The sequence below is a fragment of the Artemia franciscana genome, chromosome 4 (genome assembly GCF_032884065.1).
Source record: "Artemia franciscana chromosome 4, ASM3288406v1, whole genome shotgun sequence".
In the NCBI taxonomy this organism is placed as follows: Eukaryota; Metazoa; Arthropoda; class Branchiopoda; order Anostraca; family Artemiidae; genus Artemia; species Artemia franciscana.
In genome coordinates, this window is record NC_088866.1 from 34,688,494 (window position 1) to 35,178,244 (window position 489,751).

Genomic DNA, 489,751 nt, shown 5'->3' on the forward strand with positions numbered 1-489,751 from the left:
TTCTTCCCAAAACACAACATATTTTGAAATTTCTCCCAAAGACATGAGGTTATCTGCTTGAATGCTTCCCAAAAAATCTAGTTTCCCGTTAAAATTAGGGTAATAGGCTGTCGATTTTGTTATATGCCTACAAACGCAAGGAACTTTTCAATACCTTTTTCGCGAATAGCATCAACTGTTTTTTGGTGACCAGCCAGCTCAGCATGGAAAGTCTGATACCATTGTAACTTCTTAGCTTTTTCATCCAAATTTGTAACGCCGCCTTTCGCCAATTCAGCATCAATTTTAATTTGTCTTTCGTCAATCCACGAATTGGCCTAGTATTAAAAGAAACTTAGAAAACACAAAAGAATAAGAAAAAATAAAATAAATGAGAAAAAATCGATGCCTGTGGAAGCTTATTGCTGACTTTTTGCGATATCTTCCTATAATTTTATTAGCTTGAGTCTATTTCATAGCACTAAAAATGTTAAAACCATCCTACTTCTAAAAAGACGAACAAGCAACATCAATTAAGTGATTTCAACTCAAAACTTTGTGAAGTAGAAGCTAACAACCTTTACTGCATGGCTCTTTTAGATATCTTTTAATAAATCACACAATACCCATGGAACAAGTATCCAAACTAAAAATACCTCAAGTTCAAATGTCGAGTGGTCAATATCCTTTACCCACCACTCCAAAATATTTCAAAAGGAATTCCAAGAAACTTTTTAGAACATATTATAACTCTACATAATTTATAGAAAGCGCCTAACACTTTGCAGACACCATAGTCTCAATAGGAGAGGTAATAGGATAAATATATAGATTATAGAATAAAAGACTACAGATTCTACAATAATAGTAAACGATTTATTTTTGCCCGTTCGTAAAAGAAAAAAGAACAGAACGAATACAAGAAAGGAACCAAAAAATAAAATTAAAAATAATTTTTTTATTTGCACTTACAGATCAGATGTATGGGCAAAAACTCGAATTTTTAAAACGCCATTTTTGTCTGCACTTATTTTGAATAGATGGCACAATGGAAATTGGGTCTACCATATTCCAAGATCTTAAACGAATGTGTTTCTCTCGTAGAGCGGGAAACGAAGCAAAATCTGAGGTAATTGCTATATATATATATATATATATATATATACTAGCTGTTGGGGTGGCGCTTCGCGCCACCCCAACACCTAGTTGGTGGGGGCGCTTCGCGCCCCCCCCAAGCCCCCCCGCGCGCGTAAGTCGTTACGCGCCATAATAGTTACGCGCCATTGTAGTTGTGTCCCTATGTCCCACCTGTGAATATAGATAGATATATATATATATATGGTTTTAACTACGTAAAACTTGCGAATATACAACATTCTTTGCTGTCCCATTGTCTTTGCATATAAATAGATTGTCAGGTTTACCGACTCTTGAACATGCAACATATAATGGTCCATGGGAAAACAATCTGTATTCAGATCTATACCTCATGATTCTAATGATTGCCCTTGAGCTTTGTTGATGGTGATTGCTAATCGACCATTCCCTGTCCCGGTGTCCCGGTCGTCATTTACATCCCCCTGTTTCCTCCGGTGTCCCCGTTGTAGTTGTGTCCCTGTGTCCCGGTCGTCATTTATATTCCCTGTGTCCCGGTCGTCATTTGTATCCCGGTGTACCGGTCTGTATATACATTCGTTTTTTAGTTTTGTTTTTCTCCTTTATTTTTTTCCTTTTTTTTTTCCTTTTTTTTTCTTTTTTAGCTTATTTAGATTTTTAGATTTTTTAGTTTTTTTATTAGTTTTTAGTTTTTTTTTCTTTTTAGTTTTTTTGTCCCGGTCGTCATTTATATCCCCCTGTTTCCCCCGGTGTCCCCGTTGTAGTTGTGTCCCTGTGTCCCGGTCGTCATTTATATTCCCTCTGTCCCGGTCGTCATTTGTATCCCGGTGTACCGGTCTGTATATACATTCGTTTTTTAGTTTTGTTTTTCTCCTTTATTTTTTTCCTTTTTTTTTCTTTTTTAGTTTATTTAGATTTTTAGATTTTTTAGTTTTTTTATTAGTTTTTAGTTTTTTTTTTCTTTTTAGTTTTTTTGTAGTTTTTACCTTCTTTTTAGTTTTGTTAATTTTTTTTTTTACTTATGTCCTGGTCGTCATTTATACTCCCTATGTCCCGGTGCTTTGTTGATTGCTAATCGAACATTCCTTTTGTCCTGGTCGCTTTCTCTTTGAGTGTCGTCATTTATTTTTTTCTTTTTTAGTTCTTTTAGTTTTTACCTTTTTTAGTTTTTTTTAGTTTTTTAGATGAAAATTTTTTTTAGTTTTTTCCTTTTTTTCTTTTTAGTTTTTTATTGGTTTTTACCTTTATGTTAGCTTATTTTTCAGTTTTTTCCTTTTTTTATTAGTTTTTAGTTTTTTTGTAGTTTTTGCCTTTTTTTAGTTTTTTCAGTTTTTTTTTAGTTTTTTATTGGTTTTTACCTTTATTTTAGCTTATTTTTCAGTTTTTTCCTTTTTTTTATTTTTTTTTAGTTTTTAGTTTTTTTAGTTTTTTACCTTTTTTTAGTTTTTTTAGTTTTTTTAGTTTTTTAGCTTTTTTATTTTTTTTATTAGTTTTTAGTTTTTTTTGTAGTTTTTGCCTTTTTTTTAGTTTTTTTAGTTTTTTAGCTTTTTTATTAGTTTTTAGTTTTTTTTGTAGTTTTTGCCTTTTTTTAGTTTGACAACTTATTTTTATATATATAGATAGTTTTTTTTTTTTACTTATGTCCTGGTCGTCATTTATACTCCCTGTGTCCCGGTGCTTTGTTGATTGCTAATCGAACATTCCTTTTGTCCTGGTCGCTTTCTCTTTGAGTGTCGTCATTTATTAGTTTTTTCCTTTTTTTCTTTTTAGTTTTTTATTGGTTTTTACCTTTATTTTAGCTTATTTTTCAGTTTTTTCCTTTTTTTTAGTTTTTTTTTATTTTTTATTTTTTTTAGTTTTTTACCTTTTTTTAGTTTTTTTAGTTTTTTTAGTTTTTTAGCTTTTTTACTTTTTTTATTAGTTTTTAGTTTTTTTTTGTAGTTTTTGCCTTTTTTTAGTTTTTTCAGTTTTTTTTTTAGTTTTTTATTGGTTTTTACCTTTATAGTTTTTTTAGTTTTTTAGCTTTTTTATTTTTTTTATTAGTTTTTAGTTTTTTTTGTAGTTTTTGCCTTTTTTTAGTTTTTTCAGTTTTGACGTCACCTAATCCAGTTTTTTCAGGTGACGTCACCTGACACATCCATCCATCCATCCACAGACAGACAACTTATTTTTATATATATAGATATATATATATATATATATATATATATATATATATATATATATATATATATATATATATATATATATATATATATATATACAATACATAAAGCAGATGAAGGAGAGAAAATCTCTGCATAAAGCTTTGCAAGGATCTACCTGTTCAAGATAAAATTTCAGAGAGACAATCTTGCCGTAACTTGAGCGAATGTTGTTGGTAATTTTTTCAATGTAGGTAATAGAGTATTCAATAGAATAAACTATAGAATGTAGTCACAAAGTTCATGTTTGGTTCAGTGACAGTAAGAGCCGTTACTGTGGAGCAATTGCGCTCTATGAAATTTCAACAGAAGCTGAATAGACTCCTGAAATAACTTTCTAGAATAAAATGGCTTCAAGTCCGTATTTAGCGCATAAATATTTAAAAATTTTGCTTTATTCCTAATTCCAATGAAATCCAGAAATATTGAATTTATTGATTACAATGACATTGAGTTCGGTTGCAGTAGTGCTTAAGAATCTTTCGTCTATTACTCCAAAAAACTGCAAAAAAATAATTATGGAATAACTTAAAAGAATAAAACGGTCTCAAGTCCATTATCAGTGTAAAAGTGTTGAATAACTATTTCCATCGCCCCTCTTAACTCCAACGAAGTTCTAGGAGCTTCTGAAAAAAGTTTAACCATAACCTGGAATAGTTTTGAAATGAAACTAAAAATGAATTGCTATTACCCAAAATTCATATGGAAAAGCTCTTAATTAGAAACTAAAAACTTTGTAATCATCTTGAATCATATTTGGCTGAATAAAAAAAAAGTAGTTTAATAATATAAATCACAGTAGCGAATTTGGTGTTTAATATAATTAAAACCCAAAAATGGACCTATTCAACAAAAGTTCAAAACTACTGTGTTCCCCTTAACTCCCAGTTTAAGAAAAATAAAATATAGAATGAATACCAGAAATTTACAATAAGAGCTGGAATCATCAAATATTTATATATCTGCACATACAGGGAAATGGGAAAGGGTAGGAAGGAATAAGAAATTTCGGCATAAAACACAATTTACTAATTATAATTGAAAACAAAGAAAATGATATAAATTATTTTAATTTAGAAAAAAGGTTTACCCTTATTAAGGTAAGACCAAAATGATCATTTGTCCTTTTATTTAAAAAAGCCGTAAATGAGTTATCTCATTTTTCCCAGTATTCAAGTAAAAAACATTGTGCGTCGTTTATCTTATGCAAACCACATTGATTTTTTTTTTCTTTTTTTGTGAATCATTACTAAGTGAATTAAAGCTTTTTCAATTCAGGATCAGAGCCGATTAGCTCATGACTACTCTTCTAACATCAATAGCCCCACACAAGGTTTATCAAATAAGAGAAGATAACGAGAAAAATTGCAAACAATCTTGTTATTATTAATTCAGAACGATTTGAACTTCGATTCTCCTTCCCCAGAAGAGAGTCCCATAGCCGCTAAACTGTAGTACATACTGTATATTAATCATGTAGTACATTGTTATTTTGGATGATGGAAAGGCAGTGTGACCTTCGTTATTTTTTACAGTAGGTTTAAATAAAGTTCTAAGAGGAGACATATAAGAGGGCGACATATAAGGAGTTTTTAGAGGCACGGGTCAAGAAAACAGAGCTTTTGTAATGAATAATTTCAAAAAAAAAGATATGAAATTTATTGTGTGAAACATAGTTTCCTATATACGCAAGCTTTTGTCTCACAGGGGAGGAGTGTCTACACTTTAGCAAAAAGCACGGTAAATGTAGGAAAAACTGGTTTTACCAAAGGCCCGCTTGAGAGCAACAGGACTTGAGCTGAGTCTCTTTCTTGCTTCCTCGGTAATGTGCAGTAAAGTGGACCGCTCGCTGTTAGCACTACAGCAAGTCAGTTGACCGCAACACCATAATTGCCAGTCAGCATGATTCATCACTAGTTTTCATTTTAATCTATCTGAGACCTTTGAGGTAACTCAATCCTTCTTCGGATTCTTCACTAGACATTTTCTCTGTGGTAAATTTGGCATTTTTCTTTCATTACCTAGTTGGATTTTTTTTTTAACTCTTTCTAGCCATCACAATTACTTTTTATATTTAAACTTACGATTTTTAATTTTAAACTTAGGATTAAAGGTCGAGTTAGCTTACGGCCAGGGGTCAGTTGACTGCTTAACATCGAGTTAGTTAAATTACCAAATATGGCCAGGCGTCAGTTGACTGCTTAACAGTTAAACCATACACCATACAAAAAAGAATAAAAAAACAACAACAAAGAAATGAAGAAATCTGTCATGCAAACAATGGGGGTAAAGTATAGCAGTGAGAAGGAGCGCACAATAGTAGTTTAAAGATAAATTGCGAAAATTCATAACGCCTTTGAAATTTAAAGTCAAAATATTATTAAAAATCTTTTCAATAGAGAGGCGGTACCCAAAAAAAGAGGCGGTTTCAGGGGAGGGACAGAGGGGGCACTTGCCCCGGGCGCAGAAATTTTAGGGGCAAACAATTTCAAATAAGTAATCTGGCAGTTTTAGTCAGTTTGTAATTTTTGAAACTTAATTATATTGAAATAGAGCAGAAGGCGCTGTTAATATATGAAAATAACTAATAAATCATTAATTAGTCAAAAAAATAAATATATATTAAAAAAAAATGATAATAATCAAAATAACTAAATTAAATAAATAAAACAATAAATTACTAATCAATTAATAAATAGAAAATAATCCCGTAATAAACGAAAATTTTGTTAAAATATGGCCTGAAAATTTTTTGGGAGACGGGGGGGGGCTAAGATTTCCTCTTGGGCACAAAATAGGCCAGAACCACCATCGGTCCAAAGGCTCAGGGGCTAGAGTTGTCAGAAAATTTGATTTGTTCCTCGTTTGACCCATTTGAGAGTTTCTACAGTTACACAATGAGTAAAAATTAGAAACAAATTTGGGCTGATTTTCATTCTACGCTTATGAAATAAAAGCATATTTTCAATACAACTTCAACACTATAGGGAAAATATTATCATAAAGGCCTTCCACAGGTCAGGCTTACCAAAATCGCTATTTACATCTTACATGCCCCGACATATTGAAAATCTATAAAATAATTGTTTATATCCCAAAAAGATAATTCACATTTTATAGGGAAAACTTAATATTAAAAAAAAAAAAAAAATTCAATCAATTTAAAATGCAGTTCAGAACAGTGTCTTCTATATTTCAGCACCTAAGCAGACACAAAAAATTAAAGATATTTTCTCTGTCGACTCATTGGTTGATTGAAATAAAAAAAAACAGTAACGAATTCTTGTATTGTATTTACTCCACTGCATTTTTATGAACCTGGCCGAGCTGATTTTTTAAAGTTTTTAAGGCTAAAGAAAGGCTGATTTTTTTTTTAATTTTATGCTTGTGTATTTTGTATGTATAATTTTAGAAATGAAAATGATTACCATAAAAAACAAATTAATTTAGCTTGTCTTCAAAACTCGTTGTTCATCAACTTATCAAGAAATGAGATTGTAGAATAAAATCATCCCAAGATTTAAGATATTTAACTCATTCCGAAGACCTTGAAACGAACGTCAAATACAATCTTTTAGAATTGTTACATGGTTTTCCTGCTAGTTTTATTTCGGATCCAGTTTTAGCTATTTAGATTATCATATTTATTCCGAAAATATCCATATCTCATTCTTCTTTGCCCCTTATTTCTTACCGACTTTTTTTTATTTACTCTGTTTCATTCTTACCTCTGTAACATGCTGAACAAACTGAGCATACAGCAAAGCATCTTGTAGCTTTCGGCGTTTTTGAGCGCATAGTTCTTTGACTTTGACGCGTCGTTGAGTAGCTTCCTTCATGTGCTTCTTTACGAGTACTGATTCATAATGATTTTGACTAACCAATTTCTCTCCTTGCTCTAAGAAAACGGATAGCTTTTCTTCTTGAGTAATGACAAGCTTCTCAAGTGCCTCATGCTTTTTCAAGGCGTTGCTCACTTCTTCTTCTGTTGTACCCATTTCACCACTTGAAAAGGCAGCCTATCATATAAAATGTTTAAATCACACGATTGGAGTGGAAAAAGGTGATGAGGAGGGATTTGTTGGGGTTTTGGAAAACAGAAATTTTATTAATAATTTTTTTTTTGTAGATTCATCTGTGTGGATATAGAGCATCGAGAGGTCTTTTTTGGAATAGCTGTACCTTTTCATTTATTTAATTTTTTGTTCGTGCGTATATGTTTTGTTTGTCATGGCCCGGCTGTCTTTTTGGAAATAAATATCATATCATATGAATCAATCAAGCGCACCGGAGTTCATTTCGGGGCGATTATACATTCTAGACATTGAATCAAAGCATTTTGTTTTGACGAACTACGAAAATTATCAGAAAAAGGATCTCCTAAGACTCTAGGGGGAGAGGGGGGTGGGAATACCTGTCCCTGCTTACTTGACATGCAATATTATTAAATTTTTTTAGCATCTCCTCTCACTAGCAATAAAATTCGCGTACTACCAGAGAATAAACTCGAGGTAAATAAAAACAAATGAGTAGAATATATATATATATATATATATATATATATATATATATATATATATATATATATATATATATATATATCATTTTGATTTTAGATAAATCAGAGCCTTCTAGCGTTAATTCAAACAATCATAAAGTTAATAATAAATACAAAATATGAATAAAGTATAAGCTGAATTATTTAAATTGTCTTTTTTACATTTGCTTTACATTTAACCTGAAAAAATAAAACCACGTTTAAAGAAACGTATCGAAGGAAGTATTTAAAAACATTTCTCGAAATCTAGTCTATTTTTTGCATACAAATACAGCTCGAACTGTTTTCTAATAAATTAAAACTAGTTTAAAACACAATTATCACTTACTTTCATGAATTTTCAGGTTGGACCCAAAGGACAAATCTTCAATTCAAATACAAATATTATTAAATTTAAATTATAATCAATTAAGCTTTTTTTAAGTATTAAAGGTCTGCTGGGCATCACTCCACTTTCAGTGGTGCTAATTGACGGATTATGGTAAGGAGAGGAGGGAGCAATTGACCCCTAGATTTAAAATACTAAATCTCCACCCCCAACTTAAAGGAGACGAGCGTAGTTTCATTTGAAATACCTCATTTTCGTATCTTATCGAAAAATCGAAAAAATTTCGGCTGGACACCCTAGACTTTAACAAATACCTTTTGCCCTACCCTCCTCCTCAAATTTTTGTGAATTAACACCATTGGCAGAAGTAGTTTTTTAGTGCTATTAAATCCCATTTAAAACATTTGAATTTCATTTATTTTCGATTGCTCATTATCTTTACTTTAGGATTCAACAAAGCTTTTTAGAATCAATTTGTTCTTCAAGTTAAAAGCATCAGTGGAAGTATCCACAAAACTGTTCACAGAAAACAAACCTCTTGTCTGGCAGCAACAACTTCAATCATTTTCGCATCCTTTAAGAAAAACTGTAGATCTAACTGCTGATCCAAATAAACCTTCTTCTTCTTCCATGACAGATGGAGTCTTTCTCTCTCTTCCAACAGCTCTACAACTTTTTCACTGATCTTTTCGCTTGCATAATGATTCTCTTTAACCATTGCTTCACCTAGAGCTTTACAACTGAGGTAGCTCTCTTCCCTTGCTTTGATTTCATCGAAGAGGACTTGATGTTCTGCTGCCAGGGCTTGAGCTGCCACTGTGTCACTCACTTTTTCTATAGTTGACATTTGGTTACATAGCTGCCGTGACCAACTATTAATGTCTCGGACCTATAAACGAAGATTTCTTTTAAAAAGAGGAAAAGAGAAGAAATTAATAAAATGAGGCTTTAAATAAAGAGCGTTATACAAGTTTTGATGGTACAAAATGGCAATTTTTTTTTATGAATTCTCTATGACGCTGGCCTATTAAAATTTTAGGCCCTGATATGCCGCAATTCGAATTTTCTTTTTACATAATGTTATTTGTAGAGTCATGCCTGCTGAAATTTTTTTAAGAAATCGAGGGGTAGGTTGAATATCCCTCAGGATGACGTTTCAGGACTGACGTTCTCCAGGATGACATCCCTCAAAGATACCGTTTCGGTTAAAAAGAAAGCATCTGATAATTCTCTTGTTCAAGTAGTCAGTGCAGAATCTTCCCCTTGTACATTGTTGGACCGTGCCATGTTTCTATATGACAGGTTCTAAATAAACGCACTATGCTTTCCGCTTTACTTTGACTAACATAGGTACTAGTCAACATTGCTCGTCAAAGGGAAGGCAGTAGATGCATTTGTAGAAAAAGTCACTGACATGATTTGCAAACGCTTAGAGACCGTAATCGCATCCGATGAAACTTTACCAGAGCATTGGTTTACTTAAACTCTGTAAAGTATTACATGCTTCAGAGCAAACTAAGTAAAGTGTCGAAAGAGACAATGCTATGATATCAAAACAAGAAAAAAAAAGGTAAAATTTCCCCTAGAAAATTCTCCCCTGCAGAATATTTTCAACCGCGTATTAATAACGACCACAGTTTCAAATTCAATTCACCCCGCGGACTATTCTCCCTCGGAAAAACTTAGAAAATAGGGAATTAATGCCAGGTTTATTCCATTTTAATCCAAAAATCTATTAATTGAACCTATCAATAAATTAAATTTAAGTATTTGTGGGCATCAAGTCATGGCTATTTGTAGAAAAAGCAAAGACAGATAGTCCAACTGACTGAGAAGAAAAACTTGGCGTTAATTCCCCCCTTATTAAGATTGTATAAAAAGGAGGTTAGTTCCAGATTTGTGAATTAAAATGGAATAGTTGTGGACATCAAGCCATGGCTAATTGTAGAAAAAGCCAAGACAGACAGTCCAATTGATTGAGATGAAAAACCTGGCATTAACCTCCTTTCGCATCAACAAGCTAATGATTTGGGGATAAAACAGGTGGTTCGGCAATCAATCGAAATTAAGTCTCAAATAAATAATAATATTTCTTTGAATACGGACTTGGGGGAGGACTCACTATATTCTTTATACTCCGAATTAGTTAAAAATGATCTAGCAAATATTTTACTAAACCAATTAATAATAGCATTGAACCAGTTACAAAAAGACCTTTGAGGTAGGCTTCCAAAAACGTTAGCTTTGAAAACTTGCAATTAATCCTCTTCCGTTTTGTTTGAATGAATTTATCGTCTCACTTCATTCTATTTATCAGTCCTAGTTGGACTTCGTTGAAGTGAAGATGCTATCCCCCCACCCACGCGGATAATTCCCCGACTACAGAAAACCCGTCCTCCGTGGAAAATCACTCCACAGAAAATTCCCCCTCCAACTACAGAAAATCCCCCTATGCCCCGTAAAAAGTCTCCACTCGACAATTCTCCTTCATTAGGGAATCAAGTCTGTATACCCAAGAACACAATAATGCACTGAATAGACGATCTTAAAATTCAATTTTTTTCGAACGTCATAATTTTTACAATAGCATTAGACTGAATTCCAGACCCAATAATAAAATCAAATAAATAAAGGAACACTCATCTTATATTTAATCCATCGGCCACCCATACCGCAAGTGATTATCAAATTAAGGTACAATTAAGGTAATTGATGACAATAAAACATGCCACAGATCATGCAATGAAAAAAAAAAATACACAAGAAAGAAACCTGTTAAGTTCAATGGTAACTTTTTGAGTTGCTTATCGCTCTTTATCAGCTTTATGTAATGCTTCATATTAGACAGCAACCGCTTGCAGCTCCTATCTACGAGCAGATTCTTATCTATCACTACTATATTAAACAACCTCAACACAGGGAAACTAAGGCTTTAACAACAGAAATTACAACCAAGAGCTAAGAACTCTCAGTTTTCCTAAGAAAAGTGCCCCAACAAGAAACAGAAACACTTAAAAAAAAAAAAAAAAAAACTACCTGGGAAAGGAATTTTTGAAGCTCAATACTGGCTTGTAGAGCTGCCTGTCGTTCACCAACTGCTGCCTGTAGTGTTTCCCACTGTTTAACAACAACTATTTGCTGCTCTTTGATATGATCAGCATTTTGACCAGGATATGTACTTTGTAACCGGGCTGCATCATCAATAAGCACCTGCAAAAATATAGCTTAATATTAGTTAGCGCAATTCCAAGTCGGAATTTAGACAGGATCATTTTCGCTTTTTCTCATTAAAAGATCGAGGGAATCGACTTCATCTTTTAAAAACCTAGGCATTTGTAGCGGATAAAACTTATTCCTATGAAACGGATCACTATCGGTCAAACAAATTGTCTGGCAGAGGAAGAGTTGGAATCGAGTCTCATAAATACTCATCTTTTTGTTCATCTACATACGACTAATTTATCTATAAGCTGGGTCGAACTTAGTCATTGCAAATAAAACAGATTATTAATAAGATAGTAATTTTACCAAGGCAATAAGAATTATTTACATTCTAAATTGCAAACCAGATTGTAATGTGGCTTTTAATATTATAACCGTAAATAACAAATTATTATCTATGAAAAAAAGAGATTCCTGTGTTATAATTAGATATTAAAAAGTGTGTTCTAGTTCGACTGGTTTAATTTTGTGACATACTTTCACCGATGAATCACATTAAGAGTTAAAACGAATATCAAAAATGAATGTGTAATATCACGGCATCAGTTTTACTGCTACCAAATTTACTAATATCAAATTTATTATCTTTATTTTATTTCCGATTTTTTTTATTTTATTTCAATTAGCTTCTTTTATACATAATTATATAATTTTTTATTTTATTAATTTTGTTAAATCTTTATTTTGTTTTTACGATGAATTTTTTATTTAAATTTGATAAAATTAATTTAAACGATTTTTTTTATTTTTCCGTCTTTTTAGCGGTTGAACATTTCAAAAATACGAATTTTGAGCCAATAAAAAGAACGCTAAACCTGAGTGGTTCTTTTTTTCAGATTTAATTCAATAAAAAGAGCAAAATTGTTTGATTAGGAAAAAAAATTACGCATTTAAATTCTGTTTTTCTTAGTTAAAAAGAGAATAAAATTTATTCTGATTTAAAAACAAAAGGATTTTCTTCTATGCAGCCTTGTCAAAGTAAAAATGGCTTTGAAATATAGCTACAATATCAACTATAAATCGTAAATTTAGAATTTATGATCGAACTAGCAAACTGATTATATTTACGCTGAAGAATCACTAACAGGTTTTGATACAATATTCGTATGATATAAGAGTATTGATACAAATTTCTATGAAAACGACAGGGAAACAAAATGTAGCCCCAATTGCAATTCGAAAGTTTGGGCAGGCAATTATTATATGAATATTTCTCCGTTAGCCACATATTTTATCAAAAAAATTTTCTCATGAGGCTGGTGATACTGATATTATAATTTCTCCTGGACAATTTCATTACGTATTACATTATACTGAAGTGAAAATCCGCGTATTTCCACATTTGCATGGTCAGAAATTAGCTAACCTTACCACAACATAATTAGTTAATTACTTTTTTAATTAATTTTATTTTTTATACTTCATTATATGTTTTCTGTATACAATAAATGAACTTTTCATATAAAAAAGAAATTACTGAATACATTTATATGGATTCTTTTCATGGACTTTGTTCTAAGGAACACAGCAATGGCTATGGGAGAGCATGGCATCAAACGGGAAGGTAAAACCCTTTTAGACTTAGTTTATGCAGATTATTTGAGCGTCCTAGATAAAAACGTTAGCATAATGAATAAATTCTTGTAGGTCTTGAGAGTTCAGGGTCTAAAAATAGGTATAAAAGTTAATCTCAAAACGAATAAGTCCCTAAGACTAGGAATAAATGAAGGATGAGAGCTAATGCTGGGTAATAAAAAGATCGTCAAATGAATAGCTTTAATTAACTGGGTAATATTTTAGTAAAGATGGTGGATTCAGTTATCTGCCTTCGCTACTCTACGCTACTCTTCGCTATAAATGAAGGATGAGAGCTAATGCTGGGTAATAAAAAGATCGTCAAGTGAATAGCTTCGATTAACTGGGTAATATTTTAGTAAAGATGGTGGATTCAGTGAAGGTGTGAAGAGTAGAGTAGCGAAGGCAGATATTTTTTTTTTTTTTGTAAATATATATATAAAAAAAAATTGGAAGACCAAAAAAATAAGCCTGCGAACCAAGATTAAAACATTGGCACCTATGATAATTACGATGATCAAATAGGTTTCTGAAACATGGGAGCTTCAAAAGGCAAAGGAAGGGTTGCTAAATATATATTGTCTACGGATAATTCTAATTTCCCATTTGACTAACCGTGTTTCAAACAGTAAGCTGGGTAAAAAACGTACTTCTATACCACTTTCTAGGGTTATAGTAAACAAAAGACTGAGACAGTTAGAGCAAGCTTTACGGACGTCCAAAGGGTTCACCTTTTTGCAATCCCTCCGGGGCCAAATGAAAAGTAGGTCGTCCCCGAATAGGATGTAAAAAAGTCATTAGGAAGGATTTGAAGAAAATCAGAATTTCATGGAAGGAAGTAAAGTGGAACCCTGAATAGATTGGGGCAAAAGAGGAGCTGTGTTGACCTCAGATGACTTGGTGCTGCCGTGAGTTGTAGGCGGCAGTAGTTTTTCGAAAATGGAGCAGCCTGAAAATACAACTTTATAACGAGAGTTAAAAAGCTGCTGTGAATATTGCAATATTGTCACCCATACGGACTCAAGTTGGATCATAGTTAGTTTTTATAAATCTTTCTTAAGCATTCTAGTGTGTTTTATTGACGAATATAACAATTTAAGCATTATCACCATCAATACTGCAATGAGAATTACTAAAAATTTCCCCAATGCAAAGACACGTCACGTCAACTTTTGATGACGACTTCCCTCCCCCCTTTTTTTCTTTGGCTCGATGTATTCGTTTGAATATAATTTAAAAAACATGAAAAATAAAGTTTTAAGAGAGAAGGAGAGAATATGTAGATCCTAGATTTTATTTTATTTTTTTTTTAAGAAAAAGAAGTATACCTGAAGTTGAGCCTCTAAAGCAACCAAGTCGTTAACAAAATTTTCATGTTTACGCCAGAGGGTTAATGCTGAATTAAGATCTCGACCGAGGTCATCTGAAACTGCGGTACTCTTTTCTTGGATTCTTGCTAGAGCGTCAGCAACGTCACGATTGAACCGATGTATTTCACCAGCAGCATGGAGACGTTGTTCTCTTATATCAACGGACTCCAAAAGACGATCCCACATTTGGCTGAAGGTAAAAAAAAAACATTGTTGTTTAAAAATGATATTAGAGGATAGAAAGTATTAAATCCAAATCAGATAATGAAACTGGTAAATATATGTGGTTTCTAAACGGTGCGAAATAGAGAGAAAGACGGCGGCGGAGAAATAAGTTTATTTGAGAAGACGGAAAAATACAAAAAAAAAACAAGGCACTCAACTACAGCAGAATAATCCGTTACCAGCTGAATCATATTAGGATTATGCAATAGGGTTTAAGACGTCTGGGAACAAGAACATCCTTCCGAAATAGGACTTTAAAACAAAGAACTACGCTAGACTCGGCCAGGGGGGTCCCACCCATGAATATTAAAGAAAATAACAACGGATATCCATAGCATAGGGTGGCCCTTCATTTAGTTTACTGTTTGGGGAGGGCATTTAACATGTTTAAATGTTAAAATATTTTATGTATAAATGTCGTTGTGAACTAACAACATAAATATTTGATTGCTTATTAACAAATAGACATAACAATTAAACTCAATTTCAAAATGTGGGCTATATCCGTGTTGATATTCAACAAAGAGAGCGCTTTCTCTGCAATAGTTAACCAATATTTGTTTAGTAGGGGAATATACATTGTTCTTTAGTTTTTGTTTTTGTTGAGTCATGGTGGTCCTTGCTAGCTTTATATTGAGCTGAACATATGCCTATATGAACCTATTCTTCTTAGTTAACAAAACAAATTCCAGGATCTCTATTCATGAGAATTAAAATTTTCGTTTTTTTTTATTAACTACATTTGATAAAATGTATTTTGCTCCTTCCATTTCTTCAACATTCCTATACTTTGTAAATGTATATTATACTTCCGTGAATCTGGAACACGTGGCCCTTTGTCATTCTGGAGGGGATCAGAAGGTTTCATTATGGTTTCTAGATTAGCCGAACTCGTCAGTAATACACTTAACTCATTCAAATTCTTAAAAAAAAAAAAAAAAAATTAAAACAGCACTTGTATGTTCACAATTGTTTAAAACATTCATACTTATTCATAGCCATACAGATTTTTTTTTTCTTTATGTTTTTCCACTCATAAGCAATAAGAGCTATAACTGAATATTTTTTTTAGTTGATAAAACCATTACTGGGCAAATTTTCGACAAATTCCTTGTCTAAGATTATCAAAACAGCAAAATATGAAATGTAAAAAATTAATGAAACTCAATACTTCAATAGAAAGGGGACTTTTCTATGTCTGGTCTGAAGTCCGTTGGTTCAATACGCTAGACATTGTCGCTTTCTTGCTCAGCAACTATAAAATATTGTTTAAAGTTACTGCAAAATTTCACTAGGTCTTAACCCCAGAGCTCTAGCGTACCTTGTTTTCTCCCTTGTATATGCCCTTAAAAGCCTAAAAGTCATTGGTCAAGTTTACAAGAGATTTATAACCATAAGAGCAATTACGAAACATATAGATATAAAGAAAACTTCGAAAACAGCACAAAAGCAAACAAAAATAATGTAAATAAATTAAAAACCCAATGTAACTGTAAAAAAAAACATTAATTAAAACGCACCATTTTCATTATCAACTGAAAAAAAAATAACGTTCCTATTGAAAAAAGGGATTTAAAAGAAAACAATAGCAGAAAAGGCACAAAAGCAAACAAAAATGAAGTAAACGATAATTGGAAAGGAGCCAAGAAACAGAACACCAAGCAAGATTGCCTCTAGTGAGTTTCTTACCAAATGATAGCATGCAGAGCTGATACCCGTTGAGCACTTTTGGAAGGTGATTTTGCCGGAGAACTTCAAGCAGAAAAGATGAAATATATATTCAAGAAAAGAGAACAAATAATAAAAAGGTCACGTTTAAGAATACAAAGACAATATCTGAAATGTCAGATTATTTATCCTTAGTACCCCCGGTACAAAGTTGGTGTCACCAATTACAAGAGTTGCTATTTTGACAGGGTAAAGGATAAATGTCAAGGACTATTGTCAATCCGTCAAAACAACTGGAGCATCAAGGAACCACTCTAAACGCCCTTATATTACTATGCTTCAAATGCTGTTTAAATTACTTTGGGAAACCTCAATTGGTTAAGATTTCCCACGGCCAGGTTGAACATGATTGGCTGTGTGAACATTCAACTAGATGTTGCTTAAAATAGTGTTATATTTGGTATTTACGAATGAAAGAACTTTGTTTGCTGGATATTTTGTATGGCCATATTAACAATACCCGAAAGCCCAATTTTCTGGTTGTCCATCAAATAGTGCTTTTTCTCTTTTGGAGGACCAGAATTTTCTCGTTTTTTCGTTCGAGGCCTTAGGTACCAGCTGCCAATGAAAATAGTAAAACACAATTAATCGCATTACTAAATCACATACAGAAGATATTAGGTAAGGCTATCCTTTGCCAATAGGGGAGGATAACCACGGTGAATTATGTGATATTCTTTAGAAACTCCTCATTTCTAGGCCCTATTTTGGAAACTACGGACCTACTGGGAAAAAACTATTTTGGCAAAATTAGAAATCTCTGGAGAACACACTAGTTCTCCAAAGAGCTCAAAATCTTCTTGTATTTTCTTTTATTTCGCCTGACAGCTACCATATAATTAGGTGACAGAAAAACTGCCTAATGCTGTTGTCAATCTTGTTACCTTTACAACTTCAATCAAGTAAGCATCTCTTGTTGTGTAGAATAGGTTATATCCAAAGTGCGTTCGAGCATCCCTTATTCGAGTGATTCGCTTAATAGTAAGTCACCCGGATGTAACCCGTAAAAGGTAACAACAAATATTTATCCAGCAAATTTTCAACTGAAATGCTATAGGCAACTAGAAGAGTAACAACATTAATCACGTGCACATCATTGTAAACATAGCTTATTTAGAAACCGCTGAAGGTGTGCCGCATTTCGCAAATACTATCTCTTTTTGTTCTCTTCATATAATTTCAAATATTCTTTCCATTTTTAAAAAGACTGAATTTTTTGCTTAAATATAAGGTCATTTATCCTCAGTTATCCTCAATTTTTCAGGGTTAGCAGGTGAAGTAATACCAAACTAATCCACACTGTTTTAAGTAGTTATCGTACTAACCAATGATTTGATTTACGTTGCGCGAAACGCTAAGGATAAGTGATTGGGCAAGTCAGATAAGCCATCTTGGAATGCTCGAACGCGTTGCCAGAGAAATTACGGTTAGTAAGACAAGAAACCATTACCGCTTTGAGTTAGCCAGAATAACGGCAAAAATGAGCGAAACTACAAATGGCTTTGATTCCCAAAAAACACCTAAAATTCAAAAGGAAGACGATGAAACTTAATTTTCTGCGCTGTGAAATGGGATATTTCTTCCAAAAATGTATACGGCAGTCCTTACTGTATGTATTTTTCTTTATTAGGGGGAGTAATTGTGCAGTATATTTTAGGCTTTTGAAACAAGTTACCAATTTTATAGGAGTCGTTCGCGATCAGCGAATAAAGTGGGGAAATATATCAATAAGAGGAAAAAGTGGCATCATTCTTTCTGCAAGGTGTTGGCTCAGAAATTAATTTTCTTTTTTTTTTTATGAGAGAATGTCTGATGAGTCATATTAATAGTCTGAGTAAAGTCACGCAGGGTTAAGTTGCTCTTTTTCTGAATATTAATAACTTTTTTTTCAAGATGATTCTCTTCAGCCAAATTTAGTCGCTATGATATAATTTTTATTCAGACACAACCATGGTTGACGAAGGAGGGAGAGAGGGGGCTACAAGATAAAAATTTGGGCTTTTGCAGAGTTAAATAGTATTTTATATTAATGTAATAACCCAAAATATTTAAAATGGCAAAATTCCCCTAAGGATGACTACACTTTTTTCAAAGAACTATCCAGTTTTGCACGTGGTTCATTTTTCGATCTCAAATACAACCAGTTTCCAAATATTGAACAAAAAACATCCATAATGGATAAAACAAAGTTCTATTCTATGATTTAAGGACTTTTTACTTGACACAAAAAAAAAGTATCTAACCAAAATAAAACACTGGGGAGCGGCTAGTACTCATTTGCTAATATTTTTCAAAGTGTCCCATAAGAATATCCTAGAATTTCATTTTTCTGTTAGACTTTGTTAAAAAGCAAGGGTTAAAAGCAACAGTTTCCAATGATTCCGGCTGGCTGGCATTTCTTAGAAGTAAAACCCGAAGGTCTCCCATTTCTATTTTCATTAGCAAAAGAACATTAGTAAATAGTTTCGATTTCTTATATGAGATACTGAAGCCTTATTTTCTATTTTTCCCTCTAGTCGGAAAAAAAAGTAAAAAAAAAGTTAAGGAGTCTTATGGAAACTTAAAGCAAAAACAGGTAATTGTTTCAAAACAAGCGAAATTGTGAGAACTAAACACACTGGAACACAATGTTAGTTACAAGTTTCAAATGCCAAACACTAGCTATAAGCCTTACTTCTTTAACTTCGCATATATAAAGGGTGGCTTCAATTAGACTATTCAATTAAATCTTAACTAGGTGAAAATATTAATTTGTAAATAAAAACCAAAATAAAGTTGTTTAAAGAACTTTTTTCATTTTAAAATAAAAGGATGTATAAGAAGTGGCTAAAGATTTTCGAGAGCCAGTGCTGGAGCACTTAGCATTAAATCCACGTTTCGATTGCTGGGTCTTTAGTTGGTTTTAATTTAGCAACAAGAAAATATTTTTGGCGAGGTTTCAAGAAGTGTTATTTTTAGAATAAGACCACGCAACTGAAACGTCAATTTAACGCCCTATGCGCCACTAGTGGCTCTGGAGAGTTTTTATTCTTTTTAATAATATGATTGGGTGATTAGTTTTATTCCTTAATTAATGAAATTGTTGTACCAAATATTCAAATTAAGAAAAGAGGAACTTAATTTGTTATCTCCCCCCCCCCCTCTATCCCAAGATGTGGGCATAAATCATAAATTGTGAAAAAATTAGGAAACTGTATTACGTAAATAGAATAAGCAGCAGTTGAAATAAAGGTACTTGTTAAATACAGCAACCACACTTGGATTTCTCTCTGTAATAAAACCGGTTTCTCTGTATATCTCTGTGTGCACTCTGAGATAAACAGCTTAGTCTGAGAGAGACAGGCAACTATAAAGGTATATTTTAATCAAATATTTAAAAATATAGAGTTGGTATTCTGGTAAGGTATTTGATATATTGCGTTCTGGGCGGGCTACTTTCCATAATTTCTCTGTTGTATTTTCCATAATTTTGCTGTTAAAACATTGTATTTTCATCATATTTTAACATATTTCATAATGATTAACCTAACTTCTCTTCTTGAGTACGGTCGCTGTATTTAACAAGTACCGAAAGAAATGAGAAGGATAAGTTCAAACCTGACTATTTGTTGGTTTTGTTCAACTTCATCACTATGAGGGTTTTCACCTGCAATGAGTTTGTTGGCCAATTCATCGCATTGCTTAAATCGTTCAGTTCCACTCTCGATCTTAAGTTTAAATTCATCAAACTTGCTCCGCAACAGCTGAAAAACAAAATAGAAGGTACTAAAAGTGTATATTTAATAACCAATTCCTAAGAGAAAAAATAATAACGCTGGCATTCTGCCAATACCAACCAACATTGAGGCTTCCTGTTGTGATTTTAAAGAAGCTAGTAGGTTAGAATTTTCAAAAGCCATGCTCAGGTTGGTACAAATAGGGATAGATAGCATCCAAGCATAGGTAAATTTGGTACGCGGAAGGAAAATAGCAATAGTAATAGGTTACTACAATTCTGCAGGCATTATCATCTAGATACGTTACCTAGTCAGAAAATGCCCCGCAAGTTAGGAAGATGATAGGATAAACAGCCTTATTGATTATGTTATTGTAAATTAAAAGACAGGCAGGATCCGTGCAAGACACTGGGGTATACATGACTACTGCTATTGATGTTAAAAGTAAAGATCACGATCTAGTGGTGTACAGAGTTTTTAAAGTTGAAACTCAGGAAGAATAGATATCTCCCAGGAATTTATGAGGCTGATAGACTCCAGATGAATATTTGAGTGAAACTTTTCAAGTTCCGCTGGATATGAAACTGGGGAGTTTAGGTCTTAACAATGTAGAAAATGGATGAAGTGTTTTTAGCAAAACGGTTGCGAAGGAGCAGAAGATGCCTTAGGGAGAAGAGGCAGAAATATAACTAAAAAATATTAGCAAAAGCACTCTAAGTTTGATAGAATAGAGAAGGGGTTAGAGAAGGAGTTATAGATCATACGAAAATAAATGGAAAGTAAGGAAAGTAGAGAAGGAATCAAAGTACAAGTCAAGGAGATCTAAAATAGAAGTTAAATGAAATTGCCGGCATTCTGGAGAGCCAGATGGCATAATAGCAAGACATTGTATAGTATGTTAATATATTGACAGGAAATGATCAGCCTGAACTTGTCTCGGTTAAAAATAGGAACATATGAACATTGCAACTGATGAGAGAGAAACACTTGACACTTTAGCATTGATGTACTACAAACTAAAAACCAATATCATTACTGATACTATAGCATTACCCTATAGGACTAGTAAAATTCAAAAGAAGCTCAACTTTAATTTAAAATAATTAGATTCCGATCAATAGTCTATTAATACTTTAATACACCTTGGAACTTTCGAAGTGCAGAAAGACTATATTTTTTCAAACAGTTGTTATTCATTGGAAAGTTTTTTGGATTAGATCACATGCTTGGATTAGTTTATTTTTTTATCCATCTTTGTTTATTGTTGTTTGAGGTGTATGAAGGAGTATAATGGAATATTTAGACTGTTATTTTTTGTTTTTTTTTTATTACGGATACTCCAGCAGCAGCGTAGGAAGGAATCATGTATGTATTTATTTGTATCATCAGTACTTGTTTCCTAATTAATTCATGATTTAATCACTATTAAGGAAATTTTTATTCCTGCTACGCTCCTAGGACAACTTGCTTTTGCAAATCCACGGGAAGGCTAGAAGATTTAGTTGCAAAATTTAAGCTGCTTACAAAATAATTTTATAAATATGTATACTTACACATTTCGCTATTTCACTATAATGAAAGAATCAGGTTTTATGTCCTCGCCTGAGTACGAATCAAAAATAAAATAAAAAATAAAAAAAGTAAACTCATCTAATTTTTTCTCATAGTTTGCAACAGTCGAGCAAGAAATTTGCTGGTGCAGTTTTAATAGTTTTGGAATTCATTCTGGATGAACACAGAAATAAACAAACATACACTTGATTTTAAACTTAAAATAGCAATAGGACTGACTTTGCCAGCTTTTAGTCACCTCTCTTCCCTCACTTGACCCATCGACTGTCACCAAAAACGGACTTGGGGCTTCGACTCTCTTAAAAATGCCTCAGTTTTCCCCTTCCGCTCCGTTCACATATTATGGTCAGTACCTCAGGGCTTCAGCTTTGACAATGACCTACTCATATAGTAACATCACAGTTCTAGGGTTTGGAAATGTTTCAAAACAGGGTTTTCAAACCAAGAGGTTTGAAATTGTAAGAAAGGAAACCTCGAGAAGGGCTTCCTGTGGTGGGTGGACGCCCTAATTACAGGAAAGGCAATTTCTTTTTTTTTATGGATTGTTTTTTCTTTTTGTAGCATATGGTGGTTTGAAGTGTATCCGGTTCGGTTGCCATTTAATCTTTCTTAAAGGAGTGTGGGTGACGTCTAAGGTTTAAAGTGATTTTTTTTTTGTAAAAGTTGTCGTTACAGACATGAGTGGAGATGGGTTGGAAAAAAGGTGGATACAAAACAGAGATATTAATAAAATTGTACTTGATCCATACAAACATTAAAAATAAATTCAAGGTCTAGATGTCAAAAAGTCAACTAACAATCAAATCAAATTGTGAATTTAGGCTCTTGACTGTGACAAAATTAGATGAAACAAAATCATGAAGGAAACTTACCAGCAAATGTTCATAATCCTGTCCAAAGTCTTCTGAAGTAGCTGTAACCATTTGTTCAACAATCCAAGCTTTAAGTGAATCCACTTCACGAAGATAATCATGTCGATTCATTGACTCAACAAGACGCTGACGACGCATTGTTGCCAACTTTTGGACATTCTTCATGGTTTGTTGTAAGTGCTCTTTTCGCTGCTCAATGGCTTTTGATTCGGGATGATTTTGTTCAATCATCTTCTGGCCTTGACTGCACAGCTCATTTATTAAACCACTATAGGCATCAAGTTCCAGCTCAATTGCCTGTAAGAATAATAATAATTGCATAGGTCTATCTATCTAAAAGACTTTTGCACAGCTGCCACAAAACATCTAGCCAAGAGAGTGACTTCCGTTTGCTCTATCATTACCCTCCAGTTTAAATATTTTTCTTCTTTGTAGTTTGTATCTTTCTTTTCTGTCTGCTTGTTTTGTTATTTGTGTGCATATAAATTATAATTTACCACAATTATTTAAAATGTCATAATTATGTATGACTGAATTTGTAAATACTTTACTTGAACTAAATGAATGAAGCTTAGGTTTAGGTTCAGGTTCGAAGGGGGCAGCGGAACTTCAAAAATGCAAAAATATACAAAATCATTGAAAAAATATCATAATCTTAACATTATTGGTGGGGAGGGGAATGTTGGTTTGATGGCATAGCCCGCCCCTCAGCCCCTTGTGCCTAGATAGGTTATATAATTATAGGACCTAAATATTTAAACTGCTTGTAATCAGCTAAAATATAAGTCACAAAGCTGATCCTTGTGTTATCTTGCCTTGGTCTGAAGACTCTTCCTCCCCCTTGCTGCTCACAAGCCAAGACAGACCAATATTATTTAAGGCATTCATAGCTTCTCTGTCAACTACCAAAAATTTATACCGATTTACAATTAAAACACGACCATAAATAAAGCTAGAGGGGAGAAAACAGTTGAAACCCCAGAGGAAGGGGGCAAAAATAAAAATCCCGGATGTAGAGTCGAAATATTTGGATTTTTTATTATTTAAAGTTTTTTTTTTTTATCTTTTCTTTTGTTCCACTGCCTTATTTAAATTAAACCCGTTTCTTCTCTCTTAATTTTTTGTATATGGAAAAGCAGAATCTAAGAAATCATTCAGGTTAGTATAAAAAAAAAAAGGTCATAAAAAACTAAACAAAGGACACTCATGACTAATTAGAAAGAAAATACTAGTCGACCAGAAAATAATTCAAAAGTCTTGCCTTGTGTTTAGTCAAAAATTTGATGGCGGATTCCGCATCTTTTCCATAATCTTTAGATGATAGAAGTTCTTGTCTTTCAGTTAGCCAGGATTCAATATCGCTTGCACCAGAAAAGAATTGTTGAACTCTTAGGGATAAGTCCAAATCTCTTCGACGTTTGGCAGACGCTTCTTTTAGCTCCTTCCAGGCAAATTCTAAATCTTTGCACATTTTTTCAATCTAAAAAGAAAAAAACAACAATATGCTTCTATTCACAAAATCACTAATGCATCAGTGGAGAACTGCAGGACATAAAGCCACAAGTGAATATGACTAAATACGCACAAAAATTTTATATAAATAAAAAGAAAGACGAAACTAGATACGGCATTTTGTATAAAAAAAAATATTACATTGCGTTCATTATTTTTTGGATGCACATTTTTGGGGCAACAGCCTTCACTCCCTTTGAAAAGCTTCTCTCTCGATTATTACCAATTTAGACTGATGTACAACTAAAACATGGCCACTGATAAAGGTAGAGGGGAGAAAGAAGCTGAAACCCCAGAGGGAGAGGGCAAAAATTACAACGTCACCAAAAATTGGGCAAAACTTCCGGTTGCCCTATCAATGAGCTTACAAATAAAAAGGAAGATTATCATATAGATGAAAAGAAAGCATTTTCATGGTTTAAGATATACAAAAAGAAAGGTGTTTTGTCAGTAGGCCTACTAATCGAATTATTCTGATACATACTTATGATTATTATTTAATGATATTAATGATTATAGATGACTATTTAGTGTTTGGATGGAAAAAACACAATTGACAATATGCTACTGTCCAATGATAATAAATTAATAAGGAATTTTCTGCCATTCGTGACAAATCAAAGGTCTGCATTTAGCCACGTTCAAACATTAACTTTAATATAAAAACAAACATTGACGATAAAAAAATTCACGAATTTTTAGAAAGCTAGATATAATTTCAATAAAAAAAAAAAAAAACGAATATCAACCAATTTTGTCAGGTGCCACAACAACCTTAAATGAGCTAATATAATTACACAACATAGTTACGTTCAGCGGGGGTAAAATCGTATTTTTTATATAATAAAATCAATAAAATTCAACATAATAGACATAAAATAATGCCAGCTTGAAGATTCAGAGTCATTAGTCTAAAGTTTGTATAAGCCATATCTGGTATTCAGTTATCGCATTTAGTTTTCCCTAGTTCTAGGTTTTAGAAATCAATTTCAATCATTTGTGTAGGATTTTCAGGCATTTGTGAAGGATCTATGCAATTTGTTGGTGATTTTATGGTATTGGTGTAGAATTTTTTGGGATTTGTGTAGGATTTTATGGCATTTGAGTAGGATTTTATGGGATTCGAGTAGAATTTCACGGCATTTGTGCAGGAAATATTCAGTGGTTGTCAGGCTTTCTTAAGGCTAATGTTCCCTGTGAATTTTTGGTATTTTATTTGTCTGCTTAAATACCTTTTTGTACTAAAACTGTAAGGAAGCAGTAAGTCTGCTTCCTTACAGTTTTAATACATAAACAGCAGACGATAATTTTGCTATCATCCAATAGCTGAGATTGAGTCCTATCCATCTGCCGAACTACATATTTTAAATTCGGTATGCAAAGTTTTTGAGATGGAAAACATATTGATTATTCGCTAAAAATTACTGTAAAAAGGACAAATTTCTTATTTTCTAAGGAGATTTATATCTCTAATAAAAATTTAATACAATATCGTAAGTCTAGCTCGGTGAATATATGGTTCTAAGACTATTGAACCAAATGATGTGAGTGTCTTGTTTTTTTTTTGTGTAAGTTACTGCTGCAGGATTGTTGCAAAATCACTTGTTTTAGTGTGAACATATACCTTAATAAAAAGTTCTTAACGCATGAGAGTAGCACCATCTGATTCCATATTTTTCGCAAATGATTCCCTTCGACAAGCATGCTTTCCATGACGCTAGAGAGATAAGTTGCCAACATTGATACGTAATTTCCTCAAAGATACGGATAAGTTGAGAAAAATTTTTACTACATAATAAGCCATTCTGGTGAATTCAAAATGTGAAAATACAGCTTACAAGATTCTGAATTTCTTCATCTAAGTATTAATTGTAGATCAGTTTCGAACTTTAAATTCTTATTGTTACATTTGCTTTGAGACTGTAAATTGCGTTTAATATTCTTTTTTTTCATTTAATACGCATTAGAGCTTTATTTTAAATGATCAAATGATTTTGGACGAACTATTGGGAAATCTTAAAATTCTCTAATTTTTAAATTGCTTGGACACTGTAAGTAAGGTTTGCTGCTTAATTTTTTAACATATTTTAGTGTGTTACTTCTAAATGGCAAATCATGGCAAATCAATTATTTAAAGTTACTGTTTGGCAATAACGGCCTATTCCAAAATTTTGCTTTAGCATGTGTTTTTAAAAAAGGGAACCAAGTCTTGTGATATGAACTCTAAGACTGAAAATTATATCCTAAAATATCAACAAAAATAACAAACAACCAAAATGAATTGAGCATAAAACTATTTAAAACTTTTGTCAACAATTCGTCGGAACATGATCTAATCATTTAAAATAAAATCCTAAAACCTATTAAATGAAAAAACAAACAAGAGTTTTAAACGCAATTTACAGTCTCAAAGAAATGAGCATAAAACTATATAAGGGGATAGGAAAGTGTCTTCAACCTAATACATCTGCATCATGCCTATTGCGTGTTTTAGACAATTAAAACAATTAGGCAGCCAATTTCCTTGTTTAACAACTAGCTTAATGGTCAAAGGAACCAAAATCTGATCCATATTCATTCTTCTAAACATTTATTTGTTTATAAATTTGCCTTCATTCCTTCTGTAGTTTTATGTCTACTTGAGAGTAAGAGTAAATATTAAATGAGGGTTATGCAGCCTTAACAGCTTTAACTTTTGGCAGAGATTTTATCCGTTTGGTTGAATTAAATAAAATCTTCATTGTTGTACCAAGATTCGTTTGAATATGAGTCACTTTGGAAACATTAGCTACTGATAAATCAAAGACAGGCAGGGAACTTTTAGTCTGAAACTAGCGAAAAAACTTGAATTTTGAACCAGTTGATTAGTTATAAAGTTTGATCAGCAAACCCGACTGATGTCCAATGGCGATAGAGTAAAATCCGTTAGGCACACAAACTTTCTAAGAGTGAGAATCTAGTGTCGTTCCAAAATGTTGCTGTATTGTTAACCTTTTTGGTATTTTCATTGAAAAGATGAAATAAAAACAAAACTGCCCTCCTTCCTATACGTTGAAAAATATATTTCGTCCCTATATTTTCATGAATAAGAGCCTTTATTCTAGAAAAATTACCTCCCCCCCTTTGATTTTGAAAAATATATTTTGCCCTCTCTCGACAGTTTCACGAATCGGGCCCCCTTTACAGAAAAATTTTTCTGACAAAATTTGTAAGAATGAGAATCTAGTGTCATTCCGAATATAAGGATTGCCAATCATTTTTAGACACAAGGTCTTTAATGAGGAGTCTAAAGGTATTCCATATATAATTAATTTTATCAGACTGGCAGTTAAAAAAAACAATCTAACCATTTCCTGATTATTCAATTATACAGCTAATAGTATAAAACATTTTAACAACTATCTAGAAAATTTAGGAACTTTTAAATCAGAGGGTAATTGAGGGAGGTAATTGGGGTGATTATGAAAATACCTTTTTTGGTATTTTGACAAAAAATTTGTTTTGCTCCCCTTTCCCCATATTTTCCTGAATTCGAGTCCCTATTCTAGATATGAGCCACTCAGAGACTAAATTGACTGAGGTAAACTCATCGAACAGAAAAAAAGAAAAAATCACAAAAACCTTATATTACAAGTTTCGATTTCAATTTGCTAGCATCTGATCAATATATCTAGTTAGAATTATATGGCGTATGCTCATGCGATTGTTTAATTTTTCAGAAAGTGCTTAAATAAAATTCAGAACAGATTAGAAAGACTTTAGAGTCCAATAGCTAATATGTTGCACATATTTGTTTCTAATTTCTTAGGCATTAATATTTATTCTTTTGGTAATATCTTTATAATAGTACAAAGTTTAGAGACAATCAGATATTTTAACGGTAAATAAAAAAAAAAACTTAGAAAATGTAGTTCGTCGTCAGGAATGGGTCATACCAGACAGGGTCAGCTATACTAACCTATACAATTATATGATTAATGGAATACTGCTTTATTGTTAGATGTTTCAAAGAAATTCATTGAACCAACTATAATACTTTATAATAATGACAGTAATAATAAACTTTATGACCTGTTTTTGAATAAGCTTAACAAAAAAGGTAGGAAAAAAATATAACCAAAAAAAGAGCAACAATATAGTACTAGCATGAGTAGGGTCAACCTCAGATAACAAATATAAAAGCAGAAAGAATGCACACAATAAACCTCAGTAAAAAAAAAAAAAAAAGATTCGGGTTTGGATTTCTGGTTTTTGTTTTGGGAGGAGGGAGGGAGGAAATTCAAGATGAATTTGGAATAAAGTGACAGCGAATAGTTTGCGGCTCTCTTACCAAGTTTAAAAAAATCATAATAAATGCGATAACACGTGCAGACAGACAGAAACATTATAGAGACAGGCAAGTAAAAAACGATTAAGATTTGACATACAGCCATCTCTGAGTCCATAGCTGTGACGAGCACCAAAATGTTGAATAAGAGAAATACAGATCTATTTAAGGTTGTACGCTATTCATATCCTTAGTTTTACAATGTTAATAGAAGGTGTAAGATTACGTTCATTCAGTTTTATAGAAATATGTAAAGCCTTATGAGAACATCAATCAAGTACAAATACGCCATTTAAACAAAACTCATTGTAAACTACTGGATGACAAACCAACTTAAAATATGCATTAATTAAAATAAATTCAACACACTAAAAAAGATCGATACGTGAATTTGATATGTCGATTGATTATTGCTAAAGTTTTGTCTATGATGGGACTTGGTATTAGATAACTTTTGCTTTTACTTTAACTTTCGCTATTACTAATAAGTTTAACGATTTTTCCTCAATGCTTAATTGTAATTAAGCTGACGGTTATATTGGTTTAGTTTTTAATTTGTTTTAGTTACAATTAAGTCAAATTACCTGTTCCTTTTCTGGATTACCCTCTTCAACCAGTTTCTTTCCGCTCTCTAAAGTGTTATCGATTACAGCTTGGTGGCCCAAAATTTCACTTTCGGTTTTCTTATGCTTTTTATCAAGCATTTGTGCCTGGTAAAGGTCATGACCTATTACCTCAGACTGCACTGCGGTCATATGCTCTTGTATCCACTGCATTTCAGCTTCAACTGTGAAGCGAAATTGGTGGAACTTCTTCGATTCTTCTAAAATTAGTCGCCGACTGGTGATAGGATCTTGAAGGTTGCAGATTCTGAAACAGTTAATTATGTGTATTAGAGATAACCGTTTTTAATTATTCTTAATCTATTATCATTTATTTTACATTTTTATCAAATAAAGTCAGCGTTTTCATTTGCCAAAGATTAACATTTTGCTTCACAACAGGGCGATGGTAATATTAAATGAAGTTAAGGGCAATTACATCTTCTTTCACATCCAACGCTGTCAAATACTGAGATACGAGCAAATACAAAAGGAATTTGAGGTTGTTGCGGAAAGATAAACTGAAATGGAGCTTGCCATACGAACGAAACATTATGAGTCAAAATTAACTTTGGCAACGAAGTTCCAGACAGTGTTTCACAATCCTAAACATGTCCTGGAGATATACTGCGCTATTATTAACAGACATCACTACTGTTTTTCCCCCACTTTTCCATGTCGTGACATCCGAGTAAACCTGCATGTTCGATTTATGGTTGAGATTTTTTCATATTCCATCCAGTTCGTTTTTTTCTTCTTTTTTTTTATGCACCGCATCCTATTTATCACTCGCAGAAATGACAGCGTTTGGAAAATTTGGCTTCAGCTATCCACCTTATTTCCACTTATTTTAGGACCCACAAAGAGAGAAATCGTTTTTTTATATACATAAAATTTAGTCTTTCATATTAATAAAGGAAATTGAAAAGCACGAGGGAACTAAATGCCAAAAATAAATTGAATAGACACATCACTACTGTTTTCCCCCACTTTTCCATGTCGTGATATCCAAGTAAACCTGCATGTTCGATTTACGGCTGAGCTTTTTTTCATATTCCATCTAGTTCTGAGTTGTTTATATATATATATATATATATATATATATATATATATACATATATATATATATATACACTGTATCATTTTTATTAATCGCAGAAATGACAGCGTTTGGAAAATTTGGCTTCTGCTATCCACCTTATTTCCGCTTATCTTGGAACCCAGAAAGAGAGAAATCTTTTTTTTTATACAAACATTTAGTCGTTCATATTAATAAAAGAAATTGAAAAGCCCGAGGGAACTAAATACCAAAAATAAATTGAATAGAATTCAAGAAAAAACATATCTTAGCAAACAATAAACATAACCTATTTCTCTAACAAACTGTAATGTAACATTATACTTAACCTACTAATCCTACGTTTAATAAAATTTATTTTCTCGCTTTCCCCCCCCCCAAAAAAAAACACAGTTTGGAAGTAATCTGGCAACTGGGACCTATTCTTAGTTACACAGGGAGCACCCAAGCCCCATTTACTTTAGGAAGTCTAATTTTTGTTGAAAACTTGGAAGCTCTGGGTAATCACAGATTAATAAACAAAAAGAAACGCCAGGCAAGTAAATTGGAGTAAATCCAAATGGGAGGACTATCTTCCGTGTCACTCAATCGTAGCATCCGATAACGATTTTCAAGTCGATCAGAGTCTAGTCTATCCTTTCAACCAATCACTGCTAAGCACACACTCTTTACAGGTAAAAAAAAAAAGAAACACCGTACGTGTCTGCTCATTAATCTATAGCCTACTTTAAAACTAACTAAAATTCAGACAAAAAAAAAGTCTTTCAACTGTTGAATTTCGAATGTGTAAATGTGTCGAATGTAGCAACATTAAAACTTAAAACGAACAGAAATTACTCCGTATATGAAAGGGGCTTTTCCTCCTCAACGCCCCACTCTTTACGCTAAAGTTTCTTACTGTTTTAACAATAGAGTTAAGAGAAAGAGTCAAACTTTAGCGTAAAGAGCGGGGCGTTGAGGAGGAAAAGCCCCTTTCATATACGGAGTAATTTCTGTTCGTTTTAAGTTTTAATATTGCTCCTTACTTTCATTTAAAAAAAACTTTTTTTTTATTTATCAAAGTTTAGACCAAACCCTCGGTTTCTCCTTGTAGATTTTAACTTTGCCACATTTCACAAAGAGTGCGAAAAAAAGGAACCGACAGCCCTGTATTTTATAAAAAAATCAGATCTCTTTTATTTTTTCCATTGAACTTCCATGCATAGTTGCGATATATACACTAGCTTTGCAGTAGCACAATTTTTTTTAGGAATAATATTCAATTTTTTAAAGCCCAAAAACAACGCTTATGGTTACAAAACAAGGCTTGAAGCACAAACTTTCATTTTATATCTCAACATGGGCTTCCTATTTATCTCAAACAGCTTCACTAATAACCAAAGATCCTATAGCACGTGACATCAAATCGATAAGATTGCATTGAGAAACCGAGATAATTTATATATTCGGGTGTGTGTGTGTGGGGGGGGGGGTATACATGACTCACAATATTAGCAATCTGTCATAGGCATTGGCTACAGGTAGTCAAATATTAAGACTGCGTTTACAGAACATAGGGTGAATTCTGCCCAAGGTCGCATCCAGGGGGTTAGGGGGGTTTGACCTCCCCCGCCTGAAATATTTGTCTGACTCGTAAAAACGTAAAAAAATGAATATAAAGAAACCCGAAGTTTGTGTATCCCCCCCCCAAAAAAAAAAACTCGTGTAACCCTCTCCTGCCCATAAAGGAAAGACGTATGAAGATCCGTTAAAGCAACGCTAGTTAGTTTATATTCTATAGCCCGCTAAGCTCTTTGACCAAGACTGACTCGCCATTTGAGTTTACTTTACTAATAGATATAACTTTACCTTTGTTTAATACTTTGTCCTTCTTTTTGTATATTGACAGCATCAAAATGACCCTCAACTGCCAGCTCATCACCAAGAGCAATGATGTCACTAGACTTATCGTCCCACTGACGAAGATCGTTTTCAAGCTGTTGATGCCTCTTCAGCAAATCTTTACTGCTTCTAACATCCTTCGGTAGCTCCTCAGTGATAAGCGATTCTTCAATCTCAGCTATTCTCGCTCGGGCTATATCTAGATCCCTAAAATAATAACTAAACTAAGAAACAAAATTTATGCATCAAAAATCGCCCTCCCATTAGACCTCAGCTGCTACCACACCCACCGTTACCACTTCAGTGTATTATTATTTATTTTTGTTTTTCTCCCAGAGTCACTTTATAGGGAAGGGTTGGTCGTAAAAACTTTGAAGGGGGCTCATCTGATTAGCAATCAAAAATTCTAGTGGCCTTTCTAAGAGTCGAAAGTAACTGGAGGGCCACCAGCCCCCCCCCCCCTCCCAGCTCCCCCATGCTCTATTTTCCCCAAATCCATCAGATCAAAATTTTGAGATAGCCATTTTTTTCTAAATAGTCCAACGGTCAAATATTTATGCCTCCAGGATTGACCCCCCCCAGCCGCCAGGTCGATGGCTATAAGTTATGCAAGTTGTTCATTATTAACATAAAAGGATTTTAATTAGAAAATAGGACATTTTTGATCCAGGGTCTCCAAAAAGGCTTAAGGTAGTAAGATGGAACTTTCAGGAAATACTGAGATAGATGCCAAACACAACCAAAACACACTATGTGCATGCTGGTTATGAAAAGGGAATATCAGCAATATCTAAAGAACAACTGAGGGTATTAAGTTGTAACTTTCAAAGTATGTTGAGGCGATGTCAAATATAGATCTGGAGGGCAAGCAACCCGTGCCCTTCCCTACCCTTTTTAGATCCATCCTCTGCTCAACACTGATCAAAATTTGGAAACTCATTTTGTTCAAACTAGTCAAAAGGCCTAATAACTATACTTCTAGGGATGTCATCCTTCCCCCATAGCCCTGGCGCAAGAATTGTAAATTATAAGGATTGAAAATCAATAGGAAAAGGAGGAATATTTAACTCTAGGTGTGTTTGAAAAGGCTAAGGGTACTAAGGTAAAACTTCGGGAAATGTTGAGGGGAATGTTAAACTAAATCAAAAGATACTTTGTGCATCCAGTTTATCAAAAAGGCGTATCTGAATTATCTCAAGAACACTTGAGGGCAATAAGTTTAAACTTTAGGTGCACATTGAGGAGGATGTTAAATAATGGTCGGAAAACAGCCAGTCCCCCTCCCATTCCCTTCTAAGCTGCGCTCCAAAGATATCTAATCAAGATTTTGGAATAGCCATCTTGTTCAAAAAAATTGAAAAGTCACATAACTTTATATTCAGAGATGAAATAACCCTCCACAGCCCCTAGGGCAAGTGTTGTAAGTTATATAAGCAGCCCATTGTTTATATATAATGTTCATTATTGGGAAAAAGGGTCATGTCATGTGTCTCCTAGAAGACTAATAGTGTTAAGGTAAAACTTCTAGACAAATACTGATGGGGATATCAAATAAAATCAAAACACAATATGTAGGAGTTTTTTTTAACAGGAGACAGCAGGAATATCTAAGGAGCAGCTAAGGTTATTGAGTTTAAGTTTTAAGGTATATTGATAGGGATGGTGAAAAGGGACGGAGCCCTGTCCCTCTTGCCATTTTAGATGCCCTACTTAACAATGATAGAGATCTTGAAAAGCCATTTTATTCAAATTAGTTTCAACGTCTAATAGCCACGCCTGGGGATACCACGCCCCCAAAGGCCCCAAGGCAAGGAATGACAATTATGCGATTTGTCAAATTTTGGAGGCAAAATTTCGGGAAATGTTGAGGGGTATGTTTAGCTAAATCAAAAGTAATAATCTGCATCCAAGTCATCAAACAGGCATATCTGCAATATCTTAGAAACCGGTATGGGTATTAAGTCGAAACTTTCAGAGCCACTACAACCATTTCTACTATTGCAGCTGCGAGTGAGACTGGTTACGACTGCAGCTATGACTGCTTCTAATTGTGACAACTTCCAACTGTGACTGCGACTGCTTGCAACTGCCATCATATCTAGTAGTGACTACTTTCAGGGAATGTTGAAGGGGGTGCTGAACTTCGAAACTTTCATGTTGAAGAAAAAACATGACTTTGGTGTTTTGAAACTTTGCTGAAATTTTGATGTTGAAAAAAAAAGGACATTGATCTTGAAATGGGGAATGTTCAAAAACTTGAAATTATGGCAATCAAAAACGAACTGAAATTAATTAAAAAACTTTCAGCTTTATCTTGTTGTATTTCTTATTATGTCGTTTCACGGAGGGGAATTACATAGACTTGTGGTTTAATTTATTCTGGCCAATGAGCCCTGTTTTCTAATTGTATCTTCTCTAATATTTCAAGCCTTCATCCGACTGACAGATATATTGTTTCTTTTTAATTGCAGTAGCTATTTCTTCCTTTGTTGAATTAATTTAAAAAACTTTTTCGAAAAAGAAGTTTTTTCAAAGAAAAGTAAAGAGCCACATTACACATAAGACCAGCAGAAATAAATTCCTGTAATAACTCAAGCTCGAAACGAACCGAAATTACAGTTAAAGAATAAATGAAATCCAAAACGAACAGAATTTAAACAAACAATCATAGCAAACATACAGATAATAGGTACAGCTATAAATAGATAAATGAATCTTAAAACGAGTAAAAATTCAACTGAATATTCGAGTCAAACTTAAAACAAACAAAAAGTATTACAAGCAGGAGTTTTGCTATAGGCCCCTTCCCCTACTCCTCCTTGACCATAAAAGTCAAAAGCATACTGCGTCATTTGCACTTTACTGAAAAAAAATAATATAACTAATATTTTCTTTTATATTTACAATAAGGACATTTGCCGAAGGATACCTTACCGCAAGGGCTGACACCTTACCACACCACAAGGATTGAAATATAAATCATATTTTTTTCAATGTTAGAACTCTTAGTTATTTTTGTGTTATTCCTCATTTATTCTTTATCATAAATTAAGCATAGATAAGAGACCAAGAGAACGACGAAAAAATGAATAAAGATAAACTTTCAAACCCCCAGAAATATTAATAAAGGAAAATGTAAAAAAAATACTTTTACAAAAAAGTTTTTCTTAAAAAAAAACATGAAAAATGAAAGCTTTAACACAGCTAAAGTTTTCTTTATATAAAAAAATCTTTTGAAAAACGAAAGCTTTTTTTATAATAGACAGCAACTACTATTAAAAACTATAAATATTGGCAAAAATATTGAATATTTCCAACCACCTTCTTAAGCAACTCTTCTCAACGGCATTGGCAGTTAAAACAGCAAACGTAGAAGGAGAGAACGAAAAATCTCTAATTATAGACGACTAACATTGAACAACATGAAAACTTCAAACGAAAACGCCGGAGACTTAGTCTCAGTATGTAGAGAATGTTGATAAGGGAATTATCTACTGACAAAGAGAGATTATTTACTAACTCCGACCCCAATAGTGTTTGCTAAAATCTCTAAAAGTATGAATATTAAAAAAATACTGAACATTTCAAACAACTTCCAGAGCCCTTTCACAACGGCAGTTAGAAAAGCTAACGAAGAAAAGAGAAAGAAAAATAAATCCAGATATAATTTGAACAAACCAGAAAATTCAACCTAAGACGCCAAAAACTTTGTTACAGCTTGTAGGCAATGTTGGCAAGAGAATTTATCTACTGGTAAAGAGGGATCACCTATTGACTACGAGAAAAAAGAAGGTTACCTGTTGTATGCCTGCTGTGCAGCAGCTTGTCTCAACTTCTTGCCTTTTTCCTCTGAGGCGGCCACGACATTTTCCCAGGCATTCTTCAAGTTTTCTAAGGTCGTACTAATGTCTGCTGCTCGGTAATTTTCCTTGGAGATTAAATTTTGGCCAGCCTAAATATAAAGTGCTTTTATACTTAAGACTTCTCAAACAAACAGGTTGCTTGTTCTATTTTCAAACTCTTTAATGTTCACTAATCAGTATGCAATACTGAGAGAGGGTTTAGCGTTGAAGAACAAGTTCTGTATTGATCCTGCAAAATTGGCTGCTCAAGCAACCAAGAACCAGAATATTGCATAATCGTACAAAATGTTAAAAAGCTACACAATCAATTAATACACAGCGTTTTAATTACGCAGCTATGAAGTCTTATAATTCAACTTCAAAAAATTAAATTCGTACGTCCAGAGGATTGAAGATGTTCTAAAAAGGGCACGTAAGACCTTGAAAATAAGACACTGAAGAGCACCAATACCCCTCCACAAGATTGTCATGTTACAAAAACGTATCTTAAATACCTGATCTTTTGTCTAGTGTAGTAGAGATTTTCTTTTAATTTTGGCAAAAAGATCCTAAATAATAGTAAATTAGTTACTCCAAGACACAAACTATGTATTTATTTACTTTTATTGCTTGACTTGACTTCTACGGCTTTTCTATTATTTTTTTTTTAACCCGATATATTCGTAAAGATGATTAAATGAAAGCTGAAGGAGGAGGAAAAATTAGAAAAATTGAAGTATTTTTAACTTACGAGTGGGCGATCGAATCTTAATGAATTTTGATATTTAGAAGGACCTCGTGACTCAGAGCTCTTATTTTAAATTCCGACCGGCATAAAGCCTCTGATTTTCCTTTCAAAGCAATCTATTGATTCTTAGAATTTTCTTTGAGCTTATACCATATGAGCTCTTGGCTCTTCCGACCTCGTTACAAGTGCCATGTGAGCTCTTAGCTCTTGTTCTTTTCATTTTTTTCTGGAAAAAGAAATTCTAAAACACATGCAAACACAACTTACCTATTGAAAATTGGAATTCATTATTTGAGTTTATATATATATATATATATATATATATATATATATGTATATATATATATATATATATATATATATATATATATATATATATATATATATACATATATATATATATATATATATATATATATATATATATATATATATATATATATATATATATATATATATATATATATATATATATATATATATATATATATATAAACTCAAATAATGAATTCCAATTTTCAATAGGTAAGTTGTATTTGCATGTGTTTTAGAATTTCTTTTTCCAGAAAAAATGAAAAGAACAAGAGCTAAGAGCTCACATGGCACTTGTAACGAGGTCGGAAGAGCCAAGAGCTCATATGGTATAAATGCCTGGATCCCGATCCAGGCATGTACGCAGGAATTTTTTTCGGGGGGGGGGGGCAAAACCTTCGAAACAGCAGATATAAAGTAGCACTTTTTTTATTTAGTAATGCAAAATGCACGTATATTGGAAAATATAGATTAACTCTAACCAATGTCACCGGATCCAGTCAGGATTTAAAATAAAAGCTTTTAGGCATGATGTTCTTCCAAACTTCAAATTTCATTAAATTCCGATCACTCCTTCGTAAGTTAAAAATACCTCATTTTTTTTAATTTTCAGAATTACCCCCCCCCCCCCCACTCCCCCAAACAGAGCAGATCCGTTCCGGTTATGTCAATCACGTATATAGGACTCCTGCTCATTTTCCCACCAAGTTTCATCCCGATCCCTCCATTCTAAGCGTTTTCCAAGATTTTAGGTCCCCCCAACTCCCATAATGTCACCGGATCTGGTCGGGATTTAAATAAGAGCTCTGAGACACGATAGCCTTCCAGACATCAAATTTCGTTAAGATCCCATCACCCGTTCGTAAGTTAAAAATACTTCATTTTTCTATTTTTTTCCGAATTAACCACCCCCCCCCCAGATGAAAACGACTATTTATAGTCGAAAACGACTATTTCTAATTTAATATGGTCCGGTCCCTGATATGCGTGCAAAATTTCATCGTCCTAGCTTACCTGGAAGTACCTAAAGTAGCAAAACCAGGACAGACAGACCGACAGACGGACAGACAGACAGACCGACAGAATTTGCGATCGCTATGTCACTTGGTTAATACCAAGTACCATAAGAACAGATTATGAAAAAGTGAAACAACCTTCACCACCCCCAAAACTTTAACAATTATCGTCTATTCAGACGCATCAGAAAACCGATCGGTATTAGGAGAGAATTTTTCAAACGATGGATGGAAAATTTTCCCTAAAAAGCACAGATAACATGCACTTGTACAAGCCAAGTCTTTAGGTCAGATTTATTTTTGCCAAGTATCTTCATCTTTCATGTTAGTTTTATACAGAGCATTACTTGTGTTGGATAAAAACTGATGTTTTTGGATAAGAAACACTGAATTTTGAACTTTTGCGTGCTAAACAGGTGACGTGCTTTCCACTTTTTAAAATGCTTGCTCATTTTTGCTTGACGACACACCAAAAACACGATCGGTATCATAAGGAAACTAGGATAATTTCTAGCCCCAACACCGATCGTTACTATGGGGAAAACAATTCGGTTTCTCGATCGTATGGATCGGATTTTGACTGTTGCCCCATGCATTTGAACGGCCTAGCCAAAAAAAAAAAAATCCTTCAGAACCAAATTTTGAAGGTTCCCCGACTGAACTGTTGTCACATTACCAGTTCCCCATGAACCTTTACCTTGTTTAAGGTTTTCAGTCTTCCTTCATTGGCCCGCAGTTCTCTCTCAAACGCTTCATGTTTCTGGAGCTTTCTTTCCAGGTTGCTTAGATCCCTATATGACTCGTCTTCTGTATTCTTCTTCTTCTCGTCAATCCACCTTCGAAGGTCATCAGCAGATGTTGCAAACTCTTGATACATCTGGGAAGCTTCCAATTTTTTCCGACGTGAAGCAGCTTCATCTTTTACTTTCTGTCGACGGTTTATAACCTCGTCCCTTCGAGATTTCACACTAAACAAACAATACCAAGTTAGTTATTTTAAACTATAAGTTTTAAGCACTAATACAAATTCACAACCAGTACGCATCATCTGTCAGTTTTTTTGTTTGTTTTTTATTGTCGAAACGACAACAAAATTAAGCAGCCAGAAAAAGAAAATATGGGACCAAAGTTCAATAGGATCATGTCCAGAAATGTGTCAGGGTGGAAGGAACCTATTTTAACATTGGAATCACATGTTGGATATGCATCACATGATGACAGGAATTTCAAGACCAGGTGAACCCCGTCCCCACATAGAAGACAAAAACTACAAATATCTTTTTATTACATTCTGAAAAATGTGAACCTTTTTTGTGAAATCTATCCAAAACTCCATCCCCCCCCCACACCCCAAGTTTGGAAATTTCTTCTTTTATTGAATGTTATTTTCTACAATATGTAATTATTGCTTCTTAATATCGTAACAGACTTGTAAAGCAACAATTTTTTATGCGCAATCTTGTTGAGCATCAAATGCGTTCACCCAGCTAACCAAGGGGCTCGCATTCAATATTTGTCAGCAAAAAAAAACGAAAAAGAAAAATAATCCCAAATAAATTCGAATTTTTGTTTTGTTTTTGTTAGGGAGGGGGGAGGGTTTGGATTTTGACCGTCAAATTCGAAAGTTAAGATTCATCCAGTTTTGAAACATCATGAAATATTTCAGTTTCTAGAATTTCTAATGTTTAACAAGTAAAAAAAAAAAAAAAGCTGGAGCGAGGGTTTTGTATACGTAAACTGTATTCTCAACAACAGCTGTTAACTGATAAAACCTTTATAAAGTGTCTCTTCTTGAGCTAAAAAAAAAACTAAACACAAGAATTTGCCAATATTAGTCCTCACACTTTTACCAAAAAAACATTGGACGTTGAAGTCTTTATCCAAATTGTTGTTGGCATATCTCGAAGGATTGAAAAAATACTTAAGAACATAAAACTACTGTTAGTTAATATTGTCACCATATTCAAAGGGTTGTAAAAAAACATGCTTCTTTGCACAGAACAATTGTTAGTTAATAAAAGCCAAAAAACCAAAACACCTTATTCCAATCTACTGGTAAAATTCGTGTCGTGCAAAACACATCATTTCCATGTACCACAATAAAACCACAACTGAAATAGTGTAACAAAACTTTTATGTTACCTCTCTATTTACTCTTTCAATGGATATATATAAAAAAAAAGTTAGTAATACCAGAGAAAACTTTTAAGAGCTTAATGAGGTTAGGCTAAATTCCAGTTTAAGTCCAAATAATGCGCTAATAAATTCACAGAATTATCATGGCATTCATGTATTTCTGGTATAGATTATCCTCTGCTGTCGCCACAGCAAACATATACTAAAATGTCTCCAAAATGTTCCAGCTAGGATACAGAACAAAGGCTAGTAGTTAGAAGTTAGGACGCATGATCTTGTTAGACCAGGTTGCAGATATCTGTCACTTCTTGTTGCAACAATCAGTAGTTCCTACAGTAGTACACACTACAGTATTTCGCTCTACTTTAGATTTCATTTTTTTCCATCCTATAAAAATTACCATTTTCAAACTATACATGGCAGTCACAATAAAACTGGACTATCGTTATAAAGAACAACAGTTCAGAAATATGGTCATTGAATCCTCGTGTTACTGGGCGGGAAATCTAAGCTCCAAATTCTATTTTAAGAATGGCACAAATCCCCCCTCCCTCAATATAGTTTTGTCTAGGTAAGAGAAAATTAAAACTACAAAAAATGATGGGTTTTTTTTGCAAACATTTGTTTTTAATTAACCAAAGAATGGAAAATAATTGAATTAGCACTTACTAGTTGCTTTCAAAATGGTCAGCCTTGATGAGTTTCGTGGCTTTCTCAGAGAAAGCTTTTATTTTCTCATCTTGAGCAGTGAGAATACTCTCAAAATCATCATGGCGTTTTATTAAAGCCTCAACCTCATCCAAAGAATTCTGAAATGAAAGAAAAAACAATGATAATAATGATAAAACAATACTGAACAGATACATTACCTAAAAGAGGCTAGGGAGAATCTGAGAGCCCAATTTTAGACTGGGATGACATTATAAAAATGAGATTCCTGAAAGCATATAGCCAAGGAAGTGTCCAAATAAGAAGCTTTAAACACGACGGGATGGAGGCAAAGCTTTCACAAGTGAATGGTCTCGAGTGGCTTTACAATGACAGTGCCTATTTTACTGCTATATCAAAGCTGCATAGTAGCCTCAAGTTTTCAACACAAACTTCCCTCTCTCCTGTTTTACACCAACATACCCTTTCCAAAATAACATAAAACCGAGGCAAACAATGAGGACTGTCAAAAATAAAAATACGTTAATGACATGCCGTAGAGTTATCTTTCAACGTACTTTTCATTTGATTTCTTCCATCTGTGATTTAAATACGAAACATACGAAAATTAGCTTTTTTTTTCTTTTTTTACCCAATCTCCTTTCGTTCTGGGAAGCTGATATTTAGTTAATTGATGTTAACAAAATGACATAAGCATTCTATTGGTTTAATGTTTACTACATATCAAAATGATTAAAAATAATCAAATAAATTTGAACGGGAGTCTCTAAACCTTTCTGGACCAGAGTAGTATTAATGGCTGTAAAGGCGCAGTGATTTCCTCCAGCATCTAAGATTGAACTCGTACAAAAGACAGGCTGGCGTTTATTAAAGGTAGCGTTTTCTTGGTAAATATTTTAAGCTTGTAGAGCACGAACACTCAAAGAAAAAACTTCAAATGTCAAATTTGTCTAGATTGTCCAAATGTGAGATCGTTAAGTTAAAACCTCTAAAGCAAGAAAAATTCTATTTTATATGTTTCTATTTCTCCGTTATATTGTTCTGTATTTCTCTAAATGTATTAAAATATATGCTATTGCACACGTATTCTATTCTACAGGGTTGTAAACCAGTTACTAGTTTCTATAAGCATGATTTTGACTTTACACAGAGCGAGTTTGCCTCACAGTCTACTAAAATTCAAGAAAAATTGACGAATATTAATTGAAGGCAATGAAGATTCTGATACTCTTATTTTCTAAATAGATCAGCACCACAATTGATTTATCAATTAGCCTACCGTAAAATTATCCAGTGAGCTGTCTACCAGCATAAAATAGAAAAACTTTCGATTATTGACAACAACTGAAGATATACACCGGTAAAATGGTAGACAGTCGGTAAGAGGTAATTACTTTATAGTAAGCATTGCAACAAATCCACAGCTAAAAATATTTAGTCCCGTGGATAGCTTAAAATTTGAGCTTTAGGCCAGCCAAAGAAAAAGGAAAAAACACTCAAAATAAGCTTTAATCTAGAAACAAATCTAAGTTTGACAGCTGGCGTTAATCACGTATCCACATAATAAATACGGCCTATTTACGGCAGAAGACGGGGTCGGCCAAAGAACACCTGATGGCATACTTTTGATCGAGATATGAGAACGGTTGAGGCCACAATAGCGCCTGAATGGGAAGGCGTCAGTGCCACAGCTCCACTTCAGGGCGGGTGGAGAGGCTTCTTTGACGCCCTATGCGCCACTAATGGCTCTAAAGGAACTAAGGTATAAGGTAAGCTTTTTGACCAGGCAACCGCTACATTTCTCCACCCTTTTAAGGACCATTCAGTCTGGGTAGTCGAAGCCTTACATTGATAATAATAGATTGTGTAGAACCTATCATGCGAATGCTTAGGAAAAGTAGGTAAAAAGAATATAGAAAGAAAAGAAAAACATCACAGCAATGAATACACAGGATCCAGCTATTTTGTTAAGTATACATGAACAAAATCAAAATCTGAAACACTACTATAAATCAAGCACGTAGGTAGGGCGGTTTGAAATCCTTGCCCCCCCCCCCAATCCCAAAATTTTAAACGATTCTTCTTATATTATTCCACATGTGCTATTTATACTACCTGCTTTGATACATATTTCCACCTACTTTTTCATTTATGCTCCACCTGCAAAGGTCTTTTTCGTATGTTTGCCCGCTTGCAAAAATGCAAAAAAGAAGAAGAAAAAATCAAAAATCAACGAAGAGGAGTAAGTAAACATAAAAGATACGAATTGAACGACATGAAAAAAAAAATCAATTTCTGACATACAGGATTATGAAAAAAAAACAACACAGAAATAAAATAATTAACAGTGACAAACAGAAGTGTTTTACTAACTTGCATATCTTCTCGAATCCAAAATAACAATCTTCAAATATCTGCTAATAACTTTCATAGTCCCAATACGTACTTTGCGTCTCTGCTGCGCACTCAATAACAAAATAGTGTCACTTTTAGTGATAGATTTCTATTTTACAGATTCTCAACATTTTAATCAAATCTTTATGGATTTTGAACTTTATGTTATGCGTTTCTCATAGTAAAATAGTTTTGATTAGAGAAATATCTTTAGCAAAAATAGCACAGCAATATCATTAGCACAGCATTGGCAAAATAGTTCTATTTATAAGCAAAACATTTAGCTATTTTAATATTTATAATAAAACCTTTAACTTATTTTTCAAGATCTTGAATCATAATTCAGTTCAGTTCATTTCATTCGGGTTTATTAAAAAGAAAAATCATAATAGTCATAACATACATAATCTCTCATCTCTATGCAAAAAATACAGTCCCTTATCACCTCAAAAATAAATACGCACTATGGCTCTCCCTCCACTTCTCATTACAACCATGGCATCTACCAACAAAAACATCCTTACAAGTCCCCACCTTTTCATCCATGAGCAAACCACTCCAATACCAGTAAAAAAAAAAACTCAATAATAGCTAATATCACTTTTCTATTTAGATTCTTTATTCAATTTAAACTAATTCAAAACAAGATAATTTTTTATTCTCTTTTTGAAAGAACCAAGGAAGCTCCTACCTCTCATTTCAAGCGGTAGGGTATTGTAAGCCTTAGCGCAGACGATGTTAGGCTAAAAATCCGACCTCACTGTTGGCGTATGTCAAATATGGATCTGTGCAGATAGTCTTGGAATTGGAAGATGCTTTTCGGCTACCAAACGGAATAGATTCTTAAAAAGCGGTTGAAGCAAGCGGGAGAGGAATCTGAAAGCATCATGATCATCATGACCATCAATTCCCTTAAGTATTTTATCTTAAAGGTTATGTCCAAGCATAGAAACTTAAATTAGGGCTGAGCAATATCAGAACACTTCTGATCCGTATCTGATCCATATAAATTCAAGTAAGAACTGCAGGAAAGTAAACTGAAGCTACACCAGGAATGAGCGCATTCTTTCTTCCTCACCGAGTCTACTACTGTCACTCTCACCAGAGGACTCTAGGAAGCACAGTAACCTGTGCTTCAAGGGTGAGGGGGGGGGGCAAATATATGTATTCGCCAGACTTACCAGACGATAGCTGAGCTTCGTTTGGGGAAGTCACATCATCGATGTTATCTGCATCTTTGTCAAAACTTAACAAAACCTGCTATTTACATTTCTAAAGATAATACTTATCTCTTCGTTTTTACCTCGTTACATTTTATGCTAACTACGCTTTGACAAACTTTCCAAATTTCAACCAGCTTTTAGTGTGCTTTCTTCCCCTCATCCGCCGAGAGAAGCCCGTCTTCTCTCTGCGGATTTAATGGTTTCTTGTGTCTTTTTTACTCCATTGAACTATAACAGACTAAACTTACCCCAAGATCAGAAAATTCAAGCAAGGCTTCATGTGAGGAGGTCGCAGCATCTATTTGATCAGCTTCTTTGTTAAAGTTTTGCAAGTCCAAAATTTGTTTCAATAAATTATTCTTCCTCTTCCATTCAGAGTTGATTTTTGCTTGTGTCGCTTGTAGTTCTTTAAGCCTGCTTTCAACTACCTCCTTCCCTGCTTTTGTGGATCTGTTCAAACTTTGGCCCAGGTCAATTAATTCTTTAAATCTGAAATAAAGATATACTACATTAACAACATGTACACATACAGAATGCTGCAACTGCTAACAACTCACTGCAGCACCAAGGAGCTTGAGGCCAACGCAGCTGCACACACTCCTCCTCGGCCCCATTTAAAGCTTCCTCTTTACCCCTCCAAAGAAGTCCCTATTTCTTTTGAATCCTTTCATACAACCTATCCCTATCCCCTTCTGGGACGGCCTGCTTTTCGTTTGGTCCTAGGCAAATGGCCAAAAAGGCCAGGGATGATCTTTAAATAGATCATCACTCATCTGCAAAACCTGTCCTATCCATCTCAATCTTTTTCTCATTATAACCCACGAAAATTGGATACAACCATATTTTTCTTCGGTTTATTCTTTGAAATACGGTTAGTCAAGCAGGTACCCAAAAACTATCCGTATATGCATACAGAATGTACCCAAAAACTATCCGTATATGCATACAGAATGCAACAGTGTTTAGTCAAAAAAAGTTTAGAATAGCTAAAAAAACAAAATAATGCAAAGAGCTATAAAAAGAGCAACAAAAAACATCCAAAGTAACAAGTTCTACTTCAAGGTCAACACAATAAGATATAAGTAAATTATCAAGCAACGACGAGTAATATAATGCAGAAATAAATCCAGACATCTTTGTGTTGTTAAAGTTAAGTTTTCCTAAAGCAAAAGTATTCTTTCAAATTGGTCTAGTAAGCTACTCAGTTGCCAAGTTGTCGTAGTAGGAAGGAAGAATAAAAGACCTGTTTTCGGCGCCCCAATTGTTACTAACTACGTTATTACTTCTTGTGAATAGGAACAATGGCAGCCATGTACCACTGTTTGGGTACGTGACCAGTTTCCCACGCCACAGCCACAAAGGTGTGATACAGATCTGTTACCTCACCCGATCCAATGTTAATAAGTGTGATACAGATCTGTTACCTCACCCGATCCAATGTTAATAAGTGTGATACAGATCTGTTACCTCACCCGATCCAATGTTAATAAGTTCAGAGGTGATTCCGTCTGGGCCACGGGCTTTTCGTCACTTCAGTGACTGGATTCAAGACACTAAGTTTCTGACTTGAGTGGGGGTGGTGTTCTGAGCTCTTGGTCAGGTATCGGGAGGTGAAGTAGTATTTCAGGATCAGCGGCTACAGGGGGACTGAGTTTATCTTTGAAATACTTTTTACATCTTTCAAGTTCCATCTTTGGATCGCTAATCTCTTTTCCATATTTGTCCAGGGTCACTAATATTTGCGGCTCTTTTTTTCTGGCTCAATTCACGTACCATTCTGAAAACTGCTCTGTTGCTCCTCTTCTTCAACTGGACTTTGCAGTCTTCTCATTTCTTCCACAGGTGTTTCCATTGTGCCTTTCTAATACCTCGTTCTATTCTTCTCTTGAGGAGCTTATAAGTGTCTCGGCAACTGCGGTCAGATTTATTATAAAATTAACACTTATCCTCACATAGAGTAATGTTCTCATTTGTGATCCTTGGTTTTTCATTGAGTTTTTCGTCCGCGGACGTCATCCACTATCTTGATAATCGCTAGTGTGGCCTGTTTAGCCGTAGTGTCTATCTCGTCAGCGGTTTTTAAAGGAGAGTGATTTGCCAATATGTCTCGGAATTTCTTAGATAGAGTGAAAGCGTAGGTCTGCCTTTTCTCGGGATCCCACAGGAGATCAACCCGGAATCTGGAGCTCATGTTGCTTTTGGAAATGTTCTTATTCTTAACTTCAATCTTAACACAAAGAAAGTGTGGTCAATGTCAAAGTGTGCTCGAGATACACTACTGTGTCTAGTACGGAGGACTTCCAACGCTTTAATATCAGCACATATTCAATCATATTCTCGGTTTCGGTTTTACCGTCTGGGGGTCTCCAGGTCACTTTACACTGATAGCAGTGTTTGAACATTGTCGTATTTACGAATAACTCGTTTTCAAGGAAGAAGTCGACCAATCGTTCACATTTTGCATTGAGTTTTCCATGAACAAGATGCCTCAGTATATCGGACCGACTGACATTATCCGTATCCACTATACCGCTAAAGTCACTTATCAAAATCAGTACGTCTTTCTTATGAATTTGATCGACCACACTCTGTAGTATGAAATAAAATTCATCACATTCTTCCTCACTTCTGGCATAGTCTGGTGTATAAAACTGTACAACCAAGATATTCTTGGCAGCTCCCTTCTGTCGTACGACAGCTATTCTTTCTGAAATTGGGGCAAAAGAGATCAGGGATTTTTTGGCAGTTGGTGACACGAAGAATCCTGCACCTTGTCGATTAACTTGGTCTTTACGGCCAGACAGCAAGATTGGGGCTCCAGAGAGGTTTCTCTCTGTCTTTCAGGGATGTGAGTCTCAGAGAGGCCGACATCTCAAGTGAACCTTTGTAGTTCTCTAAGGGAAAGATCTAGTTTTTCTGGCTTGGAAGTGTTCGGATGTTCAGCGTGCCAAAGTATAGTGTGGTTTTTATCAGAATGGAACAGCTGTGTGTATTTTCACCCCAGTTGGGTACCGTCCTAGACCTAGGATCTTTGGTTGCCCCGGACGTGCTAAAATGTAAAATCGCATCATCATCATCATTCAAAATCGGTGGTTCGTCGATTACCCCGAAAGCGGTAGCAAATATTCGCATTCCAAACCCTTTTTTCATGATTTCAAGAGAGGTTGCTTCCACCATGGGTTTCTGCTTCATTATATAATTATAACCAACTTTTGGGAGAAGACTGTCCCTGTGTGCAGCCTCTGAAGGGGCGCCATGCTGAGGTTTTTCTTTTCGTCAACAACATGATCTATTTATATTATATTAGGAATCATGAAGGGGGCGGAGTATTATCCACGGGGGCTGAAAACCTCCGTTAATATAAACGAAAGAAGAACAGGAAATGTAAAAAAAAAAGAATTGAATTGAAAAAATATATTAAAAATTTCATAATCAAACTCCTTTAAAATTAAGAATACCGAAATTTTATAGAAAAAACCTTTAAGAAATGATTCCTTAAAACTTGCGGATGATTGGGCCAACCCTGATTGTCCCTTGTAATGCAGTATTAAAAACTCCCTTAGTAAGAAAACAAATATATTGAGTCGAAGTGTAAAAATGAGATTTTAGTGAATGATTAAGAGGCTATCAGCCACTTTCATGTCGTTTACCCCTCATCAATCATTCTCTACCATGTTTACCCTATTGAAGTACATTGCAGACAGCCAAGAAAACTCCTTAGTGTAAGGACCATCATACATCACCTACAAATATCTAAACCACTCACCAATGGTTCCCATTTGTTTACAAACAACTACTTTCATTATTGGAAGGAGCAATAAACAGGATATATTCCTCTTGAAGTACTCTAGGTGCAATTTAAGGTAAAATTAGTCAACAACTGGCGATTACTAGATCCAAGTATATCTATACAGTAGCAAGATGGCTGAACTTTATTTGAAAAGACGAATAATGATTAAGAAAAATAGAATTATCGTAACCAAATACCGAGGGGGATCCTCCAGGTTTTGCCTTAAAAAAAAGGGCTGCAAAGTAAATTTCAACAATATACAACATTTATTTTTGTAATTCGTTATATTTTTGCGTTTTAACATGTTCCCTCTTCCCTAAATACATACCATAAAAACGATCAAAATACATGTCTGAAATGCCTCAGATCCTCAGACACTACAATAATACAACTTAAGTCATTCGTATATGTTTCACTTCAGTTTATTCCATTTGGAAAAATGGTCATTTCTGATAGGTAAAAATTATAATAATGAAAATACAAGCTACCAGACAGGAGTAAATGCTTTTAGTGAAAGAGCAAAGAGGATAAGAAACGTATGAAAGAGATAACCTAAGCGCTTTTAACATGGGGTTAATAAAAATTACGATTTACAAGGGCCATTAAAAGGAAGGTGTTACCCAGCAGAGCTAAGAAATTTGAAAAAACTTCGGTTGAATATGATTTCCACTAATTAAAATTACATTATAATTGAAAATTCAAGTTGTTTTTGTATCCAACCTGACATTCTTTTTAAATAAGCAACTATTTAATGTTTAAACTATTTTTATTTTAACGAAATAGATAAGCAAAGGTTAGCATATAGTAGATGTGACATTTATGAAATGATGACAAATATACGTATTATGAATTGCCACATAACAGCTGTATCGAGGCTCTCCTTTGGAAGTGGTAGATCTCAGTTCATGCCGAATGCAACTAAAAGCTCAATTTAGGCTTTATGGAATACTTCTTTATCTTGTGGAGTAGCACTAGATGGTAATTCCTTAGAGACAACCTTTAGTTATCTCTCTTACCAGTTTCCTGGTGATCAATCACGAAAAGGAATACTTACTCATCCTGATGTGCTTTAATATCCACAAATAGCTCTTCATGTTCTTTAAGCGACTCCTCCGCTGTTGCCACATCTTTAACATTGGGATGAGTAAACAATGATTCAAGAGTCTGGTCAGCCCAGGCAAGCTAAAAAGCAAAATCTCAAATAAGAAAAGCAAATACATGGAGAAAGTAAAAGCAAACTTACATAAATAGGATCAGAGCTATGCAAAATGTTAATACTACCACATTAATCAGGTGTGAAAGGGTGATAAGAAAAATACAGCAAGAGAAGAAGCTGAATCATTCTTCAAGAAAATTATCCAAAAGCAGGTTACATGAAGAATATAGAGAATAACAATATAATTATAAATATAAGGAAGGAGTGGTCATTGAAGCAATTTCTTAGCAGTCATAGAGGAATTAGAAGCATTAATTTTGCGACATATTCGGTTAATCATCGGTCGACGTTTCCAATTTCAGCTTTTCAGTTTTTCTTAGGCTAACTTGACTTTTACAGAGTAAAATTTTAATACACTCCCTATGGCAGTTCTTCTCAATTCTTTATTTCTTTGGCGCACTTTAATGTCTTTGAAAATTTTCCAGCACACCAAGCAAAAAATAAAAATTATAAACGGAAAAAATAACAAACTAAGGGGAAAACTAATTATAATCCATAATAAATTATTATAAGAGAACTGAATGACAAAGTAACAATTTTCTGTAACTCTCGTGGTACACAGGATCTGTGTCACAACGATACATTTAATAACGGAACCAGTAACAGATAATCGCACACTAACTTCTTTTTTAATGTTACTTAACCTCTCCTTTTATTTCCTCTTTAACCTCAGAAGACTAGAAAATTCAATATCACTTAATTAAAAAGTGGAAACCTGCATCAAGTTTAGTTTAAGTTAGCCAGCAGACTTTTTGTTGCAACATTATTTTTATAATATCTTTTTTAGGGGCATTATAGCTATTTAAAGTAACAAATTTATAATAATCTGTCAAAATACAAAGGAAAAGGGAGAGAAAACTAGATAAAGAAGATAAATAAAATAAAATAAAAATGCAGTTTCAGCTTTTATTCAGGCTTGACCCTTAATACTGACTTCAAATCAAATTTCTAAGTTTTGATATTCTGCCTTATTTCTCTTCATTAAAATAGGCTTTATCCCTAGGAATCAAACAATCGAACGATAAAGAGGGTGAAGAGAGAGGAGAGAAGAAGAGAGGAGAGAGAGAGAGAGAGAGAGAGAGAGAGAGAGAGGAGAAGAGAGAGAGAGAGAGAGAGAGAGAGAGAGAGAGAGAGAGGAGAGAGAGAGAGAGAGAGAGAGAGTGACTTACTAAATTACTGCTTTCACGAAGGAAGATCTGCGCACCAACAGCCGTTTCAATACGTGTTCTTTTGTCGAGAGATTTCTCCTTCACTTCCTCCCACATTGCAGTTACTTCTTGTTCCCTCGCAGCAACAGATTTTGCTTCAGTCGGATAATCAGACTTAACTGATTGAGCCAGGTTTTTTACCTAAAACAAAACAGATTCTCAATGTTATCATTCGCCTAATTCTCCAGCATGCAAAATTAAATTCGTCATTAAATATAAGCTGAATATATTGTATTTATGCGTTTGATTAATTATTAAAGTATTTATTAAAATATATATTTACGTGAGCGAAATATCCGGTTTACTTCTGTTTAGAGCAGTGAAACTCCCTTCTACAACCGGTCAAAATATGAGAAAAATAAACAAAAGTTTCCCAGTTATGGAAGACCAAAGTTTCCCAGCTATGGAAAAAAATATATCATCTGCCAGTGGTGGTTCCAGGACTGAGCAGGGGGGAGGGGAGGCAGCTGCCCCCTCCCTAGTTTTCTGTCATCTGACATTAAATTTCTTTTGTTTTATTTAAAAGGTATACCTGAGGTACACCTTACCCCGCCCCATTTAGATTATGAGGCCTAAAAACGCTACTGCCATCGGTATTCTCTTTTAGATAGGTACCCAGAGTAGTTTTTTTTTTTTGGGGGGGGGGGGGAATTTTCTAAGAAAGCACCATAGTTTCATCTTGTAAAGATGTTACAGCAGACATTCACAACAAAGTTGCTCATTAGTTTTGGTAGCTGCCTTAAAAAACTCAATTCCCAAAAATCCTAAGCTTCCTTGGAAAAAAAATAGCAGATTGTCCTATCACGAGGGTAGATTTGATAGCAGGTGATGATTTACTTTCTAACTTTGTCACATGTATCTCCCTTCTTCTGTGTGTAGGTATGAGCGACACTAAAGTTAGCAATTATGAGTGTCATGGTAATATTCAGTCTAAGAGTAAAATTTCCTAAATAATTTTATATCAAACTTCTCAACAACCCCCCTAAGGGATCTCTAAAAGCTATCAAAATGCAAAGAGTCACAGCTCTCTTAGCAGCAAAATTTGAAATTTGTTTTTCTCATGGGGGTAAAGTTAATATTAAGTGAATACCTTGAGTTGGGAAAACTTTGGCAACGAAAATAATGACTGTCATTTTGTATTTCCTGTCTCCCATCTACTACTGCTACTACTAATAACTCACCACAGCATCAAGCCGCCTGAGGCCAACAAAGCTACGCACGCTGCTCCTCCGTCTCAACCTATTCAAAGCCTTCTCTTTACAACCCCCCTCCCCAGGAAGTTTCCATTTCCTTTAAATCTTTTCTTATGACACCCTACCACCCCAACTGATGACGACCTGCTTTCTGTTTAGACCTAAACGGTTGGCCAAAAAGGACAATCTTTGGTAATCTCTCATCCCTCATCCACAGGAAGTCTCCCATCCCTTCCAAAAAAATTCTGATTTTTGCTCTTCGAAATACATTCAGAAGTATACAATAAAAAAAAAACTGAAGAAATACAGACAATAAAAAGAAAAAACAGACTAAGATAAGGCGAAATTTTATAGATCTGTTCAAATATATAACATGGAACTGAACTGGATTGATTAAATAGAGATTCCATAATACAATTTTATTTCTCACGGGGTAAAGATAGTGGTAAGTGATGATCACCTTTCTAACTTTGTCCTCGACCGGCAATAGCTCTCTTTCCAGTTGTTCATGGCGTCGTTGAAGGGCTTGAACTGTCTTGAGGTCCCCTTCAAATTCATCTCTGCCAAGACTCTCAAGCTTTTCAGCCATCCAGAATTTTGCTTCGTCACAATTTCGGTAGAACAATTCAACACTATAATAAACAAAAATTATTATCTTTAACAGTGTAACTATTGCCTCTTTCTATTCTAAGCCAAAGAGGCGTATATTAAAGAACTCAATTTTTTGCAAATCGGTATTTTAGTCGAAACCAGTTAATAAAAAAATTCAACGTCATCTGGGATCTCTATGTACAACAAAAAACGTAATTGAAAAGTTATTACCATCTAATGACAAAATGAAAAGTTTTGTGAAATTTCGAAAAACTGTCAAATGATTTGTCTTTTGCTCATGGCATGTGTTTTTTCAGTCTAGCAATAAATTCATTCTTTGCATCAGTGCTTTCGCTCCGTCACTGCAAATAGCAATACATTTTTGTGCCAAATTAATATTCATGTCTTTGCGTAGCTTCTACGAGCATGTCATGCAAGCACTAAACTGTAATATTTTTGGGAAGTCCTATGCAAAACAGTATTCCTTCCATTAATTTTTCGTTGGATTCAAAACGAACAAAAGCTATAAACTGCACACAATCCGTAATATCCACTGATTCATCAAATTGCAATGACGCAAAAGAATTTTTTCTTTATCCTGTTTATGACTTGATCACGAACGTCAGTCGCCATATTGTTTATCTGCGTTGAATGGTATTGTCAGAGAGGTATGCTTTTGAATTTTTTTACCTCTTGCCTGCCAAATATAACCTCTGCTATATCTTAAGGCGCGCGCAAAAACAAATTTTCAGCAACATGTGACATTTTTATGTTTTAGATACAAGAAAACCTACTAAATAACCAGCGAGCAATGCTTTCTCATTCAGGTTGAACATTTGTCCTAGAGCAGTTTTCTGGTGTTCAAGAGTTTTGTCTTTGAGTGGCGTACCAGCTTCGAAGACTTCTGCTTTTACTTGATAAAATTCAAAAAAAAAAAAATTGCGCCTTGAGGTGAGTTCTCTATAAACAAGATAATAAAACAACATAATAAACAAGAATTTCAAATAATTATCGTCATAAAGACATTTTTTCTTTAGTCCACTACTAAACGTTGATGGCTACGATGATATTTTCAGGTATTTATCCATTTTCAATTATAACAAGCAGCTCATATAATTACTTGAAACAAGTAATTTGTGGTCTTCAAACTTAAAAGCAGATGACATGACCACGCGTGCCTCACGGTCACAAATCACTGTTGCTCTAAATCCAAGGCACTTTACACACCGTCAAACCTAACACACGGTCCGTATATAGCAATGTAGTTTCACTTCCAAATCGTTTCCACTTATCGTGGTCTTCTTTCAATTCCACTTGCTTCGTCGGCTAGCACTCAACTCGTGGACGCGGTCAACAACCCTATTTATACTCCAGTCCAGCGTATTCTAGCGAAAATTATCTCGAAGCGTAGATTTTCACTTGGATTGAATTGTCCAGAGGATAATCCAGTGGGAGGGGTATTTCACTGTCGAGGCACAGCCTTATTTCCTGGCGTTATTGAAAAAAGGATCAGAAATTAAGTAAAAAAGACAAGTCTTTTCAACTGAGAGTAAGGAGCAACATTAAAACTTAAAACTAACAGAAATTATTATGTACACCTCGCTCTTTGCGCTAAAGTTCAAATTTTTGTTTTAATCTTTTAAGAACGACTACTGAAACACAAGGGTCGTTTCATTAGAACAAAAAGAAACACTCTCGAAAGTACTAAGACTTATAGCGTAAAGCACGGGTGTTGAGGAGGAGGCACCCTTCTTCATATACTCCATAATTTCTTTTCGTTTTAATTTAGAAGATTGCTCCTTACTTTCAACTGAAAAAAAATTGTCTTTTTTATTTAATTGCTATAAAAGGGGGTTGTCACTGTTGCTTGGTTTTCTATAAATAAATTCAAAGATTAGTAAATAATCTACAGATTCCCAAATGAATGTTTTATTATTCATTTTCCGCCCAAATTTTTTTTCAGTTTTTTTTCCAAGGTCTTTTTAATGTTGTTCTTTTCAGGTTCGTATTTCTGTTTCATTTTATCCATTTTTTTCCAATTTGAATTTTTCTTCTTTTTGTACTGAAGACAGATGAGTGGAGATCCCAACTGAAATCCTTGAGCTATTCTGTAGTTTTCACTGGCTGAAATCTGTTACATATTCTTCTAAACCACTAAATGGTTCATTTTTTCTTTCTTAAAAAGTTTAATTTTTTAAAATCTAAATTCAAAAATTTGTTTTAGGTTTTTTTCGCATATTTAGCCCTCGTGGCCGATGAACTTATTTAAATAAAAGTTTCGTTCAACTCTGTTCAATCACAAACTAACTATTTATGAATAAAGTATATCCGCAAAACCACTGCTTACGCTCCTGATATTGTATTTATGATAAACTGTCTCATTCCAAAGATGGGAAAAATTCATTTCTACTCACTAAACTACAGCTAAAAATTTCAGAAAACAGAAATGATATAGAAATAAGGAGTAGAGGTTCATACCTTGAAGCTCCTTGGAGGCTTTTTTCTTTGGCTTGTCTAACTTTATAAAGATGGTCCCAGAGTCGTTCAACTTCTTTTTGCTTTAATTTGACTGTTTTTGCTTGACTAGTCCCGTGCTTCAAGAGTTCCTCGGCCTATAAAGAAATTAATGGGCTAGATACATCTACAAGCCAACAAAAGTTCTTAGTGCTTATTTCAATTATTATATTTAATGCATAAAATAGCTTTGATAACAGATACCCCGAAACAAATGAGTACATTCACAAACAAAGCTACAATTTTGACATTAGCTACGCCATTTGGCATTGACTAAAGGCTCTAAAAAATTTGACTTTGTTTCAAAGGCTCTGTCGGAAAATATTCACCGTTTTTTTGTGGAGGGGGGGGGGTCTCATCTATTACATCAAGCATATCATAACGAATTGTCAGCCAAATGTTTAATGACTTCCGAAGTTAATCTTTCTGCTTGGAGATGTAGATCAGAAGGAGTCAAACCTACGGCATCGCACTGACTATTGAGGCATGCCTGACCACTGATATACGCCCCCCCCCTTAGAATTCACTGCATCAGATATTAATGAAAAATTAACGAAGACCTTTGCTAATTTTTTAATAAAATAGATGAGAATCACAAATCGATAATCGGAATACAGAGAAAACAGTAATTTCTCGTGGAATGACAACAACCTGGTTTGAAAACAAATTGTTCTATTGATGCAAATATTCACATTGTTCAAACTTTTTTTTTCTTTCAATCTTTTTAAAGTTAGTCAGCGTAAATTATGTAATACTGTCCCACATGTCTCATAGTACACCAAGAAAAGTATAAAAAAGAAAAATCTTTTATCCTTTCATAAAAATATTTCATTAGAACTTGATGCTTCACACACTTTAAAAACACGAAGGGGGGAGAAAGCGGGGAGTGAAAGAAAGAGGGCGGAGAAGGAGGGAGAGAGATAAATATTAAACATAACGAGAGCAAAAAGGAAAAAAATGAAATGAAGAAGGAAGGAAGCAGAAAAGAGATAAAATGAGGAAAGGGTAACTGAGAGAGTGAATAATCAGCTTTTATAAATTCTACTATATTCGATTTTTATTATTTTTTAGTATAAGAACAAAAAGAAAATAAAAAGAATAAAAAAAAATATACCAAAAATCCAATTTTCTCTATTCTGCTTCTGTTCGCTGACATATCCGTGACAATTGCTTCAAACTTTCTTTTTGCAACTTCAACACCATCTTCTGCAGTTGTTTCCTGAAGTTGTTTTTCTTTCTCTCTGGCCCACGTACTAAAGTCGTCACAATGACTATTGAAGGCAAAAAGACGTATGGAATCTTCAAGCAACTTCTTCCGTTTCTGTAAAGTAAAAAGAAGTAATAATAAAATGAAATCTTTCAAGGTGCACATAATTTAAGCTAGGAAATATTATGAGTTTAAGAACTTGGTTAGATCAAAGATAAAACAAACCATATATGAAAAAAAAAATTGACTTTCGTTCAACATGGAAACATCCAACATAACCTAAAAAGTAATACATTATACTAGATATCCTGGTCACATTATTTTTATGACCAAAGTGCACTCGAAAGAGACGAAAACTAACAAAACAGAAAAAAGGGCAAATTTGGGTAACAGAGGAAATATCAGTAAAACAAGAGCTAAGACTTCATATGGCACTTGTGACGAAATCCTAAGAGCCAAGAGCTCACATGGTATAAGCTCTAGCAAAAATCTAAGAATCAATAGATTGATTTAAAAGGAAAATCAGAGGCTCAATGCCGGACAGGATTTAAAAAAAGAGCTCTGAGTCACGAGGTCCTTCTAAATATCAAGATTAATTTAGATCCGATCACCCACTCGTAAGTTCAAAATACCTCAATTTTTCTAAATTTTCCTCTCCCTTCGGCCCCCCAGATGGTCGAATCGGGGAAAACGACTTTATCAAGTCAATTGGTGCAGCTCCCTGACACGCATATTAATTTTCATTGTCCTAGCATGTCCAGAAGCACCAAACTCGGCAAAGCACTGAACCCCACCCCCTAACTCCCCAACAGAGAGCGGATCCAGTCAAGTTACGTCAATCATGTATCTACGACATTTGCTTATTCTACCCACCAAGTTTCATCCCGACCTCTCCACTCTAAGCGTTTTACAAGATTTCCGATTTTCCCTTCCAACTCCCCCCAATGTCTACAGATCTGGTCGGTATTTGATATAAGAGCTCTGAGACTCTCTAAATATCAAATTTCATTAAGATCCGGTCACCCGTTCTTAAGTTAAAAATACCTCAATTTGTCTAATATTTCGAAATTAATAACCCCCAGCTCCCCAAAGAGAGCGGATTCGGACCGGTTATGTCAATCACGTATCTAGCACTTGTGCTTATTCTTCCCACCAAGTTTCATCCCAATCTCTCCACTCTAAGCGTTTTCCAAGATTTCCAGTTTCCATGATTTCTGTTTCCCCCCCCCCTCCAGCCCCCTATATCCGTGGATCCGATTCAAACTGAAAATGAAGCATCTGAGACATAAGATATTTTTATATATCAAGTTTCATTAAGATCCTACTACCCATTTATAGGATAAAGATACCTCAATTTTCACATTTTCCAAGATCCCCCCAAACTCCACCAAAGAGAGCGGATTCGGTCCGGTTATGTCAGTCACGTATCTTGGACTTGGACTTATTCTTTCCACCAAGTTTCATCCTGATCTCTCCGCTTTCAGCGTTAAGATTTCCGGTTTCCCCTCCCACCAACGACACTGGATCCAGTCGGAATTTAAAATAAGATATCTGACCTACGAGGTCCTTCTAAATATGAAATTTCATTAAGATCCGATCACTCCTTCGTAAGTTAAAAACACCCATTTTCTAGTTTTTCAGAATTAACCCCCCCCCCCCCAACTCCCCCAAAGAGAGCAGATCCGTTCCGGCTATGTATCACGTATCTAGGACTTGTGCTTATTTTTTCCATTTTATTCAAATTTCATTAAGATCTGATCACTCCTTCGTAAGTAAAAATACCTCATTTTTTATAATTTTTCAGAATTAACCCTCTCCTCCCCCCAACTCCCCCAAAGAGAGCGGATCCGTTCCGCTTATGTCAATCACATATCTAGGACTTGTTGCTTATTTTTCCTACCAAGTTTCATCCCGATCCCTCCACTCTAAGCGTTTTCCAAGATTTTAGGTTCCCCACCCCCCAACTCCCCCCGTTGTCACCGGATCCAGTCGGGATTTAAAATAAGAGCTCTGAGACACGATATCCTTCCAAACACCGAATTTCATTAATATCCGATCAATCCTTCGTAAGTTAAAAATATCTCATTTTTTCTAATTTTCAGAATTAACCCTCCTCCTCCCCCAACTCCCCAAAAGAGAGCGGATCCTTTCCAGTTATGTCAATCACGTATCTAGGACTTGCGCTTATTTTCCCACCAAGTTTCATCCCGATCCCTCCACTCTGAGCGTTTTCCAAGATTTTAGGTTTTCCCCCTTCAACTCTGGCCAATGTCATCAGATCCGGTCGGGATTTAAAATAAAATCTCTGAGACACGATATCCTTCCAAACATCAGATTTCATAGAGATCCAATCACTCGTTCGTAAGTTAAAAATACCTCATTTTTTCTAAACTTTCAGAGTTGCCTAAAGTAGGCACTTCACTTGGAACACTTGGCCGTGTTCCAAGTAAGAAAAAGCATAATAATCTGTAAAAGATAAAGGAAAAGAAGAACAAAGTTAAAAGTAGATGAAATTACAAACAAACAATATAAAACAAAAAAAGCTGGTTTAAGAACTCGTTAATTAAAAAAAGTGATTGCAAAGATACGTCAGAGATCAATTTTGGTCATAATCAATTAGACTGATTTTACGTTTTCGGTCAATCGATTTTAGTCTATTTGCCCACGACAAACACTTAATTGAAGGAGGTCATGGATTAGAACTCCCTGATTGTAAATTTCCCAAACAATATTTCATAGAAGTTATTTACCAGGCTAATGTGAAACAAAACAACATTTCTCACCTCCGACAAGTCAGATAGATCTTTGTACAGTTGAACGACATTATTTTTCCTTTCTTCAACTCCTTCAGTATCTTCACCCATACTAAGCGATTTTCTCACTGAAAAACATAAATAGAAGAAATAAAAGAAAATAATGGTCAAATAAAAGAAAATAAAAGGTAAATAAAATAAAATCTGGCTAGGGTCAAAGTAGAGTCAAATTTTGTTTTGGTGGCTAGATTTCCCGTTGCGCACTAAAAAAGAAGTGCTTTCGCATCGACAAATAGTTGTTTCGCTTTATATCGGATCAGTAGCAAAATTTTGCTTTGGTTGCTAGATTTCCTGTTGCCCACTAAAAAGTGTTTTCACATCGACGAATAGTTGTTTCGCTTTGTATAGGATCAGTAGCAAAATTTTACTTTGGCGGCTAAATTTCCGTTGCCCACTAAAAAAAGTGTTTTCACATCGACGAATAGTTGTTTCGCTTTGTATCGAATCAGTATCAAAATTTACATCACCAGCCGGAAAAGCTCTGTTTAAATCCCCCTAAAAATTACAAATAGAAGTTTATTATTGAGGATTAAAAATCTTAGCGTTTCACAAATAAAAATCTATGACTGATATTCCGTTTGGACTGGTATTTGACGAAGTCCTTTTTTCAATTTTATAAGAGAACTAGAGAATTTTAATTTAAATTCGCCAAACCGACCAGAATTTCCCACAGTTATATCACTTGAATGATACTATTTGAAAAAATCTACGGTGTTCAGTCAGAATCTATGTTAATGACCCAAACCACAGTTCGAGACCAAAGATCTGAATTCCGTCCAATCCATACACTTAGATCCGCGTTACCATTGGTTACTTAACGATGGGACAAAAGTTTTGAAAACCAAAGCATCCCGATCATTTTTTCCAGATTTTGCTGGGATACTAAAATACTGTTTCCATATGATCACTGGCCTTTCTGTCTATAAGCAGTCTATAGCGTTTGCTTTAGAGTAAGAACACTGACTTGAATTGGACGTTTGGAGATGCCAAGTCTCTAGATGACAGGACAATTGAAAAGTTAGTTGAATCATGGTGTACCACGGAATCTCATTCTTCAAGACAATTTACTGTCTTCTGTAGAATCATACCATACTTTACTATTCATGTAATACATGTACTATTCACTGTACTATACCGTACATAATCATACTGAAGAAGTATTCATGGAAAATCCTACTATATAATTGCTAATGTGTTGGAAGACGATGCAAAAAAACAAGAATTTTACAGAGGAAAAAACTCAATACGCAAGAGTGGCTGTTATACTTTGACAGAATTTTTTATGAAGTATAAAAAGGGCTAGAAGAAAATATTCAATGAATGAGGCACATATTGCGCATATAAGTGAAACATTGCTCACCTTTTCCATTCGGAGCAAGAATGATTTAGATGCAAAAGTTATAATCGAGAGAAATAGGTATCACAGAGGTCCAGGCCGTACAAGGACGACCATCGCAAGGTTTTTCCGTAATATTTTCAACAAAATTCAGCTTAGGTTAACTTCACAACTATAGAATGTCGAAATATCTTTTTCGTTTAAAAATTTATCTTACTTACCTGAGACTGATCAAGTATAGTTTAACTTGTTGTAAGATATTCTTAAAAGTCAGTTGGCAGAACGGTATTTGAAAAATCCCAATATATTTGGGATTTGATAGGTACATGTTTCGACAATTTATAATTTTTTGACATGTTAGCTGGAGTCAGAACTACATCATATTTCAAAGCTTGTTTTAGTCAGATTTTCGTCTGAAATTCATCCGAAGGAGTCCACTCCCTTCAAAAGAAAAACCTGACTCATTTCCGCCATTGAGGACCAGACACATGCGTCTGTATTTGCAATATTATTTTATGATCTGTGCCCCATACTCACCTTTGTTTCCGGCACAATTGCTTTTTCGGCATATTCTCATTACAATACAGGTTTCTTCAAGTATGAATGTAGATATGAAATGCAACCAAATAGCTGTTTCAACATGAGCATTCATTGTCTCTTGTTTGTCCTCTTTTTCATTCAAACTTTTTTGAAATGGCACTCCGCATCAACTGAGATTCAGGAAATAATTTTGGTCTCAAAAGACGGAGCTAACCTAATAAAGCGCTAACCTAAGAGATTGAACTTTTCTGTAGAGATCTGAACTTCTGTAGGGCTTCCTCCTGCCTTGCTTCCTAAGCGACAAAGATTCATCTTGTCGAATTAAATCACATTTCTATTAATTTTAAGGGTTGGTTAGGATACCTACTGAACAACTAACTCTAGTTCACACAGTCGCATGTTTACTCTCAAACAAAACAGTTCGTGCTTAACAGATCAAGTGGAAAGTTCGAACAATCCAAGTCTAATCTGTCCGTTGCATTTGTAGACTTCCGTTACATTTGAAGACTTATAGACCTTTCTTCGTGTGAAGTTTTCAATATTTAAAAAAAAAAAAATTATTGGTGGTTAAAAAGTATTCGTTAAAAAATGAAAAAACAATCTTCAACGTCATACGTGACATTTGATAAAACACGAGAGAATATAGAAATAATTAAGAAACCAAGAACGAGAGTGATTTTCAGCCAGTGGAAGAGAAGTGGAACGAAAATACTAAGAACCCATTGCAAATTGTTGTTCTTTTCTCTTTTTTTTTTTTTTTTTTTTTTTTGCAAAACTTTCTCAGTTATAAAAATGTGCTTCATGGGCGCAAAAACGAAAAATTTGTTGTTGTTGCTCAGAAATCCATTGAAAGTTCATAAATTAGTAACCCTTGAACTGACCGCAAAAGAAATGGAAGAATGCAATATTCGTCAAATTTAAAAGGAATAACACACAGGAAATACGAACCTCACATCCTTTTTTATTCACTGTCATGTTTTAACATTTCAATTTCAATGACATTCTGCATGATGAGCTCGTTCAAGCTCAACTTGCTGAACAAATAAAGATTGATCCTGAATTCTTACAATCGGTTCCATTTATTATATTTTCTCAGCATGTTTTCGAGAAAATGACTCAAATAGAAAACTACACTAATATAGTCCACCAAAATTTGTGATGTAGTGATACAAGGCCTTTACTAAAAACGAAAAAAAAGAAACTAGATTGAACAAAAAGAATTAAAAAGGCAATAAATCTAGCAGTACCTTTATTGCTAAGATCATGGGAAACAGATAATATAAGAAACGCATATTCTTTTCTGAGGAAAAATAGCAGCTATCACCATCTGGCGCTATCCGACAAAATCATGAAGTTAACTATAAAACTGAAATAATAACTTCACTACTTTGATTTGTTCTCTCTTTCATTTCTGGCTTGCAATGGACCAAAGATAAAAAGCACCACTCTCTAAAGAATGGTAAAGAGCCACAAATATATAATTAAACTCCCTAAACTCTCTGAAAATCACCTCGAATAGCTTGATACGCATCAGTCTCGTGAATGTGAAAAAGAAACTGTGTCAAAGAAACTCGGGAAAAAGAAACTGAGAAAGTCACAGCAATTTTATTGCTTAAAAAATATTATAAACAAGCAATAACGAATGAATATAAATATTGTACAAAATCAGTAAACTAAAATTAAACAGCAAAATAACAAGAAATTGGGAGTTGCCAATCCCTCGATCATTCAAATACTTACTTAATTTCGGATCTGTACTCTATATTTTGAAGAATAAGCTAATAAATAAATTTAAAAAAAAACTAATTTTTGACTAATGATTAATTATTAAAAAACATTAATGTGCTTAAAAACAAAAGAACCTGCATAATCCCATAAAATCTAAGGTTGGATCCAAGAAAACGCAGGTTAATCTGAATTCAAATTTTAATCAATGAAATTAAGCTAGTTCAAAATGTGTGCAGATCCGCAGGGTAGCACTGCACTGTCAGTTGTGCTAGCAGCCTAAGTTCCTATTAAATCAACAGTTAGGGGTAAAAGTTTCATATTTCATCCGTTTCCCATGTACTCTTTGCATTGACTCCTAAGAAAGGTATGACTTTTTGGTACAGGAAAACATGGTTGGTTCCCACCAACAAAACAGATTTTTCGGAACTTCACGTTTATTATCAGTCAATTTTCAGGAAAGTTCTGTTATTATAAGACAAATACTGTACTTCTTCTATGATTTTTATCGTTTTATAATATTTTAATTAATATATTTGATTGTGTAACAGTGATATTACTTTCAATACCTCAATTTAAATATTTCAGCACAGCTTATGAAATGAAACAATGCATAATCCTTTAATAAAGATCGGATGATGTCTGACGCTGCACACACAAATGTCTTTTTTGCGAGAAAACACAGTTGTGTAAGCTTAAGGCCAACTTAAATCATATATTTATTTAGGTTAATACTAAAAGATATGTTTATGAAAAAAAATATGTATAGCAGGCTGCCACTGGTTATGTCATGAGTGGACAAAGGATTACCTTGTATGTCTCTCCGTCAGTTTCCAGTAGGCCATATTACGATTAAATAATGAATTACCAAGTGGAACAAATGTACCCTTTGTGTACCTTTCTACCAGCCTCTGATGGTCATATGATGAGTAGACAAATGATTCCCAAGAGAACGAAATAGCCCCCTTGCATCCCTCTCCGTTAGTTATCAGTAATTTATAAGATGCATAAACAAAGAAATATCATGAACACCTAACAGGCTTTTTGCAAGCCTTTCTGGGAGGTTCAATGGAGAGTAGAGTATACAAAAAAATATCAAGAAGACCAAATAGTCTTTTTGTATGCCTTTTCGTGAGGTTATATGGCGAGTAGACAAGGAATACTAAGAAGACCAAATGACCTCATTGCAAGCTTTTCCGGGAGGTTCTATGGAGAGTAGACAAAGAAATACCGAGAGGACCAATCAGCCTCTTTGCATACCTTTTCGTGAGGTTCTATGGCGAGAATATAAAGAAATACCAAGAGAACTAAATGGCCTCTTTGCACACCTTTCCATGCAGTTCTATGGGGAGTAGATAAAAATTACCAAGAGAACCAAATGACCTCTTTGCAAGCCTTTCCGTGAGGTTCTATTGGGGGTAGATAAAAAAAATACCGACAGGAACAAATGTTCTCTTTGTACCAAGAGGGCCAAAACGCTCTCTTTTGTGGACTGAGTGTCTTATAAGTTACTTTAAACTGAAAGCTTTATAACTAAATACATTATATTAAGCACACTACAAATATCGATAAAACTAGATTTAGAAATACAAGATTATTTGGACTTGATTAGGGCAGATTATACATGAATGGTTATTTTGACGCCCAATAACAGATCAAAAACTTTTGAATAGAATAGTAAGAAAGATTAGATTTTCAAAAGAGGATGAAACAGCAACAAATATTGAGACAGAATATCATTAAAATGTCTATACCAACCAGATGCACAACATTATCTAACCATTTCGGTATTTCTATGAACCCTTTTTTTGTTTAAGATTGTTTAATAAATGACACAAGTTCAGTTTTAAAATAAAGTATCTAAATCATAGACAGATGATTCCACACAATTCTAAGTTCTTTGGTTATGATAAACAAACATCTCAATTGGCTCGAAACAATGTGTAAGAAAAAGAAATACCTGGTAATTTTTCAAGTTTTGTCTTTTTCACAGGTACTGGCTTGGGGACTTTCCGTATTTTTTTCACCCGTTTAATTTCCGTGACCAAAACTGGCTTTCTCACTTGTACTTTAATTACATCAGGTTCAATTTCTCGGACGTAATTAGCTGGGACATATCCTTCCTGAAGATTCTTTCGTCTGATTAACCACCAATCATTGTTTGTTTTATCGAGCAATAGCATTATCTGGAAGTTGAAGAAGAACAGATAAGGATAAAAAAAAACATTCCCAGGAACAGTACTTGATATTGAACCCATTTTACTTTTTTGCATCACACTTAAATATGCTACATACAATCGTTTGACATATAATCAAAAAGAAGTCCATACTTTCTATTCCTTCAAGATTTTTTTTTTTCAAATTCATATAAAATACGCTAAACTATAATTTTTTCGAAAACACGCTGGCTTTCGAACTGCGATTTCATTCTAGATTCACACCGAATTAAGCATTTTTAGGCTGACTGCTCAGTTCGAGAAATTATCTGAGTAATTAGGAGCATTTTCAATATAAGATTTAGCGAGTGAGTTACTACCTCGCTTGATATGCTACTTAGTGGCTTTTCCAAGCAAATCGTTTATCACTAAATTTCTGTGTTTTGGACATTTAATATAACTTGCAAAGAATACGCTACCTTTTCTGTGAAAATGCCTTTTTCATAGAGGAATGTAAAAACAGCCCCAATGCGTATTTTTTGCAAGTCATATTTAAATAGGGGCTGGAAAAACAATTCCTGTTAAAATTATTCTTGAAACAAGCTTTATCCTTTTTATTAGTACTTGGACCGCTTTATTTGTTTTCAAACCTTCTAAAAGATGTTAAGATTCATCACGCAATTCTTTTTATTTTTACTACTGGAGCAACTCATTTTTCTTTCTCTTTCACACCTGGTGACAGCTAAAACCGATGTGAGCTGGTGAAATCATGACTCAAAAACAGCTTGGCGTCAAACTTGAGAGCATCGCATTAAAATTGAGTTAAAGATGAAGTGAGATACAATTTCCTAGATTTAACAAACCTAGTTAGGTTAACATGTCAGTAGAATACCACCCACTCCTTCCAAAAAAAATCTTTTTATAAAATATTCTCTTTATTCATATGTTCTAGCGACTCGTAAGCAAATATGCACTCTATAGCAAATTCTTCGACAATCCGTGCTAGTAGTAATAAAAATCTTAGTCCCAGAACAGGAAGAAAGAGTCACATCTGTTTATTTCTAATAAATGTAAACATGTTAGAATATAAGTTAAAATATACTGAAAAATACAAAAAATAGTGAGTATATGGTGCAAAAAAGTATCAGTCGGAATAATTATCAGATAACTTTGTTGCCTCTCACGTAGCAAGTACATCAGGTGGAATATACTGCATTTGAGCATACAAGAGTAAATGTACATGAAACGAGCTGGAGGGGGGGGGAAAGGAGCAGAAATCGTATCCCATCCCCAATATATATATATATATATATATATATATATATATATATATATATATATATATATATATATATATATATATATATATATATATATATTTATTTATTTATTTATTCCGAACATTTCTTCAAAGGTGAGCTTACAAATAAGTTTTAATAGAAGAAGGTGAATTTATTGCCCCCCCCCGCCCCTGTTGATCGGTTTCCCCCTCCACCCAGAAATAAATATGTGTACCCTAGTATAAAGAGCACAGATTGCTTGTATTAGCTAATGTTTAACATTTAGTCAAATCGTAGAGGTAAAACTCGTAGAGACAAGGCAGACTTTCAGCAACAGATTAACATCACAAACTAAACCAGGAAAGATATTTTCAAATTCTGTTGACAATCCCTTTCAGCTTGTAGGATTTGAATATAGAACTGAAAAACAAAGACAACCAACCGTAATTTCAAAATCACTTGGGGTTGAAATGCTATTAAATTTAGTAGTTTTGCGTTAGGTAAAGTAAAACGAATTTCAATAATCCTCACAAGCAGAGGCATGTGGTTAAGCCACGTAAATAGCGAACTTCGTTGAAGTAAAGATACTATGGCTGTTTTAAAGTTTCTTTTAGTTTTGATGGTCGTATTCTAATTAAGATTCTCTTGTATATTTTCATTTGTGTTATGCTGAGGACCGCCCTCGGACAAATGGTCGGTACAGGAAAAAAAATACCCTATTATTTTACTTGTTGTTAAGCCACGCAGATGGAGCTACTACCTACTACCTAGGTCACGTACTACGCAAGGACGACACCAGAATCCCCGAGCAAGCATTTTTTCGGCTACCCGAAGGCACCCGCCGCAGAGGAGGACCCAAAACCACACTACGTCGTACCTCCAACAGTGATCTGCACCAACTTAATGCCTCCCTACAACCAGAGTAGGAAGACATTATCGCTGCCACCAGTTACAGAGACGATTCGATTCTCTTCTTAAACGGCTTGGGTGCCTCTGGAGGCACAGGAAGATCTAAGGTCTAAGATAAGGTAATTTGTTAAGGCAAGCCATGACAAGCACATTTTTACACTACAATAGAATTTCATAGATTTTTCCCAGAACAGGGTGCAAGATCCTTTAGCCCCTAAGTGTATACACACATATATATACGATTTTGTTTTATGCTACACCTAATGATACCAGATGACTTACTTCTCCTTTAAGACACTCGATCCCTTCTCCTTTGAAGGCATACAAAGATTTAACCTGAGGAGCCAACCGATCTTCTGTTACTGTTTTGAACTCTGTTCTTTCAATTGGTTCTTCTACAAAATATTCCTCGTCGACATACTGAACGGTTTCTAGAACTTCGTCTTCTTCAACTGCTGGAGCTAATTTCATATCTTGGTCTGTAAACTGTAACAAAGATTTGATAATAATCAAAGCATACACATAGCTAAAAATGTTTCATAACTGAGAAACATCAGCAGAGAAAAAATGATAACTGAGGGTAACTTTGCCATGTATAGGCTTAGTAGATGCCAGATACATTTGAACGTCACATGATTCATTTCTTTGTATTTATTCAAAGAAAATCCATTTCTTGTGCTGTCTGTAATAACACAGGGTGGGAATTTCGTTAACAGCTCTTTTGTTGTTCGAGAAAATAATTGAAATGAAGCCCATCCTCCCCGAATGTTTTGTCCGACTCGTAAAAATATAATATAAATGCAAATAAACGATTTTTTATGCATTTTCTAAAGCTATTTCTGTGTAAGTTGTGTGTCCCTCCCCCGAACAAAATCCTGGATACGCCCTTGCCCATAGTAAAGCCTTATTTTTAGGAACAGTAATTTCCTCTGTACCAAACATGAAGATCTTTAAGTCACTTTGGCTGTGAAAAGAAGCAAAGCAGCTGTACAAGATAAGGTTTTTTAACATAGTCCTTTAAAATATATAGGACTAGAAATAAAATTCTATAAATATAATATATAGGGCAGAGAAAATAAATTACTTCATAGTTATAGTACCCGCAATGCTGATAACCTAGTCACTGAATACAGAAGTGGAACTAGAGCAGGTTTTTCTGTCAGATATCTAGGTCCTAAGGTTTGGAATTCTCTTCCGGAGAGCATTCGACGGTGGAGCACCTTAGTTTATTTAAGAGGAAAATGAAAAATTTTCTTTTTGGGTCTTGGTTCATGGATGATATCTTTTTTTTTCCTATTCTTTTCCATTTTCTTTTTATTATCATTTTTTTTCATGATTAGAGATTGTTCATAATTTGGTTGTTTATTTATTATTATTTATTTTCTTTTTTTTGTTTTGTTCGTTTGTTAAGAGTTGTGTTTGTTAAGTGTTTGTTATATATGTGGTCACCCAATATCAAGTGCTTTTATATCTTTCTTTGGGCAGCCACTTGGATTAATGTTATGTTTTATATCAGTTTGTAATTAAATGAATTGAATAATCCGTTAGTAAATTAATCCATATACTTAATTTATGCGGTGAATATTTATGCCTCATGTGTTCCTTATGGTAATTAGACGGACAATATTTCGCGAAGTCGAAAATTGTTATTGAAAGATTTTATTTGGCCTTATTTAGCTAATCCAAGACTACTGCGATTACGCGCAAATACCCTAGCAAAACAATTAATTTAAACCACAATGTAGAGCAAAACAGGGCAAAACTTTAAGAGAGAATATTCATACCAAACGTGAACTCAACCACGTGTGAACTCATACAGGCTGGTCTTCAACAGCATATGTAACAGAAATATCTCGATTGTAGACCTGTCTGGAGAAAATTTTACAGTTCTAAAAAGCCGCAAAATGACGTCTAAATATATTTTGCAAAATATCCCTTTTAGAACCATTTTTAAGGTAGCCTACCAAGGACAGTAAAAATGAAACCTGATTCTTTAAATTGTTTAAGAGGAAACTTTCGCACCCATTTACGTGTTAAAAGATTACGAAAGCCTTGGAACTAAAAATTTAATGAAAAGACCTCCATATACCTTTATACAGTTTTAGTTATTAGTGGGCGCTAAGTTTGAAAAGAAGGAACATGTCATAAAAATCCGCAACAAATGAGTGAAAGAAGTCATCATGGACCTCTAGAAAACATAATTTTTCTGATTGTTGTAGATGAAGACAAAAACTGCCATGAATTAGCAGTAAACTGGGTAAATATATGAATGATTGAATGGGTAAAATTATGTAAGAATAATTTTACGCGTAATAACTCTTACGTCTCACAACCAAATAGGAATTGAAAAAATGTAAATATCCTTGAACAGCTAAAACTATTTACTGAAATAGTAATAACTGAAGTTTAAATACTTCAAACTGAGTTAATTGACTTGCCGAAAAGAACATCATAAAAAAGACCAATTGTCCTAATTTTTACATTTACCAATTTAGTATTTCAAACTTTATTTACCTATCAATGGAATTCTCATTTTCTTCTGATTCTGAAAATGCAACTTCACAAATGTTAAATTCAACTTCCTGCATCTGATGTCAAGATGAAAATTTAGCCTACATACGCTTTCAGCGTCATAAAAGCATTTATTGGAAGAATCGAGTTACCCTTGAGGGTATTCGCCCCGTTTACACCAATTGCGTAAACAGGATAAAATGTGCGCTGAATACACTTCGGATCAAAAGATTGTTTATGTTTGAATTTTTAGAAGCGAAAGCCATCATCAAATTTAAGAAATTAGCTGTTTTTTTTAATCGGCATGGCTAAACTGTGCAAAAAAAACTTTGCACAAAGCTTTTAAATTAAATATTCTTGCAACAACCAAAATAAAAATCGTAGAAAATCCCATTTTCAAATATGAATAAATCTGAGATGGAGTCAGTGGGGGGAAATGCTTTCATAATTTACATCCCGGGTACTTTAAGTCTAAATCTCCATACGTAAGTTGAGATTAAATGCCATTTCCCTAAATCATTTAATGAAAACTAATTTACGGCATAACATTGAACACTGTTATTCACCATCATCTCTTCCACGGCAAGAGCAAGTTTTTATTTTTCTTAGCACCAAACTCAGTTGTTTTAGCAATGCTTAATTATCTGTGATGAGTTTTTCAACTCAGATTTTAAGTGAGTTCCCTATATATTTTTTTTAAAGACAATATTCTATACCCAGAGATCTGAGAGACATACCCTTTTCCTCTAGCCAATGATAGCCTAAGCCTAGCCTAAAATACGTGGAACTGGTAAGGGCGGAAATCCAAGTCCGCCTCAAAGGAAAAGAAATCGATGCCATCAGGCCTTACCTTAATACAGCTATTAATAAAGTTTTAAAAGAAAATTATCCGTATTCATTTTACTTGTCCCTTTTTTTGTACTTTTCCTTTAAATTGAGAAGAAGATAAAAAGGCTAATTTGTGCCAAACTGGGAAAAGAGACATTAAATTTTATATACACTTTGTCCCTTTGTTTTACTATGGCCCTTCATTCGTTTTTCTGCTATAATGCTATGTTAAATTATCATAAGTTAATTATCATTGCATTATCATAAGTTAAATGCAAATTTCAATAAATAAATTGACCCAGTTGGGAAAAATCTTTGAATTATTTGCAGAGAATCAGATTAGGCCTAAAGTGATTGTGAGTATGTTCGTAGTTTTTGGACAAACATAAAGCTCTCAAATTCAACAAAAAAAAACATGTTTTGATTAAAAAAAATAGATAATATCCCACCTTCTCTCCCAAAATAAAGTAGTTTAATTCTCATTTTTTTCAATTGGAAAATGTTCAAAGGATGGGTGCATGTAAACACAGATGCCTTTTGGGTATAAATGAAAAAGTTGTACCCAGCGCTAAACGTGACTCAAAGTCCCTCATTGCCCTAGTGGTTTTCCTGGAGAGTCCATATTGACAGTCCCAAAACTTAGTCATAGATCTATTGTATATCAGCTGTCCTTTCGACATTAACCTATATAAGTAAGTAAGTATATACTGTTCTTATAAAATTGGATACGTCTAATTGGCCGGATATAGACGGTTTCCCGAACATAATGATAAGACAAATTGCTCATGAAATTGCAGAACCACTTACTTATATATTTAACTTATCTTTGGCGCATGGACTGTGTCCTTCAGGGTGGAAGAAGGCCTTGAAAAACCCACTTCACAAAAGTGGCTCCAAGTCGGATTTTAAAAATTATCGACCGATTTCAATTGCGTCTATGTTTTGCCGAATGATGGAAAAGTTGATTGTTTTACACGTTCAAAAGTATTTTGATGAAAATCGTCTTTGGAATCCTGCTCAGCATGGTTTTCGAAAAAAATAGGTCTTGTAATACTCAGCTTCTTGAGGTTATTTTGGATTTTCAACGTTTTGCCGATTTAGCTATACCCTTTGACTGCATTTATATCGACTTCTCGAAGGCATTCGACAAAGTTTCAATACCCATCCTTCTTAAAAAATGTGCAGCTTATAAATTGGGTAAAAAAACAATTGCATTTATTGCTGATTATCTAAATGGAAGAACTCAGCAGGTTGTTGTTGGTGAAGCTATGTCATCCTCAATTGATGTGTTAAGCGGAGTCCCCCAGGGTAGCTGCCTGGGTCCAATTTTATTTTGTTTATTTATTAATGATCTGCCTTCCTCTGTTCAGCATTCTACTGTCAAGATGTTCGCAGATGATGTAAAACTTTATCTACCAGTACGAGACCAAAACGATGTGCAACTTTTACAGGAGGATCTTGACTCTCTAACTTATTGGTGCGAATCTAATTCCATGTTCATGAACCCTTCTAAGTGTGTTGTTTTACACTATGCTCGTAAACTCCAACCTGTGCATACTTACCACCTGTCAGGCATATGAATCCCTTCTAACGAAATAGTGCGTGACCTTGGCGTTTACTTTGATACCCAATTGAAATTTGACAAGCATGTTTCGGAAATTGTAAAGAATGCAAATTGTCGTTTATCGTCTATAAAGAGAAGCTTTAGTAGGTTTAACCTTCGTAATTTCTTCCCACTATATAAATCAATGGCCGGGTCGCTCCTTACTACAGTTCGTTACCACGAACTGTTTGATACTTCTGTTTGGCTTCCATTAAGTCTAACGGATGAGCATAGGATAGAAGAGGTTCAGAGAAGGGCAACTAGATTGGTCCCACACCTTCAGCGCCTTTCCTATCCGCAGAGACTTTCTAGGCTTCAACTCCCGTCGTTAAAGTTTCGTAGACGTCGCAGTGACCTTGTAAATGTGTTTTGTATAATTAAAGGAGTGGATGATGTTGATCCAAATTTATTTTTTAAATTTGGCCATTATCACTCTACTCGTCAGCATGATTATAAATTATATTCCCCAAAACCACTGAAAAAAATTGGTCAATAATCTTTCGTTAGTAGAGTTGCCGGACCATGGAATGGTTTGCCTTTGGAGGTTGTCGAGGCAGAGAGTGTTCGAATTTTCAAGAGTGCATTAGTAAATACGCCTTTTTATTTAGACGCTTTTGTTGTGTAGTTTCGTGTTATTTAGAAGTATTTGCTGTTTAGTTTGTCGTTGCCAATTTACTTTAGATTAGTATTATGATTTTGTGTTTTTGTGTTTTTGCGACAAGCATTGATGCTTACCGCTATTCGTAATAATAAATATATTTTGGTGCAAAAACAGACGCTGTATGCCATAATTTATATCTTCTTTTTGGAAGTCAATACGTCATGGCGGAGTGTCATGACGTTCCGCCATAACGGACTGTCACAAGCGTCACGGAGAATCCTGGCGTGATGATTCTGTTAAAACAATTCTAATTTGCCATTGAAAAACGGGTCGGCTTTTGAATTTATAGATTGGTAGTCTATTTGGAAAATACAAATTTCAGAAAATTAACTTTATCTGTTAGACCGCATATGGACACTATTGATATTAGACAGATAGACACATATGTATGGATTGAATAAATATTAAGAAGATAAATATAGCCACATATGGACATATAAAGAAAACACTTTCCTTCAACGGCAAGATTTGTATTTGCCTCTTCCCTCCTCTTTAAGTACTTAGAAAACTTTTTTTCAATGTTATAATAACAAAAAGACACTTACTATTTGCCGATCCAAGTTCATTTTTACAAGTCTGTCGGCTTGTCCAGATAATGCCTTAATTTCTCCTTGATAAGCATTGATTTGTCCTATCAAATCTTTGTGTCGGGACAAAAGAGCTTGGGCCGATGTTTCATCAGATCCACAGTCCTGAGACCGAGCAAGTGGTAACTTCTCTTTCAGCCACGATTCTGCTTCATTGACATCAGCAAAAAACTATAAAAAGCAGATTTTATTTGACTAGAAATGAAGCGACGTCTCTAGTCCCGTAAAATGAAGCATAATTAAAAGTTATGAGCATAATTAGGAGTAATGCTTCTCCGCTAGATACTTTTATATTTGGTAATCCGCTTTTTTTTTCTCATTGTTATTATAAGCGGGTATATATATATATATATATATATATATATATATATATATATATATATATATATATATATATATATATATATATATATATATATATATATATATATATATATATATATATATATATATATATATATATATACAATACAATATTTACCATAATTGCTATTCCAGGCTGCATAAGTTCTACAAATAATGCATCCTTTTGGTCCTAAAACAGATCAAAAGTAACAGAACTGATTTTAAGTGTTGATGGCGACATTTTATGAAGCGTATGAAAACGTTGTTCAGAGAAATGGCAAATGGGTCATTCTGCAATGTCATTATGCAGCAAAATAATATTGATTGATAAGAAAAATATTTTTCCATATTCATCTGTGTTTCCTTAATGGATAATGACCAATATTCATACGTGTTTTCTTAATTTCTTCGAAAACCGTGAAGATTTTTAATTGTTTTAAATTACATTAGAGTGGATTTCATATATTCCAACAATAACGGAAGTTTGCTACAAAGAAAATATCTGCAAAGGGTGGGGCATTAATCCATCCTCTCCTTCAAACTAAAAAGGGCCTCAACCACTAAGCCACGGGGTAATTTTTTTCAGACACCACGTCAAAGTCGATCTTAAAGTTTCACAAAATCCTATTAGCATTTAGATTTTTTTTTTCGTTCATACTAACTTGATGCATAAGAAAAAAAAATAAAAGACTTTTAGCGACATATATAAAAGTAAACTACAATTAGGCCAACAACCTTATTATCAATTATTAAGTCCCACAGAAATCTGCGGGATCAAACCTCACCTCTGTCTTTTTTTACAATAAACCGAGTAGAATAAATTGAAAGAAACACAAACGAAAGGAATGTTATAAAAGAAACGATATAACAAATATAAGATATATTGGTTCGAGTCTGAATTTTCTTTCATTATTGACATCGATGTAATTTGAGTTTAATATTAATATAACATGTTACTATTTTTCGGAATTGTGTACTTCTTTGTTTCAAAAATGTTACGATTCCAGCGCAGGGAGTACCATATTTCCGTGATCACAACCAAGGGTCATCAGCAAACAGTTTCATATACTTCTTTTTAATGACGTAATATTACACTCATTCTGAAGGAAGATGATAGCTTGCGTTACAAATTTATTTTGGCATCTTATGAAACAAAACGACACGAAAAGACAAAAAAAAATATTCGAAACGCGTAACCACAGGAGAGGACATTCATGCAAATCGGACAAAAATTGACCAATATACAAAAAAGACAAAAAAAAAAAAAAAAAAAAAAAAAAAACGAATCATCATGCAAACTTGCCAGTTAGTCAGTCGATGTCCATAAGCTTTGACGGCTTCCTGCTATATAGAAAAATACGATCAATTTCAAACCATAGAAAAAACCTCTGTTATGAGGCAAGATTATTACAATGTTCATTGTTTAATTCTTTGGTTGTTAAACTGAAAAAGAATTTTAGCCTTTGAATTATATTTTAATTATAAATATTGACATATATCAATATTTTATATAGAAAATAAAGGGCTGACTTAGATTTTTGCAGAGCTCGTCCCATTGAAAATCTTCCTCCTGTCTCTTAAATTGCACAATTTTACATGAAACCAAAAATATATGGTTTGATACTTTTCATACGAACCTCTTTTTTTTCAAGAAACAATATGCAAGTTAGGTGAATATGAAGTGGCTAAACATGATTTCATGGCAAAACTTAACTTAATAATAAAAGAAAATAAAAAACACCTAACTAATGGCTAGAGGTCTTTCTCCTTCACTTTTGTAGCAGAAAAATGTGTCCAGGTTTGTAGGGTTTCTTATTTTTCTGTATTTATTAATCTATTATAAAAAGACTGTACAGAGATAGGAATATGTTTGGAAAGTGGCTTTTACGTTTTATAAGACATTAAAGTGGGTTAAAAATCATATCTTTTTTTAATAATCCAAAAGTTAAACAAGAAAAAACATTTTGTTTAGTATTGGAGTGGAAAAAAGCTCGAGTCTCCTGGTTATTTTTTGCTGCGCTTCACGCAACGAAGACGCTAGGACTTCCGAACTTTTAAATAAAGACACTAAAGACTCTTAATACTTAAACACAGAGACATGTCTAAAATAGTTCAATCGTTGTCGATTCTGAAATAAAGAATATGGAAGCGTTGTTCTAACTTGTAAAAGAAAAAAATTACAAATGCCGCAGTCGAAAGCGGTATCTGTGTAATGATGAAAGTGAGGGGGATTTCTCTGCCGTCGTCGTCAAGACTTGATAACCCAGTAAAAACCTTAGCAAGAACTTCAATTTTGCCAGAGAACCTTGAATCGTACTTCGGTTTGTCTAAAGGGGGGAGGGGCAATGGTTATCCTTTTTGAGGATGACATCATCTCCTTAACTACTTTTCATCAACTTTTTGCTAAAGCATTTCGGAGTTCGGTAGCAAAATTCTTCTTGCATTGTAAGTTGAATTGGCAAATCACAGGACCAGCGTCACTACACACTTTCACAAATCGTAATCGATCGTCGTCACTCTCAGGCAAAAGCCAGTGTTTGTCCTGCTTTGCTTGCAGTTCATGCATTTTTGCAGTTCAAATTATGCAAGAGTTTATCTTTGCTTGATATGTTTGTCCTATTAGAAGACATATGATCTTCAATAGAATCTGAAACCACCCATGGATACGTCCCAGCAGCCTTGACTGGACTTCGCTTGAGGAAGGCTTTCTAATTCTGAGCAGCAACCATACTTCAAAGACCCGCCCAATCTTCTTTATCTAATTGTCGAATAACTTGCCCATGCTCGACCAGTGATCGAATATAAAGGCTACCTCAGACTACCTGGAAACTGGATGCAAGATCCTATCAAAAAGATCGAGATCTTAATCGAGATCCATTAATGAACGCTCAAGTCTATAAGACAGAGACAAATCATACAAATCATATGCCTCTTGATCAGCGATTTTACTTTAAAGCCATATTTGTAGTGGAAGTTGAAATCCCCATGTAGGATAATAACCGATTTGGGGATTTCCTCTTTAAATATAATCGTGGTATACTTCCAAGTTAGCTGGTTTTGCGAAAACTCGGGGGATGCACATTGTTTCAATAATGACTAACTTATTCAAGAGATTTACTTTAACCCACAATGACTGGTTTTCCTCTGAGTCTGTAACATTTAAGTAAGTGGAATAAGGTTCAACAGGTAAACAGCTACACCCTCTTCCACCATAGGTACCGCCATTTCGTCGTTTCTGGTCTCCCCCAAGGATTCTGTATTCATGAATGGGGACTATAGTGGACAATTGGTCTCTGTAGTTCAAAGTATGGTCGATTTGACAATAAAAAACAAAGGAGGGTACTGACCCGATTTCAACCTGAGACACCGTAAATTAGAATGGACTATGGTAAACATGTCAGTCTTCGTATGTTGTTGAAAAGCAGAATATCTTTTAACAGAAGTAAGTCCTATCCGAAGCTTCTTTATTTTTATTTTGAAACCAGATAAAAAAGAAAACTTTGCATGATATTACCTTTTTTACACAGACTGCAATTTTTAACTCATAGAGCTTTTAGAGCTAGGTTTTTTCCCTCAGAAATTTATTTACAACTTGAATGAAAATTGTGCTTACTTACTTCAAGACATTTTTAATCATTTCAAAATATTATTCTTTTTGAACAACAATCTTTTTTCTATATTCTGACGCTGTTTGATTTTTTGGGGAAACTTAGCAAATTTTCCACCAATTTTACCGAAATTTTAGTAGGCATCTAACCATGCATAAGCCTGCATGCTTACTTGACATTATTCCCCATTTCCTAAGATGATAAACAATAGCTAAATTAATAAACAACAACGGTCTTGTTCAAACTTCTCTTATCTTTTTAGATATTCAAAAAAAAGTTTCGCAAGTAGATAAGCTCAAAGAGAGAAAAATCCCGAGCTAATAGAAAATATGACAACCTGGAATAAGACACAATTATTTCAACTTATTTGTAAAATTAAAGAAATAGTTAGAAAACAAAATTGATTTCTGGAAACCTAGAGCACAACATTCTAACAAATGAAACAAAATCAATATAGTCAAACAAAATGCAAAAGCGGTGATGGTATTACTAGTGAAATAGTCACTGCAGCGTTGAGCTTTATAAGACCCACGCACAATGACCGTTAGAAATCATAACCTATTCCCTTCCATAGAACTTTTTATCAACTGTGTTTTGAAGTTACGGTGTTTCGTGGAAAACGACATTTAAAATTGAACTTTAAACAAACGTAAATAAAAATGAAGAGCTTTAATGATTTTGATTATTTCATTAATTGGCACAGCTGACAAGATAGCTAAAGATTTATCAGCAGTAAAAAAAAGTTTTTTTTTGGCAGGGAATGTGTTATAATTTCGAATGGCTAATTAGCAAAGCCTCCTCTTTCCCATGGTTTTTAATGCTTTTACTTTGGTCACCTCCTAGGATAGCCACGAAGATTTTAATTATATAAGGCTTCCGGCTCTTCTCCTACCCCAGTTGTAGGCTATTTGGAAAAATTCTTCAGGTGACACAGTTTCCGTTTGTCTCTATGACACGTCGAGGTCAACAAAACCGTGATTCTAGGTTAAGTAGGGCAAATCTCAGCAAAGTTTTTTTTTTTTCTCTATTATACCAGGGTGGTCTACTTTCTATTTTAGATACAAGTAAAAAAAACAAACCTGGCATGCTTCTGATGCATCTTCTAAGGCAACTTTCCTTTTTTCAGCAAGTTCACGAAGTTGTTTCCACCCATTTTCCAGAGAATTAATCCTTATTTGTATATCTTTTTGTTCAGTATGATTAGCTGATATAAGCTCATGTCCAAGGTCACAGAGTCTTTTGGCTTTGGGCCATCGGGCTTTCATTTCATCTTGGAGAGCCTAAATATTAAAAAAAAAAAAAATACATGAATCCATAAGTGAGTAAAACTTCACAATTGCCCTAAGCCTATTCATGCGCCACTGCTTATCAGAATATCTTTTGAAGAAGGGTGAGGAGAAGGGGTAGACCCACGGTTTTTTAGCCAAGTCGTAAAAATGAGGAGGGCCATAAAGTACATTAAAACCCATGTGTTTTTTTCTCGTCTCACTTTTTTCAATGTCTAACAAGATTAGAGGTTATCTACTTTTTTTATAAATGCAATGAATAGTCACCAGTCGTATGATATGGCTTTCTAATAAGACCTTATAGGACTCTACTGGCGATACGGCCTTTCTTCTCTTTTTTTAGATTGTTTTGAGAAATTGAACTGAGAGCTGAACAAGGTGATGAGCTGTGAGCTAACTGGTCGACGTTTAAAGTACAAAATAGAAATAATAAGATTAAATACAGGCTGCTTAATCACCAATATTAGATAACATTAGGCAATTGGTCACCAGTGATAAAAAAGAAACTAGTATGTGAGGCAAAGACATCGTGCTATAATCTCGTTACTAATTTTTTTTTTTTTTTTTTTTTTTTTTTTATTTTTTTTTTTTTTTTTTTTGGTTACACAATTTTTTTTATTCATCTTTTGTTTCAAAGAGATTCCTTATGGGCTACGGATCAGTAAAAATTACAAAGTAAAATAATGATACACAGCTTTTTGCGTTTTAAATCTTGAAAGTGAGTAATGGCACAAAATCATTCGACTCCTAAAGGAGTCATAGCGATCACTAACGAGTGTTTACTCGTTCTTATTCATCTGGGCTGGAAATCCACGAAAAAAAGTTGAAGCTAAATTCTATAAGGAAGGACTTGAACATCCTCCTTCCCGTTAAATATCAAACTTTTATCATATAGTTACCATATTCAAATAGCCTACACAATAAAACATTAAAACTACTAATCGATAACATATTTTACATTCAAGACTAAAAAAGAAAAATAAAGTTTCTTGAAAGAAGTTTGGACTTGTTATTGTGCAGTCCTCTTGTTATTTGCAGTTCTAATCCTAAAAATGTAACAATGACTGACAATGGTTTGAAAATGGGAACTAATTCGATACACCACACAAGTAGAATAAAAGGAAGGGTGTGGGACCAGGCTTCGTTCTCTCTGCCGTCAATTCACAGTACTTTTTATGATTTATTCCATGATTTTCAATCTTCGCAAGTGGTACTGATATCATATATGGCCATTAGAAGATGTCAAGGTTTTTGTGGCTCTTGACGTTTCGTAACCAAAGGAGAATTAATATATTCATATTAGTCATCTTTGCGAAAACTCATTTCGTCTTAACTTTACTACGTAATTACCAAAGTTAATTTTTGGTAATTATGGCAATTTTGGTAATTAATAATAAAAGAAATATGGTTATATGGTAATTTTATCAACTACGTTTTCAATTTCCCTTGAAAACGTACGCAGTGAACACAGTCAAAGCACATAAGGAATAATCTGGTTCCGGGGTGGAGGACTTGAAAAAAAAATTATAATAGATGAGTTGAAAAGCAGTGAAGAATTTTGGAACTACTGCAGTTAACATAAACATGTAAAAGATTATCGAGTACCTCTACAAAAAATGTTAAATTTCTTCCGAGTAGACTTATTGGCTTTTCAGCGTAGCTTTGAATTCCTAGATTGAAAAAAAATTAAAGCAAAACTTTATTGAGTTGCATAAAACAAAACTTGCGCCATGTCACCGACTCCAATTGTTCGAAGTTATACTCCAACACAAAGCTTTAATTCTGAACGACTCCTTTTCTGGCTCCTTTAGCAGTAAATTTCGTACTAAGGATCAACTACACAACTCAAACTCGACAACCCAGGTAAAATGTTACATCATGGAAGTCACACACATTCGCTTGATCACCCGCACAGACCATTGGGAGGCTATTAGGATATTACTGGGGGGGGGAGCGTATTATCTAATAATGATGAAAAAAAGACATTTTGTATTTAAAGTTTACAAACTCATTGAATTTGTCTAATACCAATATATTTAAGTATTCCAAATAGTTTGTTGACTGAATTAAAAATGTTTTCTTTTTGAGAAGTGCAATAAAAAAAAATATACTTAATATTTTAGACTTTTTTTTTAACAATAATACAAACATAGTAAACAAGCAGTAAAAGCAATAAACTAAATAGTCTGAAGGTATGAACCTGAAATAATGAGTAATAGTTTATACCAGAAGTTACTCACCTGGAAACGAGCCTGCAACCACATAATATGATGTTAGCAACGTGAAACCATGCATATAGAAGAAAAAAACAAGCATTATGGTTAAATCATGCATACGGATTATTCTAAAAGCGTCAAAACATGCGAAAGAAAAGGTTAGAGTTCAAACTACAACTAATTTCAAACTAGAGCTAGAACTAAGCAAAAGCAACGGTTAGAAATTTTTCTTAAATATAAAAAAAATTAAGGGGCCGACAAAATGGGTTAAATAAATCCCGAACCGTTTTTTTTTATTATTATTATTATTATTTTACTTTTTTGCATTCAAGCGCTATAACAACTAATCTTTGCATTTAGCGACTATCGAAAAAGAGGAAATATCAAACAAAGGTCCAAAACCATAAAAAAGAAGAAGAAATTTCTTTGGTGCTGCCGTATTTTCATTTAAAATTGAAAATACAGCAAAATTTAAGTTCTAGAAATTTAGAAAGTTACAAATTTAGAAAAATAACAGGTTCCTGTCAAAATCCTAGGCGTTTGAAATGAGCTGGAGGCAATAATCTACCTTCCTCGGTAACATGTCCACTGCCAAAGACGTTCAATGTAACAGAGTACTAAATGTATGAAATATTTGGGTCACAAGCCCCCCCCCCCCCTCGTAAGGAATCTGCTAGATTGAAAACAATTGCCAGCACTATGCCTTATTTGTTTTGAATATTACGTTAATACTATCCTTTCCCATAAATATGGAATATTTCCATTTAAAATCACATTATTAGAAACTGAAAAGATAAAATTCCGAAAAACCACTACTCGCGGAGTATTTTTGAGAGCTTCTCAACCAAAAAAAGTTAGGAATTTAGAACACAGGGGCATAAGTCGTGATATAATTTTAGTTGAATTGAGCTAAATAAAATTAACAGGAACCTCTAAACGTCACCATTTCTTTTTTCAGACTAAAATCTGGGAAACTAAATCTATTATATATTTGCAAAAATTTTAGTGAATTAAAAGTAAACATATAAACTAACTAGTGAAAGACGAAACCTTTTATCAGTTACTTTCTTGAACACTGATGAGTTTGTTTGTTTTTTTCATAAAGCTGTTTTGGGTTAATAATCAAACGGAATCATTGATACAATTTTTCATCCACATTCCATCTACATGATCCACAAATATTTCGTTCAATTTCATGAACATTTCAGTATTCATCCATGTATTCAACACTATCCCCAATATCTCACCATATTTCAAATTTTCACCAATTTTTCATCCACATCATAGAACTCATTTTATAGACAATATTATCGTACCAAGCGAAAAAGCATCACTTTTTTTCTTATTTGGCATGACCTTTATTATTACACAAGCCTGCTATTGTTTAAACTGCGTTCGGTTAATAGCCAAACAGAATCTTTGATATAATTTTTCATTCACATTCCATCTAAATCATCTACAAATATTTCGTGTTGTTTCATCAGCATGTCAATATTTCATCCATATATTCAAAAATATCATCAATATTTCACCATATTTCAAATATGTCATCAATTTTTCATCCACATCATAAAAATCATTTGCAGACAATATTATTATACCAAGCGAAAAAAGCATCATTTTTTTCTTATTTGGCATGACCTTTATTATTACTTAAGCATGCTATTGTTTAAACTGTGTTCGATTAATAGCCAAACAGAATCTTTGATATATTTTTTCATCAACATTCCATCCAAGTCATCCACAAATATTTCGTCTTGTTTCATCAAAATGTCAATATTTCATCCATATATTCAAAAATATCATCAATATTTCACCATATTTCAAATATGTCATCAATTTTTCATCCACATCATAAAAATCATTTACAGACAATATTATTATACCAAGCAAAAAAAGCATCAATTTTTTCTTATTTGGCATGACCTTTATTATTACTCAAGCCTGCTATTGTTTAAACTGTGTTCGATTAATAGCCAAACAGAATCTTTGATATATTTTTTCATCAACATTCCATCTAAGTCATCCACAAATATTTCGTCTTGTTTCATCAACATGTCAATATTTCATCCATATATTCAAAAATATCATCAATATTTCACCATATTTCAAATATGTCATCAATTTTTCATCCACATCAAAAAAAAATATTTACAGACTATATTATTGTATCAATCAAAAGGGAAATACATCTTTTTTTTCTTATTTGGCATGATCTCTTATTGCTCAAGCCTGCTATTGTTTAAACTGTATTCGGTTAATAGTCAAACAGAATCTTTGATATAATTTTTCATCCACATTCATTTACATGATCCACAAATGTTTCGTTTTATTTCAACAACATTTCAATATTCATCCATATATTCAATCATATTATCAATGTTTCACCATATTTCAAATATGTCATCAATTTTTCATCCACCTCATTTTACGAAGCGTAAAAGAAATAGGCTACATAACTTTTTTTCTTATTTGGCATGACCTGTTTTTTTTTACTTAAACCTGCTATTGTTTAAACAATTTTCAGTTAATAGCCAAAGAGAATCTTTGCTATCTCTTTTAGAAATCTCATTCTTTGTTTTCGGACAAACAAAACCCAAAAGCAAAAAAAAATAAAAAAATAGTTTTGACCAAAATTTATATTGAGGTTTTTACAAGAAGGAGTCAGTTGTTTCCCAGGGGAGGGCTACGTTTCGTCTCTTAACTGTTTTACTGTATTCTTATTAGGTTCTTCTTTCCCAGTGGCCTATGTTCCATACCTGAGCTCGCACAGTTTATTCATTTTAAATAATCTTTTCTTAAACATGCACAAACGGAAAAATACTTTAGTCTGTTCACCAGAATATTAGTAAGTAAACTACAAAGTAGGTCAGGCAGAAAAAAAAAACCAGTGATAATAAAAAGCGAGTCATACTCTGTGTTTTTGTTGATTTCTCAACAATGCCTGAAGACTGGTGGCCGTAATTCCAGACTGGCAAATACTCTTCTTCTCAAGGACCCATGCTTCTTCTTCTTCGTGATCTTGAAAGAACTGAAACGCAATTCTTGCGTCTTCGAGTAACGCGCGGCGATGTTTACTGATCTTTTTCAGTCTAAAATAAAAAGAGTTATTTTGTAATGAAGAGTAAATCAGAAGTTTTTGTTAAGGGATCTGTTTCTCATATTATTTCTATGTCTTCATTAGAAGGAATCTGTACATTTAGAAGGGGGTGGCAATTAGCTAGGGGAATTCATCTATACTTCCCATTAGACCTACATTAATTTACTGGGGTACCGTGTCACCCTTTGACCACATTTGACGCTAGATGTAAATCATTTGTTTGGTTTCTTCATAATTCATAATGCTTTTATTTCTTAAGCTCTCCGTAGGAAGAAGATAAGAGAGGCGTATTAATTGTATTTTTGTGATAAGTCAACAAAGCCAAGAAGTGAAGGTTTATAAAGATCACAAAAATGAAAATATTTTAATCCGTTTACATACTTACTTATACTTCCAACTGGACCAGGTATTTTTCGTCTCACCTGGCATCTGAATATTAAATGTCTCGTTGGAATGTGCATAGAGACCATGTGGCAAAATGATAGTGTATTTGAACAACCTAAGGCGAGTAGCAGATATCCAATTAGATACTGAAGAATACAAGAAATTGCGGTGAATTTTTTCCTCAGCACTTTTTATGTTAAGTAGAACATTCTGTAAAACTTAAAGACTTAAAGTATATCCGCCTTAAACAAGATTTGTTACCCTATATGAACTAACAGACAAGAAAATACCATCCCAGTTGAAAAATAACTGATGAGGATATAAAATGAGCTAATCTTAGGAACAGGCTTACTGAGTCCACTTTACATGTGTGCTATAAAGTTAATGTAATTGGCAAATAATAAAAATTGATGACACGTCTGATCTTCAAAAAAAACACAGAAAATTAACTACAAAAAATACAAAAATGTCGACAAAATACAAAATTACTAAGCTTGAAAAAAAAAATACCCAAAAAATATCAAACATCAATATGGCGTTAGCGGTTTTTTTTTTTTTTTTTTTTTTTTTTTTTTTTTTTTTTTTTTTTTTTTTTTTTTTTTTTTTTTTTTTGACGTTAGCGCTAGTTTCCACTTTAATAAGTTACCTATACTGATTGGTCCTAACATTGACATTCTAAAAGGATGCCGGCTAAGCTAAAGTGAGCACGGGACTTAAACACTCAGTAGGGCGGAAAGAGAAAAGCCGAAAATCCAAAATGGCTTAATTAAAAAAATTAAAACGTGATCTAAGTTTTTAGAGGTTTTCGTGGGAGGTAGCCATTTTGAAAGAAATAGAATATGGAAGGAGTATATGTATGTCCATCTCTGGCAGTTTAACACTTCAATAATATTTTATTAATAATGATAAGTTCGGAAGTCTTAATATTTATCAATCACGACATTTGCTTACTCGGCTTAAATCCCATCTGGCCTCTGTGGTTGTATTGTGGCCTTTTCTCTTCTCGCTAGGTGATGAACATGACGATGGTATTTGGCTCTCTTTGTTACTAAACAGAGGAGTTAGGAGAAGTTCTGACCTTTGAAGTTGTCAAGGCACCTCTTTCGAGTCGGCTTCGAGGTAGTGTACCATGTAGTGTTAGACAATATTGATTATCGATATATCGCACCGAATACCGATACCGAACATTGAAAGGTAAATATGGATATCGAGCGCGAGATTATTTCAGCTTTTTCTGGTATCAACTGGTGAACATCCAGCAAAAAAGATCCAACATAGAAAATTGCTTCGCATATCCCAAGAAGAAGAATAATGTAATGACTCCATTGACTATTATATGATGATACACAGCCTGCACAGCTATGTCCATAAGTTGCCTGTACTCAAACTACGTTTAGTGAGGGTGGACTTTCAAATGTTGCTGAGAGCCTCTGAAAGGCTTGGCTATATAAATATCTTTTAGGCTTATAGGCCTTTTACAGATCACCCTAGTCACGATTGCCACATACCTCAGTCCGCGTTTCAAGAAATTGTATATTACCCCGTTCAATATTCTCCGAATTGAGAGTAAAATAGAAAGAGACATGGATTTGTTCTTACTAGATCTGTATCAAAAGATGCAAGTGCCAGGACAATCCCTGTGATTCAACCGTTACAGAATCAAGCCAGTTTGTGGGTATCCCATGAAGAAGTTTCATTAGTCAATGCAAAGGAAGCTTCCGTCAACATTTGCATCTGTCACGACCGTCCAAATTTTCAGTAAGGAGTCTTTAGCTCCGAGAAAATCTTATCGACTCAAGTTGTGCAAGTCTTGTAATATGGGTGTCACAAATACCTATATAAAGCTGTCATAAAATTAATGTCCATGCACCTTACTGTAAGGGTTTAGAGCTTCCATCTGTAAAAATTTTTAAATTCATAATTTTTACCAGAAGGAAATAATTACAGATGCGTGTTAATTTGTTCCGTTTTTGCTTTTTGTTTTTGTTGTATGTTTGTTGTTTTTTTTTTTTTTTGTCAGGGTGATCGTGTCGAACCAATTGTCATATAAAATCAGCAGAGGGTTTTCTCGAACGGATATTACATTTCTGGTTAATCCTACCTTAGTTTCTAGTGGTTTCTTTTTTATTTCAGCTTTGATTATTTTGTGTACTTTCTGTCGTTTTGGATCTCATTTATTCATTGGTAATGATTTGTGTTTGTTTTTAGGTTGAAATTATTATTATTTTAGCTTACTTTTATCTCGCATTTGGCTTACTGCCAGCTTCTTGTATTTCTTTGAAAAACTTCTTTATTGAACATCGTTTTTTTTTAAATTATTTTCAGCCTTCTAAAGGGCTGATCGAGTTTACGCTTGCATATATCTCAAAAGGGATTACGAGAAAGTTAAAAAGTTGGACCTTCAATAAACACTGATTTGCTTTTCCAGATTGATGACTGGCTAATAAAGTTGTTGCTTCCAAGACCAAGTCTTCGCCTGGTCGATTTCAAGCAATCTGTATCAGAGGTTTAGAGACTACCAAGATAGACCACCGGAGGTTTAGATAGACATTTAGAGACTCCCGAGAGCAGAGGTTCAGAGACTACCTAGACAGACTACCGAGAGGTTTAGATAGACATTTAGAGACTACCGAGACCAGAGGTTTAGAGACTACCAAGATAGATTTAGAAAAAAAGATTTAAAGGAAATGGGAACTTCCTCGGAGTGTAATGAGGGAAGCTTTGAATTAATTTGAATGGAAGAGGAGCGTGCGTAGCTGTGTTGGCCTCAGGCGACTTGGTGCTTCGGTGAGTTGTTAGTGGCCGTATTTTTTCTTTTTTTTTACAATCAATAATGTCAATTTTGCAGCTCGTCTGTTTTGACGTAGCCATTGGTGGCGTTTCCGAAAAAAATCACCAGAAAACTACAGTCAAATTCTTAAATTTCCAAGCCCTGTGCCACTTTTTGTTATTTTCTTTTCTACAGCCAACAGTCCCAATTTGGCAACGGTGTCGGCTGATTTTAAGACTAACCTGTCGTAACCAGAATTAAGCTCCTCCACTTTTGCTTGTAGGAGAGCTTCCTCTTTCTCAGCTATAGTTCCTGATTGATTTGTTTTCAGGTGAATTAGCGACATCTTGTTAATCTTTTTGATAGCCTCGCCAAGGGACACAATTTCTGATTCGAGAATATTGTGTTTCTGCAGTAAGTCTTCGACTGCCATCAAATGTCGACCAACATCTTCTGATTTGAAATTATTCTGAAATGAAGGATTGAATATTTAGTTACTGAAAACCTTCATAGAAAATATTATAGTTGGACAATTTAGTTTTGGGACTGTTAAAAACATTGCAAAATATATCAAGACGGGAATGAAACATAGAGAAAAACTTTACGGGAAAAGGGGAGGGGGGTGCTTAAAATATTTTTTTTGTTTTTTCTCGTTTTTATTTGGTATGCGCTGTTGAATTGTTGTTTTTAGTAGTATGTTGTGTGCTTCCATAGCACTGTGGCTTTTTTTTAACATTAATATATGTCTATCTATCTGTTCTTCAGCTCAAAATTATGAATATTTGCAAAATTCTACTAATTTAAAAATAATTTTCAGGATCAGAACACCACTCTCCCTTTCTCTCTCTCTCTCTTTTTTATCCTGTTGTATGAACTATTTCTCAAGAAGAGACACTACACTGTTGTTCTTTATTATTCTTATTGTTAGGCACAAAAAAAAGAAAAACTTTAAAAAGTATAGCTATTTTAATATTTAACTCATCAGAATCCTAATATTCCCAAACTTCAAAAATTTCCAACGATGAGTTTAATATTAGAAACAAAATCAATTTTCAGAATAAACTCCAATGAATTGTAACATGAAACAAAACAATAGGGTTAAAACAAAAGAATCCTGGCCCTAAACCAGCAGATTAGTACATTTCCCTAAGAAAAGGGACGTACTCCAAAGTTTCCAAAACTCCTTGGAACTCCTTAATATCCCAGGCGTCACTCCTTTCTGTATAGGCGTTGTTTAATTTTTTAAGGAGATTCCAACCCATCTATCCATAAGGTATGTATGCAACGTGTATATATGCAGTCAATCCATTCATTCTGAACCGCTTTTGAAAATTCAAGATTTTTCAAAATATTTTAGTGCCAAAATGTTTTGAAAAGTATGTAGTCTTTTCCACCTATCCAAGCACAAAAAAGTCCCCAGAGGATTTTCCTATGAAAAAAAGGAAATAGAGACTATCTTAATGGAGAGATTCGTCCAAAGATGTATAGAAAATTCCCATTTTCAATGTTGACCACAATGGAATAAGGGGTATTTTCAGAGAATTTTGAAGGAATATTGTCAAATTAAGTTTTTAAACAACCAACAAATTTATTTCTTCATTCATTATTGTTCGTTGTTTAATTCTTAAAAGGGAATACCCTCTACCCTATAATAGCCAACTTAGAGGTATGACACTAATAAATTTCACCCCCTTTCGTCTGACTTGATTCAAAATCGAGAATATTTAATTAAGGTTTATGATCACTTTGCAACGTTTTGACATATTATTTTCCGCAGTCCTAATATATCATATTAAATATTACTCAAATATTTGCAACGTAAAACTACGAGTTTGCTGTTAATCAATAACTGAGATTCAGCTTTATCGATACATCGATTTACGTTTTTGAAATTTGCATTTTTTTCTAGATTGAAGAACAAGTTGAAAAGGTTTCGGAAACACACAAACATATGATAACTTCCTAGTTTTAAGGAGATTTAGAACATTCTTGAAGTAAATGTCTTAGCAGTTTAATTATTTGGGCTAGGTGAATGAATTGGTCCGGAACTAATGAATCCACCATAGCCCTAGGCATGTCACAAAATTGAGTATTTCATTGAGAACATAAACATAAAGTGTATGAAATATGCAAAAACAGTCATCAAAATTATCCTTGTTAGTTACCAATCAGCAACTGAGATGTGAAAAATCAACATTCAGTCTTCGTATAAATTGTGCAAGACTTTATTTTTCTTGAGATTTTCTTGGCATGATTTCTTGGCTGAAAAATCTTCAAAAGACAGGACAATGTCAGTGCCAAATCCGTCATTAAAGTACAAATTTAGTAATTTCAGTAACGAACTCAAGGTAGCACTTTTCGGCATCAATCGGCTAATTTCTACCAATATGGCTGATAAATTCTAATTTGAATAGCTTTTTTTCAAAAGTCAATCCAATCAAAATAATAGAAGTACGTGGTGATGTCTCGGCCAAGCAAGGTTATTCGCCGCTCCCTATCTGATGAAGCAGTGCTGCTTCTAGAGAATCGTTGTCTGTTAGAACGACAGCCCATACACCTGGCTGGTGTTCCTCTAGTTACCAAGATTACCAATACGAGATCATGCATTAGATGACACCTTGCCAGAAAAAGATACAAAAACATTGCATGAAAATCTTAAAGGGGGAGGGGTATAATGTGCATACACACAGATACAGCCTCATAGTATAACCATTTTTGTTAAAGCAGCACTTTTTCAAGGTTTCCGATCTAGATTTTAGAATAATGTCAAGTCCATAATAGGCAAGCATGGGTGTATTTATTTAGGGGGAAAGGTGGTAAATTTGAAGAAAAAACGGCGCATCATATAAAAATGACAGAAATTGTGCGCTCAATCCCCTTTACTCTGGATACTTACCACGCTCACGACTTTATTGGTCTCCTCTTGAAAATGATTCTATGTTTTCATAGAAAAGAGGGGAAAAGCATCTGTTAAAATAGCTGAATGTTTGTTTGTTTAAATTAATCCAGTGCTCCAGTTTTTAGTTTAAATTAATCCATCACATCATCAGTGCAGTGATCTTTATTACAGCAAGTCAAGCGTAATGACAACGTTGCCCAATTTAATCGTCAATACACAAAACATTTTCATTTTTTATTTGAGGAACTCTCAAACGTAATTTTAGGAGCATGGCACATTACAGGGTAAGCAATAGGGAGATCAGAGGGGAGAGAACACCAATAAAATAGAGCCACCAATATTAACAACCACAACTAAACTGTATATTGGACCAAATATACTACATTCTATTATATTCTATTCTATTTAGACAGCAGGCTACAAAGTTAAGCAGGCTAAAAAGTTATAATAAGCAACAAAGTTATGTACGACTTTATCACACATAATTCGATAATTTACCCAGTGGCGGTTAAGACCTTTCTTGCTCCCGAGGCAAAATTTTGATTAGCACCCTCGCTCCATGTCCCCAAAAGATTTTCAGGCCAAATTTTAGTAGAATTATCATTTATTAACAAAATTATTTTCAATTTTTTAGTTAAATAAATTTAATTTTCCGCCCCTAAAATTTCCGTGCCCGTGGAAAAAACCTCCTCTGCCCCCCTCCCTGAAACCACCACTGAATTTTCCTATAATGAAAACATGACACATTTAATTGTCTTTTATTGAATGCGTTTAGCTCGTTAATAATTAGCAAGTTTAACATGTTCTAACATTAGACAGTTCAAGGGTTAAGTTAGTCCTGGCTATTCATAAAGGCTAAAGAAGAAGAATACCTCTAGTTCTTGAACAGAGAGGGAGACAATTTCAACCTCTCTGAGTAGCATCACTAAATTGAAAGCGTGGCCAAGAGATAGACGGTGTTTCTCCAGAAGGGATAGCAATTCCTCCCAGCTCAGTAAGATGGATTTTTGTCTAGTTTTGATTCGCACAGCATCGTGGTAATTTTGCTTATCCAGTTCATCTGCCATTGCTATCAGGTCATGAAATCTCTCTTGCTAAAAAGAAAAAAAAAATCAATTGCGGCAAATCCCATACATAGTAGAGACACTTATGCGTTGTAGACTAGAATTCGTGGTAATCTATACAAATTGCAGAGTAATTTCCTTTTACAAGTTTATGAGCCATTGCTGTCAGATCATCAAATCTTTCTTGATATAAAAAATAAAAAAGTCAATTGCAGCAAGTCACGTAAAATGCGGCGGTATTACAATGTTGAGATGTATGTATACAGCATGTGGACGTCTGTACGATATCTGTAACTGATATATTGAATAGTTGAATCTCTTCTTTTTTTAAAGGCATCAATTATTACATTGGCTTTTATTAGCTTTAAACTTTGTCGCTTTTATGCTGATCATTTTATGTGTGACATATTTATGTTTTAATCAGTTTTTAGAATGCGTTTTCTGTTCCTTGTCGTTTCATAATTTTTTTGTGTGTGTGTGTGTGTGTTTTTTTTTTCTTTATTTAATATAAGAAGCAACATTGACTCTATTAGAGCTTGTAATAGACTTTTTGGAATAAATATCATTACATGTCTATCAGATGTAGCAATTTCTGGTAATGATTAAATTCGTGCTAATTTATAAAACTTGCAGACTGATTTTTCTTTGTCAAGTTCTTCAGCCATTATTATCATGTCGTGAAATTTCTTACTAAGAAATAAAAGAAATAAATCATATGCAATGCGGAGATGGTATAGTGTGGAGATACCCATACAAAGTGAGAAAACTTCATTATAAGTCATGAATTTACAGAGTAAATTTTCGTCAAGTTCATCACCCGTTGCTATCAGGTTAAGAATCATAGTAAAATGTCAAAAGTTTCACTTTAATGAATATATTTAGCTGTCAACCACTGTGCTTTAAACTTATTTTCCTCTCCTTTTCCCCTTTTCTCATTTTCTCCCTTTTCTCCTTTTCCCGTTCCTTTTCTTTTTCAAACTTTCTACTAGTAAAACAAAGATGATTAATATGGCTTATTCTACTTACTACGTGGAGACAATATAAATTGGAGTCATCTATGCACAAGATATTAGAATTAATTCTAATAAATTCAGAAATTTTTAACAAGGATTTTGAAGTTAATAATTCAAACCTCGAAAAAGATTAATATTTTTTTATGGAAAAAAACCATTGCTCAATGCTTGGTCTTAATCATTAGTCTGGAAATCAGCAGCAACATAATATTTTTCTTGTGTTTAAATTTTTCATTGAGATTCTCAATAAGTTTTCATTGTTTAAAGCTGAAATTAATGGAATAATTTTCAAAATATTGAAACTTAAAACGGACTTTTTCACATTTTGGACTGTTCAGCCCTTCCCATGTCAGACATATCATCAATGGTCACTCCTCCAATGACCCCTCCAATGGTCACTTGAGTCAATGTGCACACACATGCCTATGACGCACAATTATATTGAATAGTCCATATTGCTAATCTCTTTGCTATGAATGGCAGCATATTTGTTATTTTCTTACCCGAGCCAGAATATCAGCACTGATAGCTTCATGTTTCTTGACCGTAGCTTCAACTTGATTCAAATTCGAGCCATATCGTGGATCCTTCAGAACAAGTATCATCTCTTTAACATATCCCTCTCGAAGAGACCCTTTCTTATCAAACTTTTGGGCCAATGTTTCAAGTTGCTCTTGCCTCAATAGTTCGTCTTTAAGGGCGATTTCTCGTTTATATTCAGATTTTTCAAGGATGTTCCAAGCCTTTTCGACGCTGTGCGGTTGAAGTCCTTCTTGTGGCTGGTATGGAGGTCGCTGGAGGGAGCTTAGTTTTAAGTTGATGTTGAAATAAGTGGCTTCGATGTCGTTCATTTCTTGATACCTGAAAAAAAGGATTTCAAACTGAAAAAAAACTTTCCAAGGGTATTTGGGGGCAACCTCGAAATTTGAGATGACAAAACTCACAAAGTGCTAACAACTAATTCCTGCTGTTTTTTTTTGTTTTTTTTTTTTTGTTTTTTTTTTACTACCTTGAAAAAGACAAATTCTTCAAAACCATGTCATAAAAGTTGTGTTTGAATGCTTAAAAAATATCATGACGACCCCGCGCCTTCATTTTAGTTTTAAAAAATTTCAATTTTTCCTGGTAGCAAGAAAAATTAATCATTTTAAACTTCTTCATAAATGCATTTGGATGTAAAAGCTTGTATAGTCATTTAATCTTTGGTAAATCTTTCCGATTCCTTTTTCTTAAACCCATTATAATTCAAAGGAAGTAAATTCAAAATTTTATGATAACCACCAGTAAAACGTCAGAAAGACATAGACAATATACGAAGAAGAAGAAAGTCTTGTCTTGAAAAGCATATTTGAAATGCTCATATTTTACCTCAGGTCTCAAAAGCTCGTTCTTTAGCCACAAATACTGCTACTAAAACCTGGCTACAACATTAAGCACCGAACAAACTGGCAATTACTCCCATCATCCCACCATTTCCGAAGCTTTTGATTTAATAGCTTTCCAAGCGATCCCGAAAAATTTCACTGGTATCAACCCAGCCCAATAAACTACTATCAACGTTTTGGCACTTCATCGAAAAGCTCAACTCCCTTAAAAATACCTCTGAACGCAGTTAAAACTTATCAGTTGAAACTGTAACAGCATGTCATAAAATAAAATAAATATAAAGAAATAAACTTACAAATCGAAATAAATCGACTGACCAGAATTGAGAATGCTGTTTGTTGATGAAGTGTCTTTGGCACTTCATCGACAAGTTCAACTCCCTCAACAATACCTCTGAACGCAGTTAAAACTTATCAGTTGAAACTGTAACAGTATGTCATAAAAGGAAATAAATATAAAAGAAATAAACTTAAAAATTGAAACAAATCGACTAACCAGAATTGACAAGCTAAACATTTAAGTAAACATGCTTTATCAGTTCCTGTCTCATTAATTAATACCGCATCTGAACGAACAAGATAAGAAGGACTGTGTACCTTACTTTATGATTCATGAACAAATTAAAATCAGTTTGCAAACAAGAACAATAAAAAAGCTACTTCAAATGCATTTTCAGATATAAGATGGAGAGAAAAAAAAATCTAAAACTGTTATTCACTTTGTTTTACTTGAACATATTCTTGAGCTTTTATTTTCTTCATTGGAAAATTAGGACACGCCGATCCCCCATAGTAAAAAGCGGGCTGGAACACTACAGAGCCTGTCTTACATGATGTAACCAGTGGTTCCAAACCAATTTTTAGTCATGCCTCGTCTAGGAATTTCTAATATACTGGTGTCTTCCTCGTGATATTTTTTTTTATTATTCAAAATTTTACGTGTATTCACCTGAAGGAAGCTTAAAATACCGTTAATTTGGTATCTTTTTTTGGTCGTCCTCTAGGCATATTTTAAAATAATAAAAAATATCGTCTGAATACAACACCTTTTATACAATGTATAACGTCATTGCAATACTATCGGATATCTTCTTTGCTCTTTAAATGCATTTGAATGTGAAGTCAATTCAGATGAAGAATTTCTTTTTTCAAAATTAAGGTTTTAAAGTTTAGTCAGTAGAAGGGTGCACGTTCTGTCCATGACTTACCAAAATACTACCATGCCCCACCCGTAGGGACTGTGCCCCACGTTGGGATGCAGGGATATAAACAATTAAACAGTTGATTGAAAAGATTCAAAATTTTCAAAATCAACATCTTCTGATTTTTTTTTTTTTTTTCACGATAGAGACTTGTGATTAGCGCTGAACTAAAAAAAATATAATTTTTTAATAAAAATAAAACATAACTTCAGAACTTAAAATTCACAGAGAAATTTTTAGCAGAAGGTTAAAATCTGTAGAAATGTCGAGAGCAAAAAATTCTTTGGTGAAACAGTGAAACTGATTTACTCCTCAAAATGAGTATATCAATATATATCAAAAACTTGACTTTTGTGCTACTATGAAAATAAAACTTCAGTAGGAGGGTCGAGTATTGTGTCTACTAAAATGGGATTGGCAGTCCTTAAAATCTGTAATTTGGTTCATTATAAGCATCTTAAATACGACTCTTTTTTTACAGAGAGGTATTTTAATCTGAAAGGGCTATTTCGATGTTAGATTTCTAAGCTATTACTCTACTTCTTTTTCGCTTACATGATTTGCTTTACATAATTTTCGCTACATGATTTTTCCAAAGGTACGTCGCAAATCCCTCTTAGGTACGACCACTACACAGTGTAAACTTAAGTCTCAACTGCTGAGGCGGCAACCCTCGAGGATGCTTGGGCACCAAACCACCTGTATTTATGTTGGTAGGTAGAGCCATATTTACCCAGACGAGCTAAAAAGATCATGCCAAAATAGTCTGAGAAGGCAAAACGAGCCCATGCACCAAAATGAAGCTCTGTCAACAATTTTTGCGAAAAATTGTATGCTGAATCGATGGATGAAGTCGATAGCTCAATATTTGGTTTCTTTTAGTTTTTAAGACAGTTTTATCTTTGTGAGGGTTCTGAGATGACTCCACCTTTTTCTTAAGCACATTATGCTTGCCAGGGAGGCTTACCAATTGCTATTAATTTTTTGGTTTATTGTGATAATTATAATAATTTTTTAGCGCTAGTAGACTTGGTTGTCGAATTGGACCTGGTTGCATTAGCAATTAAAATTACCCTGATGACCTTGTTGGTGATAGCTACTTGCTCCACTATGCTCAATTTATTGCTCAAAATTTGTGAGAGTTATGCTTTTTACACTCTCCATGTAAATCACTTCCTTCTGATCTATCCTTGGTAAAGTAATTACATTACATTGGCTTTATTTTTAATGAACATTAGCTTGACGATGCTCATCTTCGCCATGCTTTGAGGTCAGTTTATTTCAGAGGCAATCTACTTGTCACCTCGGTGAATTTATTCCTCATTTTATATAATTTTTGTTATTTTTTGTTCCAATATTTTTGTATTATCTCTTGTTTGCAATTCTACGTTTCACAGTCTATGTCATCTTAAAGTAGCGTATTATGGTTTCTTGTAGTTTTTACGTAAGTTACCACGCTATGCTAGTGCTACTGATTTGTCGTTAATTTTCACCGGCTTACGTTTCATAAGCTCCATGCGGCCTCCCATGTATCCCTGCGTAGAAGACTCACTTTTTCCGACTGTGAGTTGGTTGCTGTGTTATGCACTCCAGTCTTAAGATCGTCAATCACAAGTTGGAAAAAGCTCTACGAGCCTTTTAACGATGACTAAGCTTTTTCCGTCATGGGTTCTTTCTTTTACTTTTCTTTTTCTGTGTTATACAGTCTGTTTTGATTGGATTAAAGTATTGTACGGTATTGCATATCCTGAACTCAAAATTTAATCCACGTAGTCAACCAGTAACATAGGCTCAACATTGTGGTAACGTTTAATTTACCAAAGCAAATATGTATCATAGCCCATTAAAAGGTATCACAGCTGGTACATTAATACCATGAAAGACAACCTTTTTTATGTGCAAGATTACTTGGGAGTTACAGTTAACTTACTTGGGAGGTTTTTCAGCAGTAATATATTTTTTGAATTCTGCCATCTTCAATTGAATTCCCTCCAATGAATTGGGAAAAATATGATTATCCAATTCCAACACTTTTCGTCGAATCCATTCAAGAAGCGACGTAGTCATCATTTCATATCTATCAATAAGGTTATCGGCTTCCATCATTTGTCCAACGACCTAAAATCATATGCAAATTACAAAAAAAATACTCTAACAACTGACATTATCTTAAATTGCCTTGACCATACCGTTATCATGATGAAATGTGACTATCTTGGCTTGGTATATACAGGCTACTGGCCGTAAATTTATCCGGATAGGAGGAATATGGTTATTATTGTATGCGATGCTATTCCATATATTTGGACCTGGGTATGGGTTCAGATGCTATTAACAACTAGTTCTGAATCTCGTCTAGCACAAAACCAAAAAGACGTGTCACATATTTTCTTGTAGTTTGCATGAAAGTAAAATAAGATTTCGAACTTTTTGCAGGGATATCTGACACAATTTAAACTGAAAAAAAATTAATAACAATAGTTGCTTGTAACAAATATAGTAATTATCGTATTTAAAAACTATTAGACCATATACAAGACGTTAAGATAGCACAATATTAATGTTAAACAAAATAGCACTAAAAATAAATAGATAGAAAATTTATACAAATATTAGCAAAATTGGAGGACATAATGAAATGGGACCACTTTATTAATTTAAAAAACATAATTTTCAAATGCGACAATATACTTTGGTAACAATGAAGTTAAGACCCATAAGAGCTAATCTTCATCGGCACATTTCAGACAAAGTGACTTGGTTTTGGCATATCGTACCTTTCAGGAAAATACTCCAGAGCGGTTAATCGACCCCATCCAGGCCTAGTGAATCTTCCTGTAAGCATCTCCTATCGTCAGATAATAATCTGATTGTGGCATTATATGCCCCCCTTTAACATCTTTCGCTGTCAATATGGCAAAAGTTGCAGGACCTTCCAGACATCGGCAGGGCTTTTTTTAGTGCATTGGCTCTATCTACTGTGGTACTTATATGTATTACACCGACCACACTCAAGAAGAGAAGTTAGGCTAATCATAATGAAATATGCCAAGGTCTAATGCAAATATAAAACTTTAATAACAAAATTATGGAAACTACAACAGAGAATTATGGAAAGCAGACCGCCCAGAACACACTATATTGCCTCTCACTCAGACTAAATGTCTTGGCTTTTTCTGCAATTAGCTATGGCTTGATGGCAACTTGAATATAATTCAAAAATTAAAATACATAACCTAACCAACTTTAGATGTCAATTATTTAATTAAAATATACCTGCATAGTAGTTAATCTCACTCAGGCTAAGCTGATTATCTCCGAGCGCACACAGTCAAACCACTTTTAAACAGATCATGAACAACAGTGTGGTGGGTATAATAAACAAGTACCTCTACTGTTTTTTTCTTTTTTATAAAATCTTTCGACTAAATTAAATTTACTGAATTGAAATAAGAGTTGCCCCTATCATGACACTATCTCCAGTCTCCGATGAAGTAAGTAAGTCCCTGCAAATACAAACAGTCAATGCAGATCACTTAGCGAAATAACTTATTCTAGACAAAACATGAGATAAACCCTTTAGTTTTACGTACGACGGTATACTCCTTAGAAAATTAATGATAATAGCAATGTAAGTAATCACCCACATTCCCACCCTAAAAATTAAGATTGGTATTACAAAATATTTCAGAGGAAGGAGGTCCATATCTTAATAGGGATACCCCCTCTACTCTATTTGGACGTGAGTAAAGAGAAATAATATCCTAACCAACAATATATTATACGGTATATTATCATTGCTAAATAATTCTTATAATTAGTGTTATCATTATTTTATTAATGCTATTATTTGTATCTGAACAACTGTGTATAATATACGACAGAGCAAAGCAGTAAGTTTGTAATCTTTTTCTGGGATTCCCTCGCTAAATAAGGAGTCATCCTACGCATGTAGTTTCTGCACCAGATGATTTACTTTTGAGTGTTTAATCTTCTTTTCTTTCCTTCTTTTTTTTCAATAAAAACAACCGCCGTGCTTGGTAGTTCAAAATGCCTGTCAATAAAAGCTTGTAGGGTCCCCCTTTAAATGAGCCAACCAAAGAAAACAGGACAGTGAAGATGATTGAAACTTTGGTGCCTGCATATGGTTCTCAGGGGAGCTGAAACTTCCGTCGAAACAGACAGCAAACAGTTGTCTAGTTGAGTCAAAAGTAAAACTAAACTTGACACTAACCCCAGATGTAAGACAGCAGCACAAAATCAGCTTTAAAAGTTTACGAAGAAATGGTATATCCCTTGGTGTGTTCAGGGACATCATGGAAAAATTTCCCAAATGGAGGGGTGGAAGCGAGGTTGCAGGAATTTGCCCAGAGGAAGAGGGCTAAGGTTTAAAATAATTTTTGTTGTCAGAAAAACATGATATTCTCCCCAGATGTTCCACGCAGTTATTGTTTATTTTTCGTCTTCATTGTGAGGGGGTGGAGACTGCTCCCCCCCCCGTGTGGTTTTCCTTGACTGTTTTACGACTTTTGATTTTGAGAACTAGTTTTGATTTCCAGTTCATGTCCGTGTCACATAGTCTTAGGCCCACTGTTCAAATAGGTTCATTGCTCGGATCGCATGAATAAAATATGGCGGGAGACCGTTTCAGATTGATATGTTCAGCTTTGTAAAAAAAAAAAAAAATAACGATAAATAAATAAATCTAAATAAATAATCTAAATAGTCTTGATGTATCATCTAGTAGATAATTGGAGCTGACATAATTCATAGACGACTGTTTATGGATTTAAAGACGATGATAAAAGAGAAGGATACTATGCAGAATGAGGTGAATGTACAAACTTGTAAAACAGCAATTGTGGCAATATTAAATCTTTCGGGGGGGGGGTGCTAATGTGTGTTATATTCTATCCTCTGCACGATCTCTTGCATGAGATAGGAGAGTCGGTAGGGGGCCCTAAGAGCAAAATAGTTTGTTTTTTTGCTCTTATGGACCCGCATTTCCCTATTTCCCGAATTCCGCATTTCCCAGTTCAAACATTTCCCTAGGAAAAGCATTTCCCAAGGAAATATTTTAACTGTCAACTGAAAAATATCTTTTCGGCCCGCTCCATCCAAGGCCCTATACAGGAAGGGGATTTAGAGGGTTTGACCCCCCCCCCCCCGAAATGTTTGTGCGTCTCGTTAAAATGTAACAAATATGAATAGAAATAAATTTTTATACATTTTTAAAGTTTTTTTTGTAACCCCCCCCCTAAAAACTTATTTTTGTAACCCCCCCCCCTCCGAAAAAAATCTTGGATACAATCCTGCCTCCTCCTAAAGATATTTTTTAGAATTTTGTGTTAGGAGTGGCGATTTCAGGGGATGAAAATGGCCCTTCCTCCTATCTTTAGACCCAGGATAAAAATCCTGACTGCAGAGTTTGACTATCTATTACAGTGCTTTATTAAGTTGCGTTTGCATTTGTCAATAAAATATTCAGTTCACAACCGTTTTGAAATACAATCTGTAAAAGAAATTTTTGCAATTACCAATTGACTTTATCTATTGTATTCTAAAGTGATTAAGGAAAGTCCTAGCCAACCTTTTGCGTATAGTGTGGGGGCGTGAATACATGCTTTAAAAAAATGGAGCAAATACTAGCTTTACATGCCATTTGGTATCTTCCTCCTCGACGTCGCAGAATAGTCGTTGTGAGGATAAATCATGTTTTATTGTGGAAGAAGCCTCAGCAGACACAGTTGCAAAATAGCTAAAGAATAAAATTGCAAATTGGACATAGGCTATTGTTTCTTAATGTAATGTGATTACGGGATACGACTTTGACGAAATACCGGTTAACTTGGAAGAATCACGTGTCCTTAATCGTCAGCATCTTTTAGCGTTGAGGCAGTGACCAGATTGGAATTGTCAAGGCGTAGCCATTGCCTAAGTTGACCATGAAGACACACAAGAGAATAAAATTATAATTTTAATGAGACGGTGCTATATTTTGTCAAAACAAGCAGACTGTAGAACAATGCTAGATTTCTTTTTTTTATGTCTGCGACTGGTACATATATTAATTGTTACACAACTCATGACTCTGGAGGTTTCCATGGCTTCTCTAGCAGGCTTTTAGTGAATTTATCTTAATTTTTTTATAACTCAACTTATTTTACTACGATAAGACATTAAATCTGTCTTCCAAATAGTTAGAAATAGTAATTCTGATAATTTTACTTTAAAATATCCAGGTTATCCTTGATATTAAAATACTGTGGGATTTACAGTATGTTATCGGAAAGATTTGAAAGTTCATTGATTTCTTTTCTTTCCCCTAAATAGTCTATTTAGGCCCTAGATTCTAGGGAGTTAAAACCTTTAAACAAAAAAAGAGGCTGAAAAATTTCTGCGCAGCACTTTCAATTCTCAGTCTATACAAATTCAACTATCGAAGATGTGTGAAGAAGTTTATTTGCAAGAAGGGGAGGGATTAGCTTTAAAAAACAAACAGAAAAGTTACATGAAGCAGCTTAGGAATTATAGAAAGAATTGTAAAAATGTTGAAATGTTTGAAGTGAGGATGTGGATGGCACGAGCCAAGAGCCGCCATTCTATATATGCACCTTACCTAAGTGTGTCAACATTTTCTTATCTTAGTTTTAAAAATTAAGTTAAAAAAACGGGCTATGGAGGGAACTCTTAGCCCTACGACCACCCCCTTTGAAATTTTACCGATTTTAACTTTTTTCCCATTTCCCATATAGTTTGGTTATTTTTACTTTTTTCTAGTCGTACTCCTTCCTCCGAAAAATTCATGTGCATGTACCTGCTGCGAATTATGCAACTCCAGCCTCTTATCAATTTCCGTCTTTTATTAGTTCCAACTTCCAATTACTTTTTTTTTTTTTTTACAAGAATGAGAACCAGTGAAGTAATTTTTGGTTTAACTGAGAACTACCCATTGCCTAGTGATTCTCAGTTAAGTGATCTAGCTTCAATCCATAAGTTTGCGAACTAGATTTATATTTTACAGTTAGAATATCAGTTTTATACGGTTTTTTATGGCACTTGGTATTAACCAAGTGACACATAGCAATCGCAAATTATGTCGGTCTGTCGGTCCCGGTTTTGCTAATTTAGGCACTTCCAGGTAAGCTAGGACGATGAAATTTGGCAGGCGTATCAGGGACCGTCGTTTTCCCGACTTGACCATCTGGGGGGTGGGAGTGGGGGACCCGATAATTCGGAAAAAATAGAAAAATTGAAGTATTTTTAACTTACGAATGGTTGATCAGATCTTAATAAATTTGAGGTTTGGAAGGATATAATGTCTCAAAGCTGTTATTTTGAATCCCGACCGGATCTGGTGACAATGGAGGGGAGTTGGGAGGGGAAAACCTAAAATCTTGGAAAACACTTAGAGTGGTGGGATCGGGATGAAACTTGGTGGAAACAAAGGACAAGTCCTAGATACATGATTAACATAACCGGAATGGATCCGCTCTCTCTGGGGTAGTTGGGGGAGGGGTTAATTCTGAAAAATTAGAAAAAATGAGGTATTTTTAACTTACGAACGGGTGATCGGATCTCAATGAAATTTGATATTTAGAAGGATATCGTGTCTCAAAGCTCTTATTTTAAATCCCGACTGGATCTGATGACATGGGGGGAGTTTGGGGTGGGGAACCTAAAATCATTGAAAACGCTTAGATTGGAGGGATCGGGATGAAACTTGGTGGGAAAAATAAGCAGAAGTCTTAGATACGTGATTTACATAATTGGAATGGAACCGCTCTATTCTGGGGAGGGGATTAATTCTGAAAAATTAGAAAAAAAGACGTATTTTTAACTTACGAAGGAGTGATCAGATCTTCATGAAACTTCATATTTAGAAGGACCTCGTAACTCAGATCTCTTACTTTAAATCTCAACCGGATCAAGCGTAATTGGGGGAGGCAGTTGGGGGACCGGAAATCTTAGAAAATACTAAAAGCGGTGAGACCAGGATGAAACTGGATGTGAAGAATAGAAACCTGTCTAAGATACGTGACTGACATAACCGGACCGGATCGGCTCTCTTTGGTGGAGTTGGGGGGGTTAATTTTGAAAATTGAGGTATTTGTAACTTACGAAAAGGTGACCAGATCTTAATGAAATTTGATATTTAGAAGGATCTTGTGCTTTAAAGCTCTAATTTTAAATTCCGACCAGATCTTGTGACATTGGGGGGAGTCGGAGGGGGAAACCGGAATTCTTGGAAAACGTGAGAATTGGGTTATTTTTATCTTACGAATAGGTGATCGGATCTTAATGAAATTTGACATCTAGAAGGAATTCATGTCTCAGAGCTCTTATTTCAAATCCCGACCAGATCTTTTGACATTGGGAGGGGGGAGTTGGAGGGGGAAATCTTGGAAAACACTTGGAGTGGAGGAATCGAGATGAAGCTTGGCGGATAGAATAAGCCAATGTCCTTTATACGTGATTAACAGAACCGTACTGGATTCGCTCTCTTTGGGGGAGTTGGGGGGAGGGGTTCAGTGATTTGGAGAGTTTGGTGCTTCTGGACGTGCTAGGACGATGAAAATTGGTAGGCGTGTCAGGGAGCTGCACAAATTGACTTGATAGTCGTTTTCCCAGATTCGACCATCTGGGGGGGGGGTTGAAGGGAGAGTAAAAATTAGAAAAAATTATGTATTTATAACTTACAAGTGGGTGATCGGATCTTAATGAATTTTGATATTTAGAAGAACATCGTGACTCAGAGCTCTTATTTTAAATCCTGACCGGCATTAAGCCTCTTATTTTCCTTTTTAAATCAATCTATTGATTCATAGAATTTTGTTAGAGCTCATACCATATGATCTTTTGGCTCTTAGCTCTTCTTGCCTTGTCACAAGTGCCATATGAGCTCTTAGCTTTTGTTTTTCTGGCGCCCAACAAAATACAGGCTTTAAAAGGCTAATCAACCATACACAAGGATGACAGCCAGTAAATCAAAATTTTTAGCTCAGCTAATGTCACTCGGTTGTCTTATGACAAAACCTAGTATCTGCATTTTCAAGTCTTCAGGAAAATCGCAAAATAGTGAGTTTTTCACTTTAGGAAAAAGAAAAATAGATAGAGAATATTCTGAATAGGTTTTCCAGTGTTCCCTTTCTTCTCACCTTTGCCACCGACGTTTTTAGTGTGTAAAACCCAAATTTGGCCGTGAAAACCCAGCGAAATCTGATTTTACTCCTCGTACGTACTGGGTCATATCTCAGAAAGTAGAGCTCTGTTTGGCGATGTCATAAAAGGTACATCCTTAATGCAAAATCATTTTTTTTATGCAGATACTATGTTCGAACAGGGGAGAACCGCACGCATTGCTTCCAATTGAAATTTTTATGCTGCAGTCTCTGGAATTTGCGCATCAACATTAATTTTTTTTAATTTCGACATCATTCTTTTCTTTTTTGTCTCTGAGTAAAATAAGAACAAATATCTTTCATTATAGGCTTCAAAAAGAAAATAGCAAGATGCCAATAAATGCCATGGAGCAGAACACGTCCGCTGATATAGTATCCTCTATTCAGTTGAATTCACAGGCAGAGAATCAACAGATGGCCATCTAATAAGCAAAACCACATATTACCATGCATTTGGGCGAAGACCAAGCCCATTGAACGGTTATTATACGACATTAATGACCCAGAAAATGAATACCTTTATTTAAAATTTCGAACACATACACAAATTTTGTATTGATTCGTTGTGGATGTCTCATCCCGTTTGCAGACAAAACCAGCGATTTTAATACTTTTCTTTCCTTCTTACTTTACTTCCTTTTAATTCAACATTTTCGCTACCACTTTTACTTCAAGTTGGCTTTGATAGCATTACCGTAGTTGTTTTGTTGCTGTTGTTGGTATTTCTCTCAAGGGGATACCCACTTTCCACCACCTGGTGTAATTTTGAGAACAACAATGGTACTGCATGTTCCACCACACTTGCACTATTTCCGCCAAGTTTGGCAGTTGCCACCACGATTAGCGCAGTTTTCGCCACGCTTGGCACGTGCCACCTGGTGAACGTGGTTCCTGAAAGGGGGCCCCGTCAATCTTTCGTTCCTTTTTTATGGCATGGAACACATATTCGTTTGTTTCATGGTTCATGACAGTCATTCTTCGATATTAGGGTTTTTTTACACAGACATTCTTGTTCTTGATTTGGATTGTCGATGAAAATGAAAACTGAAAGTTGCTTTTTATAATAACTGCCAATTAAAATTCAGGCTTGTCATTTTTTTTTTTAATTAACTGTTGACCTTTTACGAAACTAATTATTGCTTTTGTAGTATTGACTACTTCGAATTTCTCGAACAAATTTTTTAGATGTTAATTTTATTTTCTAGTTAGTGATTCACTTTACATTATATTTGATCTTTTTAAATCTAAAATCTTAATCTAAAATATCCAAATCAAAAGGAAACAAAAGAAAAATAAAATTCATTACAAGAATACAGGATATATGGCACACCAGGGAGGGATCAGTGGGGTAGATACTTCCCCCCCCACTGGGAAACAAGAAGACGGGTAAGAAAAGGAAAAAATAATCCCACTTTAATCCTGGTAGAAACAAAACTCCTGGTCGTGCTTGCCTTCACTTGATAAATTTCCAGGCAGTGCTCTTGCCATGGTGTTAATTAAAGTTTTTTTCAAGGCATGAATAAAGCACAATCGCTATTAAAATTTATTTGATAAAGAAAACGGTTTTTAATTCACTCACAAAAAGTTTTAAAACGAAGAGTGTCATTGTTACAATTCTAAGGCTGTTTGCCCTGCCCTTAAAAAAAGTATAAAAGTAACTGATAGTTTAACTGCTACAGTGAGCCAAAAATTCTCCATCTAAAAAATCTCCTGGAACATCTGCACATGTGAAATTCAGTCGCCAAAGAGAAAGTATGACAAATAAAACGAATTTTATACAGGAATTCTGGCAAATTCCCCCAGTGAGAAGCTTCCCCTGGAAAATTCCCCCCAAATCTTCCCTACCTCTGGAAAATTTCCCGAGGAAAATATCCCCCTCACGGAAATTCTTCCCCCCAAATGTCTGTATACTTCCCAATAACAAATAATGTATTTAAACAATGGCTTGTAAAATCCATGACTTGTAAAATTCAGTCGCCAAAGACAAAGTAAGACAAATAAAAAGAATTTCGTACAGGAATTTTGGCAACCCCCCCCCCCAGTGAGAAAATTTTCCCTGGAGAGTTCATCCCCAGAAATTTCCCTACCAAGGAAAATTTCCCCAGGAAAATATTCCCCCTCATGGAAATTTTTCCCTCGAAAATATCTGTATACTTCCCAATAACAAATAATATATTTAAACAATTGGCAAATTCCATGACTTAAAGCCCTTTCCCCATGGGATGTGGGGTTCATGTCACACCCAGAGACATAATTACTGGACCTTTCAACTATATCGAGTAAAATGGCTATCTCAAAATTTTTATCAGGTGACTTTGGGGAGAAAGCTAGGGGTCCTCCAATCTTTTTCATCACTTAAAAGGGCACTAGAGCTTTTAATTTAAGTTCGAGTGAGTCGTTTCCTGATCTTTTCGGACAATTGATTCGATAAAATCGCCCCTATGAAAAAAAAAATAATACGCATCCGTGATTCTTCTTTTGGCAAAAAGTACAAAATTCCACATTTTTGCAGATGGAAGCTTGAAACCCCTACAGAGGGGTTTTCTGATATGGTTGAATCTAGTGGTGCGATTTTTCTTAAGGTTCCTTGACTTGGGTGAGGGGGGTGTTTCCTCCCTTTTTATAAATCAGGCAAATTTTCTCATACTCCTAGCTTTTTATGGGTAACATTAAAATTAAAGAATTTTACATATTCGGAATCAAAATAAAAAGCTAATTCTTTTGACATATCTATTGTTGTCAAAATTCCGTTTTAGAGCTTCGGCTTCTATTGGACCGGGTCGCTCCTTACTTACAGATCGTTACCACGAACTGTTTGACGAAACGAAAGTCCATAATTTTCAGGAAACGCCCAGTTTAAGAGAAACACAACGTCAAAAAATTCGCTGACTAATCATTCAGATCACCTGTCTCGTATAAATGCAATAAACAACAAGTTTTCAGAAATCGTGACTTTGCCTTCATTTCGATCGTTGCAAGTTTTTAATTGGCCTACTCAAATATGCAGATCTCGATCAATTTATGGCACCAACGTAATATTGCAAAAAAGAATGTAATAGAGAAGAATTTTCTAGGCTTTTTTCTCAACTTAAGAAATTGAATACGAAAATGCGGAAATTTTGAGATCTAAGAAAACTGCGACTAGAGACAATATTGCATGTTAAAATATTTTGAACCAGTTTTCAAATGTGAAATCCCTATCTCTTTTTGACTGATCAATTTTCAATCGAATGCGTCTTCTCCTAAGTTTCTACGACCACTCCTTCTATCTGGTGTGGTCAGATGAAAATGAAAACATATATGTCATATCGTTCGTTATTAGGTGTCCCTACTGAGGGCAGCTGATCAAACACGTTCGAGGCAATCAAATTAACCTTAAAAAACTTCAAAATCGCGTATTTTAAATATTTTACTCCCAAGCATTATCTACTAACGAAACGAAAAGCAGGTCATACCCGAATGGGATGGGATGTGTCATAGGGAAAGATTTAACGGAAGTGAGAACTTCTTGGGAGGGTGTAAAGAGGGAGGCTTTGAATAGATCGTGATGGAAGAAGAGCGAGCGTAGATGTGTTGTCCTCAGGCGGCTTGATACTGCATCTTTGCTAATCATGACTCTGATTGGTCAACCATATAAATTACGCTAAAAGCTAAATAAATCCCGACCCAAGACCGTATTCAGGGAAGGGGTTTGAACCACCAAATAATTGTTTGTTTGAATAAAAAAAAACGTAATATAAAATGCAAAAAAAAACAATTTTCATGTGTTTTTTTGTAAAGCCCCCTCCAAAATCCTGGATATGGCCCTGTTCCGACTCTATGAATTACGCATTAGTCATGCGTATTTTTTTTTTCATTCAAAAGTATAACTATAACATGTGTTCGGGAATATCGAGGTAAAATCGAATTAGTGCTGGAGCAGTAATTGGAGCGGTATGTTAGATAATATACTTGGGCTCTTTATCTCGTATATATAAATTACTTAGGCTGCTCTCATGGGAATAAATTGTGTCATTTCCTTAGTGAAATAGTGAAACAAAAAAAAAAGCGATCCGAGTAAAATCTTCTTTGAGTCTCAGGCCAGTCTTTTCATTCTAGGGATAACCCCCCCCCCCCTACAATGGGGATTTTTAGGTCTTTTAGGGGCAAACTTTTTCATTTGTGGATTTGGGGCTTTAGGGATTTTAAAAAGTCTTCTGTGTTTTTTAAGAATTTCTGGGGTTTCGGCCCTAGAAAATCCTCTTCCGACCCGAAAAAAGAAAATGGGACGGAAGTAGTTTTCTATCCAAATTCTTTCCAGAAGGCTGATAGTCTGGACACGCCAAAATGCAAAACACGCCAAAAAGCAATAGAGAAGAAAAAAAAACAATGGCAAAGAAAAACAAATAATACGGTCCAAAATCCAAAATCTGGCACCGGAATCTAGAAGTCAAAACCGAAGTCGACAAACACAAAGCATTGTTTTAAACCTCAAAAGAAGATATTTTGGTACAAGCAAAAGATTTTGAGTTGCAAAATAAGTCGCCTTGAACAAATGCTATAAAAAGTCAGCCTAACGAGGCTTTCTAGTGACTTGGAAGGAAGCCAGAAAATGAGGAAATCTATAGAGATTTTGGTATTGAAAATGGGGATTTCTAGGGATTTTTCACTAGCCTTTTAGGGATTTCAAAATATTTGAAGTGGAATTGAAGATTGGGGCTTGGAATGATGGATGGCTGGATAATTTTAATCGGAACAAATAGAAAAAGAAAACTCGTTATAAATAAAACAAGACGAATGACTAACTACCCAGATCTCATTTCAAAGAGAACTTATTGATTTTAAGGGGGGGGGGGCTCATTACGTCTTCTCTGTGTGTATATCTGTATTATTTTGTGTATAAGGTTGTTCTTTTTATGTTTTTATGGCACTTGGTATTAACCAAGTGACATATAGCAATCGCAAGTTCTGTCGGTCTGTCTGTCTGTCGGTCCCGGTTTTGCTACTTTAGGCACTTCCAGGTAAGCTAGGACGATGAAATTTGGCCGGCATATCAGGGACCGGATCAGATTAAATTAGAAATAGTTATTTTTACGATTTGATCATCTGGGGGGGAGTGGAAGGCCGGTTAATTCGGAAAAAATAGAAAAAATGAAGTATTTTTAACTTAGTAACGGTTGATCAGATCTTAATGAAATTTGATGTTTGGAAGGATATCGTGTCTCAGAGCTCTTATTTTAAATCCTGAACGGATCTGGTGACACTGGGGGGAATTGAGAGGGGGAAACCTAAAATCTTGGAAAACACTTAGAGTGGAAGAATCGGGATGAAACTTGGTGGGAAAAATAAGCGCAAGTCCTAGATACATGATTGACATAACCGGAACGGATCCGCTCTCTTTGGGGTAGTTGGGGGGAGGGTTAATTCTGAAAAATTAGAAAAATGAGGTATTTTTAACTTACGAACGGGTGATCGAATCTTAATGCAATTTGATATTTAGAAGGATATCGTGTCTCAAAGCTCTTATTTTAAATCCCGACCGGATCTGGTGACATTGGGGGGAGTTTGGGGGGAGGAGGCCTAAAATCATGGAAAACGCTTAGAGTGGAGGGATCGAGATGAAACTTGGTGGGAAAATTAAGCAGAAATCTTAGATACGTGGTTGACATAATTGGAAGGGATCCGCTCTATTTGGGGGAATTGGGTGGCGGGTTAATTCTGAAAAATTAGAAAAAAATGACGTATTTTTAACTTACGAAGGAGTGATCGGATCTTCATGAAACTTCATATTTAGAAGAACCTCAAGAGTCAGATCTCTCATTTTAAATCCAAACCGGATCCTGCGTCATTGGGGGGGGGGGAGCGGAAATCGTAGAAAATACTTAAAGCGGGGAGATCAGGATGAAACTGGATGGGAAGACTAAAAAAAAGTCTAAAAGACTAAAATGGGAGTTGGGGGGACCTAAAATCTTGGAAAACGCTTAGAATGGAGGTATCGGGATGAAACTTGGTGGGAAAATGAGCAGGAGTCCTAGATACGTGATTGACATAACCGGACCGGATCCGCTCTCTTTGGTGGAATGGGGGGGGTTGTAATTCGGAAAAATGAGGTATTTGTAACTTACGAACGGGTGATCAGATCTTAATGAAATTTGATATTCAGAAGGATCTTGTGCTTTAAAGCTCTTATTTTAAATTCCGACCAGATCCTGTGACCTTGGGGGGAGTTGGAGGGGGTAACCGGAATTCTTGGAAAACATAAAAATTGGGTTATTTTTATCTTACGAATAGGTAATCGGATCTTAATGAAACTTGATATATAGAAGGATCTTATGTCTTAGATGCTCCATTTTCGAATCGAATTGGATTCAGGGAAATAGGGGGTTGGAGGAGGGAAACAGAAATCTTTGAAAACGCTTAGAGTGGAGAGATCGGGATAAAACTTGATGTGAAGAATAAGCACAAGTTCTAGATACGTGATTGACATAATTGGAACGGATCCGTTCTCTTTGGAGTAGCTGGGGGGTGTTAATTTGGAAAAATTATAAAAATTGAGGTATTTTTAACTTAAGAACGGGTGACCTGATCTTAATGAAATTTGATATTTAGAAGAAATTCCTGTCTCAGAGCTCTTATTTCAAATCCCGACCAGATCTGTTGACATTGGGGGTAGTTGGAGAGGGAAATCGGAAATTTTGGAAAACGCTTAGAGGGGAGGAATAGGGATGAAGCTTGGCGGATAGAATAAGCAAATGTCGTAGATACGTGATTGACAAAACCGTACTGGATTCGCTCTCTTTGGGGGAGTTGGGGGGAGGGGTTCAGTGCTTTGGCGAGTTTAGTGCTTCTGGACGTGCTAGGACGATGAAAATTGGTAGGCGTGTCAGGGAGCTGCACAAATTGACCTGATAAAGTCGTTTTCTCAGATTTGACCATCTAGGGGGCTAAAGGGAGAGGAAAAATTAGAAAAAATTAGGTACTTATAACTTACGAGTAGGTGATCGGATCTTACTGAAATTTGATATTAGAAGGAAATCGTGATCCAGAGCTCTTATTTTAAATCCCGACCGGCATTAAGCCTCTGATTTCCATTTAAATCAATCTATTGATTCTTAGAATTTTGTTAGAGCTCATATAATACGAACTCTTGGCTCTTAGCTCTTCTGGCCTCGTCACAAGTGCCATATAAGCTCTTAGCTCTTGTTTCTGTTGCGAAGACTAACAAATTTTTCTGCACTTTCATAATACATCAATTGGCCCAATATATCCCCAAACAATCAAATAACCCCGTGGGTTATGCAAAATCAGCTGTGATGACGTCAAATTCTTGCAGTAGTTTCATAAATTCGCTCAACAAAGAGTGTGTATTGGGAACTGATTACAGAGAAAACTTGGCACTTTAACAGTGGTATAGTGAGAACTAAAAACGGGTAGCACTAATGATAGTCCACTGTTACCTGAACATAATTAGAAATATTACAGAAACAAGATAAATAAGACGGATCCAGGCATTTACCCCCCCCCCCTGGAAAATTCCCCCACAAGCAAAATTGAGCAGGCAAAAAGAAAGTACAAAATAGGTACCTCACAATGTCGGTCAGATGTCCTAAGGGGTAACAAAAGGACCAAATATCAAAAAAAGTTCTCGGACAGGGGCTGTTTGGTCTCCAATCACTTACGACTTATAAAAAAAGGATTATTTTCCGCGGGGGTGGGGGGGGGGGTAAATACCGGCTCCCAAATAAAACATATGAATAACGACAAAGACCACATTGTCTTGCCATCACACAAAAAAACAAGAGGTTAATCATGAATTTAAACTGAAAACAATGATTAAAATATAACCTAAGCCAATATTTTGGCTATATAACTGATAGACCTCTTCAAGGATATGTAGGCCTAATGCAAAAACTAAGATAAGGAAACCAATAAAAATCTAACTCGCTCAAAAGCTCTAAAATAAAATAACGATGAACCAAATATTAAACAAACTAAAATGAACAGACTAATTCAGTTCAGTACAATACAAATTCAGTTGTCAGTCAAGTGGATCCGTATCAAAAAAGAAAAAGAAAAAAAAAGAAACAAGTCTAGGGGCCAAAATAGCAAGCATTACATTAAAGAATTGTTTGAATTTTTTAATGATTAAGTAGTTAGGGCTATGCTACTCGACAGAACAGAGGCTAGTTAGTTATATCTATATCTATTTAGCCCTTTGGGCTCAAGTGGTCCTTTCATCTTGAAAAAGGGGCAATGCTGGCAAGATCTTCGCTGGCGGAGTTTTGGGTGCAGACACGGGACAGTTCAAACTGGTGCTCTACTGTTGCTACATTAGGCACCTCCAGGCATAGGAAGACCTAAGTCTAAGTATGTAAAATAAGAAGAGACTAGAAAAAGCATTACTAACATTTTTCTTTACATTTTTACCAATAGCCCAGTGTCTTTAATAGATGCCACTTTATAGCCTACCCGTCAGTTTTCTGAACAATCATATCCACTATAGTTTTGCGTTATATAATTTGAATTTTGTACAATAAAATAGTCTAATCCACTGTTCAGTTTCTGCACCAGGCATTTATATGTTACCACTACATCCGTAATCAACAAATGCATCCTACTTGTTGCCCTTACTCTCAAAAGGTTTGCAATATAACCCACGCTAAAGCTAAGGGGACAACATTGACCCATCACAACCTCACTTGTTTGTATTTATCTCGGCAGAAAACTTGGAGGCGGGGAATATAACCCACGCTAAAGCTAAGGGGACAACATTGACCCATCACACACCTCACTTGTTTGTATTTATCTCGGCAGAAAACTTGGAGGCGGGGAGCTTTTTTAATTACAGATTCGTCTAGCTATCAGTTCCTGTGTCATGATCGCCATGTTCATGTCTCTAATATACAATTAATGAAATGAAAAGCATTATTTCAGGGTTATTCTGTTAGTCGGAAATACAAATAATCGATTAAAAAAAGATTTGTATTTTTTTCGTGAATACACCAAGCTATCGGCTAATGGGAAACAGCACACAATGCTTAAACCATTTTATGCAACATATAGGCTACAAGTAATGCTTAGATTCAAGAAAAACAGGATATTTCCTTCAGTGACAGCTTTTAAGACTCTTCGATACCTTAAAGAATCACCCTATCTCGTCCATTACATTCTTTTTTAGTTTGTGTGGCCAAACTATTCAGAATTGATTGGGCGGTCTTGCCATAGCTCCGATCACAAATCTGAATGAACGACAGAAAACTAAAAGCCGACACCTAATTTCCCGGATTTCTTAGACAAACCGTTTAACTTATTCCCTTTCGTGGCAGAGATAGAAGTATTTAGATTTAATGAAACTTACATCATTAAAAAGGGCAACTTTTTTATTATAAAACTGAACGGTGCAATATTTTCTGTTTAATGTTCAGGAAAGAGCAGTCCATGAAAAATATTCTAGTATACCACATTAGAAATCACCTCAAAAGAAGCCTCATTGAATAATTTGACAGCTTCGGAAGTTCCCTGTTGTGTTAACTGCCTCGATTGGAATCTTAGCGGGGACAGGGTACACATTATTTACACAGTATGCACACTGATTAGACAACATTCGGCTTAGGAATTAGTAAGAGATCATAAATTCCCTTTGTTTTAAACTAGCTTCTCGTTAGTTCTTCGAACTAGTTACAAATCTAAGATCCCTATAAATTTTTACTAAAATTGTTTCAGAAGCTCCCTATTATGCTGCGGAAACTCGCTAATAGGCCCTTTCTCCTTGAGGCTTGGCCGACGCTGAGACTCAGAAAATAAAATTTTTGGTATAGAACGTGGGATACCATAATGAGATTTTCGAGAATTTGCTGGTCTGTAATGATTGTAAAAAGCGTCAAATGCTTTGCACCATTGACTAAGGCGAGGGTTTTCCCACTCTCCGTCCCCTCGTATAAAATCTCAAAGGTCACTGGTTATGCCGAATCATGCCTTTTTGCGCCACGTTTGACATGTTTCCACCAAGCACCACCTGGTATACAAGATTTTCAAAAGTGGGTGGCCACCCGAACGCACCGTGAAAATTTAGTTTAAGGTTTAACTTCTATAAGAGAGACTTCAAATATCTGATATGGTACCAAAGATAAATGTCACAATTAGCAGCATACCAACAAAATTTACAAGTTGCAGGTGGGCACTGCTAATAATAGATCACCCTAGTTGAAACAGATCTTGCTATAAAAGAATTCAGGTAAAACAACAAAATCCTACAATACAAAGATAGAGTAATAGTGCAAAAATCCCCATTTGAACAATGATCTATTCCAGGTATAGGATTTTATTTAAAAAAAAGAAACTTGGAAAAATTCCCAACATCTATTTTTTTTTAATAAACTCCTTGACACACCTTTTTGCTATGGTATCAATGCATCCCGTATTATAATTATTGTTATTATTATTACTATTATTAACATACCACTGCATAGTTACAATTTTTATTATCCAAGTTTTACACCTACAATCATATGCTCAAATTCGTTGCTTAATTACCAATATATAACCGCAAGGGGAGGACAGAGGGATTGGTTCCTTCAGTAGAAGTTTTTATTGAATATAATGTTGACAGTAATATATCTCAGATGGCAAGTCTGATTAACAAGAAGATAACTTAGATTAATAAAAAGAGGAAAGATACCTTGGCAATTCTTTTCCCTCCTTTCATTTCTGTTTTCATTCTTGCAAAGGTATGATAGTAGGAGGCCACATAGGTGATAATCGATTTTTCGTCAGGTTTGTGCGTATCCAAATCTTCTGCATCTAACAGCTTAGCAATCCCCAGTTCCCTTTGTGCAACATCAAAGGCGTACTCTAAGTTCCGCTGAGAGTCTCGAGGGTTTAATATTGAAAAATCAAACAAGTCTGGTCTGTGGGAGTGAATAAGGGCGTTGAAGCCCATACCATCTCTCCAAGATCCTTAAAAAGAAAAAGGATATACATTTCAATGTTGAATCATAAAGTAAAGTCGTATGTAAAATTAGACAAACAATTAGAGATAAAACAAAAAGGGAAACAGGATCAGTTTTCCAAGCTAGTACGTTCTAAGACAAGACTGGATAGATAACAAAGAAAAACAAAGAAACGAAACTGAATAAAATACTACATTAAAGTACAGAAAAATAAATCCTTTATGGAACTTAAAGTATTTAATAGTGTCTTAGTGCTTAAAAAAAAACACAGACCATCTAAAAATAAAAGCTGGAAGTCGGGGTTCAACTTTTTTCAAAAAAATGTGAAAGCCTGGCTCAATATAGTGGATATTTTATTTTACGACGTTTCAGCTACGTTGGTGGTTTTATACTAAGTAATTAATTGATTTTTTACAATCAACATATTGCAGTAAATAATGGGTTGTTTTTCTTTTTCCCCACTGTCTTAAAAAAATTGGTTCCATTCATTTTTGTATTTTATACAATCGTTTGTTTGAAATCCAGCGTGATCTCCATATTTTTTTCAAATCCTTTCCATTGTTTATTTTATGAGCTTAACCAGTTAGACTACTGAGAAGCTCCTACAAACAACTTGCGCTCTCTAAGTCCCTTTATCCTTTTTTTTGTCTCTGCTATAACTATCGAACATATATTTGCCGTTTGTTTTAGGAAGAAGCAGCGAACCGTCATTTCCGTTGATCTTACAGTGCTTAGTTTAATGATTATAGCAACACATTATCAGGGAGGCATAGAAGCTGACGCCTTAAGATAACACGTGTTTCCTGACATTTTCAGAGGAACTTTGACTCATAGACTGAATAAATCAACGGAATCTCCCCAATTAAAAGGAAAAGCTCAACTCTGCGTTTCTCATTGGGAGCGGATCAAATCGCAGAAAAGAATTAACCCCTCGTTCACACAGATGTGCCAAGGTTCTTTTTGCTGTATATAAACTAACATGTTTAGTGAAGACATACCTAGACACTGGAGGGAGGATTAACCCAGAGACTGATCCCAAGGACCAGATGAAAAATTGAAAAAAATGGTCTGAATATACACCTCCCCCTTTTCCCTAAGAAAAAAATCTGTGACCCTCTTCTAAAAGGGTTGGAGGAGCGTAGTTAGGTATAAGAAAAACGTATATCCTTTCTTTTACTTTGCAGGATCTTGTCAAGGAGGTAATTAGGAATGCCGAGGAGTAATCTACTCTTAATGAAGTGGCATGTGAATATAGATAAAAAGCATTAAACGATTACCAAACTGATGCGTCTCACTTAAACTACATATCAAATTCACAATAATTATCCTTTACTAAAACATAAGTAGGCCTATCTCCTATAACGTTAGACAACGAAAGGAATAAAAGGGGCAGATTCTTGTTGGTTTTGGCGGCAGCAGATCAAATCTAAATTCTTGAGTCCCGTGCTACCATACATTATTTTAGGTTCATTATGATTCTACTCCGAAGATTAGCGCCTTAGCTACGCTTTCGAGTTAAACTGAGATAGACGTTGCGATCACCTGGATTGACCAAGAGTAATACTACAGTAATAATACGTTGCTTCTACTGTGCTACGATGAAATAGTGATCGGATTGTTGGACAGTTACGTGGATGACGATTATGATCGTGATCCTAACCGTCTTCTTTATCTACATACACATACTGCTTAAAGCGACGCAGAAGCCGAAATTGAACAAGAATCAAGTAACAGATGCATAAATATCCTGATGCTGTGGATGAATTTACTAAGATATTCATTCTCGACACTTACCGCCTATTAACAAAACAAGTCTTTTACGTCAAGCGGAATAATTATGACCATTTAACGAGCATTCAATTTTAGTGGAAATCAAGTTAAAGGAGACTCGTACAGAAGAAAGTGCAGCAGTTTGTAAATATTTGATACAGAAACTAATCAAGAAGAATGACTAATTACAATAATTACGCAATAAATAATTTTTTTTGATGAAAGAAATTGTTCATATCATAAATTTTAGAAGAAAAAAATGCTGCGAAAAATTATAATAAGACACGGCTTTTATTTTCACATTAAAAAGAAGCACTATTAAACTGTCACCTCCCCCTTTCGTTCATGTCTTTGGCCCTAACAAATACAACCTGGCATCACTTCCCTCGTTGTTGTTTTTTTCAAGGGACTATTTTTAAGGGACGATACTTCGGACCAACCTCAAACTATATTCCCTAGGACTTCATTTAATCTACCAAAAAGTCTTTCGTAAAGCCTAAATCAGTTAGCAAGAATCCCTTTTTGCTTTGAAATTAAATATCGGTAAATGATCTTTAAATGAACCATTATTCTAGAGAATATTCAACATATACGTAAAAAATCTGTAAAAAAAAAATCACCGACAATAGTCGGTCGAATAAAACGGAATATCAACTATTAACTGGTTGTCCATTGTGTTGTTTAACAACTTGCCAAAAGTTGTTTTCCCGCCAATCAATAGCCTACGACGTATTGAATTCTAGACTCTCTTAGAGTAATCATCCTTGTGAAACCCCACGTAATCGTCCTTGTAACGACTGTCTCCTAACATTTATACTTACTATCAATACTAAATCAATTCTTATAACTGTAAGAAAAGACCCCGAAATTAAATCAACAAGAGATTTTTTTTTTTTTTTTTTTTTTTTTTTTTTTTTTTTTTTTTTTCTACAGTGTGGGCCTTTCTTACGTCAGAAAAATTGTAATCAGAAAATATTATAGCTTGCTGAAAAACACTTTTAATTTAAGAATTTCAGAGAACTGTAAGGATTTTGAGGAGCTAGAAATAAAATTAATTGGTTCATCTGTGTTTCTTAGATGGGAAATTTTTTGAATAGCTTTTACGATTAGGATAACAGATCAGACAACATGGTTCAAAATATAGAAAAAATGCCAGTATAGCTGTTAGTTTTATAACAACCGTTTATAATAATTACCGTCCGAAATGACAAATTCAAATACCATAAACACCAACCTACTTTGCCGTCTATATCAATTCAATATATCTACGTATAATTTTAAATAGTGGCCTTCCCTTCTTTTTTGACTCGAATCCATAATGCCGGTATTTTAAAATAAATGTCTCAATATATTGCTTACGCAGAAAGTTAGTGTGATGTGAATTTAAAGTACCAAATTATAATACAATACGAGGTTCGGGCAAATATTTGCATTCAACCAAATGAAACTGTTAATTCTATTTCTAAATATAAATCTAATAAAGAATATTCCGCTATCCTCGTAGTTTCCGGGGTAGTAATCAGGCCCAGGGTGATGTTTGAGGGGAAAACTACGGGGTTATGTCTCTTCAGTTATTTTTTTTTTCAGATATAGCGGGAGTCCTACAAAAACGCAGCTTCTACGAAAGAAAAAAAGAGGCAATATAGGGCATATAGGGAAAACGGAACTAAATAGGGAAAAACTCACAAAGGTTATTGCAAATGAATTCCCTTCAGAGTTTCAACAGCACGGCCTCCATCCAGGTCTTTGAAAATAACCCCTGCGGTTTCAGCCGTTGGATTGCAACCCCTTACATGAGAATTATTTTCTGAGGACCAAATAAAGGCGGTATGAACCTGCAAGGGGTTTTTCTCTTGTTGCTTAGGGGAGAGGGTCTCTATATAACGACATTTAATTATTTAAAATACAGCTAAAAAATTCTCTAGATTTTGAGGTCAATAAAAAAACCAGAAAGTAAAAGAAAATGAAGAAGAGACAAGACATTACAAAACAGGTATAACGTTTTTTAATTACCAGCATTGACATGCATAAAACAAGCAATTCGCTATTTCTAGCTAAGACGGGAAAAAAGTTGTACAGGTGACTGTATCACCTTTAAATTGACAATAACAAATTGCCATACCTGAAAAATCATTTATATTGACATATGGATATCCATTGGTTTTACGTTGACACCACAAAAGCAGAGCGTCTTTGGCATTCTTCTTCTCACTGCTCTCGTTCTCTTCATCCTAGGCACAGAAAAAAGTGCAATAAATAAACATGTAAATTTTTGATGTATCATAGCAGCAGTCACGATTGAAGAATATATAAAACTAGAAGAAGCGACAATGGGAAATTTTACATTGAAAAATCACCACAGTCAGTCTCTGTTAAAACCCTTGTAGAGCTTGAATTGATACTTCTCAACTCATGCTGATAAAATCCTTAGAAACGAATAAATAATGCCTCTTTAAGGAGGCAGAGATCTCGTTCCCCTTCCCGTCAAAACTATTAGCAGCAGCCATGACTGAAAAAATGTATATAACTAGAAGATCTGACCCTTGGACATGACAAAACAATGATCTGGGAACCTTATTCTCTTCGCCCTCTCCTGTTCTTTCGGGCTTTGTCTCAACCCCAGTCAACCCGGTTTGTTTGATAAATCCAGGTCCACCGCACATCAACACTGATGTTGCTTTATAAAGACCGTAAATTCCCTTTGTCATGTACTCGATCGATCAAGCGCCAAGAAAAAAAAAATTGACGACAATCGTGGACAGTGATGTCATTTCGTCAATATGGGTCGATCCGAGTAGTCTCAATTAGAAAGAAACAAGTTGAGGATTAACACTTTCATGTCTCAGTCTTCTTTCTTCAATTTAGTCTTTTTTTTCTTCTTTTTTTTTACTGACATAAAATCATGTTTTTATTCTTTTTTTCTATGATTAGTTTATGACCATTTCAGCATCTCAAAGCCAATGATCGAAGACCATCAATATTTGTGTCTCAATCAATGATGACCTACAACACTTTAAAATATGTTGTATGGATTCCTTTTAGTAACTAGGACTTTCCTTTGGTATAATTTTTAGCCATAAACATTTAAATCAATAATACACAAAAAACTAATAATTGTCCTTATTTAAAGTATTAAAGTATTATTAAAGAAAGAAAAAAAAAACTTTCAAGCAACTCGGCGAATCTTGCAAGACAAATACCTTGGTATCCATGGGAACGTTAACGGTTCCAATAAACAAAAAAACTTCAATAAAAATCACATTCCTCTAAAAGAATTCAACATCATTTCTTTTCTCTGTTAGACACTAACTACTCATCGGATTCAGCAACAAATGTTAACTCGATAATTTAAAGGAGTAATTTCTTTTTAAATACTACCTTATTCACGAAATAGCTGAACATATTTTTAATATAAACTAACTATATTAATAACCATAAATCAATACCAGTGAGGGTAAGCCTCGCTGATAAACCCTCAATAAAAAATATCATAATAAAAATCATGTAATTATCATTCGCAGTTCTATGATATAATAAATGATTTAACCGAACATTAGATTCTTTTTACCAAATTAAACTACAAACTTCAAATCATCCGATTTCCAAGAAAAATCTGCTTTAACGATTAGCTGACTTCCACGGCGCTTATAGAATTAAAGCTTGCAACTGCTCAGAAGAGTTTCAGCTTACCTATCAAACAGTTCGTGGTAACGAACTGTAGTAAGGAGCGACCCGGCTCAATAGTAACCGAAAGTCTAAGAAATCCAATAGTTACATCAAATGAGTTGCATTTTGATGCTGATTTTAAATATGTAAGTTTCATCAGGTTTAGTCTTACCCATCAAAAGTTACGAACCTGAGAAAATATGCCTCATTTTAGAAAATAGGGGGAAAACCCCCCTAAAGGTCATACAATCTTAACGAAAATCACACCATCAGATTCTGAGATCACCCTGGGGAAAAAAACAACAAGCAAACAAACAAATAAACAGGCAACCGTGATCGATCTTCTGGCAAAAAATACTAAGTTCTACATTTTTGTAGACAGGAACTTGAAACGTCTACAGTATGGTTCTCTAATACGCTGAATGCGATGGTGTGATAGATTCGTTAATATCTGAATGCAATTCGTTAAGATTTTATGACTTTTAAAGGGTTTTTCCCCCTATTTTCCGAAACAAGGCAAATTTTCTCAGGCTCGTAACTTTTGATGAGTAAGACTAAATTTGATGAAACTTATATATTTAAAATCAGCATAAAAATACGATTCTTTTGATGTATCTATTAGTATCAAAATTCCGTTTTTTAGAGTTTCGTTTACTATTGAGCCGGGTCGCTCCTTACTGCAGTTCGTTACCACGAATTGTTTGATTATTTTTAGACAAATTTTAATTTTTGATCCTTTTCTTTCATTTTCCTAATAACTTAAAAAAGATTCCCAACGCAACTTTTCACACTTAACTTGAAATTATAATAACAATCAAACCTCGGTTCTCAACCATAACACGTTCTGAAAGTCTGTCCCAAAACCGAGAGAAACGACTCATATTTTGAGAAACTGAATTTTTTCAAGACACAACGGAAAAACAAATATCCAATGCATTAACGAAAATAAGCGCACAACGCAACAAACAAATGTTTATGACATGGCGGTTGGTTCGAAATTGTTTACTTTCGGTCTACTTCACAGCCACGCGTCATGGCTGTTCGAGAACCAAAATTTTGTTCGAAAACAGAGGCATTTTGACCCTGGGATTTCTATTGGAAAAGCGATTTACTCGAACAATCGAAAACCGAATTTTGACTTTCTTTTTTTCCTGCGTGTGTGCTTCATCTGCAGTACGTGTGTAATATATTTTCTAAAGCAGATTTTATTTTATTTTGTTTTTTTTTTTAGCTGAAACACGGATAATTTAACTAAAATAAATTCCAAAATTAATTAAAAGAACTGGAAGCGTCAGAAAAAATAGATTATAGTTTTAGTTAGAATAAGTAGCTGCATTAGGAATATTTTCTGACACTAAAAACCAAAAATAATAAAACTTCGCAAAAAAACTTCAGCAATTTATTACAGGAAACTGTAAGTAATAAAAAAATCCTGATTTCATATTCGGATTCACTGTAAAAAGCTATGCTAAAACCATACATTTAATTTCTTCAACCAAAAAGTGTCATTTTGTTACTCATTGTTGTCGATAGAATTACAATAAACAACTTATGGCGAAAGCAGTTATTAATTATATAATTATAACCAATTGCAGTCTATACGTCAGCTAGGGTGAACAAATTTAAGGTTAGAAAAAAAATGCTTACCACATCTATTTCAATTTCCTGGATTTGAAACCTTAGAATAATGGTCCATATTAGACCTAGTGTAAGTCTCTCATTTCCGTCAACAATATCTTCCGCTCCTATGCTCTCAAGTCTAACCTGGAAGAAATAAAAACATATTAATGATTGTGACGAATAGCGAGAAAAAAATTTATACCTCTATTTAGAGGAAGAACGGAACAATAGGAAAAGTCCCTGAATAATCTGGCCTGAAGAACCAACCGAAGGAATATAATTCATTCAAATTTACATAAATTGAAATTACTATCTTGAGTCCCGGCCTTCGAAGACGATTTTTGGGAGACCGAGACTAAGTCATCTTTTGACGTGGCCAAGATATCGAAGCTGTTGGAGATGAATCTTTGTAGGGGGATTGTTCGTTGGTTCTTAAGGCGCTGAGAACTTCGACGTTTGACACTCTGTCAAGGTAGGTGATTCTAGAAATTCTGAGTTGGCATTTTGTTTCAAACGCTACGATCAAACGCTAAGATTTGGTATTGGTTGTTTACCTTTGGTGTCTGAGTTTTACATGAGTAAATTCGATAAGGAGAATCAAGGTATCGAAAAGTCGTGTCTTAAGCAGTAAGGACGGATTCTTGCTACGCCATATGGGAAAAAGAGAAAGTCGCATGGGTCAGCCTCTTTTCCACATCTTTTGAGTGGTTTTGTCACTGGTGATCAGACTACCAAGGAAGGAGAAATCGTCGACTCCCTGAATATTCTCTCGGTTAAATTTTAGGTTTGGCTTAATTGCATCTTGTGGCTTTCTCGAGCAACACATTGCCTTATTTTCGATGCATTTATGACCATTTAAAACAGCTTGTTACTTTGACGACGTCGTTAGCCACGACTTGTAGATCATAAGGCATGTTAGCCATTTCGTCGATGTCGTCGGAGTAGGCTAGCGTGTCTGTCACACATATATGTGCACCACAAGTTGTTTCTACCAGGGATAGAACTGATGTAAGTACGAGATTCAAAATTTCTGGGGACATGAGGCATTGTAGAAGGACTTCGGTGGACGCCTGGAAGCTGTCAATGAGACCTTCACTCGTTAAGACACAGGTCTTATATATAGAGTATATATCTATAGTAACGTCGATCAGGTTTCCTTTGACTCCATTGTGGAGGAGGTCATCTCCAAACAAGGTCAAAGGCTTGTTTAGAATCAATCAAGAACTAGAACAGGTCACAGTGAAATTCCGCTTTCTTTTTCTAAAATCTGCTGTGGTGTGATTCTTGGAATACTGAGGAAGACATAGCTTTAATCCGCTGGAGCGTAATGCAGGTGTAATTTTTCCAGTATGGCTTGTTAAGCTGTTAGGGCGGTAGTTGTCGCAGATCGCCTTTGACCCCTTTCAGTGAAGTACGACAATTGTGGCTTCGCAACATAACGTCAGAAAACTTCATTCTTGGCAGGCAACGTACACGATCTTGGGGAAAGAATCTATAACCATTTCACACTGGACTTTCAGCAGTTCTACTTGGATTCCGTTTGGATCAGGGGCCTTACTTGTCTTCAAGGCATGGATAGTTCCCGTCATCTCCGAACGAACGAGAGATGGAAATAGGTCAAGAAATAGAAAATAAGTTAAATTCGTCAGCATTTGGAAGAATGTTAGGATTTAGTTTTTTTTTTTTTTTTTATGTTCCTTCCATCTCCAGCGAATACCTTCGATACTTTGTCCCAGGAAGCTGCTTTATCTAGCGGTGCGCAAGAACTGGGGCATCTTGTAATTATTAGCTAGCAAACTCCCTTATACATAAAGTGCAAGTTGCCTTTCTTGAAGTATGACTCACACTGTTCGCGATTCTCGCTTACTAAAGTACAACGGGCTCGATTGGAGTTTTTTCTATAACACACTTCAACTGCTCATGTCTTTTCCCGCTCTCTCTGCAAGTCTTGTTATTGTGTTTTCGCTTCACAACACACAATAAAGATTTTTGGCTTTTTACAGTTCTTTTTTTTTTCTAGGAGAGATATTGCGACATCGTTGGTGATGTTAGAGCATTCTGTGACCAGTTTATCCATATCTTCTTTAGATGAGTTATCTAAAGTACCAGTAAGTTCAAATATCAGGGCATAAAATGACTTCTATTTATTTCTTTTTGTTAGTGAGGTGCTGGCAGTAGTAGTAGAAGCATTTTTCTCAAGCAATAGATGATAGAGCTGACCAAGTGAATCCAATTCAAGAACCTTTTTTTTTTAATAGGCCCAATGCACTAAACCCGACATCAGGGGTGTTTGAAATGTGTCCCAGGTGGAGAGGATGTGTGAGGGCTTGAAAAGTACTCTTCTTAACCCAAGTATATAAAATCCCATTCATTTTAACATGTGGTTTTCAGAATTCCCCGGAAGGGTCGGCCCTAGAGTACTTCATGCAGGTACCGTCACTTTCTTTGATAACTCAGACGGGCATAAAGTTTTCCACCTACTAAAAAAGTTTAGAAAAATATCATTTAAAATTTATACCATTTGACTTTAGTAAAGTAAAATACTTGTCATTCTTCAACCAAACCAAGATTAAAGTTCTAATATATATACTAGAACTTGATCCACTCAACATTCGAAGAAATAATGATGTCATAAAGCTAAAAAAAAGTTTTAAAAGCTTAAATGTTCTATTACCCAATTATCAGGGTGACATACCACAAGCTCGGATGGATAGACAGAAAAATTGTTTTATTGCAAGAAAAAACTAGAAGTGTTGACAATAAAAAGGAAATACAAAAAAAATGTATCCATTCATCATCCGACAAGACAGCATAGGAGTCCCTTTTTTTGTTCAATTGTATTCAATAAAAGCATTTGGCCAAGAACGATTGCTTGGGAAAGAGAGGAAAATCTACAAGATGCTTTCAAGTCCATTTCCAAGCATCTTCGTTCCTACAGAATTATCGAAAATTTACAGCTACTGTGATATCCTAAATCAGAGACTTGACTCTGAGCTTCTTTAATATCACAATACGAGAATCAGTTCATTCTATAAAAGAATTCCTGAAAATTCTGGTAGGGGGATAGCGAAAAATCTGATATCTTAAAGCTTATTGTGAAAATAATGTTATGCGAATTTCAAAAATAGCCTTAAATCCCACAAAATGATGGCGAATTGATATGAAATCATCATGCACTTTAGGGACTATGTTTATACGATTTTTTTTTCCAAAATAAAGTTTACGGTCCTTGTGAAACATACAATACTGTGACAAGCCTATACAGAGGCGGTTTTAGAAGGGGACAGAGGGCAAATTAAATCCGAAATTTCCCCATATTTTCCACACTATTCTTTGAAAATAAAAGTAAGTAGACCAAACTGAATTAATTCTAGACTGATTTAAATGAATGAAAATGTTGTTAAAATCTGGCTTGAAAATTTTGGAGAGACAGGGGGAGGGACGCAAATCAAGATTTCGCCCAGGACATAAGAGAGGGCAGAACCACCATTGAGCCTACAGCTATAGCTAGAACCTCAAGAACAAGATGTTTATATCATTACATTCATAAGTTTCGAATTCGCCAAGCCAGATATATGATATTACTCAAAATTATTCTCAAAGAATGGTCTAAAATTTTCCTAGGTTCTAAAAACTTTTCCAACGTATATTTCAATAAAAGAAAAATCCAAAGGAATTTCAAAAGTGTGATTTGGTAAGTGGATATAGCTAATTTTTCAACAACCAAATGATATCAAAACTGACCTTATGTTGGAACGTCTAAACAGAAGGACTGTAGGAAAATAGCATACCTAAAACTTACATCGAGAACATAAAATCTTTTAGGCACGTGTGAATTCTTATGTTTTATGTATTAACGGCAGAGTCCTTTAGGGATCAAAGAACACAGGCTGGGAACCGATGACTTAATCATGCGATGAGGCTAATGCAGACAAAAAATAGTACGTCGAAAATGCATCACTCTAACAAGATCTACGCTATTGCATAGACTGTAATTCTAACATTTTGTTGGTGGTCAAGAAACCAACATGTTTTTGCTGTTTCCAAGATGTGGTATACTTGTGTTATTTGTAGTATAAGTTAAATAAATCAAGCTTTTGTCACTACTTCTTTCCCATGTATTGACTGCTTAGGAACAGTGTGTCAATAGTATAATTATTAACAATAAAATACCAAACACCCTTTTAAGTTTTTTGCTCCTCTGAAAAATTCAAATTTAGTAATTTTACTTCTTTTGTATTAGGGCAGTCATCTTTGATGCCCACGTTAGTGATGGATAGTTCTCTTGCTTCTGAAAAAAAAAAAATAACACAAGTTTAAAAACAAGGATGTGACGAAATTGAAATTGAGCAAATGAAATGTAAAGAAACGAGTCGAAATCTATATATATAAAAATAAGTTGTCTATCTGTGTGTCTGTCTGTCAGGTGACGTCATGTTTCTGTGTCGACTGACGTCATGAAGTTAGTTGTCGTCATTTTTGCTATGACGGTGACGTCATTAAAGATATTTAAGACATATATGTTCACGTAAAAATCTATTAATGTTTAAGTTTAAAATGACTGATGAACTTACAATGACAAAAGCCGATGAAGATGCTCAAAGAGTCTATGCCAAAAAACTTGCTGCTGATAGAGAAAGTCAGAAAAGAAAGCGTGCCGAGGAATCAAAAGAACAGCAAGGAAACAGGCTTGAGGCTAAAGAACGCAAAACCGCGCAGTTAGATGAAGATCCACCTGGACAGCGAGAGTCAAAACATATCAAAACTGAAAATGATAGCGATGATGATTGGGTTTGGGATTTTGACTTGGATAAGGTCATCAATGCCTACCAGATTTTAGTTAAAAAAACAAAGGTTCGGCGATATGTATTTCATAGTGAAGCTGAAAAATAAAGAAGAAAAAGAAAACTGAAAAAAGAAAAAAATGTAAAAAACTAAAAAATACTAAAAAGAAAAAACACTCAAAGAGAAATTACAGACCGGGACACAAATGACGACCGGGACAGAGGGAATCTAAATAACGACCGGGACACTCAAAGAGAAATTACAGACTGGGATACCGGGACACAAATGCCGACCGGGACACAGGGAATATAAATGACGACCAGGACACAGGTATTTAAGATTATTGTTCAAAGACAAATTTTTAATTGTAAGAAGACCGTTGAAAGAGATATTTCTAATTGTAAAATGACTGAAGAACCTACAATGGCAACACCCGAGGAAGCTGCTCAAAACGAATGTATTCAAGCCGAAGTAGCTGAGTTGGTAAAGCGTTATGTTTCAGGTTCTAGGTCCGAGAGGCTCCAGGTTTGAACCTTGGCTTTAGCATTAATACAAAAGAAGAAAAAAACTAAAAAAGGTAAAAACTACAAAAAAAATGTTTCTGTGTCGACTGACGTCATGAAGTTAGTTGTCGTCATTTTTGCTATGACGGTGACGTCATTAAAGATATTTAAGACATATATGTTCACGTAGAAATCTATTAATGTTTAAGTTTAAAATGACTGATGAACTTACAGTGGCAAAAGCCGATGAAGATGCTCAAAGAGTCTATGCCAAAAAACTTGCTGCTGATAGAGAAAGTCAGAAAAGAAAGCGTGCCGAGGAATCAAAAGAACAGCAAGGAAACAGGCTTGAGGCTAAAGAACGCAAAACCGCGCAGTTAGATGAAGCGCCACCCCAACAGCTAGTATTTCTATAATAGATCATTAGAAGTGGGATCCGTGACGAAAAAAGAGAAAATGTCAAAATTTAAATGGAAAAAATGTCTTGCATTCCAAAGATGTCAATTCAAGCATTAAAATTCCTGGAAATTCCTGGAATTTCAATTAGCCAAAAAGATTTACGTTTCCGCAAAAGGGAGAATTGTCGAAGATAGTCTATGTAATAGCGTAAACTTGGGGCTGACAAGAACATTAACAAAATACGTTGAATGTGTAAATTACAGCATTTTTTGGGAAAGAGTGGATCTAGAACCAAGTTCCTTTCAGCTTTCCTACCCTAATATATTGCATGTACACACCGTTAGAATTTTTGGGTTAGGAAATGAATTATAAAATAATAGATGAACTGGTTATGTTGAAAAGTTGAAATTGTAATTTTCGGAGGATTTAAAGGGTGTTCCCATAGAGAAACAGAGATTACTAATAAAAAACTGTTGCGACTTAATAATGTTTGGTCTGTCTACTGACTAAAACTTCACACAAAAGAACCAATCAGATTTCACATTCTTTTTACTGGCTCATAAGAGTTGGGTTCTTTGTCTCTCCAGAAATAATAAATAACGTGGTTATTACCATTACATCATGCCACCTCAATTGGATAATTTCGCATGCTCCTCCTCCACCCATTTTGGTCAAATTTTACTTTTCACTCCCAGTCATGATGTTCTAATTTTACTTTAATTATTTCTTACATCCTCTTCCCATTTTCAATTAGGAATAACACTATTGGTTGGCACCAAATGGATTGTAAAAAAAAGCACAACTTTTGGGAATCTATATCATCCTTCAGCCGTAAAACCTTGCTTAACCATCTCAACCTTGCTTTCATCACAGCTCTTGAAACCGGGATTGAAGCATATTTTTCGTACAGCTTACCGCTTGATTTATGGTCATTAAAATGACTACCTTACCAAACATAAATAATTTTTCTAGAAAACAATGAGCAAATATGCCTCAGCCTTTCAAAGTTCCCTTGTTTCACGGCCGTACTTACCCACCATCATTGCCGTCTCTTCATCATCATTCATTTCTAGTCAAAACGACTTTGATTTCTGAAAGTTATTTTTCAAACCTATTTTCGCACACTGAACTCTCTAAAACTACCAAAATGTCCTTCATTTCGCTAAAACTTTCACAAAAAATCTGTGACATTGAAATCCCGTTTGATATCATGTTCTCCCATAGCCTTTGCAGAGTTCCTTAGGACATGATTCATCAAAATAACCCATGTAAATGGAGATAGGAAACAACACTATTTAATTTCCTGATTCCAAACTGAATCAACAATTAGACTCACTTTCTATCTTAGCCACAGGAATAGGCGTATTGTCCCCGTTCAAAGCACTAATCACTACTATGTACTTACCTGGTATGACGGTTGCAGTAGTAGCTGCAACCTAGTAAAGAGCAAACGTGACTCACAGACAGCAGAGCAGCTTCCTTTTTTTCACATTTCCAGCAAACCTCAAGAACGACCTAACAGAGCTTGGCTATGTACCGATAAAGTGAACGAAACCAATTTGTTCTTCCGTTTATATAAAGACCTACACATAACAACCTCAAAATGAAGTTCAGACTTAATGTGGACACTCTGACTTCCACATATTCATCCTCGTGACTTACATAGAAATGATGATGAAATATGAAAGCTTGCCACTGTAAAGTGCACACAAAGAATTAAATTATATTGTCTTTCGGCTGAATCTTGATGAACTTTTAAACCTGATTTTGTTCCCTCTAAATTCATCCTTTTAAACGTTAGTGAAACTATGTTTAACCTTAAAACAGATTCAAAAATTTCTTTCAACTTCAAATTAACTTTCATATATAACCATGGAAAAATTAATGGTAGTCACGCGATCAGAATAGCCCCTTAAATTTTCTTTAGCGCATTTGAATGATCAACTAAATTTTAAAGGATCCGCAGTAGATTGCACCGCAACAACGAGTAACTGAACAGGAATGCATCAATAATTAAAAAAGAACGAAAACAAACTGAGTATTGTATAAATTAGAGGCAAAAATTTATATGCTCATGTTTGATAGATGTCAGAAATGTTGCTTCTAACATTAAGTCCAAACATTTAAGGGAAGGGGTGTGTTTGTGTGAAGGTTTTCCGAAAATGTATTTTCAAACAGTTCGTGGTAACGAACTGTAGTAAGGAGCGACCCGGCTCAATAGTAAACGAAACTCTAAAAAACGGAGCTTCGATGCTAAAAGATATATCAAAAGAATCAGATTTTCATGCTGATTTTAAATATATAAGTTTCATCCAATTTAGTCTTTGTCATCAAAAGTTACGAGCCTGAGAAAATGTGCCTTATTTTTGAAAATAGGGGAAAACACCCCCTAAAAGTCACAGGATCTTAACGAATCCCTGCGATCACACCATCGCATTCAGCGTATCAGAGAACCCTATAGAAAAAATTTCAAGGTCCAATCTACAAAAATGTGGGATTTCGCATTTTTTGCCAGAAGACAAATCACGGGTGCGTGTTTATTTGTTTTTTTTTTTTTGTTTTTTTTTTCCAGGGGTCATCGTATCGACCAAGTGGTCCTAGAATGTCGCAATCGACTGAGTGGTCCTAGAATGTCGCGAGAGGGCTCATTCTAACTGAAATTGAAAGTTCTAGTGCCCTTTTTAAGTGACCAAAAAAATTGGAGGGCACCTAGGCCCCCTCCCACGCTCATTTTTCTCCAAAGTCAACAGATCAAAATTTTGAGATAGCCATTTTGTTCTGCATAGTCAAAAACCATAATAACTATGTCTTTGGGAATGACTTACTCCCCAACAGTCCCTGGGGGAGGGGCTGCAAGTTACAAACTTCGACCAGTGTTTACATATAATAATGGTTATTGGGAAGTGTGCAGTCGTTTTCAGGGAATTTTTTTTTATTTTGAGGGTGGGTATGAGGGGAGGGGGCTATGTGGGAGGATCTTTCCTTGGAGAAATATATCATGGGCGAACAGAAATTCAATGAAAAGGGCGCAGGATTTTCTAAAATTACTAAAAAAAAAAAAAAACAATGAAAAAATAAACATGGAAAAGATTTTTTCAATTGAAAGTAAAGAGTAGCATTGAAACTTGAAACTAACAGAGATTATTACGCATATGAGGGGTTCTCTCTTTGTTTTTTTTTTGTTTTTTTTCCAGGGGTCATCGTATCGACCAAGTGGTCCTAGAATGTCGCAAGAGGGCTCATTCTAACGGAAATGAAAAGTTCTAGTGCCCTTTTTAAGTGACCAAAAAAATTGGAGGGCACCTAGGCCCCCTCCCACGCTCATTTTTTCTCCAAAGTCAACAGATCAAAATTTTGAGATAGCCATTTTGTTCTGCATATTCAAAAACCATAATAACTATGTCTTTGGGAATGACTTACTCCCCAACAGTCCCTGGGGGAGGGGCTGCAAGTTACAAACTTCGACCAGTGTTTACATATAATAATGGTTATTGGGAAGTGTGCAGTCGTTTTCAGGGAATTTTTTTTTGGTTTTGAGGGTGGGTATGAGGGGAGGGGGCTATGTGGGAGGATCTTTCCTTGGAGAAATATATCATGGGCGAACAGAAATTCAATGAAAAGGGCGCAGGATTTTCTAAAATTACTAAAAAAAAAACAATGAAAAAATAAACATGGAAAAGATTTTTTCAATTGAAAGTAAAGAGTAGCATTGAAACTTGAAACTAACAGAGATTATTACGCATATGAGGGGTTCTAAAAATACTTTAGCATAAAGAGCGAGGTATTTACGAGGAGATAAATACCTCGCTCTTTATGCTATAGTATTTTTAGTTATTTCAACTATTTATTCTACGGCCTTTCTGATTCAGGGGTCATTCTTAAAGAATTGGGACAAAACTTACGATTTAGTGTAAAAAACGAGGTATTAACGAGGGTACAAACCCCCTCATATACATAATAAGAATTAAAGAATATAAAAGTTTGTTACGTAAGTTAATTCTTAAGTTATTTATATTTTTTACTAATAAAAAAATTCGTGAAAAATTAAAATTTATAGTTGCCTTTTTATGTAACCGAAAAATTGCATGGCAACTAGGCCTCCTTCCCCATCCCTTATTTCTCAAAATCGTCTGATCAAAACTAAGAGAAAGCCATTTAGCCAAAAAAGGAATTAATATGCAAATTTCATTTTAATAATTTATGTACGGAGAGCCAAAGTCAAACATGCATTAATTCAAAAACGTTCAGAAATTAAATAAAAAAACTAGGTTTTTTAACCGAAAGTAAGGAGCGACATTAAAACTTAAAACGAACAGAAATTACTCCGTATATGAAATGGGTTGTCCCCTCCGCAATCCCTCGGTCTTTACGTTAAAGTTTGACTTTTTGCTACAATTCTGCTTTTTAAAACAATTAAAAGCTTTAGCGTAAAGAGCGAGGGATTGCGGAGGGGACAACCCATTTCATATACGGAGTAATTTCTGTTCGTTTTAAGTTTTAATGTCGCTCCTTACTTTCAGTTAAAAAAAACTAGTTTTTTATGCAATCAGGATAAAGCATCATGATTTCGTCCTACTAAAAACACTTTGGTAGGATATTACTATAGGAAAATAACATTCTTCCACGTACCTCTTTAAAAAGCATGATTTTTTTTCAAAGAAAATAATATTTCGTTATAAACGCGAAAGCAACTTTGAAAGGATAAAAAAATAATAATAAAATAAAAATAATGCATTTCCCAGATGAAGCATCACAATTTTTTCCCATTTAATACGCGTTCAGAATCGACGCCAAGGTGATAGGGGATACAAGGCCCAGGCCAGACTGAATTTTGCAGTGCTTCGTTACGTTACGTACCCCGCCGATATCAACACACATCGTATGTATCAAGCCGGCTTCAAAGAAATGCATGGTTCATTTACACATTGCGGAAATTCGTCCGTATCTTTTCGAACGATGGCCCAGAAAACGCTACGTTTTAAAGAAAAGTTTTCAAATAAATTCATCAGCGTAACCCTCCTCTGAAAGCTGTTGAGCAATAGAGAGCCAAATGACACTATCTTTCTTGGTTTTCTTATAGCCTGGGCGAGCAGTATTATACAAGCTGGGATAGCCTTGAACCAATATTTAAGATCATGAAGTTTTTGATGATCCATAGTCATGGTTTATTCATTTAAAAACTTTGCCAAGAATCCGTCCTGATTTGACCAAATCGTTGCGAAAACTAGAGTTTTTGAACCACAAAAACGGATGGAATCTCCGCACGGATTGCTAAATCTGGACGGACTTCCACAGCGGATAAATGCACTATCAGTACCATGTAGCCTGTGGCAATCCGTCTTCGTTATGTAAGCTATTCTTGTCTTTCATTTTTACACCAAGACAACCAGAGCTTTCATCACAGTTTCGTCGTTAACTTTTCAGTGAAGTATATTTACAAGTTTTGATTCTGATATGACTCTTGGAAAAACTTGGATAGCAATGTGTTTGAATTTACGAATAATGCGCAAAAATGCTTCCTTTATTTTATTGAATAAAAAAAAAGTTTTTCAACTAAAAGTAAGTAGCAACGATAAAACTTGAAAAGAATAGAAATTATTTCGTATGCGAGGGCGACTTTCCCTTCTTCAACGGTCATTACGCTAAAGTTCTTAGTCCTTTAAAAATCGTCATATTCTTATTAAACGTTTAATAGGAATATTAAACATCTGTTTCAGGAGTCATTTTTGCAGAACTGGGCCAAAAAGTTAAACTTTAGATGAAAGGGCTGAGGAAGGGGCAGCCCTTTTCATACACGGAATAATATTTGTTTGTTTTAAGTTTTAATGTTGGTTTTACTTTCAGTTGCTTCATGTTTTAAGTTTTACTTTCAGTGTAAATTCTCTCGCCTAAAAATTCCCTTTCTGAAGTCCCTCATCGAAAAGAATCTTCATGAACTTTGCAAGGGCAGTTTCTCTCTCTCTCTGCATAGGCAGTTCCTCGGCCGGTCTTTCCAGTCCAGTAATTTTTCTCTCTTTTTTTTTAAATTCTATCCCAATCTATATGTCTCCCTTCTCTTTTTCAAAATCACTTTCAGAAACCTTCCTATCTGTTAGATGTCCTTGTCATATTACAGTGTTTTATCATTGTTACAGTGTTTTATCATTGTATCGTGTGGCCCACTACCGGCCAAGCTTCTCGGGTCAAGTAACCGTTTTACGTTTGTAATTAAATAATTGAAAACCAAGTTTTAACTGCAAGCAAGGAGTAACATTAAAACTTAAAACGAACAGAAATCATTCCGTATATGAAAGTGGTTGTCCCCTCCTCAACGCCTCGCTCTTTACGCGAAAGTTTGACTCTTCCTAACAACTCTACTTTTTAAAACAATAAAAAGCCTTAGTTTAAAGAGCGATGCGTTGAGGAGTGGACAACCCCTTTCATACACGGGATAATTTCTGTTCGTTTTAAGTTTTAATGTCGCTCCTTACATGCAGTTAAAAAAAAACTTTTTTTTTATTTAAATTCTGAACGTTTTTGAATTAATACATGTTTTGATTTTGAATCCCCGGACATGAATAATTAAAAAGAAATTTGCATATTTATTCTTTTTTTCGGCTAAATGGCTTTCTCATAGTTTTGATCGGACGATTTTGATTAAACAAAGGGGTGGGGAGGAGATGAATCCCCTTATTTACGTAATAATTTCTGTTATTTTTAGGTTTTAATGCTGCTCCTTACTTCCAGCTGAAAATTTTTCTTTATTTAATTTCTCATTATTTTTTTCTTTTTTTATAAATAATGCTAGAAAATCCAGCAGCCCCTTCATGGTCATTCTCTTCCCTCATGATAAATTCCAAAGATCCTCCCACGTAACCCCCTCCTATATAGTAATATAGTAATATTAAGTATTACTATTTAGTATTACTATATATTACTATTTTTGTTTCTTGTTTTACTTTTGCTGTTTTTCTTTTGTATTTAGTCCACTTAACATCTGTTTTGTGAAATGGGTGATAACTAAATTATTATTATTATTATTATTATTATTATTATTATTATTATATATAAACAATGGTCAAAGTCTTTAACTTGCAACCCCTCCCCCGGTAGCTGTGGGGGATTAAGTCGTCCCGAAAAACATAATTATTATAATTATAAAGACATAATTATAACCAAAATGGCTATCTCAGAATTTTGATCTGGTGACTTTGGGGAAAAAATTAGCGTGGGAGGGGGCCTAGGTGCCCTCCAATTTTTTGATCACTTACAAAGGGAACTAGAACTTTTAATTTCCGTTAGAAAGAGCCCTCTCGCGACATTGTAGAACCACTGGGTCGATACGATTATCCCTGGAAAAAAAAAAACAAAAAACAAATAAACACGCGTCCGTGATCTGTTTTCTGGCACAAAATACAACATTCCACATTTTTGTAGATAGGAGTTTGAAACTTCTATAGTAGGATTCTCTGATGCGTTGAAATTGATGGTGTGATTTTGAAGATCCAATGACTTTTAGGGGTTGTTTTCCCCTACTTTCTAAAATAAGGCAAATTTTCTCCGGCTCGTAACTTTTGATGGCTAAGACTAAACTTGATCAAACTTATATATTTAAAATCAGCATAGAAATGTGAGTCTTTCGATGTAACTATTGGTATTAAAATTCCTTTTTCTTTAGAGTTTTGGTTACTATTGAGCCGGGTCGCTCCTTACTACAGTTTGTTACCACGAACTGTTAGATAGTTTTTTTTTGTATTAATAAATTATTGATTGAACAATTCCCTCCTCGCTGAAAATAACCCCTCCCGAAAATTCCCCTGGAAAATTTTATCTTCTATGTGTAAAAATTCCCCCTGGAAAACTCCCTCTGGAAGCTTTCCACTTTATGGAAAATTCTACCCTTGGGAAATCCCCCGCAGAAAAGTATCCCCAAATAGTTTCCTCATATTTCTGTAAACAATGGGCAGATTGCATAGCTTACATTCCTTTCCCCAGGGAATGTAGGGGGGTCATGTCATCCCCAAAGGCATAATTATCGGACCTTTAAACATTGCTGAATCAAATGGCTCTCAAAATTTTGAAGATGTCAATGGGGAAAAGGGGGCATGAGAGTGAGGTTAGTTGTCTTACATTGTTTCTGGTCACTTAAGAAGGGAACTAGAACTTTTAGTTTCCATTCATATGAGCCATATTCCAGCCTTCTAGGACCATTGGTTCGATACGATCATCCCTAGGGAAAAAACACAACGAATAATCACGTGCTCGTGATCTTTCTTCTAGCAAAAAAATCAACATTTTTGTAAAGAAGAGCTTGAATTCTCTGCTTGGGGTTCTCTTATGTGCTGAATCTGACTATATGATTTCATTCCCTCCCTTTTTCTTAAATCAGTCAAATTTTCTGAGGCTCGTAGGCTTCCTTTCATTAGAGTTTCGGTTACTACTGGGCCGATACATTTATGAATACAAGAATAAAATATTATCATGAGTTTCATTAGTACTTTCAGCAAGTTTACTTAAAGACGGTTAAAACTGAATTAAGATTAATTTAAGCACAAGCTAGGTGTTAAAATCTATGCTTGCGCGCTATTTTCAAACCTTTACGTCCAACTGGCCGACCACAGTCGAAATGCTGGCCACGCCTTCTATATCGAAGTATCAAGAGGGCCACGCTCTGAGCCCCCACTAGCGCAGGGTCTTACGTGGCCACCCTTTTCGCCAAACCCTGGCATCGGCCTTGCCGCTTTGTCGGATACGAAAAAGCATATATTCCTGTATCTATTTATAATGGAAGGAAAACAATCTTATCAATAAAAATAAACTTTTACAAACTGAAAAATTATGGTTTGAATATAAAAAATGACCATTTCCAGGCAAAATTATCTCAATTTCGTTATTTTTGCCACATTTACGCCAAGGGAATGAAATCACAAAACCCCATCAGTGGCAGTTTCGGCCTCTTGTGCCCAGGACAAAATCTTGATTAGCCCTCCCCCTTGTCTCCCAACAAATTTGTAGGTCAAATTTAAAAAAAAACTCAATTTATTGGCAAAACTATTATGTATTTATTAATTAATTAATAATATTTTTATTATTTAATTATTTATACTTTTTTCAGTTATTATTATTCAATCATTTTTTATTTTCTAATTTATTCTTATTTTTATTATTAACTTAATAATTTATAATTATTTATTAACTGCGCCCACTACTTAAAAAAAAAATTACAAAGCGATTATAACCATTAAACTATCTGTCTCAAATTTTGCGCCTTTAAACTTTCTGCGCCCGGGGCAAGTGCCCCCTCTGACCCCCTCCCAACCCCAGATTACTTCCTGTGGAGCATAATTTTTCCTTGTATGTTTGATGACATTATAGAGATTGCCAAAACTAACACATATTAACTGCAAAATTCCCTTTTCATAAATTTTCGTTTTAAGTTGTAATTTTAGAAGTAAATCCTTTATTTTTAAAATTTTAAGAGACATCTACTAAAATGATTTTTGATACCTAAATCAATCACTAGGGTCAGTCAACATCAGAGTTGCTACCACGACAATTATTCCTGTCAAGGCGACAGACACTTAGTTATATTTGTGTATTGATATATAAAGAAATGCTTCAAATACTCCGTATCACGTTTGAAAGAGAGTTGAAGAGTGATAGAAAAAAAAAAAAAAAACAGAGCTTCGACTTAAACTCTTATGCTTTAAACACCAAGAATAAGATGAAAACTAGAAAAATCCAAACCTTAAAATAAAATAAAAAATATGCAATCTTTGGTTACAGCTTTCTCAAATTAATCGTAACTGGGCGGTCTAAAAGAAAAGATTAATGACAAGTAGGAAGTTGTTGATGACTCTTTTGATTACACTGAGAAATTGGGCGAAACTTAATACGATTAATCTCCAGAAAAATCAATCAATAGTAGTCGGAACTTATTGAAGCTGACATAATACTAGGTATTTTAAGGTTAAATCCATCAATGTTCTTCTCTTTTGCTTCGTTTGTTCTTAGGGTATAATTAAAGTTTTTTAGATTTATAATAAGACGAAGAGTTACCCAGCTTCTGCCATCTGGCGTACATCTTGGAATACCGCTTCTTATACTGCATATAATACAATATGCACGACGCTTAGGCAGACTTCCGCCAACCGCGCCACGCTTGGCATATTTCCACCAAGCATGGCTCGTATCAAATGGTTTACACGATTGTTGAAAGGGGCAGTCACTCGGATTAAGATTAATTTACCATATTTCAGCCTAACAAAGAGCAAACCACGGCCCATAGTAATCAAAAGTTAAAAACCCGTATTCCAAGGAATTGTTTAGTCAGAAAAATTTCCCAATCAACTTCAATTTGGAAATAATAACTGTTCTGCAGATTCAGAATAATAAAAGTTTGCCATACAGGACAAAGACAGTTATGAGAATTTCAAAAAAGAGCCTGAAAGCTCTCAAACATGATGTCGAATCGAAATAAAAAGTACACCCTTCACGACACTATCGTTCGAAACTCGAATACATCGCAAGCAGGTTGCTCAGAAGATTGTAGAGAGAATTATCTGTGGCTTAATCGAAGTTTAATGGTAATATTAAAGTACTTTTTTATGAAAAAGTGCAAGACAAATTCCCCAATCCACGTTAATTTGGAAATAGTAAATATTATTCAGATTCAATATAATAATAGTTTGTAATTACGAACAAATCTCCTGCTTAAAAATAGCGCGAGACAAAATTTTTCAATCCAAGTAAATTTGGAAATAAGAATTATTATTCAGATTCAACATAACGATAGTACGTAAATTACGAAAAAAAGATATGATAATTTCGAACAGGAAAAATAACAAACATGATTTCAAATCAAAATAAAAAATAGACTCTGGAAACCACTATCGTCCGAAAAGCTACACCCCAAGCCGGTTACTCGAAGATAGTAGGAAGATGGTTAATAGCGCTTTCGAAGTTTAATGGCAATACCGATGCAGTTTGTATAAACGACAAGAGAGCATGCCCCTGTGAGATATAGCTAAATGTGCTGCTCTGCAACTGTGACCCATAGGGTCATAGGTTCTAGTTACTGCAACACTCCATGGGACCTTGGCACCGGAAGCATGGTCATTACTGTATTCACGCTTTTAGAAAAACGTTGGATTTTAGAAAAACTGATTGGAACGCAAAACCCATAGAGGCAAGGATGCATTCTCAAAACAGTCCAAGTCCACGTCCATATTTGACCAAGTCCACGCTACAAAAAACTTTGCTGTCAGAGTACTTGATTGATTCGTAGCTATGTATATTCAGGACATTCTTTACCATAAAACAGCGAATGATTTTTAGAAGCAAATTTACAAAATCCAAATTGATAATAAAATAAACATCATTCTCGGTAGCGGTTTAAGACCTCATAATCTGAAGGGGCGAGGTATCTTAACAGGAGTATAAAATACGAAATAAAAGAAATTTAATGTCGGATGTCAGGAAAACTGTTAAGGGGGCAGCTGCACCTCATAACCCCCTGTCCCAGAACCGCCACAATCCATTCTCAATAACATAAGCAAGCACAACGAATCGGAGATATTTCCCCAACCAGATCATTGCTGCAGCAAACTGTAATAATCTTCTTTTTTAATTTTCTCTGCTAATTTTTCTATTGACATTCGTCAGATAAGGCTCTACAAACAATTAAAATGAGAAACTGGACTATCTCTTGTGAAACATTCTGTTTCATGCAAATGCACAGACTCAATTTATTCTGTTTTATAAAGGAATGCCACGAAGTCACAAGTTCTTAAGAGGAAGTTGCGGATAATTAATTCTGGAAATGAGGAAACAATGCCACGTTGAAAGTTAGGGAAATTTTGTAGACAATAAAAAGTTTTGGTTTCTTAAAAATCCAACAGTGAATAAACATCAGGCAACAGAATGCTTCTAAATACATAACTTCTTTTAAAGTTATTTTTAGCAGATAGAAATTTGGAATGCGAAATTTATGAGTTTTAATTTTTAGAAATAGTGTAATTTGATGTTATATATTATCAAACTATCTTTAAGTAAGAATTTACAATCTAAGTGAAAAACTGTATTTCTATGCAAGGAAAATCTGTAGCTTCTTCTCAATTCGGAATATTTCTTGCTTCGCTAATATTTAATTTATGTTTGAGTCAGAACTAGAATTTTGACTCCTTGTGTAAATATTTATTTTGGTTTTGCATTACTCACCAGGTCTAAAATTACTTCTGGGTTATCCACATTATTCAAATTAAACAATGTATGCACATCTAGTTTGAATACCTGTACGACACCCCAACAAGTGACGGTAATTTTGAAAATGTTTTCGTCAGTCAGGGAAGTTTTTTGTCGGTCAGGGACCAAAGGTTCTTAAGTAAATATCGGAAGGAGGCTGTATGCAGGTATTATCAAAAGTATGACCCACCTTAAAATTAATAATGTGTACCAGGTATTAAATATCATATTTAATACCTAAAAGACAAAACAATGATATCGTAATCGGGCTTACACCAATAAATACAGCTACTGAACCTTATCATACACTTTATATAGATTTTAGACTTGACAAATTCAATTTTATGGGTGCGGTTTTAAGAATAAATTTGCAATTACTTTACTGTCGTCGTTTTTTGTTCTTTTTTCGGCTACCTGATTGGAGCAATAATGATTACAATCCGTCACTAGAATAAAATAGCTGTCATGTAATAGTTGAATACATTCACCTCAAAAACAGTGTAATTTTCCAGAACTATAACGTTTACACTGGTATGCAGTGGAAAGTCTTCGTCCTAAAAAAGCACCAAAAGGCATCTTATGGTTTACTATCGCGCGTAGAATCGTTGATTTGCCGTCTAAAAGCAAACTGAGTTGGTGTGTAAGCACCACTTTAGAAATACGTCTTTATTTTATGAATAGAAACAGAATTTAAAAAATAAAAACAATACAGAATGTCGGTCAGGTAACTTTTTTCAACTCTTATAAATCCTTGAGTGATTCCTTTATGAAGTCGTCGACTTGAATTTCCGTTAAGGTTAGGAATACGCAACACAATATAAAGATGGTGTTTAAGCTCACCTGCAACTATGGATTAGCCAGCATTGGGCTGATAATTGATAACCCATAGCAGCAAATGACCTTAAACACATTTTTACAATAATGTCCATCGATTAGTTTTGCTTAAAAATCTTACTTTATGTACTTTGTAACTGTTCGTAACATTTTAAAATCACGGAATGTTATAAAACAGAGAGCTACAGCAAATATAGTCAAGTTCCAATCAGCATAATAGGATATATCCCTGTTCTATCTCACGGCTGAGGAATCAAGTTGAAACTTCCAGAAAAAGGCCGTCTGGGGAGAGGAGTTAAGGGGCGAAAACCTATTTTCTCAAGAAGCAAAAATTAGCGTAGCAACAATAAACGACAATTTTCTCAAGACTTTTGAGTTAATGATTTTCGAATAAAAATTTTGATAATAGTATTGATACTGGATATAATTACTAATATTTTTGTCTATTGGTAGAGTTTGTTTTAAAGATTATAAATACCAAAAGAAGCCGAGACATCGAGAAATAAATATTTGTGAAAAATAGTTCATTTGGGAAATAGCAGGAATTACTTTTTTATAAGTTATCTGTATCATTTTCCATCAAGAATTATACACAGCCGAATTATTTTTGTTTATATACAGCCGCTCGAACCAACATCTAAGACTATCTTTGAACAATTCACCTAAAAACCTTTAACGCACTGTAGAACCCACTCATAAGAACCATATTCGATACTGCAATTATCATGACTTCTAGTATGCTTCTCTTACTTCTAAGGCTCATCTTCCAAGGTTTTTTTTCGACTGCGAACGAACCCATTTCTTAGCTTACAACAACTTGCTATACTGCTATACTATAATTACTATACTGCAATTGTACTATACTATACTGCTTACTATACTGCAACTAATTAATCATAATAACCAAGTAAAGACAAGCATAATAACTGAAGATGCAACAATCTTTAGTAACTGTTCATAAAAAGCTGAAACAAAGTAACGTAGAAATCTCAGCACTCTATTACGCAGGATTTCAATTAGCTTTAAAACTGTATTAATATAAAGTATTATTTTAGACAGGCCGTCTTTAGTCTTGAGATCAAGATAAACTAAATTCCTACCTAGAATTCCGAAAGTAGATACTACTTGTCTTTCCGTCGAGCTTTGGTCCCAGTGTGAAATTAGCCTCCCCTTTCCTTTAAAATATGAAGAGGGATAAATAGCCCAAGTTTTCGTAGTAAATTGATATTAACATCTAGGGTATAGAATCTGAAATAAACTGCAGTAACACTTTGCACATATTAAGATTTGGGCACCTTACCCTATATACGTTTGTGAAGTATTTTAAGTCCTTACCTTTGTGTGAAGAAACGCCAAACTCTTATTAACGTTTTCTATAAAGTGGACTCTCATTTTGCCATTATTTGGCCTTCCTAGTTTTTCACCACTTATGATTTCAAGCAGTTTCAAGAGTTTTTTCCCATCGGCTAGATCCGTGAAAAGGTTGTCTACATGCATAGAAGGACCCACCTGAAATTAAAAAATATAAGAAAAACGAATAATTGTTCTTATTTCTTTTTGGCGAGAAGAAACCACTTATAATAGAAAAAAAACGAGACAAGTGAAAGAAAGTAAATCAAGCAGTACAAATATGTACGCGTTTCCCAGAAAATTCCTACAGAACAGACATTGACCAGCGAAGTTACCACAGTCTGGATGTTCAATAGGCGGTATCACGTGAGCCACAGAAAAAAACTGTTTTTAGGGCTCTTGTTTTTTTTTTCTTTCTTTTGTTTTCGACCGACCTTTGCGTTCTCAGTAGAAATTAGGAGGGTAGATAGAGCTTTGGGCCTTTTTAACGACAAGGTCAGCATTTGGAGGACTGCAAACATGAAATCGGTAAAGATTTCTGTTCTATTTTTAGACCAGATAGAAAAAAGACAGACATAAGAAGAAACATAGAGCCTATAATAGTGATGGCTCCCGTGGTGCGTGTCGGGGTGAAGATACGTACTTGATAATATTTGGGCTAGGGTGACAATGAGATTCAATAAACTTCATAATTAATAAGTTATAGTGCATGTTATAGCAAAATACGTCATATCAACGATAATTTCATGCTTATCACATCGGCGTAAATTTTAAATCTAACTCCGACGTAACTACATATGAAATATTTAGGCTTAATAGGACATAGCAACAACGATGGTAGTACAAACTCCCCCAGAAAGGGAGGAGACACAAGAAAAGGAGGCACTCCCCCTAAAAGATATATCTACTTAGAGAAAAAAAAATGTTCATGCTTCCAGAAAAAAAATGTCTGCTTTTGTAGCAGAAAACAAACTGATTTTCAAGATTCATCCTCCGGCCCCCTTCTCGATACACAAAGTTTGTAGCTCTGTACTTCCGGTGGTAATCAGTTGTTCCAGCATTCACACAAACACATAAACACATACACACATTTTTTTTTTGGGGGGGGGGGCAGCTAACGAGGATAAAAGAGTAAGGCGAATCCATTAAAAGAGCAAAAGAGTTATTTATATGAAAATTGAGCTACAAATTGAAAAATTATGGGATTTTGATGGGTAACTGTCAATTTCAAGACAGTCACAAACTCATCAGCTGGAATGGATCCCCGGCTCTGTCAATGTGTCCTGTTATTAAAAGATATCTGTAACAACATGGCATCAAGTTAACCTATACTATATGCTTGACTTTCTGCCAGATTCATATCAAATTTTCATTATTGCTTATTCGTATCTGGAAATAATCAGAACATTGACTTGTCCTTTTGTTCCAGGCGAGTTAGCATGTTCGAAATAGCAGTTGCCAATCTTGGGGCTATTATAACCTTACCTACATCGTTTGAAAGAAGACCACAATTTTGAGGTTTATAATTTAACTAAAGCTTAACATGGACACTAATGTCGTGGTTACTTCAATTAAAATAAATTAGACAAGTCTGTGTTGCAATACTGTGCAAGAGAGCGAATTGGGAGCAAAAATTTCCCCTAAACGATGTTCCTTTTCGGAATTCAGTACGATATATTTTTTTCTCCGGACACATTACAAAATTTCAGGTTAAAAAGTTAAGAGCCATGGCAAATTGGAGAAAAAACCAAGACAGATACTCTGAGTGAGAGGTAAAGCTAGCATAGGTCTTTAATCGAACTGTACAGAAATGATGTCAATTCAATTGTTGATCGATAGTCGCTCATCCATTCATTCTAGGGCAAAACTAAGGTAGATAGTCATGACCAGGTTTGGCAAGGTTTAATGCCGTAGTTACTTAAAGTAAAATAAACTACACAAGTCTGTGTTCCAAAACTGTGCAAGGGAGCGGATTGGGAGCAGAAATTTCCCCTAAATGATATTGCTTTTTGGAATTCAGTACAATATATTTTTATCTTCGGACAACTTACAAAATTTCAGACTGCCAATACAGGTGCTGTTGAAATACAACAGGTATATCGTCTTAAAAGATGGCAAACTTGAGTTTTCTATTTTAGAAACAGATTAGTGTGGAAAGTGAAATCGTGGTTAGTTCGGTATAGTCCGGTCAAAACAAATAATACAGGTAATTGGCGTAATAATATGTATATAGAGGAGCAGTTCGGGGTGTAAACAAAATCCCTCTATGATTGTAATCTCTCTTCACATTTTTAAAATCCATACACCAAGGTTTCATTATTCTGACCAATTTCTTCAACCTTAAAAGGGGAGGGGCATTCAGATAGAAAGGCCTTATTCTAAAGGTCCTATTATTGTATGGTAAGAAAAAGAAAAAAAAAAGAGATTTTCCCTACAGGGTTTTTGACGACGGCCCATAATTTGTCGAAAACTAGCATTTATTACAATATTATCTTTTGTCAATTACAAAACGCACTAGACTTATAACTCCCCTTCAAATAAGTGCTTAAACCGCTCTATGTTGTTCCATCGGCCCACTAGCGGCAAAGAAAAGTAGAGAGAAATAAGTGGGCACTTCAGCGCTGTAAATTTCCTGAATGGGGTTTCGACAATGGCGATTTAAATGGTGCACTTTTAATTTCGTTCCGGCTCCATTTTTGAGGGTTTTCAGGCTAACTTTCGATGTTTTCACAATAAACTTTTACCATTATCTTCAAATGACAATTTTTCGGCACTGGATATTTTCTTTCAAAAAGCGTTTTAATATTTGTGGTTACTATTGGTCGTGGTTCATTCTTTACTAGGTTGTAACTACTGGGAAACCATGATCAGATAGGTACATTATGCTGGTCAGTGCTATTCACGAGAATGATGTTGCTGTAGTTATTGTAAGATGTGAGGGTTCGGTTTGGAATCAGGATTTAAATAGGGTTGTGGTCTATTCCTATTTATATGGATTATTTCGATTGACTTTTCCTAAGGAACACGACAACGGCTATGAGAGGATACGGTATCAAATGTAAAGGTAAAACCCAGGAGACAGAAGTGAAAGAGAGAGGGACATTAAAACAACTGCGTAAATATTGAATATTTTACCTTATCAAGGAAGGAATTAACCCATTTTGTGAATGTCTTCTTCTGTATTTTCAAACGTTCTTGTTGCAGAAACCGAATCCTTCCTTGCTCAAAATCTTTTAGATCGTCTTTAGTAGACATAATTAGAAATTTTCTTGCATAGATAATCACATAAAAATAATTCCTGTTTACCACCACACTTTTATCACATCACCAAAATCCTTATTCCAGGGGTCACTGAAAATAAAATAAGAGTAAATAAATATAATACAACAGACACATTCATCAAATCTTAAAAAACACACGGAACAGTTTGATAATTTTAGAGCTCCAATGACTCTTCATACGTATTCATTAAAACTTAAAACGAACAGAAATTACTCCGTATATGAAAGGGGCTTTTCCTCCTCAACGCGTCACTCTTTACGCTAAAATTTGACTCTTTCTCTTAACTCTAGTTTTTAAAACAGTAAGAAACTTTAGCGTAAAGAGCGGGGCGTTGAAGAGGAAAAGCCCCTTTCACATACGGAGTAATTTTTGTTCGTTTTAAGTTTTAATGTTGCTCCTTACTTTCATTTAAAAAAAACTTGTTCTTTTTTTTATTTAATTTCTGGACGTTTTTGAATTAATGCATGTTTTGATCTTGCCTCTCCGCACATAAATAATTAAAACGAAATTAGCATATTAATTAATTGTAATTAATCGGAAGATTTTGTGGAAAAAAGGAGCGAGGGAGGAGGCATAGTTGCCCTCCAATTTTTTGATTACTTAAAAAGGCAACTAGAACTTTTAATTTTTTACGAACATTTTCATTAGTAAAAAATATACGTAACTTGAGAATTAACTTACGTATCGAACTTCTATATTTGTCTGTTTTCATTACACTAAAGCTTAAATTTTGTCCCAATTCCTTAAGAATGACCTCTGAATCACAAAGGCCGTGAATAAATAGTTGAAATTACTAAAAATACTTTAGCGTAAAGAAAGAGGTATTACGAGGAAGTAAAGAGGAGGTAAATATGTGTAATAACTTTTGTTCGTTTCAAGTCTTAATGCTGCTCCTCACTTTCAGTAGAAAAAACTTTTCATATTTATTTTTTCATTGTTTTTTCAAATAATGCTCGAAAATCCTGCGCCCCCTTCATTGAAATTCTCTTCCCCCATGAGAAGTTCCTCCGCGGAAATATCCTCCCACGTAACCCCTCCCCTCAACTGTCCCCCCTAAACCCGAAAAATTCCCCTGAAAACGTCTGTACAAAGTTTGTAACTTGCAGCCCCTCCAACGGGGACTGCGGGGGAGTAAGTCGTCCCTAAAGACATAGTTATTAGGTTTTTCAACTATGGTGAATAAAATGGCTATCTCAGAATTTTGATCCAGTGACTTTTGGGAAAAAATGAGCGTGGGAGGGGGCCTAGGTGTCCTCCGATTTTTTTGGTCACTTAAAAAGGGCACTAGAACTTTCAATTTCAGTTAGAATGAGCCCTCTCGCGACATTCTAGGACCACTCAGTCGATACGAACACCCCTGGGAAAATAAAAACAACAAAAAAAAAAACAAAAAAACAAATAAACACACATCTGTGACCTGTCTTCTGGCAAAAAATGCGAAATTCCACATTTTTGTAGATAGGAGCTTGAAACTTCTACATTAGGGTTTTCTGATACGCTGAATCTGATGGTGTGATTTTCGTTAAGATTGTATGACCTTTAGGGGATGTTTCCCCCTATTTTCTAAAATGAGGCAAATTTTCTCAGGCTCGTAACTTTTGATGGGTGAGACTAAACTTGATGAAACTTATATATTTAAAATCAGCATTAAAATGCGATTCTTTTGATGTAACTATTGGTATCAAAGTTCCATTTTTTAGAGTTTCGGTTACTATTGAGCCGGGTCGCTCCTTACTACAGTTCGTTACCACGAACTGTTTGAAATGCATTATATTTAAAGCTGCTTAATAAAAATCATTGGCATAGAAAAAATTTGCAGAGTTTAGATAGAAAGAGGAGGTATCCTTAACAAAGTGGGAATCCTTTGCTTATTTTCTTCTGGGGTAATTGTATTGAGTTAGCGGTCGTAGAATACCGATGAAGGGTTCATTCAAACGGAAACACTTATAGAAACTAACTTCTTTCATATGAAAGTACAGCACAGCGTTAAGACTTGCAACGAATAGAAATGATCCTATGCAGTCTCAATACCCATCCCCTTACTTTCAAGCTAAGTTTCAGCACATTGCAGGCATCGAGCGTTCTCTTAATAGGGGACGGTGAAATATAGCACAAAGAGAGGCAGCTTAGTGAGGCACCAGCCCATATCCTACACAAGATAGTTTTTGTTTATCGTAAGTCTTGAAGTTGCTGTTCACTTTCACATGAAACCCATTTTTATCACAATCTATGATGACTTGAGCTCTTATCAAAGTTTTTGCTTCTGATTTTTCAAAGAAATCTGATTACGTTTCTAAATGTATATAAAAAGAACATTTTTTCAAAATTTAGAAGTTTCCAAATTATTTGGTTCGATTGACAATGACAGTATTTAGTTAGGTACAAAATAAGTTATTTCATGGAATGAAGGGGAATATTTTTGGGGAGAGAGGAGAGAGGACACACAAAAAGGTTATTTAGAGTTAAATATGAATTTCATTTTGGAAAAATTACAAAAAAAACTTTAGATCTCAATTAATCCTGGTTCAAAGGAGCCTAATCTATGTACATGCCTAACGGGGAAGGGGAAGATAGAGCAACCCTCTCCATGTACATCCCGTACCTCAATTCAAAAATATGAGTCAATTCACTCAAATGGAGAGGGAGTCCATTTTTCAAAATCTAGAGGAGGGAGCAATTCCGTCTTTTTTCCCAATGAAAATACCAGTAAAGTTGGCATTTTTCATAGTCTACTGGCGGTAAAAATGTTGAAGGAAGGAGAGGCAAGTGTGCCTTCTTCAACTGGTGCTAGTGATCTTGAATGTCATCCGGTGGTATTACAACGGGGCTGATTACTACGCAACATACATCTAACTCAGAATTGTGAAACGCTCAGTTGAATTATAAAAGAAACAATCAACTGAAAAAATTTTCAGGTACCAAAATTAGCCCTAAAATCAAAATGAAAACTGAAATGGAAACTAAAATCAAAATGAACTATCTAAAAAAAAAACTGCCCCTGAAATATTAAATGCACGAGCAGCTAAAACACCCACAGCCATCCGTTGAATGAAAACACAGAATTAGAATTGTCTACAACATTGGCGCCATAATTGTTACTATAGCAGCTTAGACCGAAATTAAAAAGCTTAGACAGCTTTAGGACAGAAGCCTTAGAAGAGCTCTACTTGTGACTTGGAAGAAAAGCGCAGTGGACCTGGCAAAAATAGACCAAGGTTGTAGTCCATTATAACTTTATTTGTCTATGCGAAAGAAAAAACCAACCAGTAAGATTTACTAATAGTCAACAACGAAAAATACCACAAGATAGGTAAGCCTATAAACCATAATACATAAGTCCAAGGATCATAAATAATTCAAATTAGAACCCTTTTCAGCAATCAATCATTCAATCTTGGAATTTGATAGATTCCGAACAACAAACATACCAAAAAATTTTAACGAGGAAACTTCTAAAAGGCAATCATCCCACCCGCATCCCATCCAGGTGGAAACATCAGCCAAAAAAACGTGGTACTGATGATAAGACTAGATTACAAAAACCACAAGGATTTAAAGAAAGATATTGAAACTTAAAACGAACAGAAATAATCATGTTTACGAGGGGAGCTTTCCCCCTCTCAGCCTCCCACTTTTTATGCTAAAGCTCGAGTCACTGAAAGTAGTTTAGAGTGCAGCAAATAGAATCATTGGGGAATTAAAATTGTTTTATTTAGTGTCTTTCTTTCGGAACATCCAAACTTAAAATTTTACTGACAAATGTAAATCCATAAACCCTTCCATTATCAATTGGTTATGAAAAATAAAACTTTTGGTCACATTGCTCTTGTTAGAGCATTCGCTCTTCAAGTGTTAAGGGAAAAGTCAAACTTTGGTGCACAGAGCGTGGAAGGGAAGGTGGCAACCCCACTCATTTAGAAACAAATTTATTATGGTTTTAACTTCTAATGCCGCTCTTTCCTTTCATTTTTTTATAATCCCATGTTCAGGTTTATTGTACATATAGTAGTAAGGCTCCTTTCGCCCCATTCCCCTAAACCACTTTCAACGGTTCAAGTTCATTTATTTATTAATCACATATATATGTATATATGACATTGGCCCATGAGGAGACAAGCTCGAAAAACTAGGCCTAGTAAGGCCTATAATTGGGGGCAAAGGTATTTGTTAAGTATCCCGACCCCACCCTAGAAGTGAAGTTAGGTCAATCCTAATGGAATATGCCGAAATATAATAAAAATATAATACTTTAGAAACAAAATTATGGAAACTACAATATAGAATTATGGAAAGCAGCCCGCACAGATCCCATTACGTTAAATGCCTAACATAATCACCTCTATATATTAAATATTTAATAACAATATACCAGAGTCGCATTTATTCTCAATGAGACCAAGCTAATTCTAACCTACTGCAGACACACAAACCGCTTTTTCTCAGATCATACAGACGAAAATTCTTGAGCGGGGTGGAATATTTAAAAAGCACCCTTTTAACTTCTGCATAACAATTTTAAAAAAAATAGTAATTTTAAATGTTTTTTAACGTCCAAATGAAACAGTATTTTTCTACATAAGGGGCAATCACCCCTCGCTCTTTACACAAAAGTCAAACTTCTTTGTCATATGATTTGATGAGTTTAAACATAGTTTGATAATTTCTCACATTTCTCGTTTAAAACTACCATTACAACAATAAGAGGGGAGCTGTCACCGCTCCAGCACCCATGTTGGACTCTTAGAAAAAAAAATCCTTCAAATGAAAGGACGTCAGAGGCTAAGTTCCCCTCCACATTAAGCTGAAGCGTGTCTTAAAAAGTTTAAAAATTTTCACTAAAAATACACTTTTTAAGGCATTAGGGGATACCAATCCACGAAAATACAGAGAGAAGCAAGATATATTTTTCAAAATCTGGGAGGCAATGTTGTTACTTTTCGTTCTCTCCATGGATGCGTTTTTTTTTTTTTTTTTTCAGTGGTAGTTATATTGAGCCAACGGTCCTGAATTATGAACAGACAGTTCATTCAAACGGAAATATAAAGTTCTAGTACCCCGTCTTACAGGGTTTCTCATGAGCGTAACCTACTAGTCTTGCTATTATTTACTAGTGTGTTGAAGAGCTCTGCATCATCAAACTTTACAAGAAGCTGTTCTATAACTACATGGAAGAGAGTATTTATCAAGGTGGTACTTTGAAAATGGGTTGCCTCCTCTCTCCCCCATGGATAAAAAACAACAAAACTGCCAAAATCAAGGACAAAAAAAAACGCCTAACGGGAATCAAACGCTAACCGCCTACGTGGCATGCGAGCATTTCATCTGCAAACTGCTTGTGCGTAAAACATTTGTAACTTATTGATGGACCGGTTGAATTTGTCCAAGATTCAGACATTTTTGCTGTTTTTGATCCATTGGGGATGCGGGGAGGAGGGTCAGGGTAATGCATAGTCAAAATCTATTTATTTATAAAGAGCCATACTTTCATTCTATCTAAATCCTGAAACCCAACTGAAAACTATTAGGAGCTTGAAGAGAAAAGTAATCAAAATTATGTTTATTTAGACACAAAGTATGTATTTTAAGCCGTCTTTTCATCATTGGCGACCACTGTTGGGTAAGACTACCACTGAAAAAAAAAACATTCATCAAACTTTCGGATAAAAATACCAAATTTAGTATTTTTGTAAGTATTAACTTTTTTAGGTTTTCACCCAAATAACACCTCTTTTTAGGGATGTTTACCCTCTTTTCTAAACTTACGTCAATCTAAGATAACGATTTGTGCATGTTTAGAGTCAGGATACAATTTCGATTCTCTTTTCTTCAGTTCATTATCACGAACTGTTTGATCCAGTGCTCTCATGAATCTAAGGAGGCTGACAATCCCCTCCATCCGTTTTATTAACTTTTAAGTTCATTTTTGGATAACAATGCTTCGAGAACGAAAATTGTCTACACAAAGACAGGCCATTTGAAATATTTTCCGGAGGATTTAGGCTCAAGGTATTAACACTTTCCAAGGGGGCTTTTGTGAAAAAGTCCTGCGTCTAGAAGAAGCCAGTCTCACCCTCCCGCCCCCCTTCCATATAGGAAAGCATATGAATGCAAAATTATACATTATACTTCATATATTTCTGTTGTAACGGAGCAATCCAACCCAGAACACATATTGCGGGCTTAGTTCAAAAACATTTCTTAGAATGAAAGGAGATTAGGGGAAAAATTCTCCCCTCCATCGACGTTTTTGAGGGACCTCCGCTAAATAATGGAATGTGTGTGCCCAAAATTAGCTTTTTGAGCATTCAGATACACCCACTCCCCAGCCATAGAGAGGTCAATTGAACCTCAAACATAAGAGTTGGTGCTTAACCACACACCAAGTCAAATAATACGATGTATTAGACAAACTAATGGCTATGATAAACTAAAGAAATGTCAATAATTAAATTCTCATTCGCAATAAAATTTTACGAACGAGATTCAGACTAAACAAGCCAGAAAACCATTATTAATTAATGGTAGTGGCCACTATTTAGTGTTTAATTCGATTTGAAACTTCGGTTTTGGCTAGATATAACTCGGCATAGATATAACTAGATATAACTTTAGCAAGCAAAACGCAGATTATGGGGTGGCTGAAATTCAACTTATTTCAAAAAATAGTATTAGCCCAGTGTTAGTCCAATCTTTGTATGGTTGGGCACTTAAAAAAAAAAGATCTACAAAAGCTGCTTATTGCAAACAGCTTAATCCGTGAGAAAGAACAAATACAAGTTTAAAGCAAGAGGTAGGCTACTTAAACAAAGAAAAATCCCTAAAGAATACTAAAGTTTTTCGAAACAAATGTACATATAAACCTTAATGTTTGCTGTAACTACTCGTTAGTCAGTAGATGACATAATGCATCTACAAATTCCTGTGCCTTAGAACTGGCTACTAACTTTGCAAACAACTATCGCTGATCACCTTGACTAACAACCGTGAGAAAAAAATTTTGAAATCTATCTGCTATTATTCGCTCATCAAAAACTTGATTATTAAGAAATTTACAGAAGTATGTGTATTATGAAAGAACGGGTTAGATGGCACAGGTGGCTAAAGATCAAATTCCAACAATAATTTTCCTGCATGGCTTACGATGGGGTTAAATCGGGCAGGGATAAGATCATAAAAAATTATATAATTCTTGGAATTCCGTGGGAGACTGGCTTCATAAAGAAGGGGATTGAGAAGTAACGTTTACTAGTGAATCGGCACAACATAACACTGATATCATATTGTTCTTTTCAATGACCTTTTTTTCAAGTATTAAGTACTAATATTAGGTTGATGCAGTGTTTCATTTAAGCGTTTTATGATGATCGCTTTAAAATACACTCATCTATCTATCTATTGCAGTAGTAATAGTAGTTATTGAAGCGGGAGGGTTTTCTTTACTTTTGCGAAAAAGTATACTTTGTGCCTGACAGGACGCAGGATTTAAGACCCTAGAAGGCTTAAACTTAGCAGGGAAGTTGTAAACAAAACCCAGAAAAGGAACTAAAAGCATATGTCAACATCCAATGACGTGCATCTTGGTAGGAAATTGCCACTAGTCCTTTACTTTCTTCTATAATGCTGCAACGAACAACGCGTATCGATTTGCTGTTACGCGTTTCTATCAAGTCCAAAGTAAGAAGGAAAGACAAAAAACACATGTGACCTAAATTGAGCTCTACAATTTTCTGAAAGAGCGTATCTTTAAACAGAAGTTATTAATTTAACCTTGATATAATATCCTTTCAGATTAAAGATTTCAAAACTCTATATGCTAAACTTTAATACACGAGCCACATCATAGTACCACTTGTGGATAAAATTAAAATTACACACGATTACATTTGGCGAGTTGAGCTACGTTCAACTTCCCACTGTAATTTTTATGGTTGCCCAATCAGAGCAAAGATTCAAGGCACAATTTCTTGAAATTAAAAACAATCGATGCTAGGTTGTTTTCATTTCTTGCTGTTGAAACTAGCAATAGGCTAGATATGAAGGTGAAGTACTAGAGGATAATACTTAAAACAAAATAATGGTGAAATAAACTTTTAAAAACAATATCATGTCATTTCAAGTTCCGACTTATGTAGTATTTGCATGACGACGAAATAAAGGAAAAACGCAAGGTCATTCATTCAAGGTCATATAGGCTTTTTTTTTATCAAAAACTGTAACTATGGTATGGTATGTAACTATGAAGTATAACTTACTTTCGACATTGCCCCCCCTCCCCCGCTTCCAAGATTGCGGCGAAATTACGTCCCTGTCTAAGAACCCAAGAATTGAAACAGTAGATTTAACGCTATTTTTTTTTTATTGGCATCATCAGCTGAAGTTACTTTTGAAAAATAGAACCAGAATAATACTGTATAGCAAAAAGTTATTTCAAAAACCTCGAATACAGAAGATCTTCATATCCTCTCGATTTTTGGCTTTGAGGAGTAAGCTCAAGCATCCGGCAAAAAGCTTATTGCCATGATTCCGGTTCTATGATTTACACGTTTCAAACTGAAATGTTGGGAAAAAATAATTCACTGTTCAAATTACAAAACTTTGTTCGGGTATATTATCACAACACATAAACCCGAGACTGACAACAGTAGAACTGATACAGAGAAGCAGCGTTGTTATAGGCAAATTAGTAGTTCGGTCATTCCGTTCTTCAGGAGTAAGAACTTCAGATCAACCTAGTTTTTCAAGTACCTGATACTACAATTTAAGCTGCAAAACCAGTTAAAAAAAACACGCAAAATGTATCAAACAGTTCGTGATAACGAACTGTAGTAAGGAGCGACCCGGCTCAATAGAAACCAAAACTCTAAAAAATGGAATTTTAATACCAATAGCTACATCAAAAGAATCGCATTTTAATGCTGATTTTAAATATATAAGTTTAATCAAGTTTAGTCTTACGCACCAAAAGTTACGAGCCTGAGAAAATTTGTCTGATTTTAGAAAATAGGGGGAAACACCCCCTAAAAGTCATAGAATCTTAACGAAAATTACACCACCAGATTCAGCGTATCAGAGAACCCTACTGTAAAAGTTTCAAGCTCCTATCTACAGAAATGTGGAATTTTGTATTTTTTGCCAGAAGGCAGATCACGGATGCGTGTTTATTTGTTTGTTTTTTTCCCCAGGGGCGATCGTATCGACCCAGTTGTCCTAGAATGTTGCAAGAGAACTCTTTCTAACGGAAACAAAAAGTTCTAGTGCCCTTTTTAAGTGACCAAAAAATTGGAGGGCACCAAGGCCCCCTCCCACGCTAATTATTTTCCCAAAGTCACCGGATCAAAATTCTGAGATAGCCATTTTATTCAGCATAGTCGAAAAACCTTATAACTATGTCTTTGGGGACGACTTACTCCTCCACAGTCCTCGTGGGAGGGGCTACAAGTTACAAACTTTGACCAGTGCTTACATATAGTAATGGTTATTGGGAAGTGTACAGGTGTTTTCAGGAGGATTTTTTGGTTGGGGGGAGGGGTTGAAAAGAGGGGGATATACTGGGGGAACTTTCCATCGAGGAATTTGTCATGGGGGAAGAAAATTTCCATGAAGGGAGCGCAGGATTTACTAGCATTATTTTTAAAAAAAAAATGAAAAAATAAATATGAAAAAGGTTTTTTCAGCTGGAAGTAAGGAGCAGCATTAAAACTTAAAACGAACAGAAATTATTACCCATATGAGGGGCTCACCTCCTCCTAATACGGGGGGGAGGCTCTTTACGCTCGCTCTTTACGCTAAAGTATTTTTAGTAATGTCAACTATTTATTCTACGGCTTTTGTGATTCAGGGGTCATTCTTAATGAATTGGGCCAAAATTTAAGATTTAGTGTAAATAGAGAGGTACTGACGAGGGGGCGAACCCTCTCATATGTGTAATAAAAAGATGAGAATAAAAAATTATTTACGTAAGCTAGTTTATAAGTTACGTATATCTTTTACTAATAAAAAGATTCGTAAAAAATTAAAAGTTCTAGTTGCCTTTTTTATTAACCAAAAAATTGGAGGGCAACTAGGCTTCCTCCCCCGCTCTTTTTTTCTCAAAATCATTCGATCAAAATTATGAGAAAGCCATTTAGCCCCCCCCCCCCCCAAAAAAAATATGCAAATTTCGTTATAATTATTTCTCTGCGGAGAGCCAAAATCAAAAAATACATTGATTCAAAAACGTTCAGAAATTAAATAAAAAAAACAAGTTTTTTCAACTGAAAGTAAGGAGCGACATTAAAACTTAAAACGAACAGAAATTACTTCGTATATGAAAGGGGCTGCTTCCTCATCAACGCCGCGCTCTTTACGCTAAAGTTTTTTACTGTTTTAAAAAGAAGAGTTGAGAGAAAGAGTCAAACTTTAGCGTAAAGAGCGGGGCGCTGATGAGGAAGCAGCCCCTTTCATATACGAAGTAATTTCTGTTCGTTTTAAGTTTTAATGTCGCTCCTTACTTTCAGTTGAAAAAACTTGTTTTTTTTATTTAATAATTCTTAAAGCAATATCCAAAGCTGTTGCATCAACAATATTGATGATACGCCATTAGAACTAATAATTATTAAATTTATGAAACAGACAGAAACACCTCTTAAAAACGATCATCGTCTTTAGAAAGGTGACCTTCTGTGGTTGACTTATATTGGGGAGAAAATTCATATGAGAAAGACGGATGAAACTTTTGCACAAATCATCCAGTTTACAAGCTTCCAAGCCAAGGCGAATAGTACAACGAGTTAATCTTGTCACTTTGACCATTGCACAGACTATATTGGAAATTGCCTCATATGAGGGTAACCCATATACTTGTAGAGCGCTGCGACATCGATGGTAGAACTTTTATCAGTTTGTAGATAGAGACGTTGTAGGGCTTTGTGATAGGCAAAATTCTATTACGCAAAATAGTTTAAGTCGAAGAAACATCCAAAGCCTATACAATAACTTCTTTCCTTAAGTCTTCAGCCTCTTGTAAATCTTTCCTTCTGTAATTTTCAAATATCAAAATCGTGTTTTTATTTCTAGCCTTTCCAAATTTCACTTTCTTTTCTTTCTGATTAAGTGTAACAATTCATTCAAAATTCATATATCAGGATTCTTTCAAGGACATCAAGGACTCACGTGTTTAGAGCAATCAAAAGAGCCTCTCAGACGACAGACACAAAGGTTCAATACACAGGGGCCCAAGGAGGCACCAAATCCTTGATATTTTTGAATAAATTCCACTCGTTTCAAGTTTCAGCGTCATTTTGATTAGCGTCGTATGTCTCGTTTAGAAATAAAAATTAGTTTTTCTGTTCGTTTTTGGTATTAAGGTTGTAATTTCCATATTTCGTTAATGATTTACTTTTAGATGTTTCTAATCTTTAAACATTTACTAGGCAAAGAGGTATACTCTTAGTTAGCGAAAGGACCGCATTGGAGGCTATTTGAGCTCATCCTACATCACAAATGCCACTTTATCTCATGCAATAGATTGCAAGCAACCCTACCTTCCTTTGTCCCCCATGCAGCCCTCCCTTCTCTCATGCAAAAGATTAGGTATTTTACCCTAGCAAGCGCCTCACTTGCTTCACATGAAGATGCGTCTCCCTGTGTTTAGGGTTAAAGGGCCAAAAATGGAAATTCAATAATTTTTTGTAAACCTTATTATTAGTCTATGTGAAATAAAATTCCGAAAACAACATACCAAAAGAATGAAAAATGTACCACTTACCCTATAAAAGAACTACAGCCGGAGGGTTTAAATGAGAGAAGTCTATAACACTTTTAAACACTCTGGATAGTGCTGGAATTCAAACTGTCTATATGAAAGCCCCATGCAGGGAAAACACATGTTAGGATTCTGTTTCATCCTGTCAATTGACACATTGAAAAACAAACTGGAGTTTTAATCGTCTTACTGAAAGCTATTATCAAGAAAACGGCAAAAAGCTTTCTAAATAAGGCTAATTCATTTCATCCGTTTCAGCTAATCACGTGTTATACAGAGTGATTAATAGCTTATGAATAAGAGATGTTTTAATTTAATTTGTCTTGTAGACTGCCTAAGATGCAGATTTCATACGATATTCGTGGTAAAAGCTACACATTTTTTTTTTCTTTTTTTTTCTAGGGCGTTGGTAAAGCCTGTGACATAGCTTAGCCAAAGCAGGATTTAGATTAAAGAATAAATATTTACGGTACTACCCAATGTGCAAACAATATTCAAATATCCACTTGTAGATTCAAAAGTTTTACAAACATGTGAGAAGATAAACATTCATATGGAGGTGCCGTTTCGGGTAAAATTGGTGCGAACAGTATCACTGGCTTTCATATAAAGTGAATATACCACTCGATGCCTTTTTAAATGCTGTTTACAAATATAATAATCGCTTCTACCGCAAATTAAGATTTAAGCACTTTTTGACCTCTTGACCTCTTAAAAATGACGTATATATGGGGTCATTACAAATCTGTAATAGTTTAGAAACAAATTTGGGCTATATATTTCACATCAGGGGGGTGGGGGTAAAGCATAGCATATGTTAAATACGTAAACTAACCATTGCTGTATTTTTTTTTTTTTTTTTTTTTTAATGTGTGTGCACATCGAATTTTAATGAGAAGAGAAATCACCAGTGCGACAGCACAAACACATAAAAAAACAGCAATGGTTAGTTTACGTATTTAATATATGCTATGCTTTACCCCCACCCCCTGATGTGCAAATATATAGCCCAAATTTGTTTCTAAACTATTACAGATTTGTAATGACCCCATATATAGGTCATTTTTAAGAGATAAAAAAGTGCTTAAATCTGAATTTGCGGTAGAAAAGATTATTATATTTGTAAACGGCATTAAAAAAGGCATCGAGTGGTATATTCACTTTATACGAAAGCCAGTAATACTGTTTGCACCAATTTTACCCCGTTTAGGTCTATTATTTTGATCAGAATAAATCAAACAGTTCGTGGTAACGAACTGTAGTAAGGAGCGACCCGGCTCAATAGGAACCGAACTCTAAAAAATGGAATTTCGATATCAATAGCTACATCAAAAGAATCGCATTTTAATGCTGATTTTAAATATATAACTTTCATCAAGATTAGTCTTACTTATCAAAAGTTACGAGCCTGAGAAAATTTGTCCAGTTTTAGAAAATAGGGGAAAACACCCCCTAAAAGTCATACAATCTTAGCGGAAATCACACCATCAGATTCAGCGTATCAGAGAACCTAATTGTAGAAGTTTACTGTTTTACTGTTTTTTTTTTACTGCTTTAAGAAGTAAACTTATGAGAAAGAGTCAAACTTTAGCGTAAAGAGGGAGGCGTTGAGGAGGAAAAGCCCCTTTCATATACGGAGTAATTTCTGTTCGTTTTAAGTTTTAATGTCGCTCTTTACTTTTATTTTAAAAAAACTTGTTTTTTTTTTTATTTAATCAGACAAAACAGCGGAAATGTCTTACGTAGAGTGGGGAGGGATTTGCAACCAGATCAAAGATTAAGCTAATTATTTTCGATGGGAAGGCAATTCAGTTCTTTCCCCATTTTAGGAAACTTTTGAGACGTATTTTCTAAAGCCATCGGGGGATAAACACTCCATGATAGACGTAAATATGAGTTCAAATATATTTCGCAATGATGAGCGGGCAATAAAAACCATGAAAACCGGTTATTGTCTCATGTTCGCGATACAAGATCTTGAGTGTGGCGGCTATACGACAAAAGAACCTTTTTTTTGTATTCTTTAACTTCTGATGAACTAGATCGTTTTTTGTTTTTTTTTACTGCAAAGTCGGATATAGAACCGAAGCCCTCGCCGGAGACAGGAAACTGCAATAAAGAAAAATTGGAAACAAATACATCCTTCCCATTGAAATAACTTTTAAAAAAAACTTGCAGGTGTGGCTATGAAGCATAAGTATTAAAAAAAATTATCTAAGTCGTGTTTCTTATATCAACAGTCTTTCATTCATATTGGTAACAATTGTATTTTTTTCATTTCAATTAGAACAATTAAGTTGCACTACTCGCCACAAGGGAATCTGAGCATTACCAATATTAATGCTCGCGACCGCGACCAACTCATTATTCGCTCGCGACCCACCGGTGGGTCGTGACCCATAGTTTGGGAACCACTGCCTTAACAACATGGTGATCTCAAGCCAAGATCCCAAATATGACAAAGCCTAAGCACTGTGGCAACAAAAGAGTAGGGTAAAAGTGGAGGCCTTTCCATCGCTGAGCTACAATTTAAGTGAGCATACCACCCAATATCTTTTTTTATGCTCTTTCGGAATATAATAATCACTTAACTTTGAAATAATCGATATTTTTTTGAAAAAAAGATCAGAAATTAAATAACAAGTTTTTTCAACTGGAAGTATGGGGCAGCATTAAATCGTACAGAGATCATTGCCTGCATTGGGGGTTGCCCTTTTCTTAATGCCTCGTAATAAAGGTCGTATCAAAATAAGGAAAGCCATCTTACATATTCGCGAATCTAATTCGAGTATCAGATAAAAATAGCATAGAGATATCCATAAATTCACAATTTCAATCCATTTCAAAGTTCACCTGAAAGATGTAATAAGCAAACTACCAGATGAATTTTGCCAAATAACCTCAAGGGTTTCACGCCGGCCGCTTCTAGCTGCGCGGAAATAAGGAGAAATTAAAATTCACTCCGCTTATATTATCCCTTTGACCGGCGAGCTCCATGCGCGTAAATAAAAAATCGGAGAAACAAAGGAAACCAAATCGTCTTGATGGCTTTGTCGCTTTCATAATACGAGAAACTCACAAATCTGTTTTACCTAGCTTTCATGAAATTCTTCTCATTATCACATATTTGGTGAGTATTTGAATCTTAATTGGGAAAACTGCCCATAAAGCCAAGGCCAAGATTCCGTTTCAGTGGGAATTCAGCTGATTTCTGGTAGAACTGTGAAAAAGGCCCCTTACCAGCCACTGTATAGCAAAGAAACAACATTCTTCTGGAATTTCTTAGATTCCAGAAGGGCAGAGTCTTAACCCCACAAATTACCCTTGACTTTTGAGACCAAATTTTCAATTCTGTCGCGTTTCTTTTTTCAAAAATTGTTGCAGTAGGTTCTTAAATTGGAAACACAGAAACTGGTGGAAAAAAAAACTGTCTGTAATGAGTTCGGGTAAACCATTTTCATCAAAGTAAATACAAAAAAACACACAGAATTAAAACATGAATTTAAAACAACTTCGATAATTCGAAAAAAGTATTGCACGACAAAGCTTTTGGAAAACAAAAATATATCACAGGCGTATAAGGAGAACTCCTTCAGAAAAGGGCCAACTCACCGAAACAATGATTTGACCAGTCTTAATAAATAAGATGTCTTAGATATCTTAAATAAGATATATTATCTTAACAGAAATATTTGATGCGCGTGGAAAAAATGAAACGCAAAAATCCTGACATTTTGAAGGAGCATGACCCTTAGATCCCCTTCTTCCACGCACTCGAGTCTGCAATATTGCTTTTTCCGATAATTTACCCTGGTTGATAAATTATTAATCTGGTTAGGTAGGCGCAGGAAAACCTCCTTCGGAAATATAAAATTCTCAAGGAATAAAAAAAGGTAAAAATAGCAAATCCGTTTTTTCTTATATGGATATGTGCAGTATTTATCAGCTGACACCCCCGCTCCAGAGCCCCAGACAAAAGACAAAGTACGCACCAATCTGAAAAAAATAACAGGCTAGACTATTACATTTGACATTAACCTTAACACTTTTTAACACCCCATCTCCTTAAAGTTAACACCCTTGATTAGTTGCCCTAATACCCCTCATATTTAAGAGTGTTCATTTTTTTTTTTTTTACAAAGCGCGTTAGAAACCAGAAGTTTTCGAAGGACGAAAAAAATAATCACCACAGCAGACTGAATAGAAAGCAATTAGGGTTAGTTATCTATGACTGGGATAAAAATTGTTAATAAAGGATGGCTAATATCCTTTTAGCCATCAACTTTCCTGCGTGTTTTCATCTATCATTCGTTTATTTATCACTACTCTTATGGCAGTGCTCGCTTTCCCATGGGGAAAAATTATCTGAAATTCCTCTATTTTACCAAAATTTTGTCAATAATACTACCAATATTCTACAAAATCAAAAGCGATTCAAAATGATATGCCTCTTAGCTGCCTGATAATGCTCTTCTAAGGCCTATGCTGAAACTAATCATAATAAACAGCACAATAAAAAACACATCGAAGAATGTACTAAGCTTCCAACCTATATTTATCTCGAGGTCCAGAAAATAATATGTACAGCTATAACCTTTACGAAGGACGTAAAAACCGGAATTCCGATAAGCAATTATTCTAACACCGCACCTATATCAAACGACTCGTGTGGTCAGGAATAGCCGTCACAAATATTACACTGCGCCAAAGGAACGTCTTTTAAATATCCACTAAAACTCATAAAGGCTCGAGGAAGGTGTGATGATTATCAATATTTAATCATTAACCTATTCTTTTTTTTAGTAGAATATGCTTTCACATAGGTGTTGTATATTTACCATTATAAAAGAATTTATTTGTCAGTTGTGCCTTTTGTAGACATTGTGTTGGTTTTTGGCATTTTGCCTTGGTGTTAGAAAATCATGTAAGGGAGGACCCTCATTCAAGTGTATATTTGTTCAATAAATTGCAAGTGCAGAGTCAGCGTGCTCTAGTTGAAAATAGAAAGTTCCAGTTTTTTAAGAATCAAAAGTGATCGGAGGGCAAACACCCTCCCTCCGGATCTTTTTCTTCTACCCCCCCCCCCTTTAGGCTCCATGATATAGGATCAAAACTTAGTGGTAGCCATTTTGTTCAGAAACCTCAAAATGTTTAATAAGAATGCTTCCGGGGTCAAAACCACCCACAGTCCCAGGAGTGATCGCCCAAAACTACATAAATTACCTACTATTTACAGATAGATTTCAGTGGCAAATCGGTTTAGTGAAATGGACGATTGTGGAACGGACGATTGAAATCCCTCATTCAATAACTATACGCGTTCAAATTTGTCAAATCACGAATTCAAAACAGAAAAACTGCAGAAGATCTATGTTTCAAACGTTGCAAGAATGGTCTTCGAAATAAACAGGTACCAAACATATTAAAAGATCAATTTTCAGACTGTTTCATACATAGAGGAGATTTCATACAATAGATAATGTGTGAGGGGGGGGGAAATTTAATAAAAGTTCAAAGAAATGGCGAATTATTACATTAAAAATAAATTAAGAAGGAAATACAAAAAAAACAAGACTTCCGGGATGGGACACCAAGAATGCCCCCACGTCCCTCCTATCTCTGAATACTTTTTGACTAATGGTAAAATTATCATCATTCATGCAGTTACATAGAGAACCGTACTCTTACGATATTAAACTTACAAGAACAAAAAAGACAAGTTTGTTCTTCAACTGAAAGTAAGGAAAAACGATAAAACTTAAAACGAACAGGGATTATTCAGTATGTATGGGGGACTGGCCCTTCCATAGCCTACACTCTTTACACTATAGTCTTGCAGTTTTTGTTGTCTTAATGCTTCTGATTTAAATTCAACAGCCCTAGTGTTTTAGCAGCCTTTGTTTAAAGAATTGCGACAAAAAAAAGTAAACTTTAGCGTAAAAAGCAAAGGTTGAGGAAGGGACAATCCCTCTTATATACGAAATAATTTCTATTCTGTTTGAATTTTAATGTTGCTTCTTAACTTCAGTTGAAAAAAAAATTAATGTAAATTCTGACCATTTTTCAAATAATGTCCAAAAATAACCTCCCCCCTCCCCCGTGTAAGACTTCCAGGGGAAAATTCCTATCGCAAGCTTTGCTCTCGGCAGAAACTTCTCACGGAGAAAAATATTCCCTTCAAAATATTTCAACCAATACTATATGTCAACGATGGACAAATTGTGCGACTCACGTCACTTCTCTGCTGACTGCGGGGGGCCAGGTCATCCCTAGAAGCATAGTTGTCGGACCTTTGAACAATTCTGGATCAAATGGATGTTTCAAAATTTTGATTGGATGCCTTAGGAAGAGAAAGGGGCATAGGAGGGGGCCAGTTACCCTCCAGTCTTTTTGGTTAATTGAAAAAGATACTAGAACTTTTGATTTCCGTTCGAATGAGCCTTCTCCCGATCTTTTAGGATAGTTGGTTCGATATGGCTAAGAAAAATAAATAAATATGCATTCGTTATAATTCTTCTGGCAAAATTACAAAATTCCCCAATTTTGTAGATAGGAGCTTGAAACCTCTGGAGTAGGGTTATTTAATATTGTGAACCTGATGTAGGATTTGCATTAAGATTGCTTGACTTTTTGACTTGACCTTTTCGATGATCACGCAAATTTTTTCAGGCTTGTAGCTCTTGATCGTTAACATCAAGCTTAATAAATTTTATATATTTAGAGTCAGCATAAAGCGCCAATTCTTTTTAATGTACTAATTATATCAAAATTGCGTTTTTTATAGTTTCTGTTACTATCAGCCGGATCATTCCTTATGTTCGTTACCACGAACTGTTTGATAGAGCATGGTATAACATAGGTATAACAGAATATGCTCGCTTTTAATAATTCTTCTTTAAGAAAAACAAAATAAATACCTTTTAAGGTTTTGAAAGAAATATAATAAATGCTCCAGATAAGCTTAACCGTAACTATAAAACTGTATTTTTAACTCAATATTCAAAAGAATATGTCATAGATTACCTTATCTCTCAACGAAAATATAAACGTCAGAAATTGTTTCAAAGATAAGAACTAATCCTTGATTTTGAAACTATATATTTCCATAAATTTTTCAAACAAGAAAGTCAAACACATGAGGGAAAAAAATAGCATAAATTTTAGTTTCTCTGAAAATACAAAATACTCCACAATGGAATAACGCTTCCAAGTCCTAACATGCCAAGGTTAATTTTATATTTGTAGTTAATAGGGCTAAAAATAAACGTTCATTGATACTAAATAAGATTTTTAGCCGAAAGAAAACCTATCCCACAACATAAAATTCAAGCTATATTGGACCATCAAAATCCCTAACCCATGCAAAAGTAGCCTTTGAAAATCGACCGGCAAAAGTACGCATTAATCTCAATGGAGACTTTTTATTGCAAGAAAACTCAAAAGATAAAGATTAAATCTATTAAAATCTGACTAACCAAAACCCAAATCTATTTCATTTAATCCAGACGAAGCTCGACTCGGGAAAAAACTCGTCATTTAAATGATTAAATAAAAAAAAAACTAGTTTTTTCAACAGAAAGTAAGGAGCAACAAAAAACCTAAAACAAATAGAAATTATTCTACATATGAGGGAGCTGCCCCCTCCTCAATCTCTCTCTCTTTAGGCTTAAGTTTTTTAGTACTTTAAAAAGGCTTCTTATTCCAATTCAACGGCCCTTGTGTTTCAGGACTCGTTCTTAAAGAATTTTGACAAAAAGCCAAACTTTGGAAATAAACCCCTCGAAAATGGCGTCAGATGAAAATGACAAGTGTACCGTTGGAATCAGCATGGTCGAAAACCTCATGTAGGAAAATTACAGTCCTACTCCTTGAACAATAAGGAAAATCGTTTTTTTGAATCGGTAGCACTAATCCGTCTCCCGTTTTTATGGCACTTGGTATTAATCAAGTGACATATAGCGATCGCAAATTCTGTCGATCTGTCTGTCTGTCCCGGTTTTGCTAGTTTAGGCACTTAAAGATAAGCTAGGACGATGAAATTTGGCAGGTGTATTAGAGACCAGACCAGATTAAATTAGAAAAAGTCGTTTCCTCGATTCGACCATCTGGGAGGAGTATGAGGACAGTTAATTTGGAAAATTAGAAAAAATGATGTATTTTTAGCTTACGAACGGGTGATCGGATCTTAATTAAATTTGATATTTACAAGGATATTGTATCTCAGAGCTCTTAATTTAAATCCCGACCGGATATGGTGACATTGGGGGGGGGGGTGCTGGAGGGCGAAACCTAAAATCTTGGAAAACGCTTAGAGTGGAGGGATAGGGATGAAACTTGGTGGAAAACTAAGCACAAGTCTTAGATACGTGATTGACATAACCGGAACGGATGCGCTCTCTTTGGGGGGAGTTAGAGGGAGGGTTAATTTTGAAAAATTAGAAAAAATGAGGTATTTTTAACTTACGAATGAGTGATCGGATCTTGATGAAATTTCATATTTAGAAGGACTCGTAACTCAGATCTTATTTCAAATCCCATTCGGGTCCAGTGTCACTGGGAGGAGTTGGGGGGGGGCGAACATCTTGGAAAAGGCTTAGAGTGGAAAGATCAGGATGAAACTTGGTGGGAAGAATAAGCACAAGTTCAAGATACATGACTGACAAAACCGGACCGGATTTGCTCTCTTTGGGGAAGTTGTGGGGGGGGGGGGGAAATTCGGAAAAATTAGAAAAAAATGAGGTATTTATAACTTACGAACGGGTAATCAGATCTTAATGTAATTTGATATTTAGAAGGATCTTGTGCTTCTGAGCTCTCATTTTAACTCCTGACAGATCCAGTGATATTGGGGAGAGTTTGAGGGGGGAAACGTGAAAATTGAGGTATCTTTATCTTACGAATGGGTAATCGGATCTTAATGAAACTCGATATATAAAAAGATCTTATGTCGCAGATGCTACATTTTCAAATCGAATCGGATCCGCGGACATAGGAGATTGGAGGGGGGAACAGAAATTTTGGAAACCAAAAATTTTGGAAAACGCTTAGAGTGGAGAGATCGGGATGAAACTTGATGAGAAGAATAAGCACAAGTTCTAGATACGTGATGAACATAATTGGAACGGATTCGCTCTCTTTGGGGTAGTTGGGGGGTGTTAATTCGGAAAAATTAGAAAAATTGAGGCATTTTTAACTTCGGGTGACCAGATCTTAATAAAATTTGATATTTAGAAGGAACTCATGTCTCAGAGCTCTTATTTTAAATATCGACCAGATCTGGTGACATTGGGGGGAGTTGGAGGGGGAAACCAGAAATCTTGGAAAACGCTTAGAGTGGAGAGATCGGGATGAAACTTACTGGGTAGAATAAGCAAATGTCGTAGATACGTGATAGACGTAACCGGACTGGATTCGCTCTCTCTGGGGAGTTATGGGGGTCCAGTACTTTAGCGAGTTTGGTGCTTCTGGATGTGCTAGGACGATGAAAATTGGTATGCGTGTCAGGGACCTGCACAAATTAACTTGATAAAGTTGTTTTCCCCGATTCGACCATCTGGGGGGGGCTGTAAAGAAAGGAAAACTTATAAAAAATGAGGTATTTTTAAATTACGAGTAGGTCATCGGATCTTAATGAATTTTGATATTTAGAAGGACCTTGTGTCTCAGAGCTCTTATTTTAAATCCCGATCGGCATTAAGCCTCTGATTTTCATTTTAAATCAATCTATCGATTCTTAGAATTTTGCTACAACTCATCCCATATGAAGTCTTGGCTCTACCGACCTCGTCACAAGTGCCATATGAGCTCTTAGCTCTTGTCTTCTTCTTTATTTTCAGCACGCCTAGCGGATTACCAGAACATCATAGAGAGGTGCTTAATGGCTCATTCAAAATCTATTTCACATATCTACTTGCTTTTTATAAATTCCGCCATCTGCAAGTGCCATATGGCACTAGAATGGCACTTTTGTGCCATTTCCCGAGGGATGGAACTAGCAGTCTACCAGAACATCGTAGACAGTTTTTTTGTAGCTCATATAAAAGATATTGTTCATATCTACGTTTTTCCTATAAACTCCACCATATGCAAGTTCCAAATGGCACTAAAAACGGCACTGTTGGTGTCGTGTCTAGCACTAGAACGGCACTTTTGGTGTCGTGTCTCAAGTGGAAAAGCTGGAGCTATTGGGCGAGCAGAACTTATAACAATGATGTTTAATGGCTCATTTCAAAGCTATTGCTCATATATAGGCAACGTGCTTTTTTTTACCAATTTTACCATTCCTAAGTGCGATATAGCACTGAAAACAACACTTTTGGTGGCACTTCTTAAGTGTAAAAGCTCTGAAGTACAAAAAAAGTTCTATTGCAATAGTTATATTCCAGAACCCTTAACTTGAGAGATACAAGAGCCCTTTCCGTACATTCCTCCTCCCAGCCCCCTTAATAAATTTCATAAATCGTCTGCTCATTAGTAAGCTACTAAAACATTAGCAGGCTACCACACCATCGTGGATTGATGTATAATGGCTCAATTAAAAGCTATTTCTTATATTTACTAGGTTTTTAAAAGTTCTACCATCTATTTCACATATTTCAATGTTACGCTTCACATATTTCAATGTTAACTAGTTTCTGGGGAGAATTTGCAACGAACTCTTTGTCATGGTTGAAGCATTAGCTGCAACCTGGTAAAGAGGAAACTACAGCCCATAGTAACTAAAAGTTAAAAAACGTTAAATGATTTTTTTTTCTTCTTTCCAGGCCTAGCGGGTTACTAGAACATCATAGAGAGATGCTTAGCTCATTCAAAAGCTATTTCTCATATGTACGTGATTTATATACATTCTGCCATCTGCAAGTGCCACTTGGCACGAAACAAGGCACTTCTTATGCCGTTTCTCAAGGGATGGGGCTAGCGGGCTACCAGAACATCTTAGATAGATTTTTGATAGCTCATATAAAAAATATTGCTCATATCTACGTTCTTCCTACAAATACCACCATCTGCAAGTTTCAAATGGCACTAAAAACGGTACTTTTGGTGTCATGTCTCAAGTAGAAAAGCTGGGGCTAGTGGGCAACCAGAACTTTATAAGACTGATGTTTGATGGTTTATTTGAAAACTTTTGCTTATATCTACGTGCTTTTTATCAATTCTACCATTCGTAAGTGAGATATAGCCCTGAAAAGAACACTTTTGGTACCAATTCTTAAGTAGAAAATCTTGGAAGTACAAAATGGTATCATTGTCATAATTATGGTCCAAAACCCTTAACTGGAGGCTTGCAAGAGCACTTCCCGGATGTTCCTCCTCCAGGCCCCCTGAATAAGCTATGCAATTAAAGTCCTACAAACACTAATATATTAAATTACATTATTGGAGGCATGGTTCTGTTAGTACATCACTGGACTTCAAATTAGGGTATCATGCGTTCGATTCCAGCTTGTATTTTTTTTCAATCATGGTTTGTCCCTTCTTATGATTAATTTTCAGACAATTCACTATTTTTGCAAATGTGATACACTCATTTTTCCAAGTATATCCCGGAAAGACTCATTTTAAGCCTATTACTCATATCTAGGTGCTTTTTATCAATTTTATCATCCATAAATGCCGTATAGCACCACAAACGGTATTTTTGGTGCCACTTCTTAAGTGAAGAGTTTGGAAGCATAAAAAGGTACCATTGCAATAATTATGATCCAAAGCCCCCAACTGGAGGTTTATAGGAGCCCCTCACATATACTCCCCCTCCAGACTCTCTCAGTAAGCTTCACAAATCGCCTACTCATCTTAAAAGTAAAAGATTATTGGGGAACAAATTAACTAAAAACTTTTCAACTAAAAACCTACCAAAAAATAAGCTTGAATGATCAACAGTTTTGAAAACTTCACTCTGCAATGAAGCGCGGTAACTGAGGGGAAGGGATGTCCATGTCCCCTTAGTTTTTAGCTCCTGCCTAGGTTTTGAAAAACACCTTTTTTTGTCATCTCATGGGAAAAGACACTTTCTTCATTTAGAAAAAATGGGGGAAACAACCGACAATGCACTTTGTGGGAATGTGCTATCAAGTCAAATTTATAAAAAGCAATTAGGTATAAATATAAGTTTTTAAATGACCCCTTAAACAGCTCTCTTTTGTTACAGTAGCCTTCCAGTTTCCGCTAGTCTTTAGGTGATTTATAAAGCCTTGCCTTCATTATGGCTTTTTCAGGTGAAGTCAGTCGAGTAAACAGCTCTTTGCTCATCAAAACACATTAGGTAACGAAAAGATTGATCAGGTTGGGAGCTTCAGTCACCTTGGTAGTATTATTAGTAAGGATGGTGGGAGCAGTGAAGATGTTAAAAGTAGAATAGCTAAGGCTCAGGGTGTTTTTTCACAGTTAAAAAAAGTTTGGAAGAATAGAAAGATAAGTCTGCAAACCAAGATTAGAACTACAGTGATGACAGTGGTCAAATATGGCTCTGAAGCATGGGCGCTCCGAAAAGCAGATGAAAATTTACTAGATGTTTTCCAGAGAAATTGCCTACGGATTGTTCTGGGTACCCAGCTGACTGACCGTATTTCAAACAGTAGGTTGTACGAAAAAATGTGGTTCAATCCCGCTTTCTAGGGCTATAATGAAAGAAAAGTTGAGATAGCTAGGCCACGTTCTACGGATGAAGGATGACAGATTACCGAAGATTGTCCTTTTTGGCCAACCGTCTGGGGCTACACGGAAAGCAAGTCGTCCTTGTCTGGATTGGGAGGATGTCATATATAAAGATTTAAAGGAAATGGGAGCTTCCTGGGAGGGTGTAAAGAGGGAGGCTTTAAATAGATTAGGTTGGAGGTGGAGCGTGCGTAGCTGTGTTGGTCTCAGGCGGCTTGGTGCTGCAGTGAGTTATTAGTAGTAGTAGTAGTAGTAGTAGTAGTAAAAACGAACAAAGATTAAGTTAAAAAAAGAAATTTCTTTAAGATCCCATCACCCGTTCGTAAGTTTAAAATGCTTATTTTTTTTCTATTTTTTCTGAATCAACCAGCCTTCCCACTCCCCTCCCCCCCAGATGGTCAAACCGGGAAAACGACTATTTCTAATTTAATCTGGTCCGGTCCCTTATACGCCTGCCAAATTTCATCGTCTTAGCTTACCTGGAAGTGCATAAAGTAGCAAAACCGGGACTGACAGACCAACAGAATTTGCGATCGCTATATGTCACTTGGTTAATACCAAGTATCATAAAAAAGTAGGGCATATAATTTTTGCAACTATATCAAATACAGTGAACTCTAGATTTTTTATTTTTCCAAACAAACTCTAAAATAATATTTCTTCGGTTCTGCATGTATATTGTTATCTAATAAATAAATTATCAAAAAGTATTTATTTATCTTTCTTTTATATTTATGTGGGGCGCCAGGAAACTCGCAATCGTAAATCGGGTCATGAATGAAAAAAAAAATTAAAAATCCCTGTCATAAATCTATCCTGTGTGTAATCTTTGTAGCCATAAAAAAAGTAAGTGAAGGTAGAGATATCAGCTAAAAGCGCCTTCCTGATGCAAGTCTTAGACCCTGGTTTATTCCTAAAAGTTGTTTTCACCTAACTCAACTTCTTTCCAAGATAATATGAACCCCCTCACCTAAAACTTCACTGCATTTACTAAGTAGTTTCCAGAGTTTTTGAGGATTTTTTTAAATCATGCCTCTGTCCTTAAGTTTTTTTTTACCTTAAACAGAATTTAGCCTGACATAAATTGTTTTAAGAAAATGGCTAAGAAATATCCAAGTTTATCAGCTATATAAGTAATTTTGAACTGGAGCAGATAATTTACTATTCTCAAACTCAGCTGTTATGGCTTTTTATTTATTTTTTTAATGTTGCTTAGCTAGAGTAGGCAGAATTTGAGCACATCACTTTACTGGTTGAATGGTTACCAAAGATTTTGAAAGGTACTTTAGAACAATAACAAATTGTTACTTATATCATTAATTACAGAACATTAGTTAACTTAATCACCCTATCCCTGATGGATAAGCATACATCTTACGGTGAAAATTCACACTATCTTTGAGAATAGAGCAACTCTACTCTTTAGTGTTCTACTACTATTTATTAGTGTTCAGTTTTAAGCATAATGGGCCAGTAACATAATTGTGGGGGGGGGGTTGACAGGCTTAAAGATAGAGGGAAACTCTTCTGGAGGAAACACTGTCGTAAAAAAAAAGAGCAGCACAATTTTAAATCCTGACACAAACAGCATTTTTTAATTTAATTTAATAATTTCTGAAGTAGACCTGAAAAATAAAACTTAATATCATTCCCAAAAGATTCTATCTCTACTCTTTGACAACCTGGATACACTTGCACTCTTTTATTTGCTTCAATTGTAAGAGTAAAAGTAGTAATAGTAGCAGCCCCAAAAGTTTCAATTTAATACCCCTAGTTGTTCCCAATATATTGGTGAGGTGTCTTGTTGACAACCATAAACACAACACACTTCAAATTAGTTTAAAACAACATTCAGGTTGAAAGCATAATGGGCCAGTAACATAATTGTGGGGAAGTTGACATGCTTAAAGGTAGAGTGCAACTCTACTCTTTTTTGCTCATTTATTAGTGTTCCCTGTACAAAGATAATGAAAAAACACTCACACTATTGGAAAATACATTCGGATATATATAGTGGACATAAATACCTCCATCAGAGGGTGGGGATAAAGCCAATCAGTATATAGCAACAGTCTAAGAGGACAACTCTTCTGAAGGAAACACTGTAGTAAAAAAAAGAGCAGCATTGTTCTATTCCCCAATTGACACTCCTTCGAAATATAATATCCAATATGTTTTAAATACCCCCTCCCCTTCTCCCCTGATGGTCACATACACAGCCATATGCTACATAAAATATAGAAGAAAACACCACTTATTAAATGAATACTTTATTAATATATTACATGCTTCTTTTAATCACATTTTAGTATTTCCTCACATTTCCACAAACTTATTAGCCCCTCTAATCTGAAATCGTTTGCGATGAAACAATGGTAATGTCAAGTTAAAAAAATACAATAACCTGGTAACAAAGACAGACAGAGCAATAACAAACATTTGATTTAGGGCTTTATCAGGGGGGATTTATTGTGAGAGTAGCAAATATTGGATTTAGAAACAGCATCAACTGAGGAATTCATTTGTACTATTCTTTGTTCAATGGCTTATAGTACTTCTTTCAGAAGAGCCAGACTTCTAAACTGTTACCCAATGCATTTTTAGAAAGGAAATGAATAAGAATTACAATTGCTTCAAGGTAGTTTTCAGATTTTCTAGTAATCATTATGGTATCTATTAAGGAACAATATGCCCATTCAAGGATTCAAAATGAAATTTACAAGGACAGTAATTAGTATCTTTGGAAATATGAGCTACAAGTTTAGCATAGAAAGGTAAATTTGAGCTAGAAATTGATTTCTGGAGGTTCTGTATGTGCACTTTCATTCCAGCCCCCTGGAAAAATATATAGACTGCACCCATGCAGCTATGTTTAACGTAAATATCTTTGGCAACATCCTAGATTGGCACCTCTTCTGAAAGAAATACTATAAAAAAAAGGAGTATCATCATTAGATTTATCAATTAAAACTCTTCCTATATATTTATCTAAGTTACAACTCTAAAAATACCCCCCCCCCAATGGTCCCAGATATAGTACTATGTTAGAGATAAAATGAAAAGCAGACAGTAAAACTATCACTTTATAATATACAGCATGTTTCTACTAATGAAATTATCATGTTTCTTTTCATATTTTTAAAATAATATATTTGCAAACTGATCTTGATTCTTTTGCATTTGCATAATTCTTCTTGGTGGGTCAAGAATGTAACAACCCATTAACAAGAAAATACAAAGAATTGTAAGATAAAACAAGAGCTAAGAGCTCATAAAGTGCTTGTGATGAGAGATTGGATCTGGTCTGGTTATGTCAATAATGTATCTAGAGCTTGTGCTTATTCTTGAACTCTCCAAAGCACTAGAAATCCCCCAACTCCCCCAAAGAGATCAGGTCTGGTTATGTCAATCATGTATCTAGAACTTGTGCTTATTCTTTCTGTCAAGCTTCATCCCAATCTCTCCACTCTAAGTGTTTTCAAGATTTCCAGTTTCCAAGATTTCCCCCCTCCACCCCCACTGTCAATGGATCCAACCTGAATTAAAAATGGAGCATCTGAGACATGATATCTTTCTTTTATATCAAGTTTCATTAAGATCTGATCACCCATTCATGAGATAAACATACCTCAATTTTTACAATTCCCCCCTCCAGCCCCTCCCCCCCCCCAGATGGTTGAATTGGGGAAATAACTGGTATCAAGTCAATTTGTACAGGCACCTGATATGTATACATGGCAATTACTATACATCACTTTGCAAATACCAAATGCCATAAAAAGAAAACAGAAAAAAATACAGCACTGCCTGGGTGTAATGAGTAAAAAATAAGGACTTTACAGACATTTTAAGCATTAAAAGGGACTTTTAGGGATCTTCTTGACACCAAAAAAAGACTAATAGGGATCTGGTACAGCTTTTGTTTACTATAATGACAAAACCAGAATCCATACTCAATGTTCACACTGATTTATCCAAAATTTGAAAACATGACAACTAGCAACCATCACCTGTAACATCCTTATCTACTGGAAACACGACATGATCTGGCTGCTAGGCTTTCATGTTGGATCTTCTAATGTTTCTTTTTTTGTACTTCTGAATTAGCAAGTGCACACTCAAAAAGTGAAGTTAAGTTAATCCTAATGAAATATACCACAAAATGATGAACATATAACACTTTAATTTATATAATAATACAATTTAGGCTATACATTTTCACATTAGGGGGGGGGGGGGGGTAAAGTAACCTAACCTACCCTACCCCCTAATATGCAAATAGCCTATATACCCCAAATTATAAAAGTTCAATGGATTCAGTCACCTATCATTTGCCTTTGAGGCTATGGAACCAGTTTCTTTAGATCTTACATACAGCAAAGTTATCAGGTGTGAAGTGGCTAATATAGAAATAGTCTACCCTTTTATCTTCTTGATTTTCAACTATGAAGTTAAAAACTTGGAAAAAATACACAAGTAACTAATTTGCTTAAATACCAAAAAATCATCACTGGAAAGTTCAAGCCAATTTTTCCAAATCAAATGAAAATCACAGTGAAAATGAAAAATAAGCCATATAGTGCCATAAATATTTAGATATACTAAAGAAAACTGATGTTTTTCTCTGAATGCTTGAACTATACAGGCTTGTCTTAGTTTTGACAAGATTCTTGAACAAACTAAATTTCAGCCAGTGGGCAAAACTACAGTCTAGAGAGGGGGCAAACTAGGATTTGATGGGGATGGTTTCCTCCTGTCTGATAGAAAATTATGCCCCTGGTTAGATCTAGACATTCATGGCTGCTTTGATTAAGTCTATGTATCACTGTTTTAGTGGGTTTTATCAGTTTGATTACTTATAGGCTATACATAAGAGCAGTCAAAGGGGTAAAATTCTAGGTAATTGACTTCTTGCTATCTCAGAAACAGTTTAGGTTAGGAAAATGAAACTTTCAGGGATGGGTCTACAGGCTGAAGTATGTCCTGGGAAGGTATTTTAAAGTACCCACCTCCACTCCTTCTCCCTCTAGAGGGCCCTGAAATTTGCCTACATGACAGGTACCTATTGACATGGTACATGTCAATATGACAGGTACATGACATACCTATTGAAATTTTGAAAAAAACAACATTTTACCTTAATTTTCTGTTACTAGTTGCTTTCTCTCTATCTTTAGTTCTGAAAACACAATTCCTGTTATTTGAGTAGAATTTTGAGCCAAATCAATGTTTTTTTTTCAAAATTTAGGAAATTTGCATATCTTTAAAACCTTATAAAATGAAATTGAGCTAAGTTATGAAGCTGAAAACAATTTTGTTGTACTTCAATTAAGCAGAAGATCTAGGCTATTTTGCAAGGTTTCACTTTTATAACATACATATTTTTAAAGGTCATCAAAGGTCAGGGTCCTCTAGAGGGAGAAGGAGTGGAGGTAGTCGCTTCAAAATACCTTCCTGGGACATACTTTAGTCTGTAGAGTCATCCCTGAAAGTTTCATTTTCCTAGCCCAAACCCTTTCTGAGATAGCAAGAAGTCAATTAACTTGAATTTTACCATCAAATGGGTTGAAAAACATGACATTGACAATTAAAAAAAAACATAAGAATATGAATCTAAAAATATCCTACCTCTCTTTTTTATTCATAATGCCTTCTTCTGGAGAGCTAGCCAACTACTACACACATTTACCCAACCAAGAATCTTTTTCAAGGCAATTGGGTTCTGACTATTAAAAATACCAAGAAATTCAGTTGGGAAACTTAATGGTAGTCTTCAACTTCTAGTTTGTTTTTAGTTTTTCTCAGAAAGAGCTACAAGGCTAATCTATGATGGTATCATGTCAGGACTTTTAAATCTATTCCTTCAAGATATTTTTTACTAAATTGTTTTGAGCAAAACTGAATGATAAACTTGCCTCTTTTTAGCCTATTGAAATTGATGATGATAGTTGATTCACCTCTTTTGAAGCGTGGAAAGATCAAATTGAATATTTTGCTTCTTAGACGTTGGACATTGTTTTACTGTTTCTACTCTTCGCTAAAAACTAATAAAACCTATGAAGTTCGTTGGACGGGGATACGGCGTTGTTTGAGCTAAAATTAATTGTATTCCATATGAATATATTTTATACCAGCTTTAATTTCTCTGCTTGCAAATTTTCTGTCTGACGAGAGCTTTATATATTTTTACAATATAGATCCCTGTCTGCTATTAATAGTCCGTTTTAGTAACCCAAAACTGGAGCTTGCAAGGGAAACAACATGCTGAACATGGCTATGAAATTTAAACTTATCACCAATGATGACACCAAGATCCCTTTTTTCTGCTCTGCTCTCTAATTGCTCTCTCACTTTTGTAGTGGGGCTATAGATCATGTAATTAGCCATTGGTCATAAGGTCTAAAGTGTAATATAGAGTATTTGCCTATGTTGAATTGGAGACGCCAGTCTTGGGTCCAATCTTGTAACTCATCTATGTCTTGCCAGATACTTTGGGGGGGGGGGGTGCAATATCAAAGAGTTTGGCATCATCTGTGAACAAGTGCATACCATTGTTTGTATGGTTAAATATGAAATTGATACAAATCAGAAAGAGAGTTGGACCCAGTACAAAACCCTGTGGTACTCCGCTCATTACTTCGGCCTCGTCAGAGTAGAATGGTTGGTCATCTGTAGCAAATAAGCGAACTTTCTACTTGCAATTTTCAAGAAACTTCAATAGCTAGTCTACAACAGCCGTATTGATGCCGACAGCGGATATTTTATAGTGCAGTCGACTGTGAAGAACCTTGTCAAACGCCTTGGAGAAGTTCAGCAACAGCAGGTCAACTTGATGTACGTGGTCAATTAAAACTGTGGTTCCCTCGTATGATTCCAAAATGTTTGTTTCAATTGATTTTCCTGACTGGAAGCCATGCTGCTTGGGTGACAAGATTTTGCTGGTGGTCAAATCCTCAAGGATTGAATCATTGACTATGTGCTCAAGTGTTTTGACAACAACAGACACAAGGCTAAGAGGCCGATAATTTTAAGGCTTTGAACGGTTACCTTACTTGAAAACCGGTGTAGTGTTGGCTATTTTCTAGTTTGCTGGTAGCTCTTTAGAAGTAATGGATTTCTGTAAAATTTTCCTAAGCAGTTCTGCTTTGATCTCTGTGGTTTCTTTTAATAGCCTGGTATGTAGGTTATCAAGTCTTAGTGACTTATTAGTATCTAACACCAGTATACGTCTGAGAATCTTTGTGAGCGATAAAGTGATGCTACCCATTAAGGTGTTTACAATGTATTCTGGTGAAAGAGGTAAAGGACTACTGGGTTCAGTAGTAGAAACAGAAAGGAATTGCTGATTTAGCGAGTTTTCTAGCTTGTGGATGTCAGTTATCTCTTCACCTTCCTCTGTTCCAGTTTCATCATACCTTGTCTATTATGGTCTTGTCTAGAAATATATCGCCAAAATTTCTTTGGGTTTGTCTTAGCTTCATCTACAAGCTTAGATTCGAAGCTCGTATACTAATCGTGTGTCAAATTTTAAGTTTGTTCCTGCTCTTTGAGAATTTTTCTTTGTTTTTTGGGGATGGATAAATCTTGTACTTCTTTAATTTTCTATTGATTTCCTTTTTAATATCTTTCTTCATTGTTGGTAGTGTTCGTGGTTTTGGAATGAGCTTGCTCGAAATATACTGTTTACCTTTGCTCAACAGTATTCCTTTGAAGCATTACCATTGTTGTTCTAAAGAACTGATTAGGACATCATCCCAGGAGATGTTGCTGAAATCTATTCTAATCTTTTCATAGCCTATGAAGGTCCTTTTTATGTAGCTGTTAGTTGTTTTGAGGAATGTTGTTTTTATTTCTATTGCAACATGGTCACTTTTCCCGATTAGTGGCATGTATTTAGTATGAAGAAGGGATTCTGTTCTCCTAAGAAATATTGCTATCCTCATTTAAGAAATCCTCATTTAAAATGTCACAAATGAGCATTCCAAAGAATTGTATGCTTACCCTGAAGAATGAAAATCCTTTTACTTCTGTTAAACTTTAGTCAGAGGTTGACTAATTTCACCCTTAAGTCTCGCTAGTCTTTTAGTCTTGCTTGAACATATCAGCAGTGTTACCAGATGTAGCATGGTTATGCGGAACGTAGCATAATTAGGAACCAAAAGCATCCAAGCATAATCCTCCTTAAGATAGCATAATTGTAGCAAAATTTAAGACAATGTAGAACAACTCATAACGTCACATCAATAAAACGAACACCAAAGATGTTTTTTCGAATTTTTCGACCAAACTAAAGTAAAATTTTCGGCACAGTGACAGACTACGAATCATCTTGTATTTATTTTTTTCTGATCCTGTGGTCAATGGTGTATGGCAAAGAAAAGCGCACGCAAGATATTCGAATTTAAAGACATGTGGTGATTGGTTGGATTGGATTGGTGAAGATGATTGTTTGATGAAATTTTGAGATTTAGAGGAGTTTCATGTTGTTGTTGTTGGTGGTAAACGGTGAGAGAATTTTGCTGTGCAATTAGGCCTAGCCCTTTCAACCATAAGCAATGGTTCATGGTTCAAGAACTGGTTGATAGCTACTACACACCAGCGGACACCAGCTAGACACCAAACTATCGCCGAAACCCCAAAAGATTTTGTGAAAAGCTTATGCTGATCAGATATTGTTTTCTAATCTACCAGAATCTATCACTGGTGGCTAGTTGCAGTTAGGGATTCTAGTTTTGGTAGGCACTTCATGGATTGCACGTCTATCCCCAAAGACAAAGGCTAGCTTAAAGGATCCTCAGTACCACTAGGGAAACATCCCTGTTTTGGCAATCTCTCGATGGCTATCAGCCAGTTCTTCACACTTGTGTTACTCTGAGTGAATGGCTATCTGAAATTCTGCAATTTGTCCTCGGAGTGTATGGTCAGCCTGCTGCTGACCATTACCTCGGTGAGGTAATGGTGGAGCCCCAGCACAACATCAATATCACAGGAGATAATAAAGATAAAATTGGAAACCTTTTCATAAGCTGAACATAGTCTCTGGAAACGAACCTGTGGTGTGAGCTACATTGCCTTCCATGAGGATACCTCTCTTACGGAATTCTGTTCAGATCTTATTCTTATTTATTTTTTTCTCCAAACCAGAGATAGGCTCAGGGTTACTTCTGTGAGGATATTGGGACATTCCGTGTCAGTTCAACACAGTGACCCTGCATCGTCGGCTTCAATTTTGATGAAATTTGGCACAGTGATAGACCACTGTGAGAAACTTCCAAAACCAAAATTTTAGGTTTTTTGCTTGACCGGTGTCCGAGATATGGGTCATTGAACATCGACCCAAACTGCCCGATTTACGCCGACCGGCCGGCGGTTAAGCTGCTGTACCTCAGCTCCTATTGCACCTACAAGCAGAAGTAAAATACCAAATAAAAGCTATTTGAAAGCTCTTTTGAAGTAAAGCATCTAGAAATAGTTATTTTTTTAACCAGTAAAATATGAGCAAATGGAATCTAGTAACCCTCACCTGGGTCAGTTTGTCCAAACAGAATTATTTGTGCTTTTATCCACACAAAGCTCTCATTGTTCTAAACAACTGGTGAAAATTTCAGAATGAGATCTCCAAGTGTTTTTTGTTATGATATTTCTAAAAGATTCAACAAAGATCAATCCGTCAAATCCGAGTCATTTCCGATCATTAAAAGACGTCTTTTTAGGAGATGAGTGTGCCCAATATCTTTTGACATCAGTGCAGAGTGGTAAAATAGCCCCTGAGGACGTGAGCAAGTTCCAAAAAAAGTGTTTAGGTTTCTACATTACCGCAGCGACAGAGATGCTCAAGCGATTCCCGCACGGTGATCCTTTTTTGAAGTCCCTTCAGTTTGTAAATCCCAAGATGGCCCTAGGAACTGAAAGAACCAGTATTCCTTCACTAGGTGTCGTAGTGAACCGATTTCCAAGTCTCATGCCAAAACTCACAGATATAGACTCCCAGTGGCGCAAGCTGCCATATGCTTTTAGTGACTCCGAAAAGATAGATATGAGCAAAATTACTACAGACTTGATGTGGAAAAAAATACGCAAAATGAGAAACTTTACCGACGAAAGAGTTTTTCCAGATCTGGCAGAACTCGCCGAGAGGGTGCTCTCCCTATCGCATTACAAAAAAAGCTGAATAGGTTGAAGAAAGAAAGTATTGAAGCCGTGCTGGTCACAAAATCGCGACTAAGAACAAAAAATACAGTTTGCTACAAATATGTCCCTACAGACAATCAGATCAAGCTCCACAATTCCGAGGACCTCTATGTAGCCACCCTACCCCCTGGTCAAGAAGTCGAATCCGAAAGCGAAGATGAACAAGATCATTTAATATGAACCGCATTTTTCCTTCTATTTTTAATGTATCTGAAGTAAAATTTTGATGATGATGTAAGACACTATGTTTTTTAAATGCCGCCAACCGTTTCGAGAAGAAAGACGACTTTCGAAAAAAGATGAAAAATGTGAACAAAATTTTGAACCAAGATCCTTCCCCTGGACATAAAAAAAAAGCTTTTTTACTTATTTTCTATGCTGTTTTACCTTTTTCTTTGCCTCCTTTGTTTTTTTGTTCCCTTAGTGGGTTACAAATAAATTATTAGGCTATTATTATTCGATTATATTTTATTCAGAACCTTTATTAAGATAAGACAGAATTCGACTTGTCTTAACTGATCAACTTTTTCGTGAAACCTGGGAAAATGTAGAAGCGTAGCATAAACCTGTCCAAAAAAGCATAATTTTGGGCTCAAGGAAGCATAGTCCTGTCCGTCCGATCTGGCAACACTTCATATCAGTCACCAGAAAAAGCATTGAACAGACAAATTTAAATAAGTGCAACTCTGGTTCTCTACTGTGTGCCCTCCTTTCAAAAGGAAAGTAGCCTACAAACTATTTAGCCTACTGCAGATTCGTGCAATTGATTATTGAAGGCTGGTACAAAAACGTATGATATTCCATTGCTTTTTCCCTATGAATTAATTTGCTAGCTTTCTTTGCCTGTTGAGTAGGTTAGCCTAGTATTTGAGAGATTCACGTGGCCTACTTCAACAATTCTGTCTGGTACTAGGAGTTTTTCTCATTACTTAGCATGATAAGATAAAGTTAGGCTATCTACAAAGGGACATTTTGTTCCTTAGTATTGGCCAGTAGGCCTAGAAGACAAGGCATGGTTAACCATATCTAAAGCAAAGTTGCAGTAGTAAGCAATGTTTAGTGGCTCTTGAGGAGGAAAAATGTTAAGAAAACAATTCTTACTTCATAATAGCCTATGTAGAATAATTATAGCTAACACATTTCATATATAGGCCTGCTATACTTAACCCAAATTGCCCTCCCCCCTAATGTGCAAATATATAGACTAGCCAAAATTAGATATTTCAAATATATTTTCCTTATTCTTCCCTCTTGTTTCAACTTGTGTAGGTTATCCATAAATTAAATCAACTGCATTAAATAAAAAGAACCAGAAAAACAAGAGTAACAGGCGGTAGAATGCAATGGGAATATAGGACTTGGGCTCTAGGCTATTGCAAATTAAAATTTAAGTACTTTTTGAGCTCTGGAAATGACCAAAACTTCTGTTAAACTACAATCAGAGGTTGACTAAATTCACCCTTAACAGGTGGTAGAATGCAACAGATTATTCAGATAGCTAGGTAAAAATCTTACCTCTATGTTGGAATTGCATCCTGAATTCAAGTTTAGCCTTCATTTGTGTCAAAAATGAACTTCACTCCCACCCCTATAGGGTAAGACAACCAGTACTGGGGCACTTCAATCACTCTGCCTATTCTGGGACATAATCTTTGGTTGGATTGCAACATGTCCAATACTGGGACAAAAGACAACAGGCTTTTTGGAAGCAACCCAGGAAAATGTAGCCTATTGATTGGGTGTCCAAGATTAAAGTCTTTTGTCTCAGTATTGGAGATGTTGTAATCCGATCAAAGATTCTGTCCCAGAATGGGCAGGGTGATCAAAGTGTCCCAGTACTGGTTGTCTTATCCTATATACCAATTCAGGGTAGGGTATGTAGTTGCAAATAGGGGGGGGGAGGTAAAGTGATTTCTTACCTCTATAGTCAGAATTGGGTAAATTTATGACAGTTCATGTAACTGACTAACCAATAATGTAAACATACTACTTGATGCCTTTTTTTATGTTCTTTTTGAATATAACCTAATAATTGCTTCTACCAAAAATTCAAATTTAAGCACTTTTTACCTAACCTAAATTAACCTTATTATAAATAATTTTAGCACTGAGAAAACATAGCATTTTTTTTTTTTTTTGAAAATGACCAAGAATAAAATGGTACTGAGAAAATAGTATTATTTTGTGGAAAACAAGCAATAATTCATACATTAATTGAAAATTTGTAATTTTTAAGAGTTCAAAAAGTGCTTAAATTTAAGTTTGTGGTAGAAGCAATTATTATATTCATAAAGAACATAAAAAAGCCCCAAGTGGCTTTTTTTCATGGTAAGTCCCTTATATGAACTGTTGTAATCTTTTGAAAATTCATCATTTTTAAAAGCTCAAAAAGTGCTTAAATTTGAATTTGTGGTAAAAGTAATTATTATATTTGTAAAGAACATAAAAAAGGCATTGAGTGGTACATTCACTTTATTGGTAAGTCAGTTATATGAACTGTCATAATTTTACCCAGAATTGTATCCTGAATCCAGATTTAAGATTATTTGCATCATAAATTGAACTTTACCCCCATACCCCCCTAATATGCAAATTTATACCCTGAATTGGTATATATATATATATAGTCCTAGGTAGGCTATAGGTCTTGAATATATACAAAACTTAAAGAAAATACTAAGACAGTGGTAATCTTGTTTGTAATATACAGCATGTTTCTATTAATCAGATTATATTGTTCCTCTATTGCTAGGATACTCACATTTTAAATTATCTCAAATAGCCTAATGCTTTTTGTCTAACAATTGACAGAACTGGATTTTACCCTTTCAAGAATGCAATAAAACCAGATTACTGAGAAGATCCAATTTGAGTTCTTTTGAAGGAAACATTAAGTAAAGAACATTTAAGCTCTGGCATTTTGTGTGTTTATGTGACTTTGCGTATTGAAAGAAGTTAGAAAAAAGGCCAAAAAATCCTGGCTGAACTGTCTTCATTAAGGGAAGATATTATTATATATATCACAAATGCAAAAAAAAATAATAAATACAGATATGATTTTTCTCCATAAATGATAATTTGAGGAAAATGAAATTATATAGTAGTGCTGATTTTGACCTTCTCAGATTCTAATATGCTAATATTTATCTATTAGGTGATGATATTGATCTAAAATTAAAATACTGCTTTTTGGTGAAAATCTTGTGAATACTGCTGACCACATAAATTACCTCAGAGTCCCTATTGGCTCATCTCTAAGGCATACACGTCTTCTACTGATCAAACACCTCAATCGACGAATATCCAGCTTGTATGCTTCCATAGTCTCTGCTAAATTCCGTTTTAGCTGCCCCCTCCTTGCCAGCCTATATAACGCTACTGTTTTACCTCATATTCTGTACATGGCACCATTTTGGAAACTATTCTTGAAGGCTGAATTGTCTAAAATCCGTGCGCTTTTCTTCCGTTTTCCTCCGTGGTACAGAAACTCAATCCTCATTAAAAAGTATCACATAACTGACCCTCATGTTGCAGTTGAAAATGTAATCAAAAGACACAATATTAAAATAGTAGATCACAATTGGTATAATCTCCTTTTACAATAGATCTGTTTTTGTTTTATTCATTTTAGTGCTATTTTGTTTGCCCTTTTATTAGTTGAGTCTCTTTCTAGTTATGTCTCTTCTGATATGTTCTTATATATTTTCTTATATTTATATGTTCGTGCTCTGTTTTTTTCATTTCGTATGATTGACGGGTTTTCAAATAAATAAATAAATACCTTTGTATCTCTTATTTTTAAACATATATTAAACACTTCAACAATCTAGGAGAATTCTTCCCCTGGTTTGATTTGCATAAATGGGCATACTTTCTACAGCTCTACAGTGCCTCTGCCCAATGGTAGCTTTCCCCCTTTGAGGAAAAGCTACCATTTTTGTTTATTGATGAAACCTCTTTCTGTCATAATCATACTTTTTCTGCAGCTGGGTACTCTTATCAAGCTATTTTTAATGATGCATTTTTTTTTTATCCTGTATGTTGGATTATAAAAGAAAACCATCTGGTTTTTCGAGGAACAATGAGTCATTATAATATCTCAAGTTTTCAAAACCTGATTGAAGCAAAATTTTTAGACACCTTGTTTTCAGTAAAGTAGGCATATAGATCTGCTCCTCTTATTTGTAGTTTTTGCTTGTTTTGAGTTGGTCTGTTGTAATTAATGTCTGTTCATTTGGATTGCATTTACTTATTGATAGAGATTTGTGGTAGTTTTATGCTTGAAAAATTATTTGAATTTATTTCCGCTCATCTTTGTTTTAATCTAGCTCTTTGCTTTTCTTCATAAAACTTCTTTATGGACAGTTTTTTTAATTAGTTTCTTTTTTTTATTTGACATACTCTTCTTCATTGGCTAAGTAAATAATAATTTAAATCTTTTTGGTTTTTCCTATAAAAACCCAGATTTTGGTTTACTATCTAGTTGGATAAAATTTTGCTACAATTTTTAATAATAGTTTTGCTATAATACTTTGAGTTGGTGGGTACAGGAAAAATAATCAAATGTGCTGGGTTGCAAATCTGCATAATCGTTATGGCTTTATAAGGCTGACAGAATTCTAACCATATCCAATCAATAAGTACCCCCCCCCTACATCCTCTGAAAGTTTCAACTTAACTCCCTTGACCTTTTCTGTGGTACAGCATATGCCCCCTTATAATTATCTTGGATATTTGTAGTGCATTTTGATTTAGTTTGTTTGTCAGTCAAAATGCCATGACAATTTTAACTTAAGATTCTTAGATGTTCCTGATATATTGCAGATATGCTGTTTTGACAAAATTGGATGCACAAATTGACTTCTGATATACTTTTTTTTTTAACATACCCTGGACTTCTAACATAATTTCCAGCATAATTGCTTTTTTTTCCAGCATAATCGGCAACGCTGTTTTCTTATCTTAACTAAGTGTAATCCGAAAATCTTCAAAAATCAGAGGAAATAAGTATCAATCTGCTTACCTGCTTTGCTAATAAGTGACCCTATAGAGTGGTGTATTACCCTAACTCGCATTTTTAAGGTTAATCTTGTTATTTAAGGACTTTTTGTTTGACCTTGTTTTAATTAGCACACGTGTACGCTTGGTTTCAAAATTAGCGCGCGCGCACTATTGTCACTATTAAAACGGTAGACTTATGGAGAAAAATAAAGGATCGTCTAAGTCAGTTGCCCAAAAAAGACCAAGACATTCGCCCAAAAAAGGTGTTGATGAGTGCAAAGGTTGTGACTCCAAATTGCAAGATGACGATTTTCCATTGCTTTGCGACTCATGTGAATCCTGGGTATGCATCGTATGCTTGGAAATGACAGAGCCGGAATACAACTTATTCACAAAAATGACTCGGAGGCTCGGGTCTCTTTGTTTCTGCCCCGTGTGTAAACAAAAGGAAAACACGATCAACCAAGGGCTGACATCTGCAGAAATTAAAGATATTTTGAGGGGTAAAATTCAAACGTCATTTAAGGCGATGGAGGATAAGTTTTGCGCTTTATTAGAGCCTATCCAACGGAAAGTAGCTGGAATCAAGAATGACCTGAAAAATAAGTGCACACTTTCCGACGTCCAGTATTTCACCGAGAACCTAATAGGAGTGAAGTGTCAGAGCTTGGAAAAAAGCCTAATTGAAAAATTTGTGAAAAAGGATGAGGAAATCAGTGTCAGTAGCTCGCACTTAAGTTCATTTTATGTGTCAGATTTTGTGGAAAAACAAAAAAAAACCTGATCGTGTTTGGTTTAGCTGAAGATGCTACTTTGTCTTCTCGTAGACAACAAAACGAGACCAATTGCAAATTTTTCAACAACAAGCTACTTGTACTTTGCCCTGCGAAATGTAGCTACTCGGTTAGACTTGGTAAACATACGCCTGGCAAGATCAGGCCTATTAAGTTGATGTTTAAGACACCGGTAGAACGAGATACAGCTTGTTTCTTTCTGATGTCCGAGACTGCTAGTATCAAAGCTACATACCCCTTGTTCAAAGTCTCTCATGATCGTACTACCATTGAACTGTTGGAAAAAAAGAAGTACGATGCCCTGAAACAGGAGCTGAAATCGAAATTGGACGCTGGCGAAACTAACTGGAAAATAAAACGTAGCGAAAACGGACTTACCCTCGTGAATAATAACTCTTTTCGTGAAACCCCAAATAGCTACGTGAGCATCAAAGAGTGACTCTCTAAAAAAGTTGAAGTGTCTGAGTGATAAATTTTTTGTGACATATGCAAATGCAGACTGCCTGTCATCTAAATGGGAAGAGTTTAGTGAGCTAATAAAGCAACGTAAACCACATTTAGTTGTTGTTACCGAAATTTTACCAAAACATTTCAGTGACCCGTCTATTTATTTTCTGCTGCTACCACAATATAATTTAGTATCTAATAATTCAGCTAAAAGGGAGATTTGTATTTATATTCATTGTTCTATTAAGTTTTCTGTGGTTGTTGATTCGTTAGTAGACTCAGTGTCGGAATGTCATTTGGTTGATGTTAAATTGCCTTATCATAGTACTTACATGTGTATTGCAGCTTTTTATCGTAGTCCTACTGTGAATTTATCGAGTCCAGTCAATAATGCCAATATTCTAGCGTGTATTTCTCGTCTTGTTGGTCGTAGTTCAAAGTTCCTTATTCTAGGTGACTTCAATTTACCTTTGATAGATTGGAGTGCGCATAGTACAAGTTTGTCCACTTCATCATATGAGCAGCAATTTTTAGATATATTGGATGATCTGTACTTATACCAACATATTGACAGGCCAACTCGAGCCAGGAATGATGCTATTCCATCGATTTTAGATCTGGTTATTACCAAGTCAATCGATGATATTTTGAGTATAGATTTCCGTCCGCCTTTAGGTAAAAGTGATCATGTTGTGTTAGATATTTACATGAATATTGATTCTCAACAGAGAGGTTTTGAGGTTTATCGGCATGTTTATGCTAAAGCCGATTATGAATCAATGCGACAATTTATTTTGTCTATTAATATCATGTATGAACTAAAAAATAATCATGTTTCTCCGGATACCGCGTTTGATTTTGTAAAAAAAAGTGTTGAGGGAATGTAGGGATAAATTTGTTCCTTTGGTGAAGAATTTTTCCAGTCGCAGAAATAATCCTAAACTTCCGAGACACATACTCCAAGCAATACGTGAAAAAAATAGTCTTTGGCGGTCTTATATTGAGTCACAACATAGTAAAGTAGTCAGACAAGGGCCTTTGGATGCTCAGTTGCAAGAGGATTCAGGTGAATGGCATGCGTATTCACTAGCGAGAAAGGTCACTCAGCTTCTTAGGGCTAATCGTGAAGAGCTTGAGTCGCGTATTATTCACTCAAGCACAGCAACACCTAAAATATTTTGGAAATATGTAAATAGGAATAAGCCTAACCTTGCACCATCTAAATCTACGTTCACACATCAGGATACATACTAAAAGATTGATAGTGATTCTGAGAAGGCTCTTATTTTTAACCAAATTTTTTCTTCAGTTTTTGTTAAAACACAGCCAATTCATTCAAATGAAGCTAATTTTGCATCTCAAGTAGAGTCGATTGCGTCGTCGGACATTCTTGTTCCATTTGATGATTCAGATTTCTCATTGACTGAAGTTTATACTATTCTTATGAAATTAGATACGTGTAAAGCGCCGGATATAGAGGTTTTCCCGAACATAATGATAAGACAAATTGCTCATGAAATTGCAGAACCACTTACCTATATATTTAACTTATCTTTGGCGAATGGACTGTGTCCGTCAGGGTGGAAGAAGGCCTTGATAAAGCCACTTCACAAAAGTGGCTCCAGGTCAGATTTTAAAAACTATTGGCCAATTTCAATTACGTCTATTTTTTGCCGAGTGATGGAAAAGTTGATTGTTTCACGTGTTCAAAAGTATTTTGACGGAAATCATCTTTGGAATCCTGCTCAGCATGGTTTTCGAAAAAAATAAGGTCTTGTAATATTCAGCTTCTTGAGGTTATTTTGGACTTTCAACGTTTTGCCGATTTAGCTATACCCTTTGACTGCATTTACATCGACTTCTCGAAGGCATTCGACAAAGTCTCAATACCCACCCTTCTTAAAAAATGTGCAGCTTATAAATTGGGTAGAAAAAAAAACAATTGCATTTATTGCTGATTATCTAAATGGACGAACTCAGTAGGTTGGTGTTGGTGAAGCTATGTCATCCTCAATTGATGTGTTAAGCGGAGTCCCCCAGGGTAGCTGCCTGGGTCCAATTTTATTTTGTTTATTTATTAATGATCTGCCTTCCTCTGTTCAGCATTCTACTGTCAAAATGTTCGCGGATAATGTAAAACTTTATCTACCAGTACGAGACCAAAACGATGTGCAACTTTTACAGAAGGATCTTGACTCTCTAACTTATTGGTGCGAATCTAATTCCATGTTCATAAACCCTTCTAAGTGTGTTGTTCTACTCTATGCTCGTAAACTCCCACCTTTGCATACTTACCAGCTGTCTGGCATACGAATCCCTTCTAACGAAATAGTGCGTGACCTTGGGGTTTACTTTGATACCCAATTGAAATTTGATAAGCATGTTTCGGAAATTGTAAAGAATGCAAATTATCGTTTATCGTCTATAAGGAGAAGCTTTAGTAGGTTTAACCTTCGTAATTTCTTACTACTATACAAATCAATGGTCCGCCCTCTTCTTGAGTATAATACTTCTGTTTGGTTTCCAGTAAGTCTAACGGATGAGCATAGGATAGAAAAGGTTCAGAGAAGGGCCACTAGATTGGTCCCATATCTTCAGTGCCTTTCCTATCCGCAGAGTCTTTCTAGGCTTCAACTCCCGTCATTGAAGTTTCGTAGACGTCGCAATGACCTTGTAAATGTGTTTCGTATAATTAAAGGATTGGATGATGTTGATCCAAATTTATTTTTTAAATTTAGCCATTATCACTCTACTCGTCAGCGTGATTATAAATTATATCCCCCAAAACCACTGAAAAAAATTGGTCAATTATCTTTCGTTAGTAGAGTTGCCGGACCATGGAATTGTTTGCCTTTGGAGGTCGTCGGGGCAGAGAGTGTTCGAATTTTTAAGAGTGCATTAGTAAATACGCCTTTTTATTTAGACGCTTTTGTTGTGTAATGTCGTGTTATTTAGAAGTTTTTGCTGTTTAGTGTGTCATTGCCAATTTACTTTAGATTAGTATTATGATTTTGTGTTTTTGCGACAAGCATTGATGCTTACCGATATTCGTAATAATAAATAAATCTATATATATAAAAATAAGTTATCTCTGTGTGTGTGGGTCTGTCTGTCGGGTGACGTCATGTTTCTGTGTCGACTGACGTCATGAAGTTAGTTGTCGTCATTTTTGCTATGACGGTGACGTCATTAAAGATATTTAAGACATGCGTTCACGTAGAAATCTATTAATGTTTAACTGTAAAATGACTGATGAACTTACAATGGCAACAGCCGAGGAAGATGCTCAAAGAGTCTATGCCAAAAAACTTGCTGCTGATAGAGAAAGTAAGAAAAGAAAGCGTGCCGAGGAATCAAAAGAACAGCAGGGAAACAGGCTTGAGGCTGATAGAGAAAGTAAGAAAAGAAAGCTTGCCGAGGAATCAAAAGAACAGCAAGGAAACAGGCTTGAGGCTGATAGAGAAATAAAGAACAGAAAGCGTGCCGAGGAACTACCAGAGCAACGCGAAACCAGACTTGCTGCTAAAAGAGAAAGTGAAAAAAGAAGGCGTGCCGAGGAACTACCAGAGCAACATGAAACCAGACTTGCTGCTAAAAGAGAAAGTGAAAAAAGAAGGCATGCCGAGGAACTACCAGAGCAACATGAAACCAGACTTGCTGCTAAAAGAGAAAGTGAATAGAGAAGGCGTGCCGAGGAATCACAAGAACAGCAAGAAATCAGGCTTGCTGCTGATAGAGAAAGTAAGAAAAGAAAGTGTGCCGAGGAATCAGAGCAACCTGAAAGTTATCGCCTGGCATTCAGGTACAGCCCAGTCGATGATTATAGCTTGAGTAGATGTGTTCAAATCGGGACTATGTCTAAAATTTGTCCCTATTGCAAGGCCTTGAAATTCAATGGTGAAACAATGGGAATGTGTTGCGCCTCAGGAAAAGTTAAACTTCCTCTATTGGCTGCACCACCAGAGCCATTGAAGACTTTCCTTACTGAAACTACGTCAGAATCTAAGCGTTTTTTGTCACAAATCAGAAAATATAACTCATGTTTCCAAATGACGTCGTTTGGAGCCCAAATCGAAAATCCAGATCAATTTATGTCTACTCTCAAAGTAAAAGGGCAAATTTATCATAGAGCAGGGTCCCTTCTACCATTCTCAGGCGAGAATCATAAATTTTTACAATTGTACTTCATCAGTGATAGAAATTCTGAATTGAATGCATGTTGCGAAATTTCTCCCAACGTTGAAAGGACAATCGTTTCCCAATTGCAACATCTTTTCCGCGAAAATAATAATTTAGTGCGTCTGTTCGAAACAGCCATCGATTTGATGCCTACTGATACGCATAAAATTGTTATTTCCGCTGACAAAACGCCTCCTGGCCAACATGTGCGTAGATACAATGCTCTAACTATCGACGAAGTGGCAATCGTTATGGTCGGTGATCAGTTTTTACCTCGAGATATTATTCTTCATAAGCGAAACGCTCAGTTGTTAAGAATTGCCGAAACTCATCGATGCTATGATGCCCTACATATCCTATCATTTTTTGGGATGGAGCTGACGGCTATCACTTTAATATTAAATTGATAAATCCAGCCACTAACAAAGAAATGAATAAGAAATGCAATGCAATGCATTATTATTCCTATAGACTAATGATTCGGCAGGATGAAGAAAATTATATTTTAAAATGCCGTCAATTGTTTCACCAATTCGTCGTTGATATGTATGCTAAAATTGAATCAGAACGTTTGCTATATATCCGCCTGAATCAGACCAAGCTCCGCTCTGAACAATACATTCATTTGCGAGATGCAGTTATAAATGACGGTAATACCACAAACGTTGGAAGATTAACAATTTTACCTTCGTCATATGCTGGCAGTCCCCGTCATATGCATGAATATGCTCAAGATGCTATTGCGTATGTTCGTCTCTATGGTCGTCCAGATTTATTTATTACATTTACATGTAATCAATCTTGGGACGAGATACTGCAGCTTTTACTTCAAGGACAATCGGTGGTTCATAGACATGACATTACGGCCCGTGTCTTCCGACAAAAGTTGAAATTACTGATAAACTACATAGTAAATTTTGAAGTGTTTGGGTCAGTGCGATGCTGGATGTACTCAGTGGAATGGCAAAAACGAGGTTTGCCACACGCACATATACTAATCTGGCTACATAAAAAAATTACTTCGAACGAAATTGATGATGTGATTTCCGCGGAAATACCTGATGAAAATGTTGATAAGGGGTTACATGATATTATTGTAAAAAATATGATACATGGACCTTGCGGTGTACTGAACGAAAATTCACCATGCATGGCCAAAGGAAGGTGCACAAAGCAATATCCTCGACTTTTAGTATCCAACACAATTACTGGCAATGATGGTTACCCACAATATAGAAGAAGATCTACTGAAGATGGCGGTAAAACAGCAATAATAAAGTAGCGTAACGGTACCACCATCGAAGTACGGTAACCATGCACTACGGTAAGTGTCATTTATAGTACCGTTTACAGTTCTCAAATACTCAAAGGATGTCGGACCGGGTACATTCACCAAAAGCAGGCGTAGAAAGAAGCATTCATGTTGATTGGGGTGAACGGTGTAGAGTCTTCCTATCGTGGTATCTTTGAAGATGGTAGGTTGGCCGTCGACTGACTTACCCTGTTTTCGACGTTCAAATACTTTATTTTTAGTATTCCACGTGTAATACGAAGGGTTGTTCCATATTCCCCATTATTATCAAAAACATTTAATGCACACATAAACGTTGAATACTGTAACTCCGTAAAGGCAATCAAATACATATGTAAATACGTCAACAAAGGCAGTGACATGGCAGTTTTTGGCTTGCAGCCCGAAATCAAAGATATCGACGAAATCCTACAATATCAGGCTGGAAGATACATAAGCAGTAATGAAGCTGTTTGGCGAATTCTTTCATTTCCGATACATGAACGTAGTCCAGCTGTTGTTCACTTAGCGGTACATTTACAGAATGGTCAACGTGTTTATTTCTCGGAAACCAACGTGCAACAAAGAGCCCTGAATCCACCGGATACAACATTAACAGCTTTTTTTCGCTTTGCAAAAATGATTCTTTTGCAAAAAAACTGCTGTATACTGAAGTGCCTTCGTATTACACGTGGAATACTAAAAATAAAGTATTTGAACGTCGAAAACAGGGTAAGTCAGTCGACGGCCAACCTACCATCTTCAAAGATACCACGATAGGAAGACTCTACACCGTTCACCCCAATCAACATGAATGCTTCTTTCTACGCCTGCTTTTGGTGAATGTACCCGGTCCGACATCCTTTGAGTATTTGAGAACTGTAAACGGTACTATAAATGACACTTACCGTAGTGCATGCCAAGCTCTGAATTTATTGGAGAATGACCAACACTGGGATAACTGCATCAATGACGCGTGCGAAACGTCAACTCCAAGTCAAATTCGTGCATTGTTTGGCATCATTTTAACAACTTGCTCTCCATCAGCTCCTACAGAGTTATGGGAAAAATATAAGTCAAAAATGTCCGAAGATATACTCCATCGAAAACAGTTAGAGACGTCAGATATGACTTTTGATTTTACATCAGAAATTTATAACTACACTTTAGTTATTATAGAAGATTTGTGCGTACGTATGGCAAACAAACCTCTTCAGGATTTGGGAATGCCTTCACCTAACCGTATCGCTGCTGTTTCGACATGTGTAGAATTGGATCGTGAACAAAGTTACAGTACGAGTGATCTATTGTCGTATGTACAAAATAACATTTCCAAGTTAACGTCGGAACAAAAAGACATTTATGATACGATAATGCATTGTGTCGATAACAACGTTGGAGAAATTTTCTTTTTGGATGCGTCAGGAGGTACTGGTAAAACGTTTGTGATAAAACTGATTCTGGCATCGATTTGATCAAAAAATGATATTGCGTTGGCAATTGCGTCGTCCGGAATAGCCGCAACATTGCTGCCTGGTGGAAGAACTGCTCATTCCGCTTTGAAATTGCCTCTGAATTTGCATTCTACAGAAACTCCCACGTGCAATATTTCCAAATCATCTGGGATGGGTAAAGTATTGCAGCAATGCAAACCTATTATTTGGGATGAGTGCACAATGGCACACAAAAAATCGCTCGAGGCTCTGGATCAATGCTTGAAAGATTTGCGAGGGAAGTCGAAACCCTTTGGCAGCACATTAATATTGCTTGCGGGAGATTTCAGGCAAACATTACCTATAATACCTAGATCAACTCCTACAGACGAAATGAATGCTTGCCTGAAAAATTCTAATTTATGGGCACACGTAAAAACATTAAAATTAACTACAAATATGCGTGTCCGATTGCAAAACGATGACTCTGGTCAAACATTTTCAGATCAATTGCTGGCAATTGGAAACGGAAAGCTCCCAGTAGACTCAATTTCAGGACGTATACAACTACCTGCTGATTTCTGTAATTTAGTGACGTCCAAAAATGAATTGATTGAAAAAGTATTTCCGAATATTCTAAACAATTATAAAAATAATAAATGGCTAAGTGAAAGAGCGATTCTTGCACCCAAAAATATAGACGTCCACGAAATCAACAATATTGTTTTGACCAAGATTCGAGACCAGGCAGTCCTTTACAAGTCAGTTGACACAGTTTTGGAACCAAATGAAGCGGTTAATTATCCATCTGAATTTTTAAATTCCGTGGATCTTTCAGGGTTTCCACCACACGTGCTACAACTAAAAATAGGCGTACCAATAATACTTTTAAGAAATACCAACCCACCAAAGCTTTGCAATGGCACGCGACTTGCCGTAAAAAAAACAATGGAAAACCTAATAGAGGCCACAATCTTGACAGGGACTTTTGAGGGTGAGGCTGTTCTTATTCCTCGCATTCCCATGATTCCAACGGATCTGCCTTTTCAATTTAAAAGATTGCAATTCCCAATTCGATTAGCATTTGCAATCACCATTAACAAAGCTCAAGGTCAATCATTAGAAAAATGTGGTATAGATCTTAATACTGATTGTTTTTCCCATGGACAATTGTACGTTGCATGTTCGAGGGTCGGTAAACCTGACAATCTATTTATATGCAGCGACAATTGGACAGCGAAGAATGTTGTATATTCGCAAGCTTTACGCAGTTAATTTGTATTGTATCTATCTATCTATCTATCTATCTATATAAAAACGAGTTGTGTGTATGCATGTTTGTTTGTTTGTAAAAAGAGCGTTTGCATATGACGTCATTATTAGTACATAAAGCTTTGTATATGCACAGACAATTGGAAAGCCAAGAATGTTGTATATTCGCAAGTTTTACGTAGTTTGAAACACATATATAAATCTATCTATATTCACAAGTGGGACACAGGGACACAACTACAATGGCGCGTAACTAATATGGCGCGTAACGACTTACGCGCGCGGGGGGGCTTGGGGCGGCGCGAAGCGCCCCACCAACTAGGTGTTGGGGTGGCGCGAAGCGCCACCCCAAAAGCTAGTAAATAAATAATACTCTGAGTCTTTCCTGGGATATTGCACGGACACCCTTTAGAGAATTGAGATACGCATAGTTTACTTTTATTTAATTTTACATCCTTCTCAAATTTCCCTGATAATTTTAACTTAATACCCTACTCCATTCCTGAGATATTGTATCTGAGCTATTTTGACAACTTGGATACATTTAAACTCTTTTGATTTAGCTCAACAGTAGTAGTTGTAGTACTGGTAGTAGTAGCAGGAATAGAAGCAGTATCAGTAGTAGGAGTTGCAAATAGTCACATCTACAGTTAGAAGTAATCATAATCATATTTAACTGTAGTTATAGTTTCAAGTAGTTAGAGTCAAAATTAGTTGCAGATGCAAGTAGCCACATATGTAAATGGTTTAAACAGGTGTAGTATTAGTAGATGTAGTTGCAGTAGCAGCAACAGTAGCTATAGAAGTTGTACTAGAACTGAAAGATTCAATTTATTAACATTCTCAGCCATTCCTGAGATGTTGCTAGTGGGCCCTTTTGAGAACCTACATGCATTTAGTGCATTTTGATTTTGTTCAATGTACACCCCAACGTTTCACCCTAATACCCTTAGTTATTTCAGATATAGCCTATCATAGCCACTCCTTTTTAACATTCATATTAAGACTTTGAGTGCCGAAAGTTCTGGTGGTTTTGTTAAATGGTCAATACAACATCAACCACTGCAAGATGGGGGAAAAGAAAAGTGCCCTTTTAGGCAACTATTTTTCAATTTTCTTGGATACTCCTTTGGATAAATCCTGGGGAGTGAGACCCCCCCCCCATTTCTTATATGAAGGAGACTCCTGGATCCCTTGACAAACTGTGGATTGACGACTAGACCATGGGACATGAAGGTCTCACCAATCTGTCCCTGTCTTGTATGCTATTGGTCATTAAATTGGAATTTAACCTTCTGGTCAGTAGTGAAGGGATGCCAGAATTTTGGCGTTTCCGATTTTGATCATAATTCCACCTCGCTTTCTGTATTTTGATAAGATTTCCAATTTCAAGAAGGTTTATTTTTTCTGACATCAAAAATTATTAAAAGACTTAGATAACCACTTTTGGAACAGTTGACTGTCATTATTATGCTGTTTGTGTTGTTCAGTAAGAAACTAAAAAAAAAAAAATAAACTGAATTGAGTATTAGGTGGTTAAAGTTTGCCTTCATCACTGGTATAGCTAAGAAAATAGCAAGTAATTGATTTTGGCTCCTTTATATGGTTGTATTTTATTCTTACTTTTGCATTTAAATTTACCTGTTTTTTTATGCTGAAATGGACTGTGCCTTTTGCCTACTTCAATGGTGTCTATTTTCTTTTTTTTCAATTCAATAACTTTTGTTAATTCTAAGTATGCATGAACTTTATTCTAAGCGTAAATTAAAATACTATAAGGTATGGGAAAAATCTCTCTATTTATAGGCTGCAGGGCAAGAACACAATAAATGTGATTGGGCACAATTAAATATAAAACACTAAGATTTTGTTACAATTTTACTCTTGATCTTAATTGGTAATAATTATCACCTCCTAGTTGCTACAGTAGTCAACTAGCCCCATGTAATGTTTTTTTCTTGTCTTTTATCAACTAAATTATAATATGCATATAAGCAAATATATATTTTTTCACCAATTATTTTATAATATTTGTCATGGTCAGATATATTTAATTATCTTTGTTCCTAAAAATAGATTGCGTGTTTAGTTATTGTGGCTTTTTTTCAGTCTCAGAAATGTCACCAAGACGAGATGAAAGTGGAATGACCTGTTCTAAATGTAAAGAAAAGACTCCAGAAATTTGGTTTAGTGAGCAAGGAATGCCTTTGTGTTTAATTTGTTTTTCGGCTGAACGTTTTGAGAAGATTGAAGAAGCACCAATTAGTACTCCACGAAAAACACTAAACTCTAATCCATTGCTAAGAATGTGTTCTTTAATTGAGCAAAAACTCATGCCTGGTGAAAAAAAGAAAAGAAGTAAGTCTGGAACTATAAATTACAAAGAGACACACATTGATGTAAAAAAAGAAAATGAAGTTTTAAAAGAAGAAGAACCAACAGTGGTGTCTGAATCCACTGTGGTTAAAGTTGAGACCTCATGTGAAATTCAAATCAAGGAAGAAAAGGAAGAAGAGGGCCAAGAAGAAGAATCCAAAAGACCCCAGAGACGAAAAAAGAGGCTACTGATTCAAGACAGCATGGTATCTACAAAGAAGACAAAAGCTGATAAGCTTCAAACAGAGACTCAGGAGCCTGAGGCTAGAGGACGACGGTCTATCTTTAAACAGCAGGTATCAGAATATTCTATAGGAATTAATAGATGAGATCCATCATTATTATTTCAGAAGTTACTTATGCTATTATTGTTCTTCACTCTTATTAAAATATTATTCTTGAAAAAGTATGATTTACTTTATTAATTGAACTAAAAGTTTATTCTACAAACTTCTGAAGCACTAATTACAAAGATTAATCTTATTTTTCCAGGTGTAGGGCATTTCTGTCCAGTCTTCATTGACTGCTTCTACAACTTAAATTAATGGCTCAACTGTCTACATTAATTTGATTGTGGCAATGTATATTGGTGCAGTCTTTGAGCTTTAAGTTATGGCAAAATCAGTTTGACATTAATTATTTCAAAATTAAAGGTATTCCTAATAAACCCATTGTTCTAAAGTACAAAACTACATTTACATTGCTTTCAATATAAAAACACTGAAAATACATTGCTTCTTCTTAAATTCAACTTTGTCTTCTAACTCATGATGTTACTTGAAAAATGCATAGGCTAGTATTTATATTAAAAAATTCTTTATTAATTTGCCCCACAGCATAAATGCTAACCTGATCAATATTAAAGACTAATTGGATCAGATACAAGCTAAGACTACATTACTTTTGATCAAATATAATACCTATGAATCATTTCCTCTGTCTCTGATGATAAAAACAATTAGATTTCATGTATATGACCAAGCTATTGCCACAAAACGTTTATTAATATTTGCGAAATATGGGCGTTATGGCCTAGCTCCTCCTTTGCCCTCTAAGCAAACCATCCTAAATAAATTATGACTACTATGGTTATGTCCCTATAACCGACCAAATCCTCTCTATTGGGAGAAAAACCTTCTCTTGGGAATCTTCCTTAAACAGCCTTATTCTCATGCTGCTTTAGATCTCATGTTCAAGGCTGACGTGGAGGGGGGAGGAGGTAAAAATCTCTCTGGTATTACCAAATGGTGTTCTTGTGTATTCAACGAGCTGGCTCAGACCTTTGAGCCATATTCCCCAAAAGTCTTTTGTTGCAGAAGCTCTCTCAATAATATAGGATTGGTGCCTACACTGAACTTTTTTTTAAAAATTCTGAAACCTATGACCTACCGAAAATGATAAATTATTGGGAATATAAAAGGTAAGAAACTTCAGTTAAGTCAATAAAAGTCAAAATAAAACTGATCCCTGAAAAAGAGCACAATACTCACTGTTGCTGGGGTTGGGTTTTCTTCTGAGCTAATTGCCACCCTTCATCCTTAATCGCCAAAGCTTTACCACGGTGTTGGGTCAGGTTTGGGAGTGAATGGATCTCAATTGTAGTTGAACCTCATCTGGCAACAGAGTTTTTACTAACTGATTTGACTCGATGAGTTGTTGTCTAGCTGCATCTTTTTGTCCTTTTTTAATTAGCAGCTTTTTCCTCAAAGCATGACAGACTAATACGGGAAGAGAAAACAAGACTGAAGTTAGCCGAAAAGTTATGAAAAAGATATTTAATTGATAACTAATGCCAGAAGTGAATAATAAACTCAGAGAGGAAATTAAGTTCAGAAAAAGAATATTTATCTGATAATTTGGACCAGGGGCCCAAGACCTTTCCTCGAAGATAAATTGCGCCATCATGCTGTATGGATCAGAGTGCTGAAGCGCATAAAAAAAAAAAAAAAAAAAAAAACAGGAAACACCAACTTCAAAATCTCCAACATTCTCCTAGTCTTATCTGATAATTTGGACCAGGGGCCCAAGACCTTTCCTCGAAGATAAATTGCGCCATCATGCTGTATGGATCAGAGTGCTGAAGCGCATAAAAAAAAAAAAAAAAAAAAAAAAAAAAAAAAAAAAAAAAAAAAAAAAAAAAAAAAAAAAAAAAAAACAGGAAACACCAACTTCAAAATCTCCAACATTCTCCTAGTCTTTCTTCTCTGCCCAATTTCCAACGCAGCTACATGACAGCTTAGCTCAGGATCCATTTCCATCAATGTGTCTGTAAAACGATTGTAGCCATTGTCTGTATATCAATCTCAGCCAGTTGTAGAATTTTGAAGAAGGGAATGTGTAAGATTAGTGGAAAATAATTGTGCCAAGACAGTGATGAGGTTCTTGCGCCCAATCTGAGAGGAATTCCTATATCCTCTAATCCATCAGTAAAATAGAAAAATCAAAAAGGGACAACAATCGTATGTGTTCTGGGTCGTCACTTATCAATGCCTTTTAGCACAATTAAATAAGGAATTATCTCACTCTCTCGAATTTGCCCTTTAGAGAAGTAAAAAACAGGATTTTGGCATGTAGGATGATACCAGGCGTCAAGACGGACTGGCTGAACTAACCTCTTAACCTCCAATAGTAGAAGCGAATCCACATTTGAATTAAAACACGACTTGGACTTATGTGGCATAATTGAAAATTACCTCTGGCAAAAAATACAAAGGAAAATGGGCTACAAATCCGAGGGAAATATAAGTTTCTTCTGGGTCTCACCCCATGCGATAGTCGATTGAAAAACAAGGGTTGATGCCAGTACAGTGTAAGAAGGGATAAGAGGCACAGAGTATAGGTTTGGGGGAGAAAGGTAGTGACTGGTAATGAGAGAGAGTATTTCCAAAGGACCTTAGTTTGGAAAGACTATACCTCTATAAAGGAATCACAATTGACCTAGCAGTTTTGGGTTGAGGGAACTGACTATCATATCTGACTTCCTAAATGGACTCCTCCCCAAGGGATTTCCCCCGAATGGGCTCATCCCCTACATCAATCGGGGCCAAACGTCTTAGAAAGCTGGTAGAGCAGATCCCAAGTTCTTTCCCAGGCTTTCCCAATCCAAACTGATCTTCAAAACCATTCAGCTTTTCCAAAACCCGTTTGGAAGTAGCAGTCCGTTCAATTCTCCCTCCCAATTATCTATGATTTTTCCCAAGGGGACGAGGACCTCCTCCTTTTCCCTAAGATCTTTTATCTTCCTGTGGTTTGGAGCTAACATTCGAAATTGGCCTAAATATTACTGTCTGACATGAATTTTAAATTATATCTCCATTTTGTGTTTTTCTTTCCTTTCTACTTTTCTTGAATTTCTTAATCACATAAAATAAATCATCATCAAATGCAAATTGAACTTTAGTTTATGCCATCTCAGTCAGAATTTTTAAATTGTAGTTCCTTTTCCCATCTCTTTTAGTTTCCTTTACTTCTGTCAAAGAAATAAATGAATCTTCATTGAATGGGAACTGGCTTACTAAATTGTAGTTTTTTTCGTATCTTTTTTCTCTCTTCTAGTTCTCTTTATCTCTACAGATGAAATAAATAAGTAGTCATTAAATGGGAAATGAATCCCCACATCATGTTCTTCCATATTTTCAAACAGTTCGTGGTAACGAACTGTAGTAAGGAGCGACCCGGCTCAAAAGTAACCGAAACTCTAAAAAATGGAATTTTGATACCAATAGTTACAAAAAATCGCATTTTAATGCTGATTTTAAATATATAAGTTTCATCAAGATTATTCTTACCCATTAAAAGTTACGAGCCTGAGAAACTTTGCCTCATTTTAGTAAATAGGGGGAAACACCCCCTAAAAGTCTTACAATCTTAACGAAAATCACACCATCAGATTCAGCGTATCAGAGAACCTTATTGTAGAAGTTCAAAGCGCCTATCTACAAAAATGTGTATTTTGCATTTTGCATTTTTTGCGAGAAGACAAATCACGGATGCGTGTTTATTTTTTTATTTTTTTTCCCAGGGGTGATCGTATCGACCCAGTGGTCCTAGAATGTCGCGAGAGGGCTAATTTTAACGGAAATTAAAAGTTATAGTGCCCTTTTCAAGTGACCAAAAAATTGGAGGGCACCTAGGCCCCCTCCCACGCTCATTTTTTCCCCAAAGTCACCGGATCAAAATTCTGAGATAGCCATTTTATTCACTATAGTCGAAAAACCTAATAACTATGTCTTTGGGGACGACTTACTCCCCCGCAGTCCCCGTGGGAGGGGCCGCAAGTTACAAACTTTGACCTGTGTTTATATATAGTAATGGTTATTGGGAAGTGTACAGACGTTTTCAGGGGGATATTTTTGGTTTGGGAGGGAGAGTTGAGGGGGGAGGGGTTACGTGGGAGGATCTTTCCATGGAGGAACTTCTCATGGGGGAAGAGACTTTCAATGAAGGGGGCGCAGGATTTTCTAGCATTATTAAAAAAAACAATGAAAAATAAATATGAAATTTTTTTCCTACTGAAAGTGAGGAGCAGCATTAAAACTTAAAACGAGCCGAAATTATTACGCATATGAGAGGTTTACCTCCTCGTAATACCTCGCTCTTTACGCTAAAGCATTTTTAGTAATTTCAACTATTTATTCTACGGCCTTTGTGATCCATTGGTCATTCTTAAGGAATTGGGACAAAATTTAAGCTCTATTCTAAAGAGTGAGGTATCGACGAGGGGAAAACCCCCTCATATACGCAATAAAAACATACGAATATAGAAGTTCGTTACATAAGTTAATTCGTAAGTTACGTATATTTTTTACTAATTTAAACATTCGTAAAAAATTAAAAGTTCTAGTTGCCTTTTTAAGTAATCAAAAAATTGGAGGGCATCTAGGCTTCTTCCCTCGCTCCTTTTTTCTCTAAATCTTCCGATTAAAACTTAGCCAAAAAAAATTAATATGCAAATTTCGTTTTAATTATTTATGTGCGGAGAGCCGAGATCAAAACATGTATTAATTCAAAAACGTCCAGAAATTAAATAAAAAACAAGTTTTTTTTTAAAATGAAAGTAAGGAGCGACGTTAATACTTAAAACGAACAAAAATTACTCCATGTATGAAAGGGACTTTTCCTCCTCAACGCCCCGCTCTTTACGCTAAAGTTTTTTACTGTTTTAAAAAATAGAGTTATGAGAAAGAGTCAAACTTTAGCGTAAAGAGCGGGGCGTTGAGGAGGAAAAGCCCCTTTCATATACGGAGTAATTTCTGTTCGTTTTAAGTATTAACGTCGCTCCTTACTTTCATTTAAAAAAACTTTTTTTTTATTTAATACACTAATGTCTTGAGGACACATATGCGATAAAGATTGTGTGACGACGTGGAAATTCAGGTGGTAAAATTTCAGGATTTAAAGGAACTATTTTTACGGGAATTATGTTATCACCAAGTATAGATTGAGAAATTAATGTTAATTTCCTGTAGTTTTCCAGTACCTCTTTGTAAACTTTTTAAAATGGTAGTTGTAGAGGAGGAAGCTGCCTTCCAATGGCAGTCCAGAGGAAAACTGGGGAATGTAAAAAGTGATTAAAAGGCCTAGAAATTGGATATTTGGATCTTAAAAATCAATTTACGAAATTCTTAACCCCTAGCCGCCTGGAAAAATTCTCTAATGTTCGATACGTCTCACTTTTGATGGCACTATGCCTGTTAGTAACAACTGCAAAGGATTGGCACATTTCTTGTTGTTGACGTATCGATTCATTATCTTGAGAGCCAGGAAGAAATATTTGCCTTCAAAAGAAGATTTTTTTAGAAAATGATGTGTTTTATTGTATGTTGTGTATTTTAATTTACCAATGTTATCTAATCATAACCATTTAACATAATTGTTTCATTTCAAGTACATAGATATAATAAATGTCAATCATTCAAGAAAAGTTAAACAAAATGATACTAAAATCAAACCATTTCCAAACACAACAAAAACGATCCCCTTATCAAATAAAAAAGAACTATCTTTTTCAGGCATTTAAGGCACCAGATCCGATCCCAAGTTTGTGCACTTCCAACATAATGTATTTTGAGGTAAGTTTTGTCAAAGTAGCATTTCGAAGCTCTCACCTGAGATTAGGTCGAATAACCAGTTAGCATAGTGTTAAACCAATTATCTTACTTACCAACTTAAACCAACTTACAAGGGTAAAGGGCGTACAAGAACAGTAGTGAAAATTGTGGAGATATTCCTTCAAATTATTTACTTTTGAAAAAAAAAAAAAAACAGTTTTGAATACCCTATTGTCGTTCGTTTTTGCATTTCACTTTTATTTTATTTTTGTTTATGGTTTATTTATGTGTTATAAATTAGAAGACGGTATTCTCCTGTATGAGGTACTATACTATCTCTATTTTTTTTCTATTTTCATGCTTATTAATTACAGCTTTACTTGCCTTATCTCTTCTTGGGCATGTTTCGTTTTTGGCCTTTTTCCTTGATCCTGGGCACAGGTGTTGGAATTTAAGCTAATCCTGGTACAAATAGACATATATGGTGTTCTAGCTTAGGTCTATTTGATATAAAAAATGAAAGTAGCAATACTAATGAAGTGTTGAAGCTATAAATAATCGCGTCAAGAAGACATAAGAAAGTTTACAACCGTTTAGTAAACAAAAGGAGAGGGGTTGTGACAAGAACAAATAGCAATTATAAAATAAATAATTCAAGGCAATACTAATAAACTGCTATAGTTGTGCATGCTAAATAATCTAGTTATAACCGATGCAGCATATGGTTTTAAGATGGCTCATAATTTAATCACATGATTAGATGAAACCTAAAATTTTGAAGTTTTAGTTTAGTATTCATTTTGATCTCTGTTTATTTAGATTAAACTTATTCCTGTATAACAATTTGTTCGTTCTGATGTTGAATTATTATTTAATTTTATTTGTTTTAGTTTTAGGTTTCAATATAGCTCTTCATGAAAAATTATCTGAAAATGAAACTTCATCTGAAAAATTATTTTTGAATGCTTTTTTTATTAATTTGTTTTGGGTTTTAATTGAGATATTATTATTATTCGTTAATTGCAGGAATATTGATTATCAACTTTTGGATTAAATGTGGCTGAATTTAACTTTTCAGCATTTTAGTTTGTACGATCATTTTTAATGTAATCATCATTTGCTATGGAATTTGGAGTGGATGTGGAGGGGGTTGGACGACTTTGGATTTACACAGAAAATTGTTTGTGCTGACGCACTTACCGTAGAAGCAGTTACTTTATTAAGGAAAATTTTGGGATCCTGCAAGATGAATACCTGATCGTTGCTGCGTACGACTGAGAATCAAGATCAAACAGTTCGTGGTAACGAACTGTAGTGAGGAGCGACCCGGCTCAATAGTAAACGAAACTCTAAAAAACGGAATTTTGATACTAAAAGATATATTAAAAGAATTGGATTTTTATGTAAGTTTCATTAAATTTAGTCTTACTCATGAAAAGTTACGAGCCTGAGAAAATTTACCTTATTTTGGAAAATAGGAGGAAACACCCCCTAAAAGTCATAGAAGCTTAAAGAAAATCACACCATCGCATTCAGCGTATCAGAGAACCCTATTGTAAAAGTTTCAAGCTCCGATTTACAAAAATGTGGAACTTCATATTTTTTGGCCAGAACATCGATCACGGGTGCGTGTTTATTTTCTATTTACTTATTACTTTTTTTTCCAGGGATCATCGTATCGGCCAAGTGGTCCTAGAACGTCGCAAGAGGGCTCATTCTAACAGAAATAAAAAGTTCTAGTTCCCTTTTTAAGTGACTAAAATAGTCAAAAAACTTAATAACTATGTCTTTACGTATGCCTTACTCCCTCACAGTCCCCAGGGGAGGGGCTGCAAGTTACAACCTTGACCAGTGTTTACATACAGTAATGGTTAATGGGAAGTGTACAGACGTTTTCAGGGGGATTTTTTGGGTTTAGGGGGGGGGGGGGTTAAGGGGAAAGGGCTATGTGGAAGGATCTTTCCTTGTAGGAATATGTAATGGGGAAGAGAAATTTCATAAAGAGGGTGCAGGATTTTCTAGCATTATTATAAAAAAAAACAATGAAAAAATAAATATGAAATTTTTTTCAACTGAAAGTAAGGAGGAGCATTAAAACTTAAAACGAAGAGAGATTATTACGCATATGAGGGGTTCTTCTCCTCCTAAATACTTTGCTCTTTACGCTAAGTATTTTAGTAATTTCAACTATTTATTTGTTATTTATTTATTTCAGAAAAGGCCTTTCTGATTCAGGAGTCAATCTTAAAGAATTGGGACAAAATTTAAGCTTTATTGTAAAGAGCGAGTATTAACGAGGGACAAATCCCTTCGTATACATAATAAAAATATACGAATATAGAAGTTCGTTACGTAAGTCAATTCTTAAGTTACGTATATTTTTCATTAATTCGTTAAAAATTATAAGTTCTAGTTGCCTTTTTAAGCAACCGAACAATAGGAGGGCAACTAGGCCTCCTCCTCCACCCCTTTTTCTCAAATTCGTCTGATCAAAACTAAGAGAAAGTCATTTAGCCAAAAAAAAAGAATTAATATGCAAATTTCATTTTGATAATTTTTGTACGGAGAGCCAAAATCAAACATGAATTAATTCAAAAACGTTCAGAAAATAAATAAAAAAAAAACTAGTTTTTTAACTGAAAGTAAGGAGCGACGTTAAAACTTAAAACGAACAGAAATCACTCCGTGTATGAAAGGGGCTGTTCCCTTCTAAACGCCCCGCTCTTTACACTAAAGTTTTTTACTGTTTAATAAATTAGAATTGAGAGAAAGTGTCAAACTTTAGCGTAAAGAGTGTGGTGTTCAGTAGGGAACAGCTCCTTTCATACACGGAGCAATTTCTGTTCGTTTTAAGTTTTAATGTTCCTTACTTTCAGTTTAAAAAACTATTTTTTTTTATTTAATGTCATCCTTGTGGCACACTTGGACAGATCTATAGATTTCACTACTGAGAAAGAAGAGCAGTGGTCTCAAGCCACCTGGGCATAATTTTTTGGAGAAATCAGGCGAGAAAATTGCACCTTATCGGACACCCTTTAAGACAGGTACAAACTTTCGCCAAGGAATGGGAGGCACAATTTTATGGCACTTGGTATCGACCAAGTGACATATTAAATAAAAAAAACTTTTTTTTTTAACTGAAAGTATGGAGCGACTTTAAAACTTAAAACGAACAGAAATTACTCCGTATATGAAATGGTTTGTCCCCTCCGCAATCCCTCGCTCTTTACGCTAAAGCTTCTAATTGTTTTAAAAAGTAGAATTGTGGAAAAGAGTCAAACGTAGGCCCCCTTTCCCACCCTCATTTTTTCCAATTTTTTGTCCCAAAATTTTGGGATAGCCATTTTGTTCCGCATAGTCGAAAACCATAATAACTATGTCTTTGGGGATGAATTACTCCCCCACAGTCCCTGGAGGAGGGGGTGCAAGTTACAAACTTTGACCAGTGTTTACATACAGTAATCGTTATTGGGAAGTGTACAGACGTTTTCAGGGGGATTTCTTTGGTTTGGGGTGGGGTTGAGGGGATGGGGATATGTGGGAAAATCTTTCCTTGGAGGAATATGTCTTGGGGGACGAGAAATTCAATGAAAAGGGCGCGGGATTTTTTAGCATTACTATAAAAAAAACAATGAAAAAATAAACATAAAAATTGGTTGTCCCCTCCGCAATCCCTCGCTCTTTACGCTAAAATTTGAATCTTTGCCACAATTCTACTCTTTAAAACAATCAAAAACTTTAGCGTAAAGAACGAGGGATTGCGGAGGGGACAACCAATTTCATATACGGAGTAATTTCTGTTCGTTTTAAGTTTTAATGTCGCTCCTTACTTTCAGTTAAAAAAACTAGTTTTTTATTTAATATATTTAGAATCAGCGTGAAAATTCGATTCTTTTGATGTATCTTTTAGCATCAAAATTCCGTATTTTAGAGTTTCGTTTACTATTGAGTCGGGTCGCTCCTTACTACACTTCGTTACCACGAACTGTTTGATAGCGATCGCAAATTCTGTCGGTCTGTCTGTTTGTCCCGGTTTTGCTAGTTAAGGCACTTCCAGGTGAGCTAGGACGATGAAATTAGGCCGGCGTATCAGCAACCAGACCAGATTAAATTAGAAATTGTTGTTTCTCCGATTCGACCATCTGGGAGGGAGTGGGGGACGGTTGAATCGGAAAAATTAGAAAGAATGAGGTATGCTTAACTTGCGAACGGGTGATCGGATCTTAATTAAATTTGATACTTAGAAGGATATCGTGTCTCAAAGCTCTTATTTTAAATCCCGACCAAATCCTGTGATATCGGGGGGAGTTGGGGGGGGGATAAAATCTTGGAAAACGCTTGAGAGTGGAGGGATCGGGATGAAACTTGGTGGGGAAAATAAGCAGAAGTCCTAGATACATGATTGACATAACCGGAACGGATCTTATCTATTTGGGGGAGTTGGGGGGGGGGGGGTTAATTCTGATTAATTCTGAAAAAAAAGGTATTTTTAACTTATGATGAAGTAATCGGATCTTAATGAAATTTCATGTTTAGAAGGACATCGTAACTCAGATCTCTTATTTTAAATCCAGACCGGATCCAGCATCTTGAGGGGGTGGGACCGGAAATCTTGGAAAACGCTTAAAGCGGAGAGTTCAGGATGAAACTTGGTGGAAAGAATTAGCCCAAGACCAAGATACGTGACTGACATAACCAGACTGGATCTGCTCTCTTTTATGGAGTTGGGGGGGGGGAGTAACTCGGAAAAATTGGAAATAATGAGGCATTTGTAACTACGAAGGGGTGATCAGATCTTAATGAAATTAGATATTTAGAGGGATCTTGTGGTTTAGAGCTCTCATTTTAAATTCCAACCAGATCCAGTGACATTGGGGGGAGTTGGAGGGAGAAACCGGAATTCTTGGAAAACGTGAAAATTGAGGTATCTTTATCTTACGAATGGGTGATCAGATCTTAATGAAACTTAATATATAAATGGATCTTATCTCTCAGGTGCTTCATTTTCAATTCGAATCGGGTCCGGGGACATGGGGGGCTGGAGGGGGAAACAGAAATCTTGGAAACCATAAATCTTGGAAAACGTGATTTTCATAATTGGAACTGATTCGTAGTTAATTCGGAAAAATTAGAAAAATTGAGGTATTTTTAACTTTAGAACGGGTGACCGGATCTTAATGAAATTTGATATTTAGAAGGAACTCATGTCTCAGAGCTCTTATTTCAAATCCCGACCAGATCTGTTGACATGGGGGGAGTTGGGGGGGGAAACCAGAAATCTTGGAATACGCTTATAAATGTCGTAGACTCGGAATTGATGTATCCAGACTGGATCCGCTTTCTTTGGGGGAGTTAGGGGGTTGGGATCAGTGCTTTGGCGAGTTTGGTGCGGACGATGAAAATTGGTAGGTGTATAAGGTAGCTGCACAAATTGACTTGATAAAGTCGTTTTCCCCGATTTGACCATCTGGGGGGCTGAAGGGAGAGGAAAAATTAAAAAATTGAGATATTTTTTAACTTACGAGTGGGTTATCGGATCTTAATGAATTTTGATATTTAGAAGGGCCTCGTGACTCAGAGCTCTTATTTTAAATCCCAACCGGCATTAAGCCTCTGATTTTCCTTTTAAAGCAATCTATTGAGTTTTAGAATTTTGCTAGAGCTCATACCATATGAGTTCTTGGCTCTTCCGACCTCGTCACAAGTGCCATATGAGCTCTTAGCTAATTTTATGTTCACCTTAAATCTATTTTGTATTGAAAGTTGCAAATTTTCAGTGCTGTTGTTTCATTTCGTGACTCCCATCTGAACGACATGGGGGCTGCTCATTGCTCATAGACCTCACCGACATACAGGGTGGAAAATTTTCATAATTACTTTTCTTGGGGACAATCATTTATAGACTTGTTACTATCTGGGGACTTGCCTTTTCACACCACTAGGAAGCACTGGTTGTAGTTTCCTTGGAAGTATTGGATTTGCTTTAGATTTCCGTTTTCTTTCAGGGTATTTACTATAGAAAGGGTGACATAGTCTCTCTAACGGATATAGACGGTGGAATATTTTACGCTCAAATTCGAGGATTTATGCAAGACCAGTATTGTGAAAAAAGTGCAGCCATCACATGGTTGTTACCAGTAGATAGTGCACCTCCGCCTGAGCTTGAATTTAATCCAAACTACTATGTTTGTGGTGAGCTTTACTTACTTTCTTTAGATTCTAATAACCAATTATAAAGCTAGTTAATTTTATAGCAATATAATCTTTTTTAACTGTAGAAATGACAAATTATTAAGTTATATGTATTTAGGCTAGCTTTTTGGTTTTTATCCCCCCTCCTTTAGGCTACGGGTAAAATGATAGTCTTGTAACTATAATGCTGACTTGGAGAGGGGTGGGAGACATTTTTCCCAGGGCTTTGGTTTAGATCTGAAAAGAGTTATCTTTTCGACACAAATATTCTATATCTTGTTCTTTTAGCATATCTTTCTTTCCTATTTTTTTAGAGGGGGTTTCAAATACGTTTGTTGGCTATATGCCGGAATTGTGACAGTATTATTTAGTTGGCTTCTATGTAACCACTATGTAGGTATTTGAACAATCGGGAATACCACCATTGTTACTGTGGTGCATACTCTGACCAAAATCAGAATAACCATAGAGGTTAGAACTATAGGGTACTCTTTAGTCTAAAGACGTCTAGAGAAACTCAAATTCGGGATCAAACTGAATTACTGCTACCTCGACCTGGTATAGCTCAATAATTCCCCTCAAACAACAAAAGAAAGATAAAACTAAAAAAAAATTCAAACGAGACTGCGGCCACTAGAGAGGAAAGAGATAAAAGAATGATATTACGCGGATATTTCGCCTGTATCTAAACTGGGCGTCCTCAGCACAAGATAAAAAGAAAAAACACTAAACTAAAGTTTACTTAACTTAGTTTCAATTTTATAAGTTCTCCCTTAGTTGCTTTGATGTTCTCATTGAAGTAACTCTAATAGCTTTTTTTCCCTACGTGCATCAGTAGCAACAATTACATTTATTATTATTGGTGGTGGTTTTATTTGTTTTTAGTTTAATGTTTTTTTCTTTTTATCTTGTGATGAGGACGCCTAGTTTAGATACAGGCGAAATATCCGCGTTATTTTAGCCTTTCCTCTCTTTTCTCTCTACTGGCCGCAGTTTCGTTTGAAGTTTTTAGTTTTATCTCTCTTTGTTGTTTGTTGTCATGGCTGGCCAGTTCGGTTTAAGAACTTTCATTCGTCAAATCCCCTCAAGCTGTCATACTTGAACAGAGTTAACAAAGTGGCTTACGCCACGGGAAAAAGTGAACAGGATTTACAACTGCCAGAAACCGCAATTATTATCAGATAAATGTCCTTTTGTTGTTTTATAATTTATCTATTCCCCATAAGCTTATTACATTTTTTCCGTTGAGAATTATTTACATCAGTCAAGATTTGTTGATTAGTTACGATTTGGAAATTTGCAGGTGTCGATGACTCACTTCACTAAGGGACGGGGTGTTCTTGTAGTCTGGTGCTGTGGGGTCGGGAGGCGGAACGGTAATTCATTCGGCTGAATGGTGTGTCGCTCTCAGTTAGTCAGAACACCGGAGGGTAAACGCCCATTGTAATTACCATAGGAAGATTCTTGTTTATGTTCAGGGTTGCCACCGAGGTTACGTTTGTTACATTTTTGAAAAATCAATAACTTGCTCACTTTTTTGAGCAATCTATTTTTCCCCATGAACAAAACTCAACTGTTTCCGATTTATTCACTCTGTTATGAGTACAGACATTTTTTCGTACAGCATTGGGTAGCATTCGTAGCATCTTCAATTATTGAAGTGACAAACGCTCATCATTCGGACCATCATTCTCAATGTTGAGGAAGCGAACAGATTTTGCAGTCAGTGTTTCGTTCAGTCAATATTCATACTAACATTATACAGGGAAGAAATACGCCGAAGTCAGATAGAAAAAATTATAATAAAAAACATGAGTAAATAATAATAGAATTAATTTTCTTTATATTTTTTAAAATAAGGGATTATAAAATAAGGAATGTATTGTTATTTGAGGGACAGTAAATTTAGTTGTAAACTCTATAGCTTGCTAATAGTTTAGTGCTTTATTTAATTAATAAAATGTTTTTGCCTGACGTTTGTCTTTTGTTGAATTTTCAGAATAATCTAGTTTAACTGTTTACACCCCCTCCCCCTAGAATGCGTGTACATAATCCAAGTTTAAAATTAGCTGCTTTTTATGTGGCAATATGAACAGCCGACACTTAGAAACAACTGAAAAATAGTGGAAACTGTCAAAGTGAGACAAACTTTGGTTATAACCAGGGCTATATCCAAGCATGTGGAGGAGTGTGTGGGATAGTTAAGCCAGATTTATGTATTTTATGCAATTTCCAAATATCATAGTCGCTTTTCTGATATTTTACCCCCCCCCCCATCTGATAATCCCTGGTATAACTCTAATATTATGTTTCATTGTTGTGTTCTATGTCGTGATGGCATTCTTCGTTGTTAATATGGGTTTTTGCAATCTGGGCTTTGATGAAATTCAGCTTTGCTGAATTTGAATATAAGTAGTGTTTAAAATGAAGTTGATAATAATGGAAGCAACCATAATAATCTGATTAATAGATACATTCTGCGTATTATAATGTAAGAATTTCATTGTTTTACTATATTCTTTTAGTTCTTTATATTACCAGACTTGTGTTTGGGTCTATCCAGGGATTGGTTTGTATTGTCAGATTAATACCATGATATTTGAAAATAGCATAAAATAAGGAATTTGATGGTAACATTTTTTTTTATTCAAATTAATCTTGTGATTTTCTATTTAAATCTCTTTTTTATCTAGATAACCCGGCCTAGATCTTTATAAGGTAGGCTATTGGTCTGCTTATAAACTGATCAACATGATGATTAGCGTTTGAATCTGTTGCCGACCATTTCATTGAATGATGGATTATCACTAATTTTTATAAGATACCATTCTTCGAACGACAGGACAAGAGTGCTGTCAGTCTTTATTTGGGTCTGGTCGATCCAAAATTAAAATTATTTTACTTATTTCTTAAGTTTACTTGTTTCAATGAAATTACATTGGTGGATATTTTTTAAGTTTAGGGGGAAAACTGTCCTCCCCCCTTCTAAGTACCGTTCTCGATAGTGAAATACATGGATAGATTTTTCCTATCATAAGTTTCGTCTCTATGCGCTTGAACGTTATGAAACTTTTCTATTCTATGGTAACTTTGCTTGTGTTTCCAGTTCTATTTTGCGATTTGTAATTAATTTTAAGTTTTTCTCTGATTGTATTCTGATTATTCGTTTTTTTTCTAACACAGGCCAAAGTAAAGAGTTTTGTAGCTGACACATTTCTTTAGGAGTATTAACCTCTTGAGTTGAGTCGGGAATGCCTTGAGAAAGAAGGTACCCAGAAATACGTCGCTGTAGAATAAGAAGGGCTTACCTACAGGTATAACTTACCCGTTTGGTTATACCTCAGTGTACATGCCTCTCCAAATTAGCTCCTAAGTGGGATGGTTTGAGGTGGCTTCAGAGCTCTATCAACTATAGGCAATATCAGCTCAGAGCAATTATAAACACGAGTTTTCTCTGGTATAGTGTTTCTAGGCTATGCAAGTAGCTTACTGTCGTAATTTTCTACAGGTATTCTCATTTGGCGTGTTGTATGTGCCACAGTAATACTACTGGCACACCTAAATATCAAACTCTCAGTAATGTAAATACAGAAACTGAATTATTGATCAAGAGTCACAAAATATACTGAACTCTAATCACAATCCTCTTCTCAAGAGCTTGTACACAGAAAATATTAATTTAGCGTTCTAACTTATTGCGGACGAGAATACAGCCACCCAAACAAAAATAATGTATGGACGTTCCACCTTGAACCCTCGTATAACTAAATTCATCAAAAAATACTAAAGATGGTATAGACTGAGGGGAATACTCATAGCCAGATACCGTTTTTGGACAGTAATCTTATTAACTAATTGCGTCAAGAAGACATAAGACAGTTTGCAACCGTTGTTTAACCTTGAAATTTCTCTTAGATAATACTCGTATACACTTTTTTTTTTTTTTTTTTTTTTTTTTTTTTTTTTTTTTTTTTTTTTTTTTTTTTTTTTTTTTTTGCAAAAGGTTGGGAGCGATCTGATACCCTCCTGTAAGTTGTATCTTCAGTCCAGAAACTCGGAAAGCTGTTTGGTGGCGTAAATTAAATTTTTAGAGACGTATATGTTTAATTTAAACCTAGGAAGGAATAAGCTACTGTCTTCAATCTTAGCTTAAATAAGAATAAAACAAATCATGTATTGCTCACAATCTAGTTCACATGTCATAGGTAGCGAAGTTGTATCTAGTATTTACTAATGAAGCTGGAACCATTGACCTCTCAATTTAGGACCAAAGAATATTAAAACCCTTCAAAAAAGGAAATTAAAGTATAATTTAGTGGAACCCATTTTCAATTGTGAAATGTCGTCGGACAAATAGATTGAAATCCAAGTAACTGGAATGGGTTTACCTTTCTTTTGATTTATCCGGAGCGGTGTACAACGTCCATAAAGTCAAAGATTTAGCTGTTTGAAGCCCAAAAAGTCACTGAAAATGCGCAGAAGTATTCTTCTGGTTTTGGAGGGCGAGGAGGTGGACGTACAGATCTGTAGAAAATTGACAAATAGATATATGAAGAAGTAAATTTTATTATTTGCTGCATGCCTCCCTAGAACAATAATGGACAGATAAGGTAGTGCTTTTATTTAAGAACTTAACCAAAAAAGTTAATTGTTGAGTAAGGTATTTTTTATATTCTTATATTTGGAAGAACCATCCAAACTATTGATAACATATCATGGATAACAGATGCATCAAATTTCCTATAAATTACGGCTTATTTTTGAATTAGCTTAAGTGTTTGTTGGATGGCAGTAACAAAGTATAATTTAGCGTTTTGTGAAACAGGGAGAAAAATACTTTTCCACTTCACCCAAACTGAAAGTTCTAACTCAATTCCTGAGCCACGAGACAAAACAGACTATACCTTTCAAACTTTGCATAAGATCGATCATTTTTTTTATGAAAACCCAGTAGTGAGCTATATTCACTTCCTTTTAGGCAAAAACGCCTGCTCACTTGTGAGCCTCTAAAAACCAACTGACTGATCTGATTGTAAAGTTTCTAAGTTTCGCGGAATCTGTTACCTGTTACGCGTTCCCATGTTAGCATCGCATCAAAGGTTACGAATTACCTATTGGCTGGTAAGTATTAGAGACATTGCCGACTGTATATAATAAATAGTCTCGGCTTTAGACGCTTGGTAATTCACAAGCCAAAATCACTCGCTGCAAGAGCACTCCACAGGAAATAATTGTCGTACTATTTTGCAAAAGAAAAAGTATTTTCCGTCCAATTTGGGATCTCGTTCTAATTGCAGTGTTAGCGTTGTATCTGATGGCTAAGTAAAAATCACCTGATGAAACACTTAGCTAGTCAGAAAGGCCGAATTTGTAATTTGAGTTTTAAGTATTAAGGATAATATCTACGAAGTACTACCAGCAAAATGGAACCTTATGTTAATAGCGTTTTTCATAAATAAACATTTATTTTTTAGGTCCAGAGGAGGATGTACCACGAAAGCTGGAGTATATGACTTTTGTTATGCATGCTCCGTCCGACTACTTTTATGATGAATCACAGCCTTACAAAGAATACCCCCGGAGAGGGGTCATTTATCAAAGACTTCGTTCTGCAAAACGCGTTATTAAGCATAATGACATTAAAGAAGGAAAATTAGTCATCCCAGAAGTATCTGCCCTGCAAGCATACGAAAAAAGTAGAAATGCCGATGGAAAATATGAAGATAACATTTCAGAGCCTGTCGTATTAAAGGAAATGGGGCATTTTGCCAATACTGAAGGTAATAACTCTGTGCTTAATGATGACAAGGAAGTTGGCCCTGTCACTAATGATAATGTTGTTAAAAAAGATGATAATGATACACAAAAAACAGAGAAAGCAAGAAGAAATGAAGTTAAACCATGTATAGATAGTCTTCAAATTTCAGCTGATTTAAATACTGAATCTGACATCGTTAATGAGCGACTAACTTCTTTCCAGAAAGAGGAGGATGAACTCAAACCTTCTTTTAAAGAAATAAATGAAAATAAGAATGTAATTGGGTCTAAATCAGAAAATGAGGAAGAAGCGCTTAGTGATGAGCGACTAGAAGTGAAAGATTGCACTTCTAGTGTCAGCATTGATTCAGTTTTAATCTGTAGTGAGGAAATGAGCCCCTCGGAAGAGAGTATGGATATCCAGGAGCAAGAAGCTAACTCAGGAATTGTTTAAATCCTTTGCTCCTAATATTGTTTTGTACCTTTTGTTAAAGAAGACGGTTAATGTAGGAGTCAAGTTGGGTCCAAAACAGAGGTAAAAGGCAAATAAGCCCGAAACTGTTCTTCTAGTGGTGAAAGTGGTCGAGTTTTCACCTGTAGTGAGGAAATGTGACCCTTTGAAGAGAGTATGAACATTATGAACATTCAATAATAAGAAGTTAACTCATAAATTTTATTGACCCTTTGCTTCCATATATTGTTTTAAGAGTAAAGCTAAGTTTGGATAGAAGGCAGTTATTTTTTCACTGAAAAAATACTAAGGAACATCACCATGCGAGCTTCTGCTGATTGAAATTCCTGAAAAATGAAATATTTAAGAAACACTGTCTTGACTACCTACCTAAATGAGAATAGCAAAAAAATATTTTTCCACGGCATAGATAGGAAGTTTTTTTTCAATTAAAATCTGCAGGTCTGTAAATAAATTAACAACTCTTATTGAAACAAGGCAAACCGGGTGTTTGCCCACTTCGAAAGATTCTTTTCGTTGAGTGATGAAAAAACAGCTGACGAAACGAAATTCTACTATTGCTAGAACCTAGCTTAAATTAATTTCAAGTACAAAATACTGGTGAAAGTGAGTTGTGGCATTTAATGATTTTTTTTCATAAATAAAAGTAACAGCTTTTCTTGCATCTTGTCTGTTTATGCAAATAGGCAATTATTGGGTGAACATTTGCTTGTGCGAACCAACCCTAATTTCCTAAGCATCTTCTAAAATTGTTGTCATATAATGGTAAATATTCATTGTCTGGACAATCTCTCTCTAATATTTTGGAGCTAGTTAAGTGTAAACTTTTATATTTCCTTCTGATTTGATATTTGAGCTGATCCGAGGTTGTTTCATTCACCTGTCTCTTCAAGTTTTGTTAAACTCTAAAGAAACATTGTTCTTATGTGGATTTGATCAAACAGTTCGTGGTAACGAACTGTAGTAAGGAGCGACCCGGCTCAATAGTAACCAAAACTCTAAAAAATAGAATTTTGATGCCAATACATACATCAAAAGAATCGCATTTTAATGCTGATTTTAAATATATAAGTTTCATCAAGTTTAGTCTTACCCATCAAAAGTTACGAGCCTGAGAAAATTTGCGTTATTTTAGAAAATAGGGGGAAACGCCCCCTAGAAGTCATAGAATCTTTACGAAAATCACACCATCAGATTCACCGTATCAGAGAACCCTACTGTAGAAGTTTCAAGCTCCTATCTACAAAAATGTGGAATTTTGTATTTTTTGCCAGAAGGCAGATCACGGATGCGTGTTTATTTGTTTTTTTGTTGTTTTTTTTTTTCTTTTTCCCAGGGGTGATCGTATCGACCCAGTTGTCCTAGAATGTTGCAAGAGGGCTCATTTTAACGGAAATGAAAAGTTCTAGTGCCCTTTTTAAGTGACCAAAAAAATTGGAGGGCACCTAGGCCCCCTCCCAAGCTAATTATTTTACCAAAGTCAACAAATCAAAATTCTGAGATAGCCATTTTATTCAGCGTAGTCGAAAAACCTTATAACTATGTCTTTGGGGACGACTTACTCCCCCACAGTCCCCGTGGGAGGGGCAACGAGTTACAAACTTTGACCAGTGCTTACATATAGTAATGGTTATTGGGAAGTGTACAGGCGTTTTCAGGAGGATTTTTCTGGTTGGGGGAGGGGTTGAGAAGAGGGGGATATGCTGGGGGAACTTTCCATCGATAGTTTGTCATGGCGGAAGAAAATCTCCATGAAGGGAGCGCAGGATTTACTAGCATTATTTAAAAAAAATGAAAAAATAAATATGAAAAAGTTCTTTCAGCTGGAAGTAAGGAGCAGCATTAAAACTTAAAACAAACAGAAATTATTACCCATTTGAGGGGCTCACCTCCTCCTAATACCTCGCTCTTTACGCTAAAGTATTTTTAGTAATTTCAACTATTTATTCTACAGCTTTTGTGATTCTGGGGTCATTCTTAATGAATTGGGACAAAATTTAAGCTTTAATGTAAAGAGCGAGGATCTGACAAGGGGGGAACCCCCTCATATATGTAATAAAAATATGAGAATACAAAAGTTCTTTACTTAAGCTAATTTATAAGTTACGTAAATCTTTTACTAATAAAAGTATTCGTAAAAAATCAAAAATTCTAGTTGCCTTTTTAATTAACCAAAAAACCGGAGGGCAACTAGGCTTCCTCCCCCGCTCTTTTTTTCTCAAAATCATTCGATCAAAATTATGAGAAAGCCATTTAGCCAAAAAAAAAAAAAAATGCAAATTTTGTTTTAATTATTCCTCTGCGGAGAGCCAAAATCAAAACATGCATTGATTCAAAAACGTCCAGAAATTAAATAAAAAAAAAAGTTTTTTTAACTGAAAGTAAGGAGCGACATTAAAACTTAAAACGACCAGAAATTACTTCGTATATGAAAGAGGCTGCTTCCTCATCAACGCCCCGCTCTTTACGCTAAAGTTTTTTACTGTTTTAAAAAGAATAATTGAGAGAAAGAGTCAAACTTTAGCGTAAAGAGCGAGGCGTTGATGAGGAAGCAGCTTCTTTCATATACGAAGTAATTTCTGGTCGTTTTAAGTTTTAATGTCGCTCCTTACTTTCAGTTAAAAAAACTTGTTTTTTTTATTTAATCTCTAATTAAAGGGCTTGTAGATCTGCTTTAGAATTAGTCCATAAATAACCGTATTTCGTCTAGTTTAACTTGTTGAAACAGAGGAGGCTTCTAAGAAATTAGCCTGTTGACCATTTGTCAGTGCCCCCCCCCTTGGAAATGTGTCCCTCTGGTAAAATTTGCTGGCGGCAGTCTTGATGCTGACCTGTTAGTATACACTACGCTTCAGAATGACAGCTGGCTAAATAGTTTTACAATTACATGTATATGCATTATAAGTCGCAATAACCACATATATTGTGGATCAATGTTAACGGTCAGTCCTAAGTGCCGAAAAAAAAAATTGAAAAAGAAAACAAAACGTCAAGAGAATGTACGACTACTTGCCTTTTGACTTTCTAGAAGGTCGTTTGTTTGTTTAGTCTTAATCACAAATTTATTTAAGAGTATGTTGTTGAGTTGGCGTTTTCCCGTTGTACTAAAATGATGTCAATAGAAAGGTTGCATCCCAAGCAACCAAGATAAAATTACTACCTGGGATATGATCAAGCCCGGGTACTCCTAATCAAGTAGGGTAAATCGTGCCTTACGATCACAAATTTTATATTTTGATTCTAAAATTTCCGATTGTGTGCTTTCAAAAGTACAAAACATGATTTCAAATATTCTCAGTACCGTGAGCTAGAGAATATATAAAGTGAAATAAAGGCATATAAATAACAGATAAAATTTTTGATCAAGATTGTAAAAAAAAAATATAAACACTGAAAAACGTCCATTAATTTGACAATGTCTTCCAGAAACCTTTGTCAACGGAAAAAAAAGATAGAATAGAAACCAGGCTAAACAGAAAACACATAAAGTGAAACATGGCTTTAAGAAGCGAAAGCTTGGAGGAACAGCTTCTGATAGTCCTCTCTGAAAGTCTGTAAAACTCCACTTCAGCTTGAGCAAATAGCCGTCAGAATTTGGGTCGTATAGTAAAATTTGAAGACTATTTCGACCTTTTAAAAGCTTAAAAGTAGTAGGAGGCTAAGCAGTTCCCCCTTGCTCCCTTCTTTGCCACTGGAAACCCCTGAAGCCCTAAATTGCAGTAGATCAAAATTGTTGAGAAAAGTACATTGCTCAGAAAGGTAAAAATGTCTGAAAAGTGTATCTTTAGAAGGGATACAACCGACGAAGCATAAGGAGCAGTGATCCCAAACTTTTCGATTGACTCGCTCTTTATGAATTCGTTAGTATAAAAGACGGGCAGCGTGTTGAAATTGCTATATTGCGAAGATTTCAAATGCATAAAATTGAAGGTACAAACTGGGTTTGTAACCGCTCTACCCCCCCTCCCTTCCTCTTCCTAAGCCGTCAGATTTTTAAAAGAAATTAGGCATACCATACCTTGTTTAAACCGGACACCTTTTCAGTCTTTGTAGGGCTTAAAAGTTGTGTGCAGCTCCTTGATGCCGACATTAATTAAGCTCCAGCTACGAATCAACTTCAGTCAGAGACAAGATGAGTCCAAACTACAGAATTTTGCAAAAACGGCAAACAAACTTGGTGCATAAACAATTTTGGTGACACGCTAGAAAACGAGCTAAATCCCTACTCAATGGAGCTTGGACCTACGAACGAGCTAAGTTTCAATTCGGTGAAAAACAGGCAGGCCTTAAGTCACCGCAAAAACGAGGAAAGTCCCGCATCACAAAATTAGTTGTGAAGTTTTAGTGGTATTTTGTAAAACAAGCTAATTTTTAACTTTTTTGTAAAAGAAAGACCTGAGTTTAAGCTGTTTCCTTAGCTCGGTGCAAGAACAAATTCATGTCCAAGCTATTGTGCTTACTCGACGCGAAATATACTAAGTCCTCACTTATGCGTCAGCATAAGTGATTGAGTCCTGCGTTAACTTGTTCTCTAGTATTTTACCTAAAATCCGGAGCTTGTAATTTACACCGAGTCAGAACCTAGTGCATTCTTGCTTCAAACCATGGCTTAGTTCATGCTTACACCGAGCTAGGACTTTTGTGTGTTTGTTCAGCGTCAATTTTTTTTTAACTGTACCACCGAAATTCCGCAGCTAGGACTAGACTAACTGGGGATTTAGCTCATCTTTGAACCAAATGGAGACTTCCTTTATGACAGGACGTTTTTTACTTCGAATCGAGATTCAACTTGTAATTACGCCAAGGAGTCTGCAATTCAGACCGAAATTCGGTAGCTAGGACTGCACTAACTGGGGATTTAGCTCATCTTTGAACCAAATGGAAACTTCCTTTATGACAGGACGTTTTTTACTTCGAATCGAGATTCAACTTGTAATTACGCCAAGGAGTCTGCAGTTCAGACCGAAATTCGGCAGCTAGGACTGCACTAACTGGTGATTTAGCTCATCTTTGAACCAAATGGAAACTTCCTTTATGACAGGACGTTTTTTACTTCGAATCGGGATTCAACTTGTATTTACGCCAAGGAGTGTGCAATTCAGATTTAGCTCGTTTTTACCACAAAATCCAATAAAGTACCTGCAGTATGTGGCATACCAGTAGAACTACTCTACATAGTAGAATCTTACAACGTCTTCTATCTGTACCATAGAAAAGTAATAGCTGTACAAAGTAGGATCTTGCAGCGTCAAATATATGTAACATAAAAAAGTAACAGCAGTATTAGAAACAACATACTACCCCGGGTCCTGCTCGACGTCTGCCATAGTCACCTTGCACATGAAACGATAAGAAATTAATTCAAATAACTACAGACCCATATCGCTTATTGTTTACTTGCCACCCTGTTAAAATTCTCCCGGAAATACTCCTTGATTGTATGACAAGACATAATACCTGAGTGTTCCAAATTATACCAAAATGGTTTCAGGGGGATGTCTGTTTGGCCTGTTGGCATATATTGATGACATTAATTGCTCAAATACAAGATAGCTCCGAGTGACTGGAAACCCTGTCGACGATGCAGCTAGATCTTTTGGAATGAAAATAAACACCAGTAAGACTAAATTGTTGAGAGTGGCGGGGCACATAGAGCCAGATCCCTCTCACACGAAGGTCATTATTTAGGGTGAGTAAATCAAGCGGGTTGGTCATTTGGTATACCTCGGAAGTGTGCTAATTTCCACAAATGGCTCATGAAAACCTATAAATGAAGCCTGGCTCTTACCTCTGCATGCTTCATGTCAATATGCTCTATTTGGAAAAAAACTCTGGTAATAAAGGTGAAGATACAATTTTCCCCTGTTTAAGTAACTCCAGTTGGAGCGTATGGAGTGGAGACAAGGACCCTAGGAACCGAGGCCAAGTGCTGACTAGCGGCTTTTGGAACTAAAACGCTCAGAAAAAGTATTGGAATAACTTACCTGGATTAGCTATCAAACAAACGATTTCCGCTCTTTCCAAAGTATTATCAAGCCATCATATAGACCATTCAACTCCAATAGCGTCAATAGTTTGGACTTACCCAGCGTATGTCTCCTGTCCAACTGCCTGAAGTAGCCTTTGAAGGAAGTATTAATGTCTTTCACCCAAGAGATGACTTCCCAAGCGCTGGCTATAGAAACTTCTCAATCACCCCTTCCCAGTACTGCTGAGTATTGCGGTAAACAGGGAAGCATACTGAAAATACTGTGGTGATGTCGTCAGTACAGAATCCCCAGATTGGTCAACCTTGCTGGAGGGGAGTTAAGTAAGTATACTAGAATAAAAAGTAAAATTATATGTATGAAGGCCATTCAGTACATAGTTTAATGTGCAACCAAGTCTTCATCGCACAGCTCTCCACATTCATTCCCTTTGTACTATAAAAAAAATGCCGCTTCACACCATTAAATTCCATCTCTAGCAACTAGTAGCAAGCCTTTGCCCAATTAACACTTAATTGACCATACCAAAATACCCCTTTCTACAAATATCTTACCGAAGTTTTCTACGTCTAGTCGTGCACTAAGTCAAAAGGAAAGGAAGGCGAGCCAAAGAATTTCAAGACATGTTACTGAGATTTCTGTTCCGCTCTTAGAGCCAAAAAAAAATGAGGGATACATTCGTTATACAATTAAAGAAAATATATGATTTCCAAGGACTACGAAGTGGGTTTTTCACTAGTCGACGAAAAGGACCTCATCCGAAGTCACTTCTTATCTTCACTGTATTCTATTGCCTCTGATCTCTATGATATAGCACCCTATCATAGAAATTCCACCAACAGCAGGATCTACCCAACATCTCCCTACCCCTGCAAAACAATATGCACTAAGACTCACAAAGTATTAAAACAAAAAATTAATAAGTATCTTAGCAAAAAATAAACAGCGACATTGAAGCTTGCAACAGACAAAATCTAATTCATAAAGACTTAATTCCTGTGAATCCATCCTTTGCTCTACTTGCCAGCTCAAAGTGGATATTTACCTCATTTTTCTTAAGAGTGCTAGAGCCTCATGGAAGTGCGGGCATAATATTTTCTTGGAGTAAGGCCCTTCACTTTCTGGTATCTTGAAAAAGACAATTAAATAATTTCATAGACCACACTGCTTTTCCATTTACGAAACAAATAATTGAAGAAAAAACGGGTTTAATTTTTTTAAATAAAGCAGTGACAACAAAATAAAATAAAAACTACACTTTAACTAACAAAAAATAAAAATACTCCGAATATTTCGGCCCCACCTCCGGGAGCCTTTCTCAACGGGAAAAAAAAAACAAAAAGGGAGAAAATTACAACAATTTAAGACTATTTTTAAGACATTTTAAAAAATGCCACGACAACTAAACCAAACTAAAAATATAAACAATCAAACATAAAAGAAACAAGAACTCACATTTTTAAAACAAACACTCCCGCACTTGACTGTAACTTTAGAAAAAACTGCAATAATTGTTTCTATTGGCACTTTCCTCTGCCACAATCGCTGTATAAATGGGGATCTATCAAAAATGAAAAATATAAATACTTGTAACAATACGAAAAAGAGGTCACCCAACCCCCAAATCCAATCAAAATCTTACAGGTTAATGAAACACAATTATGAATTATAAATTGAATGGATTTTTTCATTTGCTATTTTAGCTGCCGTCCGTTGACTTCTTACAGCATTGACCATGCTTTGACCTCCGTTCGCAAGGTTATTACTTGTTTTAGGACAATTATGCAAACCAATACTCGTTGAAGTTTTTGACTGGTCTTTAATTAAACTATTATAAATTGAATTTATTTTAAATTCCCCCTCATCTCTATTGATACTAATACCCCCATAGATAATCTTTTTTATTTCTATAATTTCTCTGAAACTTTGTAAAAGTCCTACTGACTTATCAATAATTTTTGTCTGATCAAATAAAATACTATGATGAGGAAAATTATACACGTGACCAGCTATAGCGGATTCAAAAGTATCAGGTTTTTTATTTTGTCTTAGCGAGCAATCTATCGCATATTTGTGTTGCTGTAGCCTATTTTTTAAATTCTGCTGTGTTCTACTTACAAAATAAAATAAAAACTACACTTTAACTAACAAAAAATAAAAATACTCCGAATATTTCGGCCCCACCTCCGGGAGCCTTTCCTCTTTTTCGTATTGTTACAAGTATTTATATTTTTCATTTTTGATAGATCCCCATTTATACAGCGATTGTGGCAGAGGAAAGTGCCAATAGAAACAATTATTGCAGTTTTTTCTAAAGTTACAGTCAAGTGCGGGAGTGTTTGTTTTAAAAATCTGAGTTCTTGTTTCTTTTATGTTTGATTGTTTATATTTTTAGTTTGGTTTAGTTGTCGTGGCATTTTTTAAAATGTCTTAAAAATAGTCTTAAATTGTTGTAATTTTCTCCCTTTTTGTTTTTTTTTTCCCGTTGAGAAAGGCTCCCGGAGGTGGGGCCGAAATATTCGGAGTATTTTTATTTTTTGTTAGTTAAAGTGTAGTTTTTATTTTATTTTGTTGTCACTGCTTTATTTAAAAAAATTAAACCCGTTTTTTCTTCAATTATTTGTTTTGAAAAAGACAATTTCAGACACAAGACAACCTCAGGAGTTTTTAATATAGGTTCATGCGCTGAATCAACGCTAAACAAGAGAAGGGATTTAAAAATTGATATTTTTAGTATTGCTTGGTCTTTCTTTTTTTACTTTGGGGCTATGGATTGTTGCTAAGCTTCTAGTAGTACAACTGCAAATTGGGTGCATTCTTTAATAAACTTCAAACAAAGCTTGTTGTTGCCTGGTGTTAAGCCTCTTAGACAATTTTTTTTGGACATAATTCTATCCTTGTATTAGAAACCAACTAGGGTTTCTTATGGATAGAGGATATGATGAATGAAAATTTGGAGCATAAAGAGTAGAAATGAAAGTTAATATTGTTTTAAAACTTGATTGAAGGACACTATCACAAACCAGTGCTTACCACGCCCATTAAAACGACCACGAGAGAAGGGCCAATTACGTTTTACTAAAAACAAGGTGGGTTAAAAGTAAAAAGAACTAAGCATAGTTGCGGTTCGAGTAGTAGTAGCAGGTTTAGCAATAGAAAGACAAAATGGTTTCTGAAATACAGGGGCCAATCTCTAGCATTTTTATTGGGGGGGGGGGGTAAGAGGGTTCCATATTCGGACAGTTAGGGGGTATGGGGTATATCATAATCTTTTTCTCCACATTATTGGGGGGAATCTGCCCCCAACCCCAAACGACGCCCCTGCTGAAATACTTTCTTATATGTCTTCCGTAATACTCAAGCTTGACAAATCTGTATACTTTGCTATTAGTAGGCTATCGAGTTGAGTTACACTGAAGGGGAAAAAATCGAGTAAAAGCAAGCAGAAGAAGGTTGGTCACCTGCCACAAGCGCCGGTGTACCCACCGGGAGTAAAATCCCTTAAATTTATGGGATCAGATGAGCAGGGATCAGCGCTTCCTTGTTGAGTTAGTTCTGAAGGTAGCAACCTGCTTGATTCAGTGCAACCCAGTTTTCATTCAACCGCTGTGGTGTATAGGTGATTGGCAGTTCAAATCGCTCTATGATTGTATCTTATGATAAGAACCTTGGATAATGAACTTGCATGAAATTAGACCTGATTACGGATAGCGTCTAGTGACATCACTGGAGTGGGTGAATACCAATATGTATACTCGCCTGTGCTGAGCTTTACGCAGACCTGTCTTCGATATCAAGATATTGTGAAGAAGGCGGTTCTCACTACCGCAAGTAAGTTTTTTTACGAAATAAGTAATAAAGGAGGTCCATGAGATTTTGGTGAAAATACTTGAAAGGTATGATGGTGGTTGGATTAAAGAGAAAAGAGCTCAAACTGGGAAAGAAATTTTGATGGGTGATATCTACGAAAGCCTTAAAGCAGCAGAAAATATTACCAGTTGGAAGTTCAGGTTCACAATCTGGAAGATCTCAGAGGTACAACGAGCCTGTCCCAAAGATGTTTTAATAGCATTAACTATACGTGTCAATGAATACACTGAAAAACTTGAGTCCCTCGTTGACGAAACCTCTCCTCAAAAGGATCTATGTCGTGTATTTATTGGTAACATTTCTCCGGAAGTGGCTGAATCATGCTCCAAACAAAAGGATTTTTTGAGCGAATCTGCTGATCAAGAACAAGTTCAAAAATAGACTTGGTGAGAGGATGTATCGCCGCTTATCTCAAATCAGAAGGGGCTGCCGAAGCCTTTTCAAGTTCACGGACTAGTAAACCTGAACTGAAAGTAAAGTATCAGAAACCAAAATTTGCCGCAATTATCAAATTTGTCCCCCAAAGTACTACACCGGATGATATCTGCAAAATAACTCTAACATACTAGAAGCTAAGCGATACCGCAAATCAGGTACCGTGAAACTCCTTTTTGGTAATGCCCTTGCTTGAGACAAAGCGCTGAAGCTAGGGATTTATATGGAGTATACCCATCTAAGAGTAACTGAATTTAGAGAAGTCCCCAAACGCTGCTTTTGCTATCAGTATTTTGACCATCTTGCTCGCAACAGAAAAACTGAAGGTTTATTCAGCTTATTGCAAGTACCTAAAATTTTTACTATGTATGTTGCTCCACGAAAGGAATTTCTCATTGCTAATACGTTGTAATATGTATGATCCTCTGGATATGATACATGAGGTAGAAGAGTCGGCAAAGTTTAAGTCTCTTTGCAAACTGGCGAGTTTCTTACCTATACATATTTTGTATAAGTGCGATTTTTTAAAGTTGCGTCATATTATGTTTTATTCTTTTTAAAGTTGTGTATGTATGCATATTATTCTATTTCGCTATTTCACTTCACTTTTTCATGTTGTATGAGTGGGCATCAATAAATTACTTACTTACTTACTGATTTCAGTTTATAAGTTAATATACAGCATTAAGGCGATTAGTTTTACAATTTAAATTTAATCGTGTTTTCTCTATATGACCCTTAAATGAACAAAACAAATATTATTTTGTCAAATGAAACAGAAAAAGAGAATTAAACCACAACAAGAGTGAAAATCAATTAATGGGAGAGGCTCATACCACCTCAACCTTAGTCCCTTGTGCCAAATTTTTATCAGTGTTCTTTTGATGCAAATTCTGGAAAATGACCTTGCTTAACTGAAGAGCTATTAGTTAGAAATAATTTTACATTAGAAAATTTCAAAAGCAAGATGATCCAAAGTTTTTACTGTGTAATTGATATCCTGAAAGACGTTGCTATCTCAAATTTGATTTGGTTTTTACATTCAGAATCAGGAGGAGAAAAAAAGCCTTTCACCTTTTAGACAGAGAAATTTGAATCCAAAACAAATAGTTTTCAGTAATATTTAGGAGCTTCAAGATTTCAAGGAAAATCCTCTTTAAGCATAAGAATTTATAATTTGTTTCTTTTAAACCTCACCTCTTCCCCCAAAGAACAACTGCAAAAAATGGAACAGAAAGACTTTTTTGACGAAGGCTCTTTTTCAAACGTGCGAGTTAATAACTACTTTGATTTGAACAGTTGAAAAAGCTAATCATGATATTTTTTTTTACATGTAGGTATACAATTCCCCCCCTCCCTTAAGAGCCATATCTAACCCTATAAGCACAACAACAAGTGACTATTTTAATTCGTTACCTCTTATTTAGCATGGCTCTAAAATATCTAAAAGAAAATAGCTTTTTTTTCATTTCTCGCAAAGAAAAATAGTTGGGACGTAAAAAAAAGCTATGAAATCCTGATATTGTCGTAGAAATATTGTTTCCTGTACACCTCAAAATCCACTCACATCCCCGACCCTCTTATAAAGTTTATTATGGATAATCTACAACAAATGGGCTGCAAAACGGAAGAAGCAGTACAGCATAAATGGTTGGGGCCAGTTCAATCCTATATGAGTGCACATTTCACACACTACTGTTTCATTTGGCCTACTTTACTGTTTGTATATATGACTATACTTCTTGTCTGTGATTTGGATACTAGCGTTGAAAAGTATTTTCTGCAAACGCTGTTCAGGTTTGATTTTTTTCTCAGATTCATTAAAATTTCAAAATGGACGGCTGTTTGTTATGAAAATTGACAATTCATATGTTCATGAACGACAAGGTATTTATCCTGGCTTGTGTAATTTTGACCAATCAAAGATCTTCACTATACGAAGAGTGGCTCTACTTTGATTCTGATTTCCAGATGCAGTTTTAAACCAAAATATTATCAGGAAAAGATTTGCCTATTCTGTTGAAATAGGCCTAGGACTTATCTAATGTAAAGCTATTTGCTGACACTGCCCTTTTTTATCAGTCTGTGGTAAAATTAATGGTACAAATTTTTTAGTTTGACCTCTCAGAAGGAAACAGCATAAAATTATGAAAACTAAGCAAAGGACAGTGCCTGCTCTCACACAAATATCATGGTTAAAATATAGGTGAAATTATGATTTAGCTACTTTTGATATTTTGGAAAGGGGTTAGGCTGGGAAAATGAAACTCAAGGATGGGTCTGTAGACTAAAGTATGCCACAGGGTGTTATTTTGAAGTAGGCCTACCTACCTCTCCTCCTTCTCCCTCTAGAGGGCCTTACCTTTCAAAATCTATGTGTTATAAAAGTGAAACCTTGGAAAATAGATCTTCTTAAATAGAGTTGGCTACATTCAAACTGTTTTGAGCTTTACTACTTTCCTTGATCCCAATTTATGAGGTTTTAAAGATCTGCAAATACACTTCCTAAATTTAGAAAAAAACATTGATATAGCTTAAAATTTTACTCAAATACCAGGAATGGTATTTTCAAAAAAAGAAACTGATAACTGAAAGTTTGGGTAAAATGTTGTTTTGTCAAAACTTTGATAGGAATTAGAAGAGGGTTAACATAGAAGCTTGGCAATGCCTTTCACAAGAATGTTCTTGGACCAATATTCATTACTTAAAGTTTCATTTTCCTAACCTAACCCCTTTCCATGATTGCTAAAAGTAGCTAAACTAGGATTTTGGTTAAATTTTTTGCTGTTCATATTATTGACTTACAAATAAAGTTAACATACCACTTGATGCCTTTTTTAAGCTCTATGCAAATTTGATAATCACTTCTATCACAAATTCAAATTTATACCCTTCTTGAGCTCTTGAAAATGACCAAAATATTTCTAGTTTTTGAGTATTAGCCAAAATATCACTGTTGTAGTGATCCATGCTTGGTGCTTTACACTAATACAGATTATCTCTCCTCCAAATGGGCAGAGTTTAATGAGTTAGTTAATGAGCAGAAACCACATGTAGTCACTGTTATGGAAGTTATACTGAAACATTTCAGTGATCCATCTGTTTTTGCTCAGCAGTTGCTGCATTATAGTTTAGTGTTTAACAAATCTACAAAAGAGAGGTTTGTGTTTACATTCAGGAATCTATAAAGTGTCTTGTAGTAATTGATCCATTAGTAGATTCAATGTCATAATGCATTTGGATTGATATCAAGCTACCTTCTGAAAGTAGTTATATGCATATTGCTGTTTTTTATTGGAGTCCTACTTCCAGTCTTACAAGTGGTATTAACAATGCTAATATTCTTGCCTACCTTTCACATCTTGCAAAATTTTGTTCTAAATTACTTATTTTGGATGACTTTAACTTATCATGGATAGATTGGTGTGTCCATAGTACAAGTCAGCCAAGTCTGTCTTATGAACAGCAGTTTTTAAATACAGTGGATAATATTTACTTGTATTTTATCAGCATATTGATGGGCCAACTTGAGCCAGAAAGGATGCTGCTCCATCTATTTTGGACCTTGTTATTACTAAACCTATAGATGATGTATTGAACATAGATTTTAGACCACCTTTAGGTAAAAGCAATCATGTTGTCTTTGAGGTTTATATGAACACCAATCTCCAGAGAGAGGGGGCTGACACTTTGAGGTAGAATTATATTAATACAGATTGTGAACCTATCAAGAATTTCATTTCATCACTTAGTATTATGCATGTGCTAAAAACTGGTCAAGTGTCTCTAAATTCAGCTTTTGAATTTCTGAAATGGTATAAGAAGAAATTTGTTCTATTAGTGAGTAAATGTTCTGACCATAGAAGAAATACTAAATTTCCATATCAAATACTCCAAGTAATTTGTTAAAAAAACATGACACATCCATCTCCACAATTGATAATGATTTTGAAAAGGTTCACATTTTAATGAGACTTTTGCTTGTGTTAAGCCAAAACCAATACCCTCATGTTTTGAAATACTGACACTATTATCTGAAACTACTTCACCCTTTAATGATTCAGATTTTTTAGTAGTTGAAGTGTTTGATATTCTTGAAAAATTAGACACATCAAAATCACCAGATGTAGATGGATTCATAAATGTTACAAATAAAAAAATAGTTGCAGAAATTGCAACACTACTTACTTTCATATTTAATTTATCTTTTGCACATTGGCCCCTCTGACTATAAGAAAGTATTAGTAAAACCCCTTCATAAAAAGGGTTCCAAATCATATTTTAGAAATTATCAGCCAATTCCAATCACTTCTATTTTTTGTTGAGTGATGGAAAAATTGATTGTAGAGCAAATTCAGAAGTATTTCAATGACAATAGTCTTTGGAGTCCTGCTCAGTATGGTTTTGGCAAACAAAAATCTTGTAATACTGAACTTTGTGAGGTAATTGTTGACTTTCTGGGGTTTGCAGATCTAGGTATATCAATTGATAATGTTATATTGACTTCTTGAAGGCTTTTGATAAGGTATTGAGACCCTTACTTTGTAAATGTGCTACATACAAGAACAGTTTTATTCATAGCTTTTTATCTCAAGGAGCATGTTCAACAAATAGCTGTTGGGGGGGGGGGTAATATCATCTCTGATTCAAGCAATAAGTGGAGTGCCCCAGGGCAGTTGCCTAGGACTTGCTTTATTTGGTTTATTTGTTAATGACTTGCCCTCTTCTATCCACCATTCAATCTTTAAAGTTGTTTGCTGACAATGTGAAAGTCTACTTACCCATAAAAGATCTAACACGTGTACAACTTATGCAAGAGAATCCTGACTCAGTGGTGTAAATTCAATTCTGTGTTTATAAATCCATCTAAGTGTGTTGTTTTACATTATGGTCATAGGATACCTACCAATTACATGTATCCTTTGTCTGGTACAAATGTCCATTCAGAAAAAATGGGGCAAGACCTTGGTATCCATATTGATACCCAACTAAAATTTGACAAGCCTGTTTCAGCAATTGTGAGAAATGCAAACTACCATCTATTGTCTTTGAAGAGAAGTTCCAGAAAATTCAATCTTTGAAATTTTGTTTGATTGGACGATTTTGAGAAAAAGGGGAGGGGGCCTAGTTCCCTTCCAATTTTTCGGTTACTTAAAAAGGCCACCAGAACTTCTAATTTTATTTACAAACGTTTTTATTAGTAATAAATATACATAACTTGCATAATGAACTTCTATATTTGTATATTTTTATTGTGTATATGAGGGGGTTTGCTCCCTTGTTGATACCTCACTCTTTACACTTAAGTTCAAATTTTCTTCCAATTCCTTAAGAATGACCCCTGAATCAAAAAGGCTGCTTAATTAGAATAAATAGTTCTTTTGGAGTTACTAAAAATACTTTAGCATAAAGAGCAAGGCATTGAGGAGGGGATGAACCCCCTCATATACATAATTATTTCTGTTTATTTTAAGTTTTTATGTTGCCTTTACTTTCAGTTGAAGAAATGTTTTTTTTTTAATTTAATTTCTCTTTTTTTTTTTAATAATGCTGGAAAATATGGCATTATTAATTTTACTTTTTTTTGGCTAAATAGTTTTCTCAATGTATTGATCAGATGATTTTGAGAAAATGTATGTAAACATTGGTAAAGTTCATAACTTGCAACCCTTCTCCTGGGGACTGTGGGGGATTAAATTGTCCTCAAAGACTTAGTTATTAGATTTTTTGACTGTTGAACAAAATGGCTATCTCAAAATTTTGATCCAATGACTTTGGGATATTTTGAACACATATACAGTGTTTATCATCATCAGTAAAAAACTCAAATCTGATGATGAACACTGTATATGTGTTCAAAATATCCAGTTAAAAATTTTTATATCTGTTCACTGTCAATTAAAAGGTTTCATTCATATTTTGAACTGTTTTACTTTTTTTAAGAGTCATATTTATATTACTACTTGCTCTATGGTTGCTTATTTAATTTCCGTTTGTTTTTGGTTTCATTTACTCTTGAATTGTAATCTCTGGTGGTTTTCAGTTTGAATTATTATAAGAATTTATTTCGGCTGGTCTTAATATTGATATTGCTTTTTACTTTTCTTTGAAAAACTTCTTTTTTAGAAATTAAAAAAAAAATTCATAAATAGGCAAAATTTATCTATTATAAATTGGCAAAAAATGTCAATTATATTCTTCAATAAACCTTGAGTCTCATAATCCTAATTCTAATTCACCATCATCATTTCTTTGAAGTGTTTAGACTTATTTTTATTTGCTACAATAAATTTAAAATGTTACTGAGGCTTCAGCATCAGAATTCAAGGATTTAAAAGAAAATTAATTGTCATTATCAATATCAGGTGTTTCAATGATTAGTAATGATTGTTACATTACTCATCTCTTTGAGCTGGATATTGTTGTTTCATATTACCTTAGTTATTTTGCTAGTGTTGTTCTTTGGGAGTTCCTTTGATGTTCATAAGGGTTGCCTTATTACTGTTGGATAACCAGGTTTTGTCTGTCACTGAACTTTGATTTAAGTTAGGCCTGGGCTTGAAATTATTATCCCTTCTCGAGAATTAAGTCACTTTACTAGAGCTTATATGACAAGTATTTGTAATTTCTTATGTTATGCAATATTTACATTTATAAGCAAGTGATGAGAAACCAAAATGACATTTTTTTTTACCAGTAATGGTGAAGCCTTAATAATATAGGTACAAAGTATGTCAAATCCACATCCAAAATTATTTTTCAACAGAAAAAATATGCATAGCAAGATAAGTGGGAAAAAAGCAGTTAAAAAGATATGTCTAAAAAGAAAATGGAAGAAATCAGCCCATTAAAATCCATAAACTGCATTCTTTTAATCTTTTCTGAGAATAATGGAACCTAAAATTGCTTGCATATTACCACCTTATATTTGCTACATTTTGCACCTTTTATTTATTTCAGATTTAAAATGGATGGTGACATTGAGAAGTTCCAAAGTTTTGGTGATGTTAATGCACCAGATGGTAATGTAATCTTAGAAAAGGGTGATGATAGGTTTGGAAGTGTTTTTATTAGTCCACCATTTTCAGACTCAGAAAAATTTAGTGATTATCCTAACTTTTCACCTGATGGTGACACAGAAAAAGAATCTTATTTAAACTTCGAAAGTGACACTGATAAAAACCTCAAAGAAATTGGTGAGGTAACTAGTGATATAAAAGATTCAAAAGAAAGTGCTTCATATAATTCTGTGGCAGAAGTAATCACCAAGCCTGTTGAGATTTATAATGAAAAATCTAAGGATGGAATTGAAGAAGTGGGAAATGAAACTTTGCTGAATATAGTTAAGGAAGAAAGAGAAGAAGAGAGCTCTACTGAAATCATAAAAAAACAGGAAGAAGAGAGAAAGTTGAATTTCAATTTGTTTGAAAATTCTATGGAAATTGAAAATGTCAAAAAAGAGAAAGAAGAAAAAATTAATTTGGCAGTCACAGAGCAAAACCAGCTGAAAAAGAAAGAAGAAAGAGCACACAAAGACAAAAGAAGTAGTCATGATAAAAGACATAGCTCACATAAGTCAAGACATGAATGCAGAAGATGCTATGAAAGATCAAAAATAAGACGTGCCAATGTTGGGGTTCAATGCAGAATTGATAAATCTGTAAAAACCGATCGAGGTGCTTCTCATAAGGACATGGACATGAGGAAGTTGAAATATAAACAGTATATGCATATTGAAGTGTACCCAAATGGAGGAGCTTCTGTTGTGCATATGTATCAACATGAAATTGCTCACTTAAGTGAAAAGGAGACTGAAGAACTAGCAAAAGAATTTTTTCAGGTAAGCTTGAAAATGTTATCCATGAATTCTTAGATTTAAGAAACATGGAAAATCTGACAAAGTAAGTAAATAAGTAATTTGATTAACAATGCTTCTTGACTACTATAGTCCTTGCATTGACCCTGCTGCGTATTTGTAAAATACAAAAGTTTGTATTGAATCATTATCATAGTATAATCTGTTTTGATTAACATTCTCCTTCAGCCACTAACAAAATTAGGATTTTTTACAATGAAGGGAGGGGGTATAATTTAAAGAGTGACAAATTAGGTATAAACTTTCAAGAGTATGTAGTTGAAATTATGAAAATGTTTGGACTTTTTTTTATGGCACTTGGTATTAACCAAGTGACATATATCAATTGCAAATTCTGTCTGGCGGTCTGTTGGTCCCAGTTTTGCTACTTTAGGAACTTCCAGGTAAGCTAGGACGATGAAATTTGGCAAGCGTATCAGGGACCAGAGCAGATTAAATTAGAAATAGTCGTTTTCCTGATTTGACCATCTGGGGGGGGGGAATGGGGGGCTGGTTAATTTGGAAAACATAGAAAAAATGAAGTATTTTTAGCATATGAGCGGATGATGGGATCTTAATGAAATTTAATGTTTGGAATGATATTGCGTCCCAGAGCTCTTATTTTAAATCCCGACCGGATCTGATGACATTGGGGGGAGTTGGAGGGGGGAAACCTAAAATCTTGGAAAACACTAAGAGTGGAGGGATTGGGATGAAACTTGATGGGAAAAATAAGCACAAGTCCCAGATACATGATTGACATAATCGGAACGGATCCGCTCTCTTTGGGGTAGCTAGGGGGGGGGGGGTAATTCTGAAAAATTAGAAAAAATGAGGTATTTTTAACTTATGAGCAGGTGATTGGATCTCAATGAAATTTGATGTTTTGAAGGATATCGTGTCTTAGAGCTCTTATTTTAAATCCTGACCGGATCTGGTGACATTGGGGTTGGGGGTTGGGAAGGGGAAACCTAAAACTAGGAAAACACTTAGAGTGGAGGGATTGGGATGAAACTTGGTGGGAAAAATAAACACAAGTCCTAGATACATGATTGACATAAACGGAACGGATCCGCTCTCTTTGGGGTAGTTGGGGGGGGGTGTTATTTCTGAAAAATTAGAAAAAATGAGGTATTTTTAACTTACAAACGGGTTATCGGATCTCAATTAAATTTGATATTTAGAAGGATATCGTGTTTCAGAGCTCTTATTTTAAATCCCGACCGGATCTGGTGACATTGGGGGGGGGGAGTTGGGAGGGGGGAACCTAAAACTTGGAAAACACTTAGAGTGGAGGGATTGGGATGAAACTTGGTGGGAAAGATAAGCACAAGTCCTAGATACATGATTGACATAACTGGAACGGATCCGCTCTCTTTGGGGTAGTTGGGGGAGGGGATAATTCTGAATAATTAGAAAGAATGAGGTATTTTTAACTTACAAACGGGTGATTGGATCTCAATGAAATTTGATATTTAGAAGGATATCGTGTCTCAAAGCTCTTATTTTAAATCCTGACCGGATCTGGTGACATTGGGGGAAGTTTTGGGTGGGGGAATCTAAAATCATGGAAAACGCTTAGAATGGAGGGATTGGGATGAAACTTGTTAGGAAAAATAAGCAGAAGTCTTACATACATGATTTAAATAATTGGAACAGATCCGCTCTATTGGGGGGGGGGCTAATTCTGAAAAATACGAAAAAATTACGTATTTTTAACTTACAAAGGAGTGATCAGATCTTCATGAAACTTCATATTTAGAAGATACTCGTAACTCAGATCTCTTATTTTAAATCTCAACCGGATCACGCGTAATAGGGGGGGGGGGGTAGTTGGGGGGATTGGAAATCTGTCTAAGATACGTGACTGACATAACCGGACCGGATCTGCTCTCTTCGGGGGAATTGGGGGGGGGGGTAATTTTGAAAATTGAGTTATTTGTAACTTACGAAACGTTGACCAGATCTTAATGAAATTTGATATTTAGAAGGATCTTGTGCTTTAAGGTTCTAATTTTAAATTCCGACCAGATCCTGTGACATTGGGGGGAGTTGGAGGGGAAAACCTAAAATCTTGGAAAACACTTAGGGTGGAGGGATTGGGATGAAACTTGATGGGAAAAATAAGCACAAGTCCCAGATACATGATTAACATAATCGGAACAGATCCGCTCTCTTTGGGGTAGCTAGGGGGGGGGGGTAATTCTGAAAAATTAGAAAAAATGAGGTATTTTTAACTTACGAACAGGTGATTGGATCTCAATGAAATTTGATGTTTAGAAGGATATCGTGTTTTAGACCTCTTATTTTAAATCCCGACCGGATCTGGTGACATTGGGGGGGGGGGGGATTTGGGAAGGGGAAACCTAAAACTTGGAAAACACTTAGAGTGGAGGGATTGGGATCAAACTTGGTGGGAAAAATAAAAACAAGTCCTAGATACATGTGACATAAACGGAACGTAACCGCTCTCTTTCGGGTAGTTGGGGGGTTATTTCTTAAAAATTAGACAAAATGAGATATTTTTAACTTACAAACGGGTGATCGGATCTCAATTAAATTTGATATTTAGAAGGATATCGTGTCTCAGAGCTCTTATTTTAAATCCCGACTGGATCTGGTGACATTGGGGGGGGGGGAGTTGGGAGGGGGGAACCTAAAACTTGGAAAACACTTAGAGTAGAGGGATCAGGATGAAACTTGGTGGGAAAGATAAGCAAAAGTCTTAGATACATGATTGACATAACCGGAACGGATCCGCTCTCTTTGGGGTAGTTGGGGGAGGGGTTAATTCTGAAAAATTAGAAAAAATGAGGTATTTTAACTTACGAACGGGTGATTGGATCTCAATGAAATTTGATATTTAGAAGGATGTCGTGTCTCAAAGCTCTTATTTTAAATCCTGACCAGATCTGGTGACATTGGGGGAAGTTTTGGGTGGGGGAACTTAAAATCATGGAAAACGCTTCGATTGGAGGGATCGGGATGAAACTTGTTGGGAAAAATAAGTAGAAGTCTTACATACGTGATTTAAATAATTGGAACGGATCCGCTCTATTGGGGGGGGGGGCTAATTCTGAAAAATAAGAAAAAATTACGTATTTTTAACTTACGAAAGAGTGATCAGATCTTCATGAAACTTCATATTTAGAAGATACTCGTAACTCAGATCTCTTATTTTAAATCTCAACCGGATCAAGCGTAATTGGGGGGGGGGCAGTTGGGGGGATTGGAAATCTGTCTAAGATACGTGACTGACATAACCGGACCGGATCTGCTCTCTTTGGAGGAATTGGGGGGGGGGTAATTTTGAAAATTGAGTTATTTGTAACTTATGAAACGTTGACCAGATCTTAATGAAATTTGATATTTAGAAGGATCTTGTGCTTTAAAGTTCTAATTTTAAATTCCGACCAGATTTTGTGACATTGGGGGGAGTTGGAGGGGGAAACCGGAATTCTTGGAAAACGTGAAAATTGGGGTATTTTTATCTTATGAATAGATGATTGGATCTTAATGAAATTTAATTTTTAGAAGGAATCCATGTCGCAGAGCTCTTATTTCAAATCTCGACCAGATCTTTTGACATTGCGTGGAGGTGGAGGGGGAAATCTTGGAGAAACACTTGGAGTGGAGGAATCGGGATGAAGCTTGGTGGATAGAATAAACAAATGTCCTTGATATGTGATTGACAGAATCGTACTGGATTCGGTCTCTTTGGAGTAGTTGGGGGGAGGGGTTCAGTGATTTGGTGAGTTTGGTGCTTCTTCACGTGCTAGGACGATGAAAATTGGTAGGCGTGTCAGGGAGCTGCACAATTTGACTTGATAAAGTCGTTTTCCCAGATTCGACCATCTGGGGGGCTAAAGGGAGAGGAAAAAATAGAAAAATTAGGTATTTGTAACTTACGAGTGGGTGATCGGATCTTAATGAATTTTGATATTTAGAAGGACATCGTGACTCAGAGCTCTTATTTTAAATCCTGACCGGTATTAAGCCTCTTATTTTCCTTTTTAAATCAATCTATTGATTCATAGAATTTTGTTAGAGCTCATACCATATGATCTCTTGGCTCTTAGCTCTTCTCTTCTCGTCACAAGTGCCATATGAGCTCTTAGCTCTTGTTTTTCAAAGAAGATTGGGTATGGATTCAATTGGGTATCATTGATTGGTTGTTTGAATATTATATCTCTTGTGTCATTTATATCAATGCAAGGGATAATTAAGTCTAAAGCCCCCTCTCTTTCATGGAAAAATATCCTGTTTTGCTTTGTAGCTTAAACTTTTTAATCTACAACATCCATATAGTCACCAACTAGTAAAAGAAGTAGCCTATTAAAAAAAAAATTATATACTTTGCAGCATGTTTCTCTTATTTTTCATAAATACTAGGAGATTTTAGGGAGAAAGCACAAATTATACTTTTTTTTACTCTTTTGAAATACATATTCTATCAAAATTATTGTGATCCAGTACAGGTACTATTCATCAGTCAGTTTAATGTGTCAGTTTAATTTGTCAGTTAATCACAGAAACTGTGATTTATATGAAAGCAAATATTTTGATATCCAACAACCCTTAAAAGAAGGGAGGAAAAGGTAAGTATATGTTCTTAGTAGGAATAGGATCAGAAGAATCTTTTTGGAGGTAGCATAGAATTTAAATTTGGGGGTTGGGGTCAAATACAAAAGGAAATCTTATTTTATTTCAAAAATCTTTTGAAAACTTCAAAGGAAATTTTATGAGATTTTATAAATGCAGCCATTTGACAAAAATCTGGAATTTAACTGATGAACTAAATGCATTTGATGGAATAGTTCTAGAAGCTGAAGCCAGCTTATCATTCTTAAGACTGCTACCTGAAAATGAAAGCCTTTATGTATTATAACATGACTGTTGCATGCATGTTTTATAGATTAGAAAACTAAACTATTCATGAGATAAGACAATTTTTTTATGTGCTTCTTTATAGAAATAGTGTTTTATTAATTATTAAAAAAACCTTATCGGCCAGAAAATATTAAAGGCAGGCTTTTTAATACCTCAACCAAAAGATGCAGATTGAAAAAAAAAAAAAAAACAGTTGGATGCATATAGTGGATCCTTTTCTGCAAAAATCAATTGTACCAAATGTACATACATGAACCTCAAAATTTATTTTTTTTTTTTCAAAATTGATATTCGGTTATAAAAAAATTGTAAAAATTTATAAAAAATACAAAAGTATATAAAATAAAAAAATATAAAATAAAAATAATGAATTTATAAAATAAATATAAGGATATTATAAAAAAATTCCCACAAAAGACAATACAGTGCGGAAGTGAATAATGACTACTGGGTGGAAGTGAATATAGACTTGAGAGCCATGGCTAATTAGAGCGAAGTCGAGACAGTTTGTCTCTGTGAGAGGCAAAGCTAACATAACTTTTTCAGAGCTGTATAAAAATGTTTCATTTCACCTGTTGATGATAGTCTATAATCCATCTTGGGATAGAGCTAAGGTAGATAGGCATAGAGACTCCTACAAAGGAGTAGTGCTGACACCCTTGTGCCTTCTAAACACCAGAACAAAATTTTTACTTTGCTATAGACAATCTTTGTTTTTCAAAGATTTTTTTCCTGAAAGTTTTAATAATTTTGCATTTATTAAAATTAAAAAAGGAGAAGACATCTAAAATATATTTTGTTTTTAGTAAGGGGCAAATTATTCTCTGGTCTTTAGAAGGCACAGGGTACATTAGCCCTACTCCTCTATGTTACTTTCTGTTTGTTTTGGTTTTCACTTATTTATTGATGGTGATTTATGGTAGATTCGCACTTGGAAAATTATTTAACTTTATTTCTGCTTATCTTTGGTTTAATGTAGATCTTTACATTTCTCTGAAAGACTTTTTGTGGGGAAGTTTTTTTAGATTAATTTTTGCGCATTTTTGGTTAATGTAATCTTTTTTTTCTGTACAAGTCCTGGTTTTTGGCTGACTATTTACATGTTGGACAAAATTTTGCTGCAATTTTAAAAATAGCTGTAATATAATGCTTTAAATTGATGAGTATGGAGAAAAATATTCAAATATATTGGTTAAAAAATCTGTATAATTTTTGTGGTTCAGTAGGGCCGATGCAATTCTAACGTCATCATGTTACAACCTTGTCTAAATGCCCTGAAAGTTTCAACTTATTCTATTAACCTGTCATGAGATATTGCTGATGTATCGTTTTGACAACCTTGGATGCAGATAGTGCAATCTTGTTTAATTTAATTTTTCACTCACCATGTCCTGGCAGTTTTAATTTGATACTCTTAGCTGTCCCTGAGATACCACAGATATGCCCTTTGGACTAAATTGGATGAACTTAATGTCTTTTAATTTAATTTAGTATCCCTGCAGCATACCCTGAAGGTCCAACATTATACCCCGGCGCCGCACTGATAAGGGGAGACCGGCTGTGGGAGGGGGGAAGGCAAAAAATAGCAGCAGTGGCAAAATGTTTTTTTGCGCTGCCACTAGTGAGGTGTCAGCAGCGCCCCGCCAGGGCGATCATTGTCGACTCCAAAGTTTATGTTTGATCAGTCTTTCTCAATTCCCAGCTTTAATTACAATAGATTTGGGTCTATTCACGAGTTAGGAACTTCGCAAATCGCTGCCTGGACGATGGTCTTCTTCATTATTCATCAAGACAAGTAGAAATCTGGCTCTGGCATTTCATAACTCTTGCATAATGGTTGAAATATCTAACAGCTATGTATTCCTAAGAGAATTTATATCAGAGAAGCCTACTCTTTAGGTTTCAAGCTTCTATCTGCAAAAATGGGGAATTGTGTATTTTTACCAGAAGAAAGATCACGGATAGGTGTTTATTTATTTTTTTCACCAGAGGTGATCGTACCGACCCAGCCGTCCTAGAATATTGGAAGAGGGCTGATTCGAACGGAAATTAAGAGTTCTTTTGCCCTTTTTAAGCGACCAAAAAATTTGAGGTCAACTAGGCCACCTCCCCCGCCATTTTATTCCTAAAATCGTCCGATCAAAATTTTGAGATAGCCATTTTGTTCATCATAGTTGAAATACCTTCAGGTATAACATGCCCCCCCCCACAGCCCCAGGGGAAAGGTCTTGGAGTTTTAAAATTTGCCATGTTTACACATAGCATTTGTTATTGGGATGCATGCATACATTTTCGGGTGAGGGGGACACATTTTCTACTGGTGTTTTTTCACAGGGGAATTTTCCATGGAGAGGGAAGTTTCCAGAGAGTGAACTTGTAAGGGGAAATTATACACTGCGGGAATTTGCCAGAATTCTTATACAAATTTCTTTTTATATGTCTTGCTTTCTCTTTTCCGTTTAATTTATACTTAATTATTAAGTATATGAAGAGGGTTGTCCCCTCCACAACACCTAGTCCTTTACGCTAAAGTTTGAATTTTGTCGAAATTCTTTAAGAATGACTACTGAAATACAAGGGCTGTTTAGTTAAAACAATAAGACGCTTTTTTAAAAGTACTAAAAAACTTTACCGTAAAGAGTGAGGTGTCGAAAAGGTGGCAACCCTTTTCATGTACGTAATAATTTCTGTTCGTTTCAAACATTAATGTTGCTCCTTACTTTCAGTTGAGAAAACTTGTTTTTTTATTTACTAAATTCATGGAAGTTTCAGCGGAATACTCTAAGCTGTTCCTGAGGAATTGCTGATACACCCTTTTGACAACCTGCATACACTTAATGTGTTTTAATTTGTCCAACATACCCTAAAAGTTTTAACTTAATGCTCTAAGTCATTCCTGAGATATTGCTAATACACTGTTTTCACAACCAACATGGACATATTGTTTTTAGCTTTAGTTCAACATCCCCCTGAACATTCCCTTAAAACTTCACCTTAATACCCTTGGCATTGGTAGTAGTAATAGTAGTAGCAGTATTCCCATTACACATTTTATTTTTTTTCAACATCCCCCTCAATACCCGTTGAAAGTTTGAACTTAATATCCTAAACAGTTCCGGTGGCATTTCTGATACATCCATTTGACAATCTGCATGTACATAGCGTCTTTTGATTTATTTTAACATATCTTGAAGTTTTCACGCTAATACCCTTAGCTTTACCGCTCAATGTCTCTGGAAATTTTTACTTCAATACCTTTTGCTTTAGTATTAGTAGTAGCAACAGTAGTATCAGTACTGCATGCACGATTCACATTTTTTTCTGTTGAACCTCACTCATCATGCCCTGAAAGTTTCAAAGATAACGCTCGAAGCTATTCCTAAGATGTTGCTCATACACCCTTTTGACAACATGTGTTCACATATTATCTTTTGATTTAGTTCAATTTTCCCCACAACATTCTATGAAATATTCCCCTTAATCCCCTTTGCCTTAGCAGTAGTCGGAGTAGAAGAAGTAGGTATAGCATAGCAGTAGTAGTAGTTATAGCATGCACATATTGCCTTTTGGTCAATTAATCAACCCCCCCCTCATCATTCCCTGAAAGTTCCAACTTAATACCATAAGATATTCCTGAGTTGGGCCCTTTTGACAACTTGCATGCACATAACTTTCAGACTTGCCTCCCTTTCCTGATGACAAATACTATATGTAAATATTGGGTGAATTGCGTAACTTGCAGCCCTTGCCCGAAGGGCTGTGTGGGGGTGAGGGGGAGTTTAATTCCTAGAGGGACAGTTATTTGACCTTTCAACTATGTTGAACAAAATGGTCATGTAAAATTTTGGATTAGATTCCTTTGGATGAAAATGGGTGTGGGATGGGGACTGGTTGCCCTCCATTCAATTTTGGCTCTGAATTTTCTACAGCAACCCCTTCTTTACTAAGTGCATTGGAAAAAAAAAACCCACAGAGAACTCTTTGCAAAGACAACACTATTGCACTGCCTTTGATTCCCCAGCTTTTTGGTCTTTGGTCCCTCCCACTTGGTGAACCCTTAAAAAATACCAAAGTGTTCTAAATCTGATTGACCGCATTTTCTTTCTTCTTTCCCTTCTTTTTATGGCACTTGGTATTAACCAAGTGACATATAGCGATCGCAAATTCTGTTGGTCGGTCTGTCTGTTGGTTTGTCTGTCCTGGTTTCGCTAGTTTAGGCACTTCCAGATAAGTTAGGACGATGAAATTTGACAGGCGTATCAGGGACCGCACCAGATTAAATTAGAAATAGTCGTACCCCAATTCGACAATCTGGGGGGGGGGGTTAAATCTGAAAAATTAAAAAAATGAACTATTTTTAACTTACGAACAGGTGATCAGATCTCAATGAAATTTAATATTTAGATTGGTATTATGTCTCAGAGCTCTTTTTTTTTTTAAATCCCGACCGGATCTGGTGACATTGGGAGGGGAAGCTAAAATCTTGGAAAACGCTTAGAGTGGAGGGATCAGGATAAAACTTGGTGAGAAAAATAAACACAAGTCCTAGATACGTGATTGACATAACCAGAACGGATCTGCTCTCTTTGGAGGAGTTGGGGGGAGGGTTAATTATGAAAAATCAGAAAAAATGAGGTATTTTTAACTTACGAAGGAGTGATCGGATCTTAATGAAATTTCATATTTAGAAGAACCTCGTAACTCAGATTTCTTATATTAAATCCCGACCGGATCCAGTGTCATTGGGGGGAGCTGGGGGGGGGACCGAAAATCTTAGAAAACGCTTAAAGCGGGATGATCAGGATGAAACTTGGTGGGGAGAATTAGCACAAGTTCAAGATACGTAACTGACACATTCGGACTGGATCTGCTTTCTTTGGGGGAGTTGGGGGGGGGGAGTTATCCTGAAAAACTAGAAAAAATGAGGCATTTTCAACTTACGAACGGGTGATCAGATCTTAATGAAATTTGATATTTAGAAGGGTCTTGTGCTTTTGAGCTTTCATTTAAATCCCAACTAGATCCAGTGAAATTGGGGGGAGTTGAAGGGGGAAACTGGAAATCTTGGAAAACGTGAAAATTGAGGTATCTTTATCTTACGAATGGGTGATCGGATCTTAATGAAACTTAATATATAAAAAGATCTTACGTCTCAGATGCTCTATTTTCCATTTGAATCGGATCCGGGGACATAGGGGTTGGAGGGAGGAAACATAAATCTTGGAACCGGAAATCTTAAAAACGCTTAGAGTGGAGAGATCGGGATGAAACTTGATGAGAAGAATAAGCACAAGTTTTAGATACGTGATTGACATAATTGCAACGGATCCGCTCTCTTTGGGGGATTTGGGAGGGGTGTTAATCCGGAAAAATGAGAAAAATTGAGGTGTTTTTAACTTAAGAACGGGTGACCGGATCTTAATGAAATTTGATATTAGTAGGAACTCATGTCTCATAGGTCTTCCTTTAAATCCCGGCCAGATTTGGTGACATTGGGGGGAGTCGGAGGGGGAAACCTGAAATCTTGGAAAACGCTTAGAGTGGAGAGATCGGGATGAAACTTGGTGGGTAGAATAAGCAAATGTCTTAGATACGTGATTGACGTAATCAGACTGGATCCGCTCTCTTTGGGGGAGCTAGGGGGGTCCAGTGCTTTGGTGAGTTTGGTGCTTCTGGACGTGCAAGGACGACATCAATTAGTAGGTGTGAGCTCTTGGCTCTTCCGACCTTGTCACAAGTGCCATATGAGCTCTTAGCTCTTGCTTTTTATGACATCTTAGTTTTGGCTGTGATAATATTTTTTGATTTTTGTGCATTTGACGTGGATATCCTGTTGATACTTTTTTCTTTCTTTTTTATAGGTTGTATATGCTGAAGATGAAAATGGCCATGCTAAACATGTAATGGGGATTGTGCATGACGCTGCCAGGTATTTACCAGATCTATTGGACTATATGGCTGACAATTACCCTTTACTTACAGTACAGAATGGTGCTATAGGAAAAACCTCAGATGTTGAAACTTGTACAATGGCATCATATAGAGAACAGGTAATTTCAACCTAATAAAACCATGATCAAGTACATAATAATATAAGCAGGTCGTCCCCAAATGGGGCGAGGAGGTCATAAGAAAAGATTTAAGGGAAATTGGAATTTCTCGAGAGGGTATAAAGAGGATAGATTGGGATGGAGGAAGAGCATGCGTAGCTGCGTGGGCCTCAGGTGGATTGGTGCTGCAGTGAGTTATTATTATTAGTAATATTAGTAAGCTACTTAGGTAAATTAAGGGTTGTATTAACACCTAGGTGTCAACATTTTTCCGTGTGGATTTTCGAAAATATAGAAAGACTATCTTTTTTTTTGGCTTGAGTTTTTTCAGGTTTTCTCTATAGGATATCTTGGGAAACTAGATATTTGAAAAAATGGATGTCTGATGATTAAAACTGGTTTAATTTTGGGGTCAAGTGTATTAATTGTATGAATTTGTCTCATTTCTCAAATGCGATTTCATTCATTTCTCATGTCTTATTTTCTCAAAATTTGTATTGGAAGAAATGCTCTATGCACTAGTTTTCCAAGGTACCGCATAATCTCCCCACAGTGCTGGTGGATATTATAGGTTTCTTCTAAATGAGAGGGGAAGGGAGTAAGAGTGCCATTTGGGTAATGTGTGTAACTATCCCCTTAGATTATATAGCCTCCCCATAGGTCTTGAAAAGTACCTCTTTTGATATTTTCATTGAAAAAAATAAAAACAAGATCCCCGCACCCCCTTTGATTTTGATTTTTTGTAACTTCATTAATAAAAAAAAAATTATAAAAACTCTGTCCCCTTGCATATTGGTGAATTGATGTTCCTGGGCTGGGTATATTTTCTGCTGAAAATTCCCTCACTTGCAAAAGTTAGAATAATTTTAGAAATGTTCAAAAACTAATAGAAAGCACTCTCTCGCATAAAAGCTCAGTTTTTAGATTCTTTAATTGTTGCCTCAATTTGAATTCTAGCTCATACTTATTTTAATATATGCTGTGAACTCTTTGATTTGTTTTTCATTGTGTATAATGTCCTGGTAATACACAACAGGGCTAACCCTTTACATAAAAGGCTAACTGGTATATGTGTCAAAGTGTTCTAAAATTTGAAACAAATTTAATAGTAAATTTATGAAAGCACTGTACTTTCATAGTCAGTATTGATAGTGCCTTGGAGTTCTGCCTAGTCCCAAGTTAACCAGAAAATGATTGATTATTCTAAAACTAAGTGTCGTGCGTGGTCTTGAATGCATCAATAAGAGATGTAATCCTAGAAAATTTTTACTTAAAGCAAAAAAAATGTATCCTTGTCGCACTGTCTCTCCAAGTTGTTCCGATCGGAAATTGAAAGGGATGGTGCCCTTTTAATAGTCGAAAGTGATTGAAGGGGAACTAACACCCCTCCAACGCCCACCATCCCCCAAACATATCCATTAAAAAAAATCTGAGATAACCATTTTGTTCAACGTTGTTGAAATGTCTGGAAATTAAGTCTTTGGGGATGACAACCCCCACCCACAGCCCTCAGTGAAAGGGTTGTTGTGTACAAACTTTTTATGCCCTGGGGGCATAAAATGTTTGTATTGAAAGAGTGATTGTATAAACTTCAGAATGGGTTCATTAAATTGGTAATCATAAGTTCTAGTGCCCTTTTTAAGATTTAGGGTGATCGGAGGGTGGATCCCCCCCCTCCCCCCACACCCCCACACACACGTCTCGTATTTCTCCGAAATGCAACTTATAGGAATTTTGAGATGGTCATTTGTCCTTTCAAATTGTTTAAGTGTAAATTAAATTTAGTAATTAAGTGAGATACGGGAAGTTCTTAGACATGGTTCATGGAAACCAAAGTATTTGTAAATATTCTGGCTAGCCTAATTTACTGCTTTTAGTTATCATAAAACTATGAAGGCTTCCAAACTGAGAAGACATAAAGAGGGTAATATGGTAGAGAGTGGTGGAAGAGGGTAATCGACTGTCGCTGCGATCTATGAGGCTAGTGACCGTGGTGAGATAGTGGGTTAGGATACTGGGTATGCAGAGATTTACGGTAGCAAAGGCAGCATACTTAGAGGCGTTGAGACAGAAAAGTAAAGCAGGGTGACCGGCGGAGATTAAGGATATCTTAGATAAGTGTGGATTAGGGAAATGGTGGAATGAAGGAAAGGGGATTATGGGTATGGAGGAAATAGTAACAAAGGAGGTACAAGAGAGGTTGAAGAACCAAGAAATCCAGATATGGTGGGCAAGTCTGGATCGTTCAGGGTCGTTAAAATTGTATAGACAGATAATGGGTAGATGGGAGGAGGACGTATTTTGGAAGGTTGGGTTATGTAGAGAGGATTTGAAGGCTTATTTGGATTTGAGGGGAAATGGATTTTTGATTGGTGAGAAAAGAAAGTATCAAGGGAGAAAAGGGGAGAAGGTATAATCTATTGCTTGTCCTATGTGTGGATCTCAGGATGAAAGTTTAATACATTTTTTGTGTGAATGTGTCGAATTGAATGAATGGAGGCGAGAGATGTATGGTAAAGAAAAATTGAAGGAGATATGGATGGTAGATAGAATGAAAGAGACAAATTTCCTGAGTATTAAAAGGATAGCAAGGTTTGTCAGGATTGCAGCGGCACATCGTGAGCTTTTTCTTTAAATACTATTAATTTATTTTAGTTAATTTGTTGTTTGTTTTTGTATTGTAAATTTCCTATGGCCCACGGGTTTTTTTTGGAATAAATTATTATTATTATTATTATTATATCTATGTATATTAAATTTTTTAGGTGGTTAATACATATAAGTGCGGTACATTTCGCTATGGTCCTCTTCATACTGTGTCAGTAGTCGGAACTGTTCCAGAGGAAGTTGGAGGCTATTTTCCAAAACTATTGAGTCTGTTGGAGCAAAATGTATTTCTACGTCTCGTAAGCATGCTTATTTTATTGCCGTATTTCATGTTCATATGAGACAATGACTAAACTAAGTACACATTTTTGGTGGCAACCCTGTTGAGATTCTAGTGACTCTGTGACCCTGAGAAAATTAGTGAATGCGTTTAAAATCGCCCAAAAAAATGTAGAAGAAAGAAAAACAAATAATTATATATTAAAAACCAAATGTCCAACAATTAAATATCTTTCAGTTGGATAGTGGAATAGTATTATTGGGCTTTGCAAAACTTGTAAAAACAAGAAAAAAGAATTGTCTTGTTTATTCAGCTCATCTCTGACAAGAAACACAAATTTTTTTTCTTCAGGTACTAATTTTTAGCAGTTATTTGAAACAGTTTAAATGTTAAAAAGTGAATTGCCTCTGGATTTTGTGAATTATTAGAGTAAAGTTGTTATCTTGTATTTGTTTAAGTATTGTATTCGGTATATATGTTTTTATAATGCGGGTGGATTCACCAAACTGACACGACGCTGAGGCCACAACGGTCCTCTGTTGTATATTTGTTTACTTCAATGATGAAAGAAATAAGAAAAAAAATCTTGGCTGCAGCAGAAGCTGCAACCTAGTAAAAGGCAGGTAATCATAGGTAGCGCTATAGCGCTGCCTAAGTAAAGAGCGATGTTTTATAATTTTTTTTTTTTTTTGGGGGGGGGGGGGTAGACCAGTGCACCGCATCGAAGGAGTTGGCTTAGAAATTTCGAAAAAGGCTCATTCGATTGGAAATTGAAAGGGATAGTGCCCTTTTTAATAGTCGAAAGTGATTGGAGGGCAACTAACACCCCTCCCACGCCCGTCATTCCCCCAAAGACATCAAATTAAAAATTTTGAGATAGCCATTTTGTTCAACGTAGTTGAAACGTCCGGAAATAATGTCTTTGAGGATGACACCCCCCTCCCTTAGCCCTCAGGGAAAGGGCTGTAAGTTATGCCCTGAGGGTATATGAGTATATATAGAAAGAGTGATTGTATAAACTTCAGAAAGGACTCATTAAATCGGTAATCAGAAGTTATAGTGCCTTTTTTAAGATCCAGAGTGATCGGAGGGTGGATACCCCCCCCCCCCCCGCACACACACCTCGTATTTTCTCAAAATGCAACTTATAGAAATCTTGAAATGGCCATTTGTTGTTGTAGAAACTTTGAAAAAGCCTCATTTGCTTGGAAATTGAAGGGGCTACTGCCCCTTTTAATAGTCAAAAGTGATTAGAGGGGAACTAATTCCCCTCACACTCGCACCATTTCCCCAAACACGTCCAATCAACATTTTAATATAGCCATTTTCTTCGGCGTAGTTAAAGGTCCGGAAATTATTTCTTTGAGGATGACCAAGTTTTAAGTTATGCCTTGGGGGCATATAAGGTTTTTATAGAAAGAGTGATCGTGTAAACTTTGGAGAGGCTCACTGGATTGATAATCAAAAGTTTTAGTACCCTTTTTAAGATTCAAAGTAATCGAAAGGTGGATACCCCTCCCCCCACAGCTCGTATTTTCCCAAAATGCATCTGATAGAAATTTGAGATGGTCATTTGTTGTCTAGGAACTTTAAAAAAAGGCTCATTTGATCGGAAATTGAAAGGGCCATTTAACAGTTAAAATCTATTTGGAGGGCAACAAGCCCCCCCCCGTAATCAATTCCCAAAACACATCTAATCAAAATTTTGAGATAGCCATTTTATTCAGCGTAGTTGAAAGGTCTTGAAATTATGTCTTTTGAGCATGACACATGCGCCCTCTGAGCCCTCAGCTTAAGGGTTATAAGTTATGCCTCGAGGACATATAAGGTTTTATTACCAGTAGTCCAAGGCTCATATAACAATGTCTTTAGGGTGGACATAATCCCCCAGAGCCCATGGACAAGGATTGTAAGTTATGCCCAGGGCATATAAGGTTTTTATTGAACGGGTTGTATAAACTTTTGATCAAATGGAGCTCATTTAATTGGAAGTCGAAAATTTTAGTGCCCTTTTTAAGATTCAAATGTGAATGGAGGGACATCAGCCCCTTCTTCAATCCTGTCATTCCACAAAACATATCCGATCGAGATTTTAAGAGAGTTGTTTTGTTCAGCATTGTTGAAAGGACCAGTATTGGGGATGTCAACCTCTCCACAGTCCTCAGGACATGGGTCGTAAGTTAGGCAATTGGTTCATCGTTTAGACGGTGGCTAGCGTCCCCCCCCCCCTCATGGAAAATAAGGCTTTGCAAATTTGAGAATTGTATTTGAGTTTTTTTTATTCTCCGTGGGGGGGGGGGCAGAATTTTGGTACTTTTGTATTATACGCCACTTTACGCTTAGCACGAGACAAGACAAAGACAAGTGACAGAATAGATGCGAGACATATAATTTGAGCTGTATATCTGTACATAGGGGGTGGGGGTAAAGTATTTGGACAGTTTGAAGTCAGAAAACAGTTCTTACTTCATAATATGCAGAATAATTGCACCTAACACATTTTGCACGCAGACCACTATGCCTTACTACACCCACCCCTATTTTGCATATATACAGCCCAAATTTGTTTTTAAAGTAAAGAAGTAACTAAGATCTCGAATTTTACACATCGTAAACTTGAGTGAGTGGCGTATAATACACAAGTACCTGAATTTTTCATGGAGAGAGAGCTGGATTTCCCGATATTATTTAAAAGCAATCTGAAATTAAAGTAAAAAAAACAAGTTTTTCGACTGAAAGTGAGGAGCAACACCAAAACTGTAAACGAACAGAAATAATTACGTATATGAAAGGAGTTGCTCCTTCCGCAAGACCTTGCTCTTTGCGCTATAGTTTTGATTTTTTGTCCTAATTCCTTAAGAACGATTCCTGAAACGCAATGGATGTTTAATTAGAACAATAAGCTATGTTTTAAAATTCTATAAAGAAAAAGAGCGAGGTCTTGAGGAGGAGGCAACCCCTTTCATATACGTAATAATTTCAGTTCGTTTAAGGCTTTGTGTTGCTCCTTACTTTCAGTTGAAAAACTTGTTATTTTTTGTATTTAATTACTTACAGATAGTATTTGTTAATGGGAAACATACGGAACAAGGTTTTTAAAGAAAAGTACTCATTAAACCAAAAATAAGCTGAAATAAAGAAATAAAATATAATTTTTTTTTCTATGAAAAAGAATATGTCAATAAAAATGGACAGAAATTGATAAAAAAAAATCCACAATGCAAGTGTGTCTAAGAATAGTAAAGAGTCTCATTAAGCCAAAAATGAGTAGAAATAAATTCAAATAATATTCCATGCGTAAAAGTGCCACAAATCACCATCAATAAATGGAAGTGGGATGATTTGAACGGAAATTAAAAAATCTACTGCCCTTTTTAAATAAACATAAATATTGGATGGTAACTACTCTCCCTTCCACGCCCTTTTCCCTACCGCCGTCTAACAAGAATTTTGAGATAGCCATTTCTGTCAGCATAAATGAAAGGTCTAGCAACTATGCTAGACCTAGACTATAAGCTTTTAGATTTGCCCATTGTACACATATACCATTTTATTGGGAAGTATACTAGCATTCTTATGTAAGGGAGGGGTAGTTCTCTACCGGAGTGAACTTTTCTTGGGAAACCTTGCGCTAGGGGAATTTGACAGAATGTTTATGCGAGACTATTTTTATTTGTCTCGCTCTCTTTTTGCCGCCTCAATTTTGCACGTGGAGATTCCAGGAGAAATTTTCAGCTTGGTTGGCATTTTCTAGGGGATTTTTTTTCATGGTGGGGGGATTTCCACGATAGAAATTTTTCATGGAGTAATTTTACTGGGAGAAATTATTCATACAAGGACTTTTATCAGGATCAACTTCCCACGGAGGGTGGCGTGGGGAGAGAAAATACTTGGGAAAAATTTCCACGGAAAGAGATCTCCATTTTGTTTTGAAAAACGACTTAAAATTAATGTCTTTTTCAAAGAAAGTATGTTCATGAGAATTTTTCAGATGGATTCGTCCACAAGAAATTTTACGGGGGAGTTTTCAGAGAGAATGGAATTTTTCAGAGGGAATTTTTTGACGGGGTGGGTATTTTGCATGGAAAAATACTTCAACGGAGAATTTTATGTTTAGGGGTGGGGTTTCATGGAGGGGCCAGGTTTCCCGACATTATTTGAAAAACCTTAGAAAAAAAAATCTGCTGTAAGTAAGGACCAACTATAAAACGTAAAACGAACAGAAATCGTTCCGTACATGTGGGGGGATGACCTCCTCTTCAGTACCTCGCCCATTACTTTAAAGTTTGGCTTGTTGTCCCAAATCTTTAGAGCAATTCCTGAAACACAAGCGCTGTTTAATTAGAATAATACGCTTTTATTTTCAGCTTTGAAGGCTGGTTGTTTGGTTAACATGAAGTTTTATAATAAAAATACAGGAAGAATTATGCTAAGTGCTGTTGGTAGTATTCACTGTGAATCCAGACCCTTTAATTTTATTTCTGAGGGGAATACTAGAGAGCTTATTGCAATCTTAAAATATAAATAAACTGAGAGGCAAGAAGACGGAACAAGGGTCAAGGTAACAAGAGAGGGGACAAAATTATTTTCTAAAGTTATCCATTTAACAAGAAATCCCAAGAAAGGGGGAGCCCGGTCAGAGAGAGATGGCCAACTTAGATCGAAACCTTATAAGCTAATTTAGGTTTTGCTCATTTGAGTAAGGGAGAATAACCCCTTCTACTGTAGCAGAGCTACCAAAAAAAGATAACTATGGAAGGGTTCTAGGTGTTTCCCCCCAGGAAATAACCCCCCCCCACTCCGTGAAAAATACCATCCCTCCTTGAAAAATAAAGTTTCCAAGTTTGATAATTTTATCTGAGTTTTATTTTAGTTTTGTTGAAAAACGCTAAGGAACGGGAAAAGAGGAATTTACACACCAAGAGTATTTTAAAAACTTCGAAAAAAAACGCAAATCCATTTTTGTTGAAAAGACTTCCATATGAACTTCTGCATTTTATGGCAGCAGCGGGCGCCAAATAAAAAAAAAATTGATGAAGAAAAAAATCTAGACAAACAATCATCAAAATTAAGCTAAAACATATGGCACCCAAATGTTTAAGAAGGTTTAGCTATCCTTTGAAAGAATAGTTGGCTTGTTACGTTGGCTTAAGTTTTTACGGACAAAAGCGTTGTCAAATTCTACGAGTTTGTTTTTCTTATCTTCCAATTGTAAACCACCACAAATCACCATTAATAAATAAATGAAACCCAAAACTAACAGAAACTACAATAGATAACCTATTCAAACTCAAAACGATCAAAAATTAAAAGGAGTATGGCTGACAACACTAATGTCTTCTCAAGACCAGAACATAATTTGCACTAAAAAAACAAAAAAAAACGTGTATTGTCAGTTTGATATACATATTCTGATATTTATTTCTTATAATCTTGATGCTTCTTTATTTGCTAAAGTAAAAAAAAAGTGAAGGTATTTAAAATGTTTGTTTTTTTCAGTAAAGTGCAAATTATGTTATCGTCTTAAGGAGGTACGGGTGTCTGCCCCACCCGTGTTAATTTTTGCTTGTTTTGAGTTTGAATCGGTTATTTATTGTACTTTCTGTTCGTTTTGGGCTTAATTCACTTATTGATGGTGATTTATTGTGGTTTTACGCTTGGAAATTTATTTGAATTTTTTCTACTTATTTTTGGCTTAACAAGGCTCTTTACTATTCTTTGACAAACTTGTTTTGCATAAAGTTTTTAAATTAATCTCTGTTCCTTTTCGTCTCTTTAATCTCTGTTCCTGTTAGTCTTCTTCATAGAAAGAAATATTTTGTATCTTTTTGTTGTTTTTTTCTATTAGACTGAATAGTTTTTACTTTGAAGATTATTTGACTTTATTTCTGCTCATTTTTGGTTTAATGAGGCTCTTTACTTTTCTTTAAAAACCTTGTTCCGTATGTTTCCCATTAACAAATACTATCTGTAAGTACTTAAATAAAAAAAACAAGTTTTCCACTGAAAGTATGGAGCAATCTCAAACCTTAAACCGAACAGAAATTATTACGTATATGAAAAGGGTTTGCCCCCTCCTTGAGACCTCGCTTTTTACGATAAAGTTTTTTTTAATAGAATTTTAGAACAAAGCTTATTGTTCTAATTAAACGGCCACCGTGTTTCAGGAATCGTTCTTAAAGAATTGGACAAAAAGTCAAAACTTTAGCGTAAAGAGCAAGGTCTTGTGGAAGTGGCAACTCCTTTCATATACGTAATAATTTCTGTTCGTTTAAAATTTTGATGTTGCTCCTTACTTCAGTTGAAAAAACTTGTTTTTTTTCTGGGAAAATTATTTGAATTTATTTTTACTCATTTCTGGGTTAACGAGACTCTTTACTATTCTTTGACAAACTTGTTTTGTAGAAAAAGTTTTTAAAATTAATTTCTGTTCATTTTTTATTGACATTATAGAAAAAATAATTTATATCTTTTTGTTTTTTTTTCTATTAAACTCAGTTTTTTTTACTTTGGAGATTATTTGACTTTATTTCTGCTAATTTTTGGTTTAATGATGCTTTTTACTTTTCTTAAAAAAAAACTTGTTCGGTATGTTTCCTATTAACACTACTATTAACAGTTTTTTTTTTTATACAGAATTTTAGAACAAAGCTTATTGTTCTAATTAAACGGCCATTGTGTTTCAGAAATTGTTCTTAAAGAATTAGGAAAAAACGTAAGCGTAAAGAGCAAGGTCTTGTGGAAGGAGCAACTCCTTTCATATACGTAATAAGTTCTGCTCGTTTTAAGCTCTGATGTTGCTCTTTACTTTCAGTTGAAAAGACTTGTTTTTTTTTTAAATTTAATTTCTAATCGTTTTAAATAATGCCTGGAAATCCAGCTATATCCATGAAAAGTTCTGCTACTTGTATATTATACGCCACTCATTCAAGTTTACAATGTGTAAAACTCGAGAACAAACCAGTTTCTTCGGTAGTCTCTCTGTTACTTGAGAAACAAATTTGGCTTTATATTAGCACATTAGTGGGGGGGGGGGGGTAAAGTAGAGCGGGTCTGCATGCAAAATGTGTTAGGTACATTTATCCTGCATATTATGAAGTAAGAATTGTTTTCTGACTTTAAACTGTCTAAATACATTACCCCCCCCCACCTTATATGCAAATATATGGCCCAACTTGTATATTTCCCATCTATTTTGTCGCTTGTCTTGCGCTAAGCTGAAAGAAACAAACGAAGAAACCGGTTTTTTCTCGAGTTTTACACAAAGGAAACTTGAGTGAGTGGCGTATAATGCAGAAGTACCACTCAAGTTTACGATGCGCAAAACTCGAGAACAAACTGGTTTCTCCGTTAGTTTCTTCGTTACTTACGAAACAAATTTGGGCTGTATATTTGTACATTAAGAGGGGAGAAGTAAAGTATAGCGGGTCTGCATGGAAAATATGTTAGGTACAATTATTCTGCATATTGTTAGGACAGAATTGTTTTCTGACTTCAAACTGTCCTAATACTCCTCCCCCTTATATGCAAATATATAGCCCAAAATACACATTTCCATCTATTCTGTCACTTGTCTTTGTTTTGGGTCGCGCTAAGCGGGAAAAAAATAACGAGGAAACTGGTTTTTTCTCGAGTTTTACACAGCGTAAACTTTAGTGAGTGGCGTATAATGCACAGGTACCGAAATTCCTTCTCCTTACGGAAAAAACTCATATAAAATTATTAAATTCGAAAAACCTTATTTTCCAGGGGGGGGATTTTCCTTGAGGAGCGGGGTATTTGGGGGGGGGGGGGGTAAAGGCCTCGAACCGTTTAGACATAGTATATGTTATTGAACAAGGTATGCATGTTTAAACTTTACAAGAAAACGAAGGGTATTCAGGCGAGCCTTTTAGAGAATGTTGAAGGTAGTGTTGAACTAAATCAAAACACGTTGGTACAACACAGGAATAAGTGAATATATTAATTTGAAAATTTAGGAAATGATAGGGGAGATGATCAAAAAAGCAATATTTATATGCTGTCAATGCTACTAAAACTACCACCACTACTGCTACCACCCTACTCCATTTACAGTATTAAGTGGAAATTTGAACTAAATCAAAAGACCCTATGTGGATGCACATTGTCAAAATAGCGTATCTCAAGAATTGATTTGGGTATTAAGAATACTTCTTGAGAATACTTTACGGGGAAGATCATATCACCAAAGGCAATATGTGCACACTACTGCTATTACTACTGTTTCTGCTACTACTACTTCTATTGCAACTACTTGTTTCAAGAAATTTTTAGGGAGTGAAGATGAACTGATTCAGAACACGCCCTCTGTATGGACGTTGTCAAAAGAGTGTAACGTCAATATCTTAGGAACAGTTTAGTGTGTGAAATTGAAACTAACAGAGCTTGTTGTGAGGGATGCTGAACTAACCAACAGAAAAAAAACACAATTTGCGCTTTACCAAAAAAGGAAATGACCATGGATTGTCAGTTTAATTTACATATACTGATATTTATTCCTTAAAGTTTGATAATTTTTTATTTGTGAAAGTAAGAAAAGTGAAAATATTTCAAGCGTATTTTGTTTTCAGTAAATTGCAAATTGTGTTCTGGTCTTGAGAAGGTATGGGAGTTATCAGCCCGATTCATGATAATTTTTGCTTTTTCTTTTAGTTTGACTCGGCTATTTATTATAATTTCTGTTCGTTTGGAGTTTCGCTTATTTATCGATAGTGATTTATGGAAGTTTTACGCTTGGAATATTATTTGACTTTATTTTTGCTCATTCCATGGCAATACAAAATTATAAGTTCAACTCTTGTTGTTTAAAGCTGCAAAAACAAAAACATATTGAAACAAATTAAAAAAAAAAATATTTTCCTCTGCTCCACTGCCAGCCCGTTAAATCACACGATCAAACACTCATCACTCACTTTAATTACTTGCCATCTTTCATCTAGGACATTATATTACACATAGGTCAAAAACAAGGCCCACCCTGTCCTTGCATCCTTCCTACATAGTTTTTTTTTGCCCCAAGGGGTAAACTATTCACCCTTAATTCTATATTATATTCTAACTCCTCTTTTCTTAAATGTACCTTAAAAACACTTCTTAACCTCATGTCTCTCTCACCACCATGTCGGTAATCAGAGACGCAGTGAATTATATATATATATATATATATATATATATATATATATATATATATATAATATATATATATATATATATATATATATATATATACTATGGACCTATGGACTAAATTTGAACAAAATGGATTTTTCAAAATTATGATTAGTGTTGAAGGGAGGAGATATCTAAAAAGGGAATGGGAGTTAGTTGCCTTCTGATCACTCTTCAATAAGCCCTGAAACTTTCACCTTAATAACATCAGTCGTTGATTTAATACTGCTGATATTCGCTGTTGACAACCACCGTGCATATATTGTGTTTCGATTGTATTCGGCATCTCTTGAATATTTCCCTGGAGTTATACTTCAATAGCTTAAGTCTTTGGAGACTCGGGATCAAAAATGCCCCCTTTTCTAAATAAAAAAAAAACTTATATGTTAACAATGGACAACTTGCATACATTACAACCTTTGTCCCAGGGGCTCTGGGAGGTTTGGTCAAATTCGGAGGCAGAGTTATTTGACCTTTGGACTATTTTGAACAAAGTGGCTAACTCAAAATATTGATCGAATGTGTTTGGGGAAAAAGGGAATGGGATTTATCCCTCCAATCAATAATTTTTTACCCTTCGGTCACTTTCGACTCTAAAAACCACTAGAACTTTCAATTTCCAATCGAATGAATTCTCTCCAAAGTTTCCATATGAAGTGGCTCTGAAAAACAAAACATAAACATTAAATCATTGTGGCTGCTTATATAGGGAACGCTACACCGTTACCCCGGATAAAATAATTGAGAACATAATAGTCAATATTTGAATCCAAATTCTGTATGAAATACGATAAAAAAAGACAACTAGGTTTGTCAAATAAAAAACAAAAAAACAAACAAAAAAAACAAAAAAACAATACAATTATTACTTGATGAAATAAATAAGAATTATCGATTGAGTTATGATGTTTAAAACAAAAAAATTAATATCCTCTAGGGCAATTGACAGGGGGGTCAAGGGCTCGAGCACGCTAAAAATGGTTTAAAACGAAAGAAGCCATAAAAATCTACATCTACTGCTCCATTTTACAATCAATTGGAGTTATAGTGAGGATGTTAGGGCCTTTGCAAAGTGGATTTGTGATATATTCATTGAATATTTATCTGGGTTGTTTCTTTTTGCTTGTTATATTTAGTTTACGGTTTTTATAGACAATGCCTTGGGGCTCTCTATCATCAGTACCAATGGAAAATCCTATGGAATCCAACGACGGCCCAATTCTATGGATTCGTCCTGGTGAACAAATGATACCCACCGGAGAGACAGGCAAATCTCCTTTCAAGCGGAAAAGGTGGGTTCAAATCTACCCTTAGCAATTATTTTAATAATCATTTAAAATTCGTTACTGTTTAGCATAGAGGCTCCCAAATGAGAGTATGTGCCTGGAGGTGGAGGGGGAGGGGAAAAAAATTCCTAGAGTCAATTTAATTTTTTTTTTGTTTAATCACATGATATGGTACATTTTCAAAAAGGCCTAAGAAAAAAAGGGTGTATCTTGTACTAAGTCGGTATAATTCAGTGCTATATGAGTTGTGTGAGCTGAAATCCTTGAAAGAAGTTGGAAACCCCTAGTTTAATAAAAAAAGGCTATAATGTCCCAAGCGTATTGGAATTCCCTTAAAGCACAATAAATTCTACCGCAATAAAAGATGGTATTAGAAAATTGACGTAATTTGAGATGTGAAATTTATGAAGATGATTTTTCTGGAGCCTGAAATTAGCCTATGAGTCACAAGCTAAAAAGTTTAGAACAAGGGAAGCTTCATAATAGTTACTTCTTACCAACCCTCCTATATCTGGAAGTAGGTCTGAGCAAGTGGCTTACTGAAATATAGTATTTAAAGCAATTAACATGTATACAAAGGATGTCTTGAGATGGCGGAGTGAGATTGATTTTGCTTTGTGAATATGGGACCTGGAGTTCGATCTCAGCTACAGCAACCCTTCATTTGACCCATAATTTGATTCAGAGGATAATTTGATCAGAGACTATGCTAAAGCATCCCCATAATAATCCAAAGAAGAAGTATAAAAAGATTCATGTCGTAATAGCGAAAAGAAATGAAAATTGCAAAACAAAATATATCAGTATAATTCTAGGAAAAAGTTGAATATCCCAACAATGGGTAATTTGGATTAGATTAGGCATAGACTATTCACAGGCGTTTTTCTAATCTTTTTTTGGCAGTGTTCTGTCTATTTTCCCCACTGCAGCCTGTTCGTTGCTATTACCCTGGTCAACAACTTGAAGCCATGTAATATATAGTTGTTCAAATATATTGCTATATTTACAACCCGGCCTTGGCTATTATGCTGATAATGTTGTTTTAGTTTTGACTGTTTTTCATTGGTGCTATTTCTTGGATATTATGTTAGTTTTGGGATAGTTTTTCTTGATGCTGGACATTTACTTCAGAGCATGCACTCATGGAAATATGTTTTGTTGTAGTGTTAACGAAAATAGCAGTTCTTTAATAATAATAATAATATTTATTTGTAACCCACATACATCAAAAAGATAAATAGTGGAGTAAAGACTTGAAGAAAAACGGAAAACAAATAAAAAAAAAAAAGGAAAAAAAAAAATGTGATACAAAAAAAAACGAGAGTCAACAATAGACATTAATCATACAAACGGATCAGACCGTGGTGAGGCGACAAACGCCGATACGCCGTTTCTGAGAGCTTTTTGTGTAGATCAGTCAACATTAAAATATTCTGACGCTTTTATTTTGTATTTTGCTCAAACCTTGACGATCACTTTCTAATAAGCATTCCAGTAAGCACCACCTCCTAATAGTTACCATCAAACCTTTTTAATTTGGTCATTTACTGCTCTTACAATATTACGTATAAAACCGCGGGCTCACAAAAGCTTCTTTTTGTACAAAAAATGATGTTTTACATTTTTATATTAATGTTTATCTGTGTTTATGCTACTTGTATGTCTTGACAGCTCACTCATGGGTTTGAAATATTTTAGCTGAGCTGTTGAAGAATAGGAGAATTTAAAATTCAACTATATGAAATTGCTATAAGCTGATTAGAACATGGAATTTCAAAGTATGGTTTATTTACGAAAAGTTATCCTATAATCAGTTGGCTAAAAAACTTACGTAGCTTCTTCCAAAATCCAAAGCTGTTTTTTTTTGCTTTCTAATCAGTCTCAATTGTCGTTTTTCACGTTTTTGCCGTTCTGTGTTAAAGAGACCATAGGCCTAAAGGACACTTAAACAGGAGACCGAGGGGTTTTAGCATTGTCCTCGCCCTGTGGTTGAACATGGAAATTTTTTCCACACATTCTTATATTTTTCCTTAAAATTTGCTAAATTTCTACTTTTTATGTAAGCTTTGAACTTAGAAGGAAAGTGTTTTGGAGATTGCAATTAATACTTTAGCAGGAGGGGACGAAGCCTTCGGCAAATGATCCCTAAGTCTTCCCTGGAATAGCAAAGCTAACTCAATTAATTCTGATTTTCTCTGTTTAATTTGCCAAGTTTCTACATTTTTCTGTAAGCAGTGAGCTTAGAATGATGCCGTCTGGTAGGTTTGAAATGACTTTTGAGCAGGATTGGAAGGGATCTCCGAAATATCCATAGAGATTAGATTCCAATAAATAGTTATATATTCCATTTAATTTCTTAAATTTTTACTTTTTTAAGAAATATACTTTTATTCCTACAAATGTGGCTTATGACTTTATGTATAATTGGCTCACGTGTTTCTCTGGAAAGACTATTTGTAAAATCATTCCAGTAATTATATTTAGCATTTATTATAGTCCTTTTGAGATTAGCCTCTGCTTGTAATTTACTTAAATATGTAGGAGAAAACGTTTTTTTAGGTATGTTCTCCTTGCTGTCCTTTTTGTTCTCCAGTTATTTTGGCACTAATTTGTCCACCATGCTTTAGGAGTGTGTTTGGGCATTGTTTTTCTGGGTGTTTTCTTTGGGATAGCATGATTAGCTGTATTTGTTAGTATGGATGCCAAAACTTGCGTCAGCATGTGTGTCAGCTGTTACAAGCGAAATATCTGATTCCTGGGCGAGACTTATAATTTCATGAGTAAGCTTATTTTTGAAGATAGTCCTATTTGCTTTGGTATTAATATATTTGGGGGTATGTGACATAATTTTAGCTGATTAATTTAATGAGGAAACTGTGGCAAAGTGGCCTGTGCAAAGGTTATCATTGTTGTTTGTATAAAGTTTATTCGAAATATTTATTGACACAGTTTGTAAGTTAATTGTGGAAAATTTGCCACTTTCGGGGAGCCCCACTCTATGACTCTTATGATAAAAAGACAGCAACATCTTCTTCTTCTGAAACAACTTTGTCACTCTCATCCGAAATTGAGGATTTTCGCACTGGTCTCCTTTCAGTTCAGATGGTGCGATATGTCGACAAAATACTTTTCTTCATTTATCTGTCACTAAGAACAGTGATGATGCCAAAACACACAATGCAAATCCTATTGTGGTTTTTAGTTTTATCATTTTTGACACATGAATTTTGAATCTCCTATTTTTTCGTTTATCTTTTAGTCGTGGCGCAAACGAATTACGGAATCTCCAATATTTGCCCAGAGCTACTGAAGCTAGAGAAATTCTCTTTGAAGACAGAACGCGTGCCCATGCTGACCATGTTGGATATGGACCAGATCGACAAACAACAGGAGCAGTTGGTAAGTAATCTGTTCCAAATCTTCATAATTTGGAAAAATTGCTTAAGGCTACTGAAAAATTAAGAAACTCCAGTGACTTCAATTCACGGAGCTTTAGGGGGGAGGGTGTATATGTATATTTCAAAATTTGGGGGAGAGAGATGGTTCAAGTCTGCGTTTTTTTCAATAAAAATACCCTCATAAAAAGTTGTTTATCCAGACCTTGGGGGAGAGGGTAAAACAAAAATTGTGAGGATACATGCTCCCCCCCTTCCCTTCAAATTGACGCTATTGTCGAAACAAGGAGGTTTCGAAAATTGAAAAATTGAATTATTTATAGTCAAGACCGTGAGCGATTAGGAGGCTCTTAATTCTCCATAACACTTTCTCTTCCAAAGCTGATGTGCAAAATCTTTATTGAATATTAGGCAGATCGAACTACATTTTCTAGACGGGGGGGGGGGCAACTTTAATATCAAAAGCTGTGTCATCGAGATTTCTGAAACACGGTAAAACATTGTTTCTGAATTTGTGTGTTATGTACCGGTGCTGGTTTGTAGGTATTCTTCAGGACTGTCAGCTGGAAAGCTACCCACGGCTCACCTTTTATAGGCATATTCTACTACTTACTACATATATTACCTACATCTTAGCCGATCGCTCCCTCTTCTTTGTGAAGTGCAAATCTATCTGTTAACTACCTATCGTTTTTCACCACACAATAGTTGACAAATATCATCCGTTTGCTCTCAAATTTTATTTTGTCTGAATGACTGGCTACTACCCTAGCCACTGTGATTCCGTATAAAAGCCTACTAAAGAAAAATTGTCGCCAAAATACTGTATCTTCAGATAATAGTTTATTAATGACTCTAGATTTCATGGTATATTTCTTTTGAATTATTCTGTCTACCTTACACCATTTGGTTCCCTGCCATTCTGAATCTCTTCTGATCAAACGGTCAAAACCGTTTGCGATCCTCAAGTAGGCTACGGAACCTGTGCTTGAGAACCAGTTAGTTTATTTGTATATGCGATCTATTTAAAAATGTAAGTATTGCAACTAATATAGTGTTCCAGAACACTTGTGAATTGGAACCTTATGATCCTTGTTGTTCCTTCTCTATTAGGTATGGTAAGTCAAACCGTAACCTTACATACAACCTTTATCATATATAAAGAACCATATAAGACGCAGCAAGAGCATAGGAAACCTAGAGAATAATGGTATATAAAAGTTATTAGACAATAGTCTCGGATAAACAACAAAGAAAGTCATGAAGTAATGCAATTTAGTGTTACTCATCAAAACTACAAATCTAATTACCTTACCTTAGACTTAGTTCCTCCTGTGCCGCCAGAGGCACCCAGGGCATCTAGAAAGAGCCGCCAATCATCCCTCATATGTGCTTCTGCCCTGACATCTTCCCATTGGGGTTGGACTGTCGAATTGATAAACTTCTGATCCCGCTGTACGACCAAGTGTATTTTTTGGCTTTCATCTTCTTCGGGTTCCCTCTGGTTGCCACTCGAGTACCGTTCTGGGGAGTCTATCTTCCGCCATACGGATAACGTGTCCCAAATAGCGCCATCTTCGTTTGCGTGTGACATCTGTTACCAAGGGCTGATGCGTGATGTGGCGAACTGTCTAGTTTTGAGACGCAACATGATACCGAATATACAACAAATCTAATTATACAAACCTAATTAAAATGTTGTTTGTCTTTATTTGATTTATCTTTTATTTTTATACTGAGTCAAGATTGAAGACCTACTTGTACCCCAGGAACACACTAGGTTTATTTTTCGCTCTTTTTCTTCATTTCTGGCATATAATTTGTAAATTAACCGATGTTCCTAACTATTTCGTAATTACGGGAATCCCACTAGTACCTCATGACATTATCCCAGCCCACAGGATTGGTCGGAAAACTAACACTACCGTTCCTCCAATCGTCTTTACTTAATCCAACCTGAGGTTTTGATCAACCATTTTGAAAAACAGAAAGAATTTGAAAGGTACGCCAATTTAAGTGAAATTTTCTTTGTTATGCTAAGACTAACCTAGACTTGAAAAATGCTTGGACAGTAGACGGCAACATATTTATCAAAACTGATCATACCAGTCCCCGTAAGATAGCGATTAAAGGTGATACTGATCGTGCTGGAGCTTCAGTTCCTGCCAGTCCCAACGCTAATTATGCTTAGTGTAGTTCTCAGTGCTTTATTTTTGTTTCTTCTTGTTGTTTGCTTGCCTTTGTCTCTCAGTTTTATTTTATTTTATTTACGCAGCTACATTGTATTATTGGCGTATTTCTGACTATTTTTCTGCCCACTACTTTAATCGGTCAGTTTTGGCTCTATCTTTTGAATGCTTTTTGTGTATTCTTTGTATGATCTTTTGATGTTTGCTATATGCTCCTTATATATTCCTTATATTTTTAATCTTGCTTTTACTTCACTGTTTCTTTCTTTTCAGCGTTTTCCATAAAATTTCACCATTTTCCCTTCTACCTGCCTCCCAACCAGTTTTCTTTGTCTATCTTCCGTTTGAATTCTTTTTCTGTATGTAATGGATAAACTATAAGCTGCTAAATTCTCTTTCTTTCTTTTTATCTTTTCAGTTTCTATGTTTTTCTTCCAAACTTCTTGGCTTGATAGCTATGTGCCACCTCATTCTTTTTACATTGTTAATAATATTTTGTTTTTCTTGCATATCATGATTCTACTCTTTGATCATTGCACAAATAATTTTTCTATCAATCGTCTGTTCATTCTTCCTTTTTCTGCACATTCCTTTTAACTATATCCAGATTTTTATTACATCCACTTCTTATAAATGACAGCTGTTGATGATGATCACTCTAGTTTTAATAACTCTATTCCTATTCAATTTAAATTGCTCGGAAAGAACCTTTAAATTTAATTGATGGGTCATCTGGGATCCCATCTAATATCTCATCTTTGACTAGTAATTCTACTGCAAATTGCGTCTATAGATATGACAGGACCAAAAATGTAAATTCTTGTATTAATCTCTGAGTTCTTCATTTGAACATTCAAGGACTCTATTTTTCTCTAAATAATTTGAAGTCTCTCATAGCTAATTTTTCTCCTCAGATTGCTAGACTCTGAAACATTTTTCTACAAGGGCAATTGATATACTTTTAGATATTTCTGGGTATAACTGGGAGTTTATAAATATATTGGAGAGAAAAAAAAGATGGAGTTTTGAGTCTGTTTTCATTGAAATTTTGATTGACAACAAGAAAACTATCATTGGAGAAATGTATCAACCACCAAGTGGGTCGATACCTTTTTTCCTATAAATTTTTGACAAGGTTTATGCAGACGTAATTATAAAATTATCCTTTTAGGAGACTTCAGTATTGACCTGTTAAAAACTTCATTTACAACTTGTTATGACTTTTTATCCTCTGCTTTATCATTTAATATGTTTCCTTGTATCACTATTCCTACTAGAGTTACTGACATCTGCCACATTAATCGACAATATTTTTTCAACTTTAAAGCCTAATTCGAGTTTTGTTATGATGTCTGACATCTCTGACCACTTTCCATATATTGCAAATTATTCAGTCTCTAGTCAACCTTCAGTTCCTTCCGCTCCTCGTAATTTACGTTACCAACAACATCAACTTGAACAGTTTAAATTTCGATTGTTTAATACCTCCTGGTAGTTTCTCACCGTACAAAAAGAAAGACTTACTTGTGGAAGGCATTCAAGTCACCTAGCTCTCATCATCCTCTTGAAAAGTGTAAATAAAATTTTGTTGAATTCTTTAATTCGTGAAGCCAAGTATATTTATTAGTCCCAGATGCTCTCTAAATTCGGCAAGAATATTAGACAAACCTGGCAACTTAGATAACTTGCAAAATAAATTAATTTCTAAGGGGGCAGTAATAACTAATAGTAAGGTCATAATAGATAAATTTTGCTCTTACTTTGCATCCATAGAAAAATCAATTTCTGAAGATATTTTGGTTAGTGCTTCTTCTACCAGTGACATTAAAAAGTACCTCGGTCCTTCTTATCAAAAATCGATGGCTTTAGATCCGTTTTGCGAGTTTGAAGTCAAAAGAATCGTCTCTGAGCTAATGTGATCTTCCTCTTGTGGATCTGACCAAATTCCTGCCAAGGCTTTAAAGTTTATTTTACTATCTATTCTATCTCCTCTCACCATTCTTATTAACTTATCATTTTTGAATGGAACTTTCCCTAGTGCCCTAAAATATGCCAGACTAGTTGCTCTCTATAAGGGTGGTTCCAGAGATGACTTCTAATTATCGACCAATTTCTCTTTTATTAACTTTTAGTAATTTTTTTTTGAAAAATGTAACTTTTTTCGTTTCTTAATAAAAAAAACTATTTTCATTACAATTGGTTTGGTTTTCGCCCTAAACACTTAAGAGAAGAAGCTTACATGACCTTGCTGAAGTTCATTCACAAGGCACTCGATGAGGGTAGAATTCCAACTGCAATTTTCCTTTATGTCAAAAAGCGTTTGACAGCATATCACATACTATCCTACTCTTCAAAATGTAACACATAGGGATACGAGGAAACAGTTATCATTGGTTTGACACTTTTCAAACCAATGTTTTGGTGTTGTCTATTTTTTTTTCTACTTGTCCTTTTGTTTGATTTTAATGCCAAAGAGTCTCACAGGCCAAAGAGCCTTTGTGGGGTCTTAAGTTCTGTAATTTTTTCTGTGTTTCTTTTGAATAAATTGATTGATTGATTGAGTTTAATATTTAATTCATACCAAATGGAATTCAATTCAAACATGTTTCAAATTTTCTAGTTTTAATGGGTAATCCCCACTATCAGTAGTAATCTCTAAGATCAGTTCAGTCTGTATCTACAGGCGAAAGGATCCCCGCCAATCATGAAAATTATTACCTAAAAAGAAGTTTTTTGGCTTCTAACTTTTTAAAAGCTAGCTCAAGAATGTAGTTGATTTCTAAGTTTTCGAGAATCAATTCGAAGAAGTCGATAAAAGCGATTTCGACGTACCAAAATATAAATTAAACTTCAAAAAGTTAGTAGCTGATTAAATTTGACTATAGACTTTAAAAGCTTTAGAAAAAGTTAGGACTTAATAGCATAGAATTGGAAATTTGATTGAACCCAAAGGCTAAGTTTTTAGGTTTTTAATTTCCGGTTTTAGTTGGCTTCTAAAGAGTTTTAGAGTATATATATATTGGTATGAACTTACAGCTAAAAAAAAATGCTTTCAAAATTTGTTTCTAAAGGATTTAAAAATTTACTCGAAATGTAACTGTTTCCTAAGGCTCTAAAATACAATCTGAGTTCAAGCTAGGCCTTATAACTAAAAACCATTAGAAGCTAATTTGATTTGGCTTCAAAATCCATTTACGTTTTTAGAATCCTTAGAAGCCAATTACAAGCCTTGTATTTTACTTCTTTTTAAGTTCTTTAAGGCAAAAAATATTTTTGGTTTCTAAAGCCAATTCAACGAACCCAATAGAAACAATTTAAAAATAGGCAAACCTATATTAAAATTCAGAAATGTAGAAGCCAAGTGCATGCTAGTCTAATATAAGAACTTATTTTCAAAATTTTGGTAATTTTCTAAAGACCATTTTAAGATCGACTTTGTCGCATTGTTTTTTGTTTGTTTTTCATTGGGTTTTAAGTTTTCAAAAGCCTTTCTGGAAATCCTGGTTAAATTGGTTGTGCAAGCAATTAAATTTTCGAATTGTCTTCAAAACTTTGTATCCAGTTACAAGCCAATAAGATTATATTGACTTCAAAACAAGCCAAGTTTTAAGAGTCTTACATCTATTTTAAATTAGATTTTAAATTGTTTTACTCCGTATGAAATAGCATGAATTCTAATTGGCTTTTAAAAATAAGGAGGCAATCAGATTTTCAAATTGACTTCTAAATAATTACAACAAATAAGTAAATATATATTGGTTTTTAAGGATCTAAATCTAGAAACCGAAAGCTCAAAGTAAAAAACTATATCTTCCTGGCTGTTTCTGTTTGTAAAATAGTCAATTTATTTTTCAAGGTGTATTGAAAGCCGTTTATGGTGGTAAGGATGCACCCTTATCAGCAGCTGAGAACAGGATCACCAAAGATGTCATTGCATTTCATGGCGCTGATTTTGACACTGTTGTTGAAAAGCTTCAGCTTGATTTACATGAACCACCGATGTCTCAGGTAAAATAAGGTTGACCCTAGACAAGGTCATCGCCAAGGGCACTGAGATGTTCGGCTCAGTCCCCCCTCAATTTGTCACCGTTATCAGAAGTTGCAAAATATTTAGAACAACATTTGAAAGCTTAGAATTAGAATCTAGAATAAAATTTGACTTTTTTTGGAAATAATGATACGAGAAAAATATGCTTTCAAGAAAGATTTATATTTTCTTTTGAATAGGTTTTATGCGTAAAGTAAATCTTTTGTCACAATGATTAATTATAAAAGTTATTTCCGTAACCATTTCCCCCCTGGTGGTACTGAACTGGATATGGTCGATTCACAACTATTTTACTAATAAAAATTTACTGCAATAACTGACCTTGCTACCTTGCCTGTCTTGCTTTAACCATGATTTGGTCTTACCCAACTCTACTTGCTGTCGCGCTTGCGGATAAGATTCAAACTATGCAGGCTTACTGCACCAAATTCAAGTGTAAAAATTTAAGTGGAAGATTGACCAATCAGAGAAATGATTTTAGGCATAATTCTTTGAAATTAAAAAAGATGTAAACTTGGAGGAGCAATCTTTCTATCCATAAGATGAATATGGGAAAAGATACTAAGACATAGTATTAGTAGGCGATTGTTGTGAACAAACTAGTGTTGGTATAAGCCATCCAACCCAATTCCTTGCCACGTTGATTATCGACTTCAGTAGCACATGTTCTAGTTAAGGACATCATTAACTGACATCTTCAATAAACTTTTTTGTTGTTGTTGATAGTGTTACTATGGTGTCGCTTATTGATTAGTCTTTTTTGCCTGTTCCTATTGTTTAGATCAAATGTCTATGACAAAAACCGGCACAAGTTTTTTAGGAAACCAGGTGCTTAGTTCTCAAGCGTTTTTTGGCTGTCATTGAACCATTGATCAGATGAGCAAATAGTTTGATTGTGTAAAACTTCGTAAAGATCCTCTACCATAAGAAACAGTTGCCTTATTTCTTTAGTAAGCGATGGTCATTCTTATGTAATTTATTTTGTAAAGATTTTTGTGTAGGGGGCTGGCCTTTACCCAATATTTTTCGTTTGCATGGGAAATCAGTTCTGAGGGTAAAGGACTTGCATCAGAAGAGTCAGGTAATTTAAAGATTTGAAAAATAACAAAATGAGAAAGAACTTGGGAGAATTAGGAGAAATGGCTATGAAAGTTAGAGAAGAAAGGCCCCAGATTGACAAAGTAAAGGGTTTTGTGTCTATTTTTTTTTGTGGAATTGAGTTTTAGATTCGGTAGCTATTTATTTATCCTTTTTTGTTGCTTTGGTTTGATAAAACTTTTATGCTAGACTTACTCTTAAAATATAGAAGATTAGTCTTAGAACTAGGATTAGGATGCTAGAAGCCACGGTAACGACATTGATCTAGTATGGGTTCTTCTCTGAAACTTGAGCCCTTCTGGAGGCTGAGAAAGGTTTCCAGGTACCTGTTTGACTGATTAATTTTTGAAATTTACAAGCCTCATAATATCTGGTTAATTATACCTCTTCTAAAGAATAGTACTTCTAGATTAACGACCTGAAAGGAAGCCCCAATGTTCATGTATGATAAAAAAAAAGATTTATGCGAAAAATTAAAACCTTTGACTCTGTTTTAAAATATGGTTAGATATTTCTACTCAGATACAAAGGTACACACAAACTTCCGTGTCTGACGCTGACCTAAGAAATCACAAACGTAAACTAGTGTCTATGTCTTGTATATTATGTAGCTTAATCAATGCTCTTAATTATTTCAATTTAATCATTTCAATTTAATTCTTTGAGCCATGGTTTGTCGGAGTCATGAAGGGGGTAGTTATTTTCCTAAATAGAAAGATAATTTGCTCCATATCCTATGCAAAATCTTTTTCAACGATCTCTTGTCTTCTTGTTCAGTGAAATCTTTGTTAGCAAAAGGCACAACGCAACCAATTTGGAAGCATATGCAAAGTGACACGACTAGTTTGGGGTTTCCTTAGAAAAAAATAATGATGAGAAACTTTTATAGATTGAATTCTCTGGACTTTCCAATACAAAAATCTGTTCAAACCTTTGAAAAGGTTCAGGTCAGAAATGAAATAAGTACCTTCTGCTTCATAAGATGTCTTTGCTTACATAATTGAATGCTTTCAAATTGAATGCAAATCAAGCAGATATGAACTCGCTGCAACTTACATATCTAGAAAATAACTGAACTTTAAAAAAATAACCATGAGATTATAACTATAAATAGCAATAAGAAAACAACCTGCCTTATATTTAAAGCCGAACTATAAATGGCTTCGATTGCTGTAAAGGAATAGTTTGACAAGTTTAATCAGTTTAAAGTGTTTTCTCACCTATTTTTTTTCATCTTGATGATCGACCTAAGAACAAATCTATTTGGGCCTTGTGGCTTTGCTTTGTTCTATTCTGAACATATTATTTTGGTGGAGGTTTAGGCTTTTCAGGACATCGAAAATGGGTCTGAAGATTTCTATCTTCAGTATCTAGACCCGTATTAAGAAAAATAATCTAAAGGTTTGGTTAACAACGATAAGGCTTTTATGTTTTTGGACAGTAACGTGAATACTTTTTACAGGTTCGGAATGATTGTTATTATGTAGTGGGAGGTAGGCGTGGTCTGTTCTAATTGTCTCATATCTACTTTACAGAAGAGAATGGTGCCTCTTCTATAATTGTCTTATATATGAATTAAGCCAAGGCAAAATCTGCTCTCCGCAATTTGTGCATAAGCTTTGTACGGCTTAAAATTCTTATTCGCCTCATGCCACACTTTAAACGGGAGTCTGAGAAAAGAGAATTAAAATTACTCATGTTATTGTATTACTGTCCTATATGCCTTTAGTAGTGCATGTCATCAGTTCCATTTTTACAGGAAAATTTTTACAGGAGTTGAGAGACCATTTTTACAGGAAAATTTAGAATCGGTGGACACGTTTGTTTTTGTGACTTAGATCCGATGGGTCTAACTGTACTGTCGGTTTGATGGTAATTTTGATGCTTGAATATTTATTTTTCATTTTGTTTAGTGTGTTGGCTGGCTAGAGGATGCCAAGCTGAATCAGCTCCGAAGAGAAGGGGTACGCTATTCCCGAATTCAGTTGCTTGACAATGATATCTATTTTTTGCCAAGAAATATTGTTCATCAATTCCGGACAGTCACTGCTGTCACTAGTATTGGTAAGTTTTTGTTATTTGTAATAGACTAATTTACTAAACTAAAGAAGTGGAATTCATTTTGGGGGAAAAAGTAAACGCTAGCCACAAATAATTTACAAAATTTCTAAGTTTAAGCTCATGTAATAATGTTATCCAGATTTATAATTAGTATTAGAGTTGCATCTTTGTTGTTACTGAAGGTAGTACTTTTAACAGAAGACTTAGACTTATTAAGTAAACTAATTTTGGGCTGCTGCAAAAGACTTTCGGGTTGTCGAGATAATCTGGTTCCTCAATATTCTACATGAAGAGCTTAGTTTTACATTATCTGTTTTTATGGCACTTGGTTTCTACCAAATGACATATAGCGATGGCAAATTCTGTCGATCGGTCGGTCTGTCTGTCTGTCCCGGTTTTGCTACTTTAGGCACTTCTAGGTAAGCTAGGACGATGAAATTTAGCATGCGCATCAGGAACCAGACCAGATTAAATTAAAAATTGTTGTTTCCTCGATTCGACCATCTGGGGGGGGGGGACGGTTAAATCGGAAAAATTAGAAAATATGGGTTATTTTTAACTTACTAACGGGTGATCGGATCTTAATAAAAGTTGATGTTTGGAAGGATATTGTGTCTCAGAGCTCTTATTATAAATCTCGATCGGATCCGGTGACATTGGGACGGGGAGAACCTAAAATCTTGGAAAACACTTAGAGTGGAGGGATAGGCATGAAACTTGGTGTGAAAAATAAGCAAAAGTCCTAGATACGTGATTGACCTAACCGGAACGGATCCGCTCTCTTTGGGGGAGTTGGGGCGAGGGTTAATTCTGAAAAATTAGAAAAAATGAGGTATTTTTAACCTACGAAGGAGTGATCGGATCTTAATGAAATTTGATGTTTGGAAGGGTTTCGTTTCTCAGAACTCTTATTTTAAATCCCGATCGGATCCGGTGACATTGGGGGGAGTTGGGGGGGGGGGGACCTAGAAACTTGGAAAACGCTTAGAGTGGAGGGATCGGGATGAAACTTGTGGAAAAAATAAGCACAAGTCCTAAATGCATGATTAATATAACCGGATCGGATCCGCTCTCTTTGGGGGAGTTGGGGGGAGGGTCAATTCTGAAAAATTAGGAAAAATGAGGTATTTTTAACTTACGAAGGAGTGATCAGATCCTAATGAATTTCATATTTAGAAAGACCTCGCAACTCAGATCTCTTATTTTAAATCCCGACCGGATCCAGTGTCATTGGGGGTGGGGGGGGACCGGAAACCTTAAAAAAATCTCTTAAAGAGGAGAGATCAGGATGAAACTTGGTGGGAAGAATAAACACAAGTCCAAAATACGTGACTGACATAACCGTGCCGGATCCGCTTTCTTTGGTAGAGTTGAGGGGGGGGGGAGTAATACGGAAAAAATCAGAAAAATTATACATTTGTAACTTACGAACGGGTGATCAGATTTGAATGAAATTTGATATTGAAAAGGATCTTGTGCTTTAGAGCTGTAATTTTAAATCCCGAACAGATCCGATGACGTTTGGGGGAGTTGGAGGGGGAAACTCGAAATCTTGGAAAACGTGAAAATTGAGGTATCTCTATCTTACGAATGGGTGATCGGATCTTAATGAAACTTGACATATAGAAGGTTTTTATGTCTCAGATGCTTCATTATCAATTCGAATCCGATCCGGGGACATAGGGGGTTGGAGGGGGAAAACAGAAATATTGGAAACCGGAAATCTTGGAAAACGCTTAGAGTGGAGAGATCGGGATGAAACTTGATGAGAAGAATAAGCACAAGTTATAGATACGTGATTGACATAATTGGAACGGAACCGTTCTCTTTGGGCGTTGGGGAGTGTTAATTTGGAAAATTAGAAAAATTGAGGTATTTTAACTTAAGAATGGGTGACCGGATCTTAATGAATTTTGATATTTAGATGGAACTCATGTCTCAAGGCTCTTATTTCAAATCCCGACCAGATCTGTTGACACTGAGGAGAGTTGGGGGAGGAAACCGGAAATCTTGGAAAACCCTTAGAGTGGAGATATTGGGATGAAACTTGGTTGTTAGAATAAGCAAATGTCGTAGATACGTGATTGACGTAACCATACTGCATCCGCTCTCTTTGGGGGAGCTAGGGGGTGATGGTTCAGTGCTTTGGCGTGTTTGGTGCTTTTGGACGTGCGAGGAAGATGAGTGATCGGATCTTAATGAATTTTGATATTTAGAAGGACCTCGTGACTCAAAGCTTATATTTTAAATCCTGACCGACATTAATCCTTTGTTTCTTTTTAAATCAATCTATTGATTCTTAGAATTTTGCTAGGGCTCAAACCAAATGAGCTCTTGGCTCTTCCAGCCTCGTCACACGTGCCATATGAGCTCTTAGCTCTTGTTTTTTTTATTTCTGTTTTTGCACTTCTATCTTTGTCGTCTTCTAGATTCACAGTTAAACTTTAGCACAAAACTAACCCAAATGTACTTGTCTGCAGTCTGTGTCGAAAAAAACCCCTAAGATCGCCCAGGATCTCAACTGTGTGGTAAAGCTTATACTCAATGCAAATAGTAGTTAAAATTGTTAATATAAATATGCATTTAAACAAATTTCAAGTTTAGCGAAAAAACTAAAGAGCAAAACTAAAGGGTATATTTATCATTTTCATAATTGCCTGAGAGAGAACAAAATATAGTTAGTGAGAAATTTTTTCCTGAGAATCTGAATCAGAAAAACAAGCAATATTGTGACAGATTGAGTTTGAGCTGTAAGCATTGAAATATCATTTGATCAAAACAGTTACGTCTCTCTAAATATTCATGAAATTGTAAATTTGTCCTATCTGGGAATGTGTTCCAAAAATGATGACCAGCTAAATTAGTTTCTAAGAGCAACAGTTAAATTTATAATAGTTTCCTGTTACGAACTTTGGTTTGTAGCCATGCTTTGAATCCTGAAAATTTGAATAGCATTTTGAATAGCACAAAACTTCAATAATATTCCACTAAATAGTGTTTTTGAAAGCTATAACTTGATAACTTGAAGTTCCATAATTCGTAGATTGAATTTATTGAATTTCTAAAACCAGTTTGAAGAGTTATGAAAAAAGAGACCCCAATGACAAAGGAGAACCTTACAATTTCACACAGCCGGATTAGTCCTTGCACACATCAATATTCCTTAATATCAGTTGAAGAACATACCCAAGGGAAGTAAAATTTTTTACTGAAAAATATTTTGAATATAATTTTATATATATTTAAAATATGCAGAAGCCGCCTATTGTGCACTGCTGAAAATAAACTATTGCTATTCCTTCCAGATATTTAAAGATTTTTTACACACCCATATATCTATCTATCTATATATATAAAAATAAGTTGTCTGTCTGTGGATGGATGGATGGATGTGTCAGGTGACGTCACCTGAAAAAACTGGATTAGGTGACGTCAAAACTGAAAAAACTAAAAAAAGGCAAAAACTACAAAAAAAACTAAAAACTAATAAAAAAAATAAAAAAGCTAAAAAACTAAAAAAACTATAAAGGTAAAAACCAATAAAAAACTAAAAAAAAAACTGAAAAAACTAAAAAAAGGCAAAAACTACAAAAAAAAACTAAAAACTAATAAAAAAAGTAAAAAAGCTAAAAAACTAAAAAAACTAAAAAAACTAAAAAAAGGTAAAAAAATAAAAAATAAAAAAAAACTAAAAAAAAGGAAAAAACTGAAAAATAAGCTAAAATAAAGGTAAAAACCAATAAAAAACTAAAAAAAAAAGGAAAAAACTAATAAATGACGACACTCAAAGAGAAAGCGACCAGGACAAAAGGAATGTTCGATTAGCAATCAACAAAGCACCGGGACACAGGGAGTATAAATGACGACCAGGACATAAGTAAAAAAAAAAAACTATCTATATATATAAAAATAAGTTGTCTGTGGATCTGTGGATCGTGGATCAGGTGACGTCACCTGAAAAAACTGGATCAGGTGACGTCAAAACTGAAAAAACTAAAAAAAGGCAAAAACTACAAAAAAAACTAAAAACTAATAAAAAAAATAAAAAAGCTAAAAAACTAAAAAAACTAAAAAAAGGCAAAAACTACAAAAAAAACTAAAAACTAATAAAAAAGCTAAAAAACTAAAAAAACTAAAAAAAAGGCAAAAACTACAAAAAAACTAAAAACTAATAAAAAAAATAAAAAAGCTAAAAAACTAAAAAAACTAAAAAAACTAAAAAAAGGTAAAAAACTAAAAAAACTAAAAACTAAAAAAAAACTAAAAAAGGTAAAAACTAAAAGAACTAAAAAAGAAAAAAATAAATGACGACACTCAAAGAGAAAGCGACCAGGACAAAAGGAATGTTCGATTAGCAATCAACAAAGCACCGGGACACAGGGAGTATAAATGACGACCAGGACACAAGTAAAAAAAAAAATTAACAAAACTAAAAAGAAGGTAAAAACTACAAAAAAACTAAAAAGAAAAAAAAAACTAAAAACTAATAAAAAAACTAAAAAATCTAAAAATCTAAATAAACTAAAAAAGAAAAAAAAGGAAAAAAATAAAGGAGAAAAACAAAACTAAAAAACGAATGTATATACAGACCGGTACACCGGGATACAAATGACGACCGGGACACAGGGAATATAAATAACGACCGGGACACAGGGACACAACTACAACGGGGACACCGGGGGAAACAGGGGGATATAAATGACGACCGGGACAAAAAAACTAAAAAGAAATAAAAACTAAAAACTAATAAAAAAAACTAAAAAATCTAAAAATCTAAATAAGCTAAAAAAGAAAAAAAAAGGAAAAAAATAAAGGAGAAAAACAAAACTAAAAAACGAATGTATATACAGACCGGGACACCGGGATACAAATGATGACCGGGACCCGGGACACAGGGAATATAAATGACGACCGGGACACAGGGACACAACTACAACGGGGACACCGGGGGAAACAGGGGGATGTAAATGACGACCGGGACACCGGGACAGGGAATGGTCGATTAGCAATCACCATCAACAAAGCTCAAGGGCAATCATTAGAATCATGAGGTATAGATCTGAATACAGATTGTTTTCCCATGGACCATTATATGTTGCATGTTCAAGAGTCGGTAAACCTGACAATCTATTTATATGCAAAGACAATGGGACAGCAAAGAATGTTGTATATTCGCAAGTTTTACGTAGTTAAAACCATATATATATATATATATCTATATTCACAGGTGGGACATAGGGACACAACTACAATGGCGCGTAACTATTATGGCGCGTAACGACTTACGCGCGCGGGGGGGCTTGGGGGGGCGCTTAAAAATAAGTTGTCTGTCTGTCTGTGGATGGATCAGGTGACGTCACCTGAAAAAACTGGATCAGGTGACGTCAAAACTGAAAAAACTAAAAAAGGCAAAAACTACAAAAAAAACTAAAAACTAATAAAAAAAATAAAAAAGCTAAAAAACTAAAAAAAGGCAAAAACTAATAAAAAAGCTAAAAAACTAAAAAAACTAAAAAAAGGCAAAAACTACAAAAAAAACTAAAAACTAATAAAAAAAATAAAAAAGCTAAAAAACTAAAAAAACTAAAAAAACTAAAAAAAAGGTAAAAAACGAAAAAAACTAAAAACTAAAAAAAACTAAAAAAAAGGAAAAAACTGAAAAATAAGCTAAAATAAAGGTAAAAACCAATAAAAAACTAAAAAAAAAAACTGAAAAAACTAAAAAAAGGCAAAAACTACAAAAAAAACTAAAAACTAATAAAAAAAGTAAAAAAGCCAAAAAACTAAAAAAACTAAAAAAACTAAAAAAAGGTAAAAAACTAAAAAAAAACTAAAAAATAAAAAAAAACTAAAAAAAAGGAAAAAACTGAAAAATAAGCTAAAATAAAGGTAAAAACCAATAAAAAACTAAAAAGAAAAAAAGGAAAAAACTAAAAAAAATTTTCATCTAAAAAACTAAAAAGAAAAAGAGGAAAAAACTAAAAAAAATTTTCATCTAAAAAACTAAAAAAAACTAAAAAAGGTAAAAACTAAAAGAACTAAAAAAGAAAAAAATAAATGACGAAACTCAAAGAGAAAGCGACCAGGACAAAAGGAATGTTCGATTAGCAATCAACAAAGCACCGGGACACAGGGAGTATAAATGACGACCAGGACATAAGTAAAAAAAAAAAACTATCTATATATATAAAAATAAGTTGTCTGTGGATCTGTGGATCGTGGATCAGGTGACGTCACCTGAAAAAACTGGATCAGGTGACGTCAAAACTGAAAAAACTAAAAAAAGGCAAAAACTACAAAAAAAACTAAAAACTAATAAAAAAAATAAAAAAGCTAAAAAACTAAAAAAACTAAAAATAGGCAAAAACTACAAAAACACTAAAAACTAATAAAAAAGCTAAAAAACTAAAAAAACTAAAAAAAGGCAAAAACTACAAAAAAAACTAAAAACTAATAAAAAAAATAAAAAAGCTAAAAAACTAAAAAAACTAAAAAAACTAAAAAAAGGTAAAAAACTAAAAAAACTAAAAACTAAAAAAAACTAAAAAAAAGGAAAAAACTGAAAAATAAGCTAAAATAAAGGTAAAAACCAATAAAAAACTAAAAAAAAAACTGAAAAAACTAAAAAAAGGCAAAAACTACAAAAAAACTAAAAACTAATAAAAAAGTAAAAAAGCTAAAAAACTAAAAAAACTAAAAAAACTAAAAAAAGGTAAAAAACTAAAAAAAATAAATAAAAAAAAACTAAAAAAAAGGAAAAAACTGAAAAATAAGCTAACATAAAGGTAAAAACCAATAAAAAACTAAAAAGAAAAAAAGGAAAAAACTAAAAAAAATTTTCATCTAAAAAACTAAAAAAAACTAAAAAAGGTAAAAACTAAAAGAACTAAAAAAGAAAAAAATAAATGACGACACTCAAAGAGAAAGCGACCAGGACAAAAGGAATGTTCGATTAGCAATCAACAAAGCACCGGGACACAGGGAGTATAAATGACGACCAGGACATAAGTAAAAAAAAAAATTAACAAAACTAAAAAGAAGTTAAAAACTACAAAAAAACTAAAAAGAAAAAAACTAAAAACTAATAAAAAAACTAAAAAATCTAAAAATCTAAATAAACTAAAAAAGAAAAAAAAAGGAAAAAAATAAAGGAGAAAAACAAAACTAAAAAACGAATGTATATACAGACCGGTACACCGGGATACAAATGACGACCGGGACACAGGGAATATAAATGACGACCGGGACACAGGGACACAACTACAACGGGGACACCGGGGGAAACAGGGGGATATAAATGACGACCGGGACAAAAAAACTAAAAAGAAAAAAAAACTAAAAACTAATAAAAAAACTAAAAAATCTAAAAATCTAAATAAGCTAAAAAAGAAAAAAAAAGGAAAAAAATAAAGGAGAAAAACAAAACTAAAAAACGAATGTATATACAGACCGGGACACCGGGATACAAATGACGACCGGGACACAGGGAATATAAATGACGACCGGGACACAGGGACACAACTACAACGGGGACACCGGGGGAAACAGGGGGATGTAAATGACGACCGGGACACCGGGACAGGGAATGGTCGATTAGCAATCACCATCAACAAAGCTCAAGGGCAATCATTAGAATCATGAGGTATAGATCTGAATACAGATTGTTTTCCCATGGACCATTATATGTTGCATGTTCAAGAGTCGGTAAACCTGACAATCTATTTATATGCAAAGACAATGGGACAGCAAAGAATGTTGTATATTCGCAAGTTTTACGTAGTTAAAACCATATATATATATATATATATATATATATATATATATATATATATATATATATATATATATATATATATATATATATATATATATATATATATATATATATATATATATATATATATATATATATATATATATATATATATATATATATAATATATATATATATATATATATATATATATATATATATATATATATATATATATATATATATATATATATATATATATATATATATATATATATATATATATATTATATATATATATATATATAAATATATATATATATATAATCTATCTATATTCACAGGTGGGACATAGGGACACAACTACAATGGCGCGTAACTATTATGGCGCGTAACGACTTACGCGCGCGGGGGGGCTTGGGGGGGGGGGGCGCGAAGCGCCCCCACCAACTAGGTGTTGGGGTGGCGCGAAGCGCCACCCCAACAGCTAGTATATTATATATATATATATATATATATATATATATTGTTTAGATCCTCTGGGTGTTATGTGATTTTCTTGGAGAAGCTCGCTTTCACCCAAGCATACCAGCTGCATTTCACTTAACGATTTAAAAAAGGGAAATGTGGGTGAAAAATAGCAAAGAAATAAGCTAAAGATTTTTTACCCTTGCGCCAATTTTAGTTGTCATTACTTGGTTAATTTTACCCTCCTCTGTTAGAACACAGCTTCTAAAAATAGGAGGGAAAAGATTATCGAGACAATACTAATTTAATTCCGTTCAATAAAGCTCTGTTCAATTAAAAATATTCTTGCCAAGTGCATTTGCTACTTTCAGCCAATATAAGCAAATAAATTAAAGATGTTTTATTTGATTTTTTTTTCAGCCTGGCATGTTCGACTTAAGATGTACCATCCCGACATAACGAAGCTTGTAAAAGAGGGCAAGAGAAATAACAACATGCAAGAAGTAAAGGAAGTCCTTTGCCGATCAGGAGCTATTAGATACGTCTCTCAGAGTGCGACTCATCAAAATTATGACTTACCTAATTCTCCAGTTAAACTCAAGACGCGTGTTACAAAAATAGAAAATGAAGATGGTGACGTTACTGATTATGGCGTAAAAAAAGAGACAGATTATAAGAAAGAGGAGGGAAATGAAAAGAAATGTGTAAAATTTGATGAGGATGTAATTAAAAAGGAGAAGAAACGAGAGAGAGACTCCGAAAAGTATCAAAAAGATTCGAGGAAACACAGAGACAAAAAGACCGAAAGTAAGCATCGAGAAGAAAAAAGTAAATATAAAGAACACAAAAGTGTAATTGCATCAATTATAAATGATGATGTAAGAGCAATTGAAAGCTCAAATAGTGATAAAGAAAACGAAGCTGCATCACCACCCGCTAGTAGTGCCACTCCGCCATCTATCAAATCTCCAGAAGTTGGTAACACCTCTAAAGAAAATAGTGTTTCCGAACCGTGTCCTGAAGCATCAAAAGACATACCACGAAGTGACTTAAATCAATATAACGCTACAGAACAGGATGAACTGCATGTCCATCAAACAGATGTAAATATTGTGGTGACATGTGACACTGGACAAAACGAGTGGAAAAACATTGTTGAAAGTGAAATTCTAGTTAAAAGTAACAGTGAAGTTAAAATGGAAAGCACAGAGCTAGACCAACTATCTCTAGAGGATAAATCAGTGTGTAAAATAAATGACGTACAGATAGATCTCAAAGATCCAAATATTGTTCAATGTCTGAAATCTGAGAGAAATACAAATAAAGAAGATAAAGTGAAAGATACTAAAAAAAGTGAACGAAAAAATAAACACAGTAACAAATCCGAGCGTAGTTGTGAAAAGAATGATTTGACAACAAAACATGATCGAACTTTGCCCCCTGAAAAAAGGAGGAATGACGAGGGCGTTGAAAGGATCAAAAAACGAATGAAGTTTGAAGGAATGGAAAATAATAATTCACGAAAGGAGTATCAAACTCCGAAGAAAAAAGACTTTAAAGCTGATATAGCCTTGAGGGTTAATATGAGCAGTTCCAGTGGTACAGGTGACTTATTAGGGGAAATAATTTCTGGCATGCAAACAAAGAAATCAAGTGATAAAGCGGAATGAAAAATTTGTAATTTATCATGAAATGACTTCACTTTTTAGTTTTTATTTTGTTGCCTTTGGCATGCGTTGAGTCTCTGAAGTTTCTTAAATCTCTTAAGACATATGAACAAGTTTCTAATCCAAATGTACACAGTTTTTGAAGGCTTTTCTTGGGTTGGCTGGGGGGGGGGTTACCATTGCCTCTTATCAATGATAAATAATTTTTTCCTAGATTTTTAAGTTAAAATTTCGGATATTCAGATTGAAGGACGTAATTTTGCTCTAGATCTTAAATCCCTCCCAGCCAAAACACTGCCGTTATAGACAAAAAGAATTCCCTATTAAAACTGTCCCAGTAAACTGAGTCCATATGGAATTTTAATAAAAATACTTAGATGTCTTCAAACGTTATAATAATTGTATACAAAATTCTTTTTAAAGAAAACTCCCTCCTCAAACCACGCATTTGCCACAAGATAGGTGCATGAAAGCCTGATCTTTAGGAGGGAGGGAGGAAATCCCTTTACTGTGTTTAGTTATTCCCACTGTTCTAGCTGTGTGCATTTGTGATGCCCTCCCTTTTTAGTAGGGTCTCTCTTTTATGGTAATTCCTGAGCAAATTGGCTGTAGAAATTTAACATATTGAATCACAAAATTGTGGAATCTCGATTTATAATGATCAATAACACTATTTAGTGATCTATTATTGAAATGGCTGTTCCAAAGATGTTATTCAAAATGGGTGGATTTTTTCCCCATTCCACTTATAAAGCCAATATGATGATTTTTTTTTGCATCATTTTTTGTTTATATGAAGATACGTTCTCTAATTTGTTGCTCTAGCATTTTTAATCCCTTTATTTTGGTTATTGTTATTAATGCTCTCAATATTGTAATTATACACTGTTATATGTAGCAGTATTGTGTAAGTTTTAATTATTTCTTGAAATTTTACACAGTTTTCGTCTTCTTTTATTTTTAGATTTTTGTTTTGTCTATTCCTTTACTTCTGATAATTATTTTTCAAATAGGGGTTGCACTCCTCATAATATGGAGGTTTCTGAAGTAGCTTACTTTAAGCAGACAATTAGCATGAGCTGAAAAGGGCATATATAAAAAAAAGAGATTTCTGAAACTGTCTAAATGCTAACTCACTCTTTACATCGAATGCATTTTAAAAGAAAAATGTGTCAGGGAAGTTGTGTTTACATAAAAGCAACTTATTTTCTTTTTTTTGATAAATGTGGCCTAAATTAGTATCTTCTTTTTAAGTAAAGTTTTAACTGAGGAATGCTCAATTTGTATGGGAATCGCCAATTTAGGGTGCTTCAATTACAAAACATCAGAAAAATAAGGTAAACGGTATTTCGGAAACCTCCAATGATAGTAAGATAGATCTCTCATGATTTATCATTCAAGTGCTTATTTACGTCTTGCAATAAGTCACAAAATAATAGAGTTCTAGCTTTATAGATACAAATGGTGTTAAATTAGTCTTGGAAGTGCTTATTAGTCTCTAAACCAAGTATTGTATGGGGATAACTTTATTAGATATTCATTGGATTGTTTTTGTCTTTTTTTTTTTTTGGGGGGGGGGGGCATTTAAAATCGTAATGTCGTGGAATAATATAAATATTACCATCTGCTTAGTTTTGGAGAAGAACGAAACTATGTGTTGGAGTGGGGGTATAAGAAGATTATTTTTTTTGTTTTGGGAGGGAGAGGAGGGTTGAAATAACTTAGTCCATTTTGCCCTTTTTGTCAGTTTTCTAGGGCGGGGTATTTTGGGACGCGTCTCCTATCCCCCTCCCCTCATGCGTGTATACTTCTATCTAGGAATATTTCATGTCAGAATTAATTAATTCGCTTTGTTCATTGGTTCCTAAATTTTCTATGGAATTTTTACTACTCCATTGAATCAAAGACTTAACCAATCTGTTCATTTAAACGCATAGAATAATCTTTCATATACATGTAACTTTTGGTTGGGACGTAAAAAAAAACAATTCACAATTTTTGATTTTTTTGGATTATGGAGCAGTCTCCATCAAAGGGTCAATAAGCCCCTGTATGCCATGTTTAAAAGTTTTCATAAAAGCAACAAGAACCAAAAAAAGATTCCCTTGAAAATGTTTGGCCTTTGAGATATTTAACACTGTCATGATGGATTCGTCACGTCGTATACCTGCAAGAAAGAAAAGATAGATACATTTTTGTAGATGTATTGGAGTACCTTAAAATTTTTCTTAGAAATGTGATTTGGAAATATTTTATTTTACCCGGTTATTTATATAGTCTATCTTTTTCACTAATCTATTTGAGCGAAGATGTAAATAAACTTTAATGCCAATATTTTTTGTAAATTTTGACCAAAAAAGGATTGGAAAAAAAAAAAAAAAAAAAAAAAAAACTGTTACCAGGACATCACTTAATGGCTCGTAATTGTGAATAATTCAAATCGTGGGTTTTATTCATGTATTTGAAAGTTGAATAGAATGAGCAATGAATAGAAGTTGAATACCACATAATATCAAAGAACCCTTGTAATACGTAAGCGAGTAAGGAGCCATATTTACTTATTCAATTGACAACTATTACCAAGAGCAGCAAAGTGCTATAGAGCAAAGCTGAAAAGTTTAGACGGCTTTTAGTGGAAATACTTGGAAACCTTTACTGGAGAACGAATAAAGGCATTTAGAGCTCGTGAAAACCTCTGCTGTTTGTAGTTTTATAAGTTATAACCTCCATGGTTTAACTCAAGTGAGGCTGTTTTAAGCGATCTCAGTGTGTATTTTTTATGGGTAAAGAGCCAATATAGACTTTCGATTTTCCTATGGCTGATTTGTATAACTATTGCAGAATCTGATCATATATATTTCTGTTCATGGGAAGTATGAATCATCGCGAGTTTCTCACTCGTGAGGATGACAGAGGGTTTTGTCTGAGCTGCAATGTTTTTTTTTTTGTACTATTTGTATACACCCCCTGTTTCTTTTATTTAAAATTGAAAGTATATTTCTTTATAATTTAATTAATTGAGCCATATCTTTATTTAGATTTATTATTATTCTAACATCTTAAAAATTGGTGCTTATTTGAGGTTTTTAGCTGCTAAATTATTTTATTCCTAATTGGCTTTCCACTCAATTTTAGGGAGAAAAAAGAAGAGAAGTTCACAGCAGTATCTGCCTTTTTTGAATAATTTTATTCTTAACAATGGTTATAGCAAGAAAGCACACCCCCCTCCCCATTCCTCCTCGCACATCATCATTTTTTAATACTGCTTTAAATTACGTGAACAGATATTTAAATAATTAATAATGTTCCAATATTTTGTCGTGGCCTACACTCTGAACTGTTCATAACAAGTTCGGGCTATGCAGGTTACCCTGGCTCAAGACCTGTGTTTGTTTGATAGGCCAGCGAATTTTTTTGATTCCTGTTAAACCTCGGTTTTTCTGTAGTTTTAATGCAGGTATAATATTGATTTGACAGGGTTGGATTTCTCGTAAACTTACAGACTTGCTGAAAACTAATAGTAACTGGATGTTTAATTCCACGAAACTTTTGTTATTTTTGGGCCTAATCTAGACAGGCAAGTTGTAAAATAAGAGGGGCAAATTGTATGGACATTTTGGCTGGCAAATGCTCAATGTCAGTGTTGAAAAGACCGGAAATAAGGCAACTGTTAAGATGCTGCTTTTTAAATTGAAACGACTGAAACTGAACCACTTACCACTTTTGAGAGTAAATTTATGTGCGAAGTATGATAACTAATATAATTCTGATAGGAGAAAAGCAAATGGCCATAGTTCACATTTTATCTAAAAAGGTGTCAAATGTTGTCCGACTACTGCTGCAACATCCCCGATGATTCGTGAATCAGAATTTCATGAACTGGTTGCAAAAATGTTGGATTTGAGTAAGTTTGAAGCTTCAGTAACTGTGTTCACTTTTAATGATGGGCGTTGCAATTAAGGTAGTGTTATGATGTTACTACCGTGACATCTTATGATGAATATAGCGTGATAATGATTCCGAATTTTCCCATTGGTGACATTGATCCCATCCATTTACGTGGTTATCTGCTATTAAAGGTTTAGTTTGAGATAAAAATTGAAACTTAATACGAAAATGTTCTGTTTCTAGATTCCTCCTCTTCATTTAAAGCGATTTTCCAGATGTTCTCTTGTTGTGTATGTGATTTTGTTTCTATAGGTTGTTTATAAGTTCCAAGTGCATTTCAGCATTATAGTGATTCCGCTTTGTCATGATAAGGATTTCCCCGAAGTTAAAAGTACCTGCTACTAGGCCTATGTTTTTATATTTGAAAATGTATGCAGAATTTTGTAAATCACAGGAGTGAATTCTCTCCCAGTTCCAAATAGCCTATATCACTTAATTTAGTGAGTACAAACATTATATGTGCTTTGTGTTCAATATACTAAGGTGATTTGTCTTTTACTATAATTAAACTGATAATGGTTAAAGAGTGTCTTGTTTTTTTTTAGTCATTTCGTAGCCTGATTTACATGCGAATACTGCCCATTTATCGTTTTTGTAACGCATGAAATGTGTATGCTAAAAGGTATCACATAAATAGGGGAAGGGGGCCTTATCCTCACCGAAGGATTGTTTTCATAATGTCCATGTAATTTCCTAATTTCACGCTATTTTGTAAAAATGTACCAAAACTAATTCCAGCGTATCAAATTGAACAGCTCGTGGTAACGAACTGTAAATAAGGAGCGACTCGGCTCAATAGTAACCAGAACTCTAAAAATGGAATTTTGATAACAATAGATACGTCAAACGAATTGGTATTTACGCTCCCTCTAAATATACAAAATTCATTAAATTTAGTATTACCTATCAGAAGCTAAAAGTCTGGGACAATTTGCCTGATTTTGGAAAAAGGAGAAACAGCTCCAAGAGTTCAAGTGATCAGAATGAAAATCGCACTATCAGATTATAAGTTTCAAGCTTTTGTCGAACAAATGGATTGGGAGAAGGGTCATTCGAACGGAAATAAACAATTCTAGTGACCTTTCTAAGAAACAAAAAAAGTTGGAGGGCAACTAATCCCCTTCCATGCCTTTTTTTTTCTCCGAGTCCGATGAAAATTTTGAGATAGCCATTTGATTCAGGATAATTGAGAGGTCTGATGACTATGACTTTGGGAATGACAAACCCCTCCCCGTATCCCCAGGGAAAGGGCTGTAAAATACGCAATTTGCCCATTGTCCACATACAGTATTTCTTATTGGGATATATTTTTTTGGGGGGTGGGAGGGTAATTTTCACGGGTAGAATTTTACACAGGGGAAGTTGTCGGTGAGAATTTTACGTGAGAGTGGGAGGGAAGGAGATATCCTAGAATGATCTGAAATGTGATCAGAAATCACATGAAAAAAGTAGTTATTTTTTAAGTGAACGCAAGGAGCAACATTAAAACTTAAATGAGCAGAAATGATTTCGTATATGATGAGCGCTGCCCCTTCCTAAACTCTCTTTCTCTTTACAAACTCTTTACAAACTTTTATCAATCTCTTTACAAACTTTTATCAATCTCTTTACAAACTCTTTACAACCTCTTTACAAACTTTTATCAATCTCTTTACAAACTCTTTTCAATGGTGCTTCTGGATCGTTGCCGAAACATTACACGCCGAATCCGACGACCAGAGCAAGTCGGTTTTATGTCAGAGCGAATTGACCATAGAGCAAATATTCACAGTCCGTCAAGCAGTCGAGAAAACCAGAGAGTTTCGACAGAAAGCATTTATCGCCTTTGTCGACTTCCGAGCTGCCTTCGATTCAATCGACCAGGGTGCGCTGTGGAGCATCTCGAAGTACGCCGGCCTGCCAGATAATTACTGCAGGCTCTTTGAAGCACTTCATAACGAAACAGAGAGCTGCGTCCTTGAAGGAATGCAACTGTGACCCAATTTAGGTCTCATGAAAGTATTGTTTCAAATGCAACTGTCTTGAAAAAAAAAAATCTAGTTTGGCTTAAAAATCAGCTTAGGTGGTTATCAACTCCTGGCTATGTGTTTATGGGGGGGGGGGGAGACTCTAAACCCGATTTTTTTTGGTGCTGAAGATAGGTTAAGAGCAACCAACAGGTATCTTTCAAGTTTTACTCCTGGGGAAGGATTGGATGTAGGAGATGAGAACCTTTTTTTGTCCCCCCTTTTGAATAGATCTATCCCTGAAAGCTTCGTTCGCCAGGTACGGTTATTCTCAGTGATCATGCAAAACTTGTGTTTTGAAGGGGCAAACTTCATTTAGTAAGACTTGCAGTGCTTTTGCTCTCCTAAGAAATGAGCTAACATGGAAATGCATTTTTGAAACCGGACTAACGATTTACTTTTTGTATATTTAAGGTTAGCCAATGCGGAAGAATTATGCCAAGTCAAACCTAGTAATAATCGAATAATACCACCAGAAGTTAAAAGATAAAATAATTTATTTAATTGACTATACATCGGCTTTCAACGAGTCAGATATAACATTAATTTAGCGTTCTAGTACAAAATCCAAACATGCATCCCGTGTTCGAGACTTAATTCTCATCTCCTCATGACTAACTCCCTAGCGATCATGAGATTATCAAAAGGTACCTGACCCGTGTTAAATGAAACCCCAGAGTCAAATCGAGAGCAAAATGCAGTGAAGATAGCAAATAATCAATTACAGTATCGAACCAGAAAAAAAGGTCCACATTAGAAGCACACATTTATACTTGAACTAACATAGCATATTCAGTATTTGCGCATACTTCTTCATAACTTATATTAATAATCTGTTTTCTTTTTACATCTTTTTTGACTTGTTATTATCGTCAAATACACCTTTTAATACAATCTGGGTACTAAAATATTGATGCAAATAAATCACTCTAGCTGACTCTCCAACACAGAACAGTCTATCAGAGTCAATTCAATTGGGTAGCTTTCGTTGTTTCAAGAATTTCGCCAATAAATGGTCATTTTGAAGTTGCAGAAAATGCCTTTTTAATACCACTAAAATATTCATGTTTTTCAATTTGCCTTTTCTATTGAAAATATGATTCACTAGAATCTTAATTGGAGTAAAATATAGAAAATAGATTTATGGACAAGAATCGGTTCAAAATTTTGAGTTTTGACACCTTGCTGGATTTTTTTTTTCTCAATTATCTGGAGGATTTTGTTTATATGTAGGTCATTAATTATTTTATACTTTTCTACTTTTCCAAAAGAGAAAAACCAACAAGATTTTGCATAAAAATTAAAAGGATCATTTTGTGAAATTTCACGCTGATAAACGGTTGGATTTGACACGAGAAAAATACAATTGAGTTGTCAAGTTCTTCGCCCTAGGAACTAGACGTCTAGATGGACTAGCATAGGCCACCCTTCGTCGCCGCAACAGATATTGCGCTTTCATACCCAGCGCTATTTTCTGGTACCTCGGCCCCGTAATCTCGTTGCTAAGTGGCTGTGCATTGCTAGGGTATTTTCGCAGCAAGTTTCATCAAATATTTGAAATCGCGTACGACTACAATATAAGCCTCTGTTACACAAATAACAGTAGCAAAAAATGCACAAAAGTAAATGGAGTCCTTGAATGCAGAATAAAAATAGAACTTTCTGAAGTCTTTACTCCCCCCTACCTAGGAAGCTGGATCCCTACTCCCCCCCCCCGCTTACGCACCTGGAATTACTCTTTTTTTATTTTCTATGGAAAATTCATCACAGGGAAACAGAAAGGCTACAGAAATCCTAATTATTTAGTTTTGTTATGGCACTGTTCTTGAATTTCAACGACCTATTTTTCTTTAGAAAAAAGAAATGAAAATCCAGAATAAAATGGCACAGAGAACATGCTTCAATTTTTGGCTTAAACCATATCTTTGATTAGTTTCGTACACGATTCACTGTTATAACACGTCCATCATCTTCAAATAAATGATTGTCCCTGATGATCCCGTTTGCCTAACATGAACAACAAACAACAATGTTTCCTAGTTTGCCTTTTTTTCAATAGCAAATTACAAATAACTTTTTGAACAAGATTCAACAGTTTTACTTAAATATGCAAATTCTGAACAGTTTTATTTCATCATAAAAAAAAAGAAAGAAAGATGAAGGTCTTGCCAAACTTTTGGATGGCTTTTTACAAATGGGTAAATATAAATACAATCAAATTACTTATGATGTAGCAAAAACTATACAGGGGGACTGACTGAGAGTCTATCACAGAGGAACAAGACTCATTTCAATGACCCTGTACATGAGTGGAGAGAAAGATTCGTCCTTACGAACCCTTATATGATCGAAGCACTCTTGTCCTACCGATGGTAGAATGTATTTTCTATACTCAAAATTTAAAATTACTTTAAAATTACTAAAATTACTAAATTACTTTAAAAAATTACTAAATTACTACTAAAATTACTTCAAAGTTATAAATACGTCGACACTTGCGCCCTACACAAGGAGAGGGACGGGGCTTCCATTCTAGCCCTTTTGACAACTTAATTTAAATTCGAGGGCCAAGTATATTTCAAGTACAATTTTCGTGTAATTCAAAGGTATTTTAGCAATCTTTAAGATGCCAAAATATGAGAACACCTGTCGAAGTAAATTCCCGCGCACGTGTCCACGCTGAAAGCATATAATAGTTTCCTGGGTTGGCAGAACATAAATAAAAGCAATAAAATTCTACACTCAAGCTTCCGTTCCACCAGGCCAACAATGCCAAAGGCCAACAACCTACCCTAGAAACTAATCATGGCGCGAAGCTACTCCAGAAAACTCTTCTAGCTGTATCTGAGATTTAAAAAGATGGTCAGGACACGGCAGGAAATTTTAGCTGAGAACCACGAAGACGAACTGGATGAACATACTCAAGGAATTCTTGTAGACCTTATATTCTTGCTCCTCTGAAAAAAGAGTAGAGTTTACAAAGTGACTTAACATCATCAAGTAATTGCCCAAACTTAACAAAAAATCAGAAGAACTAAATTACAAAAAACGTAAAAAACACAAATATAACTTAACACCGTACACTTTCGGTAAAGAGAAAAATTAGAAAAGAAAAAGAAATATATGAAGATTGATTAGGAGTACAAGAGTATTAAAGAAAGGGTTGTTAAAAGTTGAGAAGTTTCAAAAGAAGTTTAGTGTCTTTAGTCTTTTAGAATTACCTTAGTACATTATGACACAAAAAAACACACACACACACACATAAAAAAGAAAAAAAAACTCAGTAAGCCATAAGATTGAGAAACTCATGCATCTCAAAATGGCATTAGAACCGAGAAAACGACTCCACTATCCAGCCAGTGGCGGTTCTGACCTCTCTTACGCCCGGGGCAAAACCTTGATTAGCACTCTCCATCTCTGTCTTCCAGAAAATTTTCCGGCCAAATTTTGACAAAAATTTTATTTATTAACAAAATTATTTCCAATTTATTAATTCATTAATTAATAATTTATTGTTCAATTATTTTTTAATTTATTATCTAAATTATTACATAGCTTTAATTATTATTATTTCATTATTTTATTTATTAACTACACTCTGCTTTATCTTAATAAAACGAAATTTGCAAAATTACAAAATGATTATAACCGTTGGATCATTTCTTTGAAATTTTGCGGCCCTAAAGTTTCTACGTACGGGGTAAGTGCCCCTCTATCCCTTCTCAGAAACCACCTCTGCATCCAGCTTAATTAAGTTCGTGGTAACAAACTGTAGTAAGGAGCGATCCGGCTCAATAGAAAACGAATCTTTAAAAAATGGAATTTTGATACTAATACATACATCAAATTTAGTCTTACTTATCAAAAGTTACGAGCCTGAGAAAATTTGCCTTATTTTGGAAAATAGGGGGAAACACACCCTAAAAGTCATAAAATCTTAACTAAAATTACACCATCGCATTCAGCGTATCAGATAACCCTACTGTAGAATTTTCAAGCTCCTATCTACAAAAATGTGCAATTTCGTATTATTTGCCACAAGACCGATCACGGGTGCGTGTTTTGATTTGTTGTTTTTTTTCCCAGGGGTGATCGTATCGACCCAGTGGTCCTAGAATGTTGCGGGAGGGCTCATTCTACCGGAAATTAAAAGTTTTAGTGCCCTTTTTAAGTGACCAAAAATATTGAAGGACACCTAGACACCCTCCCACGCTCATTTTTCCCCAAAGTCAACGGGTCAAAATTCTGAGATAGCCATTTTGTTCAGCATAGTCGAAAAACCTAATAACTATGTCTTTGGGGACAACTTACTCCCTCATAGTCCCCGGGGGAGGGGCTACAAGTTACAAACTTTGACCAGTGTTCACATATAGTAATGGTTATTGGGAAGTGTACAGACGTTTTTAGGGGAATTTTTCTTAGATATGGATGGGGTTGAGGGGAGGGGGTTACATGGGAGGATCTTTCCATGGAGGAATTTGTCATAGGAGGCGAGAATTTCCATGAAGGGGGGCGCAGGGTTTTCTAATATTATTTAAAACAAAAAACAATGAAAAGATAAATATGAAAAAGATTTTTCAACTAAAAGTAAGGAGCAGCATTAAAACAAAACGAACGGAAATTATTACGCATATGAGGGGTTCATCTTCTCCTAAATACCTGCTCTTTACGCTAAAGTATTTTTAGTAATTTAAACTATTTCTTCAACGGCCTTTGTGATTCAGGAGACATTCTTAAAGAATTGGGACACAATTTAAGCTTTAGTGTAAAGAGCAAGGTATTAAAAAGGGGGCAAACCCCCTCATATACGTAATAAAAATATACGAATATAGAAGTTCGTTATGAAAGTTAATTCGGAAGTTATGTATAATTTTTATTAATAAAAACGTTCTTAAGAAATTAAAAGTTCTAGTTGCCTTTTTAAGTAACCAAAAGATTGAAGGGCAACTAAGCCTCCTCCTCCACTCCTTTTTTCTCAAAATCGTCTGCTCAAAACTAAGAAAAAGCCATTTAGCCACAAAAAAAGAAAAAAAAAAAAAAAAAAGCAAATTTCGTTCTAAGTATTCATGTGCGGAGAGCCAACATCAAAACATGCATTGATTCAAAAACGTTCAGAAATTAAATAAAAAAACAAGTTTTTTTTAACTGAAAGTAAGGAGCGACATTAAAACTTATAACGAACAGAAATTACTCTGTATATGAAAGGGATTGTTCCCTCCTCAATGTCCCGCTCTTTACGCTAAAGTTTTTCACTGTTTTAAAAACAAGATCTGAGAGAAAGATTCATACTTTAGCGCAAAGAGCGGGGCGTTGAGGATGGAACGACCCCTTTCATATACGGAGTAATTTCTGTTCGTTTTAAGTTTTAATGTCGCTCCTTACTTTCAGTTAAAAAAAAACTTGTTTTTTTCTTTAATTTGCATTAATAGACTAGTAATTTTTGCTTTCGGTGTTGGTTAAATGTTCAAGCTAATATTCTCAAAATCCAGATCTATTCAGACCAGTGATTAATTAAATGTTGAGAATTAATTAAAATGTTGAAAATTGGATATGTATTCCAAACAATTTTGAACACCTTTCCAACTGATTTGCTGAAAGAATACAAAACTGTGCTTAAAAAAAAAAACTAACAAGTATTTTTGTCGTTAAAAGTTTTAAGATCTTAAAAATTAGAGAATACGAATACCATTAAGTAATAAATGAAAGAAAAAGAGCAAACAAGTGATAGTTCACGATAAGATCAGAACAAATAAAAAGAATAATAACATACAGAAAAAGAAAAATAACACACACAAAGAACACAAGCAGAACAAAACTTTCAAATGCAGAATGACCTAACTAGGTAAATACTAATGGCTTCAAAATTACTTGATTGGAAAAAAATAAAAGAAACTAAAATTGCCTACTTTAGAGTCGTCGAAGGAATGTCTGGTAAGCGAGTGATAATACAAGGAGCAGAACAGAATGGAACTAGGGATAAAATTTTTAAAAAGTGCAAGCAAAAAGAAAAACATTGGCTACAAAAGTTAAATGCACTAACAAGAAAATTATTTCTAGAAAAGAATAGGAATTCATTTGATTTGTTTCCAACAAGGTTCCAAATCTTACATAATTAAAGGGAGAGTGAAAGAACTGCAACTACTAATGAAAACTTAGCTATAAAATTGCCCGAAGACTACTAATAGTCTATTATAGTAGTCTATTAAGTATATTACTAATATAATAGTATAGTAGTCTATTAAGACTACTAATAGTCTTAGCTATAAATTGCCCGAGGGCAATAGAGCTACAAATGTCCCACTTTCATTCAAATTCCTTCACAGTTTCCACTTTACTAATTAGTACGTAACTTCAAGCCTTTTGTGTTTCAAGCATGTTATTCCATATGGCTCATCAGATATATCATTTACAACAGCTATTTTACTATTCCTTTCTATCAGCTATTTCGCAACAAGCCATTTATTTTTAGATACACGGTTTTTTTTAATAAAGCCCCCCCCCCCCCCCCCCCCTGTGAACATACCTGGTAACCCTTAAGGCTATAGTCTTTGATTTTTCTCAATAATTCCATTAATTATTCCTAATATTTCTCATCAATAAATTAATTCTCATTAGTGGTTTTCATCTCATTAAGCATAATAATACTTCAATTAATTAAGAGGTTTCCCCTAGGTCTATGTATTTTTTCAAAATTAAACTTCACTAACTATAAAACGATTGTAGTTCATACAAAATGAACTACGACTATTTTGGGAGGTTAAGTGTTCAAATAAAGACTTCGCTATCACAACATTTATTGTCATATCTTTGACAAATTTTAGCGAATTTGTTTTTTTGCGACAACTGATTGTTAGTAACACAACATAAAACTGAGTCACTCTAATCTGGGTTGGCATGCTTTTCACTTAAAATAATGCAGGTAATTTAGTAAAAATACAACAGAGACATGACCTTTGCATACCCTGCACATTTTAATTAACGTAATTTGATTTTTTACGACATCATGCTGAATGGGAACCACTTGACTCAAAAAACAAAACACTAAAATATTTATAAAATATAATAAAATATTTAAAATTTTTGATAAAATTTTTGATAAAAAGTTGATAAAATATTTATCAACAAAACACTAAGCTTTACACAAAATCATTCAGACGCTAAAATTTACCTGATATTCTTCATCGTTGTCAATGACCCCATCTATCACCATAATTTGGTATTGCTGAGCTTGTAATGAAGTAAGATAGCGTCGAATGTGTTTTAATCCGCCAGATCCCTGTGAGATAATTTTCTCCATTCTTTCCTTCGAATGACCGGGATCTAATACTAGAAGACGAATGGCTCCATTTTTTAAACTTTTCTCCGCTCCAACTATAGTTCGACTATGACCTGAAAAAGGATCAAAGACAACCGTGTGAATTCAGTTTCCGGAATTCGGCATAATAAGGTAAAAACGGTGAAGACTACGGTACTAGATTTTACAATATCCAAGACTCGAATCCCTGTTCTCAAGGACAAAAGATTTCAAGTCTAGCGTGCCAACCACTCGGCTAGGATGGATATTCGACAGGGTCATTTAAATAAACTTAAAATAATTCTTAGTTATCACTGAAAAAGGTTTGTTAAAGAAGATTTATCCTTTTCTGTCTGAGATGAATAATATAAATTGGTATTTCGTCACTAAGGGCTGCATCTGACATTTTCCCCACTGTTGAGATAATTGCCAAAAACTGTAAGCTAAACTATTCTCAAAAGGAGGATGAGCAGGAAAATGTAGATCAAGAGAATACCAATTGAGCAGACATTACATTACTGATTCTTTTTTTTTAGAAGAACTTGTCAAACAGTATTTGGCAATTATGATAGCAGTGTCAAAATGTTCGATTGTAGCTTCAGGAATGACAGACTAATTCATTCTAAAAATGTGTACAGGTAAGCTATATCATACACACGTACGACATTTATTTAAATATTTATTTATTAGATAATGTAATACAGAATTAGTCATATTTCTTCCCTGTAAGTTTTCTTACCGACTTTGACGAATCCGCCCTAAGAAGGATGCTTAAAGCCTCAGGGGGGAAATAGAATAAGGAAGGAAGTGATAAGGAGAATAAGTTCGAGTATTTAACAAAATACTCAAGCAGTCCCTTACTGTATTTCGAATTTATCGATAGTGCCTAATACGGTAGAAAGTTTGCAATAATTAGCTAAAATCTCATTTTAGTCCTAGATTTCAATTTCACAAAGCCCTATTTTGACCCATTCTAACTCGATATTTTTACGTATAAAGATTACACAACAATGGATAACTGGTAATCTTGCTTAAATCTAAGAAATAGGCCTTCTCGGAGGTTTTGCCTAAAATATCTTACAATTTGTCTTCTTTTTTCTACTAGCGTTTAAAAGACGATCGTTATTTACATTCGTGTCAAATGAAAAAATTCATAAAAGCTGCCTTCTTCCTCCTAAAAAGTTTACGTTTTTCCTGAAATAAGTTGTGCCCGTGAAGACCCTGACATAGTATCGTATTTTAAACGAATTTCTTCAATATTAACTTTTAGATGGAAAGTACTAAAAAAAGAAAAAAATATATATTTAGGTTTTGATTAAACCTTTATCTAGTACTTTATTCCTAAACATTCCACAGAAATTTTTTTCCTCGCATCAATTATCTGCATATGGGTATGTAAAATAAGTACATACTTACAAGGCCTATGTTATCAATGAGTTAGCTGTAACTTAGCATTATCTTTGCACTTTGACTGAGAAGTGTGGTGTCATAGAACGGTCTGTGCTCACACATGTTATACTCAAGCAGCTTCTGAAGCTTTAAATTTTCTTTTTAAGATGGAGATTTGGGCACTTGTTATAGCGACTAAACCAAAGAAGTGAAGTCAAGTCAACTTTAATGAAATATACCCACATACGATAAAAATATAATACTTTGGTAACAAAATTATGGAAGCTACAACAGAGAAATATGAAAAGCAGGCCGCCCAAAACGCATTATATTAAATACATAACCTAACCACCTCTATATATTAAATATTTGATTAGGATACACCTGCATAGTTCTTTATCTCGCTTAGGCTAAGCTGATTATCTCCGAATGGACACTGAATACCACTTTCATTACAGATCAAGAACAAAGTGTGGTCGCTATGATACATAAGTAACAAGAACTGTTCTCGTTTAAAATTTTATTTTACACCAAGATTATATACCAATAAATAAAAAAATAAAAAAAGCTTACTCCTTGAAAACGAAACACAAAGGACATGTCAATAACTCAATTGTCAATACTACGCCCTAAAACGCCCTAAACACTAAATTAGTGGCATCTCAAGATCAAAAAGGACAATGGCACTGATATAACACGACTCATGCATGGCTTTCTCATTTCACTTATGAATGATTTAAACTACAATGACTGTCCTGGGTGATTTCCAGTATTGAAAAAATGTCAAACACCAAAAAAGCTTAAAAATTTGTACTTAAAATACTAAGGACATCAAAGTAAATACTCTGGACCCCTCCTTGGTCTATTTACACATGTAAACCACAAATTCCTAAGATTTTTCTTTTGATTTTTTCAAAATTTTAAATTGTAGGGCAGTACTACCTTTTCATCAGCGTTGCCACATAAAACCATGGAAGTCAACAAGCAAAAAGTAAAATTTGACACTACTTTTCGTCTATAAGACTTTCAATACTAACAATCTATCGATTCCCAAAGACAACTACATTTTCAAATGAAAGCTACATTTGCTTGAGCTGCTTGGCGCTTTAAGTCTTTAGATTATTTTTTTACTGATTTTTCGCTGACTTTCCTTCTTTCTTTTTTTTTCCAAATTTGACGGCCGCTACTACCAAAAACCCCATATAGATTTTTTCCTAATTCTTCAGAATATATATGTTTGCATAAGTTTCCACTTTACCAATTCTAGCAATTTAGATTTCATTTTCACTAATGAAATAACAACTCCTCTTTTCACTGAAACCGGGTATCATGAGCTAAAATTTAGATATCTATAGCTATGTGTACATTTTTCTATGTTGGGAAAACAAGCCGTTATATCTTTTAATTAGAAATATATCAAGAAATGGTAGCCGATTATTTTCTTCGGATTCAACTGTGAACTAGGGTTGTTTGTCAAAGCTATTTAAATGGAATTGTTATTTCATTAGTTGACAGGGTTTTAGCATTTTAGAATCTCCAGAATATCCTGATTCAGAATTATTGTATTTAAGAGACGTCTTATTTTGTAATGGTTATCCTATTAAATTCGTAAATGAAATAATAGAAAATAGACATGATAAACATAATAATAAAATAAACCAAGTACCACAGTATTCTGAATCGAAAATGAAAAATACTTATATCTCTTAATCCTATATACCTGGCCTAGGTGAAAAACTTAAACAAATTTGCGTAAATATAAAATATAAACTTGGTTTGAATTAATTAGACCATTGAGAAGCTTTCTGGATTCTAAGAAGGATCGGACTCATGGCAATTTAGGAAGTGGTGTTTATAGCATTCCTTGTTCTTGCGGATAATTTGACATTGACCGAGCCCACCAACAGTTTGTGGAACGGTTTATTGAGCATTGCAGTTCAATCGATAAGGCTCTAAAATTTAGAAAACATCCTGAAACCTTCGTTACAGTTTTGGAAGAGCACATTTTCCACCACCCTTATCATTTCGTGGAATTTGAGGAGGCTGGAGCCATTGAAATGAAAAACAAAAGCATATTTTCGCTAATATTTCTATAAATAGAGATGCGGGAAATTTAAATATTGATTCAATTTTTGATATTATTCTTAAAAATGAACCTATCGTTAAAAATTGTAACAGGGTCTTGCCAAACCACCAGGGGACTAATGTAAATAGAAGACGAAGAAGAAGTTAAATTGCAGCAGTGAATGCCAACAGAAAGTTTATTTCATAATAAAATAATTAATTTCATTTACACTTTCTTATTTTTTATCCAGTTGCTTTTGTGTGTTCATTGAAGAAACTCATAATTGTTTATAGAAATACTTCGTGGTGTTCAATAACAGTAGTATTAATTGTGTGAATGAATAGATATTGGTTGTTTCTTTTTTGTATTGTTTTATGTATTAGATTTCATTTTCCTATACATTGTTTTAGATTTAATATAGTTATTTTAATAGTTTCTTCTATATTTAACGCTGAAGACAGGTTTTTTACAGGCGAAATATCTATCGTTTAGTTTGTCTTTTCCTCTCGTTCTACTGGTCGTAGTCCCCGTTGTTTAGTTCTTCATTCTGAGAATGTTTTCTTTCTATGTTTTGTTCACTGTCTTTGGCACTTTAAGCATTAAGTACGGCTGGACAAATACGCACGTACTAGCAAAGTTTCAAGGCTTTTGCACGAGCCTGCTATGAAGGTATTACACTAGCTCAATATATGGGCGACTTGTCCAAGAAAATAAAAAAGTTGTGTGGGAGAGGTTTTCATGACTTATGCAGACTTATGATTCGCTGCTAAATCAAATGCTTAAGGCCGTGATTAAGTGAACTTGAAAACATCGAGCTTCAGAATTGAAGTAAGGTTACCCTTCTGTCTTTTAATTCTCTAGAGATCGTCGATTGTCAAAACTTCAAATAGCACCAATTATCAAGTCTTGTCAAAAGTTTTGATTGACAGCTTCCTTTGGTGAGATGCTTCAGCCAAGAAATAATAATATATTTGACAGTGTCTTGCAAAGCTTGGTTACCGACCAAGGGAGATTAGAAAATGAGCAAAAGAGCACTATCATTCTCAAGTACAAAATGCCCATGTATATGCAACTGTGACGGCATGCATAGAATGCATTTTAAAATTTATTGTTTTTTCCACTTTATTTCCTAGGGATAGGCTATTTAAAATACCTCATTTCATTAATTCGAAACTAAACAGCGAACTTAGTTGAAAGCTTTCTTCGAGGATTCTTAGAAAACCAAAGTTTTCTTACAAATTAAATTAAAAAAAAAAATAAAACTGAAAGTAAGGAGTGACATTAAAACTTAAGACGAACAGAAATTACTTCGTATATGAAAGGGACTGCTTCCTCATGAACGCCCCGCTCTTTACGCTGAAGTTTTTTACTGTTTTAAAAAATAGAGTTAAGAGGAAGAGTCAGACTTTAGCGTGAAGACCGGGGCATTGATGAAGAGACAGCCGCTTTCATATATGAAGTAATTTCTGTTCGTTTTATGTTTTAATGTCACTCCTTACTTTCAGTTAAAAACACTTGTTTTTATTTAATTTAATTTCTTAACGTTTTTTAATCAATGCATGTTTTGATTTATGCTCTCCACAGATGAATAATTAAAACGAAATTTGGGTATTTATTTTTTTGGCTAAATGGGTTTCTCATAGTTTTGATCAAACGATTTTGAGAAAAAAATAGGAGCGGGGAAGGAGGTATAGTTGCTCTCCGATTATTTGGTTACCTGAAAAGGCAACTAGAACTTCTAATTTCTTACGAATTTTTTTATTAGTAAAATTATTAGTAAAAATAAATTTTACTAGTTAAAGACATACGTAACTTACAAATTAGCTTACGTAAGGAACTTCTGTATTCTCACATTTTTATTACATATATGAGGGGGGCTCACCCCCTCAACAGTACCTCCCTCTTCACACTAGAGCTTAAATTTTGTCCCGATTTCTTAAGAATGACCCCTGAATTACAAAAGCCGTAGAATAAATAGTTGAAATTCTAAAAATACTTTAGCGTAGAGAGCGAGGTATTAGGAGGAGGTGAGCCCCTCATATGCGTAATAATTTCTGTTCCTTTTAAGTTTTAATGCTGCTCCTCACTTTCAGTTGAAAAAACTTTGTCATATTTATTTTTTCATTGTTTTTTTTTTTTAATAATAGTAGGAAATCCTGCGCTCCCTTCATGGAAATTTTCTTCCTCCATGAAAAGTTTCCCCAGCATATCCCTCTCTTCTCAACCCTGCCCCAGACCAAATGAAAACGCCCCTGAAGACGTCTGTACACTTATAAGGATTTAGTTATAAGGATTTCCGACTACGCTGAATAAAATGGCTATCTCAGAATTTTGATCCGGTTACTTTGGAAAAATAACTAGCGTGGGACGGGGGCCTAGGTGCCCTCCAAGATTTTGGTCACTTAAAAAAGGCACTAGAACTTTTCATTTCCGTTAGAATGAGCCCTTTTGCAGCATTCTAGGGCCACTGGGTTGATACGATCACCCCTGAAAAAAAAACAACAAATAAACACGCATCTGTGATCTGCCTTCTGACAAAAAATACAAAATTCCACATTTTTGCAGATAGGAGCTTGAAATTTCTACAGTAGTGTTCTATGACTTTTAGGCAGATCACGGATGCGGGTTTATTTGTTGTTTTTTTTTGTTTTTTTTTCCAGGGGTGATCGTATCCACCAAATTGTCCTAGAATGTTGCGAGAGGGCTCATTCAAACGGAAATAAAAAGTTCTAGTGCCCTTTTTAAGCGACCAAAAAAATTGGAGGGCACCTAGGCCCCCTCCCACGCTAATTATTTTCCCAAAGTCAACGGATCAAAATTCTGAGATAGCCATTTTATTCAACGTAGTCGAAAAACCTTATAACTATGTCTTTGGAGACGACTTACTCCTCCATAGTCTCCGTGGGAGGGGTTACAAGTTAAAAACTTTGACCAGTGCTTACATATAGTAATGGTTATTGGGAAGTATACAGGTGTTTTCAGGAGAATTTTTTGGTCGGGGAGAGGGGGTCGAAAAGAGGGGGATATACTGGGGGAACTTTCCATCGAGGACTTGGTCATGGGGGAAGAAAATTTCCATGAAGGGAGCGCAGGATTTACTAACATTATTAAAAAAAACAATGAAAAAATATATATGAAAAAGTTTTTTTTTCAGCTGGAAGTAAGGAGCAGCATCAAAACTTAAAACGAACAGAAATTATTACCCATATGAGGGGCTCACCTCCTCCTAATACCTCGCTCTTTACGCTAAAGTATTTTTAGTAATGTCAACTATTTATTCTACGGCTTTTGTGATTCAGGGGTCATTCTTAATTAATTGGGCCAAAATTTAAGATTTAGTGTAAAGAGAGAGGTACTGACGACGGGGTGAACCCTCTCATATGTGTAATAAAAATATGAGAATAAAAAATTCTTCACGTAAGCTAGTTTATAAGTTACGTATATCTTTTACTTATAAAACCATTCGTAATAAATTAAATTTCTAGTTGCCTTTTTTTATTAACCAAAAAATTGGAGGGCAACTAGGCTTCCTCCCCCGCTCTTTTTTCCCAAAATCATTCGATCAAAATTATGAGTAAGCCATTCAGCAAAAAAAAAAAAAAAAATTCAAATTTTGTTTCAATTATTACTCTGCGGAGAGCCAAAATCAAAACATGCATTTATTCAAAAACATTCAGAAATTAAATAAAAAAACAAGTTTTTTCAACTGAAAGTAAGGAGCGACATTAAAACTTAAAACGGACACAAATTACTTCGTATATAAAAGGGGCTGCCTCCTCATCAACGCCCCGCTCTTTACGCTAAAGTTTTTTACTGTTTTAAAAAGAAGAGTTGGGAGAAAGAGTCAAACTTTAGCGTAAAGAGCGGGGCGTTGATGAAGAAGCAGCCCCTTTTATATACGAAGTAATTTCTGTTCGTTTTAAGTTTTAATGTCGCTCCTTACTTTCAGTTGAAAAAAACTTGTTTTTTTATTTAATATATTTAAAATCAGCATTAAAATGCGATTCTTTTGATGTAGCTATTGGTACCAAAATTCCATTTTTTAGAGTTTCGGTTACTATTGAGCCGGGTCGCTCTTTACTACAGTTCGTTACTACGAACTGTTTGATAAAGTTGGAGGACAAGCAATATAAACAAAGGTATTTTATTTCAAATGACAATACAATTAAGTATGTAACTACAAAGAAGGATAGAATGTAAGGAAAATGAATTTTCCTGTTACCGGTACTAGACGATTAATCTTATAAGTACGGCTCTTGTATTGGAACCCCCTGTGGAACTTTGGGATCAAAGCATCAATGAAGAATCCTTTCAGCTTGGGAAAAATCTTTTCGGTCCAAAAGCCTGGATTGCGGTCTATCTTTTCAATGTAGAAGTCTTTCTGGGTAAAAATCATGAAAAAGCAAGTATATAGCTGAGCACATTCAAGCTGACTGATTGTACTTGGTAAAAGTAGTCGTGGCCTCGTTTGGGGTTGACCAGTCCATTCTTTCCAACTTCCATGCAATACTCCGCCTTAGACTCTTTTCGGTTCTTTATCCACTAGCCTATCCCCAAATTTCTCGCAGTTTCGCAGTTCCATACCTCGCTTTGATTTAATTTTCCCCATGATTTCGGCTTTGTGTGCATAACTTTCCTGAAGGCTCCTGACTATTTCTCATTTCTATGTTTCTTCATTGCATTGAAATAATTTATGAAAATTTCACACTATTAACAAGCAGCTGATTATTCCAGCTTGTCATTTTCGTCTCTAGGGGTTATTATCGGCGATCTGAAACGATTCTTTATGGCAACCGACTTGTAAAAATTTCAGGTAGCTGAAAATATTCTAGGGGACTGTTAGAAAACAGGAAAATACATCAAAAAATGGTTCCAATCATCTTATAGGTTATTGTCTTCTGCACATGATAGTACCAATTTTGTTCCAAAAGCAATATCCTTCATAGAGTACACTTGTGAAAAATACCTAGACATTTTCTAAGATTTCTAAGCAATTAGAGGAAATAGAACAAAATCCTTTCAAACATTTTGTAGCATCTTCAAGAAGCTATGGCCTGATATTAAAAGCGGCATCTTCCGCCAATGAATACTTGAGTACTTTTTAAATATAAATTTTCAATTTAACATGGGATTTTCGAGTTCCATCAGTTCACTTAATCACCCCCTTAAGGGGATGCGCTTTCCTGAATAATCACCCAGTCTCGTCCGTGATAAGTGTTTGTGCCAAACAATTAAGAATTGATTGGGTGATTTTGACACAGCTTGTAGAGCTTGGATAAGAGACCGGAATAGATGACAGAAAACCAAAAATCAGAACTTTCTTTCCCCGAAATCATAGAAAAACCATTTAATTCCTCACGTTTTGTGCCGGAGGTAAAGATACGTTCTAATGAAACTTACATCATCAGAAAGTTTAAATTTAGTTTTTCAACTAAATGGAGAAGAATTTTCTTCTTAAAGTTCAGGAAAGGATAGTCCCTAAAAATGTTATAGTATGCCTGCTAAGAAAACGCTAAAAATCAGATCAAAGAAATTACCACTTGAGCAATTTGGGAGTTCGCTCTAATCACACCTGATTTATATTACAATCTTGCCGACAAAAGGGACGTAAAATACTACTGTCTTTTCAGTCACACTTTAAAGTTAAACCATAGATTCTCGACAGCTAGTTCCCCTGGGTGAATTCACTAAGGGACTCTTTGTCTTTGCGACGATCAGCCGACGGCGAGGCTTACAAAATGATTTTAAGCTTCCAAATTGCGGCTTAATCATAGGCAGCGCAAGCGCTGCCAAAGTAAAGAGCGATGTGGGCACAATGTATTATTATTATTATTATATATTTTTTTTAGACCAGAATACTTCGTAAAGAAAGACCAGTCACACAAACTTCGAAACGGTTATTCGATTGGAAATTGTAAAATCTAGTGCCCTATTTAATAGTCGAAAATTATTGAAGGGTAACCAGCCCCCCCCCCGCCCATCATTTCCCCGAGCACACCCAATAAAAATTCTGAGATGACCATTTTGTTCAGGATTATTGAAAGGTCCAGTAATTATGTCTTATAAGATGACAGCCCCCCCCAGCCTCAGGGAAAGGGTTGCGAATTATGCCCCAGGGGCATATAGGTTTTTATGGAAAGGGTAGTCGTATACACTTCTGAAGAGGGCTTCATTGGATTACAAATCAAAAGTTCTAATGCCCTTTTTAAGAGTCAAAGTGGTCGAAGGGCAACCAGCCCCCCTCCCCTCTCACGGTCTATTTTCCCTAAATGCATCTGATAGATTTTTAATATTCACTTGTTCAAAAATAGTCTAAGATTAGATAACAAGGCCTTTATGGTTGACACAACCCCCCAGAGTCTGGGGTAAGTGATATAAGTTACGTCCGGGGGCATATAAGGTTTTATGGAAACGGTGGTTGTGTGAACTTTAGAAGAGGTTCATTTGATTGGAAATTTAAAGTTCTAGGTCTCTTTTAAAGAGTCAAAAGTGATGGAGGGCCACTAGCCTCCACCCCTTCCTGACAAATTCCTTCCCCCAAACACATCCGAACAAAATGTCAATTTAGCCATTTTGTTCACAATAGTCCAAAGAGCATATAATAGTACCTTCAGGGTAGATATAACCCTCCAGAGCCTAGGGGCAAAGGTTGTAAGTTATGTCCCGGGCATATAAGGTTTTTATGCAACGGGTGATCGCATAAACTTTGGATCGAATGAGACTTTTTTGATTGGAAGTCGGAAGATCCAGTGTCCTTTTTAAGAGTCAAAAGTGAATGTAAGGCAACTACCTCATCCCCACAAGCAAATCATTTCCCAAAACACATCGTTCATACATAATGACGTTCTGTAGAGTTGGTACACTACTGGATGTGTCTGTCCAGATAACTTTATGGGGCAATTCAGTTCAACAAGTTGATTGTCTCTGCTACCTTGGTTTTTATCTTGATTGCCATCTGGCATGGAAATGTCGCAGTGACCCAATTCAATCAAAAACCGCCCGTGGGATTGGAATATTTCGACCTCTGTAGCACTTTTTCCCTCAAAGAATACTTCTAAATATATATTATTCGTTGGTTTATCCATACATCTCTAAAGGCTGCCTCCTATGGAGCAGTAACTCCTTATGCAACTATAGAAGAGTACAAGTTCTACAAAACAAAGCTGTTAGAACAGTCGGTAAGTATGTCCAGAATGTACAAGACAATTATGCTTGTCTTAAGTCCCTGAAGCTCCCTAATGTAGGCCAGATAAGATATTACCAAGCTGCAGTATTTGTGTTTCATTATATGAATGGTTTAATCCCTGATGTTTTTAAGAGTTTTTACCAAATTCATAGTGACCTGCATTATTGTGGAACTAGGCAAAGTGATAATATAGTTGTTGATTTGCGTCGTGGTACCAGGTCCGCATCTTTAATGAAACACCTTGGTCAATCTGTATGGAATGAGCTGTCATTGAGCATTAGGGCGGCAGAAGACATACCTCAGTTTAAAAAGAATTTAAAGGATTATTTTTTGAGGAAAATTTGTTGAATTTTATTATGGCTCTTAGGGTGGGTAGGGGATGAACAGGAGCTGGAAAGGTAAGGGTTGCCAGGGCCTAAGGTGAGGTTGGTACAGCAGGGTGGGGGAAGGGGGAGTTGAGCATTGAAGAATGATGAAGACTGGACTTGATATTGTTATTTTTCTTTTTATTGTTATTTTTCTTTTTATTTCTTTTTATTATATATATATATATATATATATATATATATATATATATATATATATATATATATATATATATATATATATATATATATATATATATATATATATATATATATATATATATATATATAGAGAGAGAGAGAGAGAGAGAGAGAGTTTATTTATTCTTGGTTTGTTTATGATAGTTTTAATTAAAAAGTTGAGTTAAGTTACGTGGAATTTCGCGCGACCAACAACCCTTTGAGGTTTTCTCCGGCTCAAGTGTCGTTTAATTTAATTATTTGTTTGTGAATGCAGAATAATAAACTTATGATCAAGATTTTAAGAGAGCTATTTTGTTGAGCAGTATTAAAAGGTCAAGTAATTATGTCTTTGGAGATGTCAACCTTCCCACTGTCCTCAATCCTTAGGCTATAAGTCAGGCAGTTGGTTCATTGTTCACATGCAGTATATGTTATTGAAAAAGGAATGGATATTTGGACTTTACTTACAAAAGCAAAGGGCATTCAGATGAGCCTCTTAAAGAATGCTGAAAGGAGTGCTGAACTGAATCGAAACACGTTATGCATATAAGGGTCAAAAGGGTGTAACTCATGAATGACTGGGTATATTAATTCGGAACTTTCAGGAAATGATAAGGGAGATAATCAAAAGAGAATATTTGCATGCTGACACTACTACTATGACTACCATCACTACTACAGCAACAACTACTACTACTACTACTACTACTACCACAAAACTCCATTTACAATACTGTGGGAAAATATGAACTAAATCAAAAGACACTATGTGCGTGTATATTATCAAAAGAGCGTATCTTAAGAATGGATTTGGTGATTACGTTGGAATTTACAGAGATTGTTAAAAGGGAAAATCATCTGACACGAAAGGCAATATGTGCACGCTATTACTAATACTTCTATCACTGCTACATTTACTATTGCTACTACTACTTCAACTACTACTCCTATTGCAGTTACTTGTAAAGGCAGTACGCTACTACTACTGCTGCTATTAATACTACCGCTATTACTATTAATACTACAAGTATTAATACAAATACTACTACTGTGACTACTATTATAACTATGCCTAAGAGTGCGAAGAAGAAATTTTCAAGATTTTTTCTTGGGGGAACTTACACCGTCTGTATGCACGTTGTTAAAACGGTTTGGCGTGAGAAGTTGAAACTCACAGGGCTTATTGTGGGGGATGTTGAACTAACCAAAATGAAAAGATTTCCATCCTAATGCTACTGCTTCTACTTATACTACTACTACTGTAACTATTATTACGACTTCAGCTGCTATTACTGGCATTAAAGCTAAGTCTACTACTATTAACGCTACTGATACTATTACTACTGCTGCTACTATAACTAAGGGTATAAAGGCGAAAGATTTGGGCAATACTGAAACTGTATGGAACTAAATCGAAAGACAACATACGCACATAGGTTGTTAAGAGGATGCATCAGAAATGCTTCGGGAACAGTAATTGGTATTAAGTTTAAACTTTCAGCGTGTGTTGAACAGGATGTTAAAGAGCCAAAGGTCCTATGCGCATACTGCTACTGGTACTACACAACTATTGCTACTACACAAGCTGAGCATATTAGGTGAAGATTTCAAGGAACATTTAGGCTGATGTTGAACTAAATCAAAGAGTTGTAGTGCCATTTTTAAGAGCAAAAGAGATTGGAGGGCAAGCAGCCATCCTCCCAAGCCCATTCATTTTCCAAACATATCCATTCGAAATGTTGAGGCCACTATTTTGTCCAGCATACTAGAACAGTCCCGTAACTATGTCTCCAGGAATATTGGGTATATCAACCCCAAGAATTATACAATTGACCCATTATGCTTTAAAACTAAATCAAAAGGCACTGTGTGTATGGTTGCTAATAAGACACCTCAGCAATATATCGAGGACGACTTGGGGTATGAAGTTGAAACTTTCAGGGCTACTGCTATTACTAGGTCTGCTGTGATAATTTTAATAAATCAAAAGAGTGTAAGCGCATTCAAGTTGTCAAGGAGCATAAAAAGATTTATTTGGGAATGATAATATGTTTTATTTTTCAGGTTAGCTTGAGGAGGTATAACATTAAATTAAACAATACTATTTAGGTCGGGATTAAACATTGGTGAAAGTTTCTGCAACATACAAATAGCAAGCCAAACTACGGATTCTTATAGAGAAAATCTTAAAGATATAGTTTTTTTCAGGAAAAAGGCTAGGTTAATATGAAAAACAGAAAGTATCCTACAGCATTTGAGTTAAAATCCAGAAAGATTACCTTGATGTTGCAGGTATAGGCATGGCTTGAAGGCTTCACTTTTTGCAAAATAGTTGAAAACCCATTCAAAAAGAACAGGATGCATTTTTCCTTCGCCAGTTGGTTGATGAAAGTCCATTAATCTGTACTTGATTCCTATATATGAAAAAAGCGTTGCCACTTCAGTAGCACCGATCCATTTTCTAGTGTTGACTAAAATGCCACCAAGCTGCTCTTGGCCTAAAAGTTGCAGGTAATAAAAAAAAGCTGATACTACTGCTGACCTTTGGTAAGATTATATAATGCAGAAATATTCAAGCAGAGTACAATTTTGCAACAACTTTAAAAGTCCATTATTTTAATTTCAAATAAACAAAATAACTTTTGGGAAAATATTAATTGTACCTTTGGTGCTTTTGAAAGAACATATCGTAATTTTGAGCCCAGTGGCAGGGATGATATCACAAATATCTTACCAGATTGAAAAAACTAATTATGGTAGGTATTTTTAATTCAGATTTTTGTGTTAGGTTGTGACTAATGTCATGAGTTGTTACGATTTGAATTCAACTGTGAACGAATTACTTTCAGCTTTATGAACGTTCCTATTCGAGATTAAATAAAAAAAATTCGAGATTAAATGAAAAAAAAACAAGTTTTTTTTAACTGAAAGTAAGGAGCGATATTAAAACTTAAAACGAAGAGAAATTACTCCGTATATAAAAGGGGCTGTTCCCTCCTCAATGCCCCGCTCTTTACGCTAAAATTTGACTCTTTCTCTCAACTCTACTTTTTAAAACAGTAAAAAACTTTAGCGTAAAGAGCGGGACGTTGAGGAGGGAACAGGCCCTTTTATATACGGAGTAATTTCTGTTCGTTTTAAGTTTTAATATCGCTCCTTACTTTCAAATAAAAAAACTAGTTTTTTTTATTCAATTTCTAAACGTTTTTAAATTAGGACATGTTTTGATTTTGGCTCCCCGCACATGAATAATTAAAACAAATTTGCATATTCATTTATTTTAATCGCTAAATGGCTTTCTCATACTTTTGATCGGACGATTTTGAGAAAAAAGAGCGGGGGAGTAGGTATAGTTACCCTCCAATTTTTTGGTTATTTAAAAAAGCAACTAGAACTTTTAATTTTTTACGAACGTTTTTATTAGTAAAAATATACGTGACTAACGTAACGAACTTTTATTAGTAAAAATATACGTAACTAACGTAACGAACTTCTATATTTGTATGTTTTTATTACGTATATGAGGGGGTTCACCACCTCGTCAATACCTCGCTCTTTACACTAAAGCTTAAATTTTGTCCCAATTCCTTATGAATGACCCCTGAATCACAAAGGCCTTAGAATAAACAGTTGAAATTAATAAAGTTACTTTAGCATAAAGAGCGAGGTATTAGGAGGAGGTGAACCCCTCATATGCGTAATAATTTCTGTTCGATTTAAGTTTTAATGCTGCGCCTTACTTTCAGTTGAAAAAACTTTTTCATACTTTTTTTCAAAAAAATGCTAAAAAATCCTGAAAGATCCTTCCCCCATGGAAAGCGTCTGTACACTTCCCAATAACCATTACACTGGTCAAAGTTTGTAACTTGCAGCCCCTCCCACGGGAACTTTGGAGGAGTAAGTCGTCCCAAAGACATAGTTATTAGGTTTTTCGACTATACTGAATAAAACGGATATCTCAGAATTTTGATCCGTTGACTTTGGGAAAAAATGAGCGTGGGAGGGGGCCTAGGTGCCCTCCAATTTTTGGTCACTTAAAAAGGGCACTAGAACTTTTCATTTCTGTTAGAATGAGCCTTTACACGACATTATAAGACCAATGGGTCGATACGATCACCCCTGAAAAAAAAAAAAAAAAAAAAAAAAAAAAAAAAAAAAAAAAAAAAAAAAAAAAAAAAAAAAAAACAACAACAGATCAACCGTGATCTGTCTTGTGGCAAAACATGCAAAATTCCACATTTTTGTAGATATATGCTTGAAACTTCTACTGTAGGGTTCTCTGATACTCTGAATCTATGCAATTACTTTTAAGAGGTGTTGCCCCCTATTTTCTAAAATAAGGCAAATTTTCTCAGGCTCGTAACTTTTGATGGGTAAGTCTAAACTTAACGAAACTTATGTATTTAAAATCAGCATCAAAATGCCAATCTTTTGATATAACTATTTTTATAAAAATTACGTTTTTTAGAGTTTTGGTTACTATTGAGCCGGGTCGCTCCTTACTACAGTTCGTTACCACGAACTGTTTTAAATTTTGGGAAGGGCATAATGATTCATTTTATTTTTAGGAGCCAGGCACTAGGAGTTACTACTTTTAAAAATTAATTGTTGTTGTCTCTATTTGGAATTGCTGTATATTGGTTTTCGTTTCTTGGGAAGTCACACATTCGACTAGACTCGTGGTTTCCATAAGGGTACTCTTTTTTGAATAATGGCTGTGGACTTCTTATTTTTTTGTAGCAATCCTGCATAAGAAAGGTGACAAGAGTTAAGTGTGGTAATTATAGAGGCATTACCTTGGTTTCTGTAGGAGCAAATTAATACGTATAACGATGGTTTTTTAGACTTAGAGACACTGTACATAAAGTTTTCAGAAAAGAACAGGTTAGTTTTAGTAAAGGAAGAGGATGCGTCAACCAAAATTTCACTCTTAGATTAGTTACTGAGACTCCTTTAGTCCTTAGTTTTATAGATTATGAACTGGCATTTCATTCATCCAATAAAAGAGCTTTAGTGATGGTCTTATCCTTAAAGGGTATACTAGGTAAATATAGTAAAATGACAAGTGCTATATACAAGAAAAATAGTGCTGCAGTTAAAGATGAAGTGTGGTATTGAACGGAGTTGAGCAGGGTTACGTTTTATTTCCATTTATATGGATCATTTTGATGGACTTTGCCCTAAGGAGCACGTCAAAAGCTATGGAACAGCATTGGAATCAAACGGGAAGGTAAAACTCTCCTAGACTTATACAGATCTATTTTAATATTTGTGTGTCCTAGGTAATAACTTCAGCAACATGAATAATTTTTCGGAGGTTTTGAGAGTCCAGGGTACAAGAATAGGTTTGAACATTAGTGTTAAGAAGACTAGGCCACTTCGATGAGAAATAATTGAAGATGAAGAGGTGATGTTGGGTAACGATATGGAGTGGACAGCTTCATTTACTAGGGTATGTTATTAGTAAAGATGGTAGATTCAATGAAGATGTTAAAAGTGGAGTATGCAAGGCCCAGGGTGTTTTTTCATAGTTGAAAAAGGTTTGCAATAATAAATCGGCAAACCAAGATTACAATATTGGAAAGTGCAGTGACGACAGTAGTCAAGTATGGTTCTGAAACGTGTGCGATTACAAAGACCGGAGGGGGTTTTGCTAGATGTTTTCAAGAGGAGCTGTCGACGGATAGTTTTGGATACCCGTTTGACCAAATGTATTTCGAAAACCAGCTATACGAAAAATGTGGTTCTATCCCACTTTCTAGGGCTAGGACAAGTTTTGCAGCTATAGAATGAAAGATTGTCCTTTTTGGCTATCCTATTAGGACCAAAGCAATAGCAGGTCTTTCCTAAATGGGGGTAGGAACAGTTCTTAAGGAACTATTTAAAGGACATTGGGAACTCTTGCAAGGGAGTAAAGAGGTAAACTTTAAACAGATTGAGATGGAGGAGCGGCGCAACTGTGTTGACCTCAAGCGGCTTGGTGCTGCAATGAGATATTATCAGAAGTAGCAGTATTTTTTTCGTGTAGGTTGGTTACCTGAAGTACTCTTTCATTTTAGTGTATGGCGTGTGGATTTTTGACAATTTAAGTTTCTTGAACCTAAAAGAAAAAAAATAAACTAACCACAACGAACTGGTTTATACTTGGAAGTGTTGCTAACATTAACTTTTTGGGGGGAGATCGAACATAACACCTTATTTGCACACAGAAGAGAGAGGAGGTTCCTATTAACACCCTACCCTTATAAGAAATCTTCTCACACACACACCCGTAAGTATTACACCAATCAACCAATGAAGTGACCTAAATGCACCAAACAAAAGCAAAATAGCCTTTTGTTATTATTATTCTTGAATATTTTATTTGCAGTTCCTTTTGTTAAAACATTTTTGGTAATGCTAGGTGTCTTTACCTTGTAAGAAATGAAGATTAAAAACTACTAAAAATTGATAACAAAATTAGTAACAACTTTTAATCACAGGTCAAGGAAATTACGACTGAATAGATACCGGTTGTTGCAAATTTATATCCAAATGATTTTATCAATGGAAACAGAAAAATGTAGATAACAGAAGATGACAACAATTTAGACAAAATAAAAAGGAAAGAAACAATCATGCCTAAAATAAACGAGAATATATGGCTCAATGTTGCAATAAGCATGAAAAATGCTTACGAATCTATGCTCATAACAGAAGGCATTACATTTATGCTATGTTTGATATAATATACCATTCTGGTTTTTGAAGCTTCTGGCTAAACAAGTCTGTTTCTTTAGATGCAAGAGTTAGTTTGCTTTAAACTGTTTTTTTTTTTATATATTTTTTCTAATGCTTAAATTGTGGGTTTTCTTATTCTTTTTTTCTATTTATCAAAATTTTGGTTTCCAATAGAAGTAGATGTTATCCATGATATCTAAATCTATTTGTATCTTAGTTTCACTGTCATTTATGGAAGTTATTTGCCCATACATGTTGGTCTTACTCTTTTTCATTTGTCTTTTAATGGAAGGGCAGGGTTACACAATCTTGGTTTTAACTATGGTTTGCCAGTATGGTTTGGAAAATCATATAGATTCTAGGATATCAGGAGCTGCCTGGGAGTAAAACTCTTCACCTCGTTTGCATTCCCGATGCGCCTTGCTTGATTATACACTAAGTTTATATTTATTGTAATATCTTCTAGTTGCTTACTTTTGAATTTTTTTGATAACAACATGATAAATGAAAATGATATGATATGTTATCATGAAAATGATAACAACATGATACAGTAATAATATTAAAGCTTACAGTTTAGAGCAGAACCATCATTGTGATTGACAGTTGTTAACATGATGAATAGTTGCCAAATATACTTCCCTGAAATCTAGGCTAGCCACTTGTGCACACAGGGTAAATCCTGCCCCTAGTGTCGGAATCTTCCCCATATGGGGTAAGTCCAACATCCCTTGTATCTCCCGACTTGTTTGAGAATAAAATACTAATCAAAAATCTTCAAAATTTCAAAGTCTTCTTCTTCTTCTTGGAATACCAAGCCTTCTGGAGTCCACATCGGTCTCCTTTTGACTTCAGGACGGTTTTCAATCTGCACGTGATGATAGGTCAGGAATAAGTCTTGCTACCATCTTTGTGATCTACTCACAGATACCATTTTGTCTTAGGAAATCAAAAATACTTTTATATAGAGGTCTTTCAGTGTTAGCTGGTAGGCTTGAGGGCAGCAAAACGTTGATATCAGGCTAGAAGTATGCCTCCCTGAAAATTCTCCTAATGTTACTTACTTCCTTCTGGATACATCGACATTCAAAAATCAGGTGGTTCAAGGATTCTGGAATAGAGTTGCAAACCTGTAATATGGATCGGCTCGTTTATGCTAAGTAAACTCTTCTTTTCTCAGGATCAAAGAGTTGTTTTTAATTCTAGAATAAAGAATATTATCCACCCTTGATGGAAATAATGATGGAATAGGCGTTTTAGTTTTGGAAGGAACTCTTCTTCTGAGTATGTCTCTGAAGGTCTGGGCCTTTAAATTGGGGTTGATTGGATTATACAAGGAGCTACCTACTAGCTGGTCTGCAATCTCATTATATTTAATGCCTTGGTGGCTAGGGATATGCTGGAACTTGACTTCAATAAGGCTATTTTGGAGACTGATTAAATGGTCTCTGATTGTCCTCAGGTCTGTATACATGGCACTCCAATGGATGTTATCAATGAGCCGAAGGGCGCCTTTGGAGTAGGAGAGCAATACTACTCTTTTGGAAGCCGGTGGGTTTATATTGATGACCTTTAAAGCATCTTTTATTGCCAATAGCTCTGCTATAAGAATAGAAGTATTATCAGGAAGTCTTGTTTTTATATCCAGTGAGTATCATGGGATAACAGATGCAGAGCAAAATGTGTCGCATTTAACTGAGCCATCAGTGTAAATTTGGAGAGAATCTGGATACAGGGTGGTCATTTTCTCATGAAAAAGCGCCTGAATTTGGATTGGCAAGTAATTTATCTTTTGCAAGGGTATTAACTCTAGTGAAAAACTTGGGGGTGACATTAGCCATCCTGGGGGGACAAGAAAATGACTGAAACAGGGTGAGTCAAGCTTCCAAGATGGGACAAGTAGGTTAAAAGTTTTCGATAACCTTATAGATGCCAAACTATGCGAGAAATCATCTTTGGCAAAAGTGAGCTTAAAAACATCGTGCTCGTAACCTATAGCTTGTATCCTGCTGTAATATTTGATGATCACCGTATTCCGTCGTTCTAAAATAGAGGGCAGACCGGTTAAGTGTTTCACTTTATTTGAGGGGCACTGAGCATGAAGCCCTAGGGCAATTTTGCTAGCCATATTTTGGATTGTTTCTAATTTGGCAAGATTATTCTTACTACATTTTCCATGATTCAATGGCATACTCAATCTTTGAACGAATAAATCCTTTTTAAAAGTCAAAGAGTGACTTGGGAATTGACCCACTTTGACCCCGCCAGTCACTTGATGATGAGCAACTTTCATGGACATGAATTTTTTAAACCGTTAATTTGATTTTACCAAGTCAGTCTTGGATCGAGGTATACTCCTCGAAATTTAGGTGCTAAAGCATACCATATTTCCGCATTGTTGACGAATAGTTTTGGTAGTGTGACGGAATTTTTGTTATGGAACATTATTGCATTTGTTTTATCCTTGGAGATAGGTAGGGATAATGCAGCAGAAAAGGCTGCTAACTCCTCTAGTTCCAAATTAATATTGTTGGCAATAATATTTATATCTCTACTTGCGGACCAAATAACTAGGTCGTCTGCAAATTCAAGCTTGGATAATAAATCGTTGCTGAACTGAAGCTCACTTAAAACTAATAAGAAAAGTAGGGGACTGAGTATGGAACCCTATGGGAGCCCAACATGCAATGCTGAAATATATGCTGGATAGCTCATTTTGCACCCTCACCTTGTAGCTTCTATCAGATAGATAATTGAAGAGGAACTTAATGACTGCATCCGGGAAATCCATCCCTTTTAGAATTTGACAAACGTGGTCAAAAGCCGATTTAAAGTCTACAAGGACTGCTATCATGATCTCACCTATGTTTATGGCATATCTTGCAACTGTTTCAAGCTGGATTTTATTATCTACAGTGTTACGCCCCTTACGAAAGCCAGACTGGGAATTAGGTAGAATTCCGATAATTTCCGTAAACCATTCTAACCTCCTATGCAGCATTTTTTCAAAAACTTTACCAAGCACAGGCAGTAGTGAGATAGGCCTGTAAGAATTGATTAGATCTTGAGCTTTACATTGCTTTCTAATTGGGATTATAATGGCCCGTTTCCATATCCTAGGAAATGTTTTTGTAGTCCGTTCGTAGTTGTATACATGGAGTAAGGCGTCATGAAAAATATCTCCTGTATCTATGATCCATTGGATGCTTGTTTCGTCTTCTCCTGATGCTGAAGAAGAATTGGACGACCTTAAAGCCGCCTTTAGCTTGAATTTGGTAGATATACATACAAGTTCCTTCCTGAAATTTGTCTTCTCGTGCAACTTGCAGACTCTAAGCCTTCCTCTATGTACTGTGAGAACTTCTTTTTGGAAATGAACGGCAAAAGCTTCGGAAATGTCTTTGTGAGTCTTTGAAGTGGTTTTCGTTGTTTTAAGGCAAGGGAGCTTTTGAGTTATAAGTTCTATTATTTCTCGCCATTCGATTTATAAACGAATGAATTTTACTTGAAGGAACATTATGGTCAATCTCGACTGAAAAGTCCTTCCAGGCCGACCGTTTGGCCTTTAAAACTGTTTTCTTCACTAAAGCTTCAGCCTTCCAAAGAGTAATGAGAGTTTCTTAGCTTGGATGCCTCTGGATGGTGTTTTTGCTTCTTTTTTTTTTACATAAGATTGCATTTTTGCAGTCTTTACTCCACCAGATTTTGTTAGATTTCTTTAACGAAGAAATGGATATTTAGTCAGAGAATTTCTTGACTGTGCTTACTGTTGCTGTTAAGAGAGTGCAACTTAGTTTTTTGGCTTTAATTTCAATATCTTCCTCTAGGTTGATAGTAGAGTAATCAGTGCTATCTAATTGGTTTTTGATGAGGATCCAGTTTGCTGTCTTTAGATTGAATCTCATTGCTGGGGGAACAGGAGTGTATTTTTCTGCATGGATTTCGATAAGGGGTGCAGTAAGGTCGGTCTAAAGATCTGGAACAAGAGAGATTTAGATTTCAGACTCGAGCAATGGTGGACCAATTTGCAAATCAATCGTTGATGAGGTATTATTCCTGATATTGTTGTAGGTGGGAAGACCATGCGGAGTTACAACTGTAAAATTGTTAGGTGATGATAAATTATTCTATGCTCTTATCCGCAATGTTGCAGTGTACACAATTTTTCCATATATTTTCCAAATTTTCCATAGCAATAAAGTCACCAAAAATTACAGTGTATTTATCTGTTGTGACATCTTCAAGCACGGTTTTAATGTCATTGCTGCCTTTAAGATTGTAAAATGATAAGACTTTTAAGGGATGTCCATCTTGGAGATTTAAAATCACACTGACCACATCGATCTCATTTGGGTACTCTCTTGGGGCTGTTGCTGAATGTGGTATATTCTTTTCCATGGGAATTGACAATCCCCCCCCCTTTCCTTCCGATTGATCTGTCCTTTCTATAAAGATGGTAGCCAGGTATAACTACTTGCCTGAGACTGTGTAAATTTGTATCCTGGAGACAGACAAGATGAATATTATGACTTTTTATGTATTCGATCAGTTCAGTTAGTTTTAAACTATTAAGGGACAGAATTTCCATTGCAAAATCTTAAAACTATCCATTGCTGGTAAATATTTCCACCGTGTTTTCTTTTGAAGACATAAATTCCGAATTATCATCACTTGTCACTGAGGGAGCATAGTCCTTCCGTAGTTTTTTTGTCTTTTCGGATGTTTCTTCCTTATGACCAGAGTAATGATGACTTGAGAAGGCCTTGGTTCTTTGTCGTATCTGGACTTGTTGTACTACTTCTTCAGAACCAGGGGGAAAGGCCACTTCATTCATTCCACCGAGTTTTTCGAATTCGGCGTTTGCTTGTCTCCAAACTTCTTGGCCTAAAAGTGTGGTAATTGCTTTCCTTGTTAGAATAGCTTTGATTTGCTCTGATCGTCCAAAGGTCGAGATGAGGTGATTTAAGGTCAAAAATGCGCCCAACTTTTGGAATTCGGAGTTATTCATTTGATCAGTAACTTCAAATGTGGGAGCTGAGTTTTTTTTTTTTATTTCCCCAGGTCTTACCTTTGGCCAACTGGGTGATTCCTGGAACATCTGCGTTATTGTTTTTACCTGTGAGGGCATTTGCATAGGAAGTACTTGCATAATGATGAGGTTGGTTGTCAGGGAATTTTTGCACCTCTTTAATTTAGGAGGGGAGGCACTCGGCTTTGGAGTCTTAGGTATTTTTGCTGCGACGAATGAGAAAGAAATGTCGTGCTCAGCTGAGATTCTCGAAACGGCTGCACGTTGATGGTGGATGGGGCATAGATCTTTTTTAAAAGCATTGTGTCCTTGGATCTTAGAGTTTATGCAATATGACACAGGAGTAGGACAGGATGTCGAGTTATGGTGGTCTTTTCCACATTTGGAGCAGGAGGGATTTATTTGCTGGAAATTGTTTTTTGGGGTGGTCATGTACATGACATTTGATGCAGTATAAGGGCTTGAAAGAGATTTTTTGCCCATATAGATATACATTAAATAAAAAAACAAGTTTTTTTAACTGAAAGTAAGGAGCGACATTAAAACTTAAAACGCACAGAAATTACTTCGCATATGAAAGAGGCTGCTTCCTCATCAACGCCCCGCTCTTTACGCTAAAGTTTGACTCTTTCTCTCAATTCTTCTTTTTAAAACAGTAAAAAACTTTAGCGTAAAGATGGGCGTTGATAAGGAAGCAGCCTCTTTCATATGCGAAGTAATTTCTGTGCGTTTTAAGTTTTAATGTCGCTCCTTACTTTCAGTTAAAAAAACTTGTTTTTTTTATTTAATTTCTGAACGTTTTTGAATCAATGCATGTTTTGATTTTGGCTCTCCGCAGAGGAATAATCAGAACGAAATTTGCATATTTTTTTTTTTTTGGCTCAATGGCTTTCTCATAATTTTGATCGAATGATTTTGAGAAAAAAGAGCGGGGGACGAAGCCTAGTTGCCCCCCGATTTTTTGGTTAATTAAAAAGGCAACTAGAACTTTTAATTTTTTACGAATCTTTTTATTGGTAAAAGATTTACGTAACTTATAAATTAGCTTACGTAAAGAACTTTTGTATTCTCATGTTTTTATTACATACTAGCTGTTGGGGTGGCGCTTCGCGCCACCCCAACACCTAGTTGGTGGGGGCGCTTCGCGCCCCCCCCCAAGCACCCCCGCGCGCGTAAGTCGTTACGCGCCATATTAGTTACGCGCCATTGTAGTTGTGTCCCTATGTCCCACCTGTGAATATAGATATATATATATATATATATATATATATATATATATATATATCTATATATATAAAAATAAGTTGTCTGTGGATGGATGGATGGATGGATGTGTGGATGGATGTGTCAGGTGACGTCACCTGAAAAAACTGGATTAGGTGACGTCAAAACTGAAAAAACTAAAAAAAGGCAAAAACTACAAAAAAAACTAAAAACTAATAAAAAAAAATAAAAAAGCTAAAAAACTAAAAAAACTATAAAGGTAAAAACCAATAAAAAACTAAAAAAAAAACTGAAAAAACTAAAAAAAGGCAAAAACTACAAAAAAAAACTAAAAACTAATAAAAAAAGTAAAAAAGCTAAAAAACTAAAAAAACTAAAAAAACTAAAAAAAGGTAAAAAACTAAAAAAAAATAAAAAATAAAAAAAAACTAAAAAAAAGGAAAAAACTGAAAAATAAGCTAAAATAAAGGTAAAAACCAATAAAAAACTAAAAAAAAAAAGGAAAAAACTAATAAATGACGACACTCAAAGAGAAAGCGACCAGGACAAAAAACTAAAAAAAAAGGCAAAAACTACAAAAAAACTAAAAACTAATAAAAAAAATAAAAAAGCTAAAAAACTAAAAAAACTAAAAAAAGGTAAAAAACTAAAAAAACTAAAAACTAAAAAAAAACTAAAAAAGGTAAAAACTAAAAGAACTAAAAAAGAAAAAAATAAATGACGACACTCAAAGAGAAAGCGACCAGGACAAAAGGAATGTTCGATTAGCAATCAACAAAGCACCGGGACACAGGGAGTATAAATGACGACCAGGACACAAGTAAAAAAAAAAATTAACAAAACTAAAAAGAAGGTAAAAACTACAAAAAAACTAAAAAGAAAAAAAAACTAAAAACTAATAAAAAAACTAAAAAATCTAAAAATCTAAATAAACTAAAAAAGAAAAAAAAAGGAAAAAAATAAAGGAGAAAAACAAAACTAAAAAACGAATGTATATACAGACCGGTACACCGGGATACAAATGACGACCGGGACACAGGGAATATAAATAACGACCGGGACACAGGGACACAACTACAACGGGGACACCGGGGGAAACAGGGGGATATAAATGACGACCGGGACAAAAAAACTAAAAAGAAATAAAAACTAAAAACTAATAAGAAAAACTAAAAAATCTAAAAATCTAAATAAGCTAAAAAAGAAAAAAAAAGGAAAAAAATAAAGGAGAAAAACAAAACTAAAAAACGAATGTATATACAGACCGGGACACCGGGATACAAATGATGACCGGGACCCGGGACACAGGGAATATAAATGACGACCGGGACACAGGGACACAACTACAACGGGGACACCGGGGGAAACAGGGGGATAACCTGACAATCTATTTATATGCAAAGACAATGGGACAGCAAAGAATGTTGTATATTCGCAAGTTTTACGTAGTTAAAACCATATATATATATATATATCTATATTCACAGGTGGGACATAGGGACACAACTACAATGGCGCGTAACTATTATGGCGCGTAACGACTTACGCGCGCGGGGGGGCTTGGGGGGGGCGCGAAGCGCCCCCACCAACTAGGTGTTGGGGTGGCGCGAAGCGCCACCCCAACAGCTAGTATATATATATATATATATATATATATATGTTTTTAACTACGTAAAACTTGCGAATATACAACATTCTTTGCTGTCCCATTGTCTGTGCATATAAATAGATTGTCAGGTTTACCGACTCTTGAACATGCAACATATAATGGTCCATGGGAAAACAATCCGTATTCAGATCTATACCTCATGATTCTAATGATTGCCCTTGAGCTTTGTTGATGGTGATTGCTAATCGACCATTCCCTGAGTCGCCATCGTCATTTATATATCCCCCTGTGCACCCCGGCGTCCCCATATTTTTTTAGTTTTCTTTTTCTCTTTTATTTTTCAGTTTTTTCATTTTTTTTTTAGTTTTTTTCTTTTTTAGTTTTTAGTTTTTTTTAGTTTTTTACCTTTTTTTAGTTTTTTTTTTAGTTTTTTAGCTTTTTTAGTTTTTTTATTAGTTTTTATTTTTTTGTAGTTTTTGCCTTTTTTTATTTTTTTCAGTTTTTTTTTAGTTATTAGATTTTTACCTTTTTTTAGTTTTTTTTAGTTTTTTAGCTTTTTTAGTTTTTTTTTCTTTTTAGTTTTTTTTGTAGTTTTTACCTTTTTTAGTTTTTTTCTTCTTTTGTATTAGTGTGAAATAATTCAGACGTCATATGCGGACAAACATTTTTTTTAGTTTTCTTTTTCTCTTTTATTTTTCAGTTTTTTCCTTTTTTTTAGTTTTTTTCTTTTTTAGTTTTTAGTTTTTTACCTTTTTTTATTTTTTTTTAGTTTTTTTAGTTTTTTAGCTTTTTTAGTTTTTTTATTAGTTTTTGTTTTTTTTTGTAGTTTTTGCCTTTTTTTATTTTTTTCAGTTTTTTTTAGTTATTAGATTTTTACCTTTTTTTAGTTTTTTTTAGTTTTTTAGCTTTTTTAGTTTTTTTTTCTTTTTAGTTTTTTTTGTAGTTTTTACCTTTTTTAGTTTTTTTCTTCTTTTGTATTAGTGTGAAATAATTCAGACGTCATATGCGGACAAACATGACGTCACCTGATCCACACACAGATCCACACACAGACAACTTATTTTTATATATATAGATATATATATATATATACTAGCTGTTGGGGTGGCGCTTCGCGCCACCCCAACACCTAGTTGGTGGGGGCGCTTCGCGCCCCCCCCAAGCCCCCCCGCGCGCGTAAGTCGTTACGCGCCATAATAGTTACGCGCCATTGTAGTTGTGTCCCTATGTCCCACCTGTGAATATAGATATATATATATATATATGGTTTTAACTACGTAAAACTTGCGAATATACAACATTCTTTGCTGTCCCATTGTCTTTGCATATAAATAGATTGTCAGGTTATCCCCCTGTTTCCCCCGGTGTCCCCGTTGTAGTTGTGTCCCTGTGTCCCGGTCGTCATTTATATTCCCTGTGTCCCGGGTCCCGGTCGTCATTTGTATCCCGGTGTCCCGGTCTGTATATACATTCGTTTTTTAGTTTTGTTTTTCTCCTTTATTTTTTTCCTTTTTTTTTCTTTTTTAGCTTATTTAGATTTTTAGATTTTTTAGTTTTTTTATTAGTTTTTAGTTTTTTTTTCTTTTTAGTTTTTTTGTCCCGGTCGTCATTTATATCCCCCTGTTTCCCCCGGTGTCCCCGTTGTAGTTGTGTCCCTGTGTCCCGGTCGTCATTTATATTCCCTGTGTCCCGGTCGTCATTTGTATCCCGGTGTACCGGAGTTGTGTCCCTGTGTCCCGGTCGTCATTTATATTCCCTGTGTCCCGGGTCCCGGTCGTCATTTGTATCCCGGTGTCCCGGTCTGTATATACATTCGTTTTTTAGTTTTGTTTTTCTCCTTTATTTTTTTCCTTTTTTTTTCTTTTTTAGCTTATTTAGATTTTTAGATTTTTTAGTTTTTTTATTAGTTTTTAGTTTTTTTTTCTTTTTAGTTTTTTTGTCCCGGTCGTCATTTATATCCCCCTGTTTCCCCCGGGTCGTCATTTATACTCCCTGTGTCCCGGTGCTTTGTTGATTGCTAATCGAACATTCCTTTTGTCCTGGTCGCTTTCTCTTTGAGTGTCGTCATTTATTTTTTTCTTTTTTAGTTCTTTTAGTTTTTACCTTTTTTAGTTTTTTTTAGTTTTTAGTTTTTTTAGTTTTTTACCTTTTTTTAGTTTTTTTAGTTTTTTTTAGTTTTTTAGCTTTTTTATTTTTTTTATTAGTTTTTAGTTTTTTTGTAGTTTTTGCCTTTTTTTTAGTTTTTTTAGTTTTTTAGCTTTTTTATTAGTTTTTAGTTTTTTTTGTAGTTTTTGCCTTTTTTTAGTTTTTTTAGTTTTTTAGCTTTTTTATTTTTTTTATTAGTTTTTAGTTTTTTTTGTAGTTTTTGCCTTTTTTTTTCTCTTTGAGTGTCGTCATTTATTAGTTTTTTTCCTTTTTTTTTTAGTTTTTTATTGGTTTTTACCTTTATTTTAGCTTATTTTTCAGTTTTTTCCTTTTTTTTAGTTTTTTTTATTTTTTATTTTTTTTAGTTTTTTACCTTTTTTAGTTTTTTTAGTTTTTTAGCTTTTTTACTTTTTTTATTAGTTTTTAGTTTTTTTTTGTAGTTTTTGCCTTTTTTTAGTTTTTTCAGTTTTTTTTTTAGTTTTTTATTGGTTTTTACCTTTATAGTTTTTTTAGTTTTTTAGCTTTTTTATTTTTTTTATTAGTTTTTAGTTTTTTTTGTAGTTTTTGCCTTTTTTTAGTTTTTTCAGTTTTGACGTCACCTGATCCAGTTTTTTCAGGTGACGTCACCTGACACATCCATCCACACATCCATCCATCCATCCATCCACAGACAACTTATTTTTATATATATAGATATATATATATATATATATATATATATATATATATATATATATATATATATATATATATATATATATATATGTTTTTAACTACGTAAAACTTGCGAATATACAACATTCTTTGCTGTCCCATTGTCTGTGCATATAAATAGATTGTCAGGTTTACCGACTCTTGAACATGCAACATATAATGGTCCATGGGAAAACAATCCGTATTCAGATCTATACCTCATGATTCTAATGATTGCCCTTGAGCTTTGTTGATGGTGATTGCTAATCGACCATTCCCTGAGTCGCCATCGTCATTTATATATCCCCCTGTGCACCCCGGCGTCCCCATATTTTTTTAGTTTTCTTTTTCTCTTTTATTTTTCAGTTTTTTCATTTTTTTTAGTTTTTTTCTTTTTTAGTTTTTAGTTTTTTTTAGTTTTTTACCTTTTTTTAGTTTTTTTTTTAGTTTTTTTTAGTTTTTTAGCTTTTTTAGTTTTTTTATTAGTTTTTATTTTTTTTGTAGTTTTTGCCTTTTTTTATTTTTTTCAGTTTTTTTTTAGTTATTAGATTTTTACATTTTTTTAGTTTTTTTTAGTTTTTTAGCTTTTTTAGTTTTTTTTTTCTTTTTAGTTTTTTTTGTAGTTTTTACCTTTTTTAGTTTTTTTCTTCTTTTGTATTAGTGTGAAATAATTCAGACGTCATATGCGGACAAACATTTTTTTTAGTTTTCTTTTTCTCTTTTATTTTTCAGTTTTTTCCTTTTTTTTAGTTTTTTTCTTTTTTAGTTTTTAGTTTTTTTAGTTTTTTACCTTTTTTTAGTTTTTTTTTAGTTTTTTTAGTTTTTTAGTTTTTTTATTAGTTTTTATTTTTTTTGTAGTTTTTGCCTTTTTTTTTTATTTTTTTCAGTTTTTTTTTAGTTATTAGATTTTTACCTTTTTTTAGTTTTTTTTAGTTTTTTAGCTTTTTTAGTTTTTTTTTTCTTTTTAGTTTTTTTTGTAGTTTTTACCTTTTTTAGTTTTTTTCTTCTTTTGTATTAGTGTGAAATAATTCAGACGTCATATGCGGACAAACATGACGTCACCTGATCCACACACAGACAACTTATTTTTATATATATAGATATGAGGGGATTCGCCCCATCGTCAGTACCTCGCTCTTTACACTAAAGCTTAAATTTTATCCCAATTCATTAAGAATGACCCCCTGAATCACAAAAGCCGTAGAATAAGTAGTTGAAATTACTGAAAATACTTTAGCGTAAAGAGCGAGGTATTAGAAGGAGGTGAGCCCCTCATATGGGTAATAATTTCTGTTTGTTTTAAGTTTTATTGCTGTTCCTTACTTCCAGCTGAAAAAGCTTTTTCACTTTTATTTTTTAATTGTTTTTTTTTAATAATGCTAGTAAATCCTGCTCTCCCTTCATGGAAATTTTCTTCTCCCATTACAAATTCTCGAAGGAAAGTTCCCCCAGCATATCCCCCTCTTCTCAACCCCTCCCCCAAACCAAAAAAATCCTCCTGAAAACGCCTGTATACTTCCCAATAACCATTACTATATGTAAGCACAGGTCAAAGTTTGTAACTTGTTGCCCCTCCCACGGGGACTGTGGGGGAGTAAGTCGTCCCCAAAAACATAGTTATAAGGTTTTTCGACTACGCTGAATAAAATGGCTATCTCAGAATTTTGATCCGTTGACTTTGGGAAAATAATTAGCGTGGGAGGGGGCCTAGGTGCCCTCCAATTTTTTCGGTCACTTAAAAAGGGCACTAGAACTTTTCATTTCCGTTAGAATGAGCCCTCTTGCAACATTCTAGGACAACTGGGTCGATACGATCACCCCTGGGGAAAAAAAACAAATAAACACGCATCCGTGACCTGCCTTCTGGCAAAAAATGCAAAATTCCACATTTTTGTAGATGGGAGCTCGAAACTTCTACAGTAGGGTTCTCTGATACGCTGAATCTGATGGTTGTGATTTTCGTTAAGATTCTATGACTTTTAGGGGGCATTTCCCCCTATTTTCTAAAATAACGCAAATTTTCTCAGGCTCGTAACTTTTGATGGGTAAGACTAAAGTTGATGAAACTTATATATTTAAAACCAGCATTAAAATGCGATTCTTTTGATGTAGCTATTGGTATCAAAATTCCATTTTTTAGAGTTTTGGTTACTATTGAGCCGGGTCGCTCCTTACTACAGTTCGTTACCACGAACTGTTTGATCATGCTTCAGCTCAGTTTTCATTACAAACAAAACTGACTAACTTGGCGCCAGGCTTTCTCCATTTCTTTTGTTAAGCCTGGTCATATTTGTGATGGTAAGAGTTCTTCCTGAAGAGTCTAATAACTCAGATTTGATTTCTTGTATTTCCAGAGAAGGACCAATCCTATATAATACATATTGGAATTTCTTTTCTCTGATGAGTTTTGCAGCTTCAATTTCTGAGTTAGTAAGCTGAATTAAACTACAATTTTGAATTACTTTATCAGCTCCCACTGCATCTTGGAAATAAAGTTTTGCTGTACCTGATTTTTGGATTTTCTGAGTAATGCGTGATCATCTACTACAAAAGGCTTTTCTTTTTAATTGATACAATATGATAATTTGGAACGATTGAGGATGGATGAAGCTCTGAATTTTTCGTTTTCTTGATGGTGACTCAATTTGCTGAATTATAACATTTCCTGGGATTGATTTTACAGATCAATTTCCTTGGTTTGCTTTTGCTTCTTTTGGGGCTTGATGGTGATTTTGGAGGTGATCGCAGCATATTCGAAGCTTACTCAGCAAGGGAAGCGTTGATCCCACTCACCTGATCCCCTCAATTTAAGGGATTTTACTCCCGGCAGGTACACTGGCGCTTGCGGCAGGTGACCAAGCCTCTTCTGCTTGCTTAGTCAGTAAACCAACACTAGGATGCAGATTCACTAGCTATTGGCTAAATTTTTAAATTCACCCAAAAGAAAATCATATTGGCTACTTTGAAGCAGCAACAGCGATAAAGAAAATTCGAAATCAGGAGATGTTGAAATCACAGGGGATATCAACAAATATATCACCAATTAAAAACACATAAGCAGAATAAAACACCAAGGTAAGCAACTATAATATGACACTTTAGGGTCCAATAATAAGGAAATTAACACACTATATTAGAAAAAATGTCTTTGACTCACAATTTCAGGCAATGATCAGTTTGTTTCACAACAACACATGGGTTTGTTGATCAACAACATTTTATCCTTCAAAATTCCTTCAGTACAAAAGGAATTGAAAATGGCGGCAATACTGAGCACTGTTGCCAAGTACCAAGCCAAACGAAGAAGCATAAGGATTGTAATTTACTACAGTTGATTGATTGGTCACTCAGCCACATAAACCAGGTGTGTTGGCGTTAACCCTGTGTCATACTTACCACAGTTCACCCTATTTTATTTTTCTATGGCTCTATTGTTTTAAATTTTCAATGTAGGATGAAAACTTTTCTATCATGTGGTAGGTGAAATTCAGCTTTCTCCTGTACAAAATTTGATTAATTGAAAAAAATGTTTGTAAACCTATTTTATAGTATTGTTTAGATTGAAAAATAGGATACACTGAGAAGGTTGCAACAACATGGAATTATAATAAATATACTTTTACTGGATAAGCAACTTTAGATCATTCTTTAAGATTAAGTATATCCAGCTCAGTGAAAGGTTAGATATCAAACTAGTGAATTCAATTATATAAGTATCTTGTCTTTTCAGTGGGAGATTGTTGCAAAATGGCATGCTTTACAGGGAACATATACCATATATTCAACAAGTGTTAATAAACCTGTTACAAAGACTTTAGGATCGTATCCAATAAAGTGATGAGAATGTATTTTATTTACACTGACAAAATCTATACAAATCGTACCTATATTATATTGAATAACTCAATGAAAAGGCTTTAATTCTGTGTACCATATATTTGTAGTGCATACAATTTTCCAAGTTAGTTATTTGAGCTATTAATCAACTTTTTACTTGGAACTCATTGAATAAGTAATATAATACTGCACAGAGCTGCCACTCTATAGAATATTCCTCAAGTTTTGGGAATTTCCGTTTTTATTTTAAACCTTAAGATCTTTACAAATGAAGCTTGGGATATTTTTAGCTCTCACTGGCAATTCTGATCACATATTATTTCATATACCTTAAATAAATTCTCAATTACCTGGCAAATCAAAACCTGCCTTCCAAGCCTTTTCAATGAATGACTGTATTCTTGATACTGAGGGGATGTCCATTCCTTCATGGCTGGATGAGAAAAGCCAGTTCTCCTGACTGTCTTGCCGAGACACTTGACATAGCCCCTCAACACAGCTTTTATAATCAGGGTTACTCACAAGACATGTTAACAGCATTTGAATATTTCTATAACCACAGCCCCATCCTGTATCTCCATAGGTTGTTGCAAAATGACTAGTTTCGTTTGCAAGATATGTTACCCATGTTGAATTGTTTTTCGCTTTTTCATTAAAGGAAGTTATCACAGAACATATTCTTTTAGTACAAGAGTGTCCATCATCTATCCCAAGTCTTTCAGATAGGCCTATGGCTACTTTCATTTCTTGGTATTCTGCAACTGACATTGTACCTAATTCAACTGCTTTTGCCATATTATTTTCACTCTGAATCTTGTAATTTCCTTTATTATCCATACCATATTGATTTTGGAGTGCATGAAATTCTTTTCTCTCTCTTTCATATTGTTTCTTCCTTTCATAAATCTGGAACTCCTTAGCTAAAAAGTAATCAACATTGCCAGGTGTAACAGGAGTACATGGAGAAACGTTGGAAAAATGCTGCTCTACATGCACTGCTAGCTGATCAGAATCCCTAAAATTATTTAGCTGACACACTGGACACACATTAATCTCTTTGCTTGAGTCAGAAAAAAGACTAGAATGGTCACTATCAACATGTAACTGGAGCAAAGCAACGTTTTCAAATGATCTATCACATATAGGACAAGCTAAAACTGGTTCTGAGTCAGAGTCATCAATAACAACCTCTGGACTTTCAAAATGGAAGATGTTGATATGCTGCTCAACTATATCTGGTTCAGCACTAAAAAAGCTGCACAATGGACAGTATATTGATGATGCGGTTGCTTCTTTTGAGCGTTTTGGGCTGTTACTTAGACCATTCAAATTTAGGCATGGCACACTTCGTTTTAATGGAGAGTCAGTAGGTATTGTTTCTGGCTTTTTAGCTTCTCTGTTTTGGCAGTACTCACCCCTATTCTCATCATTTTTCTTATGTGTATCATTTTTCTTCATTGGTTTCTGAAAAAAAAAAACGAAGGCACAAAGTTAATTGCTAGTATATGCAGGACTTGACATTTTTAAAGTACTCAAGAAGTTTTTAATCAAGTCACATCTGAAATTAAATGTATATACAATGTAACATTATATATATATATATATATATATATATATATATATATATATTTTTATATATATATATATATACTAGCTGTTGGGGTGGCGCTTCGCGCCACCCCAACACCTAGTTGGTGGGGGCGCTTCGCGCCCCCCCCAAGCCCCCCCGCGCGCGTAAGTCGTTACGCGCCATAATAGTTACGCGCCATTGTAGTTGTGTCCCTATGTCCCACCTGTGAATATAGATATATATATATATATATGGTTTTAACTACGTAAAACTTGCGAATATACAACATTCTTTGCTGTCCCATTGTCTTTGCATATAAATAGATTGTCAGGTTATCCCCCTGTTTCCCCCGGTGTCCCCGTTGTAGTTGTGTCCCTGTGTCCCGGTCGTTATTTATATTCCCTGTGTCCCGGTCGTCATTTGTATCCCGGTGTACCGGTCTGTATATACATTCGTTTTTTAGTTTTGTTTTTCTCCTTTATTTTTTTCCTTTTTTTTTCTTTTTTAGTTTATTTAGATTTTTAGATTTTTTAGTTTTTTTATTAGTTTTTAGTTTTTTTTTCTTTTTAGTTTTTTTGTAGTTTTTACCTTCTTTTTAGTTTTGTTAATTTTTTTTTTTACTTGTGTCCTGGTCGTCATTTATACTCCCTGTGTCCCGGTGCTTTGTTGATTGCTAATCGAACATTCCTTTTGTCCTGGTCGCTTTCTCTTTGAGTGTCGTCATTTATTTTTTTTCTTTTTTAGTTCTTTTAGTTTTTACCTTTTTTAGTTTTTTTTTAGTTTTTAGTTTTTTTAGTTTTTTACCTTTTTATAGTTTTTTTAGTTTTTTAGCTTTTTTATTTTTTTTATTAGTTTTTAGTTTTTTTGTAGTTTTTGCCTTTTTTTTAGTTTTTTGTCCTGGTCGCTTTCTCTTTGAGTGTCGTCATTTATTAGTTTTTTCCTTTTTTTTTTAGTTTTTTATTGGTTTTTACCTTTATTTTAGCTTATTTTTCAGTTTTTTCCTTTTTTTTAGTTTTTTTTTATTTTTTATTTTTTTTAGTTTTTTACCTTTTTTTAGTTTTTTTAGTTTTTTTAGTTTTTTAGCTTTTTTACTTTTTTTATTAGTTTTTAGTTTTTTTTTGTAGTTTTTGCCTTTTTTTAGTTTTTTCAGTTTTTTTTTTAGTTTTTTATTGGTTTTTACCTTTATAGTTTTTTTAGTTTTTTAGCTTTTTTATTTTTTTTATTAGTTTTTAGTTTTTTTTGTAGTTTTTGCCTTTTTTTAGTTTTTTCAGTTTTGACGTCACCTAATCCAGTTTTTTCAGGTGACGTCACCTGACACATCCATCCACACATCCATCCACACATCCACAGACAGACAACTTATTTTTATATATATAGATTATATTCCCTGTGTCCCGGGTCCCGGTCATCATTTGTATCCCGGTGTCCCGGTCTGTATATACATTCGTTTTTTAGTTTTGTTTTTCTCCTTTATTTTTTTCCTTTTTTTTTCTTTTTTAGCTTATTTAGATTTTTAGATTTTTTAGTTTTTTTTATTAGTTTTTAGTTTTTATTTCTTTTTAGTTTTTTTGTCCCGGTCGTCATTTATATCCCCCTGTTTCCCCCGGTGTCCCCGTTGTAGTTGTGTCCCTGTGTCCCGGTCGTTATTTATATTCCCTGTGTCCCGGTCGTCATTTGTATCCCGGTGTACCGGTCTGTATATACATTCGTTTTTTAGTTTTGTTTTTCTCCTTTATTTTTTTCCTTTTTTTTTCTTTTTTAGTTTATTTAGATTTTTAGATTTTTTAGTTTTTTTATTAGTTTTTAGTTTTTTTTTCTTTTTAGTTTTTTTGTAGTTTTTACCTTCTTTTTAGTTTTGTTAATTTTTTTTTTTACTTGTGTCCTGGTCGTCATTTATACTCCCTGTGTCCCGGTGCTTTGTTGATTGCTAATCGAACATTCCTTTTGTCCTGGTCGCTTTCTCTTTGAGTGTCGTCATTTATTTTTTTTCTTTTTTAGTTCTTTTAGTTTTTACCTTTTTTAGTTTTTTTTTAGTTTTTAGTTTTTTTAGTTTTTTACCTTTTTTTAGTTTTTTTAGTTTTTTAGCTTTTTTATTTTTTTTATTAGTTTTTAGTTTTTTTGTAGTTTTTGCCTTTTTTTTTAGTTTTTTGTCCTGGTCGCTTTCTCTTTGAGTGTCGTCATTTATTAGTTTTTTCCTTTTTTTTTTTAGTTTTTTATTGGTTTTTACCTTTATTTTAGCTTATTTTTCAGTTTTTTCCTTTTTTTTAGTTTTTTTTTATTTTTTATTTTTTTTAGTTTTTTACCTTTTTTTAGTTTTTTTAGTTTTTTTAGTTTTTTAGCTTTTTTACTTTTTTTATTAGTTTTTAGTTTTTTTTTGTAGTTTTTGCCTTTTTTTAGTTTTTTCAGTTTTTTTTTTTAGTTTTTTATTGGTTTTTACCTTTATAGTTTTTTTAGTTTTTTAGCTTTTTTATTTTTTTTATTAGTTTTTAGTTTTTTTTGTAGTTTTTGCCTTTTTTTAGTTTTTTCAGTTTTGACGTCACCTAATCCAGTTTTTTCAGGTGACGTCACCTGACACATCCATCCACACATCCATCCATCCATCCATCCACAGACAACTTATTTTTATATATATAGATATATATATATATATATATATATATATATATATATATATATATATATATATATATATATATATATATATATATATATATATATATATATATATATATATAATAAAAACATTCATTAGCTAAACTATTTCAGAAGCACTGGATGGATACAGTTTTCTTAGCAGTGCTGATCCCAATCAAAAAGAGTTTTATTGTTCTCAGGTTTCGTTGAAACGGTTATTATAATCATCACAACAAATTAAAATATAACAGTTCAAAATAGGTTTATTTCGAACACATATACAGTGTTCATCATCAGTAGTAAAACTAAAAGACATGAATAAAAACAAACAAAATTTATACCTAATAAGCTAATTGCATATAGTTTATTGCTCTTATTTTTTTCAATGCAACAGCGGAAGCAAATCTCTTTGACCTTTTCGGTTCTGGTTCATTAGATTTATCTGAAATATCAGGTGGATAGAGGTCATAGCTCTATCGACCTGAGTAAATTATCATAAATTGAATTCAATCCAAATTCACCTGTATCTCTGTGTATGGGATTATTCTTGAATAATTTTTTTTTTTTTTTATTTCATTTGTTTCCCTGAAAATTTGCTTTAAACCTTGGTGAATAAATAATCCTAGAAGGGAACATTCTCAAACAAAATATCCAGTTAAAATTTTTTTATATTTGTTTCACTGTCAATTAAAAGGTTTCATCCCTATATTGAACTGTTATGTTTTCGTCATGAAAAGGCAGTGTGGTCTTCGAAGTTATCTATATCACTACAAATTAGGTTTAAAATACTGTTTTTTAACCAAATTAATTAGCCAAAATTAATAGATAAACTTAATTTTGGTTTAATTGGGTTTAAAAATGTTTACTGTTTTTTTTTTAACCAAATTAATTAGCCAAAATTAATAGATAAACTTATTTTTGGTTTAATTAGGTTTAAAAAAAGTTTACTGCCAAAATTAATAGTTAAACTTAATTTTGGCTTAATTAGTTTAAAAATATTTACTATTTTTTTTAAACCAAATTAATTAGCCAAAATAATAGATAAACTTCAGCCACTTAAATTCATATATCTTAAAATAATTTAAAGGTTTTTGGGCATGATCTGTCTTCAGTATCATTGTCTCCAGGCCGTCATTAAGAACATTATAGGGGACACCTGCTTCCTGTCTGCAGTTTGAGTTTTTCGCATAGGAATTGTAATCATGTTGTGTTTCTTTTTAGTACCAATAATAGACAGACTTTGGGTAGGGTAGGCCCTTATTACCTTGAATAGTATATAAGACAGAGCGCTACAGATTTATTCATGGTGTTCTACAACTCATCTAAGACTTTTCTAGCTACAATGCTAGGTGACACAACGAACCTAAAGCTTATCTTTAGCATGATAAAAATCGGTAGAGTTGTTCTCCAGATTTGCCAAGTCTTGTGATAAGTTACAAGGTATAATTAGCAGTATTGAATCCTATGGCTATTCATGGCTACTGTTCAATAAGTTACATTATTCAGGAATATCACTTCGTCAATTATAGAAACTGAAGCAATAACTGTTCAATTGACTCACGTGTGACTTACCACTCTTATGAATTTTTGGATCTCCAACTTGAGAAAGTGAAAAATCAAGACATGTTTTGGTTAACGATAGGAATTGCTTGAGGTAGACCTGTTAATGGGCTAATTTACAGCATTAAGCTGAAAACACAGCTCTCTTAAGTGCCGTCTTTCAAAAGTTTGGTTTTTACATACTGAAAAATTGTCTCTGATTCACTTTTATGTGGAAGTGTTATTTCTCTATTAAAGAAAGGGAAGATATAAAGTCACATACTTAGTAAATGCTAACTAGTGCTGCTTGTACTCTATTTGATTGATTTGGATATGTGTTTCTCACATCTACTAAAGAAATTGTTATTTATGAGACTAATCAATGTGTCAGCGTGATCCACCATGTTTTAATGCAGCTTATTAAGGAAGCTACTCGGAATTATTACAGATTCATTTTTTTTCCTTTTTTACATCTATAGCACTCATACATACTTTCAGATATACTCAAACTTGCTATGTCCCTGTCAAAATGGTGTATACCAGTTAAGGATAGGGTTAGACGGAGGGAGAATTCTCTTTCCTCACATCTTTAATGATTTGATTGGCAATGTTTTGGCTAGTACACATAGTTCTTGCAATTTGGGATTCACTGCTGTATCATTTCTTTCTTATGTTAATGACTTGATTCTTACCAGTCAAACTGAGTTTGGTGTGTTCTGGTCAATGTGTGGCCATAGCATTTGTAAATATTGGATTACTGATAGACATTGATAACTCGGAATACCTAACTTTTAATGTAATTGGTTCATCTGATCCTTTGAATGATAGCTCGTTTTGCATCATTACTTCATATTACAGCACCTCTTAGTTGTAGCAACAATTATCAACAGTAGTTTGGGGTTGACTTCAATAACAGTAAGACAAGGGTGAATGACTTTACCCATGGGGAATCCAAACACTGTTGGGTTTCTCAATGTATTTCTAGCTACATTAGATGTGCTATGATATTAGGTTTTTATGTTTATTAAATTCAGGTTATCATCCCTGAAAAAAGAAGTATTTGTAGGGAAATATAAAGCCCAAATTTAAATTCAAGCACTCCAGCTGGAGTTATTGAAGTATTCTTTAAATGATAAGAACAATAATTACTACCATCATTAATGCACAATGTTAAGTTTGAATTGCTCTAATCAACACAAATTGAGCTGAAAGATTTAAGGATTAGCTCACTTCTTTAAAATCATTATTAACCATTTCACTAGCAAGTAAAAAAGTGTACTAAGGTTATTGCTAATTTCTACTAGCATGCTGAGAGAACTTACTAGCATTAGAATTAGAAAAGGCATTGGTTGCTATTATTATCACAGGCAGACTTCATAAGAGGTGAAATGAAACATTAAGGAATGACTATATACCCAAAATTAGGGCACAGGAATGTTTTTTTAAGCTCATATCTCCTCCCCTTATTTCCTCTAGGATACCAAGTTTTCATGAGCTTAGAAATGTTTTTCAAGATTCTATGCCAAGGCCTAGGGAAAACAGAAAAAAACCGTTCATCTCTTATTTCTTTCTTGTCAGCATAACTTTACTGACATGTGTTATAAGAGCCCTTAGTTTATTCCAAGTTTTTTGGTTTAGGGCTGAATTATTTACTACTTTCTATAGATATTTTGCATACATCTTTTAGAACAAAATTATATTGAAAAAAAATGAACTTTCAAACTAATTTTGATCAACCAAACAAAGTCAGCTTTCAAAGCACCCATGACAACATAAAACTAAGTAATAAGGTAAGATAGTGCATCAGTCTAATAATAAGTAATTTAGGCTATATGTTTGTCAATTAGATAGGAAAAGTTAATGTCTATTGGCAAATATTTTAGGAATGATACAAGTCAGTAGGCCTAAGCTAAAGCATTTTAAAGTAGTTTTCAGAATATGATGTTTTTCCTTTTGGAGAGTGGAAATCTCAAACTGATACCTGGATTTGTGAGCGAACAATTATTTCATTTTGAAAAGCATAAAAATGGCATAAAGTAGCATAGTGTGTTTATCTTGTCTCTACATAACTAAGGGGATCTTACTGCCTTGTTTTGGGATCCTAAATGAAACCTATTTTTAAAGACCTAGTCTAATGGTTTCTCTAGCCGAGAAATTATTTCATACACAGGTTTTGGGTAGCATTTAGCTAGTTTTAGACAGTTTGGTACTCTGAGTATTAAGAAGTTGTGATGGTACTTATCTGTTAGCCAGTACACACTCAAGAATTCGGATCTATAAAATCAGACAATAACTGGTTAATTGCTGTTTGTATACAGAGACAACCAGCTTCAGCTTAGTGGAAAACTGGATTTTAGCCATATTTTAATAAATATTTTAGTTTGTATTTTGGATAGGTTACATTTTGCATCCAGCCCTGCAATATTTAATGCCCAACTTGCCCCATTAATGTGCAAATATACAGTCCAAGTTATATATATACTATCTATCTTCCAAGCACCTCAATTTTTTCAATTCTCATACCTATAGATCCAAATTCTCAACTGTGTACTGGCTAACAGATAAGTATCATTGTGATTATTCCACTGTTCAACCTTCATCTGCCCCCTTTTTTTTTAGACATTTGAGTAGCCTAATGCATGGTCTGATCAACCATTTATTTGAAAAATGGTTCAAATGAAAGTTGGAATTTATTTTTAGGTTTTGCTAATTGTCAGGCTAGGATTTATACATAGGTCCAGTAGGCCTGGCCTTAGTGGTGCACAGTGCCAAGAGGTACAAAAAAAAACCCAAAAAACATTGACCAATTTTTTTTCTGACAAAATTAGACTGACGTAATTTATTGTCAAAGTGCCAGATGCAATTTGCTGCTGTGCTGCCTATTCACAAAAAATGATTTTAAAACAGCAAAGGAATTCTAGTTATTTATAAACTATCAGATGTGTCCCATGAATGGCAGCTGAGAGGATGGTATCCCCACTCTCTTGCATTACTTTTGGCTTATCACTCATCAGTTGCCTTCTGTTCTGGGCTTCCATTATCCCCAAATTTTTTGGGATTTCACTGTAAATCTCTGTGTCTCCCCTAAGGGCCTCCTCCCCTATTATGCAAATGTATAGCCAAAATTATATGTTTCCTCTGCATTTTTTCTTATGATACTCTTTTCTTTCAATTTAATAATCACAAACTGAAAAATTATTGACACAATCAAGAAATAGAAAAAATGCATGGGAAATATGGGGGCCTATATATTTGCATATTAAGGGGGGGGGGGGCAAAGTAAAGCACAAGGAAATCACTAAGGCTAAGAATTAATTTCTTAACATTCTTTTTTCTCAACAGGCCTAGTTGTAAATTGATACCATTATTAATAATTTTATGGATATTAAATTTTTTAATCATAGAAAATTTTGGTAAATTTTGACAAGAGCTAAAATAAAGCAGTGGCGTAATTTCACCAAAATCCTGGGGGGAGGGGGTAAAGTTGGAGCCAATTTTTCCAAACCAAGTGAAAATTACAGTAAAAACTAAAAATAAGCTGCACCATTAAGGTAGCCTACTATTTAGTACTATAAAAGTATGTGAGAGGTACTTTATAGTACTATAAAGGTAATTATGTACTAAAAAACTGGTGTTTTTGTTGATACTTGAATTGTGCAGGTCAACCTTATTTTTGACAAGATTTTTGAAAAAAATAAATTTCAGTTCAGGGGGGGGGGGCAAACTCGGGTTTGAGGTGGGAAAACCAAGGCCTAAGAAGGGAAGTTGCCTCCCCTGCCCTATAGTAAATTATGCCCTTGAAACAAAGGAATGTTCAGCAAAAAATTATCCCAAGGGAAAAATTTAGAAAAGAGGAGAGCTTCAGAAAATAATTTAGAGCATGAATTACCTCAAGCAGAGTTATGTTATAGGGAAATTGCCCCCCCCCTTCCCATCTCAAAATTTCCAAAATTCTAGTAAAACTACTTTTACACAGGCTATATCTAAAGTGCTTAGAAGTAGAAAAGCAAAAACTTCAACATCAAATTTAGAAGATAAATTGTGTCATGGGAAGAAGTTTTTTCAAATCCCCCTTCTCTCCCAATTCAAAAATTTCAAAATGCTTAGAGATGACTGACTGACTTGTCCCATCTGGCCTTGATGGTCATCTTGGGGCCACTCTCCTCACAAGCAAATGTATTTGTTGCCTATACTGTTCTCTAGTAAAAACATCAAAACCAACTTTAGAGGATAAATTTTGTTGTGGAAGATGTTTTTGAATTCCCTCTTCTGCCTCAACTCAAAAGTTTCAAAAATTCCAGTTTAAATACTTTTTATCATGGTTGCAATATTAGCTACCACCTAGTTAAGAGCAAACCCCAGTCCATAGTAACCAAAAGTTAAAAAAAAATGCCATCTGACACTGGTTTAGGAAAGGTATCTATTATTTCAGTTTGTCTTAAAAGTAAAAGTTTATTGCAAGAACAAATTTAAGCTGATTTTGAAAAAGAGCATGAAACTTGTTGAAAATGGTGTCAGATCAAAATAAAAACTGCACCACTGGAATCAACACGGTCAAAATTTTGCAATGCATTGGGTAATTAAAGTCCCCCCCCCCCCTTGAACAAGGGAAATCACTTTTTTGCATGTGTAGCACTAATGTCTTTTTTATCAGCTTAAATTAGTATAAACCACTTTGTCCATTTTGTCTGCTTTGACCATTTTGTTGCAATATGTTGCACCAGAATCATCCTCTAAATCTGGTTGATTGTTTGCCTGTCTACAAAATTTGTCTGACTTTTGTAAAAGGATGAAACACCCCATAAAAGTCAAAGATTTTTAATGAAACTCATACAGTCAGATTCAGCACATTAGAAAACCCAGTGGTTTGTTGTTCTGAGGCTCCTACCAACATGGGGGAATATCACCAGTCGGTTTATTTGTACTACTTTTTTTCAACATAGTCTATATTAGACAGACTGTGAAGTAATAATTTTTGTTTATTTTAAGTGTCAACTTTGCTCTTTACCTTCTTCTAAAAACTTTGTCTTTTAAATTAATTTTTGCCTGTTTTTAATAAAAAAAAATCATATAGAAGGCACAAAACAATAACAAGTTCAATCTTATCCTAAGGTTAAACCATGAAGTGAGAGTTTGCCCACCTTCAAAAATCTTGCACAACAAGTAGTATATGACGTGCATGGGAGAATGCTTTCAAAATAAGTTTCATGTTTCAGTCCTTGAATTCAAAAAAAAAGGTTAAGAAAAGAGTATATCATTTTGTAGCCAAAAGTTAGAAGCCACACTAGCACAAGAAGCAAATACACTTAGTAGAATTTATATGCAAAGGCTTTCAAGAGGGATTTACAGAGGAAAAGGGTTAACAAAAACATGGTTATTCAATGGCAGTAAAAAATCTATGATTTTTTACTCACCCCCTAGCCTTTTGTCAGAGTTCAAAGTGGGTAACTAATTATTCAGTATTAGGTTTTTGACCATGCTGAAGACTTTGTTTTTATATTTAATCTTCATCCATTTCTAATTTAGATTTAATGCAGAAGCAACACTACCATGGCCTATTTTATTTTCATTATGCAGGGGGTACCCCCCCCCTATAAAAATTAAATTTTGTTTGTTTTAAGTTTTAATGTTAATCCTTACTTCTAGTTGATCTTTTTTTATTGAATTCATGACAGTTTTCATATAATGCCTGAAAATCCCTTTCCCCTTGTAAAATTTCTCCTGGAAAGTTCCCCCAGAAACTTTTCTTTCCATGGTAAACTCTTACTCAATGATAGGGTCATGTCATCACCAAAAATATAGTTAATGGACTTTTCATCTATGCTGAAAAATTGGCTATCTCAAAATTCTGATGGGGCAACTTTAGGGAAAGGAGGCCTCTTGGGGAGGAGGTTAGCTGCCTTCCAATCCTTTTGGTCCTATACAAAGGGCAGTAGCAATTTTAACTTCCATTCAAATGAGCCATTAAACACTCTTTATGATGCTCAGGTAACCTGTTACCCCTGTTAAAAAAAAGATAAAAAAGACATCAGTGCTACCTATGCAGAAAGTGATTTTCTTTGTTGTTCAAGGTGGGGGATTGGCCATGTTGATTCCCACAGTGCAAATTTTATTTTGAAGTGACACCATTTTTGAGGAATCTTAAGTTCTTCTTCAAAATCATTGTAAATTTGTTTTGGCATTAAACTTCTACTTTCAAGACAAACTGAAATAATAGTTACCTTTTCTGAATCAGTGTCAGATGGCCATTTTTAACAAGGCAATTTTTTTCTGAACTTATTTTTTAACTTTCGGTTACTATGGGGAGTGGTTTAAATAACTCAAGCATCAACAGAAAAAGATCAGATTTTTTTTTAATACATATTTACCATAATAATTTAATAATAGGCTACTAAGAAGTGCCTTTATGGTACCAAATGGCTTATTTTTTATTGTCATTTTTACTTCATTTGGGAAAATTGGCTCCAACTTTGCCCCCCCCCAAGATTTTGGCAAAATTAAAACGCTGCTTTATTTTAGTTTTTGTAAAATCCTAAAACTAATTAATCAATCAATCAATTTATTTATAACCCATCTACAAAAAAGAGGGCGGAACGCCCTTAAGATGGAGTAATAAGAGAGAGAGAAAAAAAAAAGCTACAAATATATACAAATCAAAACGAACGAACAATTAAATAAGTAATGCTGACCATGGGTGAGACACTATTGACATAGAAGAACGAAAATCATGAAGCCTTTTATCAATAATAGATGTAGGAGAAACTAGGCAGTATTTGTTCATTAAGTAACTATTTCTAGTCCAAGGAGGGTAACTGAGAAGGAATTTAGCATAACGAAAATATACTCTACAAACAGATAGTTTCTGAGGTTCACTAAAAAACTGCCAAACTGGACAAAGAGAAAGGAGATGAGGTACAACTAGGCTATTATAAATTTTTGCAAGATTTAATTTATCAATGTGTTTAATTAGATACAATTGAAGCATAAGCAATTCTCAGTTTTTTCTTCAAATTTTCAAGGGATAATTTCACAGATTCTTTCATATTTTTCCAATAGGCATTCCAAGGTAAACTAATTTTTGAGAAAGGGGGACTTGAACATTAGGTAAAGATAAAAAAAATAGGGCCATTTGTCTTTTTAAAATTGAAAGCTACAACAGCAGTTTTTCAACATTGAAAGAAAGCCCAATATTTTTATGTTCATTGTGAAGCTGATTAAACGCGTTTTCACATCCACTAAAAGTATGGCTTAGATTCAAAACGTCATCTGTAAAAGTTATTAAAGACAAGTTAAATCCATGGTGAATACAACTAAAATCAATAGAATTTTGGGCATTTAAAACAGAGTTATTAAATAAAGAAGGTGAGGTAAGGCCCCCTTGACGGACTCCTTTCAAAATATCAAAAAGGGAAGATCCCCCCTTTAACTTCGCCTTAAGGTGATGGTACATATACAGAAGGCACTTTACTATAAAAAAATTTACCCCCCTTTTATACGCTTCAAATAAAACTTGGGCAAAAATGCAAGAGTCGAAAGCATGAGCAACATCTAAAGCACAAAGGATAATATGGAATCTACTTCTTTCTGCATCAGCAAGAACATTCATTAAAGCAAAAAGGGCATGCTCCCAGCTAATACCTTTTTGGTTACCAAACTGGTGGGGTGGGACATAACATTTAGAAACAATTTCATCCAAAATAACTGACTCAAACAATTTAAAAATAGTACAAGAAACTGTTATAGGTCGGAACAAATTACACGTAGTAAAATCCTTTTTGTCTTTTTTCAGGATAGGGTTATTTGACCAACTGTAAATTGATAAGGAAAGACTCCGTTTTCAATAGACATTTGAAAAAGTAGAGATAAATGATTCAAATTTTGACTTTGATGAGTAGGATCAGGAGAAGAAAACTCATGCTTAAAATAATTTATCCACTCAGGCTCAGGAATATTATTTGCACTAATGTGTTTACAACGGCATTCAAATTTTTTCCAGAGCTTTGAAGGGTTCTCTACAATTTTATGAGCGTTTTTCTCAATAAGATCAACCTTATGTTTTCTTAACACTTTAGCAAAAAAACGTTTAGAACATAGCTGCAAACCATTTGAAGTCCCAGACTTAGGCCTGCCACAATGCTTCCAAATATTCAGCCAAATTTTAGAAGACTAATACACGGAAATAAGCAAAGCATGCACAACAAATGAAAGGGCACCTTTATTTTATTTAATATTCTGTCACATTCAAAACAAAACATCTTGTGGTTAACTTCTTTCCAGTCTTTTATATAGAACCACTTTTTATCTGGCTGTTTAGGGGCATGAAATGAAGCATTTATTTTCAATTTTATTGGAAGGTAATCCAAATAAAAGCCATCACTAATTACCTCAACAGTTTCACAGGGGAAATATGCAATAAAATAATCAAGGTTATAAGTCACTGACAGGACACCAATAAACGTGAAAGTTTCTGTTTTGTCAGCAACTGAGTAGGAGGGGGAGGAGGGAATTCAGAAGGAGTTGGGTTCTTGGCAATGAACTGTCTGTCAAGTCACAATTAAAGTCTCCTGCAATCAAAACTCAAGCATTTGGATGATTTGAAACTCCCTTTACAAAACTCGCTAGCTTTTTGCAAGCATTTATGAATTTATTCTCTGATTGCAAAGAGCAGTAATTAGTTGGCAGGTAAACGTTTATACAGATTAGATCCAAAAATTTGGCAGCAATGAAATGGTCATTCAACTCAAGGAGATTGATGGGAAATTGTGAAATGATATCTTATCTGCCTGAAGGTTGGCCATGGCTCTTATTCATTTTCGCTGGGTGAAATAAGAGATAAGAATTCTGTGAAATGCTGAGTAGATTTTTTCCTTTCATCAGACAAAAAATGTTCTTGCAGAAAAATTATTTCATTTGTACTTAAAAGTTCAGAGAGGACTAGGCCTTTGTCAACCACTTTGCCATTGATATTCCATGATAAGAGACTTAAGGCTTGAGCCATTATGCTGACTTAACTTTACTTTAAAGTCCTTGGGCAACTGGACATTTGAAGCTGTAACAGGGATGATCCTGTGGTTTGCACAATGCACACTTCTTGGGCCTTTGACAAGGGGATGTTTTGGAGCTTGAATGACCATGGTCACTGCAGACTGCGCAAATAGCTTCATTTTTGCAGCTACTGGATATATGCCCGTAAGCTTTGACACTTGAAACATCTTACTGGGAGGGAGAGATACTCAGCCACTTTGATCCTCTCATAATCTATGACTGGGGGATTTTTTATAGCATTCATAAGATCAACTTTGGTTTCAAATTTCAATCAAAACAAGCAGGTGTTGCCAGTCTGTTTTGAACTGACACATTTAGGAATCAGTGCGCAAAGTTCATTGTCATTTATATTGCTGGGAACAAACTGAGCAATACCAAGGTGAGAGGGGCTCCTGATTGTTGCAGAAAGAGATTTATCACTGTTCTGAAAGATCCCAACAAGAGTTTCTGCATCAGCCTTGTTAGCTGTGACAACTCATCAATTATCTTTTCTGGGCTGAACTTCAACAATTTAGAGCACTCTCTGTCACACATTTTTTTGCAAAAAGTCTTTCCTCAAATCTGACTTTGTGAGGTCAGAGGGCAAATTCTTGAGTACCACTGCATATGAGGGCTTTGTTTCAGTAACTGTAGGAACAATTGAGGGGACAGGAGGGTCCTTATTCATGAAATTGTCTAGCTTATTACAAACTTCTGTAACTTTTCTGGTGATTACTGCAGCTGTCTCACCAGGACAGATAGGGACTTCGTCAGGTTCAACTATCACAAAGACTGGCAGCTCCATATTACATTGTTCACAAAGTTCAAGTACCTTTTTGTTAATATTAAACCAAAGTTCAACATTTTGTTAATATTGTCTTTGGCACTTTTTTTAATTGACACTCTATTGGTGTAGTGAGTGAAAGACCACAGTACCACCTTAGCCTTGATTATATTGTCCTTTGTAAAAAACTTGCATGCTTTATGACTTATCTCGTCACTCTTATTTCCAGCTTTTCAAGCACAATTTAAAAGTTCAAAATCACATTCCAAACTAATTTCTCCAACATGGCTATTGTAGATAATATCTTACCAACAAAAAATAGGTCTTGCTGAATTTATGTCGGTAGATCACTGTACTTTTAATCTGTATTGTGGTTTTTTTTTTTTTAAAGAATAGAATAGTCCAAATTCTTAATTCTTCAGTGACATGGTAAAATATATCTGCACTCTCAATGTTATAATACATTCCAAAGTTAATCTGGCTTAAAATTGAACTATTGTACACTGGTCAGATGCCAAATCAATACTGATTAAGAAAGTTTATGAATTAAAAAATTTTAAATGGCAGTACAATCATTAAACAAAAAGTAACCAAAATGGTTTCATTTCTTCTAGTCAAAAAACATATCTTGGTCTATGGCTATATATCTGCACATTGGGGAGAGAGGGTAATGTAAAGCACATAGAATTATTTTGTTAACATGTTTTTTTTTGGTAAAATTCTAGTTGATTGACTTTTGGCTATCTTGGAAAGGGGTTGGGTTAGGAAAATGAAACTTTCAGGGATGGGTCCAAAGGCTAAAGTATGTCCCAGGAAGGTATTTTGAAGTACCCACCTCTACTCCTTCTCCCTTTAGAGGGCTCTGAAATTTGCTACATGACAGGCCTATATCTACTGAAATTTTGACAAAACAACATTTTACCTCAATTTTCAGTTACCAGTGGCCTTTCCTCTGCCTTTAGTTCTGGAAATGCAATTTCTGTTATTTGAGTAAAATTCTGAGCCATATCAATGTTTCTTTTCAAAATTTAGGAAATGGATTTGCATATCTTTAAAACCTTATAAATTGGGATTGAGCAAAGTTGTGAAGCTGAAGACAATTTTGTTGTTCTTCATTCAAGCAGAAGATCTATTTTGCAAGGTTTCACTTTTATAACACACATATTATTAAAGGTTATCAAAGGCCAGGACCCTCTAGAGGGAGGAGTGAAGGTAGGTACTTCAAAATACCTTCCTGGGACATACTTTAGCCTGTAGGCCTAGACCCATCTCTGAATATTTCAGTTTCTTAACCTAACCCCTTTCCAAGACAGCAAGAAGTCACAACCAGAATTTTACCCTCATTTGTGATGGAACCTTCCTTGAGTCCTGAAATTGCTAATTTAAAGGAAGGTAAAATGGGTACAACCATACAATCCAGGATACATTAGAGAAGTATGTTTAGCTGAATATGCAAAAAAGAGGTTTACTATTCTGTAATCAGAGAAAATTAGCTTAGGTTCATTGAAATAAACTACATTGTAGCTGTGCAACTCATGTATGTTGTAGACTCATCTCTGAAAGTTTCATTTTCCTAACCTAACCCCTTTCCAAGATAGCCAAAAGTCAATCAACTATAATTTTACCATTCTCTGAACAGGCCTAACTGTACATTAATAGCATTGTTAAAAAAGTGAAGTAGCATTTCTACTTTTATATAAGCTACAATTGTAGGTAATAAACTTTTTATTCCAAAGAATTTATATCTTAAAACTTCCAAGAACACCAAATGTCCTACTGTTCTTTGAACAGATGTTCTGCTTTGAGATAATATTCTGATGGCTACCTAACGAAACAGGCTAGCCTAGGCCTTAACTTCTGATCTGTAATGGTTAGGAATTAGGCCAGTTTAGTATTTTTACTAAAAGCAGTCTAACTAAAAACAGTGCGGGAACCTGTCTAATTACACGGTACTCTTCTTTGCAGGATATGTAATAGACTTTTTAGTCTAGATTATTAAGCAGAGAATGCTATTACAAGCCTATTCTTCCTGTTCTTCTATTGAAAATTATGGGTTTTTCAGAGTTGCGTTTGATTCACTTTTCAAGTTGACTGAAACCAGCATTCCGACGTTTTATTTGCGATTCCGAGTTAACTTCTAGCGTTCGATTTGTAAAATTGACTGAAAGTTAATGAAAAGTTGACTTTTAACAACTTTATATTTTAGGCCTTTTTTCGCGTCAACCAGCTGGTTTAACCAATGACAGCTTTGGTTTAACCAGCTTGTATGTTTAACGCAAAAACGGAAAAAATTACATATGGTTGAGCTCAAACAAAACTGGTTCGCGAAAACACTTTCTACTTGTCGGTTTGGGCAAACAATTTCAAACATAAAACATCCGTATAGTGTTAAGAGTGTCATTCTATTATAATTAAATGATTTAGCACTGGCTTAATTTCCTCCGGATTTGACATATTTCACATTAGTTTGAGGTCAGAGAGAATTGAAAAATGATCTAGCATACTCTCTGGTATATTTGAAGAGATAGGAAGGGTCAGAATTAGTGGAATCTTGGGTTAAATTGTTCAGGTAATATATTGGAAAATGTTGTATTCATACTGTAAAAGCAAAATTATCTATAAAAAAGTCCTAAATGATAAGACTTTAGCTTTGTTGAGCTACCCTAAACAGAGGATAAAATTCTAGTTTGACTTCTTTTTGTTTTGATTTGGAATTCTACTAGCCTACCAGGCTATAGATTAAATTTCCAGTCAAATTCCAGTTTAGCTACTTTTTGCTATCTTTGATTGGGGTTATGTTAGGTGAATGAAACTTTCAGTGATTAATCCATAGCTAAAAACATACTCTGAGAAGCTATTGCTAAGCTTATGTGATAACCCTCTTCTGTTTTTAAATCTTGGAATTTTGCGTATTGGACTGGTCTGTAACTATTAAAATTTTGGTAAAAAACATCTTACCTTAATTTTCAGCTAGCAGTTTCTGTTTCTCTGGTTTTAGCTCTGAAAATGCAATTCTTGTTATTTGAGTAGAATTTTAAGCCATATCAGTGTTTCGTATTTAAATATAGGGAAATGTATATCCTGAAAGTTTCCTCATTTTCCTAACCTAAACCTTTTTCAAGATAATACAAATTTATCTAAAATAGAATTTTACCAAACAGAAGTTTAACCTAATAATTTGTAATAACATATTGTTCAGGCTAGCCTTTGCAATCCCTACAAATTTTGGCTCTTCACAATAAAGCACTATTACCAGCTTAGCCTAACAAAAGAAAGTAGCAAACTGCTTAATCTTAATAAAAAAAAATCCAAAGGACTTTATATTTCTTCAATACAAAATATATATTAATTTTTGTTTTCAGTAGAATACTAGTTAAGTATAAACCAGCAAATGTTTAAGAATTTTTTGAGGGGGGACAGCTGCCTAAAATTAACAAAATATTTCTGATAAGCACAAAAATATAACAAATTAAGCTAAACTAGGCATATAGTTTTTTTCTCACTGAACAGTTACCATAACACATAATGTGTTGTAAGATTTTTGCAGTACTTGTGCATTATAGCCACCACATTCAAGTTCTATTGAGAAGTTTAGTTTGGCTAATGTTAATGACATAAAATAAAATATGATGAATATATAAAACTTTATCAACAAAATTATGAAAACTACAACAAAGAATCCTGGAATTTGTAAATCAGCATCATATCTAAATATACTGTATCTTACATTGTGATAGATTGTTTTAACGCCCTACTGTACAGGGGTAAATATTTAAATTATGTATCATAGGCAATTATCTGAAGAGTAATCTATTAAAATTCTCCTGAGCTAACTAGGGAAGTTTTTTCTTTCTTTTTTACTTGCTTTAGCCTGTATCCAGTTCCTGATTGCCATATAAATTCCATATTCATAGTTAAATAACATAAGCCTTTGTATATAGACTATACCTTGTTGCTAATTTTTCTGGGCATAGAATGTTTGATTTGGTAAAGCCCTAGAGAAGGACCTGAAGAGAAAGAAACATAATAAAAAAAAAATCATGCTTCATAATTTTTAGAATAATAGCTGGTAACACATTTTATATTCAACTTTGCTCTACTTTACCCCTCAATCCTCCCAATATAAAAATGTATTGCTGAAATTTCCTATTTTCCATTTGTTTTGTCAATCTGTCTCTCTAACTTCATCCCATGTAGCTGTAAATTAAACAAATGTGACAAACAATAACTAGAAAAACAGGTGACAGGAGGTTAAATGCATTGAAAATATGAAATTTGAGCCATATTTCTGCACATTGGGAGGGGGATTCAGATAAAGCATAGCCTAACTTAATGATTTTCTCTTGCTATGTAGGGTAATTGGAAAGTCACTTGTATATCATGCTGTCCTTTTCAGTTTTAGTTGGATAGAAAAAATCCAAAGAAAGTCCCCTTTGAAAAGATAGGAGCCACAAAGTGAGATTGTATTTGTCAAAGCTTGGAGGTTTGTCCCTTCTGTCTGTTTAAACAAAACAGAATCTTAATTGAAGCTTTGTTCATTTCTATCTTAAGGGTGCACAACAATTATGATATAAGGTACTTTTCTTTATTCAATTGTCTTCTTTGTTGTCTAAAAGACTTTTTTTTTAATCTAGATGTTTCATAAATTGCTCATTTTTACCAGAAGTTCATTTGACCTACTTTGAAATCCCTGGTCTTAAAATTACATTTGACTTTGTTAAAGCTAGGAGACATAGACCTTGTGTTTGTTTAAAGAAAGTGAATAAACATTAGTAATTTGTATTGCACTAAAGCCCTAGGGCCATCACAATTCCAAACAAAAAAGAAACTTCACTTTAGAATATTCAATATTGTCTAACATAACAGAAACAAAGAAAAAAATTACCAAATTTTACTTCTGCACTCTACTGTCAACATGAGACATTGTCCAAAATTTTAAAATCTTGCAAAACATTCATCCCTCATCACATTCACCAGCCATCTCTCATCAAGCCTACACTTCATTTCTCATCTCAATCAATTCTACAAATGCATCAAATAACCCACTCTCTCATTAGTGCTTCCATAGATATGGTCAAAGTAAGAGCCATCTTGCTTACATTTTATTATATCTAGAGGTTTTCTGTAGCTAAGTCAGTACTTAAATATTTCATACACCTTTGTAAACAACCTTAAGATGGTAAAATAGGTTGGATTATCCAAATTTTTAGTTGCCACAATATATTTCAATCATTATTGTAATATAAAGGGCAGCCAATAGTAAAGGACCTGAATAAATATTTTAAGGTAATTAAAAAGGTTTATTACTCAAAAACTTGATAAAACTAAAAGGGGCTTTTTAATGATTGATTACTTTAAAATATCTACATTATACACAACAATAAACCTTTGCTATAAAGGGAAAGTCAGTAAGGCCCAAAAACTATTCAATACTAATTGTGGTTTGAGACAGTTTGCTGAATGTCTAAATGATTTTAGATAGTAATGAAGATAAAATGTGGTCAAACTCAACATCAATATGCAAGTAAGTAAGTATGGCAGCACTGACACATCAAGGTCTAAACTGGCAGTGCTAATTTCCACTTTGTGACCCTTCGGCCAAGAATTGCAATTAAGGGCTGGGGGCCAGAAATCTTGTGCTTTTGTACACCCTCCCTGCTTACCTTTTGCATATTTCTCCATTTGCCTATTTAGAGCTGGTTTAGATCTGTCTAACATCACTGACCCCCATTTAAAACAAATAAACAGGCAATACTAGGAATCAAACCTGTACCCCATGGACAAAGGATTTCTTACTAAGAGTGCTTTCCACTTAGCCAAGAACATTATTACAACCAGAGTAGAACAACTATTAAAAAAAAATATTGAAAAAAAACAAGATGGATTTACAGCCATTTTCACTAATCTTCAATACACATTGTATTTTACTTAGACAAGTTATTGTAAGGCAGGTGTCAACAAAGCTCCAGCAGGGATTGCTTTACTTAAGATGCAAACTAGCATGGTGAATACTTAGCTGGTAAAAACCAAATACACTAGCAATGCCAGGAATTAAACCTGTACCCCTTGGACAAAGGATTCCCAAACCAGAGCGTCAACAACTTAGCAAGGAACACAAATGTGACCAGAGAACTATTATTTGAAAAAAGAAATACTGAAAAAAACTCAATTCATGGTTGTTGCTTTTCTCTACTGTCCCATAAACAATATATTTTATTTAGACAAATTAATTTTAAGACAGGTATCAACAAAACTCCATCAGGGATTGTATTTACTTAAGATACAACAAGCAATGTGATTGCATAGCTTTGTGATATTCTAGTCTTAAATAATGATAAAAAAGCAAATTTACATTTGCTATTTGTTTTCCAAACCATTTTAAGCAAAACCATTTGCAACAGCAATATGTCCATGGTTAGATTAGTGTCTATCCAAAATGCTTTACAACAGAAGGGACACATTTCTTGCAAAGCAAATACTCAGCTTTAATGCTATTCTGTGTCATCTCTAAAAAATTAAACTGTATCAGGTGTATTTTGATATAAGATACTTCTAAGACTTTTAGCAAGGGGGCAGGCATTTCTTCACAATTTATACAATGTGTAAAAGAGCACCAGGGGGTGAGATTGAAAAAAAAACTTTCAGGGATGGGTCTAAAGGCTAAAGTATGTTCTGGGAAGGTCTGCTTACATGGAGTACAAAGAAACTGTTTCACAGCTTTCCTCAATCCACTTTATAAGGTTTTAAAGATATGCAGACATTTCCTAAATTTTGAAAAAAAAATATTGATATGGCTTAAAATGCTACTCAAATAAAAGGAATTGCATTTTAAGAGCTAAAGCCAGAGTAAAAGAAACTGATAATTAAAAATTAAGGTAAATCTTGTTTTGTCAAAATTTCAATAGTATAGGTATAGACCTTTTGAGTAAGCAATTATCTAAGACTTAGAAATCAGAAAAGGGTTGACATAGAAGCCTGGCAGTACCTTCCCAGAGTGTTTTTGACCCTGGATTAATTACTGAGTTTCATTCTTGTAACCTATTCCCTTTCCAAGATAATGAAAATTAGCTAAACTAGAATTTTACGTATTTTTTGCTTTGGATTCATTACTGGAAGTTCTATTTTCCTGACTTAACCCATTTCTAAGATAGCAAACAGTAGCCAAACTAGAGTTTGACCTGAAAATTTATTCATGGCCCTATAGGGTAAGGCTGAAATGTTAAGAGTTCTGACAAAGATGCAACACATCTTGAAGCATCTAGTAAGAATAGTAATTGGATTAACAATGCTTTATAACCACTAGGGTCTTGCTTCATCAAGGTTTTATCTCTGAAGCCAAATTACCAAGCTAAGGTCAAGCCTAGGGCGTCAAATGGATGAAACAAAGATTTCTAAGTATCTACATAAGTTTTCAAAAGCATATTCAAACTCTTGACTTCCTGTCTTAAGGCCTATGTGAATCAAATTGGAGGATATAACCCAACATTTATCCAAATAGCCCTAATACGAAAAAAACAAAATTAAACCTTACTTTTGCGTGGCTAGAATTCTATTTGTCAGCTTATAATTCTTATTTTATATAGACTTATTTATAGCCTACGAATTCTTCTTTTCGAAATCTACGCCTGAAAAGGTCAACCAACAATTATGAATGGTAGAACCCTACGGTTAAAAACAATGACAGTTCTGGTTAAATTAGAGTTCAACCAGTCAATTGTTTCACGCAAAATCACTTTTCATGACAACCTGGTTTGTCACTGTTTCACGCAAAAACAGCGGTTGAGCTCAACCACACCGAGTGGTTGAGCTCAAACAGTCTCTTTGGTTGACGCGAAAAAAGGCTTTTTGTACGTTCGTCTCAAGTTAACTCGGAAAGAAGGCAGAAGTTTCAATTATAGCTAATCATGGAGTATGTCTTCAGATGGATCAAAGATGAAGACACCACTTTTGTGTACCAGTGTGGTGAGTTATTGAGCTTGATTTTATGTTGTTGGGTAAGTTGCACTAAAATAGACTTAAAAACTATGTTATTAGCCTAGTTAAAACTGGCTTTTTTCTTGTGTAGGTGGGTGGGTTTTTTCTTTTACTGGTTGTGTGGGATAGGTAGATAATAAAATGGTTAAGAAAAATCTTATAAAGTTATTGGAATATTAGTTAAAGTTGCTACTAAGCTACTTGAGCAATTATTTCAGAGCTGGTTATCCGAATACAATTTGTGTGGCCAGAAGTTTAATTGTTTGATTGCAGATTGTGATTATCATATGTCTTCTTTTAGTCATTCCATTCAAGATGCTTTGGATATTTTTTTTTATTGTGATAGATTGTCTTAATGCTCTGAAAAGGGAAAATATTTCAATTGCATAGGATAGGAAAATTTCAGTAGGCTAATCAATTTAAAGTCCTAAATTATCAAGGGAAGTGTTTACTTCACTAAAAAATAACTTGTATACAGTGATTTTTTAAAATTCACTGTATAATTGGAGTTCTTTGAACTCCAATATAATTATAATTGGAGTTCTTTGAACTCCAATTATACAGCCCTGTTTTTGGCCCCCTTTAGCCTGTACCCAGTTCCTGATTGCCCATTTAGCCTAAATTTCGTTTTTTCTGTTACTCATTTCTTGTCAACATTACTAAAGGTTCAAAGTTAAGCTCTTGAGAACTCATTGTTAAACAACATGTGCTTATGTGGTGAAAGCCAAGAGAAGGACCTGTAGGCCTGTAGAAGAAAACCTGTTAAATAAAGGTGACTCTTTATTATTTACATAATAATTATAGCTAACATGTTCTACATGCAACCCTGCTCTACTTTAGCCCCAACCCTCCTAATATGGAAATCTAAAGCTGAAATTATATATTTCCTATTGATTCTGCAAGTCTATCCCTCAACCCTAGTACCTGAGAATTGAAGCAACTGTGGCAAAAGAAAAACAACTAGGCTAAAAGGTGGCAGAATACATTGAAAATATATAATTTGGGCTATATATTTGCAAATGAGACAGGTTGGGAGTAAATTTTTTTTTTATTTACATTTGGACTTACAAATAAAGTGAATTTACCACTTGATGCCTTTTTGTATGTTCTTTACAAGTATAATAATTGCTTATATTGCTAGTTCAAACTTAAGCACTTTTTGACCTAAGCTAACAAATTTTCAAGAGCTCAAAAAGCACTTAAATTTGAACTTGCAATTGAAGCACTTGTTATGTTTGTAAAGAACACAAAACAAGGCATCAAGGGGCATGTTCACTTTATAAGTCAAATATATGAACAACAAAAAATTACCAATTATTAGCATAGAGTTGCATAATTTTCTCCTGGGTATGTAGGCTAAATGGGAGGTCACTTACATCTGATCCTGACCCTACTGTTTTTACTTGATTGGAAAAAAAAAATCCAAAGAAAGTTCCTATTGAAAAGGAAAGAGCCCAAAAGTGAGATTGAATTTGTCATAGCTTGGAAGTTTGTCCCTTTGGTCTGTTTAAAGAAAACAGATTCATAACTGAAGCTTTGTTAATTTCAATCTTAAGGGTGACCTACACTTGTGACACTTCATTAAATGGTTGTAAAGGGATACTTTTATTTATTTGTCTTGTTTGTTTTCTACATGATTGTTTTTTGAATCTTTAAGTTGATATACATTTCTTACAAATTAATTAGTCACACCAAACTTCCATTTGCAAGTTTTGAACTACTTTGTAACCCCTGGTCTCAAAATTGCATATAAATTTATTGAAGCTAGGAAACATAGAACTCCTGTCTGTTATTCCTAAGGCAGTGACTCCTGTCTGTTAACACTAAATTCCTAAGGCAATGGTAATTAAAACAAAACAGTGAAGATTAACTTTAAAATACTTGATAATACATAAATATAACAGTCACAAAGAAAACAATTTGCAAAATTTTACTTTTGTGCTCAGTTGCCAACCTGAGCAATTGTCTCAAATTTTTAAACCTTGCAAAACATTCACAAGCCATTTCTTATGACCTACACTCTTGTCTATACATCAACAATTCATTGAAAAGGAAGGCCTACCTTACTGGCATTCTTTCCTTTGTACTTATATTTAATGGGATTAAAAGAAAGAATCTATGGCTAAGTCAAAAGCCCAGTAAAGAACCAGGTGGTCCTTTAGCCAGGAAGCTAGGGACCAGTCATCTTATACTTTTCCAAGCCCTTCCTGCTTACTGACCCTAGATTTCTCTAGGTAACCTTTCAAGGCTGGGCCAGTTCTGACTCAACCTACATAGTCACATCACTGACCTTTGTCCCAAACCAAATAAAAACTGGTAATGCCAGGAATTAAACATGTACCCTTTGGACAAAGTATTCTCAACCTAGAGTGCCAGCCACTTAAGCAGGAACACAAATGTAACCAGAAAAAGAAATTATTTGAAAAAAGAAAATATTGGCAAAAAAAACAACTCAAGTCATAATTCCTACCATTTTTCACTGCTGTCCCATAAACAATATCTATTTTATTTAGACAAATTAATTTTGAGACATGTATCAACAAAACTCCCATCAGGGATTGTATTTACTTAAAATACAAATAGCAATATGAATGCTCAGTTTTGTGATATTCTAGTCTTGAAATAATAAAAAAAGAAAAATTATATGTTCTATTTGTTTTCCATCAGCTCACTTGAGCAAAATCATTTGTGACAAAAATATACCCATGGTTGGCTTAGAATCCCTTTAAAATGCTTTAAACAGAAGGAAATTTAAAAACAATTATACTGATCAGCAAGAAGAATATTAAAATAACTCTCTAAACTTGGCACTTTTTAAGACACTTTTTTAGCTGTGCAAATGCAAAACTTTAAAAGTCTCCTAATGTATTCTAAAAAAATAAATATAATATTAAAATGTGTCAGTTGTATTTTGATAGAAACTGCCTCAAAAACTTTTAGTTAAAATATATGAAATGAAGGGCCAGGCATTCCTTTACATTTTATTTAACATGTAAAAAGAAAAACAGTTCAATTTTTTTTTTCACAAAAGAAGATTGATTTAAAAAAATGTATTTTTAACAGAAAGCAACTGACATGAATGAAATGAAATAAAACAGATATTCATGGAGAATAAATAATATCAGCCATATATTTAACCTACAATCAGGTGGCATAAAATATTATTTCTAAATTTAGAAAAACCCAGTGTTATTGCTTAAAGTTCTGTTAAATCAATAGGAATTGTCTTTTCAGAAAAAGGCCAGAGAGAAAGAAACTGATAACCAAAAATTGATGTAGCCAAAAATGTCACGACCCTCTAGAGGAGAAAGAAGTGGAGGTAGGTACTTTAAATACTTTCCTGGGACATACTTTGGTTAATTTATAGCAAACAGTATTACTTGCTTTTGTATAAAGTGAATATACCACTTGATGTGTTTTTTATGCTCTTTACAAATGTAATAATTGCTTCTTTTGGAAATTCAGATTTAAGCACTTTTTGACCTCTTAAAAATGACCTAAATATGGGGTATAAAAAAGGCTTAAAACATTGGTCTAAGACTTTAAAACACTGGACTCAAACTTACCATTTCATTATGAATCCATTTTTTTAATGTTACATTATCCACAAGCAGCGATTTTCCACAATTAAATCGGATAAATAAATTTTATTAATGTTATGGCGCTTTCTTCTTCCTTGACAGCAAATTTTAAATAAAAGCATGCGTTTTTGGTCAAAATATGAAAGCTGGCTATTACAAATACCAGTTATACTGTTTGCTGTAAATTTAACTATATTAAATGCACTAATGGTTAGTTTACATATTCAATATATGCTATGCTTTACCCCCACCCCCCTGATGTGCAAATACATAGCCCAAATTTGTTTTTAAACTATTACAAATTTGTGATTTCAAATATCTTATTATTTTGTAAAAAAATGACCAAAAACGCATGCTTTAATTGAAATTTCAGCAACAAGAAAGAAGAAAAACGCCATAATATTCAGTGCTTGTGGAAAATATATCTTTTCAAAAAAATGGATTTATAATGAAACAGTAAGTTTGAGTCAAATGTTATAAAGTTTGAGACCAATGTTTTAAGCCTTTTCATACTCCATATTTAGGTCACTTTTAGAGGTCAAAAAGTGCTTAAAATATGAATTTCTGGTGAAGCAATTATTATATTTGTAAAGAGCATAAAAAAACGCATCAAGTGGTATATTCACTTTATACAAAACCCAGTAATACTGTTTGCTATAAATTTACCCATACTCTAGCCTCTAGACACATCCCTGAAAGTTTCATTTTCCTAACCTATCCTCTTTCAAAGATAGCCAAAAGTAGCTAAAATAAAATTTTACCCCTACTTTATGTTAAAAATCCAGTTTAGACAGCAATCTCAATGAATATATATTATATAATATAGGCATTGACCTAACCATTCTAATTTTTTCAACTAAAAATTATAGGTTGGTTTAGAAACTAGGCCTGTTTGATTTGGTAATATTTGAATAACTAACCAATGTGATAGCTGCCCTCCTAAGAACCAACGTTTTAAGCAACATAAAAATTTTCTTCTGATTCCTTATTAAGCTTAGCCTATGCAAGATGGGCCTAGAACACCAAAAACCCTTTAAATCCTAAGGAATATGCATAAGATTACTTACAAGTCGCTGAAAAGCTAAGATTATTTCCACTATTAACAGTTTCCCTGTCTTGTCTTTAGACTAAACGATTTCACATATCTAAATTTTTTGCTATTGGAGCGTTCGATTCGCAATTCTGTGTTGACTTTGGTCGACTTCTTACTAAATAAAACGGCAGCAGAGAAAAAAGTCAACTTTTAAGTTAACTTTTACGAGTCGAATTAAACGCAACTCAGACAAGACTCTACCCCGTGTTCCTTTTCCGACTAGTTATCCGATAATTCAAGCGTTTTAGGAGATGCATATGCCGTCAGAGGTTAGTCAAATTACCCCCTCGAACGCTCGGGATTACTTGTCCGCGGGCTTACACTTGCTAACCCGCAATAAAAAAGAATACTGAGAATAAGTGACGTCAATGTTCTATATTTTAAAATGGATAAACATATGAAATCATTTAGTCTAAAGAAAAGACAAGGAAAGTGTAAATAGTGGAAATAATCTTAGCTTCAGTGACCTGTAAGTAATCTTATACATATTCGGTAAAATTCTAGTTAATTGACTTCCTGTTATCTCGGAAAGAGTTTAGGTTAGGAAAATGAAAACTTTCAGGGATGGGTCTACAGGCTAAAGTAGGCTATGTCCTGGGAAGGTATTTTGAAGTACCTACCTCCACTCCTTCGCCCTCTAGAGGGCCCTGACCTTTGAAAATATGTGTTTTATAAAAGTCAAACCTTGCAAAATAGATCTTCTGGTTAATTGAAGTACAACAAAATTGTTTTCAGCTTAAAAACTTTGCTCAATCCCAATTTATAAGGTTTGGTAAAATTCTAGTTAATTGACTTCTTGCTATATCAGAAAGGCTTTAGATTAGGAAAATGAAACTTTCAGGGATGGGTCTACAGGCTAAAGTGTGTCCTGTGAAGGTATTTTGAAGTACCTACCTCCACTCCTTCTCCCTCTAGAAGGCCCTGACCTTCAATGACCTTTAAAAATATGTGTGTTATAAAAGTGAAACCTTGCAAAATAGGTCTCCTGCTTAATTGAAGTACAACAAAATTGTTTTCAGCTTCATAACTTTGCTCAATCCTATTTTATAAGGTTTTAAAGATATGCAAATACATTTCCTAAATAAAAAAAAACATTGATATTGCTCAAAATTCTACTCAAATAACAAGAATTACATTTTCAGAACTAAAAGCAGAGAAAAAACAACTAGTAACTAAAAATTAAGGTAAAATGTTCTATTGTCAAATTTTCAATAAGTATAGAACTGTCATGTAGGCAAATTTCAGGGCCCTCTTGAGGGAGAAGGAGTGGAGGTGGGTACTTTAAAATACCTTCTCAGGACCTACTTTAGCCTGTAGACCCACCCCTGAAAGTTTCATTTTCCTAACCTAAACCCTTTCCAAGATAGCAAGAAGTCAATTAACTAGGATTTTACCTGCATATTCCTTAGGATTTAAAGGGTTTTTGCTGTTCTAGGCCCATCTTGCATAGGCTAAGCTTAATAAGGATTCAGAAGAAAAGTTTCTTGGTTGTTAAAAAGGTTTGTTCTTAGGAAGGCAGCTATCACATTGGTGAGTTAGTCAAATATTACCATATCAAACAGGCCTAGTTTCAAAACCACCCTATAATTTTTAGTTGAAAAAAAATTTAGAATGATTTAGCCATTGCCTATATTATATAGTTTATATTTGTTGAGATTGCTGTTTAAACTGGATTTTTAAGGTAAAGTAGGGGTAAAATTATACTTTAGCTACTTTTGGTTATCTTTGAAAGAGGTTAGGTTAGGAAAATGAATCTTTCAGGGATGTGTCTACAAGCTGTAGTATGTTCCAGGAAGGTATTTCAAAGTACCTACCTCTACTTCTTTTCCCTTTAGAGGGTCTTGAAATTTTTGGGTACCTTAATTTTTGGTTATCAGTTTCTTTTACACTGGCCTGAGTTCTGAAAAGACAATTCCTGTTGATTGAGCAGAACTTTAAGCCATAACACTGGGTTTTTCTAAATTTAGAAATAATCTTTTATTCCACCTCATAGGTTAAATATATAACTGATATTATTTATTCTCCGTGAATTTTTGTTTTATTTGATTTCATTGATGTCAGTTGTTTTCTGTTAAAAATACATTTATTTTTTTACATCAAGCTTCTTCTTTTGTGAAAAAAATTGAATTATTTTTCTTTTTACATGTTGTATAAAATGTAAAGGAATGCCTGGCCCTTCATTTCACAGATTTCACTAAAAGTCTGACACATTTTAATGTTTTTTTCTAGATGACATAGGGCACCATTAAGGTTGTGCATTTGCTTTGCTAAAAACTTGTCTTAAAAAGTGCCAAGTTTAGAGAGTTATATTAATATTCTTCTTGCTGATCAGTATAATTGTTTTTAGAATTCCTTATGTTTAAAGCATTTTAGAGAGATTCTAAGCCAACCATGATATATTGCTTTGACAAATGATTTTGCTCAAATGAGCTGGTGGAAAACAAATAGAACATATAATTTCTCTTTTTTATTATTTCAAGACTAGAATATCACAAAACTAAGCATTCATATTGTTGATTGTATCTTAAGTAAGTACAATCCCTGATGGAGTTTTGTTGATACCTGTCTTAAGATTTATTTGTCTAAATAAAATACATATTGTTTATGGGACAGCAGTGAAAAATAGCACCAACTATGACTTGAGTTGTTTTTTTTCAATGTTTTCTTTTTTCAAATAGTTTTTGTTCTCTGGTCAAATTTGTGTTCCTTCCTAAGTGGCTGGCACTCTAGGTTGAGAATCCTTTATCCAAAGGATACAGGTTTAATTCCTGGCATTACCAGTTTATTTGATTTGGGACCAAGGTCAGTGATGTGACTGTAAGTTTAGCCAGACTTGGCCCAACCTTAAAAGGTTACCTAGAAAAATCTAGGGTCAGTAAGCAGAAAGGACATGCAAAAGCATAGGATGACTGGCCCTTAGCTTCCTATTGCACTTCCTGGCGAAAGGACCAGCTGGTCCTTTACTGGGCTTCTGACTTAGCCATAGAAGCTTTTTTTTAAACCCATAAATATAAGTACAAAGGAAGAAATGCCAGTAAGGTGGTCCTTCCTTTTCAATGAATTGTTGATGTTTAGACAAGAGTGTAGGTCATAAGAGATGGCTGGTGATTGTATTGCAAGGATTAAAAATTTAGGGCAATTGCTCAGGTTGGCAACTGAGCACAAAAGTAAAATTTTGTGAATGGTTTTTCTTTGTGACTGTTATATTTATGTAATGTCTAGTATTTTAAAGTTAATCTTCATTGTTTTGTTTTAATTGCCATGGCCCTAGGACTTAAGTGTATTAAAACCTACTTATGTCCATCCATTTTCGTTTAAACAGACAGGAGTTCTATGTTTCCTAGCTTCAATAAATTTATATGCAATTTTGAGACCAGTGGTTACAAAGTAGCGCAAAACTTGCAAATGGAACTGTGATATGACTAATTAATTTGTAAGAAATGTATATAAATAAGATTAAAAAAAGAATCATGTAGAAAACAAACAAGACAAATAAATAAAAGTATCCCTTTACAACCATTTAATGAAGTGTCACAAATGTAGATCACCCTCAAAATTGAAATGAACAAAGCTTTAATTATGAATCTGTTTTCTTTAAACAGACTGAAAGGGCAAACCTCCAAGCTATGACAAATTCAATTTCACTTTTGGGCTCTTTCCTTTTCAATGTGAACTTTCTTTGGATTTTTTTTTCAACCAGGTAGAAACAGTATGGACAGGATCAGGTATAAGTGACCTTCCACTTAGCCTACATACCCAGAGGAAGATCATGCAGCTCTATACTAATAATTGGTAAATTTTTTGTTGTTCATATTTTTGACTTACAAATAAAGTGAACATACCCCTTGATGCCTTTTTTTTGTTCTTTACAAACATAATAAGTGCTTCAATTACAAGTTCAAATTTAAGCACTTTTTGAGCTCTTGAAAATGACCAAAATATTTCTAGTTTTTTGGGTATAAAAAAGCTTAAAACATTGGTCTCAAACTTACTGTTTCATTATTAATCCATTTTTTAAATGTTATATAATCTGCAGCACTGATTTTCCACAATTAAGTTGGATTAATAAATTTAACAACATTATGCTGCTTTCTTCTTCTTTGATGCCAAATTTTCAATTAAAGTATGTGTTTTTGGTCATTTTTGACAAAATAAGTATGTTTTTCACTGCCAAAATTTGTAAGTTTAGGTAAGGTCAAAAAGTGCTTAAATTTGAATTAGCAATATAAGCAATTATTATCTTTGTAAAGAACATACAAAAAGGCGTCAAGTGGTATATTCACTTTATTTGTAAGTCAAAATATGAGCAACAAGCATTAAGACAATCTTTCACAATAAAAATATCCAAAGCATCTTGAATGAAATGACTAAAAAAAGACAAATGAAATCCACAATTTGCAATCTTACAATTAAACTTCTGGCCACACAAATTGTATTAGGCTACCCAGCTATGAAATAATTGCTTGAGGTGTATTTTCCTGTAAAATTAGAAACAGGCCCGAAACCCCAGCTTCTTCCTTGTCAGAGCTTTACATACCATTCAAGCAATACACAATATTCTCGTAATACCCATAGCGACGCGGCCGGATAAATATTTGTTGTTATCTCTTAGGGGTTAGATCCGGATAAGTTGAAAAGTAATCGGACAAGTAAAAGAACACGGGGCTAGTCTTATGAGTACGTTCCAGCTTTGGCCGAAATAGTGGTTAATATTTTATTTTTCGTTCCAAGTGAGTGCAAATTGGATTGAATAATTGGTTGGAAGGATCAAACAATTAACTTTGTGCTACTTTTTTATAAATACGGCTAACTAACGTCCTCAATGCATTAATTTTTCGCATGATCATCATGAAATTGGAGAGAATGGAAACAAATGACCGAATTCAAAGCCATTAAAACACTAAAACTAACATTTTATCTTTACTAATTATTTATATCTTATAATCGTAACGTATATCAACAAATTAGTAAATAAAACGTTATGGGCTTGCAGTTAAGTCACAATAAACGTGAAGAAAATTCGCATTGAATTAAAATTTCCTCATGAAACGCATTCTATTATATCAAAAGTATTTCCTCTTTTTCTCCTAATAATTAAAATCTTGCAGGTGAATTTACTTTTTTTCTTTTTGGCAGGCTAAACCAAATGACATCGTCTTGCTGTTTTATATTTTAACTCTGACATCCGGTTTACAGAGCTGCATTTTTGTTTGTGCGTTTTTTTGCTGCATGTTCTTGCATCATAATGGCTCAGTCGTCGTGTCAAATATATTTCAACTGAACCGATAAAACATCGGCTGTAGGTAGCAAATTGCTTAATAATATGATACTTTTTAGACTGAAAGTTACTGTAGGCAAAGTTTTAATAGAATAACAGTACGGTTTTAGAAAAGGTAGAGGATGTGTCGACCAAATTTTCACTTAGGTTGATGGTTGAGAAGCGTCTGAGTTTGGAAACTACAATGATGACAGTGGTCAAACATGGCTCTGAAACATGGGCGCTCCGAAAAGCGGATAAAGATTTGTTAGACATTTTCCAGAGCAATTGCCTAAGGATTGTTCTGGGTAGCCGGCTGACTGATCGTATTTCAAGCGTTGGGCTGTACAAAAATGTGGTTTAATCCCGCTTTTTAGGGTTATATTGAAAGAAAGGTTGAGATGGCTAGGGCACGTTCTACGAATGAAGGATGACAGATTGCCGAAGATTGTCCTTTTCGGTCAACCGTCTAGGTCTAAACCGAAAGGAGGTTGTCCTTTTCTGGGATGGAAGGATGTCACAAAGAAAGATTTAAAGGAAATGAGAACTTCCTGGGAGGTTGAAAAAGGGCGGCTTTGACTAGATTGGGGTGGAGGAGCGTGCGTAGCTTTGTTGGCCTTAGGCGGCTTGGTTCAGCGGTGAGTTAGTAGTAGTTGTAGTATTAAGTTGGAACTTTCAGAGAATGCTTTAAAGGGGAAGATAATCTCGCCAAAAAGCAGCATTTGCACACTACTGCTAATACTACCGTTACTGCTGCATTTACTACTACTTCGATTTATACTACTTGTAAGACCAATAGCACTGAGAAGAAAATTTGATATCATGCAGGTTATCACAAGGACATATCAGCAATGCCATAGCAACGGCTAATTGTATTAAGTTGAAACTTATAGGACTTCATGAGAGGGATGTTCTACTGATCAAAAGGCAATATGTTAATACGATTACTAGTAATATCAACACTACTATTGTGACTATTATTACAACTATGCCTAAGAATATGAAGGTGAAATTATCAAGGAATTTCGATGGGAGGAAGGGGAACTGAATCACAACACGCTTTCTGTATGCAGGTTGTCGGAAGGGTGTAAGAGCAATATCTTAGGAACAGTTTGGTGTGTGAAGTTGAAACTAACAGGGTTTGATATGAATGAATGAATGAACTTTATTACCCGTAAAGTATAAAAAACACAAGTACGGAGTATTATAAATAAATATAAATAAATAAACAAAAACAAATACGATAAACAGCGAAGAAAAACAAAATTCAAACTAACAAAAGACAATATGGACTAATCAACCAGTATCTATATGGGAAAAAGGCTGCAGAGGGTCATAAACGTGAATGAAGTTGACAGTCTTTTTACATAAATCATCACTGGAAGACCGAATCCGAGAAGGCACATCTACTAAACTAAATCGAGCAATTATTTTTTTGTTTCGGTGCCATCTAGGAAGCCGGAGGAGGAATTTGCAATATCTGAAATAAGCCGTACGTAGAGTATGTCGATCTTTCTTACGAAACAGATGAGCCATGCCTGATAAAAAACAAAAGCACAGGGGCGCAATAAGCGTTATAAATCATGCACAAACCGTTGCGGTTGTAACGGCTTTTGTTTGGGGATATTTTTCCGTAAGCGACGCGTAGGTTTTTCACGGCTTGATTCACTAGGGATGAACAGGTAGCGGAAAGTGTTGGACTGAAACACAGACCAAGCCAACTAACTAAAGAAGAACATGGTAGAACTGCAGTCCCAGTAACGAATGGAGCGACCGCACAAGGGCTATTAAAAAAAAATAAACTCGCATTTAGACGCATTAACTGACAGTCCAATCTTAGATAGTTCATTGGTTAATATAGTAAAATTAGAAAGCAATCCACGGCGAGTCCGGGCAACAAGAAGAACGTCATCTGCATATGCAATAGAAGACAAACCAGTATTAACGTAAAAAACAGAACTTCTAAGGGGATGCAGGCACGATGCAAGCACGCATTTAAATATACTAGGAGACAATACGGCACCTTGCCGAACTCCCTTATTAATTTCTACCGGGTCAGATATTTGGCCATTCCAGGTAACTTGAATTTTAGACTTTGAATACCAAGAAGACAATAAACTTAGTACGGAAGGATTAACACCTGAAGACGCAAGGGAAAATAGAGCCTGAGAGTGCACAATATTGTCGAAAGCTCCAGAAATATCAACAGTAAGACAGTATAAAGACATGTTAGCTTTTACGGCATCTTTCATGAGTCGGCTTAAAACATGATGTGCATGGGAGCAACCGAAACTTTTCCAAAAACCAAATTGAAAAGGCGTAAAATCACAATTCGACTCAATTTCTGGTAGTAACAAATGTTCAAGCAACTTACTTAAGAAACACGATACTGTAATGGGACGATAATTCACACATGACATGGGGTCCTTGCCTCGCTTTTGAATAGACGTTACACGGCCACAAAGGAAACTATCAGGAACAAGCGACTGTGCTAAGCAAGACTGGAAAAATATTTGTAGATGGTTAACTAGAGCAGGACAATCATAAGCAAAAATCGGTAAGAAAGGCCGTCAATATCAAGGCTATTTGAACGCTTAATTTTTCTTAAAGCCCGACGAATTTCAGATATTGCTACAGGCTGGACATGAGCCTGCAGGAGACGGTGTGGTAAAAGCGGTTTAAGCAACTTATAATAAAAAGACTGAAGAAAACTGTTAAATACACTGAACACACGCTTATAATGATCAACAAAATTAACTAGCTAGAGACAAGATAGGGTAGATGGGGAACATTTCTCACTATTAATAACCTTATTCCAGGAGGCCTTATCGGTGGGACCTGTCCATGCATTCAAGCGTGCCCTCTTCAAACTGGCCTTATATTCAAGTTTACACTTTTGTTTCACAGAGAAAACAGCTCCGGAAGATGGTCGGTCACATGATATCCACATACGTAGCCAAAATTTGGCTTTGTGCTTAGCACGTTTTACTTCAGGATCAACGTTCCAATTAGGCTTTCTTGTACCAATCCTAACTTTATCCACAGGCACTGCAGCTTTGGAAGCTGATTTAAGGCAATGGACAATTTGACAATAATAGAAATTTAGGTCAACTGTACTTGAAGGCGAGGAAACTGACGTTTGCAGCTGATGATATGGCACTTTTATGGTCGAGAGTAAGGCAGTTAGCGTAGCAAGGTATAGTGGGACATTAGCACGATCCCAATTCAACTTCGTATGCCACTTCGGCTGAGCCGAAAGTATTTTGCCAGATAGCTCACAGGACAAATTACAGCTAAGAATAAGGTGATCGTCGTCAATCTTCTCTTCGTCCACCCTGACAATCGATGATATTAAGCTGGAACTCGAAGAGATCACGTGATCCAGGTTCGATTTTGAACAGCCTCTGTTATGAATATACGTGAATGGGAGGCTCTTAACTGCGACGTGATATATGCTAGGAAGGGATTCTAGCAAGAGGATTGATCTATCGGAGGTACCAAGAATGTCACAGTTAAGGTCACCAGCTAAAACCCAATTTAGGTCTTTCAAACGTAGACTTTCGAGTAGAGACTTTAAACTGGAGCAACATTTAGCGAAAGATGTGAACGATGCTATAGAACGTCGATCGCAAGGTGAGTAAACGTTTATAAAGGCGGTACTGTCACATTGAATCGCTAAGATGTTATCATCACAATGAATCACAGAGGGCTTTGATGGGGAACGGAAAAAAATTGCTAGGCCACCGGAAGGGTGGCCTCTAGTTTTCTTGGCCTCTTGCGAAAAGAAATGGTGGACAGAAGATCGCTTCAGGCTAGAAACGTTTGATTTGGTCAAAAGATGTTCTTGCAAGAACACTATGTCATGGACTAATAATTCATTAATTAACAAGTCTTTGTCTTTTGTGCCGTTAATATTAAGAGAAGCAAAACTTAAAATAGTGGCTTGGTTCATTTTGGAGCAGAGTTCAGAGCGCGTTTTATCACTGGGCAATTCATACTATAGGAAACATGAGCTTCGCCGCAGTTGGCACATTTCGGAGCCTCTAAGCAAGGATTGTCTTTAGTATTGGAATGGCATCCAGAACATTTAGAGCACTTCATCTCATTCGGGGCACATGGGCAGTGAGCTAACGAATGATGGATACTTTGGCATCTAAGACACCGTCTGGGCAATTCTTTGTATTCCGATATTTTAAAAGACTCGTAACCGAAGCGCAGACCTGTAGCGATGGCAGATTTTAGTGCAGCGGAATCAAGGAACTCTAAATGGAATGTATGAGAAGAGCCGATCTGGCTGGCCTCAACAAGACCAGGAATAGCGGAGATAAGTATACTGCTAGAAACACTATCGGGAAGTCCCCTAATTACTCCAAGAGGTTGGCGATCAATCACTTTAGCAAGAATATTTGGATAGCTCGCAACAGCAGATGCGGCAAGAGAATTGGCGGAAACTTTATCCCGCGTAACAACAACCCATCTTTTCCTTACCGGATCGGACTTTACCGACGCAATACCGTCATGTCCGGCGAAAGAATCAAGCTTTTTCTTGCGAGAAACGGGGTCTCTTAGTTCTGGAGGCGGATATTTAAGAACAACGGCGTACGAGGGTTTGTGATTGGTACCCTTACTATCTGAGACCAAAGAACTATTAATAGACGTTGTTGGACTATTGAGGTGAGCAAGCGATTTTAACTGATCAAGGCACTGGTTGACTTTGGCGGTAAGGATAGAATAAGCTGACGCCGGAATGCTAGGGACTTCAGAGGGGGATTTGATCACGAACTCTGGAATATCAATATTTTCTGCAGAGCAGCGAGAAAGAGTAGCGATAATGTCTGACAATGAACTATTCTTAGCACTGGATCCCGAACGACGAAGTATAGGCTCATCTGGGAAGCAATTGCTATATAAAAGTTTCTTAGCTCCAAGAGAATCTTCATACGGGAAAAAATCACTAGCGTATTTCACAATAGACTGATGGTCCAACCCCTCATCGAGATTGTGCTGAGCAAAATTCAAAACTGGGCAATAATAAAGCGTACTGGTATTCCAATTGTCCATGATAAGCAAATTTCACTCATGGCTCGGCATCAGTCCAAAAACAATTAAGTGAAAGAGGTATATCCACAGAGAAGTTCTTAATAAGCACAATTATGAAATGATCCACACTGGCTAAATGAATGCAATGAGAATAAATAATAACTTATCTTTGAGTGGGGCTAGTAATCCAGTGATTTGCAAGTAATCCGAATATTTCAATGCACGACTCAGATGATAGTAGTGCTGAATACTAACTCACAGCCACAATCCATAAATAATCCTTAAGCCGTAACCATATACAAGTTTATAAATTTATCTAACAAGTTTCAATTACAAGTTCAAAAGTATTTCATATGAGGGTTGTTGAACTAACCACAAGAAAATATTTTCATCCTAATGCTACTGCTTCTACTCATACCTACTACTACTGTTACTTTTATAATTACTGCTGCCACTAAACCTTAGGCTACTTGTACTGCCATTAAAGCTAAGGATATTAAGGTAAGACATATGGGACACATTAAAACTAAATGGAGTTAAGTTGAGACATAGGAAGTCAAGAGGACGCATCAGAAATGCTTCAGGAGCAGTTGATGGTATTCATCTGAAACTTTCAGCGTGCGTTGAAGGGAATGTTGAAGAAACCAAAGCTGCTATGCGCAATTTACTATCGATGCTGCTACACATGTTCTACTGTGAAATCTAAAGGTATTAGGGTGAAGCTTTTATACGCTTGTCCTGTTTGGCATCCTGGCATCTCTAGTGAATTGTCAGACAGAATAGAGGCAGTTCAAAAAAGGTGCCTAAGAACTATCTTCAATGAGGGTAAAGTGCCTTACATTTCCCTTCTTCGAAAAGCAAATCCAGTCAACCTTAATTAAAGGAGAGCACAAATTTCCTTGTGTTTTGCTCACATTGTCATGCTTGACCCTCGTACTACTTCTCTTTTCCCTAGTGATCATTTACCCTGCAAACTCGCCCCTCACGTATTGTTTCAAGAAAAATCCTCCTTCTTGCCCCAATAAGAGTTTCCACTAAAAGATATAGAAGGACGTTCATCCCTCACATAGTTGAAATTTTAAATCAATAACCCCCCACCCTTTTTACTCTACTTTTATCTTTGAGTTTCATTGTTTATTTAGCAATTATGAACCTTGTAATGCTTGCTAGATAGACTTTTGTTTAATTTTGTTTTCCCTGTTTTTAACTTTACGAGTTTTATCGTTTGACTTTTTATTGATTGCAATTTAATAATTTTGTACTGACACTAAAGTGCGGATTCGGCCCTTTTGGGCTTGCGATAGCCGCTTTTTTGAAATATATCTTATTTTTATACTGATGGAACAGTAGTCTCGCCATGATAGAGATGGATTTGCCCGAAAAGAGCAGCAGCTTGACTTACTGAACCAAAAATTTTCATGACATTAACATTAGTGAGCTCGAACTTCGCAACAATGAGCTATCCATCTTTGAAGCTGTCACTGAGGTTCTTCACCCGTTCAAACAGAACACTGCTGATCTGGCAACTGATCAAGGAATCACAGTGACTTTGTCACTCTCTGAATACTAGCGTTGTGATTGAATCAATCATGATGAAACTATTAGCTGTTTAGCTCAAGAGATTTTGTTTTACCAGTCCTAAGTTTGATATGATGTTCTTCACAAGAGCTGACTTTTTTGACCCTGTAATTAATGAAAAAATCAGCCATATAGACAGAGAGTCAACTCGTCAATCTCATATGAATCCTCGACGTTCTCCAGGGGCTACATTTAGGCCCTAGGGATCATTGATCAATCCCTGGAATAGTGTTTTATTTGTTTGTTTATATTCAATAAAGTCAAAGTCATCTCGAATCTACAGCAAATCATTTCCGAGCAGAAAAGAAGAGAAGAACTCTCTAAAATTTAATTGAACTCCACATTTTCCCCTATTGACGTCACTCATACTCAGGCACAGTCTACCAAAAATGAATCGCGAGAATAGCCTGATCAAAAAGAAAGCTCATTTTGTAAATTCCTCGACACGGCTGGGCTGTAGTGGAACTCTTAATGACAAAATGCGAATAAAATAAGCAACTTTAGCATTGTCCACGTAGCAGCAGATATTATCAGACCATCCAAGAAGAGTTCTGTTTTATAATGCGAGAGGCGAAAACACAGTATAAATATTATACAATAGCGAAAATTCCTATACTCAGAGTTGACGATTTTTGGGACACATTTGTCGCACACCTTTCTTCTTGACTCTGCCTTCTTCAGTATTTATGCTGTAGCATCAACTGAAGCTATTGCTATGACGCAAAAGGAAACTTCAATTTCCGCGTGCTCTGATGTATCTCATTTCAGAACTGAAATGAAAGTAGTAAAGTTTTTGCTACTCTTTGATATTTATATTGCGGGCGAAAAACAGGAAAAAATAATTATGTTTTGGTAGAACTTTTGAGTGACTAATTTTATGCTAAGTAAAATTGCGTGCATGTATCTCTCAGTGCACGTAAATTTAGCGCTCGATGAGAGCACATTTAGCATTGCTGAGTACTTTATGTGAAAGCACTGTTTATGAATGAACACAATGCCACTTGAAGTTCGAATGTTCCTAATAAATTATAAATAATAATAATAAATAAATTAAATAAAATAAAATTATAATAAATAATAAATGTTCTAATAAATTCTAATTTATGTGGTCTTTTTGTCTCATAAACCCAATAAAACTGAAAAAAACAACAACAGTAATCTATGTTAAAACAACCGTTTTAAAGTAAAAAACAGATCGTTTCTACTTTCTGGGGGGGGGGGAACGAAAAAACTAAAACGGATTTTGTGCTTTTTTACTGTTTTTGTTCCGTTTTTTAATTGTCGTTGTTTCTGTTTTGACCCAAAGCTGATACGATACCGATCCTACTTAGCATCGTACGAGGTTTATATTTTGGTTAGGAGTCTGGGACTCCCCCCTCCCCTAAAAAGGAAAAGAGATAAGGTCTAACGAATATTCAAACTTAGACACAGCTTTATCTTAAAATAGGCCACTTATATGCTAACTAACTGACTTCATTGTCTTTTTTTTTTTTTTTTTTTTTTTTTTTAGGATCAAGGTATAGGACTGACATAGATTTATAGTCATAAAATAAATCCCCCTAAACTAGGGATTAGTCTTCCCCTTCTAAAAAAAGATGATAAAGCGTATAACAATAACATGTCATGAACTTGAAAAATTGCAGCGTTGAGTAAACCTAATTTCTAGGAACAAACCTACAGTCCGGATTAAGTTATAGGAAGGCCTTTTCAAATTTATTTCTCTAGCCTCTTTATTTACAGGCATGATAGTTTAAAAAATTTCGAATCTTCCTTCAGAGATCAGATACCAAGAAACAGAGGGATTAGTGGTAGAAAAAAGATCGTGACTCGGGAACTTGTTGTTCTTTAAACTGCCTTAGAATTTCACACAGCACAGCCAATCAGGTAAAATTTAATTTTTTGTTCTTTTTACTGGCTTATTGCTTCGATTTTTAAACATGAGGACACATCAGATTTAAAAAAGTGGAGCTAATTGTCTTTCCAGAAACTGCATTTCCTTACGGAATAATGCCCTTAGCTAGGCACAAAATAATGAGATCAAAGCACTCTTTTTACCACTGAACTATAGGAGAGTCATCTGTCTTCTTCTCATTGATACAGAGATCATTTATATAAAAAAAATATTTAAAAAAATAAAAATCATAGATTATCATAATTAATAATCATTGTAGCTGAATTAAACTCACAACATGACTCTATGGTCCGTCATACAATTAATTGTAATTGAAAAGAAATAGCTGTATTTAACTGACTTTATGTCAGTAATTAAGAATAGTAATTTAAACATACATTGAATAGGATGTAAAGACAGGATATAAGGCAGAAAAGGAGCAAAACGGAAAGTAAAAGGTATAAAAAGCCTGTATAATTTTTAGAGGGTATTTGATTTCATAAAAAAAAAGCATATAAGATAAAAAAAGGGGGGGGTATGGAGAAATAAAGTGAATAAAAAATAGACAGAAATAAATATCTTACTGAGAAATAAAAGGAAAAAAGAAAAATAAGAGCTAAGAGCTCATATGGCACTTGTGAAGAGGTCAGAAGAGCCAAGAGCTCATATGGCATGAGCTCTAGCCAAATTTTAACGAGTCAATAGATTGATTCAAAGGAAAATCAGAGGCTTAATGCCGGTCGGTATTTAAAATAAGAGCTCTGAGACACGAGGTCCTTCTAAACATCGAGATTCATTAAGATCCGATCTTAATGAATGGAATGGTCTTAATGAAGACCATTCCATGAAAATTATTCATGAAATTATTCAGAAAATTATTCCGATCTTAATGAATAATTTTCTTAATGAAAACGGGAGTGAAAAATATCTCATTTTTTTCTAATTTTTCGTCTCCCTTCATCCCCCAGATGGTCGAATCGGGGAAAACGACTTTATCAAGTCAATTTGTGCAGGTCCCTGACACGCTTACCAATTTTCATCGTCCTAGCACGTCCAGAAGCACCGAACTCGCCAAAGCATTGGACGCCCCTAACTCCCCCAAAGAGAGTGGATCCAGTCCGGTTACGTCAATCACATATCTACAATATATGCTAATTCTACCAACTAAGTTTCATCCCGATCTCTCCACTCTAAGCGTTTTCCAAGATTTCCGGTTTCCCCCTCCAACTCCCTCCAATGTCACCAGATCGTGTCAGGATTTAAAAAAGAGCTCTGAGACATGGGTTGCTTCTAAATATTAAATTTTATTAAGACCTGGCCACCCGTTCTTACGTTAAAAATACCAAAATTTTTCTAATTTTTCCGAATTAAAACCCCTCCCCAACTCCCCCAAAGGGAGCAGATTCAGTCTGGTTATGTCAATCACATATCTAGGACTTGTGCTTATTCTTCCCACCAAGTTTCATCCCAGTGTCTCCACTCTAAGCGTTTCCCAAGATTTCAGGTTTCCCCCTGCAACTCCCCCAATATCACCGGATATGGCCGGAATTTATAATAAGAGCGTTGAGACACGAGATCCTTCCAAATATCAAATTTGATTAAGGTCTGATCACCCACTCGTAAGTTAAAAATACCTCATCTTTTCAAGTTTTCCTCTCCCTCCAGCCCCCCCAGATGGTCGAATCGGGAAAACGACTGTTTTCAAGTCAATTTGTACATGTCCCTGACAGAGCTACCAATTTTCATCGTCCTTGCATGTGCAGAAGCTCCAAACTCGCCAAAGCACTGGAAATCCCCCCAACTCCTCCAAAGAGAGAGGATCCAGTCCAACTATGTCAATCACGTACCTAGAACTTGCGCTTATTCTTCCCATCAAATTTCATCCCGGTCTCTCCACACTAAGCGTTTCCCAAGATTTCCGGTTTCCAAGATTTCTGTTTCCCCCTCCATCCCCCTATGTCCCTGGATCTAATTCGAATTGAAAATGGAGCATCTGGGACATAAGATCTTACTATATATCAAGTTTCATTATGATCCGGTTACCCATTCGTAAGATAAAGATACCTCAATTTTCACGTTTTCCAAGATTTCCGGTTTCCCCCTCCAACTGCCCCACAATGTCACTGGATCTGGTCGGGATTTAGAGTAAGATTTCTGAAGCACTAGATCCTTCTAAATATTAAATTTCATTAAGATCTGATCACCTGTTCGTAAGTTACAAATACCTCATTTTTTTCTAATTTTCCCTAATCCCCCCAACTCCCCCAAAGAGAGCGGATCCGGTCCGATTATGTCATTCACGTATCTTGGACTGGTGCTTATTCTTCCCACCAAGTTTCATCCTGATATCTCCACTCTAAGCGTTTTACAAGATTTTCCGCTCCCCCCCCAATGATATTGGATCCGGTCGGGATTTAAAATAAAAGATCTGAGTTACGAGGTCCTTCTAAATATGAAATTTCATTAAGATCCAATCACTCCTTCGTAAGTTAAAAATACCTTATTTTTTCTAATATTTCTGAATTAACCCTCCCCCCAACTCCCTCAAAGAGAGCAGATCCATCCCGTTTATATCAATCACGTATCTAGGACTTGTGCTTAATTTTCCCACCAGGTTTCATCCCAAACCCTCCACTCTATGCATTTTCCAAGATTTTAGGTTTCCCCTCCAACTCCCCCCCCCTACGTCACCGGATCCGGTTGGGATTCAAAGTAAGAGCTGTGAGACACGATATCCTTCTAAATACAAAATTTCATTAAGATCCGATCACCCGTTCGTAAGCAAAAAATATCTCATTTTTCTAATTTTTCCGAATTAACCGCCACCCCCCCCCCCCAATTCTCCCCAGATGGTCGATTTGAGGAAACGACTATTTTAATTTAATTTGGTCTGGTCCCTGATACGCCTACCAAATTTCATCGTCCTAGCTTATGTGGAAGTGCCTAAACTAGCAAAACCGGGACAGACAGACCGACAGAATTTGCAATCGCTATATGTCACTTGGTAAACACCAAGTGCCATAAAAACTTACGGCACTTAACATCGTATTGCTGTTTTATATTTTAACTCGGACATCCGGTTTACAGAGCTGCATTTATTGCTAGTGCGTTTTTTTTGGTGCATGTTTTTCCATCATAATGGCTCAGCAGCCGTGTCAAATATATTTCAACTGACCCGATAAAACATGATTTTGCCATTTTTAATTGAAATTTTCTTTGAACTATGCAATGGAAATGATTGAGGAACTAATTATATTTTTCAAAAGTCGTTCATTAATACACGACAGAGAGCTTAGGAGTCATCAAAAGAAAAAATTAATCCTTAAGGCCCTGGGGGAAATTTCCAATGAAAATAACATAGAAGGTGAAAATCGTATCATTAATCAGGAATAAATACTCTAGGCTAATTCAGGCTAGCCTTCTATATATTTTTCTTAGATTCTAGAACTTGAATTTGCCTAATTCCTGTTCTGTTTAAGTAGGTCAAACTACTTTTCGTACTTCAATGGGCACTTTGAGTCAAAGGGCTATTGACTTCAACGGCTAAAACTTAATTTTTTTTAAACACCCTCTGCACTGGAGATGCTGCATGAAAACTTAATTGCATATGTTGGTTTTTATGGCACTTGGTATTAACCAAGTGACATGTAGCAATCGCCAATTCTGTCGGTCTGTCGGTCCCGGTTTTGCTACTTTAGGCACTTCCAGGTAAGCTAGGACGATGAAATTTGGCAGGCGTATCAGGGACGGGACCAGCTTAAATTAGAAATAGTCGTTTTCCCAATTTGACCATCTGGGGGGAGTGGGGGGCCGGTTAATTCGGAAAAAATAGAAAAAATGAAGTATTTTTAACTTACGAACTGTTGATCAGATCTTAATGAAATTTGATGTTTGGAAGGATATCGTGTCTCAGAGCTATTATTTTAAATCCCGACCCGATCTGGTGATATTGGGAAGATATGGGAGGGGGAAACCAAAAATCTTGGAAAACACTTAGAGCGGAGGGATCGGGATGAAACTTGGTGGGAAAAATAAGCACAAATCCTAGATACATGATTGACATAACCGGGACGGATCCACTCTCTTTGGGGTGGTTGGGGGGGGGGGTAATTCTGAAAAATTAAAAAAATGAGGTATTTTTAACTTACTAACTGGTGATCGGATCTCAATGAAATTTGATATTTAGAAGGATATGGTGTCTTAGAGCTCTTATTTTAAATCCCGACCAGATCTGGTGACATTGGGGGGGAGTTGGGAGGGGGAAACCTAAAACTTGGAAAAAACTTAGAGTGGAGGGATCGGGATGAAACTTGGTGGGAATATTAAGCACAAGTCCTAGATACATGATTGACATAACCGGAACGGATCCGGTCTCTTTGGGGTAGTTTGGGGGGGGGGGGGGGGTAATTCTGAAAAATTAGAAAAAATGAGGTATTTTTAACTTACGAACGGCTGATCGGATCTCAATGAAATTTGATATTTAGAAGGATATCGTGTCTCAGAGCTATTATTTTAAACCCGACCGGATCTGGTGACATTGGGGGGGGGAGTTGGGGAGGGGAAACCTAAAACTTGGAAAACACTTAGAGTGGAGGGATCGGGATGAAACTTGGTGGGAAAAATAAGCACAAGTCCTAGATAGATGATTGACATAAGTGGAACGGATCCGCTCTCTTTGGGGTAGTTGGGGGAGGGGTTAATTCTGAAAAATTAGAAAAAAATGAGGTATTTTTAACTTACGAACGGGTGATCGGATCTCAATGAAATTTGATATTTAGAAGGATATCGTGTCTCAAAGCTCTTATTTTAAATCCTGACCGGATCTGGTGACGTTGATGGATGTTTGGGGTGGGGAACCTAAAATCATGGAAAACGCTTAGATTGGAGGGATCGGGATGAAAATTGGTGGGGAAAATAAGAGCCGAAGTCTTACATACGTGATTTACATAATTGGAACGGATCCACTCTATTGGGGGGGGGCTAATTCTGAAAAATAAGAAAAAATGACGTATTTTTAACTTACGAAGGAGTGATCGGATCTTCATGAAACTTCATATTTAGAAGGACCTTGTAACTCAGATCTCTTATTTTAAATCTAAACCGGATCAAGCGTAATTGGGGGGGGCAGTTGGGGGGACCGGAAATCTTAGAAAATACTTAAAGCAGTGAGATCAGGATAAAACTGGATGGGAAGAATAGAAACCTGTCTAAGATACGTGAGTGACATAACCGGACCGGATCTGCTCTCTTTGGTGGAATTGGGGGGGGTTGGTAATTTTGAAAATTGAGGTATTTGTAACTTACGAAAGGGTGACCAGATCTTAATGAAATTTGATATTTAGAAGGATCGTGTGCTTTGAAGTTCTAATTTTAAATTCCTACCAGATCTTGTGACATTGGGGGGAGTTGGAGGGGGAAAATGGAATTCTTGTAAAATGTGAAAATTGGGATATTTCTATCTTACGAATAGATGATCGGATCTTAATGAAATTGGATTTTTAGAAGGAATTCCGGTCTCAGAGCTCTTACTTCAAATCCCAACCAGATCTTTTGACATTGGGGGGAGTTGGAGGGGAAAATCTTGGAAAAACACTTGGAGTGGAGGAATCGGGATGAAGCTTGGTGGATAGAATAAACAAATGTCCTTGATACGTGATTGACAGAATCGTACTGGACTCGCTCTCTTTGGGGGAGTTGGGGGGAGGGTTCAGTGATTTGGCGAGTTTGGTGCTTCTGGACGTGCTAGGACGATTAACATTGGTTGGCGTGTCAGGGAGCTGCACAATTTGACTTGATAAAGTCGTTTCCCCAGATTCGACCATCTGGGGCTAAAAGGAGAGGAAAAATTAGAACAAATCAGGTATTTATAACTTACGAGTGGGTGATCGGATCTGAATGAATTTTGATATTTAGAAGGACATCGTGACTCAGAGCTCTTATTTTAAATCCTGACCGGCATTAAGCCTCTTATTTTCCTTTTTAAATCAATCTATTGATTCATTGAATTTTGTCAAGCTCATACCATATGATCTCTTGGCTCTCAGCTCTTCTCGCCTCGTCACAGGTGCCATATGAGCTGTTAGCTCTTGTTAGTTTATGTTTTTTAACAGGCCTGAGTTGTTTTCTTGGCGGTAAGATGGAGCAATATTCCTCCAATACTTGTGAAGTTACTCTTCGTAATTGTGGCAGAACTTAATGGACTATTAAGCCCAGATTCGTAATTTTGTGTGTTTTTTCTTTAATAATTTACTAAAAGATGTATATCCTAAAAGAAAAATATAGGTAAAAATTTTTAAATATATATTAAATATATATTATATTATAATTAAATATATATTATATTTTAAATTTTAAATATATATTAAATATATAAAAATTTTAATTATATAATTTAAATATATTAAATGAAATTTTAAATTTAATTTTTATAAAATACATTTTAAATATATATTATTTTAAAAATATAGGTAAAAATTTTAGATAAAATATACCTAAAAGATGAACAGGCACCCGTTGCACCAAAACACAAGTAAAGCGGTATTATATTATTTTGAGACACTTAGATTTATTGATTAGTTTTATCATATTCTGAATTTTCAACACTCTAGATTTAAAAATGCATTAATTTTTAACATTTACTGGACAAATTAAAGTTAGTCAAGCGCATCTTTGATATCTCTGAAGTAACCAAAATATCTTGTAAAATTCATTCATCGAAATTCGAGGACTTGCCTCTCAAAAACCAATATTGTGGGTTTTCTCAACTTTAAACTGGATCTTCTTATTATTCTCACTTCTTAATAAATGTAAAATTCACAATCGCTATATGACTTCCGCATAGAAATCCGTAGGTCTAGCTGGAGACTGGGAAAGAGCAGTGCACACCTTACAAAACACATGCCTCCTACAATATCCTCAAAAGAAAGTTTCTTGCTAAGTTTTAATATAAGTCAATGAATTCGTCCGTCTACTTCTTGCTATCAGGACTCCATAAGAAAATTCTCTTAAAATTCAAAAAAAAAAAATGTCACCATTTTGGTGAAACTGTATCGCAAGCATTGCGAACTTTTATGTGCGATCAAAGTTTGTTTTCAACTTTTATCATATTCAGCATGCAACCTCAGTTTTTAGCATTTTCTAGGGCTGAAATCCATCACAAGTAAAGAAAAAATAGAGCCAAACTCTATCATAAAATAGCAAAAAAGGGTTGTAAGGTTATTTTCTAGGACCCTTGACCATAGTTTCAAACACTTTGTGGTAACTAACTGTTAGTAAGGAGCGACTCGGCTTAATACAAACAGAAACTCTAAAAAACGGAATTGTACTATCAATAGGTATATCAAAGAATTGGCTTTTATGGGGATTCTAAATATATAAGATTCATTAAGTTTACTGTTAACAGTCTAAACCTACGAACCCAAGACAATTTGCTTAATTTATGAAAAAGGGGAAAAACACCCATAAAAAGTCAAGAAATCCTAACGAAAATCGTACCATCAGATTCAGCATATCAGAGAGCCTCACTGTAGAAATTTCAAGTTCTCATCTTTGAAAATGTGGATTTTATAGATTTTTTTTTTACCAGAACAAACATCGCAGATGTATATTTATTTCTTTTTTTCCTGGGGTGACGGTATAAGATAAATATTCTTAGAATATGAGGAGGGGACCCATTCTAACCAAAATTAAAATTTCTAATGCCCTTTTTAAGTGACATCAAAATTTTGAGATAGCTATTATGTTCAGCATAGTTGTAAAGTTCAATAACTATGACTTTGGGAATACTTAAACCCTCAAAACTCATAGGAGAAGGGCTATAAGTTGTGAAATTTGTCCATGATTTACGTATAGTATTTGGTATTTGGAAGCATAAAGACATTTTTCGCGGGGTAGGTGGTGAATTTCCTGATTCGGGGGGGGGGGGTATTTTACACAGAGAGAAATTTCCATGGGGAGGTAGGCTTAAAGGACTGAAATTTTCCAAGAAAATTTTAAATCTGGGAATTTGCCAGAATTCCTCAACAAAATTCTTTTCATTTGTCTTACTTTGTTTTTCTATTTAAATCTTCCAAGGGGGATTTTTAGCGGGGATAGAATTGTCCGGGGGGATTTATCTAGGGGGGAGGGGGGATTTTGCATGGGAGTAACTCTTTATGGAGGATTTGTTTGAAGGAGGAAATTTTCCTTGGAGGGGGAACCGGATTTCACAGCATTATTTGAAAAACGAATAGAAATGAAAAAATATTCAACCAAAAGCAAGGAGCAACTTTAAAACTTATAACAGACGGAAATTAATCTATATATGAGAGGAGTTACTTCCTCCTAAATACCTTGCTCTTTGCGTTAAAGTTTGACTTTTTGTCCCAATTCTTTGAGAACGACTTCTGAATCACAAGGGCCGTTTAACAAGAATAAGATACTTTTTAAGGTACAAGAAACTTTAACGCGAAGAGTGAAGCCTTGAGGAGGAAGCAGATCTCCTCATATGTGGAATAATTTCTGCACGGAATATTTAAAAAAAAAAATTGAATTAAGAACCGTGTTAATCTACTTTGACTAGAATTATCTTGAAACATTTTATAAATTCACAACATAAATTTTGATCCATATTTCATCCGATATCAGTTTAAAGTATTTTTGCAATCAGCTTCTAGATATGTTTGATAGCCCAGGAATCATTGTGATCATAATCGCAGCAGTAGCTGAAATTAATTAAATAACGAACCTCGGTTCATAGCAACCTTAAAGTTTATAACACATAAAAATAGGTCACTGGTAGTAAGTTATATTCAATATTCAGGTTTAACTGAATAGTGATTTAATCTTTGAATTCTAAGAATGGGCTCAAACCCCTTGAAAATGGTTGCAGATCGAAAGAAAAATAATTTTTCCAGAAAGAAAAATAATCTTAGTTTTTTTCGGTTTTAGCCAATGAAGATACCTTCCTCCCCCCTGAAACAATGGCTTTATTCAAAATAGGTAGGGGGAATATTCCCTCCTTCATTCCTTCTCCAACCGACATCCCTACTGCACACCCTTAACTGGAGGTCTACTGCTGCTATCTGGAAAAATAAGGAAGCATGCGTTTTTGTATGGGTAACAATTTTCTGTTTCCATTTTCCCTTAGAGGTGTTTGTGTTAAGGCAATGGCTGCAGAGTGTCAGGAGAGGGCTTATTTGAACGGATTAGCGCAAGCACTTTTTTCAAGTAATGAAAGAAATCACCCAGAAAAGGGATAATTTCATTTATTTATGTTTCTATTTCCTTCTTTTATTTCATTAGAAATACTGTGTTGTTGCTATGACTATCTTGAGCCCAAATTTTTTGGTCTTGAAAACACTATGCAATGTATGTTTATGTTCAGTTTTGTGAAAATCTTCCGTTCTCATGGAGGAATTGGAAATTTTGAATTACAAGGGCTTCATTGTACACCGGCGGTATGTCCAATGAATTAGCTAAAGTAAATATTTCCAGATGTTATTATTATGCATCTGTGTGCTTCTTCTGTACGATCATAAGCCGGTCCATTTATTTACGACAATCATCAGGAATTATTAACGTTCAAGAATTTATACATTTATTTAGCCTAATGAAGCCTAATGGAAAAAAGGGGGAAACGCGCCCTAAAGGCTATGGAATTTTAATGAGAATCATACCATTATATTCAGCATATCACAGAGCCCTGCTAAAGAGGTTTCAAGCTCCTATCTGCAAAAATGTGGAATTTTGTATTTTTTGTCAGAAGAAAGATCACGGATGCGTGTTTGTTTGTTTTATTTTTTCATGGGGTGATCGTATCGACCCAGTGGTCCTAGAATATCGAGAGAGAGCTCATTCGAATGGAATTTAAAAGTTCTATTGGCCCTATTAAGTGACTAAAAATATTGGAGGGCAACTAGAACCCCTCCCACGCACCATTTTTTCTCAAAACTGTCCAATCAAAATTTTGAGATAATCATTTTGTTCAGCATGGTTGAAAGACCAATAACTGTTCCTTTGGAGATATTATACCCTCCCATAGCCCCTCGGGAAAGGTGTTTAAGTTACAATATTTGCCCATTGTTTACGTATAGTATTTGTTATTAGGAAGTATGTATAGATTTTTTGGGTGGGGGGAGGGGCAAATTTTTGATGGTGAGATTTTCGATGGGGATAATTTTTCATAGGGAGGGAAGTATCCAGGGGGTGAATTTTCAGGTAAAATTTGTCAGAATTCCTATACGAAATTCTTCTTTTGTCTTGCTTTCTGTTTGCCGACTCAATTTTGAAGATGCTAAGAGAAATTTTCTTGGGCAAATTTTCACCAGGATATTGTCTAGAGAATAAATCTGTGAAGAGGGAAGATTTTTCCACGGAGGTGGAGCAAAATTTTCTCAGGCTCGTAACTTTTGATGACAAAGACTAAATTTGATGAAACTTATATATTCAAAATGAGCATAAAAATCCGATTCTTTTGATGTATCTCCTAGCATCAAAATGCCATTTTTTAGAGTTTCGTTTATTATTGAGCCGGGTCGCTCCTTACTACAGTTCGTTACCACGAACTGTTTCATTCTTTTTCTGCTAGCTTCCAACCCAGTTTAAACTGGTTCCAGGTCCAACAATGCCTATTCCGATCCCAGTTCCAAATCTGACTCCGGAATTGCTTTGTTTTTTTCTCATTCTTTTGTTCCAACCAGAGTTGTTCGACTTTCCCCAAAAATAGCAATACCAAAGCGGGATTGCTCTATTCTTTTTTTTTCATTCTTTTGTTTAAACCGGCCTTGTTTGCCTTTTTCCTGAAAAATAGTAATACCAAAGTGGAATTGCTTTGTTTCTTTTCTCATTGCACTGTTTCAACCAGCGTTTTTGACTTTTTTTTTTTATAAAATAACAATAACAAAGCAAAATTGCTTATTTTTTTCTCGTTCTTATGTTCCAAATAGGGTAATTTGACTTTTTTCCTGAAATATAAATACCAAGGTGGAATTGCTTTGTTTCTTTTCTCATTCTATTGTTTCAACCAGAGTTGTTCGACTTTTTTTTACCAAAAATATCACTACCCAAGCAGAATAAAAAGTATAACTAGGATGTTCAGTTGTGCTCTTTCGTGATTTAGCTTGCCTAGGTTAGCTTTGTTGGTGTTTCAAAGAGTATTTTGGAAGAAGTTGGTTAGTTATACTCTTTCGTGCTATAGCTTGTCAGCGTTTGGTTTGATGGTATTTCCAAGTGTGTTTTTGGAAGTTTGTCGTTTTAAACATAAAATTTAGAATGTTCAGCATTGCTTTCCCGTGGTTCAGCTTGTCTATTTTCACGTTGTTAGTGTTTCCAAGCGTATTTTGGAAGTTTCTCGTTCGAAACGTAAGATTTAGGATGTTTAGTTGTGTTGTTTCGTTGTTTAGCTTGTCTGTGTTAAGTCTGTTAGTGATTCAAAGAGTATTTTGGAAGAAGTTGTTTAGTTTTGTGTTTTGTGGTTGAGCTTGTCTGTTTTAGCTTTAATAGTGTTTTAAATATTATTTTGGAAGAAGTTGTTTAGTTCTGCTGTTTCGTGGTTTAGTTTATCTGCGTTAGCTTTCTTAGTGTTTCCAAGTGTATTTTGGAAGTCCTTAATATGAAACATAAGATTTAGGATGTTTAGTTATGCTCTTTCGTGGATTAGGTTGTCTGTATTAGCTTTGTTGATGTCTCAAAGAGCATTTTGGAAGAATTTGTTTAGTTCTGCTGTTTCGTGTTTTAGCTTGTCTTTGTTAGTTTTATTGGTGCTTCAAAGTGTATTTTGGAAGTTTTATGTTTGAAACGTATGATTTAGGATGTCTGCTTGTGCTGTATTGTGGTCTAGCTTCTCAGCTTTGGCTTTTTTGTTTTTTCCATGGGCATTTTAAAAGCTTTTCGTGTAAAACATATGATTTGGGACGTTTAGCTTTGCTGCTTCGTGGTTTAGCTTGTCTGTTTTGGAATTCTTGGTATTTTCAAGTGTATTTTGAAAGTTTTTTGTTTGAAACATATGATTTAAGATGTTTTGTTGTGCTATTTCGTGGTTTAGCTTGTCTGTGTTAGCTGTGTTTGTGTTTCAACTGTATTTTGGAAGTTTTTCCTTTGAAACATATAATTTAGAGTAATTTGTGGTGCTCTGTCATGATTTAGTCTGTTTACTGTTTGCTTTTTCGGTGTTTCCAAGTGTATTTTGGTAAATTTTTGTTTAAAACATATGATTTAGGATGTTTAGTTCTGTTGTTTCACAGTTTAACTTGTCTGTGTTAGCTTTGTTTGTATTTCAAAGAGTATTTTGGAAGATGTTGTTTAGTTTTGCTGTTTCGTGGTTTAGTTTATCTGTGTTAGCTTGATGGTGTTCAAGTTTTGCAAGTTTTCGTTTTGAACATATGATTTAGGATGTTCACTTGACCTGTTGCGTGGTTTAGATTGTCAGTGTTAGGTTTGTTGGTGCTTCCAAATGTATTATGGAAGTTCTGCGTTTGAAACTTAAGATTTAGAGTGTTCACTTGTGCTCTTCCGTGGATAAGCTCGTCTTTGTTATTGTTGTTCGTTTTTTAAAGTGCATTTTGAAAATTTTTCTACTGAGATGCAGAACCTAACCCACACATGGTAGCTTAGACCAGGTTAGGCTAGATGACGTGCCATGTAACCTTACCTAACCTACCATGTGGAGGCTAGGTTATACGTTTCTGGATAAAAATTCCAAAATATACTTAAAGAAAAACAACAACACCAACACAGACAATGTAAAACACGAAGAAGCACGACTAAACATGTTAAATGTCACGTTTCAAACGAAGAATTTCCAAAATATACTTGAATGTACGAACAAAGCCAAAACTGACAATCTAAAGTACGAAACAGGTCAAGTATACATCCTAAGTCATATATTTTAAACCAAAACTTCCAAAATGTAGTTGAAAACACCAACAACAGTAACGTAGACAAGCCGAACGACGAAAGAGTATAACTAAACATCCTAAATGTTATGGTTCAAACGAGAAACTTCCAAAATTCACTTGGAACACTAACACTAACGCTAAAACAGACTAGCTAAACCACAAGACAGCACAACAAAATATCCTAAATCATATGTTTCAAACGAAAATTCCCAAAATACCATTGGAAACATCATCAACTTTGACACAGAGTCGCTAAACCACAAAACAGCATAACTAAATATCCTAAGTCTTCCCGTGTCAAACAAAAACTTCCAAATTACATTTGGAAACTAAGAAAGCTAACACAGGCTAGCTAAACCACAAAAGAGCAGAAATAAATAATTTCTTCCAAAATAATTTTTGAAACACTACCAAAGCTAACACAGGTAATCTATACTACGAAACAACTCAACTAAACATCCTAAATCACATATTTCAAACAGGATGAGGAAGATTGTGTGGGCGTGGCCATGGTTGCACTTATCAAAGATCTTTAAAATATACAGATGGTCTTTAAAAAAGATACGTAAAGGTATTAAAAAAGATATACAAACAGGTGGGTGTCAAATGCAACCAGTTTTCAGTAATTGATTTTCTCCCCGCTTGTGAATTATTCCAGTGATTGGAAACTTGTAATCCATAGCTTTATTGAATCATTTCTACTAAAAAGTGTTTTCCGATTACTAATATTAGGAATGGTTGCTGGTCCAGGTGTCTAAGGCAGCAATCCGCCAGGGAAATCTCTTGTCTTACTTTCAATTCCTACAGCAGAGAAAAGCATTTTATAACGAAATGTAAAGGCTCCTTGAGAAAAAAATCTTGAAGAAAATGTCTTGAAGAAAAAATGTCTTAAAAAAAGAAAATCTTGAAGAAAACATCCTGTAGAAAAAAATCGTGAAGAAAAAGAAATCTAAAAAGAAACATCTTGTAGAAGAACAGAGCCTTAAAAAGGGGCCTTGAGGGCAAAAATGCCTTGAAGAAAAAAATGGCTTGTAAAAAAGTATTATCTAACACCCATGTGTGGGCTGTCATTACATAACAACGACATGTGTGTTGTCATTGCATAACACTGGCAAATGTTCCGTCATTGCGTAACACCCATATGTGCACCGTCATTATGTAACATCCACATGTGCGTTGTCATTACGTAACACCCACTTGTGCAACGTCCTCACTTACAAACGGGGGTTTACCATTTGATTAGCGGGGTCTGAGCTCTAACAAGTCACGTGAGATCACGTCATTCTCAGTTACAAGCGGGAGTTCCCCACTTGACTAGTGGATCCTGAACACGGGCCTTGAAGTTTTTTCCCATCTGGCCTCGTAGGGTTTTAAGCAATTAACATAACAGCCAAAGAAAACACATTCCCTATTACGTAACAAAACAATTCTTATTACGGAACAAGCACCTGCATTTTGAAGGAAGTGCTCCCTATTACGTAACAAGCATTTACGTCTTGAAGAACATTAATGATACCTGCATCTTAAAAAAAAGCTCCCTATTACGCAACAGACACTTGCATCTAGAAGGAACTTATGAAAAGAGTGCCGCGATCATGATTCAAAGGGATAGGGTCCCATGGAATCCAAAAAGGCCTCACTACTCAGAGCGTCTTTTGATCTAGTTCAACATCACATTTAACATTCCTTATATATACTACTACAGGCACAAAAATTGTGGCTCCGCATTTCGGAGCTTTCTTTGCGAAAATAAAAAAAAAACAAGTTTTTTTTTGAACTGAAAGTAATGCGCAACATCAAAACTTGAAAAGAACAGATATAACCAAACAATTTAAGCGAAAAGAAAGCGCAAAGAGCGAAGCTGGGAGAAAGGGGTATCGCCCTCGTATAAGGAATAATTTTTGCTTGTTTTAAGTTTTTATTATGTCCCTAACTTCCAGTTGCAAAGACATTTTTTATTTAGTTTCTCTTTGTTTCTCAAGTAAAGTTGGGAAATCTGCCTCCCCTTTCCAAAGAAAATTCTCCCTACAAAAATTCTTCTATGGAAAATTTATCCCCTGTAAAATCACCCTCCCGCGGATATTTCTATCCCCGCTAAGAATCCTTCCAAGGAAATTTCCTGCGGACCATTTCAACTAGAAAATGCTCCTTATTCTGCTTTCATTTGAAAAAAAAGACTTGGTTTTTTAACTTAATTTTTAGTCGTTTTTCAAATCATGCTGGAAATCCCACTCGGTGAAAAATTTTCCTGGAAATTCTCCCGTAACCCATGAAGAGTTTCCCCAATGCAAAATTCCACCATGGAGAATTGTTCTCGCAGAGTAACCCCCCCCCCCATGGAAAAATCCCTGAAAAAATTCCCCAAGACAATTTTTCCGGAATCTCTCGACATGCAAAACGGAGTTGGCAAAGAGAAAGTAATACAAATGAAAAGAATTTCGTTTAGGAATTATGAGAAATACATTTTTCCCCCTTGAAATTCCCCCTTGAAAATTTTTTTCAATTCCCCCTTGAAAATTCATCCCTGGTGGCTTCTCTTCCCGTGGGAAATTGTTTCTGTGGAAGATCCGATCCCCTCCCCCGCGGAAAATTCCTCCTAAGAAAATCCATGTTTAATTCCCAATAACAAATACTATATGTCAACAATAGGTAAATTTAATAACTTACAACCATTTCCCCTGGGGCTGTGGGGGCCGTGTCGTCCTCAGAGGCATGATTATTTGACCTTTCACCTATGCTGAACAAAATGACTATCTTAAAATTATGATCGGATAAATTAAGGGGGTATGGGACATAGGAGGGGGGCTAGTTGTCCTGCAATATTTTGGTCTCTCAAAGGGTCCGATATTCTCTGATATACTGAATCTGATTAAGATTCATGAATTCCTGGGGGTGTTTTCCCCTTTTTCGAAAAGCATGAAATTTCTCTCAGGCTGCTAACTTATGACGGGTAACATTAAAGTTAATGAATTCTATATATATTTTTTTTTAATCAGCATAGAAAGCGAATGCTTTTGTTGCATCTATTATTATTATTATTATTATTATTATTATTATTATTATTATTATTATTATTATTATTATTATTATCAAAGTTCCGTTTTTTAAAGTTCTGGCCATTAGGCCGTCGCTTCTACTTAGAGTTCGTTAATACGAACTGTTTGATACGATAAGAAATAAAAGGAGAAATTAAAACAGTTAACACCGGAAAACCACCACCAGTGTAATGCTTTAGAAAACAGATGTACACATGTGATATTTTTTGGGGGGAGAGGGGTTATTTTTTCATTTTTTACGTTTGAATGATATTCAATCTATCATACTAAATATACATTGCTTCAAGTTTCTATTTTGTTAATAATTTTTTTGAGTGTTTACATAGTAAAAACTTTGTCATGTTTAAGACGTGATATAGACGTGACACCAGTGCTATATTTCCCCTTTGTTTCCCTATGGCCGTTGCTTACCTGTTTAGAGGGGAAAGTCCTTTCTAACACAACTTACACCAGAGTATAGAAAGCGCTTGCGTTCTAATAAATTCCAGGTATCAAGAAAACATATTTTGTCCAGGTACCATTAGTACTATTCTGGAAATACAAGGTGTGAGAACTTAATCAGATGGGTTTATGTCCAACGATCTTAAGTGATGTATGTAATTTCCAGTTTGATGTCAACTTTTTGGTTTAGTTGTCAAGTGAATGGATTTCAGTAAGGATATGGATTTCATAATTAAAGTGAGCGTAATATTTTGTCTTTCAACTAACTGTAGCCGCTTACTTATTACTACTCACTTGTAACTACTACGATTACTTACTTTACGCTACCAGCTCATTTAAGGCTCCACTAATGAACACGTTGAATGGTGGGACGGGGAAAGAGCGTCATGACAGAAACACAGTAGGAGTAATCCTGTGATTGAGAAAGGAGGGTAGTAACCATATCCATCCTCATACATCAACTTTGTTCAATTTTCTTAGGTTTCAAATAACCCAGGAAAATGTGCCCTGATTTTAACGAAAATTCTATATTAGCTTAGAATTAGTATTCCCTACTAGTAGTAAAAGGTTGGATATTTGAGCTTAAATATTGTATTCCTGATTCCCAAGTTGAGCGTCTTATGTAAAAAAAAAACACGGTAGTTTTTCCCACAAAAGCCGATGCACCTTAGAAGACAAGAAAACAACCTTTAAACTTTAAATTTGAAGTCTTTAAACTTTAAATAATAAAGCCCCAAGCATGAAACATTTTGCATAAAATATGGAATACATCCTGAAAAACAGTAAGATTTCTAAGTTCCTCTATTTAAAAACACACTTATTTGAAGTGTAGTCGGGTTTGACAAGTCAAAACCAACTTGAATCTTCTCTGAAATTTTCAAAAACTTGTAGTATTTGACCGAAGCATTAACAAATATGAATAAATCTAAATACCAAAAGGTTAAAAAGAACTAGCATTTAAACATTTTTCAATTGTTCTCTTGACCCTCGTGAAGGGTTGACACACCCTTGTAGTTTGTGTTACTAAGCCTCTTTTTACGGTCAATGACTATCTATGATTTGAGTTAGTCATTTTTTTTTCAAATTTTAACTGGAGTATTTTTTTAAAACGAAAATAAATGTCCTGTAAAATATGCTTAATTGTCCTTGATGAATACAAATATGCAAAATTTAAAAGAGTAGTTTTTTTGGATTTTGCAGTTTTTCCCTGCAACCACTTGACGAGACTACACTCCTAGAGTTAAAAATAGAAAAAACAAGTTTTTTGAAACGAAAGTAAGGAGCGACATTAAAACTTAAAACGAACAGAAATTACTCCTTATATGAAAGGGGCTTTTCCTCCTCGACACCCCGCTCTTTACGCTAAAGTTTTTTATTGTTTTAAAAAGTAGAGTTGCGAGAAAGAGCCAACCTTTAGCGCAAGGAGCGGGGTGTCGAGGAGGAAAAGCCCCTTTCATATAAGGAGTAATTTCTGTTCGTTTTAAGTTTTAATGTCGCTCCTTACTTTCATTTCAAAAAACTTGTTTTTTTTATTTAATTTCTGAAAGTTTTTGAATTAATGCATGTCTGATTTTGGCTCTCCGTACATAAATTATTAAAATGGAATTTGCTATTAATTCTTTTTTTGGCTAAATGGCTTTCTCTTAGTTTTGATCAGACGATTTTGAGAAATAAGGGGTGGGGAAGGAGCCCTAGTTGCCCTCCAATTTTTTCGGTTACTTACAAAGGCAACTAGAACTTTTAATTTTTAACGAACGTTTTTATTAGTAAAAAATATACGTAACTTAAGAATTAACTTACGTAACAAACTTTTATATTCTTATATTTTTGATTATATATATGAGGGAGTTTGTCCCCTCGTTAATACCTCGCTCTTCACACTAAATCTTAAGTTTTGTCCCAATTCTTTAAGAATGACCCCTGAATCAGAAAGGCCGTAGAATAAATATTTGAAATTACTAAAAATAATTTAGCATAAAAAGCGAAGTATTTATCTCCTTCTAAATACCTCGCTCTTTATGCTAAAGTATTTTTAGAACCCCTCATATGCGTAATAATCTCTGTTCGTTTTAAGTTTTAATGCTTCTCCTTGCTTTCAATTGAAAAAACTTTTTCATGTTTATATTTTCATTGTTTCTTTTTTTAATAGTAATGCTAGAAAATCCTGCGCCCTTTTCATTGAATTTCTCTTCCCCCATGAAATATTCCTCCAAGGAAAAATCCTCCCATATAGCCCCCTCCCCTGAACCCCACACCCAAATAAAAAAATCCCCCTGAAAACGTCGGTACAGTTCCCAATAACCATTACTGTATGTAAACATTGGTCAAAGTTAGTAACTTGCAGCCCCTCCTCCAGGGACTGTGGGGGGTAAGTCATCCCCAAAGACATAGTTTTATGGTTTTCGACTATGCGGAACAAAATGGCTATCTCAAAATTTTGATCCGTTGACTTTGGGAAAAAATGAGCGTGGGAGGGGGCCTAGGTGCCCTCCAATTTTTTCGGTCACTTAAAAAGGGCACTAGAAACTTTCATTTCCGTTAGAATGAGCCCTCTTGCAACACTCTAGGACCACTTGGTCAATACGATGACCCCTGGGGAAAAGAAAAAAAAAACAAACAAACAAATAAACACGCACCCGTGATTAGTCTTCTGGCAAAAAATACGAAATCCCACATTTTTGTAGATTGGACCTTGAAATTTTTTCTATAGGGTTCTCTGATATGCTGAATGTGATGGTGTGATTTTCGTTACAATCCTATGACTTTTAGGGGGTGTTTCCCTCTATTTTCCAAAATAAGGCAAATTTTCTCAGGCTCGTAACTTTTGATGACAAAGACTAAATTTGATAAAACTTATATATTTGAAATAAGCATAAAAATCCGATTCTTTTGATATATCTTTTAGCATCGAAATTCCGTTTTTTAGAGTTTCGTTTACTATTGAGCCGGGTCGCTCCTTATTACAGTTCGTTACCACGAACTGTTTGATATTGCTAAATTATCTTGTACGATTAATGAATGCCTGTAGAAAAAAATGGATCCAAGCTCCAAGCTGTTGGGGGGGGGGGAATTAGAATTTAAAAGATGCTATAGGTTTTAATGAACCTTCTTTAAAAACTGAAAACATACTTTAAAGACTATCAGCAATTATTTTTGGAGGAATTAATTGCATGGATGGATGGATGAAGATCCTCTTGAGCCATTGCTTAAGACGTCGAGTCGACGTTTCATTTGCTGAGTGTTTTTTTTTTTACAGGGACAAGTAGCAAGCTTGTCATTAACGGCATAATTGCAATTATTTTTTATCTGCAGATATCGTGGCTAACATTTACCTAAGTCACTCTATAAAATGGCTTACCATATCTAAGTCTAGGTTCAGACATACTAAAGACAAGTTACAGCTGCTCATTTAATTACAAAAAATGATTTATTCATTTACTTTTAATAGGGTGAGATTTTAAAGTATTTATTTGCTTTAAACCTTTTTCTTTAATTTTAATTAGCTTTGTATTTTAATCTATTCTTTAGTTTTAAATTCAATTTTTTTTTTGCAAAACTGGGGTATGCAGTTAAGCAGCAGTAGGGATGGTTTTTCTTTCAATCTGCTCACTAGAACAACATTTTGGGGAGGTTAGTCAAAATCTTAAAATATGTCTCTGGATGAGGAAATGAAAGAGTTTAAAAGTAAATACGAATTTTAATACAAAACACCCACAAAGACAAAATAGAAAGAATTTGTCTTCCAAATTGACTTATTCTTTTAGAGAAAACGTAATAGCTCTTTTTTACTATTAATACAAATATATTTTTCCAGTATATTTTTTGCCACAACTTGTCAGAGCTCTTCTTTCAATTTATCTACAATGGGCAAGTACTTGGATTCTGAAGGTAACTCATCATCCCTCATGCGAAAAAGTCCGTCGTACCTAATGTGTCTTCACCACGGCCTCCATCCACTTAAAACCACTTGACAATTCATCGTCTCTTCATTTGATTTTGTAATTTTTTTCAAATGCTAAAAGAGCTTTTTGTCACATAAAACAAATTGCGCCCGAAGCTTGTGAAACACTTAATGAGTGACATAAAAGCGCAAATGCGACTTTGGCCAAGGGTTGTAAATTAACGTTATAAAAATGTATTTTATATCAGTGTATAAATCCGCTGCCAAAAAGTAAAGATTAGCATATCGTAATGTATGTTTCATTACTCCTAAAAGTTGGACTCCAGTATTAACGACCTGGTTTACGGTGCATCGAGACACTCAGATACGAATTTATATATTTATTCTGGGAGCCAGAATTTGGGATGGTGGATAAAATAGAAAAAAAACTACAATATTTTAATTGCATTGAAAATGTAAGAGCCTATAGAAAAAGTTGTCAAATATTTGGGGTGGGCTGTACACGTGTCATTTGAGGAAAATGTTATAAAATCAAGCATTTTGATTTAAACGAGAATAAAAATAATCCAGTTCATGCTTTGCAACAACATTCTTAGTAGATCACTAAATCCATACCAAAAAGAAATGGCGTAATTTTGTCAAATCCATTAGGGTGGGGGTCAGAGTTGGAGCCAATTTCCTCAAATCAAGACAGAGAAAACGAGACATATAGTAATAAAAAAGCTAAAGATGTACAATAGAAAACTGACCTGTTTCAGTGGATGCTTGAATTATGCATGCTAATCTTAGTTTTGACAATATTTTTGGAGAAACTAAATTTCAGCAGGGGGGGGAACTGGGGTCTGGGGGAAACTGAGGTCTAGGAGGGGTAGTTGCCCCCTCTGCATCATAACAGATTACACCCCAACCCCTTGCCATTTAGTGGCTGGAGAAGATGTGGGTATGGAAATACAGGATTGTATATTAAAGAAGGATTACTTATTATTATACTTATTTATTTAAATTATTCTCTCCATACATGAATCATTTAAACTAAAATTAAGAAAATACGATAAAAATTTCTACCGCTGAACGTCGTTGACAAAACTGTAAGTGTTGAACGTTACTGAGCAATATTGATTTTTTTAAATTTAATTTTGAACACCAAGAAATGCTATATTTGACTGTTTTATGCTTCATAACTATGGAAATGGAAGCTTTTTCAAATTGAACAACTAGGTCAACTGAACTACTCCTGGCAAAAAAAAAAGAAAAGAAAACAATAATAAACACAAAAAATGTTTCCTTTCTGAGGGAAAATACAAAATCCAGCATTTCTTACTATAGTCACTTCAAATATTGGCTTATGGGCAGCTATGCATGCTATATTTGACGGAGCATTTTTATCGGGGTTGCCCCCCTTTTAAGTGTTTTTTCTTCTTAGTCTATAAGTATGCCAACTTTTTTAAATACAAATAATCTGGGATGTTTAACCTCAAACTCAAAACAAATGCATATTTTGGAATCAGAATAGAACTTGAATCTTTATTTGATGTTTTCAATATTATGTTTCTTATGCTATTGTTACTGATAACGATCGCTATTTGTGAAAACAGCAAAGAAATCTCTCAGTCCCATATTAGAGGTCATATTGCCCCTATTAAGGGTCAAATCTTATTGGCAGGCAGCCCACTATGGGCCAACACACAGTTTTTCCATAGTTTCTTCATAATTGCTTGTGGTCTCTATCCACAGAGAGACCATCCCTCCCCCACTGAGGGTTCCCGTGTGTTATGTGCTTTATGTAAGTAATGCCAAAACTTCAAGTTTATTACAAAAACTGACTACATGAATTAGCGGCTAATTTATTATACTAAACACGTGCGCAAAACTTACTGGAAAAGCCAGTCGTTAATTTATTATAAACTCAAGAAAAAGTAGCCTTTAACTCAAAAGGAGATTGTAACATGAGCTTACAAAAACTATCAAGTAATTATCTCTTTGGCAAACTGGAAAACCGTAGTCAAGGAGTTGCCCCCTTTAACAAATCATGTACACCAGGTAGTTCGTGCCACGCGTGGGTAAAGTTTACTGTGAGTGACAAAAGTTTAGCCTTGCGGTGTGTGAAGAGGTGTGGCGTTGCAGAATTATGCCACGTAGCAGAACAAGTGACATTCCGGGCTGTACACCAGGTGATGGGAAGCGGACAACTCCTCGAATATAATTTAAATTAATTTTTCAAAAATATTTGAAATTAAATGCAACTAACATCTGCGCGAGTATCCATTAAATGTGGCTCCAATAGCTCAGCCATTTTTTTTCTTTGATGATTTTTTGTGGAAATACCGAGGTCATAAAAAAAGCGCGAACGACACTCGCGCTACAATTGAGATGCAAGGGGGCGACTTCTCAGTTCATGTATCGAATAAAATCTGTTCGTTTTGAGTTTGAATTGAATATCAGTTTTATCTGTGGTACATAATAAGTTAATTGTTGGTTTTGTTTAATATTAAGTCTAACAAAAAATAATCTAACACATTTTTCTGTTCTGCTCTACTGAAGACATAGCCTCGCTCTTTACTTTTGTTAAAAAGAACTGTTTTTTTTATTTAATCTCTGTTCATTTTTAATTCGTTTCTGTAAAAATGAAAAATAAAAAAGACAGAAGGAGAATTAAAAAAAAAAGATTTAATATAATGATTGAGTAATTTATGATTTTATTCGAAGCCCCGGATTGAATGAGCATTTATTATTGACATCTCACTCAGAGCCCAAATTAATAAAAAAAAAACTAAATCTATACAAAAAGCAAATTTCAGAATGTACATTTTGTTTTAGTTGTCTTGTAAGCAGGAATAAAATCTTTTAGTATTTTCTTAAGATTGTATTTTTGGACGCTTTACCCAAAAAGTATTTAAACATTTTATTTGTCACTGTATTGTCACAGTCGTCAAATAGACTACCGATTTAATTTTAAATTAAATTCACATCTGTCCAAGTAGCGCTATATTGTCTTTGAATGGTCACTATAAGCAAATTTCTTAGTGTCAAAACATTAGAAATTTCATCCTTCTTTAAAAAGTAATAAAATGTTAAAATTATAGTTTACAGCTTTTTTTTTTATAAAACTTGTAGGGTAATTAAAATCGTCATTAAGATCAAGAAGAATCAACAGATCATTAGGTATTTTTAAGCCCATCTACTTTCAAAATAAGATACAAGAAACATGATTAATTAAAATGTAGGCCTAATACATTAAAATTTAACAAACTTTAAATTAGAATTGAAATTTAGATTGGCTAGTAATTTTCATACCACAGGATCTTTATTATTAAATATTCAAAAATGCCAAGAGGAAGTGACAAGCCATCATTTACTCTATATCCTTCAAGTCCGCCATATCTCTTAACCAAAATTGCTTAGTAAACAAGAAAACATTATATGATATAGTGTAAGCGTATTGCAAAGCTAAATATGTATCGAAAATATAATAGTATTTTTTTTTCGAGGGTAGTAAATTCTTTACTTTGGTTTAAAACCGTCCTTGTTTCGAGCTTAATCTTACTTTTTCTCCCAGTATAAAGAAAAACATCATAACCATGATTATAAGCGATTAAAGGTTATGAGGCAAGAGTAAGGATACGATTATAAGGGCTGGGGGCGAGGTAGACATCCCTAATGACATGGTTACTGGACTTTTCAACTAAGCTGAACAAAATGGCTATCTCAAAATTTTGATTGGATGTGTTTAGGGAATTGTTTGGATGGGGAGGGGGTTGGTTGTCCTCCAATCAGTTTTGATTCTTAAAAAGGGCACTAGAACTTTGAAATTTCAATTCAATTAATTTCAATTTTCAAAGATATCGCTGATACGCCCTTTTGACAATCTGTATTCATTTACTATTTTCTGATTTAGTTCCCCTCGATATTTTCTCAAATTTTCACCTCAACATCTTCAGCCTTGGTAATACTCGCTACGAAAGCCGTAGTTGTAGTAGTAGTAGCAGTGGCAGCATTATTGCTGGTGTGCAAATATTGCCTTTTGGTCATTCAAAGTAGTTTCAGTGTATCTACTACCATATCTTCTTTACTTCGTCAACCTGTCACTTGCAGTCGGCCAATTCCCTGTAGCGCTTAAACAGGCAAAGGTCCTGCCACTGTTCAAATCAGGCAATAAGCAAGATATGACGAACTGGCGACCTATAAGCTTGTTACCAGGATTCTTAAAGATATTAAATAAAAAGAAACAGTTTTTTTTAACTGAAAGTGAAGAGCGACATTAAAACGAACAGAAATTACTCCGTATATGAAATGGGTTGTCACCTCCGCATTCCCTCGCTCTTTACGCTAAAGTTTTTAATTGTTTTAAAAAGTAGAATTGTGGCAAAGAGTCAAACTTTAGCGTAAAGAGCGAGGGATTGCGGAGGTGACAACCCATTTCATATACGGAGTAATTTCTGTTCGTTTTAAATTTTAATATCGCTCCTTACTTTCAGTTAAAAAAACTGTTTTTTTTATTTAATTTCTGAACGTTTTTGAATTAATGCATGTTTGATTTTGGCTCTCCGCACATAAATGATTAAAATGAAATTTGCATATTAATTCTTTTTTTGTCTAAATGGCTTTCTCTTAGTTTTGATCAGACTGTTTAGAGAAATAAGGGGTGGGGAAGGAGGCCTAGTTGCCCTTCCGTTAGAATGAGCCCTCTTGCGACATTATAGGACCACTTGGTCGATACGATGACCCCTGGGAAAAAAACAAATAAACACGCACCCGTGATCTGTCTTCTGGCAAAAAATACGAAATTCCACATTTTTGTAGATAGGAGCTTGAAATTTTCAAGCTCCTTGAAATTCTATGACTTTTAGGGGGTGTTTCCCCCTATTTTACAAAATAAAGCAAAGTTTCTCAGGCTCGTAACTTTTGATGACAAAGACTAAATTTGATGAAACTTATATATTTAAAATCAGCATGAAAATTCGATTCTTTTGAAGTATCTTTTAGCATCAAAATTCCGTTTTTTAGAGTTTCGTTTACTATTGAGCCGGGTCGCTCCTTACTACAGTTCGTTACCACGAACTGTTTGATACAAGAAAATAGTACATCGACGGCTGTATGAATATTTAGACAAGCTTGGAATATTGAGTGAGTCACAGTTCGGTTTCAGAGCTAAACATTCAACTTCAGACTCTAGAAAGGAATCTTATCCCTCTTACTGTGTTCATAGATTTTAGAAAAGCATTTGATACCGTTGATTTTAATCTTTTATTAAGTAGGCTAGCTTGTTTAGAAGTCTGCAAAAAGTGTTTGGAATGGTTTAGGTCTTACCTGCATGGTAGGTCCATTAAAGCTATGATAGATCATGTGATAGGGAAACCCTTCAATGTGAATAGTGGAGTGCCCCAAGGTTCAGTATTAGGACCTCTACTGTTTCTGATATACGTGGGATACAATGCGCTTTTATCCTCCTTATGCCATAGTTACATCATTCGCAGATGACACAGCGCTTACAGTAAGTGGGAAATATGTTATAGTTGTAGTCGTAGTAGTAGTACTAGACAGAGTTCGGAGGCTAAAGGTTGGACCTAAGTCTGAAGTTCTCAGCCCATCTGCGCAACCACGTATAATATCGGACGAAAGCTACTGTAAACGATTTTCTCAACTCACCAATCTCGTTTATTGGATACTTTTACACAATACAACCTCACATTCAGAGCCATTTCTAGGGTGGATGGTGCCCAGGGCAAAACTAATTGCTACCCTTCCCCCTCCACGACTGGAATATGAGCAAAGAAAATACAAATCTAAGCGAAAATTTTGATCAAAGTGGGCAACCTTCCAACCGAGGCACCCTCCAAGGTCACGGCACCCCAAGCAACTGACCCGGTCGCCCCCTTCCTCTTTGAAGGGGTCTGCTCACATTTACCCTTACATAACTGGTTTGACGTTTGGAACTTCCTTATATGTGCTCCATATTTTCCAACTCTTTTTAAACTTTAATAATCTATATAGATAAATCTCTTTCTAAGAGTTACAGAACAATGAAAAAACCTATTAGGAGTCCCGTAATGACTTGAGGCTTTTCCGAGAAACTAAGATCCCTATTAACAGTGTATTTGTTCTTACCTGGGAAAGGAGAACGATGGCCTTAATGCCTATTCCTTTTTGACACAATGAAAAAATGAACGTAATTCAGTTTGTTTCAGAATTATGAAGGTTTTAGGGCAATATCACGTTTTAGTCAGTGTTGCCACATTGAAATGCGAAAATTTATAAGCAAAAATAAGTTCTTAAATTTCAAAATGCTTTTTGTCTGTAAGATCTAAACATTTAAAATCTGTTAATTCCTAAAGAAAATTACACCTTTAATAGAAAGCTACACCTTCTTAAACCGTTTAAAGTCGTATGGTTTTAGCTTTTTTTGCTATTTTTTCACCAACGTTTCTATTAATCAATTTGGCACCTGCTGCAACCAAAAATTGCCTATTGAGGTATTTTTCATAAGAAATTTAATTCTTGTTTTTTAGTTTTTTAGATTGTATATGGTTGTGTAAGTTTCGACTTAGCCAAATGAGACAATCCTATTTCGTTTTCACTCTTCTGGGAGGGGGGGGGGGGTTAAAATCATTCAACTTGGTCCTTTCGATAATCCAGTAAACTTAAAAATTACACAAATAGCTTTAGGCTGTTATTGATTTTCTGATAATTGTGAGATTTCGAGTAAATCGAGCTTTCGTCAGGTCGGATATATCCTCCTGGTTAAATTCCAACACTTTCACTTTGTTTTCAAAACGTTGAATTATACATACGTAAAATATCCTCAGGAGTTACAAAAATTGTCTCGGGAAATTTCCTATAGAGCATTTATCGTATAATTGAAAGTTAATGGAACAAATATTTATGCAGTTTTTGCGGCAAACACGAAGAGAAATACTTTGCATTATATAAGAGATGCTATTTTTTCGCAGAATAATTGTTGTTGTTGTGAAGGAATTGGTTAATACTCCTCAGTTTTCCAAAAATTCGCAAAACTGAGGTTGACATAAAGTGCTTTTTCTTTCTAGAATGTTTTATTGGCTACATCTGAATAAATAGTATCGAAAAATGGCACCATACAATAACACCACCGTTTCTTGCAGCAGAGATTCCAGGGTGCCTGAAAAAGATACAAGATAGGGGATGAAATGTCTAATACTTGTGATATATAAAGTAGGCATTACCATTCTCACCATGGTTAACACGCATAAATGCCTTCAGAATTATGTTCAAATTAATAGGGCTTAAAACCACAAAGTTAAATAAGAAAATTTTAAAATAGAATTTTATTGTATCTGTCTGACTGTTTGATAGAGAGGAAGATGTAATAGAGATGATGTAAAAATAAGGTCAAATCCTGATTTATATTTTCTAGACTCAAAAGCTTAAATTTTTTTCTGAAACATTTGTTAATATACTTAAGCTATATTTTATCTACAAACGAAAATATAAAGCTTATTTTTCTTAGAACAGAATGTTTCATGCTGTATTTTCGCTTTCCTTTTAGTTCATTCAGTGTCTAATGAATTAGAGCTGGCTGTTTCAGGAACTTTGTTTCAACACGCAATTTTAAGGTGAAGTTGGCAATAAAGAGAAAGAAAGAGATTATTATCCTATGAGTTCCGTAACAAAAAGTACGTTTTCTTTCTATAATGTCTGTAGCACATTTCGGTAGCGCAGTCCCAATGCTTCTTAAGTATATATCGGAAAGCGAAGCCAAACCACATTTTCATATGACTTCGTTTCTGTAGCTTCAATTAAACTTTTAAGCAGGAATTGGTTTGGGTTTTAACATCGCTATTTGTATACCTTTGAAAAACTTTCCTTTGAGAAACACTTTTTAAAGTTAATTCATGTTCCTTATTTGACACAAATATTTTATTAAAGTATGTGTATTTTCTTCCGGTTGTGTGCTTGGGAAAAAAAATGTAGAGTTGCTATTTAATTTGTTAAAAGAGTGAAATTTGGTTATTCAGCCGAAGTTGTCCTCTTTAAAACTTGATTGTTTTCCTCCAGTGTTCTCGCGTTAAATATAAACCATTAGAAGGAACAAAAGGCCAAGCTTCCTCTGTCCTGGAATGGCACAGTGAATTTGACCTAAGCTTGGTAATATGAGACCCAGAGATCGAAACCAGCTGTAGCAAAACACTGCAGGTTCGACGCAGGGACCGTAGTAGTCAAGAAGCGTCGTTAATCCCATTACTTACTTACGTTCGTTCATCTGTGCAAAATGGTAGCCCAGTAAAAAGAAAGAAAATCCAACCAAAATATTTCTTCGTCTGTTTCTTCGTCTTTGTAACCTGTGCTTGAGGCACTTAATTTTTGGAAACTTCCGAAAAGAATATACCTTCACATCTTGTACATTCAAGTTGCCTGAAGATGTTAAAATAAACAGTTGTTTTTATATCAAATGGGATACTTAGCTTTTTTCTCAATTGCGTTGTGGACTTTGTATTTTACCTTTTTCTTCTCTTCACATAAGGAGTCAATAAAAGGAGGGGCAACAGGGATAAAACTAAAAGAGTTTTAACACCAATTATCGATCCTACAGAAGGATTTCATGAGTTACATAAAAAGCGGAGTATGCACCTGAGGGAGTAGTACTGAGACGTTGAACTTGATTAGCACGTTTTCCGACATCACTGGATCAGAGTCATTCATACTCAGCAAATCGAAGGAGTCAATCTGCTTGACTTTATAATTAGTTCCCTAAATATCTAAATAAAGACGCAATATCGAGAAATATAATTGTAGAAATCCAATAGCTTTAAATTGAAGTGAAGACCCAATTTAGTTGTTTGAAATGGTTAAGCGATAACATGGACAACAATATAATTCATAGACAGCGCAATAGCGCTGCCTTAGTAAATAAAAAGTTGGACATAATGTATCATTTCTTATTTTTTGTTTTATTTCTGACGAAGGCTTTTCGCATACAAGGGGCTGTCTTAGAAGTTTCGAAGGAGCTAATTTGATTGGAATTTGGAAGCCCTAGTGACCTTTTTAACAGTCAACTGTGATTGAAGGGCAACCAGACCCCCTACACCAATCATCTCCTTAATACACATCCAATCAAAAATTTGAGATAACCACTTCGTACAACATAGTTGAAAGGTCCAGCAATTATATCTCGGAATGCCGACTCTCCAACCCACAGCCCTCGGGACAAGGGCTAAAAGTTATGCTAGTTTCCAATTTTCAACATGTGAGGTTTTTATGGAAGGGCGGTCGTGTAAAGTTTGGAGAGGGCTCATTCGATTGCAAATTAGACGTTTTAGTGCTCTTTTTAAGAGTCAAAAGTGATCGCTGGGCAACTACCCCCTTACACCCTCTTTCCTCAAAATGCATCCGATCAAAATTTTGAGATAGCCATTTTGTTTTAAAATAAGTTAAAGATCAAATAACTATGTCTCCTGGGTTGATAAAACTCCGCAGCCCCCCAGGGCAAGGGCTGTAAGTTATTCAAGTTGCCCTTGTTTAAAATATTATAAGGTTTTTGTGGAAGGGGTGATAGTTTAAACTTCGAAGAGAGCTCACTCAATTAGAAGTTCTAGCTCATTGTCAGCAGTCTAAAGTCATCAGAAGGAAACTAATCCCTTCCCCCCACGCCTTCTTGTTCTCAAATACATCCGATTGAAGTTTGATATAGACATTTTGCTCAAAATTAGACCGAAGATCATATAACGATACCTCTGGGGCTGACACAACCCGCTTGAGCCTGAGGGTAAGGGTTGTAAGTTATGCCCCGTGGGCATATAAGTTTGTTATGAAATGGGCGGTTGCATAAAATTTTTGAGGGGTTTCTTTCGATTGTAAATTTAATGTTTTAGTGCTCTTTTTAATGGGACTCAAAAGTGATCGGAGGGCAACAAGCCCCCCAACGCCCTCTTTCCTCGGAATGCACCTGATCAAAATTTTTAGATAGCCATTTTGTTCCAAATAAGTTAAAGGTCAAATAACTATGCCTCCTGGGTTGAGAATCCCCCCTACAGCCCCCAGGGCAAGGACTGTAAGCTATGCAAGTTGCCCATTGCTAACATACAAGATTCTTATGGAAGGGATGGTAATATAAATTTTGGAGGGGCTTATTCAATCCGTAGTCAGAAATTCTAGTGCCCCTTTTAAGACTTAAGAGATATTGGAGGGTATCTAGGCCCCTGCCCTCTTTTCCCCAAATGCATTCAATCAAAATTTTGAGATATTCATTTTGTTCAAGATAGTCCAAAGATCATAAAACAAGACTTTTAGGTTGACAGAAGCCCCCAGAGCCTGGGAGTAAGAGTTAAAAATTATGGCCCGGGGGCATATAAGGTGCTTGTAGAAGGGATGGTCATACAAGCTATGGATGAGAGTAATTTTATTGGAAATTAATAATTCTAGTTCCCTTTTTAATAGTCAAAAGTGGTCGCAGGGCAACTAGCCCAGCACACCCTCTTTTCCTTAAATGCATTCGATTGAAATTTTGAAATAGGCATTTTCTTCCAAATAATCCAAATACCATATAAAAAATACCTCCAGGGTTGACATAACACCCCAGCGCATGGGGGCAAGGGTTGTAAGCTATGCCCCGAGGGCATACAGAGTTTCTATGGAATGGATGGTAGTATAATATTAGGAGAGGGATCATTTGATTAGAAGTCGGAAGTTCTAGTTTCCTGTTTAAGAATCAAAATGGATCAGAGGGCAACAAGCCCTCCCCCACGTCCTCTTTTGTCCAAATGCATCCTTTCAAAACTTTGAAACAGCCATTTTGTTCAAAATAGTTCAAAAATGAGATAACTATGCCTCCTGGGTAGATGACCTCCCCACAGCCACCAGTTATGCAAGTTGCCCATTGTTAACATATAAAGTTTTTAAGGGAAAGGTGATCATATAAACTTTTGAGGAGGCTCATTCGACTTCAAATTGAAAGTTCTAGTTCCACTTTTTAAGAATTAAATGTGGTCCGGAGGTAACCAGTCCCCTCTCCCCTTTTTCCCCAAATGCTTCTGACGAAAATTTTGAGACAACCATTTTATCCGAAATAGTCTGAAGGTCAAATAACTAAGGCTCCAGGTTTGATAATTCCCCTCAGCCCTCCGGGCAAAGGCTATAAGTATTACTAGTTGGCCATTTTTAACTTATAATGTCTTTATGGAAAGGGTGTTCGTGTAAACTTAGGAGGGGACTCGTTCAGCTGGAAATCGAAACTAGTACCCTTTTAAAGAGTCAAAAGTGATCGGAGGATGACCAGCCCCCTTACACCCTTTTCTATCAAATGCATCTGATCAAAATTTTGAGAAAGTCATTTTGTTTAAATTAAGTCAGAAAGTCAAATAACTATAACTCCGGAATAGGGCTGTAACTTATGCAAGTTGCCCATTATTAATACGTCGGAGGGTTTTGTAGAGGGGCTTGTCGTATATACTTTGGTTGGGGTTTCATTCAACTGGAAATTTAAAGTTCTAGTTCATTTTTTAAGTACCCTTTTAATAGTCAAAAGTGATATCCGTCGATTCCCCCTCCCCTCCCACGCCACTCAAATTCCCAAACTCATCCAGTTAAATTTTTAGATAGCCATTTGTTCAGCATATTTGAAAAGTCAATTGCTTATGCCTTTTGGGTTACCCCACTCCCCCACAGCCTTAGAGGCAAGGTCTATAAGCTATGCAACTCGCCCTTTGGTTACATGTAGTATTTGCTATTGAGAAAAGTCGGCATGTTTGACCTTTAGTGCTCATAAAGACGAAGGGTATTCAGGTAAATTTTTCAAAGAATATTTAGGGGAGTGTTGAACTAAATCGGAACACTTTTTGCATACGTGGGTTGTCACAAGACCATAACTCAGGAATGACAGAGCATATTAATTTGAAACTTTCTTGAAATGATAAGGGGGATTATCAGCTGACCTAAAAGGCATAGCACGATACAACTACTAAAACTACTACCACTATAATTGCTGCTTTTGCAGCGAGTAATTCTAAGACTGAGGGTGTTGAAGTAAAAATTCAAGGGAACGTTGAGGGGAAGTTGAACTAAATCAAAACATACTATGTACTTACAAATTGTCAAAAGGGTTTATTAGCAAAATTTTTGGAACGGCTCACCGTATCGAGCTGAAACTTACAAGGCGTAATGAGGGGGTGGTCAACTGGCCTAAATGCAACATTCGTATACTACTTGTGCTGTTAGTACTGCTACTACTACTAATGCAACACCACTACTGCTACAACTGATCCTGCTACTACCCTTACTTCTTTGATGCTAGTACTATTAAAAGTAAGGATATGAAGGTGAAAATTTCAGAGAATGTAGAGGGAAATTTGAATTAAATCAAAAGACATTATGTGCATGCAGATTGTCGAAAGGATTTCTGTCCGATATTGATTAGGGCATTAAGTCAGAACTTTTAAGGAATGCTTAAAAAGGAAGACTAATGTGCCAGGTAGGTAGGTAGGTAGGTATGCGTTTATTTCATAAAAAAAATTACTAAAATTGCAACTTACAATCAATAATATGCTGCTCAATTTAGGGACCTAAAATGTCCCTGTTCAGCAGCAAAACTACAACAAATAAATGATAACTATTCATTCAAAATCAAATAAATACGCAAAGAAAGAAAAAAAAAAAAATACGAAACACTATCATATCTCTAAACACCCATGTCTCATCCTAAAAAAAGAGAGAAAAAAAAAGAAAGGGATAAATTTTTAACCAATATAATTTACAAATTATTCAAAATTTTTTTTTTATTTTTACTTTAAATGACATAAGGTTTTCATACAACCTAACACTCTCTGGAATTGAGTTCCAAATATCAACACCTACATGTTTAATCATAAATCTAGATCGCGTTTATGCCTGATTTCACTAGTCAACTGTTGAGAGCTCCTAGTAGAATAGTCGTGATAATTTGAATTATATCGATAAAAACTTCTAAAATACTGAGGAGACAATCCATTTAAAACCTGGTATACAAAAACTAAAATCTGCTGAGACTTAATAAAATCAATACTTAAAATATCTAAATCTCTAAAACAATCTAGTGCTACCACACGCAAGACACTCACCCAAACTTCTAATCGCCATATTCTGCATGATCTGGACCCTTTTCACATGACTAGAAAAATTACTTGCATACAATGATCAACCATAAACTAAATAAGGATGAATAGTTGAATAATAAATTGCTTTCAGAACATGTAGAGGAAAAAAAATTTAGAATCTTCTAACTCTTCACTACTCCACGAGCCAACTAACTAACTACTCCACGAGCTAATTTTGAAGATAAAACTTTGCGTTGATGAATCCAACTAAAATTTTCATCAAAATAAAATCCTAGATTTCTACATCTAAAAACCTGACTAATGGAAACACCGAAAAGAATACTATGACAATTATTTACAACTTTACCAATACGACTAAAAATCATATAATTAGTCTTTTCAATATTTACTGCAAGAAAACTATGCTTTGTGAACTGAGATAAATTCTCCAGAGCTTCATTAGTTATCTATATAGATTAAATAAAAAAAAAAGTTTTTTTTAACTGAAAGTAAGGAGCGACATTAAAACTTAAAACGAACAGAAATTACTTCGTATATGAAAGAGGCTGCTTTCCTCATCAACGCCCCGCTCTTTACGCTAAAGTTTGACTCTTTCTCTCAATTCTTCTTTTAAAAACAGTAAAAAACTTTAGCGTAAAGAGCGGGGCGTTGATGAGGAAGCAGCCTCTTTCATATACGAAGTAATTTCTGTTCGTTTTAAGTTTTATTGTCGCTCCTTACTTTCAGTTAAAAAAAACTTGTTTTTTTTATTTAATTTCTAAACGTTTTTGAATCAATGCATGTTTTGATTTTGGCTCTCCGCAGAGGAATAATTAAAACGAAATTTGCATTTATTTTATTTTTTTGGCTAAATGGCTTTCTCATAATTTTGATCGAATGATTTTGAGAAAAAAGAGCGGGGGAGGAAGCCTAGTTGCCCTCCGATTTTTTGGTTAATTAAAAAGGCAACTAGAACTTTTATTTTTTTACGAATATTTTTATTAGTAAAAGATTTACGTAACTTATAAATTAGCTTACGTAAAGAACTTTTGTATTCTCATATTTTTTTTTACATATATGAGGGGGTTCGCCCCCTTGTCAGATCCTCGCTCTTTACACTAAAGCTTAAATTTTGTCCCAAGTCATTAAGAATGACCCTAGAATCACAAAAGCCGTAGAATAAATAGTTGAAACTACTAAAAATGCTTTAGCGTAAAGAGCGAGGTGTTAGGAGGAGGCGAGCCCCTCATATGGGTAATAATTTCTGTTTGTTTTAAGTTTTAATGCTGTTCCTTACTTCCAGCTGAAAGAACTTTTTCATATTTATTTTTTCATTGTTTTTTTTTTTTTAATAATGCTAGTAAATCCTGCGCTCCCTTCATGGAGATTTTCTTCCCCCATGACAAATTATCGATGAAAAGTTCCCCCAGCATATCCCCCTCTTCTCAACCCCTCCCCCCAACCAAAAAATCCTCCTGAAAACACCTGTACACTTCCCAATAACCATTACTATATGTAAGCACAGGTCAAAGTTTGTAACTTGTTGCCCCTCCCACGGGGACTATGGGGGAGTAAGTCGTCCCCAAAGACAAAGTTATAAGGTTTTTTGACTACGCTGAATAAAATGGATATCTCAGAATTTTGATCCGTTGACTTTGGTAAAATAATTAGCGTGGGAGGGGGCCTAGGTGCCCTCCAATTTTTTTAGTCACTTAAAAAGGGCACTAGAACTTTTCATTTCCGTTAGAATGAGCCCTCTTGCAACATTCTAGGACAACTGGGTCGATACGATCACCCCTGGGGAAAAAAAAAAAAAAAAAAAAAAAAAAAAAACAAATAAACACGCATCCGTGATCTGCCTTCTGTCAAAAAATACAAAATTCCACATTTTTGTGGATAGGAGCTTGAAACTTCTACAGTAGGGTTCTCTGATACGCTGAATCTGATGGTGTGATTTTCGTTAAGATTCTATGACTTCTAGGGGGCATTTCCCCCTATTTTCTAAAATAACACAATTTTTCTCAGGCTCGTAACTTTTGATGGGTAAGACTAAACTTGATGAAACTTATATATTTAAAATCAGTATTTAAATGCGATTCTTTTGATGTAGGTATTGGTATCAAAATTCCATTTTTTAGAGTTTTTGTTTCTATTGAGCCGGGTCTACAGTTCGTTACCACGAACTGTTTGATTATTAAAGTTAAAGAAGAGTTGGAAAATATGGAGCACATATAAGGAAGTTCCAAAAGTCAAACCAGTTATGTAAGGGTAAATGTGAGCAAAGCCCTTCAAAGGGGAAGGGGGCGACCGGGTCAGTTGCTTAGGGTGCCATGACCTTGGAGGGTGCCTCGGCTGGAGGGTTGCCCACTTAGATCAAAATTTTCACTTTGATTTGTATTTTCTTTGCTCACATTTTAGTCGTGGAGGGGGAAGGGTAGCAATTAGTTTTGCCCCGGTCACCATCCACCCTAGAAACGGCTCTAAATGTGAGATTTTATTGTGTAAAAGTATCCAATCAACGAGATTGGTAAGTTGAGAAAATCATTTACAGTAGCTTTCGTCCGATATTATACGTGGTTGCACAATGGGCTGAGAACTTCAAACTTAAGTCCAACCTTTAACCTCCGAACTCTGTCTAGTACTACTACTACGGCCACAACTATAACAGGCATAATTAGTAAAAGCTTACTATAGCTGTAAGCCGCATGAAGTTGTCACATTGATGAACAAAACTTCCTCACTTCCCCCTGTTCAAAACTTCAGTTTTGTACACCTGATAAATTAATTTGGTCCTTTTAGCGGTTATATGTACAGATAAAAATTCTTGAAAGTCCGAATTTCTAAAAAAAATTAAAATCTGCTTTTAGGTATAATATTACTTGTTTATTTTTGACCTACTAGCATCATAAGATAGTGGAATAATAAAATAAAGATTATTGAATATAAAACAGCAATGCGAATCAAAATAATCGCACAAGAGGATGAAAAAGACTTAATAACAGGCAAGCTTGTTCTATTATTTTGGGATTCAACTTAATATAAGATACCAATTTATCAGTGGCACTAATCAATCCGATAACCTTTCAGTTCCTAAATCGACGAGGCAAATATAAAAGGAATTAAGAATAAACGAAAATATAATGTCCTAAGTCCTGCCTATCACTAGAATTAAAAAGGGCGCAAACCAGACAGAAACAGAATGGAATGGTCACAATAAGTTGGATAAAGTCTAGCGACGGAGAATGTCGGCCACGGTTGGCATAACCGTCTTTAAGTCTAAACTTTGTGTCTAAAAGTTCACTAGATCGGATAGCACAGACACAAAGGAGCAAATACTATTCCTAAGCCAAAACGACATAGGATCTAGCTTAACTGAAAAAGAACCACAACCTCTATAACTACTTCGGTATTTGGCATTAAAAACTAAATATTCACACTTTTCAGGATTAAGCATATGGTCAATTTTCTAAAACAGCGTATTGATAAACTGATATAGCTGAATCAAATCACACTAAGTGCACGCAGGTTGTCAAAAGGGCAAATCAGCAATATCAAGAATGGATTAGAATATCAAGTTGAAACTCACAGGGTACTTTGTGGGGATATTAGACTAACCAAAAAGCGCTATGTGCAAGCTACTACTACTGCTATTACTACTGCTGCAAATACTACTACTACTACCAATACCCCAACTATTAAATCTAAGGGTATTAAGGAGAAAATTTTAGGAAATAGTAAAGGGAGTGTTGAACTAAATCAAAACAGACTATGTGCATGCAGGTTGTCGAAAGGGTGTATCAATAATATATTAGGAACGGCTTAAACTTTCAGGGTGATGTGAGAGGATGTAGAATTAACGAATAGGCATTATGTCCATGCTGCTGTTACTGCGACTACGACTACTTTTACTACTGAGGCTAGTGATATTACGGTGAAGCTTTCAGGGAATACTAAAGTTGAGTTTGAACTAAATCAAAACACACTATGTGCATGCATGTTTCCAAAAGGGTGCATAAACAATGTCTCAGGGACACCTAAGAGCATTAATTTGAAACTTTCAGGACATGTTGAGAGGGATGTTGAACAAGCTAAAGCGTACTATATGCATGGTACCACTTTTACTTCTACTGCTAGTCTACTACTTCTACTTACGGTTAGGGTATTAAGGTGAAATTTTCTGGAAATATTGAGAGTTGAAGTAATTTAAAACTCACTGTGTGTATGCAGGTTGTCAAAAGAAAACATCAGCATTTGAATTAAGTCAAAATAAACAATGTATATGCAGGCTGTGAAAACTGCGTAAGAGTGATATTTCAGGAATGGCTTTGAGCATTAAGTTTAAAATTTCAGAGCACGTTATGGAGGACGCTGGACTAACAAAATGGCATTATGCCCAAACTACTATTGCTTCTATTAGTAATAGTACTGCTAATACTTTTATTAGCACTACTATTACTAAGGCTAAGAGTATTTACGTGAAACTTTCAGCGAATGCTAAAAGCTAAAAGCCGCTGTGGCTTCCAAAGACCTGGACATAATTTGCACTTCACTGAAAATTAAGCTATTTAAACATTTTCTCTTTAATAAGTTTATTGAGTCCAAAATCGTTAGGACTTTCAGGAATGAATATCAGTGCAAATTAATCTGTCGTTCCATTATTATTCGCTTTTCTTCATTCAAGTAATCTTAATTATGTTGGTGATTTTTTTTTTCTTTTTTCTTATTTCATGAATAACTAAAACATATAGCTTAAAATAGATTTTTTTGAGTAAAGTACAAATTATGTTCTTGTCTGCAGAAGCCACAAGGGACGTTAGCCCTACTCCTTTTTTGTGGTAAATTCCGCTTGTTTTGAGCTCGACTTAGTTATTTATTGCAATTTTTGTTCATTTTGAGTTTCATTTATTTATTGATGGTAGTTTGTGGTAGGCTAGTTTCACACTGAAAATTTTTTTGACTTAATCTCTGCTTACCTTTGGTTTCATTTAGTTCTTTACTTTTTTTGAAAAACTTTTTTGGTGGAAAACCTTTCTAAAATGAATTGCAAGACAAGACAAATTCTTCTTAAAAAAGATACACTTAATCCTTAGATATCACCTGCACTTTTGATCAATGATGCTTTATTACAGGTTGTATGGATATTCTTTGTTGGCTCAAATTTGGCATCTCTGAGGCATATATCTTGCCCTTTCAATCTCCTTTGCACTTGTCGAGTTCAGAGATCCTTTCTTAGTAAGTACTCCTTTTTCAGTTGCACACAAGGTATTCACAAGGCATATCAAATTCTCTATGGGAGTTCATATATACTATTTCTACCTTGCTATGAAAAATTCAGCAGCGGAATAGAAGAAGAAGAAAACCAAAAACTGACAAATTAAATGCATAATTAATGTATTTTTTGTTGAAATAAATTCAAAAATTAGAAACATTTAAATAAACATAAATGTTAAAAAAAACCTTAATTAAAACCGTTAAGCTTGAAAAAGGTACTACCATCATTGAAATTTTAACAGTGCTGCTATATTTATAACGGAGGAGTTAATAATTGTAAATAATATAATAAACAGAAATGGAAGCGTGAGGCACCCTGGTTTTCTTTGAGAAAAAAATAAAATAGAAAGAAACAAAACAGAATGATTTAAAAATCAGAACGGAGTTTACTATTATATTTACTGATTAGTAGGTATTTACCGGTAGTTACCTTGTACATTTTTCTTTTAATCTTTTAGATTTAGATTATCCATGTTTCTTTTAGGACTGGAGGGCACCTCAAAGCACTCAGAACTGACGAATAAGGCACTCAACACCCCAAGCTGTTTTCCCTTTATTAAACCGAAAAGAATGCATTACTTTAGCTATTGCTTTGAGGGACAACAGTAGCATCGAACTCGGAGGGCTCTGTTTAATCTATATATATAAAAATAAGTTGTCTGTGTGTGGATCTGTGGATCAGGTGACGTCATGTTTGTTCGCATATGACGTCTGAATTATTTCACACTAATACAAAAGAAGAAAAAAACTAAAAAAGGTAAAAACTACAAAAAAAACTAAAAAGAAAAAAAAAACTAAAAAAGCTAAAAAACTAAAAAAAACTAAAAAAAGGTAAAAATCTAATAACTAAAAAAAAACTGAAAAAAATAAAAAAAGGCAAAAACTACAAAAAAATAAAAACTAATAAAAAAACTAAAAAAGCTAAAAAACTAAAAAAGAAAAAAACTAAAAAAAGGTAAAAAACTAAAAAAAACTAAAAACTAAAAAAGAAAAAAACTAAAAAAAAGGAAAAAACTGAAAAATAAAAAAGAAAAAGAAAACTAAAAAAATATGAATAAATATATATAAAAATAAGTTGTTTGTGGGTTATGTCTGTCTGTCTGTCTGTCGAGTGACGTCGTGTTTGTCCGCATATGACGTCTGAATTATTTCACACTAATACAAAAGAAGAAAAAAAACTAAAAAAGGTAAAAACTACAAAAAAAACTAAAAAGAAAAAAAACTAAAAAAGCTAAAAAACTAAAAAAAACTAAAAAAAGGTAAAAAACTAAAAACTAAAAAAAAACTGAAAAAACTAAAAAAAGGCAAAAACTAAAAAAAAACTAAAAACTAATAAAAAAACTAAAAAAGCTAAAAAACTAAAAAAACTAAAAAAAGGTAAAAAACAAAAAAAACTAAAAACTAAAAAAGAAAAAACTAAAAAAAAGGAAAAAACTGAAAAATAAGAGAAAAAGAAAACTAAAAAAATATTAATAAATATAAAAAATATAAATATAAATATAATATAAATTAGCAATCAACAAAGCACCGAGACACAAATGACGACCGGGACACAGGGAGTATAAATGACGACCAGGACATAAGTAAAAAAAAAAACTAAAAAAACTAAAAAAATGGTAAAAACTACAAAAAAACTAAAAACTAATAAAAAAACTAAAAAATCTAAAAATCTAAATAAACTAAAAAAGAAAAAAAAGAAAAAAGGAAAAAAATAAAGGAGAAAAACAAAACTAAAAAACGAATGTATATACAGACCGGGACACCGGGATACAAATGACGACCGGGACACAGGGAATATAAATGACGACCGGGACACAGGGACACAACTACAATGGGGACGCCGGGGGGCACAGGGGGATATAAATGACGACCGGGACACCGGGACACAAGGAATATAAATGACGCCCGGGACACTCAAAGAGAAATCACAGACTGGAACACCGGGACACAAATGACGACCGGGACACAGAGAATATAAATGACGACCGGGACACAGGGACATAACTACAAAGGGGACGCCGGGGTGCACAGGGGGATATATAAATGACGATGGCGACTCAGGGAATGGTCGATTAGCAATCACCATCAACAAAGCTCAAGGGCAATCATTAGAATCATGAGGTATAGATCTGAATACGGATTGTTTTCCCATGGACCATTATATGTTGCATGTTCAAGAGTCGGTAAACCTGACAATCTATTTATATGCACAGACAATGGGACAGCAAAGAATGTTGTATATTCGCAAGTTTTACGTAGTTAAAAACATATATATATATATATATATATATATATATATATATATATATATATATATATATATATATATATATATATATATATATATATATATATATATATATATATATATATATATATATATATATATATATATATATATATATATATATATATATCTATATTCACAGGTGGGACATAGGGACACAACTACAATGGCGCGTAACTAATATGGCGCGTAACGACTTACGCGCACGGGGGGGCTTGGGGGGGGGGCGCGAAGCGCCCCCACCAACTAGGTGTTGGGGTGGCGCGAAGCGCCACCCCAACAGCTAGTAGTCTATAAAATTTAGGTGAGTCCTGGACTCTCAATGTTCTAATAGGCTGACAAATTTATCTCATCCTCTTGTCGCACGTGAAAATTGTATGGCTAAAACATTAAGGTGTATGAAAAATATGCCGAGGGCCCTACAACATCTTCATCATGAGTTTGTCGGAGCGTAGAATGCCCGCATCTTCACCGTGGTGGTGGCCGCAGGGGCCGTATTCTCAACTTGGTTGGGGAATGCAGAAGAGACCGCAAGTTCACAATGCATGCTGAGACTAGCTCCTAGTCTCAGCTGGGAGGAACTCCTTGCTCTGATTTTTCCTGAAATAAAAATGAAATTTTAGTTTTTTATATTCATTTGCAAAACTTTGAAATGAGAACCTGCAGTCCTCATTAATAGGGTGGGAAAAGTAGGGAAAGGTAATGGGGTTGGAAAGGTAGGGCGCAATTTAAAATTTATTTCGAAGATATTTTGTGAGCTCAGAAAACGAGTGCACTGTTTTGAGCAGCAAAAAAAGAGCGGAGGGTAATTTAACACAGTTCTTGCAATGTCAACTTAAACTATGTATAAATATTTTTCTGAAGTAGTGAATGCAAGCACAGCCGTAGCAATTTATTTCAGGGGAGGCTTGAAAGTGTATAATCCCGCCCAAAGATGGGTAGACTATGGTGAAAAAAAAGAAATGAGAAAAAACTGAGGGGGGCGGAAATAGCTTTTTGCGCTAGTGCCTGTTTAACTGTTCCATAAACATTTGGAAATAATCAAACATAAAGAATAATAATAATTAAATGTCAACTGGATAAAGACGCCTTTACATAGATATTTGATGCAAGGATTCAATTTGTTTAGGCAGACAATTTACCACACAAAGCAGACGTTAAAAGTTGCGCTTTTTGGCAACTAGCTAATGCTCAGTCTATGCCCCTTTTCCAAACAGATATTTACTGGTTAACATAGTGCAAGCCATATTTTTAAATATGGAAATAGACCACCCTTTCTGCAAATCAAACATTTAATGTAGAAAAAGTATTCCTTTATTGTGAAAGCGCTCGTAATATAACAGCATTCAAATTTATCGGTTGCCAAGAATGAATCATTAGTGTGAACCCTTCACCTGATGGGGAGTATCATTAAATTCTTAAGCCCAATATCTGACGAAAATTGATTAAGTTATATTTAACCCTTGCCGTTGGAATATATCTCGACCCTTCAATGGCATTTAATAGGGGTACAAGATTTTTACATCAAAGTATATTTTTATGCGAGAAAATTAGATTAATTTATCACCGAAAGAACCATGCTATAACAGGATGAATGGGGGTTTTACTTGGTAATTTCATACATAGAATCATACTTGCTCTTACTTGACTAAAATATCGCCCCTTTTTTGATGGAAGCAAAGGGATACTCGCTTAATATACATAGAGGCTTACCTACATATTATTAGAGCTCAAACCCATTTTAAATTTCTACCTTTACTAGCACTCATTTCGAAAGCTAGACTGATAAAATTACCCTTTCGGCATCAGGTCTTATTGTTCCCGAGAATTACCCGGTCCCGCTTTGGGAGTAAAAAATGTCTTGAATGATGATATTGAAAATATATACCAATAAAAGTGAAATATACCAATGAAAATGACAGAAATTTTCTTCTAGTATAAAGCAATTAAACATAATATAAAAATAATAGACCGAATTACAATTTACCTCAGAAGTGTCAACAGCGGTGATATGAGCAGCTGGTAATATAAGATCTAAAACTAATAAACTAGTTTAAACTCCAACAATCTAGTTATCTCTCTGTATGCTATGGGCAATTTTAAGTAATTGTGTAGATTTCTAAGGTCCTAAGCAGAGGCATCACTGGTCAAAATGTTGTTGTTTTTTTTTGGGGGGGGGGGTGGATTACCGTCTGGCTCGTCATTTTTACTCACTGTTTCTGTCGATATTGCTATTAAAATTACTTTTTTTTTTTACCACCTGAGACAGATTTTTTTTTCTTTAATTTTACGCCGTACATTTCCACCAGTCAATTTCTCTTATTAAAAGAGAGAGAGAGAGAGAAAAAAAAAAGAAACGTGGCGTTTCGCTTCACTATACCGACTGAATTTTTTTACCGACTGGATGAAACCATTGGGAGGCGTCACCCCTCCTTATATGACGCCCTGGGTACTAGCACTACGCTTACAGCGTGTCAGAACTGTCAACAACAAACATGAGATATCCGTTTGAAAACTGAATGACCTCATTTTAGAGAAGTGTAACCAAATCAAGCAAATTCAAATCAAGCTAGAACAACCTAAAGCTATTTTATCTATTTTGCAAAAGTAGTTGTGTATCATTCGAAAGACATAAAAAATTGTCTTGAGTCAGTTCTTTGAGCTAGTTTTTGTGTGAATATCGATTCCATACGCTGAGAAGTAACGGTTCTTTCTTCCTTCCCAGCTTTAACCTTGGTTTTTACATCCATCAGAATACTTCATTTGAATATTTTCATTGGAAAATGAAAGATCTTTTTCAGTAAAAGTTCTTCACTGTTACTTTTAATTTTTCCCCAGAGAAAATATTACGATAAAATTGATTCAATGTAGATTATCTTAGCCTTCCGAATGATGAAACACAGCTGATTTCAATATGATCTACATGACAAATAACTTTTTATCCCCTTAAAGTCAAAATAAATTTTTACTGAGAGATTATAGGAAAACGGCTTTTTTATTTCTTTTATTACGCCTTTTTTTTATTTCTTTTTCAAAATATTTGAAAAAAGTTTTTAGTATTAAACTCTTGATTTCCACTTTCCTGTATTTTAAGAAAAAGTTGGAAATGTCCTTTCCCTCTGGAAATAAAATTCATAATTCGGTAACTTTTACCCTTAGGCGGGGGGGGGGGCAACTTCCCCTCCAAACCCAAGTAAACCAAGTTTACCAGACCCCCAGCTGAAATTCAGTTCCCGCAAAAAATCTTGTCAAAACTAAGATAAGGCTGCATAATTTAAGTATCTAGAGAAAAAGGTAAGTTTTCTTTAGTATATCTTTGCCTTTATGGTAATATATGGATCATTTTTCAGTTTTCATTGTCATTTTACCTTTATTTGTGAAAAGTGGCTCCAACTTTGCCCCCTCCCCCAGGATTTTGATGAAGTTACGCCACTACCCTTAGGTACGACTCTGCTGAAATATATGAAGTTTGAGTAAACCAAACCTCTTCGTAAGCCGAAATTAAAAAAAAAAAAAATACATACAGTTAGACCTAGTGAATTGTTTTTTACGAAAGTATCTTCTAGATGAAGAAAACGAAGACAAAAATGGGCCAGAATCTACATCTGCTGAAACAACACCCGAAGAATCATTTGCAATGGAAGAGCCGTCGTCGTTGCATTATTCACAAGATATTATAAGGGATATATCTTGCGTCGGAGTACCTTTCGGACAAATTCCAGGTGTTTTTTTTTTTTTTTTTTTTTTTTTTTTTTTTTTTTTTTTTTTTTTTTTTTTTTTTTTTTTTTTTTTTTTTGTTCAAGCTACAAATTTGTCAAAATATCATATCTGCAATTTGCAGATACGACCTGCGAAACCTGCATATACGTTTGATATCGATATAAGAGACTACAGTATCTCAGATGACATTTTAATGAACCCAGCAGAAACTTTAAAGGAATATTGGACGAGGGGATCAAGTAAATCTGTTTTTATGCGGATGGGGGGGGGGCTAAAGTAAGCTTATAAAGAACAATTAATTTTTGAAGAAAAGTCATTGCATTGATTCTTAGAGCAAAATTTCCAGTTTTTCTAAAGCTGATCTGTACAAATTTCAGGCTATAAAGACATCTTGATTGAAGTTTCAGAACCAGGGGAACTTCAATCGAAAACAAATCTGGCTGCATTGACTCTTGATAGCCTATTTTAATTTTTTTAACAAGAAAACTGAGCTCTTTTTAATAAATGAACTCAAAACACATTTAATTAAAACAGTAGCTAAGGCAAAATATTATGCAATAATATATTCATGGTTCCAGTGACAACTGCAGCCCAGTAAAGAGTGCGCCACGTCTCATAGTAATAAAAAGTTTAAAATGCGCTGAAAAATAATATCTAGTAGAAAAAATTACCTTTTGTTGCTGATTCAGGAATGGTAACTATTATTTTGATTAATCTTAATAGTAAAATATTATTTTGAAAACAAATTTGCAGGAATCGTGAAACAAAGCCTGAAACCCTTCGAAAATTGCTTAGGACAAAATGCTTTTCAGAAAAATGACAGCCTCCCCCCTTAAACAACAAAAAACATCAATTTTTTTTGCATGGACAGTACTGATGTGTCATCTTTTTTTCTGCTGTTTTTTTTTTTCGTCACTAGCGAGGTACTGGAAGGTCATACAGAGCTTTTATTCTTCCGACTGCACCTGTGACTACTTACTGCTATGACTAATTGCAACAACAACTACTTGTGACTGTGACGATTTGGAACTGCTTAGGATTGCAAATGTGACTGCTTGCGACTGCAACAACTTGCAACTGCTACTATTTGACACCGTGACTACGGGCGGTACTGACAATTTTAGCGCAAAAGCTCGTGACCCTGATATTACTATCACAACTATGTAATTAAATCAAAATAGTTTAAGTGCGTCAGGATGGCACAAAGATGCACAATGCGATATCTCAGTAATGGAATAGGATCTTAAATTGAAATTTTAGAAAAAGTTGAAGGCGATTTAAAACTAGATAAAAATCAACAACAATATGTGTAGCCTATCCAGATTGTAAAAAGAGCAATATCCCAGGAACAGTAAAATCTATTACTTTTCTTCTTTCGGGGCATATTGCAGGGGGTGCTGGGCGTATTATCCTCGGAGAATTTAACTCTTCTCGGAAAATTCCCCCTCCCTCAGAAAATTACCCCCGTGGACAATTCTCTCCGATAAATTATCCACGTATTATTATCCCCAGAAAATGTCCTCCGCAGAAAATTCCCTCCGTATAAGCAATTGAGCATCGAAAGAGAAAGTAAGACAAATGGAAATAATGAAGAAAAGAAGGATTTTGGAACACTCCGCCTATATTCCAAAATATAGGCAGAATACATGGTGTAGAATATTCTGTAGTGTTTTTTTTACGTTTCTATTTATTTTAATTCCTTTGTTTTCGTGTTTTGAGAGTTGGTGCCAACAGCTATAGTATTTGATGCCAGTTCACCCCTTGAGATCGAGAACGTGTCCATAAGGCGTACATCAAATTTTCGTGTCTGAAGTATCTTTAAGGGCCGCCTTTTCTTTGATTTAATATCGGTAGCATGGAATCAAACTCCAAGTCAGAACCAAGAAAATTTAAGATAGACTAAACTCCTTACTTCAGACAATCAACCAAACTAATTTTTTTATCTTGGTATCCTGATTTTTTAATCTTACAATTAAACAATTAAGCAAACTAAATTTTCTTTATTTTAATTTCTTGTAGCCAGGTAGACTAATGTCTACCTGGCTATTATAACTCAGCCATCGGCTCCATAAAACACGAAAAGGTGAATTAAAAGAAATAAAATATAAAAATAAATTCTATGAGATGAATTTAAAAAGAAATAAGTCTTTTCAACTGAACGTAAGGAGTAACATAAAAACTTAAGACGATAAAAATCATTCATTGCAGGCATTATTTCCCCCTTCCAATGTTTTTAGTGCTTTTAAAAAGCTGTTAATTCTCATTCAGCGGCCCTTGTGTTACAGTTGTTGTTTTTAAATAATTCGGACAAAAAGTCAATCTTTGGCATAAAGAGTAAGGTGTTGAGGAGTGTGAAACTTCCCGTATACACTGAATAATTTATGCCCATTTTATGTTTTATTGCTGTTCCTTACTTTCAATTGAAAAATCTTTTATTATTTAATTTGTTATCATTTTCAAATCAAGCCAAGGCCAAGCCCATACAGGATGTGGGGTAGGCTAACGACTCCACAAGCCCCTAATTTCTTCTTGTTGAACTGAATATAACAGAAATTGTATATTGATTGATAGTGTCCTCTTTTCGGTTTTTCTGCTTAAAATTCAAGTATTGGATTGTAATCCAAATTCTGGGGAAAATTTGAATATTTGGTCAAGATTTTTTTTAAAAATTGTCCAAAAGTCAGATAACAGTATCTGTATAGCCGACACTACACGCCAGGGTTCGGGGCGAGTGTTGCACTCTATACCCTGGGGGTATGTACGGAAGGGGTGGTCGTATAAACTTTGTAAGAGGCTCATTTGATTGGAAATTGGAAGTTCTAGTTCCCTTTTAAGAGTCAAAAGCCTTCGGGGCTCTACTAGCACCATCACGCCCTCTTTTCCCCAAATTTATCCGACCGAAATTTTGAGATAGCCATGTTGTCCCCGGGGGTACATAAGGTCCTTATGGAAGCGGTGTTCATATAGACCTTCACACTTACAAGGGGGTTCAAACTCACACTCACTCACTCCGACTCAATCACTCGTACTCACACTCTCTCACTTAGTCACACTCATACCCCGATGCCAGGTTATACAAAGATCATATAACAATGCCTCCGGGGTTGACACAACCCCTAGAGCCCAGGGTAAGGGTTGTAATTTACGTCCCGAGGGAATAAGAGGTTCCTATGAAAGGAGTGGTCGTTTAAACTTTGGAGGCGGCTCACTTGATTGAAAATTGAAAGTTCTAGTTCCCTTTTCAATATAAAAAGTGATCTGAAGGTAACTATCCACCTCCGCGCTCTCTTTTCCCCAAATGCATCCGATCAGAATTTTCCAAATAGCCATTTTGTTCAAAATACATCAAAAGCAAAATAACTATGCCTCCAGGGCGAACTTCGGCCCCCCAGGAAAGGGGTATAAGTTTTGTTAGTTTCCTATTGTTAATATATAAGGTTTTTATGGAAGGAGTGGTTGTATAGACTTTCGGGGAGGCTCATTTGAGTGGAAATCGGAAGTTCTAATTTTTTCAATAGTCAAAGTGTGATCGAAGGGTGACCAGCCCTCCTCCCCCTACACATTTCCCCCCAAATAAATCCAATCAAACTTTTGAGACCGTTATTTTGTTAAAAACAGTCTAAAATTAAATAGCTGTACTTCTGGGGACAACACTCCCCCCTAGCCCCTGGGGTATGGGCAGTAAGTTATCCTAATTGTTTGTAGTTAACATATAATGTTTTATGGAAGGGTTGGCTGTATAAACTTTGATGGAGGCTCATTTGAATGGAAATTGAAAGTTCTAATTCTCTTTTTAGGAGTCGAAAGTGATCGAAGGGTAACCAGCCCCCCCCCTATCTTGCCATTATTTGCTCAAATGCACCCGATCGAATTTTTGTGACAGCCATTTTGTTCAAAATAGTCCAAGGATTAAAAACAATAACTGTGGGTCGACACACTCAAACTCACTCACTCAGACTCATTTAGTCGCTCACTCACTCACACTGGCCTTCTAAATCACCCACACTTACATCCGATCACTCACTCACACTCGCATCCAGGCATGAATATGACATAAGAATGCTTCTGTGGTTGACACAGCCCCCCAGAACCTGAAGGAGGGTGGGGGGTCGTATGTAACGCTCAAGGCGCATATTAGGTTTTTCTGGAAAGGGCGGTCACATAAACTTCGGACAGGGCTTGTTTGTTTGAAAATCCAAAGGTCTAATGCCATTTTTACGAGTCAAAAGTGAACGCAAAGCAAATAGCTCCCCCACCAAGCCCTCTTTTCTCTAAATGCATCTTATCAAAATTTTGGGACATCAGTTTTGTTCAAAATAGTACAAAGATCACATAACGATGCCTCCAGGGTCGAAACGACCCCTCCCCATCCAGAGCCCAGGGACGAGGGTTTTAACTTTCACCCCACGTGTATATAAAGTTTTTGTGGAAGAGATGGCTGTGTAAGCTTTTAAGAAGGCTTATTTGATTGGAAATTGAAGGTTCTAGTTCTTTCTTGAGAGTCAAAAGTAATTAGAGGTCTACTAGCCCCCTTCCTACGCCCTATTTTCCCCAAATGCATCTGATCAAAATTCTGAAATAGACATCTGGTGGGGGGGGGGCACAACCCCCCAGAACCCGGGGGACACGGGTTGTAAGTTATGCCCGGGGTATTTAAGGCTCCAATGTTAAGGACGGTTGTATAAACTTTGGAAGAAACTCGTTTGACTGGAAAACTGAAAGTTCGAGTTCCTGTCTAAGAGTCAAAGGTGATTCAGCGGGCTACTGACCCTCCCCCGAGCCCTCTTTTCCCAAATGGATCATAAAAATTTGAGATAGCCATTTTGTCCATAATTTCGTTACCTGATTCTCTGAAATCTCTTCACGTTCCTTGTTCTATGATTAAATTTTGACTTGTGGTTAAATTTTGGCTATATGAATTTCAAAAGTTTCTTTCGGAGAATTTAGAAAAATAATTTGTGAAGTTGCTGATGGCGTCTTAGGGAAGAGTGCTAAGACTGCAACTAGGAATATTAGTGAAAAAGCTTTAGGTGTAATAGAGAGTAGAAGGGGTATGTACAAGAATTATCTGAGTGATATGTTGTATGAAAACAAAAGGAATATAAAGAAAGTGCAGAAAGCATTAAAATATGAACTAAGGAGATGTGAAATGGAGGCCATGGATAAAATTACTGAGGATCTGGAAGATGCGGCTAGACGGCATAATAGTAAAATATTATACTGGCATGTTAATAAATTGAAAGGGAGTAGTCAATCTGGACTAGTCCAAGTTAAAGATAGAAATGGGGCCACAATTAGTGATAAAGAAAAAGTTAAAGAAAGATGGGTGGAAAATTTGGAGAATATGCAAAACCGAGATACAGTTGCAGGAAAAGATATGGATGAAAATGAAAAAGTTTGTGATACCTTGGATGTGAAGGAAGATATGTTTACTGAGGAAGAATTAGCGACAGTACTAAAAGGATTAAAAAATAATAAGGCTCCAGGTGCTGATAGTGTGATAAATTAGTTTCTTAAATATGGTGGCTCTGAGGTTAGGAATAAGCTACTGAAGATTATGAGCATGATTTTTGAAAAAGTGGAAGTACCTAATGCTTTTAGGAAAAGCTTAATTAAACCACTGTATAAGAGAGGTGACAAGAGTGAGTGTCGTAATTATTGAGGCATTAGTCTGGTCTCTGTAGGTAAAAAATTACTGAGTAATGTGATACTTTTTAGACTGAGAGATGCTGTAGACAAAGTTTTAAGGGAAGAATAGTACGGTTTTAGAAAAGGTAGAGGATGTGTCGACCAAGTTTTCACTGTTAGGTTAATAATTGGGAAGTCTCTTCGTTGTCAAAAACCTTTGGTCCTCAGTTTATCGATTATGAGCAAGCTTTTGATTCTGTTGACAGAAGAGCGTTAGCAAAAGTCTTATCCTTGTATGGTGTACCAGAATATACACTAAAGTGATATGTGCTATGTACGAGAATAATACTGCTGCGGTTCAGGTAGGAAATGAGGTTAGCAACTGGTTTTGTATTAAATCAGGAGTTAAGCAGGGTTGTGATCTATCCCCCTTTATATGGATCATTTTGATGAACTTCGTCTTAAGGAGCACAGAAAAGGCAATTGGAGACCATGGAATCACATGGGGAGGAAAAACGCTCCTGGACATTGATTATGCTGATGATTTAAGCATATTAGATGAAAGTTTGAGCAAAATGAATGAATTCTTAGAGGTTTTGCGAGTTCAGGGTGCTAGAATAGGCTTTAAAATTAATGTTTTTAGTAGAAAATTAATGTAGCTAAGGTTTTTTTTTCATAGTTAATAAAAGTTTGGAAGAATAGGAAGGTAAGTCTGCAAACCAAGATTAGAATATTGGAAGCAACAGTGTGACAGTGTTCAAATATGGCTCTGAAGCATGGGCGCTCCGAAAAGCGGACGGAAATGTACTAGATGTTTTCCAGAGAAATTGCCTACGGATTGTTCTGGGTACCCGGCTGAGTCAGCCGGGTACCCAGAAAAGTGAAAAGCAAAAGGTTTCACTTTTGGCTGTCCACTTTGACGAATTTTTCCGTCAAAAACGGATTTTTTGGGTCTTCGACGGATGAGAATTTGATCTGTAGGATTTCCAGATTTTGACGGATTTTCTAAGATTTTACGTAAGAATTGAACTTAGTTGTTTTTATTCTCAAATCAAACTGATCTTTTTAAGTATCAATCTTTACTGTTGTTTCTTTGTTGTTTTCCGTTCCGACTGTTTTTCAACCAGGGTTGATTCCCGGACTAATTAGCTCACCTACTCCAGTCCAGAAAATGGTTTGGGGTTAACACGATGAAGTCGTATCCACTATTCAAGCAACCGTGAGCTATGCAGTGAGTCATCAGGTCAAGTTGATTCCCGCGATATATTTATACAGGGAGTTAGTGCTGTGTTATATTAAAGCGAGGAAGCTATTGGAAACCGAGGAGGTGTTTTTTTTGTATACCTTGATACGATACGCACTTAGTAAATAGAATACTTCAAGAACAGAATTTGTAATATCATAGCTTTGCCTTCTTGTTTTACTGACAGAATGTTACACGTGGTTACACGGTTTCTTTAATACCTAAAAAAAGCATGACAGTCTTAGAATAGCGGAGTGCTACCAAAATCACATAGCAGCAGTTAGAAATTTGATTTTAGCCAGTTATTTGATTTTATCCGTGCCACTTGATTTTCACAATACCGGTAGAAATCACCTTTTAGCTGGTATTAACCGGATGGTACTTTCGACACCCAGGAACCCTGAACTATAGAGGCTGAATATATTGTTACGGTGGTTGACCAACTAGTTCCACTTGTGAAAAGCCTGCCAAATAAGTCTGTAACTGAAAAGAATGCTATTGGAAAACAGAAGGCAACTAACATTGTTCGTCAAGGGCTACGGACTTATTTTGATGGTGTTCTTTGCGAAAAACTCGAGTCAACTCAGTTCACGGTCATTATCGATGAGACAACCGATGTCAGTGTGGTGAAACAACTTGTTGTTGCCGTCATATTTTGTAGCTCAGAACTTGAAATAGAAGTTGACCGGCAGGACATGGTCGGAAGCCCTGAGTCAAGAGCAGAAACAGTCTTTGAGCTTGTCGAGAAAGCTATCAAAGATAGAAAGATACCACTCGAGAATTGGATCTACTACTTTTTGGATACCTGCAATGTCATTTTTGACTCTGACGATTCCGTTGTCAGCAGGATCAAGGCACAGTATCCCTGGATCACCTGTGTAAAGTGTAGCAGCCAGATGATACATCTAGTAGCATCTTATGCCTGTAAGAAGCTAACAACGTACCGTGTATGCCCTATTCAACATGAGTGCTAAGAGCGACTTTGTTGCCTTCCAAAGATTTACTGACACAGATATCCATCGAATGCTCTCGCCTGGGCAGACGCGTTGGCTTTCACTTAAATTGTGCGTTGATAGGATTCTCGAACAGTGAAGTCCTTTGCAATTCTACTCCCAAGGGTTAGCTCTCAAAGACCTTACATACGCTAACGATTGAGCTGCACAAGCGTTGGCTAATCCACTTCTGAGAATCCCGTTGGAATTTGAAAGCTATGTTCTGGAGTTATTCAATGATTTTAACAAAATCGTTTAGAGGGAAAAGCCGCTCTTTCATCATTCAACCAGAAGTCAGGCTGCTGATCCGTAAATTGTTAATGAACCTTATGAAAGCAGCCTACGTCAGAGGGACGTCTACGCTAGAGTTGAACCCTGAAGATGTCAGGGAATACTTTGCTTTGGAAGAGTTATATCTTGGGATACTCGCCTGTGAATTTCTGGAGACGTTGCAGTCAGACCAAAGAACTCGCACTGAAGACCTTCCTGTTAATTTGGTGTATTTCACAGCCCGTTGTTTTTACGTCGAGGCGATTGAGCAGATACAGCCAAGATTCGTATTTGACGACGAAATGTTCGTATACGCTGATCTGTTAGACCCTGTAATGGCCACCGACTCGACAGCTCCCATAAAGCTATCAAAATTTCTTCGCAAATACCAACTTCTGAACTGGAATGCTAAAAGCATTCATGACGAGTGACGGAAAATGCTGGTCTCAGACCTCCCTAAAAGTACTGAAATTTCTGGCTTTTGGAGAAAGATTTCCGAGATCAATGCTCCCACTAGAAGTCCAAGGTTTGCAAACGTCATGGTCGTGATTAGGTATTTGCTTTCGCTACCATTCTCAAACGCCGTCGTTGAACATTTCTTTATTGTCCTAAAAAACATCAAAACTGATTCTTGGAATCTTCTCTCATCCATCTTGCTAAGGACTGCGATGCAAACGAAGGCAGGGATGAGAAGGATAAAAATTCACTCCGAATTGATCATCCTGGATTAAAAGCTGACCAAAAGAATCATGTCGGTCAAGGCAAACGTGACGGTTGAAGAGTGTCAAACACTAGCTAGTATACAACGTGAAGCTCTTGTTTTTGGTACCCCAGAAAATGGTTGTTTGTTTTCTTAAACAGCATTATATATTATAGTTAATCGATATCCGTATCTGTTCTAGTCACTAAGCGTGTATTTTCTCAAAATTTAGAGGCTTTCAAAGGAGCTAGCTTCCGAGCTACTGACCTTCATGAGTTCTAATATATCTACCATACATAAACATTAAATTCGTCGAGCTCTTTTAGCCCATAGTAACTACAGATCATAGTCTATCACGATAAAAGGACAATTTTTACTGAGTTAGCTTAGCTGTCTAATAATTTAGACAACAGGCTGATTTTTATACCACTTAACAGAATATTGTATGTTTTAGCTGTACGATCAGATAGGAAGTGTAGTCTATAGACCGATAAACGAGCGTTCCGAGATATACTCTAGTCCAACTCAAGCAGAAGCGACACTGACACACTTGGTTTCATGAAGTAGTGTTCTTTTTCACAATGAGATAGTTGTGGAATTCATTTAGCAATTTACAGGCAACGAGATGCTCGGCGACATTCTGAACTATATGGAAAATATCCATGAGCTGTTAAACATCGGTCTTAAAACTCTTTTGGTATCTTCGTGGGAGAGGGGGGGGGGTCATTAGTTACATTCAAAACACAAAAAGGGAGAAACGAGATGTGAACTCGAAAGACAACTCTGGGTAAGAACGCACTTACTGACCCGCAATTCCGCTTGACGATATTTTAGGTGACATTCAAGTAGCCAGTGCATCATTTGTCCAATCCTCTTATCTATCCCGTTCACACCACCTTTTTCAAGAGGCGAATAAATGGAATTTTTAGCTTTTTTTGTCTCGTTCTACAGCCCACGGATCTGGTGGAATCTTTCTTGGGGGCAGCATTGAACTCCAGGAAGTGTTTCAACAGAGCACACTGTTCTGCTTGTAACAACTGCTTACCACAAGAGTTCTATTTGAACAGATTTTTGCTGTGGATTTTTAGGATTCTTTAACGGAAAAAATGACAGATGTTTCGTTCTCAGTCGTCGGAATTGTACGGATTTTTGGTCTACCTGAATGGAAAACTTGCCATCATGAAGTGGAAACACTGCGGCTGACTGACTATATTTCAAACAGTAGGTTGTACGAAAAATGTGGTTCAATCCCACTTTCTAGGGCTTTAATGAAAGAAATGTTGAGATGGCCAGGCCACGTTCTGCGGATGAAGGATGACAGATTGCCAAAGATTGTCCTTTTTTGCCAACCGTCTGGGGCTACACGGAAATCAGGTCATCCTTGTCTGGGTTGGGAGGATGTCATAAATAAAGAATTAAAGGAAATGGGAACTTCCTGGGAGGGTGTAAAGAGGGAGGCCTTGAATAGATTAGGTTGGAGGAGGAGCGTGCGTAGCCGTGTTGTTCTTAGTAGTAGTAGTAGTAGCATTCTCTAAGTAGTCCACAAATAAGGCCCCAACTTTTTCAACGACGTCATATATGTTAGACTACAACCATAAATGGCGTCATGTTAAAATATATTCAACATCCGTGTTGTATTAATTGTCATGACACAAAAAAAATGTGATCACATGATTAAAAAGTTTGTGTAAATCATATCTAGTAGCTAAATTTAACAGCTTGACTAATTTAAGCGTAAGTTTAAGCTGCTTTTTAAGTTTCAAGTTTAAAACTCTTAGTCTCTTATAACTCTCCTCTTAATGATGACAATCAATAAAAGTCGCAAATTCTAACATAGCCAATCTAGGTCATAGTTTAAGACTTTAAAGAGAAGGGTGTCAACTTCCCTATCTCGCCTCTCATAATGTTCTTCTGTATTCAGATCATGCCTTATACTAACCAACATAATTTAAAATAAAAAAGTTATTTTAATCATTTCTGTTCCGTTTTAGTATTCTTTTATGAATAGAGGTCAGAATAATCCTTCTTAACTGCAGGCGCTTAGTGTCTTCTGGTTTACTTCAACATCTCCCTCAATGTTGAAAGTTTCAATTTAGTACCCGTAGCCGTTTCTGATACATTACAGACTAGGCTTTTTTATAACCTGGATAAACATAACGTCTTTTGATGCAGTTGAATAGCTTCCATAACATTCCCAGGAAATACACTTAACTGTTTCTGAATTATTGCATTGCTACCAAAAACTTCACATATTGTCAAAAGTATATTTTACTTTAGTGCTTTCACTTTTACCCAAGCCACTCTTCGAAGCAATGTCACCAAAAACTGTTTTTTTTTTTTGTCTTATTTCAGTACTTTTGCTGTTTTCAAAGCTGATCTTTTAAGCCAAATTGAATGGAAATATGCTATGTGGATTCAAGAGGCCAAAAATACGTATCTGCACTACCTCAGGAACAGATGAGAGTATTAGCTCGAGGCTTCGTAGGAATGTTGAGGGAGATGTCTAGCAAAACCCAAAGACTTTACATGCATCCAAGGGGCTAAGAGGGAAAATTGGCAATATATTAGGAAAGTCTTAGAAACTATGTATGTGTAATGGGTCAGAACAGTGTATCTCCAATCTATCATGAACAGCTAAAGCTATTGAATTGAAACCTTCACGGTGAGTTGAGATGCATAAGAAAACACCATATGCTTCCAGGTTGTCACAAGTACTTATCTGCAAAATCCCAGAAACAGCTAAGGATTTTAAGCTGAAACTTTCAGGAAATGTAAAGGGATAAATGAACTAAACCACAAATACTATACCCGTCAACTTTCTGTAATTAATAATAGCTACAACACCTCTAAGCGTCCAAAACATATGGGGTATGTTTCAAAGCCTGCTATTATCAAATTAACCAGCCATAGTACACTTTTTCAAGCTCCAATTGGCAGAACTGGTCTGTTCGTAATATGTTGATGTTTTACTAGCTATACTAAATTATCTCTTTAAAATTATTCTCATGCATAAAAGCGAAATGGCAGGAAGTCTGAGCTGTATTTAATTTCGTATATCAATGAAAAAAGCAAGACGATGAAGAAAATCTGTCATTTTCGGTAAAATCCAAATAACTCCAAATAACAGCAGCTACGAAGTCATTTGTATATATTTTTTTTTAATTTAACTTTACTTTATTCTATTTTTATTTTTATTTTGATCATTTAATTGCTATGAATTTTGTTTTAGGGTGGATATACGACTTTGATGCTATATTTAAAATTGATTGCAGTTATGACTTTCACTAGTCTTTGTCCAAATTCCATGGTATGGGAGCTGAATTGCTTTTATTAGTCAATGAACGACCACCTTAGCATAATGACAAAAAAAAACAAGCAATTTATTTTTTTTGTGTATTTTTATAGTTTCCCAGTGCTATAATAGTGCATAGGTCATTTTCTTTATAAAAAAAAGTTTTAAGAATGTATCAAAAACTTTGCATCACTCAGATAGCGGTGCAAAGATTGCTTTACGTTTCAAAGTGGACACTTTCTGACAGTGTAAGGTCAGAGCGACTTCCTTCTCCGGAGGAGAACTCCATGGCTGTTGTATTGTAGCAATTGTTGATTAACGATGTATTGTCATACTTAATGCTATAATATGTCTGGATGTGACCCACGTAGTTTCAGGGACAAGGCTCATAAATTATAGATCATACTCATTGTTTACAGACAGGCTTTATTGTAGACGCTATCATTTACAGATAAGTTTATTGTATCTGCCATAGTATCGCACAGGAAAAAGCTTTGAACTTTTTCTTAGCTGGAACGAAGTGAAGAATGAAGCATTTTGACGATCATGGCTCTGCTGCTAAAAAAAACTACAGTTTTGTTAGAACTCTAAAAACCGGTATGTGACCACATTATTTTTGCCACATTTGCTGCAACTTCGGTAAGAACGAAGTTCAACCCATAGTAACCGAAAATTTAAACATTATTTCTGGAAAAACTGTTAAGTGAGGAATAATCGTCATTTGAAGCTGATTCAACAATGACGACTGTGATTTTCGCTAATCTTGACGGTAAAAGTTTATTGCAAAAATGAATCTAGTAGAATTTCGAAAATAATCTGAAAACCTTAAAAATGGCGTCGAATGGAAATGAAACCTGTAAATTTGAAAGCACCACAGACAAAACTCGATTTATGAGAGGTACAGCCCCCTTTCTTGAGTAAAAAGTAAAATAAATTTTTTTCATGATAAGTAGTGACATGTCTCCTTTCTTCTTCTTCTTTTTCTCATCGCACTGTTGGGGCACTGGAATGTGATGGAGAGGCGTTTAAGTTATCATTTGAAGGCTAATTGTCGTATCTATTCCTTTTTGTGATACATGTAAACAGTTCAGAGTAAGACAGAATATTTCATATTCGGAACCAACAAGAACGATCCGAACCGAACGAGTGAATAGATAAACTTTGTCATATGGCAACTGGAAAGATAAGTCAATTTTGTCCGTGCACTCTTTGTAAAAGTGAAAAGTCAACTCCTACGAAATCTTTAATAAATGAAACCCTATTCAAATCTATTAATGAGAATAATTTCAAAAAAACTTTTTCCACGAAGCAGGTTTTTCAAAGAAAAGCAAAGAGCTCCATTAGGCCAAAAATGAGAAGAAATAGAATTAAATAATCTTCCAGGCGTATAACTACCACAAATCACTATCATTGAGTAAATTAAACTCGAAACAAACAGAAATTACAATAAATAGCCGAGTCGAACTCAAAACAAGCAAAACTTAACATGAGTGGGGCTGATAACATCCATGTCTTCTCGAGATCAGGACATAGTTTTTGATTTATTGAAAAAAAAAAAAAAAAAAAAAAAATGACCGTGGATTTTCAATTCAATTGACATACACTAATATTTATTCGTTAAGTTTTGAAAATTTTACATTTATGAAAGTAAAAAAATTGAAAAAAGTTAGAATGTATTTTGTTTTTAGTAAAGCGCAAATTATGTTCTGGTCCGAGTTATTCCTATGTTACCACCTTTTGACAATCCGTATAAAAATAGCATGTTTTGATTTAGTTCAACACTCCCCTCAACATTCTCTGAAAGATTCACATGAATGCCCTTCTTCTTGTTCGAAAATTAAGTTCAAATATGCATACATTTCTCAATAACATATACTATGTGTGAACAGCGAACGAATTGTCTAACTTACAGCCCTTGTCCTGAGGACTGTGGGGAGGCTGACATCCCTAAGGACATAATTACTGGACCTTTCAACAATTCTGAATAAAATAGCTCTCTTAAAATTTGATAGAATGCGGTTTGTGGAATAATATGCTTAGGGGGGCTGATTGTCCTCCATTCACGTTTAACTCTTAAATTGGGAACTAAAACTTCCGACTTCCAATCAAATGAGCTCCATCCGATCCAAGGTTTATACGACCAACAGTTCCATAAAAGCCTTATATGCCCCGGGACACAACCTACAACTCTTGCCCATGGGCTCTGGGGGACTGTGTCCACACTAAAGACATTGTTTTGAGATTTTTGGGCTATTGGTAAAAAAAATGGCTATCCCACAATCTCAATTGAATGTGTTTCGGGAAAAGAGGGTGTCAGGGAGGGGGGACTAGTTGCTCTCCATCATGTTTGACTCTTATAAAGGAACTAGAACTATACATTTATAGTCAAATGAGCCTCTTCGAAGGTTCCACGACCGCCCCTTCGATAAAACCTTAAAAATGCCCCTGGGGCACAACTGACGACCCTTGCACCCATGCCCTAGGGGATTCTGTTAAACCCAAAAGGCTTATTACATGATGTTTGGACTATTTTTGAAGAAATGGCTATCTCAAAATTTGGACTGAATGTGTTTTGGGAAAGGATGGGCGCAGGAAGGATGAGGTCGTTGCCCTCTAATCACTTTTAACCATTGAAAAGGGCGCTAGCCCTTTTAATTTCCAGTCGAGTGAGTCCTGGTTGAAGTTTCTACGCAAAAAAATTGCCATCGTAGAATTCCCGTGAGATGCATTTCGGGAAACTACGAGGTGTGGAGGGGGTCATCCGCCCTCCGAACATTTTGAATCTTAAAAAGTGTATCAAACTTCTGATTACCAATCCAATGAACCCCCTTCGAAGTTCCTACTATTATCCTTTCTATAAAAACCTTATATGCCCCCAGGGCACAACTTACATCCCTTGCCCTGAAGGCTGTGGGGGGGGGTGTCATCCTCAAAGACATAACTCCCGGAATTTTCAACTACGTTGAAAAGAATGGCTATGTCAAAATTGTGATTGGATGTGTTTGGAAAAATAATGGGCGTGAGGGGACGGGTTAGTCACCCTCCAATTACCCTTGACTGTTAAAAAGGGCACTATTCTTGTCAATTTCCAATCGAATGAGCTATTTTCCAAGTTTCTACGACAACTCCTTCGATGCGAAGTGCCTTGGTCTAAAACAAACAAATTAACCAAAAAAAATAATAATAATAGTAATACACTGTGCCCACGTCGCTCTTTACTTAGGCAGCGCTATTGCACTGCTTATGCAAAAGGATTTTTAATAAATATTACTAATTTACTAAATTACACTGAGACAATTACAGCGCATTATAAGAATTATCAAACAGTTCGTGGTAACGAGCTGTAGTAAGGAGCGACCCGGCTCAATAGTCATGGAATCTTCAAGAAAATCACACCATAAGATTCAGCGGATCAGAGAACCCTATTGTAGAAGTTTCAAGCTCCTATCTACAAAAATGTGGAATTTTGTATTTTTTGCCAGAAGGCAGATCACGGATGCGTGTTTATTTGTTTGTTTCGTTTTTTTTCCCAGGGGTGATCGTATCGACCCAGGGGTCCTAGAATCTTGCGAGAGAGCTCATTCTAACGGAAATGAAAAGTTCTAGTGCCCTTTTTAAGTGACCAAAAATTGGAGGGAACCTAGGCCCCCTCTCACGCTAATCATTTTCCCAAAGTCACCAGATCAAAATTCTGAGATACCCATTTTATTCAGCGTAGTCAAAAAACCTTATAACTATGTCTTTGGGGACGACTCACTCCCCCACAGTCCCCATGGAAGAGGCCATAAGTTTCAAACTTTGACCAGTGCTTATATATAGTAATGGTTATTTGGAAGTGTACAGACGTTTTCAGGGGATTTTTAGGCTGGGGGAAGAGTTGAGAAGAGGGGGATATGTTGGGGGAACTTTTCTTGGAGGAATTTGTCATGGGGGAAGAAAATTTTCATGAAGGGAGTGCAGGATTATCTAGCATTATTTAAACACAAAAATAAATATGAAAAAGTTTTTTCAACTGAAAGTAAGGAGAAGCATTAAAATTTAAAACGAACAGAAATTATTACGCATATGATGGGCTCACATCCTCCTAATACCTCGCTCTTTTTAAAGCTAAAGTATTTTTAGTAATTTCAACTATTTAATCTACGGCTTTTGTGATTCAGGGGTGATTCTTAAAAATTGGAAAAAAAATTTAAGCTTTATTGTAAACAGCCAGGTTCTGACGAGGGGATGAACCTCTTCGTATACGTAATAAAACATGAGAATACAGAAGTTCGCTACGTAAGCTAATTTGTAAGTTACGTATATCTTTTACTAATAAAAACATTAGTAAAAAAATTAAAAGCTCTAGTTGCCTTTTTAAGCAACCAAAAATCGCAGGGCAACTAGTCCTCCTCTCCCGCTCCTTTTTTTCTCAAAATCATTCGATCAAAACTATGAGAAAGCCATTTAGCAAAAAAAAAAAAAAAAAAAAATGCAAATTTCGTTTTAATTATTCATCTGGGGAGAGCCAAAATCTAAACAATCATTGATTCAAAAACGTTCAGAAATTAAATAAAAAAAAACAAGTTTTTTTTACGGAAAGTAAGGAGCAACATTGAAACTTAAAACGAACAGAAATTACTTCGTATATGAAAGGAAATGCTTCCTCGTCAACGCCCCGCTCTTTACGCTAAAGTTTTTACTGTTTTAAAAAGTAGAGTTAAGAGAAAGAGTGCTCAAACACAACCACCGTTGAATTTGAATGAAAGGTATTTTTGAAGAAATTTTAGAGCTTAGGGTAAAGAGCAGGGATTGAGAAAAGGACAGACCTTCTTAAATAAGGAATGATTTCTTTTCATTTTAAATGTAATGTTACTACTTGCTTTCAGTCGAAAAAAGTAATATTTTTATTTAATGACCCATAAATATCATATTGTTCAAAATATTTATTATTTTTTGTGAGATACAATTGACATTCCATCTTTTTAGAAGCTTTGAGGTGGTGGGGCAACAATTTATAGAACACTTCATTTACATTGTAATGTTATTTTATTATTGTTTTATTCATGTTATGACTAATAAAGAATGCACCGGTCGAAGTACATTTTTGTTTTCAGCAAAGCAGAATCATAATCTGGTATTTGTTCAACATGAGCTTGAATTATTATATGAATTTGTTTCTGCTAGTTTTAAGTTTCAACATGTCTCTTTACTTTTCTTAGAAAAATGTTTTTCGGGAATTTTTTTCTTAATCTTTGCAACGAAAGAGCTGTCGTCGCTGGCACTTTTCTAGCAACAACAAGACTTTTGACCTTTTTTAACTTCCTCTACGCTTGCTATTGTCGTTAGTAGAGGCATATCCTAATGATTAACAGGTCAGGGCCATCACATGCCGTTTTCGTGACGTCTGAATTTGCATAAATTTGTCAATTTGTCGGGTTTTTTTTGACAGATTATGCTACGAAGCTATTATGGATAAAAACATGAAAAATTTTCAGACTAGTGCTGAAGTCATAAGAATAATTATAGACTATTGTCTCCTGGAGATACATTAAGAAACGACAGAAAACTCAACTATGAATAGTGTTGCTTGTTGAAAAGTGAAAGAGGTTACATCGTAAGCTCTCTAACGAGTGAAAAGGGCATTTCATGGCCTTTTTATTATTGCCCTCTACTCGCTGCATTTGCCAAGGTCACCTCACAGATGTACTCACATACACATCCTTATGGTAGTGCTCAAAAGGCCTTCAGCCCTTGTTTGCAGACCACATTTCCGGTTTTTTGTTTGTTTTTAGTCTATTTTTTTATTTAACAATTAATTTTTGTTTATCTCCCGAAAATTGCCTCATGCTAATAGCTTTTCATTGACATTTCTTCATCATTGCAGCCAATTCGCTGCAAGTGTTAAAATCATAATCCAATTACATCAGTTCAAATAGCCTCTTTTTCCATGTCAAAACATTGAATTTTGAGATTATTTATTCGTGTTTCATCCTTATCTTGTTTAGTTTCAACATGAAGTAAATTAAAAATAAACAGAAGGTGCAGAAACTTCCCTTTATACAATGTGAAGAGCACGTAAAACGATATTCGTGGCGTCAAAGCTTTTTTGGACGGCAATTCGTTTGTTTAAGTTGTTTGTTGAAGTTGTCTGAAGTGCTTTTAAAAAGAGTGCAAGAGCTTAAAAAAAATGTATGAAAATCAACGAATTTCATCATCCTACCCAGTGTGGCCAGTCCCTAATGAGGTTGAATAATTCCCAACAAAAAAATCAAATAAAAAAAACCTTGGATTACTGTTTCTAATATTACTAAATTCCACAATACAGATAACAATTGACAGTACAGAGGTGATGAAACCCTCAAGAACAGTAAGGGGATTGAGCTCAAAATACTTTGTGGTACCAATTTCATATCACGTCCATGATTTGCAGTTTCTTATCTCTAAGTTCGTAACTATCACATTTTGATGGCACATTTGCCAGACAATCAATTGATCTACCTGAAGTTTTGTCTCTCAAACTTTTCAATATATGACTCCTTACACAATAAATCTTCCATCAATTTTAGATTATCAACAATTCTTTCATAATTTTCTTAGTCATTTTTCAAATCTTTATCTTGATTTGACATGTTTTCAAAATGTCCTACCCATCTTGCCTTAATGCCTTATCACTTATGCAGACCCTATTTTGAGCTTCAACCGGGACTAGTTCGGACTGAACACTATCTCTCAATTTCTTGACATACCAGTATCTGACTTTTTTCATGGCGTCTGGATGTACCCTTCAGACATTCAGTAATTTCATTCATAGTCTTTATTGAAAATCTACTCAATTCGTAATTTAATGCTTTTTCTGCCTTCCACTCTCTGCCTTCCTATTTCTGATTTTCAAGAGAAACCATATCCAGAAGCTTCATATGCAAACCCTTCTGTCTTCTACCGATCCTATGGCTTTTTGCTAATGCTCCTCGCGTCTATTGCTCTTTAGAAAGCAGTTTTTCTTTCAATTGACCCAAAATTATCTGCACTCTCATAGTCTAAACTCTCCAATATCAAATCTAAATGATATTAGGACTTTCTTCCAAAATTATCATTCCAGGAGTGCCATTTGTCAACGGAGGAGGGTGGCAATTGTAACCCTGGAGTTTGAAAAATTCCTTTGTCTTATATCCCCTGAAAGAATAGTAAAAAACTCGCTACTTCCCCTTGTTTATTTTGCGCATGTGTGCCATTATTCTGTCCTGAAGTCCATCAACTTCAAAAATACATAGTGAGGAATTACTTTTCTTACATTTCAGCTTTGAATTTAGGGTGGATGCTTGTTTTCATTCACTGATTGCCAACGCTTCTAGATTACTAGGGTCCTTGCGTCGACCTTTCTACACTTACTTACTTATGTCTCCTGCCGAGCACTGCTCAGTGTAGAGAGTGACGTCTGGCTCCTCCATCCGCTTCGGTCCATGGCGAGTATCTGTGCTTTCCCGTCTGATGTCTGGCATCGTCAGGAACTCGGAGAGGCTGTCAGACCAATGTTTCTTCGGTCGGCCGTGAGGTCGCTTCCAACCGGCTTTGATAGGGTCAAAGTTGTAGATCGTCTTTGCGAGAAGATGTGGTGGTATTCGAAGCCGGTGCCCAAATTATAGTAAGGTAACTCGGCTGCTTGAGTCAAAAACCGAGACTGATTTGTGAGCTTCAGAAGCTTCTCATTGCTGAGTCGGACCATCGTAGGCCCTCGATCCTCCTATGGCATTTCGATTGAAATACGTCGATTTCCTTGAGGGTTTCAGTTGATGCTTGCCATGTCTCAGCTCCATAAAGTATCACAGAACCGATTAGGACATTGAAGATCGGCAATTTTGTTGCACGACTGATGCTCGGTTTTCACCAGAGGTGACGATTCAGTCTACCCATGGCAGAAGACACTTGGGACAATCTCGCTTGCAGCTCAGAGAGAAGCCAGCCATCTAAAGAAACTACGGAGCCCAGGTAGGTGAACTCTCGAACAACTTCGATGCCAGTGGCGCTGTCCAGGCTAAATGGTGAAGGAGAAGACGGGTCCATGGCCATAATTTTATTTTTTTCCAGTTTATATGCAGTCCTACTTTGGCAGCCTCTTATCGTACAATTTGGAGTGCTTCCAGCAGCTGCTTCATGGAGTCCCCCAAAATGGTCAAGTTGGCAGCAAAATCAGAATCTATGATCGCGCGATCTCCAAATTGGTGCCCAAAGTTGAATTGTTAAGTGGTTTTAGTCATAATAGTAATCTCGATGACATTGAAGACCTCTGGGGCCATTGCATACTCTTGTTGCAATCCTGTCGTGATTTGAAAGAACGGACTGCGCCGGCCGTTTACTTGTACACAGCTCTTTATCCCATGATGTATCGCCTTGAGAAGTCTGCAATATTTCTTGGGTAGGCCAGTCAACTCTAGAATCTGCCAAAAAGCTTGTCGATCGACTGAGTCAAATTCAGCATGGAAGTCGACGAAGGCAATAAATACTTTGTGTCGGAACTCTGTGGTCTTCTCTACTGCTTGTCAAACCGTGAAAATTTGCTCGATGGTTGAACGGTCTGACATAAGACCAGCTTGCTCCGATCGCCGGATTTTTCGAATGATGTTCCGACATCGATCCAGCAGGACCATTGAAAATAGTTTGCCAGGGACTGACAGTAGAGTTATTTCCCGGAAGATGAAGCAGTCGCTTCTTGAGCCTTTCCTCTTCCAAAAGGGATGATGACATCCTTCCGCCAATCCTCACGAATTATCTCTGTTTGCCAGATTCTAGAGAATAGGCTGCGGAGAAACAGGATCATTGCAGGACCTTCATATTTTAGCAGCTCTGAGCCTAAGCCGCAAATACCAGCAGCTTTATTATTCTTGAGCCTTTTTATTGCATATTCAATTTCTAAGGGACTGAAAGGCGCATCGGGAGGAGCAGCTGTTTCAGGTCTTTGACACCTAGATTGGCTGGGACTATCATTAGGAAGCATAGACGGGGTAGTATTATTGAGGAGTGAATAGAACTGGTCCTTCCACTGCTCAAGACAAGAACCCTTATCAGAAAGAAGTGTCCCATCCCTGGACAAAACGGGATCCAGGGTGGGATTTTTATTTTATTTGAAGTCTTGGAGATGCTTCAATAGGCTACCCATGTCTTTTTATTTTACAGCTAGTTCGATTTCATCGGCTTTCCTTGCAACAAACTGGGTTCTGTCCCGGTGAATAATTATGTTCCACACTCCATTGAGCCTTCGATATGTGATCATGTCCCCAAGAATTCTTGCCTTCTGTCTTTGCTCTATGACTTGCAGAGTTTCATTAGTTAGCCACAATTTCTTTAGGTAACTCCTCTTGCCGAGCACTAGTTGTGCTGTTTCGCTGGTCCGCGGTTTAAAGTGCTTCCAGAAATCTTCGCTGCTATTAAGTGAGGCAAGGGGCTAAAGTGATTCAATATCTCAACACTGTAATTCTGGCGAGTATCTGGCTCTTTTAATTTCCCAGTATCTGCAGCAACGGGTTCTATTTCCGACCATTGCGCATGGAGGCAATGCCGGAAATCTGCGCACACAAGCCTGTGTTCTGCGTTTTTGAGCTCGGCTAACCTGTAAGTTCTGCAGTTCTTCACTGATGATCTCCAGGGCTTGGAAATAATGACGTAGTCAATCATCTTCTTTGTGCCACCGTTAATAGTCTTACGTTGGAAGTAGGTGTTTGCGATGCAAAGGTCATGAGATCGGCACAGTTCTAGTAGGCGAAGCCCATTGTCGTTATGTTTATCGGGGGATACAGGACCAATTGTGCCGCGCCATACACCCATATCATTGTACACTGTCGCAATGAAGTCACCGAGGAGAACATTTATGTTCATGGGAGGCACTGTGGTAAGACATTCGGACAAAGCAGGCAAGAAATCCTCCTTAGTGACATCATCAGAATCGCTGGTCAGGGCATAGCATACGATGACAGTCATCTTGCCATGCTTGTATGTAAAGCGGTCCTTCATTAATCTTTGCAGGGCTGTTTAGCGCAAGATCAAAGCCATTCTTTCTCTTGGTTCCTCCCGACTTCAGCCTCAGGTTGTTATGTTTATATTTTTATAGGTGCGGGAAACCACTGGGCCGGGGCAAAAAATATTGACTAAATAGAAGCTTATCAGAATAAACAAATTTGTATAAAAAGCGCCTAATAGTCAGTTAATCAGAGCTATTAGGCCATTGAAGTAGGTTAAACTGTTTTGAATATTCTATTGAAAGTGTTATATTTGAAATCTCGGATGTTCTGTGTTTTCTGTAGAATGGTCAACTTTTTATAATATAGTAAAAAAAAAAACTCTTCGGGGTTACATCCTGATATTTACCTTGGGTAATTTTTCTGCGTTTCAATTTTGAATTTCTCTATTTACTTCATTAAAAGAATAGCGTTTTTCACTAATTAAATAAAAAAACTAGTTATTTTAACTGAAAGTAAGGAGCGACATTGAAACTTAAAACGAACAGAAATTACTCCGTGTAAGAAAGGGGCTGTTCCCTCCTCATCGCCCTGCTCTTTACGCTAAGGTTTAACTCTTTCTCTCAGTTCTACTTTATTAAACAGTAAAAAACTTTAGCGTAAAGAGCAGGGTGTTGAGAAGGGAACATCCCCTTTCATACACGGAGCAATTTCTGTTCGTCTTTAGTTTTAATGTCGGTCCTTACTTTCATTTAAAAAAAAACTAGTTTTTTTTATTTAATTTCTGAACGTTTTTGAATTGATACATGTTTGACTTTGGCTCTCCGCACATAAATCATTAAAATGAAATTTGCACATAAATTTTTTGTTTTTGCTTAATGGCTTTCTCTTGGTTTTGACCAGACGATTTTGAGAAATAAGGGGTGGGGAAGGAGGCCTAGTTTTCCTCCATTTTTTCGGTTACTTGAAAAGGCATCTAGAACTTTTAATTTTTAATGAACGTTGTTATTAGTAAAAAAAATATACGTAACTTAAGAATTAACTTACGTAACAAATTTCTATATTCTTATATTTTTATTACATATATGAGGGGGTTTGTCCCCTCGTTAATACCTCGCTCTTTACACTAAAGCTTAAGTTTTGTCCCAATTCTTTAAGAATGACCCCTGAAAATGCTTTAGCGTAAAGAGCAAGGTATTGTGGAGGAGACGAGCCCCCTCACATACATAATATTTTATGTTCGTTTTAAGTTTTAATGCTGCTCATTACTTCCAGTTGAAAAAAAATCACTTATTTTCTCATTTTTTTTTAATAATGCTAGAAAATCCTGCGCCCTTTTCATTGAATTTCTCTTCCCCCATGACATATTCCTCCAAGTAAAGATCCTCCAACATAGCCCCCCTCAATTCCCCCATACCAAAACAAGAGCTAAGAGCTCAAATGGCTCTTGTGACGACGCAAGAAGAGCTAAGAGCCAAGAGCTCATATGGTATGAGCTCTAACAAAATTCTAAGAATCAATAGACTGATTTAAAAGGAAAATCAGAGGCTTAATGCCGGTCAGGATTTAAAATAAGAGCTCTGAGTCACGATGTCCTTCTAAATATCAAAATTCATTAAGATCCGATCACCCACTCGTAAGTTATAAATACCTAATTTTTTCTAATTTTTCATCTCCCTTTAGCCCCCCAGATGGTCGAATCTAGGGAAATAATTTTATCAAGTCAATTTGTGCAGCTCCCTGACACGCCTACCGATTTTCATCGTCCTAGCACGTCCAGAAGCACCAAACTCGCCAAATCACTGAACTCCTCCCTCAACTCCCCCAAAGAGAGGGAATCCGGTACGGTTACGTCAATCACGTATCAAGGCTACGTCAATCACGTATCAAGGACATTTGCTTATTCTATCCACCAAGCTTCATCCCGATTCCTCCATTCCAAGTGTTTTCCAAGGTTTTCCCCTCCAACTCCGCCAAATGTCAAAAGATCTGGTCGGGATTTGAAATAAGAGCTCTGAGTCATCCTTCTAAAATATTGAATTTCATTCAGATCTGGTCACCCTTTCGTAAGTTGAAAATACCTCATTTTTCGACGTAAATAACTTTGAAGACCACACTGCCTTTCCATGAAGAAAGTAAAACAGTTCAAAATAGGGATGATACCTTTTTATTGACAGTGAATTGATACAAAATTATTTAACTGGATATTTCGAACACATATACAGTGTTCATCATCAGCAGTAAAACTGCTGATGATGAATACTGTATAAAGAATTTTATATCTATTCACTGTCAATAAAAAGGTATCATCCTTATTTTGAACTGTTTTACTTTCCTAATTTTTCCAAATTACCACCCCCCCTTCAACTCCACCAAAGAGAGCAGATCCTGTCCGGTTATGTCAGTCACGTATCTTAGACAGGTTTTTATTCTTCCCATCCAGTTTCATTCTGATCTCTTCGCTTTAAGTATTTTCTAAGATTTCCGGTCCCCCCCAACTGCCCCCCCAATGCTGCTGGATCCGGTTGAGAATTAAAATAAGAGATCTGAGTTACGAGGTCCTTCTAAATATGAAGATTCATGAAGATCCGATCACTCCTTCGTAAGTTAAAAATACCTTATTTTTTCTAATTTTTCGGAATTAACCCCCCCCCAATAGTGCGGATCCGTTCCAATTATATAAATCACGTATCTGAGACTTCTGCTTATTTTTCCCACCAAGTTTCATCCCGATCCCTCCAATCTAAGTGTTTTCCATGATTTTAGGTCCCCCCACCCCAAACTCCCCACAATGTCACCAGATCCGGTCGGGGTTTAAAATAAGAGCTTTGAGACACGATATCCTTCTAAATATCAAATTTCATTGAGATCCGATCACCCGTTCATCAGTTAAAAATACCTCACTTTTTCTAATTTTTCAGAATTGATCCCCCCCCCCCAACTACCCCAAAGAGAGCGGATCCGTTCCGGTTATGTCAATCAAGTATCTAGGACTTGTGCTTATTTTTCCCACCAAGTTTCATCCCGATCCCTCCACTCTAAGTGTTTTCCAATATTTTAGGTTTCCCCCTCCCAACTCCCCCCCAATGTCACCAGATCCGGTCGGGATTTACAGCTCTGAGACATGCTATCCTTCCAAACATCAAATTTTATTAAGATCTGATCAACCTTTCGTAAGTTAAAAATACTTCATTTTTTCTATTTTTCCCGAATTAATGGGCCCCCACTCCTTCCCAAACGGTCAAATCGGGTTTGGTCAAATTTTGAGTTTTAAAAAGTAGAGTTAAGAGAAAGAGTTAAACTTTAGCGTAAAGAGCGGGACGTTGAGGAGGAAAAGCCCCTTTCATATACGAAGTAATTTCTGTTCGTTTTAAGTTTTAATGTCGCTCCTTACTTTCATTTAAAAAAAACTTGTTGTTTTGTTGAATACCCCACAAAGACGCAACGGCATGCAAAGAAGTGGATAATAAAATAAACCCATAAACATTAATTCATTAAATGTGCAAATAAATACTATTTAAAACATTTACTTGCAAATGAAAGAAAAAAAAGAGAGTAAGAAAATTTGTCGTAATAAAAGTGGTTATAGAATAACATTAAATGTTAATGCAGAGTAATGAGCTATTTTTGCAGTTATTTGCGAATTGTCTATATGGCAATTATTTGATGATAGATGTGCCATATTTATTGACAACATGTATTATGTTTAGACTGGCATGGTAGAGTAGTCGTACCTTGTATCTGCCACATTTCTAGAAATAACAAAGTACGTTGGGTTTGATTTCATGTGTTAAGGCAAAGTAATAATGTATTAGCTTGTGTAAACCGTGTATTTTGAAATTAAAAACAAGAATTTGGCGCCAGGTGATAGAGAAGAAAGTTAGTTTTAAAAGCAGTGTTTATTATTAGACGGTGTTTGACGGCCGTGCCATCTCTTTTATTTCTTTTTTTATTCTGTCGACGAAACCGATATGCTGGGCAACGACGAATCACGTTGCCTAAGCAGCGTAAATCTAGATGAAGTTTGTCTTAAGTACAACCTATTATATCACTTTGTTTCGGCTTTACTAAGGTTTAATATTGATCTTTACTTTTCGTTGAGAAACTTTTAAAAATGATGTGAACCTCACTTTTAGTGAACCTCAGAAACCATCTGTTCGTAGAGAATATTTTCGTTATGCTAAAGGCCTTCTCAGTTACCGTCCTTGGACTAGAAATAGTTACTTAATGAATCAATTCCACCTAGTTTTACCTATATGTGTTATTGATAAAAGACTACATGATTTTTGTTCTTATATGTCAATAGTATCTCATCCATGGTCAGCATTATTTATTTAACTGTTTGTTGGTGTTGATTTGTATTTATTTATAGCTTTTTTTTGTTTTGTTTTTCTTATTACTCCATCTTAAGGGCGTTTCGTCCTCTTTTTGTAGATGGGTTATAAATAAATTGATTGATTGATGTGAAAATTATTTTCTGTTCGTCTAATTGAAATATTCTTTTCATTCGAATATATTAGATACATATATTAAATAACATATGTAATTATATATTATACTAGCTGTTGGTGCGCATCGCGCCCCCCCCAAGCCCTCCCCCCGTGCGTGTATGTCGTTACGTGCCATATTAGTTACGCGCCATTGTAGTTGTGTCCCTGTGCCCCAACTGTGAATATATATATATATATATATATATATATATATATATATATATATATATATATATATATATATATATATATATATATATATATATATATATATATATATATATATATATATATATATATATATATGTTTTTAACTACGTAAAACTTGCGAATATACAACATTCTTCGCTGTTCCATGGTATGTACATATAAATAGATTGTCAGGTTTACCGACTCTTGTACATGCAACATATAATTATTCATGGGAAAACAATCCGTATTCAGACCTGTATCGCATTTTTCTAATGATTGCCCTTGAGCTTTGTTGATGGTGATTGCTAATCGAATATTCACAGTGTCCCCGTCGTCACTTATATATCCTCCCTGTGCCCTTCCGGCGTCCCCGTTGTAGTTGCGCCCCTGTGTCCCGGTCTGTAATTTCTCTTTGAGTGTCCCGGTCGTCATTTATATTCCTTGTGTCCCGGTCTATAACGTCGGTCAACCTGTGTTGCCCGGAGGCGCAACACATTCCCATTCTTTCACCATTAAATTTCAAGGCCTTGAAATAGGGACAAATTTTAGACATAGTCCCAATTTGAACACATCTTCTCAAGCTATAATCATCGACTGGGCTGTACCTGAATGCCAGGCGATAATTTTGACGTTGCTCTTGTGATTCATCGGCACGCTTTCTTTTGGCATTATCTCTTTGAGCCGCAAGCTTGTTTTCAGATTCCTCGGCACGCTTTCTTTTGGCATTATCACTTTGAGCCGCAAGCCTGTTTTCACGTTTTTCTTGTAATTCCTCGGCATGGTTTTTTCCAGCAATTTCTCTTTGAGCCTCAAGCCTGTTTTCACCTTGTTCTTGTGATTCCTCGGCACGCTTTCTTTTGGTATTGTCTCTTTGTGCCGTGAGCCTGTTTTCACGTTGTTCTTGTGATTCCTCGGCACGATTATTTTTTGGCAATTTCTCTTTGAGTTGCAAGCCTGTTTTCACGTTGTTCTTGTGATTCCTCAGCACGCTTTCTTTTCTTACTTTCTCTTTTAGCCGCAAGCCTTTTGGCATTAACTCTTTGAGCCGCTTCCGCGGCTGTTTCTTCTGCCATCGTAGGATTTATGCTGAAATTTCTCTTTGAATCGCCTCCTTATATACTTATAATGACGTCATATACAAAGCCTTATATACTTATAATGGCGTCATATGCGTACAAACAAACAAACATACAACTTATTTTTATGTATATAGATAATATATTAGAATTAATATTATTTATAAAACATTTTAAAAATACTCGGTGTAGCAACTAAAATCCAGCATTATAATCTAAATTTCAAGCAAGAAGATTCAGACAAATTTGATATCAGCGGGAGTTTTGTGCCAGAGTGTAGGCACGCTTTAGAACCGAGTCCAAACTTAGCCTGTCTTTGCTCCGAGTCTGTTAGAGGTTGGACTTGGCCCATTTGTTCACTGAGTCTATACTTAAATTTTTTCATAACGTGCTGCCAAAATTCTTCACTCTGAACTTGGATAATTTGTCTGCTGAGTCTATATTTATACCGTTTTTGCAACTAGGTAGAAACTGGTTCGGTTTTGCATTGAATCAGGACTTATCTTGTTTTACACTATTTTAGGATAGACGTTGCTTTTGCATCAAGTAATGAAAATTCTCCAGCTGATACTTAGCTTGTTTTGTATCCATTCCGAATTATCTCGATTATTTTCAATCAGCACCCAAACTGTCCAGAGCTTGAATTTAGCCTGTTTTTGAACCGAGGTAATACTTGGTTAATTTTTATGTCAGATCAGGATTTACCTTGCTTCTTGTTTCTTTTTTGGGAAAACATTTTATGAACTTGACCAAGAAAATAGTTCTAGTTATTTTATTAGATTTATTTATGCTTTCCGTTTAATCACTGCATTCAAATATTGTTTAAAAACAATTTTTATTCTGTTTATGAATAGCTACCCTGGTTTCATTTTTTGCGTAGGGTATGGAACCAGAAATTATTTCACTTGGTATGAGATTTTATTTCACTGGTTCAAAAGAAATCGAATTCACTAGTAATTAAAATTAATAAGCTAATTATAACTAAATTCAAAGATTTCACGCCTTAATCAACAAACAGAGAAAATAACCTACAAGATAAATGTGTGGTTTTTTTGTAGGAACTATAAACAAACTGTCAACCTGACAGACTCCTACATTCGTTGATAAGGGAACTGTCAATGGCTAGTAAAATGCCATTACATCTGATAGCAATCGCATGACAGTTCACAAATCAGTTCTTTTCTGTTTAAAGTATGATGTTAGCAATTATTGGTATGACCCAGCATTTTTAAACTAACCAAAGAACCTGTTGAACGACAGAATAAAGAGGACTTGCGTTTGGTCTTTTGCAGGGATAGGAGAAAAAAATACTTTCTAATTTCCGGAACAAAAATTATACAGATTGCTCCAGCTTTTTTGACCAATAATATTTTCCAAACCATCTTCGGCCCCTTGTATCTTCCTTCCTCCAAGCTAAAATATGTCGTTCTCTTGGCCAAAGGAACGATTTTAGAAAGTTTAAAGCCATCCAAGATTAATTATACCCGCCTTTTTTCTTCTAAAAAAAAACCCTCTGAAAACAATGGTAATTTGGATGTTTTAGAGTCCTTACCTCTGGAGTAATTAAAGCCACGTCATCCCTGGAGCTAATCTTTTGATCATTTCGACTCTTTAGAGCAAAACGGTTTTAAGAAAATTCTGATCTAAGGCACTAAGGAGCTATGGAGACAAAAGGACACATTAGGGGTGCTGGCTGCTTTCTAATCACTTTTAACCCTTATAAAGTGCACCAGAACCTGTAAATCAAACGAACCTTTTCTAATTTTAAGCGCCAGCCTATCTGTGCGAAGTGACTAGGAACAAAAATTATACAAGGAAGTCACTTTGCTCTTTGATGAAAGCCACTCCATGAGCGAACACTAGAGCGTTGATTCTTCTTCAATTTGTCTGCTTCACGAGTCTGCTTTCTTTCGGGTGGTCATATTTAGCTGAAGTTTTATATCCTGTACGTATTGATTCCTAATGACCATGCATCAATAAATTATGACCGAATTAACATTCAATCCATCAAGTTTTATTAACATTTTATTTATTTATGGTTTTAAATGTCGTCGCAAACGGCTATGATTGCGCGGTTACAGATTTGAAACGGTTTTTGGCTAAAAGGAGAGAAAGGTGTGATATATTCTGTGTTATGTATAAATTAAGATGAGAAAAAATTAGATATTTGTAATTTACGTGTAAGTTTTCTAGTCCTTAAAAGTGTTATTACAAGCAATCAGGAGTGGGCCTAAAGGGACCGATGGGCGGATTGATAAAGCTGACATTATCGATAAGTGAATCAACCTCATTCACACCTTGATTTGAAAATCTTCTGCTGTTATCACATTTTTTTTAATTTCAGATGCTATATTGACGCTATTAATATTAACGACTGGTGATTCAAACTAATTAGAACATGTGTCATCACTCCTATGTCTCATGTACATATGCGAGGCACATATTGAGGGCTTCTGCTTTGGCTCAGATAAATCTTGTGAAATAAACCTATTGTTTCTTATCAACAGCGAGTCTAAAAAAAAAAAAAAGTCGACAATTGTAGAGGACAAGCTTTCTTATAATGTAGGATTTTGTTTCATGATGTATGATCTATGCTTTTTATGATCCTAATACTATAATATATGAAATATAATACGTATTCCAAAGATTTGTTATGCGACGGACAAGACCCTTTGGACGTCAAATTTACGCTAGGATTTATTTTTTTCAGTTTATAAATATGCTGTATCTGGCAATTTTAATCAAATCCTAACCTTGCACTAAAGCGTCTAGATTCACCTTAAAAATAGATTGTGCTGAAATCACTTTCTATAATTCAGATATTACATTTCAGCTCTTCCAGAGGGAAGAATCGCACATGTGGACATAGTAAATTCTGGACTAGAAGTGATGGATAATTTCAAATTGATTTTGAGTAATTCTACGGTCACCCCTTCCAAAATTCAAATAGATTCTCTTCGTTGCATGAGTAATAAAATCAAAGTCATTAACGACGATGTATTTGAGTAAGTGTTTCCCGTATTCTATTCATTCGTTTCTCTCCCCCCCCCTAAGAATCTAATGAGGTACAATGGACCAGTATTAGCAACCCAACGTTTAATTACAACAGTAATTGACAATACAACGTTTAATACTCTACTTATCACTATGTATCAACATCACTGAATAATACATTTTTTTTAATGACTTGCAAAATGAATAAAATTTTATGATCAGTGAAGGGTTTTATTCGCCAGAAACTTTTGAAAAATGACAGATAAATGAAACTGATCTTCAATTTTTTAATTAGTCCGTCTTGGGTGTTAAAAATTGAATCTCAGTGTCTTAGAGTTTAGAGGGATAATAGAATTTAAATAGGCTTTAGAAGTTCTAATATATTTTATACTACGTTTTACTGTTATATTACTTTAATATATTCTAATAATAATAATATGCTATTGATACAAAGATTTTTTTTAACGGAAAATCTTTTATTTATATTCGTGTTTTATGAATTTTATTAAGCCAGTTGGCCTAGTCACTTCCCAGTTGGCCTAGGTAAATGAACCTTCCAAACATTGATCTATGCCCAAAACTGGAATGACAAAAGTTTCCATTGCCTTACTTCATCACCTTTGTGTTAATTAAGCTTGAGAGGCAAAAGGTTTTCAAGAAAATACGAAGAACCTATCTTAGTTTAAGAAAAGGAGAGGAGAAAGAACGAAAAGAAAACATTTAATCTTAGCTTGTAGTTCATTTCATCCAAGCATAAATGCATCGGTAAGGTCGTTTTGAGAACATGTGGATTCTAAGTCAAACTTAAACTATTTCTTTAAAGTTTAGACCCTGCAAACTATCTTTAAATTCCTTTCTTCAAGTCTGACGTGTAAGGTAAGTGAGGAGCATTAGAACAACGCCCCGAGCCTAGTCTCATCTATAAATAGTTAAAGATTCCATTTGCATCGTATAATAATTTTCATAGTTCATAAGGATTTAATGTTTGGGGAAGGGAAAATGGGAAACTACGACCGGAAAACAAAAATATTATTCAAATAAGATCCGAGAGTTTCGTAAAAACTTAAATCAAGAAAAAAAGTTTCTTCAACTCTCCGCTGTTAACCTTAAAGCACCACTTATGCTTCACTGAAAACCTCAAAGAAATCATTTAGAGTAAAGGTCAATTGGGTGGCAATATGCTCCTCATAGGGGAGTATCTCTCAGATCTAAGCTTGAACATCCGATTAACTTTTGTTCAGTCAAAAAAATACTTCCGTGATAGATAGTTGATAGGTAGTTCATCTACTTTCTTGAAGGCTTCTTTTTAAAAGGTTAAATAAAAAGGAACTAATTTTTTAACTGAAAGTAAGGAGCAACATTAAAACTTAAAACGAACATAAATTATTCCGTATAGGGCAGGGTCTGTCCCCTCCTCAACGTCCCGCTCTCTATGCTAAAGTTTTTTACTGTTTTGAGAAATAGAGTTAAGAGTTTTAACAAGGTTAAAACAAAAAATAAAAAGTTAACACTTATAACCATTCTTTGTTGGTAGTAACCATGAAACCAGAAGAAATTGCTGCAAGTCTGTCTTGTTTCATAGTGGTTTCAAACCACAACTTATGTTAAAAGTGAATTAAAATGGTCTGTTAATTAGAAATAACTTTACCTTCTTACAAACTTTATGTAAACCAGCGTCTACTTTTATATAAACCTAGTACGTCACTTCGAAAGATTTAGGACAATCAACAAAAAGAAACAAAACGGATCTCATTTAGTTAGAATCCTTATTAAAATTGTAATTATCCAAAATATGGATTTATTATTACTGTACTAAGAAAGTACAGTAACGGCCTATAATGATATCAGGTTTAATGTTATCATGACTCTTGATCTTCTATCAGGCTATTAAATAGCATCAGGTTTTCAGAATAAATGATATCTTGGTTCAAGTTTGTTTCAGATGTTATGCCAACCAAATAATTACCATAAATAATAAATATAAAATAATAATAAATATATAATTTACTATATCGTAAATCCTATTCAATACTAAATAGAATTGTAATTTGTTTTTGTTTTTTTTTCTAGACGGAGAAATAAAATAACAAAGAAGCGAGTATGAGAGGAAATATAATGCTCGATCTTTTTTTTTTTTTTTTTTTTTTTTTTTGGCAAACAAAAGAATACCTTATTAGAATACAAAATAACCTAAACAACAAAATCGAAACACTAAACAAGAAAAATTAAGGGCCATGCTATTTAAATTCCCAAGGTTAAAAAATTATTTTAAATAAATACAATGGAAGATGGGGGAGGGGTGGGGTTTTGAGAAATCCAGAAATAAACTGAACAGACATAAGAGAGACAGGATCTATCGAAGCATATTTAGAACCAAGACAGAAACTCCACTTGGAGGAAGGATTCAATATCAAGAGCTCTTACAATCTTATTTGTGAAGAGCCAAACAGTTTCTTTTTGAGTTTTAGAAAAAAAATTATATACCAAATGAAAACACTTAATCCGTTATCCGAGACTATTGCAGTGTCTCTTATTTTCATGAGTGTAATATTAAACATGACAGTGGCTATTATTTAATAAGCATGACCAGTTTTATTGACTTTTTCCTGGAATGCTTCCTCTTCAATTTTAAGTTTGCGTGCTACTTTACCTACTATTTTTGCTTTTTGGGCGTAGAAAGCAATAACTAATGTGTTTGAATTCTTAGTTCTTGTAAAACTAATGACAAATACATTCATACACTGTGAAGGTGCTCGAATTAAAAAAAAGAGCTAGTAAATGTTTCCAGAAGGCTTAAAACCAAAATTAATTAATGAACATGCAAAATAAGCATGTACTGTAGCCTTTATGGCTGAATTTTCAATAAAAAAGTTTATTAATATTTTTTATTTTAAAATTGTTAGCAACTGTATTCTTGTGATATAAAAATAAATTTATACAATTTGAGCATGCGTATGTGACAGTTATTATATTTTCTCATAAAAATTCACGGTTTAATGAAATATTATGGTCTAAGATGGAGACTTATAGACTTATAAAGTTTTCAAGGTTCTATGATTGCTCGATTTTCTGAGTTGGTGGCAAGAAAAATGGTCAACCACAACATGTTGCATATCTTTTACAAGATTCACTCGATGTATATAGTAGTCCGTATTTTTCTATTAAATAGTGTATGCCCAGCGAAGTTTTACCTGTAGCCTAGAAAAAACGCCTTCTCCCAGATTTGGGAAGTGAGCTGAATTCCCTCAAGATTCATCTAAAAAGTACTGCCCAAGAAAGTAAAAACGTGGGTTTAAAATGTTGCTACTTCCAGAAAATTCTTTCAAATAAACATCCATAATACGTCTTGAAGTTTTGTTGAACAGTATGAATCTCGTATGTTGAAAAAAAAGTAATTACAATTAAAAAAAAAACTTTTCAAGACATATATTATCCACCAAGGTCAATTATAAACCGCTTCTCATGGTTGGAAGATCAGAAACTCTCCAAAATAGCTCTCCAGTGGCATATACCAGTTAAAATTCCCTACTTCTAAGGTTCTAGCATATACCTGGAGCTCAAAGAGTATAGGAATAAGAGATGAGAGAGAGCTTTTGGGCTTCATCATAGATTTGGTAGGAAATTAAACACAGTTGTTAGTATCACTAAGCATGCAACATTACCAGAAGAATTAAAAACATTGTTGGATTTTAACTAGAATTTTTGAAAGTATCCAATCGTTTTGTTTTTAGCCGGGTTTTCAGTTAATTATGAAAAAGTTTATGGCTAGGTTTGAAAGAGTCTTATAAATACATACGAATATACACATTGTGCTCTTTTGGCAAAAGGGATCTATGTTATTCTGGGGCTCAGTTTATCGTAATCTTTGGCTCTAACCAAGATTGAAAGATCTTTCGGCAGTTGTAGGATAGAAAGATGAGCAAAGGCTTTTTCTGGATGCCCTGTGGCCTCTGAATACACAGGAAGTTCTAAGGTCTAAAATAAGTAAAAATCCTTTAAAGACCCCCAACCCTCCTCCTGAGAGTTGCAACCGTATATACCAATGACAAAGACAAAAATAGATGACAGGTCAAGTAAAAAAGAGCATGATTCGAACATAATAAAGCAGAGAGTGGTTTTATTTCTTAATAGAAAAATATATTGTGTTATTAATTCTCCTACCACACACTTTTAGGCCTCTTGCTGACGATTTAGCAACATTGGACTTGAGCTATAACGAGATAGATGAGCTCCCAATTAAAGCTTTGAAAAGCTTAAGCTCGCTCAGTTGGGTCAATTTTCACAAGTAAGTTAACAATATCTTTCAGTCCTAAAATCCACTGTACAATGCTGGTTAATTAAATTACGCAATATTATGTGTGTAACACAGGTTACTTTAAGTCGGTTGAAGTTTCTGTACATTGCCAGCATTTGTCTTTATAAAAAAACTCTAGCAAATAAGGTTTTTTATTTAATTTTGATTTTAAATCGAGTTTGACATCTTTTGGTTTTCTATTTTAAGGTTTTTGAATTGTTGTAATCCCTTGTTAAAATATATAAAATTATTTTTGCGATTAAAACCCGCAGGGCCCTGGCAATTGGCACGCGACAGGCTTCTAACCGCAGACAATTTGTTGTCTTTTCATACTGAATCTGTTCAAAGATATTTGATTATTAAATCAAGTCCAGTTTCTAACAACAATAACTACTAAGCTTCAAACTTTTGTTTTTTTAAGGTTTTTGAATTGTTGTACTCCCTTGTTAAAATAAATACGAATATTTTTGCAATTACCAATTCTTTGCTCTTTGCACAATTTAATGTCTTTTCATAATAATGTCTGATCAAAGATATTTGATTATTGAAGCTAGTCCGATTTCTAATTGATACCTAATTTAATTATTCTAGTCCCTTGTTAAAATATATACAAATATTTTTGTAATTACCTGTTTTTTGCTCTTTACACAATTTACTGTCTTTTCATACTGTACTTTTCAGAGAATATTTGATAATTAAAGCAAGTCGAATTTCTAACAACGATTTCTACTAAGCTTCAAACTTTTGTTTTTCTTTTTTTCAGGTTTTTGAATTATTCAAATCCCTCGTTAAAATAAATGCGAATTTTTTTGCAATTACCAATTTTTGCTTTTTATGTAATTTAACGTCTTTTCATAATAATGTCTGATCAAAGATATTTGATTATTGAAGCTTGTCCGATTTCTAACAGTGATATGTACTAAGCTTAAAACTTCTGGTTTTCTTTTTTTTTGAGGTTTTTAAATTTGTAATATTTACAAATTTTCGCTTTTTGGGCCTTCCTATTGACATTATGTAATTAGTTGCGTTCAGAAAGGTTTTCTTTTTTAAGGTTTTTGAATTGTTGTAATCCCTTGTTAAAATATATACAAATATTATTGCTGTGTTTGGCTCTTTACACAATTTTATGTCTTTCCATACTGTCTCTTTTCAAAAAAATTTGATTATTGAAGCCAGTTCAATTTCTAGCAAAGACATTTACTAACCTTGAAACTTTCGGTTTTCTTTTTTGAGATTTTTGAATTGTTGTCATCCCTTGACAAAATGTCGAATCATCATTTGTAATAATTGCAAATTTTCACTTTTTGGGCCTTCCTATTGACATTATGTAATTAGTTGCGTTCAAAAAAGTGTTCTTTTTTAAAGTTTTTATGGCACTTGGTATTAACCAAGTGACATATTGCAATCGCAAATTCTGTCTGTCGGTCTGTCTGTCCCGGTTTTGCTAGTTTAGAGCTAGAACGATGAAACTTGGTAGGCGTATCAGAAGCCAGACCATATTAAATTAGAAATAACCGTTTTCCCGATTCGACCATCTGGGGGGGGGGGAATGGGGGACGATTAATTTGGAAAAATTAGAAAAATGAGGTATTTTTAACTTATGAACGGATGATCGGATCTTAATGAAATTTGATATTTAGAAGGATATTGTGTTTCAGAGCTTTTATTTCAAATCCTGACCGGATCTGGTGACATTGGGAGGAGTGGGAGGGGGAACCTAAAATCTTGGAAAAAGTTTAGAGTGGAGGGATCGGTATAAAACTTGGTGGAAAAACAAAGCACAACTGCTAGATACTTGATTGACATAATCGGACCGGATCCACTCTCTTTGGGGGAGTTGGGGGGAGGGTTAATTCTGAAAAATTAGAAAAAATGAGGTATTTTTAACTTACGAAGGAGTGATTGGATCTTAATGAAATTTCATATTTAGAAGGATTTCGTAACTCAGATCTCTTATTTTAAATCCCGACCGGATCCAGTGTGAATGGGGGGATTTGGGGGGGGGGGGGCAGAAATCTTGGAAAAGGCATAGAGTGCAAAGATCATGATGAAACTTAGTGGGAATAATAAGCACAAGTCCAAGATACAAAACTGACGTAACCGGACCGGATCTGCTCTCTTTGGGAGAGTTGGGGGGGGGGGATAATTCGGAAAAAATGAGGTATTTGTAACTTAAGAAAGGTATTCAGATCTTAATGAAATTTAATATTTAGGAGGATTTTGTGCTTCAGAGCTCACATTTTAAATTCCAACCAGATCCTTTGACATTTGGGGGAGTTTGAGGGTGAAACCGGAAATCTTGGAAAAGGTGAAAATTGAGGCATCTTTATCATACGAATGGGTCATCAAATCTTAATGAAACTTGATATACACAAAGATCTTATGTCTCAAATGCTCCATTTTCAATTTGAATTCGATCCGGGGACATAAGGGAGCTGTAGGGGGAAACAGAAATCTTGGAAACTGGAAATCTTGGAAAACGCTTAGAGTGGAGAGATCGGGATGAAATTTGATGGGAAGAATAATCACAAGTTCTAGAGACGTGATTGACATAATTGGAAGGGATCCAATCTCTTTGTGGGAGCTGGTGGGGTTGTTAATTCGGAAAAATTAGAAAAAGTGAGGTATTTTTAACTTTAAAACGGGTGACCAGATCATAATGAAATTTGATATCTAGAAGGAACTCATGTCTCAGAGCTCTTATTTTAGATCTCAACTCTGGTGACATTGGGAGAGTCGGAGGGGGATCTCTCTTTGGGGGAGTTAGGGGGTTCAGGGCTTTGGTGACTGGTGCTTTTGGATGTGCTAGGACGATGAAAATTGGTAGGCATGTCAGGGACCTGCACAAACTTACTTGATAAAGTTGTTTTCCTGGATTTGACCATCTGGGGGGCTGAAAGGAGAGGAAAAATCATAAAAAATGAGGTATGTTTAACTTACGAGTGGGTGATTGGATCTTAATGAATTTTGTTATTGAGAAGGACCTTGTGTCTCAGAGTTCTTATTTTAAATCCCGATCGGCATTAAGCCTCTGACTTTCCTTTTAATACAATCTGTTGATTCTTAGAATATTGCTAGAGCTCATGCCATATGAGCTCTTGGCTCTTCCAACCTCGTCACAAGTGCCATATGAGCTCTTAGCTCTTGTTAAATTGTTGTAATCCCTTTTTAAAATATATACAAATATTTTTTGCAATTACCAATGTTTTGCTCTTTATACAATTCTATTTCTTTTCATACTGTGTCTATCAACCTGTAATCAAACCTGTAAGCTTGATCATGTAGTGAGCGGATTTTATCTCACAGAAAAACAAACTAATTTTAAAATGTTCAGGTATTTTTCTAGTTTGAATTAAAAAATTAAAATTATTGCTCAGGCACCGTGTATTTTGCAGTTTACATAAGAACTTTAGAGATTTTGAACTGAACTTAAAAAATTTTCAATTTTTTTGCATGTCTTAGAAAGAAATTGCTTATACCTAAAAGAAAAGAAATTCGATAATGATGTTTTTCTAACAATGATTTCTACTAAGATTCAAACTTTTGGTTTTCTTTTTTAATGTTCTTAAATTGTTGTAATCCCTTGTTAAGATATCTATCTATATATATAAAAATAAGTTGTCTGTGTGTGTGTGTGTGTGTGTCGAGTGACATCATGTTTGTGTGTCGACTGACGTCATGTTTGTCGACTGATTCATTATAAGGATTGAGCTGTATGCGTCATGAAGTTGTTTGTCGACTGACGTCATGTTTGTCAACTGATGAAATTACATACCGGGATACCGGGACACAAATGACGACCGGGACACAGGGAATATAAATGATGACCGGGAACCTCAAAGAGAAATTACAGACTGGGACACCCGGACACAACTCACGACCGAGACACAGGGAATATAAATGGCGACCGGGACATAGGGACACAACTACAACGGGGACGCCGGGGGCACAGGCGGGATATATAAATGACGACCAGGACACAGGGATTGTTCGAATAGAAATTACAGACCGGGACACAAATGACGACCGGGACACTCAAAGAGAAATTACAAACTGGGATACCGGGACACAAATGACGACCGGGACACAGGGAATATAAATGACGACCGGGACACAGGGACACATCATTAGAATAATGAGGTATAGATCTGAATACGGATTGTTTTTCCCATGGACAATTATATGTTGCATGTTCAAGAGTCAGTAAACCTGACAATCTATTTATATGCACAGACAATGGGACAGCGAAGAATGTTGTATATTCGTATGTTTTACGTAGTTAAAAACATATATATATATATATATATATATATATATATATATATATATATATATATATATATATATATATATATATATATATATACTAGCTGTTGGGGTGGCGCTTCGCGCCACCCCAACACCTAGTTGGTGGGGGCGCTTCGCGCCCCCCCCCAAGCCCCCCCGCGCGCGTAAGTCGTTACGCGCCATAATAGTTACGCGCCATTGTAGTTGTGTCCCTATGTCCCACCTGTGAATATAGATAGATATATATATATGGTTTTAACTACGTAAAACTTGCGAATATACAACATTCTTTGCTGTCCCATTGTCTTTGCATATAAATAGATTGTCAGGTTTACCGACTCTTGAACATGCAACATATAATGGTCCATGGGAAAACAATCTGTATTCAGATCTATACCTCATGATTCTAATGATTGCCCTTGAGCTTTGTTGATGGTGATTGCTAATCGACCATTCCCTGTCCCGGTGTCCCGGTCGTCATTTACATCCCCCTGTTTCCCCCGGTGTCCCCGTTGTAGTTGTGTCCCTGTGTCCCGGTCGTCATTTATATTCCCTGTGTCCCGGGTCCCGGTCGTCATTTGTATCCCGGTGTCCCGGTCTGTATATTTACATTTTTAGATTTTTTAGTTTTTTTATTAGTTTTTAGTTTTTTTTTCTTTTTAGTTTTTTTGTCCCGGTCGTCATTTATATCCCCCTGTTTCCCCCGGTGTCCCCGTTGTAGTTGTGTCCCTGTGTCCCGGTCGTCATTTATATTCCCTGTGTCCCGGTCGTCATTTGTATCCCGGTGTACCGGTCTGTATATACATTCGTTTTTTAGTTTTGTTTTTCTCCTTTATTTTTTTCCTTTTTTTTTCTTTTTTAGTTTATTTAGATTTTTAGATTTTTTAGTTTTTTTATTAGTTTTTAGTTTTTTTTTCTTTTTAGTTTTTTTGTAGTTTTTACCTTCTTTTTAGTTTTGTTAATTTTTTTTTTACTTGTGTCCTGGTCGTCATTTATACTCCCTGTGTCCCGGTGCTTTGTTGATTGCTAATCGAACATTCCTTTTGTCCTGGTCGCTTTCTCTTTGAGTGTCGTCATTTATTAGTTTTTTCCTTTTTTTTTTTTAGTTTTTTATTGGTTTTTACCTTTATTTTAGCTTATTTTTCAGTTTTTTCCTTTTTTTTAGTTTTTTTTTATTTTTTATTTTTTTTAGTTTTTTACCTTTTTTTAGTTTTTTTAGTTTTTTTAGTTTTTTAGCTTTTTTACTTTTTTTATTAGTTTTTAGTTTTTTTTGTAGTTTTTGCCTTTTTTTAGTTTTTTCAGTTTTTTTTTAGTTTTTTATTGGTTTTTACCTTTATAGTTTTTTTAGTTTTTTAGCTTTTTTATTTTTTTTATTAGTTTTTAGTTTTTTTTGTAGTTTTTGCCTTTTTTTAGTTTTTTCAGTTTTGACGTCACCTGATCCAGTTTTTTCAGGTGACGTCACCTGATCCATCCATCCATCCACAGACAGACAACTTATTTTTATATATATAGATATATATATATATATATATATATATATATATATATATATATATATATATATATATATATCTCTATTCACAGGTGGGACACAGGGACACAACTACAATGGCGCGTAACTAATATGGCGCGTAACGACTTACGCGCGCAGGGGGTTGGGGGGCGCAAAGCGCCCCGCCAGCTAGGTGTTGGGGTGGCGCGAAGCGCCACCCCAACAGCTAGTATATATATAAATGTAGTGTCTGTCCATCTGTCCGTCCGTCTGTCTGTCACTAAGTATGACGTCAATATATAAAAAAACTAACTAAAAAAAACTTAAAAGAATTAAAAACTATCTTCTATAAAAACAACTGAAAAAAAGAAAAAAAACTAAAAAAAGGAAAAAACTAAAAAACCTAGAATGAAGAAATGAAAAAAATAAAAGAAAAGCTAAAAACTAAAATAGAGAAAGCAACTAAAAAAGAAAAATAATAAGAGAAAAGAAGAAACAAGAAAAAAACTAAAAAAGGAAAAAACTAAAAATAAGGAAAAACAGAAAAAAAACTAAAAAAAAGAAAACTAAAAGACAGACAAAAAATAAAGAAAAAGAAAAAAACGATAAAAAGAAAAAGACTAAAAGAGAGAAAAAACAAAAAAGAAAAAACTGAAAAAAAGAAAAAACTAAAAAAAGAAAAAAACTAAAAAAAAGAAAAAAACTAAAAAAAGATGTAACTAATAAAATGAAAAAAATAAAAAAGAAAAAAACTAAAAAAGGAAAACCTAATAAAGAAAAAAAAACAAAAAAGAACAACTAAAATAAAAGACAAAAAGACAAAACCAAAGCAAAAGAAAAAAAAGAAAAAGAAAAAATGAAAAAAATAAAAATGAAAAAAACTAGAAAAAAAATTAAAACCTAAATTAGGCAAAAAACTAAAAGAACTAAAAAGAAGAAAAGAAAAAAACTAAAAAAAAAAAGAAAAAAGAAAAAACTAAAAAAGAAAAAAAGAAGAAACTAAAAAAAGAAAAAATTAAAAAAGAAAAAAAGGAAAAAATTAAAAAAGAAAAAACTAAAAAAGAAAAAGCTAAAAAAGAAACAAACTAAAATATGACGTAAAAAAAACTTGTTGCTTATTTATTGCACGTGATTCTATGTAAAGCCCAGATTAGCTTTTTGGCAATTGTGTAAATGTCATCTAATGGATGCATCGGGCTAATGGATACAGTTTGATTTTACATAAGGAAATTTCAGTTCCTTAAGCCTTAAAGCCAGGGCAAGTCTTGCTTCGTTAAAAATTTACCTCGTATTCTAAAATCAATAGTTTTTTCGTTCAAATGATAAGGCTTTAATAAAGAAAAAATTGCCGACATTTGACACAGCGAAATACATTAATAGTCATTCAAGTGTCACTCTAAACTCTTAGAAACCGTCAAAACAAACCTGGAAAGAGAACTAAAAGTTTGTTTTTCTTTGACATAATGATAAAATATCACATGACTCATTATATTTGCCCTTGAACTTTCTCTTATAATTTCTCAAATGATTCCCGTTAGAGATAATTCAAAGCGGGAAATCAAGGATTGGGAAGAAGGTTCTGTCATTTTCTCATGAACTGGAATATTTAAGCCGATTTTTTTTCTGTATAACATTGGGAAATACAAGATAGATTTTAGCCTATTAATTCCCCTCCTATAATTGCTACGATATTCTTCACGATGGTTATCTACCTGAACAGTTGATAGAAGGCCGTACAAAAAATTCCTTATTAAAGTCGATTTCACTTCGAAATTCTGTCAAAATTTATATCTTTTTCTCCTCTCCTTCAAAAACTATAGATTCAAACTATTTTAATTTTACTTTTTTGCTTTCAGCAACAAAATTGCTACCTTGGACGGCACAGGGCCACTATGGACTCATTTATCACGAACGCTATCTGCATTATTTATCGGAAACAACAAACTGTCAGAATTGCCAAAGGGTACAGATGAAAGAGGTAATCACGATTCACTCTCACGTTTGCGCCATCTAGACTGGCTCAATTTGGATGGAAATAATCTCGAAGAATTGCACCCAGAGAGCTTACCCCCTAGAATTCACACATTAAGTGTTGCTCAAAACAGGCTGTCGATATTTCCAACGGCTGTTGTGGAATACCTGAAAGAATTGAGGTAACTCTATCTAATTACGTGTTTGTTTAATGATATAGTTATCGTAGCACTCAAAAATGAACGCTAAATTACGCTACTTTTACAACCACAAAATGATCACTTGTTAGCTACGCTTACGAAATAAGGCACAACTTTCAATTAACTTGTTAGAAGCACTTAGGAAAGATGGTACAAAGGTGTTTGCGAATCTGTTCGTACGGCACTTGACTGGTTCTAGTTTGTTGTAATGCCTACTATGTCTGCTGATTGGAAAAAGTATAGATCGGTGCTTCTCGTTTGTTAATAGTGATTTCCCACATTTCATTATTAGCTCATGTGGTATTACCTCATTACTTATAAAATCTAAAATAGTGCTGTTTAATAAAGCTATCCAAAGAAATATTTTGTAAGAGAAGGAGTATTAAATTTGAAGCTTTTTTTAGAAAATGGAAGTTCTCTAATGCATTGCAAAATGTTGCAGTTTGTGTATGTTTTTGCAAACAATATTTTACAAGCCCCAAATAGACCCCAATGCTAGAGCACTAATCTACTAGTGGATATGGAAAATATCTAGTCTACCCTTTGTGTGTCTATGCGGTTAAAGTATATTGCTTTACAGGATAGATTTAGGTAAAAGTATCATTTAGGTCAGGAGCGTACATCAAAATTTTTTGTTCGTGGAATAGAGGTCCTAGGAGCTATCACGAACAGGCGGAAGTGAAAATACTGCTGTTTTTATTATTTTTATTTTAAAACTGTGAGTGAACTCACCAGACTGAGTAAAAACTCAGGCCGCAAGGGCCTGCTGCTTTATCACTGAAAAAACCTAACAAATGGTTTGGGGACTAGTTGCTAATTTCCCCATCCCTATGGTATGCATAGCCAGCTGTAAAACATTGCCCCCCACAACTATGAGCTCCAGCTCAACATCCAATTTAAGAAATGTCTGCAGGAAATGTCTTCTATTAGACATCTTCTTCTTTCCATGGCCATGTGACATTTTTGACAAATTTGGGAATCAACTCTTCCAATTCAAGTGAGAAGATTCCGGAAATGCCCTATTAATATAATAGCTTCAATAAAAGTTTGCATGTCACACTTTTTAAGCTGAAGAAGATATTGCCAGCGTGGGTTTGAACTTCAGAATTACCACCTTTTTCTCTTCGTCTCCTATCTTTTCCGTGCCAATTCTGTTCCGCCCTCTCATTGGTCCTCTCAAGGTCCAAAACAGGCCATTGATGCCAGCCTAATCAGCTTCATCTGCTAAATCATTGCATGCCATCCAAAAATATCCTTTGGTCATCATAAGTGTCTAACGGTTACCATTGGATGCTAGTCTGTTAAGCGGTTCGTGATACTCCAACTTTCTCTTTTGCCTGCTCTCAAGATTCTCATAAGAGTTAGAGCATGCTTGGGTATTTCCTCTGACGAGTTTTTTACTTAACAGGAAGCAGTTAAACTAACGTTGCTTTTTTTTGTTATCCCCCCCTCAAACCACTTACCAAATTAATGGAATAGTCAAGTCGTAAGGAATTCGAAGTTAAAATGCGTCCTTTCTCTTAACAAAAGCTATTATATAAGTTTAGGGAATCATTAGAGAGGAAAGCAGCTTATTCGTTTATTCATTGAGCACGACCAAGAGGATACAATAGTATTGCTGTTATCAGGGCTCTCTGTGCAAAAAAAGTGACTTTCCTTGTTGCTTAAGGTGGGGAAGTTTAATTTTCCAAGATTTGGATTCCAATGGTCCACTTTTCATTTCTATCCGAACATTATTTTTGAGGGGTTTCAGGCTCTTTTTCGTAATTCCTGAAAACTTGTTTTCAAATAGTGTTTTACTAATATTAATCGGAATAATAGTTACCATTAGTAAATAAGCTAAAAACGGCAATTTTTCCCACTACGAAGTTTAGAAAAACAAAAGCGGCGCACTTTTGAACTTTTGGTTACTGGGGACCGTGGTTTGCTCTTTAGTAGGTTGCAGCTATTGCTGTAACCATAAGGGTAACTTGGAAAACACCGTCAAATAAGAAAAGATAGTAATCTTAAAAGGAAAATCATGTCTTGAACATGGCACTTAAAAAAGCGTAACAGTTAATACGACAAAAAATGGATAGGTGTAGAATTTCATGCTTACAATCGTTGGCATTTAGACACGGTAGTCAGATTAACGACGCTTCTTGACTGCTAAGGTCCCTGCGTCGGTCCTGCAGTGTCAATTTCAGCACGTTTAAAAGAGCTTCTTTTATTCCGAATCATTGACTACAGACAGAAGTGATGACTAATCTTACAGGAGATACAAGAATGGTTTCCTATTGACAATGAAAATTCTATAATTCAATAAAGTATTGAGTAGCTATGAACAATCTGTAATAATACAAACTATTGTTTCCTTAATTTTGTTACGTCCTAAAAGTAAAAGAAATATAGGGAGAGATAAAACAAATATCTGATAACATACTTGAATGTGTACGACAAGTTCGTATCCAGAGGGGAAGGGGTATGAGCTTCGAATTGCCCCCGCCCAAAATTTTAAAACCGTAACAATAGACATATAATAAAATATTGACGCGTTTTAAAATATTCATTGTTATCCCCCCAAACAAAAATGGGTACGGCCCTCGTGTATGACCTAGTTTCCTAAATTTTCGTTACAAATACTCATGCCATCCCTTTAACAACAAACAAATTATCTTTTTATCTTCTTCATCGTAAAATCATATTTATTCATGTTCGTATGTTCTCTTTCTACAATAAATGAATTCATAAATAGCAAGCAAAAATAAATACGCCATATAATTGGTTTTTAGAGCTTAGTTAGCAGGTGAACAAGATGTAAACACGCAATAAAACTTGTTTTGCTATTTAAATTCCTGTTTATATCCATAGATACATTCCACTCTTTCAACGAAAAAAAAAAGTCATCTTTTCGTTTTCTTCGTCATATACTCAGACATATGTAAATACTCATATTTTCTTGCTAGGCACGTACACTAGAATCTTGTTTTGGGAGGGGGGCAATATAAAAAACCTACTTCATTTGATGATTTTAAAAAAAGTGCCCAAGAATCCAGAAAAGTATAGGATTACCGAAGGTGTTGAACCCAAGCCCCCTCTCTCTTGCGTACGTTACTTCCGTGTTTTTCACTCTGGGGAACAATTTTACGAACAGAAGAACGAGACATACATGTACAGTGCCTCTTTTAGGATAAAAGTTGCTCATTTCCTCATCTCAAATTTTCCGCATTTTACTCACTTTTATCTTTTATCACAGTTGATAAACAATTTTTTTTATTTTTACCATTTCGTTCGTCCCACTTATCATTTTCTGGACTCTATGCAGCCCTGAACACATTCCCTTTCAGCATTTAATATAGTTTTAAACTGTCCCATCGGTGCTTGACTTACTGGACAATTTTGCTATTATAGTAAACGACTCAGTTACCATGTGAGAACACATAAAAATAATAATTAAAATTTCAATTTGTTATGGGTATGTTCCTTCTTAGCAGTTACAAGCTGTTTAGTTATTTACTCTGCAATTCATACATAAAGTATGCAATTAGTCAACTTTGCATTTCAAGTCAACAAAATAACCAGCAAAACAGAATAGGTTGTTGTCATTCACGCAATGTCGTATATGTAAATGTGTGTAAACACTAAGAAAATGAACAGAGAAAACTTGCGCAACAAATATAAATAACAATCATCTGGAAAAGATACATTCAGACTAATGAAATTTATGCTATTTTTGGTGTTTATAATAACATTTTCATTTTAACGCCTTCAAAGGACAGCAATATATATTTATGTCTCAAGTGAAATCTTCCAAATAATATTCGTATAATGTTCTCCTAAATATCTTCCAAACATTTCTGCAAGCGACACATTTTTGGAAAACTAAGAACCAAGGGGTATCTAGAGTGGCAGATAAGGCATTAAGAAACAGAAATGGCTAATGAATTCAATGAGTTCGGTGTAGTTTAATGAACATTGTATGTATAGATAGAATATAAGTTTGTCAAAATTACAAAATATCAAATATAATGCGGATTTACTTTTAGCAAAACAAAACCAAATGTCACTAAAAGGCAGACATTTGTGCAAATAATTTGTGTCTGATAGGAGGGGGGGGGTCAAAATCAAGCAAATTAAATAATGTGAAGTTTTTTTCAAATAACGATATCTCATTATGTGCAACTCATGAGTCTCTTGAGCAAGTACTTTGCATGCTTTGTAAGAAACAAAAAATATCTTCTCTTAAAATTAGATTCCTAGCACCAGAAACACAATTTTCTTTTTTTCTTTTTTAGGTGGCTTGATTTGCGTGGAAATCTTATAACTGAACTTCCTTCAACATTTCACCGAAGTTGGCGTATTCGACTAGATAAACTAGACTTGGGTGAAAACCTTCTGACAAAACTGTCTCCAGAAAGTTTTAACCGATCTATTACAGTTCGTGACTTGCACCTTGATCATAATCGACTGAACTATATCCCTTCCAATGCTTTCCGTGGAATGAATGTCGCTCGTCTTTACCTGTCGTCAAATTCTATAAGAGAAATCGATGATAAAGCATTTCACGGAGTAGGTGGGAACATTATTCTGCTGGACTTGGAAAGAAATAACTTCAATGAAACTCCTAAGGCGCTAAAGCATTTAAAAAGACTACGTTTTCTCTATCTGGGCAATAATGAGATTAGCAAAGTGGACACAGAAACATTTTCTTCTTTGTCCGGATCGTTAGAAGCATTGAGTTTATCAAACAACCATCTTGAATCAATACCATCAGCAGCACTGCATCAGTGTAAAAAACTTTTGCATCTCAATCTTGATTATAACCATATTTCTATGATAGATCGCAGAGATTTCAAAGAATGGGCGAATAATTTAGACACCCTAATACTTCGTGGAAATAGGATAAGTAAACTACAAAGTAATTTATTTATGTATGCTCGAGGACTACGAGAGCTTATAATTGCTTTTAATAAAATATCAGATATTCATGAAGAAGCCTTCGTTGATATCTCGGACTCACTGGAAACTTTAGATGCAAGTTTTGCTTTTCAAAAGCCAATATTTCCTGACAAAGCCATAAGATATTTGACTAGCTTGCAGTGGCTATCGCTGGATAATAATGAATTCAGACATATTCATGCTCAAGCTTTGGTGAATTTGACAGCATTGAGATATATTGGACTAGAATGGAACCGGTTTGAGTCATTACCTAAGGGATTATTTAGCAGTGCCGCCCATCGTTTTCTTCGAGATATACGACTGAACGATAACCACCTTGAACACATATCGACGAACACCTTCTCAAACTTAAGAGAACTTGAAAATTTAATTCTGTCAAATAATCGCTTGCATACTATATATATTCAAGCTTTTAACGCGTTACCTCGATTGACAACATTATCATTAACATCCAATAAAATTCAGAAAATAGACATTGGTGCATTCTACAATTTGCAAAGTCTTACGAGACTGGACTTACAATTTAATAAGCTCACTACAGTTCATCTTGATATGTTTCATAATGTTAGTCATGCATATATACCTTTGGCAATTAACATCTCTCAAAACTCAGTGGGTGCGCTAATTCCAAGTACAAAGTACGAGATATTTCACATTAGATCCATAGACCTGAGTTATAATCGCATTGCTGAGTTGAACACAATCTTTCTCTCTCAAACTACTGAATCTTTGAGAAAATTGTTCCTAGGACATAATAGAATAAGGCGCTTAGAGGAAAATCATTTTCAAACCTTAAGAGATATTCAGCTAATTCATATTCAACATAATATGTTAGAGTTCATTGGAAAGACGGCTTTTAGCGGAGCATTAAACGTCCAGTCTATTGATCTAAGCTGGAATAGAATTGACAATCTCCCTTATGGTGCTTTTCGTGGGTTAAAATATTTGAGAGTTCTCGATCTATCAAATAATAATTTGAAGTCCTTACCGAGGGACATTGTCGAAGGAACTTCAATCGAAACATTAAATTTGGCTGCAAATGCTCTGACAGTGCTGCCAGTATCCGTTTTATCAAGTGTTGGTACAACACTTGTAAATTTAAACTTGAACAGTAACGATTTAGATCACTTGGATGCTATGAGCTTTAGTGATTTTCGAAACATTATTTCAATGGACTTTTCAAAAAACAAATTTTCTCTACTCCCAGATAATGTATTTGTTCAACTTGGTAGTCTCATATCCCTTGATTTGAGCTTTAATATTTTAAAAGCTAACTTCAAAGAATTATTCCATTATTTAGTCAAGTTGAAAGAACTAAACATGGCATCAACAGAATTAACAGCGTGGCCTGCATTACCATTACCGAATTTAGTAGCATTAAATCTCTCTAGGAATTTACTGGGTCATGACAGACCTACCGTAATGACACTCGACAAATTACGCTCTATTGATTTGTCCTATAATAGATTTACATCAGTACCGAATTTCCTTTGGAATCGAATTCCTCTACTTGGAGAATTAGATTTATCTAACAATCCGATAAAGACGGTGAATCGAGAGAGCTTTACTGGACTGTGGAGGCTTGAATCGTTAGATTTATTAAACAGGAAGTTACTTAATGAAATAGAAGAAGAATCATTCCGTTCTTTACCTCTTTTAAGTAATATAAGAATGCCGTTGCTAAAAGAGCCACCTTTATCGGTGCTTTTCCATCGTCTAAAAAGCCTTAGAAAAGTTTATTTAGAAGCATTTATTCCATCAATTTCGTCCCAATTAGTCAACATTGCTTCATTAAGTTCTGCAGTGCGACTTAGAGAGCTTGAAATAGAGGGGGAAAGCTTGAAATTTATTGCGTCAGATACAGTAGCTCGTATGGGAATTCAGTCGTCGCCTGAGTTTCTCCTGTCTATCCATGATACAGGAGTCAAATATATTCCGGAGTTTTTCCTTCGTGGGTTAGAAAAGGTGACGGTTGTGGCTTTAGACCTTAGAAACAATCAAATATCTTCGCTCTCTTCTTCGGGTATTCAAATGAACAACACGATGGATCTCGAAGGAGCTCGGCAATTATTTGGTAAGTCTCTATTTAAGCAATTTGTACTCTACGTAATTATCAGGTCTAAAGGTATTATCTGGGATTTTCATGATTCTGATACAATTAAATAAAAAAAAGTTTTAAATAACTGAAAGTAAGGAGCGACATTAAAACTTATAATCAATAGAAATTACTCCGTGTATTAAAGGGGATGTCCCCTGCTCAACGCCCCGCTCTTTACACTAAAGTTCTTCATTGTTTTAAAAAGTAGAGCTGTTAGAGAGAGTCAAACTTTAGCGTAAAGAGCGGGGCGTTGGGAGGGGACAGCCCCTTTCACATACGGAATAATTTCTGTTCGTTTGCAGTTTTAATGTCGCTCCTTACTTTCAGTTAAAAAACTTGGTTTTCTTATCTAATGTCAGAACGTTTTTGAATTAACGCAGGTTTTGATTTTGGCTCACCGAACATGAATAATTAAACGAAATTCGCATACTAATTTAACTTTTTTTTTGGCTAAATGGCTTTCTTAAAGTTTTGATCGGTCGATTTTGAAAAAAGGGCGGGAAGGTGGCCTAGTTGCCCTCCAATTTCTTAGGTTAATTAAAAAGGCCACTAGTTTAACTTAAAGAACGAGGTATTGAGGAGGGGACGAACACCCTCATATATACAATAATTTATGTTCATTTTAATTTTTAATGTTGCTCCTTACTTTCAGTTGAAAAAACTTGTTTTTTTTATCCAGTTTCGTATTGTTTTTAATAATGCCGGAAAATCTCTTCCCCCATGATAAATTCCTCCATGAAAAGATCCTCTCACGTAACCTCTACAGTAGGATACGCTGAATCTGATGGTTTGATTTTCACTAAGATTCTATGACTTTTAGGGGTTGTTATTATATATTTATAATCAGCATAAAAATTCAATTCTTTTGATGTAGATATTGGTATAAAAATTCGGTTTTTAGAGTTTCGGTTACTATTGAGCCGGATCGCTCCTTACTACAGTTCGTTACCATGAACTGTTCCATTGGATTCGGCAAGGAAACCTGTTTGTTTTTATTTGCACACCACCCGAAGTGCTCCCTATGCGTGCCATATGGCACTTTATGATGGTTTTATCAAGTCAAATTTATAAAAACGGGTTGTATTTAAAAGAGAATAGCTTTTAAATGAGCCCTTAAACAGCTTTCTATGATGTTCCAGTGGCCTGTTAGTGGCAGAGAAAGCAAGTAGAAAAAGAAGATATATCCTTGCCATCCATAAGAAAAACGAATTTTTCTTTTCGTTCGAGGTAGGGGGGAGTGCTGTAAGTTTTCTGTATGGGGTTTTTGATCATGTCAATTCCAATAGTGTTACTTTTCGTTTTGATTCAACTCTTATTTATAATTCCCATAAATTTCTTTCAAAATAATATTTTACTGTTAACATTAGCCGCAGATGTAGTTAAAAATCCAGAATCAGCTATAAATAGCCATTTTAATATCACTAAGCCGTTTATTTCAAACAGATTTTTAAACTGTATGAGCCATTGTTCCCTCTTTACTAAGTTGCAACCATGCCTTTAGTAACCATGATTCTAGTATATTAGGTTGAATTGCTTGTATAGCCATTTAATTTCTTATCAATGTTATTGTTAATCTTTTATAATCGCTATATTTGGAAGAATCAAACAGTTCGTGGTAACGAACTGTAGTAAGGAGCGACCTGGCTCAATAGTAACCGAAACTCTAAAAAACGGAATTTAGATTCGTGGTTTCTCCTTGTCTTGTCGTTTATCAAACATTGTGCTTACTGCTGATAACGCTATCGGTATCTTTTTTATATATGAAATCCATTTTTATTTCATTGTAGAAGCAGCAATAGTCGGAAGCAGCAGTATAGTAGTTGCCAGCAGAAGTAGTAATCGAAAATAGCAGGAGTAGTCGTTTGTAATACGACTAGTAGTTGAAAGTTGTAGTCGTGGCCACCAGTAGTAGTTTTAATCGTAATTAGTAGTAATATTAACAAGCAATAATCACAAGTAGTAGTAATAGTCATAATTAGTAGTAGCAGTTGCATGTAGTAGCAGTAGTAATAGTCGTCAGAGGTATCACCAGTCGTAAGCAGTAGTACTAGTCGCAAGTTCTAAAAGTAGTTGGAATTGGATTAGTAGTCGCAATCATTAGTAGTAGTCGCAAGTATTGGTAGTTGTCACAAGTAGTAGAAGTAATCATGAGTTTTACGAGTAGTTACAAGTAGTCAGTAGCAAGTAGTAGTGACAAGTAAAAGTAGTAATTGAAAGTAGTACTAGTAATCATAAGTAGTAGTACTAGCAGTCGCAATTAGTAGTTGCAAGGAGTAGTAGTAAGCAGTAATTCCTTTTCTTTTGAACATTCGCAGCGATTCTTGAATCTACTGAGTAAGCCTGTTTTTGTCTTTTTCATAAGCAATGCCATAGCACTTTATCTGCTGTTATAAAGTTTATCTGCATATGACGATCACCGATGTATGTGGTCGAAATATCCAGAACTTTTATATCTGTTTCTCACTGTCTAACAAAAGGCCTTATCCCTATTTAAGCTTTTATATGATTGTCATAGAAAGGCAGTTTGGTTTTTGGAAAAATACCTAATGCCTTTTATAGAGTCAAAAGTGATCGTGGGGCAACCAGCTCCCCTTGTACGCATCCTTTTCCCAAACTACAAATTAAATTGCGGTTTTTAGTTGGCAATGGTGCATTAGCCCTGCTCCTCAGGGTTTCTACTTGTTTGGAGTTTAAATTGATTGTTTATTGTAATTTCTGTTCGTTTTGGGTTTTATTTATTTACTAATGATGGTTAATGCTAGTTTTACGCCTCAAAATTCAGTACTGTTAAACGCAAACATACTCAGTCCACTTTTTCGAACTTTACAGGAGAGCAAAAATAAACTGAAAAAAAAATCGTACAAAGCACGATATTGCCGAAGATAAATTCTAAAAAGCGTAACGGTTACATTTTTGTACGCTCTTTTTGATGGTTTGCTTAAAATTCAACCATTTTTTTTAGTTTTCAAGAAAATCGACTGAATACTTTTCTACAGAATACTGTTTATCGAAAGTCTACAAAACCAAAACTGCACAAACGCGTTCAGTTCAACTTGTCATTTAATTTACTAAAAAAAACGTCAAATTTCGAATACAAAAATGTTAGAAAATTAACCTTAAATAATTCCCCTTACTGCCCGCTGTCGTTTCCTCCACAGGCTCGGATTCGTCACAGACGAAGTCAACTGAAGATGGATCATATGCAATGTTTGTGTAAAAAGAATGGTACTGCTCATCTACCAGCGGTAGGAATGAAATGATGCCGTCATACTTTGCTTTTGAGATAGACCTTTTGTTGGGATACTTGGCCTTCAATTGTTTTGTTAATATTCCCCCTCCCTCTTTTTCTCAACGTCAGTGTTCGGAAGGGCTCTTCTTCACTCAAGCTAGTTGTAAGTTTCATAATTCTGAATTCTTTTAAAATCTTATACAACCAATGTCCAACCAAGAAACCGAACGTTTTTCTACATCAGTAGTTCTTTTTGTAAACAACTGCTTGAAAAATTCGTTCCAGTCAAGAAGATGTTCCCTTGTCATCTCATCGGCTTGCATGGGAATCTTTCCTTTAGCTAGTCGTTTAACATTGGTCCAGTCACCAGGAGTTCTGACCATGATGTCTGACGTTTTCTTAGCCTTTTCGATTTGGTCATGGTCATTATCGCATTCCAGGTGCGTATGACCAGGGTCTAAGATTTTTTTTTATCAATGTATGTAAAATTGTTTCCTGCCAAAGGTGACACATAGGATGAGAACATGGTAGCCACAAACAAGTTCCTGTTTTGGGAACCACACGTGTCAGAGTAGAGCGCAAAATTCTTGACACATTCATTGGTTGGTCAGGTGGCAAAAGAGACATGAGGCAACCTCACTGGCTCGTTTGTAGCCCGTGATTCCATATCATAGGTAATTGTACGATAGAGAGCCTTGATTGGTTTTGTCATAAACTGTGAAGTTGTAAGTCCAGAGCTGACGCTTATAAAAAACAAGTCTAGTTTTCAGATCAGAGTTGGCAGACACTGCTAGAGGTCAAAACACCAGACCTCTTCTCGTCCTGCACTGACTGTGGCTGCTTTGTTGTTAGACCTTTTTGAGGGATAGGAATTGCTGAAAGCAGACCTATGTGCAGCGTTTTCTGGTCTTACTTGTTCTTTATCACTATCGGTTAGTGCAGATTTTTTCCTGATGACAAATTTCGCATATGTACTACGGGAGTCCTTCGCTGAAGCCACGAAACCAAGGTTGAAGCTGCAATAAAAAATCATTTGTACAATGTAAAGCTTTTGAACTCTCTGCCATTTGCCTTCTGATCTTCGGTGCAAAAATCATACATCTTTTGACTGTTTCGAAGACAAATTTTTTATCGAGTTCTTCATCGCGAATAGTTGGGTTTGTATGCTGGAAAACTCCTAATATGGCGTTCGATCTCTTCCGCATCTTCAGAGGAAGATTTGTTAACTGGTGTTTTTAGAGGTGTTACTAGAATACCTGATGTTGGAATTTTTTCTGTATAGTACTCAGCTATCTTCTTGTCAAAGAAAAAATAGCTTGGAAACATTTCTTGCACACTTTTTGTTTTTCGCTCTCAGAATCTGGCAAAAAGTACACAACCACAAGAGGCTGCTTTCTAGGTTTCTCTGAGTGACTTCTGGATATCTTAAGAACCTGTTTTCGATTAGGGAAAGGATGTACTGTTGTTACAGTAATTTGTCCCATCTTCCCCAGTACGACGAAAATAAATCTTTACGCATATTATCACAAACTTTTTCAATGCACCGGAGTCTACATTCATATTGAATATCCAGCTTTCCAGCGGAGTGAACCTTGTCTTTATAGCTCTTGTATTCCTTCACCAAATACTACAGTTTCTTTCTCTCTTCTCTTGTCATAACCTTGGCTTTTCTTCCTATTCTCCTTGCCTGCTCATTTACTTTATCAGTGTGAGCACTGGGCAAAGGTTGTGCTTGTGGTTCTGTTCTTTCAGACGCTTCAGCTGTACCAATAGCAACTTCATCAACCATGGCTACAACGACATAATTTTCTATATTATTCGTGACAGTGGATGGATCTTATCCAGGTTCCTGAACCCGATTACTGTTTCCTTCTCCTCAGCTGGTAATGTACAAAATGAGACCACCTGAGACCAAAAAAAAACAAATTGATATCTGCCAAGCAGAAAGAAAAGAAGAAGTATACGATACCAAAAATCTTTAGTGGCCCCTACTGGACGTGAAAGGATTAACGTTGCAAACTTAAGGAAAAACAAGTGCTGATGCATTTCATCGAGAGCACCCCTACTTATTCAGGAAGTGGATTCGAAAAGAGCCAAGAACGACTAAGAAAAATGACAGCCAAATCTCCCAGACTATCAAAAAGCAGGATGTTTTAAGCCCCTGTGAGGTTTTGGTTGGCTAGAAGATCACATTCTGTAAAACTTTTTGCTAAGAGCACAGTACCTAGCATAAAATGGTCAAGAACTGATCCTTCCTTCTGTTTCAGCAGATATGGGCTTTTCAATCAAGACTATTCAGCCTTCTTGCTTTTGACTCACTCTTTGAGTTTGAATGAACTATTGCATTGGATGCTCTTTATTTCTCATGAATCTGCTGAGATATCTTGTGGTGAATCTTTTGATTCTAGGAGTTTAAATATCAGATGATATACATTGATTTCTGTTCTCTGTGTACAGGTATGGTCATTTAGACTCCTAGCCCTTTAAATATCACTATCATAATGGGTATTATTATATAATAGCACATACTGGAGTGGGTTAGGAGATGCTTTTTTCCACAGATGTGGCTTATAAGTTAATGTATGATTGGCTCACATGTTTCTCTGGATAGACTATTTTCAAAATTATAAATTATTCCAGTAGTTATATTTAACGTTTATTATAGCCTTTTTGAGGTTAGCCTTGGGTTGTAATTAATTTAGATACGTAGCAGGAGAGGTTTTTTAAATATGATTTTTCTTTTTAATAAGACGCACCTCCACCTTTTCTCTCTGATGACCTATCCCCTCTCAGGATAGTATATCCTGGGAACTTTATTTGTTGGTTTTGGGTCAAGTGGGTTTCCTGAAGACAAGCAATATCAATGAAATTTTTGTTCATAATAGATATTAGTTCCTTTAACTTAGTTTCTGAAAGTGATCTTACATTTTACTGAATCATTGAGATGTGCTGCTTCGTTGCTAAGTTTTCATTTGACTGTGTGTCAATGTTAGTTTTGCTAGGAGCAAAACAAGATCCTTTTTTGCTTGAATAAGCATGCGATTAGGTAGATACATATTTGCCAACTCATTTATGATTGTTGCTTTCTGTGGATGTTGGAGGTTCATAGACTGAACTACATTAGAGTTTAATATAAAGAGGCATTAGGTGTTAGCTTGATTCGTTGGACGAGATTATTCATGGACTGAACTCGTTTATGCAAATTTCAATATGTTTTTTTTTTTTTTAACTGAACACCTTACTACATTATGTGTGGCTAAAAAAAAACAGATGCACGTATGCCAATTCTGAATAGTGCGGTCGACACAGAAAAAAATCACGCTAGATGGTGCTGCTACTCAATTTCACACAAAAATTGAACTGAATATGTTTGTGCTTAACGGTACGGAATTATTTGACAGTATTTTTGCTCATCTTTGGCTTAACGCCCCTTTTAATTTTTCTTTGAAAAGGTTCTTTTTAGAAAAAAGGGTTTTTTAATTAATAAAACAAGGCCAAGATATCGGTCTTTCAAATATCATTGAATACGAAAATATTATTGAATAGAAAACATTAAATATAAATACAAAATATTAAAAAATGAACGAAAAAAAAGACTTAGAACGCTTGAAGCACAAGTTTCGAGATTGAGCCAAGTTTCTTAAAATTTTCATGAAACCAAAGTATGGACAATTAAAAATGGGAGTGACATTTGTTATTAGCAGACAACCAATTAAAACAAAAGTTTCAAAAAGGGCTAATATTCGTAAGGATTTATAACACTCAGGTAAGTGTTAATCACACACTGTTTTGGATAGTTAAAATCTTCCCGCAAGTTCTCTATTTAGACTGTGTAGCTATTTCCGGCATTGCTCTGATAATTGTTTTCGTGATTTGACAATAGGGTGGAAAATGTGGCTCGCCCACATAAACCTTTAGTTTTACCTTACTTTACAAAAATTATGAAGTAATTAGACAAAAAAAAGCACAGAATGCAGAAGGGCTTACACACGGAAGCATATAACGGTAATTCGATATATTTATTTACAGGTGGGCTTGTAATATCTGGAAACCCCTTAATCTGTGGATGTGATATTGCTTGGCTTGGTCCCTGGCTTCGACGATGGCAGAGAGAGCTCCTTACCCACAACCCTGCTTTAGTAGATACTTATTATTTGACCAAAAGTGTTAGGAAGCCAACGTGTATTGAAAAAAAAAGTAAAAAAAGGCGATATTTAATTGATAGTATTGCTGCTGAAGTAAGCTGTAGTATTCTTGCTTATTCCCGTGGAAACTCGGAGCAGTGGTTGGCTTCGAAGGGTGTAATAGCTGCTGGGATTTTACTTAGCTTATATACTGTGTTATAGAGATAGCTTCAGTTTAATGGTCGAGCATATATTTGGAATGATCTTTTATCTCTAGCCACTTTGATTGCATATTGCTAGCTAACGATTTCAGAGCTAGAAAATGATTTCTAGCCAATTCGATTTGGCGCTAATCTGGTGAGTAGCATAAAGAAATTACTTGCATTTATTTTAAAATGACTTGTATTTATTTTCTGATAGATCGCAAGGAAAGAAGAACATTGATAGAATAGCCTTATATCTTATATATGCCATGACGTATTAAACTTATATATATGTATATTTTCTTTTAGCTTAAATACAAACCAAAAACTGTAAGTAAATTTTGCTAATAAATAAACAGATAGAGACTAAGGCCATAAAAAAAATGGCGCAAAACTATGAACAACCGATTTTGTTATCTCGAAAAGGGTTAATTATGAAATTTTATTTTAAAAGTAAATATAAATACCTACTTTCAACAAGTTCAAATACAGATTTATTTTCAAGTTATATTTAAAGGCTTATTTTCATAATATATTGCCACACCGCTAAGACTAGTTTATCTATTTTAACTTTTTAATATTATATAAATAATTATTTAATAATACAGTATTTATTGTAATGTTGTATAATATATCAGTTTATTGTAATATGTTGACTGAAAAAAAAAGATAAGCAGAGAGATTGCTTAAACTTGCGCTGTCTGTTTTTTCCTTTTTATAAATCGTTACATCCCCGTATAGATTTACCTTATAAATGATATGCAAAATGCTTATGCTGGGTGGTTATAAATTTGCATTCCCTGGTTTATGGTTCGTTCCAGAAGCATATTGATAATTTATGTAGCATATTGATGATAAATATGATAATTGATGGTGTGATATAATTTATGTTTCAAAACACCAGAAAACAAAATAAAATTGATCAATTCTTACTATTACGGAAACACCAACGACTTCTCTTTTAGTAGCACTTACATATTATGAGCATACTAACGACTGAGTTTGTTGTTAAAGTAAAAATATTAAGTTTTTTATTGCATGAATACAAATAGGAAAGTAATAACTTAAAATGAATGGATTTTTCTATTAAGGAATGTTATGCTTATGTTTTTTTAATTTTAATTTTTAACATTTTTATGAATTAAATGAAAACATTTGTAAATTATAAAAGCAACGAGTAAGTAAACTCGTTTTTTTTTCTTGAATTTTTTATTATAAGAGCTACACTGTCGATCAGCGCCAAATTAGCTATATTAGCTTAAATTAAGAAAATACTCAAGAAAGCAATTTTTATTACTTAAAAAGCAATACTACTTTAGGAACAATTGAAATCATCATTTTTAATTGTCCATGAAAATAAAGCTTAGATTTCCCCTAAGATATCAAAGGGCGATGTAACTCGGATACTTTTTGAATATGAAAATTCAACGAAGAGCGAAGTCTTATTATTATTCACCACAAAAGGTTATTCTATCCGGATTCTCTAGTTATTTGATTAAAATCATGAAAAGGAAATTATTTATACAAACTGGAAGTACATTCAAAGTGGCCGATTCTGACAGCAGATCTAAAATCTTTGCTGTATAAGCATTCAACAAAGTTCCTTTTAACTTCAAATCAGTATGCCAATTTCCTAAGTTTGACAATCGCCATCAGCGTTAAGAAAGGAAAGAAAAAGTAATGCCAATACAAAATTATTATTATCGTGAAATTGAAAGTTTGATGAACACGTTTCGATGAATCTCATCTTTGACAATGTCATCAATCAAATGCACTGAAGGGTGTTTATTTTCTTTTAGTTTAATAATAGGTGATACTTATTTATTGAATTCTCTGTTTTTTTAATACCAATTGTGGATTTTCACTAAAATTCAAAATTTAGTACATTGGTCTACCCATTCAAATTTTAATTTACATCAACGCTATCAGCTAAACCCCGTCATTTTTCATTGATCTCACGGATATTGTGAATTATGTGCCTTAGATATTCAGTTCTATAAATGTTTTGGTTTCCCTGAACTTAGATTGGGATCAATTAAACAATAACTATTCTCTTTCGTGTATATAAGGATACTCGGTATGTTCAAGTGCGTGGAAACTTAGAAAGAAAAGTTAGCTTCTAAGGAGGGTTAGAATGTAGAAAGTGCATATAATATTTAAATGGAAGGAGGCTGCTATCCTCTAAGCTATTCCGCTTCCCCGTCTCTTAATTTTGAAGTAATTATTTTGCTTTACTAAAAATAAAGCATACTTTGTACAGTTCATTTGTTATTTATGTACTTAAAACATAAGTATGGTAGCAAATGTTTCTCAAAACCAATTAGCGGTATATGCGGTAGGCCTAGTTTGTTTAGTTTCCAGTAAAGCGCAAGTAATACTTCAGCATTTAGCGCCTCTATCTTATTCCTGATAATTTGTGAACTTTATATACCCCTAAATAAGCCAATCTTTAGTCGGTTAAAGTTTTCTCGTCTTTCTTTACTTCTTTCGCAATTTTCTTTATTAGTAGTAATGGGAGGAAACTGCTATGACTAGCGTGGCAAGATATCAAAGAAATTAGGGCTCGTATTTTAAGCCAAAGTACGTTCTGCACGTTAGGGTTTGTATTGTTTTATCATTTTTATTTTTCTGCAAATACACTACAGAACAGCAAATCTAAAACCTATTGTTTTCCAAGGAAATATTAGTTCTTCATAAGGCCTAGAGCAGTGGAGCAAGCAGAAGGGGGAAATCTTCAGTTCCGTCTCCAACATCATTAATTTCGAGGTTTTCCCTATAATTCATTTTATTTCATATAGTTTGCCCAGTTCAAACATTTATGGACTTGGCCCCAAAGAAAAATTTGGACACCTGTAATGATCCCCGTGTTCTTGCTAGGTCTATAGTATGTTAATTTATTGTAGAGTCTGTTGGGATTCGGCATGCGATACTAACGCTTGAACTCTAGCTATAAAGGTATGCACGAGCTAGTGTTTTACCTTTGCTGTAGTAATGTTTTACGTATAGAATATAAAGAAAAACCTAATACATAGTCTTAGAAAAAGACAACATATTATTTAATATCTATGTGGGTGATTAGGTCGTGGTCTACACTAAAGCCTAGAACTTCTTGACAGAGCCTGAATCGATTTAAGAAATTATGAAATTACGACCTATATTTAATCTTATGCTCTTGACCTACGCTGGGAATCGTGTTTCTTCTTCAGATCTTGTGTTTCTTATTATTTATCTTCAAAGAACAAGGGCACTCCGGTCTTTGCCTGATAATTCACAATAGAAACACATGTATGTTAGTTGTCGTACGCTCAAAAAGAAAAGGAACAAGGAGTCTTGGCCCCTAAACTTCTCTTAAATAGCCCTCTCCCTAACCCTCCCAATATTTTTTTTTATTTGACCATAATTTTTTACTTTTTTAACGTTCTGACTTTTCGTATTATAAGATACAAGAAGTTAAACAAGTATTGTATGGTACATTTTAATATGGAAGAAATTTCAGGTTGTGTACAAGCGATAAGTGTGTTTGAATTGTGTGAATTTTTCATGTATTTTTTTTGGAGGAGGGGGGAGATTGTCCTTACTAGTGTAACGCACGCAATATAATTCTATATTGACCAAATTATATCTACCTTTGATAGAATTAAATATCCTATTATATATAATTATCTTAATAGTTCTAGACCCTATTATAAATTAAATTTCTCTAAAATTGGAATTGAGACTGAAAATTGTTTCGCAATTTTCAATGGATGCATGATAATGTTTTCAATCTTTCGAGCTCATGAAGCTTCACTTCTACATACTTATGTCTTTACAACGAAATAAGATTAAATTGAATTTTGTTTTTCTAAATTCTGTTCTATACAAATAGACCATTAAGAGATGTGTAAAAAGAATGAGCTGTGATCCTGCAGTGACGCAGTGGGATTGATTTCTGTTTGGTAATGCGAGACCCAGAATTTGAACAGAGCTACAGCAACCCGCTGCGGAATCCAACTCTGGTGACGAGATTTTTCGAAAGCGTATATATAACAATCCAAATAAGAAGATGAAAGAAAAGAAACTAATGAGTGTTCTTAACAGGGAGAGTCTATTATTTACCAGCATATTGTTTTGGGAAGAGGGGTCGGCGTAAATGTAAAAAGGCTCTTTTTCACGTTAGTTTTCACGGATGACTTACAAACCCCAATTTTGGGATAATAAGAATAGAAATGTGATTGAGGTACTTAGCATGAGCTCTCTGTAATTTCTACGATGCATAGCACAAGTGAATTACAAATTATTGATGCACAAATCTGTATATATTGACGGTAGAGGCCACATTTATATTGTAGGTTGAAGAGTTAGTTAGTTCATAACGGTAATTTAGTTTTGTAATATTGCACTATTTTTGGACTCCTGAAGAACTAAATAAATTACTGTTTCTGAAGTATTTCCAGTTTTGTGTCCAGTTTTAGGAATAAGGGGTGTTGAGGACTACTCACGCAGTCATGAGAGGGCAGCAACGGATGTTACGATTGCTTTTTTATTAGGGCATGAATCCGCCACCTCTGCTAGAGTCACTCGTCGCTTTATTTGGGCTATTCAAGCCAGTTTGGACTAGTTCTCATAAATTTTCTCCGAAATTACTTTAAAATTCCAAAAACCAGAATTCAACTGGTATGAAACACTGCCAAAGTTGGGATACTTATTGAAAAATGCAGCAATCGAATTTAAGTTTTGACTAGAATAAGTTAATAGAAATTAGCTTAAAATAAGTAATATCTTACTCGTTACTATTAAAATATGTTTACTCCGAACAAAATATTTAATTTACATGGCTATCTGCACAATGACAGAAAGAGTTATTGTGTCAAGACTACGTTTCGCTGATTGATAGGTAAAAAAACAAAAAAACAATTGAAGCATACATTTGAATGTGTGGTTAAAATTTTTTTTAATAGAAAATAAATAATTTCATTGCCCCTTATAAAAAGACACAAAATGTCACACAATTAAGTATACGAAAATATAATAAAAAAGAAAAAAAATTGAAAACTGTAGTTGTCAACCCCTTTAAACTTTCAAACTGGTATATCCTGAAGCAATTTTTATTAAAAAAAAATGTATATCATATAATTTGATCAGCTCATCAAGAGCTATCGACTGTCGTTGAAAAAAAATATCTGTCTTAGTTCAAAAGTTGACTTTTTTGCCGTAGGCCAAGTTTCTAACGTCATCATTTAGAAAGTAGCAAAGGATAAACTCTAATTTCTTTAGCAATGAGAGAACTTTTAAAATTTAAGAGGTACATCTGATATCATTTCTATATCGATATATTTTTGTTTCAGTATGTGCCTTACTACTGAAGTTGTCAACCCCTTTAAAACTTTCAAACTGGTATATCTCATGAAGGAATTTTTCTACCAAAAAATGGATTGCATAGACTTTGATCAACTCATCAAGAGCTATCGACTGCCGTCGAAAAAAAAAAATCTTAAGCTGAAATCGGGGTGCTAGGAACAAAAAGAAAAAAACACGACAAAACCAAAGTGTTGCTCTCGCAACAAAATTAAAACAGAAAATAAATAAACAATACATTCAAAGGAGCTGGCAAAGAGCTTGAAAAGGCTATGCTTTTGATCCAATGATGAAGCAAACCGGTGCTTTCGTTTTATAACAATCATTAAACGGTCACACAAATTATACTTGGCTGAAATTCTAGTATTACTTGTCGAAGGTGGTAAACCCAAAATATACTTCGCATACAAAGAGCATCTAATACGCTTCTTATCACTATCTGTTAAAATATTCCAAAAAGGTGAAAGCATTAGCAAGTGAGGGGATACACAAGCATTATTTAAACGTGAGCAAATGCTACGGTTATAACTTGCTCTAGAAAACATTAAAGCACCACAAGCCTTTCGAGCTTTTTCAGCGTAGTGCGCGATCAGGCCATCACGGATTGACTTCATATTACGACCAATAGGAAACCCAAGATAAGTCAGTGATTTGGAAGAAGAAAATCACCTGATAACCAAACTTCACCTCAAAGGAAATTTCGTCATTACCCTTGGAATGATAAACAAGTAGAATGCATTTACATTGCTGAAAAACGTTTGCTTCGAAAAACGAAGCAAATACGCTTATTCCTAATGTTAGCCAACTTCATCATTATCAACTTGCTATTTTTGTATTTCAGAGTATTTATGGTTTGTCCCATGAATTCTTCCGTCAAATGTTTCCAAGAAATTCTTCGTACCACAGTTATGATACTAAAAATGTGGACGATTTGGTATACGAGTGTCACAGCTCTCAGAGGGCAAGTTTTGCTAACCTAGGTTTGCTGGACCAGTAGTATCGAATTCTTTACCAACGAGTATAAGGTTATCAGAAAATGTTAGCCAGTTTAAGAGTAGACTGAAAAACCACCTTCTGGGAAGAGATTAAGCAAATAATTTAAATGGGATGGCTTATTATCTTGTTTTTTTAAGTTTCCCCCTCTCTCCCTTCTTCCTTATTTTTCTTTTTTTCCCATTTTTTCCCCTCTATTTTTTTAATGAAGCTTGTATTGTTGTTACAGTGGTGATGGTAGTGGTGACAATACATATTGATGATATCTATATATATAAAAATAAGTTGTCTGTGTGTGTGTGGGTCTGTCTGTCGGGTGACGTCATGTTTGTGTCGACTGACGTCATGTTTTCAACTGACGAAATTACCGACCGGGACATCGGGACACAAATGACGACCGGGACACCGGCACACCAGGACAAAAGGAATGTTCGATTAGCAATCACCATCAACAAAGCACCGGGACACAAATGACGACCGGGACACAGGGAGTATAAATGACGACCAGGACATAAGTAAAAAAAACTAAAAAAACAAAAAAAAGGTAAAAACTACAAAAAAACTAAAAAGAAAAAAAAAACTAATAAAAAAAACTAAAAAAGTTAAAAAACTAAAAAAACTAAAAAAGAAAAAAAATAAAAAAGGAAAAAATGAAAAATAAAGGATAAAAACAAAACTAAAAAAACGAATGTATATACAGACCGGGACACCGGGATACAAATGACGACCGGGACATAGGGAATATAAATGACGACCGGGACACAGGGACACAACTACAACGGGGACGCCGGGGGGCACAGGGGGATATAAATGACGACCGGGACACCGGGACACAAGGAATATAAATGACGCCCGGGACACTCAAAGAGAAATCACAGACTGGGACACCGGGACACAAATGACGACCGGGACACAGGGAATATAAATGACGACCGGGACAAAGGGACACAACTACAAAGGGGACGCCAGGGGGCACAGGGGGATATATAAATGACGACGGCGACACAGGAAATGGTCGATTAGCAATCAACATCAACAAAGCTCAAGGGCAATCATTAGAATCATGAGGTATAGATCTGAATACGGATTGTTTTCCCATGGACCATTATATGTTGCATGTTCAAGAGTCGGTAAACCTGACAATCTATTTATATGCACAGACAATGGGACAGCAAAGAATGTTGTATATTCGCAAGTTTTACGTAGTTAAAAACATATATATATATATATATATATATATATATATATATATATATATATATATATATATATATCACAGGTGGGACATAGGGACACAACTACAATGGCGCGTAACGACTTACGCGCGCGGGGGGGCTTGGGGGGTTGGGGGCGCGAAGCGCCCCCACCAACTAGGTGTTGGGGTGGCGCGAAGCGCCACCCCAACAGCTAGTGTATAATAAAAGGATCTCTCTCTCTGCTTCTTTGATTCAAATTTGTGGTTCAAATCTTTTTATTTTTTATCTTTCTGTCAGGTAGGGCTAGTCTTGGCTAGGAAAATGGGCTTTCTCCATAAAAAAAAAAAAAAAAATCACAAAAAAAGGACAATCTGACCTTTTATTGTGTTTTGGAACGAAAATACGAAGTAAGTACGTTAAATTAATTCAAATGTGTGGTTCAAATGTTTTTTTTTTTACCTTTCACTCAGGGGACCTAATCTTGGCTGAAAAATGGCCTTTATAAAAAAAAACTCACATAAATAGGAACAATCTGACCTGTTACTGTGTTTTTGAACAAAACACGAACCCAATCCGTTTCTTTGATTCAAATGGGTTTTTTCGTCTGTCAGTCAGAGAGGTCAATGATATTATGATGTTTGATTGTGTATGAATTATTTATATAAATTTTTTTTCTCGGTACACGGTTTCACCTTTCTGCTCATTTTAGATTAACTCATTGTTTTTTTGTTTTTGTTCTTTTTTTCTTCTATTTTTTGTTCTTTTTGTTAGTAACACACCCTCGCAAGCAACGCCTTTGGTGTGCTACCGATTGATTTTGTCTGTGTTATTTCCTTTGGTTGATAAATTAATACTACTAGGCCTACTAAAAAAAAAAAAAAAAAAAAAAAAAATTAATCAAATGTGTGGTTCAAATGGTTTTTTTACCTTTCACTCAGGGGACCAAATCTTGGCTGAAAAATGGCCTTTATAAAAAAAAAACTCACAAAAATAGGAACAATCTGACCTGTTACTGTCTTTTTGAAAAAAACACGAACCCAATACGTTTCTTTGATTCAAATGTTTGGTTCAAATGGGTTTTTTCATCTGTCAGTCAGAGAGGTCAGAAAATGGGTCTACGCCATAAAAAAACTCACAAAAATATTAAAAATAAGACCTTTTACTGATTTTTGGAACAAAATACGAAGCAATTATATTTCTTTGATTCAATTGTTTGGTTTAATGGTTTTATTTTTATCTTTAAATCACAGAGACCTAGTCTTGGCTCAAAAAATAGACCTTCTCCATAAGAAAACTCTCAAAAATAGAAAAAAAAAATATTACCTTGATTGTGTTTTGGAACGAAATACGAAGCAAATACGTTTCTTCGATTCAAATTTGTGGTTCAAATGTTTTCTTTTTACCTTTCAGTCAGGGATGCCGAGTCTTGGCTAAAACATTGAGCCTATTCCATAAAAAAACTCACAAAATATGAAAAATAATACCCTTTACTGATTTTGGAACGAAATACAAAACACATACGTTTCTTTGATTCAAAAATGCCGTTTAATGTATATATATATCTATATATATAAAAATAAGTTGTCTGTCTGTGTGTCTGTCTGTGGATCAGGTAACTGATCGGTGGATCAGTTATAAATGACGGTAATACCACAAACGTTGGAAGATTAACAATTTTACCTTCGTCATATGCTGGCAGTCCCCGTCATATGCATGAATATGCTCAAGATGCTATTGCGTATGTTCGTCTCTATGGTCGTCCAGATTTATTTATTACATTTACATGTAATCAATCTTGGGACGAGATACTGCAGCTTTTACTTCAAGGACAATCGGCGGTTCATAGGCATGACATTACGGCCCGTGTCTTCCAGCAAAAGTTGAAATCACTGATAAACTACATTGTAAAACTTGAAGTGTTTGGGTCAGTGCGATGCTGGATATACTCAGTGGAATGGCAAAAAGATCAGTTCTTGCCTTGAGATAATATTCTTTATAGGCGAAACAATCAGTTGACAAGAATTGCTTAAACTCATCGATGCTACGATGCCCTACAATATCCTGACGAATATAAATGACGCCCGGGACACTCAAATAGAAATCACAGACTGGGACACCGGGACAAAAATGACGACGGGGACACAGGGAATATAAATGACGACCCGGACACAGGGCAAAACTACAACGGGGACGCCTGGGGGCACAGCGGGATATATAAATAACGACGGCAACAAAGGAAATGGTCGATTAGCAATCACCATCAACAAAGCTCAAGGGCAATCAATAGAATCATGAGGTATAGATCTGAATACGGATTGTTTTCCCATGGACCATTATGCGTTGCATGTTCAAGAGTCGGTAAACCTGACAATCTATTTATATGCACAGACGATGGGACAGCAAAGAATGTTGTATATTCGCAAGTTTTACGTAGTTAAAAACATATCTATATATATGTATATATATATATATATATATATATATATATATATATATATATATATATATATATATATATATATATATATATATATATATATATATATATATATATATATCTATATATATAAAAATAAGTTGTCCGTCTGTTTGTCTGTCTGTGGATCAGGTGACGTCATGTTTCTGTGTTGACTGACGTCATGAAATTAGTTGTCGTCATTTTTGCTTTGACGGTGACGTCATTCAAGATATTTAAGACATATGTTCACGTAGAAATCTATTAATGTTTAAGTTTACAATGACTGATGAACTTACCATGGCAAAAGCCGATGAAGATGCTCAAAGAGTCTATGCCAAAAAACTTGCTGCTGATAGAGAAAGTCAGAAAAGAAAGCGTGCCGAGGAACTACCAGAGCAACGCGAAAGCAGACTTGCTGCTAAAAGAGAAAGTGAAAAAGAAGGCGTGCCGAGGAATCAAAAGAACAGCAAGGAAACAGGCTTGAAGCTGATAGAGAAAGAAAGAACAGAAAGCGTGCCGAGGAATCAAAAGAACAGCAAGGAAACAGGCTTGAGGCTGATAGAGAAAGAAAGAACAGAAAGCGTGCCGAGGAACTACCAGAGCAACGCGGAAGCAGACTTGCTGCTAAAAGAGAAAGTGAAAAAAGAAGGCGTGCCGAGGAATTACAAGAACAGCAAGAAATCAGGCTTGCTCCTGATAGAGAAAGTAAGAAAAGAAAGCGTGCCGAGGAATCACAAGAACAGCAAGAAATCAGGCTTGCTGCTGATAGAGAAAGTAAGAAAAGAAAGCGTGCCGAGGAATCAGAGCAACCTGAAAGTTGTCGCCTGACATTCAGGTACAACCCAGTCGATGATTATAGCTTGAGTAGATGTGTTCAAATCGGAACAATGTCTAAAATTTGTCCCTATTGCAAGGCCTTGAAATTCAATGGTGAAACAATGGGAATGTGTTGCGCCTCAGGAAAAGTTAAACTTCCTCTATTGGCTGAACCACCAGAGCCATTGAAGACTTTCCTTACTGGAACTACGTCAGAATCTAAGCGTTTTTTGTCAAAAATCAGAAAATACAACTCATATTTCCAAATGACGTCGTTTGGAGCCCAAATCGAAAATCCAGATCAATTTATGTCTACTTTCAAAGTAAAAGGGCAAATTTATCATAGAGCAGGGTCCCTTCTACCATTCTCAGGCGAGAATCATAAATTTTTACAATTGTACTTCATCAGTGATAGAAATTCTGAATTGAATGCACGTTGCGAAATTTTTCCCAACGTTGAAAGGACAATCGTTTCCCAATTGCAACATCTTTTCCACGAAAATAATAATTTAGTGCGTCTGTTCAAAACAGCCATCGATTTGATGCCTACTGATACGCATAAAATTGTTATTTCCGCTGACAAAACGCCTCCTGGCCAACATGTGCGTAGATACAATGCTCCAACTATCGACGAAGTGGCAATCGTTATGGTCGGTGATCAGTTTTTACCTCGAGATATTATTCTTCATAAGCGAAACGCTCAGTTGTTAAGAATTGCTGAAACTCATCGATGCTACGATGCCTTACAATATCCTATCATTTTTTGGGATGGAGCCGACGGCTATCACTTTAATATTAAATTGATGAATCCAGCCACTAACAAAGAAATGAATATGAAATGCAGTGCAATGCATTATTATTCCTATAGACTAATGATTCGGCAGGATGAAGAAAATTATATTTTAAAATGCCGTGAATTGTTTCACCAATTCGTCGTTGATATGTATGCTAAAATTCAATCAGAACGTTTGCTATATATCCGCCTGAATCAGACCAAGCTCCGCCCTGAACAATACATTCATTTGCGAGATGCAGTTATAAATGACGGTAATACCACAAACGTTGGAAGATTAACAATTTTACCTTCGTCATATGCTGGCAGTCCCCGTCATATGCATGAATATGCTCAAGATGCTATTGCGTATGTTCGTTTCTATGGTCGTCCAGATTTATTTATTACATTTACATGTAATCAATCTTGGGACGAGATACTGCAGCTTTTACTTCAAGGACAATTGGCGGTTCATAGGCATGACATTACGGCCCGTGTCTTCCAGCGAAAGTTGAAATCACTGATAAACTACATTGTAAAACTTGAAGTGTTTGGGTCAGTGCGATGCTGGATGTACTCAGTGGAATGGCGAAAACGAGGTTTGCCACACGCACATATACTAATCTGGCTACATAAAAAAATTACTTCGAACGAAATTGATGATGTGATTTCCATTGAAATACCTGATAAAAATGTCGATAAGGGGTTACATGATATTATTGTAAAAAATATGATACATGGACCTTGCGGTGCACTGAACGAAAATTCACCATGCATGGCCAAAGGAAGGTGCACAAAGCAATATCCTCGACTTTTAGTATCAAGCACAATTACTGGCAATGATGGTTACCCACAATATAGAAGAAGATCTACTGAAGATGGCGGTAAAACAGCAATAATAAAGAAGCGTAACGGTACCACCATCGAAGTAGATAACCAGTGGGTTGTTCCATATTCCCCATTATTATCAAAAACATTTAATGCACACATAAACGTTGAATACTGTAACTCCGTAAAGGCAATCAAATACATATGTAAATACGTCAACAGAGGCAGTGACATGGCAGTTTTTGGCTTGCAGCCCGAAATCAAAGATTTCGATGAAATCGTACAATATCAGGCTGGAAGATACATAAGCAGTAATGAAGCTGTTTGGCGAATTCTTTCATTTCCGATACATGAACGTAGTCCAGCTGTTGTTCACTTAGCGGTACATGTACAGAATGGTCAACGTGTTTATTTCACGGAAACCAACGTGCAACAAAGAGTCCTGAATCCACCGGATACAACATTAACAGCTTTTTTTTCGCTTTGCAAAAATGATTCTTTTGCAAAAAAACTGCTGTATACTGAAGTGCCTTCGTATTACACGTGGAATACTAAAAATAAAGTATTTGAACGTCGAAAACAGGGTAAGTCAGTCGACGGCCAACCTACCATCTTCAAAGATACCACGATAGGAAGACTCTACACCGTTCACCCCAATCAACATGAATGCTTCTTTCTACGCCTGCTTTTGGTGAATGTACCCGGTCCGACATCCTTTGAGTATTTGAGGACTGTAAATGGTACTATACATGACACTTACCGTAGTGCATGCCAAGCTCTGAATTTATTGGAGAATGACCAACACTGGGATAACTGCATCAATGACGCGTGCGAAACGTCAACCCCAAGTCAAATTCGTGCATTGTTTGGCATCATTTTAACAACTTGCTCTCCATCAGCTCCTACAGAGTTATGGGAAAAATATAAGTCAAAAATGTCCGAAGATATACTCCATCGAAAACAGTTAGAGACGTCAGATATGACTTTTGATTTTACATCAGAAATTTATAACTACACTTTAGTTGTTATAGAAGATTTGTGCGTACGTTTGGCAAACAAACCTCTTCAGGATTTGGGAATGCCTTCACCTAACCGTATCGCTGCTGTTTCGACATGTGTAGAATTGGATCGTGACCAAAGTTACAGTACGAGTGATCTATTGTCGTATGTACAAAATAACATTTTTCCAAGTTAACGTCGGAACAAAAAGACATTTATGATACGATAATGCATTGTGTCGATAACAACGTTGGAGAAATTTTCTTTTTGGATGCGCCAGGAGGTACTGGTAAAACGTTTGTGATAAAACTGATTCTGGCATCAATTCGATCAAAAAATGATATAGCGTTGGCAATTGCGTCGTCCGGAATAGCCGCAACATTGCTGCCTGGTGGAAGAACTGATCATTCCGCTTTGAAATTGCCTCTGAACTTGCATTCTACAGAAACTCCCACGTGCAATATTTCCAAATCATCTGGGATGGGTAAAGTATTGCAATGGCAGACAGTAACAACGGCAATCAAAGGGATAAAATTAACCCTTGACTGGGCTGCCCACTTAATTCAACAATCTGTCTTGGCTTTTTTCTACAATTGGCCATGACTTCCACTTTTCCCACAACTATTCCCTCTTTTTTAAATTAATAAATATATATATATATATATATATATATATATATATATATATATACATACTAGCTGTTGGGGTGGCGCTTCGCGCCACCCCAACACCTAGTTGGTGGGGGCGCTTCGCGCCCCCCCCAAGCCCCCCCGCGCGCGTAAGTCGTTACGCGCCATATTAGTTACGTGCCATTGTAGTTGTGTCCCTATGTCCCACCTGTGAATTTATATATATATATATATATATATATATCTATATATATAAAAATAAGTTGTCTGTGGATGGATGGATGGATGGATGTGTGGATGGATGTGTCAGGTGACGTCACCTGAAAAAACTGGATTAGGTGACGTCAAAACTGAAAAAACTAAAAAAAGGCAAAAACTACAAAAAAAACTAAAAACTAATAAAAAAAATAAAAAAGCTAAAAAACTAAAAAAACTATAAAGGTAAAAACCAATAAAAAACTAAAAAAAAAACTGAAAAAACTAAAAAAAGGCAAAAACTACAAAAAAAAACTAAAAACTAATAAAAAAAGTAAAAAAGCTAAAAAACTAAAAAAACTAAAAAAACTAAAAAAAGGTAAAAAACTAAAAAAAATAAAAAATAAAAAAAAACTAAAAAAAAGGAAAAAACTGAAAAATAAGCTAAAATAAAGGTAAAAACCAATAAAAAACTAAAAAAAAAGGAAAAAACTAATAAATGACGACACTCAAAGAGAAAGCGACCAGGACAAAAGGAATGTTCGATTAGCAATCAACAAAGCACCGGGACACAGGGAGTATAAATGACGACCAGGACATAAGTAAAAAAAAAAAACTATCTATATATATAAAAATAAGTTGTCTGTGGATCTGTGGATCGTGGATCAGGTGACGTCACCTGAAAAAAACTGGATCAGGTGACGTCAAAACTGAAAAAACTAAAAAAAGGCAAAAACTACAAAAAAAAACTAAAAACTAATAAAAAAGCTAAAAAACTAAAAAAACTAAAAAAAAGGCAAAAACTACAAAAAAAATAAAAACTAATAAAAAAAATAAAAAAGCTAAAAAACTAAAAAAACTAAAAAAAGGTAAAAAACTAAAAAAACTAAAAACTAAAAAAAAAACTAAAAAAGGTAAAAACTAAAAGAACTAAAAAAGAAAAAAATAAATGACGACACTCAAAGAGAAAGCGACCAGGACAAAAGGAATGTTCGATTAGCAATCAACAAAGCACCGGGACACAGGGAGTATAAATGACGACCAGGACACAAGTAAAAAAAAAAATTAACAAAACTAAAAAGAAGGTAAAAACTACAAAAAAACTAAAAAGAAAAAAAAACTAAAAACTAATAAAAAAACTAAAAAATCTAAAAATCTAAATAAACTAAAAAAGAAAAAAAAAGGAAAAAAATAAAGGAGAAAAACAAAACTAAAAAACGAATGTATATACAGACCGGTACACCGGGATACAAATGACGACCGGGACACAGGGAATATAAATAACGACCGGGACACAGGGACACAACTACAACGAGGACACCGGGGGAAACAGGGGGATATAAATGACGACCGGGACAAAAAAACTAAAAAGAAATAAAAACTAAAAACTAATAAAAAAAACTAAAAAATCTAAAAATCTAAATAAGCTAAAAAAGAAAAAAAAAGGAAAAAAATAAAGGAGAAAAACAAAACTAAAAAACGAATGTATATACAGACCGGGACACCGGGATACAAATGATGACCGGGACCCGGGACACAGGGAATATAAATGACGACCGGGACACAGGGACACAACTACAACGGGGACACCGGGGGAAACAGGGGGATAACCTGACAATCTATTTATATGCAAAGACAATGGGACAGCAAAGAATGTTGTATATTCGCAAGTTTTACGTAGTTAAAACCATATATATATATATCTATATTCACAGGTGGGACATAGGGACACAACTACAATGGCGCGTAACTATTATGGCGCGTAACGACTTACGCGCGCGGGGGGGGCTTGGGGGGGGCGCGAAGCGCCCCCACCAACTAGGTGTTGGGGTGGCGCGAAGCGCCACCCCAACAGCTAGTATATATATATATATATATATATATATATATATATATATATATATATATAAATAAGTTGTCTGTCTGTCTGTTTGTAAAAAAAACTTATTTTTATATATTTAGATAGATATATTTAAAAATAAGTTGTCTGTGTGTGTGTGTGTCTGTCGAGTGACGTCATGTTTGTGTGTCGACTGACGTCATGTTTGTTGATTGACGAAATTACACACCGGGACATCGGGACACAAATGACGACCGGGACACCGGAACATCTATCTATATATATATAAAAATAAGTTGTCTGTGTGTCTGTGTGTCGAGTGACGTCATGTTTGTGCGTCGACTGACGTCATGTTTGTTGATTGACGAAATTACACACCGGGACATCGGGACACAAATGACGACCGGGACACAAGGAATGTTCGATTAGCAATCACCATCAACAAAGCACCGGGACACAAATGACGACCGGGACACAGGAAATATAAATGACGACCAGGACACTCAAAGAGAAATTACAGACCGGGACACCAGAACACAAATGACGACCGGGACAAAAATGACGACCGAGATACCGGGACACAGGGAATATAAATGACGACCGCGACACTCAAAGAGAAATTACAGACTGGGACACCGGGACACAAATGACGACCAGGACACAGGGAAACAACAACAACGGGGACGCCGGAGGCACAGGGGGATGTATAAATGACAACAGGGACACAGGGAATGTTCGATTAGCAATCAACATCAACAAAGCTCAAGGGCAATCATTAGAATAATGAGGTATAGATCTGAATACAGATTGTTTTTCCCATGGACAATTATATGTTGCATGTTCAAGAGTCGGTAAACCTGACAATCTATTTATATGCACAGACAATGGGACAGCCAAGAATGTTGTACATTCGCAAGTTTTACGTAGTTAAAAAAAATATATATATATATCTATTTTCACAGGTGGGACACAGGGACACAACTACAATGGCGCGTAACTAATATGGCGCGTAACGACTTGCGCGCGGGGGGGGGGGTCTTGGGGGGGGGGGGGGGGTGGGCGCAAAGCGCCCAACTACAAAAAAAACTAAAGAGAAAAAAAGAAAAAAAACTAAAAAAACTAAAAAAAGTAAAAACCAAAAAATAAACTAAAAAGAAAAAAAGGGGGAAAACACAAAAATTTATTTCATCATATACCAATTCAAAAACGAATGTATATACAGACCGGGACACCGGGACATAAATGACGACCGGGACACAGGGACACAACTACAACGGGGACGCTGGGGGGGACAGGGGGATATATAAATGACGATGGAGACACAGGGAATGTTCGATTAGCAATCACCATCAACAAAGCTCAAGGGCAATCATTAGAATCATGAGGTATAATTAAAAATAAAATAAAAAAAGGTAAAAAACTAAAAACTAAAAAAAGACCAATTCAAAAACGAATGTATATACAGACCGGGACACCGGGACACAAATGACGACCGGGACACCGGGACACAAGGAACATAAATGATGACCGGGACACTCAAAGAGAAATTACAGAAAACGAATATTCAAAAACGAATATATATATACAGACCGGGACACCGGGACACAAATGACGACCGGGACACAGGGAATATAAATGACGACCGGGACACAGGGACACAACTACAACGGGGACGCCGGGGGGCACAGGGGATATATAAATGACGATGGTGACACAGAGAATGTTCGATTAGCAATCACCATCAACAAAGTTCAAGGGCAGTCGTTAGAATCATGAGGTATAACTAAAAAAAACTAAAAAAAAAAGGTATAAAACTAAAAACTAAAAAAAAACACCAATTCCAAAACGAATGTATATACAGACCGTGAAACCGGGACACAAATGACGACCAGGACACAAGGAATATGAATGACGACCGGGACACTCAAAGAGAAATAACAGACTGGGACACCGGGACACAAATGACGACCGAGCCACAGGGAATATAAATGACGACCGGGACACAGGGACACAACTACAACGGGGACGCCGGGGGTACAGGGGGATATATAAATGACGACGGCGACACAGGGAATGGTTGATTAGCGATCACCATAAACAGAGCTCAAGGGCAATCATTAGAATCATGAGGTATAGATCTGAATACGGATTGTCTTCCCATGAACAATTATATGTTGCATGTTCAAGGGTCAGAAAACCTGACAATCTATTTATATGCATAGACAATGGGACAGCGAAGAATGTTGTATATTCGCAAGTTTTACGTAGTTAAAACATATATATATATATATATATATATATATATATATATATATACTAGCTGTGGGGGGGGGGGGGGGCGCTTCGCGCCCCCCCAAGCCCCCCCGCGCGCGTAAGTCGTTACGCGCCATATTAGTTATGCGCCATTTTAGTTGTGTCCCTGTGTCCCACCTGTGAATATAGATAGATTTATATATGTGTTTCAAACTACGCAAAAATTGCGAATAAACAACATTCTTGGCTTTCCCATTGTCTATGCATATGCAAAGCCGTATGTACTAATAATGACGTCATATACAAACGCTCTTTTTACAAACAAACAAACATGCATCCACATAACTCGTTTTTATATAGGTAGATACAATACAAATTAACTGCGTAAAACTTGCGAATAAACAACATTCTTCGCTGTCCAATTGTCGCTGCATATAAATACATTGTCAGGTTACCGACCCTCGAACATGCAACGTACAATTGTCCATGGGAAAAACAATCAGGATTAAGATCTATACCACATTTTTCTAATGATTGCCCTTGAGCTTTGTTAATGGTGATTGCAAATACTAATCGAATTGGGAATTGCAATCTTTTAAATTGAAAAAGCAGATCCGTTGGAATCATGGGAATGCGAGAAATAAGAACAGCCTCACCCTCATAAGGCCCTGTCAAGATTGTGGCCTCTATTAGGTTTTCCATTGTTTTTTTTTTTACGGCAAGTCGCGTGCCATTGCAAAGCTTTGGTGGGTTGATATTTCTTAAAAGTATTATTGGTACGCCTATTTTTAGTTGTAGCACGTGTGGTGGAAACCCTGAAGGATCTATGGAATTTAAAAATTCAGATGGATAATTAACCGCTTCATTTGGTTCCAAAACTGTGTCGACTGACTTGTAAAGGACTGCCTGGTCTCGAATCTTGTTCAAAACAATATTGTTGATTTCGTGGACGTCTATATTTTTGGGTGCGAGAATCGCTCTTTCACTTAGCCATTTATTATTTTTATAATTTTTTAGAATTTTCGGAAATACTTTTTCAATCAATTCATTTTTGGACGTCACTAAATTACTGAAATCAGCAGGTAGTGGTATACGTCCTGACATTGAGTCTAATGTTTGACCAGAGTCATCGTTTTGCAATCGGACAAGCATATTTGTAGTTAATTTTAATATTTTTACGTGTGCCTATAAATTAGAATTTTTTAGGCAAGCATTCATTTCGTCTGCAGGAGTTAAACTACGTAAAAATTGCGAATATACAACATTCTTGGCTTCCCATTGTTTCTGCATATACAAAGCCGTATGTACTAATAATGACATCATATGCAAACGCTCTTTTTACAAACAAACAAACATGCATACATACAACTCGTTTTATATAGATAGATAGATAGATACAATACAAATTAACTGCGTAAAACTTGCGAATATACAACATTCTTCGCTGTCCAATTGTCGCTGCATATAAATAGATTGTCAGGGTTTACCGACCCTCGAACATGCAACGTACAATTGTCAATGGGAAAAACAATCAGTATTAAGATCTATACCGAATTTTTCTAATGATTGACCTTGAGCTTTGTTAATGGTGATTGCAAATGCTAATCGAATTGGGAATTGCAATCTTTTAAATTGAAAAGGCAGATCCGTTGGAATCTTGGGAATGCGAGGAATAAGAACAGCCTCACCCTCAAAAGGCCCTGTCAAGATTGTGGCCTCTATTAGGTTTTCCATTGTTTTTTTTACGGCAGGTCGAGTGCCATAGCAAAGCTTTGGTGGGTTTATATTTCTTAAAAGTATTATTGGTAGGCCTATTTTTAGTTGTAGCACGTGTGGTGGAAACCCTGAGAATAATATCTCGAGGTAAAAACT

The 489,751-nt window shown here is 35.0% G+C and overlaps 5 protein-coding genes and 1 long non-coding RNA gene across 13 annotated transcripts in view; 3 read left to right on the forward strand and 3 right to left on the reverse strand.

Moving 5' to 3' along the window:
* The window catches only part of LOC136026346 (spectrin beta chain, non-erythrocytic 1-like), a gene marked incomplete in the record, with an annotated part of 229,939 nt that extends 69,189 nt beyond the window's left edge, over positions 1-160,750 (reverse strand). The window contains 36 exon segments of the mRNA XM_065702858.1: positions 155-317; positions 7,028-7,318; positions 8,721-9,074; positions 11,222-11,395; positions 14,311-14,542; positions 16,267-16,329; positions 19,903-20,048; positions 22,466-22,762; positions 23,727-23,945; positions 28,889-29,174; positions 31,833-32,072; positions 35,663-35,817; positions 38,481-38,751; positions 40,589-40,728; positions 44,454-44,694; positions 49,050-49,177; positions 50,381-50,560; positions 52,073-52,244; positions 54,682-54,815; positions 55,832-56,038; positions 58,708-58,805; positions 64,299-64,524; positions 66,966-67,169; positions 72,832-73,044; positions 77,906-78,106; positions 83,243-83,420; positions 86,825-87,051; positions 90,354-90,575; positions 92,062-92,419; positions 96,076-96,263; positions 113,985-114,262; positions 118,148-118,256; positions 121,339-121,455; positions 141,390-141,563; positions 144,540-144,755; positions 159,197-160,750. Coding sequence (XP_065558930.1) covers positions 155-317; positions 7,028-7,318; positions 8,721-9,074; positions 11,222-11,395; positions 14,311-14,542; positions 16,267-16,329; positions 19,903-20,048; positions 22,466-22,762; positions 23,727-23,945; positions 28,889-29,174; positions 31,833-32,072; positions 35,663-35,817; positions 38,481-38,751; positions 40,589-40,728; positions 44,454-44,694; positions 49,050-49,177; positions 50,381-50,560; positions 52,073-52,244; positions 54,682-54,815; positions 55,832-56,038; positions 58,708-58,805; positions 64,299-64,524; positions 66,966-67,169; positions 72,832-73,044; positions 77,906-78,106; positions 83,243-83,420; positions 86,825-87,051; positions 90,354-90,575; positions 92,062-92,419; positions 96,076-96,263; positions 113,985-114,262; positions 118,148-118,256; positions 121,339-121,455; positions 141,390-141,563; positions 144,540-144,659 — 7,006 coding nt within the window.
* A 19,156-nt stretch (positions 160,751-179,906) lies between these two features.
* On the forward strand, positions 179,907-215,205 carry LOC136026347 (uncharacterized). Its single transcript, XM_065702859.1, has 5 exons — positions 179,907-180,067; positions 195,804-196,366; positions 202,082-202,141; positions 208,126-208,312; positions 213,787-215,205. Exons 2-5 carry the CDS (start codon positions 195,812-195,814, stop codon positions 214,521-214,523), a joined length of 1,539 nt encoding a protein of 512 aa, XP_065558931.1. The 5' UTR covers positions 179,907-180,067; positions 195,804-195,811; the 3' UTR covers positions 214,524-215,205.
* Positions 215,206-226,635: 11,430 nt separating this feature from the next.
* Positions 226,636-284,141, forward strand: LOC136026349 (lysine-specific demethylase RSBN1L-like). Its single transcript, XM_065702863.1, has 9 exons — positions 226,636-226,720; positions 231,794-232,673; positions 243,440-243,628; positions 246,394-246,534; positions 256,857-256,996; positions 260,250-260,389; positions 266,431-266,582; positions 269,634-269,784; positions 278,423-284,141. Exons 2-9 carry the CDS (start codon positions 231,801-231,803, stop codon positions 279,670-279,672), a joined length of 3,036 nt encoding a protein of 1,011 aa, XP_065558935.1. The 5' UTR covers positions 226,636-226,720; positions 231,794-231,800; the 3' UTR covers positions 279,673-284,141.
* Positions 281,215-358,138, reverse strand: LOC136026350 (zinc finger-containing ubiquitin peptidase 1-like). 6 transcript variants are annotated; one of them, XM_065702864.1, is made up of 5 exons: positions 358,099-358,138; positions 325,713-326,826; positions 306,385-306,603; positions 292,792-293,012; positions 281,215-288,580 (listed from the first exon to the last, which is right to left on the reverse strand). In XM_065702864.1, exons 1-5 carry the CDS (start codon positions 358,099-358,101, stop codon positions 288,545-288,547), a joined length of 1,593 nt encoding a protein of 530 aa, XP_065558936.1. In that variant the 5' UTR covers positions 358,102-358,138; the 3' UTR covers positions 281,215-288,544. The 6 variants fall into 6 exon arrangements, with proteins under 6 accessions (XP_065558936.1, XP_065558941.1, XP_065558937.1 ...); XM_065702869.1 differs by lacking the exon at positions 358,099-358,138 and adding an exon at positions 342,930-343,053; XM_065702865.1 differs by lacking the exon at positions 358,099-358,138 and adding an exon at positions 342,848-342,975.
* Positions 348,795-473,992, forward strand: LOC136026348 (chaoptin-like). 3 transcript variants are annotated; one of them, XM_065702861.1, is made up of 9 exons: positions 348,795-348,875; positions 367,177-367,320; positions 405,770-405,872; positions 411,765-411,920; positions 442,567-442,738; positions 446,902-447,012; positions 454,657-454,953; positions 459,246-461,983; positions 469,266-473,992. In XM_065702861.1, exons 4-9 carry the CDS (start codon positions 411,836-411,838, stop codon positions 469,580-469,582), a joined length of 3,720 nt encoding a protein of 1,239 aa, XP_065558933.1. In that variant the 5' UTR covers positions 348,795-348,875; positions 367,177-367,320; positions 405,770-405,872; positions 411,765-411,835; the 3' UTR covers positions 469,583-473,992. The 3 variants fall into 3 exon arrangements, with proteins under 3 accessions (XP_065558933.1, XP_065558932.1, XP_065558934.1); XM_065702860.1 differs by lacking the exons at positions 348,795-348,875; positions 367,177-367,320 and adding an exon at positions 383,775-383,936; XM_065702862.1 differs by lacking the exons at positions 348,795-348,875; positions 367,177-367,320 and adding an exon at positions 395,062-395,249.
* LOC136026351 (uncharacterized) lies at positions 394,631-405,393 on the reverse strand. Its single transcript, XR_010617275.1, has 2 exons — positions 404,855-405,393; positions 394,631-394,735 (listed from the first exon to the last, which is right to left on the reverse strand). It is a non-coding gene; the product is annotated as an uncharacterized LOC136026351 (long non-coding RNA).
* Positions 473,993-489,751: the final 15,759 nt, after the last annotated feature.

Bases quoted from the DNA above. Each gene is read 5' to 3' on its own strand.
- LOC136026348 (XM_065702860.1), top strand. From the start codon at position 383,901: ATGGATTTCAGTAAGGATATGGATTTCATAATTAAA. The intron at 383,937-405,769 runs GTGAGCGTAATA...GCTTTATTACAG, and splicing joins ATATGGATTTCATAATTAAA to GTTGTATGGATATTCTTTGT. The intron at 461,984-469,265 runs GTAAGTCTCTAT...ATTTATTTACAG, and splicing joins AGGAGCTCGGCAATTATTTG to GTGGGCTTGTAATATCTGGA.
- LOC136026350 (XM_065702864.1), bottom strand. The intron at 306,604-325,712 runs GTAATTGAGAAT...TGCAACTTTTAG, and splicing joins GGCAGGTTTTGATTTGCCAG to GCCAAGAGCAGCTTGGTGGC. The intron at 293,013-306,384 runs GTAATCTTTCTG...ATCCTTTTTCAG, and splicing joins CCTATACCTGCAACATCAAG to GTCATAGTCGAACTATAGTT.
- LOC136026349 (XM_065702863.1), top strand. From the start codon at position 231,801: ATGGATGGTGACATTGAGAAGTTCCAAAGTTTTGGTGATGTTAATGCA. The intron at 232,674-243,439 runs GTAAGCTTGAAA...TCTTTTTTATAG, and splicing joins TAGCAAAAGAATTTTTTCAG to GTTGTATATGCTGAAGATGA. The intron at 246,535-256,856 runs GTAAGCATGCTT...CGGTTTTTATAG, and splicing joins AAAATGTATTTCTACGTCTC to ACAATGCCTTGGGGCTCTCT.
- LOC136026347 (XM_065702859.1), top strand. From the start codon at position 195,812: ATGTCACCAAGACGAGATGAAAGTGGAATGACCTGTTCTAAATGTAAA. The intron at 202,142-208,125 runs GTAAGTTTTGTC...GTTTTCTTTCAG, and splicing joins CCAACATAATGTATTTTGAG to GGTATTTACTATAGAAAGGG. The intron at 208,313-213,786 runs GTGAGCTTTACT...TTTATTTTTTAG, and splicing joins TCCAAACTACTATGTTTGTG to GTCCAGAGGAGGATGTACCA.